Genomic DNA, 574,690 nt, shown 5'->3' on the forward strand with positions numbered 1-574,690 from the left:
TTCCCTCCAAAATGCCCAGCTGTTGCCACAGTAGACAGCTGCTTTAGGAGTAGAACAAATCTCAGCTGTCGAAGGGAGTTGCACAAGGGGGGTTGGTGGATTTTGGGGTTTGTATTCCCTCAAACCAATGACACTCCACTCCTTACCCTGCGCTGAGTTGGGTGGAGTGTGGAAAAATGCTGACAGATAGCAGATTTAGAGACAGAAACCAGAGGCTCCAGCTGTCTGTGTTTACAACCAGAACTCAGAAACTCTGAGTTTTGGAGCTTGGGGGTCAAATATGTGACGTTCCCAACAAGTCTATGTAGGATAGATTCTTTTACACTATAAACTGCAATTTTTAGCGGTTGGAAAATAAAGGAGGAATAGTACTTTGATGTTAGATTAGGCTTACAATTTATTTTTTACATAACAAGTTTACCACAATAAATATTTACCACATAAGAGGTGAACTGTCAAATATCATCCTCTGCATAGAAACTGCCTTTAACTTGGTTGTTAGTTAACTGGGATTTTTCCGAAATGGCTTTCAATCTGTTTAATTTGTGTAGGCCTACAGCAAATGGAGCTGCCTCTTTGAGCCTGGTACTATTCTATAGAGCTACAACAGTGACAGTAGCCTACCCTATGGTCTTGAAAATAAAATTTGGCATTGAAACAAATATTGGCACTGAAAAATGTTGAACTAATGTATAAAACACAAACATCAAAATTAATAATCTCACAATCCTAGGATGTTATTTCAGGCCCAAGGTGTGTTGTTTTGGCAGAGGTTAGCGCTGTTCTCTTACAGTAATACATCCATGGTTAGCACACGTCAGCTAACTTGTAGCTAATTGTAGCTAAAGTCTCCCGCCAGGGATGTCAATCTATCTTCTATCATTTTGTATTTATAATAACAGTAATTCCTGTCCTTTAGGACTCCTAAGGCCAGTGTTATTGCTGGTGCACAAGGATTGACTCGCTTGCGTCTCGCATTAGCTCCGTCATGGATGTAAGAGAACGAGCTTCGCCCTGTCTACCTGCCCTAACACTTGCACGGAACCTCAATTCCACGCCCCCATAACTCTCCTCCAATCACAAATATAGCTGCTGACTGACAGGTTTCTAGGCAAATTACACACTCACACTCAACAGGCAGAAGGCTTAGGTGCTAACCTCTGCCAAAACAGCACAGTTTAAGCCTACATTAAAAGTTAACAATAAACCAGCCTGCTTCTATGTGAAAAAATGGCTGAGATAAACAGAGTTACTTGAGATTTGGAGGTTTCAGGTGAACTTGAGGAAGACATTGCAGATATGCGGTTTTAACACATCTGTGAGGATTCTTGTGAAGGTGCGGTCTCCCGCCTGTAGCCTATGTAAATTACCACGCCCTCTTTGTCCCTCCCCTCAAGCCCCTCCTCCCTACTCCAAAACAGTGACAGAAAGTTGTAATTGTAGTTGTAAAAATCTTGACAGCGTAAAAAAAAGACCTAAACATCAAGAAAAAATGTAGATTGACATTGAAAAACCTATCATAATGCAAACAAATGTAAAAGTGAAATAGAGGGTTGTGAGATTAATACTTGATGTTTGCATTTATATATCAGTTCAACATTTTATAGTGCCAATAGTTGTTGTTTCAATGCCAAATTTTATTTTCAATACCACAGGTTACTGTTACTGTTCTAGCTCCATATTATTCACGCTTCACATTCTAAAGGTCAGAGGTAATACAAGCTTACATCAGTCTCCTGTTGTGGGGAGCAAACAAGGTCTCTGGGCTATGATCTTTGAACATATTCTAATAAGCACGGACAGCCTGGCATTAGATCAGAAGGCTATTGTATCATACACAAATCCATATTGCATCACAAACTAGATTACAGAGAAGAGAGGGGCAACAACATTGTATTACTGGCCACAGAGGATCAGGGTCTAACCAGAATATTCTGCTGTTCTTTGTTGCAAATGTAGACAATGTGGACAAAGCTAAAGAGTGACATCCTCCATGAGACGTTTGAATTATGTTGTGAATTATAAGGTCTCTGGGTAAGAGTCACTGAAAGGCCAAACCATCTTTAGACAATAACTGCTCTGATCACAACCAGCTTGTTGGTGGAGGAAGCTGTAGCCCATACCGATGCTTTTTGATAAAGACCGATTGTATGTACATCAAATCAATTACAATTGTGTGCATCTCATATAACTAGGTGTGTGTGTGTATATATATATATATATATATATATATATATATATATATATATATATATATATATATATATATATATATATATATATTTTAGGGGACAAAGATCCTCAACACGGACACTAACTTGATCCTTGCTCTGCTGTTCTACTCTCTATCGTCTGCGACTTCCTATCTTGTATCCTTATGTCGCCCTCTTGTGGTGTATTATTGAAATCACATCTCCAGCAAGTTCCACAGGTGGCTGCAAGTTGTTTATTTCTCCATAAATAATGCTCTTGCTAATAGAAACAGATAATCATTATTGCTCCGCATTCAATTACTAAGTGAATGGACGGCACCTCTTATTATATTGAAGGTATACTTTATTCTAATTAGTCCTGGCCTCCAGCTGTAGCTCATAAATGCATAATACCATCTATGAAGTGAAAGCTATTAATGAATTAAAGAAAGTAAATACTTTGTTTAATCATGAATATGTGCAAAAGTAGTTATTATATGACAATTGCCATAATAACAATAGCCTACATTAACATATTCACATAGTCACTCTAACAGAATACAATACAACAACAAAAAACTGTGTTGACTTGCTAAATCTATTATAGGCTATGCACCTTATTTTGAAGGTTAAGAACACACAGGCATAATTTCATACACCAGATGATTGCGATAAAACATTCATACCCTCATAATCATCAGTGCCAGTCCTGCAGTACAGGTCACAGTCTGCGATGATTATAGTGAGTTTTTTACGTGATGATGAAAGTCGAGGCGTCCTCTTAACAGGCGCAGTGCATAGTGCAGCGCCCCTGTGTCCTGATTGTTAAGGTGGACCTTTCTGCCAAACACATCTATTTGCTGCCGCTACAACGCGCAGTGCTGAGGCGGTTCCACAGGAAAGAGCAAGCAGTCAGCAGCAAAAAGCGGCTGAACAACAACGGAAGCGAGAGCGTTTTTTGCATTTCAGGACAATTTCGTCCTACTTTAGGGGTGTGTCAAGGAGCATGCATTCAACGCGCAGGTTTAACGAAAAAAAACATCTGCTAATTTAAGTTCTTCGCTGCAGCAACTTTTCAGTCGTCAGTCGTTGTTTTCTTTGTTTTGACTAAGGATTCATAAAGGTAGTTTTTAAATCTTGAGAAATGTCTCGCAAGAAGGCTGCCAAAGGCAAAGCCGCGACCAGCAGCCCGTCTGCGGGCAGCCCCACCGGGAAAGGGAGCGGGAAAGCTGCGAGGAACCCGGGCATTGTTCAGATGAACGGCGTGGTCCATCCCAGCAGACCCTCCATCAGCAACAGCAGCGAGTTTTATGACATCGCCTTTAAGGTATGAGGTTGATCAGTAAATACATGATAACAAACTACAACTCAAATAAAAGTGGGCTTTAGTTTCCATAATGCTCCCCAAATATATCACAGAGATTATAAAAGCGAGATACAAATTTGTACCCAGTAGGCCTACAATGTAGATCACCATACAATGTGCAAAGAGTAGCCTAACAGAGTGGACACCTTTTGTGTTTTGTTTACCTTTAGGACGAATAGGCTACATGTAGAAAAAAATCCACATAGTAAATGTATGTTTGTGGTCTATTTTATTCTTTGCCAGTATTGTTTTCCTGTTTAGCTTTTATTGCCTTTCGTTTTAAAACCACCTCTATTCACTAAACAGCAGCGAGTACCTGATACCAGCTGCGTCAATAGGCGGTCGATGTCCTGCAAAGGTGCACAACGCCTTGCAAAAGCCAACAAATAAATGGTTGTACAACTGATTGAATGCATGTTTGTCCCTGCAGCACATACCACAGGATTTGTATTTAGTCTACAGTGAGCGATTTTACCTAACCATAATGTGAGTAGAGAACTGTTTCGTCACCAGTCACAACACAAACACAGATCCACACAGATTCTACTCTCAATAGCTTCAATGGTCTATTGCCACCTACTATGTGTTTTTGAAGCAGTAGTTTGATGTGATTGCAAGATGTCTTTGTGTTACTCTTTTTGCAGAACAATTGAAGTGATTGTTCCTTTCAAGCTACTGGGAACTGTAGATATTCTTATTCCATTTTTATTTAGTTTAGGGAGCGGGGACTAGGACTACCATTTCAACAGTTGGCCTACATAACATCCTTGCAGCCAATAAATAAACAATTGTTAATACTGTTGATACTGCCACATACCCACTGCTATTGCATTTAGTTATGTGATCTGACAAGTAGCAGCAACATGTTCAGGCAGAAATCCAATAACATTCCCTTGAAATACTTTCTAGATAGCTATAATGTTTTGGTTAAATGTTGCAAGGCTAGATCAAAAATATCCTACCTGTAGCTTAATATATGTTCTTTGCAGAGATGAACCTATCCTCTTATTGATTTTATTGTGCCATGTTTTAAGCATTGCTCCCTCTGATCACAATTCTGCATTGAGACATTGATTGCATTTTATTTATAAAAGCCTAAGGGTAGGAAGAGCCAAGCAGGTACCTCCTCCTGCACAATCCTGCAAACATAAAGCTCATTTCATGGAGAAAGCATGAGAGAAAAGAAGAAAATCAGATACAGAGATAAAAAAAGTTGTAATAGGGAAACAGAAGGCAATAATATCCTTTGCTACATGTTGTATCTGACCCTGTTACATCCCTTCATTCTTCCTACTCTGTCTTTCATCTCCTCTCTGCTTCCTCTGTTCACCCAAGAGGCACTTTTGATTTCCATGGTCTAGAGCATGAACGTCCCTTAGCTTACCTGGCAACAGTAATTACATCAAATCTTTTACTTCATCACAGCTTGGAATATAAAAAAGAAGGAACAACAACACATGCATTGATGCCACTGGTGGCCAGAATGAGCAATCACACACACACACACACACACACACACACACACACACACATTAACATACACCCTCTTCACTGGCCAGGTACCAAAATACCAGGACTACTTTAGCTGAATGATTCAAATGTCCTGTTTTATTTCTGAGGGCAAACCAGTCACTGATATAAAATTAAACATAGGAGCAAAAGCTCCCTCTTTTTGATGCTCCTACGTCTGTTTTTTATTTCTTTGCTAGTTATTTCAGTTTTGTCTGAAATTTACCTTTATCCACCAGTGGATGTTTAGTTTAGCCCTCCAGTCATTCATGTTTGAGTTTTTCCCCCTTGTGTTCTTGTGCAGGTGATGCTGGTTGGAGACTCTGGTGTGGGGAAAACATGTCTACTAGTCCGTTTTAAAGACGGAGCTTTCCTGGCTGGCAGCTTCATCTCAACTGTGGGCATTGACTTTAGGGTAAGTTTACTGTAAATCAATGAAACTACAAACAAACAAACAAAACCCAACAAATACCCCGCATAGGCTAGATGCAAACTCACTGTCAGGTTCATACCTTTTGTAAAACGGGGCCATATGTGCGTAGTAATGGATTTTTTCAAATTCAGTGTCTTTATATGCCCCAGAGCTAAGAGTATCTCCTGAGTTAGAAGTCTCACAAGATAGGATATTGATTTCTTAAATTAGTTTGACATGCTTTAGTTTTTTAGTCTCCCTGGTTGATAACAGTGTCTCTCGTGTGCCAGTTTTGTGGTCCCACATTGGTAGCCGGGAAAGAATGTGTCCATCATTTCTAATGATCACACTCAGGTGTCCCAAAGAAAGATCCAGGTAACCGGTCAAAACAACACTCTGATCCAGGGAAGCAAAAAAAGACAGTTGCTTTCCTCTGGGTGTTCAGTCACCTCATGCTTAGGGTCACGTCAGCTACAGTAACATCTCTGGATGTTTGCGAACGACTGCTTTTAATCTCTAGGCTTTTTCTGGGCAATTTCATGTAGTAGCCCATTTTTTTCTCTCAATCGTTGTCTTTTCTAACAGGTCTAATTAAGTCCACTGCCTTTACTCTGATTGGCATGTACATTGTGGTTTATGTATTTACCAACTGTCTTCTCAGATATATTGTTTAATCTAGTATGGTCTAGTTCAAGAGGCCTGCAGAAAACTATACTTTTGCATTTTATTGTGTTCGCAGTGTGTACGATTGGTGTCAAGATAATTGCTGATTTAGCACTGTGCTCCTGTAACATGGTCAGGCTCAAATGGACAGTTTGAAAATAAAAGTATCATAATTGATGCAGCAGAACCAGAGATTTATGCCATGCATTAATCTTCCTTGTCAAAAGCTGGTGCCTACATTATTCACAATATGACTTAACTGCCGAAATATTGGTCGGAGATTTTAGTGTGTTATGCTAGTAGCGGCTGCTGTAGCCTCAAACTGCTTCCACTACCATTCTTTCTGAGCTCATTGGAAAGTCTGTATGTAAGTTTAACTTGACTCCTCTACCAATCATGATAACTTATTAACTTATTTTAAAATGCTGTTTAAAAGTTAACAGCATTACATAAGTCCACCTTAGAGCCTTTAGTGTGTGTGTGTGTGTGTGTCTGTGTGTCTGTGTGTCTGTGTGTCTGTCTGTCTGTCTGTCTGTCTGTCTGTCTGTCTGTCTGTGTGTCTGTGTGTGTGTGTGTGTGTGTGTGTGTGTGTGTGTCAACCATTGTATAGCCTTGTGAGTGGTTTGGACGAGTTTGTGGGTGGATGAGCAGTTGATTTACTTATGTAACGTCTCTTATAATGCTGTCTGTGGTTCCGATGTACATTTAGGCCTATCTCAGCAAAGCAGAGGCCTTTATCAGTTAATATTTGCCCGCTGCATTTAATGGAGGAAGGAGTACAAAACTCATAAAGTTTGGTGCTTAGTCTGCTCTTTTGTCATATTGACGTGTTATTTAATTGCAGTGTTGCACAGAGCTGGGTGACATCAATAATATTATTATGATCCCATTCTCTTCTGCATGGTTTCTTGTTGAATTCAGTTTTTCATGACTCATGAGGATCCTTCCTGAGTCAAACTGTGGAATTCATGGCATATTTGTATTATGTTTTTATTTTACATATATTCCCAATGTTCCCAAAAGTACCAAATGAACCCAAAAAGTCATCATAAGCACACTCTTAACAGAAACAAACTTAACGCACAGTTCACAAATGCATACATGTTAAGGTACCCTCTATGTGACTGCACAAATCAAATGAACAGATTGTTATGAGAAGTTAAGAGACCTGACTTAGTTGAGTAGGAAAATATGAAGGTCCTATGTGTTTGTCTTCCCATGGAGGATACACAAAGAGAGACAGGGAGACAGTGAGTGACTGTTATTTTTAGTAAAAGACAGTTTTGATCCCTTTCTGGTTGGTGGGAAAGAACGGCAATTTGCTTCGTATGGGGATTTGATCCAGTTCCCACTTCAAAGCTGCAGCAAGAGGCTATGTTTTCTTCCCCCTCTTGTTTATTGTAGTCTTATCTCATTTAAGCCTCAGCATGTTCTTAGGATTACATAGCTGCACTGGTGCCTTGTTAGGCTTAGAATACATTGAGTCAGAATATGAAATATAGTTCAACACAAACTCCTTTTGATTGTAAAATATCAATATAAGGCCCATGAATTTAAAGACAGAGTGAAAAACAAGACAATACCCAATAATTATAAGTCCTTGTAGATCTTACCTTGTTCTGTTTCTCAATCTTATTCTAATTTGTAATTACTGCTAAACACTAATAGGAAAACAAACTGATTCTATATTGCCCTGTGGCACATGACATATAAACCACATCAGCTTAATTGGATGATATTTCACCTCTATAGCTTGCTAGTAATCAAACATAGAAGCCATGCTTATACTATTATTATTATAACTTACTAGAGAAAGTGGGGTATTATCACTATAATGAACCTGAACTTCCACGTCACTGTTGCATATGAGAATGATTTATGAAAAATGATTACATATATTAAGATCCATTTTTACTAAGATGCAACTTTTTTTCATCTTTTTCTTAGAAACTGCTAAGTAGTAAAGAAATCCCCAATTTGCATAAAAGTGGTAAAAATCACCACATTCAAGTTTTTGCCAGAGAGAACCAGATAATTCAACGATGCTGCATGTCCAGGTCATCAGTTGCCATGGTAATGCAGGTGCTAACCAATCGGCAAGGTAACTGGGACTGACAAGAGAGTCTTGTGCTTGATTGTGAGGCTCATAAAGATTTTGGCCTGTGCGAGTGGTGGAGATTTTCTTTTCTTTATTTTGCTTTAATCAGGAGGTATTAAGCAGTCGGTGGAAAGCATCATGTGGGTGCTGAATGAAAAGAACCTCTGACATGATATTTATGCTCCAGCCTGCTGTTTAATGTTTAGATGAAATATGGAGTTGATACATGCATGGACACGCAAGCCAAAAAATTACTTGACCCTCCTGAGCATTGTCCTGTCCATTTCTTTATTCACTATATCACATTTAGTAATCACCTTATGTCAATTGTAAGTCCATGCCCGGTCAGACAGGCTGTATTCTCCTTTATGAACTGAATCAAGAGCAGCTCTCTAACCCAGAATTACTAATTAGAAGTCTTCTCTTGTCTTTTGTTTTAAGGACTGGCTCTGCAGGGCACAGATAAACAGATTAATTGCTCTACCACAGAAGACAGACAGCAAAGAAACAAACTGCACATTTACTCATTGACTGGTATTTCTTTATTCTTATGGCTAGTTATGAAATTTCATTTTCTACTTATTTAACATTAAATACATTAAACTTATTAAAATATGAAAAAAACAATGTAATTTAGAATTGATTTCGAAAAAAGTATAAAGCTATTAAACTAGGTGAGGTGAAATCTTTCCAATCTTAAGGATGCAGAGCTAACAAACACTAAACGGCTTAATACTAGTGATAACTTGACGTTTTTATATTAAGGCCTGAGCTTTGTGTTGATATTAGACACAGTCATTTTAGTCATTCATTGTTTTTCAATTAGTCCGACAGGAGGATGGAATCGAAAGGCAGTTGTTTTGGCTGAAAGTTGACATATTGCTTTGGTGGGTCAATAATCATTAATGCATCAAGATGCATTGCGTTATGTCAACAAATCCAATGAAAAGACTAAAACCCACAATGCATTAGTCATTCGCTCAATACTTTCCGGCTTCTCCACCCACCCTGCCGGTAGCACTCAAGCTCAAACCCATTGATTCATACAGTTTGGGACTATTTTCAGTCGCAGATTAATACACATTTGGTGGTCAAGTGAGTATTTACAGCAACATTACAGTGTGTGGGATAAAAACGTGGAATACATACAAATTACAATGCATTACCTTTCCTAGCTATACTGTATATACAAATGGTTATTGTGATTTAGGTTAATGCACTTCCATTTCTGTCAAACTCATGGACAAAGAACGACAGGCTATGGCGGGAACTGTCCATGGTGCTGAACTCATTCTCCAGACTAGGGTTCTGCCATGAACTGTGTATGAAACCTAATAACCTGAACCTTAACCCCAGGTACAACTAAATCTACATATAGCGTACAAGGCTACCGAGTCTACCAATCTATAATCAATAATTTGACATGTCAAGCAACCATCTTAATCTGATGTAATCAGGTTTTAAATCATATCAATTTTCCATGATGTAATTGCCCACGTCCATCATTTTTCAGCCACTTTCTTCCCCAGCATTCTATTTGACATTTTGTTAAAATAATGTGTGATGTGTTGTTTTGTTTGTTCATGCTGTAGCCTGAAGGCAAGCATGTTTTTTTTTAAAATTTCAATTATGTCCCACAGTTACAAAGAGTGGCAGGAATATTTATGAATTTTTCTTAGCTGTAAACATAATGATTCCCAAATGTTATTTACTGAAAAACAACATTTGCAGCTTCAGAGATAATTATTTCTCCATTACTGTGGTGAAAATGTCTTCATTTTGAAACAATGTTTGAAAAGCAATTTCTTTGAGAGACAAACAGGATGATTAGGAGGGAGCAAAAGAGAAGGAAGGAAAACATACTGGGTAGAAGCACTAATGAAAGATACTCAGAAGGGAAGCCAATTACCAATATCACTCCAACAAGCCTTTCCGATGTGGCGGGAAAAACAACCTTTTTTTTCTCTTTTCATCTTCACAATCTACCTTGCCTTATGACACCAGGGAGAACTAATCCTTCAATCTCAGTTGACATAAATGCAGTGTGGGGAAAGAGCAGCACTTCTCACCTCTCCTGAGAGACAAGGGAGCTGCTCCCAGCTGTCAGTTATGTCTTTTGCGCCCCCAGTGACAGACCTCTTTTTGCAACTACAGATTTCAGCTCTCTGCACCCTAAAAGCATGACTTGTTTGACTCTGGAAGACAAAGTTTGTATGATGCCTGTGAGAATAAATCATCAAACTTTGAGCTTTTTAGCTTGAAGGTGGTGGTTTTGAAGAAAATCTTTATCATTAAAAAGCCTCTCTTATTTATTTTTAGTCCTTGTTAGCATTGTGTTTGGTTTATTTGTGTCACACTCTGATGGTTTCTATTCTAGAGCTTCAGTGCTTGACTGTCAGAATTTACGTGATAGCCTCTGTGATTAAGATGCATAACCACCCTTGACCTCAGTGATCATCCTTTTCCTGCTCCTGCTTGAACAAAATGTGCAATATGCCAAGTCATCTTGGCATGAGATGTGCACCACTACATTTAAATGTGCCCAATGATTTAGTCAAAGCTCATTTTTTACCCTGAGGATGAACAAATATTATATTCTGGGGATGAAGTCAGTTATCACAGATCACTCTCTGCAGCCCAGGACACATAAGACAACACAACACTGCCTCCTTCTCCAATGATTTATTTCGAACACTGTTTCTAGGAGTGGTCCATAAAATATATCCCCGACAGGTTTAAGAGACATTGATCACACCTGACAGACTAATTCATATCTCACCCTATTTATTTGTATTGTACATAAGACATCTTAATGATTTTCCCTTGCAGCACAACATCATCTACAGTGGATGGGCTTGAGTTCACTGAGTAATGGGTGGTAGAAACAAAATCTGAGAGCAACTGTGCTTTACATATCACATTCAAGCTGGGGTAAGGATTGATGTTTTTAGCCATGTTAAAAGCCATCACTCGAGGTATGTCATTGTTAGTCAGTACAGCACTTTGGTCCAGACTCAAATATCTCAACAACTACTTTATCGATGGCCATCACATTTTCTGCAGATATTCATTGTACCCAGAAGATGAATCCTTACTACTTTGGTGATCTTCTAGCACCACTATTATGTTGGCATTTGTGGTCTGCCTTTATTTCTTATCCTTCTCATTAATCAACAAGATACAGTACATGTTAAGGAAAAACTCAGGAGCAGCACAACTCATTTCACATACATGAAGAAGTCTTGGGAGACCTTGACGACTTACACAGAAGCATTTAATGAACCCTCTATTGAGGAGACGATTAAGCAGGCAGTACAGTTAAAACATGATGTGTTATTGTGCAGTGCCATCCCAACTCTATGAAGTTCCTGTCTTCCAAGGTGTATTTAAACTCATGCTGGAGACGTTACGTTTAGATGAACCTTAGAAAAAGATATTGCAGGCGCCGTTAACACAGATACTAAAGCCTAGTTCAGCCTATCTCTCTCTCTGGAAAGTATGCTTAAGTGTGTCTGGCCCACCGACCTCCAAAAGGAGACAGTCCTGAGACAAAACATTCTCTTATGTAGCTGCCTACGTAGACTCATTGAATCTGTAGATAGACAAACAGTTACACATTAAGAGGTTTAGTTGTTAGAGACTAGCCAAATATTCTGGTCCCCTGACCTGTGACCTATGAATGATCTAATGTTGTCTAAGCTTTCCCTTTTCATCATACCCCAACATGGTGTTTCTGGAAATTTGACCACAATACACATTAACACTTGCCATCAGTATCTTTGTCTGCTTTCCCAGAGAGGCCACTCCTCATGTTCCAGGATTCCGCTCATGAGGCTCCTTCTGACCTCTGTGTGTCACAAGTTGGACCAGAAGTTTCTCACCTCAGAGATAAAGTATATAAAATCAAGTTTCCCTTTTTAAGCACAGCAGGAGAGTTTCACACAAAACAAGACAGCAACCGTTGATTCAGATTTCACTTTCCTCTGATGTTATTTTTGGGTGTAATTAGTATGTATGTGGGGGTTGGGGCTATGAATCAGGCAATTGCAAGATCTTCACTCAATTTCAGTTGTCTGATTTTCAGATAACTTGAAGTGGAGATGCATTTTAGCAATGTGCTCCTGCAGGACATTACAGCCTGAAAGAGGCACTAGGAATAGATGGTAAAATCTTCGACCGTCAGCCTCGGTACCCTGGGCAAGAAAGCAGGCTCACCCTCGTCCTAATTAACATGGATCAAAGAGAGCACTTCCTCTGAATTAACTTTTTTGTATTGTTGTACATTAAGGATGCAGCACCTACAGAAGCATTGTAGTTCCATATGTATCGAATGATCTTCATTTTCTTTGGTGAATTGACCAGGGCAGTTTGTTGCACCAATCATCACCAATGATGATAATTTATCTATTTATTAATTATATACTCTTATTATGCAGGCCATGTTCAAGATTGTCTTCAGGTGTTCAGATTATTCTGGCATATATCGGGCTATAATGGTGAACCCAATCACCTTAATGGAAGATGTATACATATGTATATGGATATTTACATGAGATTTTAATTTAGCTGTGAGTTTGCTTAGATACATTACCACAGTGGGGCTAGGACAGAAAGACACATATTCTCCCTCATCTAATGACACTTTGGAGTGACTTTAAACTCTCCACTCTCTCCATGTAAATTAAGATATGCAGTTGATGTTAGACTCCAATGATTCAACATATAGATTTTAGCTCATCACAGATGTACTGGGACAAGTATGACATTGGTGACAGACTGTTCTAACTTTAGAAAATACAGTGTTATAATACAGACTTGACGACACTACACACTACTAAAGTACTGTTTTTATGCCTCTGGAAGCATTATGTTTTGGGTTGACCATTTGTCCTGTTTGTCCCATTGTTGTGAACGCAATATCTCAGGAAGAAAAGTTGCAGATACCATCATATGTATCTGTCTGTGATTCACATTTTAGAGAGCAAGGACTGAAAAGAGAATATGAAACAGCAGGGAGAGAGGCAGCTTTGGCTTGTGAGAGGATGATAAGAGACCTATCATGAAAATCAATCTCTGACTTGTTGATTGAATCTTCTTCCTCTGAAAGCTTCCGCTCCTCTATCTCTTTGTGCATGTCACTGACAGCCCATCGCCTAACACATGGCTGTCTTACGTAATGCATCTGTCTTTCACTTGTTTTAATCTTCTATGCATTCGTTTTATATAGTTTTTGTGTGATTATTATTTTTTAATTTTTTTACATATTTAAGAAATAAACAGTGACAATTACAAACAATACAATGAAATGAGAACTTGTCCCAGGGCCAACAAAAATTTATATATAACAACATTTTTACAAATAACAATTAAACAGAGAAAAAACGGGAGGGAGGAAGACAAAACAACACACTCAGAAACAGACACACACACACAGACAGGCAGAAGACAATAGACCAAACACCTGCGCAAGTTAGAGGTTAGAGCACAAGGCTACAGCCCGGATCTCAGAGTCAGCAATGCACCGCCATGTGTCCAGAGTCTTCTCTGGGGCACCATTTACCCGCGCCATGGATGGTTCCAAATCCACCCCATCCAGGTAGAAAGGGTCCACGTGTGGATAGATGGGTCATGTGATCGATTTTGACCAGTTTTAAAGCCTGATAGTCCTCGCATAGTGATAGAAGGTGAGGGAGAGACTGAGATGGGTTTTCTAAAAAGACCAAAACATTATCCGCAAATAATGAGACGTGATGCTGTGAATTGCAAATGTGTATTGGTGACACCATAATCGATTGCCAAATGGCTTGAGCCAGCAGCTCTAGAGAGAGGACAAATAAAGCGGGACTCAAGGGACAGCCTTGAAGGGAGGAAACTGAAAATAAAGAGGTGGAGGTGCGTCCGGTTAAGACTCGGGCTGAAGGATTAGAATACAAAGCTTTAATCATGCCAATGAATGTTTTACCAAAGCCCATCACCTCTAAGACCATAAAAATGGCCACTCAGGTTTGTCAAAGGCTTTCATTGCGTCAAGAGAGAGAAGTGACATTGGTGTTTTACTGTCCTCTGCTGCATCAACAATATGGATAAGGCGTCTAACATTGTCTGCTGCTAGTCTCGTTTTAATGAATTCTGTTTGGTCAAGGTTCAATAATTTTGACATATGGGACTCCAAACGGCAGGCTAGGAGCTTTGCAAAGGTTTTTATGTCAGTGTTAAGCAGGCTCAGAGGCTTTTAAATAAAAAAACACTCTGTAGGATCCTTATCCTTTTTCAGGAGTAAGGAAATTGAGGCTGTGTTAACAACCCTTGAGAATTCGCCCTTTTCAATAGCGAAGTTAATGTCAAGAAGGATGGGCCCAACTGTCTTTCTTGACTAATGATCGTTCTAAAGCTATCCTGTCTGTAAAGTTTGTTTGTAACAGTGAGTGATGTCTGATGAACTCAGCTTCAAGGTTTTGCACGTCCAGTGACGTAGCTTTGCGCACATTAGAGCAGAAAAGTATGGTATGGCTCCTAATAAAGCCTTTTATTGCAGGGTCTGCAATAGGGTCTTCTACAGAGCCAACATTAATTTCTGCAAATATCTGGAATTCTGCTATAAACTGAGTGCTATAGGATTCATGTTTCAGTAAAGAAGTATTAAAGCGCCATCTAACCATACGTTGAGACAATTGGCCAGTGTTGGTGGCGCAAAGGATCCCTTTATGGTAAGATAATGCCATTGGAAGTAACACCGCTTTATTGATAGAATAAAATAATTGAGGGGATGCAAAAAGAAAATCTATCCTGGAAAAGGATTTATGGCTACCTGAGAAAAAGAAATAGTCCCTACAGGTAGGACTAACTGTAATATTTTTGTAAGCCCCATGCTTCTAGACAATAACTTCAGAGAATTTGTGACTTGAGCCTGGTCACTAGTGACCTTCGCATTCGACCGATCAATATTTAGGTCCCACACAGCATTGAAATCTGCACCAACAATAAAAGAACAGTCCGTTATCTCCAGCATTTGATTGGTGAGCGTATCATAGAAACTGCCATCCAAAACATTAGGTGTGTAAGGAGATTCCGTTTGACAACAATGGCCATGCCTTTTGTTTTTAAGCTTGCTGATGAGGATGCAATTCTATGATAGAATCTATTGGCTAAATGGCCAATAGATTTACTGCGTCCACCTGCAGTAAATCAGTCTCCTGTAATAATGCAATGTCAACATTTCTCTTTTTTTACTAAGCCCAGAGTGCTGGCTCATTTAGGAGAGCATTCAGTCCACCACAATTCCAAACTAAATATAAAAGATCACCCATTATCAAAAAAGCTGCGTTCTAAGTGAAAGTACATGTGGATATTGCGACTGCTGTTAAATCCTAACAATAATGCATGCAAAGCTAAGTCCGTCAACAAAACATGGAAAACACAACAGACGAGACATTGATATAGAAGGAAGAGAAGGGGGGGAAACATAGCCAGAGAGTCTAACATTCAAATTTGTTCTATGATCAAGATTGGATAAGGGGCAGCAAAAATGGAACACAAGCCCACAGTTCCACACTAAATTAACATCAGAATAAACCCATTTTCCGTCAACAGAAACAAGAAACAAACAAAAAAACACCTTGTAAAGGAAACTCTAGCCTAGCAGTGTCCCAGCTAACCTATGGAGGGTAGACTATATAAAGCTAGGTTGACATAGCATTCAGAAACGCCGTCTCTGTAATCATATAAAACAACAGTGTGACAAAACTCTGGACGCATTAAGAGAACAAGACAAACCAATGATCCATCTTCATCAGGCAGTTGTTTTAGTCCAGATCCTCCTCCACGGCGCCCTTCGTGACAGAATCCAAAGCGTTGTCGCTCCCCGCTGCAACAGCAGGAGGAGGACGGGGCGCAGCCAGGTTCACATAGTCCTCAGCATCCCCAGCGGAGGTGAATGCTCTGTAATGGGCACTGTCTCTGATCTTCAGTGTTGCCAGATAAAGCAGGAAAAAAAAACAGACCCTTGACTTGTGCTGAATCCATGGTTCGCTTGACCGTATGTTGCTATAATCCCGGGGGAAGCGATTTTTTTACCGCCTTGAAAGACGAGCGGAGATTTCCGCACAACCTGTAGGTTCGCCTTAGGCAGTGAGCGGGAAAGACACTGGATTAGCACCTTCTAACCCCTCTTTCAGCCCGACGATGCGGATGTTGCATCTCCGGTTTCTGTCCTCCATGTCTGCTAGCTTCACCTCCAGCTCCCGGCAAGTGTGGCCGTGGCTGTTAAGAATACTTGCATTGCTTTCCACTGTGGTATTTAAGTTATTTACATCCGATCTGATTGAGCCAAGGCTTAGCTTATTGTTGTTGTCGAGGGCCATCTGTTGAATCTGAGAAAAGCGTGGTTTGAGGTAGCTTTTCTGTTTCTCCAGCAATGCCTCTGCAATGGCGTCTGGATCGCTGCGTTGGGATTTGTTCTTAGTTGACATTCTGCTTCAAGTAACTCTAACAAGCTCAAAGTGGTAAAATATTGAAGTAGGAACCATATAAAACAACTATTTGACAAATTTGGGCCAGGAGCTACACCTTAAGCCGCCATCTCTGTCCAGCCGATCATGTGACTTCCGTTTTATATAGTTATAGTTGGTACTGAGTGCAATGCCTGACTGATTCATCTATTATCCACTTTCTCCCGCCTGCCAGTCTGCCTTCTCTGAGTGGGTGCAATTAAAGTGCCAAGCTTCATCATGCCATCAAGTGGCAGTAATGTTGTTGTTTTTTTGCTTGAAAAATGAATTGTAAGTAAGTATAAGCTATGAGCCAGAGGCATTTATGGACCCATAAAAACACTATACATATGTGTACTTTATATGTGACCTTAGTCTGGATCAACTGCAGTTAGGCAGCTACAATGTGTCATCATTGTCTTACTCCATTCTCTTTGGAAAACAACAACATTCTTTGAGCTAGCAAGCTACACACTGCAAATGGAAAGTTTTGAAGAACATTTGGATCGCAAAAGTCAGCCGTGCTTGGTTCTTTTGGGGAATAAATAAGTAAATCACTTTAAAAAAAGTGTGTGTGTGTGTGTGTGTGTGTGTGTGTGTGTGTGTGTGTATAATTGCATGGGGGTTTACTACTGCCTTGGGAGATGTTTGTTATTAATAAAAAGCAGCTTTGCCACCTGCTGCCCTAATGTCACTGGAACTTAGAGAGGTGAGCCTTGGGGTGCACCATGAATATTTTACGGTGGCATGAAAGAGGTGGGAAGTGACTGGTTGGATTATGGGAGCATCGCTGGACGAAGCTAATGAAAGATAGAGCAAGGATAGATGGATGTTGTTCAACAGAGTTAAGAATAAGGAGATGAGAAGGCTAACAGGGTATATGAAGTAAATAAAGATTTCGACAATTCAGTAGTTTATACGGTCTGTGCATTCAGTGGCTTTTGTGTGCCATCTGAGGACAATATTTGATTTGGATTTGAAAGTGTTCTGCTCCTTGGAGAATAAATCTGGAAAGTTAGCCAGGTAAACAAAAACAATTCTACAATGTACACGCTATGAAAATATAATCCAGGTCTACCTGGATTGTATTTTTGTGTGCATATTAATCAATCAATTTGATGCCAGATGTCTTTGCAATTTAAAAAAAATCTAGAAGCAATTTTTGCCAGTCCCAAGTTTTTGTTTGGTTTAAGCCCTCTTCGGCAGCCTTCCGGCTCTACCAGTGCTGTGGTCTCACAGAAATGAATGACGAAGTCTGTGTGTTTGCAGTTGTCGTTGTGTGCTCTTTTAGTTTGTCTATTTATTTTTTTTAAACTTCACCAGGTCACCCAAGTGAGAAATTCAGTAACAAAAAGGTTCTGGCTGTTACAGTTATCCCAACTTAGCAGACTTCACTTCACCATTTGCGTGTAAACCCGTTGCCTTAAATTGTTTTTACACAAGGTAAAACACAGAGCATTAAGTCAAAGCAGTAGACAAACCAAGTTTTCATTAGTAGTCAATACTAAAAATCATTATTAAAGGTGTTCTAAGCGATGTCATGCGTGTTTTAGGCTACAAAATTTGTTCACATACAGCAAACATCTGCGAGACCACCTTTAAACATAATATATTTTCATCTGTTTCCTGTTTTATTATGATATTCTTGTTTTCTGTGCCGTCTTGTTAAGTTTGAATTCCTGCCTTAGTTTTCCCGCCCTTGTGATTGTCTGATGTTTTCCACCTGTTTCCCAGCCATTGTGTCACCTGCCTCTTGTTACCTCGTTACCCTTTGAATTTAGTCTTGGGGCGTTTCTCAATACCAAGTAAGCAAAGAACGGACTTGTGTTCTTGGGGAGACCGTACTTGCTAGCTGTACCTGGAAGACTGAACTCGCAAGTTCAGAAGAACACAAAACGCTGTTGACAGTTTTGAGACGAAGCGTTCTTCCTGTTATTGCGCAACACCCCCAGCAAAGAGGGCGCTTGCCACTTTATAGTTAGCTTTGATGTGTGTATTCATAATAAAGCAAGGACGGTCACCCTTCACACCGCCTTGTTGTTTTGTTGTTTAGTCTTCCAGGTTTTCAATTAAAGTGCTATTAAGTATCACGGGCCAATAACTATATAAATACCGACACAACGGCGGGGAAAAAATCCTTGTAACTTTGTTCGGGATTCAATTTTAATTGAAAGCAGAAAAGAAACGTTAAAATAGGCATTAAAATTATAGATGGACTGGGTAAAGTTAGTCACTGCCATCTGTATACGTTACCGAGAGGCAGAAGAGGATCCTGCGAGGGAGGAGAGCCAGGATGAGGAGGACAGATATATATATGACAGCGGAAAAAATTGTTTAAAATATCTTACAATTGTGGACCTGGCTTTGCTGCAGTGGTCTGTCTAAATGTGGGGCCAGAGGGGTCTGTCTAGACGTGGGGCCAGAGGGGTCTGTGAGCTGACTGACTGACCGGCTCGCGAGAGTCATTCCCGGCTGGCGAGCTTGCTACGCCCGCCGGGGTTTGCGGAGCTTTCAAACTCCGAAGGCTTTTTTAATTCACCATCAATTTTCGTTGAACTGCCTATATTCAAAATCTACACCGCTGATTTCTCGCCTTAAAACATCTTAAAAATGAATTATTGATTTAATAATAGACGTAAATTGTGAAAATATGTGTACCGGAAACCATAAGCGCTTTACACCCGAATTGAATGCTGGGATACCTGCCCGGCCAAGTTCACACAAGTCACCATCCGATGTATCCTCGGTAAAATGGGCGTGTTGAGATCACATCCGGGGATTTTAACTGTTCTTGGCGAAATGCTAACTTGTGTATTGGGTCAGTACTTTGGCCACCAAACATGACGTTTCACAAGGACACAAGGACACAAGTCCATAGAAGAACACATATTGAGAAACGCCCTTGGTGTTCCCCTTGTCCTTTGTCAGATTGTTGTAGAGTTCTTTTGTGTTAGGGCTCCCTTCTTTTCTTTGCTGCCATGTTTCCCTTGTCTCTGGATTTTCTTACCTGCTGCTTACTTGTTTTGTGAAACTCTTTTTGTTTGCATTCAATTTGTATTTTTTCTAACTGCTGCATTCTCCTCGCCTTCCTGCACTGGCATCCTAACCTCCTTGAACCTGACAAATCCATTAATTCCCCACACCAACCGTAACAGTTTTCCTTTATGTGTGTTATATTAAGATCAATGTATTCAATACATTTGCTCAAATTAAACAGACTATATATACACCGAACACATTGGGTTGTAATGTATAACGTGGAGACGTTTCTCTAAGGAATCGTAGTTAATGGTTTCCAAACTGTGTTTAAACGATTGAACCCTTTCTCACTGCCCAGACCCCATCAGTGCCCCCCTAATGAAATTTACTTTTAAAGTGTTTTGGGGAAACAGACTTTGCTTTTTCATTATTATTATTCTTAGCCCTGTAGCCTCACAGAATTCTGGGAATTCAATCAACATTAAATTATACTGGTATGATAATATCATATAGCCTCTATTTTAAAATCCATTGAGGAACAGGAGCACTGTTTTAGTGTGCAAACATGTTTTAATCCAAATAAATAAAAGTTCAATACAACTAAAAACATGACATTAATATGTATTATATTAAATGTAACTGTATGAATTTATTTAGATGTTTTCCCGTCTTTCCAACAAATTGAACATACAAGACGTTATCACAAGTTGAAATCATTGCTACCTCATGAGCTAAAGTCAGCAAATATAGCCTGACAATAAATGACTCCCATAGCATCTATAGGTTGCATTATGTGTGGGTCTTGTATAATGTGATTTATTGGGCTGTCTTGTTTTCCAGGAGAATACCCCAGGCATCTTAATTGAAAGTATTTGTAAAAGAGGGTCTTGTGGTTTGAAAGTGCTGACAAAGCTGTGAGGAGAGGAGAGGAGAAAAGAAAAGAGAGGTCTCAAAGTCCCTTTATTAGACCAATTTCAGAACGTAGACAGTGACACTGTATACAATGGACAGAAAAACAACCTAAACAAAAAAGAGAAAAACAAATACCATGCACCATGAGGTTCCGTCTCACCCCCCAACCCCCCCCCCCCAAATGCAGCTTCTCCAGCTGCATTAGACCCGGCTACCAAGCTCGCCATCAGCCAACCCGGGCTGCAAGCCATCGCAGATGGGGTTTTACGTGTCCCACACCTTCACACTCAAAACATTTCAACTCTCCAGAGCTTACTTGACTAAGTCCAGAGCCATGTTTCACTTACAATGACACCTCCATTGTCTCTAAGGGCAAGTTCGGGAACACGAACACCTGCCACCTCAAAGACTGTACATGCCACGGTTTGGGATCTTTATATCCTAAAGTCCCGGTTTTAAACCCACTGGCAAACTGTCAGAACCTCTGAATCTCCTTCTCCAACACCCCGTTGGATATAAACGGTGCAACAATGGATACAGTGATTTGCATTGAGGGAAGTGATAACGGGGAAACCTGTTATTAGTTCATCCTGTTATCAGTTATTAGTTCAACTTGCACAAAACTGTTTCAGCTGTTCATCAGCTGATGAACAAGCTGCTCATCCTTCATAAACACCACCACTGCTTTGTTAATTATGAATGTAAAAGATAGATCGTCATAGCCTACCTCTTCACCAACCGCTAACAGAACTTCCTTCACCGCAACCTTACTCTCTGGGGGGACTAACCTCACATCCTGCTGAAGAGTCGGAGGTGGCATCCCAGAGGAGGACATTCCTCCTGAAAAAGACACTTGACCTAGAAACCCGATTCCTTAGCAGACACTCCACAAAAAAAGTTTAAGAAACTTAACTGATCATCCACAAAACGACGGATCGAAGAGTCGGAAAATCCAAAAAACGGGGACAATAACAGTTTGAAAACTCTGCGCCCACTTGCACCTCCGCCACCACCACTCACGCTCACACTCACCAGAAACGGAGAGGAGAGGAGAAGAAGAGATTTAGACAAACTACCAATATAGAAAAGGAAATGTCTGTAATCAGCCTTTCGAATTAGATTTCGATTCTCACACTGTGGCATAAGCTTCAGGAATGCAGGCTGTAAGCTACTGTGACTAACTATTGCCTCTCTGGTAAGTACGGTATTTGAGAGGATCTTTTGGCCTTATTCCATTTCCTTGCAGAGCACAAAGGAATATTGCACACTGTTAGGCTCCAAATAATAATTTTAACAATAATTAATTAATTTCCTGACATAAAAATATATGTCAACTTGATGGTGAGTAGAAGGCTAATTAAGATCTGAATCCGGGCGGAAGATTGCTGCTACAAAAGATAGTGTGTAAGAAAAAAGAAGATACAGAGGATTAGTCATGCTTTTTAACTGGTGTGAATAAGGTTTGGGCAATATGATAATATATACTGTGCAATGACAGAAATTTGGATTTGCAGCACTGTGGAGATATTTCTTCATTCATCAGGTATGAATCAAGATTAGCAAAAAATAGAGATTCCCATCTTGTTTTCAATTTATCTATTCAATTGACCACACTCCAGAAGAAACAAGGACCCATCAGATCTAGTAGTTTCCCCTAGAGCAAGCAACAGTTAAATGAGTGCCTTTCTGTAGGCAGGGACGTTGAAGGGGTTGAATATGTTTGATGTGTGCATCTGTCTGTTGGAATACTCATACCCTAACCCTGCCCTCAGTTCTTAACCTGTTTACCCATTGCTATGATTTCTGATGTGCGCGTTGGGGCCAGGCATTCTAATGCACCAATGAGCTTTCATAACAAAAGAAAATACATTGAGGAACAGCTCCATAGTTTTTTTTCTCATTATATTTATCAGTGCAGTTCATTTGTGTCATACACAACCTTTCTGTTGCCATCATGTTCCTGTTCTTTGCCTCATGCTGCTGCCATTAATCTTTTATTGGCTCACACTTCACGGGCCCCTCTGAAAGCTCCTCGTGCATTTGTAATTTATGATCCCTGTGATGTGCTGTTAGTCATTTTGTACCTCACTTATGTACCTTTTTTGGGGAGGGATTAAATGGCTAACACCTAGTGTGTAGAGCAGTTAGAATTTGAAGATGGGATCTGTTTGGAGGGTATTTGCCGTTTGGCTCAGGAAATGAAGTTGACCTAAAAGTGGTGCAAGCTTCTCAGCCATCCCTCTGTAAATTGTAACTACACAGAGCTGAGCTTTGTCAGATGTCTGTAAGATGTTTAAGCTTGTTGAAGTTTTCAGAGTAAAGTGGTGACAATGAAGTGGGATTGGCAGTAAGTAATCTACAATACCTTAATACCTTATTTTTACCACAGAAGTCATACTGTATAAGCTGCTCAAATACTTTTTTTATCATCCCATTAGTGCTCATTACATCTGTCTTATTATGCCCTGTTCTGACTGATTTGAAGTAATTCCTCTTAGCAAATCCAACATAATTATCACTGCAATCAAGCCCGACTAACCACCCCAAAATCCTCACCACCCCACGGTGCTATCATGAGCCTCTTTTACTTGGTCACTAAATATTTATGAAGCCTCTAAGCACATTGTGGGTTGTTTTTAGTGACAACAACAACAGAGATGTAGTCTTTTGAGACTCAGATTTCTATTAGATTACACTTACAAACTACAGCTCGACTTGCAATATGTATGAAATTCCTCCTTTGCGACGCTCAGAAGGGTAAATCAACCGAACACATCAACAAAAAAAGTATCTATTTCTAAGTGCTCCGCTGGCAGTTTAACAGCATCTTGTCGGGGTTGAATATCTGCTGTATCTCCTCAGAGATCGGGAAATTAAAAGGTCAGCAGCAGCTCTTAGGAACAACTAATAGGGGATTATGGTGTGTGTGTGTGTGTGTGTGTGTGTGTGTGTGTGTGTGTGGTGTGTGTGTGTGTGTGTGTGTGTGTGTGTGTGTGTGTGGTGTGTGTGTGTGTGTGTGTGTGTGTGTGTGTGTGTGTGTGTGTGGTGTGTGTGTGTGTGTGTGTGTGTGTGTGTGTGTGTGGTGTGTGTGTGTGTGGTGTGTGTGTGTGTGTGTGTGTTGTGTGTGTGTGTGTGTGTGTGCGTGCGCGTGCGCGTTGGGGGGGGCTCACAGAAGAACATCTTGACCTCCTATTTTCTACTGCAGTCACTAGGTCACGGAAAAATGGGAATGTATAAAATGTGCCTTATGCATTGAATGAGCCCAATGCATAAGGCACATTTTTTTGTCTGCGTTAAAGAGCAGCTCTTCTATACAGTTAGTCAAGTTATTTTTAACCAACCCCTGGCATGATTTACATTGAATGTGATGGCAGGTTGTTTAACCTTTGTGCATCTAGCTCTCCAGATTGTCACCCTCTGACCTGTGAAACTGCACGTCCATTTGGCTGAGCTTCACTCTGCTGTGTGGTGCAGCAGATCGAAGCCGAGAGCAGTGGAATGTCACCCTAAAATGAGGAGACGGAAGGAGGCAAGGAGAGCAGAGGGGTTTAATCCTCTGAAGGAAAGAGGCAAGACTTTATCAAAAGGGGCTAAAGAGAGGGGGAGACATGCAATATTGATGGAAAGAAGAGAGTGTGGCTGCTAGATGAGAGGAAGAGACAGTTCAGCCAGGTGTTGGACCACAAACTGACGCACTCACATCTGAGGTTGTCTCCTCTAGCACTGCAGAAGTTGTTGCTAGTTGGAAAATATGTTTAAATTTAGTCACTGTCACTTATGATTCCTTGCTTTCATTTCCAGAATAAAGTCCTGAACATTGATGGAGTCAAGGTGAAGCTTCAGGTAAGAACCTAAATTTATCCCTACAATCGTCAAACCCTTGTTTCTGCACAATTTCTATAAGAGCAGCATCAAGAGAAATCTGTAAACTAAATAACAATCAGGTTCTAACCCCTGGCATTTTAGCCTCCTGTCAGATCATGTTTCCTGATCCTGTTTTCCTACACCTACAGTACGTCTCCAAGATAATACCCATTTTAGCTTTAGCAGTGCCTGTTATTCACTTTAGCTAGCTTATGCATTTGCCTAATCGCACAAGATGAAGTAAAGATCTGTCTGAGGCCTCGTTTTGTGAAGAAATCAATGATGTTGATACCAAAAGCCTGTAAAAGATAATTAGGGTTTATCCATCTCCATAAATACTTTCTATCAGGCTTTGAGTTTTATTCCCTACTCCACACTTCATTCACTATTTCACTACACCTACTAAAAACTCAGCATTGTTGTATGTTTGATATTTCTCACAGAGGAAGTAATCATGTGAATCATCCCTAATGATCTTAATTAGGAGTGGTTGGAGGCTGGTGGAGTTGGCCTTTGCTCTGTAATATATTTATTTGAGGTTAATTGGCTCAACGTCCATTTGTAGCGCACCCTGTAGCCTATGAACAGAGAGAGGGAGAGTTATTTTTCCTAGTTTCTCCAGTAATTGCCATTCGTCATTACCGTCACGTGGATCCTTGGGGGGGTGTTGCGCCAGAGGGGGGGGATTAGGAGGCAGAATCAGCAGCAAAGCTGATGCATCTCAGAGACAAGAAAAAAGAGGAAGTGAGAGGGTCCAGAAAAAATCCTGAAAAAAATAAAAAAAATAAAAAAAAACATCAACACATCATCTGCTCTAGGAAGAGAAGAAACTGTAATTTCCATTGGTGCCAAATTGTGATGAGAGACAGTGCTGCCTGATAGAAAAAAGAGGAAATTAATTAGCCCTATTCCACTGAGGTTGGACATTGGGACAAATGGAACTAAACACAGCTGACAGCATGATATTATGACTCAGCTACATATTAGGAATGGGAACTTTAAATCTTTATGAATCAGTATTTGTTATACAATGGATTCTTAAATTGCTTAGCACTTAATGGCAAAAAAATATTGGACTTACATTAATCAGCTGGAAGTAAACATAACTCCTAATTAATGGTAATGTTGCATAGGTAACCATTTGCTAAGACATATATGGTGATAACATGTCACCGTTGTCTTTACAGCTTGCTGCACTGCACTTGGTGGCCAAAATAAATAAATGAGTGCAGCTTGAAGTATAGATCCTTTTCAGTGCTGAATTCATACGACCATACACATCTCATTTCCATATTCCATAGTTATCCAGTCTCACAGGAGTATATTGAATGATTTCACAATAGCACCTGTGGGATGGCTGAGCAAACAGAGGACTTATTAAAAAGATAGAAACGTTGTTCTCTATTCAGTGATTATCTTCCTCTCTTATCCTCTGCAGATCTGGGACACAGCTGGACAGGAGCGTTTCCGTAGTGTCACTCATGCCTACTACCGTGACGCCCATGGTGAGACACACACCTGTATACGCTTTTGAGATTGTTGTACAACAGAGGATTTATTTCTGAGTTAAAAAGCAGTTTCTATTTGTTGTTCAGATACTTGACATACAACCAGTGTTCTTGCAGATTATGGCCTCATTAGAGTGCAGTTTTAGTGTTACATTTTGGCATACCACCTGATGAATGGAGTGTAGATCACATATTGTGGCAGGTGGAGAAGAAGCTCTAATACGCATACATTTAAATACATTGGACACTGTTCTTGTGCACATTAAGGTATAATGAGTTTTTGGAGATTTCTTGTTTAGACCTGCTGTATTGACATGACAATAAATATAGTTTTTATACCAGTTATAATTCACAGCTGTGTTAGTTTTAAGGTGTTGTAGTGGTGAATTGTCCTCAGATTGAAAGAAAACAAACTAAAAACTCAATGTCCAACCAAAGGAGTGAATCTTACGCCGAGATTAAAACGTTCATTGTCCAGGCAGAGATGACATTCTGCGAGGTTTATTAATCCAGTATCTCGGCAAACAAACATTTCCCAAAAAGGAGCAATGGCGTCTCTAGGCTCTGGTAAAAAACCATCAGCCCTCCATGGTGTCTACCTTCCACATACTGTACCTGTTCACCCATAAATGTAGACTACACCTGGTGGCTAAGACTGCCTTGTACCTTCAAAACAAAAGCACTAACAGATACTAAAAATAACCCACATAAATTACTAATGATAAACAAATTCATGTAGCTGTATGATTCAAGAAAAACTGAAAGTAAATAAATAAATATTTAACTATTACATTTAACAAAACAATGAATAGTTCCAACAAGTGTAGATAAGATTGTTTTAACTGATTGTCCACTGGGCAGTTTTATCAAGCACTAAGGTTTTATAACTCCTCTCCTGGGATGGAAGGACAACCCATTCAGGATGCACGGGACTTTTTGATGAACTGTAATCAGTCATCACCGATGGGAGTGTGTCTATGTCTACTTTTATTCCTCACAATGTAATTATTATTAACTATGCAAGTTCATTTAGAAAGCTCCTAGTTGCAACACTCCATTGGTTCCTGGTAATAAGCTGGTAATCAAGTCAGAGCTGCTTTTAGTAAATTGCTTTTGTCACAACCTGGCTCTCGGATCGTGACAAATATGGAGACGCACCACACGTCACAGTATAACAAAAGTAATTTATTAACACAAACGAGAAACAAAACACAAAACACAAAAGCAACAGCAGTCACATGCTGGATGGGGGACGCCTCCGCTGACGGGGATGTGGAAAAAGAGACTCCCCCTTCTGCACTAGTATCCGGTTTAAATAATCAGCACACACTGGGGCCCTCAGGTGTCCACGATTAACCTAATTAAGAAAGCACAGAAAAGTTACACCACTTTAAACAAATCCACATAACCTGGTGTATGAGTCACAAACCTGAACCCTGAGCAATAAACAAATATTATCCTCGGATTAGTCATGTTGTGTCTTTCTTCAACCATTCGGGTTAAATTATGTTAGGAGAAAGACATGTAAAACACACAAACAATGTCTGTTCAGCAGTTATGATATGTACAGTGGACTGCCATGTTCTGGGAGTCATTATTTTGAACAATCAGTGGTTTTTTTATGTAAAGCCATTATACAGAACCAGGTGCACGCCAGAGTCTAAACACAGTTTTCCCATGATGCTATCCCCAGTTCACACATACTACTGCTATATAGCATAAACAGTAAGTGTTTCAGTGACTGAGCCTGGAAGAACTCAAGGATTTTACCTTTACACATGCAACCCCCACCCATATGTATGGAGAATGCATCACCTGGTTTGGTCTTTTACTCTCTGGGCAGTCATGGATCCCTATGCAATCAAAGGGAAGTTTTACTGTCTGGATCTGTGTCTGTATAATCTATTTAAGTTTACGAAACTTAAGCAGGGACAGGTTGTGTGTGCATGATTTAGTGAGTATAAGTTATCTGTGTATTATCCCCATTATGCATGTCATGTGTTGGAGGATAGCCTGTGTAAGTATAGCAGAATTTATTTGACTCTGTCTCCTGGAAAATTAGTCCCCAGAGGGTGTTTAGCAGGTTCCAGTTTCAGGCAAGATGCCAGGGAACTTGCCTTCCTCTGAAAACCAGATCACACATCTTTGAAGCATAGCCTCAGACATCCCAGTGTCAGGATTTTCAATTACTTTTTGATTACTACCATGAAGCATATCTCAAGATAAGTTCAGGCAGTTGCATTACCTATACCACAGAACTGTGTTCACCCAGATTACTTTTTTTAAATGCTGATCACCTTCTCAACTGCCTGTTCGAAGAGCTGGAGTGGCAAAATAATTAGACATAGTACATCAAACCTTTAGTGGCGTTTGGAGGATTTATGAGAGCTTGACAGGCTCATGTAAATGAACATCTTTTGTGCCAATGGTAATACCGCAGTCCACTCATTACTTGAACACTAATGTAGATAACAAGCCTATGAATTCTGCTGAGCGTGATTCACTGCAACTTTGTCTAACCTAAACAAACTCCTGTTTCAGCAACAGACTCTCAGTAAGCTTTTGAAGTTTTTGAAGTGTTTCACAAAAGGCTCTTCAACTTTGGTTTTTCCTGCTTTCAGTATTTTTGTTTAAACACAAGCGCGTATATTTTGATCTCCCCGCTACCTTCACACCGTGTGTAAACTCTATCAGTCACTGTGCGCTTCTTCAACTCTGAAACAAAGTTTCTTTCTGCAAAGTGTACTTTTGTCCTTCTTTGTATCCCCACAGTGAACTGATCATGTAACACAGCAGTTGTAGGGTAAGCTGCACTGTACATCTGGCTACATCAGAGTATCTCTGTGAAATGCCAACCGACCTCTGCTACACCTTGAGTTGTATGTGAATCTTTAAGTGCTGTGTGGCAGAGGGTAAAAGTAGTGGTGCTCATTTTTCTGTAGAATTTGAAACTGATACACCCAAGCTGTATGTAGGAAGGTTAAAGGTGCAAGAAGTATTTTATGTTAAATAACACTATATTCCTAATGGCCATAATGTATTGTTAGACTCATGAACAAGCACTATATTACTACTGTAATGGTTAATCTAGTTGATTCTCATCTTTTATCCCTATAAGTACACCTGATTTTTTTTATTTTTTTTACCAGAGTGAACACTTTGGCTGGTTTGACATCTATTGCACTACACAAGAAAAAAACTTGTGTGCTCGAAATATATGTATACACAGTATTGCAGAACTATACCAAAGTCCACCAATATTTTGCCAGATTTATCAGCACCAGTGCAACATTATGACAACATTGCCAAGTCTGACAACACCTCAATATGAATATTTAATTATGCAAACTTGAGGACAGGAAGCTGTGCTGTGTTTAACACCATCGGCCACAAATCACATTCTGCTCAGGGTCCCAAAAATACATCTGCTAGCCATGAGTTACTGTAACTGTTTTATAGTTTATTGCTGTTGATGTTCATCAATATTGATGTTACAGTCAGTGCCCAGTGACAGTATGACACACTGAAGGATGCACAGAAACAACAGTTTAGAGGAGGTCGGGAGGAGTACTTTTATGACCTTAAACCCATTTACACACACATAATGTTTTATGTGCAAACACACACTTCTCCATGAGGGAAATAATCATTATTGAAGCCAATGGTTGCTGTTGTAACTTTTTGAGACCAGAACGGAGCTTAAGGTAAATCCATACCTAAAGTACTGCTGCATCCAGGATGAGTGTGGGAGGGTTGAGGGACTCTGTGATTATGGAGAGAGAGAGAGAGAAACATTTTCGATGTTAGTGAATATGCACTGTATGCTCTGTGTGGGAGAAAAGCCATCTTTTTTTCCCAACTCATTTTTGTGTTAAACTCTACTTTCAGTTTTCAGGATGCTTTTTACAGTTTATATGATTATCTTGGTTTCACTTATTTGCATGTACTTTGATGTACCGAAAACCAGTGAGACAAAACACAAAGAAGAAATGTAAATTACAGATTTCCTGAGAGAGGATGGAAATAAAAGTCTGTGAAACATTTCACCTCTACAATTGCATCCAGTTTTCTGATTTACAAAGGAAACCGCATGATGGTAGACTGTTTATATTTCCACAATATGCCTGTAAGTCTCATTTCATAATTTTGCACAACCATGTATTCATCCCATCCCAGACTGAAGAAGGGAAAAATCATCTGTAAACGTAAGGTATAATACTTTTATCCCAAATTAGTTGACTTTACTTGAAATTTCAGTGGAAACCCGTTGCCTTAAATCGTTTGAAGTGCCTAAATGTTTTGGGGTGTTATTTTGTGTCTCTGGTACTTCCACACGCAGGGCCGGCCTGTGGCTTAGGCAGTATAGGCAAATGCTAAGGGCGCAAACCACCAGGGGGCGCCCGGCCTGTGCTGTACCTGTAACGTAGGGTGACCAGACGTCCCCGGAAATTGGAATGAAAGAAAAAACGTAGCCGATAATCGCACACCCAACACACGCAGGCTCCAGACCGCCAGAGCCAGCGGTGCTCAGAGAGGTTTTAGAAGCCGTATTTTACGATGCTAAAAAGCACTGATTATTTACATGGAGTCTGGTGCGTTTAGCGAACGCAATTTCTGACTTTTATGTTTTAAAAAGGATCTTAATCTTTAACAGAAAGGTCGACCTCCTTAGAAATCCTTTCCATAATGTTGTCAGACACTTAGAATATTAATCTGAGTCTGTTAGCAGCTAAACAAGCGCTTTTATGAACGTAAATACAAGCTGGACAATTATCCTATTAACTTACATTGCAGCGATCTCGTTTAATACTGCATCAATGTCAAAGGAAATATGTCCTCAGTAGTTTTTATTGTATCTGATTCTCAATGAGCTGTTGCAGAAACAAGCCTTGAGCAGTAAAGCAAAAGCTGTCAGATAAATGTAGTTCAGTAAACATTACAACATTATGAAATATTGAGACTTTCTATCTTGAAATATTAAGACTTTCTATCTTGAAATATTAGGACTATAAGGACTTTCTATCTTGAAATATTAAGACTTTCTATCTTGAAATATTAGGACTATAAGGACTTTCTATCTTGAAATATTAGGACCATTAGGACTTTATATTTTGAAATATTAAGACTTTCTATCTTTAAATATTAGGACTTTTTATCTTGAAGTATAAGGATGGATTTTTTATCTTGAAATATAAGGACTTTCTAGCTTGAAATATAAGGACTTTTTATCTTGAAATATTAGGACTTTTTATCTTGAAATATTTGGGCCTTTTTATCTTGAAATATTAGGATTTTCTATCTTGAGGTGTAGTGGAGTGGAGTAGGAACTAGCAGCAGGGGTGGGTCTAGGATGATACCTTGGGGGGGCTCAGCCCCTAATGAGAACAGTCTAGGTCTAGTGTCCCCGTTTTAAGTTTTACAAAAATAAAAACATGACGTGTTTTGGAGGTAAATACGCTTCTGAGCTGAAAATGTCCCCGAATTTTGTCTGAGAAATCTGGTCACCTTACTATAACGTCACCTTAATCAAAAAAACAAGCCCGACTTCTTTTACCTGCATCTAAATCTCATAATGTCAAAGCGTCCTAAACTGTCTGGTGCCCAGGGGAGGAAAAAAAGAAAAGTAGAGGAGGAAAAACGTGACAAAGACAGAGGTAATGTTACAGTAAAGTTGATGATGATAATTATATTATTTTGCTGTTGCAGAACAATGATCGATAATAGCATTAGCCGTTAGCATGACATAGTTGGCTAATCAATAAATAGCGAGCGCTATCTGTTAGTTTTAACATCAGTTAACTGTACAGTGATGCAAGGGGGCGCCACCTAAAATCTTGCCTAGGGCACCAAATTGTTTAGGGCCGGGCCTGTCCACACGCATACAAACTTAAAAAAAAAAAAAAAAACTATCCATGCTGTTTTTAGAAACGGGTTTCTGAATGTGTCTCGACAGCAAAGCACTGCTACAACACACATTAGTTCACCATAATCTACAAAAGAATAACTTGCATGTCCCTGTTGTGTGCCGTCGTTTAGAGGAAGTCTCCCAGTTAACCCTGCCTTGTACTGACCAAACCTCAAAATACAATTATAAACTTGAAAATGAGCACAACATGGGCGCTTTATGTTTATAAAAAATGTGAAACTTAAAGCAACACTAAAGAACTTTTCCCTATAAGTTGGAAGGGGAATTGTCCATTACATAAGGGTTAATGCCCAACAAGGTGTCCATTGTCAGGTATTAATGGACTACGCCGAGGTTAATTAATACCTGACAATGAGTTGAGTTTAGTTTATTTCAGTCAATCACATAAATACACAACATTACTTAGATAACATAAATGGTAACAAAAATTAAATAAAACAAAGTGTCACCTTAGTTCATGCAGTGTCGTCTTAACTCGTTTATAATCAACACTGATCAAAAAGGTGTAGGTTGAAGCATTTTTCTTATTACGCCTACCCTTTTTACATTCTATTTTATTCTTATTTTGTTCTTAGGTCGCTCAGGATATTATCAGTCTTATAAAATGTATTATCATTAATTTTTGTATTCATATTAACACACATGTACAACGGACACCTTGAAGGGCATTAACCCACTTATACCATTGTCACTTGCCATATAACATATTGTTAAAACATACATTTATATTTTAATTCAGTTTACAATCAAAATCTAAAGTTTTTCCAAACAATAACTCTGTTTTCCTGGCTACGCCTGAGGGTTTGACTACTACCTGGAACAATCATTCACATCCCATAAGATTTTTATGCAATGCAAATGTTGTTTACGGCTCCAAGGAATAGAACGGACATTAGATACAACTCGCCACCCTTAGCAACTGGAGATATGAATATAATAATATAATATGAGTCCACTCAGCTCGTAAAACCCTTTAGTTCAACTACGAGCCAGAAAGCTAACGCAATGCTAGCAAGATTCAAAGTCAATAACATTGTGTACAGTTGGCAATCAGTAAAAATAATTTGACAGTATGTTTAACAACAAGACAAGGTAACTATCCAGCCAAATCATTGTCCCCAAAACAATATAACAACTTTTACAAACAATTTTATCTGCAATAGCGATCTGAACAGTGAACGGGATGTGAGATAACGTTATTCACTGTAAAACAAAGTCAGTTCAGAGGGGCAGTGCAACGTAAACTACTTCCTGCAGCTTGTGTGTTATTCACATTTCCTTTTTGTTTTAATATATCGCATTAATTTAGAACAATCAGTTTCACTGGAACTCCTTTAGTAGGTGTCCAATAACACTTTTTTATGGATACCCTGCAGCCAATCAGAATCAAGTATTCACCCAGACCATGGTATAAATTACATTATGCATATTATCCAGATCGGATAGCAGATCTGTAGTTCAAATGAGACATTAGGACAGAGGTAATGGACAATTCCGCTTCCAATCTGTAGGATGACCGAAGCGGAAAAAGTGCTTTAGTGTTGCTTTAACAGGTCAAGTTGTATTAACAAAGACTGATGAGTTGATAAACGAATCAAGTTACATTAGTAGGCGCTACAAAAAAACATTAGAAAATATGCGTTACTTTTGTTAAAATATAACAAACATGAAACATTTATTTAACTATAGGCAGTAGTTAGTCTTATAAAATGTTTTTCTTTTATAACAGTATAGTTTCAAGAATAATGTTCTTAGTACATGATTTCCAGTAAAACAGAAATGTTGACAGCATATAGATTGTAATTTTTAACATCCTCTGCGTAGACTTGTGTCTACCTCACTGCCCAGACCCTATCGGTCATACCCCGGGTCTCCATCATGGTGCAAGAATAAATGTAGCTAAACATGAACCCTAAATCAACCATACAAAACTAAACACCAACTTAACATGAAAGCACACCCAAACCAGAAATATTAACCAGAATATTTTTAAAACACACTTTACCTAGGACAGAAACATAGACCGTTACAGAAACCAATAAGAACATGTTTTTCCCGTGAGCCTTTCCACCCCTTCAGTGCAAAATAGTTAATATGACCCCACGCCTCCCATACAGAAACGTAACATCCTTAGTTATCTCTGCTTTATATGATCTGTGCGCTGCATTCTTTGTGATCAATATGGTTTTAACAAAACCAAAAATAATAAGTAGGCTAGTGACTACTAAAAAGTTTAATTCCAACTAAATCTGGGTTTACAGTGAAGATATTGCCAAGTGGACAGACTTTTCAAGCCCTCAGAGAAGAGTATTTTGGACACTGACGTGAAAAAAAGCTGAAGTTAAAGTAAGGATGGCTTCTACAAATGGATAATGATCCTAAACACACCTCAAAATCCATGGTGGATTACATCAAGAGGCGTGAACTGAAGGTTTTGCCATGGCCTTCACAATCTTCTGACCTCAACATAATTGAAAATCTATGGATAGTCCTTAAAAGACCAGTGTGTGACAGACAGCCCATAAATCTCAGAGAACTGGAAGACTTTTGTAAGGACGAATGGGCGAACATACCTCAAACAAGAATTGAAAGACTCTTGGCTCCAAGCTGTGATACTTGCCAAAGAGGGCAGTACAAGGTATTAACACTGCAGGGTGCCCAAACTTTTGCAGACGCCATTTTTATGTTTTCTGTTATTTTGAAAGTGTAAATGATGGAAATAAAATCTAAATTTTTGTGACATATTATACAAATGTCTAATCTGTCATTTGATGCCTTTTGGAGATTTTTCCATCTCTTCTTGGCTTCTTTATGCACTTTAACACAAATTTTTACTTGGGGTCCCCAAACTTTTGAGCCCCACTGTATATTTTCTTATTAGTGTATCATTCATGTTGTAAAATTGAGTACTTGAAACGATACACATATACTGGTATACACATGTGTTTGTCACATTAAGGCAGTACTCAAAAAACTCTTAAAACTCATCAAGAATGCCAAGAGTGTGCAACGCAGTAATCAGAGCAAAGGGTGGCTACTTTGAAGAAACTAGAACATAAGACATGTTTTCAGTTATTTCACACTTTTTTGTTAAGTACATCATTCCATATGTGTTCATTTATAGTTTTTATGCCTTCAGTGATAATCTACAATGTAAATAGTCATTAAATAAAGGAAACACATTGTATGAGAAGGTGTGTCCAAACTTTTGGTCTGTACTAGTAAACTCTGGTCTGTCTGAGTCTGGCTGATTGTGATGCAGGACTTTGTCTGGGCGAGAACTCAAATTAATCAGCCTTGGGGCCTGGAAGGAAAATGATTTCTGTCATAAGTTAATTTGAAAGGGAGTTGAGACATCAAGGTGAAAGATTGAATTAAACATTTGCTGAGAATTCCACCAATTCACGTTACAATGTAAAATGATTTTCAGTCAATGAATTTTAAAACCATACACTTAAACTTTTCCCGGTTTTATTTTAGCTTTGCTTTTGCTGTACGACGTCACCAACAAAACATCCTTCGACAACATACAGGTAGGTTACTTTTTGTTGCTCTTTGTTATATTTAATAATTGTAAATCTGTTTTAACCACTTACAAAACCTCCTGAATGTTTTGTGTCAGATCTTTTCATTCTTACTTTACATGAACAGATTGTTGTTATTTCATAAACGTGCCAGTGTCACGTTTGACACGGTCATTTTTAATTTAAATAATTCTCCATCAAATTTATTTCATAGATTAAAAGACTGTGGTTAGATCGTGGCCACAAGTGCTGTCCCAAAAGGCTTCGTAACATCTGAAGCTATGCCTCCTCTGTTCTTGTTTTCCCAGAGCACCATACCTCTAAGTTTATTAAATTAAAAAGGAATGGCATTTATTAAGCAATGTAATAGAGTAAATTTTATTTTATTAGTCCCTTCAGGGTAATTTGTCTTCTGCATTTGACCCATCCAACTATTACAAAGCAGTGGAGCCACACTTCAGCTCCTGCAGACAGGCTCCAGTTCTGAGGACAGTGGCCTGGTCAATAGCACTAACATGCATGTCTTTGGAGTGCATGAGGAAACTGTTGTGGATAGAACATGCACATTTGACACAGAATGGTTGCAGTCAGCCTTGATGGGGTGTACTCAGTGCTGACCACTGTGGCGCCGCCTGTTCTGCTCTTTGACACAGACTGTTAATGTTGTGGCTTTATGCGCTCTGACAACAGGAAAAGGGAAAACAGATTAAATGATGAAGGGTGAAACTGATAAGAATCACAGAAGCACTCATACAAAGGAAACCATTCATTAGTTTGACCAGACAGATAAGCAGTTTTCATATGCTGAAAGTGTACATTCTTGTATAAAAGCCTTATGAGCTTTATATAAAACAATTTTGTGTGATGCAGTCTGTCCTGCAGCAGTTTTCTAATCAGATCAGTCTTGCCGCAGGCATATTCCCTTTATTGCTTCAGCTATTTAAGAGAAAATGAAAAATCAATACAAGACATTGCATGCATTTCATAGTTTTTGTCATTTATTAATTATGTGCATATAGACAGAAAAAGAACATCACAATATGCATGTGCTGGCTTTTTATTGTTGTATTTTATTCAGCTATTATGTATGTTGCTTTGTGGTAACTTTGCCACTAAGATTGCTCCCTTAAGTATCTTTTTGTTTTGTTTATCCACATAAATTCCAAAGCGAGCTGTGAAATAGAAATAATAATAATATTATTAATAATAATAATAATAATACCTTGAAGCAAGAGAGGAAATAAAAAGAAATACTGCAACAATCTTTTAGTTGGGGAAAAACTAAACAGCCCGACATTTTATGAATCTCCAATTTGCCACCTGTAACATAGCCTTTAGCACCACACAATGGAAGCTTTTCAAAAACATCTCCTCCATTACCCATTACCTTCATGGTGTCATTATGTCATCGTCCCTGTTGTTTTCCCTCTGTATATGTACAGGAGTGGTAGCCATTTTCAACTGCTTTAATTGACACTGTCCATCAGAAAAAAATGTCCTTTCTCTCAGAGCAGCAAAGCAGCTGTTACGGAAATGAGAGTTTTTGTCACCAGCTTCTGCCAGAGAAATACGATATGCCCATCTGTGAGATGTGAGAGGTCATTAAAAACAGAAAAAGGGTTATCTTTAGCTCCAGATGTGAATGGCAGCTCAAGGACAGAGATGGGGTTGTTTGAGTGCAGAAGTCGGACAGGAGGGACACCTAATTAATATGTTGCCCCAGGCAGTAAAACACACTATAAGTATATATGCTTTTAACAGGATGGTGTTAAAAGTTTGTTATAAATGCAATTGTACCCAATTCTCTTTATTATTTGCTATATCTTACTTTTTATTGCTGCACTGGCACAGCTTCACCTCTGACTGTCGAGGTTTGTTTTTACTCTCCCAGAGATAAACTTGGTGCAATCTTTGGGGACACAGATTGACAAATTCTTACCTGCCCTGCTTAGCCTTTTTCTCCTTTCTTTCTCCTCTCCACATCCGCATTTAGTCAGTGTCTGTTACTGTAAGGAGATATGCTTTCGACAAGCTACAAATACCTGCTGGCACACTGCTGCCTTAACGAGCACTAACTCATGTTAATGAACATTAATGGTGATGAATGCCACTCTGAAGAAGAGGGAGAAAGCAGAGGGGCAAATCATTCTCTCCTCTGCTCCAGATCTGCTCCTCTCTGTGGTGAATTATTGTCTACCCAGTTGGGTGATATTTAGGCAAACAAAGCATTAACGTCATAGAAGCTGTCCATCATCTCAGGGAGAAAGACTTAACGCTTATGGTGAGAGACACTCGGTCAAAACAATTCATCTTATCCTCTGACTGGCTACGTCTGAAATATCAGCTGCTGTCATTTGGATAGTATAATTGGGTTTTAGGTGGTTTAAAGATATAAGTGCAATATCTTTAAATATACAGATCTGTAAGTTTTTTTTTATTGTGCAGATGCATTTCAAGCTTCAGCTTACATCCGTGTCTGTGTTTCATGTGGTCTGTTATGGTCAGGGCCATTCATCTATCCATTGTTTATGTTATACACAATGGCAAGCATTTGTAGGAGTAAGCCATTGGAGCAGAAATACACAAGCCAATTAGTAACATGATAAATGTCGTCTTGTCAAAAGCAGTGCTTCAGGGAGACTATAAGAGTCAATTTAGGCCTCTGCTGCAAATAATATGTCTGGGTTGTTCTGGTTAAAAAGCAGCCTGTCTCCTGTGGTGCTATCATTCAAAGCTAAGATCATTTGCTATTGACGGGAATCAAAAGGATTGTCAAACCGGAACAATTCAGTGCTCTCTGTCTGTCAATGAACCTGCAGTTCCTGAAAACCACCATTTAGAAAGATCAACAGACTGCTCTGGTGATTAGAGAGATTGCTCGTAAGCTCGTCTCTTTCAGAAAATTCAGCCTTGGTGAAAAATTACAGCCACTAGAGCCAGTCCCACAACGAGCTTGTAAAGTTGCACAAAAACAATGACCTGAAAGAAATTATTTATTGCTTCGTAGAGCAGGAGGGAAAGTCAGGTGATGACTTTCTGTGGGTTCGTCTTTTTATTTATTGTAATAATATGACATCATGTAACAACTATTGATTAGATTAGCTTTAACCATAGCCCTGGCAGATCAGAAAACAGTCATATGAATAATTTTTCTAATGATTTTTTAAAGGCAATGGCAAGCAACATTTTTTAGTTTTTTATGACTTGCTGGTCTGCCAACATGTCCTTAAGCCAAGATACAGGCTCCAGTCCTGCTGATTTGTAGCTGAACATTTTCAAATCCCCACAGCATTCTCATAACATTAGAATTGATCAGCGCTCGGGCACCGATCCAGTGAAGCAGTCTCATAAGACAAAAACTTTCTGTTTCATATTGACTTTGCAGATCAATAGCTCTAACCTGGTTTAGAATACATTCTCTATAAATATAATACAATTATTCTTATTGAACAGTCTGACATTGATGCTGATTTTAAAATGATGAATTACTTTGCAGCTACAGTTGCTCCTACTTATTATTATTATTATGATTAGGGGTGGAACATTACATTCATTTGTATTGAACCAAAATAGTACGGGTGTCTCAGTTTGGTGCATGAATTTACGTGGAGTATACACTGTATAAAAAATAAATAAACTTGTTTGCAAGTTAATTAATGTAATGCGGAACTACTGTTAGATACATGTTTCTTAAGGACACCTAATCTGTAGCCCCCCCCCCCCCCCCCCCCCCCCCCCCTTTATCTCTGAATCTCCCAAGCTCTGCCTACATGTTGATGGTCCAGTGAGTGAGTCAGAGCTAGCAGTACTAAGGACCAAGGGGGTAACCCGCTCCTCTCTTAGCAAAGCTCCTTATGGCACCATTTTAATGCTACCAAGCCATCACCCGCCGTTAGCATTACATTTACTCCCATTCATTTTGACGCCACTTTGACAGCAAATAACTTTACATCTGAAGCGTTTAAAGAATCTATTTGTCCGTTGTTTATTTCTGAAGAAACACGACAATGTATAAAAGGCTCCATTACCTTGTAATTAACGTTTTCGCTCCGTAGCAGATGTTTTTGTAAAAATAGGTTATAACGATTGTGTCATAACCACGTGACTTACTGTCGCACAGTAGAGGAATCACAGTATAGTACAGGGTAAGCATAAACTTACATTAGCTGTTTAGTTTGAATTATTAATGTTAACTAGCATTTTAGTTAACACAATTAGCCTGTGCCTATGTCATCTCCTTACATATACCTACTCTCTCCGTCTCTGCAAGATTGGGAATGATTGAGATTTTGCTTGGTACAGCTACCAGAAGACTTACAACTTTCAGACACGTTGCTCATGTCACATCTACGTCGCCAAGCTCGGTTGGAGGCTACGCAGTAATGCTCAGCCATCACCAGAAACGTGCTTCTAATAGCCTTTACTGGTCTCCGTCCAGAGCAATGGAATCTGTTGATACATTTCTTTAACTGTCTATGCTAAGGACAAGTAGCCTATCTAAAACTTAAGTTTCCCAGTCAGTTACAGTAGTACAGGCGAGAGAGTGGTGAATAAGACGAGGACTGTGTGTTGACTGTCCAACTTCTCCTCCTTAACCAGCCTTTAGAAACAAATACAAATGGGGCCAAAAAATCACTAAAGCGATTGGAATTTGAATGTCATTTTCAATACGCCTATATTCACTGTATTTACTCGAACCTTGTTACAACATGTCATCCTATCCACAAATGAGGCAACCTGTAGTCCCTTCCTTATACAACCTAACACAGACGATGGAGCATGAGTTGTCAGCTGCACCCTGTGTTTCACTAACAACTGAGGGTTGGACTTTGCGTGCTACGAGTGGGAAATGAAAGTATGAGCAGCACACAAGCACTCACCTAGCTGAGAAGCTGCAGGACGTCATGGCAGAGTAGAAATTAGAAATGTATGCCTGTCGCACTTAATAGCAAGAATACTTTCTTTTATCTTTTGTGGAGGAAGGTCTCGCCTTAGTATCATAAATAAGAAATGCTGTATTTTCAGTTTTGTAGTTGATTGTCTTATTTTGTTTACAAGTTACAGATAGAGTCTAGAGATGATGTGGGGTACTTATTGTTAACGGTTTACATTTTACTTTACATACTTCAAGTTGTTGCAGCCAGCTCAGGGGAGTGACTGTATGACACTAGGTGGTACAGCAAGAGACATGCACGATTAAAAAAAAAAAATGCCTTCTGCATTTTTGTTTTGCTTTTCACTCCTCTGTACCGAAACGGACCATGATGTGTGAACCAAGGTATGAATCGAACCGTGACTTCTGTGTACCTTTCCTCCTCTAATCTGTGTGTGGGCGTGTGTGTATGTGTTCGCAAGTACTGGTGCTTGATTACGTGATCATGCTTACAGTATGTGTCTGTGTTGTAAAACCCAATAAAAGCAATGAGAGAGATGAAACCATCTATGTGCATTTATTCATCTATCACTGTCTGTAGCTGGGGCATGGGTTTGCTTCAAATGAAATGGCTGCCTGCCTACCTCATAGCTGTGAGTTAAATGTCATGGTACCACTGCCCCAGATAGAAAGGGTCAATAAATAATGCAGTGAAATGAATATCAAATACCATTCATTTATAATAAGTGGAGACTTGTTCCAGTGTCATGTGAAGAAACATATTGTGGATTATTCTGCACCATCAGGTTCTACACCAGTTAGTGAGGGCATGGCACTCAGTAATCCTCATTCATTACCTACTCAATCACACATCACCTGTAATTTGGTCTCCTGCATGGAACATTACTAGTTTGTCAGCACCACTGCTTCAGTTATTGCCTCTCCTTGACTAGACGTGTACGGTATGATGCAGCCAGTGAGCGTAGTCCTGCAGAAAAGTCGGTGTTCAGCTGCTTTCTGTGGACATTTTCATTTACTATGATTTCAGCTGCAAAGTGACAAAACAGATTGGATGCTTATGTGCACACAAGAAACCACTCAGATACAACAAGACTAAGAAAGTTGTTTTAAGCTGCCTGCTTGTTGTTGGAACTTTCCCAGAAGGAATAAAATAAGTAAAATTAAGTGTACGACTAGCTCTATGGAAATAACTTCACCAAAATGGGGGGGGGGGGTAATCTCATTTTTCTTTGTTGTTGTTGCACATTTTCTATTACCTCTTTGTTATGGAGAGTTTGGAGGGCCATCAACTCTCTATCACTGTGCTGATTTTTGTTACATAACACTGCATTTTTGCCTGCTCAGCAGAAAAGTGCCTTTTATGTTTCTTTGAGTTTGTTGCAACTCTGCAGAAGGAAGGTGTTTACCTGAGAGGGGGCTGACAAAGGTCAAAGCAACTCAGAAGCTCTCAGAACAAAAATATGACTTGGCGACTGTCTATCTCTTATTTCAGCTTAAAAAAGCACCAAGAACTATTTAGAGAAATCAAAGACTTTTCAGCTTTTTCATGAATTAAAGTGCCCCACCACCCCTTATGCAAGTATACAACTTTAATGTATCAACCATTATCTAAGCTGGACAGGCTTGTATAAATCATATTGTCTGCACTGTCTTTATCCTGAAATATTATAATGAACTGATGGTGTTAGTAGTGTCTGAAAAGACAAAATATTCAAGGTTAGACAGTTTATGAGGTCAATTTAAAGAAACATGTTTTGTGTACAGAGCTTTGGCTCTATAAAGAAATATGCTGCATAAGCAGTTTTTTTCTGTTTCAGGAAAAAACATTCGCAATTGTTGCAGAGATATAAACTAAGTCACTTTTACTTATTTATTTTTCCCGAAAACCTTTCTAATGTGTTAGAGATTTGTCAGATTAATCTGGAAGCCAGTGGTCCTGCACTGTCTTCATCCAATCATTGTCTACATTGGTTGTCTGTTTCTGTATTAACCTTTCGTTTGTCACAGCAACTATTTCAATGCATTCTCATGAACGGGTTTGTGTGATATCATACGAAAAGTTATGCATACTAAAACGTATAATATTAAATACAAAAACTAGGAGACCTTGACTGGCCAAGTGGCATTGGCTACAGAGCTCCACGCTACAGAGCGGAAGTTGCTAGCTGTTTAAGCCTCTACAGAGTTTTGTGCCGCCGAGTACGGTGCTCCGCATTGTGTCCTGTCAGGTCAGCGGTAGTTGGTGGTTCAGTTCCGAAGAGTAGGTGACTGTGCACTTTTTGTCCACTGAAATCCACTTTTCACTTTCGCAGAGACACACAAAATCCAATGCATATCTGTTTTTCTCTCTTATACTCTCTGGCATGAACAAATGTGTTGGCGTCATCTTTTGTTGTTGTGGTTACTCTGGCTTTTTATCACGTTCCTTTTATCATCCAGACAGAAGGACCTATAACTTTTGTATGAAAGTAGGAAATGGTAAACATCAACAACATCAACTAAGCATCAACATTTTAGTGTTGTATTAGTAAGTTAACATTCAGATGTTAGCTGTGCCTATGTGGAGACTTGCAGTCTATCATGGCTGTAGACTCTTGAAGGTTTGTTCTTATCTGTCCTTCACAAGTCGTTGTTGTCGTTGTCAAGTACTTCTTTAGCTTGTTAGTTTGTTCAATAAACAATAAGGTCCCAAAAGTTGGTAAGGAGAAAGGAAAACAGACAATAGACAAGAACAACATATTTATGTAATTTATTTTATCTTGTTTTTTTCAGCTTTGTTTTATCGTGGCCTTTGTTCTATCATCCTAAATTTGAAATTTCAAATAGCATATGTCTAGCAATAATAAATGCACTCTATATAAACAGAGATCCGTTTTTTTCCAAGAATTTAAGCTTCTTTAGACCAAAGAAAAACATTTCAGAGGAATTGTGTTTACGAGGACTGACATGAGGATTGACAAGTTTGATTGACAGGGAGGCGCAGAGCCCCACACCCCCCTCTGACACACAGTACATGACTCTGGAAATAATTGGCACCTATGCCACAGAGATTATCATGATAATGAGGACTGCCAATGTGCACACAATCTTAAAAACATGGCACATACTTAAAAGAAACCTCTGCATCTATATTCCTGCCATTACGTTGGATGGTGCGTGGCTCAATTTATTTTAATGAAAATGTGGCAAAGTGACACATTTGCAGGTTAAAGACTTTAAGCCCTTTCAGCCTGCTCACACTGAATCTCCATTTTGCTGGATTTGACATTTTACCCACTCCTATCTTTTCCCTTCGATATATTGAAAGCCTTAAATTATTGATTTCCTTTTTTCATATTCAGACATTCATAATTTTGCTGATGGGTTTGTGAGCTGATTTCATTCACTTCTTGACTTACCTCCAAAGAAATACATAATTGATCTTTCACCTCTACTTTTTTTCACTGTACTGCATGTCATTCAACACATGAGATCTACTACCCAAAGAACTGTCAATGAGATGACAATAATATTTTGATATAAATTGTGAAACCGCTATGCAAACAATGAGTCACATTTCATTAAAAAGTGTATCCTCCACAAAGTGTACACTTCCTGGGGACAGTATTGGTTGTTATAGTATAGTTGTGGTGAAATTTCCAGAAACACCATGTTGTGGGTATGATGAGCCTAAAGGAAAGCTTAGACAACATCAGGTCATTCAAAGGTCACAGACCGTCTACAAACTACAACACAGAAAAGATATACAAACATATTTTCAAAAATAAGCATATGCTTATTTTTTAAAAGTGCTGTAGTACAACTAGCAGGAGACAATTTATAATTGAGGTAAGTTTGGAGACACTACCTTATTTAATCATTAAATTGATTGCCTACAAATTTTTGTTTTATCTCTTTTCTGTGTTGTAGTTTGCAGACGGTCGCAAAGCTCTCTAACTGTCGTCTCAACACCAGAACTAAACACAGCTGAATTAAATTAATACATTTTTAATACGTTTAAAACTTGCCCTGTTTAAGCCTGTCGGGTGCTAACTCTAGAAGGAGGATAACATGATGTAGACAGCACCGATTGTTTTTGTTTTTCTCTCTACTGACAGCACTTCAAATTTACAAACAGAGCTATGTGTTCGACGGGAATTCTCCTTTAAATCCTTCTGTGTAAGTCATCAAGGTTATGTGAAATGAGTTGCACTGCTCCTGTGTTTTTCCTTAACAACGGTAAAGACTTTTGTGTGTGTACATAAAGATACTAGGCTTTAACTGGTTAACTAACACTTTGACTTGCAACAGAAGAGTCACATATGTTTATATGCTTACTTGTATTTTAGAGCAACTTGGAAACCGATGCATGGTCATTCTCTTTAGGCTTGCTTTTTCTCCAAAGAGAAGGTCTTCATCTGCAAATACTGTGTGTTGACCTTGTTTCATCCTCTGCTCAACAGTAATTTATTTTCCTTTTCCTGGCAATATGAAGGCTACTTGTGTTTTTTTTTTCGAAGCAAAGAATCCACATGAAAAGCTTTTTATCAGGTTTATTTGCTCAGAACGGTGTAAACTTACCACTGACTGAAAGAGACACAGGTACAGGGTCAGTGCTTATGTTCAGCTTCTGCAGCACAAAAACAAATTTGAGAGTATCGAGAGAAGTGAGGATAGTTCCTCTAAACATGTCTCACTCTCTGCGGCTTTTCAAAGCACATCAGTCATTCAGACATGACTCACACCCGTGTTTGCAACCGTCAGCTGCTCTTTTATGAACATAAAAGCCTTTCTCTTCCCTGTCAGGCCACAGAAATCAGCTACAAGGCTGTTATTTTTATTTTTTAATTTTATTATGATGTGAAGTTTTATAACAAAGAAGGGACTTGATAACTGATGTGTGTTTTATAGAGAGATAGTGTGTGTGTGTGTGTGTGTGTGTGTGTGTGTGTGTGTGTGTGTGTGTGTGTGTGTGTGTGTGTGTGTGTGTGTGTGTGTGTGTGTGTGTGTGTGTGCCTATACAAGAAAACATAAAGTACTTTCACAAATGTCAACAAGGAGATTTGAAAATGCCAATGGAAACATTACAAACCCTGGTTTTGAATACATCAATATAGCTTATTAGGGTTTTTCTGCATGCCCCGATTGTGTACCTGCATGAACGTGTGAATACACACAACCCCAAGTGTGTCAGAACTTCTCTGTGTCTTCCTCTTGTGTCAGACAGTGACACTGTGCCACTCCGTTTAGCTCAGCTGCCTGTGGAAGCTTAAACCTCCTCTTGGGAGAGAAGTCCTACTTTCACCCTGCACGCCTCTGGATTGGCTCAGTCTGACTCTGCCTGTTGTTGGGAGCAGACTTCTCCACTTTGTCTGTTGGTGTAATACTTTGATCAAAGCTTGGTAGGAATAGCATTGTCACCCCATAGCAAATCAGCTTTGTCAAAAGTGCCACAGAAGGAAAGTTGGGTCATGTGGAAAGACACTCTGAGGCTTCCTGGGGAATTTTAGTCACGTTCATTATTGTATTCAACAAAGTCTGGAATAGGATGTAAAGAGAGTCTGAACACAGTATAAGAAATGCATAATTTTTTGTCAGTGACAAGAGCACTTTGTTGAATTTAAAGACAAATTTCTCAGATTCTTCTGGTAATGTTCAATATTTTTTTTCATTGTTTTTAGGAAAATACGGCAACAAATATGTGTTATCACTTGATTAAAATGTTTACAAGTCAGCTATAATACATAACAAGGTGTCTTGACAAAAGGTACACAACACAACTCTGAACTGACCGGATGCTTTTGGTACTTGACAGTTTTGGTTGTTGTGCTATGGACACAATGTATTTTACAATAATGAGAGTTGCATAAAAAATATATTCCTGCACCATCAGCAGACCTGACTGCTCTTGTATCTTTTAGCAGGACACAGCACTGCTGTTTTATCTCAGTGACAACAAAAGGAAAACAGACAGCATCAGAAGTACCCTCACACACCTTAGCCAGTGACAACTTGTCTCGGCACTGTCACGACGCAGCTGCCAGCAGCTGTCTGCCTGGGCTTTTATCTTCCTTTCTCTCTGATATAGATCCGTTGGTCTTTGTCTTTGTTTTTCTTGTCACTTTCTGTCTCTCCATCTTCCTGCCTTTTGGCACCATCTGTGTCTCTCTGTCACATCTCTGGCTTTGTCTCTCCCTCTGTTACAAAAGTGTCTTTGTCATTATTTCATTATTGTTTCTTCTATTGTTGCAGGAAGGGTGAATTTCAGTGGTGCATTTAAACTGATGTTTTACTGACATTTAAATTCATCCGAGCTCTATAGACTACTGAGAACAGAAACCTGACCTGACAAAAAATGTTTTGGGCACTTACAAACAAAACAAACCTTCGTCACACTATTTGGGGACTTGCTATTACTAGGGCAATGAGCGTAGAAATGCGTTACCTCCTCTGCCACGGTGCCACGTTGTCACTGACATTTGACTCCCTCAACATTTGCCAAAGATTTGTCTTGAATAAAAAATGAACCCAGCCCTTCATCCTTAGTCGGTGAGGATATTAGACTTCTTTGGAGCCTGCAATTTAGCTACTTGAAGCCCTGTTGTTCAAAATAGACAGACAAATAGATGTATTTGATTACATCAATTTCATTTTAACAGTATTTACTGTAATGAACTCATGAAAACGTGAGGTCTCCCCATGACAGAGTCTCTGAAACTTTGAATTATGCTATCATGTGTGCGTTGATGCTGGTATGAACTTGTGTAGCACCTTGTCATTACGGCAGAAAACTAGGCTGTTACTGTTGTTTTTTTGTAATAATTGCGCTAATAATAAGTTGCACAAAATGCTATTAATAGTGATTACATTGATTTAAAACTTTGTATTGTACTATTGTATTGTGTCTCAGTGTGATCACAAGAAGGCAGTGAACACAGTGTTTCAAAATACATTTTGGTTAACCGTCAGTGCCACTTCAAGGCGGGCACAAAACTGTACTAACACTTCTAGTAGAATATTTGTAACCAAAACAATTACAAGAAACAAGTGTTTCTTTTATGTTGCATTTTGTTAGCAAGCAGGCTAGCTATCATCATTTGTTCAGATAACTTAATAAACATACAAAACCTTATAACTAAAGCAGCCAAATGCTGAAAGTTGCTCCGAGAGAGAATGCTTTCAGTGTTCATAGTCTGCAGATGCCAAACAGACTTCCATCCACATTACTCTGTGTGAATCTAATCTACAAGAGTTAATGTGAAGTGAGTGACTAAGATGTAAGAAATAAAGGTTTGCTCCAGATATAAGAGAATCTACAGGGTTTTTGTTACTGTAAAGTACAACACTCCAGAGCCTCAGTTGCATTCATTTTGAGGAGGGGAGTGCTGGTGGAGACTACAGGAGCACTGACAACTAACAAACAGTATAAATGTACTAACATATCCTCTCTCTCATTCAAATAATCGTTCCTAAATTCCTTTACTGCATTGATCTATTTTTGCTGTCGAGTCATTACACATGCCATTCTTCTCCTGCGATTAAAAGATAATAGGAGACTTTGATTCTCCAGGATGGAGGTAACAAGTGACTTTATCTGGAATCAATTATTGTGTGCACTCAAAACATCTGAATGATCTAATTACAAGTTATGGTTCATCAACGATAACTGCAGTATGGAGAGAATCAGTCAGAGGAAAGTTGTCAAACGAAAGTTTGCAAAGGTGGGACATAGATGAACAATAACCTATTACAAAGGCCAGACGTACAAGGCAATTTGCTATTTCGATTGATAAACATTATCTCATACAGACTATTTTAAAGAGCGCACAGAATTTAAAGATGAGCCACTTTCAAAAAGAAGCAAAAACAGCAAGCTGACCTAGCTGAGCAACATGTGAATAATGAGAAGCCTTGACAAAACGTTGAACTATGCATGAAGCAGATAATTGTGCACACTCAAAATGTTCCTTAGTAACATTCGGCCCTTCAGCACTATGTTGATGAGAACTGGGGACTCAAAACCAAACAACCCAACACAATCTTTTTCTCAGGTATTTCAGAATAGCTAAGGGCTGAGTCGAACCTTTCCCTAAATGTTTTGTATGTCCATCTCCTACCAAACCTCTCTGACCTCATCAAATTGCAAATAGCATTAATTTCAAGGCAACACAATATACTGGAGGATTGGTCAAAGCACAAAAGAAATGTAGAGGTAAACAGTGTATTCAGAATAGTATGATAATATCTCCTACAGAACTGTAACTACTGTAACCATTTTTCAGTCTATCATTTGTAGCAATAGCCTGGTATTAGTAAAACGTTATCCAGATTTCAATTGGTATCACCCAAATTAAAGGCCAGAATGAAGGAGCAAAACTATCAAGTCTATATTTGTATTTTCATTCTTCTATTTATTGTTTTGTTAATCCTTTTAACCACTGTTTAGATCAACGAAAATTTTTGTGAAAGTGAGTGACTCACTGCAGTTTACGTAGATTAGTTCTATGCTTTGTGATAAATGCTACTTTTAAAAGTTATAAAAATAAATAAAAGTTCATATTTTTGCATTTTGGATATGTTTTGATTCATTATTTTTCATAATAAAGATTCCATTTGATACATTCATAGTCTTTCTTAACCACACTGATATTCACAGGCAGAAGTGTCAACCAATGGCCTATCTCATCTCCTGTTATTTAACAGGACCTTTGGCTGGAGCTGACCCCGGTGAAATCCATTTAGAAACAAAGATTCATCATTGGAATTAATTACAGAAGAGCTGTTGGAGGGTCGACAGCTCTGGAGTAAGACTACTAAAGGAAAGGCGGATTGATCATCGGCCAGTACGAATCCCAATGTGGAGTAATTAAGCTTTGTGCTGAAATGAAGGATATTATTTAATCAGGAGGGTTTTGCAGGGGTCTTTCAGAGCTGATTGAATGCTCACTAACTATGAATGGATAGTGCAGGTGCTGTTGGAGCTCATACAGTCAGAGGTGATGTTTGTTCCCCTGTAAACCATTATTCTTCCCCTGTGTACACACAGTTAAGGCAGGATGGAGCAGACAGTGTTGATTGAACTGATGAGAGTTTGTTAAAGTAACTCTCACACAGTTTTTCTCTTTCTCGCATACTCTTTCTTGCTTTTATCCCTTTTATATATTTGTCCTTGTCTCAGTTTTTCTGTCTGTACACTTTTTTTTACTTCCTTTACCCATTTAGCAATCTTCTAAATGCCATAGTGGCTCTTACTTTCCTCTTCCTCTTTATTCACCTTATTACATTTAGTGCTCAGGCTTGTCCTTGACAAGTCCCCGATAAGGCTTTCTCTTCCCAAAGCCTTTTAATGTGTACTACATATTTATTTATTTTCTCCATTACAGGTTGTTCCATTTTGCTTGTCTAACAGCTATTCTATCTTCTCTTTCTCTTGTCTCTTTGTCCTGTATTGTTACCAGGCATGGCTGACTGAGATCCATGAGTACGCCCAACAGAATGTGGTGCTCATGCTGCTTGGAAACAAGGCAAGGCATTGTGTGAAAGAAAGGAAAACATTCTCTTGATACATGCACACTAGGGCTATGTATCAGTCTTCAATAGTTTACAATTGTTGGTATCAACTAGTCTTTGTCTCTGGCAAAGCGTATCAAAAAATAATGGCATTTAATGTAATTGTAAGTCTAATTCTTAGTTTACTTTGAGAAGATAATTCTTGACTTCAATAACAATTCCACAAATTTTTATTTAGGCAAAGTTCCTCGTATGGCGGCTTTAAATTTTGGATTAAATTAACCAGTGAGTCAGGCAATACGGTATTCTATATTTTTAACAATGGATTGATCCAACTAACAAGTAGCCTTTTGTCTGTATATCCCAAGTCTGATATAGCTAATTTCTTTGTGCTGTTCAGTCCATTGTTGTCTATTAAAAACACTACGTGACAAGTTCCTTCATTAAGGTGAACATAGGCACTGTAGTTAATTGGTGAGGCAATGCCACACACACCCTACTGCTCCCATAAATATGCCCTTAATCCACAGCTTAAAATAGTCCCCAACAACTACACAATTTAATCATGTTTAAGTAACGTTTGCTAAAAACTACAGTGCCAAGCTGTTTAAGAAAATTATTTAGAATTTTTTTTAAATTGAAAGTATCTATTTGTGAGATATTATTACAGATTTACGTCTTTAGTAGGAACCAATGGGCTTGGAGCTGAGTGCCACAGACAGGGTAAGGAAAGTCAAAGTATTGAGAGTCAGAGAGAGTCATTCAATTACAATCGAAAAAATATTGTTTTGGTATCTGTACCAAAAAAGCTCAGTCGGACAATCATGGTGACTATTTGCCTGATGATTTCTAAAAGTAAAATTTTCCTGATCTTTTCAAAAACAAATAAATCTAAAAATATATATACAGTATATAAATAAACATATTTATATATATCAACCTGATAATATGCAAATATCAGTGTTACACATTTTGTTCTATAACTGCCATTCACATCCTTCCCTCTGAAAAGAGAACAGATGTCTCTGCCTTGGAGCTCTGTCTTGTTTCACCCCCACTCCATATCAGCGCTTAATTAGCATCCTGAGAGTCAGTGTGGACAAATAGCGAGCAGATCTAAACAGTGAGTGGGTGGATGTTGTGGTTTTATTAGCACCGATGCTGTTGCACGGTGCTGGCGTGTGTGACCTTGTTTTTCTTGTCTCACCAGGCTGATGCCACTCATGAGAGGGTGGTGAAGAGAGAAGATGGCGAGAGGCTTGCAAAAGTAATTATTTACATTTACAATTTACTGTCCGGATGCCACAACTGAGAAGCCACGCCCTACATGACCAAAAGGGTTTTAAGTCATCTTTTAATTCTAACAAAATCACACTGATTTCTCCTTTTGTTTAATAAAGATATTTGTATTGCTGATTGAATTTCTATGGCAGATCTCTCTATCTCTATACCTTCTAGAGATTTCTTTCTGTTTTGTAAGGAAAATGTACCACTTGCAAACCAAAAAGATTGATGAGACTGAGAAAGGCCAGACACCTCAGAGGTGTTGCCCTTTTCTAGATAATTATCATTTGATAATGAATATGTATTGTATTGATTCCTGCCTTCTGTGTCGTCATCTATAAAAGTTGAATGACGACAGGCAAAACAGTCATTCGCATTCAGTTGCATAGTCCTACTGGCTACAAACACAACCGCAAAGCACTGAAACCCGAAGAAAATGTTTCCTTTTATTAATCTCCCTGGCTGTTGCTTCACATCACAGCAAAGAAAACAAATAGCAGTTAGCCAAGCAATTCAGCCTAGAAGTGGGCGCAGTAAAGTGCCACTAAGTCTGGGAGGGAAAAAGCGCATCAGTTATCATCACTGTGGGCTCAGACAAATTATCTGCAGAGGAAAATCTGGGAGACAAATGTATCACAACTGTGCTGGATTTATCCAAAGTGAACTAGTTCACTATTGCACTGTGAAGTTCTGCTGAAAACTTGTGTATCATCTTAACCTAACAGCCCTTCATTTAAAACAATATTAGCATATCAAAGAGGCAGCAGTTGTTAAATGATCATACACACAGTATGTTTGAGTCTTCTGAGCGTAAAATAGTGAAGATCTGCAATAAGTGTCATTGCTTTGACTTTGCAGGAGTTCGGTGTTCCCTTCATGGAGACCAGCGCCAGGTCAGGTCTCAATGTAGAGCTGGCTTTCACCGCAGTGGCAAAGTAAGTATTGCTCTGCAAGTGTTGTGGAGTTGTTTTGTTATAATCTATTAAATACTTAACCATGAACATACAAAAATGACTACACTTTACCATCATTAAAAAAAAACTAAGAAATGTTTTAGATGTTAAAGTTTATTTTTTACCTTGGGGATAGTTTAACAAAAACTCAGCTAGGAATAATAATTTGTCTGTTTTTCCACATCTAGGTTTTATCCCTCATTTGAAAATCCAGAATCTATGAACATGCAAATACTTAAAATAGAGGTTGCTAAATTATAAGTATGGAACAATTTAAGGCATAAACTGATCATTTGTAGTGTTATGGGGATCCATTTTGTTTAACCTTACCTTTTCTTCTCCCTTTGTGTCAGGGAGCTGAAGCACCGGTCTATGAAGGATCCCAGTGAGAAGTTTATGCTCCAGGAGTACGTAAACAAGGAGATAAAAGCCCAGGCTGCTGCAGAACTTAAAGCCTGCCCGTGTGTGCGTGTGTGTGTGTCAAGTTCATTTCAAACTGTAGGTGTTCATATCGGGCCCATCACAGATGAGTCAGCTCCAGTGAGGTAGTAGTCTGTTGTCCTGCACCCATCTCACTGTCCTACTCTATTTTGTTTGCCCAACTTTTCCTCCTCCACCTCCTGCTGCAGCTGTGAATGTAGCTGCAGGTTGTGGTTTTCCAAAGACAAAGTTAGAAGCTGCCCACCTCAGTTTTAAATCTATTAATGGACATTTTCTTCCATAACTTAATTTGCATGATATTTTAACCCCAGCAATAAATCGGATACCTACCTTTGCACTACCTGGTTTGGGCATTTTATTGTTAAAGGGATTTAATCACAATCAAACTTATGTATTATGTACTGTAGGTATTTTTGTAAGATACATGTTAAGCTATTTATTTCTCCATTTCAAATTTCAGTGACAGTCAACGTTTGGTTGAATGTTCTCTTCTTGGTCAGCACGTGGATGAATGTGGATATCATCAGATGTAAAGTAGTGTGTCTTATGTTCATGGTTCAGTGTTCGTGTCAGTAATTCAACAGGCTCTAAATGTTTTTCAGAGCCAGTTTAGCTCACCAGCATAAACTCAATCCAAGCATTTCCATTATTCAGCTGTGGATATTTGGGAATATGTTTAACTATCAATTGATGTTGCTATTTTATATACAAGCTTATGAAGTACAGACTAGCACCAATAGCCACAGTACAGTTACAAGATTTGACATTACGCTGGAGGCAAAATGAAGTATACGTAGTTGAAACAAGCCTTCAGAAACATATTACAAGGATCAATGTTGAGTCTTTGAGAGCTCTAATGCAACCTCTCTTATTGAATATGTATAATTAGTTTTGGAATTATTCAAAACATGATTTGGCAAACATGATGTTAATAACGTTTTTCTGCATGTAAGAAGAAATTGAGAATAGCACTTTAGATAGGTACATAAGAGTATGGTGGGGTTTTAGGGGGATGTTGGGGGAATAAAGACCCATAGTATGTTGACAATGTTGCCTAAAGTATTGTATACAACATACAGATACCATATGTTGTATGTATAGTTCTTTAGATTTGAATGTTTTTTTTGTAGGGAGTTGTGCAAACCTTAGTAGGCTACTATATTTCCTGCTTTATTTTCCATTCACAAATATATAAATGGGGTATATAGTGCCATTTCTTCTCAAACCTCTCCTTCATAAAGAAGCATAGGTCTCTTTTTATATGACTGTTGCTTAGATTACATCTTAGTCATAGAAACAGTACTGTACATTTCCAATCTTGATGTTCAGAGTAATGTATGGATTTTTGGCTTTACTACTTTTAATGTGCAACTTCTTTCTTGTAATTGAAATAATTACAATAAAAACAGAAGGTAATGTGGCTTTACCCTTTTAATAGATGACATTTCAGTTTCACTTACACAGATTCTCCTATACAACTCCACAGTGAGTTCAGTGCATTAGTAATAGTAAGTTTAACACCTTCCTCTGTCTCCCTCTTCTGGAATAATAAGGAAAGTAAATGCTAATATGCATCACAATTTCTATAAAGTTTTACAAAAAGGAGAAACAAAGTAACGCAAGAAAATTCTTAAATGTGATAAACAGTGCACACAGCAATTTACATTCAGCTGCTTGAATTGTAAAAACAAAGCAAAAATAACAATTATTAAATAATAATTTACCTGCAGTGCTTGGCAACAGCAAACACAGCAAATTAGATACTACTATGTCAATGACAATGGAGAAAACACCTTTAATATTTGATTCCTACTAACATAACATGTGCCTTCAGGTCAGATGACTGACCTCTTAATTGTGTAAGTCATATCTTGTAACAGATGAGTGAGTTAGGCTAACATTCATGAGCTTAGGAGTGATTGGGACTCCGTAAGAAATGGATCTGGCACATAACATTGAGCAGGATGGCAGGTAGACCTTTAGGTCTTTTTCTCTGTCACCTTTAAGTCTTTATAAAGACTAACCATTTTAAGATATCAAGTACACATCTGAGGTTCTTTGTTCCTCCAGCTCCACTCCATGCACCAACAGGTTTCAAACACTAAGTCACGGTTGTGCTTAAAATAGGCCTGCACTGCAGAGAGAATGGAAAAAAATATCAGACTCAGAAATGAAGAAGAAAAGAGTTAATACCTTGACTTAGTTTGGTGTTTTATGTACCTGCATACTCCTGGGGCAGCATTGGTCTGTTGATAACAGTCTGTAATGCAGCGATCCAATCTTTCTGATCCTCTTCAGTCTCGCACACAAGTAGAAACTTCCTGTCGGGGTAACTATGGTAATTCCAAACTGCCAATGGTAGCCCTGAATGTTCGGCGGGAGGCGGGCAGCGTTGTATAGCTGTTTTCACTGCTTCCAATGAACACCTCGCCTCGTGCATAGGCATCCTGGAAGCAGAAGGAGAAAGTTTAATCATTGTTCAATAAAACAAAATTACTTATTTATAGTTTTCGTTTAATAGGAGCGAAAGCTCAAATCTAGATGGACAGCTAGGACAGTAGAAAGAAGGGCATGGCAACATCTCCTGGTCACAGTGTGCAACTACAGGAGTTTGCTCTTGACGTGCAGCTCTAATACCAGTGGATCTTTGAAGTACATGAGCCTCCTGTCATCCAAGGTGAACCATCTCTTCTTGAACCCTCTGTGTGCTATGGGACAGACACAGGAGAGAAACATTTCATAGAGCTACAAATGCAAACAAATAACTTGGCTTTCATGCTCTGATGTAGGTTTTGCATATTTCCTTTCCAATTTATTTGCTTAAAAATCATGTTGTGGAAAGCATTCTATCAACAAAAATGGTGCAGAGAAATGCCTTACCTTTGGACCAGTCTTCTCCATGTATCCCTCCTTTACGAAGTTCCTGGTTAGCTTTGGTAACAACTAGACAAACAAAGAGCAAATATCTCACCGTGTGCGTGTGTGAGTGCGTGCGTGCGTGCGTGCGTGCGTGCGTGCATGTGTGCATGTGTGCATGTGTGCGTGAGTGCGCTCACTTCAGAGGTGGAAGCTCCAGGAATGCCACCTGCATGTAGTGAAACCTGGCTGCTCTGATGGCGTTGAACCAGTCCACCATTTCCTGAAAGACAGGACATCAGGAAGTTCAGTGATGGTGTCTTACTGAAAGATGTTCTCCACACACACACAATCATCATCATCATCATCATCATCATCCTCATCAGCCCTTATGGTCCATAATTAACTCCTCATAATTACCCCAGGATACACAGCAACTGTTACTACAGTGGGGCTCAAATGTTTGGACACTCCAGGTAAAAAATTTGTATTAATGTGCATGAAGAAGCCAAGAAAAGATGGAAACATTTCAAAAGGCATCAAATGACAGATTAGACATTTGTATAATATGACACAAAAAGTTTGATTTTATTTTCATAATTTACACTTTTAAAATAACAGACATAAAAAAAAGGCGTCTGCAAAAGTTTGGGCACTCTGCAGTGTGTGACAGACTAAGTAAGAATGGGCGAAGATACCTCAAACATGAATTGAAAGACTCTTGGCTGGCTACAAGAAGCGTGGGTGCCCAAACTTTTGCAGACGCCATTTTTGTGTTTTCTGTTATTTTGAAAGCGTAAATGATGGAAATAAAATTTAATTTTTGTGACATATTATACGAATGTCTAATCTATCATTTGATGCCTTTTGGAGATTTTTCCATCTTTCTTGGCTTCTTTATGCACCACACTTTTTTGAAAAGCTCTAAACCAAAGGGAAATGGGCTCCATTTAGAAGAAGTAGCATATTCTAATACTATACAGTGGTGTGAAAAAGTGTTTGCCCCCTTCCTCATTTCCTGTTCCTTTGCATGTTGTCACACTTAAGTGTTTCGGAACATCAAACCAATTAAACAATAATCAAGGACAACACAAGTAAACACAAAATGCAATTTGTAAATGAAGGTGTTTATTATTAAAGGTGAAAAAAAATCCAAACCATCATGGCCCTGTGTGAAAAGTGATTTCCCCCTTGTTAAAACAGTGGGCGGCTGTGGCTCAGTGGAAGAGCGGTTGCCTGCCAATCGGAAGGTTGGTGGTTCGACCCCCGCCCTGCAGTCATTGTTGAAGTGTCCTTGGGCAAGACACTGAACCAAGTTGCCCCGGCGCTGCGCATCGGAGTGTGAATGTGTGTGAATGTTTATCTGATGACAGGTGGCACCTTGTACGGCAGCCCCGGTCACAGTGTATGAATGTGTGTGAATGGTGAATGTTTCCTGTAGATGTAAAAGCGCTTTGAGCAGTTGTTAAGACTGGAAAAGCGCTATATAAATACAGCACATTTACATTTACTATAACTGTGGTTGTCCACACCTGAGTTCAATTTCTCTAGCCACACCCAGGCCTGATTATTACCACACCTGTTCACAATCAAGGCATCACTTAAATAGGAGCTGCTTGACACAGTAAGGTCCACCAGAAGATCCTTAAAAGCTACACATCATGCCGAGACCCAAAGAAATTCAGGAACAATTGAGAAAGAAAGTAATTGAGATCTATCAGTCTGGAAAGGGTTTAAAGCCATTTCCAAAGCTTTGGGAATCGAACCACAGTGAGAGCCATTATCCACAAATGGCGAAGACATGGAACAGTGGTGAACCTTCCCAGGAGTGGCCGGCCGCCCAAAATTACCCCAAGAGCGCAGCGACGACTCATCCAAGAGGTCACAAAAGACCCCACAACAACGTCCAAAGAACTGCAGGCCTCACTTGCCTCAGTTAAGGTCAGCGTTCATGCCTCCACCATCAGGAAAAGACTGGGCAAAATGGCCTGCATGGTAGAGATCCAAGGAGAAAACCACTGCTGAGCAAAAGAACATCAAAGCTCGTCTCAATTTCTCCACAACACATCTTGATGATCCCCAGACTTTTGGGACAACATTCTGTGGACCGATGAGACAAAAGTGGAACTCTTTGGAAGGTGTGTTTCCAAGTATATCTGGCGTAGAAGGAACACTGCATTTCATAAAAAGAACATTATACCAACAGTAAAATATGGTGGTGGTAGTGTGATGGTCTGGGGCTGTTTTGCTGCTTCAGGACCTGGAAGACTTGCCGTGATAAAAGGAACTATGAATTCTGCTGTCTACCAAGAGATCTGAAGGAGAATGTCCGAACCATCTTTCGTGATCAAGCTGAAACGAACTGGGTTCTGCAGCAGGACAATGACCCTAAACACACCAGCAAGTCCCCACCGAAGGTGAAGAAAAAAAGAAATGAAAGACTTTGGAGTGGCCTAGCCAAAGTCCTGACCTGAATCCTATTGAGATGTTGTGGTATGACCTTAAAAAGGCCGGTTCATGCTCGAAAAACCTCTAATGTAACTGAATTAGGCCCAATTTGCAAAGATGAGTGGGCCAAAATTCCTGTAAAGCTCTTTGCACGTTATCGCAAACGCTTGGTTTGGGCAGTTGTTGCTGCAAAGGGGTGGCCCAACCAGTTTTTTAGGTTAGGGGGCACTCACTTTTTCACACAGGGCCATGATGGTTTGGATTTTTTTTCCCCTTTTAATAATAAACACCTTCATTTACCCAAATTGCATTTTGTTGTTTACTTGTGTTGTCCTTGACTATTGTTTATTTTGGGTTTGATTTTCCGAAACACTTAAGTGTGACAAAATGCAAAGGAACAGGAAATGAGGAAGGGGGCAAACACTTTTTCACCCCCCTGTACTTGTTTTTACTAAATGAACCAATTAAATGTACATATAGTATGAACAAATGTTTAAAAAGTATCAGTAAATAATTTTTTCAATATAATTTGAATAATATCATTAAATTATGTGAACAGCTGAACCCTGCCCATCTTTCTTCTTATTTTAGTTTTTATGATTATGTAATAATTGGTCATTTACACAAAGTACAGGATTACAGTTACACAGCTTCATACACAGCATCAGTGGTCAAACTTTAAGGTATCTTAATATTAAACTAGTTTTTACACTAGAGTAACAACATTTATACATTACATGTTAGCACTTTGCCAAACAGGGTGATCACATCTACAAGGCTCTTAATAAATAAGTTGTAAAGTTGGTCATGGTGGTAAACCTTACCTGATACAGTTAGAGAGACTTTATTACTTTCTTTTCTTCTAGATGGCGGGACCTTGTAACTACCAATGCACTGGTATTCACCACTGTGACCTGTAGCTAGTGGTTGTAAAGTACGTCTCTTATGTGAGCTGAAGGGGAGAAATTCTCGACCATCCTTCCAGGTTGCGTAATACCAGTCGGTATCTTTTCCTTCCCTCATGTCACATAAGAAGGTAACAGACTCTCCGGTAAACAGAGTGGACCGATTTGGTTCAATGGTCAACACAGCATCTAGAAACCAATACAAGAGAGATAGAGAGTAAAAAGTGTTTTCTTTTTATTCTATTTATTTATCATACAAGACAAAACCGAACACAGAATGAGGATGTGGTGAAAATTGATGAAGATGGTAAGTTGCCAGGAGTAAATATATAAAAAGAAATAAAATGATACAATTACCTTGAGCATGTCCACAGTGGAGGAGCACTAAAATAAAGTTTGAAATCTCATCAGACATCAAACTGACAGAAAGTCAAATACATGATTGCCTTGTACATTTATCACTGGTAATTATGACATAAACAGAGAAAGTCACTGATGTACTCACAGAAAAAACCTAGCACACGGAGAATGTGTCTCATGTTCACACCCAGCACCAACACCATCGCTCTGCTGCTCTCTACTCTCTACTCTCTACTCTCTGGAAATGCATCTATTTGATATTAAGCTTTAAACTGCAGCACTGGATTGAAAGTTTTGTTCAACTTCTGCTTTCCCTTCCTTCCCCCTTGTGTTTGACAACAGGATATGTTTTGCACAAATCTAAGAAATAAGACCATTACATTGAATAATATAATCTCATAAACATGCATACCTGTAACCCTAACGTTCCATTAATGTGTTCTGTAAATGTATCTTTGTATGCATGTCTTGAACAGCCTGTTTGTTCGTCTAACACTTTCCAGAATAATATGTAATATGAAATGTATTTGAAACTATGGTGTCTTAAATCGCTGAGTTGCTACAACTCTCTGGACTGGAATGTAAAAACAGAACAATACATGTTTCTTCCTTTCTCTGAGCACCAATCAGGGCACTGCTAAAGTCAACCGGGATTAAAAAATCAACAGCATGTATTCTAGTTTCTTATCCACAGTAACCCTCCCATATACTACTGAATGATTTCAGGAATATTTCACCACAGCTTTTGTGTAATCAAAAATTCAACAGCAAGATTTTTGCAATGAAGTCAGAGGGTAAAAATGTAACATATTGCAACAAAGGCAAACACTATATATCTCAGGTTCAACTCAAGTTCATAGGCCTATCTTAATATTTCTCTCCACCATGTTTGGCCCTGAATGTCCTGCTGTTTAAAGTATTTTCATAACAGTCATTTAAATGTAAAAATAAAGCATGTTCTTCACATTTATATTATGTTAAGCAGATTGTGAGATAGGGAGATAAATAGAGAGCAGTGTGCTGTAACAGTGTGCTTTGTTTTTGCCACCTCAGAATCTTTGGCTGAAACAGCATTCTTTCAGACAGCAGTGTGTGGCCTAAATTCAGTAGCTATGATGTCAACAATGTTGTTCACAGCAACACCCATCTATATGTGTAAAGAGGAAATGAGAAGTTACATTTTTTCCCACTCACGGTTACCAGCAGTGTATTGCCTTGTTACTTTTTTTCTGGAATCAGTTACACAACAGAGCAAACTCACACTATAGTTTGTTTCAGTATTTTTAACGTTCATCTTCTGACGTTCCCTACTTGCATTATGTTGCTTTAAAACATAGGCATCTCAAATTTCAAACATTTTTAAAAACTAAAACTAAGTGTTTATTTTGAGGTCTAACTGGGAACAGCTTTGATGATAATTAATGAACAATAATCGCTTCATAAAGTACATTGCATGAAATAATGTATAACAGAGCACTTAAATCTTCGTATCCCTGACTTTACGTTTTTTAAATATTTGTTGGGATTTGATTTCAGGTATATGAATAGAAGTGCATCATCAACAGGGGAAAAGGTGACAACATAAAAAAAAACTATTCATGTTTAATCAGTCATGGCAGCAACAAGACAAATATTCAAACATCTCACATACACTTTTATCATACTGTCAATCAACGACGGTCATTACAAATGTGGATGTAATTCTGTCTGAATCTAATCACTAAATGGATGTTTTGCTTTCATAAATGCATATTTTATTATAAATACACTTGCACTTCCTAAATTGCAATCAGAGTTTTTTAAACATCAATCCTATTGTCACATTCATACAGCTTAAAGCTGAATTCTGTAACTTTATACATTAAGCTGAAAGCTATATAGTAGTAGTAGTAACTGGTGTTAGTTACCAGCAGTTGCTGCTGCTACTTTGTATTTATCTTGAATTAAATTGAATATTTAAAAACATGTTTGATATTTAATTTTCAGCTGAGGTTTTTCACATATTTTTCTTTTCACATATCTTGGTGCATGAGTGTAGTTGTAGTGCATCAAGCCCATTCAAGCCTAGTTATATATTGGTTTTTGCAGCACCACCAGAGATACATTCAAAACCACAGTAATGACAGAGCAAGGGTTATATGAGGCTTTTCAATAGAATTTCATTGCTAGCCTGGCCATTTGTTAACTTCCTGTGATGTCATACATTGGAACAGGAAATCAACTTGGGGCCATTAGAATGTTTACAACTGTCAAATGGTCTAAAACACAGTCTAAACACATATATAGCATCACATTTAGTTTTTTTCTTCTTGGCTCTAGCAAAACATAGCATTTAAAAAGTAGTATTTGGTACACAGGTGATTTCTTTATGGTTTATTATGTCTATGACAAAGTTACAACAGAAAAATAAGATCTAATGAGAGAATAAAGATCTAATGTCTGGACAAAGTGCTTTTATCTGCTGGAGAAATATGAAACACTGAATTTACATGATAGATGGTTTTATTAGACTTAGACTTAGACTTCTCTTTATTTATCTTTTTGGGATGACTCCCGCAAGGAAATTGAAAGTTCCAGCAGCAGTTATTGACACCTTTTAACTGCTAATTTTTCTGGGGTTAGTCTAACAAAAAGCGGTATTGAACCCTATGTCTTAATTTTGATTGTTTTTAAAAGTACCAGGTTTAGTGTCTGCTGACTCTCAAAAACGTTAATATTTTTTACCAAAACCTTTTAATCCCTTTAGTTTATTTTATCATTATTTCTCTTAGTGATCTGTGAACAAACACCAATATAATAGACATTGTATAATGCAAAAAGTCCAACAATTATTAAGTTCTTCTTGCAATCCTATTGTAAGGTCTACCATGCAGGGACCATGTAATGTAAAATCTGCAGTGGCTGAGCAGGAAGTGTAAATCTGTCAAATAGAATGTGGTCAAAGAGTGTAAGTGGTGTGAGGGTTTAGCTCAGAAATTGATAAAGAAAACCTCAGGTGTGGTATTTATATGAAATGTAACTTCAGTTGTTTTCCTGCTCCAGCCTCAGTCTTTCTGTTGAGAACAGCCTAAGAGGGACAGAGTGTCAGTGCTGGATGTGAGGATGGGGCTCACTTTGTTCTGTGCTGTCATCAATGTAAAGTACATCAAAAAGAGTAGCCTGCATTTATGATTATCTAGAATAGTATTGAACACTATATTGTTTTTTTCTGTTGATTTCATATTTCTGCTTGAATGTCAATTGTTTGTTTGTGGTGTGAACAGTGTCCAACAGAATCTTTGTGGCCCTGCAACCCAACTGGACTCAGATATTCAGTGGGGAGACAATCACTGCCAAATGTGAGATTAATGGAGTAGGAGACACTGAGTGGGAATGTGAATGGAGAACAACCAGCTCAAACACACCTCCAACACACAGTGAATACAGAATTAGTAGTGCTTCCGTTTCCCACAGTGGACAGTACTGGTGTAAGGGTAGATGGGACTCGTATTCCTCAACAGAGTGGGGTAATCCCTTACCACTGATGGTATCATGTAAATCAGATTGTCTTTCATTCATACTGTTTTCATCTTTCCATTTATGAAAAAGTGCTTTTTTTTCTCACTATAATCTTTAGTATATACACCCCGGCCAACAGTTATGGCAGATAGGAGAACCTTACCAGTTGGGGGCAATAAAACACTGATCTGCTCTGTAGAGGACTCCGCTGAGTGGAAACACTACTGGTTTAGACGTACCTCTGTGTTTACTGAAAGTCAGAACATTAGAGATGGTGAACCAGATAGAGTTATTAGTAGTTCACAGGAAGCTTTCTACCACTGCAGAGGAGGGAGAGGAAACCCAGTTTTCTTTACAGAATACCGCTCGCTGTATTATCCAGTCACCGTTGTAAAAAGAGGTGAATGTTTATTCTTTAGTTGGGAGCAATACAGCATGCAGAATTAGTTCTTAAAACTAGTTTTCTTTGTTTCCAACATGGCTGTTGTGTCCCTGTAATCCAACTTGCCTCTGATATTCAGTGGTGAAACGATCCCTTTTGCATGTGATATTTCTAGAGTTGGATACACTGAGTTGCTTGAATACACAGAGTGGGAGTATGAATGGAGCAAACCTAACTCTAACACAATTTCAACACACAATGGATACATCATTAGCAGTACTACTGTGTCCAACAGTAGGAACTACAGGTGCATGGGTAAACCAACAAGGGACTTGTATTCCTCAACAGCGTGGAGCAATGACATCACATTGACAGTTTCTAGTAAGTTGAACTGTGCAAATTGTTTCTTGTGCATTAGTACACAAATAACATGGACACTTACTAAAACAAAAATCAAAGGCTATATTAAAGGCCACATTTATTGTGAATTCACTTGTATTTTGTATTCAGTTTTTGTTTTAGTGTTGCTGAAGGTAAAGCTAGATTTAGTATTTGTGCATTTTCTTAAAATGGCTTAACTGGAGTAATTCACAAAGACAGTTTTTTCTGAACCTAAAGACACAAAGACAAAAGGCTAACCTGAGTGCTGACAACGAAGCCCTTCCAGCAGGGGGCAGTGTGACCCTGACCCACTCATTGAATCTATTATCGTCATCATCACCTGGTTGGAAATACTTTTGCTACAGGGGAGATAAAACCTCTGAACCCCTGACCACACAAGATGTTGTCTTCCTCTCAACTGGACAGATGTGTCTCATTAGGAGGAAGAAGCCCTGTCTACTTCACAGACAGTCTCTCCCTGACACTGTCGAATTATCCTAAAACTATTTTTTTGCATTTGTTTTTCTCATAGCTAGATTTATCTTGATTCACTGGAAAGCTAAGCGTCTTACCGCACATTCCTTATGGATAAGATATGTGCTTTTGACTCCTTTGACCTGCAGCCTCCAGAGGCTTCATAATCCAGTAACTGCCATGATGTAGCCTATAGCCTGATGATATTGATCTTTTATCTTTTTATTTGACTGTTTTGTAAATCTAAATAGCATATATGTATATTATAACAGACATATGATAATCACAGATTAATTTCTTTCCTGGATGTAATTGTAAAAGTCTAAAAAAACCATGGGAAAAATGTAGACTAATCGTCTCTAGTAAGCATTGTAATTTCAGTGAGAAAGGCCAGAGATGGACTTCAACAATTGCTGTTTTGCAATTATTAACTAATAGAGCAGGTTATGATACCTGCTAACAAACTAACAATAGTTTCCTGGTAATTATCTACTCTGATCAAGATGTCCACCCTTTCAACAGTGAGTTCTTTGATGGCTGAACTAAAAATGTCCATTCTTTGGTTCTAGGCAGCACTGCCACCAGGTGTCACAATATATACAGTCTAGTTGCAACCCACAGCAACAACCTCAGTTCCTAAATGCAGAGGTTCTGAATCATCAGGTTCTTTTTCCAGCCAGAGACCCCCATGTGTCCCTTGGCCATGGAGTGATTTGACATATATTTTGGCCTATTTTATACACTTCTAGTCTTATGTGAAAGTGCTATATTTGTGCTGGGATCGTTTATCTGTTTGTTGTATTTGTATTTTTTATTGATTTTATTATTATTATTATTATTTTCTTTAAAGGTCTATTTTGTGTCCATGGTAAATTGAGTTTTTGGTTGGTATATTATTATTATTTGTTGTATATTTATTATTAGCGGGCCTCCTCCGAAAAGCTTTTAGTAGCTTTTTTGGGGTTCCCCATTTCCCGCAGTCTGCATATGATCATTGCACCTCCTGAAATTGTGTTTAAAGATAGACTGATGACATGAAATAAATGAAATTAAATGAAAAGGACAAAAAAGGAGAAATTTATTAGATCAGGGGAGAGACTTTATTGTACATATGTATAGTAGGAAATGTACAGTCTTTGGAGATTAGACACCATTGTTACATAATTGTTAAATAATTTAAAGGGGTGGAAAAGCCAAGACATGTCCCCCTGATGGAGTCTAGAAACTGGTGGTGTTGGGGAAGGAGCCCAAAGACCAGACCAAAGTAGTCGCCGGAGTGTTCTGCTGGAGATAGACCCAGATGGTGACTAGAGGTGGAAGGGGATGAGGAAGGTTGTCGGCTTTGCCTGAAATGACAGCTGACAGACGCAGAGAGAGAAACATATTTAAAGCAGGGATATAATGCTGTGATTGGATTGTGAATTTCATAGACACTAGATACACTCTGTGCTTCTCTACACAGAAATAAGGACACTTTGTAACACATAACTCCCCAATTCTCCCTCAAATACATCAAATACGTGACTTATCACTACACACAAGAAAACCCCACCTGTTGGTTCTATCCAAAGATTTCAGTGATGACATCATCAACTCATAAATGCCCCCCGAACATTCCTGAATGGTGGACCAGACAAAGGAACAGAGAAAAGGTGAGTGAGAAGAAGCAAACAATCAGCTGTTCAAACCTGCAACTTAATACAGCTACTGAATGTAAACTGTGGTTGTGTGTTTGCTTTAAATTAAACTACAACTTAATTAAACTAGGATAGTACATGCTGAAATGTTACACAAAAGCAATGTTCAAATTAGCAAACTGAAAATGAATACATGAAAAAAGCTTGAGCAATGTGAAAAATGTGTGGTCAAATGTGCATGAGACAAGCACAGGGACAATATGGTGAGTATACAGGGAATCTTACTTACTTTCTTATATAATCACTTAAATACAAATACGATATTTTCTTAAAAAGAAATGTGCGACCTGATGTCACAGTCAACATACAGTAGGCTTCAGAGTTATTTCTACCCACACACAATTTAGATGCCAATTTAGATATTTTAACAAACATTTTCACTGAGAAACCTTATAGTCTTTAGCTTTAAAAAAACAACTCAATTTGTTATCTTAATGTTCATACCTTCTATATATCATTCTGCATATCTGTTCTCTCTCTTATCTTTGCACTGACCGTTTTCCTTATTCAGGTCTAAAACTGCAGTGTACCGTTGATGCTGCGTTGATGGCAATGTTATTGACATGAATTGAGAACTTTTCCCTCTGATTTCTGCTACATGTAGTATTTTAGTCATGGTTCCAAAATCTTTATTGTTACTAGAAGTGCCACTGTTCATCATTCCAACTGCTATAATTATAAATCACGTTTCTCTACATCTGTTTCAGTATGAGTCCAGACCGGCAGTGACGGATACTGCACACAAAGAGCCTGGGTCTGTCCGAGCTGTCTTCATAAAAAGACGTTTTTCCTCGCCTCTGTTGCACCAAATGCTTTCTCATGGAAAATTGTTGAGTCTTTGTAAATTAGAGAGTGTGGTCTAAAGCTACTCCATCTGAAAATTGTCTTCATACAACTCTTATGATTTCATACTATTAATACAATTAAATGTAATTGCTTCTCTTCACTTGCTGCATTTTTGGTAAGATACTAAGTAATATGATAAGTCCCCCTTTGTTCTGTGAGCTGGTGTTTTAAGAGGAAGCCTGGTGTGAAGACAATGGAGTACTGTAGAGGCATTTCTAGGTCTTTGTCACATACAGTCACTCTTTTGATACTTCAGGTGTACTGGGCTAATTTTCTACGTGTGAAGGGCTCATTGCATGTAATCAGATCAGATAAAATACAAATATCCTTCCAAAACAACCTAAGGCACACAGAGGGTTTGTGAAAAAAAATCCCAAATTGTTCTATTTAGTTTCTTGGCTAAAGTGAATTTAGCATATCTATGCAGTCAGTGATGCAATTCCCACAGTTTATAGTGATGTAGCAAATCTAACATTTACTTTTGTCACCTACCAATATAATACACTGTGATGGTAAAATTGTACAATTTAACGAGCAGATGGCTGTATTTTTGCTAAAAGATCTAACTAATGATCACTTTTTTTATCAGTCCCGGCCACACTGCATGTTTGGCTTGCTGTCCCACTTTCTGCCATCCATCAATTTTTTTTCTTCACCACAGAGTGTGATAGACCAGAAAAGGAAACAGACGTTCCTCTCCCCACAGACATGGCTGTTGGTCGCTCCCGATGCTTGAGCTGCTTCTTAGCATACAGTGTCCTGCTCCGGATTGGGGTCTGCCTCCATGGTGCGTACACCTCTGGGTAATTCATGCAGGTCAATGCTTTGAGATGTACAATATTTGTTTACCTCTGAATAGCAGAAGGGAAGTATAGGTTAGTAAGTAGCAGTATTTCAAATGTCATCTGGGAAAGACCTGTCTTTGTGTTTTGTGTGTTTGCAGCTGTTTCAGTGGTAATTGGAGTTTTTTCAATCACACTTTATTTTTTTAGTAAGAGCCAATAAATTCTCCTTTTTCATAATAGGTACATTGCCAGCACATTCCCATTAAAAATGACTCAGATCGACAGTTGCTACTCTGCTGTACCATGGCTAAGATATATTGCAGAGCTGACAAGTTTTCCAAAAGATTGGGTCATTTCTATTCACTTTAAACAGTTCTTTGACTTCTGGAATTTTTCCAAATCTTTTCTAACATTCAACTGATTCCAAAAAAGAGAAACAGACTCTGGATCCCTCATTACTCAGTAATTATAGACCACTTTCAAAATAATAATTTTCATCTAAGGTGCTGGAGAAAGTCATGGCAACTCAATCTCTTTTAGGAACTATCATAGTCCTTAGTAGTTTTCAGTCAGGTTTTAGAGCTTGCCGTAGCACAGACACAGCCCTTGTGCAGGTCTCATTTTAACAACATTGATACCTATCCAATAGAGGCTTCTCTGTTTCAGCAAATAGCTGTTGCTCATTTTAATTGTGAAGTTTACATACTGTACGTATTATGATCACTGTGTTTTTCAGTTTTTTTCTTTTGTAAACCACTTTGGAACCTTGTGAAGAAGCGTGCTACATAAAGTTTATTATTACTACTTACTGTGTTATTGTTAATAATATTCAATGTCAACAGAGACAAGGGCTGTTGTGACCCTGCAACCCAACTGGCCAAAGATATACAGGGGAGAGACAATCGGCCTCAGATGTGAGATACAGAATGGAGGAGACAATACGTGGGAGTATGAATGGACAACAACCAGCTCAAAGAAACCAGACAGAGAATATAGATTTAAAGCTCATATCATGCACAGTGGATCCTATAGATGTAAGGGCAAAAACAAAGACAAACAGTCTTCAACAGAGTGGAGTGATGCCTTACAACTGACAGTACATGAATGTAAGTTTCTTTATATCTAATTTACATTAAAAATGTCAATGTTTAATCATTTATTTAAAAAAAAACATATGTTTTATGATAGCACATTATGAAAAGAAAACACTCAAAAAAAAATCCCTTCCCAACAGTTACACCTGAGCCTGTCCTCACTGTGTCTCCACCATGGCCCAATCCTGAAGACTCGGTAACTCTTAACTGTAACGTTGAACATCCGTCTGCAGGATGGAGCTTCTACTGGTATAAGGCTGTTCCCATATTCCAACCACAAAAAAACTACATCCATAAGCTTCTACCTGGTTTGGAAAATGGGTCTGAAAATGATTCCTACGTTGTTTGTGGACAGCCACACACTGCAGCATATTACTGTAAAGCTACAAGAGGAAGACCGGTCTATGACAGTCAAATAAGTCAATATAGGTTTGTCTGGTCTAGAGGTCAGTATGTTTGTTTCTTGCTTTGTTTCTCTCACAAAACGTATTTATTCTATATATTATTAAAAATGTACTGAGCCCAATAATGTAAGATGTTGATTTGGTAACCCAATGAGCTCTCTACTAAAGCCAGCACAATGTTTTTTTTTCTTCTTTAAACCCACACATAAAACAGAATACTGGTAAATTACTAATTTGCAGAACTGTTTTTAAATAGGAACTTGGCACTAATTGTTTCTGGGTCCAAGCAGAACTTTAAATCCAGTTCAACTTTCACCAAAAACTGAGGAGAACCTTTGTTATTCTCCATTACTCTAACTTTCACCTCCTTTAAAGTAAATGGTATCACAATTGCTGTAACACATAATTTAGTAATTCTATCTTTTGGGTCCGAAAACTGAGACACGATTCAGCATGTGACATACAAAAATGTCTGAAAATGTTACTTTGCCTTCATATGTAGGACAATATTTTAACAATTGAAAGGATTCAACACAAGCTGAAGGCACATTTGCGCTGTGGTGTCCTTAATTATAAAATATATTTTTGCTTGGTTTTACCCATATTTTTTTTTTCCAGAGATCAACTCAGCAGCTTCTCTCACAGTGACTCCTGACAGAGTGCAACACTTATTTGAGTCTGTGTCCCTGAGGTGTGAGGGAAACTCCACCCAGTGGAGAGTGATGATGTTTACTGCAACAGACCAGCTCTCCAGCTGTCATGGCTGGGGAACCATGAACGGATCCACATGCAACATTGACAGCTTAAAAAACAGTGATTCAGTGTACTGGTGTGAGTCTGGATCTGGAGATTACAGCAACGCTGTCAACATCTCTGTACGCTGTACGTTCAGTAACACAGTTCTGCCATGTTTCATATTTCTTGGCATGCTACGGACATATATTCATATGAGGAAATTAAGGGTTTTGGGACATTCCCTTTTCAAAATAATAAAAAAATTCCTGACAAACCATAAACAAACTATGCGTACAGCATTTTTAAAGCACTAAATACATGATGAGTTAAATTTACTTTCTTCTGCAGCCAATAAAATCCATATTAAACTATTTAACTGAAATTATAAAGTCAGTGATTTATAACAGTAGCATACTGTTTTAATAATAGTTTCTTTCTGCAGTGTACAGGCCTGAAACCAGTTCATCTCTATTGACGCTGTACACTACGGTCACCACTGGAGCTTTTATCATTCTCCTGCTCTTGCTGTATCGCTTTATAAAGTCCAAGGGTGAGAAAAAAATTCTCAGGAGCTCTTATTGTATGGCACTGACGATGAAAACATCCTGCAATATTGAAAACAATGAATACATGTTTTTTAATTTTTGCAGGTCCATGCAATGACAGGTTGGTGCAACTGTCTTTTCTCCCACTTTGAAGCAATATCTTTTTATGTTTTTCTGCTAAATTTACTGCAATTCCCGAATGTTTTAGAACCCCACAGTCTCAGAGCACCAATCAGGATGAACAGGTAAACAAGGAGGAAACTCAAGAGCACGTATACGCCTCTCCTCTTCCAGGTCAGCCTTTCTGAATGATTTTACAACTCTTTCTAATATCACTGCTGGGTTTTAAATGAAAAAATGCCTCAATCTAAACAACTGGACCTTGTTTCTCTGGGATATTCCTCCAAAATCACTTTTCAACAGCCTTCCTCTGCGGCAGGTGTTGAATTGTACTATCCAGTTGTTAAAATGTTACCTAAAGTCATGGAGATGTCAGAGATGGAGTGACTAATTTGACTTTGGCTTGATTTTCACTGACCTGTAGGTGAAGATTGTATCTACGAATCAATCAGTGGTTGTAAAGACAATGGAAATGGTACAGTAGAAACATATTGTAATGTGGGAATATTGGAGGCAGTTTTCTGACTGATTGATTGATGATGAAAACATTCATATTTTTAGATAAACGAACAGAAGAATACAATGATGCCACATTTAATTCGATTGAGCTCAAGAGGACTAAGCCTGATGATCCAGTGGAGAAGTCAGACTACTATAATGTGAATCCACATTAAACCACAGGTACAGTACATAAGCTGTTCATCGGCTGGGTATAAAATTAAATTTCTAGCCAGTATCATCTTTGATAACTACACTAGAGGAAACTGTAAAAGTATGCAATTCAATTTACTGGCTAATTAGTATTGCACAGCATGTATGTTTTCCAACTTTTTGACTGTTATCTTGCTTCAGGTCCATAAAGAGAAGTTGACACAAACAACTACATTCATGTTAGGCCGGATCTTGCAGTATTACACATTCACATAATAATAATAATAATAATAATAATAATAATAATAATAATAATAATAATAATAACAATGTATACCCTTATTAGTCCCACAAGGGGAAATTACAATTTACACTCTGTTGTTATTACACACAGGCCTGAATTACACACTCATGCTCAGGTCCTATACATGCACTAATGGAGAGATGTCCGAGTGGGGGGGCTGCCCATGGAAAGGCACCCCGAGCAGTAGGGGTTCGGTGCCTTGCTCAAGAGCAACTTGGCAGTGCCCAGGAAAGGAACTGGCACCTCTCCAGCTACCAGTCCACCACCATGCTTTGGTCCGTGTGAACCAGCAACCCTCCGGTTCCCAACCCAAATCCCTACGGACTGAGCTACTGCCAGTGCTGTTGTTTAAAATAACATAATACACACGGTATATGTAATTGTGTCTATACTTTTATAATTACACTTACTAACTGTTAATCTTCTGTACGTTTTTTTTCAAAGAACCAGTCTGTGAGTAGGTTTTTTACACTTTCTCATGTCTGCAGGTTAACATTATCAGCCACTTGGTGGCACCCTGCATTTTTTGTTTTTTTGTTTTTAAGTTCATGTGGTCTCAAAATATCTTTGAAGGCATCAACATTTGAATTCATGATGTATATGTAAGGTTTATTTGGTTTTCATAACTTTTGGCATGCCATGCTACCTGTTATTGGTTTAAGTAAGGCAACTATGCATGATCTCTTCTATTTATTGTGCAACAGCCCAATCAATAGAGATCATACATAGTTTTACATAGTATTATAATTACTCCATGCATTGAGATTCATTTTGACTTTAAGAAATATTTAAATTACCTCTCGCCATATGGAAATACTATTGTAAAATAAACCCATTGTAAAAAAAAAGCGATTTTTAATTAAACTGGTTTGTGTTTCAAAGCATTCTAAAGAATATGGAGTCTGGTGTGTCATTTCATATGCCAATGCTATTTGTGCTGGGTTTCTCCTTCTTAAAAAATACATTTCAATAAACTTGGTAGTGTTACACTTTCTTGGCTTCACCAAGTATATTCAGTTACAGTAAATATCCAAGGTAACTACAAGTTAAAGTCAACATTGATCAATTGTAAAATAATGTTTATTATAGACAATTATGAAGACAGAGCACTTATGACTTCAGCAGAGGCCTGTACGTAACAGAAACAGCAGTACTTTGTTGACTTGTAGGGATATCTGATGACAGGATGTGGTGAATGTGGACCCTAATCTCAAAGCTTCACTCATCTAGATCAATCAACAATGCTGTCAGGGATGCAGAAAATCTAAAATTCACCTTCCATTGTCAAAGAATGTTATGGTTAGATTGCACACTTAAACAGCTGGGTGTAAATTTGCAAAGATCTAATGAAGGATCTCTTCTTCAACTCTCATTAAACTTTTCATCAGGCCTGACCAGACTGCATGTTCTGCCTGCTGTCATTTTTTTTTTTACTCATCACTGTAGAGTTTGATAGACCAGAAGAGGAAACAAGTTGTTCTCCTTTTCCACAAAGATGGCTGGTGGTCTTCAATACTCACGCTTCTTAACATACAGTATTCTGCTGCTGATTCGGGTCTACATCCATGGTATGTACCACTCTACCACTGTTATTAGAAATAATTGTTTGGCTGAGACACTCTTGCATGAGCTTAGAATTGCAGAGCTGTATTGTATGTATGTCAACCTTACAGTATTTCCTGGATGCCACATCATCAGTATCTATCATAATTTTTCAATTACATGCAAGTTAATTTAATTGCATTTTTGTTTAATTTTTAATTTTTAAATGTCTTAATGTATTTCTTTTGCCTGTTCCAATAAATGCAGATTTTTTGACCAAACATTTTTCTTTGCTTCTCTTTTTCTTCTCTCACCAATAACAACATCAATTTGACAAAGACAAAAGGATGATGCTCCCTCTGTTGTTTGCTCATGTGTTTCAGATGGAGAGGACTCCAGTTGTCAACGTGTCATCCATAAAAAAGTTGGAGACACCGTAGAGTTTTCATCATGCTTACCAACTGAAGGGGTCACAACAGCAAGATGGAAATATAAAGAGTCAATAATAGCAGACAGAGATGATGTCTCTGGAGAACATCAGTTCAAGGGAAGAGTAGACCTAAACCCCACAAACTTTAGTTTAACAGTGAGAAGACTGACTCTCAACGACTCTGGTAATTTTAGTTTTGTCTCAGAGGGTGAGGGTGGCAGACAAAGGAAAACAGTCACTTTCACACTGAAAGTTCACGGTAAGACATAACCATTACCTAATAATTGTTCATTTATTTGTTTTTATAGATCAAATGCCATAATAATGGTAGCAGAAAGAACTCATGAAGAGGTTTTCTTTATTTGCTAGTTTTCTGTGCTTTGTGGTTATATTTGTTATGCTTTTATACTTATGATGTGTAGTCACTGAGTCTGTCCATGGTCTAGGACTTCCCTTGCTTCTTTCCTGATGTTTAAAAGATAATCTGCGTTTTGGGCTACAGATATATGTTTTGGAAGCCACTACAGACAACTCACCAGATTGTGGATCTTAGTTTCGAAATAGAAATTAACAAAACAGTTTTTGTAATGAAAATGTTCTGATGTCAATGGTTTGTTCTGTGGGTCGAGTTGTGAGTTCTGCTAAAGATGCACTTGTTGGGGTTTTGTTGGAGTGTATCTGAAATCTCTCTCTCTCTCTCTCTCTCTTTCTTTCTCTCTCTCTCACGCTCTCTCTCTCCAAACTGTCCCATTAGAGCCCTTAACTGTCATAATTGTTTCAAATTCTACATGGCACACCTTAAACGGAGTCTGTACAGTTTTGCTGGAGTGCCGTGCAACCTCTGACATCAGTAACAGTGACATCACCTACACATGGGCCGTGAGGAATCAAACCAGAGACGGACCCAGACTGGAATACATCCTCAAACCTCAGGACGAAGACACCAAATTCACCTGCACAATTTCCAATGAAGTCAGTAAGATGGCGGCAACCAAAACAGAGACGTGCAGAAACAGTACGTCTGGCACACCAGAAACAGGTGTGTGCAGAGGAGATTGTAGTTTATTAAGTGGGTCAAGAATGTTTTTGTGAATCACAACTGATGATGCAGAAAAGAAAGAAGCACAGGAAGTAAGACATAAATGGTTTCACTTAACTAACTGTAATTATATTAAAGATATCCTCAAATGCATTTGGATCACTCATGTTACAGTGGAAATAAAAAAAAATATTCAATAACGAATGCTGAATTTTAGGCTTTCATACTACTCTCTACCATTGTTGTTCTTAATACTACGTCATCTTCAAGCGCTGCATAGCTGCTCCACTGCCCAGTGCGTTCTATACACACTCTAAAGGTGCTTATCTTGTCATGGTTTGGGGTTTTGGTTGGGATTATTTTTCCCTTTCTTTGGCCTTCTTGTGTTTTTGTCTTAGTTTTCTCCCTGGTTTTGTGTTGCTGGTTCCCCGGTAAGTGTCTGTTTGTCCTACTTCCTGTTTTATGTTGGTAGTCTGGTTTCCTGTTCTGTCTTGTCTTGCTGAGCTTTACGTCTGATTGTCCTGCCCCGCCCTAATGTGATTCCCCTGATGATGTCTCACCTGTTCCCTGTTATCTCGTTACCTCTTGTATTTAACCTCTGTGTTCCCTCTGTCTAGTGCTTTGATATTTTTGTTGGGTGCTGCATTTATCTAGTTCGTCTGCCTGTGATCCTGTCTGAGCTCCAGCAATCCCCAGTGAGTTTTCCCCTTGTGCTTTGTTTCTTTCCCTGTTGGATTGTTGCCTTTCCCCGGGCCTTTGTTTGGATAGTGTTGGACTTCTTTTTTTGCCCCTGTGCTTGCTGGCCTATAGAGACAATAAAGCCTTATTTTCAGTTTCCCACTACTCTGCGTTTGGGTCCTCGTTCCTCACCATAACATATCTGACTCTAACAGCCACTGCTGTTACAAGTTTGACGTGAGAATGGGTTGTGCAGGAAGAAAATAAAATGTATTGCTTTAATCTTGTACAATACACTTTAAATATTATCCGTAAGGAAAATGTGACATAACTTTATTCATATATGTATTGCAGTGTTCCCTGTACAGTTGATTATTTGGCCGGTTATTGGAAGTTTACTGATTTTTCTACTGCTGCTTTCGCTGCTTTTCTACACAAAGTCAAAGGGTGAGACCTCCTCCTGAAAATATAAAATGGCTAACATTCTGATTATCCCAAATCACTGAATGCTCCTGAATTTCATTAACACAAAACATTTTTCTTTTTCACAGATCCATGTTGTAAAAGGTTGGGGCTTCTATCTCTTCTTCTCTCAAACAACTAAACATCAGTAACATACTGTTCAGTATATTTACTCTTTACTGTATTCATTTTTAAAAAGAACTGCTAATTATGTTTCAGGGCCACCCAGTCTCAAACAGTCAACCAAGACGAAACTCAAGAGCATGTGTACTCGTCTCTTCAACTAGGTCAGTATTTCATCCACTTCTGTTTGCTTTCATAAGTAAAGGGTCTGTACTCGATATTCAGAAAAAGTGGTCTGGGATTGCCTCCACACAGCTCTCACAGACCATTCACAAACTTTAGTATTACACTCAGCTGGTATTTGAAAAAAAATTGCCAAATAAAACTGTTTTTATACACTCACAAACGTTCCACGAAGATGCAGGTACAGTAGAGCTTGTACAAATTGTGACCAATGGCTTCTTAGGTATTGCAACAGACATAGGGTAATTGAATGGTTTTTAACTACCACAACTTTGATTAAAAACTATTTCATACTACGACTAAACTTAAACAGTACATGATCATGAAAGCAACAGTTGAATTTAGTATCTCGACAAAAGTATTTTACTAAATATCTGGTGGAAATTGATATGCAATTACTAATTATCCGGATAAGAATGATTTGGAAAGTGTTTTCGTACACTCACAAAAATTCAATATTTTTGACCATACATTTATTATCTCTGACATGTAGGTGAAATTTGTGTCTATGAAGAAATTAGAGGCCCTGCAGATGTCAGAACAGGTACAGTATAGATTGTACTAATTGTGAAAAATACTTATAAAAAGTATGACAACAGACATAATGTTATTGAATAAACGTTAACTAACACAACTTTGATTAAAAATCAGTTTATTAAATTAACCAAACAAAAATGAAAAATCAATACATGATCATAAAAGCATCAGGTAAATGTTGATTTTGCATTATTTTTGACCATACCTTTATTATCCCTGGTAGGTGATGGGTTGTCTATGAAGCAATAAGAGGCTCTGCAGATTCTGGAACAGGTACAGTAGCTTTGATTATCATAGAGCATTTTAATAAGTCAGTGGTTCAATTTAAATTCAAGTAATGAAAAACGTTTTTCTTGTAGGTGGACCCCCAAATCAATACAGTAATCAAATCGTGATCAGTTTTTCTCAAAGATCTTGACAAGCAGAATAAGTGCACAAAATATTTTAAAAAAACATTTAAATGAATGCAAAATATGCATAGAAATATCATGTTCCCAGATCAGAATACCTTTATATACATATTCTTAAAAATGTAAAATAAAAATATTTAGAAGTCAGATTCTTGCCACATAAAAGATAGAAGTGCACTGCATCCCTCTGAGCTGGGACATTTTTAATTACAGTGTCACTGTGGCGTTAGCGCTGTCTAAATGTGGACACTACAGCAATAGTTCTCTGAAAGAGGAACTGCGGAGACTTCTCACTCACGGTGACCAACATCGCTTGGTGCATTTCATATCTGGCTGCCAATATCTAGAGGGGCTTTAATACTGGAGAAAAATACAGATAAAATAATTTATTCCAGTTTTATTTATTGTGAGCAAAACTGCATTGAGCTTCATCTGATCTTGCCTTTTGGATTATGCTGTTGCTGTGTTGTACTGTGTACAGTTAAATAGATTTGTCTGATTTGGTTCTAGGTCTATAAAGAGAAATTAAAATGAATTGACACACAAAATCTCATTCATGTTAAGGCAGTTTAAAAAAAGAAGGTACTATTGTATGTATTGATCTGTCCGCACCTCAACTATATAGATGCTCGGAATGGAGGGAAAAAGTGGACTTTTTGTTTTTTATCTTTTAAAGGTCTTTACAGTGTTATAGGCAGCTTTGTTTGTACAGCACACTTCAGCAACAGGGCAATTATAAGTACAAGGAAGTGTGTTTTAAAAGAGTGTCAGTGATGTCAGTATTTCTGTTCACACTGATAAACTTTTCTAATGCAGGTTAACAGTTTTAGTCACTTGGTGGTGCAACGTGGTTATCTTCCAGTTACTCGCAGCTTGGTCGTTCCTGTGATCAAAGGTCATTGCAACTTCATCAGTCTGTACATGCATGATATATAACTTAATGCATTAGCACATTTAATGTCTTCTATCATTGGATAAGTGTTACTTTCAACTATTTTAAATGTTTAATTCAAAATATTTTTTCCATTCAGGCAACCTCTTTGAGTACTATGTTGTATGTAAACTAGTGTACATATGTTCCCATGTCCATTATGTTTTATTTATTGGTCAATACTGGGAGTATCCTATTTACATTTGTATGTCAGCAAACTAGTTGTATGTAAAAAATGAATGAGCATTATTAACTTGGTAAAACTATTATTATGAAATAAAAATACATACCCTTATGAACTCATATGGTTTGTGTTTCAGAACTATTCAAAAGGATGTGAAGGGTCGGGGTGGCCCTTACAGCGTTTAAACTTGGTTTCTTTCTGGATACTCCTGGCCCGGGTATTAAATGTCCGTCACTTTCCTTCAAAAAAAAATGTTCGTTAACACAATAATACACTTCAGGGTTTCACCAAGTAAACCGTCAAATGATGTGTCTAAAGTGACAACTTAAAAATGTGATAATGTAAAATATTGTGACAGAGAAATGGAGTGTTGGCCATATAAAAAAGTTCTTAAAACAGAATTTAGCATTAAACACTAGTGATAAGGCATGAAATAGAAATTATTAATTCCCACCGCAAACTCCCTAAAATATTTCAGAACTGTGCCCCAACTTTGAATCCCCGCCAAGGAATGTGTTTTTTTGCTTTCCACGAATTCCAAAAAGTAAACCCTGTAGGGATTTTCCTCCCTAATGTGACCCAGATGAACATGTGTTAGATTAGCGGTCCTAGCGGTGGCAGCAAATACGACCCACTGGAGTTTTTTTTTTTTTGCCTTTTAGCAGAGTTTTGGCACTCTTACTCACCTTACTACTTGCCTTTCTCAGTTCATAATTACTATGGCCATTAGACAACGCTGCCACTAAAAATGTAAATATAGGTTGTAATTGCAGCTTGAACCAACAACTTATCAACGTATTATCATTGTGGTGAGGAACTGACTGACCAACTGACTAAAAACTTAAATGAACACAACATAACACAAAGTGACAGACATGACATGACACTTGGCTGAATGCAAAACCTAAATTGTTTCCTGTGAGATTTCAGTGTTGAGCAGTGTTTACCAGTCATAACAATGTATGAATTTCTATAGAAGCAACATCAGAAGCATGTGTTTGCAACATATTGTATTTGTGAAGTTTTAAACATGGTTGAGCTGGCTGCTTTTTATGTAGACAGCATCCATGTTGCTTGTGTTTCGTCTTGTGGGTTTCACATGAGGGTTCAACTGTTTAAAGTTCATAGGAAACAAGTCTTGCAGGCGGTGCAGAGACCACCTCTGCAGAAACCCCACGCAGTATTGTGTCGTGACGTTGTTTAGCCAGTTGCAATCGGTGATCTTATTTTCTAAATTAGTAAAACCACAGCCTTTCACCGCCGGCTGCTGAGACACTGCAGCAGTGACATGGGTCATGGTTGGAGCTAAAGAGTTCCACTCATGACCTCGTAATTTCCCTTGCCCACTCAAGTAATACTTACAAATTCATAGATTTGAATTTATATATCTTTCATTTTTGCTATGTCTCCCCTTGAATAATTAGATAATGTGCGGCATGGACATATGTCCTTTTTACATGAGAATCTTCATTTGTCAATATTAAGGCTGGGGAGAAAGCCTTCATCTTGATGTTGGGTAGTTTATTTCTTTCTATGGTTTTAAGTGCTTGAGGCTGCACAGACGGCTGAAGTTCTGCAACTGTGGGCCTTATCATGCAAGCAGAGACAGACTCACTGCAGAGTAAAACAACACAGAAAAATGCTGGTTTTTAATCACCTATTACGTGAAAGAAAATAGCACTTAATAGAACGCAGGTGAAGCAAAAACAGAATTAGTGTTTTGAAAATAATTGTCAGGAGGCTAAAATATGGAGGGGGAAAACTCCCATCCTCCGCCAACATTGTTTAGATTACCCCTTGTGGTCGTGTAAAGTATACTTTGAATTAAAATGCCTTTCTTGCAGGACTTTAAGCCCTGCTGGTTTTCATTCATGACATTCATTGGCTTCAATTACAGCATACCCCCCACTCACACGCGTGTATATTTTTACTCCCCACGAGGAATTCTAAGTAATGACGACAAAACTGTGTTGCGTCCACATGATACAAGCCTTCCGTGATCAAGCATGCACACCCACCCTTTCCCTCCCCTCCACCCAGTTGCTGGTAGCCAAAGATGACACTGAGGATTGAGAAAACATGATGGACTCTTCAAAAAAGGTAATTATCTTAATCTGTCTGCACAAGTCATTTTCTGAACATAGCCAAACTGAGAAATACAGAGTTGTGTGGAGCTTTTCTTCTTGATTAGCTTTGTAGAATCTCATTTGGCAAAGGCTTGAATGTAACGGACGTTTATTAATGTCAAAAGGTTACGCACTAAAGCTTTAACCAGGACAAGACTGAGCCTGTGTTATTTTAAGAGAAGTGGTGCCCACACACAAACCTGTCCTTTTAATATCTTTTCTATTCTTCTAAACCAATTGCACTTTGCAAGTCCGTTTAGCTTCTCTATACATAGGTATTTGTTGTCATTGTCAACAGCACTGATATTCTCAGCAAAAATGGCCAGAATATGTCGTATTTGCCTCTTCACTAGGAGAGAAGCAGTGCAGGTCTCTATCCGGACATTAGGCAAGGCAGCTTTATTTGTATAGCACATTTCAGCAACAGGGCAATTCAAAGTGCTTTACACAAAGTCAGTTAAACTGATAAAACACAAGTATAAACTGTTAAAAATAAAAAATGTTAATACAGATAAAACCCTAACCCACTTGAGACTACCTTCACACTAATTAGTCAATGTTAGTGCTACCTTTCATGATCACCTTCAGTGTCACTACCCTTCACAACTCTATTTTTTAGAGACGTTGGCTGAATCCCATTCCTTCCCCTTACCCCTACCCCTTGGCCCTTACCCCTACCCCTTGGCCCTTGAAACCAAGGGGTAGGGGTAAGGGGTGAAAACATACCCCTATGAATTGGGACACCACTTGGTGACATCACCATACAGTATTGATCACAAACCTCCAAGATGCCGTCTAGGTCTGTTGATTGTGTGGGTTTGGACAACAGTGTTATATATTTTATAGTTATTTTAGGTTCACTTTGGTAGTGCAGAGTACTTATCTGTGTAGTACTTAGGTCTGTTTGCAATACAAATGTGTATACACATGCATCATGTGTACATATACATACATATACACCCTGTATACATGGTGTGTGTATATCTGTTTCAGTTATCACCGTTTTGAATGTCATTGATGTTCACAAAAACATTTTGTTGACAAAAATCTGTCTTTATTGGTGATAAATTGAACATGACAGGCAAAAACGTTACATAAAATAATGTTACAGAACCATTGTCAACTATTAGAACCATAACTAACATGTCGCACACAATAAAAGGCACTCATGTGTAAAACTAAAAAAATACACACAAGACCACAAACAAACTACACACACACTACACTGTTGTAGCTACAGCTGCTCTGATATTCCAGACCAGTCTGGAGCCTTTTGGCCAGTAACCCCCCCTCACATATCATCAGTGTCCCATATCAAAACCAACAACAATATAACAAGTGCATGAACAATGAACAGGAATTAATTAAATATTATTACAATAATAGTAGGCTACCAATGCAATAATGAATGGGTACAACATGAACATATGAATTAGGAAAGTCTGCTCGTTTGCAGCCCCAACCTGGATCAGCTGCTGTGTCCTCCTGTGTCCTCCTGTGTGAGACAGGGCGGTATATGTTAAGCACGTAGCGATGTATCATAGACCGTTAATATATATCTAGCTATACAATCTATGCGATCTATACAGTCCATTCAAGGCAGAAATATGTGGGACTGTTCAACGTTAGCGTTAGCGATTAGCATTAGCGATTAGCGTTAGCATTGCAAGCTAGCGATTTTTAAAAAGTTTCAGTTAGGAACATGGGTACACATGTACAGGACTGCATAGACCACAAAACAAGACTGTCGTAACTTTTTAATCAATTATTTAAACCTGAAAGTACTTACATTCATGTGTCTCTCTGGTTGATGCAGCAGCCACACACTGCCTGTGTGTTTTCTAGTGAGGTCGCGTCCACACTAGATCCGTAGGGGTATACAGCCCTTGATCCATGCCCTACCCCTAGCTCGTAATACGTATTGGACCGGCACTAGGTGCCGCGTGAACGCGCAAAAGGTAGGGGAAGGGCCAAGGGGTAGGGGTAAGGGGAAGGAATGGGATTCAGCCAACAACTTTCGTCTCCTTGGACTCTTCTTCACACTTCTTTAGTCATGTCCAAACTTCTCCACACTACTGAAACCCCTTTCCTTTCTGAAATCCTTGCATTTTCCATGAGACTTCTGAAGACAATGCTGCAGCCTACAGTTCTACACGTTTTTTGCACAAAATTGTAATTTCCCCGTAGGGCATCAATAAAGAGTATAAAAATATCATTAAACAAAAATTCCACTTCTCTGTTCTTAACAGTAGCTTAACAGCATGTTTCAGCTTGAATTCAATTCAAATATGGAGTATAAAGGGAACTGCTCCTTCTTCTCTACACGCCATTGTGCCCATTGCACTTTTTTCTGCCTTTGGACTGTAATGACAGCACCTTCTCTCAGTAGACCATGTGGGTTTTCTCTGTTCTGGCCCCACAGTGGTGAATAATCTCCCCAGTGAAGACCGAAAAGTCCCTGCCTATCTTCTGCAGCAGGCTGAAACCCAACCTTTTTAAACTACCACCCAACAATCCTCTAAGTATTTCTACTGGAGCACTGAACTTGCTCTAAGATGTTTTTGGCGACATTTACCCTTGGCCCGTGTGAAACTTTAATCTCTTTAGCATCTCCTTATCATGATGAGAGGTTGTGGCTGAGTTCTTCCTGCTCAGGACTTTATCAAATGTGAAGCTTGAATCTTCATCATCCAGCTCAGATACGTGTGCTTGTAGTAATCAGTAGATACTTTTTTATATTTTATGATATTTGTTAGCTTGAGTTAATTCAGGGTAGGTCTATGTTTAAAGCAAAATGAGCCAATCTTGAACACTTTGTTGCCTGTTTAGTCACCTAATGGAAACAAATAGTGTGATTGTAATAGCTGGCTGTGATTTAACAAAAAATCTTGAGTCATTTGTGATGTGCCCAATTAAAAAAAAAAAAGAACTTTGCTTTTATTGCTTCTTTATAATTGACAGAGACCTCCCCCATTATCCACCCTGTCTATTTTTTTTTTTTTCTGTTCTGACTACTGTCACGGCACTGTTTGATAGACCAGAAGAGGAAACAGACGCAGTTCCTCTCCCCACAGAGATGGCTGGTGGTTGCCTGAGCTGCTTCTTTACATACGTTTCTGTGCTACTTCTTGGGGTCTGCCTCCATGGTACGTACACTTCTGCTAGTAAAGTTTATTTTAAAGTACTACTTTTTTGCTAAATGCACTCTGTCATGTGCTTTGAATAAATCATTTAAGTCAAGAATGCAGGATTTACTGGATATGTACATGACAAATTGGTAAATGACGTGTATTCCTTGGAAGACGCAAGTGTGTTTGTTTGCAAATGCAAGACAACTAAAAGCACCATTAAAAAAGCAGTTGTGACTTCAAAGCTATAGCAGAAATATACTGAGAACTGGGGCATCTAAATTGAAGAAATGATTTCAATGCACCAACTCTGTAATGCTCAAAAAGCATTAATTGTTCTCTCCTGATAAAAAAAACGTCATGATATTCATGCTGCTCAACGTTAATTGGAAATTTGAGCTCCCAATGTTTTTTGTTGGAATTTCATAAGTGGGCAAAATATTTGACAATATGTCACAAGATACATGTTGTATCTTGTGGTTTTAGGCTATTTGCAGATATACTTTGCATTTTTTGGTACACTATGTGTCAGCAAATTTCCTGCTTCATCTCCTTTGCTAACTTTAAAATGTTACGCAATTCAGGAGGCATTTTCTCCGTTAGTCGCTTCCTCTTTGTTTGTTTTTTGATTGGATTGGTTATATTGTAACACCTAATAAAATAACATATTTTGGTCTTACATATGCACATTGCCCACAGGAACAAGGAGATGTGGACTTTCTCAGAGTATTTGCAGAAGTAGGGGAGTGTACAGTATGTTAAGTGCAAAGAAACCTTGTCTTTGCTCACAGATACAAGCCATCCGTGTTTCAATATTGTGTTAATTGTGTTAATTTAGTCAAGAGCAAGCGATAGCAAATAGTTCTTATTGAATTGGAAAAGTTTGTGAGCTTGTTTCTCACAAAACATGAAAGCAGAAACATGTGACCTGTCCATTTCCTGAGTACCCTCTAGTAGCAGCACTGACCGAAAGTGATGAGCAGCACAGAATAAAAGCAGCGTTAGTGATGCCTTTGCCACTGAGGTCAGAGTCTGTGGGTGTGCTGCTTCCTTCTTGACAATAGCGTATAGTAACCTAAGATTATTGTTGTGTTATAATATTAAACTGGCAATAGTTTTAGCTGCTAATGGATATATTCATTTCTGATTCTGCAGGTTCAGTTGGCTTACCAGACATGACATAAATATCATATGAGCCAAGTTTGTATTTTCAACTGGCAATCTGAAAAAAAAAGTCTTAGTAAGTCCTTTTTCTAAATGACAAAATAAGTTAAATGGCAGTGCAGCTCCAACAACCCACACATATGACAATTAAAACATGACTTACATGAGCATTTTTTCGATCCTGCCTCCCAGATATAATGGTTAAGGTAGGTAACTGAAATATTTGTTAAGGCTAGGGCAAGGGGACTGTCATTAAAGAAAACCAGTGGTGACTGTTGACAGGAAACAGAACACAAACAAAGAGACATTTCATTTAGTTAGCTTGTGGCATGCCACGTTATGTCATTCATGCTATGTTAATATTTTATGCCATTTTGATGCTTTGATACTTTCTTTGAGGTAGATTTGCATGTGCAAACTAGGCCTACATGTCATGGTTGCAATAGGTAATTTAGTCCTTTTTTTACTCTCACTTATCTAAACCAATCTCCCATAGTGTTATGAAACCAATTTGACAGTCACACTCTGTTGTTTGCTCATGTGTTTCAGATGTGGAGGCGTCCAGTTGTCAACGTGTCATCCACAAAAAAGTTGGAGACACCGTAGAGTTTTCATTGTGCTTACCAACTGAAGGGGTCACAACAGCAAGATGGAAATATAAAGACTCAATAATAGCAGACAGAGATGATGTCTCTGGAGAACATCAGTTCAAGGGAAGAGTAGACCTAAACTCCACAAACTTTAGTTTAACAGTGAGAAGACTGACTCTCAAAGACTCTGGTGATTTCAGTTTTGTCTCAGAGGGTGAGGGTGGCAGCCAAAGGAAAACCGTCACTTTCACTCTGAAAGTTCACGGTAAGACATAACCAAGTTATCTAATTATTGTTAATTTATTTGTCATAGATCAAATCCATATTGATGGTAGCAGAGAGAACTCATTAAGAGGTTTTCTTTATTTGCTTGTTTTCTGTGCTCCCTTGATTGTCATAGTTTAATAATGGTAAATATAATATGATAATGTATTGGCATATTTATTTAAATAGCAAATCCTGTGGAATGTGTACATACGCTACTATTTCTTTGTGGTTATATTTGTTATGCTTTTATACTCATGATGTGTAGTCACTGATTCCGTCCATAGTCTAGGACTTCCCTTGCTTCTTTACTGCTATATAAAAGATAATCTGCGCTTTGGGCTACAAATTTGTGTTTTGGAAGCAAATACAGACAACTCACCAGATTGTGGATCTTAGTTTTGAAATAGAAATTAACGAAAGAGTTTGTTCAATGAAAATATTGGTCTGTTCCGTAGCTCCTGAGTTCTGCTAAAGATGCATTTGTTGGTGTTTTGTTGGAGATTAGCTGAAATCTCTCTCTCTCTCTCTCTCTCTCTCTCTCTCTCTCTCTCTCTCTCTCTCTCTCTCTCTCTCTCTCTCTCTCTCCTCTCCCTCTCCCATTAGAGCCCTTAACTGTCATAATTGTTTCAAATTCTACATGGCACACCTTAAACGAATCGTGCACAGTTTTGTTGGAGTGCCGTGCAACCTCTTACATCAGTAACAGTGACATCACCTACACATGGGCCGTGAGGAATCAAACCAGAGACGGCCCCAGACTGGAATACATCATCAAACCTCAGGACGAAGACACCAAATTCACCTGCACAATTTCCAATGAAGTCAGAAAGACGGTGGCAACCAAAACAGAGACGTGCAGAAACAGTACAGCTGGCACACAAGAAACAGGTGTGTACAGAGGAGTGATTGTAGTTTATTAGTGGGGGTCAAGAATGTTTTTGTGAATCACAACTGATGATGCAGAAAAGAAGGAACCACAGGATGTAAGGCAATATTTGATATATAAATGGCTTCACTTAACTAACTGTAATTATAATTAGATATGCTGAAATGCATTTGGAGGACTCATATTACAGTGTGACCAGTCAAAGTGATAATATGAGGTCAGTGAAAAAGACAATGCAATAATCTAAAATATCACATTGTACTTGTGTAGTATGACTGAAGTTACTTTTACCATTAGGTTGGTGAAGTTTATGAAAAGATTTATGTTAATTCCAGATTTTTCCATTAAAATTATGACGAAACCCACTGTATCACCAAAGTAGTTCTGATTACTAAAGATAAAAGACAAATAAAGATGCCTTTACTTCATCACCAGTGAAGATATTTTAACTGTCTTTGGATGTTTAAAAGTAAAATAATACATCATAGAGTTATGATACTAGAGCCTGCACACTGAGGAAGTCATTGGCCAAAACTGTACTTGGTATTGCACTGTGAAAACAAAAACAAACAAAAAAACTCTACATCAAATTAGATTTCTGAAACTCTGAATTTTGAGTATGACCCAGTTTTATTTTAACTTATTTGAAAAAAGTGCTTTCTTGTATTTGGGTCATGATTTGTTTTTGCACTTATTGTTAAAGTAGCCCTTTATATGTTTATCAATTTCCTTTGACCTTGCACAATAATGATCACTAGTACTGTTACTCAATGTTAATATCAGTGATAATACTATAATTTGCAGGCCCAAACTTTATGGTTCACCTGAGTGTGGCGGGAGTTGTCTGTGGGTTGATTGTCGTGATAGTTGGAGTAACTGTGTGCGTTTGTCACCGCAAACAAAGACAAGAAGGTAAGAAATGGCATCTGTAATGACAGTGCTTATTTTTAACGCTAAAATGTCCAGAGTTTTTAATTCAACTTATGTTTTCTATATCATTGTTTTTCTTTTTTTTTTCTTCTTCATTAAAATCGAACACCAGCGGTTGACTCAAATGACCTCACCGTGTACGCTGATATCTCTGACGTTGCGATTGCAGATGTAAGTATGCTTGTGTATTTATTGTGCACATGTTGATTTTCACACATGCTCTGCTGCAGCTTAAAAGAGGAAATATGAATTGTTTAGGGAATGCTTGTTTTAGAGCATGAAATGCATATTTTACCTACTTTGCTGTCTCTTGTTTCCTCTTCCTGTGATGTGTAAACATTTCATCTTCCAGGAGACCATGAAGCCATGCACACTGTATGAAACCATTGATCCCAGAATCGACACGGTCACTCCGGGGGTAAGAGCAAAACCTTTTATCTTTGACGTTCTTGCAGATGAGACTTGATTTACTGAAGCACTTGGGCCGCTCCCTCCCATATAATGTTTAAATTACACGTTTTTATAACTGTATACTCGCTTTTTTTAAGAGTAAAAACATCACAAACATTTTATTTTGAAATTAAACATCCACCTCAGGAATTCACGCATTACTTCATGCATGAAAAAGCATTTATTCATGAACTATAAGTAATGTGCATCAATAATATCTTATGCATGACTTAATGAAGGAACAATACCTTAACGCATCAATCAAGGTATCATCCTGATTTCTGATTTTATTGATGATCATGTCATTTTCATAGGTTAATAAAGCCGACCTAAATTTTAGTGTTGTAATGATGATTTCCTAAACATTACCTTTTTATTACGTCCTCATGCCCGTGGCCCGTTAAATAAAGTGCTGATCTGGTCCATCTTTGACATTGATGAATAAGATATGACTACATTATGCATTATGAGTAGATAAACATTACCTAAGTACATGATTTGTACCCTCATGTGTTCATATTTACTGTAAACGGGTCTTTCATCTTCTTGTGACACTGATGTTTCTTTTTGTTTGTTTTTAAACTCTTTTTGTCACACATCCAGCCCCAGACGGTGTACGACAAGATCCAGATCAGTCGGATGAGAAAAGCCTCGGTTTCGCCCTACCAAGAAATTTCCTAGTGGAGCACAGCATGATGTATAGCTTGAATTACCTTTGAGTTGGTCTATATTGATGACATTACACAGGAAGCGCATTTTTTGTGTGGCGCTGAGCACTGCCACAGATGATTGTGATTGGTTTAAAGAAATGCCAATAAACCAGAGCATAAGTAGACGAATACACCTTGCTCAAAAGCTACAGTTGGGAAAGGCTACCATGAAGAAGGAAATGAGCAACACTTGGCATAAAATCGAGTACAAAAATTAAATTCCACACTTTTGTACATTGAGAATTGAGTATTGCACCTTCCCTTTATCATATTGTAAAACAAAAACCTCTATATATTTTTAGCTACATACGCCAGTTGTATTAATATTGTTGTAAATTCTGTAAATACAGATTATATTTGTATTTGTACTGTACTATGCACATTTTTGTGCATGTCTTACTTAGACCTGCCTAGTGTTTCAGCCTGTGCAAATGCCATCATATTAAATGACAATAACTGTCAGTTTGTATTTTGCAAGCATGTGCATGGGTAAGAGTTTTGACAGCCATTTGAAACGGTTACAAATGTGCCAACTAGGCTTTACATAAATATATAATGTTTTGGTAAAAATTGTAAATGGCGATGTAAAATGTTTTGTCTTAGGGGAAATGTTAAAGCTGTCAAGCGGTTACGCTGTCATATATAAGTGAAAACATTTGTTTAACTGTGTAACAGTTGCTCTTCCACATACATGTATTAACACTTCTTTAGTCAAAATAATGATTCATTTATTTAAAGCATGCTTTCTATCAAAGTGCTTTACAGCAAGAATACACTTTAAATTAGGGGTGATCCGAGTATCCGGCTGAAACGAGTATCCGGTACGGATAAAGCACTTTTGCCGAGTACAAGTATTGTACGATTAATATGAGTCAATATCCGTGCTCGGATTGAATACAACTCCTCAACTGGCCGCGCAGCGTTCTGTGATAATCACAGCGCCCCCCCCCACCTACAAACACGCTCGGATCAATCTCACACACACACACAACATGGAGAAATGCGCTCCCTCGGCCTCTCTCTCTCTCTCTCTCTCTCTCTCTCTCTCTCTCTCTCTCTCTCCTCTCTCTCTCTCTCCCGCTCCGTCAGGCAGGCAGTCAATCGGGTCTGCGGATCTGTTCCGTTAACGTTTAGGGTTTCTTCAGCTTCAGGTTTGTTTTTAACTTTGGTTTATAGTAGCCTACTTACAGACATAGTAACCAGTAGATTTCTGGTGAGCGTGGGTTTCAGACGTGTTGCTCGGTTTAAATGCAACTCCCGTTGCGTCTCTGCCATCGGAGATTTTTTTTTTTTTTTACTGTCAGCTGCCCCCCGCCCCCTCTCTCTCTGTGTCTCTCTCTTACTCACACACACACACACACACACACACACACACACATATATATATATATATATATATATACCTGCTGTGGAAATAAGAAAAATAAAAATGAACCAAAAAAAAAAAGTTTTATTGAGTATGAAAACTCTTGCCTTACATTTTACTTCATAATTGCAACCGCATGTGTTGTATTCATTGTTGCAAAATGTTCTGTATATAGTTTGTTTGTTACCATGACAACACCATTGATCTGAAGCTTGATGCTGTCATGTAAATCGTTTTCAAATCAGCAATAAATATAACAATTTTTGAACAACTCATATCAATTGCATGCTTAAATAACATACCGGTTAAAGCCCCGCACAGAACTTCCGGGTTAAATCTGACCACTTCCGGTTTAGGCCCCGCCCAGTCCGAGTACGGATCCGGATACAGATAATTCATGTGGTAAACAGATACAGATACAGATGATGCTGTACTCGCTCATCCCTATTTTAAATACAGTACAAACATTTTAAAATCGAGACAGCAAAAAGTAATTAAAACTGTACAAACACATCAAGGATAAATAAGCATTTAGGACTCATACGCAGCAGTGTATAAGTAAGTGAATAAGATGAGAACAACAAGATGTGAGGATTTTGCAACACAGACATAATCTGTGTACTCTGAAAAATACTGTCTATTCCATTGACATTAACACCTGGCATCAGGCATTGTTCATGTTTTTGTGGTGAAATCATTCTGGCTTTGTAGAAAAGAGGCATTCCTGCTACAAAACATGGGCCAGTTTATTATATTATTTTGACGGAAACAGTTTTCCTGAAAATAAGAGAATACAAATAAATTAATGTAACAGTGATAATTTCAATTGGAACATGGCTACATGAATTACATAACATAGTACTGTACCTAAAAGGTGTCCCCATGCAGCTTTGATTTTTTCTGTAATTTAAAAACAGTGTAAAGTCAACATTAGGAGCTATATTGGTGTCATTTCGGGAAACGGTCAAATTCTGTGTATTGCATCTTGGTTTGATGAGTGGGCTGGAGCTGAGTGTGGAAAGAGGAGATGTTATGAGACATGGTTGAAGGAAGAAAATGTTGCACGGAAAGCAAGAGAAACCACAACCCATAGTTTCACCTTTTTTCTTTTTCTCACAACTTAAGCACATCCACGCATGTATACATTAATGCTTTATATTCTATTTTTAAATACAGTAGACCTTGGGGTTCCTAAGCCTTGTTGGGGGGGCGGGGTTATTATTACCAAGATGTAAAAATAACATAATTATAATATAATACTACCCCACATCACTATTTTGTTTTAGTGCCCCCAATATTTGTGACTCTTTATAATCCCCACTTTTTTTTTTATAACACACCCAACCCACACGCCCATTCCAAGTATGCATTGTAGCACCCACCAAAATGTCTTATTTCCTCTAAGTGCCATCCTCTTTTCAAAAAGGTGGGTCTTATCTACATTCTACAGTATTGTGAGGCTGTTGGAGCGTTCTGCAACATGACAACTTCATTGGCTTAACTTTTGGAAGATAACCAACTGGTAAAGCCTAAAATGTGATATTATTGTCTGTATTGCAGTTGTTTTAATGCCATAGTTTCTTGGTGGTAACATAGATAAAGTAATTTTACTTTTAAGAATCTTCCTACAAAGATTATGTTTTCCTCTTACCTTTGAAAATGAATATAATTACTACAAGTAAAACTCCCACGAAGAATCCCACAAAAAAAACAATAACATTTCTTTCTCTGTGAGGAGGCGGAGACGGAGGCTTGGCATCTGTAACAACGAAGGAGAAAAAACATAAGAGAAATCAGAGGGAAAAAAGGAGTTTCTTAGAACCACACTGGCGTGAAGTTGATCATATTGTATTGTGTTTTCTCTTTTAACTTCATCGGGACCTTACCACCACAATTTGGAGTGACAGCACTTGAATTCTTCTCTATATTCCTGCTGGAGATGCAGGTGAATTCTACAAGGTTCTGAGTGGTGTTCAGAAATCCTAAAAGATCTGCAGCGTTGCCATCAGGACTTGTCATGTTGAAGAGCGTAACACTGGGAAATGAATGCTGCCAGGCCAAGTTAACACCTGTGTCCTTTGAGGAGCAACGCAGCCACAACCAAGAACCTCCTTCTGCAGATGTACAGGTGACAGTCTGTATGATCGGTTGCGTCAGGCGTTCTGCAGAGGGTTTAAAATAATATTGTTGATTAGAAGTTAAGATACATATACAAAAATCTTTTAAAATCTGACTGCTTATCATTCATATGACCTGAGACACTTACTAAAATACTAATATACACCCAGAAACATCTGTTTGAGAAAAGCATTAAAGATAAGGGGATGGAAATAATTTATTTACCTGTATTAAAGACTGCATTCATTTTTGACCATGCCAACTTTTTAGAAAGATGAAAGACTCAATGTTTGTTTTGGGTTTAATATATAATGTTGAACATGGGTGATGTAGATTGAGATGTATGGGATGATGACTTTGTGAGCAATTACCTATTTGCGTGCATAATAAATATGGTTGTGGTTTACATTCTTCAAACAGTTTGACCTGATGAAGATCCATGTAATATTTCACAAGGTCATTAAACTTTTGTGGCTTGGGGTAATTTTGTTTTGTGTATTGCCAACAATCTTTTAACACTAGTCACACTTACCTATCACTATGAGCTTAGTTTTGGTTCCGTTGTTCTGTCTCTGAGTATTGATGAGGTCTACAGTGTATTCCATGGCATCCCCTTTGTTCAAATTATGGATCATCAAGTCACCTTATAATTAAAAAAAAACATTGAGGAGACATTCCCACGAGAGAAATAAAATAATGACTCCTTTACATTGGAAGGTGATAGATTTGTCTTTTACCTGAAGAGGTGTTGAGTCTGAGTCTCCCTTTATACCGATCAACCCTGTTAACGTTTTTCTTCCCATTGCGATAAGTAGCAATCCAGGTGTTGTTTGAGAATACTGACCAATCTATTGAGGAAAGATTCCATGATGGGTTGGCACCTGAGGACAATGTGACAGTATCCCCAAGGTACCCAGAGATCTCTTTGACAGATTCAATTACTGCCCCTGTAAAAACAAATTGAAAAAAAGACATATCATCAACATAAATGACAACATTTTGAAAAAAGCTAAACAAAATGATGAAAAGTTGAAATACTGTCTTACGACTTATTTCAGACTTTTTCATGACTTTGATCAACATGCTATACTATGACTTTTTACTTTTTTAAAAGTCATAGCATATTATGTTGAAAAAAGTCAATAAAGAGTCATAGTATGGTATATCAAAAAAATTCAATAAAAAGTCATAGTATAGCATGTCGAAAAAAAGTGATATTAAAGTATGTCCACTCTTTAAAAAGAACAATCTTTCTTTTCGTTTTTTATGGCTTTTTTTCCACATACTGTATTGTGATTTTTTAGACATTTTTTTAGACATACTATACTATGTCACTTGTGTTGACTTTTTTCAACATGCTATACTATGAGTTTTTTCATAACTTTTTTGACATACAAACTATGACTATTTTATGACTTTTTTTCGACATGGTGTACCATATTATGACTTTTTCAACTTACTGTACTATGACCTTTTTATAACTTTTTTCAACAGTGTACTGTCTTTTTTCAACATGCTTTACTTGGACTTTTTTCACCTACCACTTTAAAAACAAATTTTAAAAAGACTTTTTCTACACATTGTACTGTGACTTAAAGTCACTAGTATTTTTTCAACATACGATCATATGTCTATACTATGACTTTTTTGACATACTACAGTATACTGACTTTTTTGACATACTTTGCCATGACCTTTTTATTTATTTTTTGCCATAATATACATTGACTTACTTATACTAGGACATTTTTAACATACAAAAGTATGACGTTTTTCAACATCTATAATAGGACTTCTTTTGACATACTATACTATGACCATTTTATGACTTCTGTCGACATACTATATACTATACCTTTTTATGACTTCTTTTGACATACTATTCTGTGACTTTTTCATGACTTTTTTAGACATACTATACTATGACTTTTTTTGATATACTATAAAACGGCTTTTTTATTCATTCTATACTATGACTTTTTATGACTTTTTTCTATATGCGCCACTATAACGTTTTTCAACATACTATAATTTTTTTCTACATAATACATGTTTTTATGACTTCTTTAAAATTTAAAATATTTGATCGCAATTGATCACATAGTTAACTTGCAATTAATCTAAATGTCCCTTGATTTCTTTTTGTCCCATTGTTCATCATTATCATTTTAATGCTCTTAACATGGAAAAGTGGATCAGCTTGCTTGGTGCAAATGTTTTTTTATTGAAAACAACATTGGCATAAAGCCTACTTTAGTGTTCAATTTCACACGCAACATTCTCACTTGGAGCAGTCATTCACATTGTATGACACAATGTAACACTGTCTATCAATAAAAGGGTGAAAACAAGTGTGTGCAGCAAATACAACCTCAATCTTGCGTTAAAAAAATTGACGCTGTTAAAATGGGTTTGCATTAACGCTGTCAGTAACACGTTTAACTAACACTACTTTATACTATGACCTTTTACAACTTTTTTAGAGATTCTATACTATGACTTTTTTTCAACATAATATACTATGACTTTTTCATGACTTTTTTTGACATACTAAACCACGTTTTTGTTTGAAAAACTATACTATGACTTTTTCTTCATGTTATGCTATGAACACTATACTATGAATTTTGTATGACTTTGTTTTGACATAATGTGCTATGACAAACCCAGGCGATGAGGAGCATCAATTCATGATGCCCGCTCTACCAACTGAGCTATCCAGGCGCCCATACTTTGACTTTTTGTTGGCTTTTTTTGATAACCTGTACAAAGACGTTTTTTACATTCTATACTATGACATTTTTTGACACACAATGTACTATTTTATAACTTTTTCTTGACTGTTTTGGACATATACTACGCCTTTTTTGACATACCATACTATGACTTTTTATGACTTTTTTCAACATACTATACCATGACTTTTGATCACATACTATGCTGTCACTTTTTTTGACATACTATACTATAACTCTTTGTTGACTTTTTTGTACATGCTATTCTATGATGTTTTTTTACATTCTGTGCTATGACTTTTTTCAACATGCTATTCTTTGACTTTTTTCAACATGCCATTCTTTGACTTTTTTCGACATAGGAAAGGCCGCTTTATTTGTATAACACATTTCAACAACAGGGCTATTCCAAGTGCTCTACACAAAAACAGTTACAAAACAGTTGAAAAATAAAAACAGATAAAACACAAGAATAAGCAGTTAAAAAATAAAAACAGATAAAACACACACAAGAGAAAAAGTTACAGTGCAGTATAAGAAATGAAACATTAAAGAAATGATCATGCTCAATCATTTAAAGAAAGGCAACATCAAACAGAAAGGTCTTCAGCCTTGATTTAAAAGAACTGAGAGTAGCATCGGATCTGCAGTTTTATGGAAGTTTGTTCCAGATATGAGGAACATAGAAACTGAACGCTGCTTCCCCCTGTTTAGTTCTGACTCTCGGGACAGAAAGCAGACCTGTCCCAGATGACCTGAGTGGTCAAGTTTTTCCAAATCATGTTGACAAATAAGTCCTAACCCTTGATATTCCTAAGGTGATAACAGGCTGACTTTGTAATTGTCTTAATGTGGCTGTTAAAATTCAGGTCAGAGTCCATGACTACACCAAGATTTCTGGCTTTGTCTGTTGGAGCGCAGACTTTCAATCATTCCTTTTCTGCTCCAAAAACAACCACCTCAGTTTTTCCTTCATTTAATTTCAGAAAGTTCTGGCACATCCAGCCGTTAATATGTTTGATGCACTTAGTCAGTTTTTGTATTTGACTATAGTCCCCTGGCGATAAGGTTATGTGAATTTGCGTGTAGTCCGACTAACTAAGGTAACTTATTTTGTTTCCATAATCTGAGCCAGTGGAAGCATGTAGATGTTGAACAGAAGAGGCCCCAGAATGGAGCCTTGGGGAACTCCGCACATCATATTTGTGTGCTAAGATGCATAATTACCTATTGACACAAAGTAGTCCCTATTCTTTAAGTAGGATTCAAACCAGTTTAGTACTGAGACAGAAAGGCCAACCCAGTTTTCCTATCAGTCTAGGAATATGTCATGGTCGACTGTGTGAAATGCAACACGGAGATCAAGTAATACTTAGACTGTAGTTTTGCCACTATCTGTGTTAAGGTGGATGTCATTGAAGACTTTGACAAGAGCCGTCTCAGTGCTGTGGTGTGGTTGGAAACCCGACTGAAAGGTTTTAAAACTGTTGTTTTTTTTCAATGATTTCACTTAAAAACGGAAGGTTTGATATCGGCCTATAGTTGCTCATTAGTGATGTGTCTAGATTGTTCTTTTAAAGAGTGGACATACTTTAACATCACTTTTTTTCGACTTGCTATACTATGACTTTTTATTGAATCTTTTAACATACCATACTATGACTCTTTATTGACTTTTTTTGACATTATATGCCACGACTTTTAGTTTTTTTTGACATATACTATATACTATACTGACATTTTCATGACTTTTTTTCACATACCAAACTATGATCATTTTATGACTTTTTTTTTCAACATACTATAATAGGACTTTTTTTTCTACATACTGAACTATGATTGTTTTTCGACCTGCTATTACCTTTTTAGGACTTTTTTGAGTTCAGTGTACTGTGATTTTTTTCAACATGCTTTTACTGTGACTTTTCTGACACACTATCCTATGGCCTTTTTAATATTTTTTCTGACATACTATCCTATGGCCTTTTAAATATTTTTTTCCTGTGACCTTTTGACATACTACTGCCACTGTAAAAACTAATTTTGAAAAGACACAGCATCAACTTACATGAAATTTTTTTTTCGAAAAAAGCGAAACAAAATGATGAAGTAAGTGGCAAAAAACGTCAACAAAAGTTGAAATACTGTCTTATGACTTATTGCGGTCTTTTTTGACATACTATACTGTGCCTTTTTTAACATGCTACAGTATGACTTTTTAAGACTTTTTTGACATACTACACAAAACTTTTTCAACATATTAATAAAACCTTTTTATCACTTTAAAAAAAATGCTATATTATGACTTTATTCAACATACTATAATATGACTTGTTATGACCCTTTTTGACATAATTAATTGTCGTTTTTTGACATATTTTAACCTTTTTTTACTTTAGCATCATACTTTTTAATTACTTTTTTCAACATCTACCACTATGACTTTTTTTGACATACTGTACTATTAGTTTTAATTTCTTTTTCAACATCTCATGCTATGAGTTTTTGTTGACATACTTTACCATGACTTTTCTTTCAATATACCCTACTATGACTTTTTCTGACTTTTCTTAAAATACAATAATATAACTTTTTATGCCTTTTTTGGACATACTATACTATGACTTTTTCAACGACTTTTTATGACATGTTGTATGGCAGATCATAGTATAAAGCATTAAATGACCACGGATGATTACAATTAAATGCATGCATTTCATGTAACGATGTTTAGAAGTCGCCATTTTTTTCCTGAGGGCTAACCACGATTTGCATCATAGTCCCTACTTTGGTTAGTTTGGACATAAATGTTCCAAATAACTCTTCCTTTTAACATTAACATTTTAGCAAATGTGAAAAAGATCTTTTAAATGGAGCAGTGAAAAGTTGAATTAGTATTGAGATACTATATTTATGTACCGGAGTCCCCCAGTCATGTCATATCTGCTTTTGTAACTCAGGAAGTGACATATTCTGTTCTGAATTGTCGTTTAAAAGTTCATACTATATATAGTTGAAAAAAGCTCATCAGCTGCTGCTCATTGTTATTTTCAACAAATTAAAACCTACCTTGGAGAAACAGGGTTAGGAGGATTTGAAGTTTCATCGTTCCAACACAGTTCCAACGAAGAGAAAGCGTGAACTGCGTTTTGTCACTTCCCTTATGTCAGTGTCACAAGCACATGCTGCTTTAACAGCCAATAGTTCACATGACAAAAATCCAAATTTGCACAAGAAATGGTCAAACAAGCATAGGCTATTTTAAGTTTATTGATCATACGCCGTCTTCCAGGAATGAGTAAATATTTATTGTTGGGTTATAAATTCTACAGTTATATTTTAATAAATTTATATTTAATTACTGTCTATTGTCCTCACATACAGTTGATTTTACATTGAAAAAGATTCACAAGTGTACTTTTGGGGTAAATTAGCAAGAATTCCAAAAATTATAAATTTGAATAATTTCAATTCTATAGTATCTTTTAAGTTATGTGAATTCCAATTGCTGTAGGTACTGTACAAGGTGTTACAATACATTTTTATAAAAGCAACTGAAATATTTACACATTGTCGTAGCTTAACACCCACTCACCCCCACACTTCCTGAAAAATACATTAACAACTTGTGACTCCCATGAGACAAAATTTTTTTTGGATGATATCATTTATTAAAAACATTTTTCATCAACTTTCAAAACACAGTGCAACAGTAAACAACAATCTTGCTTTTAAAAGACAATGTTCTTCAGAGACAAGTGTTAGGAGCATAGATCGAGTACAACAAGGCAATCTATTTTAAAAACAGGAACAATACAACCTTAGAAACTGCATCAAAATGTACAAGTAAACAGCTTGTTGAATGGCACAAGAATCTCTACCTGTAGTGTAAAAAGGACATCTATAAGTTTGTCTGAGTGACAAGACACATGTGTACATGTACAGTACATGGCTGGATTATGGTTGTAGGGGGCACCTGTTGACACCTCATTTACACAGCACCAAATAGTACTCTAGAAGTTGAACAATTAATCTGTTATTAGTTAAGCAACTGAAATCCATCGGCAACTATTTTGATTATTGATTTGTAGATTGTTTAGGCAGAAACACAAAAAAAAAAAAATCATTGGTGTCTGATTTGACAAAAGTATAATATCAGTGTCAATTGCCTTAAAGCACTTTGAAAGAAATATAGTGTAACAAAAATAAACAAAAGTAATTAAAGGGCAAGAGCCTTTTTTCACATTTTCTTGCGGGTCTTGGGAAAAAAGTTGTACTGAGTAAAGCCTTTTGTGGCTTGAAGAATGTGTGGAATTAAAAGATAGTTCTGATTCTGCAGCATTGACTTTGAACCGTTTTGTATTGTCTATCACAAGTCCAGCAATGGCAAAAGGATGCACTCCTCTTGCCATGCTAAATCGGGGAAGCACTTTAAGGTCTTGAACATTATAATTTGACAGAGGCCACTTCCACAAGACAGAGCCACAAGGTCAAGTAATGGAGAACCTGTCTTAATATATATTGTACTTCCGCAGTGAAATATTTCAAAAACAAAACTAGCAGTCATCAAATTACGTACAAAGAGAAACTCTTAAGGCTTTTTGGTCCAGGCCATTAGGCAGTTGCTGATTTTGTCCGGTTAGTGATCCAGCCATGCTCAACCACACACAGAAATTAACACACTCACTTTAAATATAACAGAGACAGTAATTACCATCAAGCTGCCAAATAGAAATACATTGGAAGTACATGGCTGTATTGTGCTTGAGTTCATCAAGTCCAATTCAAACCTCGTATGTAGGAGAAAACATTTGTAACCAGTATCACTAGACGTTTGTTACCAGTATCACTAGTAGTTTGTTACAAGTATCACACATACATTAATTGGTCAGAAAGTTAGATTAGTTCTCAGTGCAGGAGTGCATTTCTGTGGCTTCTCCAGAAATGAGAAGTGATTCAATAAAACCTGAAAAGGAAATATTACAAACAATGCCCTGATGAAATGATCAGTGCATTAAAAGTCCATCCAGTGTTTATTTCTAACTTTTAGTGTGTACAGTAAGCATATCCACTTTTCAGTAAACTATTCAGAAAACAAAAAGAGAAAAGAATAATTCAGTCAGTGAATCCATTCAATGTCCAAAAGGGGATACAAGACCAGCGGACCATTGGGTCATCACCTGATTCTGTCTGTCTGTCTGTCTGTCTGTCTGTAAAGGCCAAATACGACAACAAAAGGTTCAAGTACAAAAGGGAAAAGAGAAGTAAGATTAGCTCTGACAAAGAGTGTGCATTAAAAAAGGTCAGTGCACACTCAAAATATTTTATTTAACACAGACCCTACATGGGTATATTCTTCTGAATCCCATTGATAGACACAAGTAGTCATTCTTTCAACTGAAGAATAAAAATTTCTTTCATCAAAACAATGTATTTTATTAAAGAAGTGTTGAAAAACCCCTAAAAAAACCAAAAGAATTCTTCAGTATCATGGGAACTGGAAGCAGTCTGTAGTGCAATATCAAAAGTTAACAGTCACACTTTGAGTCTAAAAAAAGTTTGTTTGAGTAACAATGTCTGAGATTATGTTGTCTTTTCTTTTCGTAATTCTTGGGTGTCACGCTTAACAAAAAACAAACTAAACAGGTATTAATAAAAAATAAAAAAAAATACCCTGAAAGCACTAAGATTAGTATGTTTGTTTCAGCCTCCTCGTCCTACACGGATGTCTCCGACTGGAGCTTCATGACAAACTTGTGCCTTTTGGGGTCAATGAACTCCTCGCCCAGGCGCAGGAAAGGGAGGGGCGTCACCGTGACGACCAGCGAGAAGTCGAGACGTCTCAGGGAGAAGACTTGGCCTTGATGGAGAGCAGTGGTGACCGGCTCCTCACTCACTAGTGTCCACTGGCGCCCCCTGCTGGTGTCCAGGTACTGGAGGGTGGGGCCTGGGTTGAGGAAACGCTCAAGGAAAGCCTGGGAGGGAGAGGAGAGGGAGAGGGAGAGAGAGAGAGAGAGAGAGAGAGAGAGGAGAGAGGAGAGGAGAGAGAGAGAGAGAGAGAGAGAGAGAGAGAGAGAGAGAGAGAGAGAGAGAGAGAGACTTATAAATAGCTGCACTAATTCACTGTCAGTAACCGTTTCATTATTTCTGTTATGGCTGCGATCATTTTTAGGTTGCTACAACATATTACTACTTTATTCAGGTAATTTTATAATATTTTATTTAAATTATATTTACATAATTATAGTTTTCATGAGAAGGGAAGGCCAAGGCAAAACACAGGCCATTGCATTCTCTCTGTACTTTGAAATGCACATGAAAATAAACTTGAGCTTGTGGCTAAGAGACATGATTTCCACTTTAAAATATGGTATAACTTTTAGAGCTGCAGATAAGATGTTGAGGAAACAACAATAACAGATTTTCATGTGAAAAACATAAATACCCTGAAAGTCCCCTCTTTACCTTGGGAGTCATGTTGTGTGTGATGCAGAACTGCAGGTGGTTGATGATGCTCTCCATGCTGTGGTAGGACTGCTGCCTGGTGGCGCGGAGGTACTTCTGCATGGCCCTCGCCATGGGGGCAAATATGGCCTGGGCCGCCTCCCTGGGGTCCATCACCTCCCGAGGGTGTTTGGGGGAGGACGTGGTTGCCTCTTCGTCCTGGTGACGCTTGATGTGGGTAAATGCTTCTTCTACTGCCACCACCAGTCTGTGAGGGGACATGGCAGAGTTAGTCAGAATCTCACTTAGATTTAAAGCTACTCCAATCTAAATTCATATTTTTAAAATGGGGCAAATAACAACTCATTACATGAAAAGGAACCAAGCACTCTTGATGAAAACTGTATATCATTGTTAATCAAAGTTTAATGATTGGTTGTTATTTCCTTAGGCCAAAATTTGACTCAATTGACTCGTGGCCGTGGGGATAATTTACACTCCATCGTAGCCTTAAAATCTGATCAATATATTTACTTGTGCATGTATAAATGTGGGTATGTTCTCACCTGGCCTTTCGTTTGCGGAGCCTGCGCTCCACTTCTGCCTCCTCATAGTAGAACTCGGTGTGGGAATTGTCTCTTCTCCGAGCCGCGGCTGCAATCATAGTTCTGGACTGACCCGTCGAGTTATTGGTGTTGTTCTCTGTAGAAAGAAACAATGACGTAAAGATCCAACTAATAGACAACTTTCTTGCAGGAGTACTTCTATCACTATATCATTGTTACCGCAGGCGACAAACTAGAATGTGCATGTTTGCTTGTTTTGCACTATTTAGTGTATTTTAAATATATGCATGATAGGAATTATTCTGATGCAGAATGGGCTGAATGGAAAAAAGTTAAAAGACATACTAAGATACACAAGGTCATTTTACCTTCCCCCAAGTTGTAAACCTTGAAGGCAGACATCTTCTTGGAGAGGATGGATTTGGGCAGGTTGAGTATGGCAGGGTTATAGACTGGGAAGTCACTGTAGTACTGGTCCAGAACCCACACTGCTGCCCTCTGAATACTGGGTTGCACAAGACAGAGGAAGAACAATATTTCACCCGTGACAACAAGAGAGCAGATGGAGGAAGCGGTGAACCAACGAGGAAGAAACAGCCACTCCCACTGGGCTGCATGCATGACAAAAGTCTGATGCATCATTGTGGAAATATAAATTCCATATGACAAAGTGATGATATAAGGGCAGGGGGGTAATTATGAATCACAAATCTCACATCTCTAGTTTGAGGTAAGAAATTGACCTGGAAGCCACATAGTAGTTATAGCATGCAGGGAATGATGAGCTTGTGGGAAGAATATATTTTATTAATTAATAATTGCAGTCTTTAACATTAATTTTGTATTTATGAAAGCACCATATCCCTTTTAGCATACAAAGAGATCAACTTCTGCCAATGCTGCATAATTGTCTGTATTTGATCTTTTAAAGGTTTGAAAATATTGGTATCCTGCATGGAAATATTGTCACGGTGTACATGGCCCAAATTTCAACTGAGCCAGGCATATGAATACTACATACTGCAGGCAGCAATGGATTTAAAAAAAAGATCCATTGCTGCCTGCAGGATACAAGATTATTTATTATGTGTCACCTATATATATGGTATAAGTGCACAGTGCATGCAAGCGTTGCAGCTGCGATAACGGCCTACTTTTGGTCAGAAATATGTTGACTTACAACACCGTAGGTGTAGCGTGAGCACTGAGCGGCATGTTATCAGAGCAGCAGCAGCTTCCTTTGTGTTTGACACAGGATGCACTCAGGCACAGATATGAGTGAGGTCACCCGCATTTTGGCAGTGTACTCACAGCCCAACACACATCACTGCAGTGATGCGTGTTAAACAGAAGATAACTTCAAGCATAAATGCTTCAGGTTGTGTTTATGCACGTTTAGCTCCGTTATGTGGTCTGTTTAGACCGCTGGATTGATTAAAAATAGAAGCATTATCTGTACCGTCAAATGCATGTGACATAAACTGAAGATTCTAACTGAACGTTTTCCTGTGTAGACACGCCATTAACCTTAAAGCCACATACTGCTTTTTGTGTGTATTCATCTTCAAAGTATCCAGAAGAATGAATATTTTGCCTTTAGACCCAAAATGTGTGTTATCAATTATGAGGTTATCAATTCTTCCTAGGCCTGTGGTTGAACTTCCAGCCATGTCTGCAATGACTTCCTCCTATTAAAACAGGACTGCAAAGATAACCTCCTTGGCAAGGTTTTCTTTTTCTGAATGAGATACTTTTTAAAAAAAAATATTTTATATATATATATATATATATATATATATATATATATATATATATATATATATATATATATATATATATTATATTATATATATATATATATATATATATATATATATATATATATATATTATAAAAAAAGAGCAGAAAAAAAATATATATATTCCTGATATTGCAGACAAACCTGAGATGTCCCACGTTGTAGAAGCGACTATGTCCGTCTGTAGTCCTCACAACCTTCAGACAGAAAGCGGGCTGCAGATGTCGGACCTCCAGCAGCACCAGGGCCAGGTACTGGATGAACAGCAGCGCGTCCACCAGAGACGCTGCATATCCCACAATCCCCCTGTAGTCTGTCTCTCTGGGCTCCAGCACCCGCACCCCGTAAAAGAGCCAATAGGACGCCACGAAGAGGAAGACCAAAGCCAGCAGCAGAGAGCGGAAGATGAAGAAGCGCGGCAGAGTGGCTCTGGGCGGGCGCAGAAACAGCGTCCAGGTGGAGATGAGGAGGATCAGGAGCTTGAAGGCCAGAGAAATGTAGAGGCCCTCACACGGTGTGCCGCAAGGTGCCAGTTCATCCCGCCAGAGGAGCTGTGGGAGGGCCAAGAAGGCAAGGGGAGTGATGAGAGCAAAGAGCCCCAGGACGGCGCCCAACACTGGGCTGAGGTAACGCCGACACTCTAGTGGCGATGAATCCTCAAGGTCCTTTGACATGCGTGTCAGGTCCTCATTGGAGACGCTGTCCACGGAGGTGCCGGTAACCACCGTGGTGGTCTCGCCCCAGTTGTCATCCTGAAGACAGAGCAGAGTAGAGAGAAGAGCATTGGAGAGAGAACACTTCTGTCTATTTTTTATAGATTTTTGTAGGCCACATGCAGCAAAGGCCCGCAGGTCGGTACTGGACCCACAGCTGCTGTGTCCAGGACTGAGCCCGGCAGACCACGTGTAAAGAGTAGGGATTAAAATCGGACTAACCCTGTCGTCTCCTCTGGTGGACTCGGGGTCCAACAGCGGCTCTCCTGGAGCCTGGATGGTCACCGATTTGTCTCCGCGGATGGTGCTGTCGCGACTCTTCGAGCGATGTCTGTCCCTCCTGTCCCTGGAGAAAAAGAAGTCAGGGATGGTTTACTATCCATGGACAGAAAACGATGATTTTAAACTTCCAGTACTGGCAAGTTAAATAGATCCCTGAAGTCATTGACATGATTATTTGGTAGCTAGTGGAGTAAAACTCTAATCAGGCAAGCCAGAACAAACCTAGACAGTCTGTTTAAACTATATGAAGACAATAAAGGAATGAAACACCCGGTACAATAGTGTTATTTTCTTCTTGTCCTCATGCTTATAATATTGTAAAAGTATCTATAAAAAGGCCAAGTAACTGGAAATATACCCATGCACTTGTGCAATTTGAGCTGAAACAATTTATTGATTTATCGACAGAAAATTAAGAGGCAACTGTTGATATTGGATTAATTGCTTTAGTCATTTTTGTGCCAAATAGTTTTATTTAGTCTTCTATGATGATGAATTGAATGTCTTTAGGTTTAGGAGCAATGATCGGACAAAAGAAGACATCAACCTTGCCATATAATCGGCAGATTAACCAATGATAACAATAGTTTTAGTTAGTTGCAGCCCTGCTTGCATTACACTATAATCTGTGGTCTGCTACCTGTGTTTGCGGGAGCTTCGCGACTGGGACGACTTGTAGGAGTAGCCCGAGTACGTAGACTCGTTGTCCATGTCGGAGACCGGCGGTGGGCGGTGATTCCGGGCCACTCCTGCCCCCGAGCCGCCGCCTTTCTCCCAGACCACGCCCAGCTGGCTCTTACGATTGCTGATGGACTTGGTGGAGAGGGCCAGAGGGAGGCGCAGCAAGTCCACTTTACTCCTTAGGGAATCTATCTTGGAGGCCTGGGGGGTAAAACAAAGAGGGGAGGGATAAGGGGAGGAAGACAGGGTGAGAGCAAAGAAGATAAATGATAGAAGTGGTGAGTTTGGAAAAGGCAAAGGGTGTGAGTGAGAGAAAGTGGAGAGGGAACAGAGAGAAAAAGGAGGAACAAGAGAGAGGGACAATTTGTCATATGAGCGTCTCAGAGGAAAACATGCCAAGTAAAGGCAACAAGAAGAGAAACACTGTTAAAATGTTGGCTCTCAGAGGTGTGTGAAAGTGTCTGTGTGTGTGTTTTCAGTCACACAGGACATAGCCAGGCCCATTCTTCCGCATTAAAGGAGTTTTTATGAGCAACCTCAAGTAATTTGGCCCCTAGTGTGTTCTCAGCCAATAAAGGACGATTACACCACCTTCTATTCTGGGCTACAGGTCTCCAGTGTGCAGAGGCAGAACATCAGCGCTGCTCTGAAGTGTTCCAGTTTCATACGCTAAGCTGAAAGAAGTGCTTCATTTATACAAATACAGAAATATATTTTGTCTGTGCTGGTATATTTTTTTGTCTTGGATCCAACTTTGATACATACTCACAGAGACGCCACATTCCCCAACTGTCCCCTGTGGTTTCCAAGGGCAACAGAGCTGAACTACTACAATGGGGATGAATGGGAGGCCAGGGGTGAGAAAAGACGGAAGAGGGGGGTAGTTGCTAGAGCAACCAGACCATCAACTCTACACCCCCTCCTCTCATTCTCCCTCAAATACACACCTCAGAAGACAAACAGACACTACCGACGTACCAGGCTACGATTCTGAACCCGTTTCAAGTTCCATTTCGAGTTTGAGTTTTTAAACCGGACAGGGCTTTCCGAATCGGGCGCGAAACAAGCAGACTCTAAATCTAATAACAAATCTTCTCGTGCTCTTAATTTGTGCCATGACCTCCTCTGTCCATCTTCCACATTAGACACTAGTAATAGCCTTCATGTGATTTACAAATGGCCTTCCCGGATGGGATATTTTGCAAGCAGATTCACTGGTAGGCATACAAGGCTGCACTGAAAATGCATTCTGACTACAAGGATCAACATTCCAGTTTCTCAATTAAGCTGTCAAGAATCCAGGCAGAGTCGTCTGACATGCAGACGTGGTACTGTCTGGATTTCAAGACTGATGTATAGATAGTTGTTTGATATACAGGCTAAAAGATAAGAGACTGTGCATGCAACAACAGTTACCTCGGCGATTCAACACTCGCAGCGTTACGGGAGAGTGACAAAGAAAAGCCACTTTTAGAAAAATCTACTTTGTTTTTTAACACAAAATTTTGAACTTTTCGGCCATCACTCTAAATATGATATATGATCTAAGCTAAACACTAACATCCTCCTAAACATACCATCCATAGCAGCATCATGCTGTGAGGATGCTTCTCTACAGGCCCTGATAAGCTTTTTAAAGGGTTGAGGACAAATGAATGCAGCTAAATTTGGAAAAATATTGAAGGAAAAGCTGAAGAAACATGCCTCTTGGGAGACAATGTGTTTTCCAGCCAGAATTGAGCAGAAAGTCAAAGTTATTAAATATTAAGAAAACATCTAAACATGGCCAAATGCACAGTTTCTCACAGGTTTAAAGCTAGGTTAAACGGCTCCGTCTTTCCCACCCTGACTGAGACAGTCAATCCCAATGATCTCACTGACAGAGCCTCTCCCACTGTAATCAATACCCCCACTCATTGATTTACACTGGATTCCACGTTCAGCATCCTCTGGGATGTGACAGGTTCCACGTGCAGTGTGGAAACAGACAAAACATCCACACTTTAAAAAGTACTTTTTTAAAACCAGAATATGCCAGTGGTAAAATATGTTTTTTCTTAGCGGGATCTCTGCTGATGCTGAGAGATGATTCAAGTAGAGCTGCACGTTTATGAGGTTTACTAAGTTTAATCGAGTCACTAAACTTATATTATATTTCATATGAGTAAGACTGTTTTTACTTCATTTCAAGTGAAATGCTTCTTTTTACTTCTCAGTTTTTGGATGAAAAATCATGCTCCAATGAAGGTTTTTTTTAAGCCAAGGACCCCTTAACTGGAAGAGAGATGGAGCAGGGACCCTCTACTACATATATTGTATAACATCTTGCATGTTAATCAGGGTCAAAAACCTAACACATGCCTTTTTTGCATAGAATACTAAGCTATTAAAATAGTTGTTGGAATAATTTTATAAATCTTGTTTTAATGTTAAACATACATGTGGCACAGTGAATCCTTAGGGTTAACCATCTGTAGATGGCCTTAGTGACTACCTTACCTATAGGCCAGTAAGCAGATAATCAGCGGGCATTTATATTTGCTGGTAATATTCATACATTTTAGGACTTTTCTAATTTTTTTTTTTAAATAATCTTAAAATATGTAACCAGAATTAGGAGCCCCCCCCCCCCCCCCCTGCGTTGACCCCCTGTTGAAGATCCCTGCTCTAATGCATGCAGCCTCAGGTTGGTGTTACGAGCTAACCAGCCTGCCTGTGTGGCTCCCGGGGGCCTCCAGGCCTCAGGGTGGCAGTGGGCCAGCGAGGCGTGGCTGCAGCCTCGATGCAGACTCCTTTAAGCAACCCAAACCCAGGCTTCGAGGCCTTTACAATTTACATTACAACACCCACATTCAGCAGGAATCAAGGCGCATGATAACCAGCGACCAAAGTGTTAAAAGCAGCAGCCGCGCTGTGATTCCACACCAGTGAAAACACAGCGAGAGTGTTCTCGAGACAAAGCAGAACACACCCAGGATGAAGTGATGAGCAACAGACTGGCGAAGCCACAGTAAAGTCACTTCACATGCGCGTGACCACAGTGAAGTAAATCTACCAGATGTCTGGTAATGTGTTCCATTTGGCACACAGTGCGTAAAAAGTGCAAAATGGGTAGAGTGCGCGGATAAAAACAAAGAACAAGACTTGGCGAATGAGCTGCAAGTGACTGTGTAAACCGGGCTATGCGTTCACACTAGAAGTGAAAATCAGTTGGTCACTGATCGATACTTTTATCTGCCAGCTCACCAGTCCCGACAGACGGGGGACCGTGCACCAATACAGAAATTAAAATGTATTTGGAGGGGGGAAAAGTAAGCAAATGTAGTTGTTTCCATTTTTACATTAAAGACACAATCTGCCGGTGTTACCAAATACATGCTCAGTACGTTACACTAACTGCAAATTTTACCCAGAATGCATGCAGGAATGTCTTACCTTTCTACCCAAAAGAGCAAAAGCTGCAACCCGCAGCACAAAGAGCCGAACAGCTTCCAAATGCTCAAAATTTACTTTCTCCCGACTCTCATCTGTCCACAGTCTCCACGCTCATTTACCACCGGAGTGGAACTTGTTTCCTTTTCGGTGAACGCAGATTGTATTGTTAGTTTTTTTGGCTGTTAAATCGCATCTCAAATCGAAGCACCGAAGCCGCACAAAAGACAGCGACACGCACCTCATCCCGGCTCCGCAACTGCTGTGTGGCGGAGCCCCGCTGAGCTGAGCGGCTCTGGGCAGACATCCAGCACCGGCTCAGAGCCACACGCTGTCAAGTTAAGAGTACATAACCAGCTTCCGGTGACAAGTTTCAAAATAAACAAAATACATTTTTCACAATGGAAATACCTGTATCTGTTCCCAATGAATACACACTCACCACTATAGATGCATCTTACTTTAGGGTGACCATATTTTAATTTTCAAAAAAGAGGACATTGAGCACGGCCTCGAAACCCAAATTCAGACGGGCTTCTCAGAGGTTAATGGACATGATTTATTATGCCTCAATGGTGTAATACAATATGTAACAAAATAATAGCTCTTTTAAAAATAAATAAATATGAAATAACTTTCTAAATATGACATATTCTGTCAGCTTCAAAATCCAACTTCAACTAAATATCTCTTAAAACCTTTTCAATGTAATAAGATCAGGTTTTTCAGTGTCTTTGTGAGCTTTGAGATCTCCAGCACCTTTATTAGACACTGAAACATACAGTATGTGTAGCTTTGCACATGGTGCACTCCGCCTCCCACTTGTCCTGACTGGGACTGTCCATGGAAAGGTTTTTTTCCAGCTGTGAAGCTGCACGCTTTGCCATTTTTTGTCCAATCCTGCTCCGCTGTCTGATCTGCTCCCTGTATGTGCTCCCTGCATGTGCTCCCTGTCTGATCTGCTCCCTGTATGTGTTCCCTGTCTGATCTGCTCCCTGTATGTGTTCCCTGTCTGATCTGCTCCCTGCATGTGCTCCCTGTCTGATCTGCTCCCTGCATGAGCTCCCTGTATGTGCGAGTCACAAAGCCGCCCGCAAGGCAGTCTCTCTGGAATTACGGCACGCAAAAATGTACCATAGTATTGTGTGCAAAGTGCCAGTCAATTTAAGTACACGCTTAATGGTCCCATGAAAAACAGTGAAAATCGGACATTTTCATGAATTTATAACCGCCCCACCCCCAAACAGTATGTAAAAAGTGGACGTTTGGTCAACTTATGTTACCTTAAAATAGTTGCCTAAGAATGTATCAGCTGAATAACTGGCCATAAATATTTCATTAAAGGTGCACTGTGAGATCCTGCATGGTTTCAGCGCGATTTCATTTTTGTCTCAAATCGTAGGCATCTCTCCTTGATCTGCTGCCTGCCACCTGAATACACTGTGAAAAAACCCGGTCTCAAGAGACAACACAGGGGTCGTAAACCTCAAACAAACACAAGAGGAACAGCCTGTGCACCAAAATACAACAAAACAAACCAGCCAATCACCACCAAGATGGTTGGGGGAGGGGGATAGTAACAGTTAAGGCCATTTTATGCTTCTGCATAGGCTCCACGCAGAGCCTTTGCCGTGGCCTGGTGTTTATGCTTGTGCGCTAGTGTGTGTGTCGAGCCGGTGTGTGTGTGTGTGTGTGTGTGTGTGTGTGTGTGTGTGTGTGTGGTAGAGGAAGAAATGAGAGAGTGAAGGCGATTAGGTTTGGAGCGAAAACTGACTAGAGTCATAGTGAGAGAAACAAAGTGTCTCCCCTGTGCTTTCTGACTAAGGTTAGACATCTCTAGCAGGAAAAGTTAACCCTCTCCTTGATTTCATGTTTGTGGAGAAGGAGAACCAGGAAACGAGTCAGGGAAAATGCAATGCTACCAAGTCATTTTGATTGGTGAAAACATGAAGGTAGGCTGAAAATTTAATAAGTTAGTAAATTAATAATAAATTAGATTGAACCCTGAAAAATTACAGGGAACCTATAGTAAATAAAATTTCAATTGTTTTACTAACTCTGCAATTTTACCGCAAAATAAACAGCTATTTGCTTATAACCTTTACAAACCACTTCTAGCAAAAAACGGATGTCGATGTCTGATGTACTGATACTGTACGTAAGTTGCTCTTCTAACACTAACCTTTATTATCTATTCTCACTATTCAAGAACATAAAAGTGTTCGTTTCCAAACAATCAAACTGGTAGATTTTGAAAAGTGGTAAGAGGTTGAAAGTCCTTCATGGTCACAGGATGATGCATATTATAGCTACAACTATGAATTTTAGCCAACATATCCAAATGTTTAACTTACTCACACTCACTTAAAAAGACTAACATTGTTAATTAAACCCAAATTCTTCAGAGATCAATAAAAGTATTTCTGATTCTGATTCAAAGAGCAAAAACTCACAATCCACATTTTCTCTTTTCTTTAATCCAGTTTCGTTTTAATCTCACAAAACACATGAATCTGAGACATGAGCTCTCTTTTCCTTCTGTGCAGCTAGACAATCTCACCAATTTTAAAAACAAGGGAGAAGAAAATAATTTATACATCCTTTTAAAAAAATCATATCTACAAAAATAAAATCAAATACGAGGACTAAGGTTTTACAGAAAAAAAGAAATTAACATATATAAAACAAGTGGGTCTGATTTCTCTATATTACATGAGTGAACAAGAGTTTTTAAAAAGACACAAAATAAAAAGTCAACGAGATGATAGTACGATGTGTGTATGCATACAGTAGTTTGCACCGTGCAGGGAAGTTTGTCTGTGCAACATTTCTTTTAACAAAAAAAGGAATCAGTTAGAGCTTTTTTTCCTTTTTCTTTTTTACAGCTGGTATGGGCCACAACGCTGATGTCAATGTACAAGATAAATGTCTGAAAAGAAGAAGAAGAAATCACGGAAGATACAAAGAAACTGAAGTGTAGAGGTAGAAATTGGAGATGAACAAATGCTGTAGTTAGAGGTGGGAGGAAAAAAAGAGGAAAGATATTTGTCGAGGTGGAGAGGAGATCCTGACTCTGATTCAACCAGCTCAGACCATCTGGCATTTGTTTTGTGCCAAATTATGGACAACACACACGTTACGCATGTGATGATTGAGTGTCCATAGCTTGGCACGAAAATCTATTACAATGAAGGAATATTTTTTTATCATAGGCCATGGACAAAACATATTGTCCGAGAAGCTTGAAAATCAGCAGCCAAAATGTTGAGAGAAAAAAAAAAAAGCCAAACTGTGTTCCCTTCAACACCTCTAAAGCGATATTTCACTTTGGAAGAACATTTTTACATTTGAGCACAAATTCCTTAACTTCATAGTGGCTCAGCTGCTAAAATCAGCCAGCCATTTGCAACCAGAAGTCCAGTTTGTTTCTTTGTTGATCATATGTGACAGCCAAGTTACGCTTGTCATCAAACGACGCCTTCCGTGTGTACTGAGTAAAGAGTGAAAACCTTCCACCAGGCAGTGAAATATCATTTTAATAGCACAATCTGGCTGGTAGTTTGTTAATATACTTGGCTCCTGGTTTGTGCAGTTTGGTAGTGTATTGTCACTTTTGCTGGGTAACTCACTAAAGTGCTCCTCAGTATTTGAAACCAGCTCAAATAAAATCCAGTCCAGTGTAATTCTGCCCAGCTTGATAAGAGAAACAAAAAAAGACATTGAAACTGGTACCCAAAAGGACTAAAAGAAGTTCCTTCCTTGTAATATTTTAAATACATCTTTTCAGTCTAGGGTTTATTAGAATTAGTTCAAGATAGATGGCGTTTGAGAAAAAAGCACTTGGCTCTAGTGTCAGTCTTTGCTGGTTACACGTGCCTCAACCAAGGCGTACAAAAAACCTTTCTGAATATTAACGACGTTAAATTACTCCTACATATGATCCAAAAGCAGTTCAAGGAGTAGTTTGACATTAGCTTCCTTGCCAAGTGTTGGATGAGATCGATACCATTTTTGTGTCTGTCGTTAAGTACCGAGCTGGAGCCAGCAGCTGGTTAGCTTAGCTTGGCGTAAACACCAACACGCAAAAACGATACGTTCAGGCGCAGTAACCTGCAGAGACTGCAAGAACTAATGAGATATTAATTACTGCGCTTTGGGTGCTAGTTGGTGGATTTTGTTACCGTAAGAGCGAGCCAAGCTAGTGATTTCCCCAATTCCAGTGTTTATGCTAAGCTAAGCAGCGGCTGTTGTTAGCTTCATATTTACTGTACATATATGAAAGTATGAAAATGGTATAGATCTTCGCCCATAAATGTATTTTCCAATATGTCAAACTATCCCTTTACCTTTAAAAAAAAAAAAAAAAAAATGTTTCACTTCATCTAACTGCTGTCATCACAGCACAGTTTGTAGAGCAGTTACTTTTTGAGTGGACCATGTGTTTGAGTTTGTAAAATTAAATTTTACACAGCTTTTCCTTTCTCCTAATAAATATAAGTTGTTCTGCAAGAAGAAGGGGGACAAGATATAGGCTGGATGGATATAAACACTATGTATGGTACGACTGCTGCATGGGGGAAGGGAGGAGTTGCTGGTTCACAGTATTTATCGTGGTATTTACACACACACACAAAACACAGGAGAGAGGGGTAGAGGATGCACAGTCAAATCTCAATGTGTAGACAGGCAATGTCAGCGGCGATATTTGGCAGCAATTTGGTTGAGCGACACAGGATTTCAGTGAAAAGTCAAGCTTCTAAGTTTGAATCTGTTGTTTGTCCTCTTTCCTCACACTCGCCATCAACATTGCCTGTCTTGAACCTTGCCCCAAAACACCAGAAATCCCCCCCCCCAACTTAAACAACTTTACATGATCAGAACAGCTGTGCAAATCCACTGAGCTTGTTTTTTTTTAAATCGCTGAGGTCCCTGTACGCCTATGAAGCAGCGCTGAAAATAAAAACCTGCCAGCATTTCAGTAGTAGACAGTGCAGAAGTGTTTCCAGGACTTTGAAGTGAACAATCAACACAAACCATTTAACCATCAATAAGTCGCACTGATGGTTCCAAACTTTACTTAAAAGAGGATATGTCAGTGTGGCTGCAACTGTTCCTGGTGACAATAACTCTAGTGTTTCCTTTAACAGTGTGGGGATACGAAAGTCCGAGATGAATGAAATGGTTTATTGTGTGTGTGTGTGTGTGTGTGTGTGTGTGAGATATTGGTTTCCTTACCCAGTGCAAATAACCTGAATGATATAGACACAGTCCTTCGGCCGTGGAGGCAGGTGAACTCAGTGTAAAGCAACTAGTGGCGGGGAGCCGGGCACTGTAACGTCGACCCCTAAATATATAAAGCCAGTGGCATTTCCGGTTCCTGATCCGTCCACCGTAGAGGACATACATGACAGAGGGATGCATTGTGGGTAAAGTGCAGGGGTGGTGGGTCCCTCGGATTTGTCCTTAAATTAACATTTCAACACTTTTCTGCTCCGTTCCTTCAACCAGCTCTTTAAAGCAAGACATACAACTCCTTTTTCTTCACATATATCCAACTTGGTCATTTTTTCCTCCCATTTTCAATTCTTTCAACTTTTTTTGTTTCCTTTCTCTCATTAACCAGTCAACTTGTCTTCTGATTTTTTTTTTTTTCCTTCATTCTCTTTCCTCACTCTGTCCTGGACTCCCCCGTGTTCTGGAAGAAGTCAGAGGTTGTGCGGACCACGGACATCCTGGTTAATCCGGCCAGCTTAAAAAACAGCTACAGTCCTTCCTGGGCTCTGTTCCACTGGCCAGTGCATGCAGGGATGAGGGGCGAGGTGAGGCATGGCTGAGGTGCCCTAGTCTGACAGTGGGTACACATTGGTCTTTACATATGCCAACAATCAAGATTGAGTGACCGCAAGTAAATCCACACTGCAGCGACGTCAGAATCCAGTCGACTGAATCTTGGGCTCTGCTGGACTGCCCTCTTTGCCTGGTTGGGTTCAAGATAAAAAAAAGACATTTAAAACAACTGACACTGCATCACCAGCCATTGTTTTGTAAAGATTTAAGATGCAAATTCAATTCCTCCTCACCGTCTCGTGAGCTACGGTCCAGAGATGGTGTTCTGGAGACGGTTGCCGAGTGACACTGCGGGTCCTCTGAGTCCTGATTGACAAAGGGCTCTCTGAGGGTCTTCAAAAGCTTGTGATGGGACTTCTCTATTTCCTGTAAAGGGGTGAAGATGCGGGACATTATACGAGCAGAACAATGAGTGTCATTATGCTAGCTGGTAAGAGATGAACACAGCGTCTTCAAACCATTGTACACTTTGTGGGTTAAAAAATAAAAAGACATGTTTACCCAGTTTCTTGTTATTTGCTAGGAGGGCGTCATTGCCCGTGTACAAAAAATTGACAAAACATTTGATGGACACATTCACAGATGCCATGAAGACGTCGCAACAAAAAACAAAGTGAAGGACACAGCCTGTTGTATATTCCAGTTTTGTATAATCCATCCAATCTACATTCAAGTGTTATTCCGAACTCTTATTTACTTTTTTTATAGCAAGGTGACATATGCTGCCTTTATTACAGTCTCCTCAAAAACTGTGGTGTGAGGTCCCCTTCCCTAAAAGCTGATTTCTGCTGGTGGCTACATTTACTAAAATTAAATAAAGAATCTATTGGTTGGTGAATAGAGGCCATGGTGGAAAACATGGAGACTGCAGGAAGATTTCTTAATTTTCTTTAGATACAGTCTATGTTTACATTTATTTCTGATGTACTGTTGCAACAACCGACCAAAAAAGACGGATCTTATCTTATCAATCAAGCCGTATGCACCCTGTGTCAAGTTAGATAGGTTAACGCATTACAAGATGCAGTCCGTTTGCAAACTTTGTGTAATCTCTCTCCCTTTGTCCTCCTAAGAAACACGCTGCTCTAACTAGTTAGAAAGCACATGAGAAAGAAAAGAGGCGTTTTATAGTCAGTCGAGAAAAAGTATTGTGTGAGCTTTGGGAGTGTTATAACATGTGGAGAGTTGATGGTCATCAGTCCAGACAACAGTCACAAATCCAACTTGTTGCCAGCTTAACACACTTTAACTCACCTTCAGTTGGCGCAACTTGCTCATCAACCCCTCAATCGTGTGGAAAATCTCATCCACATTTTTGATCACGTGGCTCTGGTGCCCAGCCTGCGATTGGCCCGTTTCCTCTTCCTGTTCCAGTTGCATAGCCTCTGATTGGTTGAGCTCTGCCCCGCAGGTGGGCGTTTCCTCCTCTGGATGAGACTGTGGCGGTATCACTTCCTCCAGAGGCTGAGGGGAGTGGCTGCCTGTGGGGGTAGGAGGGTCGTTGAGGTCTTCAGTGAAGCTCTCTCCCTGCTCCGTCGGCATTACCAAGTAGAAAGTGTTCCCTGGAGCACAGAAACTGGGCATTAGTGCCAGTACTTTCAGGGGTAAAATCAACACAACTCTTCAATTATAGACCATACCTTTTATCTTGATTAATTACACATGTAAATAAAATAGTGTCTTTGTCTGATAAAAACTACAGCACTTGACCAATTTTGTCATCATTACCCTGCGTAGTGGCCTCGCCTCTCGGCTTGGATGATTGGTCGGAAGGGAGGGTGACCCCATCCGTGATGCCATCAGGGACAGAAGAAGAAGAAGAAGAAGAAGGACCCGCAACCACAGCTATTGCACAGAGGATAGACGTGTGACAAAGAAAAGTGTGCGTAGAATGAAAGAAGAGTGTAAAAGAGTGAGAGAAGACAATGCCAAATCAAGTGTAGGAAGGGTGTGTTGTGAAGCACAAGCAGACAAAAGAAAAAGAAGATTAAGTTTGTAAGAAACAAATAATGAATCACCAAGTGCAGAGAAAACATGCAGATGAAGACCGCCATTAAAAGACATCCATTTTATCCCAAAACAGAAAGCAGTCACCAAATATTTACCTCAAGGGAAACATTGGTGATTTATCTTGAAATAAAGGTTTCAGATGTGTATCTGAGAATTGATTGATCAGCCAACCCTGCTGAAGAACTAAAGAGAATTATTTGGAAACTTTTCTCCATCTGATCCGTTACCTTTCCGTACGACCTGAATGCTGCTGGGTTGCTCTGCGTCTGGAGGCGGACTCTCTTCAGACTCGGCCTCCCATTCGTTGATGCTGAAGTTGAGGACAGTTTCTAGAGACTCTGGCCGCTGTCTTTCAGTGAACGAGCTCCTCTCATTTGCCGTCTCGTTGGTGGGCGTGTCATCTGAATCGTGGCTCCAACCGTCCTCTTCCAAATCTTGTAATATCAGATGCCTTAGTGTTTCAACTGCAGGGCCATGACAACAACAACAACAAGGTTTTGAAATTCCTCAAGGCTGAGACATGCTGATTTCTAAAACATGTAACATTTAATCATGTAACAGTTTGTAAGAGTGATACGGCTGTGTTTGTTTCTCACCATCTTGTAAAGCGGCCTCTGCCACACCAACGTCTTTTCTCTCATCACAGATGAAATCTCCTGATTGGTCCCTACGTGTGTTTTCTGAGAGCTCAATGTCCTCATTGGAGGAATGAGTCTCTATAGAATCTGACTGCTCCGTCATTGAGTTGTCTGGAAGATTAAAAAAAAAAAAATGTATCATCGCCTTTGTTTTGTGACTAAGCCAGTAAGATCAGACTCTATTTTGTTTCACAAATATTTGCAGACAGTTTACATATTTGAGGTTGATGACTATAGTGTGGTTATTACCTGCAAAGACATTGCTGCCAGTTGACGCTGGGGATGCACTGCGTAGACTGGGGGAACTATAGAAAATACAAACACAAGGCACACTGAGCTTGCGCAAGGCGATACAAATAAATATTAATAAAGATGAGGAATAAATGAGAAAATGAAAACACATCTAAGAGAAAAATACAAGTCCTAAAGTCCTATGTATTATCCATAGACATAAGATTTACTCACGACATAGGCATGGACCCGTGACTGATCAGGGGTGACGAACCACCAGCTGACGCGATGGTCTTTTCAAGTAAATTTTTCCAGCTGCAAAACAAAAACACAAGTTTCTGGAGGCTGAAGAAGAATGTGGATGCTCAGCAAGCCTTTTAACGGTTGAATAAAACAGCTTACATGTTTTTCTCTGATGATGTCCCAGCCACCAGCTCATAGATCTGCCTCTCTGTCGTGCTGATAACGTAGAGGGCTTTGTTGTCTGGAGAGAAATCAGAACATTTACACATTTCATCACCAAAAAAGAAGCAGGACAATTCATTCTCGATAGTTTTTAAATTATCTTTCCCCCATGTGACCACAGTCTCACCTGTTGCTACCAAGCGGACCAGCAGAGAGTCCAGCTTCACCAGAGGGCTGAAGGAGGTCTTGCTGTCTCCGCTGCTTCCCCCGCCTCCCCCCAGCCAGCGGGATGGATATCTCAGCTGCAGCCGGTCGTCTGGGCCCCTCTGCAGGAGGACCAGGCAGTCTGACAGCAGCAGTGCTTGGATCTCTGATGGAGGAACAGATATGACATGAGGCATGAATCCAAACTGATGAGACTGTATGCATCAATACAGAATGTATTCACACAGAGGTACCGACCTATCTGCTTATCTTTGCTGACTTTCCACGTGAGCGGACCTTCGTGAATCATTCTCTTAGTGGTGAGGTCCAGATTCTAATAGAGAGAGAAGAGTAAATAATAATAATAATGACTTTATTCAGGACACAACGGAAGGCCCATAGCACAGTTAAAAAATAGACAATATATTCAAAAATATAGCAATAAACATTTAGTCTAGATGTGACCCTGACAGAGCTAAGGTCAGTGTGGGATAATGCCTGCACATGTATGGATAAGGCTTCAACATATGTTAATAAAACACATTTAGGTAAAAAACAAAATGTTGGTATAAAACAACAACAACAGATTAACCAGCATAAATTATGTGACAACCTTGAATAGAGGGGCAGCATCAAGTCTGCGTTGGTATTGGCTGAGGCGTTGCCGGTGCTCTATTTCCCCGACAACCTCATTAACAGCCTGCAGTATCCTTCGGCAACAAGCCTGGGCGCGCTGAAGTGAAGGGAGGTCCGACGAAGCGGCTAAACGAAAGACAAGTCAGTCTTAGTTAAAAATGATACTTTATGGATGTTTCATCCCCCCCCCCCCGTGTTAACGATTATAATACGATGCATCTCTCAATTCCTCACCCTCTGTGTGTTTGATGATGTTGTCCAGCAGCAGGGGGTACTTGGTGAGTCTCTGCATCTCTGACACCAGCAGGTCTTTGAGCTGCAGCCTCCGACAGTGAGGACTCGCTTCACACTCCTGAACAAAGTCAGAACAAGTACAAAGTCAGAACAAGTGAGCACGTAAAGCACAATGCTGCACAACTATGAAGGCTAGGACTAATGAAAAAGGATCTAAGGAAAAACGGTTGTCTTGTAATTTTAATGGTAAATCATAGATTTCTAAGTATAGTGACCTACAAATCGATACCAACTAGAAACTGAAGAGTTCCATAGTCCACACAACATGAATGGGAGTAAAGCACTAACAAAGTTACTCATACAGTATTAGTTATTTTAATAAAGATACAAGTACATTGTCTATTTTGTTATTATTTAGTTGTATGGTCTTGAATATAGTATTTACGGTGTCATCTCTTCTAGAGTTTTGCCCGGGTGGTGTATATTCATGATACAAATTGTTTTGTGTGTTGTGTTTAAAAAAACAAAAGTAAAAAACTGGTAATCACAAAATAAAGATAAACAAGATTTAAAAATATCATCTTGGTAAAATTTGGAAATCCAAATTCTTAATTAAATGTTACTGACTTCAGAATGATATATTGAAATGATTAAGACCGTCTTTTTGAGTCAGGCACAGAAGTGTGTTTGTGTTTTTGTTTGTGTGCGTGTGTATGTGTGTTGTGTCTACCTGGATGATGTGAGCGAAGCGAGGGTCTTTGCGTTGTTTGTTCTTGATGAGCTCCAGAGCCTGAGACTGCTGGCTGCACAGCTGTGACGCTTGTTCCTGAAACTCGTCTCCAGCTGCATCTTCAAACTGGAAACACACACCACAATTACCATACTATACATACTGCACATAAACACCTTTCACATTAAAAGAGAAATGAGAAAATGGAATGAATTATTGGACTCACTCTGGCCAGCATAACGTCCCCGATGTCCTGAACGATGGGAGTTTCTCTTCGCTTCTTCATCGCCTCGCACAGACTTGCTGCAAAGACACAGAAGCCACATTAACAGTGACATTTAAAGAACTCTAAGCGATGTCACAGGTTTGTTAGACTACAACATTTTTTTTGTCACATACAGCAAACATCTCCTCACTAACCCCTAGCTGCCTGTCCCATAAACACACTGTAAAAAAAAAAAAAAAAAAAAAGTGCAGTCTCTGTAGACAGCCCAGGCTCCACAAATGGCAAAAAAACAACTGTGCCAACCTGCACCACAAACCATAACAAACAGAGTTCCATCCTATAACCGACAAAAAGGAGTTGGTTGAGCCCTAACCGCAGCAGCGCTAGCACATAGGCTACTTCCAGAATGTGCATTCATGACTCAACCAACTCCAAACATGACATTGCTTAGAGCAATGTCAAGCTTTAAAGAACCGTAAATGGTGATCATCAGTTAAATCATACCAATAAAACAATCCATACATCTAGTGGCTATTGTATCATATCATATGCCTTCATGTTGGCTCCTACAAAAAGCCCAAAATACATATTGACTTAGAACAAGCTGCAGACTGAGATTACATTTAACAGTCACAACCTTTGCTTAGTATTTGCTTCACTTATTTTTATTTACCTAGCAACATACAGCCCTGAATACATATTGACTCAGTACAACTCACTTTATTGTGCAAACAGAAGAAGCAGAAAGCAGTGACACTCTTACAAGAGGACACAGTCACAGTTCCTCAATGGTCCTCATATTAAAATGCTCGGAATCCAAACCAGGATGTTACTTCAGTTAAAGTCAGGTTTTTAAATTGAACTCAAAGAAGTAATTGTGCACAAAGTCGGTGGGTTCACTTTTGGGGGAGAAATATTGTCATGTCAAGCTAAATTGTAACATCGTTTTAAATAGGATTTTTTTAATACTGTGATCTGAAAAACACAGGTATTGAAAGAGTTGACGGAGTATAAGAAGTCTGTCGTGTTCTGAAAATACGCAGCTATACTTGCAATTACAGTAAACACACATACTGTATGTGCAGCCAAATGAGTGCCACATTTGTCATGTACATGTTTGTAACTGACAAAATAAGACCTGGAAATATTCACTTTTACACAAACTGTACACTGACCGTGGAGTTCATAGACTTGGGGCAGGTTGGGGAAGATGCAGGCTAGCTCATCAGAGTTCAACACAGACCTCATCTTCTGGAAAAAGACCTGGTCCAGGACCCTCAAGGTCCGCAGGTGGGACACCTCGGTGGTGAACAGCTCTGTTGATAAAGAGAAGAGAGAAGAAAACAGAAATGGGACATCAGTGCACTGCCATCTTACAGTCTCAACACCTTTTAAAGCAGACTATTTAGTTTGATAGTAATACAGTTGCATTTGCTGTTAACAAGTGTTGAATTTGACTCGTACCGTATATGACGGCCTGTCTGTCCACCTCCCTTGGACTGAGTGTGGCGAGGAGCTGAGGAGGAACTGTGTCCTGCCAGATCTGACTGTCACACACCTCCTCCTCCAGTGGTGCAGCGTCTGGCAGCAGGGCCAACGGGGAGTCCACACTCCTACAGAGTCAAAAACAAAACATGGATGTATCAAGATGGGACAAACAGAAAAACAAAGTTTATTTTAATACTAACTTTATGTATCTTTCTTTATGTATCTCTTTCTTTATGTATCTCTTTTCTGTTTATCTAACATCATGGGGAGACTGGAAACTGAAAGATGCTAAAGGCTGACATGTCTTGTCATCCAAACCATTTCTTCTTCAAAGGTTTTGCATGTGGGGAAATACGTCAGCCATCTTTATTTCTAAATTTTCTGCCAGACAGTTCCTTAAAGTACTGATCATCTATGGGGATGATATTGAAACTCACCTGCGTCTAGACCGAGGGGTGTATGGGGGTGTAGGGTTCTCTAGAGACCTGAGTTTGAGAGAGTGGAGAGAGAGATGGCATAAAGTGAAAACCTAAATCTGGAGGGGTAACATCCGGGATGTTTGAGTTATTAGGGATCTAAAGGTTCCACTAAAAGGGAACGTGTTGATTCATTGAAGCTTATGTGATTATTTTAATTCATCCCTGCTTGAAGTATGCAAATTAAAAAAAAAAAATCTGTATCTTAGTACTATCTAGGAAATATGAGTACAAATCTGGCTTTGTGAATCTTTACCGCGCAGAGCTGCTGGATGCAGAGGACGAGGCGCTGTGCTGGAGCAGCCTGAGGCCTGGCCCCTCCCTCTCCTCCCCGCAGTCCTCCATGTCCACATCACTACGAGAGCGAGGGACGGACTCTGTCCCTGAGACGACGCCCCGCCGTCGCCCTTCTCCCTGAGCCTTCAACGACTCGCTGCGTGCCAGACGCACTGAGACCGTAGGGCTACAAGAGAAAAGAAAACAATATTACTAAATCTCAGATGTTCAAATACTTTCAACAAGATGCTGTACCACCCATACGAGCTGATACTGAATATATTCTACATACTGTGGTTTAAGAGAGCTACCTGTCCATGCCGTCTTCTCCCAGGCTGCTGGTGGAGAGCCTCTGGGGGTCGGCAGCATTGTCTCCTTCCTCTGTCTCTGTGTGGTTCTCAAACTGCTGAATGATGTTCCTCACACTGCCAGGACGGACTGCACACACAGATATTGCTTAATTGTAAAGTACAATGAAATAGTATCCATATAAGGGTTGATAAAATGAGGTATAACACAAGCACATTTTCAAACTACAGTACATTCCATAAAGAATAACTTAGTTGGTATGTTTGTTGAAAAGGAACATTCAAATAAACAGAAAAAACAAAAGTGCAATGACATAAAATATATACCTTCGGTGGGAGACAACGGGACATGGAATGCTACAAAACCAAGATGAACCAAAAAGAAACAATGAAAACAGAACAAGATGACACAATGAATATTCCATAAATGAATGAATAAACCTGCAAAAACAATAAAAGGCCAAACAGAGGACAGAAATAAAATGACTATTTACTGACAAATACAATGAGCAAGAACATCATGTTTGTGTAAGCATGCCTATGATGTGGTGTGACAGTGTATTAATCCCGTCAACTGATAATGACTTTACACAGATGGAGTCATACTAGTGTGATTATTAGAAGAAAAAGCTTTTTTTTTTATCTCACACTATTGTATGGGTGTATCAGCATTTATAACAAGGAACTTGGATACGGAAATAATTATATTGTTTGTGTGTGTGTGTGTGTGTGTGTGTGTGTGTGTGTGTGTGTGTGTGTGTGTGTGTATTTACTGGACTGGGATGTGGTCCTGGGTTTGCCGATGTACTTCAGGATGGGATTTCTCTTTTTATCCTCCCCATCTTTCTCTTTCTTGGTACCACTCAGCTGTGGAGAGAGAAACCATCAGATCATGTTATAAAATCAATATATTTTTGTATAAATATGCACGCACACGCACACACACACACACACATTATAAATACATACACTGTATAGTCTAAGTTTACATACCAATGCTAAAGTTGACTACAAAGAGGAATAGAAAAAAACATCTTTTGGAAATTGATCTTAATGCCTTAATTGAAAAATCCAACCATTAAGAACATGTTCTTCCTTGACATACAGGTGGCATAAGATTGGCATCGAGTACTTTCCATAAAATCTTCTCTCAATGCAAATCAAACCAGCTATTAGCTAATTGAAAGAAAATTATGCCAATCTCTATGTATGGTGAAGGGTATGTGATGATGGAGGGCTATTTTAATACAAAAGGCCAAGGCAACTTTAACAGGATGCTTAGTATCCTGGACCCATGAAATAACTGCCCTTTAAAATAAAAAATCTGCCTTCCTCTATGAGAATTTAACAAGGGAGTGTGTATACGTATGCCACTGTATTTTAAGGAAGAACATTTATTTATTTACACTATTCATTCACAAAGAAAATTGGTGTCCTTACACCATGGATTTTTCCTAATTATTTCAATTAAGGCATTAAGATAAATTTCCAAAATGTTTTTTTTTTTTCTTCTTTTTAGTCAACTTTAGCATGGGTATGTAAACTTATGATCTCTAATGTTTTCACAGATTGTTTTTAAATTATATATATATATATATAAAGTAAACAGAGTGTGCCTTCGGAACAATGGATGAATGGTTGCTGATAATGGGCAATGTAGATATTGCATTAAAGATCAGCCTCCCACTCAGATGAGCTGGTTATCTGTTTATAATGGAGAGGTATGGAAATTTGTAAGTGACCCAAAACTTTTGACTGGTAGTGTATATATAAAGGACGGCCAACCACACTGAGAAGCTAATAGATTTTTACAACACTGCTAAATAAAGTATACTGTGTTTCCTTTGCTGATATTGTGATTCCAGTATGAGATGCAACACTAATCACACTGCAGAATTTGTTGTTCTTGCATATTGTAAAACAGACGCCCATGTACTACTACTCTATTTTTATTAGTGTGGTTTCAACATAGCTGTAGTCAAAATTACTTAGACAATCACTTTATCTTCACTTCCAACTCAGATTTCTTTTTAGAGCGCAGTTTTCCCTTACCTTTTTCGTCTTTAGGAATGCGAGCCACTTCTCTTTCTCCGTGCTCAGACCAGGGAAGACCTTGGAGTCTCTCAGCTTGATACCAGAATGACGCAGGTATAGGTGCACGGCCGACGCCAGAGGAGAACTGAGGGAGATGAGCGATTGGGCGGAGGGAGAAAGAAAGAAAGAGACAGGACAAACATGGAAATGTGGGAGGATAGACCACAAGGGAAATCGACCAAAGAAAAAGTGTTATGAAAGAAAGAAGCAAATTGCTCAAACAGATCACTGTTAAATTACATTTTACGCCAACAAACAAGACAATTTCTTTTACCTTCTGTCCTCTTCATGCTTTGATCTGGCGGGAGAACAAAAAGAGAGACATAAAAAGGCTGTTAACACAAAAAACAACAGGCTTTCAAAAAGATGTCCAGTTTAATTCCTCAGAGTTAATCCAGTTAATTCAGGTGAAAACACAGGTGTAAGAAACAGACTGTAGTGCTGCAGTCATGTGATGGGAATCGGCCTGTGTGTGTGTACAAAGTCAAAGGAGTAAATGTCATGTGGTTTACAGGTTTTGCCGCTGTAGGGATGACCTTTGTAATAACTATTTTATTGGGCCCCAAACATTGGATTCTGTGGCAGTCTGAGTGTGTAAAAGTTAATATTCACTTCATGGTTACAGCAACATGGTGAAGTAGAAACTGTATAATTAGTTAACAGGTGGATCAGTTTAGGTTATCTTTTGGCTTAATAGTAAAACTAAGTGAATAAATTTCAAAGGAAAGCGAACTGTTTGCTAGTTTGACATCATTATATAAAAGGGGAGTCAACACGTTTTTGGTAAACAGAAAGAGCAATACTCACAGTATTTCCCAGAGGGCAGTGACCTGTCTGTCCACCACCTGTCTTTCTTTCACCGGGTCTCCATCCAGCTGCAGCAGGTCTCCTTCTCCAAACAGAGAGCCGAGACCCATCATCTGCTTGTTCCTATGAAACACAAGCTTCACGGGTTAATATGAACTCGTGATCGTCTTGGTAATATTGTCAAAACAAACATTTATGGTGATTATTCTGCTTAAAACAGACGTCTTAAGTACTCTCAATTTTGAGTAATGTACCTGTAGTCCTGTATCTGGTCTTGGATGTCCGGCAGCACTTGCTGTTGCAGCTCGGACAGAGGTCCTCTGATGTCCTCCTGGGCATGAAGTCGACTTTCTGAAGGGACAATGGACACAACATTATGTCAGCGGCTACACTTCCTCAAAATCTAATTAATACAGCCATATGTGGTATAAAGTGCAAAAACAAATTGAGTAAGCCCGCAACGCAACTAGCATTTAGTTCTTACCTATATCTGTGAGATACTCCTCTCGTACTTTGATTTTCAACGGCTACAAGGGGAAAAATATATTTTTTAAGTTTTAAGCCTGATATAGGGAATAAGTCAATATTTGCTGTATATGAAAAAAGCAAAAAGGAAGATTAGAAGAAAGTTTAGCATTTAGCTTCTTCGACGCCAAATGCTTCAACACATCAGCAGCCAAAGCTGGGATATAAGACATGAAGGATTAGAAGAATAAACTCATTAAAATATGTTGGTGCATACAGCATCTGGGTCCAGGAAATGGGAACAGATCTGAGGTGCAAGTGCGCGGGCGTCTTTCGTGCTGGAGCCCAGGTAGGCCTCCACCGACAGGTAAAACAGCTGTTGCGGGGACACACACAGTAACCATGAATGTAAGCAAGCAAACACAGATAAACACATGGAAATGTCATCCAAAAACAGCAGAATAAGCACTTTGTTTCATTGCATTTGCTCAAATCTAACATGAAATATCATGTAGACTGACCAGAGGGTTGGGGTCCAGAAGCTGAGTGAAGACATATCTCATGAACACCGCCATGTGTGCCGGTCGGGACCTCAACAACTCAATGTCCTGGAATGGTCCATCCATCTGAGAGACAGGGGAAGAGTATGAATGATTGTATAACTGATAAGAACGGTGAGATGCAATGAAGAAGAAGAAGAAAAAGAAAGAAAATGAAGAAAGACTTTTCAAAATCACATCAACTCAGATCGATAAGAGTCACACCGAATGCTTTTCTCACCTCGTTAAATGCATAGCCGTCATCTTCTTCATCCTCTTCCTCTGGGCCAATGATCTGGGCCTTTCCGCCCTTTGAACAGACGCAAACACATTTAAAAAAAAATGGAAAGCACCTAGTCACACACTAGAGGACGTCCAAGCACATCTTCCATTTTCATAACTGTGCATGTGGTGATCAGCGCATAACAGTTGGATGGCGTGCAATTTGAATTTAAGGTCGTGGTGACAAGTATGTTCTCAGTCTCACTGCTCGTCTCATACATTTTAAGCAGCTATGCAAGATGCAGTGACAGAAATGGAGAGGAACAGAGGAAAAGGAAAGAACAGCAGCTACATCTCAAAATAGGGGAACCATACTTCAAAGAAAAGAAATATTTGTGTTATTTTTATGTTCAGTTTAAACTCATGCAAAAGTGAGCTTGTGCTGCATGTGAGGATGTTATTGCAAAGGGACTAGAGCCCAACCGATATATCGGCGGCCCAATATTATTGGTTGATATTAGGCATTTCCCGATCTATCTATATCAGCATTTATTATGACTGATTTAAAAAAAAAAAAAAATGCACTGTCAATCATGATATGAGTGTTGAGTTGTTGCATAGTAGTTGCACAGTCCACCAGAGGGCACTCTACAAAGTTCCTGTTGGCAACACTGATTTTTTTTTGTTTTTGTTCATGTGTTTTTGTTCAAAGGACTTTAAGTTTCATATCTTAAGTTTGTATTTTTATACATTTTATTTATCAGAACTTTAAGATATTTTAATGTTACTCTGTTCTGTTGTGACAATAAAAGAAATTATCATCATATTATTTTAGTGAGAACTCAAATAACTACAAATAACTAATGTTATTGAAATCTGTTTATGTTATGGGACACTTTTCTGGATTTAAAAAAAATATATACTTATATTGGCCGATATATCGGCATACCGGATTTTTAAATAACCAAATATTCATATTGGTATCGGCCTTAAAAATCCTTTATCGGTCATGCTCTAAAAATCATCTATCTCATGTGAATGCAAGTGCGTGTGTCCATCTCACCAAATCAGACAGGGTGTGTGTGTCGGAGTTCTGTCGTCGGTGGAAGGGGGTCCTGAAGGTGGATGAGGGGGAGGAGTGGGGACTCTCAAAGGCCTGGGGAGGAGGAGGACGAGGGAGGGAGGGAGGACGAGGGGAACGGGATGAGTGGGACCATCACAAACACAAACGCGCACATTCGATCTCACCAGTTTATGAAAAGATAAGACTGGGCAGCCTACCTCCATGTCTCCTTCGCTTGACTCCATTGATAGTCGACCTGTCAAAGCACAGAGCAGTGTTAAGCTACAGTGTTTCCCCCGTTATTGTTCAACGGGAACCCTGCCAGGCCAGAAAAATCGTTTTTAATGCCCCATAAATAACCCTAATATCCATTGTGTTTCCACTCTACTTGTTCTGCAGCAGCCCAATGCCTTCAACTGCAGCGATGCTGTTCATGAACAAGGCCAAGATAACGTCGTAATGGTTACAGAGGCTCAGTATGTTTTATTCTACAAAAGACACCCCATTTTAAGCCCCTTTGATAAAGAACGTTCACTTCAAATCAAAGTATGTTGGGTAGTGTACCATAACAGCTAATGAATAAGAACGTCTCCTTTGATCTGAACTCATTCTGTGTATTTTCAGCTGACATTTAGACTTATTAAACCAGGAACATTACATGCTAAACATGAGATCCAATGCAGCACTGAAATGTTTACTTAAGTAGGTAAAAGATAAAGCAATCCAAACCTTCTCCTGCTATGACGTAGCTTGTGGCACATTCGGATCGCGTTCCCTCCTGGAGAGGCAGAATAAAGCGTCAGTTCATTTACAGCACTGGCTGTAAAAGGTAAACAGTGCATGTAATTGTTAAAGCTTGATTTTTTTTGCGGGGGCCAAATCAGGTGCAGCCGAACAGACCGTGAACACAACACTGACAATTTAAAACCCTTTAACACGCTTGACACTAGAATTTGACATGCCTGTTAGACCAGCACGCCCATTGGCACAAAGATGGGTGCAGGTGTAATTGCTATTTAAATGACAAGGAGGCTGAATGGTTTTAAAATAGCAAAGACACTTGCGTTGGGGTATGCGTCACGCTGTGCAGGGTGCAACATAGGGCCTCTCGTCTTAAACTTAACTGAATTCATCTGGTCGTATGATTTGAACAGTAAATTTGAATATGTCGGTAAAACAATTAGTTAAACTATATAGAGGGTTTTCAGTGAATATGGAAAGCAAAAGTCTCGTCTCCTCACCAGATCTTGCTGAATCTTGACCCTGACTTGGTGAGCTCTTCTTTTGGCACTTTCAATCCGCTCCCCCAGTGACAGCGACGGGCTCCTCAACTGCTCCTCCATCAACTCCTGTAATACAGTTATTATCAGCAGACATTAGATGCAAAACGTCATAATTAATTATGCAGACAGCAAAAAACAACAAGGAGTGACACAGAACATAGAGTACAAAAAATAACGTGACACATGGGAAGTCAATTTTTTTTTTATCTACAAGAAGATGCAGTTAGGGATGTGTGTGTGTGTGTGTGTGTGTGTGTGTGTGTGTGTGTGTGTGTTTACCTGCAGTTCAGCCTCTTCCTGCTCCAACATTTTCCTGAGTATCTGAGTGGCATGTTTCTGTACTTCTGGGTCCTAAAAAAATCATTTGGATGATGATTACTCCCTGTATTATTATTTCTCTGCTTAAAACAAGTACCTAAACATCGTCAGTTTTAAAGCGTACATTTCTTTTCCCACTCAGTCCTGATGCAAGATGATACCAACTGGGAAACATCATTTTGTTTACCTGTAGTGGTTTGGGTCCAGTGATTCTTTGGGAAGGGGTGCTGCTCAGTCCAGAGGGCAGGGGTGGAGGTGGAGGGGGTGGGGCCTCACCACCCAGAGATGTTTTTTGATTGGATGTGAGCTCAGTAGAGAGGGGCTCTAAGGGCAAGGAGGTGGCTGAAGGTGGCGGCCCTTGTAGTGTCAGAGCTACATATGGTCCAGCTATGGGACGATAAAAAAAGAAAAAAGAAAAACAGTGATGGAATCAGATAAACACTGGCAAAAGAACAGCAAACTACCAAACACATGAAACAGCAAACACACACTTATTGCAAACTCACATTTGATGAGCTTTACCACCTCCTGATGGGACATGGAGGACACCAGTGAGCCGTTCACCTGAGAGACAGACAGACAGAGAAAGAGAAAGAGAAAGAGAGAGAGAGAGAGAGAGAGAGAGATTGGTGGAAAAAAATCTGAAAGATTAAAATCAGGGAAGAAACCAAAAACTTTCTGATTTAGTGTCAAGTGATGGAGAGTAGTACCTTTATGATTCGGTCCCCTTCTTGGACTCCGGCCTTGACTGCTGCACCACCTGTAAAGATGAGTGAAGGCATACAGTGAAGCTCATATATAGAGAGAAAACTAAGTTTTAACTCATCGTGTGCTACTATAAATAACTAATTTATCACTGCCCAAGTCATCTAGGTCATATTATATTTGAAAACTTATTTTCAAAGTAGCATGATATCAGTTTATGATTGGACAGCACCAGCTAGGGATTTTCTTAACCACATACAGTAAGAAAATGTAATCATAAAATCTTTATCTATAATCTCTTGAAAAGGGAGGAAAGTGTATTTTCATTCTGTGTGTAAAATAACAAAATAAGCATTATTATCAAATCAACACATGGGCCGTGCAGGAGTCTTACCAGGTCGGACATTCTGCACCAGCTTGACTCTCTCTCCACATACTGTGAAGCCGAAGCCGAGCTGGTCCTTCTGCACGACCACGCATCTCTGGACAAGACCAGTACCTGGAAGAGGAGAGCAGGAGGTTAAGGGTGTTTTTGGGAGATATTAAATATAGGGAAATTCTAAATCTATCCTCAAACAAAAACATAAAGCAGCATGGGAAGTTGTTACCCTTACTCTCAACAGTGATTTCAATCGAAGGCTCCCTCTGCTGGGTGGCGGAGGATTTGCGCTCTGAGTCCCCGATGGTCAGACTGCTGAGCCTGGGTTTGAGAAAGGAGAGAAAGAGAGGCTTATAATAATTGAAGCAATACCAAACAGGGTGATTTAGAAAAATTCTCTGGGAGGACTGATTGGGACTGGGAGAGGAATACATGAAGAGGGAGAATCATTGAAGGTGGGATAACTAGAAAGAGCCAGAACAGGCCAAAGAGAAAGAAGGGAAGCTCACACATAGACACAGAGCTACAGGAGAGGAGAGAAGGAGATCAGAGGCAGAAAAGCTAGGGAGGAGCATGGTCAGATATGTAGAGGGAGTGAGTATATACATAGCATTAGAAGCAACAAGAAAGAAGCTTGAAGGGAAAACTCACCAAGCCGCAAAAGGGCTGAAAGCGAAGCGTAACAGGAAAGAAGGATAAGGGCAGATAAAGAAAAAAATATAAGAGAAAAAACAGACAGATATTTAGCATTAAGACCAATGTTGAAGTTAAAAGACACAGAGAAACAGCCCAAGAGTTGATATAACCCCCATGTCCTTTATGCTCTAACAGATTGTAAACAGCAAGAGCAATTGACTTTCAAGAATACTATGATGAAAGAACACAGTGTAAATACAGACGGGTTTTGTTGCTATTCCAAAGTCCAATGACAAATGGACAATTTACTGCAAAAAGGTACTTAAAGTTATTAATCAATCAAAATAAAGGTGTTTGTGTAAATTTACAAAGATCTGCCAATATTGACCTTGTGCACCTGCAGAGGCAACTAGTGCTGAAAACAAGTCAACGAATAGCAGTGGAGTAGAAAACTAGTCAATGACAAATTAGATCCATGAGTATTCTCTTTTGTCAATTGTCAAGGAAAAACGTTTGCTGCTTCTAGCTTTTTGAATGTAAGGTACTGCTCCTGATATTTAGCACTTTTGGGGTTTGGACCTTTTGGACAGAAAAAAACAAGCAATATAAAGACCTCACCTCACATTCGGAGAAACTAAGAATAATCTTAAAATGAATCGAGGTGGTAATGGATCTTGAAAATGATCATTAGATGTGTCCCCAGTTATCAATTCTCAATATCAAACAAGAACTACTTAAATGGAGTGATCTGCTGTGACTAAGAGGAGTATGTTTGTAATTCTGTAGTTCACTTTGAATGTTGTCTTCACCTACTGCTGTAACACAGAAATGCCCCAGGGTCAATAAAGTCCATCTATCTACTTTATCTATCTACTGTATCTGTCTATCTATCTATCTATCTATCTATCTATCTATCTATCTATCTATCTAGTTGTGTTTTCGCATGTGTGTGTATTGAACACCTAAGCTTGCTCAGGTAGGTGGAGTCAGCACTTCATATAAAAAAAGCTGCCTGAAATGGATCAAGCTTTTTGATGAGTTTTTACATCAATTGCATTACAAAGTTCAGTGTTCTGATATGAGTTACATGGAGGGATAGGAATTGGTGCATCCCAATGAGCTATGATACATTTTGAGTGTATGACAAGTAAACATTTTCCTTTTTGTGCAATTGCTGGGTGCCTTTCCGTCTACATTGCTACGTCAAGCCAAGGCGTTCTGAAATAATAAGGGCAGCCACTGAGAAACCTGTTTCCAGAGCTGTACAATCTGTAGGTGTCACATTAACCCCAAACCTTGACGTAAGCCCTCACTGGACAGCTCTCCTACCTGAACGGGTGGACGTTTTTCTTATTGGCTGCCCTGCTGTCACATAACACACACAGACACCAGCGGTAGGCACGTGCACCAGAAAACACACATATACAGGAAAAAAAAAAGTTGATAGGAAAGACATCATAAAGACGAAGATGCAACAGTACATGTAACAGACAATGACAGAAACACAGTGTAATGCTACTTGGTGAATGCTGTGACTGATAAACAGGATGAACTACAGTACACCAAGTAGCAGCGGCAGAACTAAACATAGCAGAGGAAGAGTCACAACACAACATTCAAGCAACAAATACAACACGACAATCAAGCAACAGACACCGAAACTCACTATAAACAAAAGACGTAAACTGATTTTTGATTGAATAAAAAACTGGGTGAGGTGTTTTATGCTTAATGTAAGAGTGACTGTAAGTGTGTTGTCATGCTACTGTTGATTCTGTCAGTCGTAAGAGATGTCTCTGTTGTCTCTACATAGTCCAAGCTTTGTATGTATTCTCCATGTTTGTTCACTGCTTTTATCCCTGACTGTATTTTCAATGCTTTTATTATGTCTGTGCTTTTAACTATTGCCTTCCAGGGGACTACAGTTTAACATTTGCTTTTCTAGCTAATTCAGGGATATTTTCATATAAGTTATTAAAGTGCATTGCCCCGGTGAATATATGAAGAATATTGAAAAGGGTATTTCCATGCTATTAGTACGCTGAAATGCACCAGAAAAAACATTTTTTTGTCATAAAGCTAACTGGTCATGATGATGGAAAATAGTAAAAGAAGTGTAAGTATGCAGCTTTTTTTATTTATCTTCATAAATTTGGAAGCCTGTTACACTTACAATCATCTGTCTATTGAAATAAAAGTAGATAAAAGCAGAATTGACTGACACTTTACTGGTTAGCTGGTTTGTGTGTGTTCATTGAGTTTTGTGAAGTGCTGCAGTTTGAGTTGGTCGGCTGGTCTTGTTTGTTAGTGCTGAAGTTAGCTAAAAACTAAATATCCACAAGATACCTAACTTCATCACGCAAAGGTAATTATTGAGATATTAAATCCAAAATGGGCCCAAACGTTTCACACTTTTTTTAAGACGAACTGCAAGATGTGCGCGCACTGTTCATCGTCCGGGTTCTGCACTGTGCTATTGCTGTTGGGTTCCGCTTTTTTCGTTCCGTCCACAAACTTCAATTAACAACGTACAGATTTGTGATTCGACTCCAGATTACAGAGTGTAAACTCTTTTGAAAGTATGGATCCCCAGACTGCTACTATTGTCAAGCATACAGTATTTTCTCCTCTTTTTGCTTATCTTATCACCTCCCAGGAAACAACCTGTCTGACTAGTTTTTCAAGAGTCCAGACTCGACCTCAGTCTGATAAAGACATGTCAATAGACTGATATGGGAGCCCTATATTTCTGCGTAAGTGTTCCAGTGAAAAAGAAACTGTCTGGGTGAATGTGAGCCTCGTACCTGTCCAGTGTAGAGGTGGGTTGGCGGAGACTCATGTCTTCAGCCTTCTTACACTCCTCTGCTTCCTGGTGCGGGGATCAACACTGTCACTGGGCCTCTTTTATCATCATCCACATCATCTTTCCTTTTTCAGATTTCAGTCCACACAATGGGGCTCTCTGTTGTGCTTTGATCAGATCTTCGAGCTACTTGGAAGCTGGTTCAGATCAGACAGAGTGCTCATCATGTTCCCATTCACCCCAGTAGTTCCAGTTGGGTGTCAGTGGGACTTTAAAAGAAAATGCTGCTAAAAACTAACACCCAAATCTTCTCAGCTTTTTACTAGGTGACATTAGTGACTAAAACTAAATAGCTACTACAAGAAAGACTGTTAGTGACTTGATGCAGTGGCTCATCTGTAGTGGAAAATGGGTAAGGGACAGTCTGCTCCCTCAAAGGTCATCAATCATGAATGAGTGGCTGATATGTCTCGCCATGCTCCAGGTCAACAACTCCCATGCCTTATAGTGTCTGTGTAAAGCTAATTATTCCCAGATAAATCAAAGATTTAACACGCATAACTGTCGTCCAAGTAACAGCTCAACATCACCTCGAGTGATTATATAGTGAAACCTTTAAATAAAATAATGAACCAAAACAGTAATACGACTTGTTTACATGTGTGGCTTTCTACAGCTGTGCCAACCTAAATAATCCCTTACAAGCTAAGCAGTACCTTAATGTCGCACGTATCTTCACCTAAACATAGATTAATGATGTGTATTGTGGCTAGCTGATGCAAATTTCTCTATACACAAAATAACGTGCCTTAGTTTTATAAGTAAAACGTCAATTACCACTGCGTGAAAATTAAAAACAAAATAAAATACCGTGCATAATGAAAGTTAAAGGTGTCTGTCGGTTTTGTGTTGTGACTTATCTAAATATTTAGCTGTCTAGGAGATGATAACGACCATCGGAAGCGGCCTGCTATATTCAGCTAGCTTCCTGAAGTTAGCTCTATGGGTGGGCCGATTTCAACCCGCGGCATGGCGTTGTTCCTCTGGCCGACCAAAAGCGCCGTGGGTTCGGCTTCCAACTGCGCTAACGAGTCGGCCCTTCAGAGGTGGCTAGCTAACCAGCTATGTCTGCAAAGTGAAAGGCCAACATGGTCTTAACTGCATGCGACTAGATGGGTGTTAAAGTGGTCGAGGTAGTGGCAGTCCAAGCGAATTCCAGCTCGATATATCCCAGAGTCCCGTTTTCGTGCAAATTCAGACACTAAAGCTGCATGTTAGCCAGCTAACGTTAGCTAGAAGGCAATCCGAGTAAAAGCTCCACCTTAGGTCTTTTTTCCCAAAACAAGTCACAGTGGTGAATCCGGATTTGCTTATCTCGCTCGTGGTCTGCCAGAAGACTCAGAAGTTATCGTTGCATATATTTATTGTGTTTAAATCCCAGTTCTTGAAATAATTATCTCTGCTGTGTTGTTATCCTGCTGTCTTGACCGGCTGCTGATCCACCACCATATTCTCAAAGAGCATACGTTCAATGGAAACACAACAGCGCCCTCGCCTGGCTAGCTTGTGGTATTGCAGGCGGGTTGCCTCATCGCAGTGTTGATGCTAATCTGACTACTATGGATTGCACTAAACTGCAATGGAAAAACTATTTATTGAAACTTAATATAAATTGTAAAATATGACCAACACGAGTAAAACCTAACATTGTATATATATTTTAAAAAACAAAAACTTTTTGCATCAAACACACTTAATGTATTATTTTTTTTGTAGCCTACTTTTAATATTACGTGTGAGTCTTATATTCTACTTGTAAGACAATTTACTATCATCAGTATTTTTGATTTTTCTGCACGATTACTGCGCATGATCAAACTTTTCTGAGCTATAGGTTGAAACATCTTCAGATCTGATGTCACAGGGCCAGTACCCCACTATCTTCTTTCTGGACTCACTATTTTTCAGAAATAATTTATCTTCAAAGAGTAGAAATTTAATCCGAAATCAATTTATTACAATCTTTATTTAATTATTTTACTAAAATATGCCTAGTTCTTAGAAATATCCTTTTTTATGTAGCCTAGTTATTGTTCCAAATCAGACGATTTTGACGTTTTGAAGACTGAAAAAAGTGCTATACTTTGAAACAGTTTTCATGAAAATGTAACGTCATTATTCGTTATTTTGTAATTTTATGAATCTTGACCCTGACTTGTTGAGCTCTCCTCTTGGCGCTTTCAATCCATAACATATTGCCAATTTAATTTAACATGTTGTTTTACACAGATTTCTGTCTCAAATGTGAGTTAAATAATCAGAATATATCACATATAAAATTGTATCTGCATTTTTACATTTGGTGCCCCATAGAAAATGTTTTTGTGTTGTATGTTTTATTTTTTTTTATGTACTTTTTATTGTTTTTCTTTTCTTTTCTTTTTTATGATTTATTTATGGCATATTGAACATAACAGATACATAGTACACCTCATCTATAGAATAAAACCAATACAGAGAGTCAATCTGTGACACAAGGTATCAACATTTGTACGATTTACACCCAGTTCCCACCCCCCACCCTCACCCACAGAGCTACATCATTGAGGTTAAAGGAAATAGGGTAAAATGGGTCATGATACAGGTAAGCAGGGCAATAGTTTGATATAGGAATGCCTTTACATATATACACTAACACACAGAACATGAATGCTCACACGCTCACAAAGACAAACAAATGATTTAAAAAAAACAAGAGATAGTGTAAAAGCAACAACAAAAAAAGGAAACAAACAGAACAGCTACTGTGCTACAAGCTACTGGTTATGGGGGGGGGGACAAGTAGTTGCCTAGACACCAGGGTCAATGTCTATAGACAGACCTAACATGATCTAGGAAGGGTTTCCAAATTTGATGGAATTTCCATTCTGAGAAGCAAAGAGAATACTTAATTTTCTCTAATCTCATAAAGTGAAGCGCATCCTTTCTGTTCTCTTCTCAGTTCTCTTCAAAAATATCAGCTTGGTTCCGTAGTTTGAAAATAATTCTTTCCATAACATATATAATACAGATTATACCAATCCACTCATTTATTGATGGTTTGTCTTTCTTCAGCCATTTTCTGGTCAAAGTCTTTTTGCACCTTAAAATGTCATATATTTTACTGCTATTAATTCACAACTATACACCTAAGCGGGGAAAAAAAGCAGTGGGGCACTTTAACTCTTCTGAGGCAGATGTGGGGACACCAAAATTATCAGAGAACCCATTTGCGTTCAGTAATCTAAAGTGAAAGGGATTTGACCCAGGCTCAGGGGTTTCTAGTTATTATTTTTGGCCCAGTTGTAGGCCAATAGGTTAAATTGCGATGACCGTGCTGAGGGAGATGGTTTCAACATAAGTCCAATACTTTACCAAATATGGCCAGAGCGGGGCGTGGGCTCCTTCAGCTCGGAGGTTTTGGTGATGAGAGCAGGGGATGCATGCGCCTCCGTGGACGCGCGGTGTTCCAGGAACTTTAAGCTTATGACAAAAACATAAAAGACAACTCCTAGCGAAGAAATCGGTAAGATCAATATTCACACTTGTATTGTTTTCTCTCCCCCAGACAGTTTAAGATGAAGTTACCGTTAGCAGCGTTGATCATATAGTCTATTTTTGGAAGAGCGACAGAGAGAGAGCTGATTACAACAGCACAGAGCTGGGCGCGGTATGTCCGCTATTTGGGAAGGAATACCTCTTTAACAATCACTTCATATTCCAGTTATAATGTGTCTATGTTGCCCTCAAAAGTAGATGTATCTCCTCAGGTTTCATTATAATGCTGCTGTGGAGCCTGGATCTCTAAAAGGAGGAAAATAGGCCTAATGTATACATTTCAGGTAGTTTGTTTTAAGAAGATTTTTAAGCCAGTGAAAATGATCAATTTGATTTTTATGCTATACAGTGATATACAATTGCATCCAGTATGGATTATCTTATTATTTAAAAAAAACGATATATATTATCATATAAGAAAAAACAAAGTCTAGTTTCCTGTCATGACAGGAAACTAGACTTTGGTTTTTCTTCTTTTCTTTTTTTTTTTGCTGCAGCATTAAGGGCATGAGGCTACACACACAAACCACACAACCACATGTATCTCTGAATGTAGGTTTGGGGTTCTCATTCAGTTCAGGTAGTAACCAATATCTCTCCCAGTAATAAAACTGGGGTACTAAGCATTCAGCACCAGTGTGTCAAACCGAAGACTATGTTAAGTGCTCATTTGGATTGTGTTGCTAGTGTGTGTTCAGGCAGGAGTGCCATTAGCTCTTCAGAGCTGCTTCCTGTCTGTGAGTCTCATTACACAGAACAGGAAGTGTGGGATTACAGTTGATGAATGAAGAAATAAATAAGGTTAGCAATTTTCAGGGTTTGCGATGACTGAATGAGAAAGCATGTTTCTCTTCATGAACAATGCCTCGTCTCCTAGACCTATTTGTGGCACTTGTTGCTTCTTAAGATAAGCAGCCTGTAATCATGGCAATCTGTAGAACACCAGACTGGCATCAGTTAATTTGTCTAACCTCAGAAATCTCAGAATGCAGTTTTAAATGAATAAAATCTACATGTTTTGACAGATTTGGCAGGGACATGCAGCCCCTGCAACAAAAGGTGAACAGCCTCACCTCAGTATAGAATGCAAACATAATTGTTACCATGTGTAAAAGCCATGTCCTCCTCCTATTACACTTCTGGAAATGGGAGGAGGATTGCTCTTCATGAGGATTGCTCTTCATGAGGTTCCACCCCCTTTTCCCCACACAAAGCTTTTCCTTATCTCACCTTATCTCATAAATACCTGGGAATTTGGCTAGACACGTTCTTATAAACAGCATGTGGAGCAACTGGCGCAGAAAGTAGAAAGATAAAAATGGGTTTCTCATATTGGAAAACAAAACACTTTGCCCTCTTAAGGACAGGAAGATTGTCATAGTCCAGCATCATGTCTGTGCATGACTATAGAACTATACCTGGAACTATAGCTTTTTTCATGCTGCTTGCTGTATTTTAAACCAACCTGATGCAGTTTATTATGTGATATGACATGTCATTTTATGGCTGTTTCTCACAAGCAACTTCTCTTTCAAGAACTACTGATCATTTTTATTTATAAAAGTCTCATACAACAGCTGCTTCTGTATATCATTTCTCAAATAAATAAATAAAAACTATAAATAATCTGTTTCAATGATCTAGAATATGTCAAATCTTGGAAAGATTGTAAAGCTCTGAGGCAAAAACCTTTACTAAAAAACATCAACAGTTTGGACACTAGATGGCACTAACATCAAACTGATAGTACACCCTGGAGATGGAAATATATAACTCACTCCTGTTTTAGACTGAGGGACTTTCCAACTTCAAGTTAGAAAACTTCCACTTTCCATATGATATACCTACCATCACACAGGTCACAGCTTGAACAGGTTCCTCACACAGTCCTCAGTCTTTACACAACTTTAGTTTGAGCCTAGACAAGTCAGTCAGGGATGAACAACTTGGGCTGGGCAATATATCAATGTTATATCAACATCTATATATGAGGCTAGATACCAGCTTAAATTTTGGAGATCATAATATAATGATATTACGGTGGCCCTGAGGTGCAAAACACAACGGCAAATCAGAAAACAACGGCAAATCAAAAAACACAACCGCAAAAGAGAAACACAACACAAAAAGAGAAAACACAACGACAAAAGAGAAAACACAACGACAAAAGAGAAAACACAACGACAAAAGAGAAAACACAACGGCAAAAGAGAAAACACAATGGCAAATCAGAAAACACAACACAAAAAGAGAAAACACAACGACATTAACCAAAACGGAAAAGGTAGGTACCCTCGGGCGACAGGAATCGTCGCTGATTGGACAAAAGAACTGGTCCATCCTTTGAACCGGAAAGACGGGGTTTGTTTCCATTTTTCCAAATCATGAGCGCCACAAATGACAAGGTACACGCTGCTATTAAGCAATAATTTGATGCCGGACATGAATATGACGTGATACTGGATATGCTGTCGACAGTACCTACCTTTTCCATTTTGGTTAATGTCGTTGTGTTTTCTCTTTTTGTGTTGTGTTTTCTGATTTGCCGTTGTGTTTTCTCTTTTGTCGTTGTGTTTTCTCTTTTTGTGTTGTGTTTTCTCTTTTTGTGTTGTGTTTTCTGATTTGCCGTTGTGTTTTCTGATTTGCCGTTGTGTTTTCTCTTTTTGTGTTGTGTTTTCTGATTTGCCGTTGTGTTTTCTCTTTTGTCGTTGTGTTTTCTCTTTTTGTGTTGTGTTTTCTCTTTTTGTGTTGTGTTTTCTGATTTGCCGTTGTTTTCTGATTTGCCGTTGTGTTTTGCACCTCAGGGCCACCGTATGATATGACACAAGTTTAGTCTTTTCCTGGTTTTAACGGCTACATTACAGTAATGTCATGTTCTGAATTTACCAGACTTAGCCTACTGTTTTATTATTTGCCTTTAATCACTTAGTCATTATATCCACATTATTGGTGATTTATCAAAACTCTCTATTTTGTGAAAGCACCAATTGTCAACCCTACGATGTTTTTGGTCAAAAATATTTTGATATTTGATTTTTCTCCATATCACCATGCTGTAATTATATTACCAGTTTTGATGTTACAGTTTTGTTTGTGCTGCAAAAAATCATTCATGACAGACAGTAGATTCAGAAGACCATTTTCCCTGATGCGTTAGGCTTTTAATAGCTTATAGACGAACAGGCCAGTTGATCATTTTAAGCAAAATATTTGAAATCATGTTTTTGACAGTAAATAACACAGAATTAAGACTGGACAACTGAGCATTTTTTCATTACTAGCTGCTCGGACTTAGAGGACGCATCAGCCAGTTAGGGCTGCAGCATTAATGATAGAGTAGAATATGTTTTAATATTAAGAAATAAAGCACTGTATTGTAAATTGTATTTCATCGATACATTGTGTTTCAGAATCCCATTAAACTTTATTCTGATTACTCCCTCATTTATTGTCTTTCTGCAGAATATGTGACAAACATCAGCAGAGTGTGTGACAAACAACCAACACAAGATCCCACATTCAGCGTTAAAGAGTCCTCTTAACCCGCGCTGGGCTACAGACGACATTTTCAACTCCTGTCTGATTGTGACATCCCATAATGCCACTGATTGTGCTTCCCACCTCCCAGCTGCTATGGGTGCGTGTAGCTGCCCTGCTGTTCACCTGCGTGGCGTTCAGTGTGGCAGCACATGGAGCCCTGCTGCCCCACGGCGGCATGGCTGACTGGTGCATCTTCTGCTGGGCGTTCAGCTTCGCCTGCACCCTGCTGGTCCTGCTGGTGGAGCAGTTTGGCCTCCAGGCCCGAGCGCCGGTGTCCTGGACCAATTTCCCCATCACTATCGCCTGCTACGCCTCCCTCCTCTGCCTCTCTGCCTCTATCATCTTCCCAGTTTATTTCCTTAGGGACCAGCGAATCTACGGTGATTATTGGGACTATCGCATCGCCTCCACCGTCTTCTCCTGCCTGGCAGCGGTAGCATACATGGGGGAGGTGAGCTTGACTAAAGCGAGGCCAGGAGAGGTGGCAGGTTACATGGCTACGGCTCCCGGTCTTATGAAGGTGTGCCAGACCTTTGTGGCCTGTATCATCTTCATCCTGGTCAGCGACCCTGTGTCGTATAACTACCACGCAGCGCTCAAGTGGTGCATGGCCGTGTACTGCATCTGCTTCATCCTCTCCATGGTCGTGGTGGTGCTGTGTGTGGGCGAGTGCACCGGCTGGCTGCCCATCTCCTTCTCCAAGTTCCTGTCAGGTTACGGGCTCCTGGCGGTAATCATGTACTTGACGGCTACCATCCTCTGGCCCGTGTTCCAGTTCGACAAACAGTACCATAGAGGCCAAGCAACGACAAGAATGATCGCTGTGGCTGTGCTCACTGCTCTCAACTTCCTGCTTTACGTCGCTGACCTGGCCTACACTGCCAGACTAGTGTTTGTCAGTGCCTGAAGACAAAAGAGATGAAGGAGGAGACACATTAAGAGGTGAACATGAATAAAGATGCTTAGAGCTTGAGTGGCTTTGCAGAAAAGTGTATATTGTTGCTGACAAAAAATACCTTCTGTTGTCTAATTTAAAAATGTTGAAATGAGACATCTTGTTAATATGAGACACAACATCCCAAACTCACTTAGAGTATGTATGTACATGTTTTCTGTTATCTCCAATAGCATCATTTTACATCTAATGTTGAATTGACCTATGCTAAATGTGCAACACAAGTATAACATGAACAATGTAAAAGTCAGATTTTACATGATAATGACAAAAACTAATGCTGTTAAAACCCATTGAAGTCAACACTGGATTACAGGTGAACATCAGAAGAGAAGTTTTTAAAGGGACAGAAATGTATTTACTGTATGTGAGACACACAGGCACTGTGGCTGCTGCACAAAGCCTCCTGTGCACTTTCATCACAACTTCACGATTTGTTTAATGCCCATCTTATTATCTTTTGTTAATAAGGTTTTAGAGAAAAAGTACTGTATCTGTTCTTCTGTCTTTATAACCAAGTAACAGTATTGAAACATGTGAAAGAATGTAATTTGAGAAATAAAGTGTTCAGTTAAACCAATACGTGTTTTATTTTAAAGCATGTGCTGGATTGGGTATGTGCTGTGGTTGTGTTGACACTATGTGTTGTGGCTTTCATGATGCAGTGATGCAGACAGTTGCAACTCACCTTTTCTGCACACTGTTACCTTGTAAGGTAATAAAATGGGTAATGTGTTGGAGACACAGGAAACAGGAAACATACTCACAGGCCCTTGAATAAGATTCACGCAACTGTCATTCTGCCTTTTTCTCTTGCCATTGTGAACTGTGAGTTAGTGTTACCTCTTATTCTTTAAGTTTTGAAGCTTTAGACAGCATGACATCACAATTTTCCGATGAAGGCCTTCCCAGATTTGTGTTCATGCCCTTACCCGACACTGATAGCAACAGCTGTATTAACCTACTGTATGCAGTGGTTGCTATGTTCATGTAAGCCAGGCAAGGCAAGGCAGCTTTATTTGTATAGCACGTTTCAGCAACAGGGCAATTCAAAGTGCTTTACACAAAAACAGTAAAAAAAAAAAAAAAAAAAACCCCGGATAAAACACAAGTATAAACAGTTAAAAATAAAAACATTAAGACGGATAAAACCCTAGCCCTAACCCGAACCCTAACCCAGTTGAGACTACCTTCACACTAATTAGTCAATTTTAGCAACAAAGAAGATGTTACCCTTTTCATCACCCCTGTTCCAAAGACAGACACAGATATCACTGTTATGTTTTATTAATGATTATATTCATGCAACAATGATTTCAAGTTTTTTTTGGCAAATGTTGTAGAAATGTGATTTTAAAAATGTCTGCAGTAGAGATACAGTACATTTGGAAATAATGTGAATCTAGTTTTAGCTGACAGTGGTATTTGTGTGGTAAATGGTAGTTGTTTTCATGATATTAAGCTGTATACTGAGGCCTACAAATGTATTTGATGGAAAAAAGTCTAACAAATCTTTTTGTTTTCATGATCAGATTATCACTGAACTAATAACGTGATGAAATGTTTCTGTTAATAGTCAGATCGTGTAGTAAGACATGCAAAATGGAGATGTGTGAAAACTCACACAGCATGTTTTTGTGTAGTCAGGAAGTGAAAGCCATACTCAGATACAGGAAACATATTTTACATTCTGGCAGTCTTTTCACTCTGACTTATAGTCGCTCCACAGTCACTTCCCTTTTTGACAACATGGACGGTAAGTTCATTTATTTACGTTATTTCAGGAATGAACACATTAAGTTGCAAAATATAATTTAAATAGTTATTTTGTTTTAAATACTTTTTATAGTGCACATGTGCTACATGTAGATGGCAGACATACTGTTTATTTTCTTTTTTGTTACAATCACACAATAAATGTATACTAGTACTTAAAAGCCAGTGATGTACCGAGCTTATGCTAAGTGTCGGCATCGGGCTGTTCTGGTCAGATTTTAATGGATCATATCAGCTAATATTAGGTTGATCAAAACTGAACTCTGTTGTGTTTTGCCTGCTGGTGCTGCAGCGCTGCACTCTTTAATGCTACACTGAGTGAGCATTTAGTTTAATTTGAGAGTGACATTTTGATTCCGTGAAAAATCATTTGATTGCATTTGCAAATTCTGTTGTGTTATTTCAATGTGTCGGGTACACACTTAATCAAAATGAAAGTTTCAGATCTGACATCAACATTAAAGGACTCATATCGGAGTTTGGTGCAAACGATATCCTCTATCATCTTCTAATACTAACTACTTTTGACTACTGAGGATTTTAATTTTGTTATTGTGTTAAGTTTATCTGCATTTTCTTTTACATGAAAACAACCAAAAGACAAAGGCATATTATTATTGATGAACATTTTTCTTTTTTAGGCTCAAACACAAGGAGAATTGTGATCTTGGGAAAAACTGGATCTGGGAAAAGCAGCCTGGCTAACACCATATTTGGAGAGGAACTGTTCACGATCAGCCACACTTTCAACTCTGAAACAAGAGAATGTCAAGCAGAAACCAAATCTGTGAATGGAAGAAGCATCACTTTGATCGACACTCCTGCTTTCTTCGACACAGAGAGATCTGAGGAGGAGATGAAGCCTGAGATAGTGAGGTGTATCACAGAGTGCGCTCCTGGGCCTCATGCTTTCCTCATTGTGATTAAAGTGGAGAAATTCATAGTACACGAGCAGGCTGTCATCACAAAAATAAAACAGTATTTTTCTGATAAAGTATTCAATTATGCAATAGTTGTATTTACTCATGGTGACCAGCTCCTTGAAGGAAACACAATAAAGGATTTTGTTGGCCAAAATCAACTTGTGAGTGATCTAGTGGAGAAGTGTGGCGGCCGCTCTCACGTCATTGATAATAAATACTGGAAGAACAACCAGCAGGATGAATACAGGAGCAACCAGTTCCAGGTGAAGGAGCTACTTAACACAATAGAGAAAATGACTGAGGCAAACCAAGGAAGCTGCTACACCAATGAGATGCTACAAACAGTGGAGAAGATAAGACAACAAGAGGAGGAGGACATTAGACGATCATCAGGAAACATGTCAGAGGAAGAGATCAGAGAGCAGGCTAGAGTCAGCACATTTAAGAAGCTTTTGATCAAATGGGCAGGTATTGCAAAAGATACATTGTTAAGCACATTTACAGGGGTAGCTGCTGCAGTGGAAACAATGGTACATCTAATTAGAGGATATAATGTAGTAGTTGAGGAAGCAACGGCTCCTTTGACTTGTGGCACAGAATAAGCAGAAGAGGCTGTTGAGAAGGAAACCCATTTGTGACACTTGGGGGGGGGGGGGGGGGTGTTCTCATGAAAAAGTCATGTTTCCCCATTTATTAAATGGAAATCATGTTCCAAGTTATCTATCATCACTGACCTGTTTGTTTTCATATGTAATATGTTATAGCTTTTCTTCTTGTCTGAGTTTCCCAGTTCAAGTTCAGTCACTTATTCCTGTGTTGTCTTGTGCATGTACTCTACATTTTAGATCTTGAAAATGTTTAAATGAAACCAGTGCATGCTGTTTGTTGCTTTTCTCACTGTTTCATGTTGCAAAAGAAAATGTTAAAATGTTACTCAATGTATTTACAACATTATTTTTACCTGATGCTTTTTCACAAATAGTTCTTGTAAATTAACATGTATCGCCAATGCAGATATGATAATTAAATTGATATCTATGTTATGTTATTTAATATTAGTACCGTTAATAAATGTTATTTGAGCAAATTAAGTTTTTTACTTGGTAGTAGTATAAAGTACCAACGATTACCACGAGCCTGTGTGGACAGAATATTGTAATGACAAGAAAAACAACAAATCTTAAATACAAATTTCTTACAGAAGATGTCCTACAGTGAAATGTCACAGAAGCTGTCTGTTGCAACACAGCCCAAACAGTTGGTTCAAACTAATGTCCCACCTCCCAATCCCTGACACACCACTGAACCTCTTGTGCAAAACATTGGCACCTTCATCTCAAATCACATCACAACCTAACAATGATTAGTTCAGTAATTATCTTTTGGTATTACGTTGTTGGAAAAAAATACTTTAGTTGTCCCTTTGTCTTGAAGTATCAGTATGAAATGGGGTATATGCTGTGATTGGGATCACACTATGTGTTATACAATGTGATTTGGATTTCATGATGCAGTGATGAAGATAATTACAATGTTTTTGATTCTCCCTCTATCACTTTTTAGTCATTATTGAAATGGGTCCAAAAATAAGATGTGGTGTCAGAGACAACTGCCATACTTAACATACTTAACAAACCATCCATAGAAAATTCCCTTCAAGGGCAGATAAAACAACTGCTTATGGTCAGCATCTGGATGTTAACATGAAAATGTTATTCACTGGGAGCTTAATTGGTTTCCAAAAGAAAACAGATTTATTTGGACTTTCTTAAATTAGAGATGTCACTCCAATAGCAGCAGCTTAGCATCATGTGTACTCCAGCCACTATTGGGGGGATAGATCAGATTTGGTTGTCAGCAGAAACACAAGGACACAGTCCCACAAGTGTCATCCGACTTTGATTAAAATATCTTGATATTCTGATTGGTACAGTAGTATACATGATTTTACCCTTTTACATTAAAGTCCTGCTTAACCCGCCCCTAAAAGTAACAGCCTGCTTGAAAAAGTATGTTATACCCTTTACTTTATAGTTCCTTCATCAGGTAACTACTGTATCTGTACTCTGATAGGACACTTGATTTTTGCCCAGAATTCACTACCCATGTGCTCCTTCTTGTCAACCCAACTGTTCCTCAAGTCTGAGTAGTCTGACTATTTGAAATAGGTTCATGTAGCCTAGACTTACAGCTGAACTGTTTCTGGTATGACAAAGTGCAGTATTTGTTGAGTCTTCTGGGAAACAGCTTAAGTATTTATTTATTTATTTATCTATCTATGTTAAGGAGTCCAACCAGTTTTTTTTTTGTTTTCACATCCGCTTATCATGGTGCGCTCAGAGAACAAAGCGACACAAAGCACCGTTCAGTTCACATTGTTCTGAAGGTTTAATGACACACAAGGATATACATTTTCTAATAATCCCTAAACACCCATTTTGATGAGTTCTTGTTGTGGTTATACTGTGCAGTGAGACATGCAACATGAACATACATGGAAACTTGTAAAGAATCTTTTTCTGCACGTCGTGCATTGTGCAGGTAGTGAAACCAGTGGTCAGACTCAGATAAAGGAAACATATTTAAACACACTCTGTCTTCTCACTCTGATTCTTGTCGCTCCACAGTCACTTCACTTTTGACAACATGGACGGTAAGTTCATTTTTTCAGTTTAATCAGGACTGAACACTGCACGTTATGTTGTAAGATGCCGAAAAAAAAAGAAAAAAAAAGAAAGTTTTGTTTTAAATACTTTTTATAGTGCACATGTGCTACACTATATGGCTGATTTACTGCATGTCTTAATAATAATAATAATAAATTGAATTTGTATAGCGCTTTTCCCAAGCTGAAAGTTGCTTTACAGAATAGAAACAGTGTAAAAAAAAAAAAAAAAAAAAAAAACTAAGGATAGGCAGAACAGAAAAGATGGGTCTTCAGACGGGACTGAAAAATGGTGAGGGACTCAGACTCTTCATTTATTCTTACAATCTCACGATGTGACTTGTAGGGGACAGCCAGGACAGTTGAAACACTTTTTAATTAAACGTAACGCAACCTACACGCGTTATCTGTCATACACAGTTGCATTTTCATCTTTAAACAAAACCGTTCAGGAATTATTACAGCAAAAGTGGGAAGTGCGTAATTTCATCTGACGGGACAAAGGGAACAGCATGGGGGGAGATTAATGAAACATACAGTTTAAGCGACATAAACTTCCCACAACTGTAATATTTTACTATATACAGTATCCTGTATGGTACTTCCCAAAGGTGTTATTTTAGATAGATTGTTGCAGGGCTATAAGTCTTTGTGAATGTTTATAAACTAATGCCATCATCGTGAAGCGTGAATGAAGTGGTTAAACGTGTGCCTATTGTGGATGATTCTGCCATTTTTATAGCTAAAACATTAAGTTTTTCCATTTATATCATGTTTCTATTATGGAAAATGTCGTTTTTTTACGTGGGTTGACCCACTAGACATCCAAAGTACGCCCCCTAGGCCGTCAGTCTACACAGGACAACATAAACCTCGACCCCCCTACCTGGTGGGCCTAAATAAATTTTCCTCTTTCTAAAACTGCTTTTCCATGTCTCACCTCCATACATTATTGTATAAACACAGATATTTGTGCATTTACATAAAATTCATGGAGGTACAGCCAGGCCACCATAGACATAAGCCATTATAGCCTGTTTTGCTTTCCATTTAAAGAAGCATGCAATATGAAAGTCTGGGGTTGTGGAGAACACTAAATGGTCTAACCAATAAGAATGCAGTCAAATCCTTAAATGAAAAACATGAATTAATAATTGAAAATATGTAACCGCTAATGTATTAATTTTGACCATCAAAACGTGTTATTGGTTGTAACGCTGTTATAAAAGTAAATACCAGGGTGATATTTGGCTGATAGGAGGTTAACATGTTCTGTGTTTTGACCTAAGGAAGTCTGTCTATCATCATCACAATTAGAGAAAACAGGAATGTTTCATCTGTCCCGGCTCTCCCTGTGCTCTCCTACTAAAAAGCGAGTGATGTCCCGAGCTGATGCTAAGTGTTGGTATTGGGCTGTTCTGGTCAGATTGTAATGGATTATATCAGCTAATATTAAGTTGATCAAAACTGAACTCTATTGTGTTTTGCCTGCTGGTGCTGCGTTGCTGCACTCTTTAATGACAGCCAGGCCGCACTGTGAGCATTTTTGCTTCATTTACCTCCATCATGTGAATGCAAAAGATATTTGATTGCATTTGCAAATGTAGTAATCTAAAGATGTTTTTTTAATGTGTCAGAAACTGTTTAGTAAATGATCCACAACTTTATATATCACAGTGGTTTATCTTATATTGCTAAACAGTGATTTGGTATGGTAAGAGAGAGTAGACACTTGATGTTCTTAATTATTCATATGCTTATTGTTCTCTTTTTTATCTTCTGATAGTTGAAAAAGTCAAAAGACAGATGTGAAATATTATTTATGAAACCTATTCTTTTTCAGTGTCAAACACAAGGAGAATTGTGATCTTGGGTAAAACTGGATCTGGGAAAAGCAGCCTGGCTAACACCATATTTGGAGAGAAACTGTTCACGATCAGCCACACTCTCAACTCTGAAACAAGAGAATGTCAAAGAGAAACCAAATCTGTTAATGGAAGAAAGCTCACTTTGATCGACACTCCTGGTTTGTATGACACAGAGAGATCTGAGAAGGAGCTGAAACCTGAGATAGTGAGGTGTATCACAGAGTGCGCTCCTGGGCCTCATGCTTTTCTCATTTTACTTAAAATGGAGAGATTCACAGAGCAGGAGCAGGCTGTCATCACAAAAATAAACCAGTACTTTTCTGATGAAGTGTTCAATTATGCAACAGTTGTCTTCACTCATGGTGACCAGCTTGATGAAGGTCAGACAATTAAGGATGCAGTCGGCCAGAATAAGCCAATGAGTGATCTGATGAAGAAGTGTGGCGGCCGCTGCCACGTCATTGATAATAAATACTGGAAGAACAACCAGCAGGATGAATACAGAAGTAACCAGTTCCAGGTGAAGGAGTTACTTAACACAATAGACAAGATGATGGAGGCAAACCAAGAAAACTGGTACACCAATGAAATGCTACAAACAGTAGAGAACATAATACAACAAGAGGAGGAGAACATTAGACGGTCATCACGAAACATCTCAAAGGAAGAGATCAGAAAGCGGGCCAGAGTCAAGACATTGAAGAAGCTTTTGATCAAATGGGCAGGTGTTGCAAAAGATAAATTGTTAAGCGCATTTACGGGGGTAGCTGCTGCAGTGGAAGCGATAGTACATCATATTAGAGGATATAATGTAGTTAGTTTGGAAGAATAACAGAGGCTGCCTTTGTGACCTTGGGGGGAGTAGGGGAGGGTGTGAGAAGGAGCCCATTTGTGATGGGGGGGGGGGGGGGGGGGGGTGTTCTCATGAAAAGTCATGTTTCCCCATTTATTAAATGGAAATCATGTTCCAAGTTATCTATCATCACTGACCTGTTTGTTTTCATATGTATTATGTTATAGCTTTTCTTCTTGTCTGAGTTTCCCAGTTCAAGTTTAGTCACTTATTCCTGTGTTGTCTTGTGCATGTACTCTACATTTTAGATCTTGAAAATGTTTAAATGAAACCAGTGCATGCTGTTTGTTGCTTTTCCCCACTGTTTCATGTTGCAAAAGAAAATGTTAAAATGTTACTCAAAGTATTTACAACATTATTTTACCTGATGCTTTTTCACAATAGTTCTTGTAAATTAACATGTATCGCCAATGCAAATATGATAATTAAATTGATATCTATGTTATGTTATTTAATATTAGTACCGTTAATAAATGTTATTTGAGCAAATTAAGTTTTTTACTTGGTAGTAGTATAAAGTACCAACGAATACCACAAGCCTGTGTGGACAGAATATTGTAATGACAAGAAAAACAACTAATCTTAAATACAAATTTCTTACAGAAGATGTCCTACAGTGAAATGACACAGAAGCTGTCTGTTGCAACACAGCCCAAACAGTTGGTTCAAACTAATGTCCCACCTCCCAATCCCTGACACACCACTGAACCTCTTGTGCAAAACATTGGCACCTTCATCTCAAATCACATCACAACCTAACAATGATTAGTTCAGTAATTATCTTTTGGTATTACGTTGTTGGAAAAAAATACTTAGTTGTCCCTTTGTCTTGAAGTATCAGTATGAAATGGGGTATATGCTGTGATTGGGATCACACTATGTGTTATACAATGTGATTTGGATTTCATGATGCAGTGATGAAGATAAATACAATGTTTTGATTCTCCCTCTATCACTTTTAGTCTTTATTGAAATGGGTCCAAAAATAAGATGTGGTGTCAGAGACAACTGCCATACTTACATACTTAACAAACCATCCATAGAAAATTCCCTTCAAGGGCAGATAAAACAACTGCTCATGGTCGCATCTGGATGTTAACATGAAAATGTTATTCACTGGAGCTTAATTGGTTTCCAAAAGAAAACAGATTATTTGGACTTTCTTAAATTAGAGATGTCACTCCAATAGCAGCAGCTTAGCATCATGTGTACTCCAGCCACATTGGGGGGGATAGATCAGATTTGGTTGTCAGCAGAAACACAAGGACACAGTCCCACAAGTGTCATCCGACTTTGATTAAAATATCTTGATATTCTGATTGGTACAGTAGTATACATGATTTTAACCCTTTTACATTAAAGTCCTGCTTAACCGCCCCTAAAAGTAACAGCCTGCTTGAAAAAGTATGTTATACCCTTTACTTTATAGTTCCTTCATCAGGTAACTACTGTATCTGTACTCTGATAGGACACTTGATTTTTGCCCAGAATTCACTACCCATGTGCTCCTTCTTGTCAACCCAACTGTTCCCAAGTCTGAGTAGTCTGACTATTTGAAATAGGTTCATGTAGCCTAGACTTACAGCTGACTGTTTCTGGTATGACAAAGTGCAGTATTTGTTGAGTCTTCTGGGAAACAGCTTAAGTATTTATTTATTTATTTATCTATCTAAGTTAAGGAGTCCAACCAGTTTTTTTTTTTGTTTTCACATCAGCTTATCATGGTGCGCTCAGAGAACAAAGCAACACAAAGCACCGTTCATTTTCACATTGTTCTGAAGGTTTAATGACACACAAGGATATACATTTTCTAATAATCCCTAAACACCCATTTTGATGAGTTCTTGTTGTGGTTATACTGTGCAGTGAGACATGCAACATGAACATACATGGAAACTTGTAAAGATCTTTTTCGCACGTCGTGCATTGTGCAGGTAGTGAAACCAGTGGTCAGACTCAGATAAAGGAAACATATTTAAACACACTCTGTCTTCTCACTCTGATTCTTGTCGCTCCACAGTCACTTCACTTTTGACAACATGGACGGTAAGTTCATTTTTTCAGTTTAATCAGGACTGAACACTGCACGTTATGTTGTAAGATGCCGAAAAAAAAAGGAAAAAAAAGAAAGTTTTGTTTTAAATACTTTTTATAGTGCACATGTGCTACACTATATGGCTGATTTACTGCATGTCTTAATAATAATAATAATAAATTGAATTTGTATAGCGCTTTTCCCAAGCTGAAAGTTGCTTTACAGAATAGAAACAGTGTAAAAAAATAAATAAAAAAAATAAAAACTAAGGATAGGCAGAACAGAAAAGATGGGTCTTCAGACGGGACTGAAAAATGGTGAGGGACTCAGACTCTTCATTTATTCTTACAATCTCACGATGTGAATTGTAGGGGACAGCCAGGACAGTTGAAACACTTTTTAATTAAACGTAACGCAACCTACACGTGTTATCTGTCATACACAGTTGCATTTTTATCTTTAAACAAAACCGTTCAGGAATTATTACAGCAAAAGTGGGAAGTGCGTAATTTCATCTGACGGGACAAAGGGAACAGCATGGGGGGAGATTAATGAAACATACAGTTTAAGCGACATAAACTTCCCACAACTGTAATATTTTACTATATACAGTATCCTGTATGGTACTTCCCAAAGGTGTTATTTTAGATAGATTGTTGCAGGGCTATAAGTCTTTGTGAATGTTTATAAACTAATGCCATCATCGTGAAGCGTGAATGAAGTGGTTAAACGTGTGCCTATTGTGGATGATTCTGCCATTTTTATAGCTAAAACATTAAGTTTTTCCATTTATATCATGTTTCATGTATTATGGAAAATGTCGTTTTTTTACGTGGGTTGACCCACTAGACATCCAAAGTACGCCCCCTAGGCCGTCAGTCTACACAGGACAACATAAACCTCGACCCCCCTACCTGGTGGGCCTAAATAAATTTTCCTCTTTCTAAAACTGCTTTTCCATGTCTCACCTCCATACATTATTGTATAAACACAGATATTTGTGCATTTACATAAAATTCATGGAGGTACAGCCAGGCCACCATAGACATAAGCCATTATAGCCTGTTTTGCTTTCCATTTAAAGAAGCATGCAATATGAAAGTCTGGGGTTGTGGAGAACACTAAATGGTCTAACCAATAAGAATGCAGTCAAATCCTTAAATGAAAAACATGAATTAATAATTGAAAATATGTAACCGCTAATGTATTAATTTTGACCATCAAAACGTGTTATTGGTTGTAACGCTGTTATAAAAGTAAATACCAGGGTGATATTTGGCTGATAGGAGGTTAACATGTTCTGTGTTTTGACCTAAGGAAGTCTGTCTATCATCATCACAATTAGAGAGAACTGGAATGTTTCATCTGTCCCGGCTCTCCCTGTGCTCTCCTACTAAAAAGCGAGTGATGTCCCGAGCTGATGCTAAGTGTTGGTATTGGGCTGTTCTGGTCAGATTGTAATGGATTATATCAGCTAATATTAAGTTGATCAAAACTGAACTCTATTGTGTTTTGCCTGCTGGTGCTGCAGCGCTGCACTCTTCAATGACAGCCAGGCTGCACTGTGAGCATTTTTGCTTCATTTACCTCCATCCTGTGAATGCGAAAGATCATTTGATTGCATTTGCAAATGTAGTAATCTAAAGATGTTTTTTTAATGTGTCAGAACCTGTTTAGTAAATGATCCACAACTTTATATATCACAGTGGTTTATCTTATATTGCTAAACAGTGATTTGGTATGGTAAGAGAGAGTAGACACTTGATGTTCTTAATTATTCATATGCTTATTGTTCTCTTTTTTATCTTCTGATAGTTGAAAAAGTCAAAAGACAGATGTGAAATATTATTTATGAAACCTATTCTTTTTCAGTGTCAAACACAAGGAGAATTGTGATCTTGGGTAAAACTGGATCTGGGAAAAGCAGCCTGGCTAACACCATATTTGGAGAGGAAATGTTCACAATCAGCCACACTCTCAACTCTGAAACAAGAGAATGTCAAACAAGAACCAAATCTGTGAATGGAAGAAGTTTCAATTTGATCGACACTCCTGGTTTGTATGACACAGAGAGATCTGAGAAGGAGCTGAAACCTGAGATAGTGAGGTGTATCACAGAGTGCGCTCCTGGGCCTCATGCTTTTCTCATTTTACTTAAAATGGAGAGATTCACAGAGCAGGAGCAGGCTGTCATCACAAAAATAAACCAGTACTTTTCTGATGAAGTGTTCAATTATGCAACAGTTGTCTTCACTCATGGTGACCAGCTTGATGAAGGACAGACTATTAAGGATGCAGTCGGCCAGAATAAGCCAATGAGTGATCTGATGAAGAAGTGTGGCGGCCGCTGCCACGTCATTGATAATAAATACTGGAAGAACAACCAGCAGGATGAATACAGGAGTAACCAGTTCCAGGTGAAGGAGCTCCTTAACACAATAGACAAGATGATGGAGGCGAACAAAGGAAGCTACTACACCAATGAGATGCTACAAACAGTGGAGGACATAATACAACAAGAGGAGGACAACATTAGACGGTCATCAGGACACATGTCAGAGGAAGAGATCAGAGAGCAGGCTAGAGTCAGCACATTTAAGAAGCTTTTGATCAAATGGGCAGGTGTTGCAAAAGATACATTGTTAAGCGCACTTACAGGGGTAGCTGCTGCAGTGGAAACGATGGTACATCTTATTAGAGGATATAATGTAGTAGTTGAAGAATCAGAGCCTCTTGTTACTTGTGGCACAGAATAAGCAGAAGAGGCTGTTGAGAAGGAAACCCATTTGTGACTCTTAAAGAAGGGAGAGAAAATGTATCATTAAAAAGCCCTGTTTATTAAATGGAAATAATGTTCTATATGATCTTCAACCACTGAGCTGTTTATGTTTTTCATATGTAATATGTTATAGCTTTACTTCTTGTCTGAGCTTCACACTTCAAGTTCCGTCACGTATTCCTGTTTCACAAGCTATGTGTTGTTTTGTGCATGTCCTCTACATTTTAACCACACAGATAAACAATTTTAACAGCATTTAGGGATTACATCTCAACAATGGTTTTAATGAAACCTGTGCATGCTGTTGGCTGTTCTTCTGCCTGCCATTACAACTTTTCTCATTGTTTCAGATTGCAAAAGCTAACCATAAAATGTTACTTAATGTATTTACAGATAATTTTGTTAACACAATAGGTGTGGTTCTTTGTTGATTACAATGTATCACAAGGCAAATATAAGAAATAAATACACTTAAACCTATGAAAATTGTTGCTTGAGTAAACAATTTATGAATGACACAAGATGAAAAGACAGAGGGTGAACAAAGTCAGTCGTATTCATTGTCTGGGGAATGAATTAATATTTTAGCATTTCGTTATGCAGATTTTGAGATATTTAACAGGATAGGGGAAAACTTTGACCTGCTGGTGGCACTAGATGAAAGTGGATCACCAGTCATAAGTATTTCTCCACCGTGAATGTCTCTACAAGACTTACTGGAAATTATATCTGATAGAAATATTTTAACATGAACCAAACCAAAGTCCATCTTTGCCATCCTTCACCCATCCCATCCTCACTGCCCTGCTTAACCTCTCTGGACTTTACTGACAGACAAATGTTTGTTAGTGCTTGAGAAGAAAATTAATAAAGATTTGAGACAGTTTGAGAGATGAATAACAGATATAAAGAATCGTAGCACATGCTAGCGCTGGCTCGTTCTCAATGGCAAAACACTGCTACAACACACACTAGTTCACCAAAATCTCCAAAAGAACTACTTCCATGTCCCTGTTCTGCAGGTATTCCTCAAGCGTGCCCTCGTTTAGAAGAAGTCTCCCTGCTAATCCTGCCTTGTACTGACCAAAGTTGGAGAAACCGTAGCTAGCTGAGGTTATTATTACCTGATACTGCGTGTGTGCGACTCCAGACACAGATAGTAAAGAAGTGAGATGTCTCACTCTGTAGCTAAAACAGAGACCTGATCACGCAGGGTGAAAAAATGATCTGCAGCAATGTGCGGTGCAACAAAAATATGGCGTTTTTTGAAAATGAATCCACGTAAACCTATTCTGGTACAACCTCAAAATACAATTATGAACTTGAAAATGAACATATTACGGGCATTTTCAGAGTGTTAAAGACACTGATGATTCCTTGAGTTTCATCAATTATCATTTGTAAATTTTTCTGTAAGCACCATATTCAAAACTGTCTCATTGTTCTCTGAGCTGAGATATGGAGATGCAGTCAGAGGCAGACCATTATATTTGTCATTACCTTATATATTACATGTAGAGGTTTTGCTTACTGTGGTGCAAGTACATTCCTAGCTATAGGCTTGGAACCATTTAGGGAAATCTGTAAGTTAATTGAGTAAACATGTATGACAGCCTGTCATTGGTGGAGAAGACAGCATGTCTGAATGACCACTAAAGGAAAAGCTACAGAATGTATGGAATTATACGAAAACATGCAAATGCATTTGTTGGAAAGTAGTCCAACAGGTTTTTTTAAGTTTTCACGTAAGATTATTTCTGTGAAACAATCTGTTTACTGTTGTTTTGGGGAATCCTAGCTTGACCTCAGTGAATTGATTCTGAAAACAGTGGTTAGCGCTCGCAGGACAAAGCACTGTTCAGTTCACAATGTTCTGATGGTTTAGTGAAAGTTTACATTTTCTGAAGTTTTGATACATTTGGAAATACTGCTATTTGACCAAATAAAATTTTAGCAAACAATGGTGCTTTGTTTGGTACATGCCTTCATAACCTGCATACCTAGGCCTGACAATGCATTTGATGGTAAGAAGTCCAATGGAGATATTTTTTAATCCCCACACTTATTTTGATGACGTGTAGTAAGAAAGTCAAGATGGGCAGAAGGATTGTTTCCTGCTAGTACACAGATACATATTTAGGGAGGAAAACAGTGTTACAATTAATGACACAAATAAACAGGTACAACTTTTCAATCTGTGAGAACAACTTTGTCAACAGTTCTCACAGATTGGAATGTGGAATGTCACATATTCACCACAATTATCATCGAAGCAAAACTATTTGAAAGAACATTTCTGTTCAGTTGTGGTTATACTGCACAGTGACTGTGAGAGTGCAAATTTGAACATACACGAAAACGTTGTGCATTGTGCACGTAGTGAAACCAGTGGCCAGGCTCAGATACAGGAAACATATTTTAACACACTGTGTCTTGTCACTCTGACTAATTGTCACTCCACAGTCACTTCACTTTTGTCAACATGGACGGTAAGTTCATGTTTTATTTCAGTTATTTCTACCAATATTGCACATAATAGTTCTTGTTCACATTGATGTCCCGAGACAATCTACAGTAAGTGTCCGTATCAGGCTGTTCCAATCAGATTTTATTGGATTGGTATCAATTAATAATTTATATAAATAGAGACAAACAAACTCCTCTGATGCCTTTAGGCTACGTTGTGTGTTTTGCCTGCTGGTGTTGCAACGCTGATCCCTTAAATGACAGCCAGGCTTTACACTGGGAGTTACATGATAGAGAAATAACATTGTGAAAATGTAAAAAATTCTTTGATTGTATTTGCAAATTTAGTGATTTGTAATGTTGGTAACGTTTTAAGAGATAAGACGCAAGATGTTCTTGATCTGTATATGCTTGTTGGTTTCTTTCTTCAATCTTTTAATATATGAAAGAAAAGTTGAAAAACAAATGTGCAGTGCTATTGATACACGTAAATATTTTTCAGTGTCAAACACAAGAAGAATTGTGATTTTGGGAAAAACTGGTTCTGGGAAAAGCAGCCTGGCTAACACCATATTTGGAGAGGAAATGTTCACAATCAGCCACACTCTCAACTCTGAAACACGAGAATGTCAAACAGAAACCAAATCTGTTAATGGAAGAAGCATCACTTTGATCGACACTCCTGGTTTATTCGACACAGAGAGATCTGAGGAGGAGATGAAGCCTGAGATAGTGAGGTGTATCACAGAGTGCGCTCCTGGGCCTCATGCTTTTCTCATTTTACTTAAAGTGGAGAAATTCACAAAGCAGGAGCAGGGTGTCGTCACAAAAATAAACCAGTACTTTTCTGAAGAAGTTTACAAATACGCAATAGTTGTATTTACTCATGGTGACCAGCTCCTTGAAGAAAACACAATAAAGGATTTTGTCGGCCAAAATCAACTTGTGAGTGATCTGATGAAGAAGTGTGGCGGCCGCTGCCACGTCATTGATAATAAATACTGGAAGAACAATCAGCAGGATGAATACAGAAGTAACCAGTTCCAGGTGAAGGGCCTACTTAACACGATAGACAAGATGATAGAGGCAAACCAAGAAAACTGGTACACCAATGAGATTCTACAAACAGTAGCGAAAATAATACAACAAGAGGTGGAGAACATTAGACAATTATCAGCAAACATGTCAGAGGAAGAGATCAGAGAGCAGGCTAAGGTCAGCGTACTTAAGACGCTTTTGATCAAACTGGCAGGTACTGCAACAGGTGTAGTGTTGGGAGCTCTTCTTGGTGTAGTAGGGAGTGTTGTAATAGTTGTCAAACTTTTAAAAGAAGTAGGACTAACATTGGCAGCAGTAGGAGCAGGAGGAGCAGCAGTAGCAGGTGGAGCAGCAGTAGCAGCAGGAGAAACAGCAGTAGTAGCAGGAGGCGCAGCAGTAGGAGCAGGGGGAGCAGCAGTAGGAGCAGGAGTAGGAGCAGCAGTGGCTGTATCTGCTGCAGTGGGAGCCGTGGTGGGAGGTATTACAGGATACGCTGCAGCTGAGGGAGCAGACACACCTCAAGAAGCAGTAAAGAAGGCAGCAAATGCTGTCTATGACAAAGCATGTGATATTTGTGACAACGTAAAGAAACAAAAGTCAAAACAGAGTTAAAACCAATGTTGAGCTGTGACTCTGAAAGAATGGGGGAATTAATAGATCCTTAATAAGTCATGTCTCCCTGTAGATTGCCGGATCACGCTTTTCAGTCTGTAATCATTGAGCTAATATGTTATGTCATATGTAATTTGTTAAAGGTTGTGTTAATCATATATAAGCTCTGGCAGACTATTATTGTTTCACAAGCTATTTACACCCACCTGTACTTCTGATTTGATATTGTACATATCTATTTTTTTTAACCCAACTCCAGTGATGATTTTATGATGCTTACTTATAACCTGTTTTTACATTTTGGTTTTGCACCTCATTGCAATTTTATGTTTGCACTCTTTCCTACATTGTATTGCAACTACTGCATAGAAATGTTTAGTGCATAATGAAAATATGAAATCATTTGATCCTCTTTCATAGATAAGATCTTTAAAAAAATGTTTTAAACAAACCACTGTATGTTGCTATTTCTGTTTCCTTTTAAAACTTTGCTCACTGTTACCTGTAACTGTCACTGAATGTATCTACATCATTATTTTAGAATAGTTTTGGTTCTTTTTGGATTATAATGTATCACCAAGACTAATAAGACAGATGAATAAATTCAAATTCAAAAATAATATTTTAGCAACTCCATGTTTTACCCCTCCTGTTGTCCTCGGTTCAAATATGAAAAATGTCTATATCTGAAATATGGGTTTCAAATTACCACAAAAAATGGATTTTTGGATTCCATACAACGCTCTTTGTAAATACAACTGATCACTTTCATTCCTCAAAAAACTCATCTGCATGTTCCTCTGATCTTAACTATTAGTCAAAATAATTCATAATTTCGGCTTTTTTAATTCAAATATTAGGTATAATTCTATATAAATGAGGGTTATATTATAATATAATTATATTAATAATATCTGTTTCAATGATCTAGATTCTAGAACATGTCAAATATTGTAAAGCTTGCACAAACATTTACTAAAAACCATCAACAGTTTGAGCACTAGATGGCACTAACATCAAACTGTTAGTACACCCTGGAGATGGAAATATATAACTCACTCCTGTTTTAGACTGAGAGACTTTCCAACTTCCTGTTAGACAAACTTCCACTTTCCATACACCTAACATCACACAGGTCACAGCTTGAACAGGTTCCTCACACAGTCCTCAGTCTATACTCCTGTGACAAATGTTTTTTTTTTTAAATGATAACTTCTTTACATCCATATATCACCAAGAAATGACTGTCCTATCACATCTAGCCTCTTATATAGATAATATTGATATATTGCCCAGCCCTAAATAAAAGTATAAATAAGTTGTTCATCCCTGACTGACATGGCTAGGCTAAAACTAAAGTTTTAATCAAAATGGCAGGAGCCGTTAGAAAAGTTGTTCTTTGGGGATTACAAGGCATAGTTACAAATATCACAGCAAACAATACATTTAAAAAATAGTTGAGCAAATCCTCCTTTTAGTTAGTACACATTTAAACTGTCTATGTCACACTTGTCTATGACACATTTACGCACGCGCACACACACGCGCGAAAGTGAAACTGGAATAAAACCTGCGGCAGAGCACAGGAGAAAAACAGGGTGGTCGTTGAGTAAATCCAAATTCGACTCTTTACTGATTTCTCTTCTAACAACATGAACGGTGAGTCAAAGTTAGCCGTTTTTTTCACCGACAGCCTTTCGTTCGGTTAAATCGAACTAGAGTTCGTTTGCTCCGCTGGTGCGGTTCGATCGGGCAGCTGAGAACGCTGCGATCGGACTCGGGTGCGACCAAACCGGACCAACAAGCGTACCGAGACCCGGTGCAGAGATGGCAAAAGTGCACTTCCCGTACTTAAGAAGTACAAATACTTGTGTTAAAAAATACTCCGGTAAATGTGGACGTGGGCCTACTGATTTAACTTCTTTACTCAAGTAAAACAAAGTAGGCTACAGGCTTGGAAATTTAAAATATAAAAGTAGCCTTGCGAATGACAACCACTTCTTATGCAAAGCTACGTGGACCACGTATGTTGTTAGAGTGCATGCTGAGAAACTTCAGTGGAAATGGAAAAAAGCCTTTTTATATGCCATTGCCTACATTTTAAATGGATGTCTGCCAATAGGCATAAAACATAACATGATTGAGACAGAGACATACGTATATCTATATCTATCTTTCATTTAGGGCTGTAACGATCAGTGTTTCCTTTAGGATTTTTTTTAGCAGTGGGGAGAGGTCTGTACAGCCTCTATTCACACACAATAAGGCATATTATCACTTGTGTCATGATGTTAATCATGAGTTTACATATAATATAGTCATCATTGCATAACTATGCTTAGTATAATATAAATGAGAAGTTACTCATTTGTATTTGAAGGTCACAAAGTGACTTTTCAATTGCCATATCATTAGCACCTACTGTATTTTAGTACCCTATTCAATATTGTAATACAATACTATTTATCATTCTATTTTATGGTACAACTGGTATTCCTAACAAATTGGGCCAAGGAATAATACCATGTCATTGTGCAAATGTACTTAATTTATACCTAGTCCTATGTCAGGGATCATGAGGGCCAGACTACAACCAGCATCAGAATGAGAAGGAACGTAAAGATTGCATCTTTCTTAACAGCTGGGTGCTTGGCCAACAAGTGGGATTTCAGACTGAACGTGCTGCGATGATAGCTCAGTTCACAACAGCAAAAACACACAGAGGACTTTGGTCTGGTCAGTGGAACCATTTGGCAATTTTTAAGAAGTAAACTTTCCATTCGGAAAATTATTGGCTCCATTTCAGCGTCTCACGATCACCGCGCATAATTCTGCATGCACAGCAGCATGTTTAACAATTAATGAAAATGCATGCATGAATGAATATGCAGATGTAGAAGTCAAGTCAAAATGTATGTAGCAGTAATAGTTAAAATGTACATTTTTAAAGGAACCAATGGAAATTTATGAAGGCTAACGTTAGAGAATGCAGTGAGGAGATAGAATGTAGACATTAGCCTAAACTACCAAAAAAAATAAACCTAGACAGCAGTGCCACTGCAAGCCCTATTGGTGCCCTAAGCATAATTCCTTTATGATACCCCCCTGGGAAAAAAGTTACTTTTTGCCAGAATAACCTTTTATTACTAAACAATTTAATACCAATAACATATCAAAATGTAACATTTAAAAATAAAAACAAAGTCAACTTTGTAAACACAGAACAGCCAAAACCTACAAGTATTGGGATGTGCAAAATGTTTGTAAAAAAATCATCCAGTAGTGCAAACTTAAAAAGCAGAAGTATACAAGTAAGCAGTATTCAATAAAGCAAAGATTTAGAAGCAGAAAAGTCACAAGTTTACTTCACATCGTAAATACACTATGTAGAACAGCTAAAACACACACAAAGAATTTCTAAAATCATTCAAATCAAATTGGTACTGTTGTGGAGTCTACAGAGCTGCTGGTGTGCCTGAACTGCTTGTAGATGGTCGCTCGTTGTCTGCATCTTCCTCTTGGCCAAGTGCTCCTCTTTGTACGTATCACAGCATTGACCCTGCATTCTTTTAAATAGAAAAAAAAGAATCAGTATAGAAAGAGAAAACATACAGAAAAAAATTATTATAAACATTTAAAAATTGAAAGCATGAAAACTAAAACTATTTGATCAATCTAATATTAAAGCCAGAGGTGGGTAGAGTAGCCAAAAATTGTACTCAAGTAAAAGTACTGTTACTTCAGAATAATATGACTCAAGTAAAAGTAAAAGTAGTCATACAAATAATTACTTGAGTAAGAGAAAAAAGTGCTTGATGAAAAAATTACTCAAGTAGTGAGTAATGTTTAGTAACGTAAGCATCAATCAGCCGACAAAGATACAAAATAAAACACATTTAGGCAAATATAGTTCATCCAATCAATAAAATAAATTAAAATTAATTTATAATTACAAAATAGCTTATTTGAGAGACTTGTCACATCAAATTAGGATGGATACTGCATGTGTAAAACATACTTTATGTGACCTAAAAGACAAACCTCCACCTTCCACAGCAGAAATACAACTAACGCTACGTTTCCTCGCTGTTTCTACTTTTTCCCAAAAGGTAAACATGCTTTCACTATGAGGCGGGGGGGGGGGGGTCCTCCTGGTTTGCGTTGCCTTGGCGACGTTTTGCTTCTGACGTCTTTGCTAAGACTGTAAAGCTAACCTGTCGCGCTGCTGAAACGAGTATGGTCACATGATGAACAACGACTTGGGATTGGTTAAGCACAGTCACGTGGTAGAGCCTTCAGCGGAAGACTCTGTCAAAATAAAACATTAAAATGAGACGTACGCGGGGGTAAAAACAATGAAGCTTAGTAACGAGTAACGAGCTCATTGTAGCCTAATGTAGCGGAGTAAGAGTACAGTTTATTTTTCACTTATCTACTCAAGTAAAAGTAAAAGTATAGTGATTTAAAACTACTCCTAGAAGTAAATTTTTTTTCAAAAACTTACTCAAGTAAATGTAACGGAGTAAATGTAACTCGTTACTACCCACCTCTGATTAAAGCATAAATGAGTTGCAATATTGCACACAAGTCAACAATAATGTTTGCTTCATATCATTCATAATGGCATTTTATGCATATACTGTATATACAGTGAGGAAAATAAGTATTTGAACACCCTGCTATTTTGCAAGTTCTCCCACTTAGAAATCATGGAGGGGTCTGAAATTCTCATCGTCGGTGCATGTCCACTGTGAGAGACATAATCTTAAAAAAAAAAATCCAGAAATCACACTGTATGATTTTTTAACTATTTATTTGTATGATACAGCTGCAAATAAGTATTTGAACACCTGTCTATCAGCTAGAATTCTGACCCTCAAAGACCTGTTAGTCTGCCTTCAAAATGTCCACCTCCACTCCATTTATTATCCTAAATTAGATGCACCTGTTTGAGGTCGTTAGCTGCATAAAGACACCTGTCCACCCCATACAATCAGTTAGAATCCAACTACTAACATGGCCAAGACCAAAGAGCTGTCCAAAGACACTAGAGACAAAATTGTACACCTCCACAAGGCTGGAAAGGGCTACGGGGAAATTGCCAAGCAGCTTGGTGAAAAAAGGTCCACTGTTGGAGCAATCATTAGAAAATGGAAGAAGCTAAACATGACAGTCAATCTCCCTTGGACTGGGGCTCCATGCAAGATCTCCCCTCATGGGGTCTCAATGATACTACGAAAGGTGAGAAATCAGCCCAGAACTACAAGGGAGGAGCTGGTCAATGACCTGAAAAGAGCTGGGATCACCGTTTCCAAGGTTACTGTTGGTAATACACTACGACGCCATGGTATGAAATCATGCATGGCACGGAAGGTTCCCCTGCTTAAACCAGCACATCTCAAGGCCTGTCTTAAGCTTGCCAACGACCATTTGGATGATCCAGAGGAGTCATGGGAGAAAGTCATTTGGTCAGATGAGACCAAAATAGAACTTTTTGGTCATAATTCCACTAACCGTGTTTGGAGGAAGAAGAATGATGAGAACCATCCCAAGAACACCATCCCTACTGTTAAGCAGGGGGGTGGTAGCATCAAGCTTTGGGGGTGTTTTTCTGCACATGGGACAGAGCGACTGCACTGTATTAAGGAGAGGAGGACCGGGGCCATGTATTGCCAGATTTTGGGGAGCCACCTCCTTCCCTCAGTTAGAGCATTGAAGATGGGTCAAGGCTGGGTCTCCAACATGACAATGCGCCAAAGCACACAGCCAGGATAACCAAGGAGTGGCTCTGTAAGAAGCCTATCAAGGTTCTGGTGTGGCCTAGCCAGTCTCCAGACCTAAACCCAGTAGAGAATATTTGGAGGGAGCTCAAACTTTGTGTTTCTAAGCGACAGCCCAGAAACCTGACTGGTCTAGAGAAGATCTGTGTGGAGGAGTGGGCCAAAATCCCTTCTGCAGTGTGTTCAAACCTTGAGAAAAACTACAGGAAAAGTTTGACCTCTGTAATTGCAAACAAAGGCTGCTGTACCAAATATTAACATTGATTTTCTCAGGTGCTCAAATACTTATTTGCAGCTGTATCATACAAATAAATAGTTAAAAAATCATACATTGTGATTTCTGGATTTTTGTTTAGATTAAGTCTCTCACAGTGGACATGCACCCACGATGACAATTTCAGACCTCTATGATTTCTTAGTGGGAGAACTTGCAAAAAAGCAGGGTGTTCAAATACTTATTTTCCACACTGTATGCACAGAACGGATCTAGAAGTAATGAGAGGAAGAAAAATAATTTTTTTAAAATAATTTTTTTAATTCTTTTTTTCCCCCCAACCAACGGAGAAAAAAAATAATATTTTTATTACATTCCCAGACGTAGACGTTTTGTCTTTCCATAAATATTTAAATGAGCATTGCTGAAGGAACTCCTGCTGCCTTTACTGAACACTACTGCGCGTTGTCCGCCTCTTTAATGACGGCCGGGCTCTACGCTGATAGCATTTTGCCACATTTGAGAAATTAGTGTGAATGTAAATATTGATTTGTTTTGCTAATTTGGTAGTCTAAAACCTCTGAGGCAATGTTGATCCGCAAGTTCATATATCAGTATATTACCGTATATATTATTAATCATTAATAGGCTCTTGATCTTATTTTTTGACACCGTTCCCTTATAAGCATGTACTGCTTGTGGACAGAGAGGATTTAAGCATGTGTACAGTTTTATGGTTGGACATTATTCTCTTACAGTGTCAAACGCATGGCGAATTGTGATGTTGGGTAAAACTGGATCTGGGAAAAGCAGCCTGGCTAACACCATATTTGGAGAGAAACTGTTCACGACCGGTTGCACTGGCAACTCTGAAACAAAAACATGTACAGCAAAAACCAAATCTGTCAAACAAAGAAGCATCACTTTGATCGACACTCCAGGTTTCTTTGACACAGAGAGATCTGAGGAAGAGATGAAGTGTGAGATAGTAAAGTGTATCACAGAGTGCGCTCCTGGGCCTCATGCTTTTCTCATTGTGCTTAAAGTGGAGAAATTCACAGAGCAGGAGCAGGCTGTCATCACAAAAATAAACGAGTGCTTTACTGAAGAAGTTCCAAGATATTCCGCAGTTGTCTTCACTCATGGTGACCAGCTTGAGGAAGGACAGACAATTGAGGATTTTTTTGGCCAGAATAAGTTAATGAGTGATCTGATGAAGAGGTGTGGTGGCCGCTGCCACGTCATTGATAATAAACACTGGAAGAACAACCAGCAGGATGAATACAGGAGCAACCAGTTCCAGGTGAAGGAGCTACTTAACACCATAGACAAGATGATTAAGGCAAACAAAGGAAGCTGCTACACCAATGAGATGCTACAAACAGTGGAGAACATAATACAACAAGAGGAGGAGGACATTAGACGGTCATCAGGACACATGTCAGAGGAAGAGATCAGAGAGCAGGCTAAGGGCAGCGTATTTAAGAAGCTTTTGATGTTAATGGCAGGTACTGCAACAATTGTAGTGTTAGGAGCTCTTCTTGGCGAAAGCGTGAGTGTTGGAATAGCTCTCTCAGTTTTGAGGCTTGGAAGCTCATAGTAGTTCATAGGTTGCTAGGCTGAAGCTGAGGGAGCAGACATACCTCAGGAAGAGGGGCTGCAGAGGAACGAGGACTACGTCTCTTTAATGGAGCGCGTGTGCGTGCGTGCATGTGTCCAATTCATGACATATTTCAGAGGCATAGAAGATTGTTCTTTTTTGACACTACCTTATACTAAATCAAGTATCTGTTCATTTCTTACACTGCCCTATAACTTTTATTCTGGTATTTAATACCTATCTATTTTAGTTTTGTTTCTATTTCCTATTCTTGTGAGTGTGTGTTCTTGATACATATTAATGTATCTAGAATGCTATATAAATAAAGTTTGAACAAAATATTACTTCATTATAGTGACTATTTTCTCTGGGTTTGTACCGATTTGCCTGAAGGCCTTGCCTATCCTGCCAGACTTATGAGTCAGGTTCATTTCTTGAGAACAGACACAATAAATGCATAAATAAATGAAGGTTGGAATATGTTTACAGTGCATTTGAACTAATTAACATGAGTGGAGATTTTGGGATAAACTGTGATATATATATTTTTTTAACATGCATTCCTGTATTAAAACTAAATACTTCCATTTTTCTAATTAAACATTGTTAGATGTGCATCACAATGTGACAGTGAAAATAAAGATTTAAATCAAAATTGGACATAATTTTTATGGTCATTATTTTCCTGGACAAAAAATAATAGAATCATTAAATATATTTGTCCTATATGTAGCCTTTTGTTATGTTATGTAGCCATTTGGGGTACAACATACTTTTTACAGTTGCTTATGCATAATGCACTTTAAATGAAAGCAAATGCAATGTGTGTTGCTCATTCAGCCTGCAGCCAGGAAACCAGTCAGACAAGTAGAAAAAAGCGAGCAGAGCGAGAACAAGAGGAAAGACTCGGAGACTTCTCGTGGATCTGATACATTTTTTTGCACTTCTGCTTTATACAGCATGAACAGTAAGTGCAGATAATTTATTGATGCTATTGTGTAAATAATGAATACTCAAAATTCTGTATGCTTTTGGTGAATTTTCAAACCACAACTAATTCTAATGCCACATTAAAACAATTTAGTTTACATTTTTATATTTAAGTTTAGTTTATTCTTTGACTCAAAAGGACAATTTATATACAGGAGGAAGACATCACATGAAGAATATACAACACAAACCACACAATTAACCCAATAAAAACAGCTTCTGCCTCAGTTAAAGAATACTATAGAATACATAGTTCCAGAGTTGTATTGGCGTGATAATGTAAGTAAAGAACCACAAAAACTCAAACAATAGATAAAAATACAGGGTCATTAATATAAGCAATGTCTGTCACTTCCTCATAGGTGAGTTGAGTTCCTGAATGAGTGTATCTCTGTTTAAGAGCCAAGGGGGAGCTAAAACGTAAGCCAGATGGTAATAACATGTATTCTCCGGTCAAAAGTATTCACATTCCATGCTCAGGTAAAAGTATAGATACTAGGGTTTAGTATCAACTCAAGCTTTTTACTCAAGTAAAAGTACCGGTTTCAAAAATAAACTTAGCACAACAAGTAATGAAATTTGTGTTAGGTTGATAATTTCTCTATGGTAACAATGCTTTTTGGCAATAAATCTTATACCGTTGGAAAGCCTGTTTAGCTCCCTTTCAATTGGTGCCCAAGCATTTGTGGGATGAGCAGTAGAGTTGAATATGTGGGTTGTGCCCATGAAAAATTTGCCAAATTGTCTCAATGCCAAGCAGCTTTATTTTGCTGTTGCTATTGCCTCTTGTTTTGAGCTTCTGGTATCTTCTGGTGCTGACAATCAGGGGCCTGATTCTGCAACCAGTGGCCATCCCATATCTCCACAGTCCGGGGCCGAACTCTATCCTCCAAGCTCACCCCCACATGCTCAGCACGGCTGCTCATCCCACAAATGCTTACAAATGGGGCTGCATTTGACAGGGAACAAAACAGGATTTACATAAGATTTACTGCCAAAAAGCATTGTTACCACAGATAATTAATATACTAAACTAATTTCTTTACCTATTGGCTAAATTTACGGGAAGTTTAAAAGTAAAAGTAATGTAAGGGGGAAACATGCCATTAAGGACAAAAGCTTAGGCTACACCACAGGGGCCTATAGTGCACCACCCTGGCAAAAAACATGTTTCTAAAGACCATAATGACTAAAATATCATATTAAAATTTGGGATGCACCTGTTTCAGCTGCATTCATGCCCATTGGAAAATAACGTGTTTACTACAATGCAAATACAATAAAGATCCATACAGTACTACTGAGCATTAACATATATTTCATGAAGCGGAAGATATGATGACTAGTTGCCTATAAGTTTTGTAATGGTGCAAAAAGTCAAACTTCAGAGGCATGTTATCACTCGACTAGTGGAATGTAAATGTAGAGTTGCCGCAATCTGTGCGGGCAACAAATTCTCTCTATCCGGATGGCACGATTTATCTGGATAGGTGTTTGTTTGTTTTGTGTTTATTTGAATGATGACAAGCCATAATGAAAACAAGTCAAACTGAAATAGGAGTAACAAGGCTGTTTTTAAAATGTAAGTATTAAAATGTACAAACAATTGCATGAAAATGTAAGGAGAAGTAAAAGTCTGCTGTAAAATAATAACTCTAGTAAAGTATAGATACCCTAAATTTCTGATTAAGTAAGGTAACAAAGTATTTGTACTTTGCAACTTGACACTTCTGCAAATAGACATGGCTCTTTTTTTAAATCTGTTTGTTAAAAATGTCAGTAAGGCTACTGAACTTAACATCCACTAACTTGCTGGCCACATTCACAATTTTTAAAAGCACATTTTTATTCTTGATGGTGAGGTTTCCATACCAGAAAATGTCAGGACAGACTTAATGAAAGCTTTTGTAAAATATGTCCTGTAATTTAAAACTAAATGTGTTTTAATTCTCTCACATTAAAACACATTTTAGTTGATGTTGTGTTAGCAGCCTTTGCCATATTATCTTCTTAAGGAACTTCATCTGAATTTGAAGAATCAGTCTTTTTAAACCCTAAAAAGGAATGTTTTGTGAAAGACATTTGAAATAGGAAACCGGAAAATCATACAGGAACAGAACAACCACACAATTCTCAACATTAGCTTAACTTAAAAAAAAAAGAAAATAAAAAAAAAGTAATTTGCTAATGTTTAATATAATGATGCCACAATTGTCACTTTCTACAATGAAACCTACAAAGTTGTGATTGTAAACTATACAATTTTTGTTTCCTCAGCCTTCTTTCACACCGTGTAATCATTTTTGTGGCGCAATAAATTAATGAGAAAAACAAGGGGCAAGATATTGATACTGTTGTACTGATACAGAGTCATTATTCTCTTCTAGTGCCAAAGAGGATTGTCCTACTGGGGAAAACTGGAGTTGGAAAGAGCAGCCTGGCAAACACCATATTTGGAGAAGCCACATTCAAAATTAGGCAATTTAATGACTCAAAAACACATTGCTCTCCAGCCGAAACCAAATGTGTCAATGGAAGAAGCATCACTTTGATCGACTATCCCGGTTTCTTTGATGCAGGCAGGTCTGAGACGCAGCAGAAGTGTGAGACAGTTGCGTGTATCACAGAGAGCGCTCCTGGGCCTCATGCTTTTCTCATTGTTCTTAAAGTGGAGAGATTCACCGAGCAGGAGAAGGCTGTCATTACACAAATGTGTGAATATTTCTCTGAAGATGCTCTAAAATATGCTGTTGTGGTCTTCACTCATGGTGACCAGCTCCCTGAAGGAATGAAAATGGAGGAGTATGTTGAGCAAAGTGAAGGTCTCAGTGATCTGGTGAAGAAGTGTGGCGGCCGGTGCCACGTCGTTGATAATAAATACTGGAGGACCAACGGAGAGGACCAATACAGAAGTAACCAGTTCCAGGTGGCAGAGCTGCTCAACACCATAGATAAAATAGGGATGGAAAACAATAGAGAATACTACATAGATGAAAAGTTGCAAGAAGTAGAGAGAAAAATCCAGGAAGAGGAAGGGAGTATTAGGCGCTCATTGGGAAACATGTCACAGGAAGAGATCAGGAAACAGGCTGTAATTAACATCCTAAAGAAGCAGAAGAGCAATGCAGCACGAACACGGATCAGAAATTTAGTGGGGTTAGCAGTCATAGCTGGGCTAGTAGCAACTGTCTCAGCTGTGTTGTTCAATTCAAGATCTGGGAAGGTGTTAAAGGCAGCCCCAATATTTAACAAAGAAATCACAGCAGAAGCATTGGCAGACGTGGTGGCAGAAAAAGTTGCAGCTTTAGACGTGGCTTCACCAGCCACTGGAATAGCAGAGGCAGTTGAGGTAATAACCACACCAGTGAGTGTAATACAAAAGACATTTGAAGTTGTCATGGACAAACTTAATGCTTTGTATGAAAAAACGTACAATCCTTGGAATCTATTTGAATGAATCAAAAAAAAAAACAGCAGGTATAAGTCTTAATAGGGTGACATTGACATGTACGTTGTTGCAATCATATACAGTTAATTTCAAATTCTTGCCATTTTTTTCTGAAGTGGTAACTTGTCAAATGTAGTTATTATTATCAGATTTGTTTAAGGTTTAATTCATTTGTCTATTTAGGTCTTTCAATTTATGGAAGTCCTTGCATCTGTGCTTTAAACTGTGTGCTGGTTCCTGTCACCTGATAAGAGAATCACTGTGATTACTTTTCTTAAAATACTGAGCAAATAAACCGTAAACAGAGAAGGAAACTGTATAAAGAAGATTTAACAAAATGGAAATACATGTGTTTCACATTCAAATTAACCAATGATCTGAAATCTCTAAGAGGTAGTTGGGTCTATGATTTTGGGTTGTTATATAGGATCATGTCAACACAAGCAGTCTTGCCTTGAGGAGCACTCAAACTGTACAAACTGTTATAAAATGTCTCCTGTAGCTCTGATGGAAGTTTCCAAAGTAAATCCACCAACTTTATGGAAGTAAAATACTAAATCACACCATGTAACCTTTTTTGGTATTGATTTTTTTTTTTTAATTCTTTACATATATTTTTTTGTTAACATGTGTTGCTGTGATGTGATATGATGTAAAAATAAAACAGCTGATTGGTTCTTCTAGTTTCTTATTTCCCAGAATAATTCTCATGATGTCAAAGGACAACAGCACTCATATTTGTCAATAAATCCCATAAAAATACCAAAACCATCAATAAATAAGCAGTGGAGTAAAAGGAACTCAAGTCATTTACTGAGGTTAAGGAAAAATACCATAGTCTAAAATACAAGTCAAAAAATTCAAAATGTTACTTTAGTAAAAGTACAGAAACATTGACAGCAAAAAGTATAGTATAAAAAACAACAGTACTTAAAATGACACTTGTGTCATGAGTATTATATCTTTCAGTTTTTTTTACTAACACAAATAAATGTGTAAGGATATTTATTGTTGTAGTTTATCAATTTGGAGCAAATTTGTACACTTTGTACACAACTGGGTAGATTCAATCACATATCTGCATCCCATCCTATGAGCATATGTTCTTGTTATACTACTAGTACTACTACTACTACTATGTTGTCCTAAAACTGAGGAAAACATCAGTGAGCCATGATGGCTTTACTGCTTTATTGGCTTTGCTGATGAAGTGCCAGCTTTAACTTTTCTACCAAACTACAGGAGGAAAATTGCTGAACAGAGTAACCTTACATCAGACTACACGGGTAATGTTGACACACATTTTTGGGAGCAGACTTTAATCTGAATTTCTGAGGTCTTCCAAAAGTAGTAAACAACTGTAATGTTTATGGTGTGACAGTCTAAGAGACCACAGTGAATTGAAAGTAAAACTCTTTCTACATTTACAAGAAAGTCATCTGGCTACAGGCCACACTCTAACACAAAGGACTCTTTGTTGACAGTTAATATCCTGCAGTTAGATGCCAATAAACACACATAGAATCCTTTCAACTTCAGATAATGTTGTTAGTCTGGTTATACAACCTGTCAACACTCTCCAGCTCAATAAGACTGCTTCTATTAATAACCATGATAACATTCTTTTCAACCTGTACTTTCCCAACCTCAGCCACCACCCTAACCCCTGAACAGCTGACATTCAGCGGCCTCTGCTGAGCATCACACAAGGTTCAACTTCAACCTGCTCATCTCAGTCATGCATTCAGGAGCTTCTGTCCTGACTTCAGTAACGCCCTGTTTACTGGCATCAGTGAAACACTTGTTCCCTGTCAGAAGCTTCAAAATACTGTTACAAAGATTTTATTGGGATTATAAAACAACCACATTTAAAATTGTATTTATTAAAATGTTTTGATAACTTTTAAATCTTGAACTGGTTATATTGGCGAGCTGGTAACCCCCTTCTGTTTTAAACTCACTTTTACAGATGATTTGTCTTTAATCTAATCTGTGGTTTGTTTAGTTCTTTGTGTTGTAATTCTTGTTGTGTTAATTCATTTTAACTGACTTTAAAAAATAAAATAAAAACTTTTTCATGTTATGTTATCATTTCACAAAACTGTTGTACAAATAGTATAATAAATGACTCAGAGAACTTCTGTTTTTGTGATTTACTGGCGTTTGAAAAAATAAAACCTGTTCATTTTATTGTATGATAATGTTATTTTCATGTATGATATTGTTTTTGCTCATACTTTGATATAGTTTGAATAATTTGTATAATACAGCAGGGACTTCTAGTAATAATTCCAATCAAGTCACACAGTTAGAAATGAAAGTAAACAGTCAGACAGACTACAGCAAGAGAGCAGGAGGAAAAAGATCCAGCAGTCCTGGTGACTCGTTTTGTTGCAACATGGACGGTGAGTTGACCCCGTTTCACTGCAGTGGTGGAGGAAGTATTATTCTTAAATCTTAAATTGTTATTGGTGATGCATACATGCACAAGTACATGTACTGTATAAAGTACTGTTATTTTGTTAAATATTAAACACTGAATCCTATTTCCATCCTATGTGTTGTTAGTAACTAGAAATTATTGACTGACTATATCTGTCAGATACATACAAATATTTTCCCCTGAAATGAAGAAAAGTAGATTTATAAATTAGCATGAAATGGAAATACTTAACTTCAATTATTTCAATCATGTGCTTGACCTAAAGTGTTTGAGTAAATATACGTGTCAGCATTGTATCAGCGTCAACAATGAGAAACGTTCTATACTTGATTCTGACACACACAGAATTTAAAAAGAAAGAAATGGATATGTTAGTTCAAAGCAAAGCTTGCTAGATGAATTATCCATAGAATACATTAATAATGTGACGCAATGTTTTAAGTATTAGGAGATATTTGGGCTTTATGATAATTATAAAGGAAATGTTTGACGATCCCTTAAGCTTTCATCTGGCCCCATCTACAGGCCACTAATATTATTTGTGCAATATTTAGATTTACGAACAAATCCTCAGGTGTAGCCTACTGTGGATGATTTGAAATACTAAAATAAATACAAATCAAACAAAAAACAAGTGAAATGTATTTGAAGTGCAGTGAAGTGAATGCATTTATAAAGACAAAACACTTTCAGTACCAAAAGGAAAATGACGTGCTAACACAGATTCATTGCTGTCTTCTAGAGATGACTTCAAGAAGAATTGTCCTGCTGGGAAAAACTGGAGCTGGAAAAAGCAGTCTGGGAAACACCCTACTGGGAGAGGATGTGTTCAAAATAAGCCATTCTGCCGTCTCTGAAACAAGTCTTTCTCATGCAGAAACCAAATCTGTCAATGGGAAAAGCATCAGGTTGATCGACACTCACAGTTTTTTTGACACGAGTGGGTCCGAGACGATGCTCAAGGCTGAGATAGTGAGGTGTATCACAGAGAGCGCTCCTGGGGCTCACGCGTTTCTCATTGTGCTTAAAGTGGAGAGATTCACAGAGCAGGAGAAGGACGTCATCAAAAAAATATGCCAATATTTTTCAGAGGAAGCCTTAGAATACGCCACCGTTGTCTTCACACATGGGGACCAGCTCCCTGAAGAGATGAAGATTGAGGAGTTTGTCAGTCAGAATGTAGAGCTGAGTGATCTGGTGAAGAAGTGCGGAGGCAGGTGCCACGTTGTGGATAACAAGTACTGGACGAGCAGCGGAGAGGACGACTACAGAAGTAACCAGTTCCAGGTGGCAGAGCTGCTCAACACCATCGAGAAGATGGTGGAGGCAAACAAAGGATGCTGCTACACTAATGAGATGCTACAAGCAGTGAACAGTGAAATACAGAGAGAGGAAGAGCGCATTACACAGTCATCATCAGCAGGCAACATGTCACAAGCAGAAATTAGAGATAAAGCTACAATTTATGTTTTTGACAGGTTATTGATCAGATTGGCAGGAACTGCAACCGGGGCATTGTTAGGAGCTTTTCTGGGCGTGGCAGGGATGGTTGCAGCAACTGTTAGAAATGTTCAGGATCTTTCAGCCCTGGTGACAACAAACAGAAGAATGTTAGCAACTGTAGCTCTGCGGGGGGTAACGGAGGGGGGTCAGATAGGATATGATGCAGCTGAAGGAGCAGAAACTGTGAGGGAAGCCATAGACAAGACAGTGAAGGCTGTCTGGAAGCCATCTGGGGTTGCAAATGATCAAAACAAAAAAATAGAGCATTGACAATACAAAGAGTGGAGCAGAAGATTGCTGTTTGTTATGTGATTAACTATAGGGAACAATGGGCTACTTGTTTTATGGACGTGTGAAATTATTAGTTAAAAACCAGGATTTTGAGATCAAGCCGTACCGCAGGTCCTTCATCCCGGCCTCTGTCAGACTCTACAACACCTGCACTACCTGATAATGTTGGAGTTTCTGTTCCTGTTTTTCATTTAATCCACACTCTCTGTATATCTTTATCTATATTTATATTTTTCCATTACAAGTACTTACTTTTTCAATATTATTTATGGTCACAGGTGAACATAACTTATATTATGGTTACCTGCTTTCGCATTATCACTTTAACTAGATATTCAACTTAATTTTAGCGTCACTTACTACAATGCAATGTTGTTTTCTTGTACTATGGCAACTGCACTTTACTTTACAATACCTCATGTGACGCCACTTCACTTTACTTTACTTTACTTTACTTTACCTTACTTTACTTTACTTCAGTCTACCTTTCTGCACATTGTCTATTGTTTACCTGTTTTTCTGGAATAAGCTGCCCAGTGAGATGCGTATCATTACTGACCTGGGTCTTTTTAAATCAAGACTTAAGCTGCATCTTTTTAAAGTGGCGTTTGGTACCTAGTAATGTGATGGCACATTTGTATTGATTGTGTTGTTTTTATTTTTTATCTTTTCTTACTTTTCTCATTCATTATTGTAATTTTTGTTAGTGGTGTATTGTTGTTTTAAATCTGTGGTTTTATATGTTGTGAAGCACTTTGGTTCACTTATCGGTTGTTGTAAAGTGCTATATAAATAAAATACATTTACATTTACATTTACATTTCTTGTGTGTTTACTTGTTTGTTTTTACTTTCATTGTAGAGAATTGCTGCTGTAACAAAGGAATTTCCCCGCTGTGGGATGAATAAAGTATCATCATCTAATCTAATCTCTATAAAGTATGTCCTTGTGATTAGTGTTCTACCTATACAGGGTACAACATTTGGTAAATTATTAATGATGACACAATAGTCCATTTTGAAAATTTCTCAAGAAAATGCTGAATGATGTATTTTTAACTCCTTATTGCAGTGGTTTTGCATTTAGTTTTGAGTGATTCAATAAGTATAAAGCTGGTTAATAGGCCTTCCTTCATTCTCTCTTTTGTTGTGCCAACTACAATACATTTGCTGGCCATAAATGATAAGACTAATTTTAACGTTTTAATAATTCCTTAGGTTACTTCAATCAAAGATGAAGGACATGTGCTATTATACTGATGACTTCAGTATTTTTGAAATATTTTACTCTTTATTTTACACTTCCCATGCCTTTAAGATGCTAAAAGATGCATTTCAGTTTTCATTAATGTTTCTATTTTTTTTTTTAAAGCAAGCAATAGCTTAACAAGTTAGACAATTAAACAACTGTGATTACACATTTCCCACTGTCTGTTTTTTTGTGCGACAGCAACTAAAATCAACATTTACATATTTATAAAATAAACAGAACAGATAAAATTTTATTCAGTTTTATTTTAAATCATGTGAATTCATGTCAATTCCGAAAATATTGAGTGGCCAATTCGCTTCGCACTATTCACACCACAGAGAGGGCAACAGTGTAATGATAGATAGCTAGATAGATAGATAGATAGATAGATAGATAGATAGATAGATAGATAGATAGATAGATAGATACTGTAGATAGATAGATAGATAGATAGATAGATAGATAGATACTGTAGATAGATAGATAGATAGATAGATAGATAGATAGATAGATAGATAGATAGATAGATAGATAGATAGATAGATTGATTGATTGATTGATACTGTAGATATTGTAGATAGATAGATAGATAGATAGATAGATAGATAGATAGATAGATAGATAGATAGATAGATAGATAGAGATACTGTAGATAGATAGATAGATAGATAGATAGATAGATAGATAGATAGATAGATAGATAGATAGATAGATAGATAGATAGATATGTGTGAGAGCTTCATCCTTTTTGGGGATAGGACCATAGACAGTTATAGGACCTGTACAAATCGGGTTACGTTGCCTTGCGTAAGCATGGACGCCTGGCCAATAGCGATTGAAGGGCGGGTCTTGGCGTAAATTCCAAATCGCGTCCCGCTTCCTTCCACGAGGGTCTCTTCCGTAACCGAAAGTGAAACTCATGAGTGCTTTCTCTGCTTGTAAAACTCCTCGGAATGGCTGAGCTGCAGCAGCAGGAGCATGGCGTTCAGCTGGACCAGAATCAGTTCTGCTGTTCAGTATGTCTGGAGCAGCTGAGAGAGCCCGTCACCATTCCCTGTGGACACAGTTACTGCAAAGGCTGCATCGAGGGTTGCTGGGAACATAAAGAGAAGAAGGGAGAGGTCAGCTGCCCTCAGTGCAGGGAGACCTTCAGCACGAGGCCTGTCCTGCAGAGGAACACCATGCTGGCTGAGGTGATGGCCTACTGGAAGTAGTGGTAGAAAGATAGCCTACAGGTTATTGGTGGGGAGTCATGCCCTGTATTAATGTTTTTTCCCCCTGGCCCATTAAAATATGAGAATAACTATTACATCTTTAAAAATAATCCATCAAAATTGTGCTGTACTGTGGTGTTCCCAATGTTTACTACTACTTTCAAAATACTGTAGCCTATGATAACCTACCTACACATTTTATTAACTCTTTATTTATAATGTATTTTTGTTGTTTTTCTTTGACATGCCATAATGTTTTTCTGTGACAATTTGTCTTTATCCCTTTTTTTTTTTTAAATGGTCAAGGGTTGCCAGCCAGGTCTTTCTCCTGACGTCAAAGATAGTTTTAGTCTAGTACAGGTGTATATTGTTTGTGTTTTATATGTAGGATAAAGAACAAAACCACACAAGCGTGCACATGTAGAAATGTACACCCTAAACAAACGAAAGAATAAACCCAGCAAAACACCACACAATTCAAGAATCCAATCAAATGTTCATATATTTAAACAGAAAACATAAGCAAAACACTCAGAAAAAAGTCCCACGGAATAATTATAATGTCCAATAATAGCAAAAAGAAGAAGGATATAGAACATTCTTGAAAGTTGTTCCCCTAAATGACTTGTGCAACAACAGCTAAATTCTGAGTCATCCTGCAATCTGAGTGCATTTGACCTGTAGACAGATTATTTATTAATGTGAACAAAGTAATACCCCCAGTATAGAACAGTATTTGTTAGAAGAATCATACAAAATCTTAAATAAGTAAAAGTACAATAGTATTACATCCACATATGATGAATGCAAAACAACTCATTATGCAGATTGGACTATTTCAAAATAATTTAATATATTATTAGATAGTATTGATTGAGGCATTCATTTAAATTACTGTAATATTGCAGCTGGTAAGCAATGCTCTCTCTGTAATACATCAAAAGTTATTAATATTTGTTGATTACATTTATGGTAATAATGTGAATCTGAAAGGAAACTAGTAAACTAGTTTTCAAATAAATGTTGTGTAGTAAAAAAGTGAATACTTGCTTGTTAAATGTAGCAGTGTATAAGGGTAAAGTAGCAAACAATTTCAGTACTTAAGTAAAACACAAGTACCTCAAAATTGTACTTAAGTACAGTGCTTGAGTTAATGTTACTTTTTGTCTACAGTCACCAGATACATTTAAATGGCTGTAAGTGGTCATGAGTCTGACTGACTCATTTAAAGTTGGTACAATCCTTGAGTGAAGCCCTAATAACCCCATGAATTGGGTTCTCTAAAAATCCTTGTGCAATTAAAAAACGAAGATAGATCTAAAATGAGAATAAATAATTCAGATGATTGTGACGCCTTGGTAGATGTGCTGTATACTCTGAGTGAATTCTGTTCTTAATCTGATTTTCTCCTGTATGTCTTATAGTTTAAAATATTTTTTTTAATTATCCTTTTATCACCCCTACTGTAGCTTGTGGAGCAGCTGAAGTCAAGCCTTCAGCAGGCTTCCCCCCCTGCTGCTGAGGCCTGTGCCGGCCCGGCGGATGTTGCCTGTGATTTCTGTAGCGGGACCGGACCATTCAAAGCCACGATGTCTTGCCTGACGTGCTTGGTGTCTTACTGTCCCGCTCACCTGGAGCCTCACCACAGGGTTCCTGCGTTGAAAAACCACCAGCTGGTCCCTGCTACAATCCCACTGCAGGAAAAGCTGTGTAGGAAGCACAACAAGCTGATAGAGATCTACTGTCAGACAGACAAAAAATGTATCTGCTATCTGTGCGTTATAGATGAGCATAAGAGACACTGTACGGTGTCCGCTGCAGCAGAGAGGGCTGTGGAACAGGTAGGAACAAAAAACACAAACAGAATGACGTGTTTGTTACTTTAGCATTTTAGTCAAATCTTTCTCATGTGATCGAAGTGATAGAAACCATACTATGTAAACATATCCATTCACAAAGAGCCATTTGCTGTTGTGCCAACATTTTCTTTCAGAAACAGCTGACCGTGACTCAAAAGAAGGTCCAGGAGAGACAAAAGGAGAGAGAAAATGAGCTGAATGAGCTACTCCAAGCTCTGATGGAGTTCAAGGTGTGGAATTTAGACTTTAGTTTTTGAGTAATCCCTTTTTTGACAACTAGCCCTACGTATTATGTATGGAGCCTTTCATTTTCAACCAACATAATGATGATACATACAGGATGATCTAAATTGAGGATAACTATGCTTGTTATTATAAAGGCAATAAGTCCTTTATTAAACCGTATGAATATGTCCCAGGCCAGGATAGGAAATTAACTAACAATGTAAAGATTAACAAGCCACTGACACATATGTTCAAATTTGATTCATTCAATAAATTATTATTTTTTTGTCTTAAATCCACCAGACATTTTTATATTCTACCCAGATTTGCAGCATCCTGAGCCTTTTTGGTAAAGTTACTTGGAAAACTCAATTCTCCCAAAAACAAGTTTCCTTTTTATTTCCTTATTTTTTTAAGAACTATACAAAAAAATTGCAACTTTTTTGCAACTTTCTGTCTCCTGCAAATTCATTGCAACAAACATACAAAAAACATTGCAACTTATATCTCATTTTTTTTCTTCACAAAAGCTCCTGTAACATCAGGCATTTTGGGCTGCAACAATCTTAAAAAAAGGACGATAAATCCTGGAGGGACTGAAAGTCTGAACTTTGTCACATATTTTAGTACATTTGTTTTTTTTGTTTTTTAAAGAAAAACATTTGTTTTTGTTTTTCTTTGAATGAACAGAGTGGTAGCCAGCCTGCAATTAAGATCTGTGATGAGATCTTTGATGAGCTGATCTGCTCCATTAAGAAAAAACACACGTTGGTGAAGCAGCTGATCGAAGCCCAGGAGCACGCTGCCGTCTCTCAGGCGGAGGAGCTGCAGCTGCAGCTGAAGGAGGAGATCACCAAGCTGAAGATAAGAGACACCGACCTGGAGCAGCTTTCTCATACCAACGACCACGTCCACTTCATTCAGGTAGCAGACACCCGGTGTTGTGTGGAGCAATTTTAACAGTTTGGGGGTATTTTTGATCACTTTTTATATTACTGTATGTAAATAATCAGTGCTGTACAGTAGTGATGGCCAAATGAAGCTTTGTGAACCAGCGTCTTTATTTTCTGGGCCCACTAGATGACACTCTCTGTTTAACAGAGGGCTTAGAATACACTGAATTGCAATGCCTTAGGCCTATCTCTTAAAACCAAGAGCCTCATCTAGTGGGCTTAGAAAATAAAGAGAGTGATTGACAAAGCTTCATTTAGCCATCACTATACTGTATGGCTCTTGGAAGATTAGAACATGCAAAACTTGGCTCAGTTAATTTTTCTTGAGGACTCAGCAGAATGTTGAGTGACATCTGCTTACCAGATTTGAAAGTGAGACACGTGATACACTGATGGTGATATCGTTTTCAGCATTTTTTCAATGTCGGTCTCTGGCTTATTGAATTCCCTCCAGACTTTTCAGTCCCTCTCCAGCTCCTGCGAATCTCCAGACGGGCCAACTGGCCCGGTTGTTCATCCTCAACATTTGACTTTCCATCCTGTGACTGACAGCATGTCTAAGCTGAGGGACGACATAGAGGGGCTCCTGAAGGACACGTCTCACAGGATCTCTGCCACAGGTACCTGGTAGAAGTATAGGAATCCAGAGTAATACAGTGGATTTGATTCATGGCCAGTGGTATTTAGGATCTGTGTGTTTTTGTTAGTTTCAACTATAGATGTTGTGCTGCCACCTGTGCCGAAGACCAGAGAGGAGTTTTTACGCTGTGAGTGAAACATTTAATTCCAAAATATACTAGTGCATTAGTAATGAACTAAATGATTAAAGGTTGATGTTAATATTGCCTTATTTGTACTGCTTTGTTCTTTCATCAGATTGCCATCCTCTAAGCCTGGATGAGACCTCACTCTCCCAATATTTGTTCATTTCTCAAGAACACCGGCGAGTGATGTTTAACTATAAATATCATATGACCCCGCCTAGAAATTCCAGCCAGGTGTTGTGCAGAGAGGGTTTGTCAGAGCGCTGCTACTGGGAGGTCAGTTTGAGTGGTTATACTTGGTCAGTAGTAGTGTCCTACAAAGACGTTTGCAGATCATCATCACATGAATCAGAGTTTGGAAACAACAACAAGTCGTGGAGTTTAGAGTGCTCCCGAGCTGGTTACACTTTCCAACACAACAGTAAAGGCACGCCAGTGTCCGGCCCTCCATCCTCCAAGATTGGAGTGTTCTTGGATTATAAACCAGGGACTCTGTCCTTTTACAACGTCTCTGACTCGATGACTCTGCTCCACGAAGAGCACACCACGTTCACTCAGCCTCTCTATCCTGCCCTTGGGCTGAAACAGGGAAACGATGGACATTATGCCGAACTGATCAAGTTATGGTGATGAAGTTTATATTGGGGTGGTTAATGTCTGCCACTGCTGTAATTGGCTTTCCATTATAACTGAATACCACACGGTAGATGAGAGGATGCCATTTTATAAAAGTGAAGAATAAAACAAAAGAAAAAGAAGCATTGAATACCACCTCACTCTGACTTTAAGGTCCTGCTAGGCCTCAGCGTTATCTTAAATTGCAGAGGTTTTGTAACAGTCTTCTTTGTCGCGTTTCAGCGCTAACAAGAAATGTTGCAAAAATTGGCAACTATTTTGATGATAATTTGTAAAACGTATGTATTATTTTAAAACATTTCATTTCTGCGACTTTAAACTAGCACTTGAGGCAATAAAAGTAGTTTCCTAATTGTGAAACAGTTAAGATAAAAGGGTGGAGTGCCCTCAGTTGTTATGGCTGATTTATTGCATTAATGTGGCATGCTTGTCAAATGATTTTTTTGTTGGTTTTCTCTTGTTCTTCTTGCCAATTTCTTTAAATACTTCTTTGTGTGAAAAAGGCTGCTCAGAAAAGTTTGTCTTCAGTTCCTTTAAACCATAACAGCCTCACCATAGTTATATAAATACAACCGTTTGGTCATTGCTCCACATTGAAGCATTTATATGCAGAAGAATATGCTGTAAATCATTGGAATTATTTTATCACCAGAAATAAATAAAGGTTTTCCCACAGCCTATTGTTTGTGAATGTCATGTGTCTCGCCAGGACATGTATAGGTGGTGAATGTGTTTGGTGTCCAGAGATACTTGCCGTTTCTAATATTGTTAATTAATTCACACTATTGTATTTAGGGAACTACACAGTGTCTCACGATGGTAAAAAATATAATCTCGGATACTACTCAGGTCAGTCTTTAACATTACTCATAGTATGTTGAATCGTGAGATGATTGGAGTTCATTAAATAGATTATAAGAAATCTTAAAAGACATTGAGATGATGGTACAAACTAAATAACAGATAACTGGAGTGAATGTTTTCCTCTACCTCTGTTCCACAGAGAAGTCAGGGGTCACAGTCAGCTGCTGTTGTGCATTTCTGCAGATAAGAGAGAGAGAGAGACTGAAAACGGCGTCTGACACATTAGCAGGGTGGATGCTTGCCAACACAGGTGTGTGAAATCTGCTTTTCCTTTCTCAGGTTACCCACTCTTGTGCGGTGATACACTCAGTTTCCAGTTTCCACACAAAATGAATGAAATATAATGCCACAGTACTGTAATAAATGCAACTTTCATGAAGGGAAGGACACAACATTTATTGTCTTCATGAATCATTGTGCACTACGGAGAGGTGTAACTGTTATTTACTGAACCTTCATCAATGTAAATGGGGTGAACAAAATTGTATATCAAATTTTAGAATACCCAAAGAAGGACTTTGAAAGCACTGTGACATGGACACTAGAGGGCACCCTTATCCCATTAAATAGGCTATTTTCTAATGTTTGGATAAACAACTCAGAGACCAGTTTGTGCCAATGTACAAAGACACACCTACAGTACAGTTTACCATTAGTCACAACTCAAACAGCCAGGCGTGGTTGTCTTTACTCTCAAGGATATTCTTATTTGATATAATGTACAGGAGGTCACATGGTTTTTGCTCTGTTTCAACATATTATTTCATTGAGATGAAAGCATTTTATTATGACCTTTCAGGCCATTCAAAGAATATTAACAGTCCCATTCGCCTAAGTTCAAAGTAACAGTTCCACTGCACTTAATAATACTTGACAAGAGTTTTTTTCATCACTCTCTGTTTTCCCCAGATGGATATTGAGCACCCAATGAGATTAACTTCTTGTTCATGTTTTGTATCATCATTATTAGCAGTATTGGTCTCATTGTGTTGTTTAGGTTAGTGGTTCTCTGCCATCCATATTTTGTTGTAATTGTGTACAACAAAATATACAAATACAGTCCATAATTCAAAATGTACTTTTGTACTATGTACTGTGCCTTTTGAGTGTATAAATTGCTAATGAAATGAAAGCAGCATTTTAGAGGTGATAGTTTGTGGGAAAACAAGTGAAATAAAGAGATGATAGAGGGGAAACTGGAGTATATAAGTAAGATAGAGTATAAATGTTAGACTGGCAATATAACACTTAATAGTATGATGAGTGGGGAGGGTAAGAATACCACGCTATAAATAACTCATCCGACAGCAGATCTCAGCTCTAGATGTGGTAGGCAGCAGGCATGCGGGTGATATGTGGAGTGGAATAGTGGCATTCTTTTACCATTGGTGTGCTCTTTTATTTGGTGTCAATAAAGTATACTGAAGCTCCAACCTAGTAAAACAAGAGCTGAGTAGCAGCTCAGTCACAGGACTCTGCCACTCAGCTGGTCATAATCAACACGTCAGCCAAACATGAGATAACCGTGAGTACTTATTCTTAGATGGTAAACTTTGTTTCTGTGTTAACGTTGTTTATGTTTTCAAGAAACGCATTACTATATGTTCTCTTCTTCTGATAGTTTAATTGTCAATTATTTGTTGAATTTCCTTGATTTATTTTCTCTCTTAAATTTTATGAGAACTGCTTTAAAACCTGATTTTAAACTGATGACACATTTCATAGGTCTGGGGAAAAAAGAAGAAAGAATTACTTGTTACTTTGGAATCCCTAGCTATAAAACATGGTTAAATAAAATACATTTGCAAAAAAAGAAATACAGAAAAAAAACATATGCATACACGTACTGTGTATACATATATATTTGTGTGTGTGTATATATATATATATATATATATATATATATATATATATATATATATATATATATATATATATATATATATATATATATATATTAGTTATGTGATAGCACAGTTGGAGTGGAAGTCAGAAATTAATTTAATTTAATATTATATTAGTTATGTGATAGCACAGTTGGAGTGGAAGTCAGAAATTTATTTCACTGCTTGTTATATTGTTGTTTATGACATAAATGGCATGTGACAAATACAAAAACCTGAAACTTGAAACACAAAGACCATCATTGTGTAAGAGAACATATGGTACATTTGTAGGCCTAGATGTCTGGGAATAACTTTTTGGCAAACAAAAGGCATATACTTTCATGCACATCCGCATATAACTCACAAACATGCATATCTCCTTAATTGGTGTTATGGCAATGCTTTATGATCCAGTATGTGACAAATGGAGAGTAGGCCTACATCAACATTTATCCAGATATAGTGTTTTAACAGGATCAAATGAAATAAAAATATTTAGAGGAAAAAGTTGGGCAATTTTGCAATGAGTCTATTATTTTTCTATATTTTTTAATTTATTATTATCATTGTTATTTTTATAGGGGTTAGTGTGGACCCCCCCAAAATCTACCCTGTTACATTATTCACTGTAAAGTAAGTTGTTTTTTCTTCTTCTTCAGCTTTAGCAGTAACAACATAACTACTGCCTGGTACCTCCCTGTTAGACAGTCACCATGGTGATATGTGACTGTGCTCTGCTTTCCCAGCACTAGGTGCGCAGATCAGCAGAGTCCCAAACACAGTGTAAACACACTGCTACAAATCGGACGCTGCATATGACTGTCTGTCTTCGTCTCAGAGCACAACTATGGATGCTATTTACCAGTACTCCGTTTTCTTTGAGTGGAACAGCCTGCACGAGGAGCAGGCGAAGAGAATAAGAACATATTTCCGGGTTCGGCGCAGGTCCGGCGGAGGAGACTGCGGACCGGTGAGCAGGGTGAAGGATGACATCTACAGCGTCGCTTTCAAATATCAGGAAGGTAGCCAATGAGATAAAACACCGTACATTACTGATCAACTCATGTTATAACTGATGCAATGTCGTCCGTCTTATTGGTTAAAGAAGCAGCCCACCCTGTATTTGAACTATAGACTCACCCACCATAAGTTTCATTTTCCCGAAAATGAAACCAAAATCAATGCTGCCACAGCTGAGCTTTGGAAGTCGCATTATGTCTTTAAGAAGTAGCCTATTGTATAGTAGTAGTAGTATAGTAGTAGTATAGTAGCCTATAGTATAGACCTTAGTATAGACCACCCTGTAGAAAGCAATATAACAGTAGCCTAATTCAATGCAAAATATTAGTAGATTTCAAGTTTTCATTCTCTGAACCAGCTAACTGAATGTACAGTAGGCCTACTTTACTGGAAGAGACTTAGCCTTAGATTTAGACTTCTTATTATTAAATTATTATTAGATTAAATTGTCTATAAAACATGATTACATGAGAAACAACAAAGCAGGTCATTGTGTTGATGTACTGTCTGAGTGTGTACACTGTGGGAGATCCATTTTTTGTTTTGTTCTGATTACTAGTGACACAAAATGTTGTCAAATGAGCAACAAGTCCATGATTTAAAACACAATAAATAATGTTGCATGTTTTCAATAGATCAGCAGGCAGTCCTGCAAAAATCTGAGCATGTTGTGGATGGTGTGGCGTTTACTGTCCGAGGAACCAGGGAACACATCATCTCCTCTCCAAGCCAAGATCCTACAGCTCCAGAACAGGTTAGCACAACGTTTCTGTCATTTAATCAAGAGAAAAACTAATTTATATCATCAGTTTCCCATTTCATGTCGTTATATAACACCAAAGAGGCTGTATGCTGCATCATAAACCGGTAAAGTTGTTGTTGTCATTATTTGGATATCTCTCTTCATCAGAGCCCACAGTCCGTTCCTGCCTCCACTCCTCCACCAAGTGGTGAAGAATATGAACTACAAGTTGATGCTTACCTTCTTCGTTACTTTAAGGAATGTCCCAAGGCTTGGGAGAAACTAGAGAAAGAATTAGCCTCTGTGGCCTGCTCTGCTCAGCTTTACCCAGAGGAGGAGAGGGTTTCAGTCAGGCGTTTAGCTCAATCTGGAGCTGCAGGTGATGATAGAAACTGGAAAACAGAGGTAGCCAAACTTTTTGATGCCTACCTGTGCCACTATGAGTTCGACGCTCACAAAGTTAAAACTTTGCTTGAGTCTTGCAGCTCTCCTCAGAGCACAAATGAGGTGAAGGTGTACAGCGAGGTTGGGATGGCCGTTGTTGTTGGGGAGCGTTCTCAGGTGAACACCAGGTTGATGAATGTAGAGCACAGGTCAGGTATGAGTGAGAAGCAAACCAGCATTCAACGACTGGGTGAGACCAAGCTCCGCCTCCTCTGGAAAGAGATCGAGCACAGTTTGGGACGAGATTGTCCAGGAGTGAAGGTAACGAAGGGAGCTGCCGGTCAGGTGGTTTTGGAAGGTTCTGCGGGGGAAATTCTTAAGGCTTGCAATTGGATCTCTGGACTGGAGAAATTGGTGTTGGAAAAGACGGTTTCTGACATGAGCCCACATTTGTTGGCCTTTCTGAAGAAGGCATACAGAGGTCCAGGGGTGCTAAGTCACTTTTTAGGTGTCAGTGACAATGTGGAAGTAGAGTTAGGAGACATAGAGCTACGTTTGGTCTCCCTTTCCATTGATAATCTTGATGAAACAGAAAATGCACTGCAAGTTGAGATAAAGGAAGTCAAGATTGATGTCCCCAACTGCTCCACTGTGCCTACTGAGCTTTGGGAAAAGCTGAAGTCCAAGACAAATAAGATGAACCAAGGGCAATACAGGGCTCAGGTTGTGTTTGGCTCAGACGGCTCAGTCTGCTTACTGGGCCACACCAAAGAGGTTGAAGAGCTGAGGGAAGCTGTCATACAGTTTATTTTGGACCAGTCTAGTGTGCAAAACAAAGTCCATCTGCCTTTCTCACAGTTACCACAAGAGTTTTCACCAAGTGCTGCACATAATTTGGAATCTCTGAGTTTGAGTGAAGTAAACACAACAGTTTCCCGCTACAGCCTCCGTGGTGGGTTCCAGGTGCTGGTGCGTCAGGGTGACATCACCAAACAGGATGCTGATGCCTTGGTGAATGCTGCCAACGAAGATCTGGAACACGCTGGAGGGGTTGCTGGTGCGCTGAGTAAAGCAGGTGGCCCTGAAGTACAGAGTGAGAGCACTGCCATAGTAAAGTATAATGGGAAAATCCCCACAGGTGATGTGGTAGTGACCACAGGGGGCAACTTAAAGTGTAAGAAACTACTGCATGCTGTCGGGCCTGTAGGTGGAAAATCAGTTGGCAGAGAGGGGGTGTTACTGGAAAAAACTGTCCAGTCTGCTCTGAATTTAGCAGAGATGATGGAGTTCAGGTCCATAGCCATTCCCTGTATCAGCTCAGGGAATTTCGGTGTCCCTGTTACTGTGTGCTCTGAGGCTATTGTTGCTGCTGTTAAGAAGTTTGGCAGTCAGGGAGGGAGAAGTCTGAGCAGAGTTATCTTGATTGATAACAGAGGAGAGGTGGTCAGGGCAATGCAGGAAGCGTGTGACCGGCTTCTCCAAGGGATAAGTACTGGAAACAGTCCACCAAGAGGTCTGGGCTTCCAGATGGAGGCTTGTGCCCAAGACACAGCAAGAGGAGCCACTGCTGGAGCTCCTGGAGGTGGTGTTCATGTAGAGGTCATTCAGGGAACCATCGAGACCCAGCAGGTAAGATACTTTTCTGTGAGTTTTAAGAAAATGTATCAATCCTGCTCATTGGAAGATTAGAACCACTCTCTGCAGAATGACTCGTGTTTAGGATACTTCCACAAGGGCTTTTCCATATGACAGGCATGAAATTGTATAAATGACTTTGCTTAGCTTGATGATGTGCTAACAGTTTGATGTTTGTCAGGAGCTCCAACATTACACAAAACTACTGAATATCATATGCATTTAAAATGCTGCTGTCTCTATTTATGCCAGCTTGACCAATGCATTTTTCTAAAAGCAAAGCTCAGTTGAAGACTGATCCTATTACATTTTGTCTATGCAGGTGGTGTTTTACGCACATTTTGTCAGTCACCAATCTCAAGCCAAGTGGCTAAATGATTGTTCATCATTGTACCAGATGTTTCTGTAAACAAGGGCTTTGGATTTAGGAAGACACTGATTTTTTTAAAATAACTTTTATGTCTTTAATTAGGAATGATATGAGAAAATAAATAAGCTAGATATTTGTGTGAAACATCCATGACATGGTTGTTGTCCTCCTAGGTGGATGCCCTGGTATCGCCCATGGTTGGCCATGAGCATCTTTCTACCCGTGTCGGAAACATTTTGTTTAAAACGGTTGGATCCCAGCTGACCGCAAAGTTTAGAAAGGAAGCAGGAGAAAAAGAAACGATGCCGGGTGACCCCGTCCTGGTGGAGGGCTTGCCCGAACTCCCATCTAATGCAGTGTTCTTCCTCAACCTCATTCCCTGGGACGATGACCATGATGGAAGTGCAGTCCAGGTGAAATATTACAGTGTTTTAGAGTGTTTTCAGTTGTGTCTTATCTTCTTGTTGAAGGAGCTTTTTCCCAGTTTTGCACCATAATAAAGCATTTATTTTTGTCTAGCCTTAAAAACCATTGAATTCTGACCTTTTACAGGTTCTGAGAGTGGGCATCAACAACATCCTAACTTCCTGTGAGAAAAAAGGGTTTGGATCCGTTGCCTTTCCTGTCCTTGGAGCTGGGATCGCCCTGGGTTTTCCTGACAGTGTGGTAGCCAGGGTTCTACTGGAGGAAGTTCATGCGTTTGGACAGCACCGAGCAAGCGGAACGCCATTACTGGTCCGCATCGTCATCCACCCCAACGACCTGGAGTCTTGTGAGGTATTGGAAATGCATTGTTCCCTAAACGCTGACTATTCGCGATGAAACTCAAGAGTGTTCAAGTTCCACAAAATATAGCAAGCAGTAGATAAAATGTCATTTCTAAATTTATTTGGATTTCTTTGTGTGCAAGCTGCAGTGACGGCTTCAGAAGTTCAAATATCTTGGTAACTATATTGAGTGCAATTAATGTAGTGTGTCAAAAATAATGCTATTGTATTAATGCCGGATCTATTAATACAAATAAATGTAAATCTTGAGCAATGAACATAATCTTCATTTAACATTTTCTTGCATCGGATGAGTAAATACTGAAACTGATATTAAAACATGTATTTCCTGTTCTCTGCAGGCTTTCAAGTCTGTGCAGGAAGCTCTTCAACCCAAAGGATGTACAAAAAATGTTCACCAACCAGACCAAGGTAGGTGTATATATAGTATATAGGGTGTATATATATAATAATAATAATATATATATATATATATATATATATATATATATATAAACATAAATACATACAGTCATACTGACTTCCACAAATTAAATAAAGGAAACATACAAAACACATTCATACAAATACACATACAGACATACAAACAGCTATGCCCATAGGTATTATGTGTCAGAAAAGAATTGTAATTTAGTACTTAGTCACCTTAACTGAGTTTCTTGTTCTCAAAAAGCATTAGAAAACTAAGCTTAAAAGCTAAAAAAGCAATCAAGCTAGAGACAAACATACTTTACAGAGGCATTATTATCTTTTCTAGTGTCAACTGCGAGGAGGATTGTCCTGCTCGGGAAAACTGGTTCTGGGAAAAGTAACCTAGCCAACACCATATTTGGAGAGGAATTGTTCAAAACAAACCATACTCCCAACTCTGGAACAAGTGAATGTCAAAGTGAAACCAGATGTGTCAACGGAAGAAGCATCACTTTGATCGACACTCCTGGTTTCTTTGATGCAAACAGGTCTGAGGAGGAGATGAAGCCTAAGATAGTGAGGTGTATCACAGAGTGCGCTCCTGGGCCTCATGCTTTTCTCATTGTGCTTAAAGTGGAGAAATTCACAGAGCACGAGAAGGCTGTCATCAATAAAATATGCCAGTATTTCACGGAAGATGCTTTAAAATATGCTGTAATTGTCTTCACTCATGGTGAACAGCTCCCTAAAGGGATGAAAATTGAGGAGTTTGTCAGTCAGAATGAGAATCTGAGTAATCTGGTGAAGAAGTGCGGAGGCCGGTGTCATGTCCTGGATAATAAATACTGGAAGAACAAACAGCTGAATAGCTACAGGAGCAACCAGGTCCGGGTGGAGGAGCTGCTTAACACCATAGACAAGATGGTGATGGAAAACAATGGAGGCTACACCAATATGGTGTTTCAAGAAGTGGAGAAAGAAATACAGAGAGAGGAAGACATCATAAAACAGTCATCAGGAAACTTGCCACCGGAAGAGATCAGAAATCAGGCAAAAACCAAAGTGGCTGAGAGGTTTTTGATCCAACTGGTAGGTACTGGCACAGGAGCATTGCTGGGAGCTTTTTTTGGCGTGGCAAAGATGGTTGAATTAGTTATCACGGTTCTGCAAAACTGTCAATCGTTAATGCAACTTATGAATAAAGTTCCACCATTAAAAGGGGTGGCAGCAGCAGTAGCAGGAGGCGCAGAGGGAGCGGGACTGGTAGCTGCTGGAGTAATAGTGGGAGGCTTTGCTGTAGCAGGAGGAGTAGTTGGTGGTGTAATTGGACATCAGGCAGCTGAGGAAGCAAAATATCCAATGGAGGCAGCAGAGATGGCAGCCAAGGCCGTCATAAACAAAGCAAATGCTGATTTGAAGCTTCAAACTTCTTTGCCACTTGGGATCAGCGGAACAGTAAAACATTTAAAACAGCATTAACACATCTTCTAGATGCTGAGCAACATAAGCAATCATATGTAGTCGTGTTTATTGCCGTCTAGCTAATAGGAGTCCAACATTCACTCTCCTTTTATTTCAGTTTGTTTTGGTCTCCACCAACTCGGGAGGGAAATTTCTGGCTCTTTAGCTGCTAAATGCTACGCTATGTTCACTAGTAAATTGCTACATTTGTTTGTTTGGTGCTGGGGTTTATTTAAGCTTATTTGATAAAAACAGCTGCCGACTGAGGCTACAAATAAGGTCAATAAGAGTTTGTGGATCATTGATTAAAGTGATAATTCTTTGCAAGTTTGACACAACAAGCAACAACTTCCACAGCACACATAGTCACTTTATCCATTGTTTATAAAACAAAAATTGATGAATACAGTTTTAACTAAAGAGAAGAATGTTATGGGCCAAGAATAAAGTTATTACTCATTTGTAAATAATTTGTAACTTATCTCAATCAAGTCAGAGTGGGCTCATATTGAATAATATAAAATATATATAATTAATATATTAACATATAAATATTGGTATTGTATGATCAATTGTTCACTTATCAGACAGTGGTGGGTTGAATGTTGTCTCCATATCTAAATATGTTTCTTTACAATAAAAGCATTGATTGCTCATATATTTTCTCATTGTTCTATTTTTTTTATAATGAAGCTGTATGTTTACTCGGTACCTGCAGTCTCTGATCAACAGAGGGCCCCCTTAAGCAAGAAAAATACTTTGTTTAATCAGAGGCCACTGGGACATATTCTGTTACATCCAGTAAAGATAAGGTGTATCAAGTCAAATACAATGTTGGCATTTACTTTGTGATGTATTTATTATACATTTGATGCAGATATGGGGGATTTTGTAATGCAAAAAGCTTTTTGGTTCAGAGGTCACGTCACAGTGCGGATATGTGGCCTAGGGAGGGTTTCTTTGTTAGAGCTGCATCTGAAAACATTCAGCCACAGACATATTGTTCCTGAATTACAATTATAATTTATCTCAGCCATCCTCATTTAATATTATTAAGGTTAATTGTTTTTAGCCAATTGCCCTGAAAGTTTGACTCATCCTGAATTGATGGTATTGTGGGTTACATGCATGGTCTTGGTGTGAAAAAGGAAAAAAGTTTATCTGTGCACACAGGGGATATCAATTCAAGTTGATGGACATTGAGTCTTGAACTTCATAATCACACTCTAGTTAACCTCAGCTTAAGGCTGGAGCAGGGGGTCATCAGCACCTTCTTTTCAAACAAAACTCTGTGAAACTTGTCTTTTAATGAAACTGGTTGTCAGTTAAATGGCTGGCAAATAACATCAGCAAGAGGGGCAACATGAAATGAGCTGGAACATAATCAGTCCTGCTGTTCAGTATGTCAGGAGCTGCTAAAAGAGCCTGTACCCATTCCCTGTGGATACAGTTACTGCAAAGGCTGTATTGAGGCTTGCTGGTAACATAAAGAGAAGAAGGGAGAGTTCAGCTGCCCTCAGGGCAGGGAGACCTTCAGCACGAGGCCTGTTCTGCAGAGGAACACCATGCTGTGTGACTGACTGTGACTGACTGTGTGTCTAAGCTGAAATGTAAATTTAATAGCCATACTTTAATACAAAAATAATTTCCATATTGAAGTATTAATACTTAATTAGTTTTCCTGGCAGATGGATGTTTCGGCACATTGGACGGTAACTCAAACTCCCCCTATCTCCACCTGATAGAAAACAACCACAGAGGGAGGCTTCCCCCCTCTCGTACTCCACTCACTCAGACAGGTTTTCTAAGTTTCCACAGATGCTGTGCAGAGAGGGTTTGCCAGAGCAATGTTACCGTGAGGTAGAGTGGCATAATCACACTGTCTGCAGGAGTGGCATACAAGACGAGTCAAAGTTTGGGAATGATCACCTGTCCTGGAGTCTAGAGAGCACAGAAAATGGTTAATTGTCCCTTCACAATAATGTAAAAACGAGGGTATCAAGCTTTTGCTCCAAAAGGATTAGATTGTTTTGAATTGCAAAGCAATTTAATGAATATATATGATATGATATTGGAGTGTTCGCACAGCTGGCCAAGTTAGAGTGGTATAAGTGTGTGTCATGGCAATTTGAAGTTTTTTTTTTCTGCACTTCAACATTTTCTTTCATGGAAAAGCTGTCTAACATTTTGACAGCCCTAAAAACAAAACAAAAAATGTATGGAAGTATTTAGTTCACAGCTCCATAACTGCTCCAAGTAATCTATCTTTTATAATACATTTTTTATGTTGTTTCTTATGCTTTGTTATAGACTGATTTATTGGCATTGTAAAAAAATTAGCTGAGCATGACTCATCTAGATGGATTTTCATCTCTGGCAAGAAGAAACAGCAGCTTGCAAGTTATTGCAAGCGAATCTATAAAGTGGTCTGAAATATGTTGAACAAGTACTTGAAAGCCAAATGTAAAATGTCTTTAATTGTAAACATGTATTGGAATATCCTGAGCATGGATTGTGCTTTAACAATTAAACTACATTGAGCTAGCAGTGTCACATCAAAAGTCCTGAGTTGGACGATTCTGTGTAGAGTCTGAGTTTTAACCATAGACCATAGAAACCATAGATATATTAATGGACAAATCATGTGGTTTGGCAAAGTACTGCAAATGCAGAAGTGCCTAAAACCTGCATTCGGTCTGAATTACGGCAGAGGGCAACACGTGTGGTTGCAAAGGGAGGATGGTTTCTACAGAAGTCTAGGAGAAAGTGACCCACTTCTCATTTGATTTATTACCTCAGTAAACAATTTCATAATGAGTGTATGATCTCAATCGCTAGATTTAAGTCTTCAAACACAGAATGATGTTCAGTTTTTGAATTATTGTCTTGTTTATTTTTAAATCGGCAATAAAGCAGGGAGTGTTTTCAGGTGTGGCTATGATGTGGTTGCCAGTAATAGTGTGTAACATCAAAGAGTGTAAGGGCCCCTCCCTTACTTCTCCCTCTCGTCTGAAATTGTCACTCAATGACTCATGGCAGATCTCCACAAACCGATGGGTGACGTCACAAATGTTCTGTCCATTCATTTTTACAGTCAATGGTTTTAACAGCATACAACGATGTTTTAGACAATGGTGAGCTTCCAACTTTGTTACAACAGTTTAGGGAAGGCCCCCTGTTTCACCAAGACAATTCCCCTGTACACAAAGCTTCAAAGGTTCATCAAGAAATGTTTTTTTGTAAACAGAAACTCAGGCCTTATTACCCAACTTCATTGGCTGACTCTGCTTGTACTCTTGCGGCTTAATGGCAGATTCATGCTCATGGTTTCAGAATGACATGCTCATTTGTGTGTCCACATACTTTGGGCCATGTAGGATAGTTGGATTTTTAAACATATCTAAAATATTGACAGCTCTTTGGTAGTGGAATCTTCTAGCAGTAATCTGCATCGCAAGACACCATGAGGTAAAAGAAAATAGACTTGCCCTTTCAGTCGAAACTACACAAATGGATTCCTCAGTCGACAGTTGATGTTGACAGACTGCCAGGACAGAGGCAGGCCAGGTAACAAGGGGCACACCTTTTCTTTTACACATGTTAGAGCAAGCATGACAAAATCAATCTCAGAGTGAGGGAGAGAGTGGGTGGGGGGGGGGGGGAACGCGGGAAGAGGAAAGCATGAAAAGAAAGTGAAGAAAACGACATTAACATCAGATTATACCCCCGGCCCTGGGTGTCTTCTTTCTTCTGTTGGGATTTACAGTCGATGACTTGGTAAGTTCATGTGTTCCGGTGTCTCAGTCATGATTCTGTGTTAGTTTCTGGCAACAGCACTGTGGTTACATCAAATCACTGCAGTCAGCTGTCATACTGGGTGCTACTGTTGGCTGGGGAGAAGTTTTACCAAGTGTTTTCATGTGGTCTTTTGACAGTATGGTTACTTTCATTTGACAGCTGTGATTTGTTCAAAGATGAACAACATGGCGTTTTGTGCGACAACATTTTTTGTTGTTGTACAATTGTATTATTTATAATTTTCCTTTGTAGGCACCTAGTGCCCTAGGTGTGTGTGTTAGTCACACAACACACAAAAACAGCCTTTCGAGTCAGTCAGGTTTTAAAGTGGTCACTATGACATAGTTGTACAGCTCTGCTTGTACAAATAAAAAACAGGAAATAGGAAATTAAACTTTAATTGTCTCTATTTAAAAAAAAAAAAAGGTAAAAAATACTTATGGAATTACCAAAGACTTTTCGGGGTCATTGCACAATAAGACAGAGTTTCACTGCCGGTTGCTGCTTTTATGCCACTATCAATGTGGTTTTACCGGCTTTCTGTAAACACTGCCATGTGGTTACATCTCTTTATCGCTCTCACTTTCTGAAACCTGGAGAGAATGCTTTTATTCAATAATATTTCATTTGAAAACGGTTGTGAGTGCATCTGCGGTAAATGTATTACTATAACATCTTCAGCATAGATCTTTAAGTGTCTTTATCTTTATGTTTTGCTGACATGGTCTATATTTTTATTCTTTTATTTAAAAAAAGAATAAGCAGACCTTCTCTTGGCCACATAGTCTTCGGTTTTTTAAGTGAGTCTTATTTTTTTATTTGTGAATTTAACTTCTTTGTTTCCTAATTTACCTATTTAGTTGTTTTCATCAAATAGGATTTTATTGAATGTCTCTCTAATGCACCTTTGTGCTGTGTCAATGCCAAATATGGTGAAGTTGCATTCTCTGTATCTACAAACACACACTGTATGGAACTGATGCAAGTGAACTCACTTTTCAAAGCTTTTATTATCTTTTATTCACTTCAGAAAAAAATCATAAAACTGGATTTTATGTATACTACTTTGATGCCTAAATATAGAAGACATCAGTTTATGTTGTGGTTGGTCTAAGTGGAGCTAATGTGAACTGTTAGGCGGACGTGTGTACCAATGCATCCTTTTTTACAAAGTGATCATGTTTTCTGACAATGTTGTGGAGTTATGGTAACAATAACTGAAGGTCAAGAACCTGAACTTTTACTGAAGTACTGTGATTAAATGTTGAGTAAATGTGATACATTTTCCAAAGGGATGTTAACATACTTTTGGTCATGTTGTACATCTTTCTTTTTTGTTTGGATGGTACTACAAATAAACTTGCTTCATTGGGCTTTAAAGAGAAATAGAAATAATATAAATCTAAGACTGAACCATTGCTCAAATACTGACATAAATACAGTAACGGTTGCTCTCCACTCTTGTCTGGTCTCGTTTTTCAGGAATTAAGAAGCCCTGTTTAAACCTGTTACACGTGCACCACACTCCCACGCTTTTCTGCAGTAATATGTACATGTGTGTCAAACTGTGGCCTGTGCCAGATAAAACATGGAGTATGAGTCAGAGGTGAGGCTCTTCGTTAGTCAGACAATCTGACCAATGCAATTTGTTGAATTATCTTTGTTAATTTTGCAGGTAATGCCTCCATATTCTAGTTACTTTTTTGAGAAACTGCCTTAAAAAAACAAAGTCTCACATTGATTATTCAATTTTAAAAGCAACATTTTGAGGTTGGCTTTCCTAGCATTTCTTTTTGAAAAGAAGAGAAAAAACCAATTCCTTATAGTTTTCTGCATTTTCACTTTAGAGGTAGAAATAAATGTACTGAGGTAAACCTTAAAACAACATCTACCAATATTCTCTCTTTGGCAGGTAACAACAATGGCCCAGAGAAACATTTCTCCCTCCCTTAATGAATCCTCCAATTCAACCGCTGTGTATGACGGCACTGGCACCACTATGGGCGCCCTCATCCTGAGCATCGTCTTTCTCCTGGGCTTCCCTGGAAACCTCTTCATCATCTGGAGCGTCCTGGCACGTGCCCAGAAGTATTCTGTCACCACGCTCCTCATCCTCAACCTAGCTATTGCCGACGGCTCTCTGATGGCTCTCACCCCGTTCTTCATCATCTACCTTGTTTTAAAGAAGTGGGTGTTTGGCAATGTGATGTGTAAGATCCTCTTCTACCTGTGTCTGGTCAACATGTACGCCTCCATCCAGATCATCATGCTCATGAGCATCTACAGGCTGGTGGCAGTGCTGTGGCCGCGGCGCATCACTCTTGTCACCAACCGCAAGAGTGTTCTGCGGGTGCTGGTGGTGTTGTGGATTCTGGTGATTGTCGCCTCTGTTCCTGCAATAATCTTCAGAAATGTGAAGCAGGAGGGGCCTACCGTGTTGTGCGAACCAGTCCACGAGGAAAGCAGCCATGTGAGTGAACAAAAACCTGATCATCTTCATATTAGTAATGCCAATTAAGCACTCTTCACCGAGGTTGCACAATCCTCTAAATCTGGAATAAAAGACTAATGTATAGTGCATGCAAGAGTTCAGTATAATGGGAATGAAAAGGAACATCTGAAGCACATGGAGGCTCTGACATTTCAGAGAAAATTAACTGTGCATTTTCACCTTCTTGTTGAGAGTAGACGGAGAAGATCGATACCACACTCAGTTGTACGCTCAATATATATCTGGAGTCAGGAGATGACTGTCCTAGCTTAGTATAAAACACGGAAGCAAGGTGAAACATTTCTTCTAAAAGAGAAACCACGTTATTAGTAGGCGAAGTTAATCAAAACTGATTCTACGTATCTGAAACTGATTTGCTAATTTTCCTAACCTTTCTCTCTTAAAATCCCTATATTAATTCCCCTTCATTTCACTTACCTCTTGCTGCCTTACCAAGGCAGCCAGCATTTAATTTCATGTTATGCAGAATGATAGAATATTACATTTGATTTTCTCTCCTTATCTTCCACGACAGGTGGTCCTCCAGTACATGCTGGAGCTCGTGTTGGGGTTTGTAATTCCCTACGGGATTATTGTAGTCAGCTACATCTGCATTTTACGACGGATCCGAAAGACAAGGTTCCGCCGTCGCATTCACAGTGAGAATCTCATCCTGGCCATCGTGTTAACCTTCTGCCTCTTTTGGTTGCCCTACCACATCATCAACATGGTGCAAGTACGTCTTACGTCCTGTTTTCACAAGTAACACGTAGCTCCAAACATTATCGATAGAGAGTAAATGTATTCAGCATGCATCCAGGTTTAATGTGATTTATTAAAAAAAGTTGCAGATCATTACTTAAGTTTTAACTTATCAACTTAGCAATTGTGTTGTTGTCCTCAGGTAACATGGGCTTTGTATCCAGATGGTAACGTAAAAAACGTGTAAGTGATGATACTTACCATTGCATGCAGTTGTTTTTTTAAACAGACCAATCATTGGTGTTACAAACTTTATACAAGTATTTGATAAAACGTATTAAACTTATTGATACCACTTTACAATAACCATCATTAACAAATGGATTCATTGATAGTTACTTAGACTTTAGTTAATAGTTCTTTCACTGTTAACAAACAATGAGCTTATGACTTATAAAGTGTACTTATTATTAGTAATGTTGTAATTGATGTTATCTTATCATTAGTTTTGTGTAATACCAAATCATTTGTTAATTTGTTGTTGATGATTATTTATTGTTTTCCAAACCATCTATTAACATCATTTGGATGGCTATGATAAAGTTACAACTAATGCTTAAAATAAGTAGATAAGTAAGTGATAAAGCAGCAAATAACATTGATTTGCCTCCATTAAATATGTTTTGGTGATCTCTAAAAGAGACGATTATTGATTTTGTTTATTGATGCTTAACATTGTATTTATAAATCATTACCAGGTAATATAATAACCAGTTGCAAATTTATAAAAGCATCCAAATAATGTTTACTAATGGTTTACAAACCTGTTAAAAAAAGTTTTAGCATTACTTATAATAAGTGAACACTACTAATTATTGTTTAATTGTTTGTTAACGGTAAAATAACTATTAACATAATTTTTGAATAACTATCAATTGACCATTTATTTTTGACTGAGATATTGTAGCAAATTATTTGCTTATTATCAAGAGTTAGACGTAAGGAAGGATGGAGCTTATCTTAACACACTTGGAGCAGGTGGAAACCACTGACCTGACTCATAATATGTGTACACTGTAGTATTCCCATGTTAAGTAAAATATTGTCTAATATATAGTCAGTCATTTGTCCCTGATGAAACCTCTCTTACTTCTCCACTCTCCAGACTCAACGCAATATGGCACAAGAGCCGAGCAGTGACGTCTGCTATAGCCTTCATCAGCAGCTGTGCCAACCCAGTGCTCTACTTCTTTGCAGGAAAGTCCTACATCCGGCGAGAAGGGCTGGCGTTCATGGCCCGCTTGTTTGAGGGCACTGGGCTTGACTCGGCCACCAGGAAGAGCCGACAAAACAGCCAGAACAGCCGGGAAAAAGACAAAGAAGCAGATGCTATCGTGCCAAAGGACAAAGCTCCAGACTGTGTTACCAACTCTACTCTATTACCAAACCAGTAAAGAATGGTAGCTAGAGGACACACAATTCAGCAGGTTTGAAGCTGGTGTTGTTCCTCTGGCTGTGAAAATTCCTGTTGCAAAAACGTCATCAGGGTTCATCATGCACAGCTGGTTCCTGCCAGTAAAGACAAGATTCAGCAGCTGTTCAGCTAATGTGAATCCCTGCTCAAAATGAGACTGTTACCAACTTTAAAAGGGATGTCACTGGGCATACTGATCCAAGAACATTTTGCCTTATCCTAAAGTGACATTGATATTTGAAACACTTGACGTTATTTTTATATCACTCACACTGATGTGTTCGCTTTGTGTGCTTCGACAACATCCACAAACTATGGCTAAGGTTTTGATGACTATGATTGAAAAGGCTAAAAGCTGGACTTTTTCTGTATGGCGTATATCAATTTCAACAATACAAAGTTGGTGGTAGATTGATTGAAAGACATTTAAAAAGATTTACCTTTACAATTTTACTGTTTGTACTGTAATTTGTTGACAGATCATGTCATTGCGATACAGAAAAAATAAGACAAGAGGTTTTACGAGACTGCATAGCAGACTCGGCTAAGGATTTTGAGCAAGTAATGGGGTTTTGCGGGTAATCCATCTTGTGCTGCTGTTTGAACAAATTGTTTGGAGAAATGCACTTACTGTTCTGCAAATGGTAGGGATCATTCCAGAAATGTACCAAAGCAACTGAGAAAAACTGCAAAGCTTCATGAATATTTTTTTTGGCAGTTGCAAAGGGAGTTTATGAGAATAGCTGCCTTGTTTGGCTGGAATGATGAAACACAGTGAGAGTGAATCAAAACAGTAAGGTCGTTGGCCGAAAAATGAAAACAATAAGCTAAGGATGCTAAAACACTCTATACGGCTCATGGGAACTGCAGAGATTAGTGATAATTCTATGTAGGATGTCATTTGATCTGTTGTTATTATGAAAATATTGATTAGTGCAGCTTTAAATAGAAAATCCCGACCTGGAATGTTTTAATATTTTACTGTGAGCATGCTCAGGAAAAAACATTAAATACAGAAAAACGCAAAGCAGCTGTAAATGTGACACATATAATACGCACAACTTAGATGCAATCCGGTTTATAGGGAAAGAGGAATATGCTGTAAATCTGCAAAGATTTCTGGTGAAAGAAAACAGACACTAGACATTTAACACTCATGTATCAACAAGATCCTGACAGTTCAATGGAACAATAATCACCCACTCACTTATTCACCCCCATGACGATCTTTTGTGCTGTTCATTCCTGCTCTTCCTCGAACATTATGCCATCAGTTTCACAACATTCTGTGGCTCCATGCTTTCCACCTTTTGCCTCTTTTATAACGAGGCACGACATTTCTGTCAATAAGCTGTGTTGTTGCTGTTCCACACCATTTTTCCATTAAGCTGGCGTGCATATCACAGAATACAATGTGTAGCAGGCAAGGAACTACGGCCACATGGCCACCCACTGAGCTCAAGCTGACTTCCTGTTATCACTGGGTTTTCTCCCCTATGAACAGTCTTACTCAATATATATACTTTTAAGGTTCGCTCTCCACATGCAGTCTTCAAAGCGAAGAGAGAAGCTCGGGAGTTAACAGTAGATCAGGCAAGGTGTACAATAGATGGAAATTGGTAAACCGTTGGAGCGGATTGATTGTTGCCGACTTTAAAAAAAAAGATCATCAGTTTAAGGTCAGTGAAGTTTTAATTTTAAAAAACGATGAAAGTTTACACTGCTCATTTGCCTCTTTCACTCTTTAATCAGTATGTGGTATAAAGCAAAACTGGTACATGACTTACTGTTACTTTTTCTACACATGTTGTGCTGCTTCATCAGACACTTACATTCTCAGATTAGTTTTTGCAACTGAGAGAGAATGCATTGTGTTAGAAAAGAGGGGATTTTTGATTTTAACATTGTGTCAACTTATGATGTCCCGTAACCACCGATCTTTAGAAACTTAAAATAAAGAAAAGTATGTCAGAATTTAAATCCCTCCCCTTTGTCTGGACTTATTTGGCCAAACACGTGTCAAAAATGGCACAAAATAAACCATAATCAAAGATAAAAATTGGTAAAAGCAGGGACGTCACTAGGATTGAAGGAAAGGGGATGATTAGCCCCCAGGGTAATTGTAACTTGTGTTTGCAAAATCTTTGCACTCACATCTTTTGTTACTGTATTAGAGCTGCACTTATGTCAACAACCAGTCAACAAACCAAGATGTTAACGAGTAAAAAGTGACAGACATATCCTCTTCTTCCATTTCTACTCTGTTCAACAAAATGTAATGTTAGCTGTTACACACATCACGCTGCATGGGGGAATTTACTTAGACCAGACTTTGCTCCTTATGAGTTCTTCTGCAAGCAATGACTTAAAAACTGCTATCTGTCTGCTCATGTCAATGTATGATAAAGTAATGGCATTATCATAGAAAGTAATAGAAAGTAATAATAATAGAAAAAGAAAAAAATGGGCATCACTGCATACGTTATCATGTAAGCTATTGATACGGATCCCATATAAAGTGGCTACTGTGTCTGTATTGATAATCACCTGATGGCGGAAGGAATACAAGATTTGGAGTAATGATTAGTGTATACATAGTGTATGTAGGATTGCTTTCATTTTTATTTTCACATGTGTATCTGTTGGCATGTGCTCATCTTTAGCTTTCAGTTGGGTAACATCTACATATTTATTTAAGTTATCAGAATGCAGAAAGTTGGATTGATTGATATGCTAGCAATATTCTAACCAATTACATTCGTTAGAATGTAGCTAGCATATATAATAAATATGATTAAATAATTTAGTTTGGGCAATGCATAGTGCCTGTATCTGCCAACAAATGCTTATTGTTAGAAGAAAACTAAACAATCCTCAGACCCATAGACCACTACTGACCTTGATCACACCAGCTCCCTCAAAATCCAAAACGCTGCCATTCTCCTGCTGATCTTTCTCTCTGTTGAAATATCTTCTAATATCCCTTTCATCTGCTCAATGAATTGAAGGATACAACGGTACAATAGCATCTACAGGGACCCTATGGCATTTAGGTTTCAGAGACAACAACATTCTATGGGGATTGATACTATTTTAGAATAGGCCTACTAGAGATAAGCTATATTATTGGCAAAGAATAAAGAGTTGTGATTAGCTTGCTGAGTTAACCATTTCTTGTATTTTGCTCGTTCACTCTAGCTAGACTATAGCTTTCCATAGCAATCCAAAATATCCCTTTTCCTTTATCTCAAGAAAACGTAGCTAAAGGTAAGCAGGTAATTAAAAACAACTTACAATTTTACTATGTAACACTTTGTGTAATCAATCTTCCCTTCACCATCAGCATGTGTATTGGTGTGTGTGGGCGGGAGGGTGCACAGCGAGTTCAGACCAAAGAGTTGCAACAAGACGAGATGAATCCTCCCGTTACCTGCAACGCTCCGGTTCACACCAATGCAACAAGACCTTGATAGCACAATTACTCTTTATTCTTCTGTCTATCTTTGGACTTTTTGGCTATTGTTTTGGAGCTGGATATGTATCATTTGTTGGGTCTAAATGAATGAGGATACAGTTATTGATGAATCAAATTGTTATTGTTGTTCTTAGTATCATTTAGGGGTGCTTTTTTGGGGCAGCTTCAGCCCCCCTAAAACAAGCCTAACAACGTCCCTGGGTAAAAGTACAAATATGAGTAGTGAGTTTGTTTGACAGTGCAATATTACTGTACTGTAATTACCTGTGTCCTTACTGCACATGAGATGTGACAAAATGTAGACTTGATTTTTTACTTATTAAGAAATGTACCATATCAATCCCTACCATCTGCACTGAGGCAGCTCATGATCTTTGGCCTCACTTATGATCCTCTGCTGATTCTGGCAGCTCTGCTGTAAACTACACTCCAGAAATATGTGGTGTAGAGAAACAGTGACACAGATGAGAAACAATATATTGTGCAATATTCAGCCAGCATTGACACACATGTACATCTCACAAACCTTAATACAACATATCCTGTTTCCTGCCTGTTTTTGTGTTGAAAGGTTGTATCTGAACCACAGCTGCCAAAGCCAAACTCTGATTCATTAGAGGCTTTCCTGATGGCATCCAATATCACCACCACCACCACCACCTCCCAACCGTCCTCTATATCCATCGGCGCCCAGGTTGGTATCGCCATCCTGACCCTGGCGTTTGTGCTGGGCTTCCCTGGGAACCTGTTTGTGGTTTGGTCGGTACTCTGCCGGGTGAAGAAGCGTTCAGTGACCTGTTTGTTGGTGCTGAATGTGGCTATGGCGGATGCTTTTGTGCTGCTCAGCGCCCCTTTCTTCCTGCGCTATCTGGCTGGCGGACGGGGCTGGGAGTTTGGCTCAGCCGCGTGCAAGCTAGTGCATTACCTTTCAAGTGTGAACATGTACGTGTCCATTTACCTCATCTGCCTGATGAGCATAGACCGCTGGCTGGCCGTAAGTAGGCCTTTTCTGTCCCAGAGAATGAGAACCAAGCGCTCCCTGCTGATTCTACTGCTGGTGGTCTGGGTGTTAGCGTTTATCCTGTCCGTGCCGATGCCTTTCTACCGAAGGTGAGACTGAAATCCTTGTACATTTAGATCTATGTTTTCAGTTTCAACCTTTCTTGAACAAAACCTGAAAAAATAGTTGGTTCTCATCATTATTGTTGTTGTTGAAGGTGTCATTTCTAATGTTAACTGAGGTGTAGGATGAAGGATGCTGTCTTATCTTATAATGTAATCAGAAATACAATCCTGGATTTTATTTTTTAAAGACAGTAAAAGTGTGATGCAGTCTAGCAGACAGCATGAACATGGAATTATGTTAATAAAAAAAATATTGAGTGGGGCAAAATGATCATTGCATAAACCACAAATAAAGAGACTGAGTTAAAACTAAACAAAACAGGGTATTTGTTCAAATCTAGAGCCTCTTGCAAGCTCAAAACTAAAGTAACACATTAACATTAACATTAACCACAAATGAAGAGACTGAGTCACAACTAAAGTAACACTTGTGTCTTTTTACTTTTTGATTTGTTTTAAGTTTGCTTAATAGTTTTGTCACAAATGAACTTCCATACTTAAAGTTAAGTTGATGGTGAAACAACTTTGATTGCTCTGTTTCTTAATTGCCCCACACTAGTGTACAGAGAAATGCTGATACATGTGCTATAATTTAACAAAACATAATTTACATTTTATCTATCTATGTCTCTGGCTGGTATATCTAGTGTCATATTCAATTTGTGTATTTCTTCTTTCTTCTTTTCTCTGACAGTAATCTGTCCCCACCAAACAACACCTTGAAATATTGTGTCCCGTACCACTGGCAAAGCAAAGGTCACCGGGTCTTCCAGTACCTGTCTGAGACCATCATGGGCTGCCTGTTGCCTTTCTCCCTCATCATCACGTGTTATTCCTCCGTTATCTGCCGTCTGAAAAGTGCCATGTTCCAGCACAGAGGACAAGGCAGCCGCCTCATCCTGCTGATCATCTCTGCCTTTGCAGTGTTCTGGCTGCCCTATCACTTCGTCAACATCACAGAGGTGATTTTGTTAAGTTCAGAGTTTGACCTATATTTGTTAGAAACTGCTACTGATTCCATTAGATACCAAAAATGTATTTAATGAGTATTTTGGGGGTAAAATGCTTCAATAGAATGACTCTGTAATGTATATTGACCCAAAAAAGAATACAGGTAAATCAAGAGACATCATGTCAAAAATCCTTCTATAACGGGCGAGTCGGACAGTGTGACTACCAATTCTTTTGCGATGAGTTTGCAATAACGTGAAACCATTGTTTATCATGAACGGTGAAAAAACCTGCTGACATTTCAGTAAAATATTGAAAAAAAAATGCTGTACAATGCTATAAAAACATACAATTTAAAATACAAATTTTTCCTTAATTCGACATATCAATTGTGAGGTAATTTTTTACATCTTCATTTGTAAATCATCATATCAATCATAATCAATCATTATAAATGTCTGTTATCTATCACAAATTATTTACAGTTGGTTCCACTGTGCTGTCACCTCTCCAATCAGACGTTTCACATTAAAAGTTGAAACATCACTTTCCTTACAACGTTTAATGTGAAATTCCGGCAGGAAATGTTGACTATCAAGGACAGTAGCTTAACGCCTTAGTGCGTAACTTTTTAACATCAATGAAGGTCAGTTACATTCAAGCCATTGCCAAATAAGGTGCTCCAAAGCTTTGTATTTGTTAATATGAGAAAATATGACTATGTTGAGAAGAATGTGTTGTCCGGTGACTTTCCCACGGAATAACCCAAGTGAAGATAATTACATCTTCTAAAGAGTCTATCATGTTTTTTTTAATCCTCTGTGTCCTCCTTGGTTACAAGCAAATGAATGAAGGGAGTGTGGGGGTGGCAGAAACTATGCACTATAGCTTTAACACCAAGTGTGGCAAGTAGAACTGACTGTGATTGAGTAGTGAGAGTTCCTACTGACAGAAGTGGTGAGTGTGACACAACTCTGCTGCTGTACTGATGGAATTATTGCTGTGGAAACGTACATGCTGAACTTATCAGATCCATTATAGAGCAGGTGATTCCACCATCCTCTATGTCTTTGACCAGGCTGGTTTTTAGGGGACCTTTATCTGTGTGCACTGGTTTAGCTGTTTCCTCTCTTCCTCTAACCTCCCTCTAAACCCTCTCCCTCCTCCAGGTGGTCGGTGTGTTGCAGGGCAGTGCTGCAGTGATCAACGCCGCCCTTGCAGCCCGTCCAAATGTCACGGCCTTTGCCTACTTCAGCAGCGCTGTCAACCCCATTCTCTACGTGTTCGCCGGCAGCTCCCACATCCGCCAGGCCGGCTTCAGCTTCATGGGCAAGCTCTTTGAGACCACCAACTCAGAAAGCAGGAGCATGTCTACCCGTAGCGGCCGCATGAGTCGCAGCAGCTCTTCACCGGATGAAAGCTCTGTCCTGCACACACTGTCGATCAAACTGGGAAATCCTTTCAAAGATAAGAACAAGCCCAGGAGCAGCAGTGTGGCGGGCAAAGAGGTCGATCAGCCTGTACTCAAGGTTTTAACCAGCGTTGAGATGATAGAATAGTGCTTACATGTTAAACCCAAGCTTTTTGGCCTTGATTTTCCCAACCCATTGATTAGACACAGACTGTGTTGACTCGTAATTTGCATCATCAAGCTTTACTTACATGACTTTCATATCTGGGAATACTTCAACTATTGGATGGATATCCATGAAATTTGTTACAAAATCTAAATAAGATGTATCCTTATTTGATGGATTGGCACCCAGTTTTGTAGAGACATTCATGGTCCCCAGATGAGGAATCCTAATGAATTTGGTGATCCCCTGACATTTCCTCTAAAGCCACCACAAGATTAATATGTGTGGATTTGAATGAAATGCCCTGTCAACTATTGGATTGATTGTCATGAAATTTGGTACACACAATAACTTTTCCCTCAGGATAGATCTCAAGACATGTACCCTAACTTACCCTAGTACCATTATCAGATGTAATTTAAAATTTGTCCTGTGCCTTTATTTACGACCCAATACCTGATTCCCATCAGCCTCAGCTGTACTTTCTGTTTTGAGTTAATATTGTATTATATTTTCTTTGTATGCTAACACACTTAATTAAGATCGTAAACATTACCTCAAACCACCAATGTGACTGAGTAGCATGGCTAAAAATGTCTTCACAGGTAAAAAAACACCTTTAATGCATGTTTCTTTTTGTTTATAGAGTCTAAAAGACAATGTTGGACTTAGCTATGTTAGTGACTTCATATACAGAATAATTAATGTATACTTGGCTATTTAAATGATCAGACATATTTTGGATATGTGAGAACATTGTTTTATATTTAATTGTTACTTGTATGGTCATCAGTCAAAAAACAGAAGACGTTTGTTAACTTAATAAAGCTTTTTTAAATATTGCAACTCTCCTGTTGTGTAGTTTCACAAGAGTTCTAGTTGAGCACATGAAGTACTGACTTGTAAAACGAATTCTTCACTTCTGCAATGTTCAGCAGCACAAGCAGATCATTGCATAAGAAACATTTCACAAAAGCAACCATCCTTTCATCTCTGTCCACTATTTCATAACAAAAACAGCCAAGTCACAAGATTTCATGTGGTTAATCTCCCCTCACATTTTATTTGAAAATTGCTGAGGAAAAGACAAAAATGGATTTTTTCTACAGGAAACTTGAGTCATATTTAAAACTGCTGAGTGACAGAGTGAATGGACATCAAGAGTTATTTTAGTATGACAACATCCTCAAATCACAAGTATGTTACAATATCATGACAAAATCCTGGTGGCTTAGTAACACTGTCAACTCCTTACTTGTAGCAACCAAGAGGCCTGCTGCTTCGACAGCAATGTCAGAAACCTCTGGGTGTAAAAAGGTCAACACACACTAGGATAGACCTTTTTGAGCCCACACTTTGGAAATCCCCTATCCTTTCATACTGTAGTTCACACAACCGTTAAAAAACGATGATGAATCTCAATCTCAAAGGCTTTTTCTTGACCATGGAAACAGCCGTTGAAAACACATTCTCAAAACTTTGGATCTTGTTGTGTGTCTGATGCTTTCTTCAGACAGAGGGTTTAAGATCTCCCTCCACATATACTGTACAACTACTAAAATGCCATACTGAGGTCACATGATAAAAATGAATAAAACAATTTCCAAGCAACTGAAAACATTCGTCTGCTGAGGAATTATTAATTAAGTATAGCTATATTGCTTTGAGAGCCCGTTTTGACTGGCAAAGAGCATACTGTATGGACCTGAATATCATGCAAGCCTCCTGTTTTCTAAAAAGGGAACTAATCCTGCTTTTTAAAAGCCTGTGACGTCCCTTTGGACTGTGGCTTAGCCCAGCGGAATAAAAGATTTTGCCAAAGAACTGAGGAATTGGTGTTGGCAAAGTTGTATTCCCAATTTTAAATTGACAAGAATCAACATTTTTACGAGGTCTGAGTTTGACAACTACTTCAGACTAGAGGACAGATCCTCTGTCTAATCCCCCTTTTTAAATAATCTTTTGTTGTGTCATTGCACTGAATATCTACTTTGATTTCTGTGTATGAGTAGGGAGTTTGTTTGACAGTGCAATATTACTGTACTGTAATTTCCTATATCCTTGCTGCACACAAGTCTTACACAATAAAATGACTTGATTTTTTACTTATTAAGAAATGTACCATATCAATCCCTACCGTCTGCACTGAGGCAGCTCATGATCTTTGGCCTCTCCTATGATCCTCTGCTGATTCTGGCGGCTCTGCTGTAAACTACACTCTAGAAATATGTGGTGTAGAGAGACAGTGACACAGATAAGAAAAAACAATATATTGTGCAATATTAAGCCAGCATTGACGCACATGTACATCTCACAGACCTTAATACAACATATCCTGTTTCCTGCCTGTTTTCGTGTTGAAAGGTTGTATCTGAACCACAACTGCCGAAGCTGATCTCGGATTCATTAGAGGCTTTCTTGATGGCATCCAATATCACCACCACCACCATCACCTCCCAACCGTCCTCTATATCCATCGGCGCCCAGGTCGGTATTGCCATCCTGACCCTGGCGTTTGTGCTGGGCTTCCCTGGGAACCTGTTTGTGGTTTGGTCGGTACTCTGCCGGGTGAAGAAGCGTTCAGTGACCTGTTTGTTGGTGCTGAATGTGGCTATGGCGGATGCTTTTGTGCTGCTCACCGCCCCATTTTTCCTGCGCTCCCTGGCTGGCGGACGCGGCTGGGAGTTTGGCTCAGCCGCATGCAAGCTAGTGCGTTACCTGTCAAGTGTCAACATGTACGTGTCCATTTACCTCATCTGCCTCATGAGCATGGACCGCTGGCTGGCTGTAAGTAGGCCTGTTCTGTACCAGAGAATGAGAACTATGCGCTCCCTGCTGATTCTACTGCTGGTGGTCTGGGTGTTAGCGTTCCTCCTGTCCCTGCCGATACCTTTCCACGAAAGGTGAGACTGAAGTGGTCTATGTACATTTGGATCTATCTCGTTTTTCAGTTTCAACCTTTCTTGAACAAAACCTGCAAAATAGTTGGTTCTCATCATTGTTGTTGTTGAAGGTGTCATTTCTAATGTTAACTGAGGTGTCCTTTGAAGAACTTTAATTTAGAACTTTATAAATAATAGATTATGAAGACATGGCTTTTTTACAGGCAGTGAGAAAATATGTATTTCTTTAGAAGGATGCTTTGTTATCTTAAAATTAACTGTAATCAGAAATATAATGCTTGATTTAATTTCCCTATTATTTTTTAAAGACAGTCAACGTTTGATGCAGTGTAGCATGCAGACAGCATGAAAACAGAATTGTATTAACAACTAAACTATTGAGTGGGGCAATGCAATGACTGAATGAGCATTACATTAACCACAAATGAAGAGACTGAGTCACAACTAAAGTAACACTTGTGTCTTTTTACTTTTTGATTTGTTTTAAGTTTTCTTAATAGTTTTGTCACAAATCAACGACCATACTTAAAGTTAAATTGATGGTGAAACAACTTTGATTGCTTTGTTTCTTAATTGCCCCACACTGGCTGGTAAATCTAGTGTCATATTCAATTTGTGTATTTCTTCTTGTTCTCTGACAGTAATCTGAAGAAGACCCCACCAAACAACAACACCTTGATATATTGTGTTCCGTCCGACTGGCAGAGCGCGGGTCACAGAGTCTTCCAGTACCTGTTTGAGACCATCATGGGCTGCCTGTTGCCTTTCTCCCTTATCATCACCTGTTATTCCTCCGTTATCTGCCGTCTGCAAAGCGCCATGTTCCAGCGCAGAGGACAAGGCAGCCGCCTCATCCTGCTGATCATCTCTGCCTTTGCAGTGTTCTGGCTGCCCTACAACATCGTCAACATCATAGAGGTGATTTTGTTAAGTTCAGAGTTTGACCTACATGGGTTGGAAACTGCTACTGATTCCATTAGATACCAAAAATGTAACACCAAGTGTGGCAGGTAGAACTGACTGTGATTGAGTAGTGAGAGTTCCTACTGAAAGAATTGGTGAGTTGACACAACTCTGCTGCTGTACTGATGGAATTGGTGTTGTGGAAATGTACACGCGGAACTTATCAGATCCATTATAGAGCAGGTGATTCCACCATCCTCTATGTCTTTGACCAGGCTGGTTTTTAGGGGACCTTTATCTGTGTGCACTGGTTTAGCTGTTTCCTCTCGTCCTCTAACCTCCCTCTAAACCCTCTCCCTCCTCCAGGTGGTCGGTGTGTTGCAGGGCAGTGCTGCAGTGATCAAAGCCGCCCTTGTAGCCCGTCCAAATGTCATGGCCTTCGCCTATCTCAGCAGCGCTGTCAACCCCATTCTCTACGTGTTCGCCGGCAGCTCCCACATCCGCCAGGCCGGCTTCAGCTTCATGGCCAAGCTCTTTGAGACCACCAACTCAGAAAGCAGGGGCATGTCTACCCGTAGCTACCGCATGAGTCGCAGCAGCTCCTCACCGGATGAAAGTTCTGTCCTGCACACACTGTCGATCAAACTGGGAAATCCTTTCAAATGCAAGAACAAGGCCAGGAGCAGCAGTTTGGCGGACAAAGAGGTCGATCAGCCTGAACACAACTTTACCCAGTGATGATTTGTTAGAATAGTGCTTACATGTTAAACCCAAGCTTTTTTGCCTTGACTTTCCCAACTCATTGATTAGACACAGACTGTGTTGACTCGTAATTTTCATCATCAAGCTTTACTTACATGACTTTCATATCTGGGAATACCTCAACAACTATTGGATGGATATCCATGAAATTTGTTACAAAAACTAAATAAGTTGTATCCTTATTTGATGGATTGGCACCCAATTTTGTACAGACATCCATGGTCCCCAGATGAGGAATGCTAATGACTTTGGTGATCCCCTGACATTTCCTCTAAAGCAGGGGTCTCAAACTCAATTTACTTGGGGGCCGCTGCAAGTAGAGTCTGGGTTTGGCTGGGCCGCATCAAGTATTAAAAAAAAAACCTCTATTTCCTCAAAAAAAAAGGCGCGGAACTGCCGGTGCTTTAAACCCCTAGATCTGATATGGTTGGTGCATTTCACAACAACAGACATTACATTGTCAAACCTCAGGCATTTGCCGCAAAGGGTACTTAGCTAGCTTTACAACCGTTACGCTGCTGTCAGGAGACTACTACGGTAGCCCATAAGTGACATGCACAATGACAAAAAGTTTCAGTTTCAGTTTTCACGCGCGGGCCGCACTAACACTTTACTTTGATGTCAAGTAGGGGGCCACAAAATATCATCCCGCGGGCCGCAATTGGCCCCCGGGCCGCGAGTTTGAGACCCATGCTCTAAAGCCACCACAAGATTAATATGTGTGGATTTGAATGAAATGCCCTGTCAACTATTTGATTGATTGTCACAAAATTTGGTACACACTATAACTTTTGCCTCAGGATAGATCTCAAGAAATGTACCATAACTTACCCCAGTACCAGTATCAGATGTAACTTAAAATTTGTCCTGTACTTTTATTGATGACCCAATACCTGCTAAACTGATTCCCATCAGCCTCAGCTGTACTTTTCATTACGTGCTACATATTGTATTAAATGTGCTTGACAACAAACCACCAATGTGACTGCGTAGCATGGCTGTGTCAAAAAATGTCTTCACAGGTAAAAAAACACCTTTAATGCATGTTTTGTTTTGTTCTAGAGTCTAAAAGACAATGTTTGACTTAGCTATGGCAGTGACTTCATAGACCTAATCACTGATGTATATTTAAATGATCAGATATATTTTGGATGTGTGAGAACATTGTTTTTATTTACTTGTATAGTCATTAGTCAAAAAAAAAAAAGACGTTTGTTAACTTAATAAAGCTTTTTTAAATATTGCAACTATCCTGTTGAGTACATGAAGTACTGCCCTGTAAATTGAATTGTTCACTTCTGCAATGTTCAGCAGCACGAGCAGATCATTGCTTAAGAAACATTTCACAAAAGCAACCATCCTTTCATCTCTGTCCCTGTGTTGTTGTTGGGGTCCGGCTGGTTGTAAGTATTTGTTATGTTTTGTATTTTTCTCAGTTTTTTATCAACCTGCCTTTTTTTGTCCCTGCTGTGTCTTTTTCTCCTCCCTCTCCCTCCTGCTGAAGCCAGCTGACAACACACACCTGATTCACATCTACAATCACCTGCTGCAGCCATTCACACCTGCCTGCCATATGCAATCAACCACTGTATATCTACCCCGGCTCCTCATCCTCTTGTCCCATACTCGTTGCTTCAGAAAGGTGGGTGAAACTTGTACAAGCGCAAATTATCTCTTGCTGAATTTCTCTTTTGGGTTTTCCTCTGCAGTCTTTGCTTCCACTCCAGTTTCCCGTCTCCAGTCAGCTGGCTTCTCCTCTCGGTCTCCCTCCCACGGCGCCCTGCGTCATCCTGTCTCCGTCTTGACTTCCAGCCCCGCTGTCTTCCCCTCGGCTCCTGGCTCTCCCATGCTATCCCTGAGTATTCTCTCCCTAAAAACTCCCCAACCTTCCCCGTCTCTGCACCCCTGTCCCTGGCGTCTGCTTCCCTACTTCCCCTCTCCCTCCGACAAGAAATCTATTTTACATTTTTCAAGCCTTGCGTTTGAGTCCTGTTATCTCGTCACACACCATCTCCTAACAGAAACAGCCAAGTCACAAGATTTCATGTGGTTAATCTCACCTCACATTTTATTAGAAAATTGCTGAGCAAAAGACAAAAAGGGATTTTTTTTTTTTTCTCTCTACAGAAAATCTACAGAAGATCTTTTCGTAGTACAACATCCTTAAAACCCAAGTATAATACAATATCATGACAAAATCCTGGTCACAAGATGAAAATTAATGAACAATTTCCAAGCAACTGAACACATTTGTCTGCCAAGGAATTTTGAATTAAGTATACCTATATTGCTTTGAGAGCCTGTTTTGACTGGCAAGGAGCATATTGTATGGACCTGAATATCATGCCAGCCTCCTGTTTTGTAAAAAGAAAACTAATCCTGCTTTTTAAAAGCCTGTATGACGTTTTTACGAGGTCTGAGTTTGACAACTACTTCAGACTAGAGGAAAGATCCTCTGTCTAATCCCCCTTTTAAAATAATTTGTTGTGACATTGCACTGCATATCTACTTTGATTTGAAGGATTATAAACCTGTGGGCCAAAAAAACAAGATTCAGGATTAGAAAAGACAGTGAAGAACTGCAATTGTTCCTTTTATTATCGCACACATAACGTACACACACAGTTAAACTGTGTCAACTGACGACAGGAAGATGTTTGATGGATAAATAGGACAAAACTGTTGTGAAAATCATACGTGGCTTGTGTGACCTCGTTTAGCATTTTAGATTTTTGTGGTTATCTGAATAACGTCAAAAGGTAAACATTTGGGGCGTACATGGCCACCGTATATTACTTAACCAGGTCAAAGTCTCATTCATCATCTCCCTTTGTACTTTATTAGTGCTCTGCTGGTGTTCACATTTAGATAGCTTTGACCCAATTTTACAATTGGCTATTAGAACAAGAATGAATTATTCAGAACACAAAACAAACAATTTAAAAAATATACAAACTCACACACACAAAATTTGCCTAACCCAGCCTAATTATTTTTTAAAGTGGCAGTCCAGCATTATTTTAATGTATTTCAAAAGACACATTAAAATCATGGTCCAAATCTTCCTGACTTTTGGTGTCTATTATGGGTCAAACTCCAAAAACACTGGATCCTACATATCCCATAAGGCAACTAACTGCATCCGACCCTCCCAGCTTTCCTGCCCACATCTTTCAAACTCAAAATTAGTGTTGCAGGATTTCTGATGACATCATGTGTCTCTGATAAAATATAATAGGGCCTGGTTGTCCTGTAACACCTACTGTACCTCTAGCTATGTATCATATTTGCTTCAACAGAATTCTATTAAAGCTCCTTGGGTTTACCTGAGCCAGAAAAAAAAAAAAATCAACCAGTGCTTAAATGAAAGACTCAGAAAATGGCATGGAACAAACTGCCAGATTTGTATATGGGTGTGGCATAGACCCCAAGTTTTCCCAGCACCCCTCCATGGGATCATAGCGATGCACCCCTTTGTTATCCCTGGACATATCTGTGTTTGCTGAAGACCCTCCCACCACGTATAACCGTCCACCAAGCACAGTGGCCCCTGGTGACAGATGAGGGCAAGGCAGGGCGGGGATGGATGACCAGGAGTCATGCTTGGTGTTGTACAGCTCACAGAAGAGTTGGTCTCCAAAGCCCATCCAGAGCGGCTGCAGCCCTCCAGCTACCACTAACCCCCTCCCCAAGGCTAACATGATATGGCCTGCACGACCCGTTCCCACAGTCATGGGCGCTCTGGGTGAACAGCCACGGGCAGGATGGTAGTGGCACATAGAGGAAAGGCAGCGCTGATGGGGGTCACAGCCTCCCGAGATGTAGATCTGTCCATCCAGAACAGCTGCAGCGTGGCTGCACACTGCTGTGTCCAGAGAATGCGCCTGCCTGCAGGGGGGGGGGGCAGTAAGGGTTATGAGTCAGGGTATGTTCTGTGTCAGAGAGAAGTGATAAATTACACATATTGTTTACTTTTACTAACCTCTTTCCCCCAAGGTTCCCTATAGGTGGCTTTAAAGTGAGATATTACTTTTTTCAAACATAATCTTTATCTGAGATCTTCAGAAGTTATTTTTTTCTGACTGCACCTTTACATAAAATGGGAAATTCATGTGTTTACACACTTGCCTGTAATTTAGGGTGGGTTAATTTTATGTTCAGAAATGTCAGATCTGGCCTCAAAGGTCAAATTATCTAATGTGGGTAAGTAAAGTTTCCCTTTGAAATACTGCCAGGTAATAAAGAAAATCTAGCAGTTTTTTATTTCAACAATTGTTTTTGCATTAGTAAAGATGTAATATGGATGCATTCTGTACAGTACAGTGCATGTGCACAGTATTTTAAACTGTACTCCTTATACAACAACTTTCATGTTCACCTTTATTTGTTGCCGAGGGCAACTGGTTTTGAAGCATCAAGTGCAACATACAGTAGGGTACATACTGTACAGCAAAAATGAAATAACTGACTCAGCATCACTGCGTCAATCAACACGGATAATCATCAGAACACTAATAAGAAAAGTACCCAATGACTATCCTGTCATCCCTATCTTGTCAGGAAAGTATGACCAGCATATTATTATAATCAAGATCAGAATATGCCAAGAGAGTTGTCCAGAGGTGACAACCTAACCACAAAGATCATTTCAGTAGATTGTATGCCAATGAAGACTTAAAAAAGAAGACAGATAATTTAGCAAGTGCGGATTGTATTAATTTGTTACATCCCAGTCCAAGTTTATTAAAGTGCTAAAACACATCTCAGACATGCCTCTTCAGGTTTTATTAGTGCAGTCCCTGTAGTGTTATACTGTACCTCCAGGTGTTCTCCTCAGGAGTGTAGTACTCTACAGCATCCAGGTATTGGCTGTCGTCACAGTTACCACCCAGAGCAAAGATCTTACCTTCCAGACACACAGCAGAAAAGTAGTCCCTTTGACACAGCATGTCAGGTAGTCGTTCCCATTTACACTGAGACAGGTCAAACCTACCCAGAGAGCAAGAAACAGGACTCTGAGTAAAAATTAAAATACTATTGCAATAAAAATGTATTGTCGCTGTTACTGTGGAAAGCATAGCCTATATATATATATACATATATGTATATGTATATGTATGTGTTCTCTGTATGGGCAAAGTGTGTATAGGAGCAGACTAGAGAATCATCAGGGGATGGAGCTGTCTCATAATTAGCAGCTGATGAAAAACACCTGGGAGATGCCTTGATCCATTGTATTTTGAGGTGGTACCAGAATTGGTTTAAGTGGTTTCATTTAAAAAAAAACACCATATTTTTCTTGTACTACACATTGCTGCAGAGCCTCTTTTCATTCTGTGTGTTTAGGTCACTGTTTTTACATGTGCAGTAGCTAGGTAAGATCACGTCAACTAGATAACTCTTTCTCCAACTTTGGTCAGTACAAGACAGGATTAGCTGGGAGACTTCTTCTAAACAAGGGCACACTTATTGAATACCTGCAGAACAGGGACATGGAAGTAGTTCTTTTGGAGATTAGGGTCAACTAGAGTGTGTTGTAGCATTGTTTTGCCATTGAGAACAAGCTAGCATGCTAGCGCTAGCATGTGCTACGGTTAGCCACATCAACTCGGCTAGAAAGCCGTGCAGATTTTGAACAGCTCACCCGGAGATTGAAGGCAGAGGACATTCAGAAACCTGTATCTCACTCAAAACAGCATGGATAGTTTTTTAACCTAGTTTTATGTTTGTGAAAGCACCAGAGACACAAAATAACACCCCTTTTTTTTTTCATGGGCACTTGAAGCTTTTCATTAAAACCTGAACTGCCAGCATCAAAAGAAAAGCAGGCCATATCAGCCAGAGAAACTATCACCACTGGCTTTCCAGAGTTGTGTCCCATCCCTGATACAGATCTAATTCCCCCAAATCTCCTGCAGTGTCCTAGCAGGCACGGCGTCATGGGTGGGCCTGACGGGCCTAGGCCCACCCACTTTTCAACAGGCCCACCCACAAATTTTCATTAAAAAAAAAAGAAAATAATATATTTAATTATAAAGAATTATTAAAAAGTGTCAAATTATCTCATAATTTGTGCTAAATTAGTCTAAATCTTAAGTAGTTTTTAACTTAATTTTAAAAAAAAGTTGTTTGTCTGTTAAAGTGACAGTGATCTGCGCAACATTTCCAACGCGATAGACTGCCAGCTTAGTGAACTGAACACTCGATTCCACAGTGACACCTCTGGCCTCATGGCATCTGCAGCAGTCCTGATGTCTCCTAGCCTTCAGACTAATGACACCAACAGCAGTCCTGATGTCTCCTAGCCTTCATACAAATGACACCAGCTGGTCAATGAGGACGTTTTCCCAAATATCCATGCTTTCCTAAAAGCTCTGAGAACACTGCCGATGACGTCCTGTACAGTTGAACGCGTCTTTTCCAATGTCAATTGGATTAAAACACCAAACAGGAGCACCATGCTTACGTCTCGCCTTATGTCTCTGTATGTCTGTTGACATACGAGAGCTTACAGTAACTCTTGACTTTGATGATATCATCGACATTTTAAAGAGCAAACCCCGCCGACTACTGCTGTAATTTGTGTCAGTGTGTGTGTGTGCGAGGCGACCTAAAAACATGCGATGAATTCGTAGGCTACATGTTGAAAGTTAGTAACATAGCAGAGAGATAAAGAGGAAATGAGTCGTTCCTTGTTCGCTTCTTCCAGGCCTTTTTAGCGAGTTTAATTGTGTACCACGAGGGGATAAGAGTAAGGTATGTGAAGTCTACTCTGCCTGTATTGAGATATATTAAAATAATCGATTCATAACCCGTTACAAATCTACAGGAGCATTTATATTTCTACATTAGCTTGTTACTGTTCTTTTTCCCTCCTGGGTTCCCCTTGTTATCGGCGCTGTGTCTGTTGTTAATGTGATTTATTTCCTTTTGTTAAATATGGTTATAACATGAATCACACTAAAGTAAAAGTTTGTCTCTTTCGGAAATAACTTGAGTCTCGTTTTACACGACAGACGACGTCAATGAACAAGTCCTGTGCCCGAGTAGGCTATTGAATGAAACTGTCGGGAGGTGTTGTTGATCTGTAGTGTTGAAAACTTAAAAACAATTAAACAGAATTGTGAAATCTTCGGCCTCCTGTTATACGAGCAGAACTAAATTATGTTTTGGGGAAATATTAAATGCCTGACCACTGTTCCAGTCTTAGGTCTATGGAGCTTTGCGTAATAGCGCAGCCAGGTACGGTGCGTAATGGAGATTCCAAAGCGCTCCTCTCTGGGCAGAACCAACGAGAGCGGTGGCGGATAGGGTCGTCCTATACAACCAAACGTTTGTACAATGTTTTTTTACAAGATATTTAAAGAGCATCAAGCTATTGAAATCTCTATTATGTTACCACAGATAATATAACAGTATATTAGTCATTTGTATTAGGTTAAACAGGGATTTGATATCATGTTTTAATTTAAGGCCCACCCAAAATTGGTCTGGCCCATCCAAAACTGAAATCCTGGCGCCGTGCCTGTGTCCTAGTCAATATTTTCACAAAGTAAAGTTTTCCCTGTAATTGAGAACATGTTGTCACCCTGTCTAATTAATTGGCAACAACGTCATTTTGTCAACAAATGGCCAATCATCACTGATCTAGTTTCATAAATATTTCACTTTTTCTTAATATTTTGTAGACTGAAAATCGTTGGGCTTTTTACTGTTTGTCAGATAAAACAAGCTGTGTAAGGATGCCATTTTTCACTCTTTTCCTGACTTAAATCTGAGATTTTAATTAAGAAGCAGATTAATCAATCAGAACAACTATTAGTTGCAGCCCTAGTGAAGAATATTAGTGTCAAATGATCGTCTCATTGCCCTTTTATAGAGGCATGGGGCATGGAATCAAATTTGAAGATATTGAACATTTGCCACAATATATAAATTATCATACACACACACACACCCTACCTCAAAGCAGACTTAAGGATATCCAATGATCCGTAGTATTTGCGGCCTCCCAGGACATAAAGGTTGTTGTTGAGGAGACAGACACAGTGCCTGAACCGGGGCGGTTCAGGAAGCTTAGTGAATGGCCTCCACTCTATACTTCTGACCAGACCATGTCCACGGTGGAACTGCTGAGCAAACCACAAGGTCTGGCTGGGAACCATCTTCCTGCATTCATCATCAACAGTGTCCCCACCAACCAGAACCAGAACCTAAACCAAGTTATGAGGCATTGCTTAAGCATGAGAATCAAACACATTCTCATGGAAAAATTGTATTGGAAACTGTGTTTTGAGTACCTGGTTTGGGTTGCGAGGTCGGCACTCAGGCCCTGTGTAATCCTCCTCCAGGAGGCTTCGGAGAGCATCCAGTGATCCTCTGGCCCCTGGGCTCCTGCAGAGGAGGCTGCAACTTAAAGCCTCCTGGAGCTCAGAGTAGCTCAGGAGGGGGAGACGAACACGGTGGAGCAGGCCTGGCAGAACTGGTAGTCTCTCCTTAGGGCTGTCCTCCACCCAGTCAACTACTGCCCTGAACACCACTATCTTAAGTACAAGGAAGAGAAATTCATAATGTGCAAGTTCCCCATCTCTGTTGAAATAGCAGGTTTAAAAACTGGTCATTGGTCAGGATAATACATAGTAGGCATCACATGGTTATTAGTCATAACCTTACTGAGTGAACTAAATCCTGGTTTTCAAATTTGTAGATGTAACTTTTTTTAATCATGTTTTTCATCCATTTTTGTTAAACTGATCTATTTAAAGTTTATTCTATACATTTTTGTAGGTTTAAATTTTCCTATTTCTTATTTCCTCTCAAACCCCCCAAAATTAAAGCACTTACAGCGTTATGAAAGGAGATTCTCTCATTTCAGATGCTGGAACCAGCAAATGTAGTTTACTATAGGGTCGTTCTTTACAAAACCACTAGATGGAGCCAAAGTGGCATATTTTCAAAGCCTAATCAAACTACAGGTAGGAAAGGTCCCTAGCATGAAAAAATCACTACAAGAGTTAATATGAGTTCCCCCAGCCTGCCTATGGTCCCCCAATGGCTAGAAATGGCAATAAGTGTAAACTGAGCCCTGGGGATCCTGCTCTGAAAATGAAAGGTCAGATAGGCCGATCTGGAATCTTGATCCTTATGAGGTCATAAGGGGCAAGGTTACCTCCCCTTTCTCTGCTTTGCCTGCCCAGAGAATTTGGCCCACCCATGACAGAGAGACATCATGGCTTTCAAACAAGCAAAGTGGCAGTTGGTCAAGCCCCCCTCCTCCTCAAAAGCTAAGAAATGGCACATACTAAGGAAAGCTCATTGTGGGACTGGCTCTAGTGGTTGTAGTTCTGCACCAAGGATATATAAGGTCTTTATAAAAGCATCCAAAGAGCACCATGTCATAGGACTTAACATGCAAGAGGATGACCAACAGAATAAGAAAATAGATTACCTCACTTTCTACATATAATGAGTCCTTCTCCAGCAACTTCTCCAGGAAGGAAAAAGAGACATCCTTGAACTTCTCCCCAGCAGAGATGCACTGGAAGTGGGCTAGGATGTACTCCTCTGCAGCCTGCCCTAGCTGGACCAGTGCATAGGTCTCAGCTAGTACCAGCACATCCAGACAGGTGCTTTCGTCCATTCTGTCCCGTAGGAAGTCGATGCACAGTGAGAGCGCCCCCAGCAGCTGGAACTGACACAGTGCGTCTGTCAGCTCCCAAATCTGGCTCCAGCCCATGCTAAGCTGACCCGTGTAGATGAAGCCAAGCATGGATTCAATTACCCAGGATGCCACGCCTTGCAGGCACACAATGTCCTCAGTGGACTCCCGTAACCCACCACAAAGCAGTGCCCGGAAATAGTCCCCACCTGCTGCTAACACCACACGGTGTGCTAAGACATAACAGAGGGATAAACGAAAAAAAAGTGGCATTGACAAAACTAGTCCAGAAATGTCAGTGGATGACTGTTTCTTACTGCAGGACAGGACCAAGCCCCAAATTGTGACACCACACATTGACGGCCCTCTGTAAAATGCATTTACCATTTATTCACCAGCATCTGCAGCTGTCAAATCCAGTAATTGTTATTTTGCACTGTGCGTTGTGCCAGCATGTCATTAGGAAATACTAGTAGGCTTGTTTCAATCTTGTTTCAACCTAACACAAGACATCTGTGTACTGTATACGACTGAGTCCCCTATCACCGATACTACTTTCTTCTCCTAACTGGATAACAAACAGCTGATGACAACACACTTATTGGCTATTCTGGGAAGGCATTACTGGGAACTGTCAAATCGTAAATAAGGGAAGCACATAAGAGTTAAAGTAGATGTAAAATAGGTCACTATCTTGTACTTTGCTTGAGTATTCCTATTTTCTGCTACTTTATACTTTTCCTATGTTAGAGGGGAGCGTTGCACTCTTTACTCCACTACTGATCATTTGACATTTGATCAAACAAAGGACTTTCACCTGGGAGACAGGGGTTTGTGTCCTGTTTGAACAGAAAAGTAAATGGCGAGTTTAAAAAACAAACAAAAAAACATCCTTACGGAACAGAGTTGCGTCATGTTCTGCATCATGTGTCTAACCGTTAATGAGGTAGTTTATCTCCAACATTTAAAAACTGCCACTGGATATTCCGCCGCTTGTGCCTCATTTATGCCAGATGTCCGTTACCTTGGGCTTTTTTTGTTTTGCCATTTTAAACTCTGGTGGATTTCTGAGGACTATGGCTAACTGCTCCTCAGAGCTCTGCAGGGTAAAATCCAGACAGCTAGGTAGATGATTTGTCTACACATTTCCGTTCACTGTCCACCAAAACGTGTTTCTTCCCGTGGCTATTTTGCAGAGGCGCCGTTGCCCTGTACGGTGCTTGGCGCCGCCCATGAGGATTGTGATTGGATTAAAGAAATGCCAATGAACCAGAGCACATGAGAACGGAAACCACTCTTCTGTGTCAAAGTTCCTACCACTGCTAAGAGCGCTAATTTGTAAAACACTCCTGGCTCGTATTAGAATGTACGAATAAACTTCCTTTTACCGTGATATCTTTAGGAGGATTTGTTGATTAAAATAAGTCTTGAAAGTGCTCATTTTTAAACTGGCTCAACTTTTGCCGCCATGCATCACTACCATGATGGGGCAATGCTGATTCAAATTCATGTAAATTCACATTCCTATTAGATTATTATTGTGAAACATTGCACATTAATGTTGTCTCATAGATACATGTATTAGTAACCCCCCCCCCCACCAACAAATATTTTGTCTAATGTCCCTCTACTTCCGCCTTTGACAACAATTGTAATTCACACATGGTCCTTTTTTTTTGGTCAGGAACAGTCTACACATGTAGGACTTTTTGTCTCTTACCTGAGTACCTCTCTCCACTCTCTGCTTGTATTGTGAAGTCACAACCAACACCTCTCTCCCACATGATCTTAATGTTAGCCAAGCTCTTCTCTCGCTCTGCGGCCGCAGAGGTTGTGACTTTTGACGTGCACCTTTGACTCAGCCTCTCCATCCCCAGATACCTGCAGGCATCCAGCACCTCCTCCATTACCCCTTTTTTACTGAAGTCTACGGCTACATTTCCACAGTACGCAAAGTCCAGAACAGCACTTAACCCAACTGGGCTCAAACAGTGTGCTATATCCTCCACTCCAAGCCCACATTTTAGCTTAGAGCCAAAAAATACATCAGGGGTTTGACTGGCTGCTGCCAGAACAAGTCTGTGAGCTTGGAAAGATTTTTCTTGGAGGGGGAAAATGCAGTCCAGGAGTAAGTCTTCCTCCTGCAGGCTATTTAGGCGGGTGAAGAGGGTATCTGAGTGTGAGGGAAGGGTGTAAGAGAAGAGATCTTGTGGAGAAATTAAGGAGGGAGGGTGAACAGGGTGGTTTTGGTAGAGAGTTTGCCTAACATCATCCATATCTGTTTTCCTCTTCTTTTTCCTACTTTTTATTTCTGGTCACAATGTCTTGCTGTACCCACTGAGACTTGGTCCACCTGCTTGTCACGATGCAGACGACCAGACATTTCCTGTCAGAGGGCAAAAAGGGAGAGCTGCAACAACAAAAGAACGGGGAAAGTAGGGAACGCTGCATTCCTGGAATTCTCACAGACATAGTCATGTACTTATTTATTTTGTCGCCAGACACGCACCACTTGTCCTTGTGACCCCTAAGGTGTCTTGTTATGCTTTCTAAATGTAACCTCACCTTCAAAATGTAACTGTAAACAATGCCATGACCGACCCAAGTTTAGAAAAGGGTTCAGAGCATTCAGTCAGTCACACGCTTTAGCAATGCTGCAAGATAATGTGCCTGTAAACAAATGTTGCCCTGTTGCACAGTCATGATGATTTGAAAAGCTCTTTGTATTTCTACAATTTGCGACATGATACACCAGCATCACACTAACTATTGTGAGTGGAATCTTCACTTTTGACGAAAGGTTAATATCCCATCATTTTGGAACAAGAGTCTGCATAGACACTTACCTTAGTGATTCCTCTACCAGTGTGGGTTTAACAAAGGACTTTGACCAGGGCACAATGGCATGCGGGTGCATGTGGGTGCATGTTTAATAATAGCTGGGTACTGGCACTATGATGATTACACTGCAAGAAGTATCCTACCTTAAAGAAGTCAGTCAGTATAGTCTAAAAGCTTGATCTTTTTAGTCCAACGGAAAGCAGGTAGACTTAGTAACTTTGTCCTTTTTTAATGCAAATTAAGAATTTTATTTTTTTTAATTAAGAGTAGCAGTAGTAGTAGACTAGATTTCAAATATGAATACACCTATATAATGAAGGTTAAGTGTAACCTTACCAACCTTTTTTTTTTTTTAATTCTTGAATATTCTTGCAGTGTAAAAACATGCGTCGGTGTCAACAACACAAGTCTGCTGCTACTGTTGTTCCTCACCAGTACCCTATTCTATTCAGCTAAAATCTACTTTTCCCTTGGATTTTTTTTTTTAAAGCATAAAATCAGTTCAAACTTGTGTGCATGTTAGGAGCCATGTTCTTATTGTACCGCACAATCTGTTTAAGTACACAATGTGTTTAAGACGATTTGTTAATGGATGAGACATTTGACTAATGAAATGGTTGAAGCAAAAGGTCATCCCTTTTCTTTTCTTTTTACCAAGCATCTTGTAAAAGCGGAGGAGGAGTTGACTCCTGTGTATTGGAGCAAACAGCTGGTATCTCTGGACATCTAAACATTTGCATTATTTATGATAATTATTTTAATAGTTCAAAATCATAAAACAATTCACTTGGCAAACATTTGAATAATGCTAGTTTTACAAGCATTTGTTTGAGTGCCAGAATAAATGGAAATAAAATATTTTTGAACAGAATTCCCAACGTAAATGAGTAAAGAGGCCAAAACATTATTATAAAAGTGTTTGTTAGTGTTGAAGAGTTAAATAGGGAACTATTGTGGTGTTACTTTTTTATGCAGAATATTGACTATGTTCCACTTCCGGAATTGCTGCCGGATGTCCCTCATTTAGGCTGGATGTCAGTTACCTTGGGCTTTTCTTTGTGTTAGCATCCAGTGGATTTCTGAGGACTATGGTTAACTGCTCCTCAGATCTGGGCAGGGTAAATCTTGACCGTAAACTGGACTCTGTCCAATCTGAGTTTTCTGTTGCACAACTAAAACTTCTTCTGAACGTAAACATGTTCCACCAAAACAAGTTCCTTCCCAAAGCTAGTTTGCAGCAGCGCCGTTGCCCCATACTGTTTAGCGCTGCCCCCAAGATAAGATAAGAGAAAGAAAGAGAGCACGTTTTTCTCCCATCCTGGGATGAAGTGTGGACTAGCCAGACCTTTCTTACCAGCCCTGTGGAGGAGGGTCTGGCAATGCAAGACAACTTTTTGGGTTGCTTGTTTGTTTTTTGAGAGTTTTGTGCTAAACCATAATTAATGTGACTTTTGCCATGCCCTTACAATGAAATCCAAGACGGGCGTACTTTGAGTTTACAGTACATAGTACAACATTTTTTTTCACTTTCTGGAACCAGCCACTTGCTTTTCTGTTTACTGCAAACTTTGCTGTTGTGGCTGCCACATAACAGCGACCAGAAACTATATATGGCAAACATAAAATATGTTAGGTTACCTTGACATAAATCAGAAAAAATATTGTCAATGGAAACTGCTAAAATGTTAAGCATTTTCACTCAAAGGTAATCTTTATTCACGTGAAAATTATAATGTAAATACGAGTACCATTTCGTTAAAGGTGCTACAGGCTCTGGTCTTTCCCACATCACTCTGCACCACCCTGAGCCGTCACGAAAAGCTTGCATCAAGTGGACGCGCTGAAAGTTTGGTTGTCATTACTTAGAATCCCTCATGGGGGCAGCAGAAACACACATGGCTTAGAAGAGGCTACGCCCCCCCCCCCTTCATCCTGTGTTTCTCTGACTAATATTGTCATAGCTTATAACTTGAGGTTGTAAATTCAGTGAGTAATGTGGATACTTTTTTTTTGTCTGTCTGAGTCACTTAGCAAATCACGACAGTGGACTGATTTAGAGAAGACGTGCAGCCATGCATCTGGGCCTGGCTGTAGGGAATGTAATAATATTGTCTGTCATCTCATGTTAGTGTGGAATTAAAGAGGGAAGTATTGTGGCGTTACTATTGCATCTTACTGTTTTTTCTTGGCACTATTTTGTGGTAAACCATGATCAATGTGACATTTTTGCAATGTGCTTCCAAAATTAAAGACAATTCAAATACAGGGTTGTACTTTGTATTTACAGTAAATAGTGCCTTTTTTTTATTTGATTCAGCTATGATGCACTTGCTCTTCTGTTTCATTCAAACTTTGCTAATGTAGACAACATGCTTTCTGTCGTTTATTTTCACAGAGAACACCAGAAATTCCATATGGCAAACAAGAGGTAACCTTGGCAAAGGCTGGAAATAAATGTCGTCAATGGACACTGTGAAACTCAAATCTTTATTCTCCTACGTGAAAATATTATGTAAAGATGAGAGTGAACCAAATAGTTAAGACCAAATTAGTCTATTTTTATCAGTAAATTGCTTCATATCAAATATTAGAATTCCTGGCATGAACTATAATATCACACACAATGATGTGTGTCTGTGAGGTGGAGGAAGCCGAGAAAAATGGGGCATGAATGTCCCCAATCTTGTTGACAGTAGAAATACAAAGGGTTGCAGTGTGAAATGAAAGCAGGAACATTTAATCCATTGACAAGTTTTATCTGGAAAAATATAATCTGTGTAAGTACTTAAGCCTTGTTTTTTTGCCCATAGTGTCATTTCTGGCTGCAGTTGTTTTATGTAAAAAAAAAGATCTCTAATATTCCCGGTGTACACCTGAGCAGACAGTTATCAACTACATGGGAAACATTGTGGAAAATCTAGCCGCTAAGCAGCCAGATATTTCCGTGAGGAGTTGGTAGACCCATAAAACTGAGCTAAAACCGCCTCCACCTCATACATATTTGTAGTATTATACTGGAACACCTCATCATGCATTTCCGCTTTGTAGTAATACTCAATGTAATTCTAAATATTGCCGCAACACCGAACTCTTCCTTCTTTTACTGTTCCAGCTGATGACATCTCTGGAGAAGGCGAAGGTGATCAGATCAAGACTGTTTCAGAATGTCCAAGTCAAGAAAACCGTTGTCCACTTTGACAGAAGATGATGTAGGTTAGATCTGAGGAAAAAAGCAGAATACACTAGTTTTATGTTGACAACTTGTTGGTAATCTGTGATCAGCAATACAATTGTAATATACAGTATTATAATTTAATCATACTGTATATGTATGTCTGTATGTATATGTATATGATTGTAGTACGTTAATGGTCAGTGGACATGAGTAGCTATGTGACAGTGTGGGTTGGATACAGAGGCATGCAAAAATACACATTTATCATAGCTTGTCTTTCTTAGCTGCTGCATATCTTCTCTTTTAAGGTCTGACTCTGCGGGTCCCTTACTTGCTCACCAGGAGGAAATGCTGGCGCCGCAGTAAGGTCTGGGTCTTCATCGTAGGATACAAACCATGGAGGAAAGCAGCAATGAGTATCTATTCTCTATTTTACCTTTTGGGATGAGTCAACAATAATTGTTTTCCACACAAGTTTTTAGTTAGCACAAGACAACAAAGCAGCTTGATAGCCTTCAAGCTATATGATGGACAGCAGGATGGTGTCTCAGTTCAGGAACTGAGACAAAACGCCCCATGGAAAATATCAGACTGACATCAACATGAGCAACAACATGCTGTCCATCATTCACTGTCAATGAACTTGGGTCTAAAATGAATTTCCTTCTTTCCCAGTCTGAGACCAAAGTGAGTCTGAATGAAATCATCCGGAGGAATTCAATACACGCTGGTCTCGTGCTTGTGAGAGTACACAGTTTACATTATCATTATCTTTGTTTTGGAGGGAAGTGAAAAGAGAAAGTAGATAAATACTGTACATGAGGACATTTTAAGTCTTTATTGATGTATAACTTGTTAATATAATTGAAGTTTTCTTGTTAAGGCATTTTTATAATCTTACAACTATCTTTTACAGTTTTGTCAGTCATTAGCCTGTTTTTTAACAGCAGCACTGGTTGCCCACAGGAGGAGTTATAGGGATTGAAAAGTATATTAGTAAATAATTATATGTTCTCTTAACCCTACATTATAGTGAGTTACAAACCATTTAGTAGTGTGATTTATATAGTGTGTGTATAAGCTAAAAAATCTCTTGATTGGTTAGCAAAGGGGCCTAACAGTTAATATAACATAACGTAATAACAATCTCTTTTTTTTGTTTAATTGAGCCAGTGTCTGAATATAACACAGCTATAATTTATAAAACTGAGTATTCTTTATTATGTTCACTTGTAGTTTAGTCTTAGACTTTGTAACATAGATACTCCATTCTGGAGATGAAACATTCATGTATCAGCTTTAGGAGATGAAAACAGTGCGTTGTCTGATGTCCACAGGGATGCACATTTAGGCCCAAAAACCCACCAGACCAGGGCTATTTCCACAGCAGTATGATGAAGATGACAGAAGAAGAAGAAGCAAACTGTAAAGCGCTTTGTCCGGTAAGGTTAAAATGCGTTATATAAATTGAGACCATTTACCATTTAAATAGAATATATAAGGTATAACAATTCTCTTTGAAACAAGTATTTTTGAGTGCCAGAGTAAGTGGAAATAAGATATTTTCAAAATAAATCCCAGAGTAAAGGATAAATAAACATTATAAAATGTTCATGGTGTTGCTTTTTTATCTTGCTGTTTTTTCTTGGCAAGATACTTGTGCTAAACTATAATTATATGATCAATGATATAATTAATGTGAATTTGTTTTCAATGCTCTTCCAATAAAATCAAAGACAGGTTGCACTTTGAGTTTACAGCACAAAGTACATACCCATACTCTTTGAAATCTGTTGAGATGGAACCACCCACTGGCTCTTCTATTTACTCCAAACGTTGATGTGTGGTCGCCGGAAACCTGCTTCATCTCATTTAATTTCACAGATAATTAATTTGTGCAGATAACCCAAAATATAAGAAGTTACCTTTAGAAAGATGTTGTCAATTGGCACTGTGTTAAAATGTTACGTATGTTCATTTAAATGTAACTTTATTATATGTGAAAATGTTAATAATGTAAAGATGAGTGTGTGAACCAATTAGTTAAAGACCAAAAGAGTCTTATTTTCATCATAAATTGAATCATACGCTTTATTTGAAATATCAGAATTTTTGGCATAAAATAAAAATCACATCAGAAAGAAGCAAAAGTATCGTTGATGAAATTATCTTCCATTCCTTTCAGTGCCCAATGATAAGGTGTGTGTGTCTGTGATGGGGAGGAAGCTGAGAGAAATGGGGCATGAACGTCCACTACCTTGGTGAAGCTATAAATACAAAGGGTCCCAGTGGAAAATAAAAGAGGGAACGTATTCATCCATCAACAACAGCTTATTCATCTCAAACAAAAAGAACCTGTGTGAGTACTTAAGCCTTGTTATTTTAGTGTATTTACATAATTGTATAGTCAAGTCGATTTATTTATATATCACGTTTTATAAAATGTTAGCTATATGTGCTGGTCGGTGGGGACACTGTTAAGGGTTAAACACATGCAACCCTTTGGAACAATCTATTTTGGCTAATTCGTTGATTGGCTGTTTGAAATAAATTTTAAACATGTAAAAGAAGACAGAAAAGGTCATGCAGAAAATGATATTACAAACACTTGATACTATTTTTTTGACATGCCTGAAAAGGAGTTGGACAAAGTATACATATATTTTATCCCGCACCTTCTCCATTTGTCCGTCGTCATTGTTCATTAATTAACAAGCGTCCTCAGTCATTTTTTTTAAAAACCCATCCAAATATATATAACCACTACTGACCTCAGCCTTTTTAAAACGAAGCTTAAGACCCACTTTTTAAAATTAGCATTTAATTCTGACTAGGGCAATACTGTCTCTTAGGTGTCCTCCTTCTGTCTGCTCAATTCTATGCATTTCTGGAAGGCTTTTAATGTCCTGCAGTGCTGCACCACTACAGCACTTTTAATTGAATCTGTATGTTTTGTATGTGTTATGTATTGTTTTATGGCTTTGTTGTAAAGCACTTTGGGTACCTTTCGGCTATTGTAAAGGGTATACAAATAAACAAATAAATATAACTTTACTGTAAAATACTTTACTATAGAAACCAAGTATCTTAGAAAATCTCATATTTTTCTTATTAAATATATCATATGATTGCTTACACATTCTTTTCTTTACTCAAATATGATAAACTAATATCATTTATTTTCTAACTCTATAAATTTTAAACACCAAAGTCTGTTTAGAGGTCTAATGGGGAGTGCTATTGCATATTGGAAAATTATTCTATAAAGCCTCATGAGCTTCAGAGGGAGTTTTGCAAAGGGGCTGAAGATAACAAGTTTTAAAAAATCCGGGGGGGGGTTGAGTAATTAGAAAGAAGTGAGTTCACCAGACCTAGACCTGTGGTCTGCTCCTAATGTCTGTTCAGTTCTTGCAACTTGAGGCTACATTAGCTGTTACTGGCAAAACACACCCAAATCTTAGTCAGGGGTTGAGTTGCTGTGTGTGTAATTTGGCTGCCAGGTTTGGACAAAGAAGAAAAATGTGTGGAATGAAAAAGAGAATATCTCCGCTGCTTGCATTTTTAACTGTCCATGAGTCAGACAATGTAATAGAAGTGCAATGTCAGTAGAGTTCTCTTTTACTAATCGGTCAAATGACTGCAGTATGTGTAATGTGAAAGGAGCTGCTCGTAGTTGCAAACCCCCCAGGAAAACTACCAACCATTATACAGTGCAGCTTAAATTGTACACATTCACCATAAAAAATTATAATATGACAAATGTGTTGATCCTGTTTAGCTGAAAATTGACCCACACTTCTCAATGAACTTTTGAGAGATGCCAATAGCATTCTGACTTTAGAGTCCATTAACCTACCAATCATCTTTTAAACCAAAACCACCTTAGTAGGGTCCAAGAGAGGTTTCAGGACTTGGTAACGGTTAGATACACAGATGTTTTCCGTTAAAGGACAAATGTGACATCTTTTAGAACATGTGCCAATAATTTCTGTAAAAACAAGCTTTTTCATAAATTCTTTATTATCTTGTCAGCCCCTTTTCCCATACTGCACAGGAGTAAGTACAACGTGCCGATGGGGCAGTTAACATCCAAACTGGGTAGGTTGGACCCGGGGGTTGTCCCCAATGTCCACTTCTCAACCAATGACGAAGAACCTCCCAGGTACTCTGTACACTCTGATTGTCTTACACTACAAATTGTCTTACACTGATTTTCTTTCAGTTATTTTCATTTTAGTCAAAGTAATTGATGTTATGACATGAAGCTAACCTAAAACCATACAAATAGTAATGCTAATGTATCATTAGTTAGGTTGCCGTAGGTAAGTGGACCATTATTACATATGTATCTATAACCTTCCACTTCCAGGATTGCCCCGTTGCCACCGGAAATTCCACCAAATGTCCTTTTTTTTTTTTTTTTTCTCTGCAGGGTAAATCCAGGCAGGTAGCTATAGGCCATCTGTCCAATCTGAGTTTTCTGTTGAATGACTAAAAAACACACGCCAGGCTCCTTGCAGAGCTTTGCACTGGCCATGACGATTTTTATTGGTTCAAAGAAATGCCAATAAACCAGAGCATGTTTTTCTCCCATCCTGGAATGCTGCGTGGACTAGCCAGACCCAGCTTCGCAGGGCTGTGGAGGAAGGTCTGGCAAAGCGAGACTAGTGGACCATTAAAGAACTGCAGTTCATGACAATTACTAATAACCTTCAGCATTTATTGCAATATTTCATCTTATTTATTCCTGTTTGTTTAAAATGACACCTTTGCTTGGACCTCCTAATCAACAGTGCATCAGAGCGCCGCGGCTCGAGGGTGGAGCTGCGGAGATCTTCCGTCTACAGCACGATAGACCAGGTACCACAACTGGGGCATTACACCCGCACACTGCACCATCACACGGTGAGCTGCCCATCTCTTGAGGCTCTCCGCAGGGCATCTCAGGTAAGTTTTCCCCCGTCTGGAAACTAAGTCTCACAGCACCTTGCAATATCTAACTTGTGAATAACATCTCAATCCCACCATAAGTATCATTAAGATATTTAAAATAGTTCTCTTTGTAAAAAATATTTTCCTTAGGAGAAGGAGGCGGGAGTAGAGGTCCCTACCACAGACTCAGGAGACAGCAGTCTGCCAGACAGTGGACCTGAAGAGTCAAAAACTTCACAGGAGAAAGTTCCTGCTAGATTTGGCTGGATTATTGGAGTCATGGTGAGCAAAACTGTGTATTTCAGTGTACATACAGACTTCATACACTAATTATTTCAATTCTGTTAACACTTGAAATGAAACAATCTTACTGAGCTGATTTTATTGAACATTTGTCCCAGATGCGTTACATGCTGACTATTTGGGGAGTCATCCTGTTTCTGCGCCTAACGGTGATCACTTCTCAGGCAGGCATTGGTGAGTTCATTCATGCCTCCATTTCATACATTAGTCCCTTTACAATAGCTTTCCATTAGACATGTTTTACTGGTCGTGTTCAATGTTTTTTATTGAATTTCTTTGTCCTCTATGGATCAGGACAAGAAGACTCGGCCACAGGAGGCCACAGATCGGTTGGTAAAGTGGATGAACAAGAGGAAGGTGCGCTCCTTTTATTCTCCTTTCACAGCTGACAGCCTCAGAGTTGGAGCTCGACACTTGCTACAGGTAAAACATCTACATGTGTTTGTCTGTGGGGAAATAACTACAGCTTCAAGTGTACTGAGAACATTTGCTGGGGATTAATCTGGCTTCAGATTCTGTTTTAAGATGACAACCTGTTATACAAAATTTATATTGTCTTATCCATTTTTCAATTTTGTCTTTTTTGTATTTGTATCTTTTTCTCATTAGAGAAGGAGTCATCTATTGGGTGCTAAATATAACTTTCATTAGAACATTTAGACATCCTGTTACATGTATAGTATTTATTTGCGTAGTATTTCTACCTACATTGTTTTTATTTGTATTTAGTGAAACGTTAAATATAATTTATCTTCTCATTTGACATTTTCTCAAGACATCTGGTCTTGGCAAGCTGAAGCCCGACACTCTTGTCCTGGGCTTCAAGTCAAACTGGAGGGACAGTTCTCCTGAAAGCATTGAAGATTATATAAAACTATAAAGTAAGTGTAGTTAAAGAAATTATTAAAAAACAATGTGGACTTTTCGGTTTTACTGTCATTAAAGGATTAAATAGCTCTTTATAGCCTGAGGAAATACTGCACATTTAAAAAATCTATTGTTGTTTCTATAGGTGCTTACAGGTGCAGTAACAATACACATTTTCATTTTTTAATCATCATTACTACTTGAAAACTTCCTTTTCAACTTCCTTTTCTTCTCTTTTCTCTAGCGATACCTTTGACTCCAACTACTGTCTCTGTATCTTAAGGATGATGGAAGGACTGGATGTGTCTGACCAGTTTGATTTCAAAGGTTAGAAATCCAGACTTCATAATCCTTATGTCTTTATTTTAGCTGTGTAATTTCCTACAACATGACATATTTGTATGATATTGAAAACAAAATGGTTAAGGATTCAATGTCTGTCTTCCAGTGAACCAGGGGTTTGAGCTTGATGAATCTGTTGAAAAAGAGGACCAGCAATCTTTGGAGGGGGAACCATGTGAGCACACATACACATTAGAATACAATATTTTGGGACATTGTATTGCATCCACTTCTGAAGAATGATCTGTACCATGAAATCCTAACAAATCCAAATCTAACTCTGACTTGACTAGAAAACCATGAAAGGGGTCCCTTGTCGTAGTAGTGAACGCTATCACAGGAATTTGTTGCTCCCTGCGGCTTTACGGTTCTTTATTGAGTTTCAGCTCATGGTTTAGCTCTTTGGCCATAACATCACCGAGTTCACTCACACGGCTCTCATAGTGTCATTTTCAGCTGCAGCAGGCAGCTGTTTTACATGAAAATGTTCTGAAAATCCACTGTACACCTAAGGAGACACAAGTATCAACTACATGATGGACAATGTGAAGCATTTAGAGGCAAAGGAGCCAGATATTTCCCTGAGGAGTTGGTAGAGCCCAAAAACAGAGCTAAAACAGCCACCACCTTGTAAATATATTACAGTATTTAGTATATTGGGACACCTTGTAGTGCATTATTGCTTCGTAACACTAGACTACTGATGACATTTTTAAATATTTCCTCTGCACCTCATCCTTCCTCCTTTTGCTGTTCCAGCTGACAACATCTCAAATAAAGGCGACAGTGATCAGATCAAGACAGTGTTTCAGATTGACCAGGGGAAGAAGACCATCAACGTCTACAGGATAGCAGATGATGGAGGTTAGATCTGACAAAACAAGCACAATACACTAGTTCTATGCTGACAACGTTCTCTGACAATTATAAAACATGGGCATGTCCATCCCTGTGGAGGTTTAAAGCTTCTCTTGCTAAAGCAGCGGCTGGAAGCTGTGGTATCAGTCTCTTAGGTGTCTCAAGGGGCGCTAACTCAGTGAACACTGTGGTGGATACAGGTGGTCAGGGAAGCTGTCTGACTGAAACAGTCTTTCTGGGATATGTTATCCCGGTGGACTCTAGAGGAAGTTGAAGGGTATGCATGGAACCAAAGTGCTGCAGCCTCTAACGTTTAAGAAGCAAAGTGGGTGTGGGAAAAGTATGGAGAAGACATTCGGTCTTTCAGACAGCACCAAGGTGGTTTCCGGAAAAAACGTTCGCCACCTCAGGAGGGGGAAGCCAAATAAGCGGTTTACAGCGAGGATGGGACACTATTGACTTCAACTGATCCCCAATGGGGAAATTACAATTTTTACACTCTGTGTCCACACTTTGTTAGTAATCACACACAGTCCTGAACTACACACACGCTCAGGTCCTATACATGCACTAAAGGAGAAATGTCAGAGTGAGTGGGCTGCCAGCCGAACCAGCGCCCTGAGCGGTTGGGGGGGGGGGGTACGGTGCCTTGCTCAAGAGCACCTGGCAGTGCCCAGGAGGTGAAGTGGCATCTCTCCAGCCACCAATCCACACTCCGTACTGTATGGTCCATACGGGGACTTGAATCAGTGACCCTCCGGTTCTCAACCCAACTCCCTACGAACTGAGCTACTGCCACCCCAAATTATTAATTGTATAATTAGTAATTGGGCAGTGGAAGGAGAACGTAGTTGGGCGGAAGAAGTGGACGAGCTCTTTAAATCCAAATAATACACCTTCTGTGGGAGAAACAGAGCTGGAGGTTGATGGGGTATTGTCATCATTTTCCCTGGTAGAAGTCAAATGAGGTAGTGGAAAATGGTGACGGACAGCAAAAAGACTTGCTGGCAAACAAAGAAAAGCCAGTTCCAACTTCCTCAAGCTGTCCTGTTAAATCTCTGTGCTGTTTTTTGGCCCAGCATTACAGAGAGGACCACTTTGAAAAACTGCAGCGTTCCAGTCCCACTTCAAGGGGGCGAGGCTCTGGTTGTCCCTTTCTCACCCGTGGCCAAAAAACGTTCTCTTCGTAACGCTTTTTTGCGTCAACTTTAATACCGGACCATTTTTATTTAATCTCTGCTACGGTCCAACCTTCCAAAGGCTGTGGCATGAATTGTGTCTGTAACATGTTTACTCTACAGCCTTTCTGGCATGAGTAATGCCCACACTGCCCTCCCAACAGTCTATCCTCTTATAGGCAACTATGCCTGTGACATGAAACTGCCAAAGCTGCACCACATTTAGAGTTGATTATGATTTATAAAAGAAACTGGCGTAGGATCTGCATGCGTAGGGTTTTATATTCTCACAATATTTTGTGCATACGCACGTCCCTTTTTACGTCCATACACCACTTTTGACACAAATCTGCTGCACGGTTTTATAAATAAGGCCCCAGGTCTCCCTCAACAATTTTAGTCCCTACGTCTGGCTGGTACTGCGCTACTACACCTGCACTCTGGATTTCCGATTCTGGGTCAGGGACGAGTTTATCTGCTACAATAATTGGGACTCAGATAAGACGAATGAGGACTGTGACATTTATGGAGCCATGGACAGAGGAGGACAACTATTTTGTCTGTTGTAAGTAAAAACCCTCTACTCACTGATAGCAGTCGTTTGATTTATTTACTCACTTTGTTTGCAGTGCTGTGACGTTGACATTATTTATGAATCTGGGGTCATTAAAAGGCATTCTGGGAAATGCAGGGATCACAATCGAAAGGGAAGAGATACTAAATTACCAACAGACACTCTAACAACGGATTTTAAATTGGGGGAAGATGACTGGTGATGTGAACAGTTTTTTTTTGTCTTCTGTTTCTGATTCAGCTAAATGATCACTATTTTGTTAGTTTCTCTTGGAGTCTTTTTAGGTTATATTTTGTTTTCTCTATATTTCAAAACTTGTAGTTTTTACCTACATTTAAGACAGGAAAAGGAAAAATGCACCAATCTACAGTATAGAGGTTTGATTTTACTTCCCTGTATTCTCTATGTAATATGTTATTCCTTTTTTATTATGTTTTGGTGAATATCTGGTGATTAGTATATCATGTAGAATCTGTCTATCCAATTTCTTTTGTTTCATGTAAAGAAATATTACTTTCTCTGAGGCTGAATAAACTGTTAAACTAATTCTTATTTTACCCAAATCCTATGTTCTTTACACCTAAGTTACCAAGCCTAAACCATAAAGTTTTCACATCATGAAACTGACTTGTGTGTAGAGATTACTAGTAACGAAGTAGAACTACTTTACTACTGTACTTTAAGGCTGTATCTGTACTGTACTTTAGTATTCATTTTTTTCCCTACTTTTACTTCAGGACATATTTTCGATGAATTTGATACTTTTACTCTGATACATTTTTTAATGAGCTGCATCAATACTCGTTACAACCAATCACCGTGAATTTGGTGCGACTCGCAATTTTTACCAATCACCGCAACTTTTCCGCAAAATTTGACAATTAACCAGAGTTTCCTGTGACTTCAACCAATCCCAGCAGTCCCACGTGTCATGATGCGATCTTCCCACCTGGGAATATCAGGAACCCCGTGATTACGTTGTTTTTCCAACTGCAAGCACAAACACAAATATCACATCACATGGTCGGCATCATGTTCTTCTTCTTCTGTTAGATTGCTGTTTGGCATGACAACTTGTTGCATGACTGCCACCAACTGGTGGGCGTAGCCTAGAGAATCAGGTGTGTGAAAAACATGGAGGCCACAATAACAAAGATTTGCTGCTGTTTTCTTATGTGAGCATACAGACAGCACATCGGCAGGTGTTTGTGTTATCTGCAGAACAATGAACGGAAAAGACAGATTAGGTGTTTGTTTGTTTTCTACATCGGCCTATTTATGAATAATTTGAAAGATGTTATGTCTGTGTCTGTTCCTTAGCAGAGGCGTTTGTCTACAATAAACTGTTGATTGTCATTAAATATTTGCAGTGAACCAAATGCCTACATCAAACAGTTGTTAAAGACGCATCACCAACTGGGAAACTCTGATGTGGGAAACCTCTGATTCCCACATGAAGGGATGTGAATGATGATGTTTTCACTAGTAAAATGTTTTTCTGATACCCATGAACGCATGGTCAGTATGTGATTCTGAGAGCCAATGACCTAGTGGGAGTGAGAACGGGTTGACGTAATGCATGCACGGTAGTAATTTCCTTTTTTCTGCTATGAAGATGAAACTTGTATGACTCGAACATCTCACATTTACCAACAAAATGTACAGCGAAGGACTGTGCAAAACATTTCAGACCGTCCTGCCAACCTGTCTACGTTTTAACATCAAAGTCCGATGTGACTTTTTTTTTTTTTCTCTAAAGTCGCTGAAAGCTGCTGCTCTTTCAATCCTGTCAGCTCTCTGCAATGGGCGGGGCTGCTGAGTTTCCCCAACGACTGACACACACACACACGGAAAAAATGGATATGAAACGTAGTACAGGATGACCTAAATTGAGGGCAGCTACGCTTGTTGTGTAATTATAAATTAAAGTCCAATAAGTACTTTAACTGTATGAATGTGTGGCCCAGGCCAGGATAGGAAATTAACTAACAATGTAAAGCTCAACATGCCACTGATACATATGTTGAAATTTAATTAATTTAATACATTTTTTTTTCTCTTTTCTCAAAAGATTTCCCACATTTTTTTAGGGTGCAACATTTTTTGTAACATACAGCAAATATCTCACTATTTGCTAGCTGCCTGTCCTCTGAACACACCATAGACTATAGACCGCAAAGGCTCCACACACTGCAACAAAAACAAACTGGTCAACCTGCACCACAAAACATACACAAACCGCCTTACAGTGTTCCAGCCAATCACCGACACGAAGGATTTTGGGCTGGGGGTTGGGGGGGTTAGTGTTCAGAAGGGAGGGGGAGGGGACATGATGAAGAGCAGGGAGCATACTAAGATACTTGGGAGCATTTCTGTCTTACCCCTTCCCCTTCCCCTTATCCATTCCCCTTAATTTTGAGCATTCACGTGAGCGTCAGGGCTCGCCCAATTCTTGTTTTGATTGAGGGCTAGGGCTAAGGGGAAAAGGTAGATACCCCCTAAAACCAATCATTCTTGAGCTTTATTGAAACCGAGGGGTACCCATAAAACATTGCAAAACCAGCAACAATGGCGGCCAGATCAACCGAGTCCCATAAATGTAAGTATTTTCGGCTTAAATTATTCATTCAAAAATGACAACAGTCTTGTTGTGTGATCTACACAGTCCTGTACATTATATTTGCAACTATGTTCTTAATTGAAATGTTTTTATAAATTGCTAATTTGCTATGCTAACGCTAATGTTACATTACTGATTTTTCATTGCCGTGTTTTTCTGCTTTGAATAGACTCCATGCATGTCTACAGTTTTATCTAAACACCATTTGCAGAGAATTTCGTTTGATGTCAGTGCATAAAACTACTTGCTTTGGAGATATCAATACATGCTTTACATATACCGTCCTGTATCACACAGGGACACCTGAGGAAACCCGGCAGCTGATCCACTTTCGGACTGAAAACAAGCAGAAGTTTCTTTAATCAAAATATGCTGCAAAGTAACTATGGGAGTGAGTCATGCGTTCATGTTGTAGCCATTCATTATTGAATTGGTACTGTATTATTGTAATCATATGTAATTCATTCATGTTCATGCACCTGTACATTGTTGTTGGTTATGATACGGGACACTGATGAAAGAAGTGGGGTTGGAGAGAAAGGTGACTGGCCAACAGGCATCAGACTGGTTTGGAATTTCAGAAGAGCTTTAGTTTTTGTTTTGTTTGTAGTCTTGTCTTTTTTGCGTTGTATACATTTGAGTGCCTTTTTTTATATATGTCTGACATGTAAGTTATGTAAGTTGTTCTAATAGATGATAATGGTTCTGCAATATAATATATGTTAACATGATGTTTTTGCCTGTTATGTTTACTTTGTTGGGCAATAAAGATCTTTTTGTTAAAGAGTTTCTGAACATCAACGACATTCAAAACAGCGATAACTGAAATGGATATACACCACACTTGCATGCAGTGTGTATTAAAATATGTATTGCAAACAGACCTAAGTACTACACAGATTAGAACATCTGCACCACCACCACCAAAGTGAACATAGAAGAACTATAAAATGTATACGTACATGCATTTGACACAGTTGTCAAAACCAATGTCAGTCAACATACACACACTTGCAGACGGCATCTTGGAAGTTTGTTTAACCAAGTGGTGTCCCGTTTCAAAGGGGGACGTTTTCACCCGTAGCCCTCACCACTCGGTTCCAAGGGACAAGGGCTAGGGGTAAGGGAAGGGGTAAGACGAAGTGGTAAGGGAAGGGGTAAGACAGAGAAATGGGATTCCGCCCTAGTCTGTTTTGTTTGAAAATACTTTGAACGTCAACAAGAAGTAACGTCACCCGACATTGCTTAGAACACCTTTTTAGTGTTTTGGATTCAAACAAGTACTTTAAAACCGATTCATTGCTTTAAATATATATTTTAATATTCGGAAAAAGTAAATAGACTCCAGCATGACTTTAATGTTTTGCTTTTATAGTACATATTCGCATGAACATTTCCTTTCAAAATGATTGACTGATTGACAGTTCACATTATCTGTGAGTTAGTGCCTATTCATGCTGACAATTCATGCGAATGAAATTTAAAACCTGAAAAAATTAAATAATAAAAATAAGTCAACCACGGGTGTAACACAGGATTTTCAGCTCATTTAGTCATAGAAAGCAAATTGAATAGTTTTGCCATTTTTACCCACATTTGCACTGGCTGCATTTTGTGTAAAGCATATTCTATTATGTTTGCTTTCTATAATATTACATAATCTTTAGGATACATATACTTTTAACTCTTGGGGTAATGTCTTTTTATTTTTTTTTATACAGTATTTGTTATTGCAATTACACACAGGAAATGTACACACAGGAGCCAAGGAGTGTTGTTCTTCACAATCTGTTGTGTGCACAATGTGTTTAATATGAGACAATTATATGGTAATGGATGTTGATTGACAATGTTAGGTGTCTTTAGACAGACATTTGACCAATGAAATGGTGTTTTAGATTGACTACAGGCCAGGCTGAAGAGCTGGCAAAAGTAAGACATGGAATAGAATAATATATTTATCCCCTGTTGCTGTTTTTTTCTTGTGAAAACAGAGGAGGACCTGGAGTTTTCTCTTGTGTATTGGAAAAACATTACTGATGTGTATAGTCAACAAATAAACAACAAACAGCTGTTGCCTCATCTCCAGACATTTAAAAATATGCATTCATGTGCAGCCGGGTAGCTAAGTTGGTAGAGTGCGTTCACATTAATACAGGTTTATTCCTTGACCCAGAAGTCCCAAATATGTATTCGACTTGTAACAGTTTCCTGCATGTCTTACCCCACTCTCTCCACTTTCATATCTAAACTGTCCTAATAATTAAAGTCGGAAATCCCCGAAAAAATAATCCAAAAACTAAAGCATTATTCATAATTTTTAATTTAATAATTTTTTGTTTTGCTTCCCCAGCTTTCCGCACTTTTTGGGGTTGCAATGTTTTAGGAGGTAAAGCGGGTCATCTTTTAACCAAAAGGTTGACGGTTCGAGCCCCAGCTCTTCTTGTCTGCATGTTGAAGTGTCCTGGAGCAAGACGCTGAACCCCAAGTTGCCCCCGACAACAGGTCAGGTTTGCTCCCGTCAGTGTATGAATGTGTTTATGAATCGATAAATAAACAACTTATTGTACGGAACTTTGTCCATTAAAGTAGAAAAATGCTTTATAAATGCAGACCATTTACTATTTTTAAATAGAAAAAACAATTCTTTTGGAAAACATTGTGAAGTGCTGAAGAGTTAAATAGGAAAATATTGTGGTGTTACTCTTTTGTCTTGCTGATTATTCTTGGCAAGATTTGTGTACTAAACCGTAATTAATTTGACATTTTTGCTGTGCGCTTTCAATACAATCAAATATTATAGCTGCTCCGCATCGATGGTCGGGGCCCAAAGTACAATGGCTGATTGTGTATTTGAAGTGGCATTGGGACCTTTGAGCTTTGAACTTGCAAACTTCAGGTCCAAAGGGAAACGCGGATTTCAGTGAGATATTGTCCAGGTGATGACTCCTCTAGATATTTCGGCTATCTTTTATTGGGTCAATAATCAAAGTTATTGAGTCAGCCTGGATTGACTTATTAACAGGATTTTCCAAAACTGCAACTGATCTGATGATTGATCAGAATCAGGTGTTGTTAATCAGAATAGGTCATTCATCAATGATTCCAAATGTGTATGATCATCTTGCCATGGGCTCGAACTCAGAACCATTGCAGCCTTAAGTTTTAATGCACTGTTGGCTGAATTTTTGACAAATCAAAAATTTGAATGGTTAATTTCGGGAGGACAGTCTGGAGAGGAAGTCACCCAAATTTTGTGTTAATGGAATAAAAAATGTGGGAGGAAGAAGTTTTGCAGTTTTTGCAAAAAGTAGAGGGATGGACTTCAAAACTGCCACTAGGTAAAATCCGAGTACAGTTTCTGCTCTATTGGGGCTAGTTTGGCGTAAGTTGCAACGTTAAAGCCTATGCGGCTGATTTGTTATGAATCTTTAAAGTTTAGAATTTGAAATGGCTGTTGATGGTGCCACCATCAGGTCAATTAGCACGCTAACTGATTCCTTTGGTATAGGACTGGTCTGCAACGTTTGAGTTTTCGTGCATGGGAACATGGATTTCATGTTCAAGAAGAAGAAAGAATAATAATAATACAGGCAAAAACAACAGGGTCCAAGCAGCTTGGCTGTTAATAGTACATCATTTACTTTTTAAAATCTTTTCAGTCATCATGAAACCATCACTTCCTCTTCTATTTACTCCAAACTTTGCTGTTGTGGCTGCAGGAAACATGCTTCCTGTCATTTATTTTCACTGCGACTAGCTACCAGAAACTAGATTTGGCAAACAAAAAATATTATGGGTTACCTTGGCATAGACTGGAAAAAAATATGTCAATGAGCATTGTTAAAATGTTATGCATTGTCACTCAAAATGATTTAATGATGATTGTCTGAACCAAAAATATTTTTTTTCATCAGAAGTTTATTTCAAATATCAGAATTTTTGGCATTAGCTAAAATCGCATCAAAAAAGCTGCAAAATTATCCTTAATGAAATTATCTTAAATTCCTTTCAGTGTACACAATAATAAGGTTTGTGTCAGTGAGAGGGAGGAAGGAAGTTGAGAAAGATGGGCGTGAATGTCTGATGGGCGTGAATGAGGTATAAATAGAAAGGTCCCAGTGTAAAATGAAAAAGGAAACATATTCATCCTTAGACAACAGCTTATTCATCTGGAATACAAATAACCTGTGTGAGTATACTTTTTTTTTTTTTTTTAATCTTTACGATATAGTATAGTCAAGTCAATGTATTTACATTGCACATCTTTTATACAATGCGGATTTTGAAATTAAAAATCCATTTTATTTCTAGCACTGAATATTAATGCATTAACATTTTGTATCTGGATTGTTTCCCTCTGAATTTTACTTTTCAAACTTATTTCCCCTTTGTTTTCGATGTTCACAAATTCAGAATCAAAAACGGAGTGTGTTTTTCTTTGCTATTGTGTAAACGTAAGTGTTGATGCTGTGGTCAAAGCTGCTTTCTTGCATCAAAAGCCTAAAACGACAGCATAACTACTAGTCATAGTTTAATAGTTTTACTTTAATCCTTGATTTATTTATTTTGTATACTTCTTGTGTTGCACACGTGCAGCGTAGCTTTATCATTGTGCAGTGTTGGTATTGATATTAATATGTAGCATGTTTGGGAAGACAAATCACATAATTGAATGTGAATGTGAGTTATTTTATCTGCTGTTGTTTAGGGTAGTTGATGACCTAAAGAAAGAAGCAATCTATAATCACAATTTATGGTGAAAAGAAGTGGATTGCTACTAAGCACAATAGCAATTAGAAAGTTTGTTATGACAACCACTATGGTCATAGATGATTTCATGACGTAAGAGAGTAACAGCCTTGTTTTGTACAGGCTAGTTTTTATCCCGTGGGAACACTGAATTGTCCTTAATGAAGGCGATGGTGAGCCACCTGCAGACCTGATCACTTTTGTCCTTGAGGAGTTGATGCCAAAATTGATGGTTTCATCCCAACCCCGGTTGTAGACTGATTTGAGGGCAGTTAATGATGTTGGTTGGGCATCAAAGATTATTGTTAATTTACAATTTTTTTGTGGATGATAATGTGCCTTTGGGGGGGACATTAGGTGGGGGTTCTGGGGGTCTTCCCCCAGAACATTTTGAGTGTCAAACACTATGTTTCCTGCATTCTGATACATTGTATGCACCAATCTATGGCGGAAACACCTAATTTATGTGAAGGGAAATACTGGGTACAATTCCAAATATCAAAATATAGCCTAATGGCAAAGGCTTTATAATGTAGTAATGTAGCTCCTCCAGCCGCCATATGAAATATGTACATATAGCAGCCCATTTAAATATTCTGTTGTGTCGTATCATCGGTGCAGTAAATCATTGGCTATTTTTGTTGTTCTTACATAGCAACTCCAAGACACAATAGCTCTGACAGGAAGTCTGTTTATAGCCCAAATTATGTTGCCAATGCTCTGAAAGGTTCTTTTTTTTTTTTTGTCCAAAAGCCCACCATATTTAAAATTAATTTTTGGAACATCGTTTTCCTTGAGAGGCCGTTCCAGTCTATTCGAAGGCTTTGATGTGCGTACATAAAATCACCAAAATCAAGTTGTATTCTGGGCCTTGTCTGGCTCTTCCTCTCGTTTTTCTCCTTCATGATTTTTCTTTTGGTTACTTCCCTGGTTGTACCCAAAACTAAGTTGAGATGGAGGAAAGATGCTAAAAACAGGAGTATGGATAAGATCAAAGTTTTGACGATGTTAACTCTTGATTTAAAATTTATGGGTTATGTTTTTCCTTTTTTTTTTTTTCTTTAACGTCACATAGTTTAGTCCCCGAGTTTCCTTCACTACTTCTATTACAGATGGTCAGACCCAACATTTTAAATTTATCCTTGACTTTATGTTGATATTACTTCTGTTACCTTCCGCTCCGATCCTAACTTCTGTTATATTATAAACTTGGTGCCAGAAGCCAGTTCATACAAGTTTAAAGGGTTAGGTAACCCTCCATCGCCATCTGATTTTTTTATTTTTTTTTATAACAGTGACATTGTCTGCATATAACTTTTTTTTGATCCAGTTTGACAGTCAGTTATAACAGAAAAAGAATGTAAAAAAAATACTTTAACGTAGATTTTCATTAGAGCTTTATTACAGGGTATCAGATCGGTGCATAAACTCCAGTACTTCCCCATACCGATACCAGCATTTTAGGCAATATCGGAGGCGATACCGATATCGAAAAACATCTCTAGTTGGTGGTTGACCTTTTCCCATACATACTTTTTCCCATACACAGGAGTCAGTAAGACGTGTCAATGGGGCAGTTAAAATCCAAGCATGGTGGGTTGGACCCAGTCGTTGTCCCAAATGTCCACTTCTCAACCAATGATGGCCCTCCCACGTACTCTTCCCAAGGTATTCCTTCAACCATCATCTCGGATGTTGAGTCAAGGTTTGTATCGTTACCTTCAAGTGTCCACTTTTACTTTGCAAATCAACTGGTCTATCCTTTATTCCACATTATCCATAGTTTTAGGTTAATAATAATAATAATAATAATACATTTTATTTAACAGCGCCTTTCTAACACTCAAGGACGCTTTACAGACAATAAGAGACAGATACAGGGAACATAAAAGTGTAAGTAGTAATAACAAAACAAATAAAACAAAAAACAAAACAAACAAAACAAACAAACAAAACAAAAACAGGAACAGTGTATTTACAGATAAGCGAGCTGGAACAGATGGGTTTTAGTCTAGTTTTGAACAGAGGGAGGAGTTGATGTTGCGGAGGTCGGGTGGGAGTGAGTTCCAGAGCTGGGGAGCAGAGCGGCTGAAGGCTCTGCTCCCACGGTGATGAGTCGAGCATGGGGGACAGTGAGGTGGATAGAGGAGGAAGATCTGAGGGAGCGGGAGGGGACGGCGATGTGTAGGAGTTCTGATAGATATGGAGGGGCAAGGTTATGGACGGCTTTGAAGTATGGAGAAGGATTTTAAATTGTATTCTGAATTTAACCGGGAGCCAATGGAGCTGCTGAAGAACCGGGGTTATATGATGAAATGAGGGGGTTCTGGTGATGACACGAGCTGCTGAGTTCTGAAGAAGTTGAAGTTTATGGAGGGATTTTTGAGGAAGGCCAAAAAGGAGAGAGTTACAGTAGTCAAGGCGGGAGGTGACGAGGCTGTGGATAAGGATGGAGGCAGTGTGAGGGGTAAGGGACGGTCGGAGGCGGTTTATGTTGCGTAGGTGGAAGTATGCAGACCGGCAGATATTATTTATGTGGACTGAAAGGAGAGGGAGGAATCGAGGATGACGCCCAGACTCTTGACCTGAGGGGAAGGGGAGACCAAGGAGTTGTCGATTGGTAGAGAGAAACTATTGATTTGGATAGGGTGGACTTGGTGGCTACGAGGAGGAGTTCGGTTTTATCACTGTTTAGTTTAAGGAAGTTTGCGGTGAACCAGTCTTTTATTTCAAGTAAGCAGTTAGTAAGGGACCAGGGGGGGAGCGAGGAGGTGGGTTTGCTGGATAAATAGAGCTGGGTGTCGTCTGCGTAACAATGAAAATGAATGTTGAATTTGCGGAAGATATTGCCAAGGGGAAGTAGGTAGGTGATGAAAAGGAGGGGGCCAAGAACTGAACCTTGAGGGACGCCAGTAGTAACAGGGGAAGGGTGGGATGTGAAAGATTGAGTTGAATAAACTGAGTGCGGTCGGAGAGATATGAGCGGAACCAGTCAAGAGGGGTGTGAGAGATGCCGAGGGAAGAAAGTCTATTGAGGAGAATGGAGTGAGAAATGGTATCAAAGGCCGCACTGAGATCGAGGAGGATGAGGATGGAGATGAGTCCGGAATCAGCAGCTGTGAGGAGATCATTGGTGATTTTTATAAGGGCAGTTTCAGTACTATGGGAGGGGCGAAAACCAGACTGGAAAGGTTCGTAAAGACTGTTAGGGGTAAGAAAAGCATGGAGTTGAACAGACACTATTTTTTCAAGAATTTTAGAAATAAAGGGAAGATTTGAGATAGGACGAAGATTATTATAGTTGGTGGGTCTGAGCCAGGTTTTTTCAGAATCGGTGAGACGGATGCTGTTTTGAAAAGTGAGGGGACAATACCAGAGGAGAGAGAAGAATGAATAATGGTAGTTATGAAGGAGATGAGGGAAGTGAGACAGGTTTTGACCAGAGCTGTGGGGAGGGGGTCAAGAGAACAGGTTGAGGACTTGGATTTACGAATGAGATCAGAAATTTCGGAGGGGGTGGGCAGTAGAAAGCAACAAAATGACTGGCTATTGGGGAGGGGCAAAGGTGGAGGGGAAGGCAAGGGGGTCAAATGTAATTGCTGGTGAATGGAGTTGATTTTTTCATTAAAAAAGACAACCAGTGAATTACAAGTTTCAACTGAGTACATGTGAGAAGGCAGAGAATCAGGGGGATTAAAGGTCTTATGGATTATTGAAAAGAGAGACCTGGAGTTTCCTTCGTTGGAGCAGATGAGGTCAGAATAGAAGATTGATTTAGTTACGGCTATTGAGTTTGAGTAATGAAGAAGATGAGATTAACAGGTTAACTGTAATTTCACTAATTCCTGGTTGCCTTACACTACAGTAAGTTAGTTATTAGTTAAATTAGTTAGTATAATTTAGTAATAGAAACTGAAGGAATTCTTCCTTTCCTCTGCCTTAATGCATTAGGAAACTAATTGCCTAATGTATTCATTGCAGTATGTGCTGTATTTGTTTTTGTTAGTTTAAAGTAACACCTTTGCTTGGACCTCCTAATTAACAGTGCATTAGAAGGTGGCTCAAAGGCGGGGCTACAGAGATTTTCCGCCTACAGCACGTTAGACATGGTGCCACAGCAGGGTCATTATGCCAAAACAATTATGCAAAAGAATCTGAGGAGCCGACCATCTCTTGAGGCTCTCCGCAAGGCATTTAAGGTAAGTTGTCCACCTCTGGAAAGTCTCACAGCACCTTACATCATCTAACTCATGGAGCATTTCTCCTTCAAACCATTATTATCACTAAACTATTTTAAAATGTTTTTATTTGTAAAAATGTTTTTTACTCAGGAGGCGGATGCGGAAATAGAGGTCCCAACGACAGACTCAGGAGACAGCAGTATGCCAGACAGTGGAACTGAAGAGTTAAAAGCGCCACAGGCTCCTGTTAGATTTGGCTGGATTTTTGGAGTCCTGGTGAGCAAAACTTGTGTGTATTTCAGCGTACACTATAGACTTCATACGCTTATTATTTCAATTCTATTAACACTTGATATGAAGCAAGCTTACAAACATCTCACTGAGCTGTTTTTCTTTTTAAATGTTTGTCACAGATACGTACCATGCTGAATATTTGGGGAGTCATCCTGTTTCTGCGCCTAACGTTGATCACTTCTCAGGCAGGCATTGGTGAGTTCATTCATCCCTCCATACCATACATTAGTCCCTTTCCATCCTCTGTTTTGTTCCTGTAACACTCCATTGCATCACTCTTATTGCCCTCTTATGTATTACTTTATTTCATTTACCTTTACATCATTACATTTACATTGTGTTGCATGAGAATAGTATGTGTATGTGCACATTGCTGATGGAGCTTTACCTTAGATGCCAGTGCAGATGTGCTCTACACTGATTAAATCTAATTTGTGTTCAAACCTTGTTTTCTATGTTCTCTTGTGCATGTACTCTACCTACTGTTTAGTTATTATTCTCACAAAAAAACCTACCACCAACATATGGTACAAGAGAGGCCCATTAAAGCATATATGATAGACTAGGGCGGGCGGCTGTGGCTCAGTGGTAGAGAGGTTGCCTGCCAATCGGAAGGTTGGTGGTTGCAGCCCTGCAGTCCCATGTCGAAGTGTCCTTGGGCAAGACACTGAACCCCGAGTTGCCCCCGATGCTGCGCATCAGAGTGTGAATGTGTATGAATGTATATCTGATGAGCAGGTGGCACCTTGTACGGCAGCCTCGGCAAACATGGAGAGACAGCTCTCGAAATTAAAACCTATGTTGTAGTTTATGTGCGCTATGTCTGCAGTATCATGAATACCTTTATTTTTCTCATCAGTGTTGACCTGGGTTATCATCCTGATCTCTGTTGCGATTACCACAATAACTGGCCTTGCCATCTCTGCCATCGCCACCAACGGGAAGGTACTCTCAGGTCAGTCACTTTCTGTATCTCAACATGGGTAGTGGTAGAAAAAACTAAGACGTGTTCTTTGACTTGATGAGGAAGGAGAGAGGCTAGAGTCCCAATGGAGAATTTACTAAAGGTTTAATGAAACAGCATGATGAAGGTGATATGACAAAGACATGCACAAAGTGTCTCATTTTGACCCTTTTTGCACTTAACTTGAATATCTGTAACAAACTTATACACGGCACTGGTCACTGACTCAAATCACGATTCATAAACAGTGGAAGATTTTTTTTTTAAAGTTTACTTTGCAGAAGTTTAAACAAAGAAAAGCGCTCACTAGGGGAATAAAACAATTTCAGAAAATCAAAGAACAAAACCTGGTTACATACATAGAACTCTTGACGACACTATCACATGGACAGAACAAGCGGAACTGGAACAAGACAAAGGGAAACGAGGACTATTTCTACAAGAGATAGGGGAAAACAGGTGAAACCTGTGGCGGGAAATTCACACAAAGAGAGGAAGTCAGGGTCTGAAATGAGAGAAGGTAAAAACAAAAGAACATTACACTTCATAATTTTTTGTAATCATAACTTATGGTGTGCTGCATTATATTCCATTCCATGTAACATTTTGAAGTGTTACAGTGCAGAATTTTGTATTTTTCTTGACATAAATTAAGAAGTTTTCACAAATGCCTGAAAATTGCAGGAAATGAAACTGTTGACGCTCAAAAATGTCCTAAATAATAAAGTAAAGTTAATGAAGAATTCAAAATCCTATCTCTCGCCCTCCAGAGAAGAACAGGATGGCTTGCAGGTGTTCAAAGACACTGTGGTCTCTCTTTCATATTCTAAAATGTTTCCTCAGGGTATCTTCTTTGAATATGTTGGACTGGAGCCAATAGTGTTAGTAGGGTTATCTATGGTGACTAGAATCCATTCACTTTGATGATGAATGCTAAAAATAATTACACTCAAGGAATATAGGAAATATAGATATAATACAAATGTAAAAGGCATAACTTTATAAAGCATGACTTATTGCTTAATTTACACTCAAAGCTGCAGATCTATGGTCTTCTATGATAACAACCATGTCTCTGTTCCATATAATTTTTCAGGGGGGCCCGTTTTTTGTTTGCCCCCGCTTCGGGGGTTGAATTTGGGGCCCCCCGGGGGGTTTAATTTTTTCCCTTTCCCCAAAACCCCAAGGCCATTTGCGCTAAACCCCGGTTTTGGAAGGGGGGTTCCCGCAGCTCTGCGGAAATTTAAATTGCTTTAATATCCCTTTCTAAATAGATCCCATAGTATTTTTGTTTTAAAAAAACCTTGGGAATTGGGTTAATGGGCCCAAAAAAATCTTAAAAAACCCTGTCAAAAAGAATTTAAAAACCTGAACTGAATAAATTTTTTCTGAGTTTGTTATCAAAAAAAACTGTAAAATTTCAAAACTAGAAACGTTAAACAAATTTTTTTAAGCAAAGGGGGGTGTTTGTTTACCAAAAAAGGGATTTAAAATTTACTTTTTTTATATTTTTTTTTTTCACAAGTTTAAATAATTTTCATTTTTATTTGGGCTTTGGGTTGGTAATGGTCAAATCGTTTTGGAAGAAAATCCCCCCACGGGGGCGGTTTACATTTGTTTTTCTTTGCTATTTATTGGCGGAAAGGATTGGGAGACCAAGGTGAGCAAACCCTCCCCCAATTTTTGCTCACTCCCTTTTTACTCTTTATCAAAAGTTTTTTTTTTTTTCCCAATAAATTTTTCTTGGTTCTCGGGCCCAGGGGGTTTTCTTAAAGCTTAATGTCCTCATTTGCCAACTTTTGGTTTTTGGGAAAAAATCACCCGCCCCCAATGAGAAGCCCCCCAAAAGGATTTTGGGAAAACATTTGGAATTTTAAGGTTCTCAGGAAAAAATTAAAGCCTTTAATTACAGCATATTATCTCGGGTTTTTAAAATATGCAAAAATTTTTTCAGCGACAAACAGTGTTTTGGTTGGGGCCTAAAAAAAAAGGTAAGATTTCAAGCGAATTTTGGCCCAAAATTGGGGGACCTGATGGCAACTTTTTCCAGATGTTTGGCCTTTTCTTCCCTGCTGTCCCCGGCTCCGTTTTGGAAAGTTAACTTTGTGGAGCCCTTTCCAAAGTATGATGATAAAAAAGGGCGGAAAAAAGGAAAAAATATTTCTAACATCACATCGGACTGTAAACAAACCCATGAATGTTATTCTTTTTGTGTTTTCCTTTTGCGGGGGGGGGGAAAACCTAATGTTCGTCCCAAAGGGCCCCTTTAATGGCTTTTTTTCTGGACTAAAATCCCTATCTAGCTATTTCTATAATTGTGGTGTTTTATCTAACATGCTTTTTTTACCCCCCATATGGTGGTCCCGGGGGACAGTCCCCCAACAAAAAAAATTAAAGGCCCAGAATCGTGGGGGAAGTAAAAAAGGGTTTTTATTTTTATTTTAATGTAATCAAAAAGTTAACAAAAGGGGGAGGAGAGGCGCCTGTGGGGCTGCGGGCTCCCCCTTTCCCGTCAACAACTCCCGGGTCCGGTTTTGGGGCCCGGAAAGGGCCCTGTGGCCATGATGACAGCGGGAAGTCTCGAAAAAAACCACGAGTTCTGGGCCCAAAATTCTGTTGCCGTCCTAAAAATTTGTACGGCTGCAGCGACACTTTGAGCCATGGGTTAGGGTTAGGGGGGTAGGCCAAATAAAAAAGTTTAAAACGCAATAAAAATTAGGGGTTGCCCCCAAACCGCTGGTACTGGAATCTGAAATTTTTTTGGCTTACATGGTTTCCGCCCCCTCGGGCTTTATCTTTTGTGGAGTTTCTGTTAAAGGAGGGGGAAAATTTGGGGGAAAAGAAGGGGACCTTTGAAACAAAAAAAAAACGGTTTGGAGGAAAAAATTTGGATTCAGGGTGAAAGGGATTTTTTTTTCCGGAGGAAAAAACAATCAAAAAAAAGACGGGGAAATGGGCGGGTTCACAATGCAAAAGAGAAAACAAGGGGAATTAAAACCATTCGGGGTTAAATAAAATCAGTAATCCCTTTTTTATATCCCAGGCCCCAGGGGAAAACCCCCCCTTTGTTTGGCCCCCAAAGTTTAACTAAAAATAAAAAATCGTGGACCCAGGAGCTTGGAGTTTTACGTATTTTGAATTTTTTGTCCCTTGTCCAAGTGCTAGGTCTTTATTTTTGCAAAAAAAAGGGACACTGTTTTGGATGGGCCCTTCTGGGTCCCCGACGGGGCCCTGCTATGATAAAAAACCGTTTAGGCAACTGTTTTGCGGGTTCCCCCCGTCACTACCTTGGTGGGAAAAATGAAAAGTCATAACTACCCGTTGCCCCCTCAAAGAGCCCAAAATGAGGACGTACAGGAACCAAATACTTGAGGGGCCTTTTGAAGATTTTAAGAATAATTAAATTGAAAATTTTGGTTACATGAATTTTTTCCCCTTACTTCCCCCTTTTGAAAATTTACTAATAACAAACAAATTTAAAAAATTACTAAAAGCCAAAAAAATTTTTTTTTGTGATGAACCCTTATTTTAAGCTACCCAACTTTTAGTTAAAAAAAGATGAAAAGTAAAAAGGGGGAATTTTAAATTTAAGGAAAAGAAAAATTTTGGAAGTTGACCCGACCCCGGAAAACCCTTTCTGGGGGGAAGGGGAAAATGGAACAATAAAGGACCACATTTTTGATTTTGAAAGGGCTTGTTTACGGGAACTTTCTAAGGGGAAAAAAAAAAGGAAAATAATTTAAATTATTTTGGGAAAATAAACAAAAAATTCAAAAAACCAAGAAACCCCCCAATTTATAAGGAGGGCGGAAAACCAATTTCCCCCAATAAGCCTTCCCCTTCCCACTTTAAGGGGCCCTCCCCCGGAAAAAATCTTGGGGCCACCCTTAATTTTTAAGGGAATAGTGGGGGAGTTGGTTAGTAAAAGGACGGTGTCAGTGGGGGGTTACCTGCAAGGGGTTGGGGAAAATTAAATGTGGTTTGATCACAATACGGGCCCGAGCCCCCCCCCTGAGTGCTAACAGTAAATCTAGCCCCAAGGGGTTCTGAAGAAAACCAGGACCCCATAGCCCACAAGGTTTTGGGAAAAAAATGCTGAACCCCGCAAACATAAAAGGGGCGGTCAGTTTTTCCCAAACCAAATTTTATTTTATAAAATTTTCATTGGTTATTAACAAAACCCCTACACGGAAAAATTTCCCTGAAAAAAAAATTTTGTACGTAACCCCTTAAATTTACTTTAAAGCTCTTAAAGTAAAAAGGAATTTAAATTTTAAAAATTTTAATTGGGGTTTAGCCCAAAGGGTTTTATGGGTGAACCCCAAGTTTTCTGGGAGGGGGAAAACCCTTTAAATTTTTTTCCCCCAACAAATCATCCCTAACGCTTTTGAAATTGCTGATTGAATACCCCATATGTTGGATTAAAATCCCCCTTTGGTCTTTGTAAGAAGAAAGAACTTTTTTATTTTACCCCAATTTTAAATTTCTTTGATTTGGATTTTTGTCATTTTGGAACTGAAGTAATCGCAGGGGTTGCAACCCGAAAGGTAGTTGATTTTTTAAGCTAACATAAAGGCGTTGGGTTTAAGGGTTTTAATTGCTTTTTTTATTTTTAATAGAAATTATTTAATAAAAACAATAAAATAAAATATATTTTTTTGTTTTTTAAAAATTTTACCCCTTTTTCCCAAATACATCTAGAGAAAGGTAAAGAGCGCTTGCTCTTTTTAACCCTTTATTTTGACTGAAAAATGGAGTGTGGCCCCGTTTGTGTATGGGAAACCAATACATTGTAGTAACAGGAAGGGGAAAAAGGAAGAAGGGGTTTTTTAGAATAAATTATGTCAGATTTATCCCCTTTTAATACTTTTTAAAAAACCCAAAAATGGTCCCCCCCCCAAAAAAAACCCCGCCAGAAAAAAGAAAACAAGAATAAATCTGTGTCATCCCCAAAGGTCTGTTTTTCTGCCGTTTTTTTTCCATGTAACAGCGATTTGCTGCGCCCCTTGGGGTTGTTTTGGTGTGGTGGGGGGGCCCCCCCCCCCTTGGGTGGGAGGCATTTAAGGGGTTTTAGATCGGGCCGGGTTTGGGTTCGGGTTTGCCCGGGGATTTTTGGTGCCCGAGGTTTCGCCCAATTTAGAACATGGCCCCACGTCGGATTTTTGGGGTTTTTTACCCCCCTCCCTAGTTTTGGGTGAATTTTTTGTGTTCCCCAGCGTTGGTGGGGCACAGTTTTTAAAGTCTGTCAGGCCCCACCCCTTGGCCCGGGTCGGTCTTGGCGGGGACGGGTTTTTTGGCCCCCCGGGGCCCGGGTTTGGAACCCCTTTGCAGTGTGGTGCGGGGGAAAAAGGGGCCCCCTTTTTCTCAGCTTTTTTACCAAAAATTGTTTTTTTTGTGGGGGGACCCAGAAAAACCCGGAAGGGACCTTCCCAAAGCGTTTGGGCCCCCCCTTGCCCATTTCTGTGTTTTTGTTCCCCGGACCACGAAATTTTGGGTTTGCAGCTTTGGGGAAACGGCCCTTCAGTGGGGGGGCGGGGCCAGAGACCCCCTGGATTTTAGGGCCCAGAGAGAGGGGAAGGAAATTTGAACCCCTCCCCTGCACTTTTGCTCGCAAAAGAGGGGGGGAAGGGGGGGGGGTTGCTCTAGAAGTTCAAAACCCCCCCAGGGGTGGTCTTCCCCCGGAAGAAAATTTAAAAGGACTGGGGGTTACGGGGGTTTTTCCCCCCTTTCTTTTGTCCTTATTTTGTTTAAGGTCCCTTTTATCATTTGGGAAAAACAGACTTATATTTCAAAAATTTTAAATATAAAATTTTTTTTTATTTAGAGCTTTTGTTAACCCTAAAAGAAGTTTTTTTTTTGAAGGGGGGGAAAACACCTCCCCATTTTGATAAACCCACATCAAAAAAATTTTTTTACCCTTGCCCGGGTTTTGTGGATCTAAAAATTTAAAAATTGATGGTTAAAATTTTCCCGGGTTTTTTACAAATTTTTTTTTCTGAAAATGAGTGAAGGCCCTTTTGTGTAAAAAGTTTTTTTTAAAATACTAGCATCCCCCTTTTTGAAAACTTTGGTCCCGGGCCCCCATGTGTCAATTTTGCAAAATCCCTTTTTGGTGAACAAAATGGTGGGAAAGGGAAATTTGGGGGAATCCGGCCCTCCCAAAATTTCCCTTTTAAAGGTGCCCCCCTTTTTTCCACTGTTTTTTTCTGGCAGCTACTGTTTGAAAGTGAAAGATCAGTAAACTGCCCGTTTGTGGTGCAGAAATTTTTTTTGGTTACCAAGGCAAGAGGGAAAATTTTTTTTCAATGATAAATTTTTGGGGGGTGAGGCCCAAAGGGGCTTCCCAAATAAGATTTTGGGGGAAATTTCCAATTTTGGGTTTCCAAAATTTGCCCCCAAAAATTATTTTAAAACCCCCCAAAAGGGTCCCCCGGGAGTCTGTGTGGGTTTGGGAAAAAGAAAAAACCTTCAGCCTTTTTTACATGCTCAGTTAGGAAAAAGGAGTTCCCCGCGAATCCCTAGAGAAAGGGGTTGGGGAAAAAGGGTTTTTCCCAATTAATTTTTTTAAAATTCTGAATACAGAAAACCCCTCCCTGTCCTGCCCGGGGTGCCCGGGGGCCAGGTGACCCCTTGAACCCCCCATCCCCAAAAACCATGATTTTTCCCACCGGTTGGGTCAGTCAGTTTCGGGGCGCGGAGCACAGGTGGGGGCCCAACTCACCCCAAAAGTTCCCCGGTTTTCCCTTTCGGGCCCACAGGCTAGGAAGCGGGTTAAGAACGGTAAAATGTTTAACCATTTTTTTGGACATTGGGCTTTATCAAGAGACATTTGTGTTTCGAACCCCATAGAAACGGCTTCCCGTAACTGTGAAGTTTGGGTTGTTTCCAATAGGAAGAGAAAATACATGTGGCAAAAACAAGTTAAGGACCCAAAACTGGGCCCAAAAGGGCCCCCGACCCCTTTGTAAACCGTGGGGCCCCCTGCCCCCGAAACAAACGTCATGCAGCCCAAATGTTCACCCCCCTGTCGGGTGAATGGATTTTGGGGGTTGGAAAAATTTTTAAGGTTGGAGGGCTTTAAAAAAGCTTTTTTAAAAATTAAAAAACCCCTAGCCCCCTTGGTATCTGAAGAAAAAGTTTTTCCAGTATTAGTCAGTGAAGGCTGAAAAAAAAGGCATAATTTTGGGATGAAAAACACAAAAATGGGAAACCTCCACAAAAAGGCCCATAATTAGTTTTTTTGGTTTCAATTTTTTGGGAGGAAAAACCCTATTTCCATTAGAGATGGGGGACAAGGTTTCCTGCGTGAAATGTCATGCCCCAAAAAAAAAAAAAATGCACTTCTTTTTCACAAATTGCATTTTGGCAAAAACAGTCTGTGCCTTTTCTGCTGCCAGGGGCACAACAGGGCAAAAGGAAAAAGGTTTAAACTTTCAAGGCTTTTCTCTCAGGGCTTTGTTGTAGACATTGGGGGTGTTTAATAAAAAATTTCCCTTTTCCTAAACGGGGTGAATGGGGTAGGGTTACCATACATAAGAAGGAAACCCAGAAAGGGTGTCTTTGTTCCCCTGGAACCCAACCCGAAAAAAAACGGAGACAAAAAAACCAAAAGAAAAAAATATTTGCCCCCTGGAATTCCTTGGGAATTTTGGGTACGGTTTGGCATTGGGAGAAAGGGGGTTTTGGACCGTTTATTTTTGCTTTTAGTCCTGAACAAAACGCCCCTTCGACGGTTTCCCTTACCCCGGGAAATTTTTTTGGGAAAAGGGAAATAGGCGGGAACAGGGGAATCAGGGGCCCTGGAACAAAAAACCCTGCTTTTAAAGGGTTTAAAGGGCCGGCCCGATTCCCCTTAACATCCTTGTTCAGGGGGGACTGAGGTTTTTTTTTTTTTTTTTTTTTTGAAAAAACCCGACGGGAGGTGAAGACAGGCTGACCCAAATTTTTTTTGAGCCCCACGCATATTAGCGCGCCCACAGGTTTTATTGGCCTTGGGGACAGAAAAGGAGAGATATTGAGGGGGGGGGAAAAAATCACAGAATTATTAAAAAAAAAGGGTGTGTGTTTCAGTTCTTTCCCCGGAACACCCCCTGCGGGGTGGCGGGCCCGATGGGGCAGGGCTTCGTAAGCTCCCGTGGAGGGGGAGGTTTTACCATTTCCCCTTCCCCCCGGTTCGTAAAAACAGTCAGTAAAATGGTCACAGTCCCGGACCAAAAAGTCCCAAGTTTCCCACTGATCTGTAGGGAGATTTTGGGAAAAAAAATTTGAGCCCCGTGAATGTTGGAAATCTGAAAAAAACTCTCTGTTTTTCCCCCCCAAGTTTAAAAAATACGCACATTTTTTTTCTTTCCCGTATAAGTAAGTAAATCAAGCTCAAATTTCTTCTTTATTGGGAAAAAAAAATCTTCAACAAAATGTCCCCTCTTTTCCGGTAAGACAAAATAAATGGATGTGGGTTTTAGTTCGACATGAAAATCCGCCAAAGGGGTTTTCTCACGTCTCTGGGGGCCTGCCGGGAGGCCTGCAGCAGGGCCCCGAGGAGAAACCACGAAAAAATCAGCTGAGAGGGGTGGGGTGAAAACAAGGTCCCGGTGGCTGTGACTTTAACTCCAACCCTTTAGACCTGTTTGGGGGGTTTGAGGGTAACTCCTCTGCCCAACTTTTGATCCCCACCTAACCAAAATTTACAGGAAACAGGGGGGAGGCAAAAAACCCAAAAATGTTGCCTTTCTTTTCCGGTCCGAATCATTTAGATCCCCAGTAAAAAAAATGGGTGAAAAACTTTCGGGAAAAATGCTCCATTGCAAATTTTTGCACGAAAAAATTGCCCCAAAAAAGCTTTGATTCCCAAAAAAAAAAATTTTTTAAAAACACATAATTTTTGCACCCCAAAAAAACCCCAAATACATAACCCAACCCCAAAAACCCCAAAAACCCCAGGCTATGCCCTAAACCAAATCTACAAACCCTTTGACCCTTTTTAAATTGTAGCCCAATTTTTACACCTCAGATAAAAAAAATTTCATAATAGGAAATACCTTCTAAAAGTTTTTTGTTCTAGGGACAAATTCGTCTAGAATTTCCCCATTGTGTGAGGAAAAAGGGGGGATGTTTTGGGCTGTAGGTGGGGAAACCGGGATTTTTTCTTTGCCAAAAACAGATTTGTTAGTGTTTTTTTGCATTTAGCCCTTTTCCCGGGGCCCACTTGGGTCAGACCCCCCACCACTCCCGTTCCCCCCCTCCTTATACCCGGTTTCGGGGTGTAGGTGCGGTCCCCAGCTGGGGGACCCCCCGGTTGGGCGTTTTCCCTTTTTGTATTTCGGGGATGGGCATTTTCGGGCCCGTGACCTTTCCCCGCAGTTGAAACTTGTCTCGGGGCCACTGCCCCCCCCCTGCCCCACTTTGTTTTTGCCCTTTTCCCCTCCTTTTCTTGCTTTGCCCCCCCCCCCCCTGTTCAGAAAAAGGACACTGTAAAGTTTTTTTTCTGTTTTCTCTTGGCAGCTTTCTCCGCCCGATTTTTAGATTGGATGCGGTACCCCATGCTGTGTTATTTGTTAGAAGGGGGTGGGGGGGAGAAGGCCCTGCTGTTGTAGGAGAGAGAGCGTGCGGGAGCGAGGGGGGGCTGTTTGGGGATTTGGTCCGCTCTGGTGCTTGCTTTGGGGGAGACAGGACGGTGTTTCTCCCCTTTGGCCTTTGGGGGCTGGGGAGGGTAGGGTGGTGGTTTTAGCAGGGTGATCGCCTCTTTAAGATGGAATTTGAGGGAAAATGGGCCCCTTTGTGACCCCGTGTTCATTTTTCCTCTCCTTTTGGGTTTAACAGCATTTTCTTTCCCTTCCTTTGGTTTTTAGTTTTTTCATCGGGTTTTTTCCCTACAAGTGGTTCTTCCACCCCTGACCTTTAAAAAATTTTTTGTTTTTTCCCATTTGAATTAAAAACCCGGGCTTATTGTTAAGGGTGGAGGTGTTTACCCCCTCCAATAATTTTTCTTCTTCTTCAAATTTTTGCTTTTGCATCTAATTTTTTTGTGCTCAAAGAGCCATTCTCAGGGAAGCCATGCTTAGTGGTCCAATAAGCCAAACAATCTAAGGTTTGTGGACCATATCGTTTCACCATCTCATCAACCAACGGGCCTGAAGGAACGTGTGATTTTGTGCCTTTATTGCCCATGTCTAAATATGAAATGAGCAGGCTAATTGAAGTACTTCTTTTTCGTATAATCGTCACTATACGGCCCAGTTTAGTCTCTCGGTAAACTTTGCGAAAAAACCTGAAAACAGCTGTAACTTAATTTAAGCTACAATGACTGTTTATCTGTGATAGATTTTAGCTCGATGAAAATCCAGATAGGCAGCTACGATGACTGTTTATCTGTATGATTTCAAAATCTATCCTTCACCCCGTCCTACTCCCTTGTTTGATGAGATGATGTCAAATTAGTGGTTTATTCTGTTCAACAACCTGGATGTTTAAACCCACGAATAAAACCCTTTTTCTCTTGTTTTTGTAAAAACCTAAAATTTCCCAAAACAAAAGATAAAACTTTCACCAAATAATCCCAGTGAAAACCTTGGTCAGTCTTTGTCTCACACGGTGTCTCGGTATCCAATTCAAATTGTTTAAAATTGAAATTCTAACTTACCCCCGCTGTTTGAAATTGCTTCCTTTTCGTTTGGATTTCAGAGTGGAATCAGCGAGCCCTCCGCGGTTCTGACCCTCTGTCTCTCAAAGATGTTTTGGCGAGGTTTAGAGGCAGGTGATCCTCAGATCCCTGGGTGCTAGCTGTCATCAGTCACCAGCGGAGTCCCGTTCTGATCCCTCCTTGAAATCCTGCCGACAACGCCAAGTTTGTTGTGGAAGTTTCTGTTCAGCGAGGGAGGAATTTTTGAATGAAGAAGAGACCTTGTTGAAACAAAAATAAAGACAGGCTGTAGACTGGATTAAAAGTTTGGATATTCGGTGAAAGAGTTTAATTATTTTCTCGAGAGAACAATCAAACAAAATGACGAGAATGGCAGTTCACAATGCAACAGAGTAACAAGGTGACATTACACATTCTGGTAAATACAATCAGTAATACACTTCTTTATATGCAGTGCCCCCAGAGGAAAACCAACCCTTGTTTGGAAACCAGTTTAATCTCAAACATAACAATCAGTGGACCTCAGGCAGACAGTTGGAGCTCTTACGTATTTCTGAATCTGTCCCTCGTGTGTCCAAGTGTCTTGACCGGTCATTCTATCTTAGTTAAAAAAGGACATCTTGTCTCTTGGATAGGCTCTGGTCTCGACCTGGGACCTGCTATGATAAACACCGTTCTAGGCAACTGTTTCTGTCAGGCTCCACGTCATCTATCCTTGGTGGGAAAATGCAAAGTCATAACATATCCAGTTGTCTCCTACAAAGAGATCACACTGAGGACAGATACAGGAACCAAATACTCTGAGAGGCATTGAAGATATTATTATGAATAATTAATATGAAAATCATTGGTTACATGTAATTTTCCCATTACAGATCCTTATAAGCATAATTGAAATGTTGATGCTGTGGAATGACTTATGACAATATTAAACATTGTGGGGTCTTGATAATGTATAGATGGAGTAGTCCGCTGATGTTCTTTACCTGCTATTTTATAAAAGCCCTCCTTAATGGACTGCATGGGGAAGTTTCCTGGGAACACAACAAATCTATCCAGTATTGTTCTTGCTTAGGTTCTCTGCATCACCCATAACATTAACAAGATCGGTGGCGGACTGTCACTCACACACAAGCATATCATTTTCATTAATTTACTAGTGAGAAAATCAGACCTTAATGACAATACGACTCTTTTTTTTAACATACTGTTTTGATAATGTAACTGTTAAAGGTCAAGCAAATTTTGTTGAGCAATGCTATTTTGTATAACAGTGTCCCACTATGTATTTGCTTCTCATTTGGTTACCTAGTAGGGATTGTTTAAGAGATTAGGTTAGACTGGGTGATGGGACAGAAGTCAGTGATCTGCATGAGCACGAGAGGGTTGATGGGCTCAAATTGTAGAAAAGTATTCACATCTTTATCTTCCTCCAGCATCGTGTGTGGTGCAGGATGCCTCTGGTAATATAACTGACATCATGACTGCAAACATGACTGGTGACTGTCTGGGTCAGGGATGTCAGTTCGGCTGGAACTTCACAGAGTGCATCGTGTCCCAGTCTTGTCATGATGGTCTGGCCAATACTCAAGAGGTACCACTCAATCCTTCTGCCTGTCATGGAATAAAAATATGATATCCAAATTATTTACCCAAATTTACTGGGTTTGTAAAATGAGCCAGTTTTACTTAAAGTGGCTACGTGGAACTTAAGTTTATAAGTACAGCCTGCTTTGGATGTATCCTCAGCTAAAATGGGTGTCACTGTGTCACAAGCCATAGTATGGGCAAGAGTTTGTTGTAGCAACGTAACCCAAGAAGCCTTTACGCAAGAACAGGGGGAAAGTAAGTTAACAGTAGGCAAACTATACTAACTAACTAACTAAAGACTAAAGAAAATAAACAAAAACTGGTTAATTGCATGTAACTTTAGGCTACTGACAGACAACCACGTCTCGCATTGTAAGTTAGGTAACACTTTATACTACAAAAAAAGAAATTTGCATGGACTGCTCCTCACTCTGTCAGTTGGGTCCTGCAGTCTAAATATTCCATTCAATACAGACCAATGTAAAAATATCAGAAGGACATTCTTTTAAAGCCTCAAACGAGGTTGAATATTTTAAAACATATTAATTAGGTTTGAAAGTTGAACATTATCCTGAATGCTTGAAAGATGTGTCGCATTTTAAAGTTGGAATGGAGTTTCTTTGTGAATGAGTAAATAGCAGTTGAAAATGTATGAATTTGTATCAAATTTGAATCTATCCACTTTAATGGGGCAAATTTGCCTGAACAAAACAATTAAAAACAAACTCCTCCTCCTATCATGGAGACTCTTTACTGTAGGCCATGTTGCCGTCTCTTTTCAGGATATGTCAAACAGCAGATTTACTGTTAGCCAGTGTTATTGGGATGTGCACCAAGTAGAAGAAACACTGTCAAAATTTCTTGCAGAATATTCTTGTTACCATGCTGAAACACATCCAACCTTTATGTCCCTTTTTTCAATATAAAACTGACTTCTTACCTGGAAACACTTCTGGTGGTTTATGTAATTTTCGTGTAACACCAGAAAAGCCTATTTGAATATCAGGTAATAGGTAGCAGGAGATTTCTTTATTTAAACCTTATTGTGGCTATGGAAATGTAATGTATGTAATGTAAATATCTTTATGACTATTCCAACTAGGTAATGGGCCAACTATCAGCTTGGTACTACCTCGTCAACGTTGGTTCCTTTGCAGCCACCTTGTCGTCTTCTCTTGGCTACCTCGTCTCCGCTCCTAAAATATTTCAGGTGACAAACAGCCAAACTCTGATGTTAATATGCCTGTGACATCTATTTTTTTTCTGGCTCGCAGATGTACATTGCTAGGATAAAGCTTTGTGATAAATTAAGAGACAAGGATGTATTAAATTATTGAACTGCCAGACGATGACCACAATGACAGAAAGGACAAGAGTTGAATCTGAGACATTACTAAAATTATTATTATTGCTTTATATGATACTTTCCAAACTGTAAAAGTTGTCTTTAAAAGAGCCAGCATCATAATTAAAACATAATATGTTTGTAAAAGTTATTAAATGCTTTATATCTATACTAACATATTTATAAATTTAGCCAAATTTAACATGATGCACACATTAATACATTTCTACTCTCTGCTTTATCTGCCAGTGTCTGTGCAGAGACAACATATACCCCTACATTGGAGTCTTTGGCAAGGGCTATGGGAAAAATGATGAGCCACTCCGGGCCTATTTGCTGTCCTTCATCATTGCTGTGGCCTTTACTCTCATCGGTGGGTGTGATCTAATGTTGCACTTTGTAATTATCCTGATAGCTCTGGATTTGTTGTTGATGATTGATTATTCTCTTTTGTATTGTTACAGGTGACCTAAACATCATTGCAATGTTAAACTCAAGCTTATTCATGGCTGTCTACACCATCATCAACTTTAGCTGCTTTCACGCTTCATTCACAAACTCTCCAGGTGAGTTATGTTTGTCATTGCTTTTTAAAACGACTCATTTGAGCTTTTCTGCCACATACATTAAATACAGCAGTTCAAATGTAGACTGATAGAAAAATACCTAGCCTAAAACTAAACTATGCCTAAAACTGATATTAGGCCAACAATAAATCAACATACTGTACATATTTGTTCAATATTCTCAACCATGGCATCAAATCAAGAAATTTGAATAATTCAAGAGTAATGGTTTCTAAGTCAAATAATATTCTTCAAACATGCCTCAGTTTTATGGGACAGAAATACATGTTTTAACCTTTCCTTCTCTTAAAGAAAAAAAAAACATATTAAAGCAGGGGTCTCAAACTCAACTTACTTGGGGGCCGCTGGAAGTAGAGTCTGGGTTTGGCTGGGCCGCATCAAGTATTCCAAAAAACCCAACTATTTCCTCCAAACAGGGCGCGGAACTGCCGGTGCTTTAAGCCCCTAGATCTGATATGGTTGGTGAATTTCACAGCAACAGACATCACTTTGTCAAACCTGAGGCATTTGCCACAAAGGGTACTTAGCTAGCTTGACAACCGTCACGCCGCTGTCAGGAGACTACTACGGTAGCCCATAAGTGACATGCGCAATGACAAAAAGTTTCAGAACGCGCGGGCCGCAATAACACTTAACTTTGATGTCAAGCAGGGGGCCACATAATATCATCCCGCGGGCCGCAATTGGCCCCCGGGCCGCGAGTTTGAGACCCATGTATTAAAGAGTATCTGAATCCCACCAGATTGACGGAATTTATCACATGGAATGGATAGTATGTTTGTCAGTTTATGTGTTTGTGTGTGTGTGTGTGAGAGAGTGAGTGAGTGAAAAGTTATTAATATTGTTGAGTGAATGCGTGTATGTGCATGTGTGTGTGTGTGAGTGCAGTGTGTTGTGTATATGTGTGCCTATAGCTTTATTCACATTCTTGTGTGTGTGTTTGAGAGAGAGAGAAAGCAAGAGAGAGAGAGCAGTTTGTGTTGTGTGTGTATGTAAGTATCATGTTTGTGCCTAGTTTTATTCGCAAACATACGTGTGTGTGTGTGTGTGTGTGTGTGTGTGTGTGTGTGTGTGTGTGTGTGTGTGTGTGTGTGTGTGTGTATGTGTGTGTGTGGCCTACTTCCTCTAAGGAGCCGTCTCTTTGGGCTATGTGTGGTGGTTGAACCCTATATGAGACCAAATTTGAAAAAATAGATAATCAATCAAATGACGCTACCGTCAACATTTTTGGTACAACACCAGAGCTGCATGGAACTACTACATTAAGGTTTTAGGAATCTCAATGCTAGGCTATATATGAATTTAGTCTAATGTAAGAAGCTAAAAATGTCCTGTCTGGATTGCTGATAGTTTACTTACTACTACTGTAGCATATGGGATAGGTGTTTCAGGGGGAAAGAGAGAGCGGCTTACTTTACATTGTTGTTGCCAAAATACAACATGGTGGTTGTGTCGGAAATCTTTGTACGGCAGACCTTGCAAACTGCCGTTCGGTTCTGCTTTGCCTGGTCAGATGTGTCATCCTACCAAATTGTATTATTTTTCGGTGCAGAAGGATCCATGACGTTAAATTACTAACCGTAGAGTCTAACTCCAGTCAAGTCATGTGACTATATAGTATATATATAAAATACATACATACACACACGGGAAAAGTAACTTCCTTTACATACTGTAAATTGTTTTTTAAATCCAGAATTTTTTTTTATTTAAAAATTTATATTGAAATGAATCGTGAGCCTATAAATCGGAATTGAATCATGACATTTTCTGAATTGTACACCCCTACTATATATGGTAGTTAATTTGTAAACTTCTTTTAATTTACTTTAGCTAATCCTTGGGTTTGAGGTTCTTCAATGTGTGGATTATGTTGAAACAACCAAGGGATTGTCAGGAGATACACAGTAGGAGCCAGACTGGGACCAATGCAAAGTCATCACATGACTACAAACAGACATTTGCCCTCAGGCTGCCATATTGGGTAGAGGTGTGGCTATGTGAGATTAAAGGTCACGTGTTATTTCTTTTTGTTATTGTCGTCCCTTTTTAGGTTGGAGGCCGCAGTTCATTTACTACGATAAATGGGTATCTTTATTTGGAGCAGTGGTCTCTTTTGTACTGATGTTCATATTTAGCTGGTGGGCTGGTCTTGTCACTTTGATCATCTTCATCCTCCTGTGGCTATACATCTACTACAAGAAGCCAAGTAAGTCCAAAAGAGAGAGTGTGTTTTGAAAAGCAACTATGTTCTGATGAGAATAACCTGGTTTATATTACTAAATGGAACAGAACAAGTCACAACAGTGTGATTTTACCTCACATATGTGTGTTTTGATATCCACAGACCTGAACTGGGGTACATCAATCCAGGCAGGTTCATACAACATTGCTCTGTCAGCCTCTGTTGCTCTAGCTTGTGTTGAGGATCATGTCAAAAATTTTAGGTATGTCATGCATCATTATTCCTAATCAGCATATTGACTTCTCTCTATAGTATTTGTCTAATTAATGTTTAACTACAAATTGATCTCATAATTCTCAGTGATTAGAAAAGTAGTGTGTTAACTTATTATTTAATGTGTTCCTTCAGACCACAATGTCTGGTCCTGACTGGGCCACCAACCCAGCGCCCAGCCCTGGTGGACTTCGTTAACTCCTTTACCAAACACGCAAGCCTCATGATCTGCGGAGACATAATCATGGTCAGTCATTTAGGATCAACAGTTTGGTTACTGAAATGAAAATATGAAAGATGATTCATAAACTTGTAGAAGAAAAATACCCAATCCTTCATACAGTAGCTTTTCATCAGGCATGTTTTACTGGCCGTGTTCAATGTTTAATTTTGCTTTTATGTCATTTATTGAATCTCCTTGTCCTTTATGGATCAGGACAAGAAGACTCGGCCACAGGAGGCCACAGATCAGTTGGTAAAGTGGATGAACAAGAGGAAGGTGCACTCCTTTTATTCTCCTTTCACTGCTAACAGCCTCAGAAGTGGAGCTCAAAACTTGCTACAGGTAAAACATGCATGTGAATTGTGGAATCTGTGGGAACTACAACTTCAATTGTATTGAGAACATTTGCTGGGGATTAATCTGCCTGGTTTTAGGATGACAACATGTTAAAGACAATTAATACTTTCTTATCCACGCAATTTTGGCTCCTTTTGTATTTGTATCTTTTCTCATTAGAGTAGGAGTCATCTATTGGGTTCTAAATATAACTTTTATTAGAATATTTAAGTCCTGTTACTCACAGTATTTCTACCTACATTATAATTTTATTTGTATTTTATGAAAATTTAAATACAATTTATCTTGTTATTTGGCATTTTCTCAAGGCTTCTGGTCTTGGCAAGCTGAAGCCTAACACTCTGGTCCTGGGCTTCAAGTCAAACTGGGAGGAAAGTGCTCCTGAAAGCATTGAAGATTATGTCAACACAATAAAGTGAGTGTAGTTAAACAAAAGAATATAAAAGCTTGACGGTTTTACTGTCATTGAAGGATTAAACCGCTCTCTATAACCTGAGGAAATATTGCACATTTTAAGAAGTAGTTGCTGTCTCTAACAGATGCTTACAGGTGCAGTAAGAATAACATGTAATTATTTTTAACATCATTTCTACTTTAAAAACTTCCTTTTCTTTTCTCTAGCGATACCTTCGATTCCAACAACTGTCTCTGTATTTTGAGGATGATGGACGGACTGGATGTGTCTGACCAGTTTGATTTTAAAGGTTAGAAATCCAGACTTTATAATCCTTATGTCTTTATTTTATCTGTGTAATTTCCTACAACAAGACATATTTGTGTAATACTGAAAACAAAATGGTTAAGGATTCAATGTCTGTCTTCCAGTGAACCAGGGGTTTGAGCCTGATGAATCTGTTGAAAAACGGGACCAGCCATCTTCTGAGGGGGAACCCTGTGAGCACACACATACATTAAAATACAATATTTTGAGGACATTGTATTGACTTAACAAAACGTAGTAGGCCTATGTGAATGTGTGATAGTCTCTAAAACATACAATAACGTCCTGAATGCAACATGTTTGCAGATATGCAGTTTGGCTGATTGTTGAGACCTCCTGTTAAGTTAATTATTGTTCCAGTAAAGTAGAATGAGGTCTAGGGCAGGTACTAGTAATATAACAAGTAACTAATTACTTTTGATACTGAGTAACGTTACAAATTACTTTTGATACAAGGTAATAAGTAAAGTAATAGTATTACATTACAATGCTTTTTAGAGAGTTTGAGCTCATTTTAGCTGTTTTTACTGGGTTCACTCTTACAGCTCTCATAGTGACATTTCTGGCTGCAACGGGCAGCTGTTTTAAGTGAAAAAGCTCTGAAAATCCACTGTACACCTGAGTGTACAAGCTGGTGAACATTGTGTGAAGCATGTAGTAGCCAAGAAGCCAGATATTTCTCTGAGGAGTTGGTAAAAACCAAAACCAGAGCTAAAAGCACCACCACTTTGTAACTATATTACAGTATTTTATTATATTTGGACTCCTTAGAGTGCATTTTTGCTTCCTAATGCTACTCTAGACTACTAATTATAACTAGTAATTATAAGTATTACCCCCGCACCTCACTCTTCTTTCTTTTGCAATTCCAGCTGACGATGGGACCGATAAAGGCGATGGTGATGAGACAGTGTTTCAGGATGACCAGGGGAAGAAAACCATTGACATCTACTGGATAGCAGATGATGGAGGTTAGAACTGCCGAAACCATTCCAGTACACTAGTTTTATGCAAATGACTTGTTGGTAATCTGTGATAGTTAATATAATTATTATACGTGTGAACTGGGGACTTCTGGAGGAGGCCCTTTCCGATGGGTCTTCAACTCACACAGCCGGCGGAACTTTTCTGGCATCCCTCTAGAGGTTGAGGTCATTGAACCTGAGTGGGTACTACTGATCAAATCTTACATTGCTGAAGCTTGGAGCTGTGATCTCAGGGTCTTAGGTGTCTTAAGGGGTGGTACCCCCATGTGGAGGACACAAATGGTGAGGGAATTGCAGGATAGTTTTAGTACAACAGTGGTCGTTGGACAAAAGGAGGAGCCACCCAGAGCCGCAGGAACGTATTTTGAATTGAGGGTGTTGAAACATCTTCCAGTTTCCAGCCAAAGTCAACCAGCACACACCAAACTGCATTCATCACAATTCTGGATTAGGTTTATATTAATAATCAATTTATTAAAAATAAATGTGTTTTTTTTTTAATTATGGTTGTAGTAGTTTTGACTTTCCCTAGGGGTTGCTGCAGGAAAATGGACTAATGGTCCCTAACTCAAATCATGGGCGCCATATTGGATACCATTGTCAGATTAGTCTACAGTGTAACCCTATTGGGCAAATATGCTATCTTCAAATAAATCGCTTATTTTCACCATGAACAGGCATACGCATGTTCTAATCAACGTTTGACAATATATATACATGTATATACATACAGTATATATATATATATATATATATATATATAGTACAGGCCAAAAGTTTGAACACACCTTCTCGTTCAATGCGTGTCCTTTATTTTCATGACTATTTACATTGTAGATTATCACTGAAGGCATCAAAACTATGAATGAACACATATGGAATTATGTACTTAACAAAAAAGTGTGAAATAACTGAAAACATGTCTTATATTCTAGTTTCTTCAAAGTAGCCACCCTTTGCTTTTTTGATAGCGCTGCAAACCCTTGGTGTTCTCTCAGTCAGCTTCAACAGTTGGGCATTTTGTCAATGATTTATGTCATTTTTTTAAATAATTTATAACATTGTTCCACTATTCTCAGCACTATGTCAATGGAAATCAGATGAATTTTGGTACCCAACATGGAGTCCACGAAACACGTGACCACCTCGGAACCAATGGCATAAGAGAATAGCTCAGAACATTCGATTCACTAGTTTGCCAAACTCTCTATACTCTACTCTATATAAAGTGTGCTGCTTTGCACTAGTTACCGCGGCCATGGAGCCACCTCTATGTTTGAGAGTATGGGCTGGATACAGAGGCATGCAAAAAAACATACATTTTTCATTAATCATCTTTCTTATTTCGTATTTCTTTCTTCTCTTTTAAGGTCTGACTCTGCTGGTGCCTTACCTGATCTCCAGGAGGAAACGCTGGAGCCGGTGTAGGGTCAGAGTCTTCATCGTAGGAGAGCAACTAAACAAGGAGGAAAGCCGCAAAGAGTATGTATCCTCTACTTTACCTCTGGGATAAGTGAGTAATAATGAAAAATAATTAAACTAATTAAACTCACTTTAGTGAGCACAGGATAGCTTCCCTTCCTGGTGCACATCAAGAACGGTTAAATAAAAAAGGTCTTGGTCCTGCCCCTCTACATTCTACAGAATTATTTAGGTTAACTGATTTTTTTCATGCAAGGAACACCTCCATAGAAGCCCAAGGGGCATTGTTACCAGATACCCAAACCACCTCAACTGACTCCTTTCAGTGCAAAGGATCAGCGGCTCTACTCCGAGTTCCCCACGGGTGACTGAGCTTCTCACCCTATTTTTAAGGGAGATGCCAGCCACCCTTCTGAGGAAACACATTTTGGCTGCTTGTACCCGGGATCTTGTTCTTTCAGTCATGAGCCAGCCTTCATGAGCATAGAAGAGGGGTGGGAACAAAAATGACCAGTAGACTGAGAGCTTTGCCTTCTGGCTCAGCTCTCTTTTCGTCACAACAGTGCGGTTAGGCAAATGCAATACCGCCCTCACTAACCCTAAACCTCTTGCCCTGGGCATACAAAGATTGGATGATCCAGAGAAGGGACCCCCTCACCCCATACACTGTTACCGTTACTGTTATCGTTTACAATGCACTTTGGTAATGCATTATTGTCTGAGGAAACTGATGTGCTGAGCCATTAACTGTTGTTTCTTTTAGGATGCTTGCTCTTCTGAAACGGTTTCGTTTGGATTTTAAAGACGTTAGAGTCTTGACAGACTGCGAGAGGCGTCCACAGGCCAAGAAGTATGTCTTTGCATTTACTTTCACAACATACACTAAAATCAGAACAGAAATCAGATCTGTCTATAATAACAGGCAATCATGTGCAATGTTTAGGTGTAGCAACATTTAGTTTTGGGCAGATGTTAAAGCTATAGTGCGTACTTGATGTTTGCCCCCATGAGAAATTCCTAAGGAACGACAAAAAATCACATGACGCAAGCTTTTGGTGATCGTGCACCACCTCCATTCCTCCTCCACGTTGTTGCTTGTAGCGTTTATCCAGTCAGATCAAGGAAGACAAAGAGGATTAAAGAAAACATGATGGACTCGTCAGAGGAGGTCATTTTCTTGTAGATTTTATGTCCTCTTTGTTTCCAAAGTTGTACCCTGCTGATTTGCTTTTTCAGCGGAGACTTAAAACGCACCACTCAAGCTGCTGCCCGTGAATGTCACCGGGCAACATCATTTTGTAAACATAGCCATGCTGAAAACCCCTATTATAATCGTAAAGATTATTAGGGGTCAAAGTCCAAGGGGGCTAAGAACCCGCCTATGCAATACAATGTGGTTCCCAGTACCAGCGGAGCTGGGAACACTACTGAAATTGCTCTGTTTTTTATTGGGGGTCCAAGCCTGAGGGGGCTGGGGGCCGTGTTTGCAAGGCAACGCGGTGTTTGCAAAATCGCAATATATATTTACTCCTCAACTTGCGCCAGGGGGCCATTTATAGCTTTAAAGATGCTCAAAATTGGAACAAACAAAAATATTTGTATTCAGCTACCATAATGCAAACTTTTAAATATCTCGGCCAAGTTGAATGCTATCAAAACAAAGATTAAGATCTTTATGTGCAATGACCCTCAAATTCAATGGAACAAATTTTGCAATTTGCCACTAACGGGCACTTGTGAAATTTGAAGGGCAACATCATGGGCCACACCTACAATGGTGCACTGATTTGAAACTATGTTTGTACTAACCTCTTGAAACTATTGTGACCAAATCCAAATGTGTTGGCTAGATGAAGAATGTGTCTTATACATCACATACTAAAGATTGTACATGTGGACCTCTATGTGGTGCTATTAAGACGTTAGAGGTGTTTTGGCCTATAACTCCCAGATTACACATTTAAAAACATTATATACTCACATTGAATCAAACAGAATCACATGACCTAGTGCCATATTTGCGGATGTTTGCCTAGCCAGCAGAGCAAACTCAGCCTTGGGACAGACTTGCGCCGGGTAGACTTGGTCCCCATCATAACTGCTTACAGTTTATATCAACTCATTTGGCAATGGCTTGAGTGTAACAGTCGTTCATTAATATAAAGTAGTGCGCACAACAACTTTAAGTGGTCCTTGAACCTTTGAATACCAAGACATTGTTTTTCTATGTCCATCACCACACGCTGACTTCTGTCCTTTTTTCTTTCTTCTTGCTGCTTTTAAGCCTTGAAAGGTTTTTCGACAGTGTCGCCCCCTTCAGGCTATATGACGAACCGCAGGAAGGTGTCTCAATCTCTCAAAACGTCCCATGGAAAATATCGGACAGAGAGTTTGGAGGCCTTCAAACTTAAGGTGTGTGTGTGTGTGTGTGTGTGTGTGTGTGTGTGTGTGGTGTGTGTGTGTGTGTGTGTGTGTGTGTGTGTGTGTGTGTGTGTGTGTGTGTGTGTGAGAGAACATAATTCATGCCAAACAACATGCTGTCCATGTTAATTCCATTCACTGTCATTAAACTTGGTCAAATGTCTTCCTTCCCAGTCGGAGACAAAAGTGAGACTGAATGAAATCATCCGAAAGAATTCAAAACGGGCTGCTATTGTGTTTGTGTGAGTACACAGTTTACATTATCACTTCAGGTTAATGAAAATATTACAACAAGGCAGTTTCCCCGTGAGACCCTGCACCTCTGACTTGTTGTAGAAGATGGGCTGTCTCTAAGAGACAGCGGCCTTTATTTTTTGAAATTTTTAGATATTTTGGGGCTGCTCCGCCTCTTTGTTTTGAAGGGAAGTGATTAAAACTAAAAAGACGCATACTGTACATGAAGACAGTTAAAGTCTTTATTAATGTACAGCATTTGTTAATAAAATGTAACTTCTCACATGAACTAACTGTGTTTTACATTGTTGCCATTCTTTAGCCTGTTTTTAACAAGCATCCACTGGGTGCCCATAGTAGTAGTTATAGTGGTTTAAATGCTGAATCATTAAGATTTATCTTGATTGTAACCAAGGGGCCTGACTGTGTGTAATATAATACAATATAATATAATAATGATTGTTTATCTTATTTGGAGATTTCCAACCACAACCATAATTTGATGATGATTTTTTGTTTAATTGTGACAAAAGTGTCTGAATACAACACAGCTAAAAACTATGAAACTGTGTCTGGTCTTGATCAAGTTCCCTTCTAGTTTAGTCTAAATAATATAGATATATGCCATACAGTAGGTGAAAAATACATACAGGTCTTTATTTATTTTATTACATATTTTTAGGCATTATAAACCTATATTAGATGTCTCTGGACGTCCACAAGGATCAAAAATTATGCACAAAAACCCACCAGACCATGGCTAATTCCACAGCAGTATGATTTAGATAACACAAAGACATGGGAGAGATTAGGTCTCTTTGGGTTTGTTGCAAACCACAGCATGCACAAATTTGACTCTACATATTTTCCCCATAAGTCAAGTAAGAGCAGTCTCTGTTCTTGTCATGCAGTTTTGTTATGTTCATGTCAATGTGCTTTATCCAGGAGCCTTCCTGTGCCACACAGCGACTGCACCAGTGCTCTGTACATGGCCTGGCTGGATACTCTGAGCTATGGCCTCCACTGCCCTGTGGTGCTGATACGAGGAAACCAGGAGAACGTGCTCACTTTCTACTGCCAGTGAATGAATACATGGTGTTAATGGTCTTAAATGAGGGTCTTAAATGAGGGTGGTGATGGCACGGTGGATAGGAAACATGCCTTTGTTGTGGGAGACCTGGGTTTGAATCCCGCTGCAATAGATCAACCAATATGCAACCTCTGACATACTATATAGCAATTGTAAGTTGCTTTGGATAAAAGCATCAGCTTAATGACATGTAATGTAACAGGGATGGACACTCAATCAAGCCAAAGAAACCTAATGTTAAAGGGTTAGAAAACATGATTAAATAACTATAACTAATATTTGAAAATAAGTGGAATTTACAGAGTAACAGCAACAAAAACACTTGGGTGTAAGCGTTGTGTAAAGCCACGTAACGCAGCTATTTTTATTTTGGCGCCCATGTTATCCAATCCGTGTACATACTGGGTGCGTAGCGTCTACATTGGCCTGCACGCTGCAATCATCATTTCGGCATCTCCTCTATTTCTTGTGTCTTAAAAATGAAACACTACCATGGTGATTTTGGCTGTCTTGACTTGACACGAATAAAGAGAAGGACGGACGGTCAGAGAGTGACACACAAACACACATAAACAAAGGCTACAATTACCACAGTTTTCCCCACTCATCCTGTCTCTTTCTATCAGAGAGAGAGAGAGAGTGAGAAAGAGAGAGAGACTTTCAGGGGTGGTACAGACTGTTACACCAGCGGGGGGGCACTATAATAAAAATATTTTTTGTTGCCCTATAACTCTTACACCGTGCAACACACATTTAAAAACCTTATAGCCATGAATCTCCTGATATAGGCCACGCCCATTTCCACCTAGATTGTTATCAATCCCAATTTATCGGGAATGGCCAGGCGCGATCTGGCACCTGTCTTCGCTTTTCCGACTACATGCTATGTTACGCGCCCGGTATGTTTTTGCTGTAAGAGCACTTAAAGGCAGTGATGGAAGATAACACCATGTAGTCACTTGCATCACTCTCATCAATAAAATCTTCAGGATAATCTATATCTGCGACATTTCATGCCGCCGAATGTTCTGTCAATGTCACTCATTTTTGGCCCAATGAGTTTCATTCTGGTCGATTTTGGAGGACTAGGGTTGACCGCTCCTCAGATCTCTTCAGGGTAAATCGAGACAGATAGCTGGACTATCTGTCCAATCAGAGTTTTCTGTTGAACACGTTCCAGCAAAACAAGTTCCTTCCCTGAGGCTATTTTGCAGCGGCTCAAGTACTGTGTCCAGTGCTTAGTGCCACCCAAGATGATTGTGATCGGTTTAATAATGGCAATTAACCAGAGCACATTTTCTCCTAGCACAGAGTCCTGTGTAGACAATGCTGTAGAGGAAGGTTTGGCAATGTGCGACCATCTTCTAATCTTAGTCCGCGCCCCTGGCCAAAAGCTGCTGGTAAAAGCTAAGACGCTACCCAGCTGGAGCATAACCTGGAAAAAAACTGATACAAGACACACCCAGGCACTATCTTGTGGGCAGACACCTTATATTGGTGAAAAGTGATCCTGATCAATCAGAGCAACACCTGGTAGAATGTCTTATAATACTGCAGAGAACACCACCGTGACCTGGTCTCCATGGGAGATGGGTCCAAGAGAGATTCAAAATGGCCGACACTCCCTACGTCTGGCCGGGACTGCGCTACACCTGCACCCTGCAGTTGTGGTTCTGGGTCAGTGACGAGTTGAACTGCTATAAGAACTGGGACTTGCATAAGACGTATGATGATGGTGACATGTCTGGAGCCATGGACAGAGGAGGTGGTTTAAAAAGCTTTACAATGAGAAGTTTAATTTCATCTGTTCTAAGTAAAAACGTTTATTATTTTTCTCACTTTGCAGTGGTGTGACGTTGACACTAGTGACCGGCATTCTGACAAATGTAGAAATCACAACCTAAGGGGGTGAGATATGAAATACCTAACAGACTTTCTAACAGCAGATTTTAAATTGAGGGACGATTATTGAGGATGTGATCTCCTGCTTTGCCTAAATGATAACTAATTGTTATTTTCTGAGGTTGTTAAATGTTTAGTTTTCACGTATATTTATGGCATGAAAAGGAGTAAACACACCAATCTACAGTATAGAGGTTTAATTTTGCTTCCCTCTATTCAACAGGTAACATTTTATTTTTATCAAGTTTTGGTGAATATCTGGTGCTGGTGAGATTATGTAAAATTTGTGTATACCAAGTTTAATGTAAAAAAAATAATTGCTGAATAAACTGTTAAACTACAAATGGGTTTCACTTAAGTGCTTATTTGAACCCAAATCCTACTTTCCCTACACCTAACCAAGGATTAGCCATAGAGTTGTCTTATCATGATACTTAAAAACACTTCTCCTTTGGTGACCTAGATAATATTTCTGACATTTTGTGTTATTATTGGCGGTGGAGCTTAACGCCAGAATTTGCATTTAACACAGCCACTCTGACCTGAGAGCGGTCTTGATGTTGCTCTGTGGACTTGTATGGCTGCCTCTTTATAAAGGAAATATACTGCTCTCAAGTGGAAAGAACGGAGATTGGAGCGCATGCACAGGGTTTTTCTATGGAACTTAGCTTGCCCCTGTGGACATACTGCCGGCCTCCCCATTTAGATTTGATCCTGTAGTTGCATTAATTGCACTTTGAATAGAAAACAGAACATTAGGCTATGCGTCAACCCATTTTGGACCCATTGTCAACCTCTAGTAAAGTTCATTCCTTCAACCTGACCTAAAGGGACATGCAGCTTTCAAACTTTAATCCTTTGTTCAGCTGACACGTGATTTTACAAAATATGTATATCGCTATCTGCAGGCACAGGCACAATGGTTTATGTGTATATAGTGGTGGTGTTTTACTGCTTCACTACTCTTGTTGTTTTGGTAGCATACAGTGTATCTATCTAACGAATGAGTTACAGCAATTATTCCTGAAGGTGACCATTGGGTCCCAGTTTCATGATTGATTACCCCTTTTTCTTAAATGTGTAGGAAGTCCATTGCACAGTTAGAGGAGCAAGGCCGCACTGTGGCTGCATGTAGGACCTGTTCCCTAGCAGCTTAATCATACATCCAATATCTGCTGTATTTTTTCATCCCCAGAAATGAGAGCATGTTTTCTTTTAGTCTTTGGGGTGACATGTTGTGTATAAAGCTCACCACCAGGGACACATGCTATGGTATATGGACATTTACACCTCCCATGAGCAAAAAACATCACCAAGGACAGCTGACACCTGTTTCCCTCAGGGAGGCGCTACAGGTGCATCAGAACAAGGACTAACAGATTCACAAACAGTTTTTTTCCCAAAAGCCATAACCACTTTGAACTCACACATGCACTGACTTCACTGTCTAACCCCCCAACCCCTGAACTTTCTTCTACCCACCTACTGTGCAATAGTTAATATTTAATACTATTGATATTACTGTGCAATACTATTACTGTGCAATATCTGTATACTGTGCAATAGCATTACTCTCATTGTACAATATCTATTACTCATTGAATATGATTACCACTATTGGGCAATATTCAAATAATGTGCAATAAACCACACTGCACATCACACTGTGTATACAAACTTTTTTTAAATATGTGTATAGAATCCCAGAACTGTGCCCCTTACCCTTCTTTTTTTGCACTACTTATTTTATTCCATGTTGTATTTATCGGACGTAAATGTTGGCATTGGAAAATAAGTTGCTTTTAATCTCATTGTACATGTGTATAGGGACAATGAAATGCATTCTATTATGTTATTTCACACGCCCCATATGATACTGTGATACATTGTCTTGGATGAAAGGTAAACTTTTGTCATGTGAAATAAAAGTTCCTAATTCAGGACACGAGGGGACATCACTAAAGATCTGTGTCTTGTGATGGCCATGGTTCGATTGAGTGATTAGCAAAGACGTGTGAACGTTTCATTGCCACAATAGTTTATTTAAGAACACTTATTTTAACATCTTTTTTCATAATTTGAAGCAAAAACAAACAGTATTGTTACCCCTTGTAAAAAACGGGCCTCTCTGCCCACATCCACACAAGATGGTGGCGACAAGGACACACTGAGGTTGGGTGGTGATGGGGTGAACAAACAGCAAACAGCGAAACGTGGATTGCGGTGAAAAGTGCAGAGTTATTTACAATGCAAAAAAAAAAAACTCATCCGGCACACTGCCAACAAAAAGACTTCCCAAAGAACACAAAACAAAAATGAGCCCACAGGTTTCTTAATTTAAATACCACAAGCAAAACATTCTCTCTTTCAATAACTCTCTGTATAAAACCGTTCAGCAAGTTGACTCTCTCCAGACTCACCTCCGAGGGCAGAAAACCCTCACTTTAAATAAAAACCTTAAATTAAGCAGATTGGTAAAAACCAACGTGACAGGGTGTTTTGTTATGTACAGTGGGTACGGAAAGTATTCAGACCCCTTCACATTTTTCACTCTTTGTTCCGTTGCAGCCATTTTCCAAAAATCAAAAAGGTTCACTTTATTTCTCATTAATGTACACTCAGCAAAACATCTTGACAGAAAAAAACAGAAATGTAGAAATCTTTGCAAATTTAAAAAAAAAAGAAAAACTGAAATATCACATGGTCATAAGTATTCAGACCCTTTGCTGTGACACTCATATTTAACTCACATGCTGTACTGTGCTGTACTGACCCTACAAACAGGGACATCAACAGTCATGTCACTTTTAACCATTACAAGGTAAATCTCTGCTGCTCTTGTTCTCTCTTTTTGTTCTCAGAATCAGAATCAAAAAATACTTTATTGTTCCCCGAAGCAAAATTCTGTGTTACAGTTGCAAGAGTATTTAAATATTAGAGTAGAAATGTAAATGAGTGTGGATATGTCTGGTATTTACAGTAGTTAAAGGAAAACTTATTAATTTAGGTCTTAATCTCTGCTGAATATTTTCAGGAAGATCAGACTTTTCTTGGGCCTTAGAAATACAGTTTTATCAGTTTATTTTTGATCCCGTCTAAAAGGTATTCACCAATTCTAATTCTAAGGAAAAACTCAGGAGCAGCACAAGTCATTTTAAATATTTTTGGAGATTTTTGATGATTTACACAGGAGCATTTAATGAACACTCAATTGAGGAGACTATTAAGCAGGCCGTTCAGTTTAACCACAACGTGTTTTTGTGCAGTGCCAACCCAACTCTCTGAATTTCCCGTCTTAATGAAGGTGCATTTCAACTCATGGTGAAGGGCGTTTAACTGAACCTTTAAGGCAAACAACAATGTTGCAGGCACTATAAACACAGATGTTCAGTCTCTCTCTCTCTCTCTCTCTCTCTCTCTCTCTCTCTCTCTCTCTCTCTCTCTCTCTCTCTCTCTCTCTCCTCTCTTGGGAAAGTATGCACAGGTGTTGCAAGCCCACTGACTTTCAAAAGAAGACAATCCTGAGACAAAACCTTCCTTCATCATGCAGCTCTCTACACTCCTTGAATCTGTAGCGAGACAGACATAATTAGAAATGGACAGGTTAATGACCGGCCGAATAATCCTGTGTCCCTGACCTATCAATGACCTGATGTTAACTCTTAGTCTCATCATACCAAAACATGGTGTTTCTGGAAATTCCACCTCAGAGATGTCCACAGGCATGCACATTGCACACAAACATATAAACACTGGAAATATAGAAAAGAGATCATCTTTGACTTTGTTCTGAGAATCAGTGGAAGACAAGTCAGCACAGTGTTCTTTTTAGTGAAAAATGCTAATAGAAAATTGTCAAAAAGTATTGTGAAGAAAACTAAAAATTATCCATGATCAGTGCATCAACAATATATTTCTTTCCATTTTTATTATACTGCCATACCAAGTTTATCAAATTTACTCTTAAACACTTAAATTAATAAATAAATAAAAAAATGGTTGTGTAAAACATGGTGAAAATATCCTTTAATGTAAATGTACACCTACAATCTCACAGTATCTTACTGTTTTCATGTTTATATTAAATGGCAATGCATTATTGGAGAAAATAATAATATTACAGCACTATCTGTGACTGTTAAAGATTACAGGTATTTACTGTTAATTCCTATGCACCTTGGGAAAATAAAGGAAACACTACTACCAGTATATTACTGTATAGTCAAATAATACAGTAAGAAACTGTATGTTTGTTCATAGTAAAATATCTTAAACTTTAAAAACATTATGCATATTGTACATAAACAGTACTTTACTGGCGAAGCTGCTGCCAGTGTTGTGATGGTTGGGTCCGGCTGGCTGTGAGATTTTCTGTTTTGTTTTCTGTTTTGTTTCCCATTATGTTTTCTACTTTGGTTTTCTGTCGTTTTCCCTGTTTGCCTTGCCTCTTTGTCCCCCCCCCACCTTAAATCTCATCATCACTTCTCCTGCTGTGCTCACCTGCCAGTCATCAGCTCCAGTCAGGACCAGTACTTCAACCCCCAATCCACTCCCCATTCTCGCTTGACCATTGGTTCAGCCCTGCCACCATCTTCACCCTGGTCCAGTACCTTCAGTCAGCTGGTCTCGCCATCTGGTCCCCTCCTCGCGGCTCCCTGCTCCCTTCTGCCTCCGCTCCCGCTTCCAGCCTCTCCCTCTTCCAGTCTCCAGCTCCCCGGGTTCCTCCCCCTCGGCCTCTTGCCTTTGGTCTCCCCTTTCCCCCCCAAGAGCTTCCTCTGTTTTTCCATCCTATAGCCTTCGGGATCTCGCTCCGGTCCCTGGTATCCGCCTCCTCACACCTATTCTCCCTTATTCTCCCCTAACCTCAATAAACCTCTGAGCTTTGCATTTGGGTCCGATCTTTTGCTTTCATCCCAAGTACATTAGTCAGACGAGACAAGACAAAGACAAGACAGCACCAATGGCCAAAAACGCTGTCTAAGACTAAAATAACAGGCATTTTTGCAACTGCACCCAGAACCAAAACCTAGAACAAAAAGGGATTAAAGACGCACCAAGAACCTCTCTCCACATCTTCCATGACAGATAAAGTGGTCCTGATCAATTAAAACAAGGCCTTTGGAAGACTTGGAGGGTCCAAGAGAGTTTCAAGATGGCAGACACTCCCTACGTCTGGTTTGGACTGCGCTACACCTGCACCTTGGATTTCTGGTTCTGGGTCAGTGACGAGGTGGTCTCCTATAAGAACTGGGACTCACAAAAGACGGGTGATGATTGTGACATGTCTGGAGCCATGGACAGAGGGGGAAAACATACGTGGGTCAAAAAGAATGACAATGAGGGGTTTAATTTCATCTGTTCTAAGTAAAAACCCTCTACTCACTGGTAGCTGGCGTTTTCATTATTTACTCACTTGGTTTGCAGTGGTGTGACTTTAACACAATATGTGTTCGCTGGGTTTATTGACTGGCATTCTGGGAAAAGTAGGAATCACAACCTAAGGGGGAGAGAGATGAAATTACTTACAGACTTTCTGACAGCAGATTTTATGTGAGGGAAGATTACTGAAGATGTAATCCTGATTCTGATTCAGCTGAATGATCATTATTTGTTATTTTCTAAAGTTGTTATATTTTCTTTCTCTTGAAGTGTGGATTTCATATTCATCCTGTATTGGGAAAACAATGCTGTGTATAGTCAACACTTCTGAAATAGCTGGTGCCTCAACTCCAGACATTTTATAACTATGCATTATTCATTTTTTGGAATAATACTAGTTTTACAAACAGTTTATTACAAACAGTAGAAATATAACATTTTGAACAGAAATCCCAGTCAATGATGCGTAAAGCCCCCAAAACATTATAAAAATGTAAATTTTTATGTAATCTTAGCGTTGAAGAGTTACAAAGGTGAAATATTGCGGTTTTATTCTTTAATCTTGCTGTTTTTACTTGGCAAGATTGTTGTGCTAAACTATAATTATTGTGGCATTTTTGCCGCGCGCTTCCTAGAAAATCAAAGCGTTGTACTTTGAGTTTACAGTACATAGTACATACCTTTTTTACTTTTTAAAATATGTTCAGCTATGATGGAATCACCCACTTGCTTTTCTGTTTACTGCAAAACATTGCTGTGGAAAGCAAAACCATGCTTCCTGTCATTTATTTTCACAGAGAGTACCAGAAACTAGATATGGCAAACAAAAAATATAATAAGTATGTAAATAAATAATAATAGCATAGATTGGAAATATTTTTTTTAATTTGTACTGTTAAAATATTCTGCATTTTCACTCAAATGTAATCTTTATTCTCATATGTGAAAATAATAATTTAAAGATGTGTGTGTGAAACAATTTGTTTTAAGACCAAAATATTTGTTATTGGCTTTATTTCAAATACCACATAAGATCATAAGATCAATAAGATCACAGCACAAAGAGGCATATTATCTTTTATTAATTATTTTACATTCCTTTCAGTGTAAACAATATTAAGGTGTGTTTCCGCGAGGGGGAGGAAGGGGAGAAAGATGGGCGTGAACGTCGGCTGCCTTGGGGAAGATATAAATACAAAGCGTCCCAGTGTCAAATATATTCATCCATTGGCAACAGCTTATTCATCTGGAATAATAAGAACCTGTGTGAGTAAAGTTAAGCCTTGTTTTTTTTTAATTATTTACTAAATAGCAAAATGGACAATAGACTAATGTTTCCATAGGTGGAAAGTATTAAAAAAAGTACTGAAATTAGTGATGTCACAATCATGTGAATAGGGGAAATATTTTACCTAACAGAAATCTCCATGACATTTTCCCAGTTGATTATGTAAATTAGAACAATATTCTTTTGTATTACAAGTTTTCTGAATTGTTATGTTTAATTGTGCAAAAGACACATTATTTTATTGATTATGTGCTATGAATAAAGGATTATTCTTAACCTCCACTTTTTTGCTTCCTAAAATAACATTTCAAAGCATAACTTAGGGGTTATTTTTAAACCGGACCCTATTGTCCCGTGTTTTTGTGTCTGATGTGACTGATAGATGGAGTCTTGTGGGTTTTGGTGATGATGATTTTTGGCTGTTTCATGTTACACAAACTTGTTCTTTAACAAAACGGTCTAACTTTGTAGAGATCATTCCGATGATGTTGTCAGATACTTAGAATAATAATTTGAGTCAATGGTAAAAACATCAAACGCAAACTGACGCTGAACCTTTTTCATTGCAGCAAGGTTCACGGCTGCTGGTTACAGTGTTCTCACTCAATACTGGAACACAGATTTTGAAATATTTCAAAATTTAAAGACGCATGTTGGAAATACCGAAACATCTTTATGCCAATTAGCAAATATTTTATTAGAGAATGTCTCTTTTGCTAAATTAAACATGCAAGTCTAGAAAAATTTTAACATAAAAATGTATTGTCTTAATGGAAATAATCAGCTGGAAAGGTTTCAAGGTGACATCTGTTAAATCAAATATTTTACCCATTCACCCACAGTGTCTCCCCTCAACATGGGCTGCAATTGATAATTGGCATCACCAAAATCCATATTTTCAATACTTTACACCACTTAGATCTCTTAGGACTTTGTATAATTATGTTAAAGAGGAGACTTTTGTGAGATTAGATCAGTTTAAAAAGTTCCTGTTTGCAATTTGTTTGAGGTCACGTTGCATAATGCCTGCACTACTGGCCGGTGGGGACACTGTTAAGGGTTGAAAACATATGCAACCCTTTGAAAAAATGTATTTTGGTTGATTAACTGAAAAAAAAAACTGAAAATAGAAAATAATAGAAAATAAATAGAAAGCATAGAGATAAATAACAAACATTTTTTTGACATGTTTGAAAGAATGGAAAGTATACACTTATTAATCTTACACCTTCTCTATTCATCCTTCATCATTGCTGATCAGTTAACAAGTTTCCTCAGTAATTTTTTCCAAAACTCATCCAAATATTTAGCTCAACTTACTTAAAAAATACAATTTATCTATGATGTATTGTTATCAAATATAATTTCTTGCACATTTATTTAATTTACTTAAAGTATAAACTCATTAATGATCTATTTTAGTGTCAAGTTACCAAGAGCACTTCTTGATGACTTGATACTCCATCGACCTACATGCCTGGTCAGGATTGAACTAAAACCCCATTAGTAGGGTCCAAGTGAGGCTTCATGACTGCACGAGTTACATGTTCACAGTTAGAGGACAAATGTGGGATCTTTTAGGACACGTGCCAATAATTTCTTTAAAAACAAGCTTTTCTAAACAGATCATTTGTCATCTTGTCAGCCCTTTTTCCCATAGTGCACCAGGAGTTAGTAAGACGTGCCGATGGGGCAGTTCACATCCAAACGGGGTGGGGTTGACCCGAGGGCTGTCCCCAACGTCCGATTCTCCGGTGACGAAGGACCCCCCAGCTACTCTACGCACGGAATGCCTCCAACCATCGTCATCTCGGACGTTGAGTCAAGGTTTGTGTTGTTAACTTCTAGTGTCCACTTTTTACATATTTTTAGGTAAACTGTTATTTCAGTAATTCCTGGTTGTCTAACACTACTACTAGTTAAAGTAATTAATAACTTTTATATTTCATGATGTCCTGAGAAAGTCAATTTAAAATCATATAGATACTTAGCCCATTGCTTTGGCATTTTTACGTCTGTCTGAATGTAGAGGAACTGCAGCTCATGACAATCACTAATAACCTATTGCATTTACTGCAATATTTGCTCAAATTTCTTCTGTTTGTTTAAAATGAAACCTTTGCATCAACAGTGCATCAGAGCGCAGAGGCTCGAGGGTGGAGCTGCGGAGATCTTCCGTCTACAGCACGATAGACCAGGTGCCACAACTGGGGCATTACACCCGCACACTGCACCATCAGAAGGGGAGCAGACCATCTCTTGATGCTCTTCGCAAGGCATTTGAGGTAATTTGTTTTAGCCTTTGGGAAACACATCTAACAGCACTTTGCATCATCAAACTTGTGAACGATTTCTCATTCCCACCATCATTATCATTAAGCTATTTCAAATGGTTTTACTTTGTAAAAACTGTATTTTACTCAGGAGAAGGAGGCGGCAGCAGAGGTCTCAACCACAGACTCAGGAGATGGCAGTCTGCCAAACAGTGGACCTGAAGCCCCAAAAGGTCCACCAAAGAAAGCTCCTGCTAGATTTGGCTGGTTTATCGGCGTCATGGTGAGCAAAACATTTGTGTATTTGAGCGTACATACAGACTTCATACACTGATTATTTCAATTCTGTTAACACTTTATACAATCTCACTGAATCTTACTGAGCTCCTTTTTGTTGAACATCACAGATGCGTTGCATGCTGAATATTTGGGGAGTCATCCTGTTTCTGCGTGTAACGGTGATCACTTCTCAGGCAGGCATTGGTGAGTTCATTCATCCCTCCACACCATACATTAGTCCTTTTCATTCTTATGTTTAGGGGCTTGTAACACTCCATTGCATCACTCCCGCCCTCTCATTCGATTTACCTTTACATTATTTTGCATGAGAATAGTTTGTGCAGATGCACATTGTTGACAGAGCTTTACCTTGTACTTGCTGTTTTGATATCTTCTAGTGTTCCATGTTACACAATATCCAATGCATGTGGACATGTAGAGGCAAACATTTGCAGAAATAGACTTTTCTTTTACAAAGATGGAGAGACAGACATCTTGAAACCAAAACATCAATTCCAATGTAGCAGTCCATGTCTACTATGTCTGTAATTTCCTTTTCATTTCGTTTTCTTCATTAGTGGTGATGTGGGTTATTATTGGGTTGTCTGTCATGGTGACCACGATAACTGGCCTCTCCATCTCTGCCATCGCCACCAACGGAAGAGTGATCTCAGGTCAGTCACTTCCTGTGTCTCAAAATGGGTGAAAAGTGTGGGCCACGTATCCCCAATTTAGTCAGGGAAGGGCCCTGAGTTTGTTAATTCAGTTAACATAATGAATGTTAATGTAATGTTGTCTTAGTTATTTCCATTGTCTCTACAGTATATAGCCTACACTTTTAAACTTCTTGAGTTCCTTTAGTCATTGCTAATCAACTGTAACCACCATTATTAGGCTATGTTTGCTTCACCCTAATCAATTAGATGTTGTCACATTTAAGGATTCAGCACATTGTAATGAGATACTATCTCCTATTGTACACAAACCTTATGCACATTGGCTTGGATACCTCTCAGGGAATAACCAAACATTACACTGGAATCAGTTTAAGAAACAATTACTGTCTAATATTTAATTTAGAATGACAAAGTAAACTAAATGAAAGTAAATTAGCCTCCTTTGCGTTTTCCTTTCCTTTCAATAACTAGCGTTACAGCAAAACAATAATACTTTTCTTCAACAAGAAACAATTACTGCGTAATAATGTGTTACCTTCTAACTGGAAACACACACTAACCTAATTTGTAACCTTTAATTCAAGTTCACACTTAACTCAGTGGGGCCACACTCACCGAGGACACAGACACAAACAAGTTGGCAGATATTAGAATAACAAACCCCGCTGCAGACCTGATGCAGTGCTGGTCTAGGTTTAGGGTTTTAGTCCGCTTCACTCAATAGAGCAATAAGGTAAATTGTGGTACCTTGGTGAATAGTTAAAAATCCAATCTGCAGCTTTGACAGTCTCTTGGTCTCCGGTAAAGAACAAGATGACAAGTAGGCGTCCCAAAACGTCATTGTCTCTCCCTGATATTCTAATGTGTTTCTTCAGGTTTTCTACGTTTAAAAAAACGCTAGAGGCATTAGCGTTAGCTGGTTTAGCTACAGTGGCTAAGAGCCCATTCCTTTTCCTAATGACTGCTAACAAAATACATGCAAAGGAAATATAGATAAATAACTATGTAAATCTTTAACTATGTATTTCATTGCTTTGTTCTTAATTTGCCCCAGCTCAAAACTACAGATAAACAGACTTCTTTGTCTCTGTCATTTTCAGGTGGGACGTATTTCATGATCTCCCGCTCTCTGGGTTATGAACTTGGCGCCCCGATTGGGTTGGTCTTTTCCTTCGCCAACGCTCTGGCCTGTGCACTCAACACTGTTGGCTTTTCAATTGTGGTCCGGGATCTAATGCGGGTACATAATATGCTTGAACTTAGAAAATAGATGCATGTTGGATTCATCTTACTGTTTTATTGCCCATTTCCTTCTTATTGTCACTAAAGCATTTTGTTACTTTGCTCTCTAAAAGGAGCCATATTTAACAAGCTAAGGCCCAAACATGTTTTCATATTTTTTGGTGTCTAATCTGTGAATATTTTGGTTGTATTAATGTAGGATTATAATGTCATCATTGTCGATGACTTGAATGACGTCCGAATTGTGGGCGTGATCACACTAGTTATTCTTCTGATGATTACATTGGCTGGAATGGAGTGGGAGTCCAAGGTAAGCAAATCCTTACACTTCTAACTTTATTTGCGTTCTACCTTATAGTTCTTATCATATAGTGTCCTTTTTTCTTCTCCTCCATGTGTCTGTGTCTTCAGACCCAGATTTTGTTCTTTATAATTCTCTTGGTTTCGTTTGCCGACTACTTGGTGGGCACACTCATCCCGCACTCTAAAGAGAAACAGTCCAAAGGCCTCTTTGGATACAACAGTAAGTTCAGGCTTCTCAGGACAAACTACAGCCTTTAATTAAAGCACACAATCAGTTTTAAAATATATGTACTAAAGTGTTTTTTTTTTGTTGCCTGTTACCAGAGGACATCTTCATTTCGAACCTGACACCAGATTGGAGAGGACCTGACGGCAACTTTTTCCGCATGTTTTCTATTTTCTTTCCCGGTGCCACTGGCATCCTGTCTGGAGTCAACATCTGTGGCGACCTCAAAGTATGATGAAGAAGGCAGAAAGATACTTCTTGAAAAAAAAAAATACTATATAAATTTTGACTGGTTTCCCTTTTCAGGACCCTGCTACTGCCATCCCCAAAGGAACCCTAGGGGCCATTCTCGTTACTACACTCTCCTATCTAATTCTTTCTGTAACTTCTGGTAAGCTAACCTTTTTACATGCTTTTATTTAGTATTTCATTAGATCTCATTTGATGGTACCATAATATAGTATATATAAAATAGAATGATAATTAAAACGAGTGACAGTCAATGGTGAAGTGAATATTAAAGTGGTTTTTTTTTTATGCAGTTAAAAAGTTCACTAAAGGTGGAGGAATGAAATCGATATGACAAATCCAGGCCTAATTCATCTTTAGCTCTTGAAGCAAAACACAAACCAAAAGACCAAGCCTGCTTCTCTAAAAATAGTGCTTAACAAAACATACAGGAGTGGCACCAACCTCTAAACCTTTGTTTCAGGACAAATTTAACCCTGAATGTAAATCTCACTTACAGTCCTCAACCTTACAGCCAAATAATACAGGTTTAGATGCAACTCAGCCACATCTCAGCCAGCAGAAAGTTTGGAAAGTTCAGTCTCCTCAGGTGTGCATATTTTATCAATGGCCTTGAATGCCGATTTGCCAACTCAAAAACAGAGGGAACCAATGATCTGCATTACAGGCTGCACAGGTGGAAATCAATCATCTGTTCCACACCTTGAGAGATACCTTGTGGGAAAGTGAAAGAAACAATAAATGCATAAAACAGGCACTTTGCTAGCCTGCCTGGCATTTGACATATCGTCACCTTCCTAAAATAATCGCCTAAGTCATTTTTTCACGTTTTTCAGAAAACACAAAAAACTGAACCTGAACTGAACATATTTTGACTCTGGCAGTTATACTAAAGGTGAAGAATCACATGACCTGTTCAACTGAGAATGTAGGAAATGTTACCAGAGGTGGCCAGCACCATGAGGAGATGATTTAGGCAAGAAAATACTTTTTGTCAAAAAATGACTTAGGCGATTATTTTAGGAAGGTGACGATATGTATTTGCTTCTGATTTGATTTTTTTTAATTATCTGAACTAATAGGGATTATTTAAGTTAGGGTGGTTTGTTGGGTGGAGGGACAGGAGGCATTGAGCCTGATTTATCACTCACGTTAAGGGTAGTATCATGTACTGCTTTAGCGGGAAAGGACTGACGGGCTCAAAATGGAAGGAAATTATTTACCTCATTATCTTCCCCCAGGTGCCTCTGTGGTGCGTGACGCCTCTGGCAACATAAGTGACTATATCGGTGGAAACATCACTAGTGACTGTGTGGGTCTGGGATGTAACTTCGGCTGGAACTTCACAAAATGCATCTTGGCACAGAATTGTAAATTTGGTCTGGCCAACACTTCAAAGGTAGGGCTTTTCTTGGGGGGGGGTTGGGTGACACAAACACGGACTAAAAAGAATGCGCACTAAATGCAAGGGGGTAATATTAGGCTACTGACGTACAACCATGTCTAGCATTGTAAGTTATTTTAAAAAGGAAAATATCTATTACATACCTGTCTAGGAGGAAAAGGGCTAATTTAGGGTTGGTATTAAATCCTTTAAAATCCCATAATTGTCTCCATCTGTTGAAAGACCAACCAAGGCTGACATCATCTGTCAATCTCCCTATAGCTTTTAGTTGTTTTTTGTTTAATTTCCTTTTTCTGTGATGGTCCTGCCCCAGTGTCAGCCATAACTACAACAGATAACTTCTAAAATATGATTAAAATTCAATTAGGTATTCATAAAAAAAACCTTTTAACTGGGCTGGATACTAAAACACAGACATTTACGATGTGACACCGAAATCTGTGACCCATCAAAATGAGTCTGCCTGCTGTAAATCATTTTGTGACTTTGTGGAAAAAAATCAGAGCAGGGCAAAGGCATTGTGAAAAACTATGTATAAATAGCAATCTTTTCACTGTTTTACTTGTTTTCTGTTACAGTTATGTATGATCATCATATGGAAAATTGAACAGTTTCAGAAACATTTACATAAAATATGACAACAATACTAATTTTGAATGACTATTCCAAACAGGTAATGGGTCTACTATCAGGTTCGTACTACCTGATCATCGCTGGTGTCTTTGCAGCCACCTTGTCGTCAGCTCTTGGTTTCCTCGTCTCCGCTCCTAAAATCTTTCAGGTGAGAAACCGCAGCCAAACCCTGATGTTACATCTATTTTAGTCTGGCTCACGGGAGGTACTGTACATTGCTGGGAAAACGTTCTGTGTTGAACAAGGTTTTTAAGGATGTCTTAAATTGTTGAACTGCCAGACCATGGCCACAGTGACATACATTAACCTTTAAATACTGTTCATATTATTATTATTATTATTATTATTATTATTATTATTATTATTATTATTATTATTATTATAGCTTTTTATGATACTGGCAAACTGTGAAAGTTGTCTCTCAAAAGGACACCATCATAATAAAACAAGCTTTTGAATGCATCATATCTATAGTAACATCACATGTGTAGAAATGGAGTAAAATCTAACATGATGCACATGTTAAATAGCATTTTACTTTCTGCTTTATCTGACAGTGTCTGTGCAAAGACAAAATATACCCATACATTGGATTCTTTGGAAAAGGCTATGGGAAAAACAATGAGCCACTCCGTGCCTATGTACTCTGCTTCCTCATTGCTGTGGCCCTCGTTATCTATGGTGGGTGTGATCTAATGTTGTAGCTGTTTTGTTAGTGGAATTATTTATTCCCATATTTGTTTTTTGTATGCTAAATGTATGTTCTAGCTATGATTAAATATTTCAATAAAGAGAAAAAAAGAATTTTTTTGAGCTATCTTGATAGCTTTTTGATTTTCAATGTGTATTGATTTAATGACTTTCTCTCCTGTTACATAACAGGTGATCTGAACACCATCGCAGCCTTGAACTCCAACTTATTCATGTGTTCCTATGCCCTCATCAACTTCAGCTGCTTTCACGCTTCAATCACAAATGCTCCCGGTGAGTCACCTCTTTTAAAACAAGTCATTTCAGCATTTCTGTCCAGCTGCTGCAATGGCTAAAGTTTAGGGTTATGGAAACAGTATAACGTTACGTTACCGGTAAGTTAATGTGTGTGTCCCGTTTGCATTCCAATTTATAGATTCTAAGATATTAAATACAATATATAGGAGCCAGACTGTGACCAGTGTAAAGTCATTACATGACTAAAAGCAGACATTTGCCCCTTTGACAGATGTGCGGCTATGTGAAATCAGTTTATGTGATATTTCACCCAAAAGTAATCTATTTCTCATTTTCTCGATTTCCCCCCTTTAGGTTGGAGGCCAATGTTTCATTACTACAATAAATGGCTAGCTTTATTTGCAGCAGCGGTCGCTGTGTTGCTGATGTTCCTCTTTACCTGGTGGGCAGCTCTCGTCGTCCTTAGCGTCATGGCTTCCCTGTTTATATACGTCACCTACAACAAGCCAAGTAAGTCCAAAACAGATATGTTTAAATGCAACTATGTTCTGATAAGACAAGCCTGGCTAATATGAAAGAGTTAATAAGCCAGTGTGATATTACCTGACTCATGTGTGTTTTCATTTCCACAGATGTGAACTGGGGTTCATCAGTCCAGGCAGGTTCATACAACATGGCTTTGTCATACTCTGTCGCTTTAACTGGTGTCAACGATCATGTAAAAAATTATAGGTGAGTGACCGAAAGCCTCAGTTATATCATTCCTGGACGTCTTCTTATGGTGTTTGTCTAATCCAATTTTACCAGCATTTGATCTCATGCTTCTCAGTGAGTAGAAAAGTAATGAATTTACACTCATGTATTCCTTCAGACCGCAATGTCTGGTCCTGACTGGGCCACCAACCCAGCGACCAGCTCTGGTGGACTTTGTTGATTCCTTTACCAAACACGCAAGCCTCATGATCTGTGGAGACATAATCATGGTCAGTCATTTAATCTCAAAAGTTTTGGTAATGAATTGAAAATAAGAGAAATCATTCATATAATTGTATTCCAGAAACTACCCAATCCTTCTTACAGTAGCTTTTCATCAGACAATTTTGACTGTTTTTATTCTATCTCTCCATTTTGCTTTTTTGTCATTTATTGAATCTCCTTGTCCTTGTATGGATCAGGACAGGCAGAGTCAGCCCCAGGAGGCCACAGATAAGTTGGTAAAGTGGATGAACAAGAGGAAGGTGCGCTCCTTTTATTCTTCTTTCCCTGCTGACAGCCTCAGAGTTGGAGCTCGGAACTTGCTACAGGTAAAGTCTTAATCTGACTCCTATATTAAGATGACAACCTATCATCCTTGCAATTTTGGCTTTTTTGTATTTTTATCTTTTCTCAGTTTGGTAGGACACCTCCTATATTGGGTGCTAAATATAACTGTCATTAGAACATTTAGACATCCTGTTACTTGCATAGTAAAGTGTTTCTACCTACAGTTTTTTTTTTTGTGTGTTTTATGAAACGTTAAATATAATTTATCTTCTAATCTGACATTTTCTCAAGACTTCTGGTCTTGGCAAGCTGAAGCCCAACATTCTGGTCCTGGGCTTCAAGTCAAACTGGAGGGACAGTTCTCCTGAAAGCATTGATGATTACATCAACACCATGTAGTAAGTGCAGTTAAAGAAATTATTTTAAAAAACTGATAACTTTTTTTGGTTTTGTCGTTATTGAAGGATTAGACAGCTCTTTATATTGAATTTAAAAAAGTTATTTTTGTCACTATAAGCACCTACCCTGGAAATCCAGAGTTCTTGCAAGAACACAATTTGAATTTGCTCAACAAGTTACTCTGGCATCGAGTTATGCTGCTCATTAACTATACCCTTGTATCTGATCTGCACCAATCACATCGGTGTATCTGATATAGGCGGGCTAGAGGCGAGCTAAACAGACGACGACAGTTAAACCTATCAGTTAGCTCCGCTGACAGCTAAGCATATGGGGCTCTGGATACGTCACCCCGTGTGTTGTTGTGATTGGTCGTAGTGTTATCCAATTGCGTGCAATAAGATTTTCAAATTCACGCTTGGTGCCGCCTCTCAAGATGGGCAACTTTCATTACTCAATGCCAGTCCCTTAATATTTTAGATTTGGGTCTGGATTTCCAGGCTAATAGAAATAATAATTAAGATTATTTTTATATTCGATGAATCTGTTTTTTTTGTCACAATTAATCAGTTAGTTGTATTGTCTATAAATTTCAGAAAATGGTAAAAAAAATTGATCAGCATTTCCCAAACACCCAAGATGACATTCTCAAATGTTTAGTTTTGTCACACAACTCAAAGATATTCAGTTTATTGTCAAGAGAATGACATAATTTCTACTTTAAAGAATCCATTTTAACTTATTTTTCTTCTCTTTTCTCTAGCGATACCTTTGACACTAACTACTCTTTATGTATCTTGAGGATGATGGAAGGATTGGATGTCTCTGATCAGTTTGATTTTGAAGGTTAGTAATCCAGAGTTTGTAATTCTTTTGTCTTTATTTCACCAGCAAGCTTTCCTACAACATTACATATTTTTATAATATTGAAAACAAAATGGTAAAGGATGCAATGTCTGTTCCAGTGAACAAGGGGTTTGAGCCTGATGAATCTATTGAGAAAGACAACCAGAAATCTCCTCAGAAGAAACCCGGTGAGCACACAGACACATTGTAATCCAATATTTTGAGGACATTGTATTGACTTGCATCCCTTGGGGTCCCTTGTAGTGATGAACCTACAATTTTAGTTCATGGTTTAGCGGTCTGTCCGTAACTTAACTGGGTTCACTCCTAAGGCTCTCATATTCTCTTTTTTCCCCACTGTACACCTGAGTAGACGCACACAGTTAGCATCTACATTGTGTAGCATTTAGCAGCAAATGAGCCAGATATTTCCATGAGAAGTTGGTAAAGACAAAATGCAAAGCTAAAAACTCCCCCACTCCGTAAATATACTGTATTACAATATGTTTACTATATTGGAACACTTTGTGGTGCATTATTGCTGAGTAATGCCATTCAGAGTAATTATTAATATTGTCCCTGCAACTCACTCTTTCTCCTTTTTCTGTTCCAGCTGACAGCATCCCCGAGGAAGACAACAAAGAGCAGATGAAGACAGTGTTTCAGACTGACCAGGGGAAGAAGACCATCGACGTCTACTGGATAGCAGATGATGGAGGTTAGATCTGACGAAACAAGCATAATGGATGACCTGTTGGTAATCTGTTGTAATCAATATTATTATTTATTATTATATGGTTGATTGTCATCAATTTTCCTGGTGGTCAAACAACTCCGCACAGGCAAAGCCCCGGGCATTGATGAGATCCATCCAGAAATGGGTGTTGGAGGGGATGTTATGCATGACACGTTTCTGAACGTTGCCTGGAAGTCTGTCCCTAAGGAGTGACAGACTGTGGGTGATGGTTCCACTGTTCAACAAGGGGGGGCAAAGAGTGTTTGCCAATGACAGGGTTAGTATCACACTTCTCAGCCTCCCTGGTAAAGTCCACTCCCCAGTGCTGAAAAGGAAAGTTTGGCCAATGGTCGAACTTCAGATTGAAGAGGAACAAGGCACATTCTATCCTGATTGTGAAACAATTAACAAACTGTGCTTTGTCACCAATCCTGTTTGCAATATTTATGAACAGGATATCGAGGCGTAGTTGTAGCGGGGACGAAATGCGGTTTGGGTGGGCTAGGGATCTCATTGCTGCTTTATTCTGAAGATGTGGTCCTGATGGCATCATTGGTCTGTGGAGAATCAGAGGATTGCGGAATGTAGGCCTATTCACTTTGCCACGCCATTAAAAAGACAAAAGGAGAGCTGAAACAAAAATAAAAGCTCTTGATCTACCGGTCAATTTTTGTTCCTACTATCTATTGTCATGAAGGCTGGGTCATGACAGAACGAGATACAGGGTACAAGCGGCCAAAATGGGTTTTCTCAAGAGAGTTGCTGGTGTTGCCCTTGCCTGCATCTGGTAAAGAGGCCCTCTGGGTGCCTCCATAGGGAGGTGTTACAGGCTTGTCCAGCCGGAAGGAGGCCTCGGGTCCCCGTGACCCGACCATGGATGGGTGGATATAATAAAATTATTATTATTATTAATCCTTTATTTAACCAGGAAGTCCCATTGAGATTCAGAATCTCTTTTACAAGAGAGACCTGGCCAAGGTGGCAGCCAAATCACAACACATACATAAACACCAAGTTACATTTTCAAGGTAAAAAAGTACAAAATGTTAAAAAACACAGTTAGACTCTCAAGAAAAACAAGAACATGTCTCCATCACAACCTTCCTTACAATAGTTTTAAATTCATTAATGGACATAAGGGTTTCTAACTTTAGTACTTTCTGTAGATTATTCCACCCCCAAGGTGCTGAATAATAGAAAGAAAGAAATAAATACAACGTTGTTTTGGTTCAACAATGGTCAGTGGACACAAGGAGAAGCCACCTCTGTTTGACAATGTAGGCTCGATACAGAGGCATGCAAAACATACAATTTTTTTCATAGCTTCCCTGTTTTAGCTGCAGTCTATCTCTTTATTCTCTTTTAAGGTCTGACTCTGCTGGTGCCTTACCTGCTCACCAGGAGAAAGCGCTGGCACAACTGTAAGGTCAGGGTCTTTGTCGTAGGAGACGAACAAAACATGGAGGAAAACCGCGCAGAGTATGTATTTTTTGTTTTACCTTATGGGATAAGTTAATAATAGTAGTAATGTAACACTATAAAAGCTCATCCAGGTGCACACCAAATACACTAAAACAAAAAGGTCTTGGTCCTGCCCCTCTACTTTTTTCACTCTTTCTGAGCTACAGAATACACAATGCACCTACGTATGAAATTAAACATCAATGCTCAATATTCAGTCAAGTAATGTTGGAAAAGTAAGAAGAAAATTGGTATGCATACATACGTGCGTAACAACACAAGCAATAATTCCTAAAATGAACTTTCTTGATCCTACAAAACTCCATACATACATTTATGTGTAGGCTATACGTTATTGAAACTGATGTGCTGAGAATTTGACTATTGTTTCTTTTAGGATGCTGAAGCTTCTGGATCGGTTCCGTTTTGGTTTTAAGGATGTTACAGTCATGACGGACAGCGAGAAGCGTCCACAGGCCAAGAGGTATGTGTGGGAAACCTTTACTGTCACTACACACTAAAATTGGAACAGTTGTATTGAAACAGGAAGGGATTAGTCTAACAGACTGGCATGTTCACTGTTTTGGGTATAGCTTTCTTGTGAGCAAACAAATTACAAAACGTTCAAGCCTGCAGTATGTGCCGTATACTTCTAGACTGAGTGACTAGCAAGTGAGCTAAAACACTTAAGCAATGCATCTGGTTCGTCCAATGTTACTGTGATGTCCATGTCAAATAAAATCTTTCCAGGGTTGAGATCCCCATGGATTTTTCCACACACAAACACATATGATCAGATCACATTAAGATGTTTGTTTAAAATAAGACAAATAAACCTCAATGTGTTTTTAATGTTCTTTTAATCCTTCACTCTGTGGTATTAAAAATAATCAGCCCTGGAAATTTCACCTGAACTTGTTCAACATGTATGGCCGATAGACACTGAGTGTTTAACAAATGTTAATTATACTTTTATTATCTCTGTCTTTCATGGCACACAGACTTATGTACTTATTTTTTTCTTTTTGCTGTTTTTCAGCCTTGAAAGGTTTGAGGAGTCTGTCGCCCCCTTCAGGCTGTATGATGAACAGTATGATGGTGTTTCAGCTCAGGAACTGAGAGAAAACTCTCCATGGAAAATCCCAGACAAAGAGTTTGAGGCCTTTAGACAAAAGGTAAGGGTGTGTGTGATGTGCAACAACATGGTATTAATGTCATTCACTGTTAATTAACTCGGTCAGAAATCTGAAATTAATTTCCCTCCTTCCCAGTCTGAGACCAAAGTCAGGCTGAATGAAATCATCCGGAGGAATTCAATGCACGCTGGTCTTGTGCTTGTGTGAGTACACAGTTTACATTATCACGTCAGTATCACATCAAGGCTGTTTGCCTGTAACATCCTGCACCTCAAAAAGTAGATACATACTGTACATGAGGACATTTTAAGTCTTTGTTTAAAAAAAAAAAAAAAGTTCCCCCATGAAGAATTCTTACAATTGTCTTTTACAGTTTTATCATTCATTAGCCTGTTTTTAACCGGCATCCACTGGGTGCCCCCAGGAAGAGTTATAGTGATTGAAAAGCATGTTAATAAACAATGATGTGCTCTTAACCCTACATTATAGTGAGTTATAAACCATTTAACAAATGTTTATATAGTGTCTATAAATGCTGAAGCATTAAGATGTCTCTTGATTTGAACTAAGGGGCATAACCGTGTGTAATATAATACTACTTGATAATGATAGTTTAACTTATTTGGATATTTTCAACCACAACCATGTTTTTTTGTTTAAATGAGCCAGTGTAAATAGAACAGCTTTAACTTACAAAACTGTGACCGGTCTTGATCATATTCTCTTCTAGTTTGGTCTCAGGCTTTGTAATAGCGATACATGCCATACTGTAGGTGAAACATCCATACAGGCCTTTCTTTAAGCTTTAGGAGATGAAAACAATACTTGTCTGATTTCCATAGGAGGGTATTATATATTTGTACATATTTTCCCCATAAGTCAAGTTGGAGCAGCCTGTTCTTGTCTTGCAGTTTTGTTATGTTCATGTCAATGTGCTTTATCCAGGAGCCTTCCTGTGCCACACAGCGACTGCACCAGTGCTCTGTACATGGCCTGGCTGGATACTCTGACCTGTGGCCTCCACTGCCCTGTGGTGCTGATACGAGGAAACCAGGAGAACGTGCTCACTTTCTACTGCCAGTGAATGAATAAGTGGTCTTACAGGGATGGACACTAAATTAAAACACACTAACCTAAAATGTAGATTAACTATACTATTAACTATAACTAAAATTTGAACATCAGGGCAATTAGTAGAATTTGCCGAGGAAGTGATCTCAGAGGCATTGATGGAAGATAACAGCATGTAGTTACCTGCATCACTGTCATCAAGATCATCTTCAGGGTGATGTGGATGCCAACATCATCTTAGTCAGGCGTCCCTGGCCAAAGGCTACCGGTGTAAGCAAAGAGTGCGCTCCTCTGACGCTACCCGGTCGGAGTCATAACCTAGAATAAAAAGGGATACAAGACGCACCCAGACCCAAACACTTCGCACACGTGTTTGTCTCCACTTCTTCCATGACAGATAATGTTATCCCACTACCTGGAAGAATGTCTTATATTACTGCAGAGAGCATCACCAAGAACTGGTCTCCATCACAAACCTGGACCAGCAGAGATCCAAGAAGGCCGACAGTCTCTACGTCTGGCTGGGACTGCGCTACACCTGCACCCTGCAGTTCTGGTTCTGGGTCAGTGACGAGGGGGTCTGCCATAAGAACTGGGACTCACATAAGACGGATGATGTTTGTGACACGTCTGGAGCCATGGACAGAGGAGGACAACATAAGTGGTTCAAAAATATTGAAAATGAGGAGTTTAATTGAATCTGTTCTAAGTAAAACCCTTAACTCACTGGTAGCTGGCGTTCTGTATATTTACTCACTTTATTTGCAGTGGTGTGACATAGACACTATATACAGTATGCCCTCTGATTTTATTAACAGGCATTCTGGAAAATGTAAAAATCACAACCGAAAGGGAAGAGAAATGAAATTTCTAACAGACTTTCTAACAGCAGATTTTAAATTGAGGAAAGATTACTGATGATGTGATCCTCAGACAGGTTTGTCTGTCTCCTGATTCTGATTTACCTGAATGATCACTATCTATTTCCTGAAATTGTTATATTTAGTTTTTCTCAAAGTGTGGATCCTTTTTCCATCTTTTGAGGTTGTATTTAGTTTGAATTCAAAACGTGTAGTTTTTACACATATATGTGGCAGGAAAAGCAATACATACACCAATCTACAATAGAGGTTTGATTTTGCTTTCCGTATTCATCATGGATCATTTTCTTCTTTTTATCAACTTTTGGTGAATATCTGGTGATATACCATGTAAAATCAGTGTATCCAATTTTTTGAGTTGTATGTAAACAATGACTTGCTTAGGCTGAATAAACTGTTAAAACTACAGAGTGGTCCTTTTTTTTTCTTATGTGTTTATTTTAACCCAAGTCCTACTTTCCCTAACCAAGCCTTTACCATTACGTTGTCACATCATTGAACTGTGTTGTCCTAAAGGACATATTTTGGTTTTAAAATTCTAAACAAACTGAAAATATTGCTTGTTACATAAACTGATCCCTTCCTGTTTTTTTATTTTACAAGGAAAGACCGCTTAGACATTGGATGTTCAGATCAGAAAATATAAATGCTTTTAAATGCATGTGCAAGAAAATTAAGTACATGTAATTCATGAATTTAACTACACCATCCTCCTCCCCTCTGCTCCCATTCAAAATAGTTTTGTAGACTTAGATGATGGGTGCCTTCTCCAGCTGCTTCTTTGTGAATGGTTTCTGCAATTTAGGCTTTTGGTTAGGTGTCACTCTCCAGCAGTATCTGTTTGCTGTATGTCCTCTGTCTTGTTCTTCTTTACCTGCTTTTTCACATGCTGTACTGCTTTATTCCAACAGACGGCAGCAGACTGACGCGAGCAGGGAGAGTCCAGTCATTTAACCTCAACAGACAAACATTTTCATTGGTCTTTTTTTTTTTTTTTAAAGACCTTCATTAAAAGATTTACAATACAACTTAGGCTACAGTACATGTTAATAGAAGAAGAAAACAACCATGTGTATACTGTGCACAATATGGGCTTTAAGTGCACAAAGTCCAAGCACTTTCACAGGGTGCTGTTTTCCTGCTCATGGAAGGTCTGAGAGCCAATCTGAGAGTGGTCTTGATGTTGCTCTGTGGACTTATGTAGATGCTTCTCTATGGAGGAAATGTACTGTCATCAAGAGGAAAAAACAGACACGGGTGAGACAGATGAGCATTTTTCCATGAAAATGAATTATTGATATGCTCGCTTCATTCCCCAACACCCTTTCATAACAACAGAACAAAAAAATATATCTAACTGGCTTTGGTCATTCAGATGCCTGTTATTTAGGGCAAGAAACAATGGGACAATCATTCGGAAAGACTTTGAAGTGAAAAATGCAAACACGGCGTAACGACAAAATATGTTGATCGCCATTTCATGGCCTTGAAAATACACATGCACTTGTTTAAGGTAAGAGAAAGTTTAAAAACAACTATATGGTGAGGGTGTGTCTTTTCTATTGTTGTTGTTCTGTATGTACTGTATGTATGCACAGTATCTATCTATCTATCTATCTATCTATCTATCTATCTATCTATCTATCTATCTATCTATCTGTCTATTCATCCATCCATCCTCATAAATTACATGGACTTCCTCTTGTCAGGTAAATTTCAGGTAGTCAAAATTATATTTTCATATTCAAATGCTGACGTTAAGGTGGCTGTTAATAGAGCATATAATATATCAATGAACGCAGTCTTCATCAGCACATCAAGGAGAGAAGAAATCACCAGATGTAAGTTGTCATTGGAGATTTTTTATATGTCTGTGTTCTGTATTTCTTCTTTATGCAGTACATCTACACATCTATACAAACAGTATGACTAAAAAAGTACATGACAATATTTAGTATTTTACAAAGAGAGGGCACAACTATAGGTGCAATCACTGATAATACCTCTAGAATAAATTTTTACCTTTGTGAAGCTTGCTTGTTTTTGTTGACAGGATTTCAAAAAGTGCCTTTTGAATGAATTCAAATATTCAGGTTTGATTACATTGCCATCTCAATCTCACTTTCTAAACCTCTGAATGTCATTATTGTGAGTTCTGGTGTGATTATGAATTGCATATTTGCCACTGTCCTTTATTACTCTTCTTTTTAGACCACTGCCGGAACATTTTTACTACAATCAGGGCATATATTGTAGTTTAGTCCATTCATTTGAGGCAAGCTGTCAAAATCATTGTGTTTGATTCACTGCACACTAAAATATGAGTTTCTCTAACAGAGCGAAGATGCAGGGGAGTCTGTTTCTGTTCATTCTGATGGGTAAGTGGTGATTCTATCAGATCTACAGCATTGCTACTGCTATCTTAAAAGTATTCTTCAGTTTAATATGGATTCATATAACACTTTGACATACTCTTATAATAAAAAGTAGTTCCACGTGTAGCAGTGCGTGTGTTGTAAACACTTGCAAATGAGCATATAAAGAAATACAACATGTATTAACATCAGTTTTAACCCAGAGTAGAAAAAAACAGTTGGAAGGTGAGTGTTTGGAAAAGTTTGAAATCTGAAATTTTCCTCACAGGGATTACTTTTAAATACACTTATAAAATGTTTTGAAGCTTTGGCCCTGTTTGAATATTAACACTATGCTCTATATATATATATTTATATAAATATATATATGTATATACTGTACATATCACCAAAGTCTTTAGGATTTACACTGTAGGGACCAGGAATGTATGTTTATACATACATATGACAGAAATTAAGGACAAGTCTGTACTAAGTCTGCATTGTACTGTCTACTTTATGCTGTCAGCTCCATCACTGCAGTATCTCCTCTGGTTTTAGGTCAGTGTTCATTCTTCACTTGTCACCTCTATAAGTACCACTTTATTGAAAAGCGTATGACTTGGAGTGATGCCCGGAAATATTGTAGAGAGGCGTATACAGACCTGGCCACGGTGTCTAACATGTCAGACACGAAAAGACTCCGCAACTCTGCAAGGAATCAAAATGAAGCCTGGATTGGGCTGGTCAACCTACCAGGTGCCAATTGGAAGTGGCACTGGTCTCTGCCGGGGGTGGAGTTCAATGAAACAGAGGCAAAAGAGAAATGGGAAGATGAGACACAGAATGAACATTCCGATGAGAACTGTGGGTTTATAAGGAAGGATCTCAAATGGGGACAAAGACCTTGTAAAAACATAGGTCCTTTCATCTGCTACGATGGTGAGTTGATGTAATATCCCCTGCATCTGAATTCAGCTTTTGATCATATACAATTTGTTTTCATGAACCGAACTATTAAACAACGTAAAACGTTGACCTGCTGGTGACACTAGTGAGGTATATCACAAAAGTCATTAGGATTTACACTGTAGGGACCAGGAATGCATGTATATATTTCCATGTTGATCCATCCAATTGTTTTGATATTTCAGTCTGGGGCAATGTGGTGGACCCACAGACATTTTCATCCATGGAGCTATGCCTAAAAATATGTGCTCAAAGGACATACATGTACAGTAAAAGGTGATTCAAGTGTGTCTGTTTATTTCACAGAGAGCAATTCATTCCATGTTATATTATATTGGTGGAGAGATTGGCAAGATGCTCAAAACTACTGTAGGGACAAACACACAGACCTGGTCAGTGGGCTGAACCAGTTAGAAGATGAAGAACTGAGAAAAAAGATAACGTCTCAATGGAATCTGATACACATCGGCCTGTTCAGAGACTCCTGGAGTTGGTCCGACAACAGTGGTTTCTCTTTCAGACACTGGGATCAACAGTTCAAACAGTCAGACAATGAGAAATGTGCTGTGACCATGCTGGATGAAAAAGGCAGATGGAAGGCTGAAGACTGTGGTGGAAAAAAAAACTTCTTCTGCTATGAAGGTGAATATTTTAAAGATAACATAACATCTAGTTTGCTGAAACCAGTCTGAAGATCCACCTGCATTTGTTTTGTTTAAACGTGTTTCTTTCAGTGGTGAGCTCTTTTTAAAAAGAATCACAATTTCTCTTTTGTTTTGTTTTTTATTTTTTTTATTAAGTTCATCTCATATATTTGGATGCAGGGATTTCTCAACTCCCCTTTATGTTGGAGAGCCTGTGTTAGGCTACCGGGATGGAGTAAAAATAAAATTTGTATTCATTTTTAACTCGCCCAGAGACACACCACAACACTGAACATGATTTCAATTCAATTCAATTCAATTCAATTTTATTTATAGTATCAATTCATAACAAGAGTTATCTCGAGACACTTTACAGATAGAGTAGGTCTAGACCACACTCCAGAATTTACAACAGTTCTAGTAGTTTCCTCCAGAGCAAGCAACAGTGCGACAGTGGCGAGGAAAAACTTCCTTTTAGATTTATGCTGTGAATTAAGATTTGATTTCTCAAATTACCAAACAATACATGAAATCCAAATTTGAAGCATGTACAAAGAGGTACAATGCTTATACTGATGATGATGATACGTGAATTCTAATGTTACAACTGTTATTTAAACTCTCCTGTGTTTGTCTCCACTTTTTCCTTGATAGATAAAGTGATCCTGATCAATCAGAAAAAGACCTGGGTGGACGCCTTATATTACTGCAGGGAGCACCACCGGGACCTGGTCTCCATCACCAACCTGGACCAGCAGAGATGGGTCCAAGAGAAATCCAAGAAGGCCGACAGTCCCTACGTCTGGCTGGGACTGCGCTACACCTGCACCCTGGATTTCTGGTTCTGGGTCAGTGACGAGGTGGTCTCCTATGAGAACTGGGACTCACAAAAGACGGGTGATGATTGTGACATGTCTGGAGCCATGGACAGAGGAGGACAACATACGTGGTTCAAAAAGAATGACAATGAGAAGTTTAATTTCATCTGTTCTAAGTAAAAACACTCTACTCACTGGTAGCTGGCGTTTTCAATATTTACTCACTTGGTATGCAGTGGTGTGACGTTGACACTATATGCGTCTGCTGGGTTTGTTGAGTGGTATTCTGGGAAATGTAGGAATCACTACCTACGGGTGCGAGTGATGAAATCAGACTTTCAGACTTTCTCACAGCAGATTTGAAATTGAGGGTGTGATCCTGTGACAGTCCTGTCTCCTAATTTTGAGTCAGCTGAACGATCAGCGACGATTTGTTATTTACTATGGTTATGTTTTTTTCTCTTAAAGTGTGAATTATTTTTTTTGAGGTTGTGTTTTTTCTTTATCAAAAAGAAATTGGAGTTTTCACCTATGTTTAAGGCAGAAAAAGGAATAAGAACACTACTTTAGTTTGATTTTGGTTTGATTTTTGAGGTTTTGTTTTGTTTTGGGTATTCCACATGGATTTTTTTTCTTCTTTTTATCAAGTTTGGGTGTATTTTTGCTGATTGTTATATCATGTAAAATCTGTGTATCAAATTTTGAAGTGATTTTTGGGAGTTTTATGTTAACAATTATTTGCTTTCTCTGAAGCTGAATAAATTACAGATACATCCTCTTTTTCATTCAAGTGCTTATTTTAGCCCAAACCCTATTTTCCCTACAACTAACCAAGCCTTGTTTAGTAATCATTTCACGCTTAGATGAGTGGCTCCCCGGCTCTAATGCATTATTCCAGCAAATGACAGCAGACTGACCACACCAGGGAGTCCACACATTTGACCTCTGACAACACAGCCAACTATTTTCATTGGTCTTTTAAAGTATTCCTGCACATGGAAAGTTGTCTGTTGATGTATATAACAGAGGCTGCATGATCAGTGCACTTTAACATTATGTTGTGTTCTGTAGAAACGGATGAATTGAGACTTAAACTTGCTTTTTATGATGATTTTTGGCTGAAGAGAAAGAAAAGCTTGCACTGCAAGCAAGGTTTTCTGGCAGTGTTTGTTTGTGGCACGAGTCTTCTGTTCAGCTCAAATTGACCAATTAAGCCACAGCCAATCACATTGGGAGGAGATCATTGTCTGTGGTGCTGCTCGGTTTTTCTACCCAGCTTGCAGAGTATCAGCAAATTGTACTTCACAACTTTGTAACCAGTTGAATCCATTTTGTCAAAACAAGAATAATGTGCTCTTTGTGTGTGTCACGCAGCTAATGGGGAGTACAGGTTTGCTACAATTGTTGTTGTTTTTAGATTTAAACGAGGTTTTACTGGTTTATCTATCAAGTATATGTGAAACATATACACTATGTGAAAAAAAGGGTGTTTACTTAACTTTCTTAATATTACATTGATGTAATATTGCCATTAAAAGAGTAAGAATTAATTAATATCCTCTTTTAATATATTTGATAAATGAGAACTAGAAGTGTGTACACGTGTGGTTGCTAAAAACAACTTTCTCTGTGGTGGGCCACTAACACAAAATGTCTACCTTACTTAGATAATATTTCTGACACGTTAAGGAAATTGACACTAGTGTTTGCGTTTAAAACACAGCTCTGTAGGCTTGTATAGATGCCTCTTCATGAAGGAAATATAGACCTAGAGCATCAAAGGTTTTCTACTTAAATTAATTTATGGAAGTGCTACGCTCTCTTTATCCCCCACATAAAATAGAATACAGATGTTTCCCACTGCAAACAAAAAACTATGTGGTCATGGTCTATTTTTTTTTTGTTCTGTAGGTGTGATCGATTGTTATGGTTGTGTTTTTTTGTTTTTTTTTAAATCTCGAGTTTTCTTTTCCTTTTCCGTGTTCCCTCCCTGGTCTTATGTCGGTGTCTTGTTCCTCCCTGGTCTTGTGTTCCCCTGAGTGTCTGTATGTTCTGTTTCCTGTTTTATTTTGAAGTCTGGTTTTTGTCTTGCTCTGTCTTTAGTTTTACTTCCTGTGTCTTCCCGCTCTTTTGATTACCTGATGGTTTCCACCTGCTTCCTTTGCCTCTTGTTACCTCATTACCTTGTGTATATAACGTCTGTGCTTCCCTTGTCTCTTGTCAGATTGTTCTGGTTTGTCTACCTGTTTTCACCTCGTTCTGCTGTGTGTTCCCGTTCCTGCAACCTGTTTCTCTGTGAGTCTTCCCTTCCTTTGCTTCTTGTTTTCTCCTTGCCTTTTACCCCCGGAATCTCTTTGAATTTTTGTAATTTTGTTTCACTGTTGGACAATACATTGTCCATACGTTGGACATTTACTCCATTCTGCTTGGCTGTCTCTTCCTACGTTTTGGTCCTCGTTCCCCTGTTAAACATTACACCTATCTATCTACTTTTAGTTTCTAAAACGCAAGGGAAACATGCAATACTTAATTTGCAGTAACAATGTAAACAGATTCTGAGCAATTCAAACTTTGAGTACTTTGGATTGAAGTATACAAAAACAATGAACACCCCACATTTACCTATGAATGGAATTCTATTTCACTGTAAAATAATGGGATAGTTTACATTGCTTGGAGTGTGAAGGAAAAATTGGATAAACTCATTGCTGATATCACTTGTCCTAGTTTTGCTTTGTCAGACCCTCCTTCAAAGAGTGCTGGAGAAGTACTTCACATACTATTCTGGGATGGGAGGCAAATGTGCTATGGTTTGTCATTTTTCTAAACCAATCACAATTTTCCTGGGCAATGCTAAGCACCTGCGGAAAAGCCGTGGTGCCGCTGCAAAATAGCCTCTGAAGGAACTTGTTTTGGTGGCTTTTTAAAGGTTGTTTTAGCCGTGAAACGGAAAACTCAGATTAGACTGTCTGGATTTAGCCTGCAGAGATCTGAGAAAAGGTTAGCCCAGAGCCCAGAGCCCTCTCATCGCTCTGGGTTAGCCATAGTTGTAAAACGCTGACACAAAGGAAGCACGTGGCAAAGGATATCTGGCCTAAAATGAGTGAAATCCGGCAGATGTTCCAGTGACAACGGAGCAATCACAGAAGTGGATATAGACTACACTTCTAATAACTCAGGGTGAAAACCGTATTTTGGAAAATTACAAATTGACTTATTGGCAATACACAAATTTGTATTTTCAGAGCAGTAGACATACACTTAGTTTGGTCTTATTAGTGGATATTTAGCAATGACCTTTCTCTTAGCATGTTGGACAGTCAATAGGTAAGCATGTTCAGCTTTTTTCTTTTACGTTATGTAATTGCTATGTTGTCAATGGATTTTCTCGACTCTGACAGCTAACTTTGATTTCTGTATTTCAATATGTAAAGGCTGACGTTAAGATCGCCAAAAGAACACTGACATGATCTATATATTACGGGTGGGAATTACCAGACACCTCCCAATACAATATCATAATGATACTTATGCCACGATATGATGTTACTGAGACTGATACTGTATTGCCACGGAAAACATTGCAATACAGTGCTGTATTGATTTTTTTCTTCTTCCTCCCCCACCCTTACCATATATGCGTCTCTATCAGGAGAGAGTGAAGCACTTAAGAGGAAGATGTAAGTTATTTTTTTGTCATTTATAGTGTGTGTGTGTGTGTGTGTGTGTGTGTGTGTGTGTGTGTGTGCAGAGGTGAGATTGATGTGTCTATTTTTATTCGCCAGACTTACCAAACACATCAGCTAATTAAAAAAAATAAGTTTTATATTAGCATTTGTTCATTTTTAATCTTTTATACAATGATCAGCATGATTTACAGAAGATGGACACATTATTAAGAACACCTGACATTATAATGCAAACAAACACTAACAATAGTGTTTCAATGTTCTGAAGCTAGTGGGCTTGTTGTTGCCCTGGGTTCTCAGGTAATGGTTTATTTTTTTATGGGAGGAAAAACAGTTCCTGCTTTCTTTTGTGAAGTCAAATCTTTCCATTGCTGTATTACTGAGGTGTTATTCTTATACAACTTATCTCACTTCTCCCATGATACTAAATGTATTTATAGTAGTTACTTCACCAAAAATTACAAAAACTAGTTAAAGTTGTTTTGCTGGGCTTGTAGAAGGAACAATGAACAATTTATTTTTGTTATTCTCAGTGTAAGAACCCATAGCTTCATTGGGTTTAACCCACTACTGAAACCTACAGTGTGTCTTTAATTGCTGTAAAATACAGTGACTATATGAAAATAATCTGTAAGAACAAAGATTATGCCCATCAGAATATATCTTCACACAGAAACAATGTGCTCGGATGGTTCTATTGCCCTATACTGCACAGGGGATTTTTTTTTTTGTTTGTTTTTGGGCCAGACCCAATGCATATTTGTGTTTATTCAAATAAGATATTTTCATGTGCTAAAACAAAATTCAGTGTGAGTCATTGTTTGTGCTGGTCTGATCATAGTTTGCATATTTGCCATGAAACATTATTCTGCTTCCTCAACTGAAGGTAGTGCAGATTGTGTTATTCATAAAGTATGTGTTACAGTGATTGAGCTGATAGCTCATACATTTTATTCTCTCAGAAAATAGCCTCCTGCTGTTAATTTGCCCATGCTGGTGTGATGAATGGGTTTCTCTCCTCCAAACCCATTCCTCGGAACTTTCAGAAAAGTTTTCTAAGATAACGTGGTAATAAGTGCTTCAAAGAACCCCCATTAAAAAATCTTAAAAACTTCACTGCCCATTTTTTTTGTCTTGTTGTTTGAACACTTTTACTGTGTTGCTATTCAACAGTTTACCAAATATAATTTAATGAAATATGCATATAACTGAATTCTAATATTTCATAATTTAATAAATAAGGGTCTGTTTGGCATTTATTTGTTACATGGGCAAAAGAATACTTCACATTGGTTCAACCAAACTGAAACAAAGGGCAGAAAGATTCCTCTGAGCAACATTTGAATAAGAAAAGAAGAAATCAGAAGTCACTGGGAAAATAAACTGGAAGGTCAGAGTCAAAACGTGCAGATTTGAACAGGTTCCTGTGTGGCGGGTTGCTATATAGATGGAGGGTCGCTTTTGTGGACTGGAAAGAAATAAAAAAAGAGGAAAAAATAAAAGGCATTTGGGGAGACTGGTTCTGACAGTACTCTCCTGTCATACAACACAGTGGGGACACTTTGACTGAATGGAAGTTTTAATTTAATTGTTTCTTTTGGATTGGGAACTAAAAATGATAAATTATGAATCTAAACTCCACATTTTTCATCTCTGTTGAGCAGAAAGAAGAAAATGATCCATAGAACAGCTGATTCCAAACTGAATGGCAGTGTAGCTGTAGCATTTTGAAATGATGCTTGTTGGCCAGTCCATTGTCAACTTTTTTCTTTTGGTGGTAATAGGTAAATGATCTCTCTCATAACTGATATGGACTTCTTCTTGCGATCAATAGTGGTGTCAGAGAGATGAAACATCTGTTTAAATTATTCAAATGCCGGCAGTCAAGTGGCTGTAAGTAGCGTGTGTGTTGTATTGAGAGCTTGTTTTGTTTTATTTGTCCTTTTTTAGAATGTTGAATAGAGTCCAAGTAATGTCACCACTCATTTTTTTTTTTTTTTTTTTTTTTTTGCAACCTTGCATTGTCATGTTTTAATTTTGTAGTGTTCTAATAGTGCGTTTTGTTGTCATTTTCTTATATCCTTAGTGATAATCATACAATAATTATGCTCTTCCTGAGGGTTCTTCCATTTTTAAAGGTTTTTTTTTTTTTTGGGGGGGGGGAGTTTTTGTTATGACAGTGTGTCATATGTTGTACAGATTGCAGAGCTACCTGAACGTTGTGATCTGGCTTTAACAATGTAGTTGACCAGAACATCTACAAACTTCCATACAGAAACACATATTCTGTTGTTGTATTGCACTTTTATTCATGTGTATTTTGCTAAAATATCTAACTCTCGGCGGCTTAAAAAAGCAGTTATGGATGTGCAATATAGTTCAGGTTTAACTATGGTTTGTACAGTTCATACCCTATTCCTCTTCCTCATTGACCAAACGTTGTATACTGGAGGGAGTGATGGATTTTTATTTTATCTGGACAAACAGTCCAGAGACATGCTGTCAGAATAACTGTTGGGTCACTGTACATCAAAACTTCAGTTTCATCTAACAGAGCGAGGATGCAGTGGAGTCTGATTCTGTTCATTCGGATGGGTACGTGCATAATCTGCTATACTGCTTGCTACTGCCAAATTACTATCTTAATATGGATAAATATGTAAAACAATTGGGGCATGCTATCATTTGATAATGAGATTCTTGCTATTCTATTACAACCATTACTGACCCTTTTTTTTTTTTTTAGGCCAGTGTTTCTTCTTTGAGTGTGAGCTCCAGTACCACTTCATTAATGAGAGTAAGACCTGGAGTGAAGCTCAGTCATAATGCAGGGAGCACTACACTGACCTGGCCACAGTGTGTGACATGAAGAGACTCCACGGCTCTGCACAGAGCCCAGATGGAGCCTGGATTGGGGAATCATGAAACATAAAATCATGTTGTGACGAAGGTCGACCTCTGCAGGCAGGTAAAACTGGCTGCTGGAAAATCAGCCAATCAGAAGCCCATGTACCCCTGACTGCAGAACTTGTTCCTTTTCTTGATATGATGTAGTTTGTCATCCACGTCACTCCTTTGTGTTGAGGAGTATTAAACATGACTTTTGCTTCTTGCATTTAGAAAATCTCTTTGGTTGGGATCTGTTGATGGTTATATGTAAAACCATATTTGTCATTACTTTTATGACTTATGCAACATTTTTTTTTTTATTTTTTTTTTTTTATTTTAAGGCTATATCAAGTAACCCAACTCTTAAGCATGATGTCATCTTTCCCTGGCTTGATAAGTGGCTCATCTGACAGTAAACACAACTACCGCATTCATGGCCACTGGTTCAATCTGTAGTGTGTTGCATAATGTTTTTTTTTTTTTTTTAAATTTTTAATGTAGCCTACACACTTGACTTAAAGTTACTCGTTAACTCAGTTGTCTCTGTAGTAAGTGAATCACAATGAGCCTTGAAGTAACAGAAAATGGAAATACTAAAGTCAGGTAATAGGCTACATTAAAACTGTACTTTTGAAGTATTTAAGTTAATGTGATTTTCCACCACTGATAAGTGGCTCTGCCAGATTCCTTATGGCTTTGTTCAGTCAATAGGGGAAACCCGAAAAGTAGGAGGTTACTGAGAAAGTCACGGATGTTTTTTGTTGAGACGTCTTTCATAAATACTTAAGCCCAGAGGGCGCACCTACGCCGCACTTGACATAAGACCACCGGCATGTCAGGGTTGGACCGGTGCTTATTCACTCTTACTTTATCAGGCCTACAGTAGCCTATATATTTTGTATTAGTAATAAGTCTATCAAGTGTTATCACTATGGAGGAGCCTTACAAGCATGCTGTTTTCTTTGAGTGCCCCGGTCTGGACAAAGAGCAACGGAAGAGATTAGAAAACTACTTCCATATTTACCGCAAATCAGGAGGTGGAGACTGCGGCTCGATTAAAACCATAAATGATAACTTGTACAGCATCGCCTTTAAAGAGCGAGAAGGTAAGATGTGATTTTAAACGTAAAATGTCTGTTTAATTGGAGTTTATTGTTGTCCTTTTGAAAGTGAAAGTGAAAATTTGCATGCACTGAAATATGTTGATTCAATTTTTAGTTTTTAAATTGGCAATATACGCTATAAGAACCGAAGTGTACTGCTTGCAGAGCCACAGCCAAACATTTTGACTGTCGATTTTACCTTTTCATAAAGCCAATTCACTGTGTAAGTTTTAAAAATCGGTTATATTTTAGTTTCACTTTCACATTGCGAGGTCTACGCTCCTCAAATAGAACAAGATCATTCTGACTCCGTATGTTTTATATTTGTGTCAACTTTATAATCCCCGATGCTGTGAGAAGTTTCATAAAACAAATAGAATCTACAAAAACAAAAGTCATTCCAATCACTGCCGCACTGATTGGCCTGATAAGTTCACCTCCACTGGAGAGGGTGTGGCAGTCATACTGTAACAGCTGTTGTGTAAATCTGCACACAGGTAGGATAGATTATGACACACAGGGCCCTGGCCATATACATTTAAAATGCCCCCCCCCCCACCAATACTGAGAAAAACACCACTACAGCAACACTACATTGTTTACCGTCATTTGTGCCTTTTTGTAGTTATTTTACATTTCTTTGTGGTAGTTAGTGTCATTTTGCTGCTTTATAGTGGTTATTATGCATGTTTTCTTTTAATAATTTTCTGTCCTTTTGTATCTAAAGTAGTAATTTTAGCATCTTTTTGTGGTTTAGTGATTTTGCAACTCTGATGCCATTTTGCATCTGTTGTAGCTATTTTGCATCTCTAATTGTTTTACATTGTTATTTTGTGTCTCTGATCAATTTGTAGTTGATTTTTGCCTCTTTTGCATCACTTTGTTGATTAACAGCTTTTTGTAGTTTTGTTTATCTCTGTGGTACTGTTTAAATTAAATAGCGCACACTATACAGAGCAGGTTTCCCAGGGGCCCCCAACCCATTTGGTCTCTGGGCTTATTCCTGATAGGACCACTCAGTAATCTATACATTCATCCTATCAATTGAGAAAAAAATAAAAACAAATAAACATAAAGTACAACCACAGTAAAGTCACTAATAAGTCAGTTCTTCACGCACAGTCAGGAAATAATTCGTGATTCAACATTTATCACATTGTATTTATTTAAATAAATACAGAATCGGGCAGAGAGGGTGGCAGATAGAAGGGCAACACAACTGAAAACTAGTTCTGAAAGTCAAAATGCCTAATAAGAAAGGTCTTTGATTCTTTCTCAGCTCAGAAAAGAGTCTTGCAGAGATCTGAACACGTGTTGGAGATTGCAGGTGGTCCTCTGGTGCTGACTGTGCGAGGCAGCCCAGAACCTCCCCCCCACTCTCCCATCACTACCTTGACCACAAGCAAGTCAGTTAGCCCAAATCTGGACTCCACTTCATCGCAGGTCAGTTTCTTCCAAAGTTGTGTCACAAAGTGAGTGTTGCACACTACACTTCACCAAAGAATGTTATTTCAATTGGTTATAGAAAAAAAAAAGTACAGTTGTAATCATTCTAAAAGCATCACGAGACACAGATTGAGTTCGCTTTGAAACAATTGAACATGATTTTGTATTAATACTTTAAGGTTAGTTAAGCAATAGCAATTTCAGCACATTTTGTGTGTCTTAAACTCTGTTATGATTTGAACATCATTACATCTTTAAAACTGTTGTCATGTACTGCAAACTTGATACTATGTACTGTATATCTTTCAGCAGAGCCAACAGTCCAGTCTTACTTCAAGCCTGCCAAGTGGTGAAGAATATGAACTACAAGTTGATGCTTACCTTCTTCGATACTTTAAGGAATGTCCCAAGGCTGGGGAGAAACTAGAGAAAGATTTAGCCTCTGTGGCCTGCTCTGCTCAGCTTTACCCAGAGGAGGAGAGGGTTTCAGTCAGGCGTTTAGCTCAATCTGGAGCTGCAGGTGATGATAGAAACTGGAAAACAGAGGTAGCCAAATTATTTGATGGCTACCTGTGCCACTATGAGACAGACTCTTACAAAGTTAAAGCTTTGCTTGAATCTGGCAGCTCTCCTCCGAGCACAGATGAGGTGAAGGTGTACAGCGAGGTTGGGATGGCTGTTGTTGTTGGGGAGCGTTCTCAGGTGAACGCCAGGTTGACGAATGTAGAGCACAGGTCAGGTACAAGTGAGAAGCAAACCAGCATTCGACGACTGGGTGAGGCCAAGCTCCGCCTCCTCTGGAGAGAGATCGAGCACTGTTTGGGACAAGATTGTCCAGGAGTGAAGGTAACAAAGGGAGCTGCCGGTCAGGTGGTTTTGGAAGGTTCCGCAGAGGAGATTCTTAAGGCTGGCAATTGGATTTCCGATCAGGAGAAGTGGGTGTCAGAAAAGATGGTTTCTGACATGAGCGCGTATTTCTTGGTCTTCTTGCGAAGGGCTTACGGAAGTTCAGGGGCGCTAGGTCAATTTTTAGGTCTCAGTGACAAGGTGGAAGTAGAGTTACGAGACACAGAGATACGCATCTTCTCCCTCTCTGCTGATGAAATGAATGACACAGCCAAAAAACTGCATGGAAAATTTGCAGAAGTTAAGATTGATGTTCCTAACTGCTCCACTGTGCCGTCTGAGCTTCAAGAAAAGCTTAAGTCCAAGACAAAGGAGATGAACCAAGGGCAATACAGGGCTGAGGTTGTGTTTGGCTCAGACGGCTCGGTGTGGTTACTTGGCCACGCCAAACAGGTTGACGAGCTGAAGGAAGCTGTCACACAGTTTATTTTGGACCAGTCAAGCATAGAAGGACAAGTCAGTCTTCCTTACCCAGAGTTAGCACAAGAGTTACCAGGATTGCTGCAGCTGCATGGGTTTGACTATTCAGGGGTGATCTTCCATCCTCTTCCATTTTCCTCTGAGCCCATGGTGGTGCTGGAAGGTCCATCCAGCAAAGTGACTGAGGTCAGGAACAGGCTGGGTCCATTTCTGGGCTCCCTGGTTCAGGATAAAGTCACCATTGACCTGCCAGGGGCAGGAAGATATTTTGAGAGTCCCAATGGAAGAGAGGGTATTTTAACTGTTGCTCGCTCTCAGAAGTGTATCATACAACCTCAAGAACAATCTCATGCTACTAGACAGATTTTAGCATCTGGAGACACAACGGTTGCCCGCTACAGCCTCCGTGGTGGGTTCCAGGTGCTGGTGTGTCAGGGTGACATCACCAAACAGGATGCTGATGCCTTGGTGAATGCTGCTAATGAAGATTTGGAACACGCTGGAGGGGTTGCTGCTGCGCTGAGTAAAGCAGGTGGCCCTCAGGTGCAAAAGGAGAGCAGAGCTCTAGTAAAGCAGACTGGAAAAATCCCCACAGGTGATGTGGTAGTGACCACAGGGGGGAACTTAAAGTGCAAGAAACTACTGCATGCTGTTGGGCCTGTAGGTGGAAAATCAGGTGGTAGAGAGGGGGTGTTACTGGAAAAAACTGTCCAGTCTGCTCTGAATTTAGCAGAGATGATGGAGTTCAGGTCCATAGCCATTCCCTGTATCAGCTCAGGGATTTTCGGTGTCCCTGTTACTGTGTGCTCTGAGGCTATTGTTACTGCTGTCAAGAAGTTTGGCAGTCAGGGAGGGAGAAGTCTGAGCAGAGTTATCTTGATTGATAACAGAGGAGAGGTGGTTAGGGCAATGCAAGAAGCGTGTGACCGGCTTTTCCAAGGGATAAGTACTGGAAACAGTCCACCAAGAGGTCTGGGCTTCCAGATGGAGGCTTCTGCCCAAGACACAGCAGGAGGAGCCACTGCTGGAGCTCCTGGAGGTGGTGTTCATGTAGAGGTCATTCAGGGAACCATCGAGACCCAGCAGGTATGACACATTTTCTGATAATCTTTTTAACTTGATTCCAGATGTTGGCCTGCTCTCCATTCCCCACACCAGACTCTGTACCTTCGGAGACAGAGCCTTTAGTGTTGCAGTCCCATCCCTCTGGAACACCCTCCCAGATATCTGAAATGCTACTTCCCTGGACAACTTTAACTTTTTCTAAGCCACAGTGTCCTTGGGTTTCTTGAAAAGGCGCTAAATGAATACAAATTATTACTATCTGCTGTAGTTGCTGGGTACTGGTGTCTGTTTGCATACAGAGCAGGATAAACATGGTGGTCATGATCAGTGTCAACTTGGATACAATTGGATTTTTGTATTTTTCTAGGTGGATGGCCTGGTGTCCCCTATGGTTAGCTATGATCCCCTCTCTACCCGTGTTGGAAACATTTTGTCCAACATTGTTGGACCGCAGCTGACTGCAAAGTTCCATAAGGAAGCAGGAGGAGCAACACAACCTGGTGGAATAGTCCTGTTGGATGGCCTGCCTGCGCTTCATTCCAAAGGAGTGTTCTTCATCAACCTGCTTCCCTGGGATAATAACCAACAAGGACCTGCGGTCCAGGTGAAATCACATGTTCAGTGAATATGTCTTACTAGACTGTACAACCAGGTTTGGCCTAAATGTGTCTGTGTTTTGTTCTTCCTACTTTCTTAAGACTTAAGTTGTAACCATCTCAATTATTGAATCTTCCAGGTTCTGAGAGAGTGCATCAGAAAAACTTTGGCTTCCTGTCAGATCAGAGGCTTTAGTTCAGTTGCTCTCCCTGTGGTTGGGACCGGTGCGGTCCTACGTTTTCCTCACAGCGTGGCATCCAGGGTTTTACTGGAGGAGGTCCGTGAATTTGAACACAACAAAGTCACGAGAAATTTCCTGGTCCGTGTGGTCATCCACCCCAATGACAAAGAGTCTAGCAAGGTAAAGAAAATGCAGTAGCTATGCCTTGTAGCAAAAGCAGGAGTACAGTATTTATTTTGTTTTGCATGTGGAACCGGAATTAAACCCTTCACTTTGTCACTACAGGCCTTCCAGTCTGCCCAGAAAACTTTGCATCTCAAAGGATTCACCAACGATGCCAACCCAGACCAAGGTTAGTGTGAATATTGTCTATTCAATTTCAGGTTGAGCAAGACTTTGATAAAGTGCTTATTCACTAATTCTCTAAAGCTGCAATAAATATTGTCAGGCCACAACAGGGCTGAAAAACATCAGAGGCCCCCAACCACCACCAAATTACACACTGTTTAAGTTCTGGCTAACATGTTAGATAACTACTAGCTGGTTATAAATACAGACAACATTGGTATTTATTTAGAGTTTTTTTTTTCCATTTAATCTCCTAACTGTAGTTTCTTTTATTTTGACATGACGTTAGCTTCCTTTTACCGCCATGTCTCCATAACTAATGATGAGGTCACTGCCATGTTGGGGGGAGTCAAGCTTCAGATGGTTCACGGTAACATCATCCAGGAGCACACTGATGCCATTATCAACACAACCAACTTCAACTTCAATCAATCAGGTATGATTGATTTTCTACATGTTTTTTTAATATTTAAATATATGTGTACACTGGTGTTAGTTTTAAGCTTTTTGTGTACATTATATTAACTTAAATCCTACAGTAACACACAGTTTGCACAAACGCCACAGGTGTGTCCCAAGCCATTCTGACTGCAGCAGGGTCCACTGTCCAAGCAGAGTTAGCACAAGGTAAGCCTTAAGGGGAAAAAACTATAAAAATTCTTTGAAAAAGTTTTGCGTGTGCACAATACTGTCTTTACTATATGACTACTAACAACACAGGTAAACCTTGACCTGGACCTTGACCTGTTTATTGCAATTTTTTTTTATTTGTCCATAAAAAAACTGAATCGAAACACCAGAAAAAGAACAAGAAATTTAAATAATCCCAAACAGTTTTTGTGCTTAGGTGTAAATGTTAGTGTAAAAGTTGTTATATCAATCAAAAGAAACTACATCTAATTGCTTTAGTTTTGCAACAACCATCCCAACATCTTGTAAACAAATCCAACATAATGTTTTTGTTGTCCTATTTGCTTTTATAGTTTTGGCAGTGGGCGATCCAGCAGACTTAATGTGCACAACAGGACCCGGGTCGCTCGGCTGCAAGGAAATCATTCATGCCAGTTTTATGTGTGACCCTCAGACGATTCGGAAGAAATGCAAAAAGATACTGAAGCAGTGTGAGAGGAAAGGCTTCAGATCGGTGGCCTTCCCAGCTATCAATACTGGTTTGTAATGTGTTTATGCGAACTTGTGCATTATGGTAGACACCAAATTTGTTTCAAACAATATAATGTAAATGAAGTACAGTAAAACAACTTAGTCAGCTGGAAATTAGAAGATCCATACATCTATAGATGCATTTATGTTGCCCTATATTAGCAGGATAGTATGTTTATTTAATGATAGTATGAAAATACACTAAAACAAATTTGACACATTACAAAAAAGGTTACTACCAGTCACTGCAGCAATGGTCGTTGGTGGCATCTCCATGTGGATTTACAATCATTGTCTTTTTTTATCACATCAGGTGAGGGTGGTATGGACTCTGACAAAGCTTGTAAGGCCATGCTGGATGGCATGACCTCGGCTATTACAGACCTGAAACCAAAGTCCCTCACACTCATCCGCATTGTCATTCTCCATCAACCTGTCTTCCAGGCTTTCAGGTAAGATATAAATCTCACTCATACAATTGAAAACATAGGAAGCGTTTTGTCAAGGGCTGCATCGTTTGACAAGTCAGGATAGATAGTTTTAAACTTCCTGTGTTGTGATATTTTTTGCAGATCAGAGCTGGAGAACCGCTTTGGACAAACCGCTGCGCCGCACCTCAGCCTGAAAGGTTTGCTTTTGTTTACAGTATAAGACTTGAAAATGTTTTACTTTGTGCCTTATTATTATTATTATTATTATTAATAGTTACCAGGTTTATGATCTTAGTTTAGCCTGTCAGCATGCTTACATTGGCTAATTAGCACATGTATTTTATATAATACATGAAAAACATTTGACCTGAAGAATGGCATTGTCTTAAATGTAAAGGATTGACCAAAGGTTTTGGAACGCATCCTCTCTGGACCTTGAATATCTGTTGCCACTTCAACCAATGTCCATTTTAATGGCAATCAATCCAATAGTTTTCCAGTTGTTTCTCAACTGAAGAGTAACTTATATCAACCCTCATGTAAGTTGTGGCAACATAACTGTAATTTCCCATGATGATAACACTCAGCAAAAGATTTAACACAAGTGATCTTTAGAGGATTTTACAAAAACAGGTCTTTATGAATTCCAGAGGTAACCAAAAATACAAAACAAGTTGTGTTGGGGAGAATATAATTATACAACCTAAAGGAATAGTTTACTCACACATAATGAGTTGTGTATATAGTAGTCATGTCCCTAGACTCTCTATGGTCCCAGAGAAAGTTGTCTGTTAAATGGCTTAGTGAAGAGAATAGCAGCCAAAAAATAAAAGTGACAAAGTCCAAACAAAAGACAGAAGAAAAGGTTATAAAATATGTAAGTCTTTCTGAAAATTCTTGTGCAACATTGTCTAAGTTACTTGTATCCATTTGTGGTCCAATGGAAATCCAAAACCAACTTTTTTTCACTAAACTATTGCTAAATAAAGCATTACACGCACAACAAATTCCCTCACAGGAAATGCAAAAATAAATTAATCCAAAAATGGTTTATGTTGCAATAGTTTAGCAACTTAGCACCATGTTGATATCTTTTGGTAAATGGTAAGATTGGCAGATGAAAACATTGATACCTTGGCTCATTGATGTAATGATGTCTCTTTTTGCTCAATCCTTTTTTAGAAAAAGCTAAACAAATGCTTAAGAAGTGTTTAAGAGGTTCCTCAACTTCAGCACCTCAAGTCAAAGCCTTCACCTCCTCAAAGCCACCGCCAGCTGTGATGAGTGTGATTGGTTGTGGTGCAGACACCATCAGGATCATCAAAAGAGATCTGGAGGGGATCCTGCAGAAGCAGCTGGTAGAGAGAGAGGTGGATGGACAGGATTTTTCCAGGCTTGATGCAATGGAGCTGGAGGCAGTGCAGGCAAAAGTCAAAGTCTTTGGAATAAGCCTGGAGCACAAGATACGTCAAAGTGCTGAAGATGGCATCAGAGCAGGAAACACAGCTAGTGATCGCTCAGGGTCAGGTAGAGAAGTCTATGTGCTGAAAGGCCTTAAAGATGACGTGATGAGCGTCTTAGAGCTTGTAAACAAAGCAATCAAAAAAGCACTTCACGAAGATATCCAAGATAAAAAAGAAGCGACGTTGGCTCTTGATGTCCAGTGGTCGATTCAGAATATAAATAGAGCCTGGCAAGAGGTGAGCCTGCATGACAACTATGTGCTGGAGGAGGCACACATGAGAAAACAAGTGTCTGTAGATATAATGGCACCAGACGGCAAGGTGACCGCAAACCTGAAGGCCCAAGAAGCCACAAATTGGGATACAGGCATCACATACAAATTGAAAAGGAACGAGTCTGAAACAAGTATGTCACATTTTGTAGTTTTACTTAAGATATATTTTGCGGATTTAAATCCAGCTCTGTGTCATGGTAGTGTGTGCAGATTGGTGTTTGGTTTTCCTCTGAGGCCGCAGTGAATATCTGCCCAGATCTGCTGAATAATGCGAAACGCAAAATGGAGGTCAGCCAAAATCCCCTGGATGCGCATCGCTTCATCTGGTGGATCTCGGCAGACCTAGGCTGCTCCGAACACTGTGTGCTGGAGCCATGGAAGGAAGCCACGCACCATTTATATAAACACATTGCCCACACTAAGATGACACAGAGCTGGATACAAATCAGCAAAGTATTTCTTTAACATTCAGCTATTCGTGTTGAAAACATACCATTCATTTGTGTAACTTTGACTTTAGGCGAGTTGCCAACACAATGGGAACCTATGAACGGAGAAGTCTTAAAAAAGGTTGAACTGCATCCTAACTCACCAGAGTATAAGAACGTAGCCAAGGGTTTCCTCAAAACAGCTAAATACAACATTCTCAAAGTGAGTTTGATGACACGTTTAACATGGCATTAAAAAACCTTCAGTATAGAATAAGCAATGGATTGATTTTTTTTTCTCTTCTCAGATTGAACGTGTGCAAAACGTCTACCTGTGGAATGCCTATTCAGTGTTTAGACAGCGTTTAAATGACAAAAATGGTCAAGCAGACCTTGGTGAGAAGTCTCTTTACCATGGCACATCCGACCAGTCATGCAACTGCATTGAAAAGAACGGATTTGACAGGAGCTACGCAGGAGCACATGGTGAGGAATGTTAAATGGCAAGCTAAGCTAACCGGCTTTTGGCTGTAATTTCATGAGAGTGGTGTCAATCTTCTCTTATACCTCTCTGCAACAAAGTGAATAGTGTGTTGAACTACTCCTTTTAACTTGACATGTCTTTTTTCATCTAATTCTATTACAGCTACAGCATTTGGAAAGGGAGTTTACTTTGCTGTCGATGCAAATTATTCTGCCAGTAGCTTTTCTCCAGCAGACGCGTCTGGTCTGAAGCGGCTGTATGTGGCTCGTGTCCTTACCGGCCGTTACACTGTTGGTAATTCTTCCATGAAAGCCACCCCTCCCCGAGGCTCAGACCCCACCGACTGCTTCGACAGTTTGGTGAACAACCAGCAGCAGCCCACCATGTTTGTGATTTTCCACGATGACCAGGTCTACCCAGAATACCTCATCACCTTCAGATGAGTGAAACTGAATAAGTCATGGTTCAACACTGTTCAATGGTGTCACAGTGATCCTGATTAAATAGTACAACAATAGTGATAGCTTAGAATGTGCTTTACATTTTTACATTCAGTTAATTTTTTTTTTTTTTCCTAAGCAACACAGAAGCCCTTTTATAGTACTGTACACAAGGGCATAACTTTGGGTTTAACATTGGGGGGGGTATAGATGTTTAGATACATTTTGAATGTCATACCCTTCATTTTTGGCTAATTTTTCTGAAACAGTTTGAGCCTTTTCTGTATCAAGTTATGATGCAAATGTCTTTATGTGAAGGAAATTATAATAGTATTTTTTGGGGGGGTTGAGGGGGTTGCACTGGCTAGTTTTGATTATTGGGGGGGTTGTATCCTCCATCCCTCCTGCAAATTACAGCTTTGACTGTATAACTAAAACAACCAGATGTGGCAACAAATAGAAAATATGTATTCTCAGCTGAACAAGCAGTTGTATAACATTAACCATGTAAATGATCTTTTATTGAAGGGAAAATCTGAGACTTTTTGAAAATTATATTTTTTTCTTTTGAAATACACATATCTGTGATATAACAACAAAGATTTAGCAAAGATTGTTCTTTTAAGGGTTATAGTATTTTTATTTATTTGATCTTTATCTTATATATGGAAGTGTTTATCTACTTTTCTTTGTATTAATTTAAATAAATGTCTAGTTTTGGGCATTATTCATCCAATTAACTTTTAAAAATTAGAATAAGTCTCGATTTTCTTTTTCTCAACACAAATGGGTGAAATAACCTGCACTAATAAAGGGTCACACTTTATTTGGATATTGGACTCCCCCTAAGTGAATGTATTGCTGAAAAGTCTGCTTTAAGTGAGTTTCAAGTGAAAAGGGAAGAATTTTGTTGACTGTTCAAAGAAGATTTTGTAATGGAAGATTTCGAAGTAAAGGTATTTCTTTGATTTTTTTTTTTTTTTTTAAAGACAATACTGGAGCAACAGATGGGGTGTCTTTTTTGCCACCACCGATAATTTACACAATAGTTATGAATAAAAATACATCCCACAAGAGTCAATTTAATTACAATTGATACATCTGTATTGACAATTTTAGAGGGAGTACACCTTTCTTAACAATATAAAGAAAATCTTCAATAAAAATGATTGCAAATAGTAAGATTATGATTTTATGGTACATTATTATTTAAAGGAATTCAAAAGCGGTGGTAATCATGTGACTAATGAATAATTGAGAACACAATATACACATTCCACACACAGATGTGTAGCCTAGTGTGATGGAGGCAGAAGAAGCTATGGTTAACTTTGCAAATGAGTAAGTACTGTAATGGGTCCCTATAACTGATTATTTTAATTTAGAAAACAGAGTAAAAACAATACTAATCATGGAGTATAGAAAATATAAAAAGCATGCAGTTACGTATACCAAAGGTGTATGCAAACGTCTGTACATTGTCTACATATGCATGTAAAAATAGAAACTGCAGATTTAAGAGAAATATCACTCATAAGTAGGCTATATTGGATAAAAAAATTCCACTACAAGAACAACATTCTTCTACATAACATAGTGTTTACAGCTACAGAAAGTCACATCACTTATCTTCTAGCCATGATTGAAAGTTTGATCTGTTTGAAACACTTCACACAGGGAAAAGCAAATATCCACTGAATGAACAATAGTTATTTCCATTTTCACTAATCTTCATATCCCTCCAAAGACGAACATTAACATAGTCTCCAACTTGTAGCTGCAAGATAGCGCTGTTAGATCCAGTGAGTTCGTTAGTAGGAGCATGTCCATACCATGACACTATCTTGTTTCCATTTTGGTACAAACTGCCACCGCTGGTTCCACTACCTGCCCAGGAGAAGGAAGTGTAGGTGAAGTAATAGACTCCTTGCACTGGTGCCGTAAAAAAACCTGCAACAACAGAAAAATTGAAGTACTTAAAGGCCCAATTTTTAATATTTGCACTGTAATAAATCCAAAAATGACCTTAAAGCCTCTTCAGATATTAAGGAAACAAGCTAAGTTGAAATACTGACAGAAGTCCCAATGCCAATATTGTCTTCTTTTAAAATTTGTGTTTTGGGCTGTGTGTTATCAACTGCCCAGTTTGACAGCCGGGTTTCCAGATAAACCTGTAAAAACGTAAAGCCAGCGCACTACATATGTAAAGTTAGGACATCCCTGAAAGCAGCAAACAAACAAACGGGATCATGGAGATAGATTTTAGCAATCTTAAAAAAAACGGCATGTTTGTAACGGTTGCGTGACCAGAGACAAAACAAACCCCGGGTAAATATTGGATATGTATTTAAAAGATGGAGACAGCTTAGAGCCCAAAAGGATGCCGAGTTGGCCAATTTCCTCCTGAACAGGTAGCCAAGCATTAGCTTCAGGTTAGTTTATCACGGCTACAAGGGATGGGCATATCGTGTTATTTCAACCCGGTCTCACACCAGTTTGTAAAATGATCACGTTATTTTGATTTATTGATTTGTGTCAAGATTTTCTCATTTATTACGTGTTCATGTCACGACCGTGGTGAAAGTCTTGTGTGGTTTGACCCATCCACCACCCCGACTAACCCCTCTGCGCCGATTTTTGGCTTTTCAGTACTACTCGCTACCGTAATCGTTGTGTGATCACATAATAGGCTTCCCATTGAAATACATTACTTCAAAATTTGTGTGTTTAGCGATTATTTTTTTTTGCCGTAATTGTAAGCCAATAAATTGCATATTTCAGTCGGGTGGAGAGGACGGCAAGGTAGTGTTATTTTTAGCGGTTCCTACCTTAATTCTAAGCCTAGGAAGTGTGTTTGTCCGACGGGTGGAGAGGACGTCGAGGTTTTTTTTTTTTTTACCGGTTCCTACCAAAATTCTAAGTCAGTTGAATTGAGCTCCAAGTGTGCATGTGCTTTTATGACTGTCAATATCTCCAGCATCTAATGTTAAAATCTCCGCTGGGCTGTGAAGTAATGTCTGATTACGTGAGATAAGCATCTAGCAACATTGTTGTGGATGATCCTTCATCACGCTTTGTAAGGATGGTCTGGCAAAGCAAGACTACGGATGCTGTGGTCTCAGTGTGGCAACCTCTGTGAACTTCAAGTCAGTGGAGGAGGGGCCGGGGGGAGGACTTTCCAGTATTTTACATTTGCACTGCAGTAACTATTTTAAACACTAGCTGTCAGTATTACATGTTGCACCTTTAACAGAAAAAAACAGATGTAAAAGTAAGTACATTTTAAATGAATTGCAACAGAATAAGAGGGAGTGGAAAAGAAAAAAGACCAACAGTTATATTTTGTTCATCCAATCTACCACCCAACATTCGGGTGATGGGACAGAGCAAGTAAAAAAAGAAGGAATAGGAGAGGAACACTAAATACTGACCTGTGACTGGGTTGTAATGTCCTCCAATGTTGGACAGAACATTTCTGTACACCAGAGAATAATCAATATTTACAGGACCAATGATGCCATCGTTGCCTAATGTAGCAGAAAATGCAACCCGATGATGTCCTAGGGGATAAAAACGTAATTATTTTGAATTTGGTTTCCTTTTCTTAAATAAAAAAGGCAAAACTGATAAGAAGCAAGAAAAGAAAAATGACCAAAAAGCTTCTCCTGTCAGTTGGTCTGACAATGTCAAACCTTACTCATGCATGCCAAACTTTCTGTCACGTCTACCTCTCTGTCCCTCCCTCCAGCCACATTTCCACTTTCCCAGCTTCATTGCCACCTCACTCTTCATCCAACCATTCCCTCCAGCCCTGCCATAACCCCTTTCGGCCAGTCCGATCCCCTAATTTTCCCTGCTCACATTTTATCCAGTTCCCTCATTAGCCTGTCAGTACATATACCATAAATAGTACATATACCAGCCACTTTTCCCCAGTCAGTTGCCAGATTGTTGTGAGTCGTGCCTTGTTTTTTGAGCCACCTAAAATCTGCCACATGTATCTGCACCAATATCTGGACCTAACAGAAATCTATATCCTGCCTTATCACCATTCCTGTTACCTGCAGACTCTGTTATCTCTGTTTGGACTTTTCTACCCATGTCAGTAGCTCATACAGGCCTATCATCATTCTATCAACAAATACCTGAACTGAGCCTATTTTAACGCTCTGTGAAACTTTCAAATCCATGCAATCTATTTCTTTTCTTTTTTTTCTACTTACAATTACAACAACCATCTATGTGATTATGTATATCAAAAGCCCATTTAGTGTTGAGTTCTTCTCTCAAGAAAACTCAGTTTATGGCTCTCTGCACTAAACAAGAGTGTAAGAGAGAAAATTGTTCATAATTTGAAACCTTGCCATGTTGCAATTATTTGAATAATTTGAAACATGATGCATTCATGCCAAAGGAAACAATGTGCAACCACAATTTTGGTGTAGCCCAATAATTCAGCTGAGAACATGTGATTGTCATGACAAACTATGGCTCTGCACAATCATTGCTTTAGTATAATATATTGCATTACCTTGATCCACTGCGCTCAGTTCAGTCACTCTCCCGTCCAGTGCAGTCAGCTTCTTCTCATTGGCCTCCAGCTTTTTGTTTGTTTCCTCCATGGCTGTCACAGTGGCTGCAAGCCTTTCTTCCAGAGCCCCCAGCTCCTTCAGCACAGTGTAGATGGGTGGTTCACAGCTTGGCTGGGTTGTGGTTGTTTTTGTTGTCAAAATGGCTGGCGTTTCTAGCCCTTGGTTTGAATTCTGGAAAGCATCTTTCTCTACCGAGTTATCCTCCAGATCTTCGTGTGTCAGCCCAGTGATTTTGGTCTGATTGTTTTCACCTCCAGTCTGGCATTCAGATAGACCAGCAAGCAAACACACAACCATCATCACTGAGATTGTCTCCATTCTTCAGCTTGGAAGGTACTTCTTACATATGTTAAAAATGACGGTGTGGACTGTTTAGACGGTGAGGAGATGTGTGTTTTTATAAGAAAATCCAGGTTAATCATTGTTTATAGAAACCAATGCATAAATCAAAGCGGAGCAAAACAACTTTATCCTATTTCCTCATGGCATCTTGGCAGTAATTGACAGGATTATTTTATTAAATTATGACTTAACCTTGGACCGACATCAAAGCAAGTCGAGGTCACTGTGTTTTTGTTCAATTCTACCTTTATGCTTTTAAGTGCCCTATTATACTTTGGATCATGAAGATAAAAGATAATCTTTCTCCTTGATAAACAAAGTGCATTGTAATAGTCTTAAGCCTGTACAGTCTTAATAGCACTGTCCAGGTGTCAGTGGCGGTTCTGGACCATTTGAAATGGATAAGGTAGGCTGGGGCCACATATGATTTAAGGGGTACTAATATATATATATATATAGACACACACACACACACACACACACACACACACACACACACAAGCCCAAAGTGATACATATCACCAACCCTCCATGGGTTTGGTTCTACAAAAGACAAGAATACGCATTCATGTTTAACCTTTTTTAACCCTTGCCCTCCCTTTACCACTGACATGGAGTATACAAGGTATCCCCTGGCCATGTAGTAGAAAACAATGAAGAAAATAGAGGTATGAAACTAGAATAAAATCAGCAGAATTGTACACCTGACATTTGACTTGAAATGTGACCCCTGACAAGCAGAATTAGTCTATTTAGTATTAATCATTAACAGAATAAACAGTATCTTATAACCTATGCCAGTTTCCTTATGGCTCCTTGACAGTTGTTTGCTCTTTATGACTTGTTATTCCAGTAATACTAATTCAAATGTCAAAGTTAACTCGATCAATGGTGGGGAAATATTTTACTTGTCTCTTTATTGACTTACCATTAAACTCAAACCATTGAAGTTCAGCCCTGTTTTCTTCCTTGATGAACATTACAATGAAGTGAGTGCCAAGGTTCAGCTGAAACTGAATCTCTCCGGCCCATTAGTTATTAATAGCTGCTTGTTTATGCAGCGAGGAAAGTTAAGTTGCAGCGTAAAGGGGATTTTAGGAGGACAGAAAGCTTTGTGAAGGCAGAAAAAGTAGATGAATAGGAGAGAACAGTGTATTCATCAAGACAATATCAAGAGAATATTTCTGGATGTGTTCTGTATTTATAAATGCCACTGAAAGATCACTATCAGCTGTAGTTGAAAGAGACAGTTAAGCCTATAGCCACAGACATGGAGTTTACCTGCCGTTACCTGCCAATGGAATGGGAAGATCGATGGAGGAGAGAGAAAGAGAAGAGGAAAAGAGTGATTGAAGAAGGTGGGGAAGAGGGGATAGAACAGGACAACTGCGAGCTGAGGAGGATCATGGCTTACAATGACTCCAGGATGGGGCTGACAAGTGGGAGGGCTAAGAAAGGAGGGTCAGAGGTCAGGATCAGTGGTACTAGTCAGGAAGGAATTGGGGTGAATATGAGCGAGGACACACACCAAGGACTTGGTGATAATGTCCACATATACTGCAGCAAAACTTATCCTAAAGAGGTATTCGTTGCCTTGAAGGAATTCTGGGATTTATCTCTTCTCACAGACCTGACTCTGACCACTCATAATGGTAACACCTTTGACGTGCACTTGCCTATCCTTGCTGCCATCAGCTCATTTGTTCGAGAGAGGCTGAGTGATGAAAGTGAAGAACAATCAGACAATGGTAACGTTGAAGTCCCAAGGCGCTCATTGTCTCTGTCTCCTGAGGTTGATCATGTTGGGCTACAGGCAGTTTTGGAGTTTGCCTACACTGGAGCTGTATTGTCTTCGAACAAAGACAGCATTGCTTCGATTATGGCTGCAGCTCAAGCACTGGGCATCCCTAGAATACTGGATCTCTGCAACAATGAGAAGACAACAAAAGAAGATGGAAGTTCTAAGAAGGAAGCGCAAAATATATTTGCCCTAGAAGAGATGAAGATTACTCTTCAGTCCATTAAACAGTTGTGGGCAGACCGCGTGTGGTGTGATGTGATTTTAGATGTGGACGGAGCTTTACTTCATGGTTAGTAAACATTAATGCTATTCATGCATTCTATAGGTATCATGTTGACAATTATTTGATAGTGATTAACAGAACTCTTCTTTTGTTTATGTCCAGTCCACAGAGTTATTCTGGCAGCAAGCAGTGACTACTTCCGTGGCATGTTCACTTGTGGGATGAGGGAATCCTATCAGACTTGTGTTGCCCTTCCCTTCTTGTTAGCTTCTGAGTTGGAGCCTCTAATTAGTTTCTCCTACAGTGGGACCCTTCCCCTTAGTTGGGACTGTGTCTTCGAGATCACGTGCACGGCCCTCCAGCTTCAGTTCCAGTCTGCCCTCTTGCTTTGTCTTGACTTCATGCGAAAGGAAATGGATGCAAGCTCCTGCCTGGATGTGGCATCTTTCGCTGAAGCCTACGAGATGAGAGAATTGCTTGAGGAAGCAAATGACTTTGTTATGAAGAACTTCTGGGAGGTGTCAGCCACGTCAAAGTTTCACCACCTACCAGCAGAGAAGCTTCTAGACATCATCCGCTGTGATGGTCTGTGCGTCCCCTCAGAGTTGGCTGTATTTCGAGCTGTAATCTCTTGGGTTGAGGCTGATCCAGAGGAAAGATTGGGCCAGGCTGGCCTACTGATGACTGGAGTCCGCTTCCCTCTCATGACTTTTCGAGAGTTCAGGGAGGTAAGGGCCATAAACCTGCGCTTGGAGTGCTTTGGAAACAAGAAGGTGGAACTCTATGGTTCAGCACTCAAAGAATTTGGTTTCAGCCTTCCAAATACTCAGGATCAGTGCCGAGTCCGACATCCCAAAGATGCTCTCATTCTAGTCGGGGGAGACCAGCTGAACCCAGATGTTGGTCAACGCATACCAAGCAGGGAACTGTGGTTTGCAAACTCCCTACGCAGTGGTACAGGGTTGGTGAAGGAGATGGAGTGGAGGAGACTGGGTGAGATGCCAGACAAGCCAAAGTTCAGGCATGGAGTAGCAGCAATGGTGGGAAGATTGTATGTGGTTGGAGGATGTTACTTTTATGCTAAGGATGACATGATGAAATCGGCCTACAGGTAAAAATAACAGTGCAGCAATATCCTTTTCTCATTGTCACACAGATTTACAACTGTGGTCTCACCGTTTCCATCTTTACCTTTGCTTTCATTGCACACATGCTAGTTATGACCCTGTGCAGGACAGCTGGAAGAGGCTGGCTGACATGCAGGAGTTCAGAAGCAATTTCTCAGTGGTGGTACACGAAGAGCGTCTTTATGCCATTGGTGGAGATAAGGATATCAACACCAACGTAGACAGCGTTGAGACATACAACCCAGACACTGACTCCTGGAGGTAGGAAAAGTCATGCTACACTTGAAACCTTCTACTTGACACAGTTTCCACCTTTCAAAGCATGCTGTAAGTATTGGGGCAAAAAGTATCAATGTCTAGCTTTATTGTGCCCAAAATCACACATATCAAGGATGTGTTATCTTAGTATTGAATGAACATGCTTTAAAAGTGGTCCTGTTTATAATATGGTTTTGAACAAAATATCTAAGGCAAAAGCTGTAAGTTCCCTTTAATGTTGACTCTCTCTCCTTCCATACAATTGCAATACCAAAGGTTGGCCAGGTGATGTCACTATTGTGACTATATATAGAACACTTGAAAACATTTGTAACATAGTAACACAGTGAGCTTCATCACAAGATATCAGTTAAGGTTTAAGTACACATTCTGCTTATATAGAGTTTCTTAACAGCCTAAATAATGCCACTACTGTCTTCTAAAGTGATATTGACAGTTGATTCAGATTTCTCATGAATGCACCCAGGTGAAAAAAGACCGCACTGACGTCAGGTGAATTTTATGTTTACAGTTGGTTTGGTTTCTGCTCCTCATTTAGCTGTGAAGTTCTCACTATAGAGTGTGGTCAAAACTCTAATATAGTGCTCTACATATACTGCGCTTAAAAGCCGCTTTATGGTATAAATGATGTTGGCTTATGAAACAAAGAAGTTTCAACGTCAAACTGAAGCTAATTTCCTGACGCTTTTATTAATATTACTACATAAAGGAATTTTCCTTTTATGTTTGTGATTAGGTTTTAAAGTAAAATGACTAGTGATTATTCTGATGTTAACATGTATAACTTTGAAGCTGCAGATCCTGTTGTTTGGACTAAAAACTAAAAAGATTTGTTTAACCCCTCCACTATACTCCTGTCTAATGTCTCTTATTCCATTATCTCAGCTTTGTCCAGCCCCTGGACCAGGCTCTGAGTGGCAATGCTGTCACTGTCATAGATGGAGGAATCTTCATTTCTGGAGGTTTTAACTGTAAGTATAAATGCCTGGTTTCCACGTACCTGTACCACCCAGGGAGAGGAACCACCTACCTGGCAGACATGACCCACGACCGGGCCCAGCATTGCATGGAGTCCCTGCGAGGCCATCTTTACGTAGCAGGTGGTGTGTGTAACCTGAGAAAGTTTTATACTGACCAACAAGCATGTGAGGTATACGATCCTGTGGCCGATTCCTGGACTGCTTTTGCATCACTGTCTGTGCCCCATGTGGGGGCAGCCTCAGCCGTCCTAGAGGGGAAGATCTATGTACTGGGAGGATACTGCCAGGATGACTACAGTGAATCTGGACTGGTCCACCGGTTTGATCCCAGCACACAGCGATGGGAGAACATGGGCAAGCTGCCAGGGGCTGTGACAGACATACGGGCCTGTCTGCTCCGATTGCCCCAACATTTTAGATTTTAGTAACTTGCTGGATAAGATGATGGTTTTTTAGAAACTGACAGGCGTGTTTTGGTGTGATGTTGTCCTAAAATTCAATTACGTAATGTGGTTTTGAAAAAGTCCTGTTGTTTTGTCAGAGACGTGGTAGAATAATAGAAATGTAAGTCCATGACTCTGTTGGAAATGTTGGTTTTATTATACCAAAGAGTAGGATAATAAAATCAATAAAAAACAAAATGTCATTATATGAATTTTGCATGTGAAACCAAAAGTCAACTATAAATTTCTGAAAATGGTCCGAGTTTTATGGACCTTAGTCAGTGAGATACGTCCTCATTTTCAAAGTTTTACGTCAAGTGAGGTCAAGTGAATAAAACAGTCACTGTGGTCACATGTTGCGGTCAGGAGTTAAAAACGTCCTCTGTGCGACAGAACGGTCAGGTATGTTAGTTTGGCAGTCAACCTAGTCTGTCGTTTAGGTATGAGGATGTGTTGGATGTCACAAAGAACATGAACATGCATTTTTTTATCCTGCTATCAGTCACTCTTTTTTGTTCCATCATTTGCTTCTTGAAGCTCAAGCAATGCCAAACTCGGAGGTCTTCAAACTAAAATGTATATGGTAATTCTACAAGCCGTAGATAAGGCTTGCAGAATCAGTGACTTCAGATAAAATCTCTTCTTAACTTGGTTTTATGTAATTTTGTCTCATTGTCTCATAAGAAGCTCTGCCTCTGAGAAGACTTAGAGAAATACAGCTCAAGTCCATTTGTACTTTGAGTAACTAATATTGCATGTGGCAGTCTTTTCTCCGTTGCAGGAATCTTCACAGCACCAGTGAACGGTCTCTACTTCTTTGGCTTCAGAAAGGTGGTTGTCAAATTTCAACCTATGATAGCTTTTCAGCTGACAGCTCTCACAGTAGCTGTAACGCCATTGTCTTGCAATTGGCTGCTGGTGATAAGATGTACATGGAACTATGGGATAACGGCAGAGTGTTTGACAAATTGAATAGACACACAACCTTCAGTGGTTTTCTTGTCTTCCGACGGTAAATGATTAGAGACAAAGAATTGCCTTGTGCGTTTACACTGAGGAGAGATGGTTATGCAACAATATTGGTAAAATCTGGGAAATTGCTTTATTTGCATTGTGGCACTGTCCCAAAGCACGTGCTGACCAGTGTATGGTGCTGAAATGAGAATTACACAGTATGCTGATCCTATCCAAAATGAAAACAAATCTCAAAAATCCATGCATGTTTTTTTATTTTAAAGTAAATTTTAATGAAAATATTAACGTGTGAGGCTTCTTTAGAACAATAAATGCAAAACATACTTCACACATTGTCTCTTTTCCTGTCTGTGGTGACTAAAGACATCTTTCTGCTTGTTCTACAATGACAAAGTATCTTCACCAGCCTTACACTTAAAGTATGCCAACCATGAACACAAGTGAATTGTGTTCAGAGATGGTTATTGCAGTAACCATCTAGTAGTTTACAGTAGTGTGAATATATTTGTATTCTTTGTTTTGTTACATGAACATTTTCATTACAGTACCTTCTGAACAGTGTGCAGTTAATCTGAATATTTAGCACAAAAATGCTCTGTTACATAGATAACCTATCGTTTGCATGTCTAAAGGTTATATTGAGGTACTTTATAAGATAAATTTACCTCAATGAAGATATGAAGCTATGGTGAGATACATTTTAAACATCCTTACATCGTGGAAGAATGTTTTCTAAATTGCAAAAAAAAAAACACTGTTATTAACATGCAATAGGTAACCAAACATTTAGTATCAAACTATAAAACAACAATACACTTATGACATACTGTATGTCACCATGTCTTACAATCGGAATTGTGGTGGCAAATACAGCACACATGCTCGAATGTCATTGTTCGGCCCAGGCATTGTGCCCTTGTTCTGCCAGCTCTGTGTGGTGGGATCGTAACAATGGACCATCTTAGTGTCCCGGAAGTTCTCCTGGCTGTATCCACCCAGCACGTAAAACTTTCCCTCCAAAACGGCCCCTCCGGCTCCCACATGTGGCACTGGCAGAGGTGTGAAAGCCGTCCAGGAGTCAGCCACTGGATCGTAAACTTCACAGGCTAGCTGGTCAGTATGACTCATGTCATCAGCTGCAGTGAATCCACCCGCTACATAAAGACGTTCATCCAGGCTCTCCATGCAGTGACATGCTCGAGGTTTGGCCATGTTTGCCAAATAAGTGCTTCCATTCTCTGGGTGGTAAATAAACATGGATGAAAGAAATTGGTGGTGGCTGCTCAACCCTCCTGAGACAAAGATCCGTCCTTGTGAGGTGTTTGCTACATGGCCCCCCAGAGGCTGATCCAAGGGCCACATGAAGCTGAAAGAGAAGACATTAATATCTCAAAGTGTGTATTTCAGTGTGTCACCATTTATATTAAATATCAGATGAGATGTAGCCAGTAGGCTAATTGGGAATTTTCTAATAAGTTCCACCTAAACTAACGCTGTGCCCACATGCATTTACATGAATTTTGAAGAATATTATCTAGTATCCAATCAGTCTAATCTTTTTTTTGTCAAGTAAGGTGTTTCTTTCAGGCTAGAATCTCTGAATCGGATTGGCTTAGCTCCAGCTACAAAGCATTCCCCATATCACTCCTCAGCTAATTCTAACTGTCCACACTATTTGGGAGTTTCAAGCGACCTCTTAGACAGTTAGTCAAGCATGTTCTTGCTGTTCACACTTTGAATTCTCTCATTTTTCTGTCCTTTCATCTCCAGGGCATACTCAACCAGCCGAGAACCACCGGCTACTAGTTTCTGGCTAAAGCTCAGTCTTCCCCTGCCAAAAACGTCTTGTCTTCCAACTGCTATCTGTTGATCCCGGCTAATCTACACTGGAAAACCTTTGGCCTCTCCAACACTCCGGTTAAGTTTCATTAGAGCATATTTATTTAGATGTTTGTGTTAGGCTAGGAATCTGTAACTTATACAGGTAACATAAGTAATATACAAGTATCAAGTATCATCTGAGGGACAAATTTCCAATCCCCTGTCTTTAGCAACAAAGTAATGTATATTACGATTTTATGGTGAGAATGGGATGTTTTTAACAAGCAAATCATAATGTCTGGTCAGCTTATAATCACTCCTTAAATAGTCCATGACTTTTAACTTCCGGGATTGCTAGTGTGGTCGTAAATTCCGCTGGTTGTCACTCTTTTCTACCGGATGTCCATTACCTTTCGCTTTCTTTGTGTCGGAATTTTAAACTTTATTTATGAGGACTATGGTTAACTGCTCCTCAGATCTCTGCAGGATAAATCCAGACAGCTAGCTAGACTATCTGTCCTATCTGAGTTTTCTGTTGCACACCTAAAACAACTTTTGAACGTATACGTTTGCAGAGACATCGTTGCTCTGTCACCCGCTTAGTGTCGCCCATGACAATTGTGATTGGTTTAGAGATATGCCAATAAAGCAGAGCACATTTTTCCTCAATTCCGGAATGCTGTGTGGACCCTCCTTTGTAGCGCTCTGGAGGGTGGTCTGGCAATGCAAGACTATTGCTTACACAACAAACAGATGTTGGTTAGCCCCATCAACTCAATATGGGACAAGCTACCTTGCTGCATTTAGCACATTTTGTTTTGGTGAAAAGAATATCCCTTTCAACATACTTCCAAGAGTTTCCAGTGGGGCAGAAGCATTCCACACTCTCTATATATTCATTGTCACAATGTCCTCCAATGGCATATATCTTTCCGTCCAGCACAACCACGGAGAAAGAGCATCTCTTTTGTTGCATTTCAGCCAGGCTCTCCCAGTTGTTTCGAAAGGGGTCATACCTACAGATGTGGTCAAATGGGACAAATATAAATATAGAGGCATTGAAAGATGTCTTTAAAATTGCAATGATCACCTCTCCTACCTGTAGACAGAATTCATGCTGTCACTAATGCCATAATACTTCTTGCCTCCAAACACGTATAGTTGTCCTTTGAGGACAGCCACCTCATGACCGAACCTCTCTGGCTCTGGCATCTCTCCTAACATTCTCCACTCTATGTCACTTTCTCCTTTCTTATATTGCCTTAAGGAATTCCCAAACCAGAGTTCTCTGCTGATTCTGCGGTTGTCTTCAGAGTTCTGGTCCCCTCCAATCAAGACGAGACTCTCTTTTGGCAAATAGATCCGACACTGACTTTCATTGAAGCAGAAGTCCTCAAAGACTGCTGTATGGAGCTTTGTCAGGCTGGGATCAGACCAGATTTTCAAAGATTGAACCTCTTCGAATTCCTTAGACGTCATCAGGGAGAAGTGGATGGTTTTCATGAGTTCTTTAGCAAACGTCAGCCTTAATTTAGGCTTTGCTTGGATCCATGCCACCACTGCTTTGAATAAAACAAGCTCGGATGGAACACAGAGCGAGCGACTGTTCAGGTACAACAAGAGCTGTTTGGCTGGCAGGTCCTTGAACTTTGAGGTGCATGCCACTTTTTGGAATTGACGCAGGAAATAATCATCTGCGACTTCAAGAAGCAGCCCCATCTCATAGGCCTCAGCAAAAGATGCCAAATCCAGACAGGAGTGAGGATTTATTTCTTGATGCAGGAAGTTAAGGCACAAGGAGAGGGCAGGTTGATACTGGAGCTGGAGAGCAGTGCAGGTGATCTCAAAGACATACTTCCAGCTGAGGGGGAGAGCCCCAGTGTAGGAGCTGTCAATTAGAACTTCCAGCTCTGAAGCCAAAAGGAAGGGAAGGGTCACACAGGGCTGATGGGACTCCCTCATCCCCAAGGTAAACATCCCACGGAAGTAGTCACTGCACACAGCCAGAATGACTCTGTGGACTGAAGGGACAATGGTAATAAGTACAGTTTAGACCCACTATGATCCCAGAACTACCAGGTTCAGGAGTGTCTTAATTAAACTGACATATGGATCAAACCATGGAGCAAAGTAGGGAGGGTTGTAGTGGGGGCACAATGCAGTGAGGCAATGGCAAATGGTTTACATGGCTCACATGTCAGGTGGAAGGGCCCCTTAGCAGAATTTTGCTTAGGTGCCGAGACAATTTCAATTAAGCAACCATGCATCAAAAGATTGTGGTCTCTAAAGTGTCTGCTATTATACATGTGCACAAATGTACAACCCATTGGTGGTCTACTCACCATGAAGTGATCCTCCGAGAGCTTCTAGAATGACATCACAGCCCACTCTGTCCATCCACAGCTGTTTGATGGACCGAAGAGTGGTTATCATTTGTTCTGCAGCTGAGAGCTTTTTCTTCTTCTCTCCAGTTTTTGTGGACTTTTTCCCCTCCTCATTGCAGACATCCAGCACCCTGGGGGCGCCCAATGTTTGAGCCGCAGCCCTAATCTGGTGCACAGTGTTCTTGTTCAAACATGATATGAGGCCAGTGTAGGCAAACTCCACAACTGCCATTAATCCAACATGATCCACCTCTGGACCCAGAGACACTGACCACCTATGCACTCCAACACTTCTTCTATCTTTTCTTTCATCAACTGTATCATTACCTATATTACATCTACTAAGACCTTCTCGGATATGGGAGCTGACAGCAGCCAGAACTGGGGAGTGTACGTGGAAACTATCCCTATCCTCTGTGCTCAAAGTAAGGTCAGTGAGAAGGGAAGAGTCCCTGAACTTTGCCAAGTTGCGGAATATGTCTATGTGATGATCATCTTTGTAGTAAATCTTCACCTCATCTTCGTCATCACTATCTGCTTCTTCATCCATTGAATGTTCTGCTTCCTCATCATCATCTGTAGACTTTTTCTCTTCACACTTTTTGTGATGATCTTGAAACTCTTCTTCTTGCGTTGTCCATGATGTGGCTGCTTCATTCTCATTTGTCAACTTCTTACTTTCATCTCCCTCTTCTTTTCGTTCCTCAGAAGTTGACGGTCCTTGGATGCAATTTTCATTCCTCCTCAACTTTTCATCAGGATCTTCCTGTTTCTCGGAATCGTTATATTGTTTCTCAACATCTTGTACCTCATCCAGCTCCCCATTCTCTATAACCTCCCTCTCAGAGAGACTCATTCTCTCCCTCCTCCTCTTCTCCAGCACTTCTCTCCTCCACTCATTCCTGCATTGACATTGATTAACTTCTAATGCCATACTCTCCAATATAACTCTAATGTGTGCTACCCCCTTTAACTTATCAATGCATCTACACTGAGAATGGAAGCTGTAAGTGATTGCAAAGTAAGTGATTGCAGATCACTTACTTTTTGCACGGTTTACGAGGAAGAAGAAGAGAGAAAATCCTGCACGTCCAGTAGGAATCCAGTCTTTGGATGCTGTTGTTATTGTTGCACGTTGCTTCACCTCTTTACTCTCCTGCAGACACCAGCTGTGTTGTCTGTTTGCTCTTCTACTGTCTGTCTCTCCCTCCTCCTGCATGTGTTACATGTCTGAGAGTGGCATGTGAACCCTTGAATCCTCATATGACCAAAGAAGTTGCTATATTCAGAATCCAGACTTTTGGGAATGTCAACCTTCAGCTTAACAAAGGTTTTACTAATTAATTAATTTTGTTTGTTTGTGGTGGGTTGATGAACTAAATGGCTTAAATGTAATGTAATTTTTCAAATTTTCTTTTGTCAGATTTACTACATTGTTTTGTTGTTTTGTAACAAGAGTTATCTCAGGATACTTTACAAAGTAGGTATAGAACACACTCTATAGTTTACAAAGACCCAACAATTCCAGTAATTTTTTATTTTTATTTATTTATTATAAACAGTGTATTTACAGGCCATGCAATGTTTGCCATTGTTAATATTGTTCCAATTAGCAGCCTATTCCTCTAGTGATCAGTTCTGAAATTTTTTGTTGTAAAGTTTTGACCTTAAGCAAGTAATTCATCAGGGAATGATCTAATCCTAGAGGCAGCTGGATTTCTGCCCATCTGAACCAAAAACGTCTTGGCATCTTAAGTCTGAACCATATGACTCAGATTAAATGCCTTGACGGTCACCAGCGGGATCACATTGCTTCTCCACGTCCAAACACAGTGGCATCTGGGTCACTGAGAGGAAGAAGGAGGCCAAAAGAACACATTTTACACCTGTTGCCTTGGGCTGGCAGAGGAAACCAACAGCTGTGTCACCTTGACTTGAAATATAGTTGCACAGATTGCAAACACTGTAGCTGACAATGGATCCTCACAAATATACTCTCCCATTGTATTGTAACACATTAGAATGTTACTGGGTGCATCATCTATCTGTAAAACAAAAACAACTGTTTGTTGGTTGAGTCCTTTAAAAAATTCTTAGTAACTACCTAGTTTCAAACTAGGGATTTACTTAATTGGATTGCGCCAATAAATGCTAGCGGTGTGTAAATCTGCTTTTAACAATCAGTCGTGAGAGAGGTAGCCAGTGTGATATTCATTTCAATTGACACTTAAGCAGCAGTAGTGGTTGTTAGTGGCCCAATTTGACATTTTAACATTTTTCTGTTGCTATTTTTTAATGAACGAACTGTAGATATGAATGTTATTTTTACAATCATTATGATTGGTTGATTGATTTTTCAAGTGATGGCTAAATGGGCAGCTGCTTTGGCAACTTAAGGTACAAGTACAAATCCATGTACACCGATGAAAGATCTTGTCTTAAAATTTGGTCTCCTAAAGGCTCGAAAATAACAGCGTTTTAATTTCCTCAACACAAGGTGAGTTTCTGTACAGATGCTTTAAAGTTAAAGCACTGTGAGTGGGCAAAGTGGATATCAAACTGGTGGGCATCACCTCGCTCTTTAATCACACTCCTACATGAGGACACAGTGACTCTGCTCTTTTCACAGCCATTCACATGTGAGGCATCACACACATTCGTGCATGTTTAGTGTACACACACACACACAGGGACGTTTAAACATGCAGGCAAGTTATTAGTCAACCCTACGCAAATGTAGAATTTGAATGCATTTAAAATAAACTGAGAACTTGATCGTTTGTTTACCACTATGTTTCTGATTTGGTAACACAGGTGTGCAGATGTTCCAGTGTTTACAGCAGTGAGTGTTTCGCTCTGGGCAGCAGCTCACAATCTACTTATGAAAAGTCTGTTTTCCTGTGCAGTCCTGATTGTTGCCATGACGACGTTAGATGAGAAGTTAGAGAAGAGAGAAGTTAGAGGAGGAGGGAAGAGCGCTAACCTTGTTATGGGACCCCTCCCCCTCAGGCCCTTTCCTCGAGAGCAGCAAACACTGCTGGGACAGGGGGCTGAGCTCCATGGACGTCGGTAGGCCTATCTTAGGGGGTCCGAAGCTACCCCAAAATATTTTGATTGATTCCTCACTATGTGGAATCAATCTTCCTTCACTATCTGTTGGTGTCGTTGTGCACTGCAGTCTGTTTTATTTTTATTTCACGAACTGTCAACTGGTCCAAATGACGGGGTTTAGAGACAGGCTGGCGGGCGGCCGCTGGCACGGTACCGGTATGTGGACGAGCAAGGTAGAGAGTTACTGGAGAGAGAGAGAGAGAGAGAGAGAGAGAGAGAGAGAGAGAGAGAGAGCGCCAGGAAGCATTGAAACAGCAGTAAAGCAGGAGTTATCACTCAAAATGCAACTGTAGCAAGTATCTCACTATTATTAACGTTATCCAAATTCATAATTAGAAACGAGAAATAATATATCCAGCTACAAAAAACCGAAAAGTCGAAGTTTTTGACAGAAGTACAGTTGTTGGCTGTGAAGATGATACACCGTCTTTTCTCTTCTCATTGGCAGCTTATAGAATGCTGCAGACGGGTGTGTTTGCAAGCATAGACTGTTAATACAAAGACTAGGGTTTTAAAGCTAACTTTTTTAAATACCTAGGGTTTGAAAGTATGATTTTAAATATACAGTCTATTTTTCAAGATAGATTTTAAATACGTCTTGGTTGCATCCAGCGTTATTCATCTAGGCTTGCAAGTTAACTGTTAATAAAAATTCTAGGGTTTGCAAGCATAGTTTTAAATATCATCAGGGTTGCATCAAACTGTTAATAAAATCTGGTAGACTTTTTAAATAAATCTAGTTTAACAAATTTTTCCGAGGGTTGCAATCAAACTGTTAATTACGTCAGGGTTAAAACATAGACTGTTAAAAAAAGTCTAGGGTTGAAGTAGACGTTTTAATATACACTAAGAATATATAATTTTATAATTTTTATATATTATATGTATATACACTAGCTATGTAAAAAAGTAAAAAGAAATGACTCCTAGAAAAGGTACCCAAACCTCTTTTTTCTATAGAAGAAAGAGAGAGAGAAAGAGAGAGAGGGAGAAAAGTTTTTTGTTTTCTTCTAACTGCTTTTTTGGCATTATTTCTGTATTTTATGCAAATCTACCACTTAACATTCTGCATTCATTTGCTGAATAAAATAACGGGTATGTAGATTTGCCAAATGTCTAGCTATACAGGCAAACATACATACAACTTTCTTTTTAAATAGGACCCTTGTCAACCATATTGCAACAGCTATTTCAGCAATCTTCCGTTTGGAGTAGTTTTTTTTCTGGCCAAAAAAATTCCCCCCCCCCCCCCCATGAAATTTTAGGATCTTTTTCTTAAAGCGCAGAAATATCCCATTGTTTTCATTTTTTACATCTCACTCCTTTTTTTTTTTTAAACTATTCTAAATAAAGCCCTGGTAAAAAAAAAAAAAAAAAAAAAAAGAAATTTTTAGGTGAAATATTTGTTAAAATTCTGCGCTGGTGAAACAAAACAAAAACCCCTATACCACTTTATGTCCCACACATAGCCCATCACTTTTTTTTTGTCAAAATACAGTCTAGTTTATTGAACTTCTATGGCCCAATAAAACACAGAGGTGAACACACATAGAGATAAAATACAAGCAATACACAGGCTGGAAGATAAAAGCATGAACCAAATGATCTCATACAGTACAACCTGACTTAATTAAGAACAAATATTTCTTTCCAAGGAAGCAACTCCGGAGTGATGTGAAAAAAAAAAACAATCACAACTTTAAAAACCATACAAAAACAACGTAACATTAAACATACAGTACAAAAAGCCACGTTATTTCCAATTATTTCAACTTGGAACAGGTAGCGTGACTGATTGTCAAGCTTACTTCTCTACAAGAAGGATTCATATATACAATATAAATAGTATTAAACATAGTAGCAATCAACTGTAAGACTGTGTGTTAAGTGTTTAAATTGCTTTGACATAATTCATTTCCAATTCAGCTCATTTTATTGTGAGGTCAGCTTATTTACTAAAAACATACACAAGTGCAGAAGAAGAACCGGTTTTTAAATAGTCCTGCAACAAGTAAAATAAATGTAAAACACTCATTAAACCAGCAGATGTCCTGCAGGTAATGAGCTATACCAGAAGTCTCCTGCTATTGCTTTGTAAATGGTGTCATGCTCTATTATAGAACCATAACTCCCTGTATTCCAAAGAGAAAAGGAAAGGGTGACAAAAGAAAGTGATGACAATGCCAAAAAAGTAGTAGCCTTTGTTTGACAGCGGCTAAGATGCCGCGGAACAGAAGAATTGCATAGTTCAGCAGCGTCATCTTTTTCGTCCTATTGAGCCTGTTATATTTATTTTATATATATATTTGTGCAGTTCTGAAACCTTTCCGCCATGGATCACTGCGGTCGGTGGCTCATTAGAATAAGGAGCGAGACGAGAGCTCTATTTTTACAAACGAGGGGGTGTGAATGTGACGGAGGGTGAGATTTGATGAGGCTTTTTTTTTTTTTTGGTTGTTTTCTTATCGTGAACAGAATCTGAACGGAAATGTACAGAGAGTGGCTTTAACAGGTGCGGAATCAAAGCATTTGAACCTGTGCACGTTCTGGTTTTAATGAAGCCAAAAGGCCAACTCTCCCCAAGAGTCAAGATGTTTAACATCTCTATTTTCTGGAACTCTGAAATATGGAGGGTCACATCTATTAAACCACTTTAAGTTACTATCCTGTGTAAAGCCCCATCTTTTTGCTTCCATTTTGTGCTATCCGTTTAATTGTTGGTGGAACTTTTTGTCATGAAACTATTCTCTTGAAACAGAAATGTTGGGTCAAGCGCTGGCCCAGGGTAGAAGGAAGGACACAATGACAATGACGAGGGAGAGGGAGAGAGGCAGCAAGAGGAGGAGGATGAGAGGGAGGGAGAGGGAAGACGGCCACAGACACATCAAGCGTTTGGAGCCTCTGGGAAGTTCGACCGGACTCTTTGGCCTCTCGACGTTTGGCCGGCAGATGACCAGTGGCCTGACCTGCGATATGCTCTCCTGGAAGACAAAGACGGAAGAGGTGAGCGGTATCGTTGTATAGATAACAACATCTACGATATAATGTACATTCGCACTTTTTAAAGTGTGCTCTGATAAAAATGTTTTTTTTGAGGCGGAAGGTTAATTTCTTAATACATTCGGTTCACCGACAATTAAGCTGTAGTCCATTTGAACCTGTGTTCGTTTTGATGGAACAGTCAGGTTCAACTTAGCCACGGCTAAAGTCCGGGTTTGAACTTTTCATTTTTTACTCTTTCTTGAGTCCTTTGTGTGACACAATCAAAGCTCCAATATATTGAAGTTGCCTTTTTTTTGTGTTTTCTACCTCCAGTATGGTCCTGCTGTGGGGTCTATCAGGACTGAGCCTGAGGTTCCAGCGATGTGATTTGTGGCTCTGCCCCCCGTCGTCCTCGCTCTCTGTGGTGTCTTGCCGCGCCACCCGCGGCCGCTTACGTCTCCGCGAGCTGATTCGCTGGAGAGAACCTGGCTCCTGGAGTCTGAACCAATCAGGTGAAGGGCACAAGGTCAGAGATGTTGCGCGCGCGTGTGTGTGTGTGTGTGTGTGTGTGTGTGTGTGTGTGTGTGTGTGTGTGTGTGTGTGTGTGTGTGTGTGTGTGTGTGTGTCACACCTGCAATCTGTATCCTCTATATCAGCATCTGCATCACTCTCCCCCTGAGGGTCAGACAATACACACTCCTCCTGCAGACCAATGAAACATATGAAACTAATAAATCATACAGTATGTATTGTAAATCATACAGTATGTATTGTAACCTGTATTTTTGTAGGATAAAACACAGATGAGCCCCAGTGACTCATCACCGTCCACGACTATTTGTGAATCAAAAGCAACAACACTTGATGATGGCATTTGTCTGGGTGCGTGTTCTCATGCGTCACTTTTTATGAACACCTTTATTATTATGCATAATTCAGCTGACACCTACGTGACTAATACAGAAAGACCTGATCTGTTTTTGCTTCCCACTGATTTTACTTTGAGAGCTCACAGGCGAATCCAAAGACTTTTATCTATGATCTGAAAAATCACAGCCCATGACTGTGATTAACTTGATTACGTTTTTTGATAGATTGCCAGCCCTAATGTAAATAAATATATAGTTTATCGATGATAGCTATACAACAGTCTCCCGGCTTTATATTTCACACTTAGAGTTGCATGTTTTTTTTTTGTCTAACTCTTTGACTCTCAGTGCATATCCCAAAAATATTTTTAACAGTGGAAACATATCTAAAGTCTCCTACCAGTTCTATTTCAAGTAGTTATATGGCTCCTTTGTGTGTCCTCTAAAGTTTCATTGTGACCCGGAACATAAATTATGTCATTACTCGGTTGTCAAAATCTCTTTCTTGGTTTTGGCCTTTGTGTAATCGACCCTGGTATTAGTCACGTATGCATTACATGCTGCAACCTTGAGACAGCCGTGCAAAACCACAGCTGCCTGCTTTAATACATTTATATCTAAAGTCACTTGCAGGTCAGACTCTAGTCAAGCATCTGAAGCACTCACACACACACACACACACACACACCACACACACACACACACACACACACACACACACACACACCACACACACACACACACACACACACACACACACACACACACACACACACACACACACACACACACACACACCACACAACACACACATTACCTCTGTGCCGTACCCTTCGGAGTACCTGGTTATCATCACCCTGTTTTTTCCACAGTGCTCACACAGCAGTGTTTCCTGAGAACAGAAAGTTGAATAATCTGACTTTGAAACATACTGTCGTGAATACACGGCCAGCAGCAGAGAGAGAGAGAGATAGGTCAGCAGGAAGTAAAAGGTATGTAATTAGAGCACCATTACGGATGAAGAAACACTGAGCCACGGCCACAGACACTTCAGTGGGAAGCCTGAGCACTCACCGGCGTAGGCGTGTATGCTTCTGAGTGAAGTGCACAGGGACTGGCCTCGCACAGGCACGCTACCTCTACCTCTCCGCAACTCGCCCCCATCTGAGACACAGGGACAAACACAGAGGGCATAATACGTTGACTTATGTGAAGCTTCTTGTCCCTTTTTTTAATCGTTAGCCAGCAGCATATTAACAAAGTAAGTCAAAGGAAAGGAGTGACGCTTTGGTGGACACAGACTTATATAATGTACGGTGGCATCAATATCACGTAGGAACATGGAGATAGTATCGCATATCAGCAAAAGTGTTTATTTGCCTCTCGGTGGCTCAGTGATGCCATTTCTGACTTTTAACCTTTTCCACCTACTCCCATTTTAAACTGCTCAAAAGTGGAGGAGTTGACCGGCACTGCCAAAAAAAATTGAGATGCGAAGGCAGACGAATACATGTGATTTAGTCTTGAGAACATCAGAACAATCACCAAATGCATGGTAATAAATTACCCGTTTATTGTATCATCATTAGATTACTTGGATTTTTTTGTAATTGTAATTTATGTATTTGAACAGGGACAGTGCTCAAAAAACTTTAACATATGTTGCATGCCAGGTTGTAGCAAATAAGATAGTTTCCGCCCGTAGTCCCTGGGCAGTAGTATTGAAAGTATAAAATACAGATACATAAAGTCATAAAAATCTACAGACAAATATTGTCCCCCTATCCCACCCCATCTAGAGCTAAAACTAGACCCTACCCCTCCCCCCTCATAAACACACAGTAATTAAGCGCATCAATTCACTGGTAGGAGCAAGTCTGCTGTGTTAACAACCAATGCTTTGCTAAGTATGAGAATGAGTGCAAGATAGTGCAGGAAACTAGCTCTGTAGGAAGAGTCTCCACTGATGTATCGTAAGAGAGGAGAATGATGTCCTCCCCAATGTAGTTTCTCATTGTGGAAGACTACATTCGCCCCATGTGGCTGATGTGGTTACCCGTGTTGTTTTTTCAGTGGAGGAATAGAAGCATTACAAATAATTTGAATGTTAAATTGTAGCTTTGTGTCAATTACAGGCCACCAACTGGGATTCTAAGCCCGCTTTTATATCACAATACAGGTTCTCAAAGTATGCCGGAGGTGACATAGTATGAATAAATGACCTCACCTCACAGTCATTCTCAGACGTCTCTCCGGAGGAAAAGAGGCCGTGGGAGTCCGATTCCCTCCGCAGCATGACCTCCGACCTGGCTCACGCACTCACATAGACCTGCAGCGGCACATAAACAGCAGAGAAAGTAGCTCAGTGACAGCCATCGAGGTTTTTGGGGAAGTTTTACCTCCTTGAAATTGACAATTTGACGTTTGGGAGGCTTGTTTTACAAACATTATGAATGTTTTGGTAAAGATTGTGATAGAAAGATCTTTAGGAGCGTCATGTTTTTGATTCTGTGCACATTCACAACAATAGACCTACAATTGGTTATCCAGCGTTGCATAGCCTACAATGTTCAATATCACGGGTAAAACGTGAAATCACGTAATGATTCAACTGTTTTACAAATTAGTGTTGTTCCAATTGATAATATGAAGCAAATTCTAATTTATTCTACTTGGTACCGGGTTCTAATAAGGCCCTCTGTATAAAAAGTTTATAAGTTCTGAGCAATGGCTTTGTTTTTGATTGACAAAATTTACATAGGCTACAGTACAGTTTCCCTGATACTATAGGACTGGTAATCCCATATGGCTGAGCCAATGATAATGGTACACAATGTCAATTTCCTTTTCTCTAAAGTGAAGAAATTAGAACTGGATAGCCTACAGATGATGATTTACACAAGCAATCTCACAGTAACATCTGCTCAGCAGTGTCCGCACTCATTACGTAATAACCTACGACATTCAATGTTCGAGGCTGACAACTTTTCAGATAAAGATGCTGAGGGGAAAAGACGCTGTCAACATTTAGAGATCATGACTTTAAGTGATATTCAAAGACACATGCTACATTTATTATTGTTATATACACACGTATGGAATAAAAACAACTCTTAATTCTAAGCGACAATAAAATAGAACAGAGTAACCTGTTTTACCTCGAACGCATCCTGTCCAAGAACATGAAATAAACCCATACAAAACGGGAATGGAGTTCTGTATCTGTATTTAGAGGATGAGGAGGAGGACGCGGCGACGCTTCTCATTGTGACGCGGGGAAGCCATGAGCTCGCGCTGCCTGTAAATGTTTGACATTGTAGCAAATCCTCTGTGTGATGTCAGCCCAAAAACGATGACAGGCAGCTACGGTCAGGCCAGCGCGCGCTCACCGGGATGTTCCCAAAGCAACGCGGGAGCGCGAAAAGAGGGACTTCCGTTCGGGACTTTCAAAGTAAAGTTCAGTATTTAAGAAAAACACACACACATATTACATATGTGTATATATATATATATATATATATATATATATATATATATATATATATATGTACACAGTTGGCCAAATGTTTGGACACACCTTCTCATTCAATGCGTTTTTATTTTTATGACTTTACACTGTCTTTGTTAACTAGAATACAAGACATGTTTTCAGTTATTTTACACTTTTTTATTAAGTACATAATTCCACATGTGTTCATTTATAGTTCTGATGCCTTCAGTGATAATCTACAATGTAAATAGTCATAAAAATAAACAAAACGCATTGAATGAGAAGGTATGTCCAAACTTTTGGCCTGTACTGTAGGCTATAAATGCAAACATAGATGCAAGTGAACTACAGTTGATCTTAAAGGCAAACAGCAACAAATATAAATCATAGGTTACCATCGGCATAATACCAGTGGATTGATCTGACATGACAAAACTGAGCTGCTTTCAGGACCTTTAGGAGCATCATTTTGATTCTGTGTTTTAGTGGTGCATATTCACAACATCAGACCTACAGTTGTTTATCCAGCGTTGCATAGCCTACTTTCACAAAAGCTGAACTTGTTGTTGGTCTTCTTCTACCTCTGGCTGGGTTCTCGCCCCTAGATCATTATCTGAAAGTGGTTTTGTGAACCCACCAATCATCTGGTCCGAAGGAGGGAGCCAACGTACATACCTTCACAGCTCCAGCCTCCCCTTGAGCCAGTCCATTTGGACACATACTGTGTGGCACACCGGTATGGTATTGTCTTTCAGGAAAATGAGACGTTTAGTTGCTCAGAGAAAAATGGTACACATTCGGTGTATTCTGTGGTTTATATTGAATTCAAGACACAACTCAGCTACATTTTCTGCAATAAATTCAAGAACTTTTTGGCTCAAAGACATCATAACGACGTTAAGTCATCATCTATATCAGCATATAAAAAGCCAGTGTAAAATCCATTTTACTTATTAGGATTTATGAATATGCATGTCCCAGTTCAAAATGACCTTTACATGACAGCATCCGAGCTCTGGTTCCTGACCCTCACAAATTACACTTAATATTCTCAAAGCAAACTGGGAGTGATTCCATTGTCATATTTGCCCTGATCTTTATCTTGTGCTGTGAAGGCCCTGAGAGAGATAAGCAACATTCGGAGATTGTCATGATGGGACAGACAGAGAAACAGATGAAAAGAGATGCACACATTTTATAGACAGCCACTGCCACACAGACACACAGAGAAAGTCCCAGGCCGGTTTGATCAAAGACAATCACCCGGAAATGTCGGTCCCCATGGGACATCTGTCTGTTTCAGTAACTGTGCCACATCATCGCTAAAATACTGTCCAGCTACAGTACAACAGTTGATATGGTAGCGTCTAGTAAGTGGATCTTTGTCAAATCGAGTGAAACACACATTTATTATCATTATTCATTAAATTAGTGACTTACAAAACCCTAAATAACACAAACAAGATGCTGAAAAAGAGCATTTTCTTTCTAAATTCTCTTTTGCAGTAGGTTTGAAAAAACATTAATAGATAAATGAAAGGCAAAAAGAGCTTAAGTTTTCCAAATAGAGCTCATTTTGGCCTACGTGTCCCGTGAGGCCTACTGCGGCCTCTAGACAGCGGGGCAACTGAAGGAGATAAAGTGTAATTAGGGGCGACCTAATGGCCGAGGGAGGGCTCCTCATTATGGCTGCATGTCGACCATGCAAATGACCCCTGTGAACATAACTGTACACTGGATGTGATTCAACAGACGCTTTCTGAAAGAAGTTTTGATTATAATTTGTTTCACACAGTTGTTTACACTGTGATGCTTTTGCAATTGCTGAACTGGCTAATGTTTGTTGAGGAATATTTATATAATATTTTTTAAGATGACCCATTATGCACTGCTGTCCATAATCACTCTGCTGCATAATGACCTATTTAGGACCATGTGTGTCAACAGATACACTAAAAACGTTATACCTTGTCTTATCAAGGTAGCTTTGATGATTGCGGTAATGTATGCTGATGTGTCATCTCCAAAGTTGCACGTAACCAGAAAAGGGATGCATGGCAACATTTAGTCAATTGTGCTCTTTTATGCATTCACGGGGGAGAAGGGGAGGCAGAAGGGGAGGGAAGTAACAGATCTTCAGAGGCAGATAAAGACGTTTGTGTATACACAAGTAGCAATACAAACAGGAGATGCAGCCTCGATAAGAAAATTAAGGAAAAGGGTGCAACTCAAATAAAGCAAGAGGGATGCACTAACGGACCAATGCACTTCTCTCTAACTCTCTCTCTTTCTGTTTTCTCTCCAAACGCGCACTCGCTGTCACTTAAAAAAGGAGTATCAGAGAGAGAGAGATGAAAGTCAAGGGATAGCTGCAGAAGCACATCATTTGGATATTCTGGAAGCGCTACAGAAAGGCATTCCTTGGATTTTCTCATCAGAATTGGATGCAGAACTAAACCCAGCCTGTCAGAGCTCACCTCATTTCTTTTGTCTTTGACTGAGGTCACAGTGGACATTCGGATAAAAGCATCAGACTTAGGCTAGTCATTTTTAGATTTGAAGGACTAACACCGCACCCGAGGCAATTGCAGGTTACGGCGCTGTGAGAGCACCCACAGGTGGTTCGAAGATTGGGATTTGGTTGTGCGAGTTATGCACTTCTGTGGTCAACATGTGAGGTTGAGCATCACAGACACTCAGATTCATATCATACACAGTGTCTGAGGGGTTTGCAGACTGCACAGTGAGAAAAAGAGACAAGGAAGGGATCCAGTTTAGCTGCTGTGTGGAACATGAGGACAAAAGCAAATATGCACTAAATCTGCTCTGAACCAAAATACGTTTTTATCTAATAAAAGGAAGGTGCATGTTTTTTTTCTCAAGCATAAAGCAAAAATTAAAACCTGGTTTGTTAAGGTAATGCTGCTAATTATCAACAGAACTCTTTTTACTAATCAGCTCTGAAAGACCAATGAAGGAATCGGACCAAACCAAGGATTACCCTATGACTTGGGATTTTGATCTATCCTGGAATTCATTCCTAAAACCAGCTGCGCGTCTTTGCCTCAACACCTTGGATTTCTCAGACCTGTGGGACGAGGAAGACAGTACAGAGGACGAGGGAACTCAATCAACCAATGAATCATCGTTGTGTCTCCAAGCCCCTCCGGCCCCCCCACCTCTTCCTCCCCCTCCTCCGCTGGGATCACCTTTGCCCTCTGCCTCCCATAAAGGTGCTATCAAATGCCGAACCTTGAAGCTCCACTGGAGGGAACTGCAGAGTTTAGCTCCCCTTCCCAGGATGACCCGCTTCGGGACTAAGACTATATGGGCCGGACTTGAGCCAGTCCATTTGGACACAAACCGACTGGAGTACCTGTTTGAATCTAAGGGCAGTAGCACAAGTTTTAATTTGGCTTCTGGGAGGCAGGTAAGACCAATGAGGCAGGATGATGACTCAGCAAATATAGTGAAACTTTAGTTTTTACCCCATTCGGTCAATCCTAGTATAAAAATCGATTCATTTAGGGGGATTGCTGGTGCTATCGGAAGATTGGTCCGGTTGTCCTTCATTTTTGGCCGGATTACCCTCACCTTCCGCTTTCTTTGTGTTGGCATTCTAAATTTATGAGAACTATGGTTAACTGCTCCTCAGATCTCTGGAGGGTAAATCCAGACAGCTAGCTAGACTGTCTGTCCAATCTGAGTTTTCTGTTGCACGACTAAAACAACTTTTGAACGAACATGTTCCACCAAAACAAGTTCCTTCCAGAGGCTATTTTGCAGACACAACGACGTTATTGTATCCGGGGCTTAGTGCCACCCAGGATGATTGTGATTGGTTTAAAGACATACCAAGACACCAGAGCACATTTCTCCCATCCCAGAATGCTGTGTGGACTAGCCACACTCTCACCCCCAGCGCTGTAGCGGAAGGTCTGGCAATGTGAGACTAGGTCAATGCATGTTGTTCTACATCAGCTTTTCTTTACATGTCAACTTTTGGGGAAACAGTGACAAAAACGTTTTTAAAATGTCCATTAAATACAATATGCTAATTTTGATTTCTCACAATGAGAAATGTTATTGACATTTTTGACAAATTTACAAATTATTATGATAAATTCCACCCTAAAAGGCACTTACATAAAAACTTATAATAACTTTATTAAACTGTACAGAAGCAGCCGTCAGTCTCCGTGTTGGGGATGAAGCGGAGTAACATCATAACCATCGCTCTGAGCAGACTGCCCCCTCCCCGCCTCCTCCCCCCTGCTATCTACAGCATGGACAGCAGTGTGCTGGACAGAGAGGACGTTCAGGTAGAGGTCAAGTCTTCAGCATTTGCTCAACTTTAAGTGTTTTGGATTGGGTGGATAGTGCAGTATGAGTTCATCTTTTTCCCCATTCCTTTCTAAAACAGCGGCTTAAAGCACTGATCCCAACAGAAGAGGAACTGGGTCTGATCAAGGAGACCAAGGCCCAGAACCCCCTCTCTCCTCTGGCCCCAGCCGAGCTCTGCCTCCTCACGCTGGGGGAAATCCCACATCTGAACTCAAGGCTTCAGCTGTGGGCTTTTGCTCTGGACTATGACTCATTAGAAAGGGTAAGTTAAAGTGAAATTAATTTGCCACTGAAAATGTATTTGGTAAAGATGGATGTTTGTTTTGCTACCGTCTAAATGATGCAAAAGTGCTTAAATCTACACACTTCATGTAGAAACTGCTTCATTTGCATTTGAAAATGTTATCCTGGAATTATCCTGGAATATGATTTGGAATTATCCTGGAATATGATTTGCATTTGAAAATGTAGTTTTCAATAATAATCAAAAATGTTTATGGCATTTTCTATTTAACTGGGATGTTTTGGGAAGAATTGGCGGGGATTTGTTACAGACAAAATACACACCGCGATACACTGCAAATTACATGCAACCATGTATCTAGCTAATTGAAAAAGCTCTCTTTACTGCACTGTGTGAACAGGTAACTCTATGTAATATTTTATGTGGAGCTTTTTTTATTCAGGGTGCAAATGCCCCACCAAAACAAGTTCCTTACCAAGACCATTTAGCCCATTTGTGTCCAGGACTTAGCGTTGCCCAAAGACGACTGTGATTGGTTTAAAGAAATGCAAACAACCCAGAGCATTTTTTTCTCCCTCCCTAATTGACAAGATAGAGCTCAACAGTCCCTCCTTCAAGAGACCTTGGGTTCCGGAAGTAAATTTTCCATTAATTTCTCCTATTGACGTCTGGAAAAATCTGTATTTAGAGTTTTAGACCATGCCTTACGACCTTACGTGAGCATACAACATGTCATTTAGAGTGACAAAATGATCAGATAATCCAAAAAAAGTCAAAGGTACAAGACTGTGTACATATTTTCATTATAGAGTGAAGGAACTACTCTTCCCATAAACTACCGCATACCACTGAATAAAGGAAGCTAACGTTTGTTTAGCTAACAGCTAAGACAGCATGTAATAACTTTAAAAGACCCTCAAAGTAAAACCAGAAAATAACCGTTAAAATATATAACAGCTGTTACATCAGCTGTAGCCTGTTTTTCCCAGTGTAAAGTTTGAGTTAACGTTCTTTTAGACTGAATAAAGGTGTCAGCTAGCGGTTAGCAGAATTAGCTGTTAGCTAAACCTAGTGGAGGTGAATGACGGATAGTGCAGGCAGCACAGATCGGGTACCGATAGCTCCCCCTCCTCACCAGCATGAGTTCCACCAATCAGAGGCATCACTGAGGGATTGTGGGATTGTTCAGAATTGTGAAGTACTTATTCAAGACATTGTGAATAATAGACATTTATCTCAAAACAAGGTTGGTGCCCCATGAACTTTTTGCATCTATGTGAGCATATACAATCACTTAGTCATGCCGTAGCTGGTTTTCAGTCTTCCATCAATCGTTGTGATTTTATGGCTTGTACTCCAATCATCATTAGAGAAATTGCATTGTATTTTAAATAAAATGAAACATGCTTTGCTGGCTCACCTACTGTTAATGAATCCCTATATTGTCCTTTTAAATGTGTCCCTCCTCATGACAGGAAATTGCTGAACCTCTCTTTCATCTGAAGTTGGCCATGGAACAGCTCGCAGACAGTCAGACCTTTAGATGTATTCTCGCAACGGTGTTAGCGATCGGTAACTTTCTCAATGGATGTAAGGTGAGTGATCACAATCTTTATCTTTAATGCACTTTCTTCTTTCCCGCAAAATTCTCACATTACATTGTGATATGTCAAGGCCCGTGGTTTTGAGCTGAGCTACCTGGGGAAGCTGTCCCAAGTGAGGGATACACACACCCGCCAGCCCCTGCTGCATCATGTCTGTGTGCTGCTGCTGCAGCTCTACCCACAATCCTCTGACCTCTACTCTGACATCACTGCTGTTACTAAAGCTGGAAAGGTGCGTAGTTGGGCCTGTGTGTGTGTTTGTTAGTCTCCTAAGTGTGTATGTTATGCTGCATGTGAGTAGGAGGGGAGGCTATGACAAATTGATTCAAACTCATTTTCAAGATCAGGTAGAAAAGGAATGTAAACCAAGTCAACCCTGGAACTAAAACTAATGTAATCCTATTTCAAACAGACAACACATTATGTTAAATCATTCAAAATTAATCTAAGTAACAATGCACTCCAAAATGCACCAATTCTCTCTCTTGTTCACAGTTTGACTACTCCCTAGTCTTGTCCAACCTTACCCAGCTAGAGGTCCTGTGCAAAGCATCATGGGAGCAGCTAAAGCTTTTAGACAAGGCGGAGGAGAAGAGGAAAGGAGGAAAGGTGGAGAAGAGGAGAGGAGGAGGAAATGAGGCTTTGGCCCCAGAGGGTTCGCTTCGTCACCGCCTGCCACAGATTTTAAGAGAATACGAGGAACGGCTGAAGGTTCTGAGAGCGGTCCATCGTCGGGTTATTAACAGGTGCAAGGACATGGTTCATTTCATTTTGTTGACATTTTTGGTGATAAGTGCTCCTTGATGTGGTGCTGTAAGTAAAATTGGCATCAAACATCATGTTCAGTTGCTACCATTGGTAATTTTAGACCCGTTTAAGGAGGCTCAAGCCCCATTAAATTTCATCTCAGCCCCCTTAAAAATAAATTTAATTTAATTTTTTCACTCAATCAATCAACATCGGTTGTCCCCAAAGAAGAAGTTGGTAATTTCATGGCACAGATTAGAACCCAAATTGAAACATAAGCAACTAAAATTGAAGAATGTTAGAACACTGTGTCAAATTGGTCGTGACTGTGACTTATAAAGTGTCAGGGTAGAGTGCTAATAAAAACGTTAGCTGACGTTGTAGTTTATTGGCTAATGACTAGCCAATAATAGTTACTGATTTAGTGTGTTTGTGTGTGTGTGTGTGTGTGTGTTCTCTATTGGGGCTGATTCCTCTAAAAGGTCTGATCATAGAATCGCCCCTGATTTCTACCATGTTGTCTTTGCCTGTATATTTTTTTAAAGTGAGGCCAAAAGTTGTCCTTCTCATTGTTGTTAAGTTTTAGTTATGGAGTAAAACTTTCGGTTTTCCTTTACATTTTTGGTCCTCCAGGTTCCACTCTTTCCTCTTGTTCCTGGGCTACTCACGAGCTATGGTAAAAGACACCAAAGTGGAAGAATTTTGTAAAACCATCAGCAACTTTTCTTTGGAGTACAGGACCACACAGCAGGCCATCGTCCTGCAGAGAGAGAGGGAACAACAGAAAAGTGGAGAAGAAAGCCCAGGCCCTTACACGTCTGGAGGCAGGAGGAAACGTCAACAAACTTCAACACAGGTTGTCTTTTTTTTTTTTCAAATGAAGCACCATTCAGGACAAAATGATTGATAACCAGGTATGTATTGATCCACCAGGAAAATGAGGAGCAGTGTCGGCTGGAGGAAGTGCTGAGAACACCTGATTCCATCTCAAGACTGGATAGCACGCTGCCACGAAACCGCAGGAGGATGGCTGACATCCAAGGTACTTTATACACTCCATTTTTGTTCTCTCTTTATTGATTGAATGTGTCATACTGAACCCACATCTGTTTATATCTCAGGTCCAATCTCACGGAAAATGAAGTGGTAACCCTGCTGATAGACTTTGAAAAGCCATTCCCCCACTGGTGTGATTGAATAAAGTTGTTTGTAATTGTTATTTATGACATTGTTGTTAAAAGTGACATTTCTGCAGCAAGATGTTGTTTCGCAGTAAGAAAATGGACAGATGCATGGGATTTCAATGCCATTCAATTTTTATTAATCATGTTTGAGTTGTAAAGATGCTTTTAAGGTCCCATGGCATAAAAACGTCACTTTATGAGTTTTTTTTAACATTAATATGAGTTGTCCCAGCTTGCCTATGGTCCCCCAGTGAATAGAAATGGTGATAGGTGTAAATTGAGCCCTGGGTATTCCGCTCTGCCTTTGAGAAAATGAAAGCTCAGATGGGCCAATCTGGAGTCTTCCCCCTATGGCGTCATAAGGGGAAAGGTTACATCCCCTTTCTCTGCTTTGCCCGCCCAGAGAATTTGGCCCACCCTTGAGAAAGAGAGCAACATCATGGCTTGCAAACAAGCATTATTATTATTATTATTATTATTATACAGTAGGCCTATTAGGGGACCACTAAGGGCTGTATAAAAGTATCCATAAAAACAGCATGTCATAGGACCTTTAAAGTTTGTTTTGATAAAAAGAAATCAAACGAGTGTGTGTGTGTGTGTGTGTGTGTGTGTGTGTGTGTGTGTGTGTGTGTGTGTGTGTGTGTGTGTGTGTGTGTGTGTTTGTGCACATCACAGCTGCAATCTGTATTAACGCTATTCTGTATTAAAGTCAAGTGCATTAAAGTCTGTTTTGATTTTTTAAAAGCAACCGTGTGTGTGTAAATGAAGTAATTTTAAAAGAAAACATTAACAGAAGAGCATTAACAAAAGCATTTGCCAAAATAAAGTCTCAAAATATGATGAAAATAAAAATCAGGTTTAGACATAGTTGCCCTCCACTTCATAATTGTACATTATGCTACATTACATTGCTTTTCATACGCTATTTTAATTGGAACGCAGCGCGTGGACATTTCGCTTTTCGTCATGGTTTACGTGTACAAAATAATACAGAATCGATATCAACTTTTCTAAGCTATGAAATATCAGGATAGCACTCGTAGTGTGGGCAGCAGTCTGAACGTCTTGGGAGTGTTATTCAAATCAATCGATTCGCGATTCGTCATTCACGAGCCGGACTGGCAAACCTACCTGCCAATCCCTGAAGAGTTTAGCCACACAGGGTGGTTTAAATATCCAATCAGAAACGAAGACGCAGCAGTGGGCGTGTCCCTGCTTCTGTTGTGTGTGTATGAGTCGACGCCATTTCGTGTCCACTGGTTTCAAGGTGATACAATCAGCCTGCAGAGCCGTTAACGGATCTTTAACCACTCAAGTATTAACAGCGTTGAATTTTACTCGTTTTTAGTAGCCTATTAAGCTCCTGGTGAGTATTTTTAACCGAGAGATTTTTGTCCCCTATATTTTTCTTAATTTTTGACTTTGAACCTCTTTGGGACTTTTTGTTTTTATTTTTAATGCATTTTTCCTGGCTGGTATTCCTGAGACTGTGTTGGCTTTAGTGGCGTACATTTTGTGTTGGCAGATTGAGCTGCGCAGAAACTAGTTTTAAGTAGCTTCCGCAAGAATATTTTTGCTTTTGTTTTTCGAATGAGACATTTCAAAACCTCATTTTTTTTTCAGGGCTGCTCTGTTACCTCGTTGTTTATTTGGTTGTGGTCGTATTTTCGAAGGAAAGAAAGATGGAAGATTGTACCAGTCTTTTCTGGACGGTGTTCAAAACGGGTCAACCCTTTTCCTGGAAATATGTTTTTAAAAGGTTTTTTAAGTCTCGTCCGGTGTTTTGCCTTCACCTGTAACTCGAGTCGCAGTCGTTGACAAAGAAGTGTTTTTGCCTGTTTTCTTTGTGATTTTGGCAGTGCTGAGACAGTATATTTTCTGCAGCAGATCTTTCAGGAGTGATGTAATTTTTCAGGCGAGATGTTTTTTCCTCAGTGACAAACTGGGGCGGCTTTTTTAAGGAACATGAACACATGGGATTGCTGTGTCATTGGTGTGAAAGAATGTGTGCCTTCGGTAAATCTGATAAAAACTCATTCTAAGTTCATTTGCAGATGTAGAAACCCGTTCTTTCAGTAGCAGTATATTCAGAGCTGTGGAGCTGCTAAGACCCACGCGGGAGGCCTAAAAGAGGGGCCTGCAATGAGCTGGAATCAGGCCCACACCTCTAAATAGTTATGTTCCTATTTTGAATTGATCATTTTATAGCTTTACGGCGGATCAGTTAGGCCTACCCATGTATTTGAAGAGTTTATAATCAGATTTGCAACAAAGGTTTACAATGGAAAGAAAGGGTAGACATGCAGTTGATGATGCCCCACCCCCCCATCCCCCAAATCTGTAAGATTCCTGATTTACCCCCTACTGTACACCCCTCCCCCCCTCACCCCAGTGGCCCCAAATGTGTCCTCTGGAAGTGTCCTTGAGCAAGATCCCGTCCAGGCTTCAAGGGCGCTATTCTGTGGCTGACCCTTTATTCTGGCCCCTAGGAGGGCAGCAGTCAGGGGTGGGGGGGGGGGAGTGCAGAGCCACCACTTCCCTCAGACTGGTGATGCTCTGATGTGCCCTTTGAAGTTGACACTTGTCTGTCCGAGATTGTCCTGCTCGTAATGTTTGATGTCAGTTTGCATGTCTGTACACAAATATGCAGGTTGAGATTTACACAGGCAAACTACATAATTTAGTAGTTTTATAAAGAGTTTAAACATCACAATCTGGAGCAGTTGTAGCATTAGAGGGGAAACAAGTCAGGATCACAAAGTCTAATAAACATTCATTTATTATTCTTTAATTTATCATGAGTTCCGTCTTGTAGTAGCCTGCCTGCACAGTCTGGCGGACAGCTTTGTCATACATCTTTTGATGTAGGTACACATGCATTATATTGGTTTTTGGGTTAATGTGTTGTAGTAGTCTGAACAAATTCAAATGTGATTGTGGGCATTATCATTTGGCAAGTCTTTTGTTTTTAACTCTGTGTTCATACATTTCCCTCTCTGTTTGTGGAAATAACAGTTCCTAGTTCATTTTTAGAATGGCCTCTTTTCTAATATTACATTTTTTGTTTCCCCCTGTTTAGTTTTTGAAGCCACTTTTTTGAACAGCTGCAAATCGTAAGTTGGTCTCAACCTTTTTTTTTTTTTTTTTTTTTCACCTCAACTTTTGCATCACTTTTTTTTTTTAATATTCCACTTTTGTTTTTATCTCTTTGTGATTCAGCCCATTTCTTCCCCTTTTGAATTTCCTAGAGCAAATAGCATGTTTTTTTTTTGTGCTGTGAAAATTGAATATCAACTGCATAATTTTCAGTCTGCTGACACTAGTGGCCTCTTACAAGAGCTTTTCCCACATGTTCCCGGTTTTTTAATCTAATGCATAATGCTCAGTTTTTATTAGAGGCCCAATTTATAGCTAATTGCTGAATAACACTCCCTCAACTCCCTCGTTCATCCAGTTCTTGGATTAACTTCTTGCAAAGGCTAAATAAGTGCTGCCCTTGCTTTGTAATGTGTCTTTTTCCTTAGTTTGCATGCCATTGATGGAGTCAAATCTGGTCTATTGCCCACACAGACAAAAGACACCTGTTCTTGATAATAACAATGATGTCAACATTGTCACCCCCAATAGTAAGTTTGTATCCATTAAAAAAAGCATGCCTACTGAAAACCATTCAATACTAACATTCAGTAACCACTGTCCTGATTGTATTTGATTAAATGCCATTTTCTTACAGTTTTTATGAAATCCAAATAGTTTCATTGGAAAGAGTTTTGCGGATTTCGCACAAGTAATTATCAGTTAAAAAGCCTTTAAACCCGTGTTTAACGTCAAAGGTTAAGCTCCATGCACATCTGTACAAACTGCTCTCTGTGAATTTGTCTTGTCTGTGTTCAAGCATGAGTCCTGGCAGTTGCAGTGTCTTTCACAGTCAAAGCACAAACATTAAACCAAAGCTCACTCACTTAACTGATCTAATTTATTGAACCCACTTGCCAGCCATCATTAAGATAAGGAAAAGATGGCCTCCACATCTTAAGACTTCCCAGTAAACGCCATTATGTATAGAAGTCTCGGCTCTTGGCCTTCACACAATAAAGCCCAGATGAGGCAGAGGATAGGAAGTTATTTCAGTTATAACGAAATATGTAATATACCATGAATGGACTCTTGATATGAGGGGCCACAATTAGCATCTAGCCCCTAATTAAGATGTCTCATTTTGAATGAAAAGACAAGGGAGACCTTACAGTATGTGCAATCCAATATAATAGCCCTGCAATAAACACCACCTCTATGAAGCTTATGTTCAGTTTATTGAGAATATCAAGTTTTCATTCAAACTGATGCACTATCTGGCCTTGTTTCTTTCCCGTAAGTTGCCAAAGAAACTCAATAATAAGCATATAGAATGTCAAACTCCTATTAAAGCTGATGCATACTGAACATACTGTACCATAGTTATGTTTTACAGGCAGCTCCCAATCGCTGCCAAATCATATAATTTAATGTTGAATGGAGAAAAGTCTTCAAAAAGCGGGCTGCATGTGCCAAGCTCGTAAAAATGAGTTGAGGTGATCATCATAACTGGCAGAAAAATAAAACTGATATTGATGTTAAATCAACACCTCTTAACAACCAAACAAAAACCAAGTAGGGGCATTTTAATTGTTCCTGTTATTGTGTCCTAATGTGAATAAATCCCAAATTCTCCAATTGTTGGCTATCTTCAGCATCAGTCTCTGTTATAAAACTCACTGGCTTGTATATAAACCCTGGATATTTCCCCTTGAACCCCAATATCCCACAGAGAATTAGAACACCACTTTCTGAGCTGCCTGTTTAGTCCCCACTAAACACACCCGATGTTGTGGACACCCTGTCAGCTCGCCAAGCAACAGAAACGTCCCGGCCAAATCATGTAGAGGAGAGCAGAGCACTAAGCTTTGGCTAGGCAGCCTGACGCAAACCATGTAATCCCCTGCTAGCTACCGGCCACAGAGAGAGGCTGCTGCTGCTGGGTCCCAGATTTAGCCCAGCTGGCAGCAGCGCTGTGTTTTGGCAGGTGAGACCCGGCTTGGTAATGGCTGAAGTGGTTGATAATAAGATTACTCACAGGGTTGAGAGGAAATTAGGAAACACAAGCTAGACACCCAACAGGTCCATGAGTAAAGTCAGTGTTGGTGTCCTAATGTTGAAATAAATCCCACAAAAAAGGGAATAATGTATTCACCAACAGGGGCCAGGGGGTGGAGAAAATAACACTTTGCAGTAAGCTAAGTGAATATATTTTATTTCTGAGGCTGCACGATGATCATTGTCTGTCAGTAGTTAAATAAATACCAAGTGTGTGCCTGCCCCCCTTGCAATGTTGCATAACTACAACAGCGACAGTCTTTTCGCTTGTGCAGGAGCTGCAGTTTTTAGTGGAGCAGCAGCAGAGATGCCTCAAAAGTCATCAGGGGGCAGGAACCAGAATGCAAAAGAGGCCTGCGTATCCCCTCTCTTTTTTCCTGCTACCAGTAGACACTCACTGACTAAAAAACTCAATGGGATCATAAAAAACAGAGGTTCATGAGCTGTTTTAGGATATTGATACACGCTTTCTGGCCTTTTTTTAAGATTATGACGTGCAGCGGTTAAGGGCCACCTATCCCGTTTTTATGTTTAAGCATGTACAAATAATACAATGTTAATGAGACCCCCCAATATGCCTGCTGAAGTAGTCTGCGAACCGTAATAATGCACGAGCATTCTTCCGGGTTAATGCAGGTTATCTGCCCCGCCGACGCGTCTGCGCAGGCGCGGCTTTCGCCAAATGACGTACCAGAATAAACAAAAACAATGGCGGCAGCGGTAGCGTCGCACTTCCACAGCTATGAAGAAGCGGAGTATTTTCTCTCGGTAATGAAAGAGGCATATCAGCCTCGGCCCTGTGCCTCGCGACCGCGGTCTGGAATTTGAAGCAGGAAGGATTATGGCGCCTGCGCAAATAACATGCAGGAACCGGGAGACTAGTATTTATCATGTTTAGGTCTACAGGGGTATGAATAACAAGATTTTTCTGTGTAAGGTTAGGGGATCCTCCTGTCCTCGTAAACACTGCCTATGTGACATTATTTCAGTATACATTATTATTTATTACTAAATATTATTTATTACTAAAGTGCTGCTTGGAGATTTCAGAGTCTTTATTAATTTAATTTCCTTCTGTAGAGTTACAACAAGGAAGTGAGCAGTTTCACAAATATTAGTAGTCTGGGTAAAAGCAGCTTTCTCACTCTATTGCATTATCTTGTTTTGTCATAACAACCATTTATCCCACAGGTTTTTATAGCCACCTCCAGTTTTTTCTAAAACATGTTATAGTCTACCACCTCCTGACCAGCCCCTCGTCATTTTTAAGCACTTCTTGGGTTTGCCAAAAATCCAAGAAAGGGGGGGGGAAAAAAGAGCAAACTTTTTGGAGGTGTAGATGTCTACCCACTGACTTAATCTCTCATAGTTCCTCGACAACCCTCTTCTCTCCAACAGAGTCAGACAGGCAGGCAGACCTCCACCAACCCGAGCACAGACACAGACATGGAGTGAGTGCTGGCTGCTTCGTGACCCAATCAAACTGTCTATTCTGCTGTCTCATGTCCCTTTTAGAGGCACCTGTCTCCCGTTTGAAAATGCAAACACACATTTAGTGTGTGAATGTGTGTAAGATTATACAAAAGTACCCCTCTTCTCTGAATCCACCTGTATTGTAGGAAGTAGCACCTTGAATATTTTTAATGTGTATATCAATAATTACAATGGCTTTTTGTTAATATAAAGATTGGTACAAGTGGTTGTAACATTATCAGTTAAGGGTCAATTTATTAACTGGCAAGAATTTTGATAATGATTAATCTTTTAGGTGATTCACAAGCAGATATTCTGGCTTCTTAAACGTGAGGAATTGCGCTCTTTATTTTAACTTTAAATTTGATCTATTTTGGTTTTAGACTGTTCGTTGTAAGAAACAAGCAATAGTCTAAAACTAGACTCAATAACAGCTGCATCCCTCTGCAGTCTTTTACCCACTTTAAACCCGCTTTTAAAAAAATATTGTGGTAAAAGAGCTTAAACTTACAAGGCCAAAACTCACATAGTGCTTAGTGCAGAGATCTACACATTTTAGTGCAGAACAAAAAAAAATCTCATCTCTTTTTCTTCTTCATCCTTTACCCATCTTCCATGTCCACCTCCCTCGTCATCCTCCAGCCCCATGGCCAGCAACGTGACCAACAAGACGGACCCCCGCTCCCTCAACTCCCGCGTCTTCATCGGCAACCTCAACACCCTGCTGGTCACCAAGGCCGATGTGGAGGCCATCTTTTCCAAGTACGGCAAAGTCTTGGGCTGCTCCATCCACAAGGGCTACGCCTTTGTCCAGTACGCCAATGAGAGGAACGCCCGGGCCGCCGTGGTCAGTGAGGACGGCCGCATGATCGTGGGACAGGTGCTAGGTGAGGTGGGGGGGAGGGGGTTGATAATTAAGAGCTGCAAGGATGGAGATACAAAGCCAGGGAGTCCAGGAGTAAGGCTGAGTTCCAAATTGCATACTTTTTGACATTTTGACATTTTAGAATGTACTGCAGCTGCCCCTACAAAGTACATCCTTTTGCATGCAGTATGCATACAATAGGGACATACTGCATCTTCATAACATGGCACCTTAAACTCTGACCCTCTTGCTCATTAATGCTGCACAAGGGATTGTGGGAGTAGTATGGTCAGAATAGCCAGAAAGTCATGCTGCAAAATCTATCCGAATGCAGTAGGATGTACTGGTGTTTTTGGCATACTAAATTTGACATACTATGCACTGGGACTAAATATTTTTCTGACATACTAAGTAGTATGGTAGTATGGGTACTGGCATGCAGGGTGAGCCTTAAATTCAGTACTGGACTCCTCTCCTAAGAATTATTCTGAAAAATATGTGCAGAGTTTAAGTGTCACTTGTTCTAAGAAAGTATGGTGAAAATTATATTAAGAAAAGAAGTGCAACTTTCTTATTAAACACACATATTTTTCAAATAACTTCTATTGTAGTATTTTATTATACTATTTGGTTTTTGTTTAGGGGAAAAAACGGCTAACCAAAAGTGTCTAAGAAAATGTTTATTATTAATGCAGATGTACAGTCTAAAGTCACATGTGTTATACCGACCTGTTCTTAACTCGATATTCTCTGCAGGGCTTAAACACAAACAGAATAACATATATTCCCTCTCACAGACACGTCTGTTACAGTTTTAAAGTTTTCAGTTTCTGTTTAGCAATCCAGACAGGCGAGCCGAGCTGCCCTCTAGTGCTCCAAACATGGAATTAAAAAGCAACACTGAAAGGAAGGATTGTTTTGTACAAGGGATATTTACCAACAACATCTGGCATAGAGTAAAAAGAAAAAAACAGCTGTTTTCTGGCCCATATTAGTAATTATTAAGGGTAGGTATAAAAAAAACGTGTGCATTGTGATACTTTTAGAGCCGATTTTTTTTCTTTTTTAATCGATTATTTTTTTTTACCAGTAATTGACCTAAATATTTTCTGTTTATGCGACTACATCATATCCGTTTCCAACTAAACAGACCGACAGCAGAAAATGAAGAAAGTCCATGTTATGTTCTTTATAAAGGAAATAAATGTCAGACTCACTGACTGACGTGTGATGTGCATTCTTCTCAGAAAATAATTAGTTTTTAGAAATGTCTCATGACATATTGTTTGTGTTAAAGAAGGAAACAAAAATTGCAGTACTATTGAATTGCAACACTTCTAAGATCGCAATAAATGAAAATCGCAATCCAAATCAAATCGGCATTCATGTATCGAATCGGGACAAAAACATATGGTCCCAGTCCTAGTAATTATTTGCAAACACCACCTGGTAGGGGTTAAACCCTGCGTTTGTCCTCCACAATGAAATACCATTGGTTGATGGGAGGGTGTGATAAAATGTGTTTATTGAGATTCCACACTTTCGGTTCCTAACATGCTTCTGGCTCTTACTCCTAAGTACTCACTCTTACTCCTACGCCTCCAACTCCCAGCCCCTCCTTGACTCTGGGTTTTTCCTCCCTCAGACATCAACCTGGCAGGCGAGCCGAAACCTCACAGATCGAAGACAGGGAAGCGTTCCGCAGGAGACATGTACAGGTGTGTACACACTCGATTATTCTCACAAGAATAATTCCAGTGATCTTGCATTCCAACAAGTCTCGAAGCGCAAAGTCAGTCTAACTTCATGTCAAAGATGAGTGCCCTTTGCTGTAGTTAATCTTTGAACCCTCTCCACAGTTCCTCTGTTGATTTGGACTATGACTTTCAAAGAGATTACTATGATAGGTAAGCTGTCTATTCATTATAATTAATATTATTTTAAGAATAATTGCTTGTTTGTGTATCTACCTGTTAGAGGTTGACAGTGACACACACACACACACACGTGGTGTTCACACAGATGGATACACATTTCTGTTTTTATTCATTCTCTCTGTCCGTTGTCACTCACACACACACATTTTTGCACCTCTGCATCTCAGGATGTACTCCTACCAGCCCCGGGTGCCTCCTCCCCCTCCACCTCTGTCCCGTGCTGTCATTCCCACAAAGCGTCCCAGGGTCAGTCTGAGCGGAGGAGGGAGCCGACGAACCAAAACCAGCTTCTCTTCCTCCAAGACCAGCCAGAGGACCTCCCGAGCGAGTAGGTAGCACAATTATGAAGTCAGCTGTCCCGTGCCGCTCCATCACAACCGCATCCATGTTGTAATAGTCTGTCTTTGCCAGACCTTCCTCGACAGCGCTGCGGACGAAGGTCTGGCAAGTCCACACAACATTAACATAAAGTCATTGGGTCGCTGAGCGCCGGACAGAGCCACCGTGCCGCTGCAAAAAAGCCTCGGGAAGGAACTTGTTTTGGTGAAATGTGTACGATCCAAAGTTGTTTTAGTCGCGCAAGAGACAACTCAGATTGGACAGATATTTTAGCTAGCTGTCTGGCAGAGACCCTGCAGAGATCTGAGGCGCAGTTAACCATAGTCCACATAAATCAACTGGAGTTTAAAATTCCAACACAGAGAAGGCGGAAGGTACTAGACATCCGGCCGAAAAGAGGGACATCAGGCGGAATTTCCGGCGGCACCGGAGCAGTCCCAGAAGTGGAATGTCCTGGATATACATTAATGTTGTAATGACTTTTCTGCTGCTTTTCCTCCCACAGTGAAGGTAGATGATCTGCAGTCCATCAAGAGAGAGCTCACACAGATCAAACACAAGGTGGACTACCTGCTCGAGAGCCTAGAGTGCATGGAAAAGGACCACAGCAAGAAGTCAGGTGGGCCCCAATGACCTGAGTGTAACGTACACTTTAGACCCGCATGAAAGACAGAAAATGTAAAAGATGTGAAGGTTTTTTCTAGTGCAGAGATTAGTTCAATCCGGAAAAAACAACAACTTTGTAAACCAGCTTTGAGGTTACTATAAGATATTCTTCCCACGGTTTCCCTCCATTTACTCAGAAATGAAGAGCTGCCAACCAGAACCAGGTGAGGTGTCCCCCCTCAACTCCTCCACCTCCAGCAAGAAAGATGAGAGCATGAAGCGGGGCCTGAACGACTCTGAGGAGGAGGGAGATCTGCTGGATGACGACGACGAGGTGAGGAGTGGGGATAAGATGAGGGAACCAGGGCGAGAGCTAAGAACTCATGTGTGATGTATAAAGTGTTGTTTTTCCCCTCTTCTCTGCTGTGCAGATGAAATGCAGACAGAGAGAGGAGGAGGAAGGCGAGCAGGAGGAAGGAGAGGACGACGGAGATAGCACCAACGGAGACGAGTCCTAAACATTACACAGGCACACAAACGCATACATACATAACACAGATTGTGTTTGAGTGTATCTCCACACCAGACTTGTACACAATGGTCATGTCATAGCTGCTGAATTGACTGGACATTTATATAACATATATATATAACAGTGTATTGTAGCTATTGCTTTCTCACACATACACACATTCATAAATGTGTCAAGTACTTGTTTCTGGATTTTCCAATTTTCCTCTGAAGTTGGTAATTTGATTTTTCCTACTTTTTCTTTCTTTTATTCAACTTTTTTATGGATATTTTCTGACTTTGGATTAATGAAAACTCAGATGTGTTACGTTTAGAGAAAATGCTTATTGTTTAGTTAAGGATAAATGCAACATCGTATTGCATTGTACGTTTTAATTCAGGGCTGTAAGCCACTCCATTGTGACATTGACGAAGAAATTGTTTTTTTTAGATGGCCGTTTAGTTGATGTAAAAAAAGAAAAGAATAATTGAACAAATTACCACCTGTTAGCAGCTGACATGACAAGATTTTCTCAAGTGCAACGGTTTGAATTTAAGTCAGGCTTGAGACAAAATACATAACATGGTACTAAAGTCTAGGTTTGAAAATGTGTAAGATTTATTCCTGATGTACAGCTGCCTCCTAACCAGCAGGTGGCAGTGTATCACAATAACCACCCAGAGGACTTATTTCTGTTACCCTTCTGCATGTCAGATAACAAGAGCATGTACAAAACGTCACATCAGACTGCGCTAATGCTCAGACAAAATCCCCATTGCTCTGAAAAATAGTTTTGTTTGTCACTGAGGTGTTGCAACCTTGACTGATCTTGACTATGTAATGCAGTGCTGTCCATGTTTGTCGGTTTCTGTTGATGTTTTGTTTGTCATTCGACTGCACTAGTCAAAGTGAATAAACATGTTTTCCAAGTTGGAACCTGTACGAGCTTTTTCTGAAAACCTACAGTACATGGATGCATTCAGGTGCAGTGTTAACGTTTCTACTTAAAATTACCACTTGTATATAAAAAATCACTTGCAGATAACGAGGTAGTACAACATGTGAATGCTATCATGGTGCTGCATGTTGCAAGTTTTTTGGTGGAGCTTTATAAATGGTGAATAGAGAAAGTAAATTGTGGGTTGTGCAATAGAAGGAGAGTGTTATTAAAATATGTATTGGGTGGGTGTAGCTTTTAAGTTCAGAGCACGCAGGTTGAGACTGGATTGAACTTGAAGTTATTACCTAGTAAAAATTCTTGCTGAGCCGATATTTTCTCATGCACCTTTTAGATCGAGTCATGCAGGCTTAGTTTTGCTTTTATTTACCCGGGTTTTGAGATATGTGTTTAAAACGTTTGTACAACAAATCTTTGACAGCAAAAGTCTAAAAGACGGATATCTCAAAACAGGTTTTCAAAGTCTGACACTGTGGAACCCCTCAGACCGATTTTAGACTATTATTTGTCCTACCTCAAATCAGGGGATAATCATGCTCAAAATTTTGAAGCACAGGTCCCACAAAGCTTTGGGAGATGTAAACAGGAAGTAAAATGTGTTAGCTAATGTGCTACAACTTGAGCCCTGTTGTGGTTGCTTGTATTTATTTACATTTTTTGCAAATTAGCCACCATTAAAAGTATGATCAAGCTGTTACCAATTGTTTTAAATACACCTCTATATGTACAGACAACTATTACTTAATAATAGCTTACTGAAGAAAACTTAAAATAATGACTCTCAGGCAAGCTCTGGAGTTTTAGGAGCATTCTTTTTTTTTTGTGATGGGCATTGGAAATTATGATACCACCTTGAAGCGTAAGTCACACTGAACGTCAACATGTGTATCATGTATGTGTGTTCATAGTTTACTGAGTTATGATGTTCAGTAGGAGTAGGCCTATGACATTTGACGCAAATTCTGGCAATCAACCCCCAAAAAACACAAAATTAAGACTTTGTAGTCTCAAAGTACACATGTAAAGAATGTGCTAATTGCATAAGTACCTTGCTTTTTTAACCGCATGCAGCATATTTGCCTGAAGTCTCTCTGAGCCTCACAGTTTAAAATCATCTGTTTTAAAACAGTGAACAGGTGCAACAGAAACTATTTGCATGGCTAAATAGGCTACTGTTTAATGTTTTAGTTTGTAATTTAGGTAATCTGACCCCTTAATTTACTTGAACCTAATCGAAAACACGTTTCTTACCTAAACTCTGGAAGAGCAATCCCGTACTTGAACAAGTGAAAAAGCTTGTTTGTCCAATTACCAAACGGCAATCGACACACACCTTCTTTATTAATACACATTATCCTGCCGGGAGTCTGCTGAAGCCCTGTAGCTCCCTAATGAAGGCAAGAACAGAGAGCTGGCAGCGATCAACAGGAAGCAAAAAGGGAAGATCAATAACTTATCAATAAGCCGCCGTCTTCAGGGTGAACTGATTAACTTGGGAACAACAAACGGGGGGGGGGGGGGGGGGGGGGGGGGTAGATAATTAGAGGATACAGAGTGAACAAACCTCAACAGTGGAAATGGTGTGTAACAGATTGAGTGACCGCAGAGCAGTACCTTTTGGTGAAAGTTGTCTAAGCACTGCTGGTTGTTCTTGTGCAATGTTTTATTGGATAGAAAATGTTGTACTGCTTGCCGCTGAAAATATGTGGGAATTTTCTAAGGAGCGATATGGATGGGCCAACATTTAGATGATCACATTCCCATCCCACAACTGAAAACACTGCCGCTCTTTAATTCTTTGCAATGAATGACAGCACTTTAAAAAGAAGCTGTCAAACTAATCAAAATCAGATGATGCATTTGACCATGAAACATTCACTCATATTGTATGGCTGTACCATAAGCTGTTAATGCATGCACGACTTTGGCTAAATGAAAATTAATGAAATTGTGCAGTGCAGTGGGAAGTTCACGCATCACGCATATGGGAAAACATTGTCCAGACACTTAGAATATTAATCTGAGTCTGGCAGTGGCAACACAAGTACTTTTGTAAAAGGTTAATACAGACGGGACAATTATCCTAATAACTAACATTGTTGCTTGTATCATGCATAATACTGGTCCAATGTTAAAGATTGTTGTTCCCATCAGTCACTTAGACACAAAAACATTGGAAAATAGGGCCCAGGTTGACACACAGTTATCCTTTAATAAAAGTGTGTACAGGTCAAAATCACTCAGCAACAAAACCACAGAACTCATGGTGGTCACTTTGTCATGGCAGGAAATAGCTTTAATGGCATTAATAATGGCTGCATTCCATTTAGGTTTGCCTGCTGAGCCCTGTGCATGCTGGCTTGAATAAATGTAACCAAGCCAGTAAAGATGTTCTTAGTTACACCTTTGACAAATAACATTACTAATGGCAGCCTCATTATGTGACAAATCTAAACGTCCACCATAAGAGACAGTTCACCCCAAAATCAAAAATGCATATTTTTCCGTTTACTATATACTAGTACTATTTATCAATCTAGATTGTTTTGGTGTGATTTGCCCAGTGTTGGAGCTTTCAGTTGTAGAGATGTCTGCCTTCTCTCTCCAGTTTAATGCAACTAGATAGCACTTGGCTTGTGGCCCTCAAACGCCAAAAAATTACGACCAAACAAACCAAACAGCAATGTCTCTTTCCAAAACTTATGACCCGGTTACTAAAGATAATCCACAGACCAGGTTGTAGGCAATTTCATGTAGGACTTATTTTCATTCTGCCATAGAAAGTCTGATATCCCCAGCACTGGGCAACTCACACCCAAACAATCTAGATTAATAAATAGCACTACAGGAAACAGGAAAATATGTATTTTCTTTATATTTTGGGTTGAACTGGCCCTTTCAAATACTTTGTATTAGTGCTTCATCAACTAGACAAATTTTCACTTTTATGAATATACTGTAGAGTATGAGCAACATCTTTTTCATCACTTCAGCCGGTTAGTTTAGTTTGGCACAAAGTTTGTTATTCTTTGGACAGAGCCTGGCTAGCTGTTTTTGCCAAAATGCCAAACTATTCCTTTAATCATAAGATAATACAGTAAGTATTGATTTGGTGATTAACATCCAGAAGTAATCTTAAAACTGGGCTTTTTTTTAAGTGTTTAATGTACATATAACACTTTATTAACATAACATGAAAAAAGATTGTGTGTCAACCATTTAGTAGCACTTTGGGCCAGTGCTAGTTTATTTGGGTCCATTGTGGCGCAGGTGGATCCAATGGGGATGCAACGACAACATAGCAATTTTTTTGTATTAATCATTAATCTCAAAGTACTTTTTCATTTGATGTTTTTATTATTTAGTCTTAAAATGCACAAAAGCAGTTTAAAATGCCCATGAAATTCCCCAAACCCATAATGTCTTCAAACATTCCAAACCCCAAAGTTCTGGTTCATAGCAGTTTTGGCAGTTTTGTAGCAATGAAACAATTATCTTGATTAAGTTTCTGCTCATTGGCAAAAGAATTGAGAATAGTGCCTGATTTTGGCTACCTGAAAGTCCATCCCTGTTGTTCATTTAGGACTTGGCCTATCTGAGTTTCTTCTTTTTGTTTTTCTCTCTGCAGTGCATACTGTACGTGAGAGCTGGGGGACACAAACAAGTCCTCCTCTTGTCAGACCATTTAACACGAGCATGTTTGTGATGAAAGAAACATTCCTCTTGTTATTTTGGGTTGACCTTTTTGTGGCTGCACTTGGTTGCACTTAATTTAGTGTCACAAAGAAGAGGCCCTGTGTATATATGTGTGTGTGCGTGTGCGTTGTGCAGCGGTTTCCCTGTCACTAGCCCCCATAGCTGGTGTGAATATAAATGAGTGAGAAAGAGGGTTTCCACCACTGAACACAAAAGGGGAGAAGAGGAGGAGGTCAAGAGGAGGAATTGTTGCTTCAGGCTGTTTGGCCTCCTGCTTCTTTTTCTCCCTTTGGCCATGTTCACCAAAGGAAGGAGAAGTTGGATTGTCTCCCTCCTTCTCTTTTCTCTCACAAGTCCCTCCCTCTGTCTACTTGTTATCTTATTTATTTATCCGTGCAACCTTTGAACATTCTCGTCCACTATTCTCCCTCTGTTTCTCAGCTTTATCTCACCCTACATTACGCAAAGACTATTTCTCCCTGTGTCCTTCCATTATCACCGTTCATTCCATATTTCTGTCCCTCTCCTTCTCTCCACTCTTTCCTCAACCATTTAACACTATCACTTTCCTACCATCTTTGCTTCTGCCCCTTCTCTCGCCCCAGAGCGATCGCTGTTATCTGATCCGACTGTAGCTTCAGATAAGCTCCGACTCCCAACCTCAGCGTCCCTGCTACACACAGACACTCCGCCTGTGTTCAGGAACAGAAAAAGATCTGCCAGTACATCTGTTATCCTCTGCAACACACAAAATACAACATGACAATTGCAAATCCTGTATTCAAAATACCACTATTAAAGAATAATTTCACATTTTTGGAAATAGGCTGATTCACTTTCTTTCTGAGAGTTAAGCGAGAAGATTGATACCAATCAATAACAGTTACAGGCGACTGGGTTACATCATCATCTATGAAGCTCAAGCTTTCCATCTGCCTCAATACCTTTCTCATATTTAAATCATCTAACCATTTGATTCATTTATAACATATCCCATACGTACTGCATGCTACCCCTAAGCCAGACGTCTTCAACATTTTGTAGGCCGAGGACCCCTTAGCTGAAAGAAAGACAGAGCAGGCAACCCCTGCTGCTGAACACATGTTGTATACAATTAAGTAGCAGGTTAAACCAGGTTGGGTGGAGGAAAACAAATAGATTGTCATATTATTTATACATCACAACATGTCTGTGGAAGGCACAGTGACTCCTTCAACTGAACTGTATGGTTACCATGGTGGCAATAGTATAGTACAGAAAGTAAATACTTATCTTCAATGTGTACATTTTTTTAATTCACGGAGAGGCCAATTTATAGCTGCTATAACACACTGGATTCATATTATTGTATATTTGCAGACATTTTAACAACAAAAAAAAAAGAAACTAATTTTTTAACATAATTTGGCAGCTCCCCTGCTCTCACTCTGGGGATCCTCCAGGGGTCACGGACCTTCTGTTGAAGATCTCTGCTCTTAGCTGAACAGGTCTGGAATCAGGTGCTATGCACATTTGAAATAAAGGGAGCTGCAAATAGCTTCTACTCCCCCCTACACACGTTAAAGCTTAATGACTGGATGTCTGTGACTTGTAATCGTTTCAATTAGTTCCATTTGCTCAATTTTTTTCTCCATGCTGGTTGCATGCTTGTCTGACTGTAATTGTTTTAAGTTTCTTGTGATCCTGAAAAAAAGAGATCTTTATTACTTGATAAAATAGAGTTACTAAATATAAGCACTTTTTTAAAGCATTCAAAAGACCTGGGGGTTTGTTTTACAAAAGCGCCAAAGAATTGTGCCACAGAAAAGGATTATCACACACATGTTGCAAGCATGGTGTTTTTTTTTGGATTAGTGAAACATGTCAACATGAACGTGAAAGGAAATTATCCCATGTAGTCAATTGCAGCTTGCATGGTCTAAATTTAGTAAAACAGAGACCTTTTTCCACATCTAAACATGTCTTAATCACAGTCTATGGTCTTAATACATTAAACAACATGTTTATTCCATGTTTACCCCATACTTCTTAAACTACAAGTCACCAAATCAATGCTCACTTGGGCCAATATTGGGCACTCCCTCCATATTGTCATGACCTGAAGAAATGTACGTACAGTTTGCGCCAGGATTGTGTTTGGTATATTTTGCTTACTTGTGTGAAATCACCACTGTCTGTGCATCTAGATACTACAGGCTTTAAAAAAAAAAACGCTAAGTTCAGCACTAAATCACTCTTTTTTTTTTTATCTCACTGGGCCTTTCTGTCCATATGGTCGACGCTTGTCTTCCCATTTGTCATGTCGTCTGGGCCAGTGCTGCTTTCCAACACATTAATATTCATCGATGCATTGCTTTTATCTGCATGAAATCGGGTTATTGGCAACGGTTGATGATTCTGCCTCTTTCCTCTCCTTCCTCTCGCTGTATCTCTCTTCTATATTCCTGAGTTTGCCTTTGTAGGCTACTCTATGATGGGAAAAAAGCAAGAAAAGGAGAAGATGAACGCAAAAAAAGAGGAAACTAGTAAGGATATGAAAGAGGGGAGAGAAAGAACTGAGATGAAGAAGGAAGACATGAATGAGTTGGATAAGTGAGTAATGAAGGGGACAGAGAAAAGGGGAGACAGAGTGAAAGAGACAGCGGTGACATCACAGACACTTTAAGTAGGTCAGGTAAGAAGTTGTGATGTCACTTACATTGGGCCCACTGGACCAATCGCGTGCAAGGACACACCCCCCTCGTCCACTGCCAGAGGAAAATTAAACTGCACCTCCCTTTCTGCAGCTGTCTCGAATCACAGACACACACACACACACACACACACACACAAAACACAAAACACACACACACACACACACACACACACATGTGAACATCCATGCTGCTATAAAGGCAGACATTGACAGTAACAGTATGCTACTATAATCCCTGAGGAGATGCAGTAAGTTTTACTTTTTTCGTGTCTCTTCTTCTTCTCTTTCCTCATCCCTCCCCTGCTTCCTCCCCCCCCCCCCCACCCCCCCCCCACAAACAACAGCTCTCATCAAAGCCTCTTTAGATGGTGCTAAAGAGGACGACTGCACCACTCACCACAGTGGAGCTATTTATGATTTTCTTTGATTTTAGTGTCAAACAAATCCACTTTTCTTTAATCAGGGCCTGATAGGGGTGTGTGTGTGTGTGTGTGTGTGTGTGTGTGTGTGTGTGTGTGTGTGTTGTGTGTGTGTGTCTCAGCAGTGCTTGGCAGATTTTCACAGGCAAGGGTGTAGTAACCCGAGAACAATGTGGAAAATGAGATAACTTGACAAAAGCCTCATTGCCAAATACATTTTACAATGTTAAGGTACAGAGTAGGAATAGAAAGTACAGGCCTATACACAAATCAACATGTACTGTACATTTTACAGCAAGTTGTAAGAGGATCGTACGTGTAGAGAACAGAAAGCAAATAGTTGCCTCGGTTTCTCAATTTTATATTATGTAATCGTGGTTAGCAAATGAAATGAGGCGCTTGTAAGGACTCATTCTCTACAAGTGAGATCAGATGTGCACAAGGACGTGAAGTGAAACAGTTATTGTGGAATAGAGCCATACTATTCAGTGACCCTCCGCCCAAATTTATAACATGGACTCAACTATTCTCACCTATATTTATTCATTCCCAATCATGGTCCAAACTCTCCTGATTTCACCCACTACCCTACAGGTCCCACCCTTTTCTTTTGTACTCGCTGGCAGCAACATGAGGCAGCATGTGAGGGCCCTCTGTCCTCACAGTTCAGAGGCAAAATCCTATGGTTGTTCATGAAAGAAAAAAAAAAACATAACCGTCAACCATCATCTGCCTTTGCCCTGGGAGTGTGCAGAGTGAATAAATGGCTTGAACAGAAACCCCCGTTGTCCTTCATGCATTCTTGCCGATGTACCATGGCGATGCTCGACTCCTAAAAACCAATCCAAAGATAGAATCTACAGTTATAATTTATAAAACTTTGGACTTATGTGCATATTTTTGGAAGTTAAAACAAGGCGTGCAAATCACAAACACAGAAAAACACACAACTCGGAACACTAAGGCCGCATTAGTAATTCAATGCAAATTCACCTTGTTACATAAGGAAGCAGTTAAAGCATTCGTAGCATTCCTTACTATTTATCAATTGCCATTTGCATTAATGAAATACACTTTTCTTTCTTCTGCATCAGGTACAACTTAAGGGAAAGACTTGAAGACTAAAAGTGTTTTCACATTCTACAGAGAAGTCTGTAGCCGGTGTCAGTGCTGCACACATTGTCCCCGTCTTATTGTTTCAGGTCACAATATCAATTAGAAAAAAACAAGGTGTCCATCAGAGGAGTGTGTGCCAAGTCAAAGTGTCTCTGAGCAACACACATATCATCTTTTTTGTCACTGGCTGCCTATTTTCCTGGTTAATTACAAGGTTAAGATAGGGTTCTGTAAAGTGTCTCTTCCCCTAAAATAAGGATTAGATCAGAATATACAGTACAAGGTCTGATTGGCTCATTTAAACATGGTTTATACGTTTTGTTTTAGTTTCGAACGGCTTTCATTCACCAAAGAGTTTTGCATTTCTCTTATCTAAATTTCTTCTGTCTGAGCTCAAACGTGCAAATCGCCTGACAGCAACAGCATGTTGCAATTACACTCACTCTGTCTAAAAGCATAATCTCACCAACACAATCAGAGTATGGTGTAAGTACGGGTGTGGCCTACATTAAATGTGGGTCTGTAAATGTGGACGCTGTTAATCACTCGGGATGTTAAGTGTCAGCTCAGCGCCTGAAAAGCAAATGTTGTGTTGTGTCTGCGTCAGAGGATTGTGGAGTGACAGGGATTTGCAACCACAGCGCGATCACGGAATGCTTGTATCATGGGGATGAGCCGACAGTTTTGTCTCCATTACTTAGAATTCCTCATGGGGGAGCCAGAAACTACGCACCGTAGCTTTGAAGTGAAGAGTCTGACTCAGATGTTGCAAATATTGCCAGAATCCACAAGAAACGTGTTAAGATAAAGTGCATAAATACGCAAATGTTGAAGAAAGTTTCACTGAAAAATTCTCCTGAAATCTGTTTCTGTCCTTTCTGCAGCACATTGCACGGCCTGCTGAGCTGTTATATGCATTTAGCAGGAGTCATGATTTGGAAAAACAGAAAGAAAACCAGATCATTAGCGTCAAGTTTTTTTTTTTCCACTCTTATTTTCTTCTCCTTCAATTTAATTCAGCATTAACCCGGGTGGACTGCTGCCAGCAGGAGGGCGGCTGTGGAGGGTAATAGAGGTGTGTGTGTGTGTGTGTGTGTGTGTGTGTGTGTGTGTGTGTGTGTGTGTGTGTGTGTGTGTGTGTGTGTGTGTGTGTGTGTGTGTGTGTGTATGTGTGTGTGTGTTTGTACAGAGGGCAGATGGGGTCACCAGGTCAACTACAGTGATTAAAAGGGGACTGCTTTAGCCAACGAGGGCCCCCATTGATCAACATGGAGCTGCAGCACATTATCCAGTCGGACTTGATGTCATCGAGGGAAGAGGAAGCAGGCAGATCAAAGCAACTTTATTCACAAAGAGCTTTTTGCAAAACAACAGCAGGACAAAAAGCAACAAAAGTGCTGAAGAAGAGCTGACACAGAGAAGATGAAAGTTTAAAACTTCAGGCCCAGTAGGTCTGGCCTAATAGGAGACAAAGACTTACAGCCAGCTGCATTTTGGGACTGAACAAGACAATTGATTGGACTGCTAAAAGCTAAATCACTGATTGTACTTCCTGTCGCTCTGAAAGGAATACAAAATGTAGCTGAGTAATGGAAACAATTGGAAATCTTGCCGATTGCGGTGTGGAACCGGAACACAGAGTTCACTGATTTTGAACTAGAAGGGATAGTGTGAAGAAGGAGATTATGGCACTCAATTCAAATGAGACACTAATGGAGCGGATTCTTTTCACATAATTGACCTCAGGTAAAAAACTTGCAATACATGTTTGGAAATGACGGCTTCAGATCTTTGGAGAATCCCTTGGATGAAAGCTAGTTAGCACATACAGTCGCATGTAATCCATTCATCTCAGGATGGAGAAAGAAACAAATCTTTGCAACAGCTGCATCGGGAAAGAGAGACGTAGTAGATACATGCACACTTGGAGGTCATGTTAGCACTTGGTGAGGAAGTCCTGCACACTGTCTATGATACATGCAAAAACTTGATTTCAACATTCCGGGACCCTTGTGAAATAAAGTATTTGCATACTTAATGCGTAATGGACAGTATGCAGGATTTCTTCAAGTGTGACTAACTTCCTTTACCTTTTTCGACGCACCTGCCCCAAAAAAGAAGTGTGCAAAAGCGTTTTTTGAATCAAGGTCATGTTATTAGAAATGTCAGACAAATTGGGAGTTTTGACAACCTGAGGAAGACACATCATTCTACAATTGCACAGCTGTATGTAGACCGTGAGATTTACACTCCGTCAATCACCCCTTTTTTTATGATTGTTATTTTTCTGCAATTAAGTGTATTTACATTCAATAATTGCCTCTCTATATACGTTTTCATTCTTACTGCCAAGTTCTGCCATTCCTGACCTCAGTATTCATTAAAGCTGCTATAATCTATATTTTTATTACCTCCGCCTTTTGAGTTGTTTTGTGACAAATGCAAACAAACCGGTAGCTCACCATTCTTGGCACATGCACATTACAAAAAGCAACAACAGGCAACATTTCCCAAACACTTTGTGTTACACACCCACACGCATGCGCAGTTTTAAAAAACAATCTGCACCTTAGAAATCTTTTGTTTTAGTGTCCTAAAACTCAGGCTGCTTATGGACGAGAGGCAAAAACGTAAAATATCAGTTTTCAGAAATATCCGTATCATGTAGACAGGGCATTGATATCCAATAATATGGCAGTGCTAGCTTGTTTCTGCAGCCACCAAGTGGCAAAAAGAAAGTCAAAAGTGTCTCAGGGGTCGTATTAAGTATTTCTAAAATCCTGAGCTGGGAGCAAAGATCTAATGAGAGCGACTGAGCAGTTAATGAGCTGATAAAAGTGATAAAACTTTCTGGATTTGGGCTGATATTAAAGATGTGAAGGAGACTTGTTCCTGCCCTGTGGATGAATAACATGACCGGCTACCTGAACCTCCCATGGCTTATGATTTTAATAGCACTATAGAGAATTTCACAGCTGAGGCTGGTGTTTTACTGAGACAGTGGGGGAACTTGATCAATAATAATTGACAAAAATCCAATTTCAAAAAGCAAAACCTACTTAGAACACAAACTGAGCATATTAGACGACTCAGGTGTGACTTGATGTTGACTGTTTTGGGGTTTTTCAGTGTTTTTGTTTGAGTATAGTATTGCATGCAGTAAAGTTAAACGCCCTGTACTGTCATTTCCTGCTCGACGTGTAGCTGTTGGCTCGTCTTTGCTGCTCAGCAGCCAGTATTTTATCAGAAAACAAACCAAAAGCATTTCCAGGTTGATTGTTCCGTGTATGTCATGTGAACGTTTTGTTTGTGTATGGTATTACAGCACGGGGCCATAATTTATTCCTCTTGCTAACCTTTTTATTGGCAGCAGTACAAAACAAAGTCCCCTCTACCACTAAATGGCGTGTTTACACTTGAAGATGCTTGTCTGTTCCAGCGGTGACCGAGTCGAGGCTTGCCAAAATCCCCACAGACCGCACACTCAGGCGATTTATTTCAAGACTGGTAGATATAATAGAGAAGGTAAATACTGTTTTTTATCAATTAATCAACCTGCCATGACCTCAGAGGCAGACATATTGTTAAAGTTTGAGATTGTTTGAGGTCACGTAGTGTTTAGAACAGATGGAGAACAGAATTCTCAGTTGTCCAGCTATGGCTGCACAGCACCTTTAGGTGTTGATAAATGTGGCTGAAGCTGTCGATGGAGCTGGAGCAAGCCTAAATTTAACATTTCATATGAATGAGTCTTGAACACATTCTCTGTATTTGTTTATTTGGAACTCTTTTAGCTGAATTCTCTCCCAAGAGGGGTTGCAAGGTTGACTCTTTCTTGGCTGTGAGCTCTTGCTAAGCCAGCCGAGACTGCAGGAAGTTACTGCCCCCTTAAAAATGGCAAATTGTGGTTATTCTTGGAGTTTTTATGCGGTTTAAAGGTCCCATGACATGGTGCTCTTTGAATGCTTTTATATAGACCTTAGTGTTCCCCTTATAAGGTGGAGGCTGGGGGTGTGGCCCTGACTAACTGCCACTTTGCTCGTTTGAAAGCCATGATGTCTCTCTCAATTCTCTAGTCAAGCAAAGCAGAGAAACGGAAGGTAACCTTGCCCCTTATGACCTCATAAGGATCAAGATTCCAGATTGGCCCATCTGAGCTTTCATTTTCTCAAAGGCAGAGCAGGATGCCCAGGGCTCGGTTTACACCTATTGCCATTTATAGCCACTGGGGGACCATAGGCAGGCTGGGGGAACTCCTATTAATGTTAGAGAAAAACTAATAAAGTGACATTTTCATGCCATGGGACCTTTAAACAATCGATACTCAACTTGTTAATTAGTGAGTGTTACAGCTGCTTGTAAAGCAGATTCTGTTACTTTTTGACAAAGGCTAGCTGTTTCCCTTATGTTTCCAGTCTTTATGATGAGCTACGCTAACTGGCTGCTTGCAGTAGCTTCATATTTACCATACAAACATGTATGTGGCATTGATCTTCTCTCAAGCAAGCAAATAAGCGTAATTCTCAAATGTTAAATAATTGTTTGGATTATAAAGTGTAGAAAATTATGCATTAAACATAAGTCTGGTGTTTAGCAGGTTGGAAATAAATACATGTGTTGATATTTTGCCCTAAAAATGCACAATTTCCAGCTTTTTAAATGTGACAAATGTAGTTATACCATTAACGTTAGGATTTATACCAACTAAATAATTTTCTCTTTTTTAGCAGCTGTGAGTAGCTCCCTTAACTAGCTGTGCTCACTGTTGACCTCTAAAGACAATTTATTTGTATGTTCCAAAAAAGAATATGACCAGCCCACATTTAAAAACATGGTCAGGGCCCCTGTGTGTTGTACTGATACAAAAGTCAAGCGATTTTGAAATGCACATGGCACGTGTGAAGAGTAACTAAACACCAGGCTGGAAAGCAGTGTTTTGGGGCCCTTTCTGGTTGAAGGTTTCAAGCCTGTTTCACTGCAGCACGGTTGGAAGTTAGGGTGTGTCATTACCCGATGTGAGTCAAGAGCAGATGTAAGTTGCGCATGCGTCACTTTGCGACAAGGAGCCTACAAGATGCTAACAAGAGACTTCTGTAATGTCAACACAGTAAAATGTACCCACTTAACCAAGTTCGTTCACTGCTGGCTACAAGATAGCATCAAACACAACAAAAGCTGTCGGTTGAATGGCGTTTTGAACTAACGTTAGCAATTCAACATCCATAGATAGCTAAAACGTTTAGGAAATGATTTCCATCTTCTGTTATTGTTTGTAATGAGAAAAGTTTATAATTTTATGGATTTCACAAATCTCAGTATGACACATTATGCCGTAAACCGTTTGAATCTGAGCTTGCCCAACCCACATATGCGCTTGACTCACATTGGGTAGTGACAGGCTGTATTAAGTTACTGTTTATAACACTAGTCTAAAAAGCTGTGTTTCACTTCCTGCTTTAGTTGGAGGTTTAAGCCTGTTAACTACAACCACATCAAACAATGATGTCACAGTTCTACACCATCACGGGTGTACAGTTGTACAAACAGAACTGTCCGAGATTTTGTCCTTTTATCGAGTCTTAGTAAATACTCTTAAATCACTGTTTAAATTTGAATGTTTGCACAACTTGCACACAGTTTGCTGTTTTGATGAAGCAAAAGTTACATAGATAGCTAACTATGTAGGTTGTTATTTTACAAAGAAAAGCAACATGGTTTTAAAGTTAATATTAATATATAATAATATACATATCTGGGGATTCCTATATATAAAATAGTGTTTAAAAATACTAAAACCCATGTTGCTATGATAACAGGAGCTACATGTAGCTATCTGATTTGATATCTGTGATTGCTTTCCTGTTTAAGTCATTAGCGAAATCCTCTACGCCTACAGTAACTGTTGAGGGTGATGAGCCATGTCTTGTCCATGACAGCCATCAGACCTTCACGTCTTATCTTGGACCTCCAGAAGGGCCACCAAGGCGTGTGTTACGTCACCTGCTGAAAGCCCTTTCATCCAGCCAGGCGGCTGATATTCATGAAACTGCAACTGTTGAAGCAGTTGCTGGAGAGCATGTCTGCAAGTCACCCTGCTCGTACTTTTTCCGCTTTCAATGGAGCAAATAACGAAACTTTTACTGGAGGCAGATGAACAGAAAGAGATGTTTATTTAACCATTGATTTCATACCGTCTCCTGAAGGGTTCAAGCATAAATAACAGTAAATCTGTTTTAATCCAGTGAAGCGTGAGGGCATCCGTGTTTATGTGTTGATTCGGACTGAATTCATGACATAGTTTAAATGTGCGGCAGTGTGCTCGAGTGAAGAAATATGTGGCTCACCACAGCATGACAGAGGTGCTGGCTGGAGGACCATTATGTAAGGTGGTTAAGTCAAACCCCCAGAGAGATTTCCAACCGTCAGCAATGATGCAGATAACATATTGAGTGAGTTTAAATTCAAATGTGACCCCTGTAGAGAAAAAAGTGGTTTCTTTTCCAAAGAAAATTGTTTGCTGGCTGGAAAATTTGGAAAGCCATTCTTAGTTGACAGCTTTCATGCAAAATTCTGATACTTAAAATAGTAAGGTTTGGTAGGATGAAATGAATGCTTTGTTATGAATCCCTAAAAGGAATATGTCGTCCATATTGTCGGTTTTCTGTTCTAAATGCAGCTGAGAAGCACATGCAGGAAGCTGTTTTTTCCTCCAATGGCAAGACAAGTGAAAGTCTATACTGTGTTTCACTTGGGGAGACTTGCATAACCACAGAGCTGATGAGTGATGGTCTGCCTCTCAGCAGCTCTGCTCCGGGTTTGGAGTACTGTGCAGTAGTTTTCGCCAGGATACGTGTCATGTGTATTTCTCCCTCTGCTCCCGTATAACTTATCATGTGTCCCAGCATAGAAAACAGAATACTGCAAGAGGAGAAGAAACTCTTGTTCTGTGCTTATAGAAATTGTTTATACCCCAGTATTTATATGAAGGCTAAATTAAATATCTTATTACACAATTACCTATTGCCTCAAGCTATCTGTATGTAAACTCTTAAAAAAAATTAATATTCCATGTTTGACCCTCATGTTGTCCTCGGGTCGAATTGACCCGTTTTCCTATATCAATGTTCTTTTTAACTACCCAAAATAACATGACTGATTCCACACAACGCTCTTTGGCAGATGCAAATCTCTACTTTCATTAATTTTGGGGGCGTCTTATTCAATTTTATAGAATTTGAAGAAACAAATTGAAGTGGTTTTGAAATAGTATTGAGTAAAAGTTGAGATATTCCAGTCTGTGATTATCCATTAACATACCTTCCTTTAATTTTAGTCTAAATACTTGCTAATTTCTGCTTTTCTAACTCAAACACTAGGTATAATTTCCTAAAAATGAGGTTTATTGACCATAAATTCCAAAAGTAACTGGTAACTAAAGTTAATAGGTTAGTGTTACGTAGTGTTGAAAACGTAAAAAAGGGACAAACATTGAATAAAAGGGACAAAAATGTAAGAAAAAGTTAAAAACATTGATATAAAAGTGTCAATAAAAGTGGTGATTTTGAATTTTGACGGGAAGACAACACAAGGGTTAAGTAAGCAGTCCGACTGTAAGTACCCAGGCTCACATTTCAACTTTGGGACTTTTGCCAAAGTGGGAAAGGAAGTTGGACGTCAAACGTGCCATGTGTGGTCTGCTGTTTGAACTGAACTATAGAGGGAATTTATAGGAGACATGGTCAGTGCACAGAGTGGGAGTTGGGGGGGGTCAATAAGGGTCCAACAGCTAATTAATCAGCCCATGCTACACTAATTAAATTAATTTAAACACTGTAGTCAATTTACACTATGGTAAAATGTAGACATTATACACCAATTATCACATTTTATTCATTTGTATTGTCTTGTTGTCTACTGGCCTTCTCCACATGGACCCCAAAAAGTGACGTATACAGGAAAAAGCCTTTTCTTAGGCATTTCTTAGTTAGAATAGTGCAGACTGAAAACAAGTGCCTCTGGATGAGACTCCGAGCCAAGGTTTGGACCACCACACCTCTTCAAGATGGAGGTGTCATTGTGAGACTCCTTGAAATTGAAACTTTTTAATCTTTATGACCGCGCTTTGACTCCAGGTGTGTTTATTTACATGCGAGCTCTGGCCCAGGCTGGAATACTCGCGCGTCCGGCTCGGTTTCACGAGCTCAACAAGGCTGGACTGTACCAATGTGAATCATAAGTGGGGGGGGGAGCGAGAAAGATGAACACGCTATTTTTCTCCCAATATCGCGTCCGCATTTAGTATGGTCCAATCCAGAGATATCGCAAATTAGGCTACCTCAAGTACAACCCTTTACTTATTTGGATTAAATGATGAAACAGTTTACTCGTAGGCCGATTTCCTGTCGATTTATTTGCAGATAACTTTTTCAACACCCCTACAACATCGTTACATCTTGAGTTTTGACTGGCCCCTCTTTATATTCCCCCCCCCCCCCTTCCTGTGTGCTGAATGTTCCTCCTGCTGGAGAAAGGAGAAATAAACAACACTGGGGGAAAGCGAGGAAAGAGGCGCAGCGGAAAAATAAAGGAGGTGAAGGAAAAAGTGAAATAACAGAAGACTACAGATCGGAGGAACAGGTTGGAAAAGAGAGCGAGCCATTGCGCAAGTGAAGAACGAGACTTTTCTGTCCCCCATCTGCTGATTAAAAGGTGAGTTTTTCCCGGTGCTATTATGTTTAGTAGCGTCATTTTTCTGTGCTTTTAAAAAGGAAAGAGTGGGAGGAAGTGGAGGGAGTAGTCCGTGCAGATTTCTCATTGTTCATTCAACAGCAAGGCAATAAAACAAGAAAATTAGACGTTTTTTCTCTCTCGGGGGACTTGTTTTGTGCAGGGATCCAATGTGGACCCGACTGTCTAATATTGCGTTAAGCAAAAGTCAGTTCCCCCCCCTCCAAATCTTGATTGAATCCAGAAACACGCTTCTCGATCTGCCTATCAACAAGAAAAAACAGCCAACTTTGCAAGACGTTAATATTTAAATATGTATTTTCAAGCACCATTTGGGAAAAAAAGAAGACAATTTAAATAAAACTGGCACGCATGGGCGCTCGAGAGTGTAGTGTGATAGACAGAATGCGTGTTATTGACGTGCACATGTGGCAAAGCCAGCGGCTCTTTGTCCCCCCTCCCTCCTCACCCTCACCCTATAATAACCGAGTCAGGAATGGCAGCGCGATGCATGCTGGGTTTCCTAGAGACACAATATAGGACAATATTTGCATTCTCGTGTGAACTTGAATCGTATATGAACCCTGGCCCCCTCCATCCATCCCTCCATCTTTCAGCCAACAACATCATCATGCTCTTCCTTTGTGGTGTTTGTCGCTGCAGAGATGCAGCAGCGGCGATTTCGTGGTTAAATATGTGATATATTCTCCTGATAGTAAGGTTGTTTTTGTCTCTTTCTAAGAGGCAGTTCAGGGGGGAGAGCGGGGTGCTGTGACTCTTGGTGCGCCACAAAAGGGGATATCCAGTGTGTCAATGTCAAATGGAGGTGTGTCCCTGTGCGTTCACGGGCACATTGCTGCCTCGGATAAAAAAAAAAAAGAGTTAAGAAAAAAAAAGAAAAGAAGCAAAGCCCTGAAAAGTCAGTTTCGTAAGAGTCTTCCTTATGGAATATGTTATATCCTGGCGCGCGAGGGGAAATGTTTTGCTTCATTGTGTCGTGCCGGACCAAGGACGCGCGCGCACACACACACATACACACACACATACATACACACACACACACGCACACACACACGCACACACACTTCTGTCTGCAGGTCTACACACAGCTCTAGTTTTCACTATGCTGCAAGCTGCACGCAGCACTCCAAGCAAAGCTCGCGCGCACATTCTGTGAGTCATGCCGCATTTGGAGACTCGCTCGCTCACTGCTGTTGGAGTGAAGTGGAGCCCCTGCTGAGAACGACAGGCTCATTTGAAGATTGTGCATTTAGATATCTCAGATATCTGAAGTATACATTGTCCTAGGATTGTGCATGAAGATGGGAAAAATGCATGCGCAAAGGCTCTATGTCAGAAATTACAGACTGTGCTGAGAAATGCAGCCAAACACACACACACGTACACACACACACACACACACACACACACACACACACACACACACACACACACACACCACACACACACACACACTCAAAGTGTGCTGTTTGTCTTTCTTTGTTGGAATTGCTGGTGGGTGTGGTGTTGCCAGCACCCTTGTCCATAATTTTGCGGCTGTTTATTTCAAACAAAATTTAAGTATCCTACCAAAATGGTTGACCTCACAATGAAAAACTTGGCTACTGAAAAATACAGTTTTTAGTAGGAGATTAACGGATCAGCTCACTCAGATTTCAGTTCACACGTGCACAGAGTTTGGGTTTTATCTGCTAGATATCTGCCTCTGAGATGTATGCCTTGCAATTGGGATGAATGCAATTTAATTTGTGTTGCTGAATGCACTGACAAATGATATTTAAAGCAGTGTGTCTTTTCAAAAACTGTCATGCTTACTCACCGTGGGCAGTTTTTTGGGGACTATTTCTTGGGAGAAAGTAATTCCTACATGTATATTCTTATTTATGATGCAAGGCTCTTTGCAGCACAAACATTAGATTGACCCCTATTGCATTGGAAAAGGTTGCAGAAATCTCAGAGGCTGATATCTCAAAACCTCAGCCGATAAAAGCAGAACTAACTGCACAGCAAGCTACCACTATGCAAAAGTAAAAGAAGAGCTAGTCTAAACCACCCTGCTCTTTATGGAATAATATAGCACCTTGAGGACCAGCTACCACATTAAAACAAATTCATAATTTAACACTCTTAGTGTCCATTTTGACTTTGAGTGCATTTTTCTGATTGGGGTTTACTTTCAAGTAGAAGTATGATTGCAGGATTTAATTCCTTTGAATAGATATTTTAACATCATTTTAGCAATTCCTTTTACTTAATGGTTATTCGAATTCCCTTCTGGTTAACACTCGGCTACTTCCCTAAACATGTCTCTTTTGTCTCAATTTGTGTGAATGGATCGTGTTGGTGGGAAGACATGTTTGGAGACTTCAAAGGCCTTCCCTCTGATCGGCTCCAGTGTCACACATAACAAGTCGTGGGGTATTTTTAGAGGTCAGGAGAACAAATTGTTCTGCTGGGCTTATTTTTTTATTTTTTTTATATTAATGTGATTAGGCTCCCCAGATGTTGAGCTGCAGCAGAACGAATCTTGTGCAACGTGCCTGTCCTTTTTATATGGATTTAGAAATGTTCTCGACATAAAGTAAATATAACACTGAATGCTGCTTGTTTCACATTAGTGTGGATTTAACACTTTTGGTGTTATGTCCTGTTTATCAGACTAGTAAACAGTTTTATTGACACTTTGTTGAATTATTAATCAAAATAAGCAATTTAATAAAAAGGCAATACAATCATCAAACATTCAACCCAGAACAAGTGTGATTTTACTATATTTATTTGACACAGTAAAATGGTAATAGGGTGAGGCAGTTGAACATTTTATACTGCCACACGTTATCGTGTTCACGTGGAAATACACTGAAAAAGCAATATTACTTTACTTTATTGCTGGGATATCTTTACCTCAACACAAGAGTTAACATACTGTTCATGTTTGGGCTGATGGATGAAGTCTACATCCAGTGTGTGACCAGTGATCTTCTAGGAGACCCGGGTTGTGGTTACTCCAAATAAGCCGGGCTGTCAACATGTCACAGCGGTGATTTGTGGTGTTTTTTTCTGGAGTCGTGTCACATGCATCTGTCAGGAGCAAAAAATAAACTGGATCAGTTGCCCTGTAGTCTGATGCAACATCCCCGAGTGTTTGTGTTCTGGCCAGACTAATAATCCAAGATCAACTTGTTGACATCATTAAATTGTGGCGGTTCAGACTCCTCCTTTGCAAACATTTCTGAACCCACTGGCTCGACAGGAACATCCACAAAGGATGACTTGAGGCATTTGACATTGTGAATGCTATAGTGATCGTCGTGTTTGTCAAGCCCATGTTTCATTGTCTCTGCCCCATTGAATTTGTTGCTGTGGTGGCTATTGACCAAGCTGACCTCATTACACACTAGTTGTGCCATCATTAGATATCGCCTGCTGTGTTCATTTGAATTGTCAGTGGCAGTTTGACCTTTTGACACCAGGCAGTCGACTCAAAAATCCTCTGGCTTTCTGAAACATTATTTATCTGTGACAAAAATAGAAATAAAGGAAATTGCAACTGTAGCTGATTAAAAATAAAATAACTTTACCATAAGTGTGTGTGCTGTAAATATTAGAGTTGTCCAATACCAATACCACGATACATCCTAAAATGCTGGTATCGGTGACAGCAAGTACGCAAGCCTGTGCAACGATCCGATTTTAGCCCCGAAGAACATCTACTTGGAAGTAGTTTATTAATGTTCTTTTTCCGTTATGACTGACTCTCAAACTAGATAATAAAAGAAAATGATATTATTATATGTCATTTATTCTCTGTATTTATTTGTCCATGTTTCACAAAGGGTCTAACCTAAGGCAGGCCATAAAACAATGACAACAATCCTATTACATCCATACAGGATCAGATGAAAAAAATAAAATATATATATATATATATATATATATATATATATATATATATATATAATATCTGAACTATCTCTAGTAAACAGTAAACATTGCCATTGCATACACGTGCTCCATCTGCCACAGGACATTCCCATCCTTGGCTGTTGATATGAGAAGGAAATCTACTCAGGCGTATTCCAACAGTCACCTTGCCTGTTGACTCTATCAATATTAACATATACTCCCGCAGTGTTGGCTAATCCATCAGTGTTGACTGAATGCTCGACCTGTTAGTGGGCTCAAGCTTTGTACAGTTTTGAGGTATCAAATCAGAGTTCATTTCAGACCTTCAGTTTTGGAGAAGTGGACTCACATCTGAAGAGTTAATTCCAAAATTGGCACCACTTATCAAAAGATTACAAATCATTACTTGTAGGAACAATCCAGGTTTTGACAATAAAACAGTTTTATTAAACGTAAATGTTGACAGATTGAGTTCATTTCCTGACTTCAAATGAGCTACAATGATAAATTGACCAATCTTCATCGTGTATCAACTTAAAGTTATAGATTATTGTGTGCATGTGCAGCAAACCTCCAGTAAACAGCTATAATTGGAGGGGGATTCAAGTCCAAGAATACCAGGGAACTGAAGAGCTGTCGACATCACGACTGCTCAGAAATAGTCCTTGTCCGTATGTTGAGGTGTTGACGCTGAAATGATCTCTCTAAGTGAACGCCAGCTGTTGGGTTCACAGAGACCTGTCGGTGTTGTGACATGAGCGCTGTGTCTCAGTGCAGCTGCACCGCCAAGCCCCTGATGAAATGGGAAGTATTATTGTAGTAAATGGACTCTGTTTTCGTGTGTGATGGTGTTTCAGCGCTGATGGTGCCACAGAGCTGATGTTCATGTCTGTGGGTGTAATTGCCTCTTAAAAGTTAGTTTAGTTTACTTCTCAGTTTGAATATCACTGTTTTATGTCATTTATTTCAGAGAAGATCTGACTTAAAGTAGTTTGCCATTTCAACAACCATGAACATTGAGTACATTTACACACCAATACACACCGATATTCAACTATTATTCAGAATATGACAACATTCTTAAGTCGATACAGGTCATGTAAACAAGCATATTACAGTTGGATATTCTGAATACAACCTTTTTCCAAATATAGCATTTTCCGATTATTTGGGTTTTAGAGGCCTTCCTTGGAGATGTATATAGCGTGTTCAGAATATGCGTCTCAATCAGGGTTTTTACCGCAGTTTACGGCCTCTTGCTTGTTCACGGCTTACGGTCAGGTCAGTTTTGTGCGTTGCTACGGTTACTGTAGACGAACCAACCAGCCAACAGTTTGCAATGCTGCAGACCTCTATAAGAAAGAGGAAAAACAGCCACTTTTAAACATTATCAAAGACTTGGCTATCAACAGGTTTTTGGATACACGCATACATCGGTACGCCGACCTTATCAAGAAGCTGGTTGAAGTAATAAAAGAGGGATGATTTGTTTGCATGGTACTGCAAGTCCGCCACTGCTGGCAAACTTTAAAAAATCTCATTATGCACTGCTACATGTAAATGGGAGTATTTGTGGAATATTCACTTTCATTTGCCATATAAACAGCTCAGTTAATATTGTTTTTTCCGGAATAAAGGCAAAAACCGGGATATAATGTGCTAGCAAACATAGTCATTGAGGATTTTGAAACAAATGGGATAAAGTAAAGCTGGAAAAATCAGCATTGTTGCATCAAACATTGATCAAATTACCATGTGTAATATGAAAGGTGTTTCTTGTAGTGACAAACCCACACTTACCTCTGTAATTTCCCTTACCTCATCGGGGTCCTTTAACTTATTTTAGTTGGTTTTGTTTTGTTTCCTGGCCCAGATACATTGTTCTAATCAACAGCTGATTTTGGTGAAAACATCCCAGATAGCCCCCTGTACGTTCCCTGTCCAGCATCAAACAAAGTTAGCGACTATCTGGTAAACACGGTAGAGCATTTAGCAGCTAAAACACCAGATATTTCCCCTAGAAGTTGGTAGAGACCAAAACAGAGCTACAAGGAGAGTGAATAATGGACTTGCCATCATCAAATTACCAAAAACATGACTCTATGTGAATGCTATTGAAGCTTTGTTTGCCCGTTGTGTAAACAGACAACTGTTTGCTAACACATTCACCATAACAACTTTGATATAATTATTTTATTCAGTCTATAATAACGCCAAAGATAAACAAACATATCTTTGTTTCTGCATACCTTCTGTTAAAATTAGATAAGAATCTCATCTTTAGAGTGTAACTGAGCCAATTATTACCTCAGATGTACTTTTGACAGATATTCACTGGTTCAAGCTTTTCAAATAAGATTATTTGGTCATGAATGTATAGTTAACTTAACATATCGTTGAGTTTTGGACTGTTGAATATGAATATGAAGACATCACCTGGGACTTTGACAGTTCCTTGTTTTCATGCAGAAGGCAAGATGAGGTGTAAGTCACGGGTAAGAGGCGGCAAAGCTCTGATGGTGCAACTTTGATTCAGAATGAGCAATGAATGATAGAAAAAAATGAGTTTCCATTGTGTCGAGAGGAGCCAGTTGAGGTAGTTTCAGAGTCTAATGTCTAACTGTGTCTAGTATTGTGTCTAACTGACACAATACTATTTTCTGACATGTATTAGACCAAACGATTATTTGTTAAGGAAAATAACTGAGTGTGAGTGTTCAATTCAATCTAAATTTTAATTTGTAATAAAAAGCCTAATCTAGATGTATGTAAATGCACTGATGAGTTGTAAATCCCTCCTGGCTTTTATTTACACATGCCAGCTGTGTCCTGTGTGGCCCATCTGAGTGCAGCTACTGTAACTAACATTGTCTAATGTTGCACTTCCCCCTGTTGGCACCAACAGAAACATTGATTCTTCTCTGTTGACAGTAGATTCAGCTCAGTGTGTTAAAACCTGGCCAATGTGACACGAGACACCGTTGAGAAAGCAAAACAAACACTGAAATTTGTGCTCACGGGCTACTGAAAAAATCCATCATTTGAAGAACCACAGCACACCGAGCACTGCTGAAATGTTGTTTCCCACTCAGACTTGCATGTTTGCTTGTGTTCAAGGGATTTTACAATGGTTTGTTTAGCTTATAACAAAAGAAAAAGAAATCAATGTTCACCAGCACATGCCATAGAATTGTGGACAGCAATCAACATCCAAAACTACATAAAGAAAAGCTGTTTCAATTGGGTTTAGTCATTAATTGTTTGTGCTTTTTATTTAAACTTTATATCTTTGCAAGTTTTGGGTGCAATTGCACATAGCGCAACAGTGCAGCCATGTACATAAATACACAAACATACAGCACAATACTGTATACATACACAGAAATCTCCCCACTCCCCACTCCCCACCCTCCCTAATCCCCATGCATCCTCCATAACATCTGTGTGCACATTTGGAGTGAGTGAACCTACATCGGGCCGCCCACGGACAAAAAGGCAAGGTAGACTATACCCTACACACAAACCAGATGATACATGAAGAAACCTTATTAAAAAATAAATAAATAAAATAAATAAAAATATTTTTTACATTTTTTTATATATATATTAAGAAGATATTTAAACACAGGTACGTCATTTAGTTATCCTCAGAGTAGCATTACTCCTCTTCCCAGTGTACCGCAGAAACCTTATCAAAATAATTCATGAAAGACCCCAAGGTAGAGTAGAATTGTTCCATGTTTCCTCTGAGTGAGTATTTTATCTTTTCTAACTTTAAATGATACATGACGTCTTTAAGCCACCTGGTGTGGGATGGAGATTCTGGGCCTTTCCAGTTTAGCAGGATAAGGTGTCTGGCTAGTAAAGTTGTAAATGTCCCCACTGTGTAAGAACCTCCTGACCACAGGGAGTGGGAGTCCGCAGGCCTGGTCCCAAATAGGGCCGTCACTGGATGGATTTCAATGGCAATTCTTAAGGCGACCCTGAGTGATATAAGAATCTGAGAATCCTGAGAATGTTTGTACGCTAGGGCAGGCCCACTACATGTGTATTAAGCTAGCTTGAGCACTTTGACATTTTTTGCATAAAGGGCCTAAAGAGGGGAACAGTTTTTTACAGTTTCACCCTGGTGATATGCAATCTGTGAACAATTTAAAAGTGTAGCGAGCCGTGTCCGGAGCAGTCTCAAAATCCTGCTCCATTCCTCCTCTAAAAGCTGAAGCCCAGGTCTTTTTTCCCAAAATGCTCTTATGTTAGCAACTGCCTGTGGGTTTATGCCACTTATGAAGGTGTAAATTAGGGAGATGGCGCCCTTTATGTGGCAATGCTATGGCCAGTAATTCGTCCAGTGGTGTTTGGGGGCCAAATGCGGAAAGGCTTGATCATTATGTTGAACAAAATGTCTTATCGGAAGATAACGGAAATGGTCAGAGGTCTTGTGGTTGAACTTTACTGAGATTTGATTGAAAGAGGCAAATACCCAGCCATGTAAAGGTCTTATATGTTGCAGATGCCGTTTGAATGCCAAGCGCTGGAAGCAAGGTCAAGCTTTTGAGGGTGTAAACAAGTGATTATGCAGTAGTGGTGCCTTGAATGAGATGCCATGTCAATTAAAAGGTTTTCGAAATTGTGCCCAAATCCTGAGAGTATGAGTTACAACTTGTTAGTCTTCTTCTTTGTAGCAGACTCCAGTTGTGCAGTGGCAAGGGAGTTGGTTGAAGTGAAATTGTTTTCCATCTTAACCCAACATAGTGCCCTATCTCCCTGATTGTGTGCCCTCCATCTTAGGATTTTCTGTATATTGTGATGTAGAAGGTTCGGTAAGGCCCCTTCTATTTTGTTATTTGTAGATAAGGCTTCTTGATTCTGGGTTGTTTACCGGCCCAAATTAATTTTAATATTGCTTTGTCCAGCTCTTTAAATTTGTTTTTTGTTTTTTTTAAATTGGAATATTTTGAAACAGAGAAAGCGGGGAACAATATTCATTTTGTCTTGGTTAATACACGCCACCAGAGACAAACATGTAGTCCTCCACCTCTCCATGTCTTGCTTACATTTCTCAATCAAGTGGGAAAAGTTGCTTTTAAATAATTGGTTTCAATTATATATTTTTGACAGTCCAGAAATCCTCTAAATGAGATTGCTTTCTACAAATTGTGAATTGTCAGTTTTGATAATGAAACACACAGGGATGTAAAAGCACTTTTGTTTAAACATTGCCTGTGAAACTGAAGATAAATAGGTTAGATATTTTGATATGATTCTCTTTGTCAGTGGTGTACACTAGTGCAGGTTTTTGAAGCCTGAACTTGTATTTTTACTGTCTGTACAGTGAAGAGGAGCACATTAGCTGATGGCTGAGGCAGCGCGGAGTAACGTAACACACTGCGTAGGTGTCTGAGATCAGTCTACAATATATCCTGACCTTGTGAGAAACCTTTTTGTGTTTTCATCTTGTTATTGTCTTAGCCAGTTGTAGTGTCTAGTACATATTAGACTGGGTGTTTATGAAATATATGGATTTTTATGTTTTTATATTTTGTGTTGGCGTACTGGAGCATCTGGGTCAGAGCGTATGGATTTTATACTGTGTAGGGGAATGAGACTACAGCAATATTCTTTATACACTAGCATCTAGGCCTGTGTGTGTGTGTGTGTGTGTGTGTGTGTGTGTGTGTGTGTGTGTGTGTGTGTGTGTGTGTGTGTTTGCGGGGGAACTGCTCAGTCCTCTGCCCAATGGCTTGAGGACAGATACAGATAGGCCAGGCACCACAATGCCGTCGTCCCCACAGGCCTTACAAACCCTATTTATAACAAACAAACTTCCCCAAACCCCATTAATTTCAGGTGGTGTGGGGGTACAGGTGCAAAAAAATTGTCTTTTTTTTTTTTTTGCTAAAGAGTGAATCATGTGGGGCAAATTTTACACTCTGTGACTGTTATTTTGAATTAAATCAACCTAAATGCGTGCAAATGTGCACCATCTGGGGTTCCCAGAGGCAACAGTTCACTGTGTGTGTGTGTGTGTGTGTGTGTGTGTGTGTGCGCTATTGGCATACCAAAGTGCAGTTTCATAATCTTGTTTCTCAATAGATCCACAGGGAGAAGAAGAGCTGAGCTGGGCAGAAAATAAACAACAAAAACATGTCCGCCGGGGTGACGTTTGACCCTCACTGGTAGCACAAAAATTTCCCTGATGTGAAGCGATTCTACAGGTTTGGTTTGTGCATTTTTGGGCACAGATATCCTAGAAAGGTTGTAAAGGTAGCAATGGATACATACGGATTTAACGGAAAAACGCTACTTGAAACTTTGAAAGCCCCCCAAAAACTTGGTTGCGGAAAGCCCCCAAAAAAAAAAAGGTTTGTGTCAAAGTGTTGGGAATCATGATATAAGAAGTGGGGAACATTTATTTTAAAATATTATAGGTTTTCCCAAATACCGGGGTTTTCCCTAACCAACCAAGTGGTATTATGTTAAACCTGAAGAACTTAAAAAAAAATCTTTTTTGCCCCCAAACCCCAAAATTTTTTTAAAAGTTCTATGGGTTTAAAGGGAAATGGGAAATTGGGGGTGCAATAACGAATTTTATAGTGATTTTAAAATTTTTTTGTTTCTTTATTAATTATTGTTTTTTTTGGCAAAAAAAATTTAAAATGGTTTAAAAATTTGGATCATGTTTTCCCAAAGCCCAAGGACTCCTCAAAAGTCTTGTTTTTCCCCCAACTCAAAGAATTTGTTTTTCTGCCGGAGGGAAAGGAACTTGAACATATTCATATTTAACAAGTTGGAATCAAAGAATCTTTACTTTTGTCTTGGAAAAATTACTCAAACCGACTAATCAAGTATGAAAATAGTTGGCGATTAATTAAAAAATTGACAACTAATCGATTAATCGTTGCAGCTCTAATTGCGATTGAAGTATTTTAATAACTTATCTAATTTGAATGGGCTGGTTGAAACCGGTTGTGTGGTGCAGCTGAAGATCTGTTTTGATTATCAATCATTGTCATTGATGAGGGATCAAATATTAAATCTGGTCAAATCGGCTTTTGACTGTTGGTCCGACAAAACAAGATATTTGAAAACATGACCTTGGACATTTTATAGAACAAAATGATTAATCAAGACAGAAAAAAAAAAAAAAAGTAGTTGTTAGTTGCAGCCATAATACTGTAGCAAATCAGTAGCAATTTTAAAATGTGGTAATTTATTAGAAGACACTAAAAGACCTTTAGCACCAGTGGGACCATTTTAAAACTAAATGATGAGGGTTCCTAAAACGGAACATTAGAGTCCCAATCAGGAAGCGCTCCGCTCAGGATGTTGACACAAATTTTAGTAGATTAATGATATTTCCTGTGTTGGTTGTATTGCAACCACACAGCAGCTGGTAACAATGCAGCCGCAGTATAACCTATTTTGTTTGTGGATATAAGCACACCCAGAGGAACCATGTTTCTAATACATACACAACTTAAGCAATTAGCCTTTTAATAACTCAACAGCGATCAAAGCACTTTGGTATTGTTGTAACATTAACTCATAATCATTTACTCCACATGGCTTCATTTTCATCTGCTCTGAGCTCAGTATCAATCAGACTCCGTAGAAGTGAGGAGGAGATAGTTAGTGTCCATGTAGCCTTTGAGTCTGGACAGCTAATCTAATATTCAGTTAAACTGTATTCCCCCCCTCATTAGCCATTCATATTTGAGCCCATAACGGCAACAGTTTGACATCTTTTATTTATGTTTCAGCAACAGCTTCTGCAATAATGGAGGAACTCTTCTAATAATGTTTTAATGGAGCAGGATAGCGTTTTTAAATGTGATTAAGAATGATGCTTGCTAAATTAACCTTAATGTTCTAAATATACATATAGGAAGCCAATAGAGATAGCACCGTACTGACAGTGTGTTTTATTAAAGCTGAGTAGAAAATGCTGTTTTTTGATTGGCCTCAAATGCAATCAGCTCACAAGCCATTCATCTCTGCCAGCTCTCAGCCAATGGCTCCAACATAGAAATATACCCGAGTGTGAAGGTCAATTAGTGTTTGTGTGTGCATGATTGCATGGATCTGGGATCATGTGCTCGTCTGTCGGCCTATAACCTCAATTGAAAATATTGATTCAACCGCCTGAGCCCCTTTCAGGTCTTTTCTTTTTGTACATGTAGCTGAATAAGCTTTTACAGATCGGACCTGAACAAAATCAACCCCTGTCTTTTGTACATTCACAACAATTAGGCATGGTAATTACTGGTTACGCTACACTGATACTCACTCACAGCTATTGAGCGAACAAACTGAAAGTCTATCTGTTGGCCACCACGAGATAAGGGGCGAACGAGAGAGAATTTGAATAACATGGATACATAGAGAGAACAGGGCAGTAAACAAGAAGCACACGCTAGTTCTTTATCATAAGACTCATCCAGAATTTGTTCTTCTGGACGGTGCTTATATGGTCGCCATTAAGAAATGATTGCCAATATTGAATATTATTATGGTTTGTTTGGCCATTGTGTGACTTATTCGTCTTTAAAACATCCAAACATACTGAAAAAGTCCTCTACAATTTTATTGAGTCAAAGGTGATGTCTTCAAATGGCTTGTGTTGTCAAACCAACAGTTCAAAGCTCAAAGATAATCGATTAACGACGATGTAAGACAGAGAAAATGTGCAAATCGTCACATTTGAAAAGCTGTAAACACAAAATGTTTGTTGTTTATTTGAGTTAAACCAAAATGTAATTGTTCTTTCTTTTTGTGTAAGGAAATATATATACTGTATGTCTAAAAAATGTTGATGATACTGCAGCTATAATGCATACTTTTAAGTAACTGTAAGTACATTTTCAAAAGTAGAATTTTGGTGGACAAAGTGTCTAAACTAAGCAACGGTTGGCATTGGTCTGAAACCAGCGGTCCTCGGTGCAGCGGTTTTTCCAGTTGCTATACCGTTAGCAATTTAAATCGACTGCCTCTATTTAACATTTGGAAGGAACCGTTGTCCGGCTGTTTGTTCTCCCTTTGGAAAGCGGAAGCCTAGCTTACTAACGTTAGCACTGATTGCACTAGATTTGTAGATTCGCACATTTGAATTACCTCCGCAAAGGAGTTTGGTTCTGTAAGTTTGTTTGTCAGCAGGATTTTGGAAAGACTACTCACCCGATGACTCTGAGGGAGGTTGTATCAGAAGAACCCATTACATTTTGGAGTGGATCTGAATCACAGGGTGGATACACAAATTAGTTTTAACTTTTGTTAACATTGCAAGATAGGGCATGGCCTTGACAGAGGTATGCACTCCAAGTGCCTTTCTAGTTTTTATTCTGTTTTTTAATTTTAATTTAAGTCCATTTTCAATAGTCTGCTTGAATGATGAATTATGTTATTAGTGAATAATAACGAGTAAACCTCACAATCTAATATACCTGCAGCTGTTATTATGTTTGAGGAAGCAATGAGTGAACCTGTTCTTTTCGCGAATAACCTTTGTCAAAGAGCCCTCTCACCTTTCAGGACCGACAGAAAGACTGGATGTCTGAGTGGAGGTGAGGTCATGATGGAGGAAATAATAGGCAGCCGGAAAATGAAAAGAAAAACTGGGCTGAGCCGCTGAGTGTAGGCCGACAGAGGATTTGAGGAGACAAGAGCCCAAAGTGATCTGTTGAGAGACAACGAGAGAAAACAAGCTTTTCTCAGATGCTCTTGTGTGCTCTTTTTGGAGAGCCAAGGTGATCCACATATGCCCATCCAAAGCCGTGGGAAGCAGCACAGGGGATTTAAGGGGGGCCTTGGCTCAGAGAGTAGACAAGGGGAGCTTTGGCTCTTCTCTGGGTCCCCATGGTGGCTTGAGCCTCCTGTCTCTCCAGGCATTAGTTGCTCATTGTTTCTCTCTCTCTCTCTCTGACTACATTTTGTCCAGTAGACGTAGCAAGACACCCAAAATAAATCTGATGTTTAAATTAATTACAGGAGAGTGGATGTACAGTAGGGTTAGGGTAACCCTGACCCATATATAGAGGTTTACTCCTTGATGCAGCGGGCCCGGGTTCGACTCCGACCTGCTGCCATTTGCTGCATGTCATCCCCCCCCTCCCCCTTCCAGGTCTTTAGCTGTACAAAACAGTTGTTGTTGATGTGAGTTTAAGCCACTACTCCCTCAGAGACAAAGTGAGGTTTGTTTCTGGTTGGCATACCAAACCACAAATTGAATTTGCCTTCAAACACTAAAGCAAGTTCATACTCGTAAAAAAAAAAAAAGCCCGTGGTAGTCACATACATCATCACCCTGAAACATGAGAGATGCATCCTTATTGATCTTCATGTGGAAATCAATGGAATCAATATGCAACAATGCTGTAAAAGCAGTAATACACTGTAGGATATAACCTAACTACGGGATATGTGTACATATTAACCTGCAGACACAAAGGGTTGTGCATGTGAACAGAGTAGATGGTACTTGTTGGTTACCGTTGACTAAAGGTCCAACAATGTTTGATCAAACATGCAGTGAAAAGCTAGGCTTCCTGTTACATCCATTTCCATGTGTGGACTATCCACATGTCACATGGCTGAATTGCAAAGCAAACAATTCAGCCTCAGCAGACCGTCAGCATGCGGATCTCAGGCATCACTGTGCAGTGGTACCCAGGTGTGACAGCAGTGAAGCTCTGCAGACCAACACGATTTACTTCAGGACAGGGAACAGATTCGGTCCTGAGAGTGTTTATGGCCTCACCACCTGGGTGTGTGTGTGCATGTGCGTGCGCGTGTGCGGGAGCAGGGTGATAAAGTTGTGTGACAGAAGCGATTGCATGCCTGCACATAAATCTCCAGTGACTTATGTTTGGAAATGAAAAAATGAAAAAAGATTGGATGCTTCACTCAGATTCTTATCTTTGGCTCAGTCTCACTGCTCTCAACAACCTTGTTGAAGCTATTGAAGGGAGCTGTTTTTTCTAATAAAGCAATAATCAAAACAACTATATTGAAGCAGTTGTGCATGTCCCCCGAAAACCACAGGTTAAACCAGGAATGTTAAACTCCTTTTAGTTCAGGGCCACATACCCCTAATTTGGTCTCAAGTGGGCCGGACCAGTAAACCACTTGAGAAAGATCATAAACTTTATCTGCCACAGGGTTTCTTGTCAGCTTGATGTTGGCAAACGCATGTTGCTTCTGCTACGAAGACCACTGTAGAATAAAATTAATGATGTTACGGACCCGGGAGAGAGGGGTAGTATTCCGAGAAAAAACTCTAAATTCTAACGTTAAAGTCTCAAATTTACGTAAAAAAATGCAGATATTCCTTGAAATTAAAGTGGTACATTTTTTGGGCCATTTTAGGCCTTCATTTGACAAGACAGCCAAAGACATCTGCATTGAGGAGCAAACCACTACACATGGTGCCCGCTCCACCAACTGAGCTATCCGGGCGCCCAAAGTGGGAATGAATTACTTCTCTGCAACGTTCACTTGGCGAAGTCATCCAGTGGGCCTGATTAGACCATTTGGCGGGCCGGTTCTGGCCCATGGGCCATTTGTGTGACACCCCTGGGTTAAATCTTTCAGCAAGTCAGACTTCAGCCTACATTCTCAATATAGTTCACCTTAATGCTCATTGCCCTACTTTAGCACACTGTTGATGTGTCTGGGTGTGTATATCCGAGTGTCTGGGTGCAAAGCTTTGTTCAGAGCTGCAAACACTGGTGGCAGCAGAGAGAGAGAGAGAGGGGGAGAGAGAGAGAGAGATGAAAGAGTCTGCCAGCAGAACTGCTTGCCCATTTATCCTTTTCATTTGCTTGTTCAGTGAAGTGAAAGATGGTTAGACAGAAAGAGGATGGCAGGAATGAGACAAAGACCTGCAGTGAGATAGAGAACGAGGAGCGATGACTTGCAGAAATGGAGAGAAAGAGAGAGAGAGACCGGAATGAAAAGTCAGCAGCGTGACAAAGGAAGGATGCAGGGAGACAAGGATGAGTGCAGAGCTCTGAGAAAGAGATTAAAATAAAAAAGGAGAAATGAAGACAAAGGGAGAGGAAGTTTTCCTGTTTGACAGCGGCTCTATGAACGACTAGTGCTTGATGAAAGGAAAATTCAAGTGTTTTTTTGTCTGTGCGAGTTGTTTTACTGTACAAGATTAAAATGAAACAAATGTTTCTCCCTGATGGCAGGGATATACACTCTGATCATCAAACTTTGCTGGCAACAGAGTCTGCTGGCACGAGTTAAAGATGCTTATTTTTCTTGCAGTGCTGGACTATCTCATAGATCATGTCATGTCATATCATATCATATCTCATATAGAAATATGAAATGCATTGCATTGTTGGCAGACCTCATCCCCCATAGCAGCAGATTCAGTGAACAGCCTGGCTCTTCTGGAACGTGTATTCTGGTATGTGACATACCAAAGCAGCAGGGGGGGGGGAAATGATGAAATGTGCTGACTGTTAAACCAGATCACTGGAGCTATAGGGGAGGTTGGCAGTGTGGATAAAATCTTCTATTTTGCTATGTATACCACCTCTTTATTTATTCAGAGAGTGCCAATTGAGCGCAAGCTGTCATTCTCACTGACACCCTGATTACATGCCATCTAAATTTACAATATAGAAATTACTGAAACTAGTCATTAATATAGAGTTGCAATACACAGTACACATATAAAACAATTACAGAATGTCAAACAGCTTAAAATCAAAATTATGTGGCCTATTTGTTAAAATAAGATCCAATAAAGTGGCTTTTTGAAGGTTTCCTGAATCAGGCCTTGTAGGAGAAGAGATTAGCTGTGTAAGGTTTAAATCATTACACAAATATTTTAAAACAGATGCATTGATAAGCCACTCAAGAGTCAAATCACCAATTACTACAACTTCTGAGGATCCGTGAGAGGATACAAGACGAGCAAGATGGCATTGGGTGGTGCAATGCGAGCATGATATGCTTTTGTATCAAGCAATCTTCCACAATTAGCATGTTGTCCCAGAGAGACACTTAAGGCCAAATATTCAAAATACTTCGGAGTAGAAACAGAGCTAACTATAGTAACAGAAAAGCCTTTCTCAATAAAGATGGCCACTCCACGCGCCCAGATAGCTCCGTTGGTGGAGCAGCTGTCCATAAATAGAGGTTTGCTCCTCGACGCCGCGGGCCTGGGTTTGACTCTGACCTGCAGCCCTTTGCTGCATGTCGTCCCCCCCCCCCCCCCCCCTTCATGTCTTCATCAGTCCTGTCAAAAATAAAGGCTGAAAATGCACCCAAAAAAAGATAGCCACACCTCCTCCTTTTTCAGAGGATATGTTATCTTATGTTGCGATATTCATATTCATTGTGATTAGAATACAATTTCTTGAGGATGGTTCATCACGTTGATGCAAAAATCTTCTACTGTAAATCAAACTTATCGTTTCAAGTAGGGGTTGTGCAACAAGTGGTATTTTTGGCATATGGGGGTACATGGTTTGGTATGTCCAGGGAGTGTCGTCGGTCTGCAGCTATAGGTTTACATATATTTGCAGTACTGAATGCAGAGCAGCAGAGCTTCAGTTTTGTTCTGATCTATGTAGAATTTAAATTGTGCTTGGTTAATATACTGGATGGGCAGAAGCTTAAGGATGGTACATAAATAAATAATTTAGTTAAAGCCTAACTCTTGCCAAAATACAACCTAGAGTCTTTTTTTGAATGTACCCGAGTCAGACTTTAGTTTAAAAAGCATAACTAGGACAGACAGGCCACTTTTAAGATTTACTGTATTATTGTTTTTCAGTGAAATGGCCTTTTGAATGGGAGAGCTAGGGGCACTACTATGATAGCATCAAAATCACTATTTTTAAAACACTAAGAAGGCTCAACACAACATGAAACTTTGCTCCAAGTCTCACCAGGAGCTCGACACATGAACTCCAACATTGAGAACATTGTTTGTGTATACAGAGTTTACCAAAAAAAGTTTAAAAGCTCACTGTAGCTGTTGGTTTTTCAGGTCATCGCCATCTAGCAAGTCAACAATAGTTGAGGAAGGAGAGTAATGATGGAAAGCTCCTAAAGATTAGTTCCACATAAATGCATGGATAATGTGTTGTTTTGTCGTTAGTTAGTGAAAAACAATATTGACCTTGTAGTACGGTGACCAAAATCCGGGGACTTTTTCAGCTCAGAAGCGTATATACCTCCAAAACACGTCATGTTTTTATTTTGTAAAACTTAAAATGAAGACACTAGACCTAGAGCTGTTCTCATTAGGGGCTGAGCCCCCTTAAAGGTCTGATCCTGGAATCGCCCCTACTGCTACTTCATACTTGTACTCCACTATACCTCAGAGGGGAATGTTGTAATGTTTACTGAACTACATTTATCTGACAGCTGTTGCTTTATTGCTTCAGGCTTGTTTCTGCAACAGCTCATTGAGTATCGGATACAATAAAAACTAGTGAGGAAATATTTTCCTTTGACATTGATGCAGTATTAGACGAGATCGCTGCAGTCTGCAGCGGAGAAATAAGCTACAATGTAAGTTAGTAGGATAATTGTCCAGCTTGTGTTTACGTTCATAAAAGTGCTCGTTTTGCTACTGACAGACTCAGATTATAATATTCTAAGTGTCTGACAACATTATGGAAAGGATTTCTAAGGAGGTCAACCTTTCTGTTAAAGATTAAAACATAAAACTGTGTTTGCTAAACCCACCAGACTCCATGTAAATAATCAGTAATTTTAGCATCGTAAAATCTTTCTAAAACATCTCTGAGCTCTAGGCAGCGCTGGCTCCGGCTGTCCTGGGCCTGCGTGTGTAGGGTGTGCGACTATCGGCTACGTTTGGTCAATGTTTTCTTTCTTTCATTCCAATTTCGGGTCTGTCAGTCACAGTGAAAACCGGGGACATTTTTGGGGGACAGATCCAGCCGGGGACAGGTCACCAAAACCTGGTCACCCTACGTTGTAGTTGAAAAAGGAGCCTCATATAAGAATGACATTTCCTCCTATGGAGTCTGTTCATTCGCATTCGGAGATTGACTCTTTTTAACTGGCAAGATGGCGGGGAAAGTAAACAACAGCAGCTAAGTGAGTTGGTCAAAACCTTCTTTTTAGTAAACTGTGTGTACACAAACAATGTTCTAAATGTTGGAGTTCATGTGTCGAGCCCCTGGTGAGACTTGGAGCAAAGTTTCATGTTGTGTCGAGCCTTCTTGGTATTGAAAGTAGTGATCTTGATGCTATCATAGTAGTGCCCCTAGCTCTCTCATTCAAAAGGCCTTTTGACCGAAAACGATAATACAGTAAATCTTAAAAGTGGCGTTTCCGTCTTAATTATGCTTTTAAACTGAAGTTTTACTCGGGTACACTCACAAAAAGACCCTAGGTTGCATTTTGGCGAGAGTTACGCTTTAAGGAACTGATGTAGTTTGGCAAATGTTTTTGGATTTTGAAAATGTTTTCTGTTACAGGGTTGTATGGTTGCATACTGATAAACCATAAATTGAAAACACTATGATAAGGGTTATATTTGTAATTAAAGATGTAAAGGTATGGAAATTTCGAAAAGTGTAGGACCGGAATAGCACTTTTTTCTTCCTCTTACTCTCGTTCGGACAAGATGTATTTATTTATTTTGCTTATTCTCGCTTTTTCTTTTTTCATAGTAAAATACTTTTGTCTTATATTTTTCTGTTTATTTATTCATTTGTATGTTGTGCGAAATAAACAGTGTACTATTATTATCAGTATTACTAATACAAGTTTAGTGCCATTTTTTTCTAGGCTTTAAGGCACAATTTATACTAAAAGTTGTCCTCATGACTGGTCTGTTACTCATCTAAGCATTACTAAATGATTTATTAACCAATAGGGTGTCCGGTAAACACCGGTTTTAAAAATTCCCCTTCCCCACATCACGTCAACTTTGTACAGTATGTTTATCGCTCCAGCTTTTCACTGTAACATCACCAGACATGCACATCTTACGTAGCTCAAACCAGCTTCTAAATCCAGTTACTGTGTGATGACATTGCATCAAAGGATGAAGAGATGGATACGGTGTGACAGGAAAAGAGAGAGGGAAAACAGAGGGGGGAGTGGGGGAGGAATGACGGGATGCATTAAAGAAAACAGATTGCGTGTGTGTTGGAATGAGATGGCCTGCTAACAGCGACTGAAATGCCATTGCTCTGCATGATTATGGATGTGCATAAAACAAGCTTGGATTAATTTAGCTGGAGCAATAATCCGATGCAGGCTGATATCTGTGGAGCCTTTTCAGTACAACAGATGAGCCGAACAACTGTTTGCTGACAGCTTGACTGTGGAAAAAAAGAGTAGAGGCAAATTAGTGTTTTCTTCCTTTTCTCAGCCAGCAACACATTCTTTTTCCCTGTTTTTTCCTCATTCTTCTTCCCTTCTTGCTCTTTATGCTAATCTGCATTATTTTTTTTCTCTCCTTCTCTCTGTTTCTCTCTCCATGGTGACAGACGATGCCTCCTGTGCAGTTTAGCAGTTATTACACGCTCTAAAACACACAGACTCCGAGAGAGGCGGAGGTAGAGATAAATAAAGATGGATGATGGAGTTAGGCCGATTAAAATGTGGCAGCATCAGAAAACTATGCAGAGGAGGTGTGTAGAAGAGAGAGAGCAGATTAAGTAGAATGGGCGAGAGTCATATCGATGCCTTTTTCTACCACCTTGTCTGTTGGCAGGCTTTGGCAGCACATAACATAGCTGCTCATATCAATGACCACACTGTGATGTTACATCAATATTCACTTGGGTTTATGTCTATAATACTGAATAAATTATTAAGTAAGTGCTCTCACGACGCTTTGTTGAAGTTTACACAGTTGAGTTAATTAATAAAAGCACTAGCAAAGTATATCATTTTCCATTTTCATGCAAAACAAAATAACAACAACTCAAGGTCCACTTTGTAATTCTTTCCACTTTCAACCATCTCATCTCATGGACTTCATCCGATGTTCCTCAGTTGTCATGGCGATGGAACTCATTCTATACATGGTCTGTTTCTGTTGTTTAAGGCTGCTCTAATTCATATTTTGTTAACATCTGAAAGAATTTCTACATGATGTGAAAGATGTTGCCAAGCCACAGATAACTGTCACCCTTCTGCAGTCCTGCTCGACATTTTAGCGTCTTTAAGCTAATTGTTTAGGTTCACTCTCATGGCTCTCATCAGCGTTGTTTCCAGCCGGAGGCAGCCATTTACAGCAACAACAAAAAAAGCTCTGGTAAAACGACTGTACGCGCTAACTGTCCAGCATCACATGGTAGATAGACAAAGCATAACAACAAAACATAAGGGAGCATTGACAGATATTTCTATGAAGAGTTGTAATGACCAAAACAAGCTTATAGGAGGATAAATATTGGACTTATGTTCATAAGGTGGCTCCATATTAATGCTAACTTTTTTCTAAAAAGTTTGCAAAACAACTCTTTTCTGACATTTTCTACACTCAACACTAATTTTTTTCTTATTCTTTTTTGTGCAATTATTACTGTTTTTTGTTTTTTATTGTGATTTTTTTATTACAAGCTGAGAGTCTCTTTTTAAAAGCATTTAATTGTGTAGATTCCTAATGAATCACATGCTTTATATAGAAATGCTACAGCATAACTTCCCCCTCCAAACATCAAAAGGGTGTCATACTAGGCACCTATTTATATGCACAGACGAATGTGTTAACCAATTTACTCAGCAGCCATGTCAGGACATGACAGAGACCTATAAAAATAGTGGGGGATGGGCTGTGGAACAGCAATCTACAGTATCAGAGAGAGACCGAATGGCCCGGTTCAAGGCTACGTGTCAGCAAGCAGCTGCCCGGCCCACTGAAGTGTCTCTGAGTAACATACTGAAACGTGTTGTTGTTGCTTCTGAGCTTGACAACTGGTGGGATAGCAAACCATGTTTCAGATTGTTAGGAGACAATTTAAAGGGTACTGTCGTTTTTTTCAACCAGTGCTTGCTATATAATGTATACAAATGTATGTTAGGTAGACACGCCTTGATAAATAGCACATTAAAGGGTAAATACAGTTTTTTTCAACCTGTTTTTTAGTCAAAGTGACTGGAAAACAATCTTTGACATTGGTCCAGCATTAAGCGAGATTGCAAAACTTGCTACAACCTAAAGCGACAAGTGTCAGACTTAAAGGAGTCGTCCGGTCGATTTCAACATGTAGCTCTGTTGCTTGTAAATTTGGAGTGCTGTCAGTAGGAAGAAAAACAAAAACAATCGCTGTTGCCTACACCGTGCTATCCTCCTGCTATCTACAGTTTGCACCCAAGACGCTGAAACAGGGCAAGCTTTAAACACGCTTTTAGCCTCTTAACACGTTTAAAATGTCCGAGTGAACACAGTGAATCTGACTTCTGTAGACGTGAGAGAAATGCATGCAAGTTGTCTGTTTATTTACAGTGATTCAGGACTGTCTACAAACTACATGTCTGCAGTTGTAATTTGTAAAACTTCAGTTTGATATCCCAGACCTGTGGATAGATCAATTGTGGAAATGTTAACATAAGTCTACCCCTGTCAACAACCTACCTTTTGGGATGCCCTCGGGCGCAGTATTTAAATTTGAGCTGCACCAGTGCACTCACCGTGGCTGTAAAGGTGTGAAAATAGGGGACATGCTCGATTAGTCTTCCTCAGATAAGAGTACTTCATACTTCAGTACCTTCACTTCATCCTTATCAGCCACTTGTTTGTCACAGTCAGTTCTCCCTTTGGGTGGTTCTAATTTGTCACATCCACGTCTCTTTTCTGTGGCACAATGTTTAATCACCCACCTTCATCTCTTTATGCTTTTTATTCCCCCGCATTTCATCACACCTGTCTTTACCCATCCAAAAATGTGTCCATGCTGATCCACCCCTCCTCTTCTACTCTAGCTCTTTCTTTTTCTGCCCCACAATTCTTTTCTGCTCATCTCTTTTGGCACTAATGAGTAATTAACTTCTGTAAGGTCCCACAGAAAAAGCAAAGTCCCAGAGGAAAACACAGTATTTAATCACTTGGTGTGTGCGTGTGTGTGTGTGTGTGTGTGTGTGTGTCCACCTGTTCCCATATTGCAGTGTGATGGTTTAATGTGAGTAGGAAATAAGATGTATTCATTGTCACAGTGCAGTGAACACAAGCTACAGATTTTCATGCTCTGGTCTCTTTTACCTGTACAGGAGGTGACGTCATGACAACAGAAATGCAGGAGATTGCCATCACGGAGGAGAAGCCTTTACTCACCGGTCAGGCTGAGTCCAAGGTCAGAGATGATGTCTCACACGCATACATGCAAAGATATGTGCACACACAGGCTGCATGCAGAAAAACACACATACTGTATGGGCTGATTTTAATGTTATCCAGGCATGGAGACACATACATGAGCAGTCAGTGTGTGCATAATCTGAAACCACAGGGGTGGATGGGTGCTTGCGTGTGTGTGTGTGTGTGTGTGTGTGTGTGTGTGTGTGTGTGTGTGTGTGTCAAGAGACAAAAAAAACAAAGGTTGGTTTGTGTGTGTGTGTTGGCATTTGTGTCCTTGCTATGCATGAATGTGAGTTTGAGCTTATGACAGCATGTGTTTCAAAACACATGTGACTGTGTGTGTGTGTGTGTGTGTGTGTGTGTGTGTGTGTGTGTGTGTGTGTGTGTGTGTGTGTGTGTGTGTGTGTGTGTGTGTGTGTGTGTTTGTGCACAGCTGCAGCGGTGGCTTCGGATTGACGTCAAAGCCCCGAGGGAGCGAGAGCAGCTCCTCTGCTCTGCTGCGCTGATGTTGTTGTGTGGATCCAGCGCTGCAGAGCAGAGCTGTTAGTCTCTCACTGCTGACACCTGGTGGCCAAACAGGGAAATGCAGCACTCAAACTAAATATTTACAAAGGACATCCAGTTATTAATAGGCTATACTATATTCCTTTAACTCAAAAGAACTATTATGTTTGTTGTTGTTGTTGAAAACCTTTTGTCCCTAAAGAATATGGTGAATGTGACGACCAAACAAAAAAATGTTCCCACATTTTTGGCTGGTGTTCTATATTTTTCTTATTGTCAACAAATCTGACTAAAAGACTAAAAACAGGAATATGTTAGTCAGTCTCGTCCCTAACTTTTCTGTGGCCCCAAGCCCACTAGTTCCTGCTTAGAGTGTAAATATTGAACTGCTCACAAATGTGTAGTTTAATTTTCTTTCATTTTAATAAAAGGTTCAGTATTCCTTATTCCTAAAACATCCAGGCACTCTAGTTTTGAGCCAGCATTACTCATACAGGAGTAAAAAGTGATGAGGACTATTTTCAGCCGCGGATTAATACACTTTTTGTTTTCTAATGAGCATTTAGGAGGGTATTTGCTGAAGCCTGTTTAGCAATGAATCTGTGACAGTCATTACCCTTGCTGTAGCATTAGCTACATCATAGTCTAGTTTTTCCGGATCATCCACACGCTGCGGAGCAGAGGAGGGTCGGGATAGTCCACACAGCATTCCGGGATGGGAGGAAAATCTGCTCTAGTTTTATTGGCATTTCTTCAAACCAATCACAATCGGCATGGGCAGCGCTAAGAGTTGTGCGAGAGAAAACTCAGATTGGATAGATAGTCTAGCTAGCTGTCTGGATTTACCCTGCAGAGATCTGAGGAGCAGTTAACCATAGTCCTCTGAAATCCACCTGAGTTTAATATTTCAACACGAAAAAAATGAAACATTACATTGGCGGAAAAACATGCATCTGGCTGAATTTCCTGTGGCACCGGCTTAAGCCCGGAAGTAGAATATCAAGGATATAGACTAGCTACACCATGACCCTTGGGGGTGTGATGGGTGATTTGGAGTAGGAAATGAAGACTGGTAGGTTGTAGGTTATATCCGAAGCTCCATCTGTCACTGCGACATCCGCCTCCGCCCTCATGCTACACTCTGTCATCAAGAATATGCTTTATATAGATTAAACTAGTGACCTTTTTTATAATGCAGCTATGTGCCTATTGTCAATTCCCCATCAGCACTTCAGCTCCTCAGACTGCTAATTTCTAGAGCTTGTGATGTTAGTCATTTAATAGCGGGTAAAATGGATCCCAGGTTGCAAATGAACATCCCATTTAAAGCCTCCCACTGACAAGCGTCTTCCATGTAATCACTGGTATTCTGCTACCACCTGCTCTAATGAGGAGGTTCTCTACGGCATTATCGGGAGGGTAATGTCGCCCCTCTTCCCTGTTTGGGTGTTAGTTAGGGAGCAAGACCTCGTTTAACATAAAAGGACTACAAAAGGCAAGGCAAGGCAGCTTTATTTGTACAGCACATTTCAGCGATAGGGCAATTCAAAGTGCTTCACACAAAAACAATGAAAAGAATAAAAACAGACAAAACACAAGAATAAAAGTTACAGTGCAGTATAAGAAATTAAACATTAAAGAAATGAACAACCATTTGAAGAAAAGAACTAAAAGCTAAGAATTTTCTCTTGTACATGTTTTTTTGTTTTTTTTTACAGTGCACACAATAAAAATTCTAAGTATTCAATTGCTCAATTAGTCATAATTTTTCAAGGAAAAATGCTAAACATTTCATCGTTTCACGTTCACAAATCTAAGGGCTAGCTGCTTGTCATTGTCATTGTCTGTCATAGTAAACTAATTTTTTTTTAAACTGGTTTTGGACTGTTGGTCGGACAAAACATAGCATGGGTTCATAAACTTATGAGCACCACTGTATATATATATATATATATATATATATATATATATATATATATCTCCAATAATTACACGCACACCTTGTTCTAACGAGACTTCATTCCTTAATTTCTCACAGGATGCTGAACTGGCTGCTCGGATACTCCTGGACCAAGGACAGGTATTTTCAGATTTCAGATTGCTTGACTGAATAGGTCATGGGTTGTATGGTATGGAGTGCAAACACAATATATAGTAAAATCATAACGGAACAATTGGCCCAGGCAAAATGTGAGCCTCTTCTCCCAGCCGGTTGTCTTTACAACGACAAAAGCTATCCAGTCCCATCCAATTTACATCTGTATAAGTGTCCTGTATAAACCCTATTTACTAAGGCTGGATGGTAGACTTACGTCATGGTTGGCAATTTTATTTCAAAGGTAATGCACATTGAGATCTATTTGGGTGAAATTATAATGATGTTTGTAATATACTGGTCATAATTATTAACAGCGGAAAAGTGGTGGAAGAGGTTTCTGTGGATGCTTTAATACTTTTTGTCTCCACTATAAAACCGTGATATTTTCATGTATATTAACCACCGTATTGAAATTGATTCCATCTTTGTTAAAAAGCAAACTATTCACAGCCACCTTTTGAAGCATACAGGTGATGTTTATTTGTCTTTATGGCCCTAGTAAAATACAATCAAATGCAACAACAAAGAACAAAAAGTTTGACAACACTGTCAATAGCTGTTGTTTTCAAATAAAAATGAACAAGGGATACAAATTTTGTGGGATTTTAGTTTGATGCAAGCTTACTACGGAAATGTCAATTTCACACTAACCCCCATTTTTCACCAGACGTGTATGTGCTGCGTTCCGGAGGGCCACGCGAGGAATCTCGGCCATTCAAGTCAATGCATGACATTCCACCAGCTGCACTGCGGTGCGTCCCAGTAGTGTGCGTGAAGCGGCTCTCCGCTACGCTAAAGATACGCAACAGGTCTGTTTCCCCGTGAGCCGCGCGCAGTTCAGAAAGCCGGGTAGGACGTGAAATAGCGAGAGTATCCGGTCAGTTCAACACATCCCCCGATATTCTACACCTTTCCTCTACAACACCACGGATGACAAGAGATTCATTTTGAAGGTGGAAAAACATAATAAGACATCACAGATTCTTTTTGTCAGGACAGCATTAGAGTGGAGGGTAGATAACTTAATTTTAATCTGTTTATTGATCCCCAATGGGGAAATTACAATGTACACTCTGTGTCAACACTTTGTTAGTTATCACACACAGTCCTGAAGCGCACACACACACACACATACACACACACACACACACACACACACTAATGGAGAGATGTCAGAGTGAGTGGGCTGCCAGCCGAACCAGCGTCCTGAGCGGTTGGGGGGGGTACGGTACCTTGCTCAAGAGCACCTGGCAGTGCCCAGGAGGTGAATTGGCGTCTCTCCAGTCACCAATCCACACTCTGTACTTTTTGGTCCATACGGGGACTTGAACCAGTGACCCTCTCAACTCTCAACTCTCTACGGACTGAGCTACTGCCACCCCTAGATACTAACTACATAAACAAGTGATTGTTCGGTAAAGTGCCTGTAGAGATAATTAATTCTGTGAGTCGGGCAGCCAGACGCTACGCTACTGAGACGCACTCTGTGTGGTGTGGCGCGTGGTCGAGGACGGAACAAAACCGGAACGCAGCTGGAAGCAGAGACATGCCCAGTGAAACATGGGGCTTATAAGGGGTTGTTTTCTCTGGCTCTGTCCAGGAGCACAGTATCGAGACCCCACACGGTGTTCTGCATGTGACCCTCCACGGCACACGGACCACCCGCAGGCCTGCTATCCTCACCGTCCATGATGTGGGTCTGGACAGTGAGTAGCTCTCTCTCAGCCTTTTGGGAGTTTTTTTCAGCTCTTTGTCAATTATAAATCTTACCCTTGGTCGTGCCCCGTTTTTTTGGATTGATTCCTTTTTTTTTTCTTCTCTCTGGCAGGTAAGAGCTGCTTCTCCCCTCTGTTCAGGTTCGAGGAGATGCAGGAGATTGTCAAGAACTTCACCCTGATTCATGTCGATGCTCCGGGGCAGGAGGAGGGGGCTGCTGTCTATCCCACAGGGTACGACATTCATTAGTCCTATGTGTATGGACATGCTGGTTTACCCTCATCGTCCTGCAGTGACTTTGCTTCTTCTTTTTTTTAAGTAAATTTCTTAGAAACAGAAAAAAATCTTCTATGGCAGGCTTAAACCTAATCTCTTCCAAAAATACTTCTCCTGCCATCTCTCCCATCTCTCATCCTCTGCAGTCTCTAATACACTCTTGTCAGAGGTTTAAGGAAAATCCGTCCTTTTCTCTCTCTCTCTCTCTCTCTCTCTCTCTTTGCGCACTTCTCATTTCTCTTCCCTGCGTGATTATTTCACGGGCTCAGGGGGATTTTGCTTCTTGTATTGTCACGGCATCTCGGCTGTGACCTTTGACTCCTGCTGGTGATTCTAGAAGTTTATTCTCTTTTTGAACTCATTTTTAAAACCCTGTGGATAAAGATGTCAGCCACTGCATGTGTTTAAGATGAACTAGAAAAAGTAAAATCCTTTGTCATCATGTAAGTTGAGTAATTTCCAGTAATTACAAAGAGGTTTGGGCAGGACAGCTAACGGGCTACCTTACTTTTTGCACTAACAATAAAAAACGAGATGTTTTTGTTATTATATTGTGATGGTTGCTTGTGTTTCCTGTTATAGTTACCAGTATCCCTCCATGGACACCATAGCAGAGATGATCCCTGCCGTCCTGCAGTTTTTCAAGTGAGTTAAGGGTTTTTATTTTGACGTAAGAAGAAGCAGAATTTCATTTCATTAATTATAACTGATTCTTCTTGTCGTGTGAGTCATGTTATGTACTTCTTACTTCTCCATGCAGCTCCACACAAGTCATAGCTGTACCCAAAGCAGCCCTGTCTCAGAACATTTCTAACGTCTTGCTTACAATATAAGTGCTATATGTACTGTATGGTTGAATACATGTGTTCTGTTGTTAACTAGTTTTGTTCCTCCGTCAGCTTCCGCACTGTAATCGGAGTGGGTGTGGGGGCGGGAGCGTACGTCCTCTCCAAGTTCTCAGTGAGTGTAATTTTTTTTGGTTTTTAGCCCGCCTGCCTGCCAGTTAGCAGCTAATAATACAAGCAGTGAAACACAGCAGTAACACTAGCAGTGACTTTTACATTTGTGAAATGCATTCAAATGGGGCAGGAATCAATCAGTGAACATTTCAGTCATGAGAAATGTATGTGATAATAGTACTTCACTAATGCTAGCATGGGAGATTTACTGCTCTTTTAAGTGTTGTGTACAGATTTTAATACGCAGTGTTATTCATGTTCCTTTCTGTCTAATTTTGTCTACAGAAGTCATCTAAAAACATTCCGTCTTCTGTGATGATTTTCTTCTCATGATCTCACCATCTGTCTCCCATCTGTTGCTTCCTTTCTCCCGTCAGCTTGCAAACCCGGATTCAGTGGAAGGTCTGGTTCTGGTCAACATCGACCCTAACACTCGAGGATGGATAGACTGGGCTGCACAGAAGGTAGGCTTTACTTTCTTTCTTTCTTTCTTTCTTTCTTTCTCTCTTTCTTTCTTTTTGGACTGCATTGTCTTGTACACAGAAACGTGGTGTTTTAATCTAGTTAGTCCTTATACGACTTCTCCATCAATTTACATTAAGCGGTGGATATGAAATTATGTGACTGCGTGCATGGCTCATACCCCAGAGTAGTATTGATTATGTTATAGTTTATCACATTAAAGTTACTAAATGATTAATAACCCTATTGATTTTTTCCCTCTCTAGCTCATCTCTGTGACATCCTCCCTCACAGAGCAGATCCTGTCCCACCTTTTCAGTCAGGTACAAGGACAATCATTTCTTTTTTCTTTTTCTTTTAAATGCAAAATGTTTTTTTACGATTGTATCAAAATACTACATCATTTCAAAAAAGGACTTTAGGTAGTTGCAGAAAATGCCTACCGTGTCACTTGTTTCGAATAATTTTGGCAGTTAGAAAAAAAAGTCTCTTTTCTTGCAGGAGGAGCTGTCATCAAACACAGAACTTGTGCAGTCTCACAGAGAGCGCATCTCCAAAGCGTCTAATCTGGTCAACATAGAGCTCTTCTGGAAGTCTTACAACAGGTAAACACACACACAGATATCACTACATAAACACAAATATACTCCGCAACGGCCAACAAAGTGTTGTCTTTTTGTTTCCCTCCAGTCGCAGAGATTTGAACATTGACCGCAACAGCACCTTCAAGTAAATCACCTCTAAACTTTCCTCTGTATACTTTAGTTTTTGTTTGATTTTGTTGTGTGAATCTAAATGCCACCCTTATAACTTTCATTTCTGTCAACTTCAGGTGCCCAGTAATGTTGGTGGTGGGCGATCAGGCTCCATATGAGGACGCTGCTGTAAGTTTCACCTGCGGTGTGTTCTGATTCATATCAACAGATTAACCACACCACCTACCAGGGTTGGACCAGGGTCTTCTGATCAGGGTTCAACCCTTCTAATGGAAATTCAAACCAAGCCAATCTTTAGCGTATCCATATGTTCCTGGTATGACAATTCGGAGATCACGTGGGTCAACACTGGGAGTAATGCATTGCGTAACTGTGCGTAACTGTTTGATACACTAATGAATGCCGTTACAATCAAGCCATTGCCAAATGAGTTGCTACAAACCAGTTAAGACCATCAGCTCCATACAACTCTCTCTGTATTTCTCAGAATGACTACGTTCAGAAGATCGTGTCGTCCGGCGGTTTTTTGCTGAAACTCGTGTGAAGATAACTACCTTTTCTAAAGAGTCCTTCATGTTTTTCTTCCGTGTCCTCCTGCAACTTGCGTGGGTGCGTGTGCAATCACTAAAGGCGTAGGATCATGTGGACGCGTCGACTGTGTTGTTGTCAATACTTAGAATTCCACATGGGGGAGACAGAAACTACGCACTGTAGCTTTAAGTGCTAGAAATGGGTGATCTGTGCACTGTTGAATGGTTTACTGTTTTTCCTTCTGCATCCACTAGGTGGACTGCAACAGCAAAATGGATCCAACAACAACTTCATTCCTAAAGGTACAGTAAGTGACATTTAAAGTCTTTAAATTTTTCTCTCTTCGTCATTCACTCTTACACTCTTCTTCTCTCTGTCCTCCAAAGATGGCTGACGCTGGTGGTCTCCCTCAGCTGACCCAGGTAACAACAAGCTAACAGCCTCTTATTGATACTTAAAACTGATGTTAAAGTTGCAACTAACAAGACTGTGGTTTTTTTTAAACTCACATGTTCAATCAGCCATCACAAGGTGGGCCTTCAACAAAAAAAAACATGCTATCACTCTAACTTATGCACCATTTTTGCATGAATTCTTTTTGGAGCACATGAATTAGTGCCTTGAAAAAAGGAAATAAATACAAGACATGATTTAAAACAGAAGCAATGCACCAAGAATGAAATCTCAAACTGCTATTGAACTAACATTACCAGTTCCCTTATCCCCAAAAAAAGACAACAAACCACTCAGAAAGGGTAGGAATCTGGGTTTTGTGGTCCTTTTAAAGTGAAACTGTTACCCTTGGCTGCCAAATAGCAATATTATTCCCAATTTCAGGTAATAATTAGTGATTGTACTGAATGGAAAACACTTTCTTTTCTTTGTGTCTGCAGCCTGCTAAACTGACTGAGGCTTTCAAGTATTTCATCCAGGGAATGGGCTACAGTAAGATCTGTTGCTTCTTTTGTCTTTTCATTGGGTTTGTCAACAATAAGAAAACAACATAGAATGATGCCAGCTTTATCTTTTTAGATGTTGCGTAGCGTTTCCTTGGATTTCTAATTAGTTAAGCACATTTTGTCTCCTCTTCTCTCCACAGTGGCTTCATCTTGCATGACCCGCCTGTCCCGCTCCCGCACCACCTCCCTCTCCTCCTCTTACTCCATGGACGGGTCCCGCTCTCGCTCCCGCACCCTGTCCCAGGGCTCGCAGGGCGGCCAGATGCCACCCAGCCCCTCCCAAACGATGGAGGTGTCTTGCTGAAGGAAAAAAGAAAAAAATGAAAGCGAGAGAAAGTGATTGAGAGTGAGAAAGAGAAGAGGGCGAAGGCGAAAGGAAGGGAAAGATGAAGCTTGACGATAATTTAGGAACAAGACGAATGGGTTACTTATTTGTCACTAAACAACTCCCATCATTCCCCACAAGAGCAGAATAGGACTAGAGATAAGGAGAGGGAGGGAGGGAGAGAGAGAGATTTCATAGGAAATAGAAACCTATCTTCCTTATTTTGTAACAGCCCTGTTCCTCACAACCCCCTTCCAGCTGAAAAAGAGTGGATTGGGCTGTTCTACAATGATTATAAGACGTATAAGCAAGAGATTAATAAATAAAAGGGGGCCGGTGGGGAAAGAATGGCCACCGTTCCTCTCTCCCTCCCCTCTATCAGAGCCTCCATCAGCCAATAGAGCGCTTTAATTTAGATAAGGAGGCTCTATAGAGACTGCACACTTTGCGTTAACCAATAGTAATAATTCTGAACGCGTTATTGTTGTTGATGCAGATGATTATGTTGTTGATAATGATGTTGAAGCTAACGATGATGATGATGATGATCATCATACAATAGATAAAAAGAGTAACACCTTTTCTCTTTATTACACAATGAGTTTAAAACAACATAGACAAAAAAAAACATAGCAGAGATACTTATAACAATGTGTGTCTATTACATTTTAAGCTAGTTTATATTGTGTTATTTTAATTTCTTTAATCAAATTTTATTATCTCATTTGTAACCTGCCTCAGCAAATGGCTGAAGCTACTGATTGGTTGACCCGTTGTGTGGTAACAGCCAATGAGAGCCATTATAGTGACTACTTCCTCCTTGATGTTGCCTGGTTGTTTATCTTCCATTTGCCCCTGTCTATAAGTTTTGTTTTCCCATTGGATTTGAGGAGGTGGGCAGGAAGCTTTTGTTTTTTCTTACTTTTTTGGGGATTTGGAAGTTGCATGCCTGGTATCAGCCCATGTGGATAATGACTGGATAATATTCTTTTATATTCTGCTAATCAGTTGTGTGGATTGTGTGTGTGAGTGTGTGTGTATCTGTGTGTGCTGTTGTTTAGCGAAAGTGGCGGTCTAAAGTTAAGCATAGGTGAGACTGAGGGTGTTAGCTTTAGCTAGCTAGCATCCTATCATTAACACTAGTCGCACATTAAATAGTGCTTCCAATATTGCTGGCAGTCTCGCACTGCATGTCCTAATATGCACACTCGTGTACTATCCAACAGGGTGCGTTACATCACTAAGCATCTTAGTATGGATATTGCATTTCAGTGTTAGGCACAGCCAGAAGGGATCACTGTGTTTATCATCTGGGTTGTAGTCTCTTAGCCTTGCCTGTGCATGGATACCTCCTAACAAACCCAGCTATCATACTTGAGTTCCTGTGTGATGTGAGGTAAAACGAACACAAGCTCCTCTCTCGCAACAAGCAGCTTTATTAAAGCAACAGGCTCAGGAGGATTGTGTTGTGATTGTTGCGACATGTGTGTGTCTGAGGAAGTACATGTGAGGTGTATGAAAAGCACTTGTATCCTGAAAGCACAATTAATGAAGAAAGCCAGGGTCCTATGGAAAAGTTTTAGTAATTCACTTATAAGACCACCAACATCCCCTTTGACTTATGACAATGTACCAGCCCCTTCACTGCCAACACACTTTGGGACAGCCATAAAAAAAAAGTATTAGCCAATATCTGTACCTTAAACAACCAATCTGTATTTGCGGCCAATAAGCATTCTTACTGCCAAAACTAAGAGCCCCAAAATAAACCAAAATAAATACATGTCAACATAAAGCTCATCACTGCCCTACAACATGTAGCTATTGGACTGCCCGTACCGTAAGACCCAATCCGATATCCATTTTTAAGCGTGCCAGCTGTGGGCCCCCATTTTGATGCAGCGTTGCATCTGATTTATTTTCCCTTAATAAGCAATATCATTTTTATGAGCCAGTTGGTGGTTGCCTCTTTCTTTCACATGCTGTCCAGTGTTCCTTTACCAAACCTGTTGGATGATGTATGATGATGACAGTGACAAGAAAGTCAGTGGAGGGCCTCAGATTTGAGCTTTGAACAGACTGGGTTGGCCTACTTTGAAGACATTAATGATGGTTGTGAGGACAGTAATCTATTTTTAAGTCACTCCCCTCTGCCCATCACATACAAGTTACATCCATCCTTTTAAACGCTAACAACTGCTGTGTTGTTTAAGGCAAACACAAATCTTGATATTAGGATGATTCGTGCTATAGGGTGTTAATGCAAAATGTGACGTCACACCAGGATGCCATCACGTTTTAGGCAATTTTGTTGTCGTCCAAAGTGCTGACGCGTAGAATGTAAGTTCCCCTCTCAAACTTCAATTGAAACTTAACAGTTGGGCATGGGAGCGTCTACCAAATAAGGGATAATGCGTGGAGCCCGGAAAATAAAATTTTCAAATAAGGAAAAGGAGTAGTACTTATTTGTGGAGAGTTGAGCAGGGCTGTTTGATTGTAAATGCTTGTCCATTTTGTCTATTTCTGTCGATTCATTTTTACTTTGATCATATATTCCTTCCCCCTCTATGTTTTGAGATTTCTTTTAAATCTCTGTGAAGTGTTAGTTTACTGTCCCGATGTGCTCACAAGTTAGTTAACCGTGTGATAGTTCTTGTGTAACTTTTAGAGCATTAGCGCTGATAAGGGAGAAAAAATAAATTAAAAAAAAGATTAAAGGTAAAGAGAGTGCAATCAATTTTACTTGTGTGGCTAATTTCTCTGTGTAACACAATGAACATCCTTAAAAAGCAAACTTAAAATATAAATAAAAGCTTAAGAGGAATATCCTGTTTCCTGTCTTGCTTTCTCGAAAGGGGTTGATGTGAAGAAAACAGTGTATGTTGTAAATTGTGTTGCATTTGTTGCCAATAAAGACATCCAATTTACTACACAGTATTTATATGAAAAGGACTGACACAGAATATTGTCAAGTTAGGGGAATAAAAGCCCTCTTTGTGTTGGTTTCAGACAGGTGCGCTATAGCTTCTGGTCACTAGTGGCAGCACTGAGCACGCTACTGACCAAAAGAAAAGCAAGAAAGAAGTTATACGCCATCTTGGATGTTTGGTTGTAATCAAGTACCACATGTAAAAAACACCTGTACCCCTTTTGAAGTATATATATATATACAGTACAGGCCAAAAATTTGAACACAACTTCTCATTCACTGCATTTCCTTTTATTTTCATGACTATTTACATTGTAGATTATCACTGAAGGCATCAAAACTATGAATGAACACATGTGGACTTATGTACTTAATAAAAAAGTGTGAAATACAGTATATACTGTATATATAATTTATAATACTCCTGAATGTTTTGTGTTTTTCCAACAATTTGCCATTTGTCCACACAGTGACGACTTCCTTCCTGAAACAGGTGGGTTCACTTGGTAGGCAGAACAAGACCTTAAGGCTAGCCTGTACTTTGATTCAATTTAACTTTATTGTCATTTCACATGTCAAAAGTAAATAGCAATGTAGTTGCTATAGTAAAAATGTAAAATATAGTTGGCCTCTAACCAGAAATGCTTTAGGAAGTGATACCTAACCTTGTGTGGGCATGGATGCATTCGCTGCATTACTGTACAAACCAGGAATTTTTGCTCCCCCCCCCCCCCACTACAACACTATAATAACATCAAAGAATGCAAGATAAATGCTACGCTTTAATCCACAAACTTTCATTTTGCCCCACAATTTCCTTAATTTAACTCAGACAAAACTGTAGTTAGCTGTGTTCTTTTTTTAAACCTCCTGGTGGCTCATAGCATCTTCAAGTCCACCATACTCTCACAAAGCTTTCTCAAATGAGCTTAACAATTCAACATGTACACACACTGTTTTACATTTTTGTTTAATCTTGACTAAATCCCTTTTGCCAAACGTATACACCTAACACTAACCAGTTATTCTTATTGCCTAAAGTGGAAATTGTGACAAATCCTGTTTTCTAATATTAATGCATCTCATAAAACGTTATGATACTGTGCTATACAAATAACTGCAAAGACCTACATTACTGCAGTCTCCAATGCAGGGAAACTTCAGTACCACTTTGATTATTATTATTATTACTACTATATTGTTGATAGGTAATATGTATTTAAAATGAACAGTCAATAGCCAACAGGTGATGATAGATTGATTTTTTTATACTGAATCAAAATGCCTTTTACACATATTTATAGCTCTCTAAAAATATAAATCTTCAGTGAATAAAAACTACTTCAATGATCCTGTTAATGTCAATCAACAATAACTCTTTAATTGTGTAGGTGTATGTTTTGAAAGGTAAAATATAAAAAACAATATTAGGGTGTAACCCTGTTATGTACTTTAGTATCAGTATTACAACATTATTTTATCATTGGGATTTCAATAAATATAAAGAACCAAGTAAATTCATGACAACAAAATGGAGAAAACATTCTTTAAATTGCACGATATTTGTTTGAAGTACAATAAAAATGTATTAATATTAAGACTTCCTTTTTCTGTTACCTTGACATCTTAGATGAAAATCTAGCATATTGCATGAATTGTAACAATGGACAGGGAACCTGCACTGGTTAACATTTTATCAAAAATCCAGTAACACCTAAAACGGTTTTGGTTTTGGTTTTGTTATACACCAACACCATTGTATGATCTGTTGCTTGCTTGATTGTTTTGTTTGAGTGCTGAACGCCTGCCATCTAATTAAAAGCTTTCCTTAGCACCTTTGAGAAATAGCCACTCAGAGAGAACAGTGTGTCTAAGGTGTAGACGTGAGTCAGGCCCAGAGATTGAAGACACCTCAGTTCATAGAGAATGTCAAAAAAGGGATGAGTGGTGAGCTGGAGCAACTTCAGAGGGTCTCTGGAGCGGATTGTAGTCAGTGATTCTGTTGAAAGGCATGCCAAGGGCAGGACATCCATGAGTGGAGCTAGGAAGAAGACTAAACTTTCCTCCACTTTTACATTTCCACCTATGTCTCTAGCCCTGTCTAACTTCTTTATGGCCTCATGAATGTTTGCCTTGAAATAAACCAACACGTTGCGTCTAGTCATCATGTGACCTTCTAATCGGGTGATTAAATCGCTGTGGGGGTTCCTGTCTTGTGTGGAGTATCTACAAGTAAGCTCAATTTGTTCACAGTAGAGCTCAACAGACTCAAGTGCATTCAGCAAATCTTCCCGAGCTAGATTGATGCAAGTTGGCTGCTGATGCTTGTGTTGCTGGGTTAAAGAAGCAAAAGCGCGGTTGTAAAATGCAATCGCTGCCCAACAGGGGTCCTCCTGTATGGCCTTAGTGTACATCTCGATACTCTCTGCGAGCTTTCCCTTTTCACGCAGCTCAGTGCCAAATGCAGTGTAGTAGTGCAGGTTGGATGAGGGTGATTGTCTGTTGCTGAGTTTCTTCCTTGCTGTTTCCAGGTCTTCATTTAGTTTGTTTTTTAAGTCCATCAAAGATTTATCCTCATTGAACTTTGTGAGTAGCCACATACCCCAGAATTCATTCAGCGCAGACAAATCTGATTCTGCTGGCTTGGTACTGCTTTTGTACACTTCATTGAGTGTATCCAGATACTGACTGAAGAGCTCTTCCTTCTTCTTTATCGTTGGGATTCCACAATCCAAATAGCTAGCTAGTGTTTGTTCCACAGAGTCATTTCTGGCATCTTTAAGTGTCTTTATCCCCAAATCAGAGGTTTTTGTCAACACTTTTATAGCCAAATCTTTAGATACTTCATTGCTGTGGCTTTTTTGATACAATCTTAATTGCACCACAAAAAGATGTTGATGAACTAGCATGTCATTAAATATATTTTCCAATACAGATAGATGTTTGCCTATTAAAGCCACCAATTCAAGGGACTTTGACAGATGGCTGGGGCAGATGATGAGTTGAGCAGACCCAGGAGATCCTTGTCTAGCAGTACGGCCAAATGCTTGAGACTCCACACGAGCATTCTTTGGCAGAAAGGTCTGCACAACGAACAAACCTCCAGCTGTCTTTACCTCGTCAGAAACCTGAAGGTCTGTCCCACGACCTGCTAGATTTGTTGCTATAAGGACCTCTCCTGCTTCAAGCTTCTTGGCAAAGATTGCAGTATTGTCCATGTTGTTGTTTATGTAAAGCGTCTTGTTCGGGACTTTATCTCCTAGCTCATGGTGGACAACTTTTGCACGTTTGATGGTCTCACAGATGACCAACACAGCTCTTTGAGCCCTATATGGAGTAGGGTTGGATTTTGCAGTGACAACATTACAGATTTTCTTTATCCATTCTTTCTCATCACTTACAATCACTCCTTCAACCTCAAACAGCTTTCTGCGTTTGAATGAAGGTATCCGACAGGTCTTTATACCTTCATAGATTTTCTGCAACGTCTCAGTCTCTGATTGTTGTCCAAGAGTCCCTGAGATTCCAAAGATCTGAGTTCCATACTTTTGAAACAAGCCAACATTGGACATATAGTTTGTGATGGCTGTCATGTCGCTCAGCTTGGACCCATGTTTCATTTCAAGAAACTGATGTAGCCCATCTGTCCATTGCATGTTGTTTTCAACAACACCTGTGCAGCTGTAGTCAACAGGCACTACCCCATGTCTCTCGAGGACGTATTCATGATCCATTCTCATGTTTCGTGCATGTAATGCATTTTTAATCCAAACGTTTAGTTTAAATTTGACCAGTTCTGAAAGGAAGCCCGGCATATAGCAGCTAACTTTATCTTGGCTCAGTTTGCATGGTGTGAAATGCAAAGCCTGTTCAATTTCTGCTTGGACAGCTTCCTGTACACTGTTTTCATCAGAATACATGTACTGACAGAAGCCTCCATTAAGTAAAAGCAGTGGCACTCTCTGCCTTCCAGCAGTTTCTTTTTGTGGTCCGTTGTTCAGTTCCTCTATTGCTCCAACATTGTTTTTGCAGTGCAGAGCAAACTGGCAAGAAGGGAATCTCCTCTCCACTGTCTCAAAGAACTTCGCCAACTGGTCAGTAGTAACACTCGCAGTTTTTTCAGTTAAAAGGCTTGGGTTCCTTTTAAGGTCATTGACTGAACCTTTTGCCAGTAAACCTGTGTCCTCAGCCATTTGAAGGATGCTGAACTCATCGACATCTTTGACCTTTATGTTTTCAAGCACAACATGAGGGAAGGGGTATGTTTGCCCCACAGTTGTCTTTGTGCCAATCTCTGTGTACTTATTAACAGTGGACCATATGAATGCCAAAAGTGGATTGAGATGTTGCAAAGCTGGCATATCACTACTTAAGTAGACCACATGATGACCTTTATCTAGCATCAAAGAATCCACTTCATCCACAATTGCACACTGGAATTTTCTTTGCCCAAATATGTCCATCCTGTGAAAGTGATGCCGGAGCCAGTCTCCAGCAAACTTTTCCACCGTACCATAAACAACCTGACACTCGTAGCACTTTTTTGAGTCTTTGTCTTGCTTGTTGGTGTTGCAGCTGACACTGATATTCAAAACTTTATAAAAGTTTTGCCATTCTTTAAAATCTCTTTGTGCAAGAACTGATGAGCTGGACATGATGTCTACCTTTTCTCCTCTCATAGCTCGAAAAGCTGCAAACATTGCCACAATACATGACTTCCCCTCTCCAGTGCCAACCTGAATTAACTGACCCGTTTTGGAAAGAGCCATAATACACCAGCTCACCATCTGTGTCAGTCGTGGTCTGAAGTGAGCTTCCTCAGCTGCCTGACAGAGCGTTAGCAAGTCTTTTTTCAAGCCACTCTGCTGTGATCCTTTACTGTGTGAATTAAGATCTTTACTGACCGATGATACAATGTGTCTCACGTCATCTAAAACTGTTTCACCAATTTGGTTTAACTTCTTGTGGCGGATTTCCTCAAGAATTTCATCCAGTTGCTTGTCTGGGTCATTGGCTAAACATTTTTCGAGGTCTTCATCTGTTAAAGTCCTGTCTCGGACCAACTCAATAAGTGTCTTTCCTTGACATTTCCAACTGGGAGTGATATAATGAATCTCTATACAGTGCAACATGTTTAACATCCATGAGAGGAGAAGTGATCTGTCAGTTGTTGTTGACTCAAATCGCTTTAGAAGAACATCAAACAAGTCTGCTGCATCCTCCGGGCTCCATTTGATATTTGTAACCAGTCCTTGCAGCTTGTTGAGAAAAAGCTCTTCATTATTTTTGGCAGTCAAGTAACGGTGAGCAGTGAGTAAAGTGTTGAGTCTGTTAAGCAATCCTTCAACTTCCTCCATTTTGTGGGAAAACTGACAAAAATCAAAGCAGAAATATAAAGAATTAAAGATTTTAGATTATTTCTTTAAGGTCTAGTAGGCAACATTTATAAATAATAAAAAAAACATTTTGTCTTATTTGAAGAAACTCTCACTATAAAAACATCATGTGTGTTACTAATGGCAATGGAAAGTTTCCACCAGCCTAAAGATGAGAGCCGAGGATCTTATGCAGCGTCACTGCTTGTAAACTGCAGTGCAACTGTAAAATTAAGCATCGCTGATCAAATATAAATCAAGATTACATTACTGCATTGCTTATTTCTCGCAGTGCGATATTTCTGAAAACATTTGGGGTGAGAAGTAGGCAATGCAATACATATATGTACACCAGTACAGACACATAATGCTGATCCTATCCTGGTCATCCTCTTCCACTCTATCACCTTCTCACTTTCTTTTTTCTCAGGCTCCTCCTCTCGTCCTGTAGCTCTTTCCTGAGCTGAGTGTTTTTGTACATAAAGAAAGTAAACACAGGGTCAAAGGATATTAATATGTTACTGTTGCCAGCCTCCACTAGAATAATCTTGAAATGAAAGTACCATACAAATATATGAATGACAGTCAAACTATGTTTCTATCAATGATGCTTGTGGCTCATACATCTTCAAGTTGATGGACGTTTTTCTGATATTTTTAATATTAAGATGCCGGCCATATTGTCTGCCCACAGAACCTTCTCCGGATGCAAAGAAAAAAAAAAATCACTGTTTTTTGTTTGTTTTGTTTAATCTCGAGTAGCACAAAGGGACTACACGTGCATTTCACTGTGCAGCCCTGTGCTTGCCACAGCATTAGAATAAAAATTGGTATGAATATGTTTCTAATTATTAGTTTAAAGCTGTAGTGTGTAGTTTCTGTCTCCCCTATTAAGGAATTCAAAGTATTCAAAGTATTGATAACAACGCTGTTGTTGCATCTACATGATGCAAGCTTTAATTATTACACATTTTACATATTATATGATACAGTTTACTTTGTGATTTATATTTATAAGTTTTTTTTATGCCAGCATATTGTTGCTATTTCAGAAAAAGCAAATTGGATCAGTCTCACTTTATAACATGTTTTTTACATTTTATCATGATACTCTCAGATTAATATGTTATTATTACATAAAACTTCATCACTTTGTAAGAACGACAAAACTAAAACAGTAACGCTTTCCTTATTTTTAAAATCAGCATCAGGTGAAATGTTGTACAGGCATTATGTAACTGACATCTTAATGATGAAAATTCACCATTAGGGAAACATTGTCCATCAACTTTGATGATGTTTGGTTTGAGCCCGATAGCTTCACTGGTACAAACACAGAATTTTGCTGGTAATATTTACATATCAATTTCAACCGACACTGTGTTTACCTTCTTCGCTGAGACAGATGAAAATAAAAGTAAAGCTCAGCTTTGGCAAGGGAATCGTGATACTGATTCATTTTTCTTTTTCTGGTGTGGCAGCAATGTACTTCTGTGGTATTTCTTTTCTAAGATGAACAGCATTATTCCCTTGACTATCAAACATTCACAAATACGCATCAAAACACCTACACACATCATTATATTATGTAGCTCTTTTTGTTATTAATACATGTACTATATGTAATGTATTGTTTAATAATCTGATACTCACCTGTTAACAAGATGAGAAGTGATGTGTGTCTTTAACACACCGGAGATGATCTGCAGCCCAAGCAGTTGTTTCTTTCTATTAAATCTTTTATTGTGTGTTTTTTAAGCACTGCCCCAAGGTGATTTCTTGCCATACTTTTGACTATCTGTTGGACCTATTGTAGACTTTGTAGAAGTTTCGCACTTTTTACACAACTGCAGGAACGTGTAGCCATGAGTGACAACCATAAATAAAAACTCCCATCATGTCTTGAATTCCCCTACATCCTGAGCTGTGTGTACATGTTTTTTCTTTCGCTTTCTTCACAATGGCACGGATTCTTGTAAGCATATCAAGTGTGCTCAAGTGACAGTGACCTGTGACTCCTTAGACATTCTGATGAACATGTTATGATGACAAAAGATCACCATGCACTTGATATTTATTTACATGTAAATGCTTTTAAATAAATCTTGTATAGCCTTGTTTTACACGGGCTATGGCATAGTATGTCACACAAGTCAACGTTCCTCTGTTATTTCAATTTAGGAACTTTTCTTTTTTCCTGAATTCAAATTAATAAATAAATGAAAACTCCCACTATGTCTTGAATTCCCATAAATCTTGAGCTGTGTATACAGGGTTTTTCTTTCACTTTCTTCACAATGGCACAAATGCTTTGAAGCATGTCAAGTGTGCTCAAATGACAGTTACCTGTGACTCCTTAAACATTCTGATAAACATGTTTTGACAAAAAAATCACCATGCACTTGATTTTTATTTACATGTAAATGCTTTTAAATAAATGTTGTATAGCCTTGTTTTACATGGGCTATTGCATAGTATATTACACAAGTCAACATTCCTCTATTATTTAAATTTAGGAACTTTTCTTTATTCCTGAATTCAAATTAATAAATAAATGAAAACTCACACTATGTCTTGAATTCCCCTAAATCTTGAGCTGTGTGTACATGGTTTTTCTTTCACTTTCTTCACAATGGCACTGATTTTTGGAAGCATATCAAGTGTGCTCAAGTGACAGTGACCTTTAACACCTTAAACATTCTGATGAACATGTTTGACAATAGATCACCATGCACTTGATATTTATTTACATGTAAATGCTTTTTAAAAAAAAAGGTTTTATAGCCTTGTTTTACATGGGCTATAGCATAGTATATCACACAAGTCAACGTTCCTCTGTTATTTAAATTTAGGAACTTTTCTTTGTTCCTGCATTCAAATTAATAAATAAATGAAAACTCACATTATGTCTTGAATTCCCATAAATCCTGAGCTGTGTGTACACGGTTTTTCTTTCACTTTCTTCACAATGGCACAAATGCTTGGAAGCATGTCAAGTGTGCTCACGTGACAGTGACCTGTGACTCCTTAAACATTCTGATGAACATGTTTTGACAAAAGATCACCATGCACTTGATTTTTATTTACGTGTAAATGCTTTTAAATACATTTTGTATCAGCCTTGTTTTGCATGGGCTATAGCATAGTATATCACACAAGTCAATGTTCCTCTGTTATTTAAATTTAGGAACTTTTCTTTATTCCTGTATTCAAATTAATAAAATTGTATGTATAAAATTGTTTCAAAAGTCTTTAACTGAGGCTAAAGTGCTCTTTTTTTGTGAAAGTTATTATAATTCCCAAAGAGAAAACTTAAGGAATTCAGAAAATAATTCTGAGTTTGAGCTTTGAAATACATTGGTGCTAAATTTTTTAATCGGGTATTGGGTCATGTAACTGTAATAGAACATGTTACAATCAAAACTTCTACTTATCCTACAACAAAAGCAGAGTTTCATGACTCAAAATAAGTCTTTGATGAGCTTCTGCCACCTGCTGGACAATTGATGTCACAACACTGTCTGTGTACTATCATTCAACAGCTGTGAAAAACATGATGGTCTGCATGCTGCTTATTCAACGATACATGTATATATATATATATATATATATATATAGTTGAGTTATAAAAAGTTAAAAACAATGATTTGAAAACAATGTATTTCTGTTTATGTAGGATCCAGCCAGGTTAGGGTAACTGGCATTTTGTCTCTGTGAAGAGATCAAGACGGCCCTACTGTCTCTCACCTTCCCCCTCTCTTCCTCTGTCTCTATAGAATTGATTGGGTCATATCTGTCATTTAGCATTTATAAGGAAACTCTTTGTCCCCACAAGGTTCTTCCTGCCTTTTGGGAACCGCCCCTGCCGGGCCAGACTTGACTAAGAACAGAGGGAATGCATATCCCAGTAAACTTGAATAGAATTGGCACCACCATGATAAAAGACCTTTACCTGTGACCTGGACCAAACCTGACAATTCAGAGGTGGGACTTGATCTTGAGAAAACATCTGACCAATAGGGAAAGATTTAATTTGAGGAACCACCCTCAACTTCTTTGGGATACAATTTGGACGTGGTGATGATTTTGGGACTGGTCTCATGTGACTCCATCAGGGAGAAGTATGGATCAAGTCCGCTGTCTGCTGCGGTGTAATCTTGTTTTGTGTCGTATCTTCATCATGCTGTTTCATTAAACCTTTTCTTTGATTCTCAGTAGGACCCTCAGCCTCTCTTCGTCCTCATCAAATCAAAGAACACGTGATAGTTAGTTTTTTCTAACAGTATACAGTATGTATGATGCATAATAACGGGTTAGAACTAACTACAAAGCCAGGATTCTGTGCAGTCACCATTTCTTAAAAAGCCGTACAGTCTCTTACTGGCTGTCCAGCTGCCGTCCATCTACAGTTTACATGAAAGTATGTTATAATCTTTTTTTTTAAATTCAGGACCCAAGATTAGCCTACATCTCTACCCGTGCTGTCACAACTTGGTTATATAATGCTCTACTTCAGATGCCCAAAGCCACACCCGTGGTGTAACCAGGACAAACCTGATTTGGGGATCAAAACGTTTCAACTTTGTTGTTCTATTTTTACCCAACGTGTTGTTTGCATGGGCTGATTCTAATTACCACTTTACTTTTGTTTTAGTTACATTTTAAGATGCCATTTAGGGATTTTTTGTGTGTGTTTTCTGCAGGGTGTAGGCAACTCTGACTTTCAGTAAAGGCCTAAGGAAAACATAATTGTAGAGACAGGGTGAAACAAAATTGCCTAATTGTTGGGTGTGACCCATTAAATGGATACATGATCTTATTGCTTCTCTCGATTTTTCTTATACATGTAGAAAACGTTTTAAGGCTGCATTTCTGGAATGGATTAAGGAATGTTTGCGTTTATGTTATTGGTCCCAATTTAAGAAGCAACAGCTTCTTAACCCTCATGTTGTCCTCGGGTCGAATTGACCCCTTTTCCTATATTACTGTTCTTTTTAACTACCCAATTGTAATTACCCCAAATAACATAATTGATAACACACAACGCTCTTTGGCAAAGACAAATCTCTACTTTCATTCATTTTTGGGGTGTCTTATTCAATTTTATAGCAAAAAACATTGATGTGGTTTCCAAATAGTGTTGATTAAAAGTTGACATATTCCAGTCTGTGTATCCATAGTCTAAATGATTCCCAATTTCTGCTTTTCTAACTCAAACATTAGGTATAATTTCCTATAAATGAGGTAGTAACTGAAGTTAATAGTGTTGAAAACGTCAAAAAAGTGACAAAGGTTAAAAAAGTGTTGGAAAAAAAGGGACGAAAGCGTAAGGAAAAGTAAAAAACATCGATGAAAAAACATCAACAAAAGTGTTGATTTCCAATGTTGATGGGAGGACAACACAAGGGTTAGATTGTATCACTGTATCACTGCAGTCCCTATAAGTGGCAGTCAAAAATAAAACACTGCAGAGTTTCCTCATCTGTCAGCACAGAGCTTCAGGACATCAACAGAGCTGGACAGCACCGCCCTGTCAAACTGGGCTAGGACAACCGGTCGGTTCGCATTGAGATGAAAACAATGGGTGGAAAGGTACCAATCTGTATCAAACCCACGCTGTGAGGAAAGAGACAGGAAGTTCTGTGAGTTTGCCTTCAAAATAGTAGTGCAAAATGGATCAATTCAAACAAATGACTATTTAAAGTGTAAGCCTATGTGAAGATGTTAAAATAATAGAGGATTAATCTTCTCCCCTCCAGTTTCCACATTTGGGCCATTAGTGGCTAAAATTCGACAGTAACCAAAGTCAATTTAAACTTGGTATAACCTTTGAAAATACTAATAACTGCAAATTGTTAACTGGTTTCACAATAAATTGCTCATTAAATGAAACTTCCCAAATCTGCAGGCTACTTTAGTTAGTTTGTCAAAGTATGAATTTAACTAGGGATGCGGTTCTAAGTAGGCTACTTTGTGTCTACATCCTGATTTTGTTAATATTATTAATTACGTAATAATCATTTTGTAGATCGTTATATAATCTTAAGAAAGTGAAGAAAAAACGTGTGCAGCGATTCCTGGGTGTTCGGAGCAAGAAAATTGCTTAATAATGCAACATAACAAACAACGTTATGACTCAACTACCATTTTAATCAGAGCATTTGTTTTCAGCGTGCGACACTTAGCATGTACGAGCAAAGCCTTTTATTTTGAAATCTTCAACTCCGGATGTTTAGATAGCCCTCGCGGCTGACAGCAGGTGTACGTTAATTACCAATGTGACTCGTGTCAATCGTCCGTACGTATTTTGCTAAGGAAACGTTGTCATCGTTTAATCATCCATAAATCTCGCCCGTGGAGAAAATAATGTGGTTTTGAAACTTGTATTTAATTTTTAACCAACTTTACTGATTATGAGAGGAGAAACAACGGTAAGTCTCTTGAAAAAGTGCGAGTTTGATGCTAGCTAATTTTTATTGTTTCACGGGAAGACGAATTGGTTTTAAAATTGTTTGGCAAAAGTGTTTTAGACATGGCTTTATGGTTATTCGTATTTATTTATTTAATTAATTGAAATGTGTATTAGGAGAATGAGGTGGTGGCGGTCGACAATGGATGGAGTGCAGCAGAAAGTGCAGCTGTGGAAAGACCTGTGAGTACTTTTAAATTTGTGTGTGTGTGTGTGTGTGTGTGTGTGTGTGTGTGTGTGTGTGTGTGTGTGTGTGTGTGTGTGTGTGTGTGTGTGTGTGTGTGTGTGTTTTGGGAGTGTTTGATACTCAGATGTGGGAGCAAAACTGCTACTTAAATTCCCTCCTCCTCTTCAACGTATTTCATATTTAACATTTTATCCTCAAACAGGTAAACAACCAATTTTTTTTATGGCAACTATGGCTTTCACGTGACGTAGGCCTATTTGTGTCAAGGTCAACACACTGAGCAGACCCAGTGTCATGATGATGTAGCTGAATTCTTTTTAGCACTGTCATCTCTGTGATTTAACAATACAGAGCAGAAAGAATATGCTCTCGACACACTGGTTTGAACTCATGTGGCTTTTCTGGGCTTTCTTGTCAGACTACAGACACTTCAAAATATATATATCCCCAATTACAAATATAATGGAAAAAAACATCAATGTTCTCACTCTGTGGAACCTTTGACATGTTAAGTTTGACTTCAATGTAGATGCTATAGCTAACTTCTTCATGTATGTTGACTAGTTAAAATAAATAAAACGGGTACCCTTTGCAGTATAGTTTTACAAAATGGATTACAATCAGGGTTAAAAATTAGCACCATCTACTAGCATAATGCTGGTAAAATATGCAATTGGGTGATAGATTTGCTTCACTCACCAGCCAAAAATACAATGAGTGGCTTTTCATATTTGAACATTCCCTATCCGTTTGGCTGGTCGACAAAAAAGATAATTTTGAACCCTTATTCCAAATAATATCTCAAAATAATGCAGGCTACTCTCTGTAGGCCACTCTGTAGCTCTGTTTATCCTTTTTTTTAGCGCGGTATCCAGCCAGTCTTATTAATATTTCAGGTATCCAACCACATTTTACTTACTTTTTTTCTTGTTTCTTTTCATATATTTGTGATATTTATTTCACTAAGGTATGAAATGAACGATACAGATTTTGTTTTGTTTAGGAACGGTAAGCTCACTCACCACAGTAAAAGTGGGTAGCTGATGATGATGATGATGATGTGTTTTTTCTTCAGAGTATTGGGACGCTACAAAAATTGCAAAAGAAAGTTTCCAAAAGCCCTTTCCGTAATCAATACCAGGTGAGTAGCTACACACACACAGACACACACACACACACACACACACACACACACACACACACACACACACACACACACACACACACACACACACACACACACACACTCTTGCAGAACAATAATTTTAAACTGTCCCTTCCATCCACGTGGTGTTTTACATCTAAAACATGCACCCACCCAGCCTAAGTACAGCAAGAAAGTTACATTTGACTTCTTCCTACAATCCTAAATAACTAGTTTTTTTTTTTTTTTTAAAGGAACATTTAAATTTAGCTTCCTTTTTATGATAATGTATTAATCTTAATCTCTTTCCCTCTAAGTCTCTTGTTTCATCAACCTCTGGCTCCAGTGGATCATCTGTGAACCAGTCTCGAAACAAACAGGTTAAATATTGTTGTGTTTACAACAAGGAACACATGGTTTTCACATCACCGCAAATCAGAATGCATTAAAATCATCACATGTCTTCCCACGGTTCCCTTCCATAAATATGTTTTGTTAGGGATAATGATGAGGTATAATAATCTTCTTCCTGCTGTGGCACAGGTTAAATTCACACCCAGTCTCTTGTTGTTTGAAGAACAATCTGACAAACTGTTATTGTTATATGTCTAGGTTGGCATGTTTGTGTATAAGCAGATTGTGAACTAAAGTTTTCCAAGAATAACTAAGTCTACTAATATGTCGGCATGTAAAAGGGATGGAGTGAGTTTAGGGTTTGTTTTAAAGTGCTGAATGAAATTAACCAATGGGGAAGCAAAAAAAGTTAATAGGCCCGTTTGAGATGAGCCGGGTCTGTGCAAAATCGATCACTGGCGATCGCCGCCCGTCAGATTTGTGTCCGACTTGATCCCGACTTGCTGTGATGTCATGCACACGTAGGCAACGATAACCTCACGAGATCAAGGCGGCTGCAGTTCTGAGACACAGGCAGTACAGTTGCTTTTCATCGACGGCAAGACCCAGGCGGACCCAGAGCATGGGAAAACGCCGGCCTCTCAGCTGATTAACCACTGATTGATTCAGAATCAACAACATGATGACGTTTTATGTAAACTTATTGATTTAGAACTGGAGGGATTTTAGTTGCTTTTTGTCTGATTTAAAGGATTATTCTGTACAGAATACATGTTGTGTGGCTGATGGTGACATTTAGAAGTCAGAGAGACTAAATCTGTTCAGATTGCGGATCATCTGCAGTCTGTTAATTAAAATCAGCAACAGATCGCATGTAGAGCATTTTGAGAGCTACTCTGTTATAATTAAAACAAATGGAGACTTGTACAAGTTGATAAATGGGTCTGATAACATTTCATTCAATCGGAATCGGACCACAGTTCTTCTGTCACATTCTGTTGTGCTGTCTGCTGGAAAACGGCCAGAAACTGTCCGACTTGAGCGGATGTTTGTCTCATGGCCAGGCTGCTGCCGCCGCCTCTTGTCCACTTTACCGACGAGGCGCAGTTCATCTGAACAAGCCTACTATCTGAGAGCCTTTTGTTAAACATAGTTTTGCTTGTGCCTGCCCTTATTTTAAAAGATATACCGTTTTGTCTTGAACCGTCCTTGAGGCAACAAGCTAATTTAATTTCTTGCTCATGCCTCCCCAAAACAATCATTCAACATGTTCTGCTGTGTCCTTCAGTCGTGCTTTCAGAATGGAGGGCAGGAAGTTATTTTTAATTCCTCCTTCCTGTCAATAGTACAAGTGTAATCTAACACCTCCTTCTGTCTCATTTCTCTTTCTGTGTTTATCAGAATGGATTCACTGGGCGTTGGCCAGAGTTAACCCTTTTATAAATATTATTTGGTACATATTAGCAGTTATTAAAACCAGATCACATCATTACCTAATTAATGTTATTTTCATTGAGCATGTCCCTAAATACCCTGTATTCTTTTCCCCAGGAATCTGGCAGCAAAGGTCATGTAATGGAGGACGTAGGGAAAAGAACTTCAAAAGAAGTAACCCTTGATGGCGTTTTTGTCCCTCCACCTAATTTTAAGAGTTCGCCTCACGATCTTCATCCTGAAATGAAGACTGTGGAAAATGGAGCTGAATATTCTGAACATCCAAAGGACCTATTCAAGACCCTTGCTTCCAACGCCATGCAAGGCAGTTTCCAGACACCAACATCGGCCCAAAACGTATCTGCCAATGGCCATTTTAATGACTTAAGCCCGAACTCACCAGATTTATTTAAGCCAATCCCCACTCAAACACAGAACTTCTCAAAAACCTTGCATTTAAAAAGCCCTGACCTGTTTAAAGATGATGTCAATCTTTTCCAGTCTGCTAAAGGAGAGAGGTTATTTCACACTGAACGCACTACAGAGGTAAACATCTTTGATGAATCTTCCAGTATTTTTGTAGACCCATTCAAACCTCCATCAAACATGGAGGATAATCTGTTCCAGTCTCCACGGCCAATGATGGCGAATCCATTCTATGCTGCCACGACCAAAGAAGTAGATTTGTTTCAAACAGTTCAGACTGAAAGTGGAGAACTCTTCAACATCAGGGGAAACAAACAAGATCCCTCTACCAAAAAGGATGTTTTTGGCATGTCTTTGTGGAAGGAAAATCTGGATATATTTTCATGTTCATCTACAAATTCAGTTGACCCATTCCCAAGCCCAATTGCAAGGGATTTATTCCAGGACCTTTCCAGCTTGGATGACCCGTTCAGTACTACTCCTTCAAGACAGTCTGACCCGGTCCTTTCTGGGACTCCAGACCTCTTCCTACCGTTTCCCTCCGACACTAATGGCAGGGATATATTTGGGATAACCTACAGCAATACAGCCTTTAAGGCCTCAGACTGTACACCTTCACTCAACAGTCCGTCAAAAATTAAGTTGGACACGTTTTCGTCACCAGATCCCTTCAAGGCAACGCCATCAGAATCTCATGCAGCCGTCCACGCAAAGTCTTTCGACAGGCCAAATGATATTTTCTTGACTACTCCTGAGGGAACCAAGTCTGATATTTTACAGCAGAGTCCCTTCAGTCGGGCAAGGAATATGGCCATGTCATCCAGACAATCTCCAGCTGACATGACTCATGTATGTAACAAGTGTCATTTGATATTTGGGCAACCTTAAAATCCATATTAAATGTTTACACATTGTACTTTATATTGTGCATTGTTGAGGGTCCCACTGTACTGTAGGATGCATCTTGCTGACAAATAGCTCAAAGACATATTCTGATTTACACAACATAAAATTCATACCCTTTTTTTATAATCAAAATTACAGGTGCCAACCTTCAAACGTCCACCAAAGCCACTGCCTCGAACTAGACCACCAAAACCAGAAAGGCCACCTCCACCCACACTCTCAAACCCTGTATGTCAAGAACAGTTTACCATAAAGTTTTTATATTTCTGTTTTAACTCTTTGCTACTGCAATGCTTTTAATTACTTTTTGTTTCTTTTGGACTGTGTTTAGGTTGAACCTGAAGCAACTGTACCAAAAGTTGCTCCCAAACCGGCCTTCAGACCACTCCCAAAACCAGTTATTCAACACCAAACAAAAACTCCGGTACGCATGCTGTTTAGATTTGACTTTAATAGCTGCCCTAATTTGCATGGCTAACAAAGTTTTCTCAGATATTAGTCCAAATATCGATGAGGAACAATGTAAAAGGTCACACAAAGGTAGTTTGAAGAAGGACCATCATCTTTCTGTGGGCGTTTCAAATATCTTTTTTTCACAGGAAAGTAAACCGATTGAAGCTGAGAACTATCCCGTCTTTGAGGACATCCTGCTTATTGGACAGGTGAGTTTTAAGTAAGTGATTTTCAATATTAATTACTAAATGTTTAGCAGCTATTCCCACATTTGTTAGGGGGAAAAGTCACTTCAAGAAAATGAAAGAAACATAATTCAAAGATTAAAAGTCTAAAATTCTAATCACACCCAGTAATATGAACACGTGGGATGGTTCTCCACGCTTTAGTAGTGGAAGGCCCATTTGCTGATGCCATTTATCATTCAAATGAGATGTGAATTCAATCTAATGTTGACATACGTGTCATACAAGATAGAATGTTGTCTTGATTTTGGTATTGGCGAAAAAACAAGACAATTTATCTCCTATGGAAAAAGGTTTTGGATGGATGAACATGGCAGACATGTACATATTGCATTCTGGATTATTTTTTCTCTTTCCAGTATAAATATTGCTTTAACTAAAATCCCAAAACAGGAAAGGTGTGTTGAAGACTGGCCTACAGACAGCCCTGAACTTGACCCTGACTTCAAACCAGTAAGAAAACATGTTCAAAATTCAATTGCAGTTCTTTTATTGTATTCTTTCTAAATATGTTGTCATGCTACCTGGAACTCTCAGCAACCTTCTCTATGCAACATGAATGTTCGGTCAAACACATTTCAGCTACTAAAGTCTGTTTTTCTCTTCTTTTTTTTTCCCTACAAGTCTGGAACATTAAGACTCAGACGAGAATCAATGAAAGTAAGACAAGTTATTTCTGTAGTTGGCATTGGTTGGTTGTTAGAAAAAGTAGATGCTAAAGGCTAACCTTTCTCTTAGATAAAGGCAGACTTTGATGGAGGAAGTGGTGAGGATCAGGATGTCTCTGGGAGTCACGGCAAGGTACTATCTGTCTCACTCAATAGACATTCTGTGTTTGTTATCAAGTATATAGTTTAACCTTTTAATTTTTTTTTTTTTTTTTTACAGAAAAAGGATAGAAAGTTCAGATTGTCCATGCTTTCCAGAAGAGGGTCAAATGTAAGTGAAACATGGCAAAATCACATTTTCACTGCACTGATTGTTTGCGTGTTCATCTTCATAATGAAAAGGATTTCCTGCTCGCAGGAGAAGTTTCCTGATGACACAAAGGATGAGAGGAGTAAGACACTACCAACCTCTCGTAAATCATCAAAGGTAACAGTCAGGGTGGCTGTATATATATAATATAAATTGTGTAAGCATGTGTCAGTAAGGCTAGTCTTAATGAAATATCCCAATTTGGGATCAACAAAGTCTATGTAATCTAACATCCTGCATTCTCCCAATAGATGTGATTTGATAGTGTACACTACAATATTAAAACTTTAAAGCCAATTAAACACTAGATCCAGAAGTAACATCTGCTCAAATAAATTAAACTATAGTTACATTTAATCTGAACACAGCAGTGTGTTTTATAATGACAGTGTTTAAAAGTTGTTTGTTTTTCAGGATTTTTCAGACCTAAACATGCCTGCACAAGAGAATGACGATGAGTTGCAGAATGGGATGGACTATAAGGTATGTTATCTTGTTAATGTATTTCTGATTAGTATGAGTAAACCAGTGGTGGTTTAATAATGTTACACTTTACGTCAACAGAAGAAACATTTGAAGACCAAAGTCAATCAGCTGCTAAGAAGAGCATCCCTTGCTTCTCCCGTGGCAGAGGGAAAGCACATGCACAGACATTTACCTCGGGAATCAAAGGTGAGTTATTCAAAGTACAAGTGTGTGCTGAAGGACATTGATTTAGGTTTTCTTAAAAGTCTTCTGAATCGGCCATGGGAGTTTAAATCCACTCCAGCCATCCTATACTGGGTCTAAACTTTGCTTGCGTACATGTGACTTCTTACATCGAGGCTGCAGTTTTGATGTTTTCTTTGTCATTCCACAACAGGATTCTGACATTAATGAGAAAAAAGTCGGCAAAAAAAACCCCATCATACGCCGATGGTCAGAGGTAAGGTACCTGCAGTCTGCCAAGTGTTTTTTAAAAACACTTTGCAATTTTTAAAAAAGTTTCCACGCATTCGTTTTCCTTATTTTGAGCATTAACACCATAATGCATCCCAAAGTCAACGTTTTAAATTCTTAAAGAAAAATGTTGGTCTCTCTAAACAGTAATACACGTTCTGAAGTTGTTGTTTTTTTTTTTTTTTTTTGTTGTCAGGGGACAGTTTTGGGTGAGGGTACTGGCGTGGAGGGGGGATTGGAAGCCCAGCATGGAGAGGTTGATCGCCATGGATTTGTATGCTCTTTGTTATACTTAGATTGATACATAGCAATATGCACATAAACACCAGGATCTTCAGGGTTGAAAAGGGCACAATTACTTAAATAACTTAACTTAATTACTTTGGACTTAAGACATTTGAGCATTTAAAGTGAGATCTGCGAATAATCTGACATGCATTGATTCTCTCTCCAGAAGGAAAAAAAGAGGGTGAAAATCAGGTTTGTGCCACACAGAGGATACGTCATCGCTGTAGAAAAGGTATCACACATCTACTGTACTTAGTCTCGTCCTTTCCCAGCATAATTTATTAAGAAATGTTTGTTACATTAACACTTTTTATCTGAACCAAAGGGAGCACAGAGATACACACCTCGCAAAAGCTCAAAGGTATGATTACATCCATTTGAATTTTGTGAGTTTGGACAGTCACTGTGTGTGTGCTTTGCTCATAGTTTTTATTTGTTTTTTTTTAAACATGTAAGCAGTGTATCACATTTCAAATTTCTTTTACTCATAAAGGAGAAATCCCAAGATGAAGTTTTGGGTGCACAAGGCTACACACCTCAGAAGAAGTCCCAGGTAACAGTCGGCTACAGTTCAGTCAACATTTAAACAGCAATACATATGTCATAGGACAATAATTAGTCCTCCCATTGTCTAATATGAGGGTGAATGGTCTGATTATTTCCTTTGAATTACTTACAGAAATGACATGGTTTATTTCTGTGGTTTAAGTTCAGCTTTTTTTCAGTTAGCGCTAGATAAACCATTTTAAACTAGATAAACTAGTTATTTATTTTTTCAAGAAAATACACTTCCATAACACAAAACTACTCCGGCCCTTCTTTTGTTCTGATACAATTTCTACATCTGAGTAAGTTATAATACTAATTTCACTATTAGGGTGATGCTTTAGTGGATGTAGAGGAGAGAGGCCACAGTCTCCATTCATCTTGTAAGGTAGTATTTTTCTTCTTTTTACCAGTTTGATATATTCTTTGACATGTTCATCCATTTGAATACTCTGTAGTTATTTGCTGACTTGAATCATGCTTGGAAAATAACATATTTATAAAAAAAATGTTATTAGGTGTTTTGAAACGGGAGACATTTTATTTCGCTGTGGCTCCTATGCAGCATGGTTTTCCCTCCTGACTAACTTTAACGTTAACGGTGGTTTGGAATCTGTTTCTAAGGCTGCTTCCACGGACGAGAAGCACTTTCAGAAAACACACCGCAGGTCTGCTGAATTGAGTGGAGATGAAGATCCATATGCAATGGGAGACTGCCATCCTGTAACTTATCATTTAATACTCCGTTTTTTATTGAATGTTTTGTCACCTGTTTTCTCTTAATGACCTTTTTTTTTTTTTCTTCATCAATAGATAAAAACAACAAATATGAAGCTGCTGCACATGGGTCGTCAAAGCTCAAAGGTAAAATTTAAAATGTGTTTTTGCAAGGCATTGAGATATGAAAAAAATAGTTTTACTTCATTTGGATTTTTCTTTGAATTTTTCACTTAATTAGGACATGCTGGAGGACATCAGTTGCCAGAAAAAGAAGAGCAGCTTCTCTGCAGACGAGTTAGATGATGACAACTGGATGGAGGACCGCAAACCGGTATTCTTCTATCTAAAACCAGTGTCTTTGTAACAAAAGTGCCAGTAACAAGCTAACAGCAGGAGTAGAAGCCCAGTTTACCTGCTTTGTTGAAACGCCATTTGATGCAATGAACAGCACATCCAGGGCTGACAGACGAAAACTCCTTTGAGAAAAAGCGTTAACCCTTCACTAAACACTTGTGAATGGAAGTTCAGAGTGATTGATTGTAGTCACTTTAGATTTTATGCAGAAGAGAAGAATGTGTTTTTATTTTATTCCTTCTGACAGCATAAGCTCGGTGTCTCAAGCTTTGCCTAACACACTTTTGTTTCTTGCCTTAGAAAACATCCAAACATAAAGGCCCTATTCCCATCCCAGGCACAGCTAAGACAGCTTATGGACAGAGTGAAGCGACTGGATTCAGCCACCAGATTCCTCAGCAAGCATCCAATGTATGTCAATGTTGATTTATGGCAGAACATAAGAATGGGGCATCATTATGAAAGAATACTTCATTTCAATTTTCTGTGGTATTGATTTTATTTAAAAAATTCAGGATCCCTTTGCTGAGGATGACTTCACTCAAACAGGAAAAGATTGCATGTATGACTCGGAAGAAGATGAAGTAGAAACCTGCAAACCGGTAATTTTGTCAGTCACGTTGTCACTTTTTAAGGCTTTACTTTTACGTTATTTAATGATTCTCAATGTTTCTCTCTTTTCAACAGAAGAAGCCATCTAAACTTAAAGTTTTCAAAAAACCCAAGGTGAAATGTATTAATGAGGGATTTTTTGCTGTCAGTTCTTCGAAAAACAAGATAAATGACATGCTCACTTTTTACTGTCTCTGTCATGCCAGGGCAAAGCCATGCATCAAGCGTGTGAAGATCCGCCCGGAGCTACGTCAAGTGACTACCTGTCAGATGCCGCCAAGGTACGGTTGCACCTTCAAAGTGGAAAACTGAGTGGCATTAAACCAGCTTATTTCTGCTGTGATAAGTTTCAAAAATTGGATGTCTTGTATCCTTAGGAACTGGTTGGCATGAATGTCCTAATAAATGACTGTGTTCCGTAATTATAAAACCCACAGTTTTACTTCTTTTAGCTAAACTATCACAGAGTTAGTAACTTGTGATGTAGCAACACATTGTTAAAGCTATTCTAAAGCTTTTATATGCACCCCAAAGAACACATTATTTTACACTGAAACTTATTAACTTAATCATTATAGTAGTGTCCTATATTATGCTCATATTCAGATTCTTACTTGTATTATGGGTTTCTACTAGAACATGTTTACATGCTTTAATGTTCATAAAACACATCTAGTTTTCTCACACTGTCATATTCACCCTCAGTTTTAGCGCCTATCTATTAAACCCCCCTTCCCGAAAAATCCCATAGTGCGCTGATTGGTCAGTGTTCCCAGGTCCTCCGCATCTGCGCTTTCTGAGTCTCTGCACCGTTATTGCAGTTGGGGAATGACCGTAACGGCACTGTCACAACAACTGTACAGAAGTCCTGACGGCATGTTTCTAAAGACGGGCTGTGTGATTTTCTCTGTGGTTTGAGCGGTTTGATATAAAACAATTTTTTACAGTATTTATACATCACCTTGACTTCAAAAAGACCATTAAACTGAGTCAGTATTAGGATTAAATAGAAAAACTCTTGTGTGAACATTTCTTGTGCAAAAAAGACCATCTGACATTATTTAAACATGGTGCACTTTGTTGATTTCAACTGAGAACGGAGAAACTATTGTGAAAGGTTTTCTACTGCTTAGTCATCTCTCTTCCTGATGGGTAACATTCCTTTGACATGTGACTAGGCTGGTTTAGCAACACAGCGTACTCACCAACCAGAGTGTAAGGAAGTCTTGCTTAATGCCTGGTATTGATGACCAATCAACAGGCATTATGCAAGGCACTCTTCAGACATTGACGTCTAATCAATACTAGACAAACACCCCCCTCCCTTCCTCTCCCCTCATGCAGGCTGAGTGGCTGGCTTCTCAGATGGATGAACAGGCTATAGCAGATCTGGAGAATGAAGATGAGGACGGGGTCAGTTTCTCTTACAACTCGCTAAACTGAAATATCCTAATCCTTATAACCCATACAATCACAATCCATCTCCTGTGTATGCAAGTGAATGTCCTTTTCTAGTAGTATCGTGCTCAGGAGTGACCCTTTTTTTATTTTTTGTCATAGGACACTGACAGTTTGATGGAGTGGTGGGGCTCTGTGGAGCGTGAGTCACAATCACACTTATTTTTAAAGTAACAGATTGAAGAAACTGAGTAATAAAAATAATTTTCAATGTCTTCATTAACACCTGTCGCTTGATTGGATTTCAGAATGGGATGAGGTGCCATCGGACGATGAGGACACACTCCTAAAGGAGGATGAGTCAAAGTACGTCTGTTAACAGAACTGTGCTGGAGGGATTGTTTCTGTTGTACTTGTGATTAACAATCGCAGCGCGAAATGTGGAGATGAAACAATTAGTCGCTCTATTAGAGGGTCAAAAGAAACGTAATCAGTAAATATTTTGATAACCGATTAATCATTATTTTTCAAGCATACATGCCAAACATTTTCTGGATCTAGCGTCCCAAATCTGAGGATTGTATGCTTGTCTTAGTCACATGTGATACTGAACTGGATATCTTTTGGTTTTAGACCACTGGTCAGATAAGAGTCAGTTTGTCTTTGGGCTCTGAGAAAATCTTGTCACTGTATCTGGATCATTTTATAGATTAAATGATTAATCAAGAAAATAATCAATAGTGAAGTTATTGTTAGCTGCAGTCATAGCTGAATTTGTACCATACTCTGTATTTGAATTAATCAAGCAACTTGATAAATGGGTCCGATTTATTATGTTGATAGAGGACATCACAGTATGTTTTGGGTATAGACTTAAACAACCTAAACAAACCGAACTTTGACATTTCCAGTTCCACGCTGTTTGCTCTTAAATAAATCCCAGGTCATTCACCATCTTAGCGGACAAAGTTCATCGGGGCCTGCGCGTCTTCAACAAATTCTTCGTAGAGCGAGCTGAGGCCCTCTGGCAGTCCGTCATCATCCTCCACGCCATCGCCGACGACATCAACATGTTCCATCACAAGGCCAAGATCGCCGGGCTCACTGGTGGCACCGCCACAGCCGTGGGGGGTGTGACAGCCATCACCGGTTTGGCTCTGTCCCCCTTTACCTTCGGTCTCTCTCTCATAATTACCGCGGTTGGTGTGGGTGTGGCCACAGCTGGAGGAATCACTTCAGCCTCTGCTGCCATCTCAGATAACGTTAACAACATGCACGACCGGAAGAAGGTAAGCTGCTGTAGTAGGCGATGCTTGCGTTGTAATATCGCAATGTGCCTTCACTGGCAACAGTTCGTACCTGGGGAAAAAATTTATAAATAAAAAAAAAAAATTTAAAAATAAATAATAATAATGATAATAATAATAAAGAGCAAGTGCTTGTCTTTGACACCAGTAACCCGGGTTGATGCACTTTCATGCTGGAGTTTACCATTGATTTCTTTCTCGGTTTAACTGAAGACTGTGGTCGTTCTCTTTTCTTCTTCCCTAGGTGGAGAAAGTACTGGAGGACTTCGACGATCACCTGGAGACCATTGGGAAGGTCCTCCACTTTGTCAATCAGGGCTTGTACAAACTCCGTGGCCATCCTTTACTCAGGACCGGCACCCAACACTACTCGGAGGACTGGGAGATCCGCAGGGCCGTCCAGATGATCGGCTTAGTCGACTCGCCCGTGATGCGGGGGGTGGAGATAACGGACGAGGCCATCGCCTCGCTCCGAGGACTCTTCACAGGCATTGACAAGTACTTCATCAAGGAAACCCGAGAGCTGAAGAAAGGCTGCAAGAAAGAGGTAGTGGGTCAAATAAAGGAGGTGGCAAATGTGCTAAATGGTGGGCTAGTGGAGCTCAATGCAATCAGAGAGGAGCTCCAGGATGCTACTGGAGACATGTGAGCACCATCCTGCACAATGCCACCTGGACTGGAGTTATTCACCACCACCCCCCTCTCCTGGCTAAATGAGGGAACTGTTGTAAAAAAAAATTATGGGCCCACGAGGTCAGTACCTGTTGTTAGGCAGTTTTAGACTTTTTATTAAAATGGCGTACAAAGTTTTTTTTTTTTTTTTTTTTTTTTTTTTTCTTTTTATTGCTTAGCTTAAGACAGCAGACTCAAGAAGTGTAGACAAATGACCGGATATTCCAATAAATACTTGCTAAAGATTACACCACCTTTTAAGCTTATAACGGTCATTATTTTGTTGTAGTTTGGGCAGAGGGGTGTAAGTTCAACTCTGGTAGCTCTTTTATTCTATAAGATGTTTAACATTTTAACTACCATAACAGGAAAGGAGACACATATTTGAGCACTGTATGCACTGTATGTTCATTGGGTAAAAAAGTTTAAATATAAGATAAATCAAAATGTTGCTTTGTGTTCACAGATGGCTTAATTTCAAGTTTGAACTGATTTTCAGTTTAATTTGTCCACCCGCTGTATTTACAGAAGGACAAATAATAAATGAGCACCTTAGACTAGAATATGAGTTCAATAACAAGTTTCAAAAACGTAAATGTATATAAATTCACAAAGTAAATGGTTATTGTATTACACTTTATTATATTGTCAGCAGTTCCTATCATATTGTCCCATTCCTGTTTCAGATATCAGTATAATCAAACAAATGTTAATAGTTGAGAATGGAGAGTGGAGAAATATTTCCTTCTTTATAGAGCTGTGTAGATTGAATTATTACTTTATGTTATCACTATTATTACTTCAACTTCTTTTGTGACACTCAGTCACACTTGCATTTCCTCATGAAGTTTGTAACATTTAAATGTGCTGTTAAAATTGGCATGTTAAGTTTTTTTATTTGTTAAATTAAAGTAACTATTTAGAATTGTGCGCATGTTTTATCTTCATGCGGAATTCATTTTATTCCCCCTCATATTCTCCATATAAAACTAGAGACACTCTTGGGCTTACCCATACACTTGACATGAATGACATTTTATAATGCTGTTCATAAACTGGCATATGTTAATTTGTTGTGAAGACAGAAAGATTAGTGTATGTTTTAATGCCTTACTGGATAATGCTTCTGCCTTTATGTTGTTGGACATCATACTGTCGGTGCATCTTCCTGCATTATTTTGACCTGAACAGAATGTTTCTGTAAAATATATTCAGATATATATTTAAATATTTTACTGTAACACTGAATTTTTGAATAAAGTCTTTTTGTCAACTTGCCGTGTTTAAGACTTTTTTTTTTTTTATGAAAGCAAGTAAGAGCTGAATAGTTCATTAAGGCTGAATTTAAAGTATTTTTCCCTTTTAAACCATAAATCTATTTTTGTTTGATTTTTTTTCAATATCAGCTTTTTGGACCCTGAGGTCTTTTTCTTTTAGTAATGTAGGCCACACCCACATCAGGTAACAGGCGATCTTAGTACGTGGACATACGCTAGCTTTACTGTAACTATGCACAACTTTTAGGGTGTAGAGCACCCATTTGCACCCTGTAACTCCCCAGTTTTCTCCTTTTAAACTGAAACTTCCTCTGAAATCAGAGCAGGCACATTCGGGTCTGCCAGTTTTTTGCCAAATCGGTTTGACGTCTCTGAAGGAGAAGTGAAGGACCGTGTTGCACAACTCTTGAACTCTTTTAACCCTTGTGTTGTTGAGGCGTTTTACTTGTCGGTTTGTTTTTCCGTGGCAGCAGTGAGGTAGGCACCCTGCTCCTTCCATTGTGTTGACAGCGTTTTGTGTGGTCAGTCATTCCTGTGCACGGTGCCGTGTGTATGAGCATGTGACGTTCTTTTGTGCGAGAACACCACAAGCCAGACTCTATTCAAAATTGTGCTAATTTAATGGGTCTCTACCTTTTTGCTATCTTTGTTCTTTACGTTGTATAAAAGCAACCTAAAGACTTATTACCACTCAGTTGGACACCTTTTTTAATCCATATCATAACTTGTACCACTACATCTGAACTTTTTTTTAAAAGCTTGCTCAGATTTCACTTTTTCAACTGATGGGTGGGTGCTAGCAGGCAATGAGTTAGAAACACAAATACTGACAGAAATCGCTGCATGATGGAAATGCTCTTGCCGATTTTGTCAGTACAACCTAAGTTGTCACACAAGCATTCAACTCATACTTGACGAGTTTTGGTTGGCCAGTTATGCATAGCCTACATTAAATAACCGACATATGAATGGAGTTTGGTTTCTGGGTCTGTCCAGAGAAAAGAGATCAACAACGACCTTGGCAGCTTATGAGTACAAATGTACTATTGTGCTAAAAAGAAAGGTCTTTTATGTGACTGTCATAGCTTGTATTTAGTTTTTTTTTCCCCCACTCATCACGTCCTAATAAAAATTACCATGGATTTCAGCATGATTATTCAGAATATAGCTATAAAGGGTCAACGCTCCCAACTCCAGTTGTCACACAGACCCAGCAAAGGGGAATGGAAAATGTGTGGTGGAATAATTGAGTTTGTTGCTTTAACTGAGTCATGTATTCATCACCAGGCTCTAAACAACCCCACAGAGGACAGCCCAACAGACAGGAAGCAGGAATGATCACCAACAGTGAGGTCACAGGCAAGCCCAACCCAAAGACCAAGGTGAGTCCCACATCTGTAATATCTTTATTCCCATTTGTACACGCTTCACTCGACCTGTTTTTTTTTTTGTTTTTTTTGCTGTTTCATTGATGTTTATTTTGTCATAATTAATCTGTGTGTGTATAAACATCAGAGGACGGGGGGTTACGGGAGTTACGCAGAAGGTCAACCCATTCAAGTCTACCGCACAAGAAGACATGGCAACGTTAAACAGTAATTGTTGAGTGTTGGTGTTAAATATTAATAAACTTGTGATCTTTATTAAGGCCCTCACTACAGTCTGCAAAGCTCGTACCTCAGAGTCACTGTAACAGGAAGCAGGCTCCACACAGGTGAGAAGAACTCAAATATAACTGATGTGCCCTCACTGTGTATCAATGGACAGTACATTTTAAAGTCTTCATAAAAGACGAAGTCTGTCACCACACCATTCAATGGGAGAGATATCTCTGAAACTTGGTTTAGCTTGGAGAAAGGGGTGGATTTCGAGTTGGATGGTAATGATTTAAACTACATAAATGGAGAGGTGGAGTGGCTATGTGGACAGAAGATTAATATATACAGTGATGGATAGCATGACAACTGTTATTGATGATGTCTGTACATGCATCGCAATTGACATTGAAGATGGATGAAAACTTTGAATGCATTTAAAAAGTTAGTAACAAAAGTAAAAAGTAACTGATGTTGCAAGACTGGAAAAAAATAAGGGTGAAACCTACGAAGCTATAATTTTTTATATATATATATATATTAAAAATTATAGCTTTGTATATATATATATATTTATGACATTGTATGATTAAAAACTATCCAGTGAACATTTGTGTTACCTAACAAAAGCCTGAATCATGTGTTAAAAATGAAGCATCAAAATTGCCCATTTAGTTATGTTCTTGTCTTTTGTCACCCCCATTTGCACCCCACCCCAGGTGATCAGTCAGTGTCCCAGCTGTAGCCTCCGTAAATACAGCACACCTACAAGGTAAATGAACAGGACAAGAGGGCGTGCATCCATTTATGAAATGTTTTAGAACTTGTATTTCAGAACCGTGGTGTGTTCAGAGGGACAATGCAGAACCCATTCAAGTCCAGCCCCCAGGTATTGTGGGCATGTTACAGTTGTAATGCTAATGGCTGATCTATGTCAGACAGTAAGGTGTCCACTTTACTGATTCTCTCACGCAGGTTTCTAAAGCTGCATCTTCAGAGTCGCTGGAACAGGGACGGGCTTCAGACACTAATCAGGTAAGTGAAAGGTGATCATTTCCCCTCATTAAGAAGAGCTGGAAGTATAGACTCCAGGTTACAAGGCCAAAACATTAATGTCATAAGTCCCTTCTTTTTAAACACAAACTACAGGAAATCTCTGAAATGGAGAAGAATTGGTCAGATATAACTACTCTACATACTGTAAATAATAATAATAATACATGTAATTTGTAATGCACTTTATATTATATGTTACTACATAATAAAACAGGTAAGTGCTAAAAATGAAAACATGGAGAGCATGAAAATAAAAATAAATTAAACAAAAACAATAAGGAAAAGGGCAAGAGTTCAATCAAAAGCTCTCCTAAACAGGTGGGTTTTAACCCTCATGTTGTCCTCGGGTCAAATTTGACCCATTTTCAGTTTTTTTTGTCACAAAAAAATGTGGCTTCGATAAAAAGCGCTGGAAATGTCAACATTAGAAATATCAAATAACTTTGGGGAAAAAAAAACGTTAAAAAAAAGCACCCACAACATTGAAAAAGTGACAAAAATGTCTTTAGATTATAATGTTTCATGGCTGATGGAAAGACAACACAAGGGTTAAGTCCATGTTTAGCAGCACCCACAGTGGTGTCCTCAGGTGGTCAGGGAGAGCATTCCACAGACTGGGAGCAGCTCAGCAGAAATCCCGGTGTCCCATGGGAAGTAGTTTGGAGTAGTAGATATTTTCCCCAGTTATAGGCTCTTTCCATTTTGAGTCAAGGTGTTTTACTTGCAGGAGGATGACCTTGCATGGTTGTGTTTCAGAACCCGGGAATGTTCAAAGGCTTGATGCAGAAAGTCAACCCGTTCAAGCCTTCAGCACAGGTATCTTCTTTGTACATTTTAAACATGAGATTTCAAATCACTTTAAATTGGGACGCAAATATCCAACGGGATATGAAGGAATTAAAGTTCACACGGTAGTGCAGAATATTGGAGCATTTTGTTTTTATGTTCCAGGTGCCAAAGAGTGATCCTCAAAATGATGCTGCCAATCCACCAGAGACGGGACCAGAACTTCAAGGCAAACAGGTAGACATGGTCAGCTCAGCTATGCGGGGTAGCAGTAGCTCGGACCATAGGGAGTTGGGTTGGGAGCTGGAGGGTCGCAAGTTCAAGTCCCCATACGGACCGAAGAAGTGAGTGAGAACTGGTATCTGGTTCACCTCCTGAGAACTGCTAAGGTGCCCTGAACCCCCCTCAACTGCTGTTTAGCAGTTGCAGTCCACATACTCTGTCTTTACTATTTCTATTTCTGTGTAATATCAACAGAGTGTAAATTGTAATTTCCCCATAGGGGATCAATAAAGTAAGAGTACAAATTGATAAATTGTAGTGGTGTCAAACAATTAAAATATTTAATCGTGATTAATCACAATGTCATAGTTAACTCGCAGTCAATTGCAATTAATTGCGCATTTTTATCTATTCTAAATGTCCCTTGATTTCGTTTTGTCCCATTCTTTTTTTTTCTCATTTTAATGCTCTTATCAACATGGAAAAGTGGATGGGCTTGCTTTGTGCAAATGTTTTTTTAATTGAAAACACCATTGGCATACAGCCTACTGCAGTGTTCAATTTCACACTATCTTTTATACTTGGAGCAAATAATCTCTTACACAATGTAACACTGTCCATCAATAAAAGGGTGAAACAATACTTTGATGAGATGGGGGAGAACTGGCATCAGCTGTAATAATAATAAATTGAATTTGAATAGCGCTTTTCCCAAGCTCAAAGTCGCTTTACAAAGTAGAAACAGTAGATAAATATATATTTAAAAAAAAAAAAACTGGACGTGCGATGACAGCACAGAGAAAACACACAGATCCCTTTGGTCTTGTCAAAGAAACCATTTGGCAACGTTTAAAAAGTAAACTTTCCATAACGTTACTACTATCTGGCCGGCTAGCAAGCCCAAACAAGTGTGTGCGGCGTGCCTGTTGATTTGTTTCCGGTCTAGCTAGATCCGGTGTGGCGGTGTAGTTTTTCTAACGTTACTAGTTGTTGCAACAGCATGTGAAAAAAACGTTAATCTCACAATTAAAAAGAATTAACGCCGTTAAAATGTATTTCCCTCATTAATGACACCCACTACGGGCGGCCTATAGCCCATGAGTAAGTGCCTCGCCCCATGTGGCTGAGTCCTGCAGCGGCCCAGGTTCGAATCCAGCCTGTGGCCCTTTGCTGCGGTGTCCCCAATCTTTCTCTCTCTCCCCTTTTCACATGTCTATCCACTTCTCAATCTAATAAAGAAAACCCCTGAAAAATAATCTTTAAAAAAAAAAGAAAAAGCAACAGCACTAAAAAGTTGAATTGAAAAATTAGACGTAGTCCATGGATCTACATATTTTTTTTAAATACTTCGTTAGTCCCACAAGGGGAAACTACACTTTACACTCTGTTATTACACACACATGCTCAGTACCTATACATGCACTAATGGAGAGATGTCAAAGTGGGGGGGCTGCCCATGGAAAGGCGCCCCGAGTAGTTTGGGGGTTTGGTGCTTTGCTCAAAAGCAACTCGGCAGTGCCCAGGGAGGCGAACTGGCACCTCTCCAGCTACCAGTCCACCACCATACTTTGGTCTAAATGGGGACTTGAACCAGCGTCCTTCTGGTCCCTAATCCAACTCCCAACGGGCTGCGCTACTTCCAACCATGCCCTTGTTTGTTTGGCATGCTTGTACTTCAGTTGTCCAATGAACGTGTGTGTCTTTTAGAATCCATCTATGATTGCAGCACTGATGCAGAAAGTCAACCCCTTCAAATCCTCCCAGCCACAGGTACCTGTTACAACACTGATGATTGGTGTTTGGTAGAGACAACGTTCCTATTGACTGGGCTTGCTATTAACCAACTTCCTCACATCCTCGGTTTGTTTTTTTTGTTTGCCTTGTACTCGGTCTCCCCAGGATAACCACCCTCTTCCCACTCACCTCTCCTCCAGCACTGGAAGCCAAGCAGCCGGTAACAGCGCGCCAGAGGAGCAGGTAGATCTGTGAAATTGAGCAGACCCCACGAAGCCTTTTTCTAGCGGATCATGTAGGTGTTAAAGCGTAACTCTTCTAAAAACACCAAGAAGGCTCGAGTTCACGTGTAGAGTCCCTGGTGATACTTTGAGCAAAGTTTCATGTTGTGTCGAGCCTTCTTGGTGTTTTAACAGAAGGTATTTTGATGCGATCATCCCCTAGCGATCCCATTCAAAAGGCCATTTGAAAAAAAAAACTAAAAATACGTTAAATCTTAAAAGTGGCCTTTCCATCCTAATTATGCTTTCAAACGAAGGTTTGACTCTGGTACATTTACAAAAAGACCCTAGGTTGCATTTTGGCGAGAGTAAGGCTTTAAGCATAAAGTAACATGTTAACATTTTATTCAATTTAACTACCTAATATGGAGTTTTTAAAGCAAGAGCTTGTGCTGCTTTTATGAGGAGCTGCTTTTATAAATAATCAGAATCATATTTTATAACCGCACCCACGTAACTCTGGTAAAATGCTTGTTTTCTCAGTAGTCCCCCACCATGTAGAAAGCAGCACCTGCCCTCTGCCGGTGTTATTCTTGCTACGACCACCAGGTGGTGCCAAAGAAAGCAACATGAGTCTTCAGAGTAATCTCACCCTTTTTTTTTTTTAAACTTTAGTCATTTCCTGTTAATTTAGTCCACCTCCTGAATATTCCCTACACGGGAATACTGAGATTGTAGATATTTACAGCTTATTGTGTACAACAATGGTTCTCAATCATTTCTTTTTAAAATCATGTAACCCCTTTAAAAATAAATTATAAAAGAGGCGCTGCACCATCAGTGTCTGATTTACCAAACTACAAGGTTGGAACTGAAAAACACTTAACCCTTGTGTTGTCTTCCCGTTAACCATGAACTTGTCCTTCCCGGTCAAAATTGAAAATATTTTTTGGGACTTTTCCGATGTTTTTGTTGCTTTTTCTGATTTATTTGTCACTTTTTCCAGCCCTTGGTTTTTTTTTTTTAAAACCTGAGCTGGTTTAATAATAGTTTTTATTATTCTTATTCTTGGAATTCATGGTCAACAAACCTCATTTAGATCAAATTATTCATCCGTTTTTAGTAAAAAAGGCAGAAATTATGAATTATTTTGACTAATAGTTAAGATATGAGGATGTGGAGTGGATCTCAGATGGGTAGACATCAAAGTTTAGTCCGGATACTGTTTTGAAACCATTGAACAAAATAATTCAAATGCTAAAAGACTGAATAAAACCCCCAAAAATTCAATGAAAGTAATGTTGTATGGAATCATCCATGTTAGTTTTGGGCAATTCGGTTGAAAGAAATCCATATTTCTGGTATAAAACTCTTAGAAACGGGTCAATTTGACCCGAGGACGACACAAGGGTTAAATGGTTGATTTCAAATGTTTCCAATCACTACGACAAGACAGACCTTTACAAGGCAACGCTAGTCTAAAGGGACTGATGCTCTTAAAAAAAAAAAAAATACAATTATTAAATATTATGGTAATAGACGTTGTATATTTGTTACGATTTCTGGCATCCTTCTCGTTGATTTTTAGTACTGGTTGTAATTTTTGGACAGTGATGGGATTGTGTTATGGTTTAGTTTAATTCACAATTCATAGCATAGTTTGCATAACTCAAAGTCAAAGTCTGCTTTATTGTCAATTTATTCACATGTCAAGACATACAAAGAGATGGAAATTACGTTTCTCTCTATCCCACGGTGGAGACAAGACATATTTTAACAATTAGGTCACAGACAAACATAACATTCAAGTAAACAATATAAAAAGTAAAAATAAGAAGGCACACACAATGAAGAAAATAAGAGCAGCAAAATTTGAGTTTAGAATGTGCAATTGTGCATACAGTAGACAGTCAATATGATGCAAAAATCAATAAATGGCTGAGGTAGTTCTGTTTTACCTCAGTATGCAAGTGGCATAATGGTGCAAGTTATGTAAGAGCAGCAGAAGTGTTTTCAGGACGACAGGACAACAAGTTGCCAAGTGTGCAAGTATACAAGTGGAGTATAACTGATATATTTTTTAAATTTACATTTAAAAAAAAAAGAAATCTCACGGGGTACAGTACGCGCACCCCTCATTTGAGAACCACTGATAGATAACGTAATGTGATGAATAATGTTTACTTCACTTCCTTGATCTGTGATTTGTGTGATTGGGGTTTATTATTAACCCTGGGGTGTTTAAAGGGATGACGTAGAAAGTTAACCCCTTTAGGTCTCACGCAGTTTACACAGGCTGAGCCTCCTAACTTTGTCATCTTAAGAGTTTGTATTTGCTTAGGTGGTAATAATAACAATAATAATACATTTAATTTATATGGTGCTTTTCACAAACTCAATGTTGCGAAATCAAAGCCGATTTACCGGAGCCGGTCCAGTATCAGCTCAGGGATCTAGTTATTCATGGCCTACCGATGAACTGCCGAGTTTTCAGTCCTTTGACGCAGGTGTAGTCAGGTGAGGAATGCCAAACACACTCCGGGTTCCTCATTCAATCGCCAGGTACGGTTTAGGGTTACGGTGTTGTATGGAAGGAATGGAGACGCGGTAAGGATCTCCAAGGCGACCCAGATGCACGACTGTTAATCACAGACCATGTTGACGTAAGCTTATCACAGCCATGAGATGCCAGAAACAATGCTTAGATCACTCTATGTCGGCTCCTTGGATGTCGATACTATCTGTTTTTATTATTTTCTTAAATTTTGTTTCTCTCCCCCCCCAGGAAGACCAAGCTATTCACAGTGAGCACTCCTCCAGCTCAGACAGTGGGAATGACAGCACCATAGAGAGACATGTAAGATGTTAGATACATTATATCAAAAACATTGTTTTGGGTTTTCAAAAATGCGGTTTAGCCAGAGAAACGGAAAGCATTTGTCACGAGAGAAGCAAGTGACGTGCAAACCAAACCCAGAAAACAATGGTTGTTTTGTTTTTTGTGGAGGTTTTAGTCATCAGTGTCTTGACATGAGCCAACAAAGTATCAAATATCCTTATTCCTGGATTGAGGAAGATTGATCATATCAAAATTAATACTAAAAGGCTCATTGAGGTGATCGTAAGCCATTAGGAAAACAGTGTATCAAGCGTAATAAATCAGATACCCCAGATGAGTGCATAAAGCATCAATTTACAGGCCCATTAAAGTGGATTGTGATCGTGTGCCGTACTCATTGTGAGGCATTTTTGAAACCCTCATGCGGGGCATGACCCCTTAAGTCAAACTAGTTTAAAGAGCTAATACGCCAACTTCTCCGCAGTCTATTTGGTATACTGATGCCATCTGCGAGGTGAAAAACCAGCCAACGGAGGCGCCGAAGAAAGGGACTATGGTACGTGAAACAGGGATTAAGGTCAAGTTACATTCAAATTTAAGTCAATTCAACATGTGATGTAAAACTACTACTTAAATCTATCCATACACAGTACACAATGACCACTAACACGTGTGGAGGTGAATCCTAATTGTCATTTTTTTTTTGTATTATTACACATGCTCTTTTACCGTAGGTGCTGTAAAGAGGTTTTTTTCTTTCCTCTCTAGACTTTGAGAATAAGGAGAATTCTGCCCACTGTGTTATTTGGATCTGGAACAAAGGTACTACATCATTATACTGCTAAATGTAGGGGTTCACTCCGATTGTATTTCCAGTATTTTCTTTTCATATTACACAAAATAAATTCACCGCATTGAAAGTAAAACAGTCCGTAGTGCTGTTTTGCTTTCTTTACATTTTTCATAGTTAGGCCTATGCATTTGTCTCCGTGATAATGTCATGGTGCTGTTTGTTTTGTTTTCCATTTTTTTCTAAACGTTCATTTGGTTTTTGCTTCACAGGACTCATCATCTGACACTCAAGCACTCCCCCGGGTGAGACGGCCGTGCGGCTTCACACACTTTTAAAACACACAGTGCAGTGGAAAAGTAGGAACGATTTTAATAGAATAAAATGAAATAAAACCCCCAAACTAGACACAAGATATAGTTTCACTGCAGTCATAAATGGGCCCAAATGTAATAAAGAAAATGAATGTGCAAAAACGAACCATGGGCTAATGACTACAGCTGAGCTGCTTTATAGCTGTTTTTTTCCCCACAGTGCAAATTACAGTTGGTGCGCGTTAAGCACACACACACACTTGACATTGCAAAACTATGTAAATAAAACCATACACACAGTATGGCACATTCATTAATCATGGCAGGGTAATATTTTCTTTTTATAAAGGGTGTGTGGTTAAGGATAACCTTTGTTAGCCCACGTAATCCGGCCCTTTGTCCTTTTGTTGGAATATATTTTAATTAAATTGTCTTTTTCTTAATTCTGGCCTAGGCTTTCTCTCAGAATGTTGTTGGCCTATTTTAACCCCGCCATTACAGAACAGCCTGGGCTCTTTCAGGTGATTTCTGTTGCATATTTTCTCATATCTCTTTCGTTGCTTGCCTCGGTGCTTCCTCTGATGTAAAGATGGAGACGGTCTTGCTTGCTCCAGTAGTCAGGATCGTAGGCATCGGTCGTAGCTAACAGCCACCTTCACCCTTTCTTCTGTGTTTACTCTGATGTATACATCAGAGCAAAATGTGCAGGAGACTGCTGAGGGGATTTTCCTTTGCTGATGAGCGACTTGTAGCGCTGAGATGACCGCAGAGATGGTCGTGCGAGCCTGAGCTCATGTTCTCAACCTTTTTCTCTGAGGATTACATTTGTAAACTTGAGCCAGCAGTCTAGCTAGTCCAGGCCGGGGACTGGTGGGTGTAGTTCCCAATCCTGATGAGCAACACAGGGTGCAGAGGAAGAAGACCGGGAGGTTTGGGAGGGTTTGATGCGCTACTTGAAAAGCTAAATAAAAACTTTTGTTATATATATATATATATATATATATATATTGTCTTGTTTTTTTTAAGTAACAGTGTGCAATATTGGAAACGACATGAAGCCGCTAGTAGCCCGAACAGTTGAAAAGTGAGAATAGTGCAGAGAGTGGATAATCTGTCGGTGTCCGGCTAGATTTGTTTTAAATGTCCCGTTTGTTCTGGAAACAAACTCCGCACTCTTGTTTGCTAACAACGCAGTCATAAGGGACGATTCTCTCCGACCAACCAGCAGTCTGCAGGTTTTCACGTCACCTTTTGGTATCGCCTCGGCTCGCTTGGAACCTCGACTGAGGTAGTACTAAAAGAAGTACCTGGTAGCGGGTCCCAGGGACTTTTTTTCGTAATGGAAAACCAAGAAAGGCGAGTAGAGTAGATACCACGCAGTGGAAAACCGCCATTAGACGCATCCCAACACCATCTAACGTCAACCACTTGAAGCACAGCTAACATTTGTAACATAAAAAGACTTTTTATAATTGTTTTCAACATATTATACTTTGACTTTTTTAATCACTTTTTCCGACATACTTTACTATGACTTTTTTGTATCACTTTTTCAACATGCTATACTTTTTCGACAAACTATGCCTTGACTTTTTTGACATGCTATACTATGAATTTTTGATCCCTTTTTCCGACATACTTTACTATTACTTTTTTATGTGATAACAAGTGTTGTGATAAAACTTTTTTCGACCTACTACACTATGATTTTTTATCCCTTTTTTTGACACACTATACTATGCCTTTTTTAACATACTATACCATAACGTTTTAGACATACTATACTATGACTTTTTTCTCACTTTTTTGACAAATTATAATATATAAGTTGCGATAAAAAGTCACAACTTTTTATCATTTTCTTCAACATACTATACAATGACTTTTTAATCACTTTTTTCAACATACTACACATTTTTATCACTTTTTTCGCCATACTATGACTTTTTTATCTCGTTTTCGACATACTATACTATCACTTTATCCCTTTTTATGACATGCTATTACTATGACTTTTTCATCCCTTTGTTGGAAAAACTATATTATCTCTTTTTTATCATTTTTTCGACACGACTATGACTTTTTTTATCTGTTTTTTTTGTTTTACATACTATAGCAACATACTATTCAGACTTTTTTATCATGTTTTCAACATACTATACATTTTTATCACTTTTTTCACCATACTATACTATGACGTTTTCGTAATGCTATACAAGGACTTTGTTTTTTTGACTTACTTTACTATGACTTTTTATCACTTTTTTCACCATACTATACTATGACTTTTTTCAACATGCTATACTATGACTTCATCACTTTTTTAATCAACACTGTACGATACCTCTACTTTTTTTAATCACCTTTTCAACATACTATGACTTTTTGACATGCTATACTATTACTTTTTCCATCACATTTTTTTTTTACACAATATATGACAGACTATTATTTCTTTCGACATACAACTTACTCAACTGTTTACTATGACTTTTACGTCATATAGTATCTTATCAGAAATAAGAGCAGAAATTGGTTTATTGCCAAGAAACGTGCCTTGGTATTTCGTGTATACAGTAAACAGAGAAAGCAAAGTCCTGCAAACAGTGAAGATGCAATAATAAAAAAAAGTATCACTTTTTACGAATACTATACTGTGACTTTAGACATCCTACACTATGACTTTTATCCCTTCTTCCGACAACTGTACTGATGACTTTTGCATCACTGTATGTCTATCACTATAATAGACATACAGTACTATAACTTTCATTTGATATTCTATTATTCAACATCAAGAAGCAGAATTAGGATTATTGCACAATAGGCTTCCACATACAAGCAATTTGCCTTGGTGTTTAGTGCATAACAGTAAACAGAGAAAATAAAAGCAAGTACTGCCAACAGTCAAGATGCATGAATAAAAATTACATCATAAATATGGAAAAACAGTTTTGTGATAGAATTTACAGAAGTTCAATTCATATAGAATATGTGCAATAATTTCCAGAGATGATATTCAAAAGGATGTTTGTTGATGAAACGCCTTGTGAGAGATGTTTATACTTCAATGCAACATGCAGGGGTGGAATGGGAGTTGGTAGTGGTCCCGAGCGTTGTTGATGAGAGAAATAACAGATGGACTGCAGCCGCCGGCCAGAGGCAAGAGATTCAAAGAGTGTTTGTGTCAGGGTGGAACGAGTCGGTCACACTCTTTCCTGTCTGCCCCGGGTTCCTGGAGTTGTACAGCGACCGCAGGGATAGTAGACTGAAGCCAATTACTTTCTCCACAGAGCGACTGATACGCTGCAGTCTTGGCAGTGGCAGCGGTGTACTAGAAAGGATGACTCGATGGAAGGGCACCATCATTGTCTTTGGCAGGATGAACTTCTTTAGCAGCTGCAGGAAGCACATCCTCTGTTGAGGTAGAATAGTACGTCATGAAAATGTCATATAATAAAACGCCATTAAAAAGTAACAGTATAGTATGCATAAAAAAAAAAATGTATATAGTGAATATTACATGGATAAATCTCAAGTTATAGGACAAGCATATCTGGAACTTCAGGGAATTGATTCCCTGCACCACAAAACAAAACAAAGCAAGCGGTATGTGTGTTGCCTTCTCTATACTCATAAAAGGTCATATTATATTATGCCTTAGATAATGTCAAAACAAATGTTGGGGAAAAAGTGATAAGTCATAGCATAGCATGTCGAAAAAAGTCAAAGTCAGTGTGTCAAAAGACATAGTATAGCATTTAAAAAGTCAGTAGGTCTAAAAAAAAAAAGTCATAGGCTAGTATGTCAAAAAAATCAGTGTAAAGTAAGATGAAAAATGTATAGTGTAGTATATAAAAATGTGATCAAAAGTCATAGTATACAACGTCAAAACAACTAGTCAAAAAAGGTATAATAGTGTGTTGAAAAAAGGGATAAAAAGTCATATGTAGGGATAAAGTAAGTCATAGTGTAACATGTCAAAGAAGAGATAGTATAGCATGTCGAAAATAGTGATATGTCGTAATGTCGAAAAAAATCATAGCATGTAAAAAAAATAATAGTAGTCATAGTATAGTACATCTGAAAAAGTCCTAGTATATTATGTTGAAACAAGTTGTAGTATAGCATGTTGAAAAAAGTTATAAAAAAGTTATAGTATGTCGAAAAAGTGTTAAAAGTTATAGTATGTCGAAAAAAGTGATGAAAAAGTCATAGTATAGCATGTCATAGTATAAAAAAGTCATAGTATATCTGAAAAAAAAAAAACATAGCATGAGATAAAAAAATGTACTAAAGTCAAAGTATAATATGGGAAAATGTAATTAAAAGTCATAGTATAGCATGTCAAAACAATTAGTCCAAAAAGTCATAGTACAGGAAAATGTCATATAGTATGTCAGAAAAAAAAAAGTCCTTCAAAAGTCATAGTATAGCATACCGAAAAAAATCACACTATAATATGGGAAAAATGTAATAAATTCAGTTGTATGGTAAAATGTCATCAAGTCATATATAGCATGTCAAAATGAGTAGTTGAAATAAGTCATAGTGTGTCATAAAAAAATCTTTTAAATCATATACCTAAACAATTTTAATAGAGTATGCAATACAAGTCTGCCATAACACATGCAAAAAGAAATCAAGTTTTTTTTATGGAAATGTCATACAAAATGAAAAGTAAAGAATGCCATAAAAATGTAAATAAAAATCATAAAAGTGACAATACAAATGTCACAGGCTTGATTGCTCACGTTATTTCATCACAGGTTGTGAAAAAAAAGCAGAGCACATCCAGAAAAAAAAACACCTCACGTTAACATTCCATCGACATGTAATTGGACAGGTATGAATATAAAGATTTTAATATCTGCTATTGAGCTGTGGTAAGGCCTAATTCCTCATTCAGGCTTGAATGCTTGTTGTTTGAGGCTGTGGTTACATTGTGCTTGTTAGGCATTTAGATTTTTAAACACCTGTGACCTTTGTGCCAGTAACCTCCATTGACTCGTTTTCTCTGGAACTAGATTTTGAATGCCACCTATTGTTGTATACAATATTTCTACTCTTTAAAAGCTGTGTAGGGCACTTTATTTTGGGCGTTGTTTGACACAACAACAAAAAAACGCTTTAATGAGTCTAGCCAACGACAGGAGACTTTGTTCAATTACAGGTCATTTTGGAGTCATTGTATTCCTGATGGATGTTCTGCACATGCATTGCCTGTGTGACACAGAGAGAGAGAGCGTTCCTATTGGCTGTTCTGCGCATGCATTGCATGTGCGACTAAGGAGAGGGAGCGTTCCTATTGGCTGTTCTGCGCATGCATTGCATACTAAGGAGAGGGAGAGCTGAAGGTAGAGGTCTCACTCTACTTTAAATTCTTGCATTTTTGTTTGCATTCTAACCGCTGCGCATTTAATAGAAGATTGTGTTTTAAATGTATGCTTAATTCTTCTACTCCACAACAATTATTAAATAGTTACTAGTTACTTTTGATGACTTTAAAAACGGCATATCAGCATATAAATGCATTGTTATACAGTAAATTAAACCACCCAACAGTAGCCAGTTACTAATTACTACCAGCTAATATTAAAATGTGGCTTACATGTTGCTGCATGGATGTCAATTATAATCTAATATATAATATTCACTATGCATCGGTTAGATTAAGTGCATTTGTCTTGATAATGCTTTTATAGTTTCACTAGAGTAAGATTTTGAATGCAGAAGTTTTATTTGTAACCACGTACTTAACTTGTGGTATTGCTAATATTATTTAGTAAAAGATTTTGATATTTAAGACATGACTTCTTTGTTATAGAAGGTTACTGAAAATTGTTTTATGTCATTAAAAAATAATTTCAATTTGAATTGATATTTTATAATGGCCTTTGGTCAAAATAGTGAATATTTTATATTGCTGCATGCCTAACGGGAACAATTAGCATTTCTGAAATTGAAACAAAAGATGTGGCAAGGTGAAAGGTTTCAACCATTGTACGGCAGCCAAGCAGGACAGACTGTGGACAGAGTTTATTCAGTGTGTTGTACTTTCCTCTTCTAGGAAGTAGTGGAAGTTCAGACACTAGAGATGGCTGAAGTACCAGTGCCCAGTGAAGGAACTGTCCTGGACCCTCTAGAAGTAAGCTTATTTTAAATGTCTTAAAGATGTTGATCATAATCATGTGCCACATCCTCCACGAATGCATCTTTCGCTATAAACCTGCCTAATGCATTAAAGATTTGATTGTCTGAATTTGCATGGAGAGGCTTTTAAAATGAATACTCTTTCTTACCAGTCTTCTGGGTGAGGGTGAAAGTCCTGTGTTCTACGCGTATCGTCACCCTTTCATAATACGCGCTACGGTATAAATTCACACGTAATCCCGAAGTAATGTAAGTCAATAGACGCCATACAGTGTTGATATACACTCTAAAAAGCAAGTATGCGTCTTGATAACATGCCGATAATGGCATACGAATTGGCGTGTCATTCATACGCCACTTCATGAGATCAGGCTGCTTCTCTGTGTGCTGTCAACAGACAAACTGGCGAGAGGTCTACGTAAATGCATGCTAATATTGGAAGAATTGCTGCTACCATAAGCCACACAGTGCCGTTTATCAGACTCTTTTTTTATCATCAGGTAACGCTAAATCCATAATGTTCTCGTACAGCAGACAAACACCAACGGACAGCTGCACACAGTACTGAAATTTCTGAGGCTGAATTAGATGAAGAATATGCCCAGAACCGTAACCAGTATGTGCACTTCATACCTCTTGGGGACCTGTCTCATGCGCAGTGTTTTTTTGTTTTTTTTAAAAATATGATTTCAAGACATTTGTTGTTGACAATGTATCATTATCAGGAAGAAAAAAACTAGGTGCGTTCCAATGACTGATGAATTGGTTTACGACATCCTTTCAAATTTTAATGCGTCAGACGCAGAATGCGTATCTATCAACATCAATGGTCTCATGTTACATCACATGCTGCTTTTTTATGTGTATTTAATACAATACATTACATATGGAATTATTCTAACGAGTTTCAAATTGTTGACTTCCAGGACGAGGAAGGCCTTTTAGCGTGGTGGAGAACAGTAGGGGGTATGCTTGATATTGACAAAGTTTCGTTTATTTATTGGAGAACCTGTTTATACACTAACTTGTAGTTGTAATCGTTCTTTCGTGTGTTAGGCTGGGATGAGTGGAATCAGAGCAACCAGAACGATGAACCTGAGGAGTAAGTGCATTTTGAAGTTACACATTTGCTTGTAGAAGTTTTTAAAGGATTAAGAGTTGCACAGGCCCACACAATACTATGTGTGGGCCACAATACTCACAATAGTATTCACAATACTATGCTTAAATCCCAGACAATCTACTAAATATTTACAGTCAATTTGACATTTCTACCTTAAAAAAAGTTTGCTTATCCTTAACAACAAAGGTTGACAAATAACTAATCTTGTCTACAGAACTAACCTTTACCAAAAGCGGTTATATACATAAATAGTTCTTGGTTTAAAGTTAAATTTGTACTATAATCCAGTGAATTTCTTGTAACACATTTTTCCTTGTTTACTTGTCTCAGAGTGGTGGAACAGGCAGCTGATCGTGTCTTCATGGCAGCTCAACTTTTTGTTCGCTTTTTTAACCAGCGTGGCGCCTCACTCCAGCAGCGAATCCTGGAGCTGCTCGCTTTGGCTGATTCAGCGGACATTTTCCATAAGAAAACGGTCAAGGCCTGCGTCGGTGGTGGGGTGGCCAGTGTTGCTGGGTCTATCACTACTATCACGGGCCTCGTTTTGGCACCCTTTACAGCAGGAGCCTCGCTCATCGTCACTGCTGTAGGCATCGGTGTAGCCACGGCAGGTGGGGTGGCGTCTGCTTCAGCCAACATCACTGACACAGTCCATTCAAAGACAGACCGCAAGAAGGTGGAGCAGATGATCAACGACTACGAGGAGGAGATGAAGGACATCAAAGAGTGCCTGGAGTTTTTGCAGGTGAGAAGATGTAAAACAGGTTTTCAGGCAATTTGTCAGTTGCATGCAAATCTTCAAAAACATACTGCTTAAACATAACCTTGTGATATTATTTGTGTTTTTTTAGCTTTGACTGTGAGAAATCGTATTCGCCTTGTGTGCCTGGATAATACCGCCCCCTATTATATGCGCCAGAACTGCGATATTGTTCCCCTGACATCTCTAAACAAAAGTCTAAATTATCTACTTTGTGACAGAGTTTTTGTTTGCACCTGTAGCAAATTAGGCAAACTCACCCATCTTTCCAAGTTGCCTAGAACCACATTCAGCATCTCGGTATAATTGTGTTTAATAAAACCAGGGGTCTCCAAACTTCCTTCAAGCTAAGAGCTACTTTAAAAAACCAAAGTGGCCAAGAGCTACTTATATCACAATACTTACATAACAAACAAGCTCAATGAAGCTACGGTTTGTACACGTATAAAATTGCAATACCCAAAGCTTATAAAAAAATCATTACTTCACGTCAAAGTTCACGACTATTTTACACTTCTGTTAGCCCACATAGTTGGCTACATCACTGAAAATATTCCCATCGAGGGCCAAGAAAACATTAGCAATTTACACGTCTACTGCCCACAAAGTTAGCTACCTCCCTTTTAATATCATGGTAATTTTGTCTTTTTGTCAACCTGTTGCCGAGCTACTGGAAACCTGCTTCATGCTCCTGGTAGCTTGCGAGTTACTTACGGTATAGCCGTTTTAAACTATACACTGGAATCTTGGTTTTCCAGTCCTGTGCCAACTTTTAAAACACAGGTTATCATGCTAACCAAAATCTGGAGCAGCGATTTGAAGTGATAACTTGCATAATGATAAAGAATTGACAACCACAAATCTTTCCTTTTTCAATCCTACCATTTACCAGTTTGATTGGTAAACTAATCCTATTAGTTAATAAATATTGCCCATCTGCAGTTTTAGTAAAAAAAAAAAAATGTTTTTATTTATTATTAATCCTAATGTAAAACATCTTATCTATCCAACAGGAAGGGATGGAGACGCTTGAGGAGTGGAACTTTGAGAAGTATGTTGAGAGCATCGCAAAGAAGCACCTTAACAAGAACGTTGAACATGTAATGAAGGAGGGCGGGCGTGCTGGAAAGGCTTTAATGATCAACACAGAGAGCCTGATTAGTACTGTTCAGGTCCTCAGTGTTGCAGGGGGTGCTGCTAAAGCCGCCCAAGTGATGAGCGTTACCACCGGAGTTATGTCAGGTCTCTTCCTGGCTCTCGACATCTTCTTCCTGGCAAAGGATACCATGGAGTTAAAAAAGGGAGCCAAGACAGAGTTTGCTGCTAAGATTCGAGAGGTTTGTAGGGACCTGCAGGATGGGCTGCTGGAGCTAAACCGCATCAAGGAACAGCTGCAGAAAACGATTGATGGAATAGAGGTGGAGGTAGACGAGGAGGAAGAGGATGAAGAGCTTTTAAGGTCTGAGTTGAAGAAACTTGCTGAATTTGAAGTATAAGGCTTGTTAGAAAACCAAACCAAATATTGACAGTTAGACAAAAAGACAGTTAAGACAAATTGTTTCTCCCAAGAGCTGTTTTCCCTAGGGTTTGTGGCAGACTTGGGTGGACAAATTTGGCGGGGCACATTTGTACGAATTAACTTGTATTAAATGTGCTATAGAAATAAAAGTTTGATTAGATCGGAGAAAATATTTTGCTTGGCTTGGGTACAGCACCGTAGTATTATAATAGGTCAGAAAATCCTATATTTTAAATTTGTTGTATTCATTAAATTAAAAAAAAAAAATATATATATATATATATATATATATAATATGGTTGTGCTAGGGATCGACAATTACTGTTTTTTCAAGGCTGATACCAATTAGTTAAAAACCAATAGCCAATATTTGGAATTGATATGTATACAGAGAAAAGGAAAATAAATATTTAAGTCAAAACTTTGTTCAAATGCTTTAAGCAATTATTTAAGAAATTAGAAACTTTCAAAATAACACAGTCAGATAGCGTTGTGGGTGGGAAATTAAGTCAGATTCAGTGGTGAGTGGAACCCAAGCAGAGGGACAGAGAGCTGGAGTTGAGCCAAAGTAGAGGACTTCTTAATTGATCAACTTTATCGGTTATCAGGCAAATAAAAACGCAAATACAGATAATCTGCAAACTGCCAAAAAACCGGCCAATATGGGCCTATCACTCGCTTGAGTAACGTCACTCTTTTTGCATTAAAATCGGTTTCCTCCTTATGTGTCTGTTTCTTCATACCGTAGTTGTGAACGTGAGTGCTCAATACCCAACAGAAAACTTTTAAAAACAGAATTCAGGTGTGGAGAAGGCAGTCCATCCAGGAATTTGCGATGTCGTGAGCGCAACAATTCACGTAAATTCAACCAATTTCTTCAACTGAAACTTCAATAGATCACAGCAGTCCCACATACCCCTCTGAGTCAGTAGGTGACGTTGACAGCCACTTATTAAACGCGAGTGAGAACGGGTTAACGTAACACACCGGGTGGGAAATTAACTTTTTTGCCCAATTTGCCAGCCACTTTTTCCGGAATTCAGATTTATAAAAGAAAGTCCACTAGCATGTTTTCAGTTGCTTCAGTACATTATTTTGTATTAATACATATTTTATTAATATAAAGCAAATGAAAAGTAACGTGAAAACAAAAAAAATGAAAGCCTTTATTGCCACACGGTGCTCCTGGGGTCCCATCTTTGCCAGCTGTATGGCAGTGCACTTGATATGAGACTTGGATCACTCGTGGTCTTTTCTTGCCTCTAATTTAAGGTTAGTTGTTCTTCTAACGAACATTGTTGTCATTCTGAAGACGAGTAGGTTCCACAGTAAGTACGGTCACGTACTGGTTGTCTGTAAGGTAGGCTATATGATTATGCCAATGAGAGCCACCATTGTGATGCCATATCAAAATGTTCCAAACAAACTCAGCTTTCTGTATAGTGACGACCAAAATTGTGTCAAGAGCAATGTATAAAGTGATCATTCAGAAACATTTCTCAAATCTTTTGTGAAAACATACACTGTTTTGGTGCTTGAAATAAGTTTACAAAAGCCTTGGGTTCACAAAAGTAGGGTAATATATGAATTAAATAGTAAATAATTGTCTAAAATGAAATTTTGTAATATTGCTTTGCAACTAGGAGTGTTGTCTCGCCGCTGCATCTTTAGTCCCAAGAGGGTTCAATTGTTACGGTTATATTCCAGGGGCGCTACAGTGTGTAAGAGTAATGTTTGTTGTTTCTAAAAGTTAAAAGACCTTTTTTTTAAATTAAAATTGGTATGTGTTTAATCATGTTTAATATTCATTTTTAAATAATTAATACATTTTTATATTTTTTGTGTTGTGTAAAAAGTAAGTTGTCTACACATCCAGCAGAGATTTAAACATACAATCAATATATAGCCTGGAAAAAGGAAAAACATTTTAAAAGCCAACTTTACGTATTACACACTCATTTATTTCAATGTTAGTATTTTAAACCATGCATGTTCATAACATGAATACATATTTTCCCAGGACCCATTACTAATTGTAAACGCTGTGAAAGATTACATGTGCTGAGGCACTTAAATGTAAACATCCACCCTTAAACATAATTGTGAGACTTTCATGTTTGTTTTAAAAGCTATATAACAGTATAAGTCATTTAATCATAAGATTTACTTTGTCAAAGTATGTGACGCAGCCCAAATGGTCCACTTGACTGGGATTAAGTAATATGTAGCTTTATGGTCTGAGGGCCAGCTTTTCATACCTGGATCCCAAACTTTTCATTTTTACAACATAACTTAACGCCAGAAGAACATGCATATAGCATTTACAGTAAAAGTAGCTAGTAGTACTACTAGTAATGCAGCAAAGAGGAAACTTTGATCCATCTAACCGAAATGTTGATTATCAGTGGTGACTGACTGGAAAGTCCCATTCGACTAATAAGATCAGTGACTCACCAGTAGATTCCTTTTCTTAAACCAAATGGTACAAAAGGTGGGTCACGTGAGCCATTTTCCCAAACTAAAAAGATTTCCTTGATTCTTCATGTGATGCAGAAAGAACCTGCCCAAACTTGTTTATGACACTGCCCAAACATTGCTTTACCAAAAACATCACAAATCCCTCCTTTTGAATAGCCTTTGTTCACAAAGTGAACACAAACAATTCTTAAAATACACTTATTTAGTATATATTCATCATTCTCATAGCTCACTTATGTATCATTTACTATTTACTCATTCTCATATCTCATTTCTTATTTATTCATCATTCTCATTCCCTATTCCAGAGCTGTTCATAATGTTCATATTGCAATATAATCACATAATGCTATTTATTCCAGCATCCTTTGCACTATGCTCCACATTTAAAATATGGATTGCTAAGGAAGAACTACCCTTCACCAAATTCAAAAGCCAGCTCAACCTTCAAATTAGGCCTGCACGATTCGGGGAAAAATACAAATCACAATTCTTTTGCTTAGAATTGATATCACGATTCTCTGCCACAATGTATTTGACCATGACAAAACTAATTGGCAGTACCGAATGAAGGTTATTATAGTTTTGCATTTTTCATTATTTTTATTTCATTTTGACTTTTTCCTTTTCAAATTCAGATCACTTAGTTTTAATTAGTTTTTTTACTTTTTGAAAATGCTTAGTTTTTGTCTTTTTTGCAATATGGGTTATTTGTCGGGGTATTAGAAAAAGTCAGAAAAAGTATTGTGTAATGCCTCAACAAAAACATACGATTTTAGAAATACGTATGTATTCACAATGTATTCAACAATAACACCAGTACAAACAATGTACTGCTACTATTATTATTATTATTATTACTACTACTACTTTTCACCATTGCAACACCTTAATTATGTTATTTATGTAAATACTGTATCATAATATTCCTTTAACTGTAAATATCCACACTCCTTATATTTCTTTATTTCTTTATTTATATTTCTTATATTTCTAATATCTGAGCAACTGTAACACGGAGTTTCCCTTCGGGGATCAATAAAGAATTTCTGATTCTGATTCTGTACATATGATGATGATGAGCGCAGATATGTCAACAGTCAACACAAGACGCTGCAGTGAGTGCAGAATGTGTTTGACGTGTTCCAGGAGAGAAACCTGAACAGCCAACAGACTAAAGACAGACATCAACAGGTCTTTTGAACTTTGGTTTGAGTAAAGTGCCGAACTTTTTGAAGTCAATCGACTCACACAGTTGTGTAGACATCCCGGTATTAATCCACATATTAACCCACGTTATCTCCCGCTTTTGGTGTTCCTGCATATTTACTAACCAGCTATCGGGTTGCTGGTGAAAGCAGCCTGTAGTGTTCTCTGTCATGCTGCTGGCCCTATGTACCCACGCATCCATGCCCGTAACGTTACCGGGGTTAGCTTCGGTTTCGGGGAAAGGGGGCTTGGGTTTGCCTCTATGTGTTTGTTTCTCAAATGTAGGCTACTTTCAAATCCGTGGGATGTTGCCCTTTAATAAACTGTCCGCATATTTTACAACCTTACACTGCTAGGCACTTGCTTTTATCCAACACAGTCATTGACAGAGAAATTTATGTTTATAAGTCTTTTATTTCATATTTCTCTGTAGTAGTGTCTTAAAATATTATAACTTTCATGCTTATTATATATATATTCATATCTTGCTTGTCATATATTCTTACATGCTTATTATATATATCTTTAATGCTATTATATGCACATTTAACAATACTGTGTTTCTCTTTGCTCTCCCTCTTTTTCTGTGTTGCTGCTGTTTCTTACAAGAGGTTATAAATGTCTCACTGTTGAATATCACAAGCAGTAAAATATCTTAGCTTTGGAGGTCACTCAGAGTTACACTTCGCCTAGCGACCTGCACTTTGCCCTGGTTTTCTCAACGTAGGCATAGCCCAAATAACAGATGTCCTTGTTTCAACAATTGTGAATAAAGAGACAGAGCTGCAGAGAAATCGCTGAAGTTCCACCAGAGCCTTGCTGCAGATAGGAGGCTCTTCGCGTGACCTTCCTCTTGCAATTGTCTATCAAACTGCTAATTTGCCGTCTGGGGCTCTTTTCTTGCTTGACCTTGTTTTTTTTAGTAATTTAAAAGTGTTTTTAACCGGGACATTTTTGGTGCCAAAAACCCGGAGTAAACCCTGAGGGGGCCAGGAACCCCCGCTCAAAAAAAGGCCTGAGAATCTTTTTAACGCCGCCCAAAATTTTTTTGGGGGAGGGGGCCTTTGGGTTTGGGACCCGGGCCTCCCTGCTTTTTTGGGTGACGATTTCCAGGGTAAGGAGCGCCGGGACAGGGGTGATGATCAGTTTTATGTTTGAGTGGACCACGTTCTACTCCCGGGAAAGGGGGTGCACGGGGGGCCGGGGGCCCGTTTTTGGAAAAGCAAAGGAAAAGTATGGGGGAATGTTTTTTTTACGGTCTGGGCCCATATTGAGTAAAATTTTTTCTGTTCCCGGGGGCCCAAAATTAAAAAAAGGGGGGAAGAAAGTGAAAAGTTTTTTTTTTATTTTTCGGCCCCTGGGACACAGTTAAAGGGCGAAAAAACCAAGGGAAATTTCCTTGAATTTTCAATGAGACTTTTTTCCCCGGGGGGGAAAAACGGGAATTCAAGAGGCCATTCTGTTAAATTTTCAAAATTTTGGCAGGGTGACCCCAATCGTTTTTGATAGGCTTTCTTGTGATTCGGGTTTTTTGTTGTTTTGTAAATTTTTGGTTTTGTGTTTTTATGTTTTGTGGGGGGTTTGGGCTGTGCCCGCTAGGTTTGTTGATTCTAGGGGGGTACTGTTTTGTGTTGTTGATACGTATGTGTGCCCTTTTTCATAGGGGGGTTTTGGTTTGTCTGATAGCAAAGGGTTTTTTTGATTCTACGAGTTTTTGTTTTGTTTGTGCCAAATTTACTATTTGTTTTGAAAAACAATAAGGGGGTTTGGCACCGGTTTATTGTGATTTGGGGTTTTTTTGTGGGATTTTTGTTTATAAAAGGAAAAAGGGTTGGGCAGTGCACTTTTGGGTGGGTTTTTGTTTTTTTGTGAAGAAAATTTGGGAGGAGTTTAGGGGCCCCGAAACGGGGGGGTGAAAAAATTTCCCAAAAGTGTAAAATTTTGGGAAAAAAAATTTTCCCCGGGAGAGCATGAATTTGTGAAGAAGGGTAGGGGTTAGGGTTTTGAGGGAAAAGGGCAAGATAAGGGGCTGTGGGGTTTTTCCTAGGGCCGGCAGGGGACAGAAAATTGAGAGAAAAAAAAGGGAAGGAATTTAAAACGGGACCAGCTAAAAAGGCTATAAAAGCAAAAATTTCCCGGGTACAGAAGTACGGAAAAAGAAAAAGGGTCCAGGTTTTAAATAAAAAAAAATATACAAAAAATTTTTATTTTATTTTTATATAATATAAAAAATTTAAAAAAGGGTTCGGAACCAGGGGAAAGGCTCGTTGATTCCCTCTAAATTTCCAAGGGAAAAGGAAGGAAATTTAAAAACGGGGGGGAAATTTAATTTTCCCTTTAAAATTGAAGTTTTGCCTATAAAAAAATTTAAGGGGATATTAAACCCTTTTGGGGGCAGGTTTGGCCGGGGTTCCACTGAGGGTAGTGGGGAAAAGGCTTCTTTGTTTTTGGGAAAATTTTTTGGGTTTTTGGGTGTACAAAAACAGGAAAAAATTTTTTGGTTTGTCCCCCAGATTTTTGGGGTATACGGGAAAAAAAAGAGAAAATTGCCCTCATTCCCTCCAAACGGACTAGAAGGGGGTGACAAATTTAATTAAAAAATCATACGGAAAAACAGACATCATCCCTGCTTATCAGGATTTTAATAAAAAGGGAAAATCTTCACAGAAAAGTTTTGTAGAAAAGGGGTTTTAAACAGCGTTTGGGTTTTTCCCGAAAATTTTACCGGGGAAACAAAAGGGCCCGTATATGCCGTTTATATTTAAAAAAAGTATTTTCGGGGGGTTTTGGGAAATTTTTTTTGGAAAATGTATCCAAAGCCAAAATCACAGTTTCTTCCCGGGGCCGGTAGGGGGAGGGAATGTGACAAACCCTTTCCCCGCAGGCTTTAGAATGTTTGGGTTTTTTGGGCAAAAAAAAAGGGTTTTCCTAAAAAAGGGTAAGTTACAGGTAACCCTTCCCAATTTCCGGCTAAAACGGGATTTAGGACAAAAAAGAAAATTTTTGGGAGAGGGGAAAAGCCGTTACCCCAAGTTGATTCAAATAGGAAACAAAAAAAAAAGGAATGTTTTAGTCAGTGGAGAAAAAAGGGCCACTCGTGGGGAAAAAAAAAGTTTAAAAAAACAGTTTTTTAAAGGGGGGAACAGAAAATGCTGTTGAAACCACAAAAAGGGGAAATGAATATTTTCAAATCCCTTTTCCCTCATCATTCTTAAAGAGGGCGATCGCTGCTCACCCCCAAACCACCCACCTCCCCAAACCCCCCAAAAGGCCGAAGGGAAAAAACCTGCCCTTGTCCCGGGGGCCGAGAGCCGAAGGGGGGGGGAACCCAACACAGCGACCACCCGCTCCCACGCTCTCTTTTAAAGCTCCCCGGCCTCCCCCCCAAACCTAAAATCTAATTTAAACAGCAGCACGGGTAGGGTTCACCCCTGAAAAAAAATCGCGGAAAAAGTTGAAAAAAAAAAAAAACTTTGACATGTCAACTTTGGTTGAGGGGGGGGGGGGGGCCAAAAGCAAAGGCAAAGGGAAGGGGAAAAGGGCAGAGGGGAGGGGGGAGGGCAAAGGCCAGCAGGGGCCCGGCCCAAAATTCTAAAACTGTGGGGAAGAGGTCCGGGGGCAGGAAGGCCTCCCAAAAAACAAAAAGGGGGAACGACAACCGAGGGGCCCCCCGCGGGGTTCAACCTTACAGCCAAAACGGGGGACAAAGGGGAAAGGGGGGGGAAAAAGGGAGGGGTTGGGAGTCGACCCTTTTTTGCACCGGTTGGGAAGTGAAAAAAAAAAAACCACACCAAAATAATCTGCTTGCAATGAAGTAATGTTTTCACCTACAGCCCATAAACCACCTCTTTCACCCGAGGGGGAGAATTCAGACAAAAATATTGCCCCTGGGGAAAAGAAAAATTTTGGTAAAAGGGTTTTTTAAATTATGCAATGTTTTATCTAGGTTTTTAAATTTTTGGGACTCCCGATCTTAAAGGTGGGGGGGGGAATTAGATTTTTGGGGTTTATTTGGGTTTTTCCCAATTATGTGAAAATTTAGGTTCAAAATCTTTTTTGCAAATAAAAGCTTTAGTAGAGTAGTTCTTAAAAGGGGTGCAAGGGGAGCTTTTGGGTTCCAAAAATTTTTTTCCCCAAATGGATGTGTTTTACATAGGGTCAGAGTTTTCAGAGCAGGAGAGAAGGGAAAACTAGTTTTGCTTCTCCGGGGCCCCCGGAAATTTTGTTAGGTGGGATCAAATGTTCGGAAGGGGGAGTTTTTTTAAAAATCCTAAAGGCCCAAGGGTTTGGGTGGTTTGAAGTCACAGCCATTGATTTTGTTTTCACATACCCCACACCCACCCATTTAGCTATTTTTTCAGGGGGATATCTCTCTTTTTGGGTAGGCTGCGGGCCTTTTGTGAGGCCAGGAGGGGTGGGGGGGGGGAATTTTAACCCCCTTGGCACTTCATTTTGGAACAAACTTACACCCCTTTTTTTGTCTCATAAAAACCAGAGGAGGTTTTGAAGATTTTTTTAAAGGGAAGATAAGATAAAGCTTAAATGTGTTACTCTTGCTAAATTTAAGATGTGCATTTTAAAGAAACCCTTGTAAAAAGAAAATTTTTTTTCAAAAAATCAGACTCAAAAGCTCATATCTCTTTTTGCTAACCTCCCACAGATAGGGAAAAAATTTGGGGACACTTTGGCCCTAGTTTTTGACCGCTGACAAAGGGAATAAAACCCCTTGGGGGGGGAAGTTACCCCCCCTTTCCCAAAGGGGAGTTTATCGGGGGCCATTGTACACAGGGCCCCACCTTTGCGCAGGGGTTTCCAGCGGAAAAGCTGAAAAAACCACACCAAAAATTTTTTTTGTTTAAGGGGAAATTTTTCCCCCCCCGAGATCCACCGGGCTGTCCCAAGTCCCAAAAGCCCCTTGGGAACCGCAAAACGGGGAAAAATCTCAAAAAATTGTCAGCCTGATGTTAAAACCCCCAAACAGTTTCGGGCCCAAAAAATTTCATAGCCCCTTAAACAAGAAATCCGCCCGGTCTTTAACTTCTATTAAAAGGCAGGATTTTTTTTCCATGGCGCCGCCATTTTCCCCGTCAAAAATTCTTGATAAGGGGAAACCCGCTCAAAGGGCGTTTTGTTCGGCCCTAAAAAGCAGTAAATCAGCGGTCACGCACGGGCCCCCCAACGACCGCCCGTCACTGGGCCCTTTCTTAAAGGGGAATTCCAGGGGGGCAAATTTTTCTGTTGTTTGTTTTCTATTGTTTTTTTTTCGGGTTTTCCGTGGAAAAAGACAGCCAATTCGGGGTTTGCACCCGGGTTGGATGGAAAGGGCCCACTTTTTCACCCCCGGTTTGGAAACAATTTATTTTTTTGACACCCAAACAGTTTAAACGAAGCCTGAAGAAGGGGCCTTTGAAGATTAACTATTAAACTTTTACTTTTTTTAGGTCCCCTTTGGCACAGAGGGGAAACCAAACCCAAAAACAGCAAGAAAACTTCCCAGACGGGAAAAGGGATTTTGGGTGTTAGAGGTGAAAACTTGTTTTGGGGGCCCTATATCAGAGAGATGAGGGCCCCCGGCTTACCTAAGATTGGTACTAAGTGAGCCCTGGGGGGGCCTGTTCAAATGGGGAAAGGCAGGGGTTCCCCACCTTAAAAAGGTTTTAAATTTTTTACTTAAAAAAAAATTTTTTTAATAGTAATGTGACCCCCGGAAAATTTGAGATCTAAGGGGAAATTTAATAGCATGGGCGGGCCATGTCCCAAAAGGGGGGCAAGGGTATTTTTTTAAATAAAAAGGGTCTTCCCCCAACTTTTGCTAAGGGTAATTTTGTAAAGCGGGCATTTAAACAAAATCATGAAAAAATTTTTTGATCCCACCCGCGAGGGGAAAAAGTCGGTTGTCAAAGAAAACCAAGGGAAAAAAAACAAAATTACGTATAGATGGGGTCGGGAACGCGCAGTAACCTTGTTGGACCCTTTTTGGGCGGGAAAAAAGGGTTGGGGGTTAGAAGCTTCTAGAGCTTCGGGGGCTCTGGGGGAGCGGATGTTGGTGGGGTTACTCTGCCCTTCTGCTCTCTTGCACTAAAATCCAGGTTTTGCTGCTTTGCCCCCCCCAGGGAGGCCCGTCACAGGCTGCGGGGAGATTTCGTGGCCCGTGAAAACTTAGGAGGAAAAACGGGCAGTAAAAACACGGGAAGGTCTCCCCCAGGTTTTTCCCTTGGTACCCCAGTAAAGGTTCTGAAGAGGACAAAGCGGGTCCCCCCAAACCCCTCCCAAAAGGGTTTCCCGTCCCGGGGAGGACAAGCCGTCCTGCCAGACGCCCGGAATCCTTGAGGGCCCTTGAGGCGTTTTTTTGTGTCACCCCCGTTGCAACAACACACCCCAGAAATGACCCAGGGGAAAAGGACTGACCGAGGGGGTTTTGCCCGGGCTGGGGGACAAACCTTGACCCCCAGAAGATTACAACCCCCAGCCCCCACAGCGGTCCCGCACCGGCCGACCCCCCAAAAACCACCCCCACAGCATTTTCCTAAAAGGGCCCAGCACTCCTGTGCCCATGGAAAACACAGGAAAGAAAGACATGGTGTGGGAAAAAAAATTTTTTTGTTTTCGTCTGTGGTTGTGGGGGGGGCATTTTTAAACCCCATTTGTAGAGCTAAATCTGACCAAAAAATAAATTGGGCCCAAAGCAAAAATGATATATAAAAACCAACTGTAAAAAAATTTTTGACCTTTGGGGGCCCAAAAAACGGGGCTCAAGGGGGGGGGAAAAAGGAATTTTTTCCCTTTTCGAAAAAAAGGTTTTCCCCTTTCCCTTGATGGAAAACCTTTCCCTGTGAGTACGTGTTTGATGGGGTTTAATTAAAAACCAAAAAAATGGACAGAAAATTGTGAGGGTTTTTTAAAATGAAAAACGGGGGGAAAAATGACAAAAAATTTAGGGTTTATAAGTCTTTTTTTCATATTTCTTGTTTTAGTGCCCAAAAATATTATAACTTTCATGCTTATTAATATATTTTCCATATCTTGTTTGGTAAAATTATTCTTACATGTTTCTTTAAAAATATCTTTTGCTTATTATTGCACTTTTAAACAATACTTTTTTTTCTCTTTGCTCCCCTTTTTTTTCTGTGGCTGCGGTTTCTTAAAAACGGTTAAAGTCTCACGTTAATATCACAAGCAAAAATATTTGCTTTTGGGGGGTTTCCCCTCAGAGTCCCTTTTGGGCCTAGCGCCCCTTGCATTGGGCCCTGGTTTTTTCACGTAGGCTAGCCCAAAAACAGAGGTCCTTTTTAAAAAATTGTGAAAAAAGAGACAGACCCTGCAGAGAAATCGCAAAATTTCCCCAGACCCTTGCTGCAGATGGAGGCTCTTCGGGTGCCCTTCCCCTCTTGAAATTGCTATCAAACTGTTAATTTTCCCCCGTCTGGTCCTTTCCCCTTGTTTGACCGTTTTTTTTTTAGTAATTTAAAAGTGTTATGAACCTGCCCTTTCCAAAATCAAATAGGACTCCTGCAGCTTTTTCCAACTTGGGGTAACCCCCCCCCATAAAGAGGTGAGGGGCCCCCCACTATTTTTTGTTTGGGGTTTCTTTTTACCTGGAATTTCGTAATTTCGGGGTTTCCCCAGTCAAAAATTATACACATCAACGGGAAAATTGTTAGGGGGAAAAAGAATAAAACATTTTTTTCTCTAAAAAGACTTACAAAGCCCAAAACCTAAGGCCCATTTACTAAATTTAAACCCCAAAAAATTTTTCCCTGCCACTTTTTCCCAGTGCGCTCACCCAAACCCTTTAAACATGGAGGGGAAAGAAAAAAGGGGAGCATCTTTTTTAAACCCCCGGGAAGGGAAGGGCCCGGGGGGAAACTAAATTAGAATAAAAGTCTTTTTTTTTTTTATCAATTTATTTAAAAAAAATTCAATCGTGAACAGGGTGAATTGGGGTCACTTTCATGCGGGAAATTTTAACTTTGGTTGCATTTTGGGTTTTACAGAATGTGCCCCCTAAATTTTCGGTTTGGCCCCCAAATTTTTTCATTTGGGGGGCCCTTTTGCCCCCTAGTGAAAAAGTTTATTTGGGAGCCCTGCCCAGTGCCACAAGGAACCGGGGTAGAAAAACAAACAAGGGACTTTTTTACATGACTACTTTTATTGCTTTTACAAATTTTCCTCCCAAACCTGCACCTTTTTTTTTGGGTTTGTATAGAGGACGGATATTAAAAAATCAAAACTGCACCATAGCGCATTTTTGTAAAAATTAATTCCAAACAGTATACAGTACAAAAGGCCTCCCACTGGCAGGGTCCCTTTCCCAGAAGTCCCAACCCTCCCTGCCTTTTTTTATTTTTTTTTTTTTTCCCCTTTTAAAGGTTAAATGGGGGACCCCAAAAAGTAAGGTAAAACTTTCTTAGTTGCTTTTGGCCCCGAGTTTTACTGCCTCGTTTCTTAAATAGTTTTCCCTTTACAATTGGGAATTTTAGCCCGTTTTCCCTTTAAATTTCCCCCTTTGGGAGAGAGCAAAGGGGGCAAGGGGAAAAGAGAGCCGGAACCCCCCCATTTTTTGGGTTAATTTTTTTATTTTTTTCCCTTTCCCTTTTTTTTCCCCCCCCCCTTTTTTAGGCTGATTTTTTTTTGTGCCCCCCCGTTTTTTTTTTTTTTTTTTTTTTTTAGTTTGTTTTTTTTTTACCCTTTTTTTTTCCCCCCCCCCACCCCCCCCCTTTTTTTTTTTTTTAACTTGGGTTTGGGGGGTTTTTTTTAAGCAAGTGCATTTTTTTTAAAATTTCAACCTCCCGGGGTTGGGCTAAAAATCTTCCCAAAACCGGACCCCCTTAACACAGTTTTGGGTTTCCTTGTTTGTTGACCAAAAAACGTGATTCAATTTTTAACGGAACCCTCCAGGGGGCCCGTGTTTTCAGGTCATGTTTTAAACTTTTTTAAAACCCATTCCCTAAATTTTTTTTCCCTCTAAACACTGTTACATTTTTTGAAACATTAAAGCTTGCAAAAGTCTTTTTCTTGTTTTCTAACATTTTTGAAACCATTTTTAAAAATTTCCGAAATAGGAAAACCGGAATTCCGTTTGCCCACTAAAACCGAAAGGGAAAAAAATTTTACAGGGTTGAACCTTTTAATATTTTTATTTTCTCATTTCAAATTATTTTTTTATTTTGCGTGCAAAACACGGGAAAGAATGCTACTTAATTTTGTTGTTCAATGACAATAAAGTAGTCCAATTCTATTCAAAAGACAGACAGCAGCATCTTAGGAGAAACAACCTGAGTGTAAAGCTGCTGGCAGCCTTCTACGACTCTGCAATAGAGAGCATCATCACATCAGCGTGGTATACCGGCTGCTCAGCAAAAGGCTCTGCTAAGGGTCAACACCACCGCACAGAAAACCATTGGCTGCCCCTCCCCTCACTTCAGAACACTTTCCAAAAGCCATCCAGACTTAAAATCTACATTGCACCCATATTCACATTTTTTGTTAGTGTTTTTACAATCCATTTCATTAATCTGTGCAATATTCTATATTTATTATTACAACTACCTGCACTTGTTTAATGATGAATGTGAATGAATGTTGTAGTTTGTCTTCTGTTATACGTGGATGTGTGCAATGTGGTTTTATTTTAAGCATCGCTGGGAAGGGCACTCTTATCTAGACCCAATCACTGTTTGGTTACAAAAAACATTCCAGGTAGAAAACTCCTGTGTCACTTCAGAGTTGCCTGGACTTGCCTGCTCAATAGGTAGGGAGGGCAAATGTTTACAAAAAAACCCAGTACACAATGGCCAATTCTATGCAAACAGCTTGTCAATGACAAACCAGTTTTGGGCACTGCATAACTGGTCTCATGACTGGTTTCCAACCACTAACCGTGGCACTTTACACATTCGTGCATACACTCACACACAATCTTTAAAGACATTTGATCTGGTGGTTTGTGTGGAAAGCTAATGAAGTATTTGGCCAAATGCAGGTGTTTTAGAGTTGAATCTCTAAAAAGGTGGCTCTCTTTAAAAATGGGAACTACAAGTAGGACTGCACCATTATGGGGAAAAAAAGAAGTCACAATATTTTGGTCTATAGTTAAAAAAAGTATTATTAGTTATCCAAGTATCTTTGTTTGTCTCCTAAGGAGAAATTTGTTTTGGACACTGAGTAACATTGCTGCAAGAGTTACGACACACAACAACAAGCACAAGGTTAAAACAATTAAAAGATAAATGTACAGTAAACATATGGGCTACTCAAAGAGCTATGCAAATTGCAGATTACAAATTACCATTTTCAATACTTTATTTCTATTTATTCTAAAATAAAAAAAATATATATTTTTTTAAATATGATAAAAGCCATCCCTCCTACATTCTTCTGTTCACCCATACATGCCTTACAACCAAGGGGGTAAGCCTCTCCTCTCTAAGCGTAGCGTCTATGGCACCATTTTGGTGCTAACAAGCCATGAACGGTCATTACCATTCCATCCACATCTTAAGAGTGTAAAGACTCTTTGTCCATTGTTTTTTTCTAAAGAAACACGAGAATGTATAAAAGGCTGTATTACCTTCTAACTCACATTATGGCTCCGTAGCAGACGTTTTTATAAAAATAGGGTAAGAATTGTGTCATAACCACCCGACTTTCTGTCGCACAGTAGAGGAATTACTGAACAGTACAGGATAAGCTTGCAGACAGTGTGGACTTACATTAGCTGTTCAGGTTTAATTACTAATGTTAACTAGCAATTTAGTTAGCAATAATTAGTCTGTGCCTAGGTTTTCTCCTAACATGTACCTACGCTCTCATCTTTGCAAGATTGGGAATGATTCAAATTTCTCTTGGCACAGCTACTAGAAGACTTACAACTTTCAGACAGATTGCTAACGTCACATCTACGTTGTCAAGCTCAGTTGGAGGCTGCGCTTCTAATATCCTTCACTTTTCTCAGCCGAGAGCAACGCGATCTGATGGTCCATTTCTTTAACTGTCTATGGCTGTGCTCACACACAGCCTCCCTGGTAAAGTCTACTCTAAGGTGCGGGAAAGCAGGGTTCAGCTGATAGTTGAACCTCGGGTTGAAGAGGAACAATGCGGATTCCGTCCTGGTCATGGAACGGATCAAATTTTCACTCTCGCAAGGATCCTGGAGGGAGCCTGGGAGTATGCCCAACCAGTCTACATGTGTTTTGTGGATCTGGAGAAGGGGTATGACCGGGTCCCCAGGGAGATACTGTGGGAGGTGCTGCGGGAGTATGGGGTGAGGGTGTCCCTTCTCAGGGCCATCAAATCTCTATATGTCCAAAGCAAGAGCTGTGTCTGGGTTCTTGGCAGTAAGTCAGACTCGTTCCAGGTGAGGGTTGGCCTCCGCCAGGGCTGCGCTTTGTCACCAATCCTGTTTGTAATATATATGGACAGGATATCGAGGCGTAGTAGGGGTGGAAAGGGGTTGCAGTTTGGTGGGCTCTGGATCTCATCGCTGCTTTTTGCAGATGATGTGGTCCTGATGGCATCATCGGCCTGTGACCTTCAGCACTCACTAGATGGGTTTGCAGCTGAGTGTGAAGCGGCTGGGATGAGGATCAGCACCTCTAATTTCTGAGGCCATGGTTCTCAGCAGTCAACCGATGGAATTGCCTTCTTCATGTAGGGAATGAGCGCTTACCCCAAGTGAAGGAGTTTAAATACCTTGGGGTCTTGTTCGTGAGTGAGGACACCATGGAGCGGGCGATTAGTCGGAGATTGGGAGCAGCGGGTGCGGTATTACATTCAATTTATCGCACCGTTGTGACGAAAAGAGAGCTGAGCCAGAAGGCAAAGCTCTCGATCTACCGGTCAGTGTTCGTTCCTAACATCACCTATGGTCATAAAGGCTGGGTCATGACCGAAAGAACGAGATCCAGGGTACAAGCAGCCGAAATGGGTTTTCTCAGGAAGGTGGCTGGCGTCTCCCTTAGAGATAGGGTGAGAAGCTCAGTCATCCGTGAGGAGCTCGGAGTAGAGCCAGCTGAAGTGGTTCGGGCATCTGGTAAGGATGCCTCCTGGGTGCCTCCCTAGGGAGGTGTTCCAGGCACGTCCAGCTGGGAGGAGGCCTCGGGGAACACCCAGGACTAGGTGGAGAGATTATATTGCCAACCTGGACTGGGATCCCCCAGTCGGAGCTGGTTGATGTGGCTTAGGAAAGGGAAGTTTGGGGTTCTCTGCTTGAGCTGCTGCCCCTGTGACCCGATACCGGATAATCGGTTGAAGATGGATGGAGGGTGTGCTCCAGTTTTGTTTCACTAGCTAGTATCAGCTGGAGCTCCTGCAATGGAGTATATAGCAGGACTTAGAAAGGCTTCTAAACCAAATATCACACAACCGGGTCAAATGACCAGAATTTGGGGAGAAATGACCAGCATTGGCCAACAAGATTATGTTGATGCGGCTACTTAACAGGAACAAATCAAAGCAGCCCTTCCACCGTCATAAATCACAGATAAAGGCTTCAGGGCCAAACAGTACCCAATCCGACATGTTTCAGCAGTGATGCTACCTGGAATTGGAAGGAATTTTATAACAGAGGCAGCCCAGATGACATTGTTTACTGCCATTAGCTAGGTAGTTGCTATAGTTAGCAGTGCACAGTAATAGAATATAGTAGCCTTTACAGTCAAAACTTGCAGATAAAAGGCTCTTAAACCAAATACTACATAAACAGAAAATGTTCCAGGAGTAATTGACTTGGAATTGGTGAGAATTTAACAACACTAGCAACCAAGATTACATTTTACTGCCGTTAGCATGTAGTTACATCCAACAATGTTAAAACCGCAGGGCCTTGAAAATAAAAAATAAAAATTAAAAAAAACACTCCAGCCATGCCTACATGGAGCAGAGGACCAATCATAGAAGGCTGGCTAAGAGTTGCGTAATACTTAACCAAGAGTAGAAAAACCTGTTGAAACCGGAGCGTTCAGAACAGTTCATAAATCTCAACGTTTAAGCTAAAATAAGTTTACCGCATTATTTGTAGTTTTGGCCACATTAACATGAAAATCGAACACTATAACATTGTAGATATGACAGAAAATCGGAAAGCATAATATGTCCACTTTAAAGAATAAAAAAGATCCTTGTACAGATCCTCACGAAAAAAAAAAAAAATGACAATAATGACACAACAATTATCATTCCCTCCAATGTTGTGAATCATATGACAATTGCAATATTACTCAAAATAATCGCAATTAGATAATTTCCTCATATGGTGCAGCCTAGGGTTTAATATTTTTCACAAAAATTTGATGAATCAGATCCCGGGAAAAGACGACTCACTTCCTGGGTAACTATATGCTGCTCCTGTACCCCTGAAAAATGTAACTGAAACATTAAGGCTTAAGGGGAGCTAGGGCTTCATCTTCCTCCGGAGTTGGCAGGGTTGTTCAGAAGCGACACCGAGGATGAAGAATTCAATAGATTTAGTGATGTGGAATGAGATCGGGAGCTTTGTAAACTTGCTTAACAGTAACTTGCTTGTTGGACTTGCTGGCTTGTTTTGTTAATTTAGCGTATTCAGCCCCCCAGATATGTTCTTTATTCTATTGTGTAGCTAAATAACTGTTCATGTGTTATGTTAACATACCGAACACCTATTCACCCGGTTCTGTGAGCTATTGTGTGGTTGAATAACTTGCCTTTCCAGATTAAATGTCTGTTCTTGGATTTTGTTTAATAAATTTCGAAATAAATGCAATTTATAGTCCAGTGTGACTTATAGTCCGGAAAATACGGCACTTTAATTTTAATTGACTTGCTTTTAATTCATTTTGGCCTATTAAGAGAATATGGAGCTTTAAGCAAAGTTAGAAATCACTGCCAAACGACATGATTACCACATCTAGTTTATCTAAGTCAGACCAGGTCAGCCTTATCTTTGTTATTCACGTTGGCAAGTATTGTGAGTCCTTAAGGAAGTAATGTCACTGCAAAAGTAATGTTCCATTACAAATGCCCTAAGCAGTCCATCCCAGCCCCACCCTCTCTACAACCATCCTCCAGTTATGTTTTAGCTCTGATATATTGACTCTTCCCATCCCGTTTAAATAGTGACACAGGTGTCAGTACTTCACTTGAGATCCTGATAAGAACATTAGAGGTGCCAGCAGTCCATCAGCTTCACTTAAGACTAAAACTACACAAGATCTTCATTTCAAGGAACTGCACATCTTTTTGCTTCTTAACCAAATTTCATTCATCATTGAAACCAAAAAGAAGATCTACAGGTAGGCTTTAACAACGTATATGTAAGAGATTGATGTCTGTTACTTTACTATTAAAGGTATATCATAGTGTACATGTAATGAGTTTCTCTTTACATCTGAATTCTTTTGTGCGTTTTTTCTCCCAAATAAGTAGGTAAAATGTTCTGTTTTACAATTTCAGTTAAAACAACAAACAATTTTTTAGAGCAGTCTCTGCTTGTAATAATTAATAATATCGATAATTGTATGATCCTTTTAGTTATACTAAGTGAAATACATCATAACAAAACCTTATTGTATATGCTAAATTATAATTTGAATTGTTTGCAGTTAACACACCTCACAAAACAGGACAAAGTAAAATGTCATGTGTTAATGTAATATTCATGCTAAAAATTGTTCAATAATTGGTTTAGAAATGTATTATTAGGACAGTTGTCAGCGTAATTATATATTGATAAAATCTGTATTTATTTGGTACATTATGCTACACCTCAAAGCAAATTTAATTTACAATGCCATCATTGATGTTTCTTAAGAAAAAACATTTACTATATGTTCTCCTCCACAACCCCCCCCCCCCCATGTCAGTGGCTCAGCGTTTCCTCTATATTGATTTTACCGTGGCGGCCCGCCATGGTAAGATGTATGACGGCATGCTATCAGAAATAGGGCTGTCCAAAAAGCAGTCTATCAGCAGTGATTGTTAGAGTGTATGTCGGAGAGTAGCACAGACACACACTTCACACCTCTAGCGGGCACGCCGCTCGGTAGAAAAAGGAGAGAAAGAAAAAAGAAAAAGGAAAAAAACAAAAAAAAAGAGAGAGACTCGCTGTCCGAGGGATAACTAGCCAATGGAAATGAGTCGATATAAAAGCGATTGTTGAACACCCTTGCTCACGTTTGTTTTTTAGGTGCATCATTTACATGCTTACACTGCATTAAGATAATGTAATTAACAGTGTGTTTATTATTTGCTTTATATAATTCCTATGTATTGTGTATGGTAGCCTTTTACAATGTTATTTATTTCTTTGCAGAACCACACACAAACAACAAGCGACCCACGCCCATGTTTGTACTGTTGCGTGATCTTAAAGCATCAAAAGAGAGAAGTTGTCTCCATCCGTGTTTTACCAGACACACCTGGGGCAAAGTTGGAAACCAGAATGAGTTACAATCCAGTTTAAAATACAGTACTATTCTAGCCCTCACTAACAGTAATATTACAATGAATTGGATATAGTCTATAGATATAATCATTTGGGTTTTGGCTTCCCTATGAAGAATTTATTGTAAAATTCATTTTGCAAATGGGTTGTAGATGTTAAGTACCCTATACTTCCTCAAAAAAATTGTGGTTTGGACAGACCAGCCCCCACTGCTAAAAAAAAACCAACCTTAAGTAGACATTGTGGCTTACTACTGGATGTTTGTGAAATGTTCATGAATGCAGCACTGTGACAAACCGCCACTTATGTTTATTGGGTATCATGTTTAGTAAAATCTTTCGGCCCCAATTATTACGTCTGAGCTTACCTGACACAATATTTGTTACAACTAGGGGTGTGATGGGACACTCAGCCCACAAGATGAGACCGTGACTGGGTTCACGAGAACGAGACAAGATTTTAATATTATTTTTAAGAAAACTTCAATAATTAAATTTGACTGGAAAAATATTTTTTCATTCAATCGAAAGTCACAAAATAAAAGAAGCACTGTGAAAGGTTTTGCCACAAAATCAAATCTTCTCTCTTGTATAATTCAAATTGACTCATTGCTAAAAGGTGCTATAGAAATAAAGTTCCCTTGGCCTGCCCTACAACCTCAGGCTGTCAGTCAGTTACTTGGGCACATGAATTCTTTTGTCTCGAGCCTGTCAGTCACCAGGGAAATAGAGAACACCCGTCTGTCTCAGTAGTGTAACATTAACTGCATGGTGATTCCACTATTGTATTATATTGCGGCAAACGTCTGCGTGAAGTTTTGAAAAGTGTAACCCCACTTGGGGTCCTCTTTACCGGCATTGTGCTGTCTTGCTGTAATTTTGACAAATTGCAGAGCCAATGTAACGTTCGCTTTATCTGTGCCGTACCTCGGCATGTGTCGGAGCGGCACTCTCTCTGAAAGATGCAGAGAGGATAGAGAAGCTTGCGCTTACACACTCCGACGTACCGAAATTTGGCAATGATTGATTTATGAAATGGTCCTCGGTAGTACCAATGTAATTCTGCACTGTACTGATATCGTGAGCTCGTGGGACGAGATCACAACACACTTCTAGTTACAACTCAACTGTAGATGAAGATTCCCATTAAATGTTTTAACGTATTAATCCTCCCCACCTACACTAGGCATGGACAACAGACTGTTCCTCACCGCCCTTGTTGTGACACTGTCCTGGATATCTTTGGGCACCAATGCTCAAAACATAACAGCAGGAAACAACATGACAACAGCAGGAAACAACATGACAACAGCAGGAAACAACATGACAACAGCAGGAAACAACGGGACAACAGCAGCGGGCAACAGCGCGACGACAGCAGCGGGCAACAGCGCGACGACGGCAGCGGGCAACAGCGCGACGACGGCAGCGGGCAACAGCGCGACGACGGCAGCGGGCAACAGCGCGACGACGGCAGCGGCTAACAGCGCGACGACGGCAGCGGCAACAGCGCGACGACGGCAGCGGCTAACAGCGCGACGACGGCAGCGGGCAACAGCGCGACGACGGCAGCGGGCAACAGCGCGACGACGGCAGCGGGCAGCAGCGCGACGACGGCAGCGGGCAGCAGCGCGACGACGGCAGCGGGCAGCAGCGCGACGACGGCAGCGGGCAGCAGCGCGACGACGGCAGCGGGCAGCAGCGCGACGACGGCAGCGGGCAGCAGCGCGACGACGGCAGCGGGCAACAGCGCGACGACAGCAGCGGGCAACAGCGCGACGACAGCAGCGGGCAACAGCGCGACGACAGCAGCGGGCAACAGCGCGACGACAGCAGCGGGTAACAGCGCGACGACAGCAGCGGGCAACAGTGTAACAACAGCAGCGGGTAACAGCGCGACGACAGCAGCGGGTAACAGCGTGACGACAGCAGCGGGTAACAGCGTGACAACAGCAGCGGGCAACAGCGTGACAACAGCAGCTCCCCCACTGACACCTAACACCACGGTGGAAATTCTTGCGGTAAGTGACGCCAAAAAACTGGAGCATAGTGAAACACTATTCACATTTATTAATGGTGTTGAACATCAAAGTGTACATTTCCCACCCATTTAAAAGATTCTCATCTCGTTTGCAGACACCCGTTTCTAAGGCACAATGTGGGACGCAACAGCTCTGTGCGGCTCAGCCCTCACAGTGCGACCCCTCTACAACAGGATCATGTTTCTTTCTAGCTGCCAAACAGATAAGCGGTAACAACTTTGAGTTCGGGCTCTCAGGAGTGTCAGATGGCTACATTGCTGCCTCCCTTTCACCTGGCAGCACAGAGGTATGTCTAGTTCTGTCAATCACTCACAGCTCAAAGTATTATGAAGTCTAACCCAAAGCCAATCATATAGTGTGTTGAAGTCATCTGTGTAAACAGGTTATATTTACGGTTTCTGTTTCTGCACCACAGGTAGTAAATGCCACGACCTACGTCTGTGCAAACAACAAGGGTGTTGTGAAATTCTTCAGCACGCTCCTCAACAATGGTCAACTGATTCAGACAGAGGTGAGTTCTACTCAGAGAAGTAGTGGGATTAGAGCTGGATGGAGATACGTTTATCTGTTCAGGGTTTGAGATTAAGCTTTTTAAGCCACTTCCCCACAGCAAGTGGGAAATATTTATTCAAGCAGCAGCAGACATAGCTGGTCAGGTTATGAATTTGTACGTCTATACTTTCATTTAATGTTCGGTTTGTTCTACATGACAAATACTAAACTGATAACATTTAATGGTTCAAACAGTGTGCGTAAAATGCCACACAGCCTTTTTGAACCTGCAGGTCAAGCATTGTCAAGTCAAATCATCACCATCTGCATGGTAAAACTATTTTTATTAATGTACCACTGAAAAGTTATCTTCTTGGTCTTTTATTTTAACTGTCTTTGCTCTGCAGCTGAATGTGAACTCTGTGAAGGGCAGTGTCATTGGAAATAAAATTCAGTGTACATTTGCTGCCACTGTACCACCCCCAAGTACTAAAGCAGGAAGTTACACTCTCCAGATCGCCACTGGATCTTTCGACAGCAGTAAGGCAACATATTAGAGATATACATTCAGACACACATTGCATGAAATTTTAACAGTTAACTAAGACCCGCTGTTACAGATACTTTCACAGGTATTATTCTACACGTGCTGAAAAAAAATATGAATTATCTTTTTTGTCTTTTGCTTGCATTTTCAGCTTCTGGTCTTCTGGGAGTCCCCAAAGCCCAATTAAAGGGCACTGTTCCAGACCTGGCAAATGCTACCACCACCGTCACCAACACCATTTCCAGCAGCACCACTACACTCCAGCAATCTATGACGCAAGGTAACCATAAGAAATATGGTTGTTTTCCCTTAAGCGAGCAAAGTTGTCCAAAAAGTGCATTTAAACAATGCCTTATAAATCTTTTTTTCTGCTTTTCCATCTTCTCATACAGCTATGATGATCACTGTGGCTGCGCTAGGTCTGGCCATGCTATGAGAAACCTGAAATCCCTGTGTTCCAAGACAAGGAAACCATACCTTCCCTATTCATAATTGTGTGCTACCGTATATAAAAGACCTCACAGGTGGATAACTATATCATGTCAGAATATTATGATCATGCTTTGTTTTGTGTACACTTACTGCCGTTGAAATGAGTAGTGGTGGAGGGAGGAGACTCTTCTACAGCCTCCTGACTGCTTTTACATCTGTGAAGGCTCTGAAACAAACAGGTTATTTAATTTTGAGGAGCTTTTAATTTAATGTTAAATCCCGTTTTGTTTACAGTTTGGTTTTTTAAACCATAGGACTGCTGGATTTCTGTCCTATAAGCTACTTAATTAAATACAAATACATTGACCATCTGCCTGGGATACAAATGAGAAAAACTGTTAATTGACTATTAAAAACACAGTAAGCAAACATCAAATCATAATCAAATGAACCACTACCTGGCTTTCACCAATAGATGTCATGCCGTATACAAATGTGGGGTTTGGGGTCTGGTTACCTTGTAAGTCCACATTGCTGCTGTCAAGCAAAAACGTCATGACTTGGTAACTCCACAGAAACATCATATGAAAAAAATATTATTAAACTGCAATGCCAGAAAAATATCTGATATCAAACTTTCAAAAGTGCATTGATGTAAAATCTGTTTGGCAAAAAGCTAAGACACTAATGAAGAACCTTTTGTTAAAGATGCTATTCTTTTCTCTACCCTGAGAATAGGCAGATGTACCCCAATGAAGGACTATAATTACATTGCTTTGTGTGTGTCACTGCACCTTTCAACTCATAAGTTATGTTTCTGGTGACACACACAAGACAAACAAATGGCAGACGTGTATTTGCGTTATGTAATTATAATAATGGTATTCTCTTCTGTGTCTATATGTACACTCACTGTTGATGATTCAAACGCTTTTACAATGAAGCCTTCATTGGCTGATATTTTAAGGTGTTGTGTGTGTGGTGGGCATAAATGAACACAAGCAAAGAGCAGTTCATTAAAAGAGCAGATACCAAATTAATCAAATATTTGCACATTGTTTTATGTAACAAGAGTTTTATGACATAATTCTGAAATAAATACTTTATGAAAAATGATTGCCTTAGTGGGATTAATTGCCAAATATTGTTGATGAATGGCATCAAGCAGATCTGAAAATCTGATTCTGAACCTTAAGCATTATCAAAATTGCTATTATTCTGTAACTTTGTTAATTTAAATTCCCTTGAAATTATTTTTCAGCATCCGCTGAGCTTAATAAATGTGGAGGCAAATAGCAATACTTTATGTCTTTGGAGGTAGACAGCACCGTTTCTACCGTTTCAAAGTTTTTTGTATTATTTCGTGCTTAAATATGTGGAAACAATTCAGACGTTTCCAACAAAAATAGAATTGTAGCTGATTTCAAGTCGCAACAGAGATAGTCATTGTCACTCGGGGATCAAGTTTCTAGTAAGATCCTCTAATTAGACTCTCAAAAGACACATTATTGAATATGTTTTAGTTTAGACAGCTGGCCTGGTATCTAGCTAGTTAGACATTACGTTAGTTAACGGTAGCCATGTCATAGCCTAGCATTCACATGCTAATCAAAAGTTCGTATCTAGCTAGCTTAGTTAAAATACTTTCCCTTACTTTAGCCAACTGTTGCCAAGTTGACAAAACCCAGTAAACTGTAGCTGAGTCATTTCCAAAAGAAACGACGTGTTGGGCTGGAAGGTTAACGTTCGCTAGCTACGCATCAACTAGCTAAAAGTTGGTCTTAGTTAGCCCAGGTTCGTGTGCAACTTTGTTACACAGCTATTTTTCTGATAGAAATAAACCAAACAAGTCATCTGACAATACTTACCGCTGTTTTAAACATATTTTGGGGAGAACCTGACAATTCAACTGAAAGAATATACTAACGCTATGTGGGCTGCACATCAAACGTTACGCCATATGCCAAGTAGCTACTTTTTTCACCAAAACGAAGATGGTCGCCGGAAGTGACACGCTAGTTTATCCCCCTCGATTACATCAATGTATTGAGTGATACATAATTGTAAAAAAATGTATCTGTTTTTCTCATTATAATAGGCCTACTGTGGCATAAATCAAATAGTGTACCTATTTTGGCTTAGTTAAGCTACAAACTTAACTAATTCTAAATGTAACTTAAATCTCCTATCCAACGGTGTATGCGTGTGTCACTGTAAATGTAAACCAAAGCTTAAATCTTATTCTGTTCATTATTTGTAGTTTTGTGGTAAAATTAATGAATAGAAAACTAGTTATATCGCTCCCGACTGTGGCTATAGCGTTTCTCCTGTAATGCAGTCGCCTTTCAGGCCACACTTCCTGTCTACCTATAAAGGGTTCCTGGGTGTGCCATAAGACAAAGTAAAAGTGCCAGCAAGGAGAGGTAAATAATAAAATAAACTTAAGATTAAATTGGCCTTAACAATAGGCTACCTAATAACACTTGCGTTTAGATAGTTCCTCATAGAGTTAATTTTGGATGGTTTGTATGAAGGTTATTATGCATCACTGACCTTGCCAAACAAACTAGTGAGCATTAAGTGCTTTCGGGGCATAATGTGCAAAGGCAGATTTTTTTAGAACCCTTTTCATAGGTTTTTAATTACAATGTACAGCTTTTCCCTATACCCAAATCTAAACGAATAATGTCAAGCTGATATATGTGCATTACTTATGTGGGCATAATTGCAGATTTGTTACACTGCACTTTATATTACTGACAATTTCTACTGTCCATTGTGTACATTTATCTTAGGTTTTGGGATACATTTGTTAAGAACAATTCAAACTATTTGACCATGTTAAATCTTAATAAATAAATGAATAATAAAAAAAATATTAAATAAGAAACACAAATCATTGTAAATACATGTAGGTAAATTGCTTGGAGAGGAAATAATTGCTTTGGGGAAAAAATAGTGAATCAATAAAGTTGAGGGAAGAGTTGTTTGCAGTAGTGTTGTCCTTCATGCAAACATCACAGAGTACAAATTTACATTTTCTCATGTACCCCATCAAAAGATCCAGTATATGCAATTGGCAACACTCAAAGGAAAACTACAAAGACAGTAAGCGAGTCTATGAACTAGTATGAGTGTAATGGTCTTAATTGTGTTTTTGTTAAGATTAGTATAACCTTGACTGCAGGATTGCTTTTGATAGTCTGTACCTCTGTCTAGTCTTCCTCTGTCTAGTCTAGTCTGTGGGGTGGGCTCCTGCCCATCCCCCCTTTACAAAACCCTGGAGAGACTAGTTCTGGAACAGCTGCGGCCCATGGTCAGACCTCTCCTGGAGCCCCTCCAGTCTGACTACCAGCCCCGACTGGGAGTTCATCATCTTCCTGCTCAACCGCATCTACGCCCACCTGGACAAGTCGGCGAGCACGCTGATGTTTTTTTACTTCTCCAGTGCCTTCAACACCATCCGGCTGCTGGGTGAGAAGATGACAGCGATCCAGGTGGATCCCCTTCTTGTGTCCTGGATTGTTGACTACCTGACAGGCAGACCACAGTATGTGCGCCTGCAACACTGAGGCCCCACAGGGGACTGTCCTCTCTCCCTTCCTACTTACCATCTACACCACAGACTCCATCTACCACACAAAGCCGTCTCTATTTTCTGAGGAGGCTGAGGTCCTTCAACATGTGCAGGACGATGCTGAGGATGTTTTATGAGTCTGTGGTGGCCAGTGCTATCCTGTTTGCAGTTGCATGCTGGGGCAGCAGGCTGAGGGCAGAGGACACTAACAAACTCAACAAACTGATCTGCAAGGCCAGTGACGTTGTGGGGGTGGAACTGGACTCTCTGTGGGTGGTGTCAGAAAGGACGATGCTGTCCAAACTACATGTCATCTTGGACAATGTCTCGCACCCACTCCATGGCTTGCTGCTCAAACACAGGAGCACTTTCAGTGCAAGACTCATTTCCCCAAAATGCACCACAGAGCGCCACAGGAAGTCATTCTTGCCTGTGGGTGGCAATCAAACTTTATAACTCCTCCCTCTAAGTGTCTGACACACAGACACTTAGGGAGTTTGAAACTGGAGAATATCTGTTTTGTGCAATAACACTGCTTAAAATTTGTGCAATACTCTACTGCTACTATGTATATTATGTATGTATGTATTATTCATTTCCATATTTATTCACTTATGCACTTATGGAACCATTGTATATCCTGCACTTACTGCTATTGCACTCCTGGTTAGACCCAAACTGCATTTCGTTGCCTTGTACCTGTACATGTGTGATGACAATAAAGTTGAATCTAATCTAATCTATTCATTGTTAGTGTTCACCATAACAACTCCTTAATTATGTTAATACTGTATCATAAAAATTCTATGTATATGTATGTAAATACTGTACATATCCACACTCCTTATATTTCTTTATTTATATTTCTACTCTGATATTTATATACTCTTGACACCGTAACACAGAATTTCCCTTTGGGGATCAATAAAGTATTTCTGATTCTGATTAGTCCAGTCTAGTTTTACCACCTGCCTTGTGTTTTCCCACCTTGGGAATGCTTCACCATCCCCGCCCTGATGTGCTTCACCTGCTGTATCGCCTGTTCCTTGTTTGCTCGTTACCTCATGTATTTAACCTCCGTGTTCACTTTGTCTCTCGTCAGATCCTTTTGTTTGATCCTTCTAATGTGTGCCAGTCTCTATGTCCCTGTGGGAAACTTCCTTGAAGTATCTGGGATCTCATTTAGTTATCCTGTTTTATTTTTCCCTTTTCTGCATTTTTGACTTAGTTTTTGCATGCCTTAGTTTGAACTCCTAGTGTCATTTGTTTTGTTTTTCTTGGATTTTTGGATCCTTTTTGTATTTGCCCTGTTTTTTCCTGTTAATAAATCCTCATCTCAACCTTTCTCCTGCCTGCCTTTGCGTTTTGGTCCTCAATTCCCTACACTGTCACACTAACTGCTATATAGGCATGCCATTGTTGTTGCTACAACTGTGGGTGATAAGAAAAGAAGACTTTAACTCTTGTTTTACCAAAGTTTACTAAATCAGACAAAATAGTCACAATTACATGATAGAATGTGGATGGATTCCAGTGGGTTTGGAGACTGGTGCTTCCTCTTTTCATTTTGGAACCAAAACTCCCGGCAACTTAAGATTCCAGACGAGCCTGTTTAAAAAAACCAAAAGATGCATTAAACATGACTTGGGCAGAAACCTAACAACGTTATTTCCCTGAAGTGCTAATTTAATGAATGTTAGTTGTAGCCTTAACATCACAAAGATAAAACTGGATTTATCTTTAAATATTAAATTATTTCTCCTTTCAAACCTGATATTTGGTACAAAAATTTTAGTTTGGTTAAGGTGTAAATCTGTTAATAAATCTAAATATTTGGCAGATACATAATGAGTGACAGGTGGTTCTGGATGTTTGGCGATTCCATGAAATTTACCAATTGGCACAAAATTGCGCCTGTCACCATTACTCTAACCCAGTGATTCCCAGTTGCGAGCCAGAGAGGGGGGGGTCGCGAGTTGATTTCCAGAAAATTTTAAAACGATTAGAAATAGCATATGTTAGCCATGATTTTAACACAAGATAAAACTAGTGGCTAAATTTAAAATACAACCAAGCAAATAAATAAACAGAGAACAGCTCTTTTGATTTTCTTTCTTTCCGAGTAGCGGCCTCCAACATTAAACCAAGACTGGACTTGCTGTGCTCCAAACATATTGCACAGTCATCTCATTAGGTGAGGTTAAGTTCAAATTAAAGTAATGAGTAAATTACTGTAGAATAATGTCATGGCTGTGGTGTTATTTTGTGCTGTCAATATGCTCATGTTTGGATACGCCTATAGTGCGTGCACGGTTGCGCGCAATGTTTGTGTACGCTTATAGTGGGGGGGGTCGCAAGTCACTTGCACCGTTACTTTGGGGGTCGTGGGCTGAAAGTTTTGGGAACCCCTGCTCTAACCCATGCTGATGCATGGCCAGAGGAGAGCTCTACCTGTGGGAGGACCAGCCTTGTAAGGAACTCAATTTCATCTGCCAATCAGGTAAAGGTTGCACCTCACATCCTGCATGTATGCACATATTTTCCTTCATCACAATACCTGGCTCTTCCTGTTCCATGGGTGCTGAGGAGGGAGCATAAAGAGTAAATTTCAACAGCACCAACAAAGCCACAAGCCCTAAGTAAGAGTCAAACATATTCAAACCTGTCTTTCTAAGTCAGAAATGGCCATCTGAAACGTCCTGCCTTCTTTCCATATCAGCTAGTGTGGGATTGGCATTTCAAGATGTTATGTTTCTACACAAAACATAGATCAGTCTCAACCATCTGCACGCATTCATTTTCATGCTCTTCAAATAGGGATTGGGGTCCTTGTAATTTCATGTAACTAGTTATTGCATTTCTGCTGTGCTGCTCCTGGTGTCTTCTCTGTTAACAATGCTCCCATGTTTTGAATGTTCTGAGTCAAAATCACCAATCAACATCATCAGTTCCTACTCATTACAATATCAACATTAACAGTGTAGAAAAAAGTGATACTTATACAGTACGTATCAATATGTTTTGTGTAAGATGTGTTTTTTGTACATTGGCTGTATATTTGATTATTCTATCACTTGGGATGGTTGGGTAATGTATAAAATACCTTGATGTAAGTGTAAATGCAAGATGTAAATGCAGAACTTAACAATGAATAGCCATGTTCACCACATCAAAGGTAATTAAATTTGCATTAAAGCAACAGGAAATGGGGTACTGCTGCATATTTATTCTGCAATTGTCTGATTGACCTTGAGAGGTAGGACAAAATTAAATCTAAAAATATGCAAGGTGTGTCTTTGTGGACAGTAGAAATAAAGCTGCATGACTAAACTGTTGGACTGAGTGTTATCACCCTCCAATCCACCCCATCCTCCTCCCCTCACAGATCAGGGCTCTTTTTTACAGCAGCAGTCAATATAGTGGGTGCAGCAGTGAATACATGGAATACATACGAATTCCAGTGCGTTACCTTTTGTAGCCATATGTACAAATGTATGTACGAATGGTTCATGAGAACTGCCAATGACAACCCTTTTTCCAGTGGGATTTAACCCTCCCGGTTTTACCCATTACTGTAACAGAACGCCTCCAAAGGCTAAACAAAGTAACTCTAAATTATATAGTGCATGCATAGGTGTAGCAGAATCTTTCCTAAAGTAGTGTGTTATAGAAAGATGCACGAACACACCCAGAGGCAGGGAAATTACCCCTTGCCAGGCATTGAGCCATCATAACCTTTACCCAGCACTGAAAACCCAAGAAATTATACAAGATTTAATAGAAGTCAAATTTAGGTCAAATGCTTTTAAAATATGTTACTTTGTTGTCCTTCTTAATGATTTTTGATAAACTAGAATCAAACAGGTAAAAAAAACAAAATCTCATATGTTTGTTCCTACACATCGTAAGCAATGTTGTCAACCCTGTTGGACTTAAAACAGTGCTCTGTTCTTTATAAAATTGAGCCTGACACGAATGTGTATTTTAGTAAACCACATCTTATTCAAGCGAGAAGTGTTTGCCTCTGTGTAAATAACGACATCAATGGCGACTGAATTCCCTTTAGCTGATTTTAGATTCCTGGTATCATGCATGCTTTGCTCACTCACACTCACATGAATAGAACAGAGCCGCAGTTAGTGATGTTAGTTCTTTTGTTTACAAAAGGATAGGTAACTAAAAATTCAGGTAAATAATCGTAGCACTTACAGATCAAATATAAGTGAACCTAGATACACATCAAGAGAATGAGAATATTAAAGCACAATTATTATATAAATATTATGACAAAATAAAACTCGAGTGTGTTATACAATATACAAATATTCCGTCAGAGTTGTTTTTGTGGGGGGTCAAAATTATTTTAAAGTTTATTACTGTTTTGGTAGTTTTTGTTATTGTAGTACTCCCTCTTTGCACTATTACACAATAAACACTATTATTTGCCTGTATTTCTTGTGTGTTTACTTGTTTGTGTGTTTTTGTTTTTTGCTGTTATTGAAGAAAATGCTGCTGCTGTAATAACAAAATTTCCCCGTTGTGGGATGATTAAAGTATGATCTAATCTAAACACAGGGAGGCGCTGTTGAACCATTGTGGTGAATGTTCAAAACTGAATTATTCCTTCCCTCATAACAGCAGTCCAAACACACCATAGAGGTTAAATTTAGCAGTGGCGTAGCGACCCTTGTAGCACAATTATGGGGGGGGGGGGGGGGGGGGGGGGGGGGGAAAGCTATAAAAGACATCAGAAATAGTGAGTAATGGCAATTTAAGCCTATATGTTTAGGAAAAAGTAAGTCTCCATCACCATGATATAAACCTATCTGCATACAGGATGGCATTTTAACACATGGCTTACATAGGTAACTGTGTAAGTACATTTCAAACAAAGTATGTAATGTTCTGTCTGAGGTGACTTAAGTCCTTTAATGACAAAATGACAGCTGTTATGCAAAGTTTGTGATCTTGAGGACACTCCCCATTCCTAAGGGGATAGATGGCAACTCCAACTGGGTGGTCACATTGTTACACAGAGCCCAAAAACTTTGTGAGTGTCTTAATGATTCACATAAGATCAAACACTAAAACCTTTCAACAGCTGAAACTTTGCTGCGTGTTGTAAATCATATTCCCAGACACTTTTAATCCCATAAATTATGTGCTGTATTTTACTTGCTTAAATCAGACTACTGTGGTTTAACCTGAGAAGACACTTACATTTGCCGTATGAATCCATCAAGCCTGGCTAACATATAATAAGCAAATAGCTTTAAAGTTGCTCTCAACATGACGTCCAGTTAATTGGTGGCAAGTTAAAATCGAAGCTAACCCCTTTACAATGTGACTCTAGGGGAGCTGTCTAAAATCTGAGAAAATAGCCCCTGGTGATGTCATAAGGGTGATGTCGGTTTTGGCTCGCAGACGTCACACATCTAGCAGAAAGCATAAACAAACTGGGTCGGGTATTTTTACGTATGTATTGTGTTTAAAAGCTACAATTTTGACGTAGCCTATTGTATTCCACTTGAGTATTTCCATTTAATATTACTTCAGAAAACACTGTGGTCTACTTGTGTGTGTCAGACTCTACAACACCTGCACTACCTGATCATGTTGTAGTTTATGTTCCTGTTTTTCATTTAATCCACACACTCTCTGTATATCTTTATCTGTATTTATATTTCCATTACAAGTACTTACTTTTTCAATATTATTTATGGTTACAGGTGAATATAACTTATATTATGGTTACGTGCTTTCGCATTATCACTTTAATTACATATTCAATTTATTTTTAACGTCACTTACCACAATGCAATGTTGTTTTCTTGTACTATAGCAACTGCACTTTACTTTACAATACCTCATGTGACGCCACTTCACTTTACTTCAGTCTACCTTCTGCACATTGTCTAGTGTTTGCCTGTTTTTCTTGTGTGTTTACTTGTTTGTTTGTTTTGCTTTCATTGTAGAGAATGCTGCTGTAACAAGGGAATTTCCCCACTGTGGGATGAATAAAGTATCATCTAATCTAATCTAATCTAATCTACTTTTGTCAACATTTATTCAAAGTTACTGTATGCAACTTTTAAATGTTTCTGTGTGTAATGTTCCATCTGATCAGAGATGACCTGTAACAGCAAACAAGACGAACAGTTAAAAAACGCTTTTCCCTGCAAAGTCACAAAATGATTTGCAGCTGTCAGACGGCACTAGAGTCACACATTCAAAACTATTTGAATACCTCTTCCACACCTGACGAAAGATGGTACTGAGCTGCATTATGGGAAATTTAGGATCCAGTGCTTTGAAGCTGACCTATTCTAGGGAGTAAAAGTCAGATCTCCACTTCTATCATTTTTAGCTATTCTTTTTCAAACTTGTCTCTTGCATGTCTACCAACGTGTTGGAAGTCTAACACTATACCGTTGGAGTAGCCCTTTAACCCTTATTTTATACTATTTGTAAATGCAATTTACTTTGTGTTTGTTCCCAATCTGTAAACATGATAACGGTTTTCTGCCATATGAGACAATTTGGAGAATGCAGGCTATAAACAATACACGTGCTGAAAAGCACTCTTCTGTGAGTAAGTAATCAGTGATTGCACCAACCCTTTTCATCCTAATCAGCCAAATCACGAGCAGACTTAATTAACCCCCTGCTCATGAATGAGAATAAAGAATGTGCAACAATAAAACATCAGCGGTTTGATGTGTTTTTGCAATTGCGCCTGGGTGGGGTAAACGGCTTTTCATTGTCTATTCATTTAAGTTACTCTGGGGGGATACACGGAAAGTTTGAGTGCAGAGAGTGACTGTATAGTGCTCTTGTTAGGTGAGAGGAGGGGAGGGAAGGAGGGGTTGGGGGGTGGGGGTGGGGGAATGCGTGGGACTGGCGCAGACGGAGAGGGGAGGGGAAAATGCTGTAGGACATTCCCCGGCTGGGAAACATAGCGGAGAGTGAGAGGGAAAAGACTAGAGAAGAGGGCTATTTTCTTGAACATGAAGGGGGAAATCGCTTAAAGGAGGGAATGTAGGCTGTTCGATAACAACTGAGAGGAGACCGTTTTTGTGGAGAATGCGGAGAGGAAGCAAATGCAGGAAAGGAGCTGAGGAATATGTAGGAATTCCTGACTGAAGTCATGGTAAGTACCCCTTTCCTAAGCTATGGAGAACTCAAGTTTGTCTGGAAAATGCTGAAAGTGATCTAACTTTTGCAATATGAAGATACACGTTTCCAAACTCCTCCAGAGACTCAACTTTAGTCCTAAAAGGCTGATAGTGTTTTCCCATGGCAACATGGCAACGCTTTATAGGTTGTGTATATCTATCTATCTATCTATCTATCTATCTATCTATCTATCTATCTATCTATCTATCTATCTATCTATCTATCTATCTATTCACTCAGGCCTCAACTTCTAACACTTAAAACAGCTGGAATCACTTTTTAAAAAAAGTACACTTATAACTTATGTTTGAGTTTAAGTCAGCAGTTATAATTGCCAGTTTACAAAGTTGTCCAATCACAATAGCAGCCAATTACAATGACATGATTTAAGTAGTGTGATGTTGGTGAGTTTTATGGTTGATTTGCAGATGGAATCAAAGGCTCTCTGTTGCACCTCTAGGGATTTGTTTTTTTTATACCATCCCTACCTTCTCATGATCTGATCAGTGACATACAGAGGCAGAGAGACCGAGAGATGAGTCAGGCGTGCACATGCACACATGAGAAGATAAATTGAATTATAAAAATAAATAAATAAAAGGTTAACAAAGAAAGATTTGGATCATATTCCCGCTCCTGTGTGTCAGGCAGGGTGGAGCAGTTTGGCAGCGAGAGCAAGAGAAAAAAGTGGACAGAAAGGAAGAGATGGAGTGGGAAAACGTAATAAATGAGGAGGGTAGGGTTACATTTTTATTTTAGGAGACTTGGACAGCAGCAACAGTGGTTTCGGTGATGCCACATTTTCCACATTGGACCTGGGAGAAAAGGGGAGAGAGAGCGAGGGTGAGAGAGAGAGAGAGGGGAAAAAAGAGAAAGTGGGAACAAGGGATGGCATGAACTTCGGGGAAAGAAGAACATGTGCAGTACAGTTTCATATTCCTTTTTAACACGTTGGGAGAGTTTAGGGTGGAAAACAGCAAGAGATGTAGATGTCACAGCAAAGTAGGGAAAGGTAACATTTCCCCATAACACCAGGCTCTAAAGAGCAACACCTCACAGTAACAGACCTGTGTAAGCTCGAGGAGTGAACAAACAACCCTCCAAACGTGCCCAAAAACACATGAGGAATGTGTGCATGCATACTCACCCATGGACAAACATGACTGCTAACGCATGCACAAAGGTGTTAAAATGCTTCCTACAGTACCGTGACACACGCAGCAACCTTTACCAAGCGTATGTGACAGAGGGTATTTCCAGTCCCTCTGTCTGGTGAGCTCAGATTTTGAAACTCCAATGGGATGTGCCAGTCCTCAAGTCTGACCGAGGGGGGGGGAGAAAGTCTGATGAAAGTTATTGCAAACGATTCTCTGTGTTTGTTTTAACCTGCTTGGAGTACCAGGCGGGTGGAGATAACAGAAGTAGAACAATCCAGACAGGGTCAGCGATATTGTCAATCACAGGGATCTGAGTTTCCTGTGATTGTCAAGAGTCTCTGCCATGAACGGTGTAGGCAGACTGAGGTTGGATACTTTACAACGCAACTATTTGCATCTTTATTGGGCACTCATGCAGTTTGTTTTTTCTTGTTCATAATTTGCAATAAAATGTCCAAAATACGGCCATAAACATAATCTGGAAATCATTCAGTCTTGAGTTAAAGCTAGTTATCAATGTTTTCATTTGTTTCATTCATGTTTCATGAACATTGAAAACGTTGAAACAACGCAACAAGTGTCGAACCCACAGAGAATTATCACCTGACTCTGTGGCTCTACGGAGCATTTTAGCGTCTTTCAGCTCATTGTTTTGGTTTTGAGGCCCACAATTTTGTCTGTTTTGGTTCAGCTCTCACAGCTCTCATCAGCTTTTGTTTTTGGCCGCAGCAGAAAGCTGTTTTTAGTGGAAAAGCTCAGGAAAAAAAAGATCCTACGCTATCTGCCCAGCACCAGGCAGCAGAGAAACACAGACAGCAATTAGCTGGTGAAAAAAATGTAATGTTTAGCTGCTAAAGAGCCACATATTTCCCTCTTGGTTGATAAATGAGACAGAATCAGAGCTAGAAGAAGGTTGCCAGAGACTCCAAAATGAATGCTAATGTTGCTACGGGTAAGCTGGATGTGTTAAGAAGCATTTGTGTGCTAGCACGTTCGCATGATCAGTTTTCTAAGGTCATAATGCGTCAGTGTTATCGGGCTGACATCTCTAAAATAAGTGACGGGGCCAGAAACACAAGCAAATGATCTCACAGGTTGTAAGCAAACCCTCATCTTAGTCAGACATATTTTTCAAACGGTAAAACAAAATATAATTGTTCACTGTAATAACATGCATCACAGTTGACACAAGTACCTGCAATGAGAGATTAACACACCAGGCCATGCTCCATTTCAGTTTTACCTCCAAATTGAGTGTTTTTTTAATGAAATGGCAAAACTGTTGGCTTGTTTACAACGGTTAGAAATGATAGTCCAAGCTACAAAAAAAACATCCAAACTGTAATAAACTAGAATTATCCTTTAAGTTTTACCCCTCAACACCCAGCTTCTCTATCTTACTTGTTGCTACTTCTATATTGCTGTGATCGGACATTTATGCTAGCAAGCTAACATTCGGCTTAGCCTAGCAAAGCCTGAGCTCGGTTGCCTGGGGAAATGTCACACACTCGAAGAGCAATAAATCCAATAAATGTGACAAAATGCCATGCTCATTTCTCACTGACAGTGAATTGACGTTGAATGGAGCCTGTGTAAAATCTCATCTGCAGTGAAACGTGCCTTCACCCCATTCAGCAACAGACTGTAGCACTTAAGTTGTCTAAGACAATCTGTATAGAAGCAGTTTGACCTACTGTGGGTTAAGTCAGACTATACTGGAAGATTTAGGAGAGGAAATCACTCTTCTCTTTCTTCCTCTTCTTCCTCATTCCCTTTGTCTATCTGCCTCTTTCTTTTTCCTGTCTCTCCTCTTCTTCTCTGTTCCCTCTTTCTCTGTCGGCGTCGTTCTCATTTTTGCTCCTAATCATATCATATTATCCGAGCTCCTTTCTGCTATAACTCTCTTTCTTCCTCTCTTTCTCTCTGTCCTTCATCCTGCATGGGTCCACATCTGGTTTCTATCATGGTTGCTTCTGCTCTTGTTTCCCATCGATCTCTCCCACCAGTCAGCCTCCTCCTCCTCCTCCTCCTCTTTTCTTTTCTCTTTCCCTTTTTCTGTCTGAACCCTCATGATTCTCTGCAGAGCTGTCTCTCTGTCTCAGTCTCTTTTTCAATCTGTTGCTCAATTCACTCACACTTCAGTACGCTGAATTGACATGAAGGACAGTTCAAGTTCTAGCGATATTCCAAAACCGGTCTTTTCAATTATGTTACCATTTTGTCTATCCTCTTTTTCTAGACGTCTTTCTTTCTTTTTCTGGTTTCTGTGCCAGATCTGTATGGAAGACTACTTTAGCTTCTTCCGTTTCAGTCTGCATACACAAGAGAAAGACAGGAAGTCTGACACAAGAATGAATTACCCTGACTCTGTACTGTGCCCGTATCTGACACAAACACAAGGATAGACATTCATTTACACCGTACTGATGGTCCTCAGCGACACTCCACGTGCTGTACGAACACACACACTTTTCCAGTTACTTACATTCCTATGCGTACAATGTCACCTGGGGGATTGGGACTGGTATGAAGACAGGACATGTGTGTTTGCAGATGTGTGTTTGTGAGCTGTCACAGCAGGCATAAACAACAAGACTTTTACAACAAGCTTTTTGCCTTCTACAGTAAAAATAACAACAACAACTTAACTGAAGTTCCACTTACTACCTTCTTCCAGAAATTTTAAAGTGCTCATATTGGCATTTTTCCTTTCCTTTATTGTTTTTTATATCTTTTTGTGCAGGTTATAGGTTTACAAAATGAAAAAGCCCTAAGTCCACCCCAAAGAGACATGTATATTATAACATGTCTTTATAAAAGTTGTGCAATCTTAAACTTGACCTTACATAAAGGTTCAGATGTAATACTTTGCATTAGCACTGTTTTAGTTAGCAGACATAGTTATTTAGTAAAACCCAGCAATTTGACTCCAACTGTACTTTTTTCCGTACACTTTCTCCCAGAATGATCTCATGTGTTTTCAAAGACATGCACTTAGAACAAATCTAGTACCTTCTTTCAGGAATCAGAACACTCACACACTTCTCTGGTGAAAGCTTTTCTTCGCGTGCCTAAAATGAACACATGCCATGTTTCTGGGTAAGCGCCTAACTCAGGTCTGTTCCTCATCACCTGTCTAGTTTGGTATCATTTGGTGATAACGTGCGTACAGCTAGTTCTCCTAAAGACATTGGCGATTGTGCTGGAAAGTCGCTATGTGGTATCAATTACGGCATGTGAAAACAAAGGCTCTATTCCATATTCATGGCATCACATTATCACATTATACATGTGGAGATTTATCCAAAGTGACTTACAATAAGTAAAACCCCCGAGTGCATGAGCGTCAAGTATCTGATTGAAGAGTAACTGGATCACACCTATAGTCCCCTAAAGAAGAGGCACAAGGTTTTTCCACGAGAGGCTCCCTTGCTGGGAGTCCGAAAGAAAATCAAATTAACAAATTTCATCCAGGCTGTTTTGTTTCATATGTGCACGTATGGGGCTGTGATCAAAAGGAAGAGTGACTAATTTCATTAGATGCACAGGTACTGTAAGCTACAGGTTAGACAGGAGTGACCCTTTACTTACTGACAAAGCACATGGCATAGCTGTGGTGCAAACAACTATTTTACTGGAAAATATGCAATATTCACATTTTTACATTGTTTTCATGATTTGGTGGAAAAGTAGCATCTCTTTTCCCTTTAAAGTAGACATCATCCCTTGTGTATTTGAGTGATTGTGCTTCCAGACTGAAATTCCTTTCTTTGGATTTTACCAGCGGAATATCCTGCTGAAAGCTAGTGTACAGGCATGCAAACACAGAGGCATTGCTAAGGAAATAAATTAGGGGAAAGAGTGAAGGTGGCATTCAACTGTACATCACACTTCCTCCCTACAAACAAAACATGGTTGTTGTGACAAAAACTATATTAACGTCCTCTATTGGTCAATTGGTATTGTTAACAACTGCGTTACGTATCAATGTACGCCATATTAGCACAAAAACTTAAGACCGGGGAACCTTCGCTGCGACGTTACAAACAACATTGTGTGTACAGTATGTTATAATAACATTGTAAAAACAATTACATTTGGTAAAGGTAATATAGTAGCCCTTCTCTAATGTTGTGGTTACCTCGGCAGACAGTCATCATACAACATTATGAATTTGCCCGTTGAAAAGTTTTAGATTTACGTTGCTGACACGTCTACATATCTTTGTTACGTGATTTACCATTCCACAACATTGCTTACTAAACCGTGGCCATACATTTAGACTTTGTGTGTTACAAAAAAAGGTTTACCATGGTGTAATTATGATCACCATTCTATCCTACCAATGGCAGGCCATTGCTACTTTAGATTCTCACTAAGATACATTGAGTACAGATCTGCCAGTCTCAATTTAAACACAAAGACATGATGCCAATAAGTATTCCAATGGTGGGGCGACCACCGGCTCACCCAGTAGGAGCGTGCGTCCCATATAGGCTGAGTCCTTTGCTGCATGTCAGCCCTCATCTCTCTCCCACCTTTTCCTGTCTATCCACTGTCACTGTCTAATAAAGGGAAAAAATGCTCCAAAAATAATCTGAAAAATAAAAATAAAAAAAAGTATTCCAAGGGTTCTAGGATAGCTCCCCAAACCTGAGCGGCCTATTTGTACCATCACTTCCATCACATCGACCAATGGGTGAGTGGTGCATTGAGTTCTCTGGCACAAGCCACATATTTGATCCGAAGGGGCTCTATTGAGCCAACTGGGCTCAAATGGCAGAGTTGATCCCATTCAACTTGCATCTGTGAGACACTGTTGAAAGGACAAAGGCACTGTGCACAATAATATCGGCATTTACAGTCAGTCTGATGACACATAAAGAGCTGTGCCTTTGAGAAAACACACCAAAACACATTAGCGGCCACTGCCATGTTTTAGTATTTGCTTAAATATAGTACCGTGGTGAATTAACTCTAGTCTTGTGGGATGCTTTAAAAAGGGCTTTAGTCTTAGACGAAGTTCCTGCTGGCTAGCCTTGCAATCTCCTGAACCCCCCTGCTGTGCTTTTACTAGACTCAATATGTTCTGTCAGTGAGCCAGAAGGCTGTTTAAACCTCTTTTACAACCATGACACCTATTAGCCTACAACATGCCCTCTGACAGGCTGTTTACAATAGCCTACGCAGTGAGACACCTCCTCCTGTATACGTGATGTAATCATCTTTACATGAACTCGACTATGAATGACTTTACTTCTTAAAATAATGCAACATCTGTGTCCTGTTATAGAGAGTATAGAGTGTGTACTTTACACAAGACTTTAAAGCTTCAATTTGTGCTAAAGTAAGAAAATAAGTTAAATATATTAAAAATACATAAATCTCTTATTTAAATACAAGATCTTTCAACGTAGTAATAAATCTGTTTCAAATGTGAAATGTGCAGCGAGGGGCTTTTTTCTTCCTTGTTTTAATGTACCGTAATGACTCTTCAGAGGTTTAATTACTTGGAAACTCGTACGACATGCCAACCATCTGGCAAAGTGTTCACTTGTTTTTAGATAAATAAGAATGATTGGACATTTATAACCTTTGAATAAGAGCATTTTATGTGTGGCTTCCAAAAGATTACTTACTAAAAGCCAACAGACTAACATGACCTTAAAGCTGCCCTGCTTCTGGGAAACTAAGCTGCGTTCAGCCACATTTATGTTAGTTTTGTCATTTATTTGCCAAATTGTCGTATTTTCTCCCATCCAAAATTCTCTGTTACCATGGAAAAATAAAGCAGCATCAATTTGATACCCCAGCGGTGGCACTCTGCTGTTGGTGGCATGAGGGCTGAAGTCACAGTTGAAAAACAATTCTTTGCAGCCAAGAGAGTGGATAGAAAACAGAACCAGACATCTCAGCAGAGCCGGTCTTCAGCACGTTATACAGTAGATCTGACGTGACGTTTTTAGGTGTCTTGCTCTGTTTATAAGTCTCAGATTTTCTCCTTCAGTCCCCCCCCGGTGACCTTTTTTCTGTTCCACCCTACAGCTGCTTGTTCTCTCATGTGCCTACATTTTCCTTTCCTCCCTGTCTCTTTCAGACTTGGTGTCAAAACAAAATTGCAAATTTGTTTTTTATATGTGTTTTTAACCTTAGTTTGAATATCTGATTTGTTGAATTTATTTTGTCAGGGAATTTCAGGCAAAGTTGCGCAATTGGAAAACAACAGCACTCTTGTTTGTAATACTCATTCCGTCCTCTGTTGCTAACTCTAAACCCTATGTATCCACAAAACAAACCCCAAAAATAATTTTCAATACAGTCGAACCTAGGCCTTCTTCCATAAACCGCCACACCACGACCAGCTCATTCCCTCCTGGCCACTCTTTCGCTAGCAACTTTTTTTCTTTTTCCAAACACTCTGTCCTCTCATTCTGGGATTTCTCCCATTGCTTTCCATCCATCCCCTCGGTTGTCATTCAGAACAATATGCCGTCTGTTGAAGAGAATCTCAACATAATTGTTGTCAGATGACATTTAGAGAGTCGGATAGAGGTGAGACAGAAAGTTTTGTAAAAAAAAAAAAAAATGAGATGAGAAAGAAAAGTGAGTAGGGAACAAATTGAGGAAGAGAAGCAGATGGGAGGTTTGAGAGGAAATGTGAAGGGAGGGAGAAGGAAAGAGAGAGAAGTCGGAAAAGAGAGAGAAAAAAGTGGCTGGTTACCATGCCAACGGTCCATGTAGAAAAAATAAACAGTATGTGTTGCGTGCTCTGCTCTGTCACCCTCCACCTCACAGTCCGGCCCGCTGTTATGATGTGTATGTGTGCATGCAGCTGTGCATGTATAGTGTGTGTGTGTGTGTGTGTGTGTGTGTGTGTGTGTGTGTGTGTGTGTGTGTGTGTGTGTGTGTGGTGTGTGTGTGTGTGTGTGTGTTGTGTGTGTGTGTGTGTGTGTGTAGGGAGTTAACATATTGCAGTGGTTTGACTCTTACATTTACTGGGCATTGGAGGAAATGTTTGACACTCCCCAGACCATACAACAGGAAGTTAAAAGTTGAATATGTGTGTGTATATTTGTCTGTGTGTGTGTCAGCAAAAGCGAGACAACCCGGCTGTTAAACACAAACACAGACATTTGCGTTGATTCAGCGTCCGGTCATGGATTAACCCTTTCTTACCACCTTTGTCTTTCTCAGGGTTCGGAGGCCATGGAGGACTGTGTGCAAGGGGCGCTCTCATCGCTTTATCCTCCCTTTGAGAGCACGGCACCCCCCTCCTCTCCCAGGTACAACTCACAAGCATGCACGCACACACACACACACACACACACACACACACCACACACACACACACACACACACCACACACACACACACACACACACACACACACACACACACACACACACACAGCCTCACATCTTTTCAGCAATAAACAGGGATATATAAATGCATATTCAATGAAATGATGGCAAAATTGGAGAAAGTGGGCAAGGCGATGTCATGTGCAGATAACACTGCTTGCCCCAGAGATAAACTGCTGCTTGAAGCCAACACAAACAATATTTAGCCATCTGGTCAATTATAGCCAAACCCTCTTCCTCCAACCAGCACCATTACATGACTTGTTTTAACAAAAGCTGCACGCTAGTTCGGATTTTAAGTCACAACATTTAAATAGCAGTCAGCTGGGCAAAAAAATGGCAATCTCTGGCATTGTGGGTGCGTTGTGGGAACCTTTTGTAGACTCTAATATCTCCAACACAGTATTACATTGTGCCACATTCACATTAGTTCTTTTAGCTTTGTTTCCATGTGAACCAGTGGACTAAGGGGCCTTTGAAGTAAATCTTTTGGGCCATTTTACGTTAGCATTTATGGTAATTCGGTAATTGGTTTGTTCTAAGTTGCCATGCAGCTTCCAATCAAATATCTCGTTGCTATGGAAAAAGCTGCTTAATGACTTCATGGAAGAGGACGGATATAATGAAACAGCCTTTCTGATTACATGCTGTTTGGGTTGAGCAAAATACCTCCGCTCTTAAGCAAATGCATTTCAAAATCCATTTTAAAAAATGCATGCAGCTTTAGCTGAAACAAAGGCTGCTCTTAGTTCATAAGAACCATGCATACTGAACGTGAAAGATTTCCCCCTGACATGAATGATATGTAAAGTCTTTGCCATTTTGTTTCACGCATCTAATCATCTAAACACCAAACGCACTGAAGACATCTGCATTCACTGTGCCTTTCTCCTACTCGTTCAGGTCTTTTCGGTCCTGGAGTCGACCTATCAACACGACAGTCTTCGCTACCTCCTGGACTACTTCGTTCCTGCCAAGCACCTCCTGCACAAACTCCAGCAGCACGCCTGCGTGAGTTCCAAAATTGCAAACAGTGCGGAGGAGAACACACACGTAGTTGTATAATCAGCAGCAGAATCCGCTGTTGAATACAAGGAGTATCATGTGACAAATCTGTCAAGTGTTAGCCTTTTGATTCATTTTTATGTGTGCTGGCAGAGATGTTTTTAAGTCTGGACAACTAATGCAAGACAAGTCTTAACTCAGTCAAGACAAGTTTGAAATTATGTCTTAAGTCCTTAGAAGGCATCTTTGTTTGTAGGTATTTTATGGCAAGTCCAAGTCAGTTGCAACAAGTCCAAGTCAAGTTGGAAGTCCTAAAAACAGATCCAATTCATGTCCAATTGAAGTGTTCATAAGACTACTTGTTTCTAAATCTTTCCAGGGCAAGTCTAAGTCAATTGGCAAAAGTCCAAATCAAGTTCCAGGTTTAAGCAATGAAAGACTCAAGTCCTAAAGGGCAAGTCCAAGTGAGGCCAAAGGTTTTCAGAACATTTGTGAGGGCAAGTCCACGTCTTGTCACAGCAAGTCTCATATTAAGCCTTGTTTTCAAGTCAAGTCTCAAGTGGGTCTAGACCAGTCTTAGCCCTTGTGTTATCTTCCCATTGAACATGCAACTTTTTGTTTTACTGGGTTCAACGTTTTGGCCGTCTTTTACAACGCTTCGGTTGTCTTTTTCAACACAATTGTTGCTTTCCCCAACATTTTTTGTTACTTTTGCCAATGTTTTTGAAACTTTTCCTGATCTTTTAATCAATTTATTCTTCACTTTTCTTTTCAATGTTGTTTTATAATTTTTTTTTTTAGATTAAATAATATTAAATAAAACACCCAAATTCAATGAAAGTGGTGAACTGATCATTTATCAGATCATCCTCATTTGTTTTTTTCAATTTTGGTTAAAAGAACCCAAAATTTCTGATACAAAAACTTTTTGAAAATGGGTCAAATTTGACCTGAGGAAAACAGGAGGGTTAAGTCAAGTCTGAAATACTAAAGGACATGTCCAAGTAAGTTTTTACAGTAAGTCTTAATGAGATGTTGGTTGTTTTAAGGCTCCTTAAACACAGATCCAAATCAAGATCATTAATTGGAATTTGGCAGGTAAAAACTTCACTTGAATGATATTTCTCAATTTTCAAATCAAGTTAAGTCAAGTGAGCTAAGACTCCCAGCTGTCAGGTCCATGTCAATCTCAGGTCTCTATTTTTGTGCCCTGAATCCATGTGTGCTCTTTCATCTGTAGTTCGGTTCATTAGGTCCTTCATAAATAACATGCGGGAAAATTCCAACGGAACTTTGGGAAGGAAACACAGAAAGGAAGCAAAGCCAGCAGACATTACGTCACTTCTGCAAGTCCTACTATAGAGAGACAACTGCATGGGTTGATGGTAGCCAGTCATCATAGCACAGCTGACTACGGCGGCTGGTTTAGCCCAAAAATGTGTAGTTCTTCTGTTCGAGGTCAGATCGTGTTTTCACCACCAACAAACCGATCCAGAATTAGTTTGAAAGCCAATTTAAGGCCGCCCCTGTATGCTTGTTTGGTCTGTTTTTGGTTTACATCTGAGTTTGATTGCTGGATTCACACCTGCCCAAACGACCCGCACCAAGGGGGTGAAACGAACTCCGCTGCGATTCAGCCGGAATAATTAAGACAGGGGTTTACGGCCCCTAAGTGTCAAGTCTTCAGCCTGGTATCACAGTACCTTGTGGCATGAAGACACCAGTGCAAAGAAAAGTTCAAGGCTTTTATAATTCGACACATGTGTGACCCTATATAAGTTACCCATTACGCTGTGGAGGGTCAAGTCTGCTCTAAAACTCTAGCTGGTCGGTAAAATTAGTGAAGGCTGCTGGAGAAATTTGAGATTTACCCGCGGCTGTGAGCCGCAGACAAAAGAGGTGGTTTCCTCCGTGGAAGCTCCACTGAATCAACAGAGATTAACGAAATACAGTGAAATAAGGCATACGTAAATGCGCTCTGGTTTTAATTTTCATACTCTCACATGGATGCATAAAATCCAATGCATGGAAATAGTATGATAGATGCTAGCATACACTGTGCAAACAAAGAAAAAACAGTAAAACTTCCACTTTGTGTATGCGCTCAAGTCATTCTCTTTGCACTTTCAGCGTCACACACACAAAATAAGATAAACAAATGAAATGCAACATGTACTTAACTCTAAGTTTTGAGGTTTATAGTGAACAAAATACACACACACACACACACACACACACACACACACACACACACTGTTTAGCACTAGCTCGGAGGCCAGGAACGGTCTCATATTTCCCCTTGACAGTTTTCCTAAACACACACACACACACACACAGGCATTGTGAGCACACTATGTTTTCATTGTCACTGAGTTGAGCTGCCTGGGACGGGAGTTAGACCGTGAGTCATGACAATAATTCCTTCCATGTGTGAGTGTGTTACTGCTGTGAGAAAAGAAAGCGAGTGAGTAATAGAGAAGCGGTGGAAGTCAAAGGAGAGAATGAACATGGCTTTCATTCACCGTGCCTGCATGCTTAAACGCATGCGTCCGAAAAAAAGAGAAGATGCTGGAGGTTGCAGATCATAGTAGACTGATTGAGGTATTTTTGTGAAACGGGAGGTGCGGAAGAAGGAGCAAACACTGGGGTACTTTGAGGGAGAAGTTGGTGGAGGGAGGGCCAGAGGACAGGGAGTTACAGAATGTGGACTGACTCAAAACAGAGAAACTTTTTAAGAGAGGAAAAGTCACACATAATGCAAATATCCACCATGACAGACTTTTGCTTGCCCCGAACTTCAACCACAGAAAAAGAACGGACAAGAAGAGAGACTTGAAGTGAAATAAAATTGAATAAGAGGTAGAAAAGGAAAGATGGAGGAGAGGTTGAGTAAGGAATATAATTTGATCATGTCTGGGGAGTCTGGAGGGCACAAAAGGGGGAGGGAGCAGCCCCGAGTCAGTTGATTAGACGTGACTAGGAATAGTAGAGAGAGGTTCTGGAGGAGTTTTATTCCTCAGACTGCGAGAGGGAGGATAAAGATCTGACACAGGATTGATTAAGGTGGGAATAGCATTTGGAACAAGGTGTTTTTTTTTAATCAAAACCGATCAGTTAAGTGGAGGGGCACTCAGGACTTTCTCTCCTATTGTAAATTCTGAATTTTTTAGCAACTGCTTCTTTTTGTGATTTTATACATTTAGACCCATGGCATTTAGTGTGCGAAAATTTAAATTGATTTCCCAGTCTCACAGATCTACTTGATGTGTTTTCCGCTAATGAAACAGTGGACTGTTTTGACAGTGGCTGGCTGTTGTGAAGAGTTGGTCATCTGCGTGTTTCTGTCTGACTCACACTAACTCTCTGCAGCTTTCCAGAGTCTTCTCACCGTGTCATGCCAGCCAAGCAGTTTTACACGTTAGAAAACACAGTCACATGTCTGACATTTGTGTGTAGCGCTGGCTTTTGGCCAGTTACGCCAGTGAATAGTGTTGACTGGTGTTGTATCGGTTCTAGAAATTTGACTCATCTGAATGTCAAACAAAACCATGCAGAACTGGCTCATGTGGGCTGTGGTTTGTGAATGGTAGAGCAGATTGTGCCTGAGCATTAAATTGGATAGATTGTGACAAGAGGGGAGATTTTCATTTGGCAAAGAGTCCAACTGCACATCCAAAAGAGGTATAGAGAGAAGATTTGGCAAGCATGATTTCATTTCATGCAGATGATGTTTTTTTTTTTTATGTATACGTTCAACACACTTCCTTTCTTCTTCTCCATGTCATCACAGTCTCAGTACCTTGGCTGCTTGTTCCTTCACTCCGGCTGGCCTCTGTGTTTAGGGGAGAAAGTGGTCGTCCAGCTGTCCACCCTGGACTGGAGGATCCTGCGCAGTAATGACTTCTACCTGCAGGTGGTGCCCTTCTCAACGCGCTGCCCCCGTCTGGCCTTAAAATGTCTGGCCCCTGGGGGGCGCACCGTTCAGGAAATCTTGGTACCCGAGTCACAGCACCCCCTTGTGTTCACCACTGAGTGGCTGCACAGCGTCAACAAAGAACGGGGCTACAAGAGAGAAGGTAAGGACTTGTACTTCTACACTTCTTTGGACATTTCGTTCTTTCATGTTGTTTCTGTTTGCTTCGGTTCTGGTTAAGTATCAGGAAAAGGTCTCCAACAAGGTTGTTCTCATGGTTTAAGGCCAGGCTTTTACTCTTGCAGCCTAGCCAGTAATAACAACTAGGAAGAAGACTACACTTAAAACACGCGAAAGAAGAGGCAGGCTTTTATCATGGATGTCATGTGGAAGGGCAAGAAATGGTGGTGTCATTAAGTAAGGAGACACAAATTTAAACGATTTTCACTATGTTGGTGTCTTTTTTTGAAGGATACCCTCTAGGGCACAATTAATCGAATTTTAATCACGATCACGATTTTGGCTTCCCACAATCAATTTTGCGTGATTTTTTTTTAAATGCGTCATTTCATAAAACGCTCAGTTTTTAAAAAAAAGCCCATCTACCGTTCCATAAACCACTGTCTTATCATGAGCCAGTTGTTCCCTGCACCACGCAGCTTAGTTTCTAGATGTAGACAGTCACGGGACAGAGTAACGTGAGGAAAATTCAACAGATAGCAGTCTGTCATACGGTCAGTCTCAAGTTTTACCAGTTTACCAGTAAACGCAACATTTTGTCCCGTTTGTGTTGTTTTTCAGACAACAGCAGTGCTAGTCGGTGCTAGTTAGCATCTGTTAGCTCACAGGGCTCTACGGCGCGAGTAATATTTTTCCTCTGGTTCTGACCGGTGCACCTAATGTCCTGGCATCCGCTGCAATGTTGTTTATATGGATATGTTTTAATTTTGCGTTACATGACCCATTTCTGCTGTAAAGCCGTGCCTGTGTTTGGCTCTCTCCTCTTACTATCTCTCCTCTTACTCTCGCGCAGCCCGGCCACACAGCGGCGCCGGTCCACACTTCTTACATTTGTCTACAGTTTTAATTGTTATTAACACAGCTATATATTGTTAAGCGTGAGAGGCAAACCTGTATTTGTACCAGTGTTACCGCTGGTAACTCTGCTGTCGCGGCCGCCATGGCGAAGAACACAGAAGAAGTTATTGAATGCAACTAACTTCAGTTGGTAGAGTAACAGCGTGTTAGACGGAGCCTGCTGGACCTGGGCCAGAGATGTGACCCATGGCCAGAATATCATAGCTCATAAAAATGCAGCGCAGTGACGATATAGACGTTTTATACACACGACGTGTGTAACTATACTGACCCACCATTCGACCCGTGCTGGACCCATTCATAACGAGTCAGCCGTCTCTCTGTGAGTCTTTTAATCAGTTATTGTAGAAAACAAGTGAAGGAGCTTTCTCAGAGATACATAATAAACAAAACAAAACCTAAGCTATTTATTTCAGATAGCTAATTTTCATTTACATGTGTTGCAGCTGTATGTCTATACAACATACAACTTCAACATAAGAACAATGTAGCATAACGTGGATGTGGAAGCAGTTATAAAAAGCCTATGTGACAATAAAATGTTTTGGTTAAAATCAACAAATAATCATGATAATTAGTCGTGATCACAATATTGATCAAAATAATTGTGATTATCATTTTGGCCATAACTGTGCAGATTAATACCCTCACTAAACAAATGAATGTGACATTAAGTTAGTTCTCTTTAATCTTTGCATAGTTGGAGGAGGACTTGACACCTGCCTGGTCAGTACATGTGATGGTGTTGTTCGACTTCCGTGGAAGGAGGTTGTCTACCCAAAATTCATCCATGACCCTTCTGAGGAGCTGGGCCTGATGCCCAACCATGAGGGCCCCACACCCAACCGCCTGCCCAGTGAGGGGGGCAGCAGCCTCGGGGGCTGGGGTGGCTCATCTTCTGGGGAACTGGACTCCTGGTCCTGGGATGAGGAGGAAGATGATGGTTTACCACCAGACGGCTTGGCCTCTGAGCCTGCACTTCCCCGGCGAAGGCGTAGCGAAGATGGGCTCGGGCGAACAGCGAGGCACCCTCAGCTGGACGGGGACTATGTGGAGTTGTTGGAGCCCAGAGTGGGTCCTGATGGAGGGGTTGACACGAGGCAGAGGTACCTGGAGATGCATGGAATTTGCAAGACGAAGACTTTGCCTCTGTGCAGGAGAGGTAAAGCTATCAAACTCCGGAAGGGGAGAGCTTGGGGATATGGGAGACTGGAAGGGTCAGGAAGCTTTCGTGCTGTCCTTGGTGCCAAAAGAGACGTAGTTACCCCAAAAGGTGACATTTTACCACCTCGGCCTCCACCAGTAGTCACTGAACCCGGCAGAGGGAGGCGGTCTTACTCCTCTTCTGTCCACGACTCTGATGAAGGAGACAAAACAAGCAGAGACTCTGAAGGCCTGGAAAGCCACCAACTTTGTTTTGATGGCCTTTTCAAAGAGAGGAGGCCCGGCGTGGGTAAGGAGAGAGATAGCAATGGCCACACACAGCCCTGCAGAGACAATCACAAAGGTAAAGATTCTGAGAGTGGCGACAGCTTTGTTGCAAACGAAATCCATGACTTGACGAACCACAAAATTGGGCATGTTATAGAGGGCCACTCAGATCATGGATCTCATTCAGACTCTGTTTTCGAGGATACAGATAAACCACTGAGCGGAGACAGTGATGCCACAACCCCAACATCAGATGCACCAGAGAGATCATTCACTGGAGTGTTACAAAGTGGAGAACTTACCAACAGTGGGTCTCAAATGAAGAACTCATCAAACCCAAAGGTGACAGAGGAAAGGGATGACAGAAAGACGGAGGACAGAGTTTGTCCCAGAGGAAAGGAAGTTAAAACCGCAGGATTCAGGGCGCCAAGGTACAGATTTATTTCTAATGGGCACTTCTTCTTATTTGCATTCATTTCCACACTTCCTTATGAAAGTACAGATGAGTAACACTTTGGTGCTAACTCTGCGCACAACGTACACGTTTTGAGACTTGCACACATATAGGCCTGACACCAGTGGTACAAAAGACACCCTCCTAAACCATTCTAAAGGACATCATGACTGAATAAAGTTATTTTTAAAGTGATTGAAATTATTAACTGTCTGTTGTACCTCATTAATACCTTCCTGTGCTTTGTCTTCAGGAGGAAAAGGAAGGGAAAGGGGGCCAAAGGTAGGGCTAGGTCTGGTGGTCGAACACCCCAGAAAGGATCAAAACATCAGGGTAAAGCTGCTCCACCAAGTCCCACCACCTGCTCTGCTCTGACAAAGCTGCCAACCACAGAGGACAACCAAAGAAAACAGGCAGATGAACCTGACGGAGTGCCCCCTTCAACTAATGAAGGGACAGCGGACACGAGGAAAAGAAGTGCAGGTATGAGGGGAATGTTAATGCATGAGCATTAGATCCTGTAAGTCCTAAAATACCTCATAGCATATTTTCTCTAACTTTTATATCCCTCAACAGAGAAAGAAGCCGAACCTTTGCCTGTCTGCAATGGCCAATCAGGCACATCCTTACTAAACCACTCTAATGAGGAGGCAGGGTCAGGAGAGACATGTCCGGATCAAATACATGCTGTAACATCTAAAGTGCCTCCCCTGCTGAAGGAACTGGACACAGAGCTCCTGCAGTCAGGGAAGCTGATGTTGACAGGCAAGTTTATTTTTCCTATGCTCATAGATGTGTGGCTCAGTTGTTGTTGTTGTTTGTTGTTGTCTGTTGTTGTCCAGCACACATAGGTGGGTTAGTAGGTCTTAAGTGCTAACCGCCCAATTATCAACATTCTGCACCAACATTGTTCTTTTCAGAGCATAAATCAGTCAGATATGAACATATGTACATGAAGCAAATACACTTAGATGTGGTGTTACTTGAAATATCATGGGATACCAATAACTCCAATGTTTATTGTGGATAAACATCCATAAATCCATTGGCAAAAAACACACATTATAATTCCATTACTGTCTTATGACCAGGTTTGAAAATTCTGTGGTATTAAAAATTATCCTGTCATTTATATCTTTACATTTTATGATTACAGTGCAAACAGGAACTGCTGACTGCTAGTTTGGCATCTAATTTCATGGTGCAAATTTGATAAAATGTAAACAAATATATGCTACAAAACAGAACCAATGTAGCAGACTAGTTGTACTCTTGTTAGACCTTTCTCTCAACCTTGTCTCTCAGACCTTGACCTGATGCTTATTGACCACAGGTACAGTGGACAGGCTGGGACGCGCTCTGGTTGTCACGGAGATGGACGGATCAGAGGAGAGCTTCTCTGAGGAGGAGATGGCCCGGGTCTTGGCCTGCTACCACAGAATCACTCGGTAAGTCTGCGTTCTTCCCACTCCAGCCAGACATTAAATCCAGAGATATATTTCAGTAATAGGTTTCTATATATCACCAGGGAATTAAGGCTTTCAAATTTTGCACACCTTACAATGCACATTATCCTCTTCCATACCAACTGTTGTCCTCTGCTTTCACACTCTCTGTACTTGCATATTTTAAAATCTATGAATAGCTGGTTCTCTGATGTTTATATTTGGACTTGTGCCACTTGTTTCTTGTCATGCCGCTCATTTCCAAAGCTATTCCGCCAAAGGTGCTTCATAATTATGTTTGACTTGACTTGGTTTATGCTAACATTGCCAAATGCAGCAAAAGGTGGAACTAAGAATAGGCAGCATGTGCAAGTAAGCGGGAAAAAAACAGAGACTGATTCCAAGTCAATTAACAAATTTCTTTGAGCTTGCCCATTTGCTTAGCACAATCTCCAGTCATCTGTTGCTCACAGAAAGTTTGGGTAGAAATTATGTCAAGTTTAATTTATTTTAAATATCAATAACCCCCTAACTGTCTCCTAGAAAGTACTATAACTGGTATACATCTTATGATTTAATTTCTGAAGAGTAGACACCATTCGTCTTTATTTTTTAACATTGCACGTGTCTCATTTTAATAACCTTCTTTATTAACTACCGCTCCTGTTTAAACCCTACATTCACCCCTCATCTCTCCATCCATCCTCATCAGGCCTGCAGCCAAAGAAAAGGGTCTCACAGTATTAATGGACTGCAGACGCGCTCCACCCTCCACCCTCGGCTTCTCTGCTCTTAAATTGTTCCAGGTGAGACCGAGAAGAAATGTTATTTAGCCAAATGTGCTAAATGTTTGCTTTTGTTGCTCTAATTTGCCTGCAGATGTGATGAAGTAGCTCAAACCCATGTGTTTCTGAGTGTGTTTTTGTGTGTTCCAGGTGTTGGTTCCTGGCGGCCTTGGATCCGTTCTGGTTTTAGTGGAAGAGCAGCAGGAGTCCCTTTCTCATAATGTAGAAGGAGCCGAGGTGACCTCATGCAAATCTCATGTTTACGGTTTATGATACAACGCACACACACACACACACACACACACACACACACTAAAAAGAGTTGTTCATTTCCTATTGGTTCAGTTAGTTTTATTTCTTTTACTTGCACGTCTAAGCTTTAAAACACAGGTTGCACACCCACAAGAAACTTAATAAGTACTAATAAAAAATATGTTAAAATCCCAGTGATGAAGTGTGCAAACATTAGCAACATGTTCCTAAACCTCCATTCGCCATCATAACCGCAGTGATAACCGCTCACATATGAAATGCTAAATATTCAAAAGTGAATAACATTTCACACTCCATGCTTTGTTTGCGTCCCTTGCAATAATGTGATGAATGTCAAATGCACTTAGCTGGATCGCGCATTCACGTCGGGCTTGAATCTAAATGAACCTTATTTCCATACGTTTGGCACACGGAGTTTGTAAAATAGCTCTTATTTTACAGCTTTATTCAGCTCATTGCTTTGCATTGATCAGCAGAGATCTTTCTCACACACACGCATGAGAACTCTTTTCTTGCCATGTGGTTTGGATTTCAACTTGGCAGCTTTAGAAGAACTTTGCATGTTAAAGGGAAACACCGCCCTAAAAGATGTTAACAGCTGTTGGTGCTGCAGCGCACATTCCTCAGTCCATTTTGTTGTTTGGTGGAAATTATTTTTATTATCGCTAATATATTAAAAAAAGGGAGATGATTCAAGTATAGAGAACATGATTTTGTTTTAAGGAAGCTGAGAATAAGCCCTCAGAATCAGGAAGGGATCTATTGCCATGAATGCAAAATATAAACATCTTATTTAAGTCTAAGTTAAATAAAGATCTACAGTATATTGCACAGACTAGATAACAGTTTAAATGCTCAAGGCTACAGCACGATCTTCTTATAAGTTGCATTATTGGCCAACTTTTTAAAAATATATGTTCCTTTTCTTACCGTTTGTTGCTGTCATTTTCTTTTCCTGCCCTTATCTTCTGTTATCCTCTCCTGTGCTGTCCAGATCCACATGGTGCGAGGAACAGGGGTCCTTCAGCAATATGTTGACAAGCAACAGCTGCCCAAAGAGATGGACGGAGACTTCACCCACTGTCACTCAGACTGGCTGGCCTTCAGACTAGTGAGAATCTGCTGCTGTTTGTCTGATTCAATAAAATCATATCCTTTCCTCTTAATTGCCCCCCTATATCTCTACATAGTTTTTGTTCTAACCACTAAACTGAAGCAGACTGGTATATTGACCTGAGCATGCCTTTAAAGGGTCTTGAGGAATCTGATTGGGAAATGATCACTTCAGGCATTTTTAAAGATTAAAATCTTTGCAAAATCATTCATATTTATTTAATTTGTATGAATTTAGACCATTCTAACACAGAGTGCTTGTTGCAGCCCTGCAGTCTGAGTCTTCTATAGATATATATACAGAAGGAGAACAGTGTCAATTTTATTGTGAAAATCTGCCATTTGTTTAATTTTTCTGTTCTAGCACATTACAAGTTGTCATTACTGTTGAGTTTTGTGTACCTCAAGGTTAAAATATTCCCACGAAGGTGAGGGAGTAGAGTGGGAGAAGGAGAAGTTTGGAGAGGAGGAGTGACAGATAGGAGGATGTTGGCTGGAAAGGGCAATTGTTCGGTGGTGGTCGATGATTTTAAAGATTCCTGATGAACTGGCTGTGGAGGATAAATCAAGCAAAGTTGGTCTGAGAAGAAGCTTAAGGGCTCTTAATGGCTTTCCCCCCAGACAGTTTATGTTGCTTTATCTAAATAAATGAAAACATTTTCCTGTCCTCTGCACGTTCTCCGACCTCTCTCATGAAAAGAAAACTAAGAAGGCATTTCATGGAATATTTATAAACTAACCTATGTCTGCTTTACTTACTATTTGTGTCTTGTCTTAATTTAATGGAACAAGTAAAATGCCAATCCCAAAGTCAATCATTCCACTGTTACTTCCCCCTTTAGAGTCTGGAGAGTCTGACAGAGCGTTGTGAGAGTGCCCTTACACTCCTCGGAGAAGCACTGCAGGCTATGGAGACCGAGCCAATGCCAAACAACATCAAGGTACAGTTCTAACATTGCGTGCTTTTTTTTCAGTGTATCAGTAATTTGATGACATGACATTGTTATGTAGCTGACAGGGAATTCTCCACAGACACAATAAAAAGCACACTGTTCTTCTTCAGGCTGTTCCTCTGAGCATTGACAAACACAGACAACTGATGGCGAGCGTCCTGGCCGACCAACGCTTAACTGAACCACAGCAAAGGGGCGGGGCCTGGCTCGCGGGACTGACCAATAGTGCAACTGGACTGGCACACAAGTCAGCAGACTGCAGGTAGGAGCCAATACAGTGTGCCGATGTGCTGCAATAGTAGCGAGTGGCACAATGACTATTATCCCCCACACTGCCACATTTTTATTCATATTATTCAAATTCATAATTGTATCAAAATGTGTGTAATGATCGGGAATGGTGTGCTATGACTTAAATAAGAGATTCGTGCCATTTTCACGATATCAGCAAAAAACGATAATGGGAACTCTTCAGAAAATCGCTTAAAGGCCCAGTGTGTGACACGTTTAGTTGTTCATTATCAAAATCAGTGCCCATTTACAAAATTGTCCTTTTCATGAATATTTACCACCACCATCAATTCCAAGTATTCCTATTGGCTTGAAATTTTACATTTTCATTTGCATGAACTGGGGTAGACTCCCCATGTTCATGCGCCATCTTGAAATACTCTAGCCGGTAAGGGACTTACAGGATATACTGCTCCGGCTTTTGCGTTTTCGCTGTCACATGATAAACTCACAGCTGCTGCTAACCTGCTAATGGGTATGCTTGCTTAACGGCCCCGGCAAGTTTGAAGAAGGAAACGTGGAGGACCACAAGTATTCAAAATCCGAATATCCAGGAACACGAGTCTTCTTCTTCGCCCAGAAAAAGAAGAAGGATATTGCATCTTAGTCAGTTGGATCCCCCACTCTGAGTCTGTACATTCTATCCAAAACTTGAAAGATGTGGAGCCTTTTAAAGTCTGAATAGAGTTTCTCCTCCTGTCATGGAGACTCTTTACTGTAGGCTGTGTCAAACAGCAGATTTACTGTTAGCCAGTGTTATTTGGACCAAGTAGTAGGCATGCTGTCAAAATGTCTTGCTGACTTTTTTTAGTTTCTTATACTGTACTAGAAATACGATGCTTTTGTGACCCCTTCTGTTATCAAATTTTCTGTTTTGTGTCCTTTTTGCCCTTTTTTCAAAAACACTGAAAATTACCACCGCCAGTGAACCTATCTCCAAACAATGAATTGATCCATATCATGAAAATAAGTGGAATAAAGTGTATAATATTATTCATTATATACACTGCTATACTGTATTAACAGATAGAAGACTACACTACACATTATTTAGAGTATCAACGTGTGTATCTGCATATACTTAATCTTGTTATGATGCTAATGAGGCTATACTGCTAGAATATACTTTAGACACAGGCCTATGAAAGTAGGACTATTTTAAATACAAAGATGTCATGACAAATTATTAAAATTGGGCAAATACTCAGAAGTGCAGACAAGATGTACACAAGCAGCTTGTTCCCGAGGGGCAGAGAAGGGATCTGCATGGCCTTTGCCTTTTCCAGTTGTTGTATTTGATTGAAGGATTTTTTTGTTGTTGCCATAGGTTGAAAATACTCTGCATCGTGAAAACAGAGTTGTTTCAGAGTTGCCAGAGGAGAAAGGGAATGTGAACTAAACATCAAATGGGAGACAGAGCAATGCAGCTTGTTTGTGCCCGACTGGAGCTTAAAGATGATCTAAAGACTGCTGTAGTTGTAGCTCTTGTTCTCATCCAGTAATGAGTTTTGGCTCAGTCTGCACAAAAATGAGGCCAAATATAAGTATAGGCTGATTGCTGAATGCTTTTCTTTTGCTTGACAGTTGGTCTGCAAGGTGTTGTTGTTTTTCATAATTACATAATTTCTACCAGCCCAAACTGTGTGATCCTTGGCGATGATTGACTGATGACCGATTTTAGAATAGAAATAAAGCTAAAAAACTTGCTCTTGCTCATGAGTGATTGCTTAGTGAGTTTATTTTAACTTTTGTCCCATCAGGGCTGCTCTTGCAGCGACCTCTAAACTCTACGACAGCGTGGATGACGCCCTCCATCGGCTCGTCCGATTGTCCAACCAGAGAGGTCGGGACCTGGAAGCTCTGGGACGACTAGCGGGGCTGGTGGACAAACTGGAAAAGGTGTGCCTGATGGAGGACGAGTGTGGTTATGTTCTCAATTCACAAACCTAGCAGACTGTTTTGCAGCCAGCTCTCATGTCTCCTGTATCTCGTGAAAGAAACTATTATATAAACCAGCTGTTGTGGGCATAGGCGTAATTTGGGGGGGGGGGGGGGGGGTTACAAACCCCTTGCAATAATCAGATCTGGGCTGGACTTTTTTTTTAATACGTTTTTGATACTTTTCCTAAATTTTTCCGCCCATTTTCTGACATTTGTTAGTTTTTCAACATTTTTTTTCAGTCTTCAGTCCCTTTTTATCTCTTGAGATGTTAGCATTTTTTTTAAAGTTTTTTTTTTTCTACAAGTTTTTTTCAAGGTTTTTGTCTCTTTTTAAGGTCACTTTTCTCAAAACATTCAGACATTTCTCAGGACTTCCCTAGATAGTTAGAGATATTAACCCCGCTGAAGTTACGTCGTTGATTGTAGGATTTTAGATTAAAGTCAGTGTTTTAAGCATCATTGCACTAAACACACAGGCTTTTCACTGCTTTAACTTTGCCTGTCCTCCCTCCTCTCTACCGTTCCCACCAGGGATTGGATGGAAACTCCCTGATTTGCTGTTTTGTGTTTACTCTAAGATACACTTCTTATCACTTTACTCCCTGGTCTTGCTGACCCACAACACAACAAGACAGATACAACATGTACAATGCAACACAGTATACTGGGACAAAAAAAGGATGTGATGACTATCTTCTCTCTCACCCCTGTATCTTTCCACTTCATGTAAAATCCTACACTCCTCTGCCGTGTTTCACTTCCCTTGTGTCTCTGTTTGTCCTCCGACTAGAGTGAATGTCCTGTGTCCTCCTCTCACCCCTCTCCCTATCTCACTTATACCCCAGTGTGATAAGGAGATTGAGCAAGTGCAGTCACAGCTGGAAGACTACAAGGACCCTCCTCTGTCCCTCAGCAGACTCTCGCTCAAACAGCAGAAATTCAAGACGTTCAGAGAAACAGCCAATGTGAGTGTTGCTCTTCATTTCTTGGTACAGTATTTGTTTAAAAAAAAAGCCTTTTGTATGGCAAACATGTGTTTGTATACCTAACACATAGTATATAAGAGAGTATGCTATTTCAATGTACTTTGCTCACAATCACAGCATGATTCTTAAAATAAAAGCCACAATGTTCTGGATTTCAATCGTCTCTGACTTTGGCGCCATTCGGAGGTGGAATCAAGAATGACATGTAGACACATAGACTGCACCAATATTCACCAGGACTGTCTCTCCTTAAAATGTTAACCCATCAGAAGACTTTTTGAGACTATAAGATGACATAAAACTAAAAGTTGGGTGTGTACACACTTTCAAACCAGTTTCATATTTAAAGCGCCCATTTTCAGGTTCATAATTGTATTTTGAAGTTGTACCAGAATAGTTTTGCGTGGTTTCCGTTTCAAAAAACACCATATTTTTGTTGTACCGCACAATGCTGCAGATCCTCTTTTCACCCTGTGTGTTTAGGTCTCTGTTTTAGCTACAGAGTGAGACATCTCACTTATGTACTATCTTTGTTGGGAGTTGCACATGCTCAGTAGCCAGGTAAGATCAGCTAGTGACGTAGAAAGCCGTCAACAGCTCAACCGGAGACTGAAATCGGAGGACATTCAGAAAACCGGTATCTCACTCAAAACAGCATGGCTAGTTTTTTTCCCATGTTTGTATGCGTGTTGAAGCACCAGAGACACAAAATAACACCCCAAATCCCAGAAAAAGGGATTTTCTTTTTCATAATATGGGCACTTTAAGTAAAACACCGTACTGGACCGATATACTGAATTTTACCACTAGGTATCACACTTGGTGCAGGCTAACGTTAGTTGATATTTGCAAATTTTAGATAGATATTGATGTATAAATAATATTACTGAGTTTGTACTTGCACTACTGTTACTCGTTTTAGCTTGTACCATTATTCCCACGTGTGTTCAAAGTGGATGTTGTTTAGCAGATAATGCATACGATTTAACTAGAAATATCTTTTTAGTTGTTTTTTTTGTTAGGAAGTGTATTGCACATCTTACGTTCATTATGTTCTGGATTGATTTTTTTGTAGTTTTTAAGATGTCTGTTTGATTTTGAACTTGTTTTTATCCCTTCTGGAACAGAAACTAGCTCTCTATATGGAGCTGCTCCAATGTCTTAGAGGAGTTAATGGCTAAAAATGTAAAATGTAAACAGATGTGTTTTGAGCCCCCTTCAGTGGTATGTTTGGATCATTCTTGTGGATACAGACTAATGTACAAGTTTTGTGGGCATGTTCCCATCAGACGCAGCTATTATTCCATTCATGATTTTTCCAAAGTGTATCTTGTCAAGCCTCTACAGTAAACACTTTAGGGTTTTTCCAGGCAAAGACCTCACAGTGGATCTCCCTGAATCCTTTAGGAGCTGCACAGCGAGACTCTGTCAGTGCTCAGCAATTTGGAGGGCTGGTGCGAGTTGGACTGGGCGGGCCTAAGCGACGTCCAGATCCGACTTCCTCCGGTCAGGGAGAAACTGAGAGACATGTCTCACTGTCTGTCTGATTGCTGGACCACCCTGGATAACACACAGAGGCTGCTGTCCACATTGACCGAGGTAACGCAGCTAAAGGAATCCATCCGTTATACACACAGAAAGTATGATCACACATTGAAGGGCAAATAAGAGTCATCTTTTTTTCCTGTCTCATGTGCAGGCCACCCAGTGGTGTGAGGTGGTCTTCTCCACCTCCTCCTCCCCCTCTTCCTCTTCTTCCACCTTCCCTCTTGCCTCTCTCCCCCCGATTCCCCCGTCCCGTTTCCAGGACGCTCGCTCCTTAGCCATAGAGCTGGGTGGCGGGGCGCTCCTTGATCTCTGGACCCAGACGGTAGAGCGCTACCAGCGTACCGTAGCGCAGGTTAAACCTCGCTTCCTCCAGCCTGACAGGGCCCAGAATCAGGGCCAGGGGAGGCCAAAGACGCCATCTGCCACCAGCCTGTGGGACGTAATGGGTTCTGAGGGAGAGGGCGACTGGGGACTGGGAGCTGGAGGAGGCGAGGGGGGGCTGCAGTCCTGGGGATCTCTGGCATCGCTGTTCAGGCCGCAGACCTGCTCTACGCTGAAGATAGGAGAGGAGAAAGGGAATAAGAAAGAGGGAGCAGGGGGAGGGGGAGCAGGCGGTGCTGGAGGAGGGAAGTTCCTGCAGAATCTTCTGAATCCTGCAAAGAAGAGTGTGAGTTTGTGCTTCATTTTGAATTGATTATCTGTTGTGTCTGCTCATCCTCTTGTCATGTGAAGGGCCAAATTTGGAGGAAATGAGTAGTCCTTTAAGAAATCTAACCGTGTCTCTTAACTTTCAGCCCACAGAGGCCCCGCTCCCTCCAAAGCCCCCCAGGAAGCGCCACCCAAGCTTTGACCTCCAGGCTCTTCTGGTGCCCCGCAGAGGCACGCCTACCCCTAAATCTGAGTCCCCGGTGGGTGGGGCGAGCCGTAACTCCCCCATGTCCTGGCTGGGGAGACGGACGGCAGCTGACCCAGTGATTGCGACTAGCATGGCTGCAGCCATCCCTGGTTGGGGAGGAGGAGGAGGAGGAGGAGGAGGAGGAGGGGTGTTAATTCGAGGGGTGGAGGTCAGCAGCAAGGAGGTGGTGGACCACACTGGCTCGCCACGGCAACACGTGCTGCTAGGGAGGACTGAGAGGGAGACAGGGACAGACAGGGCCGGATCAACTGCACAGAGGTGTGTTTGTAACATTTGTCCTTCTTTTTCCCTTTTTTTTTTTTAAATTTCTATATAATGTCCTCCTTGTGTGTATTTTTCTGTGTAGGAACTTGAATATGAGAAAATTTGGCTGAGAGCTCCAAAACAAGACCAACATTATAAATTACATTAACAACCGGTCAGGATAATATGAAAGGGAGAAGTGATTTATCCTTGTTGGGACTTGACAAGCTTCCAGCTGAAGTCTGTTTTAGAAAGATGTTATCAGTCAGCATGCAATCTCAGATCATGTGTTCATTACTAACTGTTTGATCTCAGGCCATTGCTTATTGCTCTCTTCCCTCCCACTTCCTCTTCTCCTCTTTCTCCCACAGTTGTTTGCACTTTTGCAAATGTATTCATCCATTTTCTTGCACTCCTTAATCATTTCCTTGCTTGTCTCTTTCTCCCGCAGTAAGCTGTACCTGCTCTGGTGTAGGATGCTGAGTTCAGAGAGGCAGTACGTGGCCGTCCTGAAGGGGGTAGAGGAGACATACCTCCCCTTACTGGAGCTCTCAGACACCCCGGCCTCCATCAGGGGGAAGGTAGACACCCTCTTCCCCAACTGGGCCAGCCTCAGCACCTTTCACTCGCAGAACCTACTCCCGGCTATGGAGGGCGCTCTTTTGCAGAGCTTGTTGCAACAGGACTGCTTCAGCAAATACGTAAGTTCAGGAATGTAGGTACAAATCTGGGCTTTATTTATGTTTGTTCATCCATCACTAGCAGCTACTAGAACCCAGAATTGTGACTTGAAACCCCTCATCACAGGTTGCACAGATCCCCTGTTTAACAATCTGGTGGCCCTTCAGATTTATCCTTGGGTCCCTTGGGTGGTCCTGACCCCCAGGTTGGTTACCCGTCCCCAGAGTAAGAACTAAACAGGGGGAAGCAGCTTTCAGCTTTAATGCTCCACATATCTGGAACAAACAACTCTCAGTTCTTTTAATTCAAGGCTGATGACCTTTCTTTTTGATGTTGCCGTTCTCTAATTTCTTATATTGCACTATGAATTTTATTCTCGTATCTAATGTTTTTTTTAAAATTCTTTTTACGTTTTTATTTGTTTTTAATTGCTTTTTCATGTTTTATGTAAAGCACTTTGAATTGCCCTGTTGCTGTCATGTGCTATATAAATAAAATTGCCTTGCCTGTGCATTGCAGAGCCTTCTTAATTTTGAATGTACTGGTATTTAGAAAGCATTATCAAACTAAGTATAAGAATAACATTGTTAAAAATATTTTTTTTGTAGTCTTATTAAAATGTATGTTGACATGGCAGTTGAACGCATCACTTCTTTTAAGGAAGAATGACTTGTGTGGTACATAAATCTGTGATAGTATCTAGTTTTTTTTTATAAAAGGATGTGATTTTGACTTTACATTTACAGGAATTTTTACAAATAAAAGTTCAGATGAGCACTTTTCAAAACAGTATAGCTATGTGTTGTATGTATGTATAATTATGTTACTTGCAGTATAGTCATAATTTGCTTAATTGTTCAGAGATTAAAAGGAACTAAAACAAGTAGAATTGTCTTTACAAAACTTGTCCTACATTCTCTCGTTAATGTGGCTTTTGTCGACGTCTTTTTCTCACACAGCGGGAGCAGTTCCTGCAGTACTCCCACTACATCAGGAGTAAACCAGAACTGGACTCTCCGCTGGTCACACAGGCTGCCGACTTCTTTAAGGTAAGCGTCATCATCATTTAGCTGCGGTCCATCTCTCTAAAACATCCAACTTACTGTGCACACAGAGAGTTTAGCACTGTTTGAATCTGAGATCAAGAAGCTTGTCCTCCCGGCTTTTCTACTGTCACCTCATTTCAGTAAATACATTCGAAGTTAAGCCAAGACATGGCAGGCAAAAACAGTTTTTAATGTGTTGATTTTGAGATTTTGGGCTAATTTGTATTCCTATTAATATTCTGAGGGTCTTTTACAGAGGGATTGGTTCATATACCATCTATAGCAAGATTATAGAACATATTATACCTCAAAATGAAGCAAAATTAGATTTTTGGATGTATGAAGTGATAAGAGATTTCCAAAAAAAACTCAAAGTCAAAAACCTTTGACTCTAACATGCTAATACAAATGAAACAAAAAATAAACCTGGCTTTATCCAATGTTTAGATCTTTGAAAATCTATACACTTTTTTTTTTTAATAGATAATGCACCATATGCATGTTTGTAAGTAATTTGGGAGTAGGTAACTGGGAAAGTTTCAGGGTGAAATGTGCCTGTAGTAGTCTACCTTTTAAAAAAAAAAAAAAAAAAAAAAAAAAAGTTCCCTGTTTTCTCACTGATTATCACATTCCTGAGTCTACACATAATAAGAGTGTCAGGGTCATAACACTTTTATTTGGTTTATTTTCTTTTTTAGAAAATCTGTTAAAGCACAATGTGAGAACCTCATTATGAGTAAAGTTTGCACACATCACAAGCACAAAGCAATTAAAGTTGCTTTATTCAACGGTTGCTGCAATTAAAAATGAGTTGTGTGTATATATAGTAAAGCTAATTACATGTTTAATGTACACTAGAAAAGCCAATTAAAGGCGGATTATAGAGAAAGCAATTTGAGCTTGTAAGCTACAATTAACTAAAACTAATACATCGACGGCATCGTAAGATTACTAAGAGGACTTTACGACGAGAGATCTTATTCAAGTTGTCAAGTGTTTGATGAAGGAGCATTTCTAAGAAACCACCAGCAGGAGGCGGTGTGAGTTCAAGTTACATTCCACAGCAGCTTCAAAACACACTGTGGAATATGGCTCCTTGAAGGTTTACGGTTATTGTGATGGATGTGATGATGGTGATTGTTTTGGGGATGGCGGTGATGATTGTTATGAGGATGAAGACAGTCGACGGCACACGCGGTTTCTGTGTTCATTCGAAACCCAGAAGGACAACGGGATTTCACTAGGAAAGAAACAGATTGAGATGTCTTTATGGTTTTTACTGTGTTTGTATTTTTTTTCGACCAATAATGAGTGTAAAATCAGGTTGTTTTAAGATATATTGGCCAAAACTATAATGATCCTGACTACACACGTCTCATATGGTAACTGTAGCCGACCAAATGACATTTTTTAACCACAAATAGAGTGATTTTGGTTTGTTTTAGTTTTTTTACAAGGGTTTTAGTTTTTTCACAACATAATACATGTGTAATGTTTTATTTGTGTTGTGAAATAATCTTCTAATGTAAATAGCGTAATTTCTAACTATAAAAAAACTTTCACAGCTTTTACATTGCCATTACACATGTGTGTTTCACATGACATAACTTACTTCCACATGCACATTTTATTCATTTTACACAGCACATTTTTAAAAAAAGAAGACATTTTTACAAAAGATATAGAGGCCTATATAGTGTGTTCAATTTGCCAGACCCTAATCCGCAGCGCTGTGGAGGAAGGTCTGACAAAGCGAGACTAGATGGCAAAAATCAAGCACATTTCTCGCATCTGACCTCTGTCTGTTTTCTCTGCCTGTGCAATGCATTATGGTAAATAAATGTAGGTTTGTGAGCATATGTCGTAAACTACTTTATGGATTGCACTGTGGGGTAATTGGTTTGTGTTGTAAAAGGTATCTTATAGTCTGAATATGACGTTGAGACACCGTAAGAAACAACTCAGTGTAACTTTTCCTTTTCTTACAACTCCCCTTTTCTCTTCCCTGTCCTGCAGTCCAAACTCCCCCCAGCCTCCCCCCTCTCCCCCCTGTCTTTCCCTCACTGTCTTCAGGCTCCCACTCAGAGGCTGGAGCAGTACTGCGAGGCCTTAGAGGAGCTGGGAGGGATAAACCCCGCCTCCGACTCCGCCCTCTCCATCCTGAGACACGCCCAACAGCATGGCCAGGACCTCAGGGCCAGCGACCTCATCGGCGGATGTCCGGTGAGAATGCCTGTCCCAATTTATGACTGTGCAACTGTAAATCAAGTCACACTTTCTCTTCTAAGAGAGAAAGAAACTAACTCACCCTGATGAGGTCAGGCAGTTGGAAGAGATTGAATTTTGAACGCTTTTATTGCTTGAGTTAATACTGTTTTTTTTGTATGTTAAAAAGGGACTTTATTAGCATTTATTAGAATATAAAAAAGATACACATGCTTTTTAGGTTATATATGCTTGACTCCAAATGTATAGCCAGGAGCTCAATGGCATTTTCTCATTGCAGTTGCTCATCACAGTAAAACACAGTGATGACTATGTTCTTGCATGAGTGTGTGGGGAGAGTTGGTACAATCCAGGAAATTCAAAGCAAATAAAATAATGAAATTGTCTCCTGCCTAGAACACAAATAGAGGAGCACAGCCAATAAAAGAAAGGAATGTGGAGTTTTTATAATCGACAACTAGGAAAACTCTTAGCCTCTAAAAAAAAAAAAAACCTTCTAACCCTAGAGAGCACCACATCCATTTGCCCCTTGTTGTGCTCTTCTGACACAGCACAATCATTCAGAGCTAGTTGTGACAAACATTTGACACCCCCACCCCCCCCCCCACCCCACGCATGCACACACAACTATTCCCTCCTCCCTCTTTCGAGCTAGGGGAGATTACGGAGATTGAGCTACTTCAAATCACGCTGCAAAAGCTTTCTGTGTAAAAAAAAAAAAACTGTAAGTGCAGGTGTGTGTATGGGTGGGTGTGTATGTGGGTGTTCATAATGTGAGTGAAGCATCAGTTATATCATGACACACATTTCTAGGGGTTTAAAAATAACTGCTCAGTGTGACAGGTTGCTGGTAAATTATTAGTCCTTTTAATTTTATTGGCAGAGCACTTACAGTTGAGAAAATGTTCACCCAAGTCTAGTACTGAGTCCTTAAGGAGCGTTACGTAAAATTTGACTTTCATCAACCTCCATCTGCCTCTGTTAGGCGTTGCAACAACATCACAAAGTCCTTTGACCCGGTAATTGACATGAACAATAAAGTCCCATTTTCACAAAAGATGTGAGTCAGCTGGCCAATTAGAGCAAAGATCCAAGAGACAGAAGGATTTTTATGAAGAGGGAATTCAGTGTGTCACCATGCAAGGCACTGTAATTATGATACTGCTTTGTCCTTTTCTTTATTAACTCAAGAAAAAGGCTTTTCAGTCTTTGTAGCAGAAATGTCTCTCAACTCCAAATCGAAATTTTGAGTTGGTTAAGGAGAGAATTTGCTTGGGAAAAAGTAAACAGGCAAGAAAGTGACTTTTTAAAGCTTAAAGTGAGTTAATAATCCCGTGAAGATTTTCAGATTTAACACAGTTCATTCTTTCTGAGCTACGGAGCAACAAAATTGGCCTTTTAAAATGTTCCAAAGAGTCTGAGATTATTCACTTGTTTCCGAAGCGGTTTGTTTTAAGAATCTGACTTTTTTTCTATTTTTTGTTTCTTGCTTTGAGATAATAAAATGAAACTGGATTGGAAAAAAATAGTTTAAAAAATGGTGTCAAGTCAAGGCTAAATGGCCTCTTAAGATATAAATAAGATGGTATCTCTTGCAGATTAAAGCCCTGGGCCTGGGCCGCAGGCCAAGATAAGTGCATCCTAACGTGTGTGTGTGTGTGTGTGTGTGTGTGTGTGTGTGTGTGTTTTATCAGATCCCAGTGGTCGAGCGCGGCGAGCTGGTACGTCAGGGCGAGCTGACGGTGTGCGGGGGGGCTCGCAGGAAGCGGGCCGGCGTGAGAAACGTTTTCCTCTACCAGCACGTTGTCATCTTCACTAAACAGAAGAGCCCCAGCCCGGGACTCACCGCCTACAGCTACAAACACAGCATCAAGGTACAGTACACACCCCTCTCTCTCTCTCTCTTTCCTTCTATCTCAGTCCTCTTGACTATACTGTATGTTTATTCTCTTCTCCCTGCAGACCAGTGAGATGGGTTTGACTCAGAGCGTGGGTGGGGAGGGAGTGAAGTTCGAAGTTTGGGTCCGACAGGCTCCTCGAACCAGAGACTGCATCACGCTGCAAGCCAAGGACAGGGAAGACAAGGCAGCCTGGACTCATGACATTGCCCATCTGCTGTGGACACACGCCATAAACAACACAGGTACAGTCTGGCCTTTAACCTCAGACGTCTTTAGCCTCTCAGACATATTTAGAAAACCTTAAAAGGTCCCATATCCAGCTCATTTTCAGATCCACACTTGTATTTTGGGTTTCCGCTAGAACATGTTTAGAAGCTGTTTAAAGTAGACATTATTTCATACTCATACTCTCCGCCTGAATGTACCTGTATGCTGTATCTAAAATGTTCTGTTTTAGATCCTGTCTTTTTAAGCTCCACTTCTATAAAAAAAAAAAAATGAAGTTTGCTCTGATTGGTCGGTGTTTATGGGTCTTCAGCATCTGCGATCTCGGAGTCTCTCCCCTGTCACTGCAGCCGGGGAATGACTGTAACGGCACTGTAGCAGCACTTTCTACCTATATATAGTATAGTTGTGACATCACATCCGTACGGAAGTCTTCACGGCTCATTTAAAGGCACAGTTTTTGAATACGGCTGTGTGCATTTGCTGGATTGAGCCTTTTTATACTTACACCGAACACCTAGACCTGCTTTATAAATAAACAAGACATGGAAATTTCACTTTTTTACAATATGGGACCTTTAGTCTACCCTAAAGTGTTCGGATTATAAATAGAAAGAGCAACTTGGGGAGTACTAACTGCACATGTAAAAAAAGTTTCTTAAAGCCTGATAACGTGCTTCTAGTGATGTAACTTGACGGAACTCATTTCGCTTGAGGCTAGAAGCGCAAGGCTACATTAGCCGTAGCATAACACACTCAAAGATCCGACTGAAACTGTCAGCGTTCGAGTTGCATTGTGGGTAATGTAGGTGACAGGTTTTGATAAGAAAAGATATAGCATGGCATAAAAACACTTCTGAAGTAAGTGGTCAACTCAAATGTAATAATAACTTGACATTGCAACATTTTTTTCAAATTGTCCATAACTTTGGCACTCATACAGCAGCATTGTCTTGATCTTGAATCTCATTAAATCCCCGGACACAATCCCAGCATATACTGAGCGTAAAGCAGGAAATCATCCTGAACAAGTGACCAGTCCACTGCAAAGTTAGGGTGTGGGCCACTTTCCCATTTGTCATCCTGAATCAGAACATTGCAGGAGGTCATTTTAGTCTGAAATCCTTCCGTTTTTTTGGACGTGGACTCACAATTCTGATTCCTCTCTGTGTAACTTCAACTGGCTTCTCTACTTTCCTATGAGTAGAGAACACGATCTGCACCAGTCCAATCTGCTGTTTGATTGTTGCTTATTTATTTATGCCCAGCTTTCCAAGCACTGCTGGCTATCACATGTCACATATCCACCTCCTCATATCCATAAAACCTCGAGTCTCAGGATCGCTTCCTGTAATTGGTTCAGATTACAGTATCTTGATAAAATGCTTTGCAGCTGGCATTACAAAACAGGGGCTGACACATATTCACCGTTAACTTACTGTTCAAACTGCATTGTTCCCATGTTCCCAAACCATAAACAAACTGTATTTTCATTGAGAGGCCGAGTCCTTCCCTTACCCACTTACACCACTCGTATTTTATATAGTTGTTTTACTGCAATGTGCTTTACATAAGAACATCTTTCAAACGCAGTTGAGTACATTATGTGATTTCTGTGTGAAAGTATTTTGTTTTCTGGCTTTTTAAAAAGCTTATTTACAATTTTTTGATTTTTTTTGTACAATTTCTCCTCCTTAATCTTCCAGAGTTGTGTCTGAAGGAGTCACTCTGCATGGGAATTTCTAGTAAGCTGCTGCTGGATGCGACAGGAACTCAAGTCTCAGAACTGGACTCTATCTACAGTCTCAATGACAGAGGTAGGCTCAAACGAAGTGTATATCCACAACGTTGCGGGATTGCTCTTTTTCTACTGGAAACTCCGCCGGATGCCCAATTACCTCCCTCTTTGTGTCGTAATTTTAAATTCTAGTCAATTTCTGAGGACTATGGTTAACTACTCCTCAGTTTAGCTAGCTGTCTGGATTTACCCTGAAGAGATCTATCTGTCCAATCTGAGTTTTTTAACACAACTTGTGCAAAACAAGTTCCTCACCAAGGCTATTTAGCAGAGGCGCCGTGGCTGTGCTCGGTGCTTAGCACCCTGCCAAGATAGTTGTGATTGGTTTAAAAAAAAAAAAAAAGCCAATAAACTAGATCACATTTTTCTCCTATCCCGGAATGCTATGTGGACCGGCCAGACCCTGCTCCACAGGACTGTGGAGGAAGGTCTGGGAATGTGAGACTAACTCAAAAGGGAATACATCCGCAACACTTATTCTGCACATGAGGGATGCTGCAGGTACTAGGAGCACTGGGCTCTTAGGGGAGCTGCACAGGGAGAAAACCATTTGCAAAGCATTGAAATGAATTGGTATGTACAGGTAGCTCACTAAAAACTGAACACTTAATCTTACAGAGAATGTGCTCATGTTTTTGGAAAAGATGAGTAATAAAAAAAACAAATAGCGATTTAGTGTGGAGTCTTGATTTGAAACCCTGCAGTTTCTCCTCTCACCTTCCAAATACAGGAAGCCTAAACCATTTTTCAGTTCAATCTTTGGCTTCAGGAAGCCGGTCACTTTTATGTGACCAGAACGGGTTATTGGATTGTTCAAATTTGCTCTCTGAGCTGAGAGTGATGTGGCCCTGAGATTACAGACGGGGAAACAAAACGGGTCCTGGGTGTTTCTCCTCATGTGACAATGTAATAACGTGGTACATGTTTTTTTTCAATCTGGCGCCCTCAGGCTATTCTATGAATTTTTGATATTTGACTCACACTGAGAAATTTTGAAGAGCACTGACGTGCCTGCAGAGAATATGTAGCTCTGTCGAAAAGCACCATTTACTTGTGCTGTGATAAAAAAAAATTAAAAAAAATAAAAAATCCCATTACAATCTTCAGTCCCGTGTCTCCCTTAAACTGTGGCTTTGTTGTGCTTCCTGTATCCATAACCCCCCCCCCCAAAAAAAAAACTGTACAATGACAGTGGTGCACTGGTTTAACAACTATTGCATATTTACAATACAGTTGTAATTTTATTAGTTTATATATATATATATATATATGTTATGTATTCAAAAAAGACAAGAAAAACAGAACGGAACATGGTGATAGGACAACATACACTACTGGTCAAATGTTTGGAGTCACTTAGAAATTTCCATTGCACTCCATTATAGACAGAATACCAGTTGAGATCAGTTGCATTGTTTTTTTAACCAGGGCAGCAGTTTTCAGATTACATTATGTGCTTAAATAATTGCAAAAGGGTTCTTCAATGTTGTCTCAGTTAGTTTTTTAAAATGATATCAGATTAGAAAACAGAATGGGCCTTTGGAACATTGAATGAATGGTTGCTGATAATGGGCGACGTAGATATTGCATTACAGATCAGCCCCCCCACTCAGATCAGCTGGTATTCTGTCTATAATGGAGTGGTATGGACATTTGTAAGTGACCTCAAACTTTTGACCGGTAGTGTACAATAACATAAAAAAACATGGACAAAATAGTAAGTTATCTGATATGTAATTGTAAAAATTAAATAGCCTTGAAGGGCAGAGAGAGCAGTAAGCGAGCATGGTTAAATCTGACATTCTACTTTTCATTGAACAGCGAGTAATTTGATTTTCTCTTTAATATGGTTAAGAAAGGGATTCCATACTTCATTAAAAGTCTTTGTGGAGCACCTTTTTATTTTCTATAGTACTGTAGAAGTATGCGTAAATGAAAAATACTGAATTACAAAGAAAGTCCTGAATAAAATAAAGAATACTAGCAAATTTAAGTATCAAAAATAAAAGTAGAAAGTAGTATAAAATGTTGTAAAGTGCAGCTATCCCAGACGGTACTGTGTTGGAGTATTTACATTTAATTTATTGTTTAAAAAAAAATGGTGCTTTTTTTAAAGGTCCAGTGTGTAACATGTTTAGTTGTTTATTATCAAGATCGGTGTTACCCGTTCACAAACGTGTCCTTTTCATGAATATTCACCACCACCATCAATTCCAAGTATTCCTATTATTTTTTTTGTATCTCCCCTGGCGTATTTGATTTGACCTGTCTGTATTGTATACACTTGTAGCTGTATACTGTTACTGATATATGATCAATAAAAAAATAAAGTAAAAAAAGTATTCCTATTGGCTTGAAATTTTACGTTTCCATTTGCATGGACTGGGGTAGACTCTCCATATTCATGCACTATCTTGAAATACGTTAGCCGGTAAGGGACATACAAGATACACTGCTCCGCCTTTCGCGTTTTCAATCAATCAATCAATCAAGACCTTTATTTGTCCCAGAGGTGCGATTAATTTTGCTGCAGAAGCAAGAAGTTGACATACAGTACATGACAACAAAGATGACAACATCAATTAAAAATACAGGATCAGACCAAATGGGGAAATAAATACAACATTAAAAGTTTAAGTCCAAGTGTGCCTTATGTGCTGACGTTACCTATTCTTTACAGAGTTAACCAGAGAGATAGCAGAGGGTACAAAAAAGAATTTACATCTATTTGTTTTGGCTGGTGGCTGGCTGACTGAAGCGGGAACCAGAGGGCAGCAACTTAAATTCTGCTTTCAGGATATAGTGCTCCGCTTTTCGCGTTTTCACCGTCACATGATAAACTCACAGGTGCTGCTAATCTGCTAATGGGTATCGTCGCTTAGAAGGAAACATGGAAGATCACAAGTATTCCAAATCCAAATTCCAGGAACAGGGGTCTTCTTCATCGCCCAGAAAAAGAAAAAGGATATTGAAAAGAGCAAAAGACTACCTTTTTGAAGCGTGAAGGCTACCGTAGCTGTAATACGTACTTGGAACTGCGTGGTGCGAGAGAGTTGATTGCGATATATGATCTCAATGCTAGATGGGAGAAATTCAGAATCAGAATCAGAATCAGCTTTATTGACCAGGTATGAAGACACATACGAGGAATTTTCCTTTGGAGCATAGTTGCTCACAATGTGCTTACACATTCAAAACAAACAACCCAACAGACAATAAATACACACTAATATAGACACACTAATATATATATACTCTAAACAGAAACAATGTAGAGAGATGAGTGCAATGAAGAGACCAATAAAAATGATTTAAATGTGGAACATAGTGCAAAGGGTACTGGGATAAATAGTATTAAGTTATTATATTACAATATGAACAGTATGAACATTATGAACAGTTCTGAAATAGGAAATGAGAATGATTGACAATTCCTACACATTGGACCTTTAACAGTAATGTAATACGGATTTTGACCATGTCGCCAATCCCTATTCCTCAACATAACTGGCCAAAAACTGAGCTATCCAATGAGTAGCTACAATGCAGTTTGATTACAGAAATCCTCTCAGTAATCTAAAACATCAGTCAAAACATGGGTTCAATGTTCAGGCAGCGACATGAATTAAGAGAAGTTCAGGAAAAATGAGTAAGAGAAACTAAAAAATTATCTTGCTCCTACTACAATACTTTAGCACACTCTCCACCTACACACATAATCAGCAACAGGTTCCCTACAGTTCCGTGCTGAATAGTCAAGTATAATCAGAACGCCATCTGAAAAACGAGGGAATTACCTATTAAGATGGAACCATGGCAGGCAGGGTGAAGGAAAATATGATCTTTGTCACAAAACAACTCCTGGAACTCACATCACATATTGATGCTATGGATTCATACTCCAACATATGAGAGGGCGGAGTTACCCTTTAAGAGACGAGATCCTGCCCACAGTGTTACAAGTGAAATGAAAACACACAAACTATAAATGAAACTATAATAACTAAAAATATAATTATTCAGATTCCAGACCAAGCATCCAGTCCCCCAAAGGCCACTGTTGCCTGAGAGCCAAAGTCATTTTTCCATTCATTGCTCGGTGTAATGCACATACTGCTCACCAGGTGTCTCATTGAGCGCAGCCGCTCAGGATTTCAATGCATGAATTGTCCTGAACGCTGTTAGAAATTCATTGAACAGGATGAGAAAAAAAAACAAGCCTTTTCTCTCTGACTCCTCTCTCTTTGTCTCTCCCACACCCAGTTTCTCCTAAACCCAGTTTCATTTCAAGACACGATGATTGGTTTGCATTATTGAAGTGTACACACACACGTACACCACCACGTACACACACACGTACACACACACACACACACACCCACACACACACACACACCCCACACACACACACACACACACACACACACACAACACACACACACACCACACACACCACACACACACACACACACAAATGCCTATCTAAATGGCAAAGAATCCATGTATGCAAATCAAGCCTGAATGCATAATGATATCATTATTTGATATTTGATCCACTACCTGGAGCAAAAAGAGAGAAAAATACATATTTTAAGTGTGTTACATCTGCTAGATATACTGTATTTTGGTATCTGTTAACCTCTCTCTCTCTCTCAGTCCACAGTAGCTGCTCAGACTCCTCCTCTGTCGGCAGTCAGAAGGAAGGGGGATCCCCGGCGTCTGGAAGGGACCCCAGGAGAAGCTCCGGATCAACAAGTTACTCCCAGGTGGGGTCACAGTGTACTCCCGCATACAGTAACACACAATCCACTGCAAAGGAGATGAAAACGTTTTTTGGCTTTATTGCTGTAATGACTCAACACTTCACCATGGTTAAATGTAGATTCAAAATGTGAGGAATGTGAAGTGGAACCACAGGCTCTTTTCCAAATATCAGAAGGCTTTCCAGGAATCTTTTCTTTTTTTTTTTTTCTTTTTTTTTTTTTTTAGGAACCTGCATTTTTCAAAAATGTCTCTGATATAACTTTATGACTCTAAAGGACCGGGAACTACCCGGGCAGAATTTGCAACACTGAACATAGTCAGAGACGAGCCTTGAGACTGCTAATGAGTACAGCATTCTTTCAAACCAAGCACTGGTTGTCACTGGGATCAGTTCAGTCAGCCAACTCACATAGAATGGATTTTATGACGTGAATGTAGAATATGTACAGCATTGACATTTGGCATCTAGGCTCTGATATTTGATGACATTACTGTCCCTTGTAGGGGAACGTAGAATCAGAGCCTACAGGTGGATGCTGGGGCTGAATGTGTCATCAGCAGCTACAAAAGAATACTACTACTTCTACTACTACTACTACTACTAATAATAATAAGTTTCTTTGATATAGAACCTTTCACATGATAAACATTTGTAAAATGCAATAAGCTCTGACAAAAAATAACTGAAAGACAAATGAAAATCCTTTAAAAGATTAAAACCTAAAACCCAAAGTTACAAACATAAATCTAAAGCGAATTTAAACTTCAACAGAGACTGCAAAACGTAAGACAGTAGGAAGGGCGTTCCACAGGTTTGGAGCCACCGCTTCAAAGGAACAGTCACCTTTTAGTTTTAAGTGAGTAGAGCAAGGTTTGGAGGGAAATTATTACAAAATCTGCACAGAATATCAGTGAGAAATGCTCTCAAATTGAAAGAATACGCTCTTAAATAAAGATAGGAATAAAACTCCATAGGGGCCCACCAGAAGTCCCTGGTTAGAAGACCCGAGGGACCTGTTAGTAGTGTACGGAAAGATCAGGTCAGAGATATAAACAGGTGACGCACCATGCAAAGCTTCATAAGTCAGAACAAGAACTTTAAATCGGATCCTGGACCTGATCAGAAGCCATTGTAATGAGTATAAAATAAGAGTGATGCGCGACATCCTGCTGGACCTGGTCAGCAGCAGAGTTCTGGACTAGTTGTAGACGGGTTGCAGTAAACAAGCCGGGATGATATAAAACCATGAATGATCATCTCAAGCTCGGATTGCGAAAACAACAGCTCCGAAGCGGTAGATGAAAGCCTGTCCAAATCCAAACCAGCCTAAAAGCAAAATTAGAAAGAGTGCGCTGATGAAACAGAAAGGAAGTGAGAAAAACAAAGCATAAAGATTAACATTCACTTTCAACTTTATTCGACTTTCAGTCAGTAATGTCGCAGGGGCAGTCTGTGATTATGGGTCAAGTCGGGACCACGTATACATTGGTTTGAATCTGTGTGCTCATGTGTTCTTAGTGAATATGTGGAAAAGTGTGTTGTGTGTTGGTTGTTTTACGACAGAACCAAACCCCAAAAACATTTAGCAGGATGCTTAACCCTGTGGATTAAGGGTTAAAACGCTGACCATGATCCATAACATGCCCAGTTTTAATCTGTCTGTTCTCTCTCTCTCCCACTGCTATGTAATCAATGTATGAAAATGCAAAACCGGTTAGTAGATCGTCCGCCTGGATGGCGTGCAACAAAGGTTCCCGGCTGGACTCAAAATGGAGGCGTTGCAATTAGAAATCGTTGAAATGTGTCATTTTCTAATCAGTAATTTGCCTGATCTTCATGCATGGTTCTTCTTAAGATGGATGAGTGCATTCAAAAGCCCATTTGGGGGTTTTTTTCTCCAATTTTTACCCGCACTAGTAATCTTTCCACTGTTCTCATGGTTAATATATTGCACAAGAAAAAACACGTTTCTTTTATTTATAGTTTATTTGTGCAAAATGGAAAACATAAATATGTCCCTCAGCTGCTGTGGCATCGCAGCCATTTGAATGTAACCTACGCCTGAGATTAGTGGAGTCGTTGTGCTACAACTGCAACAGTTTCAGTGAGGTGATAAAAAGGTGTCCTTCAAATGGCAACATCATTTCTATATGTTAGTAAAGTGTAGACAGGAGAATGCATTCTCTTAGCTGTAAGGAAACAGCAGTACCTGTCTGCCATCTCCATGGTACAGTTTAAATGAAATTGCTCTGCGCGCGCACGCACACACACACACACGCACGCACACACGCACGCACACAGACACACACACATTCTCTCAATCTCTTTATCAAGCAAACAGAATATGACAGATTGGCAAACAGACTGCGCTGGGAACAGATTGACAGACAGACGGACACACGCATCCCAAACAGATAGGGCAAACACACAGACAGTGATACGCACATATTCAACAACAGAGGGAGGATAGCCGCTTGCGCCAATGTACATGCACACTATGGCATGCGCACACACACACACACACACACACACACACCAGAATACAAATATGTGACTGTTTCTGTTTGTCTTTATTCCTCCTCAGAGTCAGTCTCCCTCTACAGCCGTGTAACCGTCATCTCAATAAGAGTAAGTTACATTTCTCTCATCTTTTCTTCCTCTCTCTGTTGTTGCTCTCTTTATATTGCTGCTCATGTCACAATGTCCCAGCATCGCTTACTTTCTGATTCTACCCGTTTTGTCGAATCTGTTTCTACGTAAAGAAATCTAAAAACACGTCCTGAAGAATGCTTAAGATCCATGCAAGAAATGTAATGTTTAATTTCTTTCTGTCTCTTCCTGTAACTTTTTCCAATCAGAAAACTGGACCCTGGACTGAAGATTTCAACATCTCTATTCCACCCCTGGGCAAGCCCAACTGGACTTTGAGGAGCAAGAAAACAAAAGAGAGACCCTCAGTCTATTTGAACTTCTCTTATATGCTTGCTAACCTTCCCTCCCCCCCCCCTACCCCCATTCACCTACTTAAAACAATAAATGACAGCTGATTAGCTGGAGCAGAGCTGCCCTGCATTCCCCGTGTTTAACACCCCCCCCCCCGCCCGAAGAAAGCTGCCTCCAAAAAAGGATCCAAACTGCCCTGTTTAGACCATGACAAGCACCAGCAGGGCTCTCTGTGCTCCGCCATTTTGGATCTGCCAGTCTCAGTTGCTGGCAAAGTCATTGACACCAAAGGCACTTCAGCCACACAGTGTGGCCATTGTCTGCCCCGCGGCTCCCCGCTAGGCCATACCACTTGGTCTGAACCACTGATTGCCTGGCTGGCTGGTTGCCTGTACGCATCACATGCTCCAGCATCTGACAATAAACAGGAAGTAATATGCGGGGCTTAAATCCACTGTAGGATTGCAGATTTAGAATGTATTATGTACTTTGTCATTTTCATAACGCTGAATGGAGTACTGTAGGCTTTCCCCCCCCCCCCCCCCCCCCTGCCTGTGTAAAAATGTGTGGCATAGGCTAGGTGTGATTGCATCTATGTAAATGAGGCAGGGGTGGTGTGAGCATGCACACACATACACACAAACACACACAGTGTCCTTCAACACATGCAGTCATTCTTATTGTTTATAAGACAGTGGAGCTCTATTCACATCCACATGCTCACACACACAGTCACTCTGGCCATTTTAGAGCCTGGTACAGCGACTAAATCAACATCAGGCAAGGTTACATCTGATCACACACAGTAAGCATTGCCTTGATATTGAACGGGAACGTCTTACAAAATCATATCCATATGTTTGTTTAAGCTAATGGTGTTGCATTAACAGTGGCAAGGACTTATTTAACCTTCTTTAAAGTATAACTTATGTCAGCAACATGAGCTTCTTGGTGCCTTATACGTACTGATAATGAATTTAAAACTATTATTTTGATATAAGTTCCATATTCTGTGTGCCAAAGGTATAAATAATGGGTGTCTGTGCAATGTTGCTGCGTGTGTACAAAGACGTATTGTTGTTACATTTAGTTTGAGCTTTCCTGGTCTCCATAAAATGGAGAGAGGTGGATCTGTTTGATGTGCTATATTCTGGCTCTGCTGGGTTTTGTGCTTGCGATCAGAAGACATGAACTACATGTTAATTCTTAAAGAGACAATTTACTCAAATCTGACTTCTACTGTAGGAAACTTTTCTTCATTTGACCAACAACCTAGATGCCCCCAAATGTTACTTTTTAGCTTCTGCTTGTGAATTTTTGAGTTTCAAGATCACAGTTTGAAGAGGTCCTTAGTGATGTCTCTAAAGCCGATTGGCATTGTGATGTCAGGGGATTGCTTTAGATCAAAGGTGTCAAGCTCAACTTTACCAAGGGTCACCCTGGACAATAAGAATCACATCAAGAGCCAGACCTAACGTTTATATAGACTTTATTTTTTACTGCTTTTATTTAAGAGAAAAGACAAATATTTGACTATATTTCTGCATGTCTCATATAGTCCTCTCACTCATAGTTTGATTGACATAAAGCCCTAACAAAGTCAGCAATAAATTTCCTTAGCCATCCTTGGAAAAAAAACTCCAACTAAGGTCGGGGGAAAAAAAGCGCCAAAATGTCAAAAAAACGGCAAAGCGCCAAAAAACTGGGGCCAAAAGTGACAAAAACTACAGAAAACAATTACATAAATTAGATGGGCCAAAATTTATTAGGAACCAAAATTGATATGCGGGCCTGATCAGAGTCTGCATGGGGCCGGATTTGGCCCCCGGGCCTTGAGTTTGACACGCATTTAGGTTAACTTTTTAAGGAATAGTTCGACATGTTGGTAAATATTCCTATTTGTTGTTTTGACAGGAATTAGATGAGAGGATCCATAACAATCTCATGTCCGTACAATAAGGAGGAAGATGCAACTAGCAGCTTAGCTTAGCATAAAGAGTTGAAACAGGGAATCAATGACAACAAAAACTACCTACCAGCACCTCTAAATATCCCTAATCTGTTTGAAAAAATGTCAAGTTGCGGTTTAATTACGGGATCCTGTACCGGACTATTTTTTTTCTTGAGGTTGTCAGTTATGAGTCCCCTATGAAGCTATACTCGTCATTATTCACAATTTTCTGTTGTATGAATTAAAGAAATGAGATATAACGTGATTTTTAATGGACTTTTGAGGTGCTGGTAGACTTATTATGTTACCTCTAACTCTTGCAAAGAAGTGCATTTCCCAAACCTTCCCTTTACAGATATCAAATCTCAAGACTAGGGAACAGGCTTTATGAAAAAATAACTTCCACTCAGGCAGACTAACACGTGGGTCCACTAATAGAAATACATGTTACACTTCTATGAGATGACTATTAGATTCTATTTGAATATGTAGGCCTACAAAATGACGCACAACTTATCTGGCACTTGTCCTTTTTATGTTATGACTCAGACAACACAAAAAGCATCAATATTTCATATAATGATGTATAGTTCATATTGTATGGCAGCAAGCCTACAGCCAGTAAAACCAACCATCATCCACTCTTCGGTTTGATTAGATAGCATGTGCATCACGATCAAACGAGATCATGCTTGAGGTACAATATGAAGCAATCGGGGAGCGGAAGCCAGCAGCCGGAGGTCCAGCTTGCATCTGCAGACAGCAGCAGCAGATTGTTGGCGTTATCAGATTTAGCCCATTTCATATCTGCATTCAAATTCAAAAATTGCAAATGGATATTGAGCCGTTTCTAAATCAATATGTAATTTGTTGGCGTGGAGAAGGCCCGTCCACTAGATAGCCTTTAGCTGTTTGGTACATTGCGTTATATTGGAAGCAATGTAATGAACACCATCTTTCATTCTTACTGCAATATAGATTGTCATATGCAGAATCCCTGACTTTTGTATGCCGTGGCGAGGCAGTATTAATGTCTAGAAACTTTCCCCTTGCCCTTTTCTACGACACACTCTGCCTGATGTTTACATTTTTTTTGAAAAGGAATGTGGAATGTTGGAAATGCATGTTGTGCTTACTTGATAATTGTACTGTTTTTTTTTTTTTACTTTTCTGTGTTGAATTAAAACTGGATGCAAGTTCCAACCTCGCAGATGGAGATTTAGGAGGAGTGGAGGGTTAGAGTTTGTGTGTGAGCCGTGGAGCAGGACTAACCTCAAAACGGGGCCTGTAACCTCGTAACCTTAAACTTGCTGTAACGAGTGGGGTCTGTTCTGTAAAAGCCAGCTGTGCTGCCGCTTCTACCGGGCCTCACAAAACTAAATATTAATCCCGTCACGCCATATAAATAGTCTAGGGATAAAATTCTCTAAGGAGGGGGCAGTTTGAGGCTGATTTTGGGTCCCTGTCAGGGAGCTAAAGAAAAAGAGAAAAGGGGTTGGGAAACGGGGGGAAAATGGGGGGGGGGCGGAAGGGGGCAAAACTAGGGAGAGAAAAAGGGAGCGCAGAGGAGGACAGGAAAGTAGGGGGAAAATGTGGAAATACGAGGGCAAAGGGGCAACAACAAAGGCACATTAAAGGGGATACAGACACGAGGGGGGAGAAAGGGGAAAAAAAAAAAGGAAAAAGAGGGGGGCTTTAAAAGGGGGGAGACACAAAGTAAGTTAAACTTTTTTTTTTCTAAGGAAAATAAAAGGGGCCGAGAACCCCGAATGGATGAGGGAGAAGGCGGCGGGGAAAAGGGGGGTTTTGGGAAAAAGCCAACGTGGCGACAAAGAACGTGAAAGATATCGGGGGAAACATAAAAGGGGATTTTCACCCCGGTTACCGGAAAACAGACTTTGCAGCGATTACTTTTTACCCTTTTTAAAAAGGTTAGGGGGGGGGGAGGGGGGGGTGCGGGGGGCGGGGGGAGAGGCGGGAACTAAAAATTTACACCACACCACACACTTTTGAAGTGAAAGGAAAAAAAAAAGAAAAAAGAAAAGGGATTTGGTCATCTCACCGGATAACTCCTTATAGCCCCCAAGCATTTCTTTTTTAATGAAGTGCTGTTGGGAATCGAATTTCCGGCACAGCATTTGGCAAAGGGAGGTCGAGCAGCATGTTTTTGTGTGGGTTTTTTTCATTTTATTTTTTTTTTTTTTTTTACCCTTTAAAAACCATTTGACCTAATGTTTAAAACACTCAAAACAATCTGCCCCGGGGAACTGATCTCTTAATGAACACGATTTTAGGTTTCCAGCGATTTTGGTGTTTTCTTGTTAAAATATTAAAGTCAATTTTTTCACTTTTTTTACCAGAAAATTTTGTTCGGCCCGAAAACATCTGCAAAATACGTATATAAAAGGGATCAATTAAAAAAAAAAGAGCGATAAAGGGCTTAAGCAAACACTGATGTTAAACGTAAATTGCCATTAAATGCCCAAAAGAAAACACGACTCCAAAAAAAAAAAAAAAAAAAAAAAAAAACCCTGACAGATAAAGTGTTTCTTTATGGGTTGAGACAATCTCCCACTTCTTAAGTTACGTAAAACCCTTTAGAAACCATTGGATAGCAGATTAACGCATTGTCACAAAGCTTAAAAAACCAGGGCTGACATTTTGAAGTGGCTTTTCGCAGGGCAGCGATGATTTGCTATAAATAAATAGATCAAAAAAAACAATGGTTATTACCAATATTTCCTAATTTACATTAACAGAATAATTTGTTTTTTTTAAACATGCTCGCACATTGGCGATGTCTAGACACAGGTATGTATCGTATGTTTGTCGTCCAAAATGGATCCACATTACACAATAAACATCTTGTTGTTTGCTCACACACACAGCGCCTACACCCCCGTCAAAATCAAACACACCTCACACAACCTTCCCTGCAATAATAAAAGCCATTAAGCATGTTTCTATGGGCACACACCCTCCAGCATTTTACACATGTAATATTATCCCACCAAATCTCTCCCTCCCTCCTTCCTTCCTTCCTTCCTTCCTTCTTCCCTTCCTTCACTCCTGTCTCTCCATCAATCCACGTCCTCAACCCTTCCCCTCCCTCTTTCCTCTCCATCTCCATCACCATCCTTTTCTCTCCCTTTCTATCCATCCATCTTCCTCCCTCCCTCTTAATCTCCACCTCTCCCCCTCCTTTTTATCTTTCATTCCCTCCTTTCTTTCCCTCTGGCCTGCTCTGCACTCTCTCTCTCTCTCTCTCTCTTTGAGTGTGTGTGTGTGAGAGTGTGTGTGAGAGTGTGTGTGAGAGAGAGATGCTTCAGTGCCCTCTGTATTGTGGCTGCATTGTGCCAGTAGGCGTCGCCGCGACAGCCGTTGTCACGGCAGCATTGTGATGGGGGGGTGAAGGGGGTGATGGTGTGTCTGTGTGGGGTGGGGGTGGGAGTGTATTACAGTATCAATACCCTGACACTGCGACAAAAAGGACAGCAGCCGTAGCCACATATCACTCCACCTCTGCACTCCTCCTCCCCCTCCTCCGTCGTCTCCTTCCTCCCTCCCTCCCTCCCTCTTTCCTTGCGACCCCCCCCACCTCCACCTACTCCTCCCCCCGAATCAATTCCTCCTCCCCTCCTTTCAATTGATTTCCCACCATATCTCACTGAATATGTACATATTGATCCCCCTCCTCCTCCTCCTTCTCCCCAGCCCACCTCAGCCTCATCCCTCACTCTTTTCTTTCTCTCCTTCTCTTGTTTTTACTCAAGCATCTATCAGATTTCACCCCCCATCTACGCCCCTCTCCCCTCCAACCTCGCCCCTTATCTCACTCCATCTCTCCATCTCCCTCTCTCTCTCTCTCTCTCTCTCACACACACACACACACACACACACACACACACACACACACACACACACACACACTTTCTTCATCTTTCATTTCATCTCCCCTATTCTTTCTCTTTCCCAGTGCCATCTCTTCTGCCCCCCTCACTCCATCACACCTCCCTCCCCGTCTCCCTCCCTCACGGCTGTTTTTTTGTGTTTTGTGTGTGTGTGTGTGTCACTGTCTCACTCACTCTCTGCATATTAATTGGTGCATTTCTGCTGCGGCGAAGAAAACAATCAAAGCGTCAGGGGCGGGTGATGATGCCATTGTGGCAGCCGCAAACATATACACATATGTACCATGAGCATACACACAAACACAAACAGATAGGAGACACACACACACACACACACACACACACACACACACACACACACACACACCACACACACACACCACACACACACACCACACACACACACACACACACACACCACACACACACACGCATATATTCTGTACAAGGCCGACACACCTAGGTTTTAGTTTGCAGAAACACATGAGCTGACAGAGAATGCATTCATATGAACTTGTACATATATAAGTGGCTGACATGCAAAATGTGCACAACACACACACACACACACACACACACACACACACACACACACACACACACTCGTATGCACACATTGATTTACTATGCACACACACTGAGAGAAGCATGCACTGCACATGTGCCACAGACTTAGTCAGTCACTCTCAGATACACAATGGCAGGCTTACAATGGCTGATCCACGAGATATGTTCTGCGTCAGCAACGACATTTGAATTTCGCAGCCAACATTTACCTTCACACAGCCTTTAGCTGAGGACGTTCAGACTTACTGTACAATTGCTGTTTCTTCTATCTGTGAGCGTTAACACACAAAGGCGGAGGTTACTTCTAAATACGGTTTACACTGAAGCCCTATTATTAAAAAGAATCAACTCAAAGTGAGGGAATGAAGTGAACATGTAAAGGTGAACATTTCCGCAACACTATTCAGCCGGCTTTTTTGTTTCGCAATATGTTCTGTACGTAACTCTGTTACTCTCTTTGATAAAGGCTGCAAGGTGACGGAAAGAGGCGCGTGGGCTGCACCACTCCACGAGCGTCCTATCCCACGTACAGTACTGTAGATTTGACTCTCTGCTTTTTGTTGTGGTCGTTTGGCCTTATCTAGTGCAGCAACAGTGCACCACAAAAATGGAGAATGGAACGCAAGAATAAGTCGGGTGAAAAACAAAGTCTGTGTTTAATTCAGCACTTGATACTTTAACAAAATTCTGATGGAGATGGAGCAGATAAAATGGATGGTGCAGGTCCAATGAAAATACTTAATAGTTTCCAAAAGTCCGACAAGAAGATGGAACCTCCAATGCATGTTTATATGGCTAATTGTTTCTGAAATCTAGATCAGTCATATCAAGATTATAGATACGCATTCAGCCAGATTCCAATCAGATGTAAACTTGGTGGATGAGACCCGTACAAGTAGGCAACGAGTCTTTACGCCCACTCTAACCCCTATTTTCCACCACGCAAGCCCCCCCCCCCCCCCCCCCCCCCCCGTGAGCAATCACAGTCATTAAGTCAATGTTTGATATTCCACCACACATGTCCCGGGTATGTGCGTTTTAGCTTGGCTAAATATAAGCACCAGGTCTATTTTCACGCGAGCCGCAGGATATTGGAACAGCCGGGCGAGAAGGAAAAAAAAACAGCGAGAGTATTCAATTCATCAAATTCAATTTACCAAAATACACCCCTCAATATCGTACACCGCTCCTCTACAACACCACGGACGATGAGAGACAAAACATTTTATAAGGACAGAAAAGAGAAGGCATGGAGATTCATTACAGGAGTGCTTGGAGTGGAAGGTAGACTGTAAAGTACTTGTAGAGACGATATAATACACAAAACGGTAGCGCAGCCGGAACGCAACTGTGGAAAATCCAGGTCAGAGGTGTAAGTAAAGTAACCAAGAACTTTTTTACTTAAAGTCCAGTCCTCAGTTGTTTCCCAACGCCCGTCCCACAGTCATCTTCACACCATAGGTCAAAGGGCAGGGTATTGTTTTAAAAATACAATACCAGTACCCTTAAAGTGATACAGATACCAAGAGAGTACTTCATTTGATACCTGATATCCATCATGTGAGTGGAAGCATCTCTGAACTGCCAACCCTGTCCAATACACCAAAGTCAACTTTACCACACCACAGGCGGTGTGTGTGGTAGCGGCTGCGGTAGTGTGCCAATCACATGTCACATTAAATCCCCAAACTAGTTTTTTCTAGATATATGAATGTAAGTTTCAATACTACCTGGAACTGTTTTTTTTTTTTTTGGTCGATACCTTAGAGGGTTTTGAATACCCAGCTTTAAAGTCCGCTATTTACAGTTGAGAATTTTCATACCAGCACATGGGCTGAAATTTGAAAGTTTGTAGAAAAAAAAGGTATGATAACATTTAATCCATGGACTACAACTAATGTGAGAGCAGACACTCATGGTGATGAACCCCCAGAGAAGTATCACACAACTCTGCAGTTCCTTTTCCTTCCTTTAGCTCGGTGGTTTGGTTTTAAAACCCCCTCCATTTAAAACAGCTCTTTACTTATTAACGGTTCACTTGGATGTTTGAGTGGCAGAGGGATGTATCTGTAGAGTCTGACACTAGGAGACAGTTTGAAGGGGGAACGTTTCTCAGCGCTCACCTCAAGTCTGAATTTAAAGGTGCCTTGCCGCACATATTTCATTACTTTGTGGTAATGTCTGAAGTTCTACCATGGAGTCTGTAACATTTTTGTGTGGAAAACATGCCTTGGTTACCTTGTTTCAAGCCATTCTAGCGAGGTATAGAAAGCCTGCAAGAAAACTCAGCTTGATTTGGGCCAATTCTCATGAAAGGTCCCATGACATGGTGCTTTTTGGATGCTTTTACACAGACCTTGGTGGGCCCCTCATACTGTATCTGAAGTCTCTTTCCCAAAATTCAGTCTTGATGGAGAATTACAGCCACTAGAGCCAGTCCCACAATAAGCTTTCCTTAGTATGTGCCATTTCTGTGTAAGTAGCTATTGAGGATTGAAAGAGGGGGGGCAAGGTGAAGGGTGTGCCCTTGACCAACTGCCACTTTGCTCGTTTGAAAGCCATGATGTGTCTCTCTCTCATTGGGGGCAAATTCTCTGGGCGAAAGCAGAGAAAGGTGAGGTAACCTTGCTCGTTATGACATCATAAGGGGCAAGATTCCAGATCGGCCCATCTAAGCTTTCGTTTTCTCAAAGGCAGAGCAGGATACCCAGGGCTGAGTTTACACCTATCTCCACTTCTAGCCACTGGGGGAACTCCTATTCTTCTATTCAACAAGCTAAGCTGCTTGGCTCTGATTGGTTGACACTAGCCAATGACAGCCTGGCTATCAGCATTTTTTTACCCAGCGCAACTGGGCGATCTCATGAATAGTAATGAGCTCAGGCAACATGATGTCAGACTGACCAGTTTTTGTAATTGGCCTGATTTATCTGCTTATTTCTATTCCCTGGCTAGAGCTGACAGAGGAGGTAGCAGTTCATTTTCACATTCACCACATAACACAAACACATATGGACCTAACATATTTTTTAAAAATTCAAGTAAAAATGGTTTTGTGTGGCAGAGCACCTTAAATATGTAGACATACTAGCAGCATTTTGTGACATCATAGCTGGAATTGGAAGCCAATCGTGGTTCATTATACAACTCACAAATGTGTGACGTGGACACTTGAAACCTCCAGTCCTCATTTACAAAAAAAAAACTATTTGTCTTAAAACATTTCTGGAGGGGTTCCCAGCAGATGTTTTCAGCAAAAGGGCCCACTGTACACAGCCTGGCCAACACCAAACGGCAAACACACAAAGTTAGCGAATAACTGGTGAAGAAGGTCAAATATCTAACAACTTGAGGGCTAAAAGGAGTGTGAATATTGGATTTAGTTCATCAGGTGGTCGGACACATCATTGCAAAGGGATGGTGACATTACTCCAGGTCTGCTGAATTGGCGATAAGACAAATGTTAACTAAGGCATCAGCCATTACAACTTTTTTATAAGATGATTCTTTGAAGGGGACAGTTCTTCTTCCTTCAACTGACCAAAAATATCAGACTATAGCTTTGTAGCTTTTGAGATATTGCATATGTTTTTGCATATGTTCAACTTTCAGCATCAAGTCGCATGCACCACATTAATAACAGGAGAAATAGGAAGCCATAACATACCATACCATTGGCAACTGACAAAAGTGGGTGCAGCCTGTGCAAAAAGTGTGTATTATATACACATCTGATGCTTTAGTACAATTTGCTATACATACTTTGCCTGGCCTATATACTTTTAAATAAGTCACAGCTTGACTGCGTGGTATTTTTCCAAAGCAACACTTTACTTTTAGTCTGTCCCACTGCTGCTCTTTCTTTGCTGGGGACCCCCTGGAAACCTCCCTAGGGACTGCCGGTTGTCCCTGGGCCTTAGGTTGGGAACCCTACATTCAAATATGTGCACTTTGTTTCTTCCCATCCTGGAAGTGGCCATGTGCTTCCGGGGTGGCTCACCACAACATTTAAGCAGCCTCTTAACACACTGCAATTGGTGTGAAACTTTCTTCTTCTCCTTCTTGAAAAAAATGTCTCTCTAAACTGTCAGCTCCCCGCCACCCCAGATGCCATATTTAGGATACAAATGTGAAGAGATGACAGCGTTGTAAAATGGTGCCCGTGCCGAGATTATAATTAACATTTCCAACCTACATCACTCTCCCTCCCACTTCTCCTCTGCTGCTCCCTATTCACCCACTCCTGTACAATAAATGGGAAAAAATGCAAGAAGAAAGGAGAGAAAGGGTGAAGGAAAAGAAAGGGAGATGGAGGAGGAGAAGGAGGAGGAGAGAGTGTGAGAGAGAGAGAGGGAGAGAAGAGGGTGACCAAACGGAGGGAGGAGGGAGGGGGAAACGGCGTATGCTTGTATACAACCCTGATTTCCATTTTTTTCCCAACTCGTAATGTATTTAATTCAAGTGAAACGTAATCATGACGTGTCGTGTCATTAATCTCCTCGCCGCCTCTCCCGTAAGTACACTGAGTCTTTACTTTCAACATATATCCTATATCTTCATTTATCTACTTACATTTTATCCACCACTCTGTTTACATGTACACTTTTATGCATGGTGGCATGAAACACCGGTGATAAACATTTCCAAAATTGTTGAATTTATTGCGAATGTTGTTGCCTGTTTTTTTTGTTTCCTCCTCCACGAGCAACACACGGGATAATGGCCAATGTAGTTGTTGTTGTGTTTTATTTGCAGTTTTGATGTGTACGTGTGTGCGCGCGTGTGCTTGAGTGATTGGCATGAAGGATGTATGTATGTAGCCGCTCCGGACCACTTTACGCGTGTGTCATGTATGTAAACCGGCGTATGTGCGCGCGTGGCCGATATGCATGTAGCCTCTGAGCTTCCTATAGCCCGTGACATGACAAAAAAAAAAACAACCCACATAATTCAGAAAACACTCGGTGTAACATCTGAAATAAGTCGATTCGGCAAGTCAACTCGAAATAAAAATGCGACTTTATGGTTGCAAGATGACGAAAAAGTCACTCGGGAGTGTTTAACGGTGGATTTTCATTTTTATTTTTCAAATTCGCAGAACTTTGAACCAAGTTCTGTTAGCGAGTATCCGCGCGAGGAAAGCCAGTTGGGAAATTCAACAGCGCTATTACCTCTTCTTCTTTATCCGTGTTAACCTCGCTTGAAAACGACGATTGCGCCCCCCCCCCCCCTTTAAAAAAAAAAAAAAAAAAAAAAAAAAAGTAGCTTTCACTAAAAAAAGAGGCACAAGTTCTCGGTGCGTAACGGAGGATTTCGATAAGCCGCAGACATATTGTCCGGGCGTAAAAGTGGATTTTTGCATGTTAGCAAGTTGATTTACAAAGCGTAATTTGTGGGTAGACGCGATTAGCTTGACTAATTCTTTTGTTGGTCACACATTAGGCATTGTGTAGTGCATTGTTTTCGAGATAAGCACCGTCACTTTCATCTGGGATGTGCGCAGGAAAAAAAAAAACGCATCCACAGGCTGGAACAGTGTTTTATAAACGTTAACCTTTCCCCACCTTTTTACTACGATGTTTACTACAATCCGTTTAGTTGTCCTAACGTCACCTCCAGTGTCTACAAGCTCAGAAAGTAGCATAGCAAGTGTGGCATGCAACGTTGTGGCCGTGTGTGTGTGTGTGTGCCAAACGCGTGTTGCCAAATTGTATTCTGGAAAGAGAAGTTACCGGTTTTTAGGTCCGGTTTCAAAAAAAAAATGTGGGTTTTTGGACTCGATGTCGCTTTTTTTGGGGGGACTGATGTCGGTTTGGGAGATTGGCAGAGGACTCGAGATGAAATCCATGATGGCACTTTCTTCCTCCCGTCCTCTCCCCGCTCGCACACACTCGTCTTTTCCCCTCCCTTAATCTTTTGTATAGAAAATTTAAGAACAAAATGGAGCAGGGGAGAGAGCGATAGATAGGCTGACATGACACACACACGCCACCCCCCGACTTCTCCAAACTACATCCCACTGTTTATGATTTTTGATCGCATATTTTTGGAAGCGGGATTGTGCGCGGACACCATCTGCGGGCAGGGTTAATCTCATTTTAGTTGGGGGGGGGGGGGGGGGGGGGGGTGTTTATTAGTGCATTGTTTGTTGATGGTTATTTATTTCATTAATGTGCCTCTAATTGAGATGGCCGCGAGAGAGAAGAGGGGAGAGAGCGACTGAAAATGGTTGCACGTTATTGACGCACATCATAGGGGCGAGGAGGAAATTCCTCATGAGATAAGACGCAGACGTGTCATCTGGGTTGACCGAAGACACTCCTGTCGCCTTTTCCATATCCAATGGAATATGTTTAGGGATCCTGGAATGCCCTATTTTAAAATCCACCCAAAATGTCACACTTCTGAGAACGTGTGCAGAGTGGAAGTAGGTTGACATTGCTGGCTTGTCCTATAAACAGGGATGTTTTGGGCTTCTTTTTCCTTTTACACATATTCTCCAAATCAAATAAACCGTGACTACATCCTGTCTTAACAAATCAGTGCTGTTAAAATTCTTGTCAGAATTGAGGGACTTTTTGTAAGCACTGGTGATGTGATATAAAAAAAAAAAACTAAACCTGAAAACAATCACCTCTCCGTTGGAAAAAGTATCCCTCTACAGGTGCATCTACTTTCCCATACAAGAGGAGGATTTCACGTTGCAAATAGGCTACTCACTGTGCTAACAGGCGTGAAACACTGGCCCTGTGTTAATAAAAAAAAGGAAAAAGAGTGATGGTTTTGCCTCATTCAGACCTCTCTCTGCTTGTTGTGTTCAAGTAGTATCCTCCTCCTCCTCCGCCACCATCAATGCCGCCCTCCTCCCCATCTTTGTACATACTGTACTGTACTTGAAGGGGCACATACAACCCATCCAGGTGGCTCTTGAGGAAGAGATTGTATGTGAGGGAGAAAGAGACTGAGGGAGAGAGAGTAAAAAGGGAGAGGAGTGTAGCACCAATCAAGGCTTCTGATTGATATAATTGGGTCATTAGCGCGCTGCGGGAGAGGCACCTGCTTGCCCTCAGTTAGGGAGAAGCTACTGCATTGTGACATTTTGAGACTGTTGAGAGTTCTGCTGCCTGCTCGGGATTAGCGAGTATTTAGAGCATTAGGGTCTTACTTAAATAGTACGCCACTTGTGCCACTTGTACTGAGTTTGCAGACCAGTTTCAAACTGACTCTTACAACAAAAGGGTGGACAGGTAGAGGGTTGGCTTTTTCTTCAAAACCGGTCCCCTCAGGTGTGCGGTTGACTAAAATCAAAATCATTTTTATCGAAAAGCAGAGCGAGCACAGCGGGTCGCAACACCCGCGGGGTCAAGAAAAAGATAACGTGCGTTCATCAGGAGATGGCGAGCAGAGCGAGCTGAAAGGTGAGTTAGAGAGGCTGAAGGTATTAAGGCGTCAGTATGCTCCGACAGTGTCTGAAACCTCCTACACCTTTCCTTCGTCCCTCCGATAATTTCAGTAACTTTCTGGAATTTACGATCCAATAGGCACGCTGCAGGTGGACAGGTCTGAGGAGGGGAGAAAGGCCGTTTTAAACTTCTCCCAAGCTCTATTATACAACTACTTTCCGCACTGTTTATGTGTGCAACCGAGTACAACGCTATGAAGGCATTCTAGGAAAGTCTGCGCCGGATTAAAAGGTGCCCCGTTATCCCCCTAGTTAAATGATTATTTGGTCTTACACCCCTCTCTGTGACAACGCTTCACCCTGCCATTCAGAACAGCTCTGAACACTTCTGTATTTAATGTGGAGCACAGACTAGTTGTTTTTGAACGTACTCTCACCTTTAGGGTCAAACGCCCTGACATACTGTATGTAGACAACCAAGTTGCTTTCTGACCTTATACACGTACAGTCACAGTGCCTTTGTGCAAGGTGCTTCGCCCAAATTCCAAGCCCCAAGAGGTGTTGATTTACGTACTGACACTCCCATATCCAGTAGGGGTGGGAATCACCAGAGGCCGCACGTTGCCATATCGTCACAATACCATGATATTGCGATTTTAAACATATTGCAATATTCTGCGATTTATTGCAATGTAACACCTTTTTTCCGACTTCACGTTGTTCCCAATTTCAAATGATGTCCCCCCAAAAGAAAAACATCTGTCAACTTTGTCAACATCTGTTTCATCTGAAGTAAACTGGTTGTTCATCTCACTTCAATTGTATTGCGACAAAATGGGATTGTCAAGCAGACAAACTGACTCACACATATGTAATAATAGATCAGTACTTGGCATCTATGTGTCTATACATAAACTTATCGCGATACTATGCTGTATTGACCCCCCCCCCCCACACACACACCACCCCACCCCTAATATACCGGTATATGATAGAAGTGTAATTGAGTGTGCCTGAAGCAAGGTGTTACAAGAAAGAGAACACATGCTCCTCAAATTTCCCCAGGGTAAATAAAGAATCAACCGGTGTTAACAGTTTCTATTTTTCTCCATAGGTGTTCACATGTCTGATGCATGTGATACACATATTACGCAAGGAGGTCACGGTGTAGGGTCAGCGTCCCAGGGGCCTGTGGGTAGTTGGCGTCTTGCTCTAGGACACTTCAGTGGAAGGGGGTGCTTATTGCTGATTAAAAGGGTTTCATTTTTTAAATCCAAATTAGATCATTATTTGACAGTTTTCAGTACGCATTTTGGTTTTTGGATTATAAAATAAAAACAGCATGTAGGCATTTGTTTTTTTTCACCTGTGGGATCCTTCCTTTGTTTTTATCGCTCAACCCCCTGCAGTTGGTCTTCAGAGAGCACAGATAACCCTATCACAGAGAACACATCCAGTGATTTGCTTAAGACATTTGCATGCTCCGAACAAATTCTTCTTTTAAGGCCTCAATCCTGTAATCCTGAATCAGACGAGTCAGTGAGCGCCTCCGCTCAGTGGTTTGGACACAGCACGGCCCGCATGGCTCGGAGCGAGAGCCTCGTTGCTCTGCTCGAGATGCTGTGATGTTTCCAGCGTTCAGATTCACTCGCTCAGATCTGGCACCGCCACGGCGAGCCCACTTCGGCGCTCCCGCTGGAGGAGGAATTCATTCAGAAAGAGCAGGAGCAACAGCTTGAGAGGAGACTGGGAGTGGAGGGAGAGTTAGAGAGAAAGCGAGAAAGGGGAAAGGAGGTAAGGTCAGTCAGGAAGAAATGGGAAACAAAACAGTAGGATAGTGTTAAATTAACAGAAGTAGAGCAGGAGATCTAGTAAAAGCTGAGGACAGAATAGGGTCTATGACTGAATGTGTCATTTTCAGAACTTCTTTATCTGGCTCACAAAATACATATCAAAAAGGCCAATGTATTGCTATTTCAAGGACATCTTTCCTCCCCAAAACAGCACAAATGTCTGTAGTATTGATTTCAAGGCACAAGTGAGCCCTTTGATAGCAATATTACTTCCATTGTCAGACCAAAATGATACACAGAAGTTTGTGTACAAAGAATCCACCAGTCACATCTTTACAGTTAGTAGTGGAGACACAGTGGGAGACTTCCCCCTTATCAGTGTTGAAGATGAAGGGGGGGGGGGGTGAGCCAGACAAAGTTGGAGCTAAGCAGGGAGTGAAGCAAGGGGTTCAGGGAAAGGTGAAATAAAGGAAATGAATACCGTGCGGGGAAGTTCGCCACGTGAGCACGCAATAAAAACCCCAGGACCAAATAACACTGTACCACACAGAGAGCGGACGCCCCCTCTCTTCCTCCCTCAATCGCTCATCCTCTGTTTTATATGCTTTTTTTGTTTTGTTTTTGCAGCCAATCTCTCATACACCCACTTATCCCCGAAGGACACATCACCTCGCGTACACTTCATCATGTGAGAGTAGTAATACAGCTGGAAGAAAAGGTACACTTGTAAGAATTCACTGAAGTACAAAGACATACACAGCCTCCAGAAACACAGTTTACTTTATGCCCTAAGGCCCGGGCCAGAGACCTTGGAGATGCCTATTTTTAGGTACATGGAGAAGGACATGCGCAACAAACGCACACATACAGACACAGATAAGAACACAAAGGTATTGGTCTGTACTCTATTTCCTATTCAGTGTCCCTGCAGGCCAGGGTCCTCAACTTGTAGTTCGGGCCTTTTTCCTTGTGAAATACAGCAGCCCTCCCTGAACTATATAGAAACTGCTTGGCTATAAAAGCTAAAAAGCCCAAAAGGTATAGGCACCAGATACAATACACAAAACCCTCTCAAACAGACTATAAATTACACTTGTATCTCACACACACACACACACACACACACACCACACACACACCACACACCCACACACACACACACACACACACACCACACACACACACACACACACACACCACACACACACACACACACACACACTTAAACTAAGTAAAAGGTGATCACACCCTCACATTTATTTTTGATGTGTAACATTCTGGCATGTACAAACATGCAGTTAGCCTTCAAAATAAAACTGTACCACTCACTGGATATTTACACAATGACATCAAACCCCCCCAAAAATAAACTTGTCTGAACATATCACGCTCGTACTTTCTCAGCAACTATTTATCGCAGATGTGATATATGACTCAGCAACATCCCCTCTTTCCTTTCCCTCTAAACACACCTTGTGACACAAGTGGAGCTATAATTATCTGTATTTAAACAATGCAGGTTTTTTTTGGAGGGGGGGAGTTGGCATAATTGACCTCTGTCATGAAAACTAATATCCAGTTAAGGTAATTCAGTACTTTACATCAGTTATCCCAGTGCCCACAAAGTTACACTGTAATTACTGTAATGACAAAATCATGGCAGTGTGTAACACAACAAGGATATGCTTTTAAGCTGTCATTACTGTGCGAATTGCAATGATGTTAAACTGCTGCAAGTACACTGCACATTTCAGGGTCAGAGAAAAAAGCAGGAGGGAAAGAAAAAAAAAAAAAATCCGTGAAAGAGCAGTTTGAATCTACTTTTATCATTTTTTTTCCCTCTCCATACTTGTATCGAGTATCAACGTGCATGTCAAGACTGACTGTGATTTAGGTGGATTACATTTGGACCTCACATCATGAATGCTTTTCCGGGATGTTCTTTTAAAATCGGATTCCTCCTCCTCTCACAAAACTGCACGCACCTCTTCTTCATACATCCTTTGAACTTGACGGTCAACACCTTGTTGAGCACCTGCGCAATCTATTTGGTTGCATTCCCTGAGTGCAATTGCATATAGAAGTACTTTAAAACTGCAGATTGGGAATTAATTGCCTTTGTTAGTTATGTGGACAAATGTCTCATGGACCATGTCCGGAGGTGGTTTAGGGGAATGGTTCTTTACTGCTTTCCGTGGTTCATTAAAACCAGGGATTCATGTGCTTCTGCTCCACCTGATTCCAATCGGATTTCTGTCCCTCAGTCACCCCAACCCCCTTTCCTTGCATCCATTGCTGCACCTTATCTCCATCTATCCAAATTTTCTTCATTGGCGTGACAGGGCCGGTGGTTGGTGACAGCCACCGTCACGGTGGAACAATGCGTTGTGATGGTGATATTCATATGATAATGCCATCAGACTTAACACTACTGCAGACACGTTTAGATACCCAGTGTCCCTTTTTTCTAGCTTTCCCCTTTCTCTATCTCTCTCTCTCTGTCTGGATGTATTGACTTTTTCAAATGATTTTTAAATCTCTTGTTCTCTGTTCATGTTATGCCCCAGCCTGCCACTCCACCACTCTGATTTCTCTCCTATTCGTTGTTACAGCATGTCTATCTCTTGACCCGATTTTTCTTCCCCCTTTTCCCCTCAACACCATGCTGGCAATCGCATTAAATCATTTTCTTTCACATGGCTTCTGACAATGTTTTTTTTTTTTTTTTTTTAATGCTGCCCAGTTTTTAACTGCACTGTATGTTTCTCTCTGTCTCTCTTTTTTCCCTCTGTCTGCCTCCTTTCTCATTTCTGCTCTTCGCCATGTTGGCAGGGCCCAATCTACCAGCTGATATCAGCATTCCCTGGCACTCTGCCAACTGGCAACACTGCAGGAGAGAAAGAAAGAGAGAGGGAGAGAATGAAAGAAAATTAGTGAATAATAGACGGAGGGAGGGAGGGAGGGAGGGAGCGAGAGAATGAGAGGGGGATGGGAGGAGTGTGAATCGGGGAAAGAAAGACAGAGGGGAAAGGAAGACAGAAAGAGAAAGAACAATAATGGTGGATGAAGAAAGCACTGTCTGTATGTGTGTGTGTGTGTGTGTGTTTATGTGATTGATATGGTGTGATATCCCTGTGAGTCATAGCTGAGCTAAAATGTCAACCGGCTACATAAGAATCTCTGTCATCCAGACTCAGTGACACGCACGCACATACACAAATCCAACTGATCATATAAACACATATGTGACCATACCGCCACGTGAACACAAATATGAGCGACACACCTGCGAACACAGATGTTCCATTGTTTTGCCACAATGATTGATGACCTTTTGTTGTGGGCGCCTCTGCTGCTTCTCAACTCCACCAAATGATGGACGAAAAGAGCCAATGTGCATAAATCCATTCTAACTGCTGTGCTCTCGAAATATTTGGGTGTGTGAGCGTGCTTGCCAAAATGCTTGTGTGTTCAATATGCTGTATATCACACTTTACATTTCAGCTGACTCTGTTATCTGGGTTGACGGTTGCAGTTCAGTCAACACAACAGTAGAATAAGCTTACATTTGTACATTATTTAAACAAGTAACCATGAGTAAGCAGTGCATGGGCCAAAGCACCACACCCTGGCTGTAAATTTAACAAATAGTGTTGTGCATAAGTGCATGCATACTGTACATGAGTGGGCGTGAGTGTGCATTTGTATACAGGCCTGATTTAAGAAAAAAAGCACTGCTACTGTATGAGTGCACAGGAAGGGTGTGTGGGGAAGTCAAAACATTGCGCGCCCATCCTGTTTGGGACAGTCCATGTCCTGCGGTGGTGCCCTTAACTCCTGAACACACACACACACACACACACACACACACACACACACACACACACACACACACACACACACACACACACACTAATCATCCCATATGCGCTAACAATATGCTGGAGTGCATTGTGAACACATGCAGGAGGCAGAACAGGTGCACACCTGTTACACATTTAAGCGCATGCATACACCTACACAGACTGAAGAGTACATGAAGATCAAATAAAGATTTGCTTTGTACTTACCACGTAGATGCATTAAAACACCTTCAAAACGCTGCTGCTGTGAATATGCGTTTGGTTTTTCTGCTATTAGCATTTATGATGGAATACGTTCATAGAGTTTTGGTGCAAATGAGTTTTTATTCTGTTGGAGAAAAATCTGCTACTTGCAGTTCCTCGCTCAATATTAAAAAAAAAAAAAGCATTTATGCCTGCATTGATTGATATTGCCAATTTAGTTAAATAAAGTCTTTAGTCAGATACTAGCTTCAATAATGGGCTAAAATGCATAAAAAATTGGCTGCAATTTAATTTCAAGGTAGATTTTGGATTGCAAATTGCATTTTAAGTTTCTAATCATTCAGTTGTTGTTTTTTGCTTGCTTTTGTCCCCAGAAAATTAAAGGAGGAGGCTGCCATAGAAGTGTGTCCCCCGTCAGCCGAGACACTAAAGAATGGCATAACACCACACACACTTCTGGTAATTATCTACCGTTTTCATATGCATTCACCCATCCAGACATATGAACTTGTTAGGCAAACTAAAACCATTTGTGTTACGTCTATTTCTTGGCCTTTTTCCAGATCTGGACAAGGTTATGTTACAGTTAAAGATAATTATGCACAACATGCAAATGTAACCTTTCCTCTAGGTTTTTAAAGTTGTAACTCTTCTGAAGTCACCAGTTCCACTCACAATTGGTCTCTCTCCCCTTCTCTCTGTGTTTTGCATTTATAGAGGATGGATTCTCCGCCAGAGTGTGTGTTGTCTCTTTCTTTTGAGCAGCCCCAGTCTCCCCAAACACTGCCATCCCTGGACCACAGCCCCCAGGCCTCTTCTCCTCACACCCAGCTCTCTCTACCCAACAGCCCTATTGTCCTGCCAATTCCCAGCCCCGAAACTTCCCCTCAGAGCCCGGACACCACGCCTTATTTCCCCCTCTCTCCCTTTCCCCTCCACGGGGACAACAATCACCACGATGTAGATGAAGAAGATGACACGGAAGGCCTGGATGGAGTTCCTCCGTCCCCAACCCCAGCAGTGGCTCTTTTCCCCGGAGGAGGGGGACAAGAAGCTGTGTGCAGCCCGTGTTTGGACTCCTCTCCACCAGCCACACCATCAGCCCCAATCCTGGGGTTTGGAGCCCTGGAGCTGGCCCTTTCATCTGGGCAAAGTGGAAACTGCAACGACGAGCTAGACCTCCAGCTGTTCCAGAAAGATACTGTTACCAGGGCGATACCTGGAGTGGGAGGGGCTTCACCAGGGCCTGCGCTCAGGTTTCCCTGTCAAGTATGCGGAAAGAGATTCAGATTCCAAAGCATTTTGTCTCTTCACGCCCGAGCCCACAGTCTGGACCGAGACCGCCGAGCTTCAGCTCTATACCGGACTGGACTTCCCTCAACACCCCTGAAGCAGCACCTCAGAATTCAACAGAACCACAAAGACTTAAACCAGAATCACAGAAGTCACCCAAACCAGCGTATAAGGCCAGGGACTCTCATCCAGCATCTCACAGAAGAGGAGGATGACGGTGAGGTCAAAGGTCTAGACAACGGCCTACAGACAGACCAGAACCCAAACTTTTTACTGGATGACAGCACACCATTGACCCCTCCACTTACAGAGGACCCTGTTTCTGTGACCCCTCCCTATTCTTCTACAATTGGGGAGGGTGCGTCTACTCCTATAGCGCCTACATTTCGCTGCCATGCCTGCAAAGGAAAATTCCGTACGGCTTCGGAGTTGGCGCGCCATGTCCGCATTCTCCACAACCCATATAAATGCACTCTTTGTCCTTTCTCTGCCAGCCAAGAAGAGAGCCTGGCATCCCACTTGCAGGAGTGCCACCCTTCCCCTGAGGTACCTGCTCTGCCACCAGCCTTCAATTCAAGGGGAATCATTACAACTCCTGATACTCCTGTGCCCACCCCAACCCATACCCCAGCTCCAACCCCAAGTATAGCACAGGTGACAGCAGCAGCTACAGCGGCTGTGTCCCCCGCACTGCCAGCATTTCGCTGTGATACTTGTGGACAGCGGTTTACCCAGTCTTGGTTCCTGAAAGGACATATGCGAAAGCACAAGGACTCCTTGGACCATAAGTGCCAGGTTTGTGGCCGTGGCTTCAAAGAGCCTTGGTTCCTCAAAAACCACATGAAAGTACATCTCAACAAGCTTGGGCTCAAGACAGGACTGGGAAACCTTGGGGGACTAGGAGGTGCAGAGCAGCAAGCCAAAGGGTCTGCTAATAATCAGTCTCTCAATGCCCTCTATTCAAGCCTCCTTCTCGCCCAGCAAAGAGGGGGAAGAGGTGGACAAGGAAGATCAGAGAGAGAAACTGGAGGAAGAATGGGGATGGGCTCAAGCAAGTCAGCCATTCTGGGCTACCTCGGATTGCCCAATGATGGCAGTGGGGCCAGCTGCATGGAGAGACTTCAAGCAGTGGCTCAGGTGGCGGAGATGGGAAATGGTGGTGGTGGTGGCATTGGTGGCTCAGGAGTAGGGGACCAAGGAAGAGGAGGGGGAGCAACTAGAGGAGTGGGCACAGGTGAGACTACCGCATCAATTTCAGAAGGAGACCAAGCAACTTGGTGGCAGCTTGTGGCTCGCAGCCTGGCAGTAGCTCAGCAGCAGCAGCAACAGCAGCAGCAGCAGCAGCAGCAGCAGCAGCAGAGGTCCCACCAGCGAGGCCAGCAACAAGGCCAGCGAGGCACAGGTCGGAGCTCAGTGATCACAGAGGCCGACCAAGTCAGAGCGTACCTTGGAGGCCTGGATCCAAGAGAGGAGTCTGGTGGAGCAGGAGGGCCATGGGAATGCCCAGACTGTGGAAAGCTGTTCCGCAGCCTGCAGCAGGTGGTGGTTCATGCTCGCGTTCACACTCAGAGGCCCCAGAAAGGAGGTGGTGGCGAAGAGGAGGGGAGTGGTAGTCGCAGAGGATCAGGGCTAGGAAGACGAGCCAGCGGTGAAGTGAGGCAGGAATCTCAGCTACACAGTGGTGGATCCCAACAAACAGGAGAAGTGAGACAGGAATCAAAACTGCACAGTAGTGGATCACATCAAGCAGGAGGAGCTACAGGGTTTCACTCTGTCATCTCAAGCCTCAAAGGTACAATCACATGCTCTTTTCTCAATTTCGTCTAGTGGCTTGTGTTCTTTTGCTTACATGTAACGGTATTATTATCACAAGATTATATTATTTGCATACTGTTTTTCTGTTACAAATAGAAGCTCACGTGGGGTATTCACACTAGCTGTTATCTTTACATTTCTCTTCCCTTGCAGGAGAAAACGGCTTGACAGCAGTCTCCTCCATACCTTCAGTTCCCACCAGGGAGCGAGTGCGTGGTAGAGGAATAAAAGACTGCCCCTACTGTGGTAAAGCCTTCCGCTCTTCACACCATCTCAAAGTGCACCTGAGAGTTCACACAGGTGAGAAACTGCTGTGAGTTTAACAAACCACATTTACTTTTTTTAACCTTTAGAAATCCCTGGAAAGGTTTCATTGAGCATCCTTGCTTTAGCAGCGCTAGCTTTTTCCTTTTATACACATTCACCCCAGAGTGCTGGCCAGCGCTAATCATAGCCCTCTACTGCAGGCAACCAAGCAGCCCCACTGGAGCAACTCCTGGTTAAGTGCCTTGCTTGAGGGTATACTTACGGTAGTTTGTGAGGAAAAATCAAGCCACTCCAGGGATTAAATTTGGTTAAATTTTAGTAAAAGGCTCACATCTCTCACTAGTCAGTAAACTCACCTTCAACAAAGCTACAAAAAACATTTTTTTAAATAGTACTCTTTTTTCCAAAATGATCTAATAAATTGATTTGCCCAACTCTAAATTCTTTTTTTTTTTTAAATAAAGTATATTAATTCTCACATAAACATCATGACAAGGTGTAAATATGCTCACAGATTTCTCCATGATCATTGTTTTGCCTTAAATCTGTCTAGAGATTCACATTCTCCGATCTTGTTTTACCTCAATCTACCTCAAATCATTCAGAATAATTCTAACTAAAGAACAGACACTCCAGCAGACTTTTTCCCAGATTTAAAAAAAAAAAAAAAAAATGAAGAAAAAAAACTTGTGTTGAATTTCCGGTGATAAGTCAGTAGGAACTGTAATGAAAATTGGGAACTCTCACAGCACTCACTCACACTCTTAATTAATGATCCATATTCATAAGACTTTATCAGCATGATTCATTGCCATTGCTTTTTTTAATTATTTGCCTTCTTCACTTGATGCATTTGATCAAAATTAAGATCCATCTTCCATTTTTCTGAGATGCCACCATTTGCCAGCAACTGGTAACGGGAGCACATCCAAGTCTTTCCAGCAAGACAAAAACGCCTAAAATACATTCAATGAAATCTACAATATTGCCATTATGAGAAATCTTCTATTGCTGAAAGGACCTATCACATCACAACTTTTTTAATCATGATAACGTACAGCTTTTTTTCTAATGCTTCTCTGTGCCATCAAGTGATTACCACATGGTCAGTAATTCAAGTGAAGGCATCAAATTATAATAATACTCTCTTGATATTACTGTCCTCTTGAGATTATTGCCCCTCGAGATTTCTATCCCATTCTGTTTTGCTTCAGCAACATCAAATTGTTCATACTTTTGCATGTACATCTGCATTTATCAACCAAGCTGTGTTCTTTGTGTGTTTATTTTTTTCCTCTTGTGAATACGATCATTTACGTTTTTCATAATGCATTCCTGCTGTTGATATCCCTCCAGCATGATGCCCCATCCTCTTTATCCCTCCCAGCAGTCTAATTTTTACATCAGTGATGGAATACTGCCATCTCCCTTCAAAATACGTAATTACATCTCCCACTCACCTCTGTTTGAAGGACCATGCTACTTATTTTGCAAGTTACTGCTCACCATTTTTTTGAAAGAATGCTTGAGTGTTTCAGATTTCTTTGTCTGACTCAGGCAGGCAGCCATTGTCTTCTAGTCATTCACTATGGTATAAACACATATTTAGGCAATATCAATTTGAAGACTCTTCAAATGTGCCATGTGTAATCCATGACAGGCAAGGTGGGATATATATATATATATATATATACACACACACACACACACACACACACTTTTCTTCTAGCCCTAATATGACATTTATGTACGATTTGTTGTAAATGAGCTAAAACATGCAAAATCAGTGGTCTCATTAGGCTTCAACTAGGTTAGGTGCTACTACTTTTTTAAAATGTTGTTTTGTCTGTCTTATTTTCTTTAGGTGAAAGACCCTACAAATGTCCCCACTGTGACTATGCTGGTACCCAGTCGGGCTCGCTGAAGTACCACCTCCAGCGGCACCACAGGGAGCAACGCAACGCTTTGTCAGCCTCCTCCAATTCTTCCTCTAGTGGTCTCACCTCCACTATCCACAGTCTGACCTCTGCAACCTCTGGACTGGCCAAGCAGCGCAGATCCCAGCTCAACCACTGCCCGGTCAACCGAGGCCCAACCGACCCCACCTCCCAGTCCAGCCAGCAGTCTTGGCTCCTTGGGGTTCCAGACCAGCGAGAGCATCGGAAGGCCTTGGCGGCTCTAAGGGATGTTGACTTGGAGACCCAGTACAGGTATCTTTCTGGGGTGATGGGGGCCCTTTACCAAGGTGGAATGGAAGGAGGTTGGATTAGGGAGTCTCCCCCACCTAAGGCCCCTAAAGTGTCCCGCCGAAAGCCCCTTACTACTAGCCGAATGGTTCAGTCGTCAACTGATAAGGAAGGGCCTGCGCTTTCAATTCAAGAGGGGGGTTTTGAACCATTGGATCTGTCCCGTCGCCCCTCACCTGGCCTTGGAGGCATGGAGGAAGATGGATGCATGAGTGTAGGGGAGGGAGGAGGTGTTGGTGAAGGGGATGGCGGAGGGGATAGTTCAGCAGGGATCAAACTGAGCCAGTGTTTGTTCTGCCCTTTCCGTACATCTTCAGCAGAGCTGATGGCCATGCACCTGCAGGTCAACCACACTAGTAAGTCCAGGCGCAAAAGAGCCCCTTCTACCGCCTTGGATGATGATGGAGCCCCAAAGGCCACCAAGCCCCGGATGGATCAGTCTGATCTTGACTCTCTGACAATATGGAGGCATGTGACTGAGGCAGAGTCCCAGGCATCACTCGGGGGATGGTCCTCAACGCAGGCTAAGACCCTGAACGGGCTATCTCCGGCTACAGAAGAACATCTGGATGACATCCTTGACCACCCAGACGTGGCATCAGTATCCAAGAATGTAAGAGACCGTCTGGCACTCAAGGGAACGATGGAGGGGGACGAGGAAGAGCAAGAGGAGGAATTGGAAGATATTTTGGAGAACAGCAGTCTGGAGGATTCGGAGGACCAAGATCTGAGGATGTCCCTGGCTCTTTCACCTGTGCTGACCTCCAACCACATGGTGGGAGAGGAGGAAAGACTCTTAACAGATTAAAATCCTTTGGGATGAAATCATTTAAATTGGATAGTTGGGTTCAATGTTTTCAATCGCATTTGACACAGAATTGAAGAAGGGGCAGGTAGCTTTGCAGAGCAAACAGGACTCTTCACTCCTAAGGTTTTGAAAAGAACAGAGAATCACATCACAGCTGTTATTTTCCCTCCAACATTATTCATCTACTTCAATTCTGAGACTGTGACTAACCACAAAATAAGCCTCTTGTACAAAAGAGCATAGCGGCATCTTTACAGGATTTTGCTGGCTTTTTTCCTCTTTCTTTCAAGCTTCAATCCAAGATGGATGGTTTTTAAGGTGATCTCCTATTTGATAAATGAAAGAAACTTAGGGCATAATTCCTGCATCATTTCACACGCATTCATTTCACACTAATAATGGACTGTTTATCCCAGACTACTATACTGACCAAGCTGAAGCCAGCTGGGAAGAGATGTTCTCCTAACTGACCATTGAACAGTTTGAAACCTCAAACTTCAAGTTTCCCCTCAGCCCACACGAGGAGGAAAGTTGAGTCAAGAAATGTTTTAACCTGTGAATCTCAGCTAAGCTACTTGGTATTAATTTAAGGCATGAGGTAACTGTTGCGGGCCGCAAGCTTTCCCTCAAGTATATATCACTGCCTTGTTTGTCTGAAAAGTGTTTCTACGCGATTGTCCTAAAGAAAACGGAAATGTTTGTAACATTTTTTCTTTTTGAGTTAGTGCCTGTTCATGTATGTTGTCAAGAGAGCCTCTGGTATTCCTGCGTATCGAGGCTCTGATAGGTCATTCATTTTATCTGAATATACAGTTTAAAACAATTTAAGTACAATATATTTGTTAAAAGTGGTTCTAGGGTGTTGTGAATAGTTACGTTGTAAAAGTAATGATACATCGTAGCGTGATGTCCTTGACACGGACGGCAGACGTTTGTGGCTCAGCTTGAAAAGAAAACAAAAAAAAAGTAGGTGATATAATGTATAATGCGATGAAAGAGGTCAAAGGCTGAGCGATAAAAGGGGTAATGTAGATGCATTGAGAAGAACAAAACTCAGAGCGGGAGTCCGATCGAGGGCTGTAGGAACGTCGCCCAAGCCCCAGAACACAATCAACTGACACAGCCTTTTTAAAGAGACAGAGACTTAGCAACTGTGTCAAAAAGGAACAATCTCTCCATAGGAGAGAAGATACAAGGTAAACGAAAAAGACACCAGTACCCCTGCCAAACAGGACTTAAGCTGAGAAACAAGTACTCTGGGGGTATGGTGTCTTTTAGATGAGTAGATTCCCTTCTTCTTTTATAAGACAAGAAAAGACAAGACAATGGTAGGAGTAATTATTAAAACACTAACAAATGCATAGACATCCCAGTAGAATATGTGTAGCTTTTGTAATGACAATAAGAAGAAGAAGAAAAAAAAAAGCAGACTTTTGTTTATTTTCATTTCAAGATGCGTACAGAAAAAGGTTATCAATATAGGTAATATTGATTATAATGTTTGTGAGCTAAGACTAGTTGGAATGTCTATACAGAGCACTGTGCAAGGTTTGAGTTCCCAAAGTAGTTGTTTTTATTTTGACTTTATTGATAGACCAAACGTTTTTTTTTTTCAATGGAAGTTGCCACTTTCTGTTGTCGTTTTAAATGTGTAAAGCTGTGGTTTCCATAGATTTACCCCATCTATTAGCCAAATCGGTCAATCAGTTGATCAGTGCATCAAACATCCAACCATTGAACTCGTTGTTAGAGGAAGTTCTCATTCAAAATACATCACTATGTGTTTACATCGACACATCTACCGCTATAAATGAAAACAATCTCTGATAATGACTTCTTGTTTTGAAGAGTAAAAAAAAAAATATATGAATGTGAGACAGTAATATCCCCTCACACTGGTTAGCAATTATTTATCTATATTACCTAATTTTTGATGGGGTATTCTACGTTTGCAACCACACCTTAATGTGCATTAATGTGTTTAAGTTCCTTCTTTAGAGCACCTTATGAGTTTTGTAGTGAAAGTCCCTTAGTGGTGTCTCCTTAACAACTACTGTCAATGCCATCGTGCCTTCTGTTTCAAGCACTTCCTGGTGTATTTTGTAAAACTCACCAAAAGCACTTAGCCTACATCACACTCTTTTCTTCCTCTCTGTCTCCGTCCTTCTCTCTCTTCTCTTTTCTTCCTCTTCTCCTTCATCACCGCCACTCATTTCCTTAATCCCTTTCTCGTGTCTTCACCTCTTGACCCCTCTCTCCTGGGGGAAGATGTTTTCATACCAGATTTCCCTCTTCTGTTCAGGCCTGTTCGGCCCTAAACAAGGCCACTAGGCCTTATTACAATCTAGCATGGCTAGACTTTTGAAAGAATGGACTATCTAACCTTTAGACAAGAAAAATCATTATAGATGTAGGGTTGGACAACTTCTGGTCTTTAATACTAACCCTTTGTAAACCAAAGCCCAAGTCTAATGAATATTATCTCATGATGGTACCAAAACATGTCCGAGGTGACACTAAAGCATGTATCAACTTAAGAAAACAAAATAATTCACCCCTCTCTTTCGTCTATCTCTCTCTAACCCATCCTCCCTCCTTTTCTCTCTCTCTCTCTCTCTCTGATGCTTGCTCTTCCTCCATGTCGCTCTCTCGTCCGTAAACTGTCTATCTCTAGCACCACTTGAAGGTGACGTGTACTATCTGGTATTGAGGCCTTTATTAGATTTTTATTTCAGTTTGTGTGGTGTTTGTTCAATGCCGTTGAGATGGAAAAATGCTCTTCTTATATTGATAATTATTATTGTTTTGGCATTATGGTTGGAAAAAAAAAAACAGCAAAAAAAAAACAAACAAGAGAAATGTGTTGTTGAATGTTGTACAGATAGCACTAGAGATGTTGTGTTTTTTTTTAAAGAGAGCACAAACCTGAGTGATGGCCCCTTCTACTCCTCCCACTGGCAGATGGGAATAAAACAGCCTGCCAATCAATCTAGATGTCTAATGACAAAAATGTCCTCGGTGATGACAGGTTTTCAAAACAACCCCTTTCGTCTAAGTAGCGTTCTTCTCTGAAGATTTGAATGCAAAAGAAGGCAGCCTTTGACTCAAACCCTATGACCAAATTTCTTGCACATCCTCTCTAAAAGATGAAAGCAGCACTTGAGCCAATAGTTTCACTTTTTGAGGTATAGTTTTACACATAGGTGACTTTAAGGTGTGTTTTTTTGGATCAAATAGATCCAAATCCTACACCTTAATCACTGAGGAGTTAGGAACTATTTGATCCCAGAGAGGTGTGCCTAGTTAGACATCTGGTGAAGGTGCGCTATGCAGTTTGCTATGCTACGCTTTTCGCTGGCAGGTTACCCTACAGAGCTCCCTCTACAGCTTTGGACTAGATATTTGGCAACTCCTCTGTTTACTTGTGTCTGACTCCTCGCTCGGTCAGTCTGCCGTTTCCTCTTTCTCTGTTCCTCCGACAATGCTTTCCTAAGTTTCTTTTTTGCCGGCTCAGCCGTGACAAATACAAATCCATCACTACTTTGTTAACTGGTTCCTGAATGGGCCATGAAGCAATTCCATGAAGCAATTCGTTACATCGCAAGACCTGATATCACGCGATACTTCCTGGCGCTGAGTCCATCGACTTGTCGGCCAAAAGTTTCAAGGGTGGTTTTTTCCGCTCACAGGTGCTAGGGAAGAGCGAGACGGCCACCATTCAAGTCGATAAAAGTCATATCACCATTCCAATGACTCCGACGCTGTTCAGTTCAGGTAAATTAAGCTAAAAAAGAAAAAAATGCACCGTTCCCCTTTAATTGAGCAAAGCTAGGGCGAGCTTGCTGTTCAAACTACCTTAAAGTTCTCAACAACAACCAAAAAGAAAGCATCCTTGAGTTTGGTTGGGATATAAAATGGCAAAATTCTCTTCAAAACAAACTATTCCTTTAAATTTGTTTTCTGCTGCATACAATGTGGCTCCTTTGTGATTTTTCAAACACGTGAAAATTGCACCTTATCTCCTGATCGTGAATCAGATAACTTCACCAAAAGGGTAATAATTCAGAGGCCATTATACGGGCTGATCCTACACGTACAACATCTATAGGTCGGGTCGTTTTGAAGGCATTGTTCATTGTGAAATGACAAATCTTTACGAGGTGAGGGGACCATGCTGGGTTTGGGCTCTTGTGTAGTTTACTGCCATTGCAGTGAGGGAAAACTGATCTAACATAGTAGTGACTAATATGACTTTGTGGACAGATAAAAAAAATAAAAAATAAAAAAATAAAACACATTAGAAATAAATAAACACAAACAAAATAACCCGGTATCTTGTTGTCATGTCTTTCTACCCCCGATGCCATGTCTCTTTTACGTTGTAAATACTCACACTACATGATCACGATAAATCCCCAGACTGTATGAATATGTACTTATTGCTCGTTACACTTTTTTATGTGAAGAGAAGTTTAGGATGCTTCACCACATCTGATCCAGTCTGAATTAAGATGCTTCAAACTACTTTTAGACAAGGGAACCGCCTTGTGGCTTTGAGTGGAACTGCAGGAAGCAGGGACACCCCAGCTGACGTGGTTCGGGCATCTGGAGGCCTCCGGGAGAAAACCCAAGACTAGGTGGATTGTATCTTCACCGTAGGGCTAGGCAATAAAATGTTATCAATATTGTCTTAAATTTTGGATGTCGTGATATGACACAAATGTCGTTTTTCCTGGTTTTAAGGGCTACATTACAGTTACGTGATGTCATTTTCTGAACTATCCAGACTGTTCTAGCTGCTCTATTATTGGCCTTTACCCACTTAGTCATATCTCTACATTACCACTGATTATTTATCAAAAATCTCATTGTGTGAATAGGTTTGTGAAAGCACCAACTGTCAACACTACACTATCATTATTGAGTTATTTGGTCAAACTTGACATGATTAATGATAGTGAGTGTTCCCAGCCCTACCCCACCCTGGCCTGGGATCCACCAGTCAGAGCTGGTTAATGAGGCCCAGGACAAGGACGTTTAGGGTTCCCTCGCTGGAGCTGCTGCCCCCACAACCCGACTCTGGATAAGCAAAATGAAAATGGAGGGAGGGACATCCCATTTCCCCCCTTCAACTAGAAATTCATTTCTACTCTTTTTAGAAATACTGGGGTGAATAACAATTCCAGATTAACTATAATAAGGAGAGTCTGGGGCCCTCGGCAATAGTTAGTCATATTAGAAATCAGGGAATTTAAGCTTTTTAATTATAATTGAATTAGTATTCCACAGCAGTAGTTGCCAACCTTTGACGCAAGTTAGAAAAAAAAGTGTTGTACTGTAGAAGTATTTTTTTCCGTTGCCACACAATCATTTTATGACCCGTTGTACAGAGTCCATCCTCCAGGGTGGGAGCCAGTGACTCAGAAGGTTTATGTTTGAAACTGTAACCCGGTCAATCAGTGATAATTGCTCTTGCTGGAGGCATGTGAAAAACCCTTCCAAGTAGACAGCAATATATTCATAACAGAAAATGTATAGTTGGCTGAATATAAAATATCGAGGGCTGGCCTAGATATGATGTTGCATTTCTGATGTTTCTTGCAGCAGCAATGGTTCCAGTTACCATGTTACAAATGATAGATATATATATATATATAGATATATATATAGATAGATAGATAGATAGATAGATAGATAGATAGATAGATAGATAGATGTATAGCGGAGATCTTCTTGTGTAATGTCTCAACGATTTGCAGGTTAAACATAACTCTAAATGAACCATAAGCACGAACAAAGGCTTGGACCTCCTGCTCACCGCCTGCATAGCGTGGGCCCCTTATGACCACATAAAGTGCCAAATTCCAGATCAGCCCATTTGAGCTTTTTAATTTCCTCAAAAGGAAGAGCAAGATACCCAGTGCTCGGTTTACACCTATCACCATTTCTAGCCACTGGGGGACCATAGGCAGGCTGGGGGAGCACATATTGATGTTAAAAAACGTCATAAAGTGAAATTTTCATGCCATGGGACCTTTAACAGGTTAGGGATTGCACACTGCCAGCGTGACATGCACATTTTCGGCACGGTTCAAAACGACACCTATTTTTCACACGGCACGCAAGCGTGTTGGAAGCGTTTCCAGGCAACACAGAATACGGAAAGATGTTTATATGTCATTTTGACACAAATACATTTAAGAAGTGACATTTTGATGTTTGAAAGTCCCTAGGTTTTGACATAAGGAGCCTTGGAGGCCTTGTGTGAATTGTTGTTGAGTCATCCATCCATGTACCTGCAGCTATTCTTCCTGACTACAGCAGAAAGGTTGTCTACTATGAACACCACTGCGGTTCTCCTAGTGTCTTGAGGCATCGACTAATGAATCATTTCCAAATTATGTGTATCTGGAGTGAGTTTAAAACTGACTCAAAGTCCCAAACTAGGAGTTTGGGGATTTCAGCATGTGATGATTTATGACGCAACATCGCCCTCAAGTGGAGAAATTTTGCTGCATGACACGTTGATATGCTCATCTCTGGATTAGAACTATATAATCTGTTCCTTACTGTAAATAGGCTGGTAAGGTAGTAAGTAAGGCAAACAACAGCACCATTAGGTTTGTTAATTAAGTTGGGTTTCGTGTAGCAAACGTAAAGAAATACAGTCCAAACTGAGTAAAGTAAGCAGCACAAAAGTGGATGTCACTGAGCCGTCTTTCAAAATAAAATCAAGAATGCCATGGCTTTTATAAAATAAAAAAAAGAATATGTTTGTATATACAATTGACAGTACAGACTGACATCTTTGTATTATCATTTAATACCCAATTGATCTTCAAATTATTTTTGTTTCTGCCTTCATGGTTTAACCCTTGTGTTGTCTTCCCGTTAACCATGAACTTGCCCTTCCAGGTCAAAATTGAATTTTTTTTGGCGCTTTTCCAATGTTTTTGTCGTTTTTTTCTGATTTATTTCTCACTTTTTCCAGCTTTTGGCGCTTTTTTTTAAAACCTGAGCGGGTATAATAATAGGTTTTACACTTATTCTTGGAATTCATGGTCAACAAACCTTATTTATATCAAATTATACATACGTTTTTAGTTAACAAGGCAGACATTCTGAATTATTTTGACTAATAGTTAAGATCTGAGGATGTTGAGTGGATCTCAGATGGGTAGATGTCAAAGTTTAGTCCGGATACTGTTTTGAAAACATTTTTTAAAAAAGAATTCAAATTCTATAAGATTAAATAAAACACCCCAAAAAAATCAAGGAAAGTAGTTATTAATTTTACCGGAAGAATGTTGTATGGAATCATCCATTTTATTATTGGTCAATTTGGTTGAAAGAATTTAATATTTATGATATAAAACACACTGAAACAGGTCAATTTGACCAGAAGACAACACAGGGGTTAATTTAGTAGGATTTATTTTGAAAGTTATTAAAGGAAATAGTACATCATTTTTTGTTGGTCTTTATAAAAACTGGTATGTAGAACATTATATCCGTTTACTACTGTTTACTGCGAAACCATCAGTCATGTTGAAGAGTGTTTGGTAAAAAGGTGCACCCTAAAGGAAGTAAGACCTCCATCATACCTTTCCATTTGTAAAATGTAGTTTTTGACACTACATTGCTTTTTACGCGTATGATAGAATAGATTACCTAAATAAACATATAAATAAAAAATAAAAAAAACTTAATTAGCATTGGGCTATTCGGTAAAAGGCAGAGTTAAATTCTCCAGGGTTATCCTTCTTATTATGTACCTATTAGCCTACATCCCATAGTCGGGCAATAGTCTGCTCCCTGGTGACTGGTTGAGACTGAGTGGGCGAGACAGAGAGAGAGAGAGAGAGAGAGAGAGAGAGAGAGAGAGAGAGAGAGAGAGAGAGAGAGCTCCTGTTGCCCATAAACCGCACCGTTCCAGGCACTAAAGCTCCCGTCCATCATCTCTACCGGAGGAGAACTGAGCATCACTTCACTCCGCCAGCCCGCCGCCGCTGCTCGACTGTCTCTCGGAGCATCCACAGCCAGCAAGACGGTCTCATCTGTCTCCTACGGCTTGTCCAACACACACTGCAGCACTCTCCTTCGGCGGGCTGAACACGGACAGAAGAGAAGACCCAAGTGCACTTCTGCTGCAGAACTCCCCTCCGCGCGCGTTTCCAAGATGAGCGAGGTGAGTGCGCGCGTGTTGAAAAAATAAATAAATAATAATAATACATAGCGTAAATCATGATTGGTGTTACAGATGGAGTTTTTTTTTAACAGTCGGTGCGGTACTACAAGTGAGTTATTTAGCGCGCCGCAGTCGGGGCTCTGCTCCCCTGGGCGGTGATGCTCGCTCTCCATCATGTTAAACCCTGTGGCCAACATCATGCACCTGTACGGAATCATTTGACGTGTCATTTCCCTCCGGCAAGCATGCCCACGCAATTTAAAACCTGGTGACATTTGTGCGTCCACATCGCGCTCCGCGCACCCCCATCCACCCAAAAACCCGCAACCAAGCTGCGGTTAAGAACAAAATGTTTTAGCGCAGCGCTCTCTCACACTCTTGCTTGGCTTTGGTCCCGAGTCTGACAGAAAGACTGCAATGAGAGGCGAGCAACAGCAGTGACACCAGCTCCCATCGCCAGTGGCCACTATCAACATCTGGTGGAGCATGAGGGTTTCCCCAAAGTAGAGTCCTGGGACCTGCGGGTGGCCTTGTGTGTGTGTGTGTGTGTGTTTTTTCGTTTAAAAGTTAAACTCAGATGGTTTGTCATTTATCCCTCTTGCATGATGGGTGATAATGGACCGGTGTGCAGTACATTTTGTGATGCCTTACAGTTTGTTGGTCAGACCCTGTTTTCCTCTGCAGAGTGTACATTTGAAGATCCACTGCATGGGACTTTGCCAAACTGGTCGCATAATAAAATAGCATTTTTTATGACATGGGGCTTAATGGTGCAGGCTCAGTGCTAATGGAGGATGTCACGGATGGTCGTTTTCATGTATTATTAAAGTAGGCTATTTACGGACACCTAACTGACCGTTGATAATGCTGATGCAGAAGAAAAACCCTTTTTACGTTTTGTTTGCTTTTCCTGAGATGCTTCACAGTTTTTGACAGTAGAGAGCCGAGCTAGTTACATTCACCAAACTGAAAATGTGTTTAAGGACGGCTTAAGGCTGGCTTACAGTACCCGTGTACTTCAGATGTCTGCTTCGGCTTTTAGTTAGTGCTTTACTACTTCTGGGCTATTCCTTTAATCCAGGTTTAACCTGCAAGTTGACCCCTGAAGTAGCTCTCTAACGGAAAACAAAGGAATGACGTACACAGTTCCATCGTTGTGGTGTTTCTTTACATTGGCCCCAGAATGTGTCATACAACCTACTGACTCATACAGTATAGTGTGTCTTGTCAGGAGATGCAGCTTTGACCTCTTAATCTATCAATTCCACGTTGATAAAAAATAAAACTAACACCGCGGAGGTGCCGGCGGAGTGATTATTTTCACTTCTCTGTCACAGAAGTAGAGCATTGCTCCGATGGGACTGCTCATCCAGTGCATGTTCTGTATTTCTACGGTTCCTGCTATTCACTCCTCGGCCCCTGGCAGATGGGAAGCGTCAGTGTCTTTTGATAAGTAGCAGATGATGCCAATGCTACACATGGGAGATTTGAAATGTGAATGCAGAATGACAGAAAGAACCCTTGTGCAGTTCACCGATAAATAGAACATGGCCTGATCTGAAGCTGAGAGCGATGGAAGTTTGACATGCCACTTATTGCCTTCAGTTTGCCTGCACAGCCATTTAGAAGAAGTGCATATTTACTAATGGAAGAGTGTGATTTATTTTTAATGAAAATCTTGGTAGTTGATTTCTAGGTTATGATGTCCTGGGACGTCCTTTAGTTACAACAATTATCAAAATTTCACCTGAAACGACCAGTCGATTAATCGATGACCAGCGAGTCGATTGACAGAAAAGGAATGAGCAGCTGTTTTGATAAAAAAATGAATCGTGTAATTAATTTTGAAGCAAACAATACCTTGTTCCAGTTATTCATATTTGAGGATTTTTTTCTTTGTCTTATATGATTGTAAATCAATAATTTGGGTTTTTAGGTTGTCTATCAGAAAAAAAAGTTATTTGAAGACATCAACTTGGCCTTTAGGGCACTTTTCACAATTTTTGCACATTTTATAGACCAACTGATTGATTGATTGATTGATGGGTTAATCGAGAAACGAATCAGCAGATTGGTTACTCTCAAAACGGCAGAACAATCAAGTTTTATGTTAGTCGATTGTTAAAATCGACGTGCCTATTGACGTCTTGCATACATTTTCTGTTCCCTTCAAATATGAACGAGCATTTAAAAAATGAAACCCCATCCTCCTAGTTTGTGTGGAACGTTCTACGGCACGCATCCATGGAGCGCCAGGAAAGACCCTGGACGCATGGCGCATCATCGCCAGCCAGCCAGTCACACATGCTACAAGAGACAGAGACAAAGTGACAGGCTATCATTCATCTTCAATGGGAGGGGCCGTTTGCCAGCAACGAGCTTGCCAGAATAGACAAGAAGTCTATTTCATGCAGATGCTGAGCGATGCAACAAAGCGACTGCCAATCAGAGTGAAGGCCGCGTGAAGTATGCCAGTGGTTGCTCAAGTCAAAGAAATAATTCTAGATGGCGGAAAACGCTTCAGGACATTTCTGCATATATCTCATAGGTATTTAGGCATTTTACCTCATATATTCTGTTACTTTTATCAAGAAATAAATACTTTTAAATCCAAAAACATTGTTCTTGTGAGTTGACAATAACTCTGAAGTGACTTGTAAGACGGGCTTGAAGTTTGCACCACAGAATTTCCGTTTACTGTTGCCAAGCAACCAGGAGAAGGCTAGGCCCGCCGAGGAGCGCCCATCAAGCGAGTGCGTGTCGCCCTCTTTTGTAGCACGTGTGACTGTAGGGTGACTCATCGAGGTCAGTCCGCTGTAGCCTTGTGCTACAGCCTTGACCTCAACCTGGACATATGACTGGTCCCTTGTCTCATGTCTGTCTGTGTGTGTTTGTTTTTGTGTGTTTCTGCATGTGTTGTTTTGCCTCCCTCCCTCCCAGCTTTCCTCTCTGTTGAATATATTAAAAAAAATAATAAAAATGAAACCCATCCTCCTTTTCCATCCATATGTGGCCTTAAGTGTTACATTCTTCATACCGTCTGAATGCCTTGGAGAATCTACAGTGCACAACTTTCTCACCAGCCTGTAATCTCTGGCGTCCATTTGTGCCATTCTACTGGTAACGCACGCCATTTGGACAGATACAAGTTGAACCTGTGACCTCATGCATTAGACTGCAGCCATGCCACAATTTCCAATGGATGAGGCACTAAGTGGAGTGTAAAAAGCCTTTCTCGGATTTTTTACATTTCAGATTTAAGTCTACTCCCCTCCCCGCTGGATCACACAAAACGTGCAAATTGACGTAACACAGACACATTTACTGAGACACAAATGTCCACTTTGGGTCCACACGCAC

At 39.7% G+C, this 574,690-nt stretch overlaps 33 protein-coding genes, 3 long non-coding RNA genes and 1 pseudogene across 80 annotated transcripts; 25 read left to right on the forward strand and 12 right to left on the reverse strand.

Moving 5' to 3' along the window:
* Window positions 1–305: 305 nt before the first annotated feature.
* Window positions 306–18,306, reverse strand: LOC116707463 (uncharacterized). The gene is made up of 3 exons (XR_004336517.1): window positions 18,232–18,306; window positions 7,805–7,819; window positions 306–316 (listed from the first exon to the last, which is right to left on the reverse strand). It is a non-coding gene; the product is annotated as an uncharacterized LOC116707463 (long non-coding RNA).
* On the forward strand, window positions 2,988–53,308 carry LOC116707462 (ras-related protein Rab-26-like). The gene is given in 10 exon segments (XM_032544805.1): window positions 2,988–3,519; window positions 5,372–5,482; window positions 24,419–24,460; window positions 25,920–25,986; window positions 35,396–35,448; window positions 49,771–49,836; window positions 51,033–51,089; window positions 51,965–52,041; window positions 52,413–52,489; window positions 52,492–53,308. Coding segments are annotated over 10 exon segments (753 nt in total). The 5' UTR covers window positions 2,988–3,336; the 3' UTR covers window positions 52,512–53,308.
* LOC116707464 (uncharacterized) lies at window positions 11,431–11,985 on the reverse strand. Its single transcript, XR_004336518.1, has 2 exons — window positions 11,824–11,985; window positions 11,431–11,526 (listed from the first exon to the last, which is right to left on the reverse strand). It is a non-coding gene; the product is annotated as an uncharacterized LOC116707464 (long non-coding RNA).
* Window positions 53,309–54,297: 989 nt separating the features above from the next.
* On the reverse strand, window positions 54,298–58,055 carry LOC116669454 (arf-GAP with dual PH domain-containing protein 1-like; annotated as a pseudogene).
* Window positions 58,056–62,171: 4,116 nt separating this feature from the next.
* On the forward strand, window positions 62,172–76,967 carry LOC116669455 (uncharacterized). The gene is made up of 19 exons (XM_032499334.1): window positions 62,172–62,223; window positions 62,333–62,602; window positions 62,686–62,967; window positions 66,931–67,134; window positions 67,975–68,238; window positions 68,367–68,672; window positions 69,249–69,512; window positions 69,808–69,915; window positions 70,016–70,031; window positions 70,119–70,204; window positions 70,455–70,505; window positions 72,911–73,216; window positions 73,712–73,996; window positions 75,029–75,121; window positions 75,226–75,241; window positions 75,356–75,423; window positions 75,936–75,986; window positions 76,203–76,252; window positions 76,339–76,967. The coding sequence occupies exons 1-18, from the start codon at window positions 62,172–62,174 to the stop codon at window positions 76,226–76,228; spliced, it is 2,748 nt and encodes a 915-aa protein (XP_032355225.1). The 3' UTR covers window positions 76,229–76,252; window positions 76,339–76,967.
* Window positions 76,968–82,631: 5,664 nt separating this feature from the next.
* LOC116707424 (uncharacterized) lies at window positions 82,632–88,217 on the forward strand. The gene is made up of 7 exons (XM_032544743.1): window positions 82,632–82,776; window positions 84,472–84,777; window positions 85,383–85,667; window positions 86,470–86,577; window positions 86,708–86,766; window positions 86,948–87,013; window positions 87,649–88,217. The coding sequence occupies exons 1-7, from the start codon at window positions 82,707–82,709 to the stop codon at window positions 87,724–87,726; spliced, it is 972 nt and encodes a 323-aa protein (XP_032400634.1). The 5' UTR covers window positions 82,632–82,706; the 3' UTR covers window positions 87,727–88,217.
* A 1,414-nt stretch (window positions 88,218–89,631) lies between these two features.
* On the reverse strand, window positions 89,632–97,129 carry si:cabz01074946.1 (uncharacterized). Of its 4 annotated transcripts, XM_032499161.1 has the most exons (7): window positions 97,044–97,129; window positions 91,977–92,186; window positions 91,772–91,882; window positions 91,008–91,283; window positions 90,773–90,880; window positions 89,989–90,021; window positions 89,632–89,898 (listed from the first exon to the last, which is right to left on the reverse strand). In XM_032499161.1, exons 1-7 carry the CDS (start codon window positions 97,078–97,080, stop codon window positions 89,876–89,878), a joined length of 798 nt encoding a protein of 265 aa, XP_032355052.1. In that variant the 5' UTR covers window positions 97,081–97,129; the 3' UTR covers window positions 89,632–89,875. The 4 variants fall into 4 exon arrangements, 3 of the variants coding, with proteins under 3 accessions (XP_032355052.1, XP_032355051.1, XP_032355053.1); XM_032499160.1 differs by having other exon boundaries at window positions 89,858–90,021; XM_032499162.1 differs by lacking the exon at window positions 89,632–89,898 and having other exon boundaries at window positions 90,021–90,129.
* Window positions 97,130–98,224: 1,095 nt separating this feature from the next.
* Window positions 98,225–108,216, reverse strand: LOC116707471 (vang-like protein 2). The gene is made up of 8 exons (XM_032544820.1): window positions 107,894–108,216; window positions 104,418–104,659; window positions 103,718–103,841; window positions 102,927–103,534; window positions 101,353–101,489; window positions 100,985–101,120; window positions 100,440–100,686; window positions 98,225–99,949 (listed from the first exon to the last, which is right to left on the reverse strand). Exons 2-8 carry the CDS (start codon window positions 104,486–104,488, stop codon window positions 99,692–99,694), a joined length of 1,581 nt encoding a protein of 526 aa, XP_032400711.1. The 5' UTR covers window positions 104,489–104,659; window positions 107,894–108,216; the 3' UTR covers window positions 98,225–99,691.
* A 2,550-nt stretch (window positions 108,217–110,766) lies between these two features.
* arhgef11 (Rho guanine nucleotide exchange factor (GEF) 11) lies at window positions 110,767–134,455 on the reverse strand. Of its 8 annotated transcripts, none has more exons than XM_032544810.1 (42): window positions 132,915–134,455; window positions 130,126–130,140; window positions 129,710–129,795; window positions 129,490–129,594; window positions 129,101–129,150; window positions 128,897–128,954; window positions 128,578–128,777; window positions 128,352–128,423; window positions 128,031–128,138; window positions 127,519–127,567; window positions 127,008–127,045; window positions 126,790–126,882; window positions 125,746–125,814; window positions 125,487–125,591; window positions 125,243–125,341; window positions 124,985–125,027; window positions 124,755–124,851; window positions 124,501–124,623; window positions 123,968–123,991; window positions 123,652–123,778; window positions 122,373–122,466; window positions 121,927–121,956; window positions 121,603–121,729; window positions 121,272–121,478; window positions 120,977–121,024; window positions 120,516–120,664; window positions 120,227–120,367; window positions 119,052–119,128; window positions 118,826–118,951; window positions 118,096–118,213; window positions 117,839–117,987; window positions 117,484–117,559; window positions 117,209–117,391; window positions 117,019–117,100; window positions 116,851–116,931; window positions 116,635–116,690; window positions 116,344–116,496; window positions 115,975–116,211; window positions 115,466–115,582; window positions 114,992–115,299; window positions 113,971–114,103; window positions 110,767–113,867 (listed from the first exon to the last, which is right to left on the reverse strand). In XM_032544810.1, exons 1-42 carry the CDS (start codon window positions 132,947–132,949, stop codon window positions 113,818–113,820), a joined length of 4,338 nt encoding a protein of 1,445 aa, XP_032400701.1. In that variant the 5' UTR covers window positions 132,950–134,455; the 3' UTR covers window positions 110,767–113,817. The 8 variants fall into 8 exon arrangements, with proteins under 8 accessions (XP_032400701.1, XP_032400700.1, XP_032400703.1 ...); XM_032544809.1 differs by having other exon boundaries at window positions 129,704–129,795; XM_032544812.1 differs by lacking the exon at window positions 130,126–130,140.
* A 1,872-nt stretch (window positions 134,456–136,327) lies between these two features.
* LOC116707476 (myeloid-associated differentiation marker homolog) lies at window positions 136,328–141,119 on the forward strand. 2 transcript variants are annotated; one of them, XM_032544829.1, is made up of 2 exons: window positions 136,328–136,478; window positions 139,973–141,119. In XM_032544829.1, the coding sequence occupies exon 2, from the start codon at window positions 140,109–140,111 to the stop codon at window positions 140,955–140,957; it is 849 nt and encodes a 282-aa protein (XP_032400720.1). In that variant the 5' UTR covers window positions 136,328–136,478; window positions 139,973–140,108; the 3' UTR covers window positions 140,958–141,119. The 2 variants fall into 2 exon arrangements, with proteins under 2 accessions (XP_032400720.1, XP_032355050.1); XM_032499159.1 differs by lacking the exon at window positions 136,328–136,478 and adding an exon at window positions 137,039–137,062.
* Window positions 141,120–142,622: 1,503 nt separating this feature from the next.
* On the forward strand, window positions 142,623–149,069 carry LOC116669456 (uncharacterized). Its single transcript, XM_032499336.1, has 4 exons — window positions 142,623–142,761; window positions 143,423–144,304; window positions 146,319–146,357; window positions 148,213–149,069. Exons 1-4 carry the CDS (start codon window positions 142,635–142,637, stop codon window positions 149,067–149,069), a joined length of 1,905 nt encoding a protein of 634 aa, XP_032355227.1. The 5' UTR covers window positions 142,623–142,634.
* Window positions 149,070–151,025: 1,956 nt separating this feature from the next.
* On the forward strand, window positions 151,026–170,075 carry LOC116707475 (GTPase IMAP family member 7). Of its 3 annotated transcripts, none has more exons than XM_032544826.1 (3): window positions 151,026–151,136; window positions 152,998–153,542; window positions 169,531–170,075. In XM_032544826.1, the coding sequence occupies exons 1-3, from the start codon at window positions 151,130–151,132 to the stop codon at window positions 170,059–170,061; spliced, it is 1,083 nt and encodes a 360-aa protein (XP_032400717.1). In that variant the 5' UTR covers window positions 151,026–151,129; the 3' UTR covers window positions 170,062–170,075. The 3 variants fall into 3 exon arrangements, with proteins under 3 accessions (XP_032400717.1, XP_032400718.1, XP_032400719.1); XM_032544827.1 differs by lacking the exon at window positions 152,998–153,542 and adding an exon at window positions 156,873–157,417 and having other exon boundaries at window positions 151,064–151,136; XM_032544828.1 differs by lacking the exons at window positions 151,026–151,136; window positions 152,998–153,542 and adding exons at window positions 159,602–159,679; window positions 166,455–166,581 and having other exon boundaries at window positions 168,992–170,075.
* Window positions 170,076–172,334: 2,259 nt separating this feature from the next.
* On the forward strand, window positions 172,335–174,473 carry LOC116669362 (GTPase IMAP family member 7). The gene is made up of 2 exons (XM_032499164.1): window positions 172,335–172,457; window positions 173,238–174,473. The coding sequence occupies exons 1-2, from the start codon at window positions 172,451–172,453 to the stop codon at window positions 174,266–174,268; spliced, it is 1,038 nt and encodes a 345-aa protein (XP_032355055.1). The 5' UTR covers window positions 172,335–172,450; the 3' UTR covers window positions 174,269–174,473.
* Window positions 174,474–176,424: 1,951 nt separating this feature from the next.
* LOC116707470 (E3 ubiquitin-protein ligase TRIM47) lies at window positions 176,425–181,299 on the forward strand. The gene is made up of 7 exons (XM_032544819.1): window positions 176,425–176,733; window positions 178,224–178,595; window positions 178,748–178,843; window positions 179,529–179,762; window positions 180,246–180,411; window positions 180,499–180,558; window positions 180,668–181,299. Exons 1-7 carry the CDS (start codon window positions 176,494–176,496, stop codon window positions 181,183–181,185), a joined length of 1,686 nt encoding a protein of 561 aa, XP_032400710.1. The 5' UTR covers window positions 176,425–176,493; the 3' UTR covers window positions 181,186–181,299.
* A 2,142-nt stretch (window positions 181,300–183,441) lies between these two features.
* LOC116707469 (protein mono-ADP-ribosyltransferase PARP14) lies at window positions 183,442–191,410 on the forward strand. The gene is made up of 9 exons (XM_032544818.1): window positions 183,442–183,580; window positions 184,523–184,574; window positions 184,688–184,963; window positions 185,597–185,715; window positions 185,872–187,716; window positions 188,266–188,505; window positions 188,645–188,869; window positions 189,222–189,291; window positions 189,638–191,410. The coding sequence occupies exons 3-9, from the start codon at window positions 184,789–184,791 to the stop codon at window positions 190,768–190,770; spliced, it is 3,807 nt and encodes a 1,268-aa protein (XP_032400709.1). The 5' UTR covers window positions 183,442–183,580; window positions 184,523–184,574; window positions 184,688–184,788; the 3' UTR covers window positions 190,771–191,410.
* A 4,080-nt stretch (window positions 191,411–195,490) lies between these two features.
* Window positions 195,491–200,032, forward strand: LOC116707474 (leukotriene B4 receptor 1-like). The gene is given in 6 exon segments (XM_032544824.1): window positions 195,491–196,156; window positions 196,463–197,020; window positions 197,577–197,777; window positions 197,946–197,986; window positions 198,909–199,176; window positions 199,179–200,032. Coding segments are annotated over 6 exon segments (1,119 nt in total). The 5' UTR covers window positions 195,491–196,138; the 3' UTR covers window positions 199,212–200,032.
* Window positions 200,033–200,697: 665 nt separating this feature from the next.
* On the forward strand, window positions 200,698–206,493 carry ltb4r (leukotriene B4 receptor). 2 transcript variants are annotated; one of them, XM_032544822.1, is made up of 4 exons: window positions 200,698–200,896; window positions 203,264–203,802; window positions 204,512–204,779; window positions 205,938–206,493. In XM_032544822.1, exons 2-4 carry the CDS (start codon window positions 203,321–203,323, stop codon window positions 206,325–206,327), a joined length of 1,140 nt encoding a protein of 379 aa, XP_032400713.1. In that variant the 5' UTR covers window positions 200,698–200,896; window positions 203,264–203,320; the 3' UTR covers window positions 206,328–206,493. The 2 variants fall into 2 exon arrangements, with proteins under 2 accessions (XP_032400713.1, XP_032400712.1); XM_032544821.1 differs by lacking the exon at window positions 200,698–200,896 and having other exon boundaries at window positions 203,153–203,802.
* Window positions 206,494–208,726: 2,233 nt separating this feature from the next.
* LOC116707473 (leukotriene B4 receptor 1) lies at window positions 208,727–211,187 on the forward strand. Its single transcript, XM_032544823.1, has 3 exons — window positions 208,727–209,248; window positions 209,890–210,166; window positions 210,518–211,187. Exons 1-3 carry the CDS (start codon window positions 208,767–208,769, stop codon window positions 210,887–210,889), a joined length of 1,131 nt encoding a protein of 376 aa, XP_032400714.1. The 5' UTR covers window positions 208,727–208,766; the 3' UTR covers window positions 210,890–211,187.
* Window positions 211,188–213,600: 2,413 nt separating this feature from the next.
* Window positions 213,601–223,489, reverse strand: LOC116707104 (kelch-like protein 33). Its single transcript, XM_032544271.1, has 7 exons — window positions 223,418–223,489; window positions 222,292–222,957; window positions 220,362–220,804; window positions 219,214–219,456; window positions 218,876–219,126; window positions 215,732–215,902; window positions 213,601–214,801 (listed from the first exon to the last, which is right to left on the reverse strand). Exons 2-7 carry the CDS (start codon window positions 222,845–222,847, stop codon window positions 214,273–214,275), a joined length of 2,193 nt encoding a protein of 730 aa, XP_032400162.1. The 5' UTR covers window positions 222,848–222,957; window positions 223,418–223,489; the 3' UTR covers window positions 213,601–214,272.
* Window positions 223,490–228,918: 5,429 nt separating this feature from the next.
* LOC116669457 (solute carrier family 12 member 3-like) lies at window positions 228,919–297,530 on the forward strand. Its single transcript, XM_032499337.1, is given in 29 exon segments — window positions 228,919–228,946; window positions 230,621–230,749; window positions 244,668–244,718; window positions 247,059–247,212; window positions 247,345–247,470; window positions 247,608–247,683; window positions 248,348–248,471; window positions 250,407–250,575; window positions 250,691–250,772; window positions 260,528–260,685; window positions 261,784–261,891; window positions 262,276–262,399; window positions 262,491–262,592; window positions 264,667–264,822; window positions 264,961–265,060; window positions 265,207–265,318; window positions 265,502–265,636; window positions 265,960–266,066; window positions 266,273–266,355; window positions 266,477–266,545; window positions 267,245–267,343; window positions 268,729–268,840; window positions 269,544–269,630; window positions 271,065–271,173; window positions 271,175–271,192; window positions 271,376–271,443; window positions 272,381–274,501; window positions 275,134–275,146; window positions 297,175–297,530. Coding segments are annotated over 26 exon segments (2,757 nt in total). The 5' UTR covers window positions 228,919–228,946; window positions 230,621–230,660; the 3' UTR covers window positions 272,520–274,501; window positions 275,134–275,146; window positions 297,175–297,530.
* On the forward strand, window positions 281,015–296,312 carry LOC116707103 (solute carrier family 12 member 3). 4 transcript variants are annotated; one of them, XM_032544268.1, is made up of 28 exons: window positions 281,015–281,072; window positions 282,740–282,921; window positions 283,226–283,379; window positions 283,519–283,650; window positions 283,775–283,850; window positions 284,225–284,320; window positions 285,424–285,563; window positions 285,765–285,875; window positions 285,977–286,088; window positions 286,193–286,323; window positions 286,401–286,485; window positions 287,585–287,742; window positions 288,422–288,529; window positions 288,939–289,062; window positions 289,264–289,365; window positions 289,684–289,839; window positions 289,962–290,061; window positions 290,201–290,312; window positions 290,499–290,633; window positions 290,884–290,990; window positions 291,755–291,837; window positions 291,957–292,029; window positions 292,458–292,555; window positions 293,941–294,052; window positions 294,432–294,518; window positions 295,074–295,209; window positions 295,306–295,373; window positions 296,116–296,312. In XM_032544268.1, exons 2-28 carry the CDS (start codon window positions 282,782–282,784, stop codon window positions 296,252–296,254), a joined length of 3,075 nt encoding a protein of 1,024 aa, XP_032400159.1. In that variant the 5' UTR covers window positions 281,015–281,072; window positions 282,740–282,781; the 3' UTR covers window positions 296,255–296,312. The 4 variants fall into 4 exon arrangements, with proteins under 4 accessions (XP_032400159.1, XP_032400157.1, XP_032400161.1 ...); XM_032544266.1 differs by having other exon boundaries at window positions 291,957–292,025; window positions 292,451–292,555; XM_032544270.1 differs by having other exon boundaries at window positions 290,505–290,633; window positions 291,957–292,025; window positions 292,451–292,555.
* LOC116707105 (CD209 antigen-like protein 2) lies at window positions 296,524–302,101 on the forward strand. Its single transcript, XM_032544272.1, has 2 exons — window positions 296,524–296,646; window positions 301,752–302,101. Exons 1-2 carry the CDS (start codon window positions 296,632–296,634, stop codon window positions 302,085–302,087), a joined length of 351 nt encoding a protein of 116 aa, XP_032400163.1. The 5' UTR covers window positions 296,524–296,631; the 3' UTR covers window positions 302,088–302,101.
* Window positions 302,102–309,260: 7,159 nt separating this feature from the next.
* On the forward strand, window positions 309,261–320,412 carry LOC116669376 (protein mono-ADP-ribosyltransferase PARP14). 4 transcript variants are annotated; one of them, XR_004326765.1, is made up of 16 exons: window positions 309,261–309,591; window positions 310,868–311,031; window positions 311,344–313,446; window positions 313,793–314,029; window positions 314,162–314,383; window positions 314,489–314,555; window positions 314,841–314,987; window positions 315,119–315,178; window positions 315,544–315,720; window positions 316,026–316,164; window positions 316,285–316,340; window positions 317,326–318,012; window positions 318,402–318,532; window positions 318,618–318,795; window positions 318,956–319,329; window positions 319,498–320,412. XR_004326765.1 is itself a non-coding variant. In XM_032499182.1 (15 exons), the coding sequence occupies exons 1-15, from the start codon at window positions 309,417–309,419 to the stop codon at window positions 319,234–319,236; spliced, it is 4,824 nt and encodes a 1,607-aa protein (XP_032355073.1). In that variant the 5' UTR covers window positions 309,261–309,416; the 3' UTR covers window positions 319,237–320,412. The 4 variants fall into 4 exon arrangements, 3 of the variants coding, with proteins under 3 accessions (XP_032355073.1, XP_032355071.1, XP_032355074.1); XM_032499182.1 differs by having other exon boundaries at window positions 315,544–315,724; window positions 316,030–316,164; window positions 318,956–320,412; XM_032499180.1 differs by having other exon boundaries at window positions 318,956–320,412.
* Window positions 320,413–320,902: 490 nt separating this feature from the next.
* cbln11 (cerebellin 11) lies at window positions 320,903–324,190 on the reverse strand. The gene is made up of 3 exons (XM_032499338.1): window positions 323,765–324,190; window positions 322,665–322,793; window positions 320,903–321,183 (listed from the first exon to the last, which is right to left on the reverse strand). The coding sequence occupies exons 1-3, from the start codon at window positions 324,141–324,143 to the stop codon at window positions 320,903–320,905; spliced, it is 789 nt and encodes a 262-aa protein (XP_032355229.1). The 5' UTR covers window positions 324,144–324,190.
* A 757-nt stretch (window positions 324,191–324,947) lies between these two features.
* Window positions 324,948–332,044, forward strand: si:ch211-63p21.8 (kelch-like protein 33). 2 transcript variants are annotated; one of them, XM_032499187.1, is made up of 5 exons: window positions 324,948–326,257; window positions 326,354–327,302; window positions 327,409–327,579; window positions 328,483–328,568; window positions 331,766–332,044. In XM_032499187.1, the coding sequence occupies exons 1-5, from the start codon at window positions 325,438–325,440 to the stop codon at window positions 331,810–331,812; spliced, it is 2,073 nt and encodes a 690-aa protein (XP_032355078.1). In that variant the 5' UTR covers window positions 324,948–325,437; the 3' UTR covers window positions 331,813–332,044. The 2 variants fall into 2 exon arrangements, with proteins under 2 accessions (XP_032355078.1, XP_032355077.1); XM_032499186.1 differs by lacking the exon at window positions 331,766–332,044 and having other exon boundaries at window positions 324,949–326,257; window positions 328,483–329,179.
* On the reverse strand, window positions 330,325–335,524 carry LOC116669377 (kelch-like protein 33). 2 transcript variants are annotated; one of them, XM_032499184.1, is made up of 4 exons: window positions 334,159–335,523; window positions 332,916–333,837; window positions 332,665–332,832; window positions 330,325–331,361 (listed from the first exon to the last, which is right to left on the reverse strand). In XM_032499184.1, the coding sequence occupies exons 1-4, from the start codon at window positions 335,132–335,134 to the stop codon at window positions 330,839–330,841; spliced, it is 2,589 nt and encodes an 862-aa protein (XP_032355075.1). In that variant the 5' UTR covers window positions 335,135–335,523; the 3' UTR covers window positions 330,325–330,838. The 2 variants fall into 2 exon arrangements, with proteins under 2 accessions (XP_032355075.1, XP_032355076.1); XM_032499185.1 differs by lacking the exon at window positions 332,665–332,832 and having other exon boundaries at window positions 334,159–335,524.
* Window positions 335,525–338,788: 3,264 nt separating this feature from the next.
* si:ch211-63p21.1 (uncharacterized) lies at window positions 338,789–344,579 on the reverse strand. Of its 3 annotated transcripts, none has more exons than XM_032499207.1 (7): window positions 344,321–344,579; window positions 343,390–343,491; window positions 342,237–342,326; window positions 341,980–342,054; window positions 340,925–340,995; window positions 340,621–340,792; window positions 338,789–340,292 (listed from the first exon to the last, which is right to left on the reverse strand). In XM_032499207.1, the coding sequence occupies exons 2-7, from the start codon at window positions 343,456–343,458 to the stop codon at window positions 340,080–340,082; spliced, it is 690 nt and encodes a 229-aa protein (XP_032355098.1). In that variant the 5' UTR covers window positions 343,459–343,491; window positions 344,321–344,579; the 3' UTR covers window positions 338,789–340,079. The 3 variants fall into 3 exon arrangements, with proteins under 3 accessions (XP_032355098.1, XP_032355099.1, XP_032355097.1); XM_032499208.1 differs by having other exon boundaries at window positions 343,390–343,494; window positions 344,321–344,546; XM_032499206.1 differs by having other exon boundaries at window positions 344,312–344,546.
* Window positions 344,580–346,965: 2,386 nt separating this feature from the next.
* si:ch211-63p21.2 (FH1/FH2 domain-containing protein 1) lies at window positions 346,966–353,168 on the forward strand. The gene is made up of 9 exons (XM_032499188.1): window positions 346,966–348,082; window positions 348,834–348,974; window positions 349,076–349,258; window positions 350,716–350,835; window positions 350,915–351,076; window positions 351,340–351,590; window positions 352,225–352,447; window positions 352,525–352,633; window positions 352,713–353,168. The coding sequence occupies exons 1-9, from the start codon at window positions 347,624–347,626 to the stop codon at window positions 352,739–352,741; spliced, it is 1,677 nt and encodes a 558-aa protein (XP_032355079.1). The 5' UTR covers window positions 346,966–347,623; the 3' UTR covers window positions 352,742–353,168.
* An 829-nt stretch (window positions 353,169–353,997) lies between these two features.
* On the forward strand, window positions 353,998–364,575 carry LOC116669381 (heterogeneous nuclear ribonucleoprotein C). Of its 13 annotated transcripts, none has more exons than XM_032499196.1 (11): window positions 353,998–354,144; window positions 355,858–355,891; window positions 356,303–356,404; window positions 359,310–359,362; window positions 360,027–360,271; window positions 361,895–361,967; window positions 362,109–362,156; window positions 362,354–362,514; window positions 363,031–363,144; window positions 363,329–363,465; window positions 363,563–364,575. In XM_032499196.1, exons 3-11 carry the CDS (start codon window positions 356,378–356,380, stop codon window positions 363,647–363,649), a joined length of 945 nt encoding a protein of 314 aa, XP_032355087.1. In that variant the 5' UTR covers window positions 353,998–354,144; window positions 355,858–355,891; window positions 356,303–356,377; the 3' UTR covers window positions 363,650–364,575. The 13 variants fall into 13 exon arrangements, with proteins under 13 accessions (XP_032355087.1, XP_032355086.1, XP_032355094.1 ...); XM_032499195.1 differs by having other exon boundaries at window positions 356,349–356,404; XM_032499197.1 differs by lacking the exon at window positions 353,998–354,144 and adding an exon at window positions 354,196–354,794.
* Window positions 364,527–415,853, forward strand: ndrg2 (NDRG family member 2). 2 transcript variants are annotated; one of them, XM_032499189.1, is made up of 16 exons: window positions 364,527–364,625; window positions 404,396–404,478; window positions 407,026–407,067; window positions 408,686–408,791; window positions 408,914–409,034; window positions 409,660–409,722; window positions 409,977–410,037; window positions 410,414–410,500; window positions 410,765–410,821; window positions 411,000–411,103; window positions 411,189–411,227; window positions 411,331–411,382; window positions 412,000–412,047; window positions 412,132–412,167; window positions 412,639–412,690; window positions 412,845–415,853. In XM_032499189.1, exons 1-16 carry the CDS (start codon window positions 364,616–364,618, stop codon window positions 413,006–413,008), a joined length of 1,125 nt encoding a protein of 374 aa, XP_032355080.1. In that variant the 5' UTR covers window positions 364,527–364,615; the 3' UTR covers window positions 413,009–415,853. The 2 variants fall into 2 exon arrangements, with proteins under 2 accessions (XP_032355080.1, XP_032355082.1); XM_032499191.1 differs by lacking the exon at window positions 364,527–364,625 and adding an exon at window positions 380,886–381,235.
* A 1,096-nt stretch (window positions 415,854–416,949) lies between these two features.
* On the reverse strand, window positions 416,950–423,205 carry LOC116707378 (protein translocase subunit SecA). The gene is made up of 2 exons (XM_032544693.1): window positions 422,987–423,205; window positions 416,950–421,327 (listed from the first exon to the last, which is right to left on the reverse strand). The coding sequence occupies exon 2, from the start codon at window positions 421,313–421,315 to the stop codon at window positions 417,770–417,772; it is 3,546 nt and encodes a 1,181-aa protein (XP_032400584.1). The 5' UTR covers window positions 421,316–421,327; window positions 422,987–423,205; the 3' UTR covers window positions 416,950–417,769.
* A 4,355-nt stretch (window positions 423,206–427,560) lies between these two features.
* Window positions 427,561–440,907, forward strand: si:cabz01007807.1 (uncharacterized). 2 transcript variants are annotated; one of them, XM_032544692.1, is made up of 33 exons: window positions 427,561–427,764; window positions 427,920–427,985; window positions 429,065–429,130; window positions 429,451–429,513; window positions 431,039–432,196; window positions 432,392–432,481; window positions 432,585–432,677; window positions 432,853–432,915; window positions 433,345–433,404; window positions 433,576–433,611; window positions 433,690–433,752; window positions 433,840–433,890; window positions 433,978–434,046; window positions 434,344–434,412; window positions 434,494–434,601; window positions 434,792–434,854; window positions 435,065–435,142; window positions 435,323–435,388; window positions 435,482–435,517; window positions 435,650–435,709; window positions 436,034–436,090; window positions 436,327–436,425; window positions 436,516–436,567; window positions 436,659–436,753; window positions 437,077–437,187; window positions 437,292–437,378; window positions 437,464–437,502; window positions 437,595–437,669; window positions 438,733–438,801; window positions 438,949–438,988; window positions 439,095–439,152; window positions 439,730–440,075; window positions 440,338–440,907. In XM_032544692.1, the coding sequence occupies exons 1-33, from the start codon at window positions 427,747–427,749 to the stop codon at window positions 440,740–440,742; spliced, it is 3,909 nt and encodes a 1,302-aa protein (XP_032400583.1). In that variant the 5' UTR covers window positions 427,561–427,746; the 3' UTR covers window positions 440,743–440,907. The 2 variants fall into 2 exon arrangements, with proteins under 2 accessions (XP_032400583.1, XP_032400582.1); XM_032544691.1 differs by having other exon boundaries at window positions 433,981–434,047; window positions 434,342–434,412.
* A 1,344-nt stretch (window positions 440,908–442,251) lies between these two features.
* apold1b (apolipoprotein L domain containing 1b) lies at window positions 442,252–462,900 on the forward strand. Of its 6 annotated transcripts, none has more exons than XM_032543957.1 (18): window positions 442,252–442,519; window positions 443,330–443,424; window positions 443,691–443,756; window positions 444,357–444,526; window positions 444,613–444,672; window positions 445,450–445,509; window positions 445,645–445,716; window positions 447,409–447,471; window positions 447,601–447,678; window positions 450,442–450,513; window positions 450,980–451,051; window positions 451,264–451,317; window positions 451,558–451,590; window positions 457,670–457,747; window positions 458,679–458,718; window positions 458,809–458,854; window positions 459,206–459,620; window positions 460,649–462,899. In XM_032543957.1, exons 4-18 carry the CDS (start codon window positions 444,497–444,499, stop codon window positions 461,129–461,131), a joined length of 1,656 nt encoding a protein of 551 aa, XP_032399848.1. In that variant the 5' UTR covers window positions 442,252–442,519; window positions 443,330–443,424; window positions 443,691–443,756; window positions 444,357–444,496; the 3' UTR covers window positions 461,132–462,899. The 6 variants fall into 6 exon arrangements, with proteins under 6 accessions (XP_032399848.1, XP_032399846.1, XP_032399847.1 ...); XM_032543955.1 differs by having other exon boundaries at window positions 442,253–442,519; window positions 444,473–444,526; XM_032543956.1 differs by lacking the exon at window positions 442,252–442,519 and having other exon boundaries at window positions 443,241–443,424.
* Window positions 462,901–481,446: 18,546 nt separating this feature from the next.
* Window positions 481,447–484,483, forward strand: si:cabz01007794.1 (putative GPI-anchored protein pfl2). Its single transcript, XM_032499339.1, has 7 exons — window positions 481,447–481,659; window positions 481,746–482,279; window positions 482,395–482,586; window positions 482,716–482,811; window positions 483,200–483,332; window positions 483,491–483,619; window positions 483,732–484,483. Exons 1-7 carry the CDS (start codon window positions 481,447–481,449, stop codon window positions 483,773–483,775), a joined length of 1,341 nt encoding a protein of 446 aa, XP_032355230.1. The 3' UTR covers window positions 483,776–484,483.
* A 13,624-nt stretch (window positions 484,484–498,107) lies between these two features.
* On the forward strand, window positions 498,108–540,173 carry arhgef40 (Rho guanine nucleotide exchange factor (GEF) 40). Its single transcript, XM_032499340.1, has 27 exons — window positions 498,108–498,134; window positions 502,876–502,952; window positions 503,933–504,053; window positions 507,838–508,123; window positions 509,759–510,920; window positions 511,197–511,426; window positions 511,520–511,708; window positions 512,277–512,391; window positions 513,101–513,194; window positions 513,324–513,410; window positions 514,441–514,557; window positions 515,402–515,500; window positions 515,623–515,774; window positions 517,564–517,702; window positions 518,590–518,709; window positions 520,138–520,329; window positions 520,430–520,945; window positions 521,073–521,452; window positions 521,889–522,138; window positions 523,078–523,167; window positions 525,181–525,387; window positions 527,085–527,264; window positions 527,353–527,533; window positions 529,223–529,333; window positions 533,971–534,080; window positions 536,664–536,704; window positions 536,936–540,173. Exons 1-26 carry the CDS (start codon window positions 498,108–498,110, stop codon window positions 536,688–536,690), a joined length of 5,259 nt encoding a protein of 1,752 aa, XP_032355231.1. The 3' UTR covers window positions 536,691–536,704; window positions 536,936–540,173.
* Window positions 540,174–547,748: 7,575 nt separating this feature from the next.
* On the forward strand, window positions 547,749–566,143 carry znf219 (zinc finger protein 219). 2 transcript variants are annotated; one of them, XM_032543962.1, is made up of 5 exons: window positions 547,749–547,964; window positions 557,088–557,172; window positions 557,431–559,798; window positions 559,975–560,067; window positions 561,953–566,143. In XM_032543962.1, the coding sequence occupies exons 3-5, from the start codon at window positions 557,434–557,436 to the stop codon at window positions 563,140–563,142; spliced, it is 3,648 nt and encodes a 1,215-aa protein (XP_032399853.1). In that variant the 5' UTR covers window positions 547,749–547,964; window positions 557,088–557,172; window positions 557,431–557,433; the 3' UTR covers window positions 563,143–566,143. The 2 variants fall into 2 exon arrangements, with proteins under 2 accessions (XP_032399853.1, XP_032399852.1); XM_032543961.1 differs by having other exon boundaries at window positions 547,750–547,964; window positions 559,975–560,121.
* LOC116706917 (uncharacterized) lies at window positions 550,401–569,381 on the reverse strand. Its single transcript, XR_004336366.1, has 3 exons — window positions 569,241–569,381; window positions 556,272–556,274; window positions 550,401–550,412 (listed from the first exon to the last, which is right to left on the reverse strand). It is a non-coding gene; the product is annotated as an uncharacterized LOC116706917 (long non-coding RNA).
* Window positions 569,382–574,690: the final 5,309 nt, after the last annotated feature.

The sequence above is a fragment of the Etheostoma spectabile genome, chromosome 19 (assembly GCF_008692095.1).
Source record: "Etheostoma spectabile isolate EspeVRDwgs_2016 chromosome 19, UIUC_Espe_1.0, whole genome shotgun sequence".
Taxonomy (NCBI): Eukaryota; Metazoa; Chordata; class Actinopteri; order Perciformes; family Percidae; genus Etheostoma; species Etheostoma spectabile.

Coding starts and splice junctions, on each gene's coding strand:
- arhgef11 (XM_032544809.1), bottom strand. CDS start 132,949: ATGAGTCTCCGCCAACCCACCTCTACACTGGACAG. Junction 119,129..120,226: donor CCAAGTCTATGAACTCCACG/GTCAGTGTACAG, acceptor GTGTCTTTGCAG/CAAGTCTGTGCGAGGCGATG. Junction 113,868..113,970: donor GGACCGTAGCTCACGAGACG/GTGAGGAGGAAT, acceptor GAACCCAACCAG/GCAAAGAGGGCAGTCCAGCA.
- LOC116707473 (XM_032544823.1), top strand. CDS start 208,767: ATGGCATCCAATATCACCACCACCACCATCACCTCCCAACCGTCCTCT. Junction 209,249..209,889: donor CCGATACCTTTCCACGAAAG/GTGAGACTGAAG, acceptor GTTCTCTGACAG/TAATCTGAAGAAGACCCCAC. Junction 210,167..210,517: donor ACATCGTCAACATCATAGAG/GTGATTTTGTTA, acceptor TCCCTCCTCCAG/GTGGTCGGTGTGTTGCAGGG.
- arhgef40 (XM_032499340.1), top strand. CDS start 498,108: ATGGTCCTCAGCGACACTCCACGTGCT. Junction 504,054..507,837: donor AACTCCAGCAGCACGCCTGC/GTGAGTTCCAAA, acceptor ATGTCATCACAG/TCTCAGTACCTTGGCTGCTT. Junction 523,168..525,180: donor AGGCTGCCGACTTCTTTAAG/GTAAGCGTCATC, acceptor CCTGTCCTGCAG/TCCAAACTCCCCCCAGCCTC.
- LOC116669456 (XM_032499336.1), top strand. CDS start 142,635: ATGTTTTTGTGTAGTCAGGAAGTGAAAGCCATACTCAGATACAGGAAA. Junction 142,762..143,422: donor CCTTTTTGACAACATGGACG/GTAAGTTCATTT, acceptor TTTCTTTTTTAG/GCTCAAACACAAGGAGAATT. Junction 144,305..146,318: donor TTTGACTTGTGGCACAGAAT/AAGCAGAAGAGG, acceptor CACTCTGATTCT/TGTCGCTCCACAGTCACTTC.
- LOC116669455 (XM_032499334.1), top strand. CDS start 62,172: ATGGGGCTCACTTTGTTCTGTGCTGTCATCAATGTAAAGTACATCAAA. Junction 68,673..69,248: donor TAGGTTTGTCTGGTCTAGAG/GTCAGTATGTTT, acceptor TTTTTTTTCCAG/AGATCAACTCAGCAGCTTCT. Junction 70,506..72,910: donor TTGTAAAGACAATGGAAATG/GTACAGTAGAAA, acceptor CATGTGTTTCAG/ATGGAGAGGACTCCAGTTGT.
- LOC116669376 (XM_032499182.1), top strand. CDS start 309,417: ATGGAGGAGCCTTACAAGCATGCTGTTTTCTTTGAGTGCCCCGGTCTG. Junction 316,341..317,325: donor GCCGCACCTCAGCCTGAAAG/GTTTGCTTTTGT, acceptor ATCCTTTTTTAG/AAAAAGCTAAACAAATGCTT. Junction 318,533..318,617: donor CTAAATACAACATTCTCAAA/GTGAGTTTGATG, acceptor TTCTCTTCTCAG/ATTGAACGTGTGCAAAACGT.
- LOC116707470 (XM_032544819.1), top strand. CDS start 176,494: ATGGCTGAGCTGCAGCAGCAGGAGCATGGCGTTCAGCTGGACCAGAAT. Junction 178,844..179,528: donor AAGCTCTGATGGAGTTCAAG/GTGTGGAATTTA, acceptor TTGAATGAACAG/AGTGGTAGCCAGCCTGCAAT. Junction 180,412..180,498: donor TCACAGGATCTCTGCCACAG/GTACCTGGTAGA, acceptor TGTTTTTGTTAG/TTTCAACTATAGATGTTGTG.
- LOC116707378 (XM_032544693.1), bottom strand. CDS start 421,315: ATGGAGGAAGTTGAAGGATTGCTTAACAGACTCAACACTTTACTCACT.
- apold1b (XM_032543957.1), top strand. CDS start 444,497: ATGCAGAACCCATTCAAGTCCAGCCCCCAG. Junction 445,717..447,408: donor CAGAACTTCAAGGCAAACAG/GTAGACATGGTC, acceptor TGTGTCTTTTAG/AATCCATCTATGATTGCAGC. Junction 451,318..451,557: donor TATTTGGATCTGGAACAAAG/GTACTACATCAT, acceptor TTTGCTTCACAG/GACTCATCATCTGACACTCA.
- si:cabz01007794.1 (XM_032499339.1), top strand. CDS start 481,447: ATGGACAACAGACTGTTCCTCACCGCCCTTGTTGTGACACTGTCCTGG. Junction 481,660..481,745: donor CGGGCAACAGCGCGACGACG/GCAGCGGGCAAC, acceptor AGCGGCTAACAG/CGCGACGACGGCAGCGGCAA. Junction 482,280..482,394: donor CCACGGTGGAAATTCTTGCG/GTAAGTGACGCC, acceptor TCTCGTTTGCAG/ACACCCGTTTCTAAGGCACA.
- LOC116707424 (XM_032544743.1), top strand. CDS start 82,707: ATGGCTGGTGGTTGCCTGAGCTGCTTCTTTACATACGTTTCTGTGCTA. Junction 82,777..84,471: donor TCTTGGGGTCTGCCTCCATG/GTACGTACACTT, acceptor CATGTGTTTCAG/ATGTGGAGGCGTCCAGTTGT. Junction 84,778..85,382: donor TTTCACTCTGAAAGTTCACG/GTAAGACATAAC, acceptor CTCTCCCATTAG/AGCCCTTAACTGTCATAATT.
- si:ch211-63p21.8 (XM_032499186.1), top strand. CDS start 325,438: ATGGAGTTTACCTGCCGTTACCTGCCAATGGAATGGGAAGATCGATGG. Junction 326,258..326,353: donor GGACGGAGCTTTACTTCATG/GTTAGTAAACAT, acceptor GTTTATGTCCAG/TCCACAGAGTTATTCTGGCA. Junction 327,580..328,482: donor CCAGACACTGACTCCTGGAG/GTAGGAAAAGTC, acceptor CCATTATCTCAG/CTTTGTCCAGCCCCTGGACC.
- znf219 (XM_032543961.1), top strand. CDS start 557,434: ATGGATTCTCCGCCAGAGTGTGTGTTGTCTCTTTCTTTTGAGCAGCCC. Junction 559,799..559,974: donor TGTCATCTCAAGCCTCAAAG/GTACAATCACAT, acceptor CTTCCCTTGCAG/GAGAAAACGGCTTGACAGCA. Junction 560,122..561,952: donor GCACCTGAGAGTTCACACAG/GTGAGAAACTGC, acceptor TATTTTCTTTAG/GTGAAAGACCCTACAAATGT.
- LOC116707475 (XM_032544826.1), top strand. Junction 153,543..169,530: donor ACAGGAGTAACCAGTTCCAG/GTGAAGGAGCTC, acceptor AACCAGTTCCAG/GTGGCAGAGCTGCTCAACAC.
- LOC116669381 (XM_032499192.1), top strand. CDS start 354,752: ATGGGATTGCTGTGTCATTGGTGTGAAAGAATGTGTGCCTTCG. Junction 363,145..363,328: donor GGACCACAGCAAGAAGTCAG/GTGGGCCCCAAT, acceptor CCATTTACTCAG/AAATGAAGAGCTGCCAACCA. Junction 363,466..363,562: donor TGCTGGATGACGACGACGAG/GTGAGGAGTGGG, acceptor TCTGCTGTGCAG/ATGAAATGCAGACAGAGAGA.
- cbln11 (XM_032499338.1), bottom strand. CDS start 324,143: ATGGAGACAATCTCAGTGATGATGGTTGTGTGTTTGCTTGCTGGTCTA. Junction 322,794..323,764: donor ACTGAGCGCAGTGGATCAAG/GTAATGCAATAT, acceptor TTTATCCCCTAG/GACATCATCGGGTTGCATTT. Junction 321,184..322,664: donor ACATTACAACCCAGTCACAG/GTCAGTATTTAG, acceptor CTGTTGTTGCAG/GTTTTTTTACGGCACCAGTG.
- LOC116669377 (XM_032499184.1), bottom strand. CDS start 335,134: ATGGCATTAGAAGTTAATCAATGTCAATGCAGGAATGAGTGGAGGAGA. Junction 333,838..334,158: donor TCTCGGAGGATCACTTCATG/GTGAGTAGACCA, acceptor TTGTCCCTTCAG/TCCACAGAGTCATTCTGGCT. Junction 331,362..332,664: donor CCCACTGGAAACTCTTGGAA/GTATGTTGAAAG, acceptor CTTCTCTTTCAG/CTTCATGTGGCCCTTGGATC.
- LOC116707469 (XM_032544818.1), top strand. CDS start 184,789: ATGGATGCTATTTACCAGTACTCCGTTTTCTTTGAGTGGAACAGCCTG. Junction 184,964..185,596: donor CGCTTTCAAATATCAGGAAG/GTAGCCAATGAG, acceptor TGTTTTCAATAG/ATCAGCAGGCAGTCCTGCAA. Junction 188,870..189,221: donor ACGACCTGGAGTCTTGTGAG/GTATTGGAAATG, acceptor TGTTCTCTGCAG/GCTTTCAAGTCTGTGCAGGA.
- ndrg2 (XM_032499189.1), top strand. Junction 410,501..410,764: donor TAGACTGGGCTGCACAGAAG/GTAGGCTTTACT, acceptor TTCCCTCTCTAG/CTCATCTCTGTGACATCCTC. Junction 412,168..412,638: donor GTCTCCCTCAGCTGACCCAG/GTAACAACAAGC, acceptor TTGTGTCTGCAG/CCTGCTAAACTGACTGAGGC.
- ltb4r (XM_032544822.1), top strand. CDS start 203,321: ATGGCATCCAATATCACCACCACCACCACCACCTCCCAACCGTCCTCT. Junction 203,803..204,511: donor CCGATGCCTTTCTACCGAAG/GTGAGACTGAAA, acceptor TTTCTCTGACAG/TAATCTGTCCCCACCAAACA. Junction 204,780..205,937: donor ACTTCGTCAACATCACAGAG/GTGATTTTGTTA, acceptor TCCCTCCTCCAG/GTGGTCGGTGTGTTGCAGGG.
- si:ch211-63p21.1 (XM_032499207.1), bottom strand. CDS start 343,458: ATGCTGCGGAGGGAATCGGACTCCCACGGCCTCTTTTCCTCCGGAGAG. Junction 342,327..343,389: donor CGTCTGAGAATGACTGTGAG/GTGAGGTCATTT, acceptor CCTGTGTCTCAG/ATGGGGGCGAGTTGCGGAGA. Junction 340,793..340,924: donor ATAGAGGATACAGATTGCAG/GTGTGACACACA, acceptor TGATTGGTTCAG/ACTCCAGGAGCCAGGTTCTC.
- si:cabz01007807.1 (XM_032544692.1), top strand. Junction 433,753..433,839: donor TCTCTGGGAGTCACGGCAAG/GTACTATCTGTC, acceptor TTTTTTTTACAG/AAAAAGGATAGAAAGTTCAG. Junction 436,568..436,658: donor GGGTCGTCAAAGCTCAAAGG/TAAAATTTAAAA, acceptor TTTCACTTAATT/AGGACATGCTGGAGGACATC.
- LOC116707103 (XM_032544266.1), top strand. CDS start 282,782: ATGGGGCAGTTCACATCCAAACGGGGTGGGGTTGACCCGAGGGCTGTC. Junction 282,922..283,225: donor ATCTCGGACGTTGAGTCAAG/GTTTGTGTTGTT, acceptor TTGCATCAACAG/TGCATCAGAGCGCAGAGGCT. Junction 283,380..283,518: donor CTCTTCGCAAGGCATTTGAG/GTAATTTGTTTT, acceptor TATTTTACTCAG/GAGAAGGAGGCGGCAGCAGA.
- si:cabz01074946.1 (XM_032499160.1), bottom strand. CDS start 97,080: ATGAAACTTCAAATCCTCCTAACCCTGTTTCTCCAAG. Junction 90,881..91,007: donor TGTCACTCCAAATTGTGGTG/GTAAGGTCCCGA, acceptor TCGTTGTTACAG/ATGCCAAGCCTCCGTCTCCG. Junction 90,022..90,772: donor AATTATATTCATTTTCAAAG/GTAAGAGGAAAA, acceptor TTTAAATTACAG/AAAAAATCAAAGCTGCATGG.
- LOC116707471 (XM_032544820.1), bottom strand. CDS start 104,488: ATGGACAACGAGTCTACGTACTCGGGCTACTCCTACAAGTCGTCCCAG. Junction 101,490..102,926: donor TACAACGTGGGACATCTCAG/GTTTGTCTGCAA, acceptor TGTGCAACCCAG/TATTCAGAGGGCAGCAGTGT. Junction 99,950..100,439: donor CACACAACATGACTCCCAAG/GTAAAGAGGGGA, acceptor TCTCCCTCCCAG/GCTTTCCTTGAGCGTTTCCT.
- LOC116707104 (XM_032544271.1), bottom strand. CDS start 222,847: ATGGATGATGTTAGGCAAACTCTCTACCAAAACCACCCTGTTCACCCT. Junction 219,457..220,361: donor CATTATATGTAGAAAGTGAG/GTAATCTATTTT, acceptor CTTGTACTTAAG/ATAGTGGTGTTCAGGGCAGT. Junction 215,903..218,875: donor ATCCTTAAGTCTGCTTTGAG/GTAGGGTGTGTG, acceptor CTCTCTGGGTAG/GTTTGACCTGTCTCAGTGTA.
- LOC116707476 (XM_032544829.1), top strand. CDS start 140,109: ATGCCACTGATTGTGCTTCCCACCTCCCAGCTGCTATGGGTGCGTGTA.
- si:ch211-63p21.2 (XM_032499188.1), top strand. CDS start 347,624: ATGAAGGAATCGGACCAAACCAAGGATTACCCTATGACTTGGGATTTT. Junction 351,077..351,339: donor CTGTTACTAAAGCTGGAAAG/GTGCGTAGTTGG, acceptor TCTTGTTCACAG/TTTGACTACTCCCTAGTCTT. Junction 351,591..352,224: donor CATCGTCGGGTTATTAACAG/GTGCAAGGACAT, acceptor TTGGTCCTCCAG/GTTCCACTCTTTCCTCTTGT.